Consider the following 576,716-nt stretch of genomic DNA (forward strand, 5'->3'; position numbering starts at 1 on the left):
AAATGAAAAGGGTAGAAACAATAAATCTCTCAACAGTGTGCAGTACATAAGGAAATATCTATCATCCAAAGGACACGCTACAAATGTGACGGCATGATGTACATCAGGGTGCAACGTATATTTTACATGCTAACTCAAACTGTGAGAAAAGTTTGTGCAAGACTAATGCGAAATTTGTTGCATGCTGAGCAATGGAATAGGAACACAAGGACTTCTAAACACTTTTAAAAAGAATTCCGACTGGTTTGATACGGAGAAGAAGATGTGAATTCACCACTTACAGACGAAATAAAATCGCAATTAACGCAGTAGGTAGAGGCCTGTGGAACCTTACCATAAAACATGAAATCAGTTTTACTTGGTGCAACTGTATGTGCAATTTTTCTGAAATGCTGATGATATTCTTATTCATTACCTTCCAAGAGCTAAGGCAATAGCAGGCAAGTGGTAAGAAATATACTTTTCGTCAAACATAGCTACAATTTAGCAGGAGACATTAACCGCTGTACACGTGGTAGCCCTGCCAGCCAGCACTGCAGATTACAAAACACTGCTTCTCGCTGTGCGTGTGTCGTCATGTTATCTTCAATGCAATAATCAGGTGTGGAGCGAGTGTAAGAGCATATCGATAGCGACTGAAACGCTACAGGAGAACACGAGACAATCGCAATGAAGTGTACTCCTAACACTCTACGGAGCTTTCAGGATTGCGGTGGTTGGGGCCTTGTTTTTGATACCTGGAGCATGCCAAGTTGATACAACAGCAAAACTCACAGCTGCGTCGTTAAAGCGCTGGCGACGGCAAGATCAAAACAGGATTCAAGCAATTACTGGTTTCATGACCACAAAAAAGGCAGCGTATGGAAAACGTTAGCAGCTCAATAAAGAGGTCGAGGCATTCTCCGTGTGTGTATTAGAAGCCTTCCGATTTATATTCGTCGCATTACACCTCCCACAGCGACGATCTCAATTAGTTCGTTTAAGTTTCGCGATTCACTGTTGAATTTTCCGTCTCGGCGTATATTTCGATCGAGCAGGTTCTCGCTTGAGCAATTATCTCTCTGCTGCCACCTCAGTTTCATTAGTCATCGAAGAACGAATAGGAAGACAGTGGAAAGCAATCCGTGCATTACGCTTAGCGTCCACATATTGAAATAATCAGACGCCATTGTCGGCACTGAGAATAATGTGTTTAGTCCTTGCGAGGAAATTGTGAATAAATCAATAAAGGTGAACTAATGCAAAATTTTGGACTCACCTACACCATTTAGCACAACATTCATATGGATAAAGAAAGCGGCTTTAGGTACAACGGCGTGCGGTGTATTACATCTGATTCTTGAAAATAAAGACAGGTTGGAGCCCGTACAGAAAAGTAAAACAAAGAAGTGGAAGTCAGCTGAGAGGCAAGAGAGGAAGAGTTGTACAAGGTGTCCCAAGAAACACCGACAAACTTTAGGGATATGCTCCTTACACCAAAACAAGAAAAAAATTCTGCTAAACAAAGCCTCTAAAGGGCATTCCTTAAGAGATATGACCATTTCTTCACCTTCAATACTATAAAAAATGCTCTTCAAAGTGAGCTCTTTGCTTTTCATATTTTCTTTTCATATTTTGGACCAAAACAAGGAAAAAAGTCTAGTAAACATAGAATATGAAAAAGTGCTCATAGTTCTTAACGTATGCGTTTTGGACCACATGTTTGTTAAACATTTTTTCTTATCTTGGTCAATATTTCCTCCCCCCCCCCTCCCCACCCCAGAATAGGGAAAGCAAAGACCTTGTTGTAGAAGATATCTGTTTCGTAGTATCGAAGCTGAACACGTGCTCATAGTTCTTAAGGTATGCATTTTAGAGCTATGGTTCAAATGGCTCTAAGCACTATGGGACTTAACATCTGAGGTCATCAGTCCCCTAGAACTTAGAACTATTTAAACCTAACTAACCTAAGGACATCACACACATCCTTGCCCGAGGCAGGATTCGAAACTGCGACCGTAGCTCCAGACTGAAGCGATTAGAACCGCTCGGCCACAGCGGCCTTTAGAGCCATGTTTACTAGGCTTTTTTAATTATTTCTGTATAAGGAATCCGTGTCTAAAGTTTGTCGGTGTTTTTCTGCAACACCCTATATATGTAAAAAGAGAATTATTTGAAATACTTCAGAGATAGAATCTTCACAAAATTGATCATTTTCAATCCGACAACTACTTTTATTTTTTTTAAAAAAAACTTGCATTCGTACCTCCTGCACAGCTTCCACTACCCCATGTAACACACTGGGCCACACAGGAGCTTTTGATAAATTTGCACTAAAATGAAATCGTTTTATTGAGTCCTCATTAATTAAAACTTCCGGGCTGAATTGACGTGGTCCACGTATAAAACTTCTTCTCCTTCCTGACGTTTCGTTGCCTACTGCGGGTAACAGCTTCCGAGGTGAGTCGGCGACTGGCTGGTAGGCGCTTGAGGTCCCGCTTGTATAGAGCGCTTAGATGGCGCCACCACTCATCACGTGCTTTCGACTTCAAGACTATCTGTGGCTAGTGACACCTCTCTCGATTACAGGTAATCGATTGTCACTTCATTGCTGCAAAGTCTACCGCCATATCTTGTCTAGTTTTAATCGTTCTTCTTTTTTATTAAAATTATTTTCTTGTTTGTAGATCTCTTAGCTTCTCTATAGATGCGGGTATAATAATGTGAGGTCTTAGCTATCACGTTTGTCTCACTAAATTTTATTTAGTGATCACCGTCTTTGAAAACGAGTTCCGCTACAGCTGATTTGTCAGTTTGCCCCAATCTACAGTTCCTTTCGTGTTACGTCAGGCGGATATCAACACTCCTTTTAGTTATTCCAAAGTGAACCATGCCACAGTTACACGGAATTTTATACACACCTGGGGTGGCTTAGCGGTGTCGTGCGTCTTTCACCGATCTTAAACTTTCACTAATGTTCTTAGTAGGTCGAAAGATTGTCTCCACTTGAAACTTGGCCAAAACTTTCCCAATACGTTCCGTGATGTTATGAATAAATGGAAGAAAAATTTTTCCAGCTGACGGTTGTTTTTGTCGTGTACTTTCGGACACTTTTTCTTCTAGGGTGGAGTGCTCGATCTATCTCGTTGTCACTGCACCCATTTCTCTTGAAGGCCGTTCGCAAATGGCTTAATTCATCTTCCAAATAAATTGGCTTACAGATGTTATTAGCCCTGTCCACGAAAGCTTTTTTTTTACTCCTCACTTCTACCTAGGATGATGACTCGAATCGTTATGTAGGTAATGATCGGTGTGTGTGTCTTTCCTATATACGTTGTCCCCTAAAGTCCCATCTGCCCGTTTAATAACCAATAAATCAGTCCGGAAGTTTTAATTAATGAAAACGCCTGCCGTGAAAGCTTACAAGTCATGCTTACGTTTTAATGAGTGTTCCATTAGATGGATCCTGAATAAACCATGACCTGCAAAGACAATAAAAATACACGGGGTTTGCTCTGGCTGGAAACATCTCTCTTTACCAACTGCCGTTTTTATTTGTTTCTAGCTGTGCACATATTTATTTTGGTGTACCTTACAGAAATGCTTTATAGGACATACACTGCAGAATATCGTCGAAGTATTAAGTAAATAGCAGGAAATCACTGGAGCTCTCTTCTTCAAGGAAAAGAAACTTTTCATCGAGACGTAATTGCCGTGTGGGGTAAGATACACATTTGTTTATTTTCGTGTGAGGAAAACAGGTTCTCAGAACCTCAACTTATAAATTGGTAAACTCTCTAACAAATAAGACGAAGACTGAATGGTATTATCAAAACATTTACGTCATACTGAGGCACGCCAGCACCTCAGGGTCTGGCATCTCTCAGCGACGGATTTAGACACAGCTGCGTTCGACCTTTCGCCACCTCTGCATCTCCTCTGCGGTCGCACAATGAGAACCACTATTTGTGAACTGCAACGAATAGTGTTACGTGTGACACTGTTTTTTTTTTTTTTTAAATCACGTCACTAACTTGCTGTCTAATGGATAATTCTGATCGTATTTAAGTACACTACCTGATTAAAAGTATCAGAATGCCCATAAGTGAACATAAAGATGATGTGTCGACCCTACGCCATTATTACGACTTGAACTCTGTCGAGGACATCTCAATGAGGTGTCCGAATGCCTGTGGAACATTGACACGCCGGCCGCTGTGACCTAGCGCTTCTAAGCGCTTCAGTCTGAACCGCGTGACCGCTACGGTCGAGGGTTCGAATCCTGCCTCGGGCATGGATGTATGTGATGTCCTTAGGTTAGTTCGGTTTAAGTAGTTCTAAGTTCTAGGGGACTGATGACCTCAGATGTTAAGTCCCATAGTCCTCAGAGCCATTGAAACCAGAGAACATAGTGCTGTTGCAAGCTGTGCTCTGGGGCGAAGCCGACGTCCTAACTTATGCCAAAATTGTTCCATTTGGGTCAGGTCCGGACTTTGGGCAAGCTATTCCATTTCAGGCACATTAATGTCCACAAACTATTGCGATACAGGTACTGCTTTATGCTGGCACATTCAGGCACAATCTTCAAATTTCTCCTCTACTGTATGCAGTACAGAGTGCTAAAAAAAGGTTTTATAACTTTCCGCATTTAATAGATTCTTAAGCGCATTGGGAGCACCATACTCTAACCATGAAAGTTTCCCCATGCTGTCACAACATTTCCTCCGTGCTTCACAGTTCGCACTATATTTGACGGTAGATAATGTTCTGCAGGCATTCGTCAAACCCAGACCCTTCCATCGGATTGACATGGGGTATAGCATGATTCATCAATCCAAATCATTCGTTGCCAGTCATCCACTCTCCAGTGGAGTTGCTCTTTACACCATCTCAAGCATCGTTTAGCAATGACTACAGAAATTTGTGGTCTATGATGACGTAATCGACCGTTGTACCCCATTATTTTTAACTCCAAACGCACAGTCACTGTGCTAGCTGGACCGCTGGCAGTGCTTTGAAACTCACGAGTGATTACCTCCTGAGATTTCATGCGATTTTTTGTAACCACCATCCGCAGTGCTCGGCGCTCCCTGTCCGCCCTGACGCTGATTTAGCTTTGGTTGGCCCTTCACCACACAGTCACATCACTAGCAGTCGATCTGGGCCTCTTCTGTGTGTCTGAAATATTCCCAACAGCTTTCTTACTCCGGTGACATCCGATCGCTAGTCCACGATCAAAATCACTGAACTGTTCTGCCCGACCCATTCTGCTGCTACTACACTTCTGGCCATTAAAATTGCTGCACCACGAAGATGACGTGCTACAGACGCGAAATTTGACGAACAGGAAGCAGATGCTGTGATATGCAAATGATTAGATTTTCAGACCGTTTACACAAGGTTGGCGCTGGTGGCGACACCTAAAACGTTTCCGACCGATTTCTCATACACAAACAGCAGTTGACCGGCGTTGCCTGGTGAAACGTTGTTGTGATGCCTCGTATAAGGAGGAGAAATGAGTGCCATCACGTTTCCAACTTTGATAAAGGTCGGACTGTAGCCAATCGCGATTGCGGTTTATCGTATCGCGACATTGTTGCTCGCGTTGGTCGAGATCCAATGACTGTTAGCCGAATATGGAATGGGTGGGTTCAGGAGGGTACTACGGAACACCGTGCTGGGTCCGAGCGGTCTCGTATCACTAGCAGTCGAGATGACAGGCATCTTATCCGCATGGCTGTAACGGATCGAGCAGCCACGTGTCGATCCCGAAATCAACAGATGGTGACGTTTGCAAGACAAGAACATTCTGCACGAACAGTTCGACGACGTTTGCAGCAACATTGACTGTCAGCTCGGAAACCATGGCTGCGATTACGCCTGACACTGCATCGCTGACAAGAGCGCCTGAGATGGTCTACTCAACGAGGAACCTGGGTGCACGAATGGCAAAACGTCATGTTTTCGGATGAATCCAGGTTCTGTTTACAGCATCATGGTGGTCGCATCTTGTTAGGTGACATCGCGGTGAACGCACATTGGAAGAGTGTATTCGTCATTACCATATTAGCGTATCACCCGGCGTGATGGTATGGGGTGCCATTGGTTAAAGGTCTCGGTCAGCTCTTGTTCGCATTGACGGCACTTTGATCAGTGGACGTTACATTTCAGATGAATTACGACCCATGGCTCTACCGTTCATTCGATCCCTGAGAAACCCTACATTTCAGCAGGATAATGCACGACCGCATTCTGCAGGTCCTGTACGGGCCTTTCTGGATACAGAAAATGTTCGACTGATGCCCTGGCCAGCACATTCTCCAAATCTCTCACCAACTGAAAACGTCTGGTCAATGGTGGCCGATCAACTGACTCGTCACAATACGCCAGTCACTACTCCTGATGAACTGTGGTATCGTGTTGAAGCTGCATGGGCAGCTGTATCTGTACACGCCATCCAAACTCTGTATGACTTAATGCCCAGACGTACCAAGGCCGTTATTACAGCCAGAGGTGGTTGTTGTGGGTACTAATTTCTCTGGACATATGCACCCAAATTGCGTGAAAGTATAATCACATGTCAGTTCTAGTAAAATATATGTGTCCAGTGAACACTTCTTGGTGTAGCCCATTTTAATGGCCAGTAGTGTACTTCTCTAGCCACAACACAATATTCCCGGCCTCCTCATACATTCGCAAGTCCATCTCTCAAGACATATGGTGGATAGTTCTGTATTCCATAGGTGTGTTCGGGTACTTTTAATCACATATCGCATAAAAAATTTCATCTCTCAGTTCCAACTGTATACCAGAGTGACATACCTTTAAATGGCTTACATCTGAAACGTATCAATCAGAAGTATCACTGCTGTTACAGACCAACTTAGTTTTCACTACACAAGATAAGTAATAATGAGGCATTGATAGAAAAAGAAAGAACGCTGATACTACGCTTATGCTAATAACTTATTTTGTTCTGCATACAAATTTTTTGTTTTGTTTTGGACGCATCCACATAATCATTTTACACTGAAGGGCCAAAGAAGCTGGTATAGGCATGCGTATTTAAACACGAAGGTATGTAAACAGTCAGAATACGGCGCTGCGGTCGGCAACGCCTATATAAGACAAGAAGTGGCGCAGGTTACCAAAATGTAAGTGACTTTGAATGGGGCGTTATAGTCCGCGCAAGAGCAATGGGACGCAGCATCTCCGAGGTAGCGATAAGTACGGATTTACCAGTACGGACATTTCACGAATGTACCGTGAATATCAGGAATCCGACATCGCTGCGGCCGGAAAAAGTGCCTTCAAGAACGGGACCTACGACGACTGAAGAGAATCGTTCAGCGTGACAGAAGTGCAACCCTTCCGCAAATTGCTGTAGATTTCAGTTCTAGGACATCAACAAGTGTCAGTGTGAGAACCATTGTACGAAACATCACCGATATGGGCTTCCGCTCCGAAAGCCCCACTCGTGTACCCTTTACGCCTCGCCTGGGACAGTCAACACCGACATTGGCCTGTTGCTGGCTCGAAACATGTTGCGTGCTCGGACGAGTCTCGTTTCAAATTGTGTCGAGCAGACGGACGTGTATGGGTGTGGAGACAACGTCATGAAACCATGGATCGTGAATGTCAGCAATGGACTGTTGAAGCCGGTGGAGGCTATTTAATGGTGTGGGGCGTCTGCAGTTGGACTGATATGGGATCCATGACACGTCTAGATACGACTGTGACAGCTGACATGTACCTAAGTATCGCGTTTGATCAGTTGCATCCATCCATGTCCATTGTGCATTCCGACGGACTTGGGCGATTCCAGCACGACAACGCGACATCCACACGTCCAGAACTGCTACAGAGTGGCTCCAGGAACACTCTTCTGAGTTTAAACACTTGCGTTGGCCTCCAGACTCCTCCGACATAAACATTGCTGAGCGTATCTTTGATCCCTTGCAACGTACTGTTCGGAAGAGATCTCCACCTCCTCGTACTCGTAGGATTTTATGGACAGACCTGCAGGATTCATGGTGTCGATTCCCTGCAGCACTACTTCAGACATTAGTCGAGGCCATGTCACGTCGGGTTACGGCATTTGTGCCTGCTGCTGGGGCACTAAATGATTTTACGCAGGTGTCCTAGTTTCTTCAGCGCTTCAGCATATATACACTTGACGGAAAAAATTTCAGCATCAAAAAATAATGTACAGTAATGAACTTTCGAGAATATCTCTAGATAACATATTTAAGTGATTAACACTGCAAGATCACAGTTAATGTAATTGCGAGATAGGTCACTGCAGATGAGAAATGCTGGTATATTAATAGCCGGTATAATGGCCAGAATATTGAATGCAAGAATGCAAACGAGCATGCATTATGCTGTACAAGTACCGGGTGTCAGTTGGGATGGAATTCCATGCATGCTGCACTTGGTCGGTCAATTCAGGGATTGTTAATGCTGTTGTGGATGACCCTGGTGTTCTCATCCTATGATGTCTTATATGTGCTCGCTAGGAGATAGATCTGGTGATGGGGAAAGGCAAGGGAACTTACCGACACTCTGTAGAATTTGTTGGATTACAGCAGCGATTCACCGTGGGGGATCGACACCCTATTGGAAAACGCCCTCTGTAATGCTGCTCATGAATGGCAGCAAAACAGGTCGAATCGCCAGACTGACGTACTGATTTGCAGTCAGGGTGCGTGAGACAACAACGAGAGTGTTCCTGCTGTCATACGAAATCGCAACCCAGACCAGAACTTCAGTTGTTGGTCCAGTGTGTCTAGCACGTAGACAGGATGGTTTCAAATCCCTCAGTTGACCTCGTTCTAGCGAACACACGACCATCACTGCCACCTGGGCAGAACCAGCTTTCACCAGAAACCACAACAGACATCCACCCTCCTCTCCAATGAGCTCTCGCTTGACACCACTGAAGTCGCAAATGGCGGTGGTTTGGGGCCAGTGAAATGCACGCCACACGGCGGCCAGGAGTTGTCCTTGAAGAAATCAGTTTGTAACAATTCGCTGTGTCACAGTGGTGATAACTGCTACTCAAATTGCTCCTGCAGATGCAGTACGATGGGCCAGAGCCATACGCCGAACACGATGGCCTTACCTCTCGGTAGTGCCACGTGGGAGTCCAGAGAAAGATCTTCTTGCGACCGTACATTCTCGTGACCACCGCTTCCTATAGTCATGTGTAGTGGCTACATTCCTGCCAAGTCTTCGTGCAATATCGCAGAAGTAACATTCAGATTCTCCCTATTACACGACCTCGTCCAAACTCAGTGAGATGTTGATAATAGCTTGCTTGCTGCCTTAATGGCGTTTTCGGGTAACATCAATTCACCACGCCCGATCTCAAACTAAAGCTTACGACCGTTACAGCGGGTATTAAAAGCAAACCCGATTTCCGTCCTCATACGGACACTGCTAGCGCCATCCTTATGAATCAGGCGTGAAATATGAGTAGACACCACATTTCAGATGTAAAAACACGTCTGACAATTTTCGTTTATGACGCACAGCTCCTTTTTGGTGTTGTTTTTTTCCTTCAGTGTAGTCTAAGACAAGAAAAAACGACGCACCACGAAGGAATTATTCGAATGTGGTACGATATTCCTCAGAACATCCAACAACTCCATCGATCAAAGTCAAATCGAATAACGACTCTCGTAACGACCAGAGGTGGACCAACGCATTATTGACTTGCTCAATTTGTGAAGCTGTCACTCTTTAGTAAATGGTTCAATGTTGTGCTGCGGCGTCGTCGATTTTTTGCCTCTTGCTGTGCTGCATTCTGCGTCGAGTAGGGACTAGCCAGTTCCGATTACCAGCAACTATTTGTTACTTCTGGAACGTTCTCGAAACTTGTCATGTTGGCACATTCTGGAATATTTTATGTTTGTGTAAATATCAGTCCACGCCGTCGAGAAGGGAGTTCTGTTTTGGCTGTACTTTGGTGTCCGTAACAAACGAGCTCTGAGCGTTAAGTATCGCAGTTTGTTGGCGACTTTACTTTCGGATTCGGACTTGATTCTGAAACGATGGGACAGTTTTTGATGGAGATCCCAAGTATTTTAAAACTTCTACACCACCGTGACCTCAGTTACACAATATGAAACGAAACTTCCTGTGTGCCAGACCGAGAATCGAACTCGGGATCTTTGTCTTTCGCGGGCAAGTGTGGTCGAACAATTATCTGCCAGGAAGTTTCATATCAGCGCACACTCCGCTGCAGAGTGAAAATCTCATTCTGGACACAATATAAAGTTAGAAGCAGTACATCAATACCACGGTCCATATATTAGCTACACCTATGGATTCTATGCCAACAATAATTCAGCTGCACTTCATGTATCCATCACTTTTTTCCTGAGAAGCTGGTCAGGATCTGACGAAATAGCTGAACAGATACGACCGAATCGCCATATACAACAGATGGGATGACATGATGTGTTGGGTAGTTGTTTCCTTTTACTTAGGCGGCACAGCCCATCAGTGGTTCGAGAACAACGAAGAGAAGCTCGTAAGCTGGAACAAATTCTGGGTCGAACTGATAGAAACTGCTTGGTGACAATCAGCGGAAAGTCTGCTCAGCGGAAGACCAGTTGAAGAAGAGGGTTCAAAGCCATGGGGAAGCGACGTGGTCCTGCACATAGAATGTTGTAGCTCTACGTTGCACTGTGAATCCGAGTACAACGGAAGGTCGACAGATCTCACATTTAATGGAAGGAGTCGCAGTAAATGAGTACTAAGCTCTCTGGGTGAGTAATGTCATGGCAACAAAGGAATTCGGATGTAATGCCAGCAGATCGCAAAAAAAAAAAAGAAACGAAATCAACAGAAGAGTTGGGAGTTGGACGAAAGAGTTATGACCGACTCCCGAATGTTGTTCACTGAAAGTTGGAGTCGGAAATCTACGTAGATATTGAAACTTGTAACTATCAGGGGAATTGTTCACGTAGATAAAGTTGAACCTGGAACGGCTGATGTTCATCCCATTCATTGTTTGTCATCTTCTATTACGGTAGTGCCACCTCGTTTTCTTATTCCATTTGATGGCGTCTTAACTTCCTACGTTACTTGCCTGTGAGTGGCAGCAGCAGCGCATATCGATAAGCGCACTATCGTACCATCTCAGAAGCGACCGATAGTATTTCCGGGTCGTTGGGTGTCGGGTAGTCGGGGAGTGGGAGGCGCACCAGCAGTGCAGTCGCGACGGAGCAGCAGTCGCGGACGAACCGGCAGTCCAGTCAGTCTGTTGGCGTGGAGCAGCAAGCAAGCCCCCGTCGCCCCCCCCCCCCCCCCCTCCCCGCCCTCCACCGCTACATCCCTCATCTCCTTTCCTGAGTGGTTTCCATTAACTCCCCCTCCTGGATCCCTCTTATCAACTAAGATCCTCACCTCCCCCTCCCCCATCCATCCTTTTCACAGGATCCCTCTCCCCCCTTCCATCCTGTTTTTATCCACCTACCCACTCCTTGACTCCATTCTCTCCCCACGAGTCCTTTTTCTTTCCCCTCCACTGTCTTCCCCACTCCTTTTCACATCCACCGTGCCCCCCTCCTTTTTCCGTGCCCCCTCCCTCTATCGCCTCCCCCCTTTCTCCTCCCCCTCATCTGTCCGGATCCTCCCCCTTCCCGCATACCCATATGCCTTTGTACTATACAGTGCAGTGTTTTCAATGAGTGTTCAGTGTTGTGTGTCCCCTTTTTACAGTGCTGCGAACAGAAACCAGACTGTCGCCATGCTTTTTAATTGTGCCTGACTATTTCCTAAGTGTTTTTAACCAGCATCACTGACCTCTTTGTTTTTTATGACTTCTTCACAACTTTGTCGTTTGTATCAGTTTTTAAGTCACCGTTTTATCATTTCTTTTTGTTCTTGTATCTCCTCATTATGTTTCTTAAGTTTATCTTTAGACTGCATAGCGGCATATTACGCTGCTACCAGCATGTCTCCCCTCTGGGGGGATCTAAATACAATACAGAGAATAAATAAGTAAATTGCCAAATTAAGTATTGGTTCAGATATGTGGATGATGTTATGAGTTTGTGGACTGGTACCGCTGGAAGATTAAATACATTATTACAACTTCTGAACTCCTAACTTAAGAAAATTCAATTCAAAATGTGACTGGAAACCTCTTATGAATTTATTGGACATTAGCATACACTAATAAGCCAAAACATTATGACCACTGCCCACTGCGTCGTTGGATACCGCCTGGTGGCGTTGAGGGCACATGACGCTGTAAGAAAAGTATGAAAGCAGAGCAGACACAGTGGATGGATTACCATAGCAAAGATAAGGGCTGCAAATGGGAAAAGCGTCGTTGGCAAAAAGCAAATTATTACGTGGAACCTGTGAGTGACTATCTCGAAAACGGCGAAGCTGGTCGAATGTTCACGTGCTACTGTCGTGAGCACCTACGGAAAGAGATATAAGGAAAGTGAAACTACCATTACAACCTAAATGATTTGACGTCCGTGACTCTTCACAGAAAGTGGGATACGGAGGCTTGTCTGCTCTTTAAAGACGGACAGGTGGCAACTCTGCCAAAAGAGCACAATACCGGTGCACGCACAAGTGTTTCAGAGCGCATCGTTCAGTGTGCACTGTTGAACTGTGTGAACTCCAGCATACCATTCCTACGAATTCACATGTTAACCCAACGATATCGTCAATTAAGATTGCAGTGGCCACGGGACTAAGTCACCTCCACAAATGCTTTCATCGAGGTGATCGGTGGCTCGAAGAGTGCAGCGCGCCACGGACGCTGGCTGGTGGGAGTAGTATTGTGCTATGGGAGAATTCTAATGCGCTTGCATGGGATCTATGGTAGTAATCGAAGACACGCTGACAGATGCGAGCCATCCTTCATGCTTGATGTGTTCTCCACGGCGATGTCATGTTTCAGCAGTATAATTGTGTCTCGAAACCAGAATCGTGCTACAGTGTTTTGAATAGCGTTATAGTGAATTCAGGTTGATCTCTCAGGAGCCAAATCCGCCTTATGTAAATCCTCTGGAATCCATCTGTGTCAATATCTGGCGGAATAAATCAGCGGCTCGTTATTTATACGAATTACATGATCCGTGCGTGGACATCTAATGTCACATACCCCCACAAGTCTCTCACCAAACTTTCGGATTCCTATTACTTAAAATCAGTGATGTATTTCGTTCCATAGCTGGACAAAGAATCTATTAAACAGGTGGTCATAATGTATTGGCTCATCAGTGTAGACATTAGCAAAAGGAGGTACTTATACAGCATTTAGAGAAAAATCATAGGTGCTGATATAGTAATCCCTGCAAGCACAGCAGCATCCATGGAGCAAAAAACATTCAGTTTTCCATTGGGTGATATAGCACCTCATGTGTTTTCCATTATCTGAATCTGTCTTTCAAATAGAACTACAAACTATCGGACATGTCACTTCCAATAGTGATTAGAGCTCTGTCCTGACTGATAATATACTACGAAAAAATGCGTAAAGTCACTCCATTTCTGTATGGTGGCTAATAGGAACCAGTCAGTAGTTACAAAAACTTCTACGTTATTCCACATATTGTCAAATTTCAGGTAACCTAGTGAAAAAATTAGCCTCGCAACTACAGAGCATTTTATAATAGCAACAGCATATCAAAATTTTTATTCAGTAGTAAAGAGAAATTGCAACCCTTGATACAGAGTGGTATTAAGAATGAAAATACACACCACTCTGGTGTAATCATCTACAATTTTTTTTTTCACAAACCGGTTTTCAGCTGTTACGTAATCATCAAGTACTTGGGGTTTTCTACCTGATGATGATGTAACAGTCGAACACATGTTTGTGAAGTAAATAATAAATATTGTAGAATATTACACCAGTGTCGTGAGTGTTTCCATTCATAATGTCCAAAATGTTGTACCAAAAACAGACGGAATATCAATCAGTGCAACAGACTGGTGTGTATAAAATCATACGTAAGTACTGTGGAAAAGTATATATTGGTCAGTCAGAGTTGCGGCAGTTAGGTCATCTGAAGAGGAGAGAAGCTGGAGATTCATAAATAAAGATTCAATTTTTGTCCATCATCTTTTAATAGAAAACCATTTATATGGTGAAGAAAAGAAGCGGAAAGAGCTGACCCTATAGGAAATAATGGAAATCGACAAACATCTGATACAGAATGCCAGCTTAGCATTAAGCGACCAAACTCAATTTCCTTTTTCGCCTCTGCAAAAATAAATTTTAGTTGCAAATACAAGATTCATATTGTAAACTCAAATTTATTTTTTCATCATTTGTTATATGTATTGCTATACAAGAAACTTTGTTTCCTTTTTTAAGTTAATATAACTATTTTTTCATGACAGAAAATGTAGTACTTTATATGTAAGCACCCCACATGTTTTCCTTTTAGTTATCCTCCATGTAAATGATACCTGTTTAAGGGAAGAAAGTCGTTCGCGACGACACTGTCGCGTAAAACATTCGCGGACTTCTTGCCGCATCAATTCAGAACAAACCATCGAGCTTTCGACGATTTCCACCATCGTCTGCTTCAGGAGCAACTGATCATCAAAACCGGTCACGACAGCAGCAGGTTTGACAGTCAGCTGCTCCTAACGAAGGCGACGGTGGATATCGTCGAAAGCTCGATGTTTTCCCCGAACTGACGCGGCAAGAAGTCCGAGTACATTTTATACAATAATTATATGAGTCGCGCGTCATTTTATCTGCGTTTGCTACATTCAGTTGTCATCTGAAGATGGCCTAAAACGCCGAGAGATGGTTCGCGACGAAATAAATACAATTTTGCAATGCATAAGAAGTGTTTCCCATTTAATATTACACTTTAATTGTTTCAGCCTGAGTACTGTCTACCATAAAGTTGAAAGTGCGTTTTCTGCTATCTTGCTGCACACGAGTCGAAATCAGATTTAAGTAGCCATATAGCGTTAGAATCGTGTAAGAACCCACCACTGAAACTCATACAAACAATAAGTTGTTTCTTCTTGTCTGACAAGGAGCTCAGTGATAAATCTAAATTTTTCATATACAGCTGAAACTTTGCTATACACGATCTGTAGACTTTTACTATCACAAGGGAAGTATTCCGCAGTAACAATTCAGCAACACAGGCTTCTACACTACTGGCCATTAAAATTGCTACATTAAGAAGAAATGCACGTGATAAACGGGTATTCATTGGACAAATATATTATACTAGAACTGACATATGATTACATTTCCACCCGATTTGGGTGCATAGATCCTGAGAAATCAGTACCCAGGACAACCACCTCTGGCTGTAATAACGGCCTTGATACGCCTGGGCATTGAGTCAACCAGAGCATGGATGGCGTGTACAGGTACAGCTGCCCTTGCAGCTTCAACACGGTACTACAGTTCATCAAGAGTAGTGACTGGCGTATAGTGACGAGCCAGTTGCTCGGCCGCCACTGAACAGACGTTTTCAATTGGTGAGAGACCTGGAGAATGTGCTGGCCAGGGCAGCAGTCGAACATTTTCTGTATCCAGAAAGGACCGTTCAGGACCTGCAATATGCGGACGTGCATTATCCTGCTGAAATGTAGGGTTTCGCAGGCATCGAATGAAGGGTAGAGCCACGGGAATTAACACATCTGAAACGTAATGTTCACTGTTGAAAGTGCCGTCAATGCGAACAAGAGGTGACCGACGCGTGTAACCAATGGCACCCCATACCATCAGACCGGGTGATACGCCAATGTGGCGATTAAGAATACACGCTTCCAATGTGCGTACACCGCCATGTCACCAAATACGTATGCGACCATCATGATGCTGTAAACAGAACCTGGATTCATCCGAAAACATGACGTTTTGCCATTCGTGCACCCAGATTCGTCGTTGAGTATACCATCACAGCCGCTCCTGTCTGTGATGCAGCGTCAAGGTTAACCGCAGCCATGGTCTCCGAGCTGATAGTCCATGCTGCTGCAAACGTCGTCGAACTGTTCGTGCAGATGGTTCTTGTCTTGCAAACGTCCCCATCTGTTGTCTCAGGGATCGAGACGTGGCTGCTCGATCCGTTACAGCCATGTGGATAAGACGTCTATCATCTCGACTGCTAGTGATACGAGGCCGCTGGAATCCAGCACGGCGTTCCGTATTACCCTCCTGAAGCCATCGGTAACATATTCTGCTAACAGTCATTAGATCTCGACCAACGCGAGCAGCAATGTCGCGATACGATAAACCGCAATCGCGATAGGCTACAATCCGACCTTTATCAAAGTCGGAAGCGTGATGGTACGCATTTCTCCTCCTTACACAACAACGTTTCACCGGGCAACGCTGGTCAGCTGCTGTTGGTGTATGAGAAACCGCTTGGAAACGTTCCTCATGTCAGCACGTTGTAGGTGTCGTCACCGGCGCCAACCTTGTGTGGATGCTCTGAAAATCTAACCATTTGCATATCACAGCATCTTCTCCCCGTCGGTTAAATTTCGCGTCTATAGCACGTCATCTTCGTGGTGTAGCAATTTTAATGGCCAGTAGGGTATGGTCTGATCTGCACAAAAGGTGCTTGTTCCAATATTTTTGATTCTGTGGCCAACATTTATTTCATATGTACTTTTTAACATATATTTATTATTATATTTGCTTCACAGTATAAGATTTGTAATGCCTTTGGAGTTGTAGTAAGCAGCCACCGCGAGTAATTATTGGCCGTACGTCGCACAAAATAACGCTATTAAGTTACATATCAGGGTGTTTATTTATTTATTATCGTATCAGAAGTTCAGAGTGTATAATCTGTAAAAAAAATCTATCGTTCACATCAGGTTAAGTACGTGTTGTCCCGGGAATTGGCCACACCGAGTGCACTCGGTGTCTCTCATGTTGCACGTGGCTGGAAATGAACACTGCAAAAGAAGGTTGTTAGTTTGCACAGCACCACGCATGCCAAAAACTTGCAGGTTTGTCTTGCAGTTCATGGTGCTAGTGCTTACTCTGCTAGGAGCTTTCCATGTTGTCCACTTGTATTAATGACCAGGAGGCAGCCCTTCCTTCTGAACCATCCATTTCTCCAAATTTTGCCATTTTCCCCGCCACTTTGAGATCCTTGCTTGCTGTTGTGCTACTGTAAGTGTTGTGGATGTGCCTTCTTGTAATGTTTTGTGATTCCCGGCTGGATGAGGAGATGGTGTTATGGTTGGTGGGTGGCCGGTTTCCTCTCACTGGAACACAAAATGCACACATCGTTAAGATACACTTTATTACAGGAACCAACTGAGTACTTAATTTGAGTGATGTCCATCTGCAGGTCTGCAGTTAACAGCAATCGACTAACATGTACTAATTCTTGAATCTTGACCGTGTCCATATCAAAACAATAATCAATTACTAACGTTCCCTCATAGGTACGAAGCGAAGATTATTACTGTGGAAGGCTAGAGCACAGTGCGACGTATTGAGGTACCGACGTTGAGAGATTGAGGCAGCTCGGTCGGCGGAGGCGGTCTATACGCACGCTGCCCGGGTGGAGTTGTCGGCTCGTAGCCTGGGGGCATGTGTTGGTCTTCTCTTGTCATGGGCGAGCCTAGTTCAGTGTCTGGTGCACAGTGTTTCCTAGCTCAGACCGGTGTTCTGACGAAGGCATACTCCAGCACCGTAACTGCTATCGTAGCTGCCAAGATGTTCTTTTTTTTATTTCAGCCGAGAATGTGCTGGCTGACGACCATACAGTGGGTGGGCTTTCGTAGTCATAGACTTGCCCCAGTGTTAGAAAACATACAGTGACTGCAGAAGTCACTTAAAGTGTTCACCTAACAAGTTCCAGTACTTTTTGTGGCGGAAGAGATTTTCCGGAGACTGGGCTATCGAACAATTTTACTCGGAGGCTCCTATTGGTTGCGGTTGGACGGGGAGCGCGGGAATTTGAAGTAGATGGAGGGAGCAAACTGGCTTGTGTTCTCTTCGGAAGTTTTTGTTACATTTAGACATCAAAACCTTCAGAAATTAGTATACGCGTGTGCGGGTGCACTTCAGAGAGACGACAAATGCAGAGAAGAAGAAAATTGATCCATATTCGTAGCAGTGAATCATGTACAAGATCAACTTTATATTTGATGGGATATAGGTAAGAGGATGAAACTGTGAGCAGGTCATAGAAAGGAAAGAAGGAAAAAATTGGGAACTACGAAATACATGTTTAATGTGTAAAACTAAACGTTCTAATGGACTCTGACCACGTGCTCGTACATTAAAACAATAGTTCACTGATAATCAGGCTGTACTGACTGACACGTAACCGTCATTTCTACAGAGGAAAAAAGGATTTTTTTAGTTGTTGCTTTCTTTTAAAAGCAAGTTCCATGGAAGAGATCTTCGCTTCGACGTAGAAAATAATGCTGTCCTCATCCTAGAGCTTTGTTTCAACTTCGCAGTGTTTTACTAGCAATGGTCCTCTCGCCTCTGGCATGCCCCTTATTCCAGATTTAGAGCCGACGTACCCAGTTGACGTGGTGCAACTTACGTCTTGTGGTATTAAAAACAGCCAGAGGTGAAAGAAGCGATAAGTAACAGAAAGAAATCCCAAGACTAGCGTCGGACTGATCAACAGGCGTCCGTATCTGAAGGCAGGCACTTTCATACTGAACTACTGAGGCAGTAGGGCGATCTCTTCTCCGTTGCGTTCAACCCTGAAGCCGAGTTGCAGCAGTACGCCATCCCGTTCTTCTGTCTAGGCTCCCCTTCATTTCCGAATACGTATCACACCGAAGTCACAATATGCTGCATATATGACATACTTCGTCATCCCAGGTCATTCTTATCTGCTTTTTCTATTCTTCCAACGATGTTCCTACGTCTTAAAATGTGTGTTACGAGTTTGCCAGTTTTTCATTGGATGTGCACCTGGAGAGATCTGGTTTCCTGTATGCTTCCCAGCACCTCTTCCTTGGTAACTCTGCCTGTCATCGTTTTGCAGCACCAAATCTCCAGCCGTCTTCTCTCTGGTTAACCTATTGGTCAGGTTTCACACTCGTAGAGGGTCACATCTCAAATAGGGGACAGTCGGGCAATGTGACAAGATTAAGGTATTCCTACTTTTTACGCTAAGTAGAAACTGACGTAAATGTTCAGAAACGACTTATTATATTCTAGAATTATTGAAAAATGATATGGAATAGTTTAATCACCTTAAGATCAAAGTAAATACTATAAAAAATTCAAATTTCACAAAGTGGAAAAATGGCGACTTTGTCCGACATGAGTGGGCAAAGTGAGCACATAGTATTAAACTCAAATCTAAAACTGTTTTAAATATATTTTATTTTGAAAGGCGACTCGAATTGAATCATGTACACTTTTCACAAATAAAAATCAAAGTGTGTTCGTCAAGAGTTTGTGAACACAGAGGCACCATAACTGGCATTTAATACACTTGTATTAGAAAATTTTTCTTCGCGCTAAATGCGCTCCTTGTCTTCATCTTTGTCGTCAAAAAGAGTTGTTCTAGAGCGGGATTTCCACCACTTCACAATCTTATTTTTACTTCCTTCCTTCTCTTCGGATGCTTTCCAGGTTTCTTCTTTTTCATTGTTTTCTTCCTATTTGTTTATTTGCCGCTTCCAGGTCACACTTATAAGGTTTTGCTGTAGGTATCGCCGCGAAACCTTCCAGTCTTTCGGTCGCTGCTTTTACGTTTTCCCCCCGACGCAAAGTGGTCAGGAGACTTTGCCAATATGTGCACTTTGCCCGCATTGGCATAATTATACAAAAGACGTGTACCCTATAATGCGTGACCGAACTGTCTAAAGTAGGGTTAAATGGGTCAGATAAGACACTTTCAACACAATTTCACACAAATACATTGAGCCGTGGCGGACTGGCGCCAGCGCCAGGTACGCTCGTTATATCATTACAATCGATTTTGGAGGTTATGTGTGATCTTAGGATATCGTGTGCCTTTCTTCCGAGTTGGCGGGCTTCAAGAGGCGGCAGTAAACTTTCGAAAAGAAAACACTGAGAGACTTGGGACGTCTCCGGAGAAAGGAGTGTCGACTACGACGGGGTGTGCCCTATCAGCATGATATGCCGCGGAGTTGTATTGGTGGGCAACTTTGTGTTTTGGGGCAGCTCGAAGATCCATGTTTAGTGATTTCTATCAAGGGAAAGGTCCCTGAAGTAAAATGGTTAGGCTATTTGAGCTGCTGAGTTGTGCTGTGTGCAAACATCAAGTAAGTTGGCGGTTAGTGTATGTGACTGAGCGACGTGTTAAGAAGCGTTTCACTCGCTAGATGATTGTGGAACTCGCACAGCCGTTAATAGAAAAGTGTTTGGATGAGCTCCGTGAGAGCTCGTTAAATGTTGGCTTCGCAGTGAAGTTTTAGTTATAACTGTACTGGTTGTTCTCTAATTGATTATTAAGGGTATTAAGTGATTGAAGACTGCACCTAAGTGATATTATTATCGGTGAACCGCCCTTAAATGGTTTTAATTTAAAGGTCAATGATTGCTGTGGACGGAACATTTTGTAGATTGACGCAGGTATGTCTGGTGAAAGTACTCTGCCCTGTATTTTTGTGCGTGTTTCAAAGAGTTGCAATTGTCCTGTGTTTGTCAAAAGCTGCTGTAAGTGCCAACGTGTTGACGGGGACTGAGGTGTAACCCGCAGCCAAAATCCTGCTGTGTTCACGTAACCCTGCCGCGGCTGGATTGCTTTGGGCGAAGACCCACTACCAAAAGTTTAGTATATCTTTCCTTTCCGCCAAAGCAGGTAAAACGCGTTTTGTAATTTGATTATGATTTTCTGATGTTTAAACAAATGTTTGTTTGGGTTACATAAAGACAGGCTGTAACTAAGTAAACGTGAGCAAATAGAGCAGTTGTGAAGTAAGTAAATTCTCTCTATCGATTGTCATGTAATTTTGGGCTAACTGCAGTGATCTGTTTCTCTAGTAATAGACAGTCCCCAGCGCTTGTTGAGTCGATGTCACATCTCTATTTAAGTTACAGTGTGTATCATGTAAAGTGTAATATCTGGGTTTGCTTGATGGTAATATTTCTTGCTGCTGTTACATATCCATCTTCTACTGAATTGTGGGGCCGTGTTGGGTCGTCTAGTAATAAATGCAATTAACTGGCTGGCACACTCTGATAGGAACTGTACTGACAGTTGTTAAGTGTGGCGAAGCCACGGCAATACTGTGTTTGCTAGTTGTTTCTTAACTGATTTCATATTCATTTTATGCTTATACTTGTTGGGTTCTGATATCTGTCTTGTTTCAATAAGAACTTACACTAAGTAGTTGCTGCATTGTACTGAAGATTGTGGGGAATTATTTGAAGGAACCTTATGTTAATAAATCAAGTACGTGTAAATAAACGTACGACTACCAACCATGATTCGCCATCCCGCTTCCCGTCCTGGTAATAGTGGTGGTACGGATTGTGCAAGGTCGTATTAAAGAGGCCACCAACCGTACATCACAATTAATAACGCAATCTTTTTACGAGAGAACTTTATTTGCCTAGATCGCAGTCTAGTTTCGGAAAGTTAAACTACCAACTTCAGATCACCTACGTACATGATGATACATGGATCACGGTAGTACTGTCATGGACATACGACTAAATAACCGTACATTACAAGCAGCTACGCAATGGCCAATCATTGTGTAACGTGTCAGGCAAATCCAACACCTTCCATGAAAACCCTGACATGATAAGCAAATCCAGTAGTAATAACTCGTGACATTAAATTAACCAAAGTAATACGAGTAACGAGTGAGCAAATGGAATACCACAGACTAACACAAGAATGCCTAAATGCATGTCATACCTTCCTACCGTGAGACCGACGCAGTTCCGAGGGGTGAAACGAGAACAGAAGCCGAGAGCAGAACCGTGTTAAGCTAGAAGGCCCTACGATAAGGGACGGACTGGACACCCACGTCGCCAGTTAACCACTAGCGCCTCACCACCTGCACGTTTTTAGCATGAGACTTTTTCGCGTCTCTGTTACGTCAAGGACCACCCCCCCCCCCCCCAACCCATGTTAAAAGCTAGAGCCCTCCAGAAAAACAGTATAGATCTTACGATAACACAAAAAGGGCCACTACCACCCGCAAGTTTTAGCGTGAGAGTTTTTCGCGTCTCTGTTACGTTGCAAACTTTAAAAACATTGCCCCACCACGAAAAGTATAACGTTTCTCATTGGATAGACAGAATTTTTGTAGGCGGAGCTTAAGGTTAACATTGAGACCCTGATTGGTCAGATGAAAACACAGCCAGATAGTTTTTTAAATCAACTTCGGTAAATTGTAGTAAGGAGAAGTTAGGAGAGAGTTGCTTCCGAGATGGCGAGGTGAGCGGAGCTGTGCTGCCCGCCGCTGCCCTGATGCTCCCTAAACACCGACAAGGTAATGAACGCACGCAATGCCGCATTTTTGAGCGCATAAGGCTTCACTCAGAACTGCAGAAGTCTCATCTGTTACACCCTCTTTTTGCGTAATACTAGTGTCGATCGTTAATCAAAACTCATGGTGTTCACATTTGCCACTTGAAGAAACGCGATGATTTTTCTTTTATATAGTTATTGAGAAGCCAAATCTGCCACTGTAATTTACGACAAGTTACATATGTAATTAAAGATAATTGAGGGTCACTGTAGACCATGTTGATAGTTTTCTCTTTCGTGAAACTTAAATTAAACCTAGATTATAGATATGATATGGCATAGGTCATCCTTCGATCGATTGTAGGACTTGGAAACCCATTCAGGGAATATTCGTTCACATTTTTGTTGAACGCAGTTGGTTTTTACCATCCTGTATTAAAACATTTCCTTTTATCAATAGTGCAATTTATAAACGATGTTTTAAGAGTAGAACAAAACTTCCAATGGTAAATTTAACTGCATTTTCGACGTTATTTTACAAGCTAACTAAAAATAGGAAAGCCGTGAACCGTTTCCACTAAATTTAGTTAGTATTAAAATTCTTTTACAGGGAGTGCAGTGGAGCTGACGCTGAGATCAGTTAGTATTTGGTTATATCATCGCTAGTCTCACTGAACTCTTTTGAATTCTACATGTCATGTGTGGTCTGGCGTCTCCTTACCAGCAACAGGTCCCAGGTTCAAACTAGTTAATTCCCTAAAAAACACGCTCAGAGCGTCGTTGCGCGAAAGTGGTAGGGAGACACGGTATAGAACAAACAGACACCACCATGAATGTTTAGAATTGTAGATCTGAATATGGCAATTTAGCAGGCCGAAACTTGTTGTCTATATATACATTTATTGCTGTCAGGACAAATAAATTTCTCTAGTCGGATAGTAGGAAGGTTACATTATTCAGATTCAGACTCTACTGCTGACAATGGAAGGATTCAAAAAAAAAAAAAGCTTAAGTCTTATGCCCTCTCCATAATAAACACAGAAACTTTTGTGACGGCACCCCAACCCAAGGTCCTCGGCGGTACTTTTGGGGCAGCCACCACAAATTGTATAAAGCGTGGGTAGTGACCAGGATGTAGCTATGTCTGTTGGCCGAAAAATAATTAATGACAAGAATTGCGCCAGCTGGAATGAAAAGATAATTTATCTTTATTTCTGACGAAACGTGCACCAGCAATACAAGTCTGAGTAATATCTAAGAGTAATCCGTGTACTGAGCCTAGTCGAATACAGTAGCAAATATCACACTGCAATGGCTCCGCTATAAACTCCACGAAAGGCTAGCAATAGACAATAGTCAAAAGACTGTCCGTCTCGGGGCCAGCGCTTCTCCTTATATGCAAAAGGCAGATGGCGCTGCGGACCCGAGCTCAGCCATGGCGCGACCTCTTCCGTCGGCGGTTACGCCCTGAGACGCCGACGGCCGCGACAGCAACACTGTGGCCAGCAATGTCACGGTTAAGCCTTCGGTACACGGACCGTGCATCCGAACGTTGAGCGTTGAGCGTGCCGAGTTTCTGACGTCGTACCGTGGAATAGCACGTTCGGGGGTCTTTCCGAACGTGCAGAGCAATATCTGGCATGTCAGATATTCTGAGCGTGCGTCTGAGTGTTGACCAATGAGATGTCACAATGTCACCTACGTCACACGCACATCATCTCCCTTCAGTACAGAGTTGTGAGGCGCCATATTGGCATTCATTTCAAGCCTATATGTATATATGCCGTTTCTGAGCACCAGAAAATTAAGAATTACTGGAAAACCCGTTGTTAACTGCGTTATTCGTTCCAATAAAATAATGAGAAACATGGAAAAAGAATTGTTGTAACTTGGGTATTACGAGAGTAGGCTATTTGAAGGCAGCGACACACTGAAGATCCACACAAAAGGCATTGTTCTTGGTACAATTTGTTATAATTAAATTTCCATTACGATTAAGGTTTTCAGCATGGGGTAACATAATGTAATTAGAGATGTGATATGTGTTGTTGGTTTAGCGTAATGAGTATCGTCATTCTTCCTAAGCAAGAATTTTATTGACGGTGGTGGTTCGCTACTTCACACTCCCAATTTTTTTTCTTAAGATTCGCCTTTTTATTGGTTTCTGACACTTTATTATTAATTTAATATAAGTATATACTATAATATTTGATGCTATGTGAATATAAATTCCTTTTTTTGAGGGGTGACTTTATTCGATTGGCTTAATCTACAGGACAGCTTGCGCTACTTGTATAAAGATATCTTGCTCCTTTTTCTTTTACGCTTCGTAATTCACATGTTGCAAAGATTCTGCTACTGTGTAGGAACAGTTATCAAGTAAGATTCACCTTGTGATTTTACTAAAATGTGGGAATGATGAAATAATGTTCATCTTATGCGGAGAAGCATTCCAAATTTGTACCGCAACGTTTGTAATGGAACTTTTATAATCCTGTGCCCTTATTGATTGTACGTGGTACTTTCCTTTTCGTGAACGAAGGAGGAAATGTGCGTTTTAGTAGAGCTAACGTGGGAATTTTACGCTCGTCCGTTGAGTAATCAATGTGATTTATGAACTAGAAAGATCCCTCAACTGCCACTGGAGTGCGCTGCGATCGCCTTTACCACGTTGTGGTCCATTACCGTATGCACAAGTCGCATCGCTCCTGAGCGTTCAGCAGCACGTTGAACTTGGCACGCTCAACGTTGACGTTCGACAGCACGGTCGCGCGTGCGCGAGTTGGTTTGTTGGTTGGGCCCGTGGATACAACAGAAACAGACCACTTACGTTACATCAGGTTATCTAATAACCACAAAAATTATTAAACTCCAAGGAGCGACACAGAAAACAGGGTTACATTTCATGGGGTGACTGGAACCTCCAGGGAGAATAAGTGAAGGCATTTCCTGCGCGATGCTCAATGTACACTTCACCCGCCATGGCCACTCCGCCCAGCTCGCCTCTATTTCCTTCGCATGTTTCGTTACTCCGAGTACGACATTCGTGCTGCTGACTAAGTTCTTTCTCCAACTGAATGCAATCTTAGCCTGCTCGCTTTTACCACAAAAGAGTCCAAGGATGACGCCATGCTCCGAACTATTTTAAATTCGAACTCACCGAGGGGTTGTCTGTGCTTGTGTTGAATCAGTGAGGCTTTTGTGTGTGCAGTGCCGTTCGTTTTGTACAAATCATTTTTGCGATCAACGTCTATTAAGTGAGAACGTCCGCTGGTCCCTGTACCTCAACCTTTCGTTGCACATCTGGAACGTGTGCTGGTCCTTACTACTCGCATAATGTCCTTACCACTGATTAAGAACTCTGAGATGCTAATTTTTACATAAATGTTTTGTCATTTGAATTTATTGTCTCCGTTAGAAACGTATCTGACGTAACATTCTTGTATAATAAATTCCACTGCAATTTCCAATGTTTTATTAGTTGCCCCAACCTTACCACACCTTTCCGAAAATACACGCTGATTACTGTTTGTTACGCTCGCGTCCAAAAGCGCTATGTTAGTTAATCTATTTGACCGGTTTTGTTATATTCAGAGTAGAATCTGATTGGTGAAGTATGTGCTGTTAGCTCTATATTGCTGCACTAATTCAGTATCTTCATTACAGTTCCCTTTGTCAATTTCCGTTTAAATAAGTTGATACGTAGCTTGAGTGTCATTTCTCCCAGTGCCGGGTTTTCTTCTCCATTCAATTTACAAATTAAGCACGCTAACTGCAAGAATGGCTCATCTCCAAGGACTTATTCTGATCATAAATTATCGCAGGCTATTCGCTATACGCAGTGCAGTAAAGCCGATATTTTGTTTAAAACAATAAGTAAACAATGCAGCAGAAACAAAAATTTGACAGAGCACTCATATGACTAAACACTGCAAAAAGCTTTCATCCTAGTAAGTGTTTAGCGTCTTAAACTAAAGAAGGACCCTCACACTATTCTAGTTCTCTGTTAACAATTCCGATCTTTAGGTGAAAATCAACAACAATTTTCGAAGATTACACTAAGTTTGTGTAGCTACTTAGAGTTTTTAATACACCACGACAATCAGGTGTTAGTAATGTGAACAGTTTCCTTCATTTTTGACAAAAAGTACAGTGTACAAGAAATTAGACACAACCCAGGCGACATCACGTTAGTATCGTGTTTTACTTCAAGAAAACGTAGTACCACAAGCCAGAGTGAAAATGAAGACAAGACATCAGTGCAAAACCCATGAATGTGCATGTTTATTATACATACAGATATACAAAAAGCGTATAGTGAAATGAATTTTTAGTATTTGCAAAAGCGGATTTGAAATGGCTTTAATAATTGTAAAGGGGCTACGAACACTACGGCTATACAAGAGAAGACCTCTACTTATTATCTTCCAAGAAGTGAACTGTTGTGTAAAAGTAAGTGACATGTGGTGATATTTTAGTCTGTGTGAGATTCATTGTTCTACGTGTCTGGCGTTCTGTATAATTAGGATTCTTCTCTAATTATTTTTGTACACGAATCTTGTTGTTTCTAGTTGAACTCAGTTACTGAAGACTAATCCGAAGAACATAGAAACGTAATGCTTTTAATTTTACGGTATTTGACAGAAAACAGACAATATTCTCAATCATCATTGTCATTTAGAAAAAGCGTTTCCTGACTGACGTAAGGTGAAGATAAGCAAAAATATACGAAATTACAGATTCATTGCTCAAAAGCGTTGGCAAAGTCGCAGTATAAGCAAGTTCTGAAAGTAGATGCTTGAGATCTTCCATTATGTATCTTTCTATTTAATATTTGTCAAATTCTATGTTACAAACCTTTGAACATTACGCGTTCCTTTGAAGTTCCACCCTCTGCATTGCTATAACCAATACAGTTACAGCTTTGCTGTTTATAATTAGTATACTGAATAGTTATTTATAACAGTTATAACAGTCAGTACACTTAACAGTCTCATTAAATCAGTTATAATCTCTGGGAATGCAAGGAGGAGAGGCGATGAAAATTGATACGCGATTATTTACCCCCGTTAGCTCTTTTTTTGTATCCCTGAATGTCTAAGATCCACAATGAAAATCGTACACGGTTTCTTTCCGAGTTCGTCTGCTGATTCCCTAATCTCGTTTCAAGAGATATAGTCGCACAGAGTGATCCTGAAGGTACGTAGGGAGTATGTCACACTTCCGCGGTTCTGTAGGAACTTGGCGCTTGAAAAGATAAAAAAGACGTAAGTGAGGGAAAGACAGCTTTGGAATCCTTGTAATACCTGCACGTCAGTATCCACCGATAAGAAGCTTGGAACAGAAACGAACAAATTGGACCACCAGATCACGTTCTACACCGGTTTTCCGTAGCGAGTATTTTGACGTGTTATTTTATACGTTTTATGTATAATGTATAGAAGAATGATTTATAGTGGGGGACAGGCTAAACTCGCTTCTGCAATGGTTTGAACCAGTTCGTAACAGCAGCACAGTGAGGAACTAGATATACAATATGGGCTGTTCAAGATAAAAGCAGCCCTATGTCAACACATTGTGACACACATTGTGTCACATAAAACATCATATTGTTTAGAATCAGCAAATATTCAAAAATTAGAACAGTTTAAAATCTACAACACATGTTGAAAAACGTTCTCCACTACATCCATGCATTTTTGATTTGACAGGGAGAAGCGGGGATAAAAAAATTGCAACATTGAGAAGAATCGATGTAACGTTGGAAAACTCTTACCTGATGATGATGTTTGGGTTGTGGGGACCTCAACTGCGCGGTCATCAGCGCCCGCACGAAGTCCCAATTTGTGCACAGTCCAGTTTTTACGTAATCCAACCTAGCCACTGTCACGAAAGATGATTGTGACGAAATGATTAGGACAACACAAACACACAGACCCCGTGCAGAAAAAAATCCCAAACCTGGCCGGGAATCGAACCCGGGATCCTGTGATCCACAGGCAGGAACTAGACCACTAGCTGCGGACACACTCTTACCTGGAACAGCGAAGTACCAGTTTCTGCAGACTGTACTTATGGAATTACTGTGCACAGTACCGCTTGCTGTTCATAGCACTTCTATTCACAGTATGAGGGAGTCGTGGCACATACTTGTAATGCTACGTTAGCATAGTAGCTACCAGTCAGCTGTGGTGAATGCTTGTTTGGTCGAGCAAGACCTGCTGTATAGGGGAAAAAATGAAACGATAGTATGGCATTGATGACCACGAGGCCCCAAGTTGCAAGTTTTTTTAGTTGATGTTACACTGGGTGAGTTACGTGTAGATATTGATGAAATGATGAGGAGGTCGACACAATACCCATGTCCCACGAGCGGAGAAAATCTCCTATTTAGTCGGGAATCGAACCAGCGCCCGCTACATGGTAGTCAGATGCGCTGACCAGTCAGCTAAGGGAGCAGACTATTGTACAGGTAACGCATTCGTATAGTTTGAAATCCACTGGTTTATTTCGCCAGGAAATGTGAAAATTGTGTTGTTCATTACTCAGTTTAGACGCACCGAGGAAGTACTGCAAACTGCCTAGGTCATGAGTCCCTAAGCTTAGACACTACTTAATCTAACTTATGCTAAGTCCGTTGAAATTTTTCAAACAGATCCTTTATTGTATCGGTTTTCGGTCCTTTGGTTACATTAAACCTCCGTTAAAACTTCGTCTTGTTGCAACAACACTGCGTCCTAGGCGGTGGAGTTCCAACACCAGAAAAATCCTCTGTTCTAAGGAATAAACCATGTTGTTCACAGCACACTTGCACGTTGTGAACAGCACACGCTTACAGCAGTACAGAATGGCGCACCCACAGACTGCGTTGTCTTCTATATCTTTCACATCACTTGCAGCGCCATCTGTTGTTGACAATTGTAACTACTGTAATTTCGAAAGTTTGTCCGCCTGAAAATGTACTGTTGTCCCAAGCATATTGCAACAAACGGTGTATTTCTATAGCTGCTCGTTTAGTTTGTATTGCCGTTTCAAATATACCGGTCATTTTTGAAACACCCTGTACTTTCCGCAGTTTCCTTAATTCTTCAAAACTATTGTGTTGAAGCTTTGTGCGGGTACGGATCTCACAGGGGACAGCTCTTCAGACGACAGACAAGGGATAGCCGCACTCCCTCCGGCTACGAATAACAATCCAAGTACCGCCAGAGGTCATTGGCTCCGTCGACTTTTCTCCTCTACGGGCCACTTGACCGAAAGTAGTACCTGCAGTTTCCTGGCGCCCGAGCAGTATTTAGGCCAGTACCAGGGCTACGTTCGAGCAGTTCACTCCGAGTGAGTTTCCTACGCCAAGTGCCGATTGCAAAAGCGTTCACACAATCAGGGTCTCACTCTGGAGTTTCCGCAACGACGATACCACCATAGAAGACAATATTCGCCTCCATGAAGCTGGCAGTTATGGACCTACACCATTCGTGGCCTGTATAAAAAAATGGTTCAAATGGTTCTGAGCGCTATGGGACTTAACATGTGAGGAGAACTTAGAACTACTTAAACCTAATTAACCTAAGGACATTACACACATCTATGCCCGAGGAAGGAACCGAGCCTGCGACTGTAGCGGTCGCGCGGTTCCAGACTGTAGCGCCTAGAACGGCTCGGCCACCCCGGCCGGCTGTGGCCTGTAAACCAAAGAGACATGGCTCTGACACCGTGACCAGCAGCTGGGATTTGTAGTATTTGTTTTTGTTTTTCGTCAGCAATATGCCAGACTTATACTGTTGTGTGTCCCTTTGGGACGTTAACTTTTGCTCGTCCTCTTGAGACAACTTTTGCAAGTCCCTTCTGGACTTTGATTGTGGCATTCTTCGTGTATGGAGACTGAAGTCTGGAATTCAATTTACTGTTATATTTTCTGTTGTTCCAGTATTCAACGAGTGATTTGTTTTCCATTGTCGCCTTCCACGGTATCTCTCCTCGGTGTGTTACAATAAACTTCATGTTCTTTTGACACATGCGTATTTTTCTGCACCGCCTTTGGCAGACACATCTGAAAGAGCATGAACGATTCCGTTCCTTATTCTCCCAATCCGATCTTGTTCTCTGCTTCTTAATAACTTCGTCCTTGATGGTATATTAAACTCTAATAAGCCTCTTTCTTCCCTCTTTGTACATCTGAGCAGATTATACGAAATAATCATCCATTGCATGATATGAGACAGGATCCTTTGTGCACAATTCAAGTCCTGCCCTGCTCATCGGGTGCCGCCAAGATTGGAGATGTTTGACTGCTGTGACAAGAGGCCACGCAGGTCACCGATATGGATGGAGCTGTGGACGGTGACACAGGAGACGAGCGGGGCGGAGAGGGGGGGGAGGGGAGGGGGGAGGTACAACTCGTATCGGGACTTCTGGTAACATAACCTTGGTTCATTTTGCCAGATCACTTCTTGAAGCACAGCAAGTTTGTCAATCCTTTTTCATATAGTTTTCTTATTGGGTGGTTTAGCCCCTTCAGACCCTCTGGGTACTTGTGTACATAAACTTTTACTGTGTCTTAACTACAACAGAACTATTTTTCCCCATTCAAACCTGAGATACAAGTTTGTGAATGTTCACCCTTTTTATCATATACAAGTGCTTTCAACTGTTAGGCATCACTATGAAAATATCAGAGCAAGTCAATGTAGCAGTGCGTAGAAGCTCGTGATCACCAAAATATACGGATGTGGTTGGCTCGCTGTATTCCACTGCATAACTGAATATTGTTATTGTTATTTTTCTTGATCATTTTACTATTTATTACAATTGAGAATATTTCTTAATTAGTTATTTCAGTCCACACAATGAAGTCGAGTGTACAAAGCATGTTTTGAAAACGGGAACGTATTTTTGTATAAATCTTGCATCTATAATCTTTAAAAAGTCAGCAAGGGCATCACCACACCAAGAGAAATTTTCCTTCTTCCAGAAATTTTTTTATAGTAAGCAAAGCTGATTTCTTCGACTGTGTTTGCTTCGCAAATAAGTTGCTCATACCTGATTTTTGGTTGCATCTGTAACGTTGGGGAATGGGTTAATGATTCCCTATTTGTTTTTGTATCATTTGACACAAAACGGTTTCGTCACATGGTGTTGGGTGCAGTTACGTATATTTGTTGCTGCTCACGAATCCAAATGTGAACTGCTAACTTTAAATGCGCTGTAAACATATTGCTAGTATTCTACATTATTTTTGTTCCCATCCATTTTCCGTACTTTCTCACTTGTGATGGAGAATTCCACGTTAGCAGCTTTTGACAGAAGTGGTATTCTGCCATATTACATCTTGCCGCGGAGTAAGTATGTAAGTCTGCTTCGAATAATGTTGATTTTGCCACTGAATATGCTTTCTTAATGACTAGAGCATTATTCACCGCAAATGGTAAAAATCCAACAGTATCTATGCAAGAGTGTTCACGTGTTATTAACTGCAACTACAAAAAATTCGTTTTAGCAGATATCAATGTATTATAATCATCCCCTTCCACCACGAAAATTTCGGAGTATAGCATTAAATGGAAGGAAGTTTGAAAAACGGATGTGAGCAAAAGTAAAGTAAACTTTGAGCAATCTACTTGAAATGCATTTACTTTGAGCAGTACACACACAGATTTGTAAGCGGGAACAAATATACATGAATCCACAGAACAGCATCATTTTATATGAGATAAAACAAATATGGATTCATTTACGACATAATATAATGCGGATAATAGCAAAAATCAAACAGAATACGAGCAACATACAGTGTCACTCAAAGAGTGCAATCTACACAAGAAGTCGTAATCAGGAATACAATACAATGAAACCAGTTTCTGCGTCTTCTCCTATCAGATGATTTTTTAGATTTTGACATGTCTTAAAGCGCAAGTATTTTCACTTCATGACGGCCACACGGTCGAAATTGCCATTTTTAGGTTTTACAAATAAATAATTTTTAATAGTAAAGCACCCATCATGTTGTTGTTGTTGTTGTCTTCAGTCCTGAGACTGGTTTGATGCAGCTCTCCATGCCACTTTATCCTGTGCAAGCCTCTTCATCTCCCAGTACCTACTGCAACCTACATCCTTCTGAATCTGCTTAGTGTATTCATCTCTTGGTCTCCCTCTACGATTTTTACCTCCACGCTGCCCTCCAATGCTAAATTTGTGATCCCTTGATGCCTCAGAACATGTCCTACCAACCGATCCCTTCTTCTAGTCAAGTTGTGCCACAAACTTCTCTTCTCCCCAATCCTATTCAATACCTCCTCGTTAGTTATGTGATCTACCCATCTAATCTTCAGCATTCTTCTGTAGCACCACATTTCGAAAGCTTCTATTCTCTTCTTGTCCAAACTAGTTATCTTCCATGTTTCACTTCTATACATGGCTACACTCCATACAAATACTTTCAGAAACGACTTCCTGATACATAAATCTATATTCGATGTTAACAAATTTCTCTTCTTCATAAACACTTTTCTTGCCATTGCCAGTCTACATTTTATATCCTCTCTACTTCGACCATCATCAGTTATTTTGCTCCCCAAATAGCAAAACTCCTTTACTACTTTAAGTGTCTCATTTCCTAATCTACACTCCTGGAAATTGAAATAAGAACACCGTGAATTCATTGTCCCAGGAAGGGGAAACTTTATTGACACATTCCTGGGGTCAGATACATCACATGATCACACTGACAGAACCACAGGCACATAGACACAGGCAACAGAGCATGCACAATGTCAGCACTAGTACAGTGTATATCCACATTTCGCAGCAATGCAGGCTGCTATTCTCCCACGGAGACGATCGTAGAGATGCTGGATGTAGTCCTGTGGAACGGCTTGCCATGCCATTTCCACCTGGCGCCTCAGTTGGACCAGCGTTCGTGCTGGACGTGCAGACCGCGTGAGACGACGCTTCATCCAGTCCCAAACATGCTCAATGGGGGACAGATCCGGAGATCTTGCTGGCCAGGGTAGTTGCCTTACACCTTCTAGAACACGTTGGGTGGCACGGGATACATGCGGACGTGCATTGTCCTGTTGGAACAGCAAGTTCCCTTGCCGGTCTAGGAATGATAGAACGATGGGTTCGGTGACGGTTTGGATGTACCGTGCACTATTCAGTGTCCCCTCGACGATCACCAGAGGTGTACGGCCAGTGTAGGAGATCGCTCCCCATACCATGATACCGGGTGTTGGCCCTGTGTGCCTCGGTCGTATGCAGTCCTGATTGTGGCGCTCACCTGCACGGCGCCAAACACGCATACGACCATCATTGGCACCAAGGCAGAAGCGACTCTCATCGCTGAAGACGACACGTCTCCATTCGTCCCTCCATTCACGCCTGTCGCGACACCACTGGAGGCGGGCTGCACGATGTTGGAGCGTGAGCGGAAGACGGCCTAACGGTGTGCGGGACCGTAGCCCAGCTTCATGGAGACGGTTGCGAATGGTCCTCGCCGATACCCCAGGAGCAACAGTGTCCCTAATTTGCTGGGAAGTGGCGGTGCGGTCCCCTACGGCACTGCGTAGGATCCTACGGTCTTGGCGTCCATCCGTGCGTCGCTGCGGTCCGGTCCCAGGTCGACGGGCACGTGCACCTTCCGCCGACCACTGGCGACAACATCGATGTACTATGGAGACCTCACGTCCCACGTGTTGAGCAATTCGGCGGTACGTCCACCTGGCCTCCCGCATGCCCACTATACGCCCTCGCTCAAAGTCCGTCAACTGCACATACAGTTCACGTCCACGCTGTCGCGGCATGCTACCAGTATTAAAGACCGCGATGGAGGTCCGTATGCCACGGCAAACTGGCTGACACTGACGGCGGCGGTGCACAAATGCTGCGCAGCTAGCGCCATTCGACGGCCAACACCGCGGTTCCTGGTGTGTCCGCTGTGCCGTGCGTGTGATCATTGCTTGTACAGCCCTCTCGCAGTGTCCGGAGCAAGTATGGTGGGTCTGACACACCGGTGTCAATGTGTTCTTTTTTCCATTTCCAGGAGTGTAATTCCCTCAGCATCACCCGATTTAATTTGACTACATTCCATTATCCTCGTTTTGCTTTTGTTGATGTTCATCTTATATCCTCCTTTCAAGACACTGTCCATTCCGTTCGACTGCTCTTCTAAGTCCTTTGGCGTCTCTGACAGAATTACAATGTCATCGGCGAACCTCAAAGTTTTTACTTCTTCTCCATGAATTTTAATACCTACTCCAAATTTTTCTTTTGTTTCCTTTACTGCTTGCTCAATATACAGATTGAATAACATCGGGGAGAGGCTACAGACCTCTCTCACTCCTTTCCCATCCACTGCTTCCCTTTCATGCCCCTCGACTCTTATGACTGCCATCTGGTTTCTGTACAAATTGTAAATAGCCTTTCGCTCCCTGTATTTTACCCCTGCCACCTTCAGAATTTGAAAGAGAGTATTCCAGTCAACATTGTCAAAAGCTTTCTCTAAGTCTACAAATGCTAGAAACGTAGGTTTGCCTTTTCTTAATCTTTCTACTAAGATAAGTCGTAAGGTCAGTATTGCCTCACGTGTTCCAACATTTCTACGGAATCCAAACTGATCCTCCCCGAGGTCCGCATCTACCAGTTTTTCCATTCGTCTGTAAAGAATTCGCGTTAGTATTTTGCAGCTGTGACTTATTAAACTGATAGTTTAAACTGGGTTACCATCTGAGCTCTTGATATTGATACATGTGGTTCTCTTCTCTCCGAAGGTCTCTTTAATTTTCCTGTAGGCAGTATCTATCTTACCTCTAGTGAGATAAGCTTCTACATCCTTACATTTGTCCTCTAGCCATCACTGCTTAGCCATTTTGCACTTCCTGTCGATCTCATTTTTGAGACGTTTGTATTCCTTTTTGCCTGCTTCATTTAATGCATTTTTATATTTTCTCCTTTCATCAATTAAATTCAATATTTCTTCTGTTACCAAAGGATTTCTAGCAGCCCTCGTCTTTTTACCTACTTTATCCTCTGCTGCCTTCACTACTTCATCCCTCAGAGCTACCCATTCTTCTTCTACTGTGTTTCTTTCCCCCATTCCTGTCAATTGTTCCCTTATGCTCTCCTTGAAACTCTGTACAACCTCTGGTTTTTTCAGCTTATCCAGATCTCATGTCCTTAAATTCTCACCTTTTTGCAGTTTCTTCAGTTTTAACCTACAGGTCATAACCAATAGATTGTGGTGAGAGTCCACATCTGCCCCTGGAAATGTCCTACAATTTAAAACCTGGTTCCTAAATCTCTGTCTTACCATTATATAATCTATCTGATACCTTTTAATATCTCCAGGATTCTTCCATGTATACAACCTTCTTTTATGATTCTTGAACCAAGTGTTAGCTATGATTAAGTTATGTTCCGTGCAAAATTCTACCAAGCGGCTTCCTCTTTCATTTCTTAGCCCCAATCCATAATCACCTACTATGCTACCTTCTCTCCCTTTTCCTACTGATGAATTCCAGTCACCCATGACTATTAAATTTTCGTCTCCCTTCACTACCTGAATAATTTCTTTTATCTCATCATACATTTCATCAATTTCTTCATCATCTGCAGAGCTAGTTGGAATATAAACTTGTACTACTGTAGTAGGCATGGGCTTTGTGTCTATCTTGGCGACAATAATGCGTTCACTATGCTGTTCGTAGTAGCTTGCCCGCACTCCTATTTTTTAATTCATTATTAAACCTACTCCTGCATTACCCCTATTTGATTTTGTATTTATAACCCTGTATTCACCTGACCAAAAGTCTTGTTCCTCCTGCCACCGAACTTCACTAATTCACACTATATCTAACTTTAACCTATCCATTTCCCTTTTTAAATTTTCTAACCTACCTGCCCGATTAAGGGATCTGACATTCCACGTTCCGATCCGTAGAACGCCAGTTTTCTTTCTCCTGATAACGACGTCCTCCTGAGTAGTCCCCGCCCGGAGATCCGAATGGGGGACTATTTTACCTCCGGAATATTTTACCCAAGAGGACGCCATCATCATTTAATCATACAGTAAAGCTGCATGTCCTCGGGAAAAATTACGGCTGTAGTTTGCCCTTGCTTTCAGCCGTTCGCAGTACTAGCACAGCAAGGCCGTTTTGGTTAATGTTGCAAGGCCAGATCAGTCAGACTGTTGCCCCTGCAACTACTGAAAAGGCTGCTGCCCCTCTTCAGGAACCACATGTTTGTTTGGCTTCTCAACAGATACCCCTCCGTTGTGGTTGCACCTACGGTACGGCCATCTGTATCGCTGTGGCACGCAAGCCTCCCCACCAACGGCAAGGTCTATGGTTCATGGGGGGACCCATCATGTGATTTACATGTGGTTCACCCATCATGTGATTTACAAAATTTTACTTGACTGTGAATCCCAGCTTCAGGAAGGTAATATATTTTTTTATTATTTCTCAAATACTCTGCAAGGTCACAAAAACGCTTTCAGAGAGGGACCTTACCTCCAAACTACGAGGGCCAAACATAAAGTATAAATGAAAAATATTGTCATTTAATATTCGTATTGCGCAAAGCAAGAACACGGATTTTCGTGCCATATTTTCCTGTATTCGAAGTTCACTGCCAGTCCACTACGAGAGCTGCTGTCGTTCTCTGCTCCATATCGCAACGTTAGAGGTGCACTACCTACATTTTGGTGTTCTGTAGTGCCACCGGTGCCAAAAACTGAGCGGTTGCGGCAGCGGTGAGGGAGTCTTGCGAAGAACAGCTGCACAGCCAGTACTTTGAGTGTGGGCCTTAGGAGGCTACTGACGGCTGTCAGCTGACAGCACACAAATAGCGGCATCGAATGCATGGTGATGGACCGGGTGGTATTGTTCTGGCACTCGGACAACCTGTGCCTGTATTGCACAAACGTGACTACGCCTGCTACTGTGCACCCCGTACATAGCACTGCCCACGATAACAATGCTGTAATGCCAGTTATGCACTGCCTTTGGTATGTGTCCGCTATTTTGTTTGAACCTCTGCAGCCTGTGTTCTTCGTGCGCTATACTGCTAACTACCTAATCACGGGCTATACCTCAGGTATTACTGCCAGCACAGAGTTATTTTGCTTACAATGATTAATGTCGTGACAATTTTTGTTTTGAGAAAGTTTGTGGCAGAATAATTGTAGCACTGCTAGAACGTAGTTTACGAAACCAGCAAATTCTAAGGGTTTTTCGTCCGGTGGCGCTCGAGCCTAGGGTAAGTCAGTCCAAATCCTGGTGGTTTTCACTGCCTGTATTTGGCCGTGAAGGGGAGGAGAGGTAGTGGAGAAAAGTTCCTGATCACCTGACTTTGTGCCAATGTCCTCATTCAAATACCAAACATCTCCGCAGTCTCTCATGAAGTATGGGTACATGACACTGTTGATGGTGATTTATCCATCGGATGGTGATGTTAAGCTCGATGGCGCCTTTGTGCTATTCCAGAAGAATAGGCTATGTGCCAGCGCGGGTTTCACCCTCTCACTCCTCTCATCATCATCGTCATGATGATGATGATGATCATCATCATCATCCAGCACAAACATTACACTGCATCCCCCCCCCCCCACACACACACACAAACATACATATACGTGTGGTATTATAAATATTGTAATGTATCACGTTGCAAATAAACAAACGAAAACAAAATTCTTAGGATTCAGGACTCCTCTAACGTTTATGATTTTATGATCATCTGTTTTGGCTTCTTATTATGAGATTCCTGCTTGATATTATTCTATAATTTGTGTTACCATATGTGTGTGCAATGAAAAGGGGTTTCTATTCTCATAACAATTATTGTCTTCAGCCAGTTATGTAAGTATAATTTGTTATGCTCTTGCACCTTGAACTTAATTTCTTTGGTGCAGTTTAAATCTTAATTATGACGGTAATTTTATGCATTTTAGGTTATGAATTCAGTGATATTTTTTAGTGTGTTCTCTGAATGAGGACTTCAAGAATTTCGAGCCAAATCTCAATTATGGATTAGAAATTGTGTAATGTATAGTTGAATTGTGATTACTGATATTGGACGTGTAGGTACTGGCATTTTATCCAAAGCTTTTTCCGCTGTTAATTTGGTAATTTATCAAATGCTAACTACAGAAGGTTTTTGTACTTACTGTGCTCACTTTAATTAATATTGTTGAAACTGTTTCACTTAATACGGCCTTAAGAGGTGGGATAAAAGAAATGTGTCACTGCTAAAATATATTTGTGGCTCTACAAAACCCTGATCACTCCCAGACCACAGCTGATGTTGCCGCAATATCACAACACATCTCTTGGTTGAAAGGAAATGACACTCATTATTGCAACAGGGTCAAACTTGAAATGATGACCAGAGCAGACTGTCAGAATACGTACTGTAATTTTCCAACAGGGAAAATACAACACGTACAATAGCCGGAACTGCAGTAGCGACCGAGTAGCGCTGCTGCATGGCGGTAGCAGACTTCACATGGCGGGGTGGTGCTGCCACTGTTGGCTACTGTTCCTGTTTTACTGCCCTGCCAATGCATATCGGTACAACGAATATTGCAGTGGTATAATTTGGAGCTGCTGTATCGAATGGACACACAACATTTCACTTTAAAAATCATGTTTCCAGAAGGCGACTTTCACTCTGCAGCGGGGTGTGCGCCGATGTGAAACTTCCTGGCAGATATCTCATTCTGGAAACATCACCCAGGCTGTGGCTAAGCCATGTCTCCGCAATATTCTTTCTTCCAGGAGAGCTAGTTTTGCAAGGTTTGCAGAAGAGGTTCTGTGAAGTTTGGAAGGTAGGAGACGAGGTACTGCCAGAATTAAAGCTGTGAGGACGGGTCGTGGGTCGTGCTTGGGTAGCTCAGTTGGTAGATCACTTGCCCGCCAAAGGCAAAGGTCCCAAGTTCGAGTCTCGGTCCGGCACGCAGTTTTAATCTGTCGGGAAGTTTAAAAATCATGTTTCTTCTAACAGGAAACAAACAAAAGCTTTCCGTTGACAGTGGGCGTCACATGAAAGACGTGATGAGCAGTTTTTGTTTGAGCTGACTCCAGCTACATATTGAAAAAACAGAACTGCAAATATCTGCCGAAACATCAGAGATGATATGCCTGACGAATCTAAGGAGAGACACTCGCTATACATATTCTTGCATTCCGTTGGAATATGTAGTGTACGAGGTCATCATGACTAATTCTGAACAGTTAGTGCAACAGATCAGTGCCTTGTTTATGTCCCAGTTACGACTGAGTACGATGCTTTTGAGGCAACGTTGGAGAGAGTTCTTTTCCTTGGGTGGAGGAAATGGAAGGCAAATTACGTATACCGCACAGTCCCGTGGGCAGAGTGACTGTAATTTATGGTGTATTCTCTGTAGTTGCTCAGTTTTCCACTGTCCTGTGAAACTGTAGAAGATTTTCCATTTTTAACAACGATTCGACACTCTCCTTTAGATACTTGAGGAGAATTCTGCAGTGACCAAATGTCTGCGAACTGTCTGCGGCAAAAGAGAATTGAATACTTGCAAACAATGAACACACTTCTATTTTGTGGTTAGTAACTTTATTTCGTAATTACTACAACAATAGTTTGTACATTGTAACTTTTCGAGTGCTATTCTCTATAAAAGATAGAAGATTGCAGAAGTCATCTACACAAAACTATAACGGTCATTAATAGTACCAATGGCCACAGTGCCACTGAACATACGTTGTTACACATACTGGTGGTATTTTCATGAACTATAATGTACGTTACATCATATGTTCTTTAAGTTTATAACACACTTATTTCTTTTGCCAACTAAAAAATAGTCTCAGTTGACAGCTAGATCTAACTTTGGTATCGGATTAACTAGCACTTAAAGAATCATTGTAAATGCGTTTTGGACACCTGAAGAAAAAGTAGGTATTAACCAAAAATTATGACGTAGAATATTGATCTTCTAATGTTACTAATACGGGAAGTTGTCGCTACCTCAGTAGAATGTTTCAGTTTTGAACATTGCAGAACAACGAAAGCAATTTTCGGATAAGCCATATTCTGGAAGTTTCAGAGTACAGAGCTAGTATAATCATTCATGAAAGGCAAGGAGTATGTGGAACATGTATTAGTACAGTGTCGTTAGCAACCGCTTGATACAAATGCCTGCTATACCTATACATCAGGAAGTTGTATACAGTCCGCAAATTGAAGAAAACGTGGAGGAACAAATATGCTTTTGAGAGCAGAACGCTAAAACGTAAGAACTGGAGACGATAAATATGACTTCAAACGGTTATCATTAACGTAAATCAAAATATAGAGATTAGAGGGCTCACTAATAATTGGTACTTTCTCTGACAGGAATGACACCTAAACGTGCAAGTGGCATAAAACCACGATACAATTAACACAGCAATGATGTACTTTTGAACAAATGAAACACAGAATAACTTCGATTGCAGCTAAAGATAAATGAACTATACTCTTCACTGAAAGAACAATTTGAAATACATCGATGATTATTCCTTCTTGTTGGCATCATAGCTGCAGTAGGTTTGTAATTCAAAAGAATGTATTTACTACAGTAAACATGCTTTGTGACTTCATGCAAGGTTCTGGGCATAGGAGAAATATTGCTGCTGTCTATCATGCACAAGGACTGCTTTATCTGCATTATATTAAAAGGTAAACATTTTCCTAAAAAATAAGAATAAAATGGGAAAAAGTAATAGCTGATGGAAATAGAATCTGAAATAAGCGGTATACGAACAAGAAAAGCGGATAGAAAAATAAAAATCTTCAGGCAGATGAAAAAGTATTCGTAAGGTGTCTATTAAAAGGAATGAGATCCAAAGGGCATTAGAGAACAAGCCTAAACTGTGTATGGCGGGGCCAGGAAAGTGGCTACACATTATATTGCATGCCGTTATGGAGATGAGGATAAACTGAAATGGTACTCTGGAGCAATGCCAAATTGTGTTGACCTGTAACTTACAATCTACAGCATACTGATCAGAAACAAAATGTGGTACAAGTTTCTATTAGAAGTGAAAAAAACCAACTAGCTGCTCTCCACGAGCGATACGGAATCATATAGCTACTCTCCACGAGTTATGCAAAGAAAATTCAAGATTGCAGAAGAGATAGGGAGCTTAAGTGTTACAGTATCTAGATCTGAAATGAAACTTAATATTCCTGTCTCAGTTAGGTATCAGAAATGGTCTCCAGTTTAGTAAAAGAAGGGATATTAACGTTCCGTCGACAACTAGGTCGTTAGAGCTGGACTGCACTGAAATGTCATCCTAGTTGGAGTGTTGCCCAAGTGAGTCAAGGATGTTTAGTGTGAGATTTAATTGTAATCAAACTGTAGTTCCACTCACCGCATTAGTATCACATTGGTAAAGGTGCGTGGAGTGCCGCGCGCTGGAATCTTCCCGCAGATATCTCTGGTACTGAAGGGCACCCATTAGGACACTGTAGGAGAAAGCTGGAAGTTCGGACCTCTTCGCAAAAGAGGAAGCTTACTTCTGTCAGTGACCTAGGGCATTCAACACTCTGTAAGTGGGAATGTCACGTGAGAAGACCCACATGAACAATTTGGGCCGTTCCTGAATGAGGTGGACGTTTTTCTGCAATTGCAACTGGGTGCAAGAGCCAGATCACACACTATCACTGACTGGACTGAACAAGCAAAAATGAATGGGCAAGAAACGGATGTTAGCACTTTGCCAAAGTCTTGTGTTTCGTTCTCCGGAAGCTATACATAGAAGAGTGACAAGCTGTCTAAACCTCAGGTGCAACTAAGGCTGGCGTCCAGAGAGGGAGCTCTAGGCCAGAGTTCCAAAGTGGAAATCCCTCCACATAGCGTAATATTAGCAGGGCTTCACTCAACAGTTGATATCAACAGTACTTCAACACAGCATCGTGGTCATTTATCAGCGAGCTTCGGGACTCATACGCAGTTGCTGCTAAGAAGGGTCCAAGTGCACATTGTACAGGTCATCATAGTTATTGTTCACTGGATTTAGGACTAGACTGCACACTATTTTCATACTACAGATAATTATAATAAAATGGCCTAATAAATTTTTCTAAGTTGTTGATGATCTGTGTTGCCACACATATCGCTTAACCCCGTTTGGCCCTATGACAAGACTGTATGCTTGCTGTGTGCAGGCAACCACCTTTTAATAGTAACGACTCGTCGTGGCGAGGAGTTCTCTTCCTGCCACTTTATTACTAGGGGTGGATAAAAAGTATTGGCAACACTGCCATAACATGAAGGCTGTGCGTCCAATGGCGCGAGCGCTGTACGCAGCTGATAGTAGAAGGTCAGTTGAAGTAGTGCAGTGAGAGGTGGAGGCTGTATTTGAGTCAGTTTCAATGTGTACTGTCTGACTTTTAGACAGTAAATTAGCCGTGCTTTGGCTCGCGTTTGTTTCGTTGACAAGATGGTGACGTGTATTAAGGCTGTGACCTCTCGTTTTCTTAGTGCGTTCACTAGCGTCACTATCTTTCCTCGCTGTGTCTGTCCGTGAGTGGCAGCAGCGGCGTTCATCGATAGCGAGTACTGTGGTACTGTCTTTGGAGCGACCTCTAGTACTTCCGGAACGTCGTGTGAGGGAGTTCAGCTGGCTTGGCACAGAGCAGCAGTGAGGTCCGACAGCGCCAGCACTCGCCGATGGAGCTGGCGATATATGCACTGCCCGATGGAACGATGTGGTCGCGAGAGTGCACGACCACGCCGAGGTCCGGATTCAGCGAGTTTAAGTTGAATGGATCGTTATATTCGAGTAGTGCAACTTTGACCTGTGTGAGTGTTTCCGTCCGTGGAAGTGACATCTTGGCAATAAGCTGTCAGTCGACGATTCATATTGCCACCTTTCCCTTGCCTGACTTGAGCGGGGACGTCCGTTGGTTGGTCGTTCGGTCGATCGTCTCATCGGACGGCGTGTATCTGGTCTTTCGACCGTTTCTGTGTTCTTAGCGTTCATATCTACGTGCAATTCGTGTCGTTGCTGTATAGTGACTATTTTAGCGTTGTCTGATTTGTCTGTGGAATTGTCTTTTGCGGTTCCATGTGCATCTAGTCAGATTTTGAATAGGCAGTTTGGTCTTAACCCTGTCTGCGTACTGGGATTTGGTGGAGTCAACTTGTGTAATTAAATGCTCGCCATTTGACGATGTTAACTGTTATTCTATCGTGCTATTGATTATCGCATCTTAGGTGAAGTTTGCCAGTGTGCTGGTCAGCGCTTAAGCTGCCCTAGTTTGAGTTGCCATCCTCTTAAGTGAGCATAACTCTTGGCTATCTGTCTCACCACTTACGCAGCTGTAGGGGCTTTTATGAGGTCGATCCTTGGAGCACTGTCTGTGGATCATTCCCTCTTTTATTTAGTCTGATTGTACCAACTGTTTAAAAATAATATTTGGTTTAAATTATTCCGATTGCTTGTGGGCTACAGCCCTCATATAATTTGAATTCTTCTTAATAAGGCCTTCAGCCATCAGTGTAGCTTGTTTTACAATCGATTTTTTTAAATGTTTGTTTTAAAAAATTATTTTCGTATTTTTAACGTGTAATTGTCTTCCTCATTTGTAATTCAGGCCTTCAGCCGCTTATTGTTCTGGAATGTTGCTTGTGGCCTTCAGCCGACAAATAATTTTGAATTATTTCTTAATAAGACCTTCAGCCATGAATGTAGCTTGTGTTACAGTCAATTAAAAAAAATGATTGTTTAAAAAAAATATTTCTTTAAGTAAAGTGTATGTGTTTACTATGCAACCAGCGGTAACTGATTAGGCCCCGTTCACAGCTTTTCCTGCTTTCCCTAAGTCCCACGTTTCAGTGCACATTGAAACAGACTCAAACACAACCGCAGCCGCGAGGAGGTCAGTTCAAGCGCCCTATCAGTGAGTTTAGAAAACACGGAAAACGTGCGTGCATCAACACTGAAGTGGCGCATTGTTTGACTGCACGGCATTGTTTTCAGGGACTGCGTGAGGCATTCGGTGATGCAGCTTTGCCACATCATATGGTGGCGCGATGGGTGGAAGTGTTTCGGGATGGCAGGGATGTCATTCAAGGCCAGCCCAGTGAATGGACACGACGTGGTTCTCCTTGCCCACAGAATGTGTTCCATGAACCAGCTGGAACCAAATTGATGGTTATTGGGGCTTATGACATCCAAGAGTTAATCCTGCATCACACTGTACTGTAGTGGCAGACTGCCAGTGCACCCTACTGCTGAAAATTCTTGCGACACCACCTTCGTCCCGCAATGAGAAGAAAGCACCTTCTAGCACTGCATCCCATCATTCTTCATGACAATGAATGATTTCACGTGGTGAAGCCAGTGCACGACAGTGCGTGGGGTTGGAGACAATGGAACATCACCGTGTTCACATGCGATTACGACCTATTCGCCAGAATAAAGGAACCTCCTCATGGCACGTGCTACAAGAGAAGAGTGTGAGCGTTCATCGGCGGTGAGGGTATCACCTGGAGTGTCCCAGGGAAGTGTGGTAGGTCCGCTGTTGTTTTCTATCTACATAAATGATCTTCTGGATAGGGTGGATAGCAATGTGCGGCTGTTTGCTGATAATACTGCGGTGTACGGGGAGGTGTCGTCGTTGAGTGACTGTAGCAGCATAGAAGATGACTTGGACAGGATTTGTGATTGGTGTAAAGAATGGCAGCTAACTCTAAATATAGATAAATGTAAATTAATGCAGATGAATAGAAACAGAATCCCGTAATGTTTGAAGACTCCATTAGACTATAGCGCTTGACACAGTCACGTCTATTAAATATTTGGGCGTAACACTGTAGAGCGATAGGAAGTGAGACAAGCACGTAATGGCAGTTGTGGGGAGGGCGGATAGTCGTCTTCGGTTCATTGGTAGAATTTTGGGAAGATGTGGTTCATCTGTAAAGGAGACCGCTTATAAAACACTAATACGACCTATTCTTGAGTACTGCTCGAGCGTTTGGGATCCCTATCAGGTCGGATTGAGGGTGGACATAGAAGCAATACAGAGGCGGGCTGCTAGATTTGTTACTGGTAGGTTTGATCATCACGTGAGTGTTACGGAAATGCTTCAGGAACTCGGGTGGGAGTCTGTAGAGGAAAGGAGGCGTTCTTTTCGTGAAGCGCTACTGAGGAAATTTAGAGAACCAGCATTTGAGACTGACTGCACTACAATTTTACTGCCGCCAACTTATATTTCGCGGAAAGACCACAAAGATAAGATAAGAGAGATTAGGGGTCGTACAGAGGCATATAGGCAGTCATTATTCCCTCGTTCTGTTTGCGAGTGGAGCAGGGAGAGAAGATGCTAGTTGTGGTACGAGGTACCCTCCACCACGCGCCGTATGGTGGATTGCCGAGTATGTATGTAGATGTAGATGTAGAAGACGTCATCGGTGCTATATGGTGGTCCTTGCGAGACATCGACAGAGATGGACGCGCTGGCAGTATGTGAGACATAGATGATCGAGATGTTGGGTGGTTATATTGAGGCCATGCAATGTCTGTCAGTACAGTTTGGTGTTAATTATAATAGTGTTGCCACTACTTTTTATCCAACCCACGTATGTTCGACATCAAGAGCATCTGGTGAATACAACAGCGTGGCGAAAGCAATCTAGCAAGTTAAAAAGGGGAGAAAATAGATGGAAACTGTGGGATGTGAGAGTTTGTGTGTGGGTGGGTGAGTGCAGGAAGCTAGTCGGAGCCCCGTCGTACGGAGGACCGCGGCGTGAAGGAGCTGCGGCGGCGGCAGCGCCTGGAGGAGCCGTGTCGCGGCGAGTCGGAGCTGTTGGACTGCTTGTCGCTCTTGCCGCTGCTCACGCGGAAGCTGGAGTACACGACGTAGACACAGAGCGCGAAGAAGGCCAGCATGCCGACGCCGACGCCGGCCAGCAGCCCCACCATCTGGTCGTACGTGTAATCGTCGCCCAGCAACGCCGCCAGCGGGTCTTCCGGACCGCCGACGGGCGTGGCCGGTCGCTGTGTCGTCGGCGCCGGAGTGGCTGAGGGGGCGGGAGCGGGGGCGGGCGCGGCAGGGGCGGCGGGGGCGGCCGGGGCGGCTGCGGGTGCGCCGCCGGCGGGGGCGGACGCGGGGGCGGGCGCCGCGCCGTAGCACAGCGACGGGTCTGGCTCCACCTCCAGCTGTGGCACCGCCATCGCCGCCTCGTCGCTCACGGACAGCTGCTTGCCGCTAAGTTGGCCCACCTGCGTACCGACAACAAACTGTTGCAGCAGACCGCCAGTAGTACAGCGGATAATGTACGAGGGTGAGTCAAATGAAACCCTTAAACTTGTAATAACTGTTACGTCTGCCACAGACGGCCCCTGCCAGGCAGACTACACTCAAACACCCCTGTGTACCATACAACATACACAAGCACTTGCAGGCGCGACCAAGAGGAAAACAATTCTTCAAAACAAACAGAACTTGCTAGAGAGTAATGCGAACCTTTTTCTGCAGTGGTCGCCTCACACATACAGGGAAAGTTGGAGTACTCCACCGGCCTCCGCCGGCTTTATAAGGCCAGCGCAGCAGCAGTTCAGCCAGTTCCTTGCCGAGCTAGGACCACCTCCGACGGACCTCACTGACGCTCTTGATGAATGGTTGTCTACAAGTTATTTGTTTTTGTGTGTATATAGTGATTGTTCGAGAAGTGTAGTTCAGTTTCTATAAACGACAATATACTGAGTGTTCTACAATATTATTCTCCAATAACAAATCGAAATTTCGCACCATTATCCTGTAAATTGGTAAGCGTGCTACAAACAGTGTGCAGAATGGCCTGTAGGTGGCACCACAGTGCAGATGCACACATACCGTCGCAGGATCAGTATAAAGTGGTGTCCGCCCCACTTCCGACTTGCACCAGGGACGAACAGCGTTCCGTTATTCTGGTTTTGCATAGCGAAGGTGTGAAACCTATTGAAATTCATCTACGAATGAAGGTTCAGTACGGTGATGCATATTTGTCACAGCAGAAAGTCTACGAATGGAGCAGGAAGTTCGCAATTGGTGTGACTTCAGTGGAAGATGCTCCCCGTCCTGGTCAGGCACAAGGAGTTGTGTCTCCACAGAACATTGCACCAGTTGAAGCCATAGGGAAGGAAAACCACCGAGTGACACTGAATGACATTGCAGCAAGTTTACAGATTAGTCATGGATCAGCACACCACATTGTGCACGATGTGCTGCAGTTTCACAAAGTGTCTACTAGATGGGTGCCACGGCTGCTGACTCCTGAAATGAGAGAACGACATGTTGATGCTTGTGAAGAACCTCTTCGGCGCTTTGAACGAGAAGGTGATGGCTTCCTTGCAAGAAACGTTACTGGGGACGAAACCTGGGTTCACTTCCACCAACAGGGAACGAAGAGAGCGAGCAAGGAATGGCGCCTTTCCTCATCACCAGAACCATCAGCAGGGAAGGTTATGCTGACTCTCTTTTGGGAAGAAAAAGGCGTCATTTTGGACATTACATGCCAAGAGTGACCACTGTCACCAGTGCATCATACACAGATCTCCCAAAAGAATCATCTGCGGCCTGCCATCAAATCAAAGCGACGTGGATTGCTGTCAGCAGGTGTCGTTTTGCAACATGACAATGCAAGGTTCAGATGGTTCAGATGGCTCTGAGCACTATGGGACTTAACTGCTGTGGTCATCAGTCCCCTAGAACTTAGAACCACTTAAACCTAACTAACCTAAGGACATCACACACATCCATGCCCGAGGCAAGATTCGAACCTGCGACCGTAGTGGTCGCACGGTTCCAGACTGTAGCGCCTAGAACCGCTCGGCCATCCCGGCCGGCTGACAATGCAAGGCCCCACACTGCCCATACAACAGTTGCAGCAATCACAGACCTGCATTTTGAGAGTCTTCCTCATCCACCATACTCACCAGACCTTGCCCCAAGTGATTTCCATATGTTGGACCACTCAAAGACGCAATGGGAGGAAAGACGTTCTGTTCTGCGGTGCATGAGTGATTGCGCGGACTACCAAAAGGATTTTTTTCTAAAGGAATTTATGCACTTTGCAATCGCTGGAGGACTTGCATTGAGCGGGGGAAGATTATGTTGAAAAGTGATATAGCTTTGTACCACTTCTGCACAATAAATAATATTTAAAAAATGCTTAAGGTTTTCATTTGACTGACCCTCGTTAGTAGGGGAAGACACGTAACCCATATCACAGAACATTAGCGACGGCAGCGGTTGGAACTAACCAGGCATCTTACGGCTAATGGGAGACAGCAAAAGTCATGTTTCTCGATCTGAGAGTACGCAGTGCGCTGGTGCATAAGTTCGTAGCGTTTTTCTCAAAAGTTTGATAAACACAACACAAACATATAACAGAGACTTCGGTCATCAAAAACATATTATCCTTCACCATTTACAACAGTGTAGTAACTTTTCAATTCAGAGACTGTAGAAATCAAGTGGTTTTGGGACGAAGAAGTCGTCGAGTCACGTTCGGAGAGCATTTTCATCCGAATGGAAGTTCCTTGAAGGCTGTTCGATAGACAGGGGAAAGGGTCAAAATCTGAGGGTGCAAGATCAGGTGCCGTTCGTGGATAAGTACAACAGCACAACCTGCAGGCTTGTCTAGCAAATGTATTTATTTTCAGGCATGAATTTCTCATGATATTCCTCACATTTTGTCCACCCTCTGGACAAGCTTTTCCTGCAGGCTGCTCTCGGCACCTGTGCTACGTGAATGAACATAGCGTTACAGGGCCTGCTTCTGATTAGCCTTAGAAAATGTTATCTGCTCGGAGGCTATTGCTGATACTTCTTAACGTAATACTTCACGTGTTTGCTTTATGCTACCCATAATGAACACTGTCACGATACGTAAACAAACATAAAATCAACGCTAGATGTTCCACGGTGACCCTTGAAGCACGTTACTGTCACACCCAACAGAATACCGCTTTTGGCTGGTGCGTCACGTAACACTGTCAACCTGATTGATTATGCACAGGGTAAGGTATGGCTTTTAAAAATGAAGGGTCTATGTGGGTAGATATAAAAAAAATATTCCATTGCGCAGATCGGATGCAATTATGTTACAGAATCATTGCTAAGCAAGTTGTGCACAAGCTGGAAGAAGCGGTTTCTAAATATATTTAACCCGTTCAGCAATCATCCAGAAGGAAATAGAATAGGTAAAACAATACTACTTACAAAAATCCGCCATGCAGCATTAAGCTAGTTTGAAATAAGATCTAGTGTTGGAATACATGAATGGTAGTTATAGATCTTTTCGCTACCAGTTGTATTGATTGCTTCAGATCGGTCAGCAGAAAAATTAGTGACATCTGTTGCAAATTTGAGAAATTGTTTACGTTTTAAAAATAAAAAAGCAGTGGAGCTATGTGAATCAGTCTTCGTGGAGCTTTCTGAATCGGAACATAACACGTATTATTTCTTCTTTATTGAAGTAATCATGTAATTTAGGCTATAGTGATGAGCAAGAGATACTAATTTAATAACTATAAAAGGACATTTTGAGTTTTCGCTTTTTTTCAGGTGGTAAGAAAATACAAACGAAGCCATTCATGTTTCCAATGGCTTCTACACGAGTAATGTCTGAAGTAGTTCTGGAGGGAACTGACACCATGAATACTGGAGGGCTGTCCATAAGTTCGTAAGAGTACGAGGGGGTGGAGACCTCTTCTGAACAGCACTTGCAAGGTATCCCAGATATGATCAATAATGTTCATGTGTGGGGAATATAGTGGTCAGCGGAAGTGTTTAAATTCAGAAGAGTGTTTCTGAAGCCGCTCTGTAGCAATTCTGGACATGTGGGGTGTCGCACTGTCTTGTTGGAGTGCACAATGCACAATGGACATGAATGGATACAGGTGATCAGGCATTATACTTACGTAAGTGTGACTTGTCAGAGTCGTATCTAGACGCATCAGCTGTCCCATATTACTCAGATTGCACACGCCCCACATCATTACAGAGCCTCCGTCAGCTTGAACGGTCCCCCGCTGACATGCAGGGTCCATGGATTCATAAGGTTGTCTCCACACCTGTACACGTACATCCCCTCGATACAATCTGAAACGAGACTCGTCCTATTAGGCAACATGTTCCCAGTTATCAACAGTCCAGTGTCGGTTTTGACGGGTCCAGGCGAGGCGAGTCGTCGTTGGTCCCGTTCTTGCAGGATCTTTTTCCGGACGTAGCAATGTCGGAGATCAGGTATTTTATCCGTATTCCTGGAATACTTATGGAATGGCCATAATGGAAAATCCCCACTTCATCGATACTTCGTAGATGCTCTGTCCCATCGCTCTTGCACAGAGTATAAAACCGATTTCAAAGTCACATAAATCTTGATAACCTGCCAAGGTAGCAGCAGTAACCGATCTAATGACGACGCCAGACACTAGTTGTTTTATACAGGCGTCGCCGACCACAAGGCCGTTATCTACCTGTTTACATATCCCTGTATTTGGACACGGACACCTATAACAGTTTCTTTGGCGCTTCAGCGTATTGCGACCCTAGATCTGTGAAGAAAGGGGAACGTACCATGTGATAAGTGCGAGGTGTTGTTTCACGAAATTTGTGCTAGTAATAACCAATTACGCTGTGGGAAATGCATGTAACAACCACTGGAACATTTAAGAAGTATAACTGAAGTCTAATATTCCATATTTTGTGTAACTTAATGACACATGACAACGATTCACATAATCCCATTTACGAGTCAAAAAGACCCACAAATTTTTAATTTTCCGAATGTTTCTACATTCTGTATTTCGTTATCTACCATGAAGAAGGGTAGTTTTTGAAGCAATGTGCCTGTATCGTACAAAATTTATAGCTATGCCCTATTCTCCAGTACACTACTGACCACTGAAATTGCTACACCACGAAGATGTGCTACAGACGCGAAATTTAACCGACAGGAAGAAGATGCTGTGATATGCAAATCATTAGCTTTTCAGAGCATTCGTACAAGGTTAGCGCCGTGGCGACACCTACACGTGCTGACATGAGGAAAGTTTCCAACCGATTTCTCATATACAAAAAGCAGTTGACGCGCGTTGCCTGGTGAAACGTTGTTGTGATACCTCGTGTAGAGAGGTGAAATGCGTACCATCACGTTTCCGACTTTGATAAAGGTCGGATTGTAGCCTATCGCGATTGCGGCTTATCGTATCGCGACATTGCTACTCGCGTTGGTCGAGATCCAATGACCGTTAGCAGAATATGGAATCGGTGGGTTCAGGAGGGTAATACGGAACGCCTTGCTGGACCCCAACGGCCTCGCCTCGTATCACTAGCAGTCGAGATGACAGGCATCTTATCCACATGGCTGTAACGGATCGTCAGCCACGTCTCGATCCCTGAGTCAACAGATGGGGACGTTTGCAAGACAACAACCATCTGCACGAAGTTCGACAACGTTTGCAGCAGCATTGACTATCAGCTCGGAGACCATGGCTGCAGCTACCCTTGACGCTGCATCACAGACAGGAGCGGCTGTGATGGTGTACTCAACGACAAACTTGGGTGCACGAATGGCAAAACGTCACTTTTTCGGATGAATCCAGGTTCTGTTTACAGCGGCGGACGCACATGTGAAGCGTGTATTCGTCATCGTCATACCGGGGTATCACCCGGCGTGATGGTATGGGGTGCCATTGGTTACAAATCTCGGTCACCTCTTGTTCGCATTGACGGCACTTTGAACAGTGGACGTTACATTTCAGATGTGTTACGACCCGTGGCTCTACCCTTCATTCGATGCCTGCGAAACCCTGCATTTCAGCAGGATAATGCACGGCCGCATGTTGCAGGTCCTGTACGGGCCTTTCTGGATTCAGAAAATGTTCGGCTGCTGCGCTGGCCAGCACATTCTCCAGATCTCTTACCAATTGAAAGCGTCTGGTCAATGGTGGTCGAACAACTGGCTCGACACAATACGCCAGTCACTACTCTTGAAGAACTGTGGTATCGTGTTGAAGCTGCATGGGTAGCTGAACCTGTGCACGCCATCCAAGCTCTGTTTGAGTCAATGCCCAGGCGCATCAAGGCCGCTATTACCACCTGAATTCCTTTCCTGTGCTAACCTCTTCATCTCAGAGTAGCACTTGCAACCTACGTCCTCAATTATTTGCTTGACGTATTCCAATCTTTCTCTTCCTCTACAGTTTTTGCCCTCTACAGCTCCCTCTAGTACCATGGAAGTCATTCCCTTTTCAGTGTTTTCCACATATTTCTTTCCTCTCCGATTCTGCGTAGAACCTCCTCATTCCTTATCTTATCAGTCCACCTAATTTTCAACATTCGTCTGTAGCACCACATCTCAAATGGTTCGATTCTCTTCTGTTCCGGTTTTCCCGCAGTCCATGTTTCACTACATTACAATGCTGTACTCAAGACGTACGTCCTCAGAAATTTCTTCCTCAAATTAAGGCTGGTATTTGATATTAGTAGACTTCTCTTGGCCAGAAATGCCTTTTTCGCCATAGCGAGTCTGCTTTTGATATCGTCCTTGCTCCGTCCGTCATTGGTTATTTTACTGCCTAGGTAGCAAAATTCCTTAACTTCATTGACTTCATGACCATCAATCCTGATTTTAAGTTTCTCGCTGTTCTCAATTATGCTACTTCTCATTACCTTCGTCTTTCTCCGATTTAGTCTCAAACCATACTGTGTACTCATTAGACTGTCCATTCCGTTCAGCAGATCTACAGGCCACATGTCCTATTGATACACGTTACGTGTCTCAGGATCTATGCACCCAAATTGCGTGAAAATGTAATCACATGTCAGTTCTAGTATATTTGTCCAATGAATAACCGTTTATCATCTGCACTTCTTCTTGGTGTAGCAATTTTAATGGCCAGTAGTGTACTCCTTTGAGGCCATGAAGTTGAAATGATTCATTTAGCGCTACCTTATCCTGTACGGTAATAGCGTGATGGTCGGCTTACCTTGCGGAGAGCGCTCTGAGCGGCGTCCCAGAGCAGGAGGTCTGCGGCGGCGGGCAGGTCCATGTGGAAGCGGAGGCGGCGCGCCGGGGCGGCGGTTTGGCGCGCGAAGGCGGTGACGGCTGCGAGCGTGGCGCGCCACTCCGGCCTGGCCAGCTGCAGCAGCGCCGCGCACGGCCCGGGGCCCGAACCCCGGCACCTCGCCGCCTGCGCCGCCCGCGCCGCCGCCGCGTACAGCGACACGGCGTACGTCACCGGCACCAGAGAGGCGTCGCCCGTCTCGCTCAGCTGCCGGACCGAACACCTTGTAAGAAATGACTAGACCCACTGATGGCGCTGCAGTCGCGGGGTAATTGGAACCTCCGGCTGGACGCCATTTAGTGGCTGTAGTCCGAGGGTATTGTGTAGTATTGTTGTTTATGAAGACCCTGATTCAACGTCGAATATTTGTTGGGGCGTACATACAGTACCTGTTACTCGCAATTCTACTGCCTGTACGTTCCAATCAAGAGATGTACAATGGTGAAGAGTTGTGCAGCGATTAATTTTACAAATAAATTCGAGAAAGGAACGAATATTACATTTCACAGATATGTGAATATTTTAAGTTTTTTTGTATGTCAGTGCACGTGCTTAATAAATGTTTTTGTAACACGGTATTAGCATAATGTCTGGGCATCTAATTGCAGGTTTCCTTTCTCAAAACCACAGCTGTTACAAAAAATGGTTACACGCTGTCAGGAGGCAAGATTTCCGACCGACAGAATACCATTTTATATGTTCTGATCATTTTGAAGAAAGTTGGCTCACCAGTAGTGTTTTCATGGTCTAGATTAGGTTGAAACTAGATAATTTGGTCGTCAGTTGCCAAAGAATTATGCCATATATAATGCACTTCTCGTCATAAAATCTAAAGCAAGGTAGAGTCAGAAAATATCTATTAATATAGTGGGCAAATCTTCGAGTGAAACTTCCTGGCAGATTAAAACTGTGTGCCCCACCGACACTCGAACTCGGAACCTTTGCCTTTCGCGGGCAAGTGCTCTACCAACTGAGCTACTGAAGCACGACTCGCGGCTGGCACTCACAGCTTTACTTCTGCCAGTATCTCGTCTCCTACCTTCCAAACTTTACAGAAGCTCTCCTGCGAAACTTGCAGAACTAGCACTCCTGAATGAATGGATACTACGGAGACATGGCTTAGCCACAGCACGGAGGATGTTTCCAGAATGAGATTTTCACTCCGCAGCGGAGTGTTTGCGCTGATGTGAAATCTTCGAGTATTTTGATGCATTTTGCGTACATCTATCGTAAATGAACTACGAAAAACGCTAGGGGTCCAGTACATAAATTTTAGCTACGGCAGATTCCATGTAGTACGTAAGATAAATTCATAAACAGTGACTAGTTGCTGTTTGTTCATAAACGAATTTAGATGAGACATTATGTTTGTGACGTAACTCGAGGGAAGGCATTTTATAACCAAAAGCGATGTATCAACATTCGAAGATGTATAAACATTCGAACTCCAAGCGTCGGTTTACCACTCTAATGGCCGCCGCCCAGCTATTCAATTTGTCCTCTCTTCACAGTCGACCACTCGCGAGGTTGTGGGGGCCTGCCTGTGCCGGACACGCACAGAGAACAGAAGTACCGACAGCACTGGTCGGTCACAGCGCTGCAGCTGTTAGTTACTGGCGAATCTTCCCCGTTTTATGACCGTGGTTCATCAAACTTTCTCCTTCCTAGCGTTTCGTCCAACGTTGCGCTCCAAGTCTTTAGAGGTGCTCCTTGGTTGGTTTGTGGGATTAAAGGGACCAGACTGCTACGGTCATCGGTCCCTTTTTCCAAATACTAAAAACACCAACAGACAATACAAACGATCAACAGGATAGATGACAGACGAGAGAAACTTAGACACAGAGTGTGGCGTTGGTTGGCCGACCATAGAAACAAAAAAAGGAGAAGCCAACCACCGAGAGACACATTAAAAACTCAGTTTAAAATAGTAGCCCAAAGGCCAGAATCAACACAAGAAAAACATAACAAACACTCAAATTAAATGATAAAAAAACCCTGCACGAATAAAAGGCAAAACCAAGCCCACCATAGCAGGGTCATCAGTTAAAAGGGCACGGAGCTTGTCAGGCAGCGCAAATGTCTGCCTGAGCACGGCTAAAAGCGGACAGGACTATAAAAGGTGCACCACCGTCAAAACCATCCCGCAGCGACAGAGAGGCGGGTCCTCACGAATAGCTGTGCGTCAGACGGGAGTGGCCAATACGGAGCCGACAAAGGACAACGGAGTCGCTGCGAGTGGCTCGCATGGAGGAACGACACACAGTCGTCTCCTTTACAGCACGGAGTTTCCTGGGTGTGGTTAGTTAGATCCCGCCATTCAGCGTCCCAAAGAGCAATAACTTTTCGGCGGGGGACTGCTCGCAAATCAGTCTCCAGGAGGCGAATGTCCAGAGATGGTTTACTGGTGGCCTCTTTCGCCAGGCGGTCAACATTTTCATTGCCGGGTATCCCAACATGGCCTGGGGTCCACACAAAGACCACAGAGCGACCGCAACGGGCGAGAGTATGCAGGGACTCCTGGATAGCCATCACCAGACGAGAACGAGGGAAACACCGGTCGACATCTCGTAAACCGCTCAGGGAATCGCTACAGATAACGAAGGACTCACCTGAGCAGGAGCGGATATACTCTAGGGCTCGAAAGATGGCGACCAGCTCAGCAGTGTAAACGCTGCAGACAGCCGGCAATGAACGTTGTTCGGAGTGGTCCCCTAGAGTCAGAGCATAACCGACACGCCCGGCAACCATCGAACAGTCAGTGTAAAACACGCCGGAGCCCTGATACGTGGTTAGGTTAGATAGAAAGCGGCGGCGGAAGGCCTCTGGAGGGACTGAGTCCTTCGGGCGCTGCGCCAATTCCAGCCGAGGTGCTCCTTGTTCAGCTGGGCCTTGCCGAAGGTAGGACGTCGGAGAGGGACGTACTGTCTAAAACGGGCGTTGTCGAGGTCGACACGTCATCGGCAGAGACAATCCTTCTCAGAGATATTATTGAACTACCGATTGCGTCTGTCAAAGATAAAACTAATCCGTCGATTTTGTAGAGCATCTCTGGAGACGTTCAGCTCACCTCTGGACGAGTAGCAAAGAACGTAAATGTTTCAAGATACACAGCCACAACCCAGAAGATTCACCATGAACTAAGACATCTTGTGAAGGCCTTCATTGTACGAGGGTCACTCCAATAGAAATGCAAATTACACTCCTGGAAATGGAAAAAAGAACACATTGACACCGGTGTGTCAGACCCACCATACTTGCTCCGGACACTGCGAGAGGGCTGTACAAGCAATGATCACACGCACGGCACAGCGGACACACCAGGAACCGCGGTGTTGGCCGTCGAATGGCACTAGCTGCGCAGCATTTGTGCACCGCCGCCGTCAGTGTCAGCCAGTTTGCCGTCGCATACGGAGCTCCATAGCAGTCTTTAACACTGGTAGCATGACGCGACAGCGTGGACGTGAACCGTATGTGCAGTTGACGGACTTTGAGCGAGGGCGTATAGTGGGCATGCGGGAGGCCGGGTGGACGTACCACCGAATTGCTCAACACGTGGGGCGTGTGGTCTCCACAGTACATCGATGTTGTCGCCAGTGGTCGGCGGAATGTGCACGTGCCCGTCGACCTGGGACCGGACCGCAGCGACGCACGGATGCATGCCAAGACCGTAGGATCCTACGCAGTGCCGCAGGGGACCGCACCGCCACTTCCCAGCAAATTAGGGACACTGTTGCTCCTGGGGTATCGGCGAGGACCATTCGCAACCGTCTCGATGAAGCTGGGCTACGGTCCCGCACACCGTTAGGCCGTCTTCCGCTCACGCCCCAACATCGTGCAGCCCGCCTCCAGTGGTGTCGCGACAGGCGTGAATGGAGGGACGAATGGAGACGTGTCGTCTTCAGCGATGAGAGTCGCTTCTGCCTTGGTGCCAATGATGGTCGTATGCGTGTTTGGCGCCTTGCAGGTGAGCGCCACAATCAGGACTGCATACGACCGAGGCACACAGGGCCAACACCCGGCATCATGGTGTGGGGAGCGATCTCCTACACTGGCCGTACACCTCTGGTCATCGTCGAGGGGACACTGAATAGTGCACGGTACATCCAAACCGTCATCGAACCCATCGTTCTACCATTCCTAGATCGGCAAGGGAACTTGCTGTTCCAACAGGACAATGCACGTCCGCATGTATCCCGTGCCACCCAACGTGCTCTAGAAGGTGTAAGTCAACTACCCTGCCCAGCAAGATCTCCGGATCTGTCCCCCATTGATCATGTTTGGGACTGGATGAAGCGTCGTCTCACGCGGTCTGCACGTCTAGCACGAACGCTGGTCCAACTGAGGCGCCAGGTGGAATTGGCTTGGCAAGCCGTTCCACAGGACTACATCCAGCATCTCTACGATCGTCTCCATGGGAGAATAGCAGCCTGCATTGCTGCGAAAGGTGGATATACACTGTACTAGTGCCGGGATTGTGCATGCTCTGTTGCCTGTGTCTATGTGCCTGTGGTTCTGTCAGTGTGATCATGTGATATATCTGACCCCAGGAATGTGTCAATAAAGTTTCCCCTTCCTGGGACAATGAATTCACGGTGTTCTTATTTCAATTTCCAGGAGTGTATCTCCCTACTATACGGAAAATGTTCGTATACGGCTGATACGTTGTCACGCAGACTGTATAAGTAATAACTGGGCTGCGTTCAACCACATTAACCGTACCTCGCAGGACTCTTATCATCAGCTTCTGAGAACTAAGCTCATGTGGTTGAAACAGCGAAAACTCAGTCAACGGAATTACTGAGTTGCTGAAAAATGAACTAAGAACACAATGGTCTACGGCTCTTCGTCTTAAAGCTTCGTATACATCGGAGTGAATAGAAGCGTACAAAAGAGAATGACCATTCGCAGGCAATTCGCCAGTGTTCACTACCATTCGTTCGTGTCTGTGAACAAATGTTACACTGGAGGGAACGGGAGACAACACTAGAGAACCGGCATAGCGAGGCAACCCTACGCGTGCAAGTTACTGCTTTTTTTTTTTGTAAATAATAGCCATGCAGATTTGACTCAATACAGGACTAATTGCAGCCACTATGCAAAATTTCCGTTTTTAAATAGTATTATTTTACTTGAAAGACGCACGATAAGAATGGACCTCGAATTTATACACTTGCGGGTAGTACACATTACACTTCAGTGCAGTTCCAGCCTTCTTTAACATTGTTCCAGAACTTAGCACATGTGTCGGTTGACGCTTTTCGCTGGATTCTCATTAAAACTTACGAGGAATTTTAAAATCAGGACACTACTTATAGACTAAACGTATATTTTGAAGAAAGGCTAGCGTTTTCACGCTGGTTATTATTAGCAACTGGAAACATCTACGTTAGTAATTTGCTTTTCAATAGCTGCTTTGTTTCAAATAGTTCTTGCTGTCTGCAGTGACGTATACCTAGCACTTCACCGGTGTTATAGCAAAAAATGGTTCAAATGGCTCTGAGCACTATGGGACTTAACTGCTGAGGTCATCAGTCACCTAGAACTTACAACTACTTAAACCTAACTAACCTAAGGACATCACACACATCCATGCCCGAGGCAGGATTCGAACCTGCGACCGTTGCGGTCTCGCAGTTCCAGACTGTAGCGCCTAGAACCGCTCGGCCACTCCGGCATGCGGTGTTATAGCACTTCACCAGTGTTACTACAGTATGTATAAGGAAGATAATCGGAATAAAGCACGTAATGTACAAACTGTCAAATAAGATACTTGATAAAATCTTTTGATTGTGGCACCATACACAATCATTAACCTGGCTCCAGGGAGGTACGGTGCCCTTCCCTATTCCTCCACTGGAGTAATTCCTGTCTGCCGCGTCCACGTCGCGGGGGTGGGCATCCTGCACTTCAGTAGGCCGGAGTGCTAGGATGGCTGAGTTCAGGCAGGGACCCAATCCCGTGGGGTATAACACGGAACCCATGCCCAGGGTTATGGGTGAAGACCTTAATGGCAGCGACGGCGGAGAAGAAAGACTTCGGAACGGCGTAGCTGGCAGATGAGGCAACCCTCCTTTCTGGGGATTAAATGAGAAGGGAACCACTGCCTTGTGGTGGAGGATAAACTCCAAAGCCTAAGGGAGACAACCCCAACAGAAAATCCTTCCTTGCGTTAGGCCTAGCAAGCCAGTAGGAAAGTCTTCATATATTGCTTTCAAAACACAGACGAGCCTCGGAACGAACCACTCAGGATTTGACTCCACTGCTTCTTCAAGTACTGGTGCAAATGATGGGAGATCTGATGATATTCATCAGTACAAGAAGATGAAGCCAACTGGACTAAAAAATAAACTAAATATTGGCACCCTTAATATATTAACCCTCAATGGAAAAATGGAAGAAATGACAGATGTACTAACAGAGAGGAAGTTAGATATATTGGGATTAAGCGAAACAAAGTGGAAGGGAAAAGGTGAGAAGAATTTGAGAGGAGGAGGAAAACTGTACTGGAGTGGGAATAACAGGTCTGGAAGAAATGGTGTGGCAGTGATGGTGAATAAGAATGTACAAAGCTGTATTGAAAATGTGAGATATATATCAGACAGGATCATAATCTTAAACCTGAGATTCTAAAAAGAAACAATGAAAGTAATCCAGATTTATGCACCTCAAGTGGGATGTAGCGAAGAAGAGAAGATGAACTTTGAAAATGTGTTAGAAAACCATATAGAGAGTGTTAATATAGTGATGGGAGATTTTAATGCACAGACAGAAAGGGATTTGAGCAAGTATTGAGATGTTTTGGATATGGAGGCAGAAATGAACAAGGGGAAAGGCTCCTGGATTTCTGCCAGAGGAATGGAATGAAAATAGCAAACAGCTGGTTTATGAAGAGAGAAAGTCATGTTATCACCAGATACAGTTGGGATGGAAGAACGAAGAGTGTAATTGATTATATACTAGTAGATAGGGAATGGGGAGAGAAAGTAACAAATGTGAAGGTAATTCCAAGTGTGAGTGCGGATGGAGACCATAGATTACTGGTGGGACAATGGAAAATGAATCAGTGTGTGAAAAATAGAAAACAGAAGAAAGTGATGAGGATACGGGATTGGAAATTGAAGGAGAGTGAATGTGCTGAGAAGTACAGAGAATTAATAACGCAAAAATTTCCAAAAGAAGTTTTCTGCGATGTAGGAAAAGAATGGAGTTTATTCAAAGACACTTTAGTCGTAGCAGCACAAAAAGTATGTGGCAGAACATCTGGAAAGGAAAAAATAAGTCAGAGAAGTTGGTGGGATGATACCACAATCCAAGCAGTTAGAAGAAAAAATGGAGCATAGAGAAAATGGTGGGAAACTAAAAATGACGAAGACCATAAAAGATATATAGAAGAAAAGAAGAAGTGCAAAGAAATCGTGGAAACAGCAAAGAAAAAGGCATGGGGAGAGTTTTCAAAAAAACTTGAAGAAGATGTGAAGAGCAATAAGAAAATGTTCTATAAAATGATGAAAAATAAAAGGAAGGCTTCTGAAGTACCAGTAAAGATGGAAACAGAGGACTGTACCATTATTGAAGATCCAGGAAATATAAAATATCTCTGGAAAGAACATTTTAAGAAGCTGTTAAACGCTGAGGAGCAGGTACATGAGGAAACAACAAATAATGCAGAAATTGAGAGAAGTTGGGAAGCAGAATTAGATTACACGGTAAGAAATGGAAAAAGCTGTGAAGAAGATGAATGGGGGGAAACCCCCAGGACCTGATGAAGTATCACTGGACATGATAAGAGCAGCAGGTCCAGTGGGAATGCAGTGGCTGTATAGAGTACTATCAAGCATGTGGAGAAATAGTGAAATACCTGACGACTGGAGAATAGGAGACATTGTTCCCATCTTCAAGAAAGGCAATAAAAGACTTTGTAAAAACTACAGAGGAATAACCCTCATGAATCATACAGCCAAGATTTTCGAAAGTATTTTACTAAATCGAATAAGTGAAAAGATAGAAAAGGAGCTGAGGGAAGAACAGCATGAGTTTAGGAAAGGAAGGAGCACGATCGACCTGATATTTTCTATCCATCAACTGATGGAAAAAAGTTGGGAGTATAACAAAAGGGTGATAATGGTTTTTATAGACATAGAAAAGGCATATGACTCAGTTGACAGGAAAAGACTCTGGGAAGAACTGAAGATGATAGATATAGAAGATGGATACATTAATGTTATAAAGACAATGTACAGAGGCCACAATTGTAGAATTAGAACACCATTGGGGAACTGTGAATACTTTGAAATAAGACAAGGACTTAAGCAAGGAAGTATTCTATCTCCTGCGCTTTTTAATGTTGTGATGAAGGGAATGAATAGGGCAGTTAAAGATATAGTAAAAGAAAAAAAGATGATTTTTGCAGATGATATGGTAATATGGAGTGATAAAGAGGTAGATGTACAATTACAGCTTGATGCGTGGAAGGAAATAATGAAAAGGTATGGATTAAAAATAAATAAAGATAAGAGTGAAGTAATGTTATTTGGAAGAGAGAAAGGAATCAATGGAAATATTACCTTGAATCGAGAACCCCTCAAAGTGGTAGATTCACTTATTTAGGGAGTGAAATATCTAGAGACGGAAGAATAACTAACGAAATTAATAGGAGGTTACAGAAGGGAGGCAATTTCTACCAAACAATAAAACATCTGATTTGGAATAATGAGGTTTCAGAAAGAGCAAAACTCCTTATGTATAAGAATTATTACATCCCTATTGTCACCTATGGTGGAGTAACATGGACAATGACAGAAAGGGACTGGAGTAGACTGCAAGCAGGGGAAATGAAATTTCTCAGAGCAGTTAAGGGAAAAACAAGAATGTACAGAGTAAGGAATGTAGAGATTCGAAAGAACCTCAAACAAGAAAATATGAGAGAAGAAATTGAAAGAAAGAGATTAAGGTGGTATGGGCATGTTAAGAGGATGCATGGGCAGAGACTCCCCAAAATTATGGAAGAACTAAAGATGGATGGGAAAGGACCTCGAGGGTGCCCAAGAACACGGTGGAAAATGGGAGTGAGAATATCTGTTGAAAGGAGAGGTGTGACCTGGCAGCAAGTGGAGGAAGAAAAGTGGTGGGAGGACCGAGCCAAATGGAGAGGACTCGTCAGCACCCAGACCCGTCAGTAGCTGGAGCGGGATTCGGATATAGATAGATAAAATCTGATATGTAGTATGATAGCCGAGTGACAGCGAGTTTCCCGGAATACGAATTTTATTTATCTGGTTATTACACCTAGAACTTCTAAAATAACAGTGATAAACAAGTCATGTAATTACAGCTGTCATGAACATATACATCGAGAATGATCGGGTCTTTCGTATAATTTTAATTCAAATCAACGTGGTAAGTACATATTCGTAATTGTTTACTGTCAAGGAAATTTGTTGTGCTCCTTTCGAATACAAAAAACTACAGAGCTTGTGATTATTGAGTCCGCTCCTGTCACACGGGAGTATCTCATGAATTTATCGTCTTTCTCACGTCCCGCATCTCAACTTTGAGTACTTTGGCAATTTTCTAGCAAATGTACTTATTTTTACGTAAGTCAGAAGGTTTCCCTGGTCCTTGTCATTGATGATAAATCTGAGTCTTTAGGCCGTTACATTCTCTATTCAAACTTCTCCACTGCTCGACGTTTCGATTCCTCTGCAGGGATTTTCTACAGGATACCACTGATGTCCCTGGATGGCTCAACACTGTCAAAAGACAGTATCACATTCGGTTATAGAAGGCTGTTTTCCAGTGCTTTTCAGGAGAAGCTGAGTTATGGGTAAAAATTCTCCGGCTTCTATTGATCAAACATTTAAGAAAAGAATGTAAGATTAGATGATGAAAGCGTTAAACTGCGCGGTCATCAGCGCCCATACACATTCGCTATCTGTACACAGTCCAATCTACCCACTTTCATGAATGATGATGGAATGATAGGAGAACAGAAACACCAAGTTCCCGAGCAGAGAAAATCCCTAACCCAGCCGGGTATCGAACCCAGGACCCCGTGATCCAGAGGTAGCAACGGTAGCCACTTTTTTTTTCAGATTTCACTTTGTTCGGTTTTGGTCGTTGCTTGTGCTCGGTGCGGACGTCGTAAGACATCCACTTAAGTTCGTTGTTGATCGTTTAACTCAGTTTTTTTTTTAATTACAGAGGGCAGCTAACCCTCTGACCGAACACGCTGAGCTACCGTGCCGGCTTAAAAATCTCATTTTGTTCGCTATTGTTCGTTGCATCTGCTCGGAGAGGACCTCGAAAGACATCCGTTTAAGTTCGTTGTTGATCGATTAGCTTCAGTTTTTTTTTTTTTTCTTTGTTACAGAGGGCTGGTAACCCTCTGACCGAACACGTTGAGCTACCGTGCCGGCGTCACTAGACCACGAATTGCGGACTGGAAGATCAGCGCTTAACCTCCTGTCCACGACGCGATCATTAGAGGTTGAGCACAGGCTCGGATTACGAAAGGTTGGGAAAGAAAATCGGCCGTACCCTTTGCGAAGGAACCATCCATGCATTTTCCTGGAGCCACTTGGGGAAACCTAAATTTGGATAGGTCAAATGGGGATTTGAACCATCGTCCTCCTGAATGCGAGTGTAATGTGCTAACCACAGCGCCACCTCGCTCAGTGTGTATGTCCATCACTGGTAAACACTCAAACCAGGTGACATAGAAGGGAGGTGGGGGACGGGCTCCTAAATATCAGGGGCGTTCAATAAGTACTGTAACACTTTTTGTTTCTCGGCCACTTTCGGCTGAAAAAATATGGCATTACTTGTGGGATATCGTGGAATATTCTCGCTTCAGTCCATATAGTTTCATGAAGTTTCGAAAGGTGGCAGCGCTATAATAGTTTACAAAATGGCGCCTATATCGGAGATGCGTTCCAAACTTATACCTGTGGTTGAGATTATTTTGGCGGAAAACCAGAGCATCGCAGACATCCCACTCGTGCTTGCAGATTACCTACGGAGACCTGGCAGTGAACAAAAGCACGGTGAGCCGTTGGGCGAGGCGTCTGTCATCATTGCAACAACCTGGCGCAAACCTGTCCGATCTCCCGCGGGCCAACTGGCGTTACACAGCGGTGACGCCTGTAATTCTGGACATTGCCAGTCGAGGTGACTGACTGGTCACAATCAAACTCAACTGGACTCCTCTATCAGTAGTGCTGGCTCACTCGTCCACAAGGTGAGGTACTCAAAAGTGTGTTCCCGCTTAGTTCCTCGTCTTCTGAGTTCCATCTGTTTGGCCCGATGAAGGAAACAGTCCATCGGAAGCACTACGTGGAAAATGGGGAGGTTATTGGTGCAGTAAGACGTTGTCTCCGACGTCGACCAGGAGAGTGGTACCATACGGGCATACAGCTCCCTCTAGCAAGCTTGCGTAAAGACATCGCATTGAACGGAGATTATGTTGGAAAGTAGGGCTTTATAGCCAGAAGAGTGGGGTGTAATACGGTTTTTTGCAATCCTTTCAGAAATGAAATGTCGTGTGACGAGGGCCTCCCGTCGGGTAGACCGTTCGCCTGGTGCAAGTCTTTCGATTTGATGCCACTTCGGCGACTTGCGCGTCGATGGGGATGAAATGATGATGATTAGGACAACACAACACGCAGTCCCTGAGTGGAGAAAATCTCCGACCCAGCCGGGAATCGAACCCGGGCCCTTTGGATTGACAGTCTGTCGCTCTGACCACTCAGCTACCGGGGCAGACTCCTTTCAGAAAAAAGTGTTGCATTACCCATTGACGTCCCTCGCATTATTGTTGTTGTGCCGACTCGGTTGTATTCTAGTACTTGCTGTGTATGTTGCTCACTCGCCGTGGTTGAGTATTTACTTCTGAGATAGCGGGTAGCCACGAAGACTGAATCCTGTAGCCGTCATCTCTATTGAAACTGTAGTCGTTCTTCGATATTTCAACTGCTTCACGGTCGCTCCTTCTTGAAATCTTACTGCCTAGAACGCTTTTTTCTTAAAATCAGCTTCATCATGTTGGTTGATTGAGGTCGATCTCCAGTTTTAGATGAGTTGGTCTACAGTAGATGTGACAACAGTGTAGGGCAGTTTATAGTAAATCCACCAACAGCTATCCAGACGCATCTTCGCACCACCACCCAGCCGAAAATTAAGACGCTCTTCTGAATAATATGTCTTCGCTTGCATTCCGCATCAGTGGCAGTAACAGCTTGCGACTAGAGCTAGATTTCCTTAAGCAAACTTTGATGTCTAGTGGCTATGTTGACTTTTCCATGAATAGGGCCTGCAAACGAAGTGGTAACAAGAGTAATGCAAACAAAAACGAAGTACCTCCTGCTGATTTTGTAAAGATACCCTTTATATCTATAGTAACCGACCACATAGGCGGAATCCTTCGGAAGAATAGTTTAAGGAGTATGTTATTCGGTCAACATAAGATAAAAGCCGGACGCTGTAGCCGAGCGGTTCTAGGCGCTTCAGTCCGGAACCGCGCTGCTGCTACGGTGGCAGGTTCGAATCCTGCCTCGGGCATGGACGTGTGTGATGCCTTAGGTTTAAGTAGCTCTAAGACTAGGGGACTGATGACCTGAGATGTTAAGTTCAATAGTGCTCAGAGCCGTTTGAACCATTTGAACAAGATAAAAGACTTCTTCCACCTACAGCGGACGTGTCTGACCGCCGCCACGCAGTGGGAATATATGAAGTGACGTGTGGCTGTGGCAAAGTATATATCGGCTAAACTAGAAGGACAGTAGGAGAATGTACCAACGCCATACACGTTTAAGACAAAAAGTAAGATCAGCGGTAGTGGAGCGGCAAAGTCGCCAGGTTATGGATTACATATGTATGCCCACCAGAGAAAGAAATGTTTATAGAAGGAAAGCCCACGTGATAGTCAAAATATAGGATCATGTGTACAATTTCAATATATCATGTAGTTATAACTCAACTGACGGTGCTGCGAGTTCCGCAGAGCGGGTTGTATACATCGCACGGTGCTGAAACACCGCACGTACGTTCATTTATCGGAGCGGTCATGGAGTATGCTAAAAATATAATAGTTCCACTTTCTACCATTAGGTGAAAATGTAGCGCTATAACTAGTCTGAATGTGGGATGTTTCCTGTCTTGTCGTCAGTATGCTGTTTGTCGCTTGGCGCTGTGTATTGATTTCCTTTGAGTTTTGTGGTAAAGGGTTAAGAGGTATGAAGTATGCCGTAAGAAACGCAATTGGTATTGAGAAGAAAGACTGTGCGCTGCTGGGAAAGTTGTTTTGTAAGAACGGCAGCAATAGTCTAAACATTTATGGTGGTGTCTGTTTGTACTATATCGTGTCTCCCTACCACTTTCGCGCAACGACGCTCTGAGCGTGTTTTTTAGGGAATTAACTAGTTTGAACCTGGGACCTGTTGCTGGTAAGGAGACGCCAGACCACACATGACATGTAGAATTCAGAAGAGTTCAGTGAGACTAGCGATGATATAACCATATAATAAATGATCTCAGCGTCAGCTCCACTGCACTCCCTGTAAAAGAATCTTAATACTCACTAAATTTAGTAGAAAGGATTCAAGGCTTTCCTATTTTTAGTTAGCTGGTAAAGTAACGTCGAAAAAGCAGTTAAGTTTACCATTGGAAATTTTATTCTACTCACAAAACATCGTTTATAAATTGCACTATTGATAAAAGGAATGTTTTAATACAGGATGGTAAAAACCAACTGCGTTCAACAAAAATGTGAACGAATATTCCCTGAATGGGTTTCCAAGTTCTACATTGTTTATGAATTTGCTCTAGCTACCGCCTGCCGTACAGCACATACCTAAATTATGTAGCCAGTGCTCCAGCTGCGTCACAGGAATTATATCCCCGCTGGTAAACAGTTCAAAAGATTTTGCGGAGCATTTTGCACTTGTGTCCACAGAAGATTCAGAATGTGCACCAAATGAAGGCTCAAGATAGGCTACAACGGCATGACTCTGAAAAATTGGTTCAAATGGCTCTAAGCACTATGGGACTTAACATCTGTGGTCATCAGTCCCCTAGACTTAGAACTACTTAAACCTAACTAACCTAAGGACATCACACGCATCCATGCCCGAGGCAGGATCCGAACCTGCGAGCTAGCAGCAGCGCGGTTCCGGACTGAAGCGCCTAGAACCGCTCGGTCACGACGGCTGGCGAGTGACTTTAGCCTTCGTTTTTTAGCACACATGGAAATGGATGACATGTGGCCGAGGAATATTCTTTGGACGGACGAGGCACATTTTCCTCTGCACGGTACCCTGAATACACAGAACTGTTGCATGTGGAGTTCCACTCCGCCACACCTGTAGGAACATCCAATACACTCAGCTTACGTGACAGTGTGTTGTGGCTTCACAACCTCCTTCTTTCTCGCTCCGTTTTTCTTCGAGCAGATGACTGTTAGGTGTAGTGACATCTGCACGTTATAAGGACATCCTTGTGCAAGACGAGGCTCTATGTTTGCAAGAACGCAACTGTGTTCACACCACTATATTCTTGCCAGATGGGGCGACAGCAGATGTCGCTAGTCTGCTGAAAGATTTGCTTCGAGAAAGATTCACTAACGACCGCATAATCTCTAAGCAAATTCAAGATGATTGGCCTTCCAGATCCCCCCAATCCTAAATCCACGTAACTTCTGGTTGCGGGGATACGTGTAAGATAGCGTCTATCATGAATGTATCCAGATCCTTCCTGACACAAGGGATATCATGAGACTACATACCGCTCTAATTACACAGGGGCAGCTGTCAGGCCTTCCGTGTTACAGATGGAGCACGTTGCTAAGTCTGGAGTCCATATTGAACATATATTGCAACTGGTGACCATAGTATAATAAACGTCCCAGAACCACCGTTATCATGTGTCCGGTTGTTACTCCCCTGTTCCTGCACCCACGCCACCTCCTCACTACTTGCAGATCCATATTTTGACCCGGTGGCAGAAAGTGAAATTATTATTTTTTTCAGCATACTCCACGAGCGCACCGATTAATGAACTTACTTACGAAGTTTCAGCCTCCTGCCATGTACGAGGCGTATTTTTTAAGTAAGTATCGTTTTGAAATTTAAAAAAGACGTGTTAAGATATCGCAATACTTTTATTTTTACATGGAAGCCTGTACCTTAATCTAATTTTCTACAAAATTTCCGTCAATATTGAGGCACTCGTCATAACGTTGTACCAGTTTTTGAATACCCTCCATATACACTCCTGGAAATTGAAATAAGAACACCGTGAATTCATTGTCCCAGGAAGGGGAAACTTTATTGACACATTCCTGGGGTCAGATACATCACATGATCACACTGACAGAACCACAGGCACATAGACACAGGCAACAGAGCATGCACAATGTCGGCACTGGTACAGTGTATATCCACCTTTCGCAGCAATGCAGGCTGCTATTCTCCCATGGAGACGATCGTAGAGATGCTGGATGTAGTCCTGTGGAACGGCTTGCCATGCCATTTCCACCTGCCGCCTCAGTTGGACCAGCGTTCGTGCTGGACGTGCAGACCGCGTGAGACGACGCTTCATCCAGTCCCAAACATGCCCAATGGGGGACAGATCCGGAGATCTTGCTGGCCAGGGTAGTTGACTTACACCTTCTAGAGCACGTTGGGTGGCACGGGATACATGCGGACGTGCATTGTCCTGTTGGAACAGCAAGTTCCCTTGCCGGTCTAGGAATGGTAGAACGATGGGTTCGATGACGGTTTGGATGTACCGTGTACTATTCAGTGTCCCCTCGACGATCATCAGAGGTGTACGGCCAGTGTAGGAGATCGCTCTCCACACCATGATGCCGGGTGTTGGCCCTGTGTGCCTCGGTCGTATGCAGTCCTGATTGTGGCGCTCACCTGCACGGCGCCAAACACGCATACGACCATCATTGGCACCAAGGCAGAAGCGACTCTCATCGCTGAAGACGACACGTCCCCATTCGTCCCTCCATTCACGCCTGTCGCGACACCACTGGAGGCGGGCTGCACGATGTTGGGGCGTGAGCGGAAGACGGCCTAACGGTGTGCGGGACCGTAGCCCAGCTTCATCGAGACGGTTGCGAATGGTCCTCGCCGATACCCCAGGAGCAACAGTGTCCCTAATTTGCTGGGAAGTGACGGTGCGGTCCCCTACGGCACTGTGTAGGATCCTACGGTCTTGGCATGCATCCGTGCGTCGCTGCGGTCCGGTCCCAGGTCGACGGGCACGTGCACCTTCCGCCGACCACTGGCGACAACATCGATGTACTGTGGAGACCTCACGCCCCACGTGTTGAGCAATTCGGCGGTACGTCCACCCGGCCTCCAGCATGCCCATTATACGCCCTCGCTCAAAGTCCGTCAACTGCACATACGGTTCACGTCCACGCTGTCGCAGCATGCTACCAGTGTTAAAGACTGCGATGGAGCTCCGTATGCCACGGCAAACTGGCTGACACTGACGGCGGCGGTGCACAAATGCTGGGCAGGTAGCGCCATTCGACGGCCAACACCGCGGTTCCTGATGTGTCCGCTGTGCCGTGCGTGTGATCATTGCTTGTACAGCCCTCTCGCAGTGTCCGGAGCAAGTATGGTGGGTCTGACACACCGGTGTCAATGTGTTCTTTTTTCCATTTCCAGGAGTGTATAAGTCTGCCGCCTGACTTGTTAACCACTACATCACCACTGTTTTGACTTCGTCATCGTCTTGACGACGCTGACCGCCCAGGTGTTTCTTCAAGTGCAGGAACAGGTGATAGTCACTGGGCGCAAGATCGGGGCTGGATGGAGGGTGATCTAGAGTTTCCCATCGAAAAGATGTGATGAGATCTTTGGTCTGATTCGCCACATGCGGACAGGCATTGTCTTGCAGGAAAACAATGCCCTTGCTCAACTTGCCACGTCTTTTGGTCTGAATTGAACGGTGCAGATTGTGCAATGGCTTACAGTAAAATGCTGCATTGATTGTCTCATTACGAGGCAGAAGTTCCACAAGCAATGCTCCTGTGCACACGATTTTCCGGGCAGAAACTGTTTGCTTAAACTTCACTTTTCTGGATGAATCTGAATGCCGCCATTCCATGGACTGTTGCTTTGATTCTGGTGTGACGTAGGCCACCCGTAACAATTTGGCTTAAGAAATCTTCACCGTCGTTGTGGTACCGCTCAAGAAAAGTCAATGCACCGTCTAAACGTTTGGTTTTGTGCACATGGGTCAACATTTTCGGTACCCAACGTGCGCACAATTTTCGGTGATTCATGTTCTTGCCCACAATGCCGTACAAAACACTACGAGAAACATTAGGAAAGCCATCCCGCAAGGAGTAAATCTTCAAGCGTCTGTTTCCTCTCACCTTGTTGTCCACTTCCTGTACCAAACTTTCATTGACAACCGAAGGACACCCACTCCGTTGCTCATCATGCACATTTGTGCGGCCATCTTTAAATGCTCTCACCCACTTTCTTACCATTCCATCACTCATAATGTTTTCTCCGTAAACAGCACAGATCTCACGATGAATATCGATCGCTTTTAGGCCTTTAGCACTAAGAAATCTTATAACAGCCCGTACTTCACAGTCGGCGGGACTCACGATTATCGGAGGCATCTTAAACACTCAGTACACAACGTAAATAAGGAAGAATCAGATTGTAATGGCGTCAGTGCGTAGATTAAGGTACTAGCTTTCGTGTAAAGCTAAAATTATTGAGATATCTTAGCACGTCTTTTTTTAATTGCAAAAAACACGCATCGTATGTAGCCCGCACTCCAGCACTCGGTGTGCTGTCAGTTCAATTACAACCACCCTGTATATGACGACTCAGGTTTTCACCTTAGTGACTACCTGACATGAAGGAAACAAGCATCCACCCATGGTGAGCGAAGGTATACACAGCTATCAGGAAACAACGGAAGCAGCATAAAAGGAATAGTATTTTGGTTTCCTCTTGTTTGTCAATACATGATTTCAATACTTTCCCAATGACGACAGTCCATCGATAGTGGCCGGAAGAGTTTTACCTAATAACTGAGCCTCTTCAGAAAAGTGCGGAAAAATAGCGTTTTATAAGTTAAAGGGAGACACTGTTCCGAGGGTGTTCAGCCATCCAAAGACCCCATTGGAATGCTGAAGAAGATCCCACCAAAGGGATGGAAACATCGAGCAGTGAAGAAGTTTGAATGAGAAGAATGTGACGCTGCAGAACATTTTATCACAAGATTTCTTTTTCTTCGACATTGATGCTGTTGATCTCTTGGCTCCCACAACTATGTACGATACCTATATTCTTCTTCACCAACATTACATTCTCTTACCACGAATCACTCAAGTAACCACAGCATATGGTATGCAGACGAGTGTTCTCTGTGCTGCTAGCACTGAAGCGGAAACGATGCGAACTTCTTTTGGTGGTTTTTTGCCGAAAGACTGTTGAGCTGCGTGTTGACAATATGGTCATGAGAGCATTGTCTTTCGAGAAGAGTAGTTGCGTTGTGCAAAATAGGTTACAGCGGTTGAGTGCTATTTATGATAACAAACTCCGCCCCACATCCTAAAACTACACTCACGCTCATAAATTAAGGATAATTGCGGAATGTGGTGCCACACGGTGTGGCACTACACAAAACTGGCGCTAATAGCATAGGCATATAGGGAACACACTACACAGAACTGTAAGTCCACAGTATTGGTGACAAGTTGAGAAAACCGTCCCGAAGCACATGTGCTACAAAACGCCACTGTTTCCTGCGCATGTACTCTACCATCAATATGAGATATGATCCCATGCACACGTACACAGGCCGCACAACGGGCTGGCATACTCTGGATCTGGTGGTCGAGCAGCTGCTGGGGTACAGCCACCGATTCTTGCACCAGTGCCTGTCGGAGCTCCTGAAGTGCCGTAGGGGTTTGAAGACATGCAGCGATACGTCGACTGAGAGCATCCCAGACGTTCTTGATGGGGTTTAGGTCTGGAGAACACTCCATTCAACTGATATCTTCTGTTTCAAGGCACTCCTCCACGATGGCAGCTCGGCGGGGCCGTGCGTTATCATCCATCAGGAGGAAGGTGCGACCCACTGCACCCCTGAAACGTCGGACATTCTGGTGCAAATTGACTTCCCGCTACATCTGACCTGTTACAGTTCCACTGTTAAAGACATGCAGGGTTGTACGTGCACCAATCATAATCCCACCCCACACCATCAAACCACAACCTTCACACAGGTCCCTTTCAAGGACATTAAGGGGTTGGTATGTGGTTCCTGGTTCACGCCAGATGAAAACCCGGCGAGAATCACTGTTCAGACTATACCTGGACTCGTCCGTGAACATAACCTGGGACCACTGCTCCAATGACAATGTACTGTGTCTTTGACACCAGGCTTTACGGGCTTTCCTGTGACCAGGGCTCAGTAGAATGCACCTTGCAGGTCTCTGGGCGAATAAACCATGTCTGTTCAGTCGTCTGTAGACTGTGTGTCTGGAGACAACTGTTCCAGTGGCTGCGGTAAGGTCCCGAGCAAGGCTACCTGCAGTACTCCGTGGCCGTCTGCGGGCACTGATGGTGAGATATCGGTCTTCTTGTAGTGTTGTACTCTGTGGACGTCCCGTACTGTAGTGGCTGGACACGTTTCGTGTCTGCTGGAATCGTTGCCATAATCTTGAGATCACACTTTGTGGCACACTGTTGGCCCGTGCTACGACCTGCTGTGTTTGACCAGCCTCCAGTCGCCCTAGTACTCTACCTCTCATAACGCCATCAATATGTGTCCTTTGAACCATTTTCAGCACACAGTCACCATTACCAGGTCTGAAGACGTCTGCATACTTACTCGCTTGCACCGTACTCTGACATGCACCAATACACCTCTGCGTATGTGGACTCCTGCCAGCTCCACCGTGCGACGACCGCAGGTCAAATGCACCGCACGGTCATACCCCGAGGTGATTTAAACCCGCAAACCGCCCACCGTGCATCAGCATTATCCTTAATTTATGAGCATGAGTGTGGGTAGCTGAGACTGTACATTGTTAGAGGCTGTCCCACCTGCACGACGCGGTCCCCGCCGGCCGCCTGCTCGCCGTCGGCGCCCATCTGTCGCAGGTAGTGGTGCCAGAGCGGCAGCTCCCTGAGGCGCGCCGCCCACGTGTCCGCCTTGAGCACGCCCGGCTCGGCGACGTCGTGCAGCACGAGCAGCGGGGCGGCGCCGCCCCCGCGCAGCCCCCCGGCGTCCGCCGCCTCCTCGGCCGTGGCCGGCAGCACGCCGGCGGCGCCGCCCACCACCAGCAGCGGCAGCCGCGAGGGCACCGCCCCCACCACCCCCAGCGGCAGCTCGGCGGACTCCCCGGACAGCACCACCACCAGCGTGCCGTTGCTCACGTCTGCCGACACACGGAACCATCTTCGTTACCAATCGTTTGTTGACCCCCTAGAGATCTGAAGACAAATGTTTACAATAAATTGAAGCATACCATTTCTGGTGTGTCGATTACCTCCGCTAACGAATACACCGGGTGGTTATAATAAAAGTGCAGCTACTCACGGATGTTCAGTGTGGGCTGTAACTTTTATTTGGCAGCGCAACTTCCTAGAAACGCCAATACGTTAATGCAGAACCGGTTTAATAAAAATATGGCATTTCAATCTTCGATCGCTATTTTTTATTTCCAATGACCGGTTTGAGCCTAGCTGCCATCTTCAGATATGTTAGATAAAGTTGAAAATATAATTAACAAGAGAGATATAGTTACTGGTAGAACTATCTGAGTTTGCAAAAATAAGTTTTGGAATTTATTAAATGCCAATATACCATATATTGCAGTTACAGAGTGACATTTCAGTACAGAACTATTGGTTCGCTGTCATAACTAAAGTAATTTTTAATCTGTTAAAATCTTACATCACAGTTTGGAGAAACCTGATTGGTAACAGTAAAAAGTGCCCTCTATCTATAAGAATTGTGCACTAAGATGTTATTTTTTCGCCGTACATATTAATGGCGAATATACTTTACTAAAAGTAAAGTGGAAGAAGAATAGATATCGATCCTCGATTATTAAAAAAAAAGACGCGATCTGGACAAAGACGTAATGTTGCACACATGGAAACACAATTGAAAAAGCATGTCCCGCACCAGCACCTGGACAATCGTGTAGTGAGGAATTGCACCACGCCAATGTAACACGAATGAGGAGCGGTCTCATCAATAATCCTAGACGTTGCAACTTACTAATGCCCACCCCCAGTAATTCAAAATATAAATTCTGAACTGTTCAAATTGTCAGCAGGCAGTAGGATGTGAATAGCATCTGGCACAGGCCAAGCCAAAAGGAAGAGTAGCGCTTTTTCCGAATACGTACGCGCCAGCACGCCCCCACGTGCTCTAACTTGAAAACTCTCTCTCTCTCTCCCTCTCTCTCTCTCTCTCTCTCTCTCTCTGCTTATCTAAGTCGACACTCGGCAGCAACCTGACTGGTTGTTAAGGCTCTGTCCTCAAAGCACCGCATGAAGACTTGCTTCTCTCGACTTCTCTAGCAGACAAAAACATGGACTATAAGGTCTTTGAATCATGGAAGTAGTTTCTAAGTCACCATTGATGTATAACATTAACAACAGAGAACTTCCACTTTGTTCGCCTCTTATCATTAACAGACGCCCTCTTCTTCATTTTTGACTTCCTTACAGTGGTCTTCCCTCCTTCAGAACTAAAAAATTGTTCATAGGACTGCGAATGAACAGAGTAAAATGATAGGGCCTACCATCTATTTATGGCTATATGAGTTGTAGTCAGAAACATCAAGTGCATCAAACGTTATGTATCTCTCAAACAGAACATAGACAGATTAAATCAGCTTTCACTTAACATAATTTTCTTTAGTTTAAATGTACGATAGACGTTCAATAAGTAGTGCAACAGATTATTTTCTGAAAGCGAGTAGCTTTTATTCAAGATTTCAATACATTGTATTATTCCCCACTCCTTTGGCTAGGAAAACCTATTTTTCACCAAAATATCAGTTCACTGCGACGGCCTTACACCACCTTACTGATAGGATCTGTATGTCCGGATGGCACTAATCCACTGGTCGATGTCGGCGACGACGTCTTGCTGCATCAAAACCTCTCCATCCTCCATGTACTGCTTCTCGCAGAGTGCATCCTTCATTGGGCCAGACATATGGAAGTCGAAAGGCGCGAAATCCTGGCTGAACGATGAATGAGGAAGAACAGTTCAGTGAAGTTTTCTAAACACCTCTCGGGTGCGCAGATTTGTGTGAGGCCTTGCGTTGTCATGCAGTAAGAGACGTTCGTTTGCATTTTTGTGGCAATAAACGTGCTGAACTCGTTTCTTCAATTTCCTGAATATCTTGTGTGTGTGTGTGTCAGCACTACCAATAGAGACGTCGAGTTCGCAACGATGTGTTTTGTCATCCGTCGAGCACCTCGAATGACAGTTTTCGCATCTTCCAACATTGCGGGACTCACAGCTGTGTGCGGAGACCAGACAGGTTTGCACGACCTTGCTGCAAAGATGAAAGATGCCTCGCCCAACGACTCACCCTGCTTTTGTTCACTGCTAGGTCTACGTAGGCAATCTTCAAACACCTATGAATAACTGCGATGCTCTGGTTTCCCACAAAAAAAAATCAACGACACTTTTTTGTTCGGAACGGACCTCCGTTACAGACGCCATTTTGAAGGCTACTTATAGCGCCGACATCTATCGGAAATTCATGAAACTATAGGGACTGAAGAGGGAAGATTCTGCGATGTCCCACAACTTATGTCCCATTTTTTCAATCGAAACTGGACGAGAAAAGAAAGGCCATTCGTAATTAGTTAAGAACATTTTAGACTTTCTTTAGAAAAAAGTGAAGCTACATAAAAAACCTGGCCTTTCATTTGCCAAGTCATGCTCGACTGTTCCGTAACCAAAATTTTTCGTAGTAACAATTATTTGTTATTCAGAGAATGACGAATAGCTTTCGTAGTCGTCCTCCAGAATGTCCGTGTAAGATACTGTTATACGAAATGCGGTGCATGCTATGATTGAATGCACTGGGGAAAAATAATGGAAGTATTGCAATAATTACCCTACCCAGCAAGTTAGATTTGCACACTATAACCAAGCCAAGCACAACAAATATTCATAAAAATTGGATTATCACCTACAAACGTAAATAAAATTACGTGATTAATATTTTGTTTATTTGATGGTACATATCTGCAGTGCTGGTACACAATGAAATCACCGCGCCACAGTACTGCATCTCACCGCTAGAGCAGCCGAAATAATACCACAAAGTGCGACGCCTTGCGGTAATTCGCTCTCTACATTTTAAGAGGAACAATTCGTCAACAATCGATGCTGAGTTGGTGGTAGAATCAGACAACAGCGTCCCCATCATCTGAAAAAAATGTTCAAATGCGTGTGAAATCTTATGGGACTTAACTGCTAACACACTGCTTAACTGCTTACACACTACTTAACCTAAATTATCCTAAGGACAAACACGCACACCCATGTCCGAGGGAGGACTCGAACCTCCGCCGCGACCAGCCGCACAGTCCATGACTGCAGCGCCTAAGACCGCTCGGCTAATCCCGCGCGGGCTCCCATCATCTGACGTAGTGATTAGGTGTGGCAGTCGCTTCCAGTGTGGCAAAGAAAGAGCGAAGTCATCTGTCAGTGAAGAAACTGGAATCTCAAGAGAAGTGGAGGCCTCAGTGCTCGAAAACCGGTGATTTCGTAATAGTAGCTACAGTGCAAGAAGTAAAAATCAGTCGCGCGTTAGATGACATCTCTTTGCTTCGTAGGACTCTGCACTTCTGTACTGCGCTCTACTACTGGTGATATCCTCGGAAATACTGTATTTCCTCTGTGTATCTGTTCTACTGTCGCGAGCGTCATATGGAAAGCTCTTAACTCGCTCACGTTCTTATTAAGCGACGCAGGTTCCATCCAGTGTTAGACGCTGAGCTTCTAGATCTTCAGGTCTCAGTTTCTTCTACGAGTACTACGTTTATTATCTAGCGCACCCTAACTTTTCCCAAATACAAGGATCAGGCGATTTAGATATACGTGTGATTATACTTAAAGTAATATTGTGGCGGCTGCGTTTCTGGTCGACTGTGCGCAGTCGCGGTACACACCTTCTTTGGAGCCACTTCTCTGTGCAATATACACTCCTGGAAATTGAAATAAGAACACCGTGAATTCATTGTCCCAGGAAGGGGAAACTTTATTGACACATTCCTGGGGTCAGATACATCACATGATCACACTGACAGAACCACAGGCACATAGACACAGGCAACAGAGCATGCACAATGTCGGCACTAGTACAGTGTATATCCACCTTTCACAGCAATGCAGGCTGCTATTCTCCCATGGAGACGATCGTAGAGATGCTGGATGTAGTCCTATGGAACGGCTTGCCATGCCATTTCCACCTGGCGCCTCAGTTGGACCAGCGTTCGTGCTGGACGTGCAGACCGCGTGAGACGACGCTTCATCCAGTCCCAAACATGCTCAATGGGGGACAGATCCGGAGATCTTGCTGGCCAGGGTAGTTGACTTACACCTTCTAGAGCACGTTGGGTGGTACGGAGTACATGCGGACGTGCATTGTCCTGTTGGAACAGCAAGTTCCCTTGCCGGTCTAGGAATGGTATAACGATGGGTTCGATGACGGTTTGGATGTACCGTGCACTATTCAGTGTCCCCTCGACGATCACCAGAGGTGTACGGCCAGTGTAGGAGATCGCTCCCCACACCATGATGCCGGGTGTTGGCCCTGTGTGCCTCGGTCGTATGCAGTCCTGATTGTGACGCTCACCTGCAAGGCGCCAAACACGCATACGACCATCATTGGCACCAAGGCAGAAGCGACTCTCATCGCTGAAGACGACACGTCTCCATTCGTCCCTCCATTCACGCCTGTCGCGACACTACTGGAGGCGGGCTGCACGATGTTGGGGCGTGAGCGGAAGACGGCCTAACGGTGTGCGGGACCGTAGCCCAGCTTCATCGAGACGGTTGCGAATTCTCCTCGCCGATACCCCAGGAGCAACAGTGTCCCTAATTTGCTGGGAAGTGGCGGTGCGGTCCCCTACGGCACTGCGTAGGATCCTACGGTCTTGGCGTGCATCCGTGCGTCGCTGCGGTCCGGTCCCAGGTCGACGGGCACGTGCACCTTCCGCCGACCATTGGCGACAACATCGATGTACTGTGGAGACCTCACGCCCCACGTGTTGAGCAATTCGGCGGTACGTCCACCCGGCCTCCCGCATGCCCACTATACGCCCTCGCTCAAAGTCCGTCAGCTGCACATACGGTTCACGTCCACGCTGTCGCGGCATGCTACCAGTGTTAAAGACTGCGATGGAGCTCCGTACGCCACGGCATACTGGCTGACACAGACGGCGGCGGTGCACAAATGCTGCGCAGCTAGCGCCATTCGACGGCCAACACCGCGGTTCCTGGTGTGTCCACTGTGCCGTGCGTGTGATCATTGCTTGTACAGCCCTCTCGGAGTGTCCGGAGCAAGTATGGTGGGTCTGACACACCGGTGTCAATGTGTTCTTTTTTCCATTTCCAGGAGTGTATTATGCGCTTGCTCAGTTGAAATGCCTAACATATCATGGGTTTCCAGAATGAGATTTTCACTCTGCAGTGGAGTGTGCGGTGATATGAAACTTCCTGGCAGAGTAAAACTGTGTGCTCGACCGAGATTCGAACTCGGGACGTTTGCCTTTCGCAGGCAAGTGCTCTACCATCTGAGCTACCGAAGCACGACTCACGCCCGGTACTCACAGCTTTACTTCTGCCAGTATCTCGTGTCCTATCTTCCAAGCTTTACAGAAGCTCTCCTACGAACCTTGCAGAGCTAGCACTCCTGAAAGAAAGGATATTGCGGAGACATAGCTTAGCCACAGGAGAGCTTCTGTAAAGTTTGGAAGGTAGGAGACGAGATACTGGCAGAAGCAAAGCTGTGAGAACCGGGCCTGAGTCGTGCTTCGGTAGCTCAGATGGTAGAGCACTTGCCCGCGAAAGGCAAAGGTACCGAGTTCGAGTCTCGGTCGGGCACACCGTTTTAATCTGCCAGGAAGTTTCATATCATGGGTTTTGTCATAGGTTTCCTTTGTGATAATCTGCAATGGACTGCCGGAGTGCGTTCCCAATACGCTGTTTATCCGTTTAAAATTCATTAATGCAAAACTAAATGGTTTTCAGTGATAGCGAGAGTCCACATGAACTTCATCCATTTTTTTATTTGTGAGGCAGCCCAACGTTTCAAATGAAAATGTTTAATAACAGCACAAAACTCGGTTTTCTCTATTTTCAGTCGCAATCGTCACACTGAGCATTTCAGATAGCTGTCAACAAAAACTGTACGCTGTACATTGAAGAAATTCTTTACATGTTCCTTGGGATAATCAAGCTTACAACCATAAGGGGGCAACATGAATGTTCCATTCTTTAATGGAAATTTTCCAGACTCATTTCTACATTAGCATTAGCTTTGGGAAGAATCTTAATTTTTGTGTGAAAATACTTATGTTGTTAACAAATACTTTTATAAAGTACGCCTATGTCTGCACAACACCAGCACAAACCCCACACCACACAAACGCTTCGCTACAGCAGGTCGATTTTCATCGGCGATAATTAAAACGTCATGGCCACCCATTGTGGAATGGTAGACGGGATGAAAGCTTTCTTCGGAGAAAGAACTCTAGTTGTATTATACACTGAGAGGCAAAAACTTGTGGGAAAGCCCTATGACACGAATCGGTCGTCGACTGTTGGAACCTTTGTGGTGCGTTGGGCTCCCCACATTCCTTGCAGAAACAGGTTCCGGTGGCTATTTGATTCACAGAAGACCAGCGGTCACCCGGTATGTCTCTCCGGGGCTGTCGTGATGTTCGTTCGCCAGGCACTTGAAGTCGTTCTATATGGCGGTTTACACTTGTGGAAACATCGCGTCGGTGACATTTAAGATCCGCCGTAGATACTGCTGACCTCGGAAAAGCGCATTCTTGTGTAATCTGTCCTACGTAATGGCCAATGCGTCTTACATCATCCAACGTTTAATTGGCGACGTGCTGCCATGTTCACTTCCCACCTAACTGTAACAGGCTATTCAGTTGTCGGTTCATATCGCTCCATACGCAACATCTAGCCACAACCCTCGGCCGTCTTACACGGCATATCTTCAACTGGGACAACCCTCCCGTGACTCCAGGCCACTCGGTTTGCATTATGACGAAAATAAGACGTTCCTGGAATTGTAAACCTGTAGCACAGCACTGTGTGCTAATGAAACCTGCACCACCGAAAATGCAGAAAAGAAGAAGCTGAAAGCATATGGCACATTTCATTGACGCAGTCTTATTGGTTTATCATCGAAGTCGTAGAGTAGTCCTGTCGCAAAGTTTCTACGAGTTTCTTACTCACCTTCAAACAAACTGGAAGTAACTACGAGGGCTTTTTTTTTTCCAACTTTGTATCGGTCGCGAAATCGGCACCACAGCGAAAATCAAAAAACCGTTTTATTTGCAACATTTAACTACACCTTCCCGCTACTTCTCTACACAGCCCCCTCTCCAGCTTAGACATCTCTCGTAGCGTGCTACCAACTTTCCAGTACACTCGTCACAGAAGGCCGCTGCTTGTGCCTTCCGCCAATTCCGTAAACTGATCTGTAGATAGTTTTCTGTGTCATAACCAACCATCGGCTCATGTGAGCAGAGATGAACGTCAGAGGGAGCCAAGTCTGGGCTGTATGGTGGGAGAGCAAACACTTCCTATCGAAAACGTTGCCTCAGCAATGTCGTTGCCCCTGCACTGTATGGCTGAGTTTTGCCATTACGAAGAGCACACATGACAGTTACGTCATGTGGGCTGCATGAAATCAGGCGCGACCGCTAAGGTGACACTACACAATTGGTGGTAGACACTATTGCTCTAAACGTCAATACATGCTCACTGTGCAAGCTGAACTGAAAAAAGCGATGTGACGCCATCGACAGGCATACTACAGACACGGTCCCACACATCTGTTCAAACCTTCGTCGAATTTTCGCTGTGATTTTAGCTTTGCAGCCGATCAGAGGTTGAAAAATAAATATTCCTCGTAGGTTAACTCAATGGCGTGGTGCATTTCTTTCAGTAACAATGCCACTTCCGTGATTTATGGTCCTCTAACCTATGCCAGTAATCCTATTGGGAAAAGGGAAGCAACAATCAATATGGAATGCGAAATACATGGCGTTTCTGGTGAATCTTCGCATCATGAGAGATGAAGGCTAGATTAAGGGCAGACTGAAATAGTCTGTGGTCAGACAAGAATTCGTTACTGTGATATTTCAGTTTCCAGGCACGAACGTTACCACTAGGTCACCCTGTCTGACCTGAAGATAAAGAGTAGGAAACTCGTCGAAACGTTTCGATAAGACGACGTCACGACTCGGCTGATAATCCGAAAAGATTTCGTTAGACTGAAAGCATTTGAAATGTGGTGATATCGAAGAATGGACAAATACGAGTAAACTGCGGTATAAGGAAGTATTAAAAATAATAAGTCAGGGAAGAACAAGATAGACCATTACCAGAAAGAGGGACACACTAGTAGAAACAGTAATATGGCATTCAGGAATTGTTTCCTAGATGCTCGATGGTGTAGCCAAAGAGTAGAATATGTATAAACTACGTGAGGAGGATGCTGGCTATAGCAGTTCCATAGGGCAAGATAGGGAAAGGTAGACGACAACAGCAAACTAATCGAAAGATTACTACATAAGCCAAAAACTTATTCCGAGTACAAATATTTACACAAAGTTCTTGAATACTTAAACATATTATTCCCTAACATTACGAGCTGTGCTTCTTATTATACGAACCAAATTTTCATTCATGGATCGTTGAAATAGGTGGCCACAAGAGAACTGTGTACTTTATGTACATCGAAAAGCTTCAAGAGAATCGTCTACGCTAGTATGAGCATGTCAAACCTAAACATATAATAAGACAAGTGCGTGACATAATAAAAAGGTAAAGAGCCACAGGACGCCGACACGGATTAGGACCTGGAAGAAAGACCCGAAAACGATGGGACTTCACCCTGAAATGACGCAGATACGTTCAGAATGATGGAACAAGACCCGGAGCGCCAACCGCAGGAGACGTGGGAAATAAGACACAGAAGAAGAAGAAGAAGATGTTTAAATGGACTTGTACCAAAGCAGTAATTATCTGACACTGGAAAAACAATTAATGAAAAATGTTAGTTGCAGCAGGTCTGTACGGCCGGTACGTTTAGTGCCATGACAGTAGAGATGAAGGATGGAATGGCGCCAACATAAACCTGTGTAACACCGTTTGAATTAATGAATATCTCAACCACATTTCCTTCAGGTGCCGTCGAAGACAGCAAAAGACCACTAAATTACAATGCGAAGCTGTGTCGTCCAGACACGAACTCTCAGTATAAAACTCTTATCACCGACAAACGAGATAATTGTATAGCGACACCTATAAAATTTCGTAGCAACCTATTAGAGATACAGAGCCAGCGCGGTTAGCCGTGGTTTTTAAGGCGGTTTCTCATCTGCCTCGGCGAATGCCGGCTGGTTCCCCTTATTCCGCCTCAGTTACACTACGTCGGCGATTTCAGCGCAAATACTTTCTCCACGTACGCGTACACCATAATTACTCTAGCACGTAAACATTGAGGCTACATTCGTCTGGTGTGAGACGTTCCCGGGGTGGGGGCCGAACCGCACAAATAACCCTGCGCTCGCTGTGGGGCGGCGGTGGGGTGGGTGGACTGCTGCGCCCTGTTGTGGGGTTGTGAACCACTGAGGGCTACGGCGGGGACGAGGCCTCTCCTTCGTTTCTAGGTCCCCAGTTCCATACAATACAGTACAACACAAAGATACAGACAAAATTTCAGCTACAAGTAGTTAACATGTAACAAAATAATCATACTAAACTGTTCATATAATATTTGCGTTTAGGTGTAATTATGCCAGGTTAAGTTGTTCTGTATAATAATGGTTCCATATGTAAACTTTGTGCATGGTGACTGGCGGTATGGGTTATGTCCAGAGGCCTGTAAACAGTAGATGTCATACCACACACGAAAACTCCGTTCCTTTTCATATCTGCAAAAGAATGTCGACATTATCTTAAATACGACGAAGAATAAATGGAACACACTCAGTGAAGGATGTGCGCTGTATGTCGTGACAGCATTTCCTACTAAGAAGATAAGTTCCCGTTCGTCAGTTAAGCGTGATGCACATTTAATTACCTGATGGGTCTAGAAGCAGGTAGCACGAAGCGGTTAGGCAACAGGTTTTTTCCCTTCCCACTGTGGGAGCCGGAACGCCATTAAGCATCGTAATGGAGCGCCTGGTAGCAGTTCTTCCACGGCCTCGTGCTGTTGTGCCGAACCACGGTTCTGGCGGCAAACCGATGCTCCATTATTTCACGCCTGATAATATCGTTGTAACAGGAGCCACAACGCTGTTTTCGGGAAATTAATTCCGCGAGACGTCTGTAAGACAAATTATTATCTTGTACCTTGGCACTCATTGTTTCCTTTCAGTGCTTATGGACAACAAAGAGCTGAAAATACTCATTTCCTGTGTTTCAGGTGGAAGAATAAACTGCTTAATGTATACATCACGTTTCTTACAACGGAAACTCACCATCGCACCCCTCTCAGATTTAGTTGTAAGAGGGTCCAGTGGGTAGCCCGTGAAAAACTGAACTCAGATCAAGCATGAAAACAGAAAGAAGATGCACTGAACTGCGAAAAAAGCAAAATAGAAACAGCCAACGGTCCAAAAACAAGAACTGCCAAAAAACGTAAATTGAAACCACAATGACGTCGTGGGCAAGTGATTGTAGTATTGGACTGCCAAGTTGGCGAGTCGGGTAAATCTCCCTCATGCCATTTAATTTTTTTTTTTTTTTTTCACAACATTACGAACTGTCCGTCCGGTTGAAAGGTATCTTTACTATTAGGGAGTATCTTTATAATTAATCTGAATATAGGGGATAAATTCTGGTCTCAATACAACTGTTGCGCAAACGATATGCAGTAGGATGTGCCTTACATCAGACCGGGATGAATCCGAGACAAATTGGTAATTCGTACACATTGCTTTCTTCTATCACCTCTTTCGTGATTTTCAAATGAACCGTTGGAGTGGACCAACATATAAATAGAAACATCTGATAAAGATACATGCTTCGAAATGTGCATGTCAGGAAACGCCGCACAGTGGCGAACACACTGAACAGTTGCACTGCAGCAAGTAGTACGCAGTAAGCTGAAACAACCGTTTCATGATCCAGTTGAGAAACGCACAAACATTAATAAATTTTATAATTTTTTTAAATGATAGAAAAGCAACGGACAGCTATGTGATGTTGGTGCAAGTATAAGGAGTAGATGCCACAAAAGAAAAATGTGTTTAAAACTGGCACAAATGGTCAGCGACAGGCCAGATACTTCCATTTACACAATGAATATTTCGCTTTGCAGCGGAACGTAGACTATCGCACAGATTTCTGATAAAATAAAATGATTCTGTGTGAAATATTTACTGTAGGAAGTGCTAGCCCAGCGTACACAGGAGAGCTGCTGTGAAATTTGGTAAATGGACAGATAGCGACAGAATGTCAGCTGCGACAGCGTCTCGTGAGTCGGTCTGAATATTTCATTTCTCGTTAGCCTTCTGTGCGAACTGCAACGTCCAGAGATTGAGGTCCAATTCGGTAACAATTTTCGTTTTTGTTACGGCCTTCAGTCCGAAGACAGGTTTGACGCAGCTCTCCACGCTGCTTTATGCTGTTCAAGCCTCTTAATCTCGGAGTGACTACTGCAGCCCGTTTACTATACCCGTCTCTTTGGTGCCTCTGCAACTCTTACCCCGTCCCCCCATACTTTTCTCGAATACTAAATGGACTATTGCTCGATATCTCAGAATGTGTCCTATCAATTGAACTCTTTCTTTAGTCATGTTATTCGACAAATTTGTTTTCTCCATAATTCTATTCAGTATCTCCTGATTAGTTATACGATCAATTCATCTACAGCATTCTTCTTTAGCACCATGTTATAGGAGCTTCTATTCTCTTATCGCCCACTGTTTAATTCTGTACATGGTTACACTCCACACAAATTCCTTCAGAAAAGACTTCCTAAGACTTAAATTAATATTTACGTTAACAAACCTCTTATTTTCAGAAGATCTTTTCTTGCCATTGTCAGTCTGTATTTTATTCTATATCGACTACCATCAGTTATTTTACTGCCCAAATACAAAACTCATCTACGAATTTTAGTACCTTGTCTCCGAATATAGTTCCCTTAGCATCACCTGATTTAATTCGACTGCAATCAATTACTCTTGTTTTGCTTTTGTTGATGTTCAATTTATATCCTTCTTCCAAGACTCTGTCCATTCCGTTCAGCTGCACTTCTAAGCCCTTTTGCTGTTTTTGACAGAAGCAGAATATCATCGGCAAACTGAAAAGTTTTTATTTCTTCTCCCTCCTCAAAATTTTTCTTTGGCATTATTCGCTGTGTGGTCAACGTACAGCTTGAAGAACATTTGGAGGCACGCTGGAACCTTGCCTCACTCCCTTCTCAAGCACTGCTTACCTCTCATGCCCTTCGACTCTTGTAACTATCGTCTGGTTACTATAGTAGTTGTACACAACCTTTCGCTCCCTGTACTTTGCCTCTGCTGCTTTCAGAATTTCAAGGAATGTACTCCAGTCAATGCTCTCGAAAGCTTTCCCTACATCTACAAAAGCTATAAAAGTACATTTGTCTTTCTTTGACCAAATAAATCGTAGCGTCAGTATTTCCTGGCATGTTTCAGCATTTCTCCGGACCCCAAACAGTTTTTCACCTAGGTCGACCTCTTATCAGTTTTTCCGCTCTTATGTACGTAGTTCGTGTCAGTATTTTGGAATCACAACTTATGAGTCTGGTACACACACCTGTCAGCACATGATTGCTTTGGCATTGGAATTATTCCATTCTTCTTAGGGTGATTCCCCTGTTTCATATACCTTACACATCAGATGGAGTAATTTTGTCACGACTTGCTCTCCCAAGGAGATTAGCACTTCTGAGGGAATGTCGTGCTCTGTCAAATTCTTCTCGCAGTAACATACTGAGGCAGTCTGGTTCTGTCTCAGTGCGATAGATCGATTGTATCGCCGGTGCCATAGCTCTATTTCCTAGAAATTTTCTTAGCGGAAGAGGAGCCAAAATAAGCGAACATGTGTCTCAGTTAATTCGTAGACTCTTCACCGTCAAAGTTTTCGAAGTAATTTGGATATCTTTTGCTGGTCCATAAGCTTATCCTAAGTGGTAGCAAAGTGATAGTGTCGCCACCACTCACGTTTTGCGTCCCATGGCCGAAACCCGATTATTTTATTTTGTTTCATTTACCTACTCATGTTTGTTGAAGTTTGCTACACAAATGACTCTTATCAAGTTATGGACACAAGGGCGTTACATTTACTACAAAATTACAGCTGGGTTCCACAATAAGTGTCATATATATTACGTATGACATGTGTGTATGCTATTTTCAGGGGTTACAATCTTGTTAAATTCTCAGATTCTTGTATTTCACCTTTATATCAATTCTAAATTCTTATATTATCTTCTTATGTTTATTCTTCAGAAAGATTTTGTGCATTCCGTTGGGCTATATCTATCGCAGAAACATTCGAAACATAGGAATTCGGAACACCGCGAGCATCGTGTTAACGCAGGCCTGCCACAGTGACATTTCTCCGTACAAATCTCACTCGGGAAAGAAACTTCGTTAATGCTGCTGGATACGTCATACGTGGGTAATTTCGAATAATTTTTCATTCATTTATTGTTTTTTTTTGAGCTCATTCATCAGACATTCTATTAGTAGAGAAATAAGGACAACGTTACTTCAAAATAATAATTGTGGAGTTTCGAAAACGGGGCGCAAAACTATGAAGCCACGACTCTAGCCAGTTTGCCTCCGCTTCGGTTGAACCATTTACTAGCTCAAAGGCACATAAATTACGTCGAAAAGATTGATCATCGTTTTAACAGAAAAGGTCGCGTATCTATGGATAAACCGAGCCACGTGTTCGCTCCCATTGAGCGAAGTTTATGAGAAATCAGGTTATGGCACCCACCATGTTCTTCTCGTAAGTTATTACGATTCCGTGTCACCAGCGGGCGTCTCTCGACTTGCAGTCTCGGCTGACAGTCAGTCAGACGCCTAAGCCCCAGTGCATTAAACCAGACATTCCGAGTTTCGGCGTATGTTTGGCGATATCGCGGTGAGGTCTAAGTCTGCAAGTTGCGTAGTGACGATTCTGAGTGGATTTGCCACGAGTCTGCCAGATGTCGTGTCAATTTCTGCAGACTAATATCTTCAGATGGTTATTCTACAGCATAGATCCGTGTATCCAGCTTCATTTAATGATTTATATGATACGACTGAGCTCTGCTGGAGCGAAGCCAGATACACTCAGAGCTGGGTTTACCACGGCTCTATTTGCATCGTTTTTACGTCATTTACAATCGGCAATATGCTCGCCGTTGGTGATATGCACAGATTTTGAAACTAATCTAAGTACTAGATGGGCATTCTGTTAGTTCATTACTAGATGGGCATTCTGTTAGTAGAAGTGTGAATGCCTTTCAGACCATGATGCACAAATTTTAACACTAGAGGGTCTTTGTACTCAAACCAACGTCGTATTTAATTACAAGCTATGTAGGAAAGTTAATCCAACAGCAATAGAGAGTTTTTCAAAACTTGTAAGGGAACTTTCCATAACACATTTCTCATGCTCTTTGAGAGTTGCTTTCCATTAGAACATTCTAAACGGGGTACTAGCAGTAATGGACAGCCCGGTTGGCTGACTAGTGGGATAAGGAAAATATATCAAAATGTTAGAAGTAGTCACAATCAAGCTACAGTAGCCCATTACAAACAGTATTGTAAGGTGCTTAAAAATGTTATTAGCAAGGCAAAAAGTATGTGGTATGAAAATAGAATAGCTAATTCACAGGATAAAATAAAAGCCATATGGTCAGTTGTGAAGGAAGTGTCTGGTCAGCAGCACAAGGTTGATGATATAAAGTCATTCCCAGTAATAATATTTCTGTTACTGATAAATCAGATATATGTACAGTATTTAACAACCACTTTCTGAACATTGCTGGTGAATTAAATAAAAATTTAATTTATACAGGAAATCATATAAATTTCTTAGCAAATACCTTTCCGAGATTGACGTCTGAAATACTCCTCTGTGATACAGACAAGAGGGAGATTGAGTCAATAATTAAATCACTGAAGACTAAGGACTCTCATGGTTACGATGGAGTGTCTACTAGAATATTAAAGTTCTATGCTGCACATGTTAGCCCTGTATTTAGCCATATTTGTAATTTTTCCTTTAGGAATGGTCAGTTTCCTTCAAAAAATGGTTCAAATGGCTCTGAGCACTATGGGACTTAACATCTGAGGTCATCAGTCCCCTAGAACTTAGAAGTACTTAAACCTAACTAACCTAAGGACATCACACACATCCATGCCCCAGGCAGGATTCGAACCTGCGACCGTAGCGGTCACGCAGTTCCAGACTGAAGCGCCTAGAAACGCACGGTGAGAGCTTCCGGCCGTCAGTTTCCTGAACGATTAAAGTATTCAGTAGTAAAGCCGCTTCTTAAAAAGGAAGAAAGGGATAACCTAGATAATTTTAGACCTATTTCTATGCCACCAGTGTTTGCAAAAGTCATCGAAAAAGCTGTGTATGTAAGGTTAATTGATCATTTTAGATCACACGATTTGCTATCAAATGTACAGTTCGGCTTTAGAAGTCGTTTGACAACTGAAAATGCTATATTCTCTGTGAGGTACTGGATGGGCTAAACAATAAGTTTCGAACGCTTGGCGTATTTTTTGATTTAACAAAGACATTTGACTGTGCTGATCTCACAATATTGCTCCAGAAGTTGGACCATTACGGAATAAGGGGAGTCGCTCACAATTGGTTCACCTCTTACTTTAGCAACAGGCAGCAAAAGGTCATTATTCATAATGTTGATAACGGCTGTGATGTGGGATCTGAGTGGGGTATTGTCAAGTGGGAGGTGCCCCAGGGATCAGTGTTGGGGCCGCTCCTGTTCCTTATTTATATAAATGATATGCCCTCTAGTATTATGGGTAACTCTAAAATATTCCTTTTTGCTGATGACACTAGCTTGGTAGTAAAGGATGTTGTGTGCAACATTGACTCGCTTTCAAGTAGTGCAGTACGTGATCTCAGTTCATGGCTTGTAGAAAATAAACTAACGTTAAATCACAGTAAGACTCAGTTTTTACAGTTTCTAACACACAATTCAACAGAACCTGACGTTTTAATCTCACAGAACGGGCATATGATTAGTGAAACTGAACAGTTAAAATTCCTAGGTGTTCAGATAGATAGCAAGCTGTCGTGGAAAGCCCACGTTCAGGATCTTGTTCAGAGACTTAATACTGCCATTTTCATTATTCGAACGGTATCGAAAGTGAGTGATACTTCGATACGTAAATTAGTCTACTTTGCTTATTTTCATTGTCTTATGTCGTTTGGTATTATGTTTTGGGGTAACTCTTCCCATTCTAGATGGATATTTTTGGCTCAGAAACGGGCGGTTCGGGCAGTAAGTGGTGTGAGTTCAAAACCTCTTGTCGATCTCTGTTCACGAGTCTGGGTATTTTGACATTGGCCTCTCAATATGTATATTCCTTATTGTCGTTTCTTGTTACCGATATTAGTTTATTTCCAACAATAAGCAGCTTTCACTCGGTTAATACTCGGCAGAAATCAAACCTCCATTTGGTTCGGACTTCCTTAACTCTTGTGCAAAATGGTGTGCAGTATACTGCTGTACCCATTTTCAATAAGCTGCCACTCGAATTCAAAAATCTTAGAAGTAATCCACGCGCTTTCAAATCGAAACTGAAGAGTTTCCTCATGGGTCACTCCTTCGTTGCTGTCGAGGAGTTCCTTGAAAAACTAAGCTGATTGTCATTGTATTACTGATAGCGTTTGTGTTAAACGTATGGACTGATTTTCTTTCAGGCTCATGAACATTTATTTTTATCTGTTATTACTTTCATGTTGTAAGTTCATGTACTGACACGTTCCATGACCTTAGAGATTTGCTGCTCAATTTGGTCCTACGGAACTTGACATTTAAATATGTAAATAAATAAATAAATACGTTGAAGAAGTCATTCGGCTCCAACCATAAAGGTGAGCGTCACAAGTGCTAATACTGTAACAATACGAGACAGATTATGCTAAATTCAGTTGTTTTAAATTTAATTGGAATATAAACCTGGTGGCACTGTGTTGTGTGTGAGCTGCGTGTCTATCTTGGCTACGCCAATGAGTTCACTGTGCTCATCCCAATGGCTTACCCACATTCCTGTTTTCCTGTTCGTTATGAGACCTACTCCTGTTTTACATCTATTTGATTGTGTATTTATTACTGTGTAATCACCTGACCAGAAGACCTGTTAATCGTGCCACAGAACTAGCCCTCACTATATCTTATTTCAATCTACCTATTTCCCTTTTCAGATTTTCTAACCTACATATCCGATTAAGGGATCTAAAATTCCCCGCTCTGGTCCGTAGAATGTCAGTTTCGTTTCTCCTGATGACCTCGACCTCCTGAGTACTGCCCACCAGTGGATCGGAATGGAGGATTATTTTACCTCAACAATACTTTACCCAAGAGGATTCCATTATCATTTAACCACATAGTAGAGCTACATACCCCGGGAAAATTTTCAGCACCGAGCGAGGTGGCGCAGTGGTTAGCACACTGGACTCGCATTCGGGAGGACGACGGTTCAATCCCGCGTCCGGCCATCCTGATTTAGGTTTTTCGTGATTTTCCTAAATCGCTGCAGGCAGATGCCGGTATGGTTCCTCTGAAAGGGCACGGCCGACTTCCTTCCCCGTCCTTCCCTAATAATGAGACTGATTACCTCGCTGTTTGGTCTCTTCCCCCAAACCAACCACCAAATTTCAACTTAGCACGCTCTTACTTTCAGTTATTCGCAGAACCACCACAGCAACGCCGTGTCGGCTGATGTTACAAGGACAGATCATCCAATCATCAAGAGGGTTGCCCCTGCAACTACTGAAAATCTGGTGCCCCTCTTCAAGAACCACATGTTCGTCTTGCATCGCTACAGATTCCCCTCCATCCCTCCGGTTCAAAAATGGCTATGAGCACTATGGGACTTAACTCCTGAGGTCATCAATCCCCTAGGATTTAGAACTACATAAACCTAACTAACCCAAGGATTCGAACCTGCGACTGTAGCGGTCGCTCGGTTCCAGGCTGTAGCGCCCAGAACCGCTCGGCCGCTCTGGTCGGCCCCACCCCTCCAGTTCCCGATGGCTATCTACATCTACATCTACATTTATACTCCGCAAACCACCCAACAGAGTGTGGCGGAGGGCACTTTACGTGCCACTGTCATTACCTCCCTTTCCTGAAGTAGCGTATGGTTTGCGGGAAGAACGACTGCCGGAAAGCCTCCGTGCGCGCTCAAACCTCTCTAATTTACATTCGTGTCATTGAGGCAAGCAAAACGCAAACCACTCCACCTCGGCAATGTCTGTACTTTATGCGTCATTTTTTGTTCTAGTAACTATGAAAAGTATGTAATATTCGACTTCTCAATGTTTTGTCAGTGTAGTTAACAAGCCAGACACGAAACTGATTGAATTATTTTTCTATACTATCAAATAGCGATAAACGTTCTTTTGACTAGTAATTTAAAGAAATCGTTCTAGAATTCTACACCAGTCAAGAGTAATTAGGATATACGATAAGGGAAAGTGAAAAAGTAAGTTATGATTCTAAAGTCTATGACATTCTTCTCAGCGTCGACTACTCTAAGTTGGATCCTCATCCGAGCTTGCATGTAAATCAACTGCCATCCACATGGTATGAGGGGCGTCGACGTCAAAGATCAAGTACGTTGTGGCGACTGTAGAGCATTAATAACGTGCGTCTGCTGGATTTTGCACATGTGCAGAAAGTGGGGACGGTCGCATCTTCTGCTATCGTCTCAAGGTGACCTGCCCCGATGTGCTTACTTATGTTATAATAACAGATTTTGTGCCTTAGCGTCTTCTTAATCTTTATTTTGTTGTTTGTTCGTCTTCACAGTACATTGCGATGGTCATACGAAGACATTGATACTTTTTCTACAAGTCTTCTCCCACGTTTGTGAACCACACAAAATATGTCAGCTATACATGGTGTCCATAATTAAAGTACCAGGTTCATACGGCTGTAGAAAGAAAACCACTGCGCAGAATGATGCCCAAATTTTAACAGCATATGTTGTCGCAGGAGGAAAAGTCATGGAATAAAAGGGAAGAAAAAAACGAAAATTTGACCAGTGGATGGCGCTGTAAACGTCAAGATATGCACATCAATAGACGTGCAACACACGGCCGTTACTCAGCCTGTACCCGAGACGCCCAGCATGACTGTCTCTGGTATAGCACGCTGCTCGTAAAGGTTTTTAACAAGAATGGTGACTGAAAGTGAGTAGCTCTGTAGAAGTTTCAGACACTCGGTGGTAAATACCCTGGCAAGACATATGCTAAGGCTCTGGAGAAAATGATTATAAAATTCTAAAAGACGGATCCTTTTGGTCGGAAATGCCATCACATCACTGCGGGAGGGGTCAAGCGATAGTGTGAAAAGATGAAGTACTTGGGGGATTGTCTGGATGTGTCTGTAAGCATGGTCCACAAAATCCTACGAAACATCCTGCATTACTGTCCATACAAAATCATCTAAACGACAACGGCTTTCAATTGTCCTGTGACTAAAAACCGCATAAAAAGCAACATGTCATCGGTTTTTCAAGGTCGGGAGGCTGGCGCAAGAAATTTTCCGTACGCTGAACACCGTTTTCTGCCACAAGTTGAAATCGAGAAACAGCATGTTCCACAACAGATCGAAGTGTCTCTGGAATCACGTTCAGAACGCGTTGTGCAGTGCGTGCTTTCAGTTCAGCTACTTCGTAATTGGAGCACTGAAAACATCTTTCAGATATCCGCACAGCCAGAAGTCGCACGAGTTAAGATCAGGTGATCTGGACGCAGCGTTTCCGAAATGCCTCTGCAGCAGCTAGTTCACTGCGTGTGCAATGTGTGGAGCGTTGGAATGACGTTGGTGTGCAAAAGACTCTCATAGCGTTTACCAGTGACGGTGCAGGTAACAGCACTCGCAGAACTCATCTCCTCGAAAGAAATACAACGCTGCGACAAACGATGCCAGCATCCCGCACCACACTGTAACCTTTGCTGAACGAAATGGCACCGATGGAGCGGAGTTTCCGTTGCCCACATCCCGCAGTTCTGCGTATTGACATGTCCTTGTTGATGGAAATAGGTTTCGTCTTTCCACAGACCGTTCCATGGCCATTCATTCCCCTTTCCTTGCGCGCAGGATATTCCAGAGCGAACGTTTGTCTTGCTGGTAGATCAGCACGAAGCAACGCCTGAACTTGGGTGATTTTGTATGGATAGCAATGCGGGATGTTTCGTAGGACTGCATTCACCACACTTGCAGGCATGTCCAACGTTTGGGCAATTCCCCTTGCACTACACGTTTGCAGTCCACCGTTCGACGCCTCCTGCTTATCTGTGGCCACACCTGCGACAGACGTCAGATCAAATGTTTTCCTCCCTCTCCCACATTGCACTTCAAAAGAACCTGCCATTTAGAATTTCTCCAGACCGTTAGTAGACCCTGGACCAGCGCCTTTTTTCATACCTTTGATTGTCTGGAACTTTTGCAGGGCTACTCACGCACAGTCACCGTTCTTGTTGTCCGCCCCGAAAGTATCCTACGGGCTCGGGTTCGATTCCCGACTGGGTCGGAGATTTTATCCGCTCAGGGACTGGGTGTTGTGTTGTCTTCATCATCATTTCATCCCCATCCGGCGCGCAGGTTGCCCAGTGTGGCGTCGAATGTAGTAAGACCTGCACCAAGGTGGCCGGACCTGCCCTGCAAGGGGCCTCCCGGCCAATGACGCCAAACGCTCATTTCCATTACAGTTCTTTTTAAGGGCCTTTACTAGCAGCGCGCGATCCTTCATGGAGGCAGTCATGCTGGGTGTCCAAGACGCAAACTGAGAACAGCCGTGTGCCGCGCGCCTTTTGGTGCGCATATTCTCAGGTTTAAAGCGCCGTCTATTCTAAACTGGAACTTTAATCATCGACACCTGGTATAACATCTTAATATCAGTACAAAAAAGAAAATCCATGGCTTTCTGTGGCAGAAACTCGGTAAGGACAAAAGTAATAATAGAGATCAAGGTTACACAGTTAGCAAATAGATTTAAATATTTAGGGATCATGCTTATGAACAGAGGAGACCTAAGTCAAAAAGATAAAATTGAGAAATTTAGTTGCCTAAATGGAGCCTTTACAAGATCTCTCCAAAATAAAGTAAGAACAGCAATTTAAAAATGATTCAAATGGCTCTTGGCACTATGGGACTTAACATCTGAGGTCATCAGTCCTCTAGAACTTAGAAGTACTTAAACCTAACTGACCTAAGGACATCACACACATCCATGCCCGAGGCAGGATTCGAACCTACGACCGCAGCGGTCACACGGCTCCAGACTGTAGCGCCTAGAGCCGCTCGGTCAAAACGGCCGGCCAGGAATTTAAATTAAGAAATATAGACATTAGGACGGAGCTGGAAACATACACTGAAGAGCCAAAGAAAGTGGTACACCTACCTAATATCGCGTAGGGCAGTCGCGAGCACTAAAAACTGCCACAACACGCCGTTGCATGGAGTCGACTAATGTCTGAAGCAGTGCTGGAGGGAACTGACACCATGAATCCTGCAGGGCTATCCATAAATCTGTAAGAGTACGAGGGGGTGGAGACCTCTTCTGAAAAATACGTCGCAAGACATCCCAAATTTGCTCAATAATGTTCATGTCTGGACTTTTGGTGGCCAGCGGAAGTATCTGAAAGCAGAAGAGTGTTTCTGGAGCCCCATCTGTAGCAATTCTGGACGTGTGGGGTGTCGCATTGTCCTGTTGGAATTGCCCTAGTCCGTTGGAATGCACAATGGACATGAATGCATGCAGGTGATCAGATACGACACTTACGTACGTGTCACATGTCAGACTCGCATATAGACGTATCAAGGGCCCCATATTACTCCAACTGCACTCGGCCCACACCATTACAGAACATCCAACGGCTCGAACAGTCCCCTGCTGACATGCAGGGTCCATGGATCCATGCGGTTGTCTCCATACCCGTACTCTTCCATCCGCTCGATACAATTTGAAACGAGACTCGTCCGACCAGGCAACATGTTTCCAGTCATCAACAGTCCGCCGCGCGTTATAGCTGCGCGGTCAGGCGTCCTGTCACGGTTCGCGCACTCCTCCCGTCGGATGTTCGAGTCCTCCATCGGGCATGGGTGTATGTGTGTGTTGTCCGTAGCGCCCTCAGCAGTTTGGTCCCATAAGATCTAACATAGAATTAAATACCCTCGGAGTAGTGAAGCAACTTAAATCACTTAATAAAAACAAGTCTTCTGGTCCAGACTGTATACCAATTAGGTTCCTTTCGGACTATGCTGATGCAATAGCTCCATACTTAACAATCATATACAACCGTTCGCTCGACAATAGATCCGTACCTAAAGAATGAGAAGTTGCACAGGTCACACCAATATTTATGAAAGGTAGTGGGAGTAATCCACTAAATTACAGGCCCATATCGTTAACGTCGATATGCAGCAGGATTTTAGAACATATATTGTGTTCGAACATAATGAACTACCTCGAAGAAAATGATGTATTGACACAAAGTCAACATGGTTTTAGAAAACATCGTTCCTGTGAAACACAAGTAGCTCTTTATTCACATGAAGTGTAGAGTGTTATTGACAAGGGATTTCACATCGATTCCGTATTTCTGGATTTCCAGAAGGCTTTTGACACTGTACCAGAAGCGGCTCGTAGTAAAATTGCGGGCTTATGCAATATCGTTTCAGTTATGTGACTGGATCTGTGATTTTCTGTCAGAGACGTCACAGTTCGTTGTAATTGACGGAAAGTTATCGAGTAAAACAGAAGTGATTTCTGGAGTTCCCCAAGCTAGTGTTATATGCCCTTTGCTGTTCCTTAGCTATATAAAAGATGTGGAACACAATCAGAGCAGCCGTCTTTGCTTGTTTGCAGATGACGCTGTCGTTTATCGACTAATAAAGGAATCATAAGATCAAAATAAACTGCAAAACGATTTAGAAGAAATATCGGAATGGCGCGAAAAGTGGCAGCTGAGGTTAAACAACGAAAAGTATGAGGTCATCAATATGGGTGCTAAAAGGAGCTCGTTAAACTTCGGTTACACGATAAATCAGCCTAATCTAAAAGCCGTAAATTCAGCTAAATACCTAAATATTACAATTACGAACAATTTACATTGGAAGAAACACACAGAAAATGTTGTGGGGAAGGCTAACCAAAGACTGCGTTTTATTGGCACGAGACTTAGAAAATGTAACAGACCTACCTAGAAGACTGGCTACACTACGCTTGTCCGTCAACTTTTAGAATACTGTTGCGCGGTGTGGGATCCTTGCCAGATAGGACTGACTGAGTACAAAGAAAGGCATCACTTTTGTATTATCGCGAAATATGGGAGAGAGTGTCACAGAAATGATACAGGATTTAGGATGGGCATCATTAAAAGAAAGGCGTTTCTCGTTGCGACGGAATCTTCTCACGAAATTCCAATCACCAATTGTCTCCTCCGAATTCGAAAATATTTTGTTGACACCGACTTACATAGGGAGGAACGACCACCAGTACAAAATAAGAGAAATAAGAGCTCGTACGGAAAGATATAGGTGTTCATTCTTCCCGCTCGCTAAATGTGATTTGCAGAGTATCCATGTAGATGTAGATGTAGATGTATCTCAAATTTCCAAAAATTAACAATCCAACGTCGGTGTTGACGGGCCCAGGCGAGCCGTAAAGCTTTGTGTGGTGCAGTCGTCAAGCGTACACGAATGGGCCTTCAACACCGAAAGTCCATATCGATGATGTTTCGTTAAATGGTTTACACGCTGATACTTGTTGGTGGTTCAACACTGAAATCTGCAGCAACTTGTGGAAGGGTTGCACTTCCGTCACGTTGAACGATCCTTTGCAGTCGTAGTTAGTCACATTCTTGTAGGATCTTTTCCCGGCCGTTGCGATGTCGCAGATTTGATGTTTTACCGGGTTCCTGATATTCATGGTACACTCGTGAAATGGTCGTAAGGGAAAATTCCCATTTTATCGCTACCTCGGAGTTGCGGTGTCCCACCGCTGGTGCGCCGACTATAACACCACGTTCAAACTCACTCAAATCTTGATAACCTGCCATTATAGCAGCAGTAACCGATCTAACAGCTTCGTCAGACACTTGTTTTATACAGGCGTTGCTGACCGAAGCGTCGTACTCTGCCTCTTTATATATCTCTGTATTTCAATATCCATGTCTATACCAGTTTCTTTGGCGCTACATTACCACTAAATTTATGGCAATGTATTCAGATTGATGAAAGATGCTTTGGAACACAAGCCAAAAAGAAAATGTTCAAATGGCTCTAAGCACTATGGGACTTAATATCTGAGGTCATCAGTCCCCTAGACATAGAACTTCTTAAACGTAACTAACCTAAGGACATCACACACATCCATGCTCGAGGCAGGATTCGAACCTGCATCCGTAGCAGCCGCGCGTTGCCGGACTGAAGCGCCTAGAACCGCTCCGTCACAACTGCCGGCCCACAAGCAAAAAGATGGAAAGACTAAAAGTAGCTGCAAAAGGCCGAACAAGATTTGCGGCATAACAGAAAAAAATTATGAGAAAGCAGAAGAAGAAGAAGAAGAAGAAGATATTCTCCCTGAAGATAAACTATTTTATCTAAAAGAAACAAATCTAGGTTTCATAGTACCTGGACAAAGAAGAAGCCTGCACTGTGTAAAAATAAGGACGTGAGCAGATAAAAAAAACGCTTTTAATAAAATTGTAAAAACTTCAGTTGTACTGAAGAAGAAAAATAGTTCCAGATATTATTTGGAGGTTGGAAAGGAAGTTTGACAAATAGTAAAAAGTACAAAAGGAGTTACGTACTGCTTCCTAAGCATTTATGGAGTGCTTGTATCTTTACTTGGATGAATAAATATTGATGTTTTGATGTTTTTATACGACACCTTTCCTATTCTTTCAGTTCTCAGCAGTCTGAATAATTTACCGTACAAGTTTTATAAGGAACATCCACTATGTATTTTGTTACGCTGATCAATAAACTCTATCACTGTTAGTCCGTCAAAGCTTAATAGTGTAACTATATTCCAACTTTCTGCACGAGGTACGGCCTCTCATAACCCACTTTCATCCCCAGTACTGCCAGAATAACATAATTTTGTCCCAGACGTGCAAATACCGAACGACTCTCTTTAACGCGCCAGAGGCGTTGCAGTAGACTCACTTGCCACAAGCAGTCCTAGTAATCGCCTGAGACAAGAAAGTCAGTCGTGTGAATGGGGATAAAGTGACCGTGAAGCTGTCCGCACGAACCACACGCCCTGAATGCGGTCAGACGGAAACCACAACCTCAGCAACAATGAATGTGTCACAAAGTATGATTTCAAGGCATCGGCGCTGGTTCTAATAGACAGGAAATGTTCGTCATAGACCAGTACAAGGTCTAGCTAGAGTAGTCATGCCGTAGCGGGACCGATACCTGACCTTAACCGCACAACTCTATCCCACTGAATCTGCAAGACAATTGAAGACTGGGAATGTCAAACCTTCTAAGCAACAAACAATGTATCTTTGTTTGTACAAAACTTGTTTGTATCCAAAAAATTGAGAAGGCATTTTGATACCACAATATTTTGCTGGTCACCTCGTTATTACAAAAAATGGGAGACATTAGAAAATAATTTATTAAAAACGTTCTAGGCTACATACCAGGGAACTGACCGGTTATAAGTGCCATTTTTTGTTAATTTTGTGGACAACATTGGACCACTTTCGTCAATCTTTACAGAAGAATGCTGAAGATTAGATGGGTAGATCACATAACTAATGAGGAAGTATTGAATTGGATTGTGGAGAAGAGAAGTTTGTGGCACAACTTGACCAGAAGAAGGGATCGGTTGGTAGGACATGTTCTGAGGCATCAAGGGATCACCAATTTAGTATTGGAGGGCAGCGTGGAGGGTAAAACTCGTAGTGGGAGACCAAGAGATGACTACACTAAGCAGATTCAGAAGGATGTAGGTTGCAGTAGATACTGGGAGATCAAGAAGCTTGTACAGGATAGCGTAGAGCTGCATCAAACCAGTCTCAGGACTGAAGACCACAACAACAACAACATAGCCAATCTTATAAATTGGGTTCTTTTTTTTGTTGGCCCAATACTCTTTCATACTTTCATATCGTACCCTTCTCTCCTTATTCGAAACCACCCTTTCCATTCTCTGTTTGTTAATTTTTATTGGCCACCCTGCCTTAACCAGTTTTCACCAAGAATGATTAAGAAAGTTCTCCTCGAATTTGTATTTGTTAACGTTAGTTCTATCAGTTTGACAAATTTTGGGTGGAGTCCAAAATGTCTCAAAATCTTTAACACTGAGGGCCTATGAATAGAATCATTTGCTTTCTTAAAATCTATAAATGTAATTGAGAAAGGCTTGTTCCGTTTGTGGCAATAAGCCATAACTAATTTCTGATAAATTGTTTGTTCGGCACAGTTTGTTCAAAGTCTGAAGCCTGCTTGATATTTCCAGAGTTCCTTATCCAGTTGTTCTTTGATCCTATTTTGTAAAATCCTAAAAAAAAACTTGTAAGTACAGTCCAAGAGCGAAATTCCTGTAAGTGCTACTGAGAAAACTTTTTTTTCAAGTGCCATTAATACTGAGGCACTAAATTTTATTTGTGATAATACATATACAGGAATACAGCAGTAATGGTTTAACTAGCATAATTTAACTAGCATAAATGGAGCCAATAAAAAAAATTCTCTGATGTTTTAAATTTTTACAACAGAGTAACAAAATTAAATTCAAGAAAAAACCTCTCAGTGTTGGCTTCTGTTTCTCAAATAATTCAGTACTTGGGACCAAATGTTGCAAAGTTTACTGTAGAACTTCTTATGCTATCTAGGAGCAAATGAAATCACCAACAGGTTTTTTCAAATGGCTCTGAGCACAATGGGACTTAACTGCTGACATCATTAGTCCCCTAGAACTTAGAACTACTTGAACATAACTAACCTAAGAACATCACACACATCCATGCCCGAGGCAGGATTCGAACCTGCGATCGTAGCGGTCGTGCGGTTCCAGACTGTAGCGCCTAGAACCGCTCGGCCACAGGTTTTTTCCGTTTGTCAACTGATAATCATGACATGTTTTTTCATTTGAAGTACGATATGGCAGACATCAACCAAGGCCATTACTCTTTTGAAGACACTGAGATTCTCCAATTCTTCTGTTTTGGAGTGAAAATGTTTAGTAGCTGTTTGACATGGATGAGTAAGACACATTGATCATACTGAATCTGCACATCTTATAAGCCTGCACTGAAACAGTGTTTCAGCAAACATCTTTAAATTCAAAGAAGTAAGTTATATGCTTTGCAATTACATGGAATGTCTTCTTCATAGCTTTAGCTGACTCCATAGCTTGTGTATATCTCGCGGTACAGAGGCATGTTCAGCTTTCTTCGTTTTCATAGAACTGCAAAATCGTCCTGCTATTATAAAGGTATTTTAATGATACAAGCAGAATGTTACATGACCTCTGCTTACCGCACAAACTGTGCATCAAATAACTGGAGACGTTGACGCACGGCACTTGCAACTCCAGAAGGAAGCACTGCTTCTACAAGGATCATGCTACACCCAGTAACGAACGTTTGAAACATTTTTTCAATGATCTGGCTCTTTGAATAAGTCTCGGGAAATGCAACAGAGTACCGAAAACAACAACTGCACTAAAACACGTTTTGCGAAAAAAATGGCACTTTCAACATTTGACAGTTCCGCTCTTCAGTTGGCTTCAGAGCTTACAGCTACCTTTAGAGCATCAGTTCCCGGACAAATTGCGAATCGATGTCACTGAGCACTTGGTCTTTCTGACAGACGCCAGTCAGTGATTCACATTTTTCAGAAAATAATTGTGTGTTTAATAATAATACCGGAGCACCATTTCTCTTTCTTCATTGCCATTTCATTCGACGAATTGTGGAGGATGGGTGCAGGGGTTTACACCTGGCTACTAGATATCGCAGTCTGCAGCTGTACAGTTTTTCTTTTTTTTTCAATGTAGCTGAAACAGACATTAACATACGAAAAACATACAGATGATACTTAAATGCTTTGTCGTGGTGTTTTGATGACATACAAGGTGAACGTCTTAGTGTTGCAGCTAGACGATGACGCCAATAACTTAGCAGGTCAGCTGGAAGATGATGTTCGCAAGTTTGTTGACCTGTTCCAGATTAATTGGTGGTTAGAATGGGATGATGTCACGAAGAAGAAAGTGGAAATGACGTATTGGTAGGGAACTGAAGTCAGGTATAGGGTGGGATAGTAAGGGGAGGGCTGGGGGTTTCAGGGACTTTATCAAGTGAACCTTGCTCGGGGTAGGATAATGAAACTGAATGTGATTGTGGTGGGCGTCTGTGTGCAGTATGATAGGAGGAGCGCTTCCGGTTAGCCGAGCGAGCTAAAGCACGGCTTTCCGGAATGGGAAGGAGCGCCATCTGCCTCGGCGAATGCGGGCTGGTTCCCCTTATTCCGTCTCAGCTACATTATGTCGGCTATTGCTGCGCAAACAAGTTCTCCACTTACGCGGACGTCACCATTACTACACCACGCAAACATAGGGGTTACATTCGTCTGCTGTGAGACGTTCCGAGGGGGGGGGGGGGAGGAGGGGGTGTGTCCACCGGGGGCCGAACCGCACAATAACCCTGGGTTCGGTGTGGGGCGGCGGAGGCGTTCGATACAGTTCCCCACAGTCCTTTAATGAACAAAGTAAGAGCATATGGACTATCAGACCAATTGTGTGATTGGATTGAAGAGTTCCTAGATAACAGAACGCAGCATGTCATTCTCAATGGAGAGAAGTCTTCCGAAGTAAGAGTGATTTCAGGTGTGCCACAGGGGAGTGACATAGAACCGTTGCTATTCACAATATACGTAAATGACCTTGTGGATGACATCGGAAGTTCACTGAGGCTTTTTGCGGATGATGCTGTGGTGTATCGAGATGTTGTAACAATGGAAAATTGTACTGAAATGCAGGAGGATTTGCAGCGAATTGACGCATGGTGCAGGGAATGGCAATTCAATCTCAATGTAGACAAGTGTAATGTGCTGCGAATACATAGAAAGATAGATCCGTTATCATTTAGCTACAAAATAGCAGGCCTGCAAGTGGAAGCAGTTAATTCCATAAATTATCTGGGAGTACGCATTAGGAGTGATTTAAAATGGAATGATCATATAAAATTAATCGTCGGTAAAGCAGATGCCAGACTGAGATTCATTGGAAGAATCCTAAGAAAATGCAATACGAAAACAATGGAAGTAGGTTACAGTACGCTTGTTCGCCCACTGCTTGAATACTGCTCAGCAGTGTGGGATCCGTGCCAGACATGGTTGATAGAAGAGATAGAGAAGATCCAACGGAGAGCAGCAGGCTTCGTGAGCCCACACAGAAGCATACCGACAATGCTTCTTTCCACGAACAATACGAGACTGGAACAGAAGGGAGAACCGATAGAGGTACTCAGGGTACCCTCCGCCACACACTGTCAGGTGGCTCGCGGAGTATGGATGTAGATGTAGATGTAGATGCAGAGGGGTGAAGGAGACTGCAGTAGTCGTCGTGGGGTTGTGGATCACTACGGCTGCGGCGGGGACGGAGCCTCTCCGTCGTTTCTAGGTCCCCGGTTAACATACAATACTATACAATGATAGGAGGTACTGAAAGTCGTTAGTTTGAAGTGAAATTAAACAATGTTACCTACGTATGAAAATATGAAATTGTAATGGATGGTTCAAATGGCTCTGAGCACTATGGAACTTAACATCTGACGTCATCAGTCCTCTAGAACTTACAACTATGTAAACTTAAGTAACCTAAGGACATCACACAGATCCATGCCCGAGGCAGGATTCGAAACTGCCACCGTACTGGTCGCGCGGTTCCAGACTGAAGCGCCTAGAAGCGCTCGGCTACAGAGGTGGGCAATTGGAATGGATCTGGGATTATTTGTCGTTGGCAGTTGAATGAAATAACGAACGAGCAGCCAAAGTGATTTGGAGAAGGAGATGAGCACTGAATATTTTGAATGACAGTTTCGACAAGACGGATTAAATCTTCAGTTATGACATTAGATCACAGACAGTTCCTTGAATGGTGTATCTTAAAATGGGCTTCATGAAGGCAGTCATTTCACATTTTGTGGAAAAGGAGCTTAGTGTTATACTTCTGGAGTAAGTTAGATAGGACAAGTCTCTCGTTTTATGCTAGGGTAGATACTGCAATTTGGAACATTGTTTAAAAGTTCATTGCATATACTAGAGCAGTGGTTCCCAACAGGTGGGCCGCGGACCCTCTGGGGTCCGCCAGCAGTGCCAGAGGGGTCCGCAAGAAGCTATTAGAATAAAAAATATATTAAATATATTTCGTATGAGGACAGATTTTTTGTTTTGACCGCTCAATATTTTTTCAATACAGAATACCACAATGATTTTTCTAAGTACCAAAAATAGAAAACGTATAAAAAGACTCTTAATTTGGCTTTTTTAGGTACTTGATACTGTGATACGACAAGGTACCAATCATGCTTGATGAGGGGGTACTCGAGAAAATTTTGTTGGGAACCCCGTATTAGAGGGACAAGTCGGTTGGTTTTAAATTTTTACTTTAGATGGTCAGTGTATGTAAGGCAGTTTTGGCGACAATATTCTTAGGCTAGCTGTGAGGAAGCTTGTAAGAGCTGTCTATAATGGTAAATGAGGACGCCAAGGGTAATCTATAGATGATGGGGATTTGGAAACTACATGGACAAGTAATATGCGACCAGAGTTGTTGTGGATCCACAGAACTTTTCAGATGTGTCACTGTACGTGGCTCCTCAGTCCCCTCACATTCGCCCTTTGGAGTGCACCTACTGAGGACAGACACACTGCGCCCCCCGCTCTAGAGTTGTGGTGCTTACCGTGTAGCGCGGAGAGTCCTGTGGCGTCGAGCGGCGGCCGCAGCACGCAGATGTTGGCAGCCTTGGCGGCGGCCAGCAGGTCCTCAGCCTGGCGCGCAGCTGTCGCGTCCGCGGCCCGCACCGCCACCAGCTGGCGGGCCCCCAGCCGCTGCACTAGAGACAGCAGCGCCTGCAACCAGGGCACCGCTCAGCACAGTCGCCTGCCGCTCTGACCCCACCGAGCACGTAACAGCCTGCCACACTACAAAGATTCCACGGAAAGGTTGCTATTGCGTCGATTTATTTTTATTTTTTATCACACATGTAACTACACTACTGGCCATTAACATTGCTACACAAAGAAGAAGTGCAGATGATAAACGGGTATTTATTGGACAAATATTTTATAGTAGAATTGACATGTGATTACATTTCCACGCAATTTGGGTTCACAGATCCAGCGAAATCAGTACGCAGAACAACCACCTCTGGCCGTAATAACGGCCTTGATACGCCTCGGCATTGAGTCAAACAGACCTTGGATGGCGTGTACAGGTACAGCTGCCCATGCAGCTTCAACACGATACCACAGTTCATCAAGAGTGGTGCTCGGCCCCCAATTACCAGACTTTTTCAGTTGGTGAGAGATCTGGAGAATGTGCTGGCCAGGGTAGCAATTGAACATTTTCTGCATCCAGAAAGGCCCGTACAGGACGTGCAACATGCGGTAGTGCATGCATTCTCCTGCTGAAATGTAGGGTCTCGCAGGCATCGAATGAAGCGTAGAGCCACGGGTCGTAACACATCTGAAATGTAACGTCCACGGTTCAAAGTGCCGTCAATGCCAACAAGAGGTGACCGAGACGTGTAACCGATGGCAGTCCATACTATCACCCCTGGTGATAAGCCAGTGTGGCGATGACGAATACACGCTTCCAACGTGCGTTACGGCGATGTCCCCAAACACGGATGCGACCATCATGATGCTCTAAACAGAACCTGGATTCATCCGAAAACAAGTTTTGCCATTCATGCGCCCACGTTCGTCGTTGAGTACACCATCGCCGGCGCTCCTGTCTGCCATGCGGCGTCAAGGGTAACCGCAGCCATGGTCTCCGAGCTGATAGTCCATGCTGCTGCAAACGCCGTCGAACTGTTCGTGCAGATGGTTGTTCTCTTCAAACGTCCCCATCTGTTGACTCAGGGATCGAGACGTGGCTGCACGATCCGTTACAGCCATGAGGATAAGATGCCTGTCATCTCGACTGCTAGTGATACGAGGCCGTTGGGATCCAGCACGGCGTTCCGTATTACCTCCTGAACCCATCGATTCGATATTCTGCTAACAGTCATTGGATATCGACCAATGCGAGCAGTAATATCGCGATACGATAAACCGCAATCGCGATAGGCTGCAATCCGACCTTTATCAAAGTCGGAAACGTTATGGTACGCATTCCTCCTCCTTACACGAGGCATCACAACAACGTTTCACCAGGCAACGCCGGTCAACTGCTGTTTGTGTATGAAAAATAGGTTGCAAACTCTCCTCATGTCAGCACGTTGTAGGTGTCGCCACCGGCGCCAACCTTGTGTGAATGCTCAGAAAAGTTAATAAGTAGCATATCACAGCATCTTCTTCCTGTCGGTAAAATTTCGAGTCTGTAACGCGTCATCTTCGTGGTGTAGCAATTTTAATGGCCAGAAGTATATCTTCATTATCCATTAAGATTCATAAAAATGAATATTGTGAAATATAGGGTGAAGAAAAAAAGTCGCACTTGGCGGGCGCCATGTGATTTCTCATCCTAGTTCAAGACATAAGTGTATGTAGCAAAAACTAGTCCCATCAATAGTTTTAACGCTGTAATTGCATGCAGTGCTGCCAAGAAAGGGCACTGCCGACTTCCTTCCTCATCCTTCCCTAATCCGATGGGACCGATGACCTCGCTGTCTGATCCCTTCCTCCAAATTAACAAACCATCCAGAGCCAAGAGCAGGTAGCATGAACTCTGCGCTGTACCGCAGTTATCCCTTTAGCTGAGTAAGACGAGATATGCAGAGAACGAATATGCAGACTCGCCGTCATTGGAGTCGTGTTAGCGCCAAACTTTTTTTTCAGTTAGAGCGTCAAACTGTATCCAGTTTACACATACACAATGCGATTTGTAAAATTTCGCGCTTTTTACGATTTACATAAACGATTTGGTTGATGGAATTGACAGTGGCATTGGACTGTTTGCCGATGATGCTGTAGTCTACAGGAAAGTAGTATCTAGTTGTGAACAAATCAATAAGGATTTGCAGAAAATAAATGTGTGGTGTAATGACTGGTAGTTATCTCTTAATATTAGTAAGTGTAACCTACTGCGAATAACAAGGCGAAATCCCCATTAATGTACGAGTACAAAATAAATACCCAGTATTTGGAAGCGGTAACATCCGTCAATTATCGTCAAGTATCTCAAATGGAATGATCAGATTACACAAGTAACGGGCAAGACGAACTCCAGATTGCGGTTTATTGGTAGAATCCTGAAGCGATGCAGTCCTTCAACAAAGGAAATTGCTTACAGTACGTTAGTTCGTCCAGTATTAAGAGCATTGTTCGTCTGTATGGGACCCTTACCAATTGGGTCTGATTCAAGAGATTGAGAAGGTCCGAAGAAGAGCGGCAAGAATCGCGACTGGTACATTTAGCCATCGCGAGAGCGTTACAAATCTCATAGAAAGTTTAAAGTGGGACACACTTGCAGATAGACGACGCTCTATACGGAAGGGGCTGCTCAGTAAATTCTGAAATCCGATCTTCGCCGAGGATGTAGAGCATATATTATCACCACCAATATTCAAATCGCGCAATGATCACAATTCAAATATAAGGGAAATTAGAGCTCGACTTTGGCGCGAATTGTGCCCTCCGCCACACACCGGTTGGTGGCTAGCGGAGTATGTATCTAGATGCAGATGTTTCTTTCTGTCACTATCACCTTCATTTAAATATTAAGCGCAGCGCTGGGTAGCCGCGCGGTCCGAGACCGTTTGCCACGGTTCGCGCGGCTCCTCCCGTCGTAAGCTAGTTTAAGTTAGATTAAGTAGCGTGTAAGCCTAGGGATCGATGACCTCAGCAGTTTGGTCCCTCAGGAACTTACCACAAATTCAATTAAAAATTAAACATTAAGACGTAATATGAATTTCTTGCAGCCGTAAACAACCACTTTGTTTCGTCCTTGACTCGAATAAAGCCAGGAGGAAATAATAGCGGCTACAGTAACATCGTCTGTATCCACTGAGGTATAAACACTCAATAGGTAGGCTACTCTAGACAGCACATCACGTTACGCACAAAATTCCATTCTGTACGTTAGACGTCCAGGCTTACTTTCAGAGAAATGGTATGTACACGTGCGAGCAATGTTGACTTCACAGATGTTCAAAGCAACCACTTGGGCTTACAAACATTTCGCAACTCGCTGCATCATACTTTTCTGGACCCTAAGCAACATACCTGCATCCTCCATCTCGAAGCAGCATGAATGCGAGCTATTAGATCGTGTACATCCATGGGTCGAGCAATATAAACTTGTTCCTTTAAGTGTCCCCACAAATAAAGGTCTAGTGGATTAAGGTTCGGGCAACGTGGAGGCCATAATATTGGACCTCCACGACCAATTCGTTTTACTTGAAACTCTTGGTTTAAATAATTATTATTATCATTACAAAGTGGTGAAGTGCACCACGTTGTTGAAACCATAGCAGTCACCGAACACCAAGTGGAGCTTCGAGCCAGTGGAGACAGGGTGGGCAGGGATCGAAACCCGACGACTGGTACAGCAATATGGGATGATACACGTTCCTCTGCACATTACGAAGGGCTGCATGGAGTGGCAGCGATGCCAGCACATCGTTTTTGTATTTATACTTTCAAAACGTACCCGCTCTGTTTTTGCTAGATTGACCACTAAACGTCACGACTGCCCCACCCGGTGTAAAAGGTGGGGCGGAGTGTTGTGTTGTCAGTACAGAAACAATAACAGCAGAACTGGTTACTCAGGAGAGATTAGTGATTTCTAACGTGGACTATACATCGAATATCACGTGAATAAGAGTTACATCAAGGATATTTAGACCCTTCAGCCACGTATGTCCACTTCTGGTGTCGTCATCCTAACGTGGAAGCACGAAGGAACTAAGTTGTAAACCGAGACTATACAGATCCCATGTGCTGACGGAGACGGGCAGACGAGCATTGTAGAGAGTGGTTGTGAAAGAGGCATGAAATCAGTGGAAGGGATCATTCGTGACATCCAAAATACTACCAACATTCCAGCTAGCACAATGACTCTGCGACGGAGTTACAAAGAATGGGCCGCAATGGTCGATCAACTCCTCAGTAAGCCACCTGTGGATAATACTAAGCGAGGCCCGTAAACGTGGATGATTGTAAACAGTGGATGACTGTAAACAGTGGACGACTGTAAACAGTAGATGGCTAAAAACAAGTGATTTGGAGTGATGACTAACGTTATATGCTGTGACAATCCAGCGGATGAATTTGGGCTTGACGAATGCCTGGAGAACGTTACCCGCCGACATGTCTAATGCCAACAGTAAAGTACGAAGGAGGTGGTGTTAAGGTACGATGGTGTGTTTCGTAGTTAGAGTGTAGTCCCCTTTCTGCGCTTTAAACACGCTACGGAAATGCTGAAGGACATTAACACATTTTACATCAATGTGAAGTGTGTACAGCAGAGCAACTTTACGAAAACTATGATTCTACCCGCATGGTAGCATACATGACGCAATGGGTTTTAGACAGCGAAGTTCCTGAAATTGACTGGCCTGCCCTGAGACCTGACTGAACCCAACGGAACACCTTTGGGATGATTTAGAACGTCGATATCCCTGCAGATCCCAGCGTCAGACATCACTCCCTTCTATGGTTTCAGCTGTAGCCGAAGAATGGACTCCCCTTTCCGCCTCTTACATTCAGACACCTCACCGAAAGTGTTATAAAGACACCCCATATTAGTGCCCACTGATCTGTTTCCAGATTCCTTTGATCAGATAGTTTATAGTTAGTGGTGATCATTTTGCCAAGCCATTATTACCTCGAACAGGATCCCAAGTCATATTGGCCTGTATTCCAAGTGTCATCCTATGAACAATTGAAATCGTTAATGAAATCCATTAACGTTGGCGGACAGTGAAACTAATTTTTTCGCAGCTTGAAAGTTCAGACTCTATCCAAACAATTAACTCATTAATCCCAATATGAATAACAATAACATGATGATAACTGAAGTTTTGTACCTAATACTCACAATAACTGTCGAAGATAGTATGAATTGCTAAATTTGAATCCTTTTCTTTATATTTGATTACAATGATTTATTTTTGTGGTGTCACCGCCAGACACCACACTCGCTAGGTGGTAGCCTTTAAATCGGCCGCGGTCCGGTAGTATACGTCGGACCCGCGTGTCGCCACTATCAGTGATTGCAGACCGAGCGCCGCCACACGGCAGGTCTAGAGAGACTTCCTAGCACTCGCCCCAGTTGTATAGCCGACTTTGCTAGCGATGGTTCACTGAAAAATTACGCTCTCATTTGCCGAGACGATAGCATATCCTTCAGCTACGTTATTTGCTACGACCTAGCAAGGCGCCAGTATCCGTACTATTGATATTGTGAATCATGTACCATAAAGAGCGACGTTCTTCATTAATGGATTAAAGTTAAGTATTCCACCAGCTACGTCCGTTTTTCTCAATTCTAATCCCCTTGTCATGTTCCAGACCTCACGCCAGCCTGCGTGAGCTGAGACGCGCGCATTTCGGCCTCCTTTAGTACTCAGAGGTTGGCTCTCCTGCCAACCACAACAATTTTTGTACTTATTATGATTATATGTAGCGATGTGTCGGTTGCCGAATGCCAGTGTTACAATAATGATGTGCTGCTCGTTTGAAAGTATTAATATTTCAATGAATCACAACAAGAAATAATAGTTCTAAATTTTAAAAAAATATTCGCATATTAGAATAGTAACACTTTTACACCGAGGCGCCAAAGTCGTAGGATGGCTCCTCATATCGTGTTGGATGTAAGTGGCCTACCGACAAATGACGCCAAACGCTCATTTTCATTTCAACAGGATAGATTAACAATTTCATCAGCGAGTCTTATCATTTATTCTGCACGGTACCTCAGCGTGTTCGGTCAGAGAGCTGGTTGGCCTCTGTAATAAAAAACTGAGTGAAAGGATCAGCAACGAACTTGAACGGATGTCATGTGACGTCCGCAACGACCAAACACAACGATAAAAAAAAAGCGGTCCTAGGCGCTTCAGTCTGGAACCGCGCTCCTGCTACGGTAGCATGTTAGAATCCTGCCTCGGACATGGATGTGTGTGATGTCCTTAGGTTAGTTAGTTTTAAGTAGGTCTAAGTTCTAGGGGACTGATGACCTTAGATGTTAAGTCCCATAGTGCTCAGAGCCATTTGAACCATTTGATTTGTACACTTCCCTTTCCGTTTTGGACAAAGTACTTCGGAAGTGGTACTCTACCGATTTATTATGTACACGCAATCACACTCCAGTTAATTCAGACGAACAAAGTGGAGGGATAACAAAATACACTACAGCAAACCGTAAACTGAACTCAGTGAGGCAATAATAACAGATAAACTACGCGATTATAAGATTTTGTGCATACACTCATAGAATAAACTCTTGGGCAACATTTCAATATCTTGCATAGCCCCTTGCTATTACATGCTATCCAGTAAGTCTTGATTGAGACTGTAATGAACACGCTGAATATCATTTTGGGAGTTAACTGTACCATTCCACTAGCACCTGCTGTCACAGTTGGCGAACGGAAGCTGCCTGTAGTAGAGAGCGCAACAAATGTCACATCTTATGGGTACCGATTGCACGAGGAAAGATTTACTGTTTGCTCAGCTGCGCGAGAGCAGGTTCAGTTTACATCGGCAAACAGGTCGACCGTACGGGATAGGTATGTTATGAACAGATCTCCTATGCGCCAGTTCTTTATTTGCTGCTTGGTAATGTTTGCACGGAACTGTTGGTAGCACTGTTATCATTAGTCACTTTCTCCGAATGTATAAAATGGCATGCCGTGAGTGCCAATTCCTACTCCTCGTACGTGACTGTTAAGTTAGAAATGAATAGTAACGTTCATGCGGAGCATGAGAAAGGTGAAAGAGGCCATAAGGCGATCTTTGTTGAAAGAAATGATTTTCAGGGCGATAGAGAAACACAACGTGGAGTAGCGTGAAGATACACAACAAAAACATATAAGTCACGCATTCTTCAACTCAAGTTATGTTTACTAATGAATCCACTGATAACTTAAGCAGACAGACATGTAACTTCCAGTAGTGTAAAACTGAAGACTGTTACTGAATTATGGGGGAAAAAAACCTTTAAATAAAAGCGTAAAGAAGCTACTTCCAATGGACTCGATAATTCCGAAGATGTTACTAATTTAAAAAAATGTATTTATCGGGCCAGAGGGTCTATTTTGACGCCATTACTGAAAACGTTAAATGAGGACGACAGTGTTTTGCAGGAACTGACTATTTTAAGAGTAAAAAAAGAAAATATCCTTCTCATCGCCGACTCTAACTGTAATACCACGTGATTTAAAAAAAATGGTTCAAATGTCTCTGAGCACTATAGGACTTAATGTCTGAGGTCATCAGTCCCTTAGAACGTAGAACTACTTAAACCTAACTAACCTAAGGACATCACACACATCCATTCCCGAGGTAGGATTCGAACCTGCGACCGTAGTGGTCGCGCGGTTCCAGACTGAAGCGCCTAGAACTGCTCGGCCACACTGGCCGGCCACCACGCAGTTTTAAACTGAAAGCAAATGAAGATTGCATTGCATAGCGACAAAAATTTTTGTTCACTGCACCTTCGACACTGCTGTAAATTTTTTTATCAGTTATTTACATTCGAGGTTTAATGGGCATTAAACCCGAGAGTCAATATGTTACATGTTTTGCTGATTATTTGTCAACGACCTTCATAGGCTCAGAACGTGGGCTTCCGCCCGAAATTTGGGCTTCCTGTGCTGTAAGTTCTGAAAGAACAAAAGACACTTGTGAGCCATTTCACAGGACGTTCGGCCTTAATTTTCAGAAACATATATGTCAGTAGCGGGCATTCAGGGAAAGCAACAGAAGCACAACTTCGTTAACAATGACTGTTACGATACTTTATGTAATTACAGCCACAAATTTATTCCACAATATCTACATAAAACGCTTACATTTCTTCGAGACACACACAACTAATACGATTATTACGTTACATTATTGATAGAGAATTGTGAGCCAAGCCGAAGCAATGCCCGTCTTACTTATAGGGTAAAGGGAGATATTTTCGTGGTATAAGTTATTTCGTGACGATTTTTTGCTTGTGTGCAGCGGACATCCCTATGAAAAGCCACTTTAGTTCTTGCTGAGCTAAACGTTTTTTGCAATGGAAGAATCATCAAACATAATGCTGTTAACCTTATTAGTACAATCACTAGATCTATAAGTTTGGTGATGTTTTACCGTGTGGTAGGCTAGTGTAAGCTCGGCTGCTCGAACTTTCGTCTCTTCAATTGACTGATGTTTCACAAAATAATTTTGTAGAGTTTTACTTCAGCTCGGTGCACTGCATCTGTTAATGTGTTTCTTTGATCTGATGTGATCAACTATGCCGGAACGTCCACCATGACGATACTAATAAAACAGTTACATTCTGAACACTCTGCTTCGTAATCAAAACGACCTTTCTTAATGAAATTCCATTCCTTGGAATAACAGTCACTGAACTTGCAGGCACGTTTAGGCATTGCGTTTCACAGTAATGCAGCAATAATACCACTAATATGAGAATAAACTATTACAGTTTGTCTCACAAAACATCACCTACTACACTGTTCTGACAATGAGCGTGTGTGAGTAAGTGGCGCGACAATCGGACGGTTTCATAGCACTGTTACAATAATACAACTTACTACTTGTTGGCCAAAGTACCGCTCAAAGTAAATAATTGCCTGAGTGTATCAATATTGATACTGTGATTACTAGTATGGGACAATGGAGGTTTTAGACAAATAAGCTAAAATACATTAATTTCTTGTGTTGTATTTCCTTTAATATAGCGAAATCCCAAAAATTTGAGAAAGTTTCACGAATTGTATTTAAAAACTGAATTCTGGGACTTTTGAGCGTCCCGAAACAAATTTTCGGGACACCGGAACACGGGGATGAAAACCGGGACAATCCCGATTTTCCGGGACGTTTTGTCACCCTACCCGTGGAGCACATTAAAAGACTACCTCAAAAGAAATGTGAAAGACAGTCGACATCCTCCTAAATTAGGAAGACCATTTGCTCTAACGCCAGATCTCGAGATAGAACTATAGAACTGCATTATAAAGATGCAAGAATTGGGTTTCGGGTTGACAGTAATGAGGGTAAGAAAAGTGGCATACGAATTAGCGAAACGAGCTGGTCGTGGAAATTTTTTTAAGTCCGCAAAAGAAAGCGACAGGAAATGGTTGTGGTTGAGCTACAAGACGAGGTACAGTATTACTTTGCTAACTCCCGAGAAACTTGCCACTTGCAGGGCTTCTATGGCAAATGAAGAGATGATTGTTGAATTATTTTCCAAATTAAAGAGACTGGTGGAGGATTTAAGAATTCAGAGCTTACCTGATCGATTATGGAATAGCGACGAAACAGGTTTGTCATATGTCGTGAAAGCAATTAGTCATTACGTCAGTAGGAAAGCTATACGTTTACAAGAGAACTTACGTAGATCGCGGAGAGTCGCATACACTTTTAAGTCGTGCCTTTGCTAATGGAACATGGATTCCACCTATGATTATATTCAAAGCAGTTCGGTGGAGCTATGTGCTAAAGCACATTAGTAAAACTCTCTCTGAAAGGCTGAATTAACAGTTATTTGTTTTTAGAATGGTTCATTTTTTTGTGGATGCCATCCCTCCTGATCGTCCTGTCATCTTCCTGATAGTTTCTCACGCATCACATATTAACCCTGATGTCGCAGCAGTGGCTAATCCCATTCCAATTTTCTTGTTGACATTTCCTGCCCACACATCGCATCTGCTGCAGCCACTTGATGAGGGTGTATATAAATCACTGACTGCTCACTGGGCTAAAAGACTGGACCAGTACATGAAAGAAAGTTCGGCTGATAAGCCGAACAGAAGCAGCTTTCATACAATTTTAAATCCAGCGTTTATTCAGCATTTTTGTGCGAAGAATATCCAAAACGCATTCAGAAAATCTGGACTTTATCCCTTCAACAGAAATGCTATTTATGGAGAGGCTGTTCCTCCTTCACAGCTAACAAGTAAGCCTGTTCAGCCCACACAAAGTAGGGCTATGGCACAAGACATGGAAAAGGACCTGTTGACACTGGCAACAGCAGCGATAAAATCCAAGAGGCCTACAGTGAACCAGAAAAAATTTGAAAAAAGATTCAGGAGCGAAGTGTCTCAATAAAGAATTGCAACTAAAAGTCTCTACATCGAAATCAGAGATCACAAAAACCACAACCAAAAAAGACAAGACAAGCTTTGTGCTACGTGCCATAAATCTTACTCTAGTGAAGTTCGCAAAAACAATGGAGTTAAAAGGACCCAGTGCTCGTTTTGCTTAACACCATACCATGTGCCCTGCCACCATTCCGGCGCTGAGGAGGACGTTTATATGTGTGACAGCTGTTCGAGGATTCGGACACCGTAAGCAACTATGCCTAGCAGTATGTTATAACAATAATAAAGACTATTTTCACCTGCATGTCCATTTGTATTGTTAGTTTCTAAAAAAAGAAATAATCCAATAAATTTGTTGTGAAATTACCATAATTATGATTTATCACTAAATTAGATCCTATTATCACAAGATTACGTACCTATGTCACGAAATTACATAGTTTTTATCGTTTGGAAGATGCCACAATAGTTATTCAGTAACATTATTTAAATACGCAATACAGTCAAAAACCGTTGTATTAAGTCCGATTCCTAACAGGCAAGTATTGATAAAAGATTAATTTCATACACATGAGATGTAATTAGTAAAATAATAAATTTATCACGAATATATCTCTCTTTACACTAGTTGAGCAGCGAAAGAATTGCGCGCGCAATTCTGTCGGCTATACGCCGTGTGCGTGTTTTTCTGCTGCAACCGAAGCTGGCTTTGGGCACAGACAGAGTGCACTCGTCTTTTGGCCCACAGATCTTGTGCATGTTTTTCGGTCTCAAGCGACACTAGCTTCTGACGAGTGTATAACATATGTAAGGTGGCAGAAAAAATGAAGGTCAGATTCGCACCTTACATGAGAGCTTTATATCACGCAACAGGAAGCTGAATATGGCACCTAACTTAATTCGGCGGTAATGAGCAAATTTTCCTGGCAATATGTAATGCAAAAACGGAGACATTCAATCAACGGTAATTAGCACACCATTCCTATAATGTATGTTTGAGCGGAAGTAGAAACAAGCAGCGAGAGGTGTTTCAGTTTGGAATTCAGAGGGATGACTCAGAAGCAAGGCCGCACTACAGGGGGTACCACGGAAACCACTTAAAGGGGTGTCCCAGGCAGAAAGTCAACAACCGACCAGGTGACTCAGATGGGGAGAGCGAGTATAATGGCCCATCTGAGGGAGGACAGGAAAGAAAGCTTTTACAAAACTGCATTTCAGAATTCCAAATGGATATGAAACAACACCAGTATCACATGTCCAGCGAGTGGTACACACGTGAGAGACTCAATCAATGTATCTACTTAGGCATCTGGAACGGGCACAAAATGTCCGATTGGCGGAAACATGCTAGGAAGGAGAAAAGAGCCGAAGTTTTGACGCAGTTTAATGATAGGGACCTTGCGATTGGTAGGGAGAAATTCCACAAAATAAGAGGAACGATTCTATTGGTCGAAAAAAGCCGTGATGTGAAGAACGAAAGAACCCAGGTGGGGAGACAGTTCGGCTATGAGTAAGCCAAGACGGAAATTTTCATGGACTCTTCTCTGAACTGGCGTCAAGTGCAGAATGGAGTGCATAACGTTCTGCACGATGCAGAGGAGTAATTTGAGTGAACACTGTGTCACAGTGGCTGATATCCGGCTAGAAATTAGCTGCAGCATCGTTTCGCTCCAACTGTGGAGAAACGAACCAGGCAATTAGTTAATTGTTCTTGCGAGAACTGACATGGCATTGTGATATGCACACTGCTCCAACCATGCATGTGTATATCGCCACATTCTAAGACTAGGCATGAGTACATGTTTTCTCGCATAACGAGAAATATGGGGAAAGTTTCTGCTGGAAAATTCAGCAAATGTGTAATTAGTTTTATAGGAATTTCAGTGAAAGACAGTGGCCTAGCAGACGATAGCTCATCGCAGCTTAAGGTAAATACCACGTGCAGAGGCATAAACTTATTGGTTCACCAGCTTGCATCCACTGTAAAATCGAGCGACCTTAGGTAATCTTTTGTTCAATTTGTCACATATTTAACCATCCACTTTAGACTTGATTGACATCCTAAAAATAGTACCGAACTTTGAACGGAATCGGACGATTTTCGTGGTACTGACCAACATCATAAGTGTAGGAACAATTTTGTAAAGAAATTTCTAGTTAAAATTTAATATGTTTGTGTTTAGGATAATTTAACCTTATGGGAGATAATATTTAACATCGTTGTATTTAGGATTATTTCACTTTTTGATGTTGACAAGATGCGTTATCCTGACAACTGTTTTTTTTGTTGTCACATTGAAAACTGTGTAAAAGCGTGTATTTTTGTGCTAATATTGCGACATTAAACATGTCATGTCAACTTTCACAGTTGTCTTCAATCATAGAAAAAATAAATCACTAATATTGCACCTTACACACAGAATAACGGAATATATCAATGATAGTAAAGTATTGTAATGCATAGTTTGCGAGTTTACAGAATCTGTAAGAAAGTGTGTCGAAGTGCCAGGGTGCCATGTAGCATCTAGTAATATAACACAGAACTATGTCTACATGTATTATAAAACAGCTTTTGTCCAAGCCGTTTTGTGCCCATTATTCCTCAGAAAAGAAGGAAGTAATTAAAAATGGATGATCAATACCAGAACTACCGAAATAGTTCAAAAGTCCAGTAAACTCACTAGGCATTTGCAGAGTAATATTTTTTAACAAACGTGACTGGTTAGCCGGTGGCGATGACCTAAATGTGGTGTTTTTCTGGTAAATAGTCCAGGCAATAATATACAAAAATATGTTTAATTACGTGTGCAGCCAAAATTCCGTGGTGCTAGCTAGAACATCTAGATAGAGAGTGTACCTCAACGTAACCTAGGCAAAATCTGGTGACAAAACAAACGCTGGGATACAAAGTCGCGCCAGCGATTTAATATCCGTCGGCAAAGATTATATTCATTATAACATAAATCAAGAAACCAAGCAAAAATTACAGGAATCTATACCGAAGTTGTAGATGGTACTACAATGTCCAGACGAAGCCCCCTTCCAGATCTTTCCGTTTCCCCTCATCTCATAGATTTCACAGCAGGAGTGTGGTAGAAATCTCCGACTGGTCCCCCATATTTAAATACTGATGTGGTTTTGCGAAATCGACATTGACAAATGTTGTGAAAGTTCGTTCAAAAGGACATGGGCGATTTCCTGTTCCATCCTTGACCACTCCAATATTCTACTCCACTTTTGATAACCTCGTTACGTAAGGCACGTCAAGCGCTTACGGCAATATTCCTTCTCGTCTCACGAGTCCTAGCTAAAACTGAGTAATGAGCCCCATTTTACAAACCCGTGCACGGGTATCGTGGTGAAGGCTGTCTGTCGTTTTCGTAAAAAATTTTAGGTCGAAGCTCGCTCGGTTCCTTTGAATAGGACACAACCGATCTCTCCACGTTAAATAAAATTCGTCTCTAATCGTTTTAATGACGCCGGTAACATGTTTCTCGTCGTCAGTTCCTTTCTGTGTTTACACCTAGCCCGCAAATTTTGCAGTAGTGTAAGACCAGTAAGTACGGCTTCATCTAAAGGTGCCACTCCATGCACCAGCTGTGGCGAAACACATGGAATGATAAGCACCGGATAGGAATGGATGACGGACAGTGTCAAAAGAGTAGAAAGACATTTCGCTTAAAAAAAACTGATTCTGATTACAAGCACTGCCGCACATCAATTCTTGGATATTGTGGTGTATCGCCGTCGTGCTGTTAAGTCGCGCGCTGGTTTAGTGTTTCTGCTGTCGGAGATTACAGTCGTACTGCTGGGACAGGTTGCACTCAGCAACATAAATAAAATGTCATTGGACAGGTGCACGGTTACTGCAGCGCCGGCTGTGCTGTTACAGCTGCTGCATCGCAAACGCGCCTTGACGCGTAAGTTAAATGTCGGTCATAGACAGCATACATCTTCCATTTTTATCACTTGCCGATAGCTTCGTTCAATCGTCCTTTTCCTTTCGAACCTAAATTATGAGGAACGCGTTGGCTGTGAATGCGGGCGCCAATTTACTGTGCAAGGCCGCAACTGGAGTGATTCGTTACTATCTTTACACGACCATTTGAACGGCTCTGCCGGGCGATAAATCAATAGCTGAAAGTAATAACCGAGAAAGCCGCGCCTCGGTATTCCGTAACACTTGTAACGTCGAGATTGTACAAGAATCTCGCTGACCGCAAGAACCTGTACGGGCAGGATCCTTTGAACGTGATGGCATTTCCCCCTCTCATTAACATTCCCACGATTAATTCTGCGAGGTGACGTGTTGTAATGGTACATGGAACTGTAACCAGTAGCAAAAAAATCCACGTTCTGAAAAGGTGTGCTGATGGACTGAATTAGAGGCAGCTACTGTGATCGAAAAATAGCGCTTATCTTGGCGGTAGTGTAATTGCAGTTTTTTTTTAACAAATTATGTTTTTATGTTTACTCCTTCAGTTATTTTTTCAGCCACGTCGCAGGGAAGTGATGTATGCTTGCCTAACATACGACGAGGACATATGAAGAAACTGCGAAACGCTGTGCATTATCAGAACATTCACGCTGGCACAAAATTTTTTGAACAGGATGATCATAATGACTTATGGCTGTAATTGGGAGACACAGCTTTTGTTCAGATCGTTCATATACTTCTGTATAAAATGCACCCATGCTTACTCGGAACAACAAAACATAAAATCTATTAAAATGAAAAATAGCAAAAATTTATAAAATTTTTCCTCCCCTTTCAAAGCCAATGCTCGTAAATGTCCCAAAGGCATTAACTTTGACACGTGGCCTTTCTTTTTAAAGCCCGGAACGAAATACGTGCAAAAATTTTCAGAGTGCCGGGCGTCTAATCAAAATTATTTAAAATTACAAATCGATGTAACTGTTGAAAATGAAAGTTCACGAATGTCAAAGTTCGACGGTACAATTCGTAACACAGAATTACTCGCAGTGCCTAAGACTACGCAGAGCAGTTCTCCAGAAACGAAGTCCGAAACGCACCGAAAAGTTTTAAATCATTTTTTCAGCGTGTTGCCTGTCCAGAGATCATTCAAGTCCGTAACTCTGTCACCATACACGGACCTGAGAATCGAGCGACATCTACTCGGCATAGGCTCACTGTAAACTAAGGATGTGTATAGAGCGGCACTGAAGACGGGCTTGGTTAATATTAGTGGTATCAGGAAGGTTGGGTTATGTTAGGATCTATTCTATCAAGGAGTTCAGAATCTGATTTAATCTCCTTAGGCGGCATGGTTGGTTGCCACAACGTCTCTCTACTTGGAGACGAGTGCTTCATTGCGGCTTTTGTTATCAAAAAGATGCCAGATGCATGTGAAAGAGCTACATCTGTCTCGAAAAGAACGTGGCGAGTTCTGTAAACTTTTTCTTCAGTTACTGGAATAATTCGGCAAGTTTTACAAATACGTATATGATGGTGTTCGAATATGTAACCTGATATCGACAGTTTCTTGTTTAAGCCTTGTTTTTACTGTTACCCTGTGGTTGTTGTGTGTTCGAATACGTGTAGTCACTCTTCTGCGCGTACGTATTTACTAAAACATTAGTTTACCAAGCGTTCTCTTTAATACTAAAAATATTCAACAGAGATGAAAAGAGAAACGTTTTGCCACATGCTCGAAATGCGTATTAAGTTACTAATAGCACATGAACAGCTATATGATAAAACTGAGGAAGTTTTTATACATTTTTTATTGTTTCTTTTCAGTACTTATCAATGCTACTCTATATACAGTTGGCCTTTCTATTTCCGAATAGGGCCATGAATCTATGAGCAAAGGAAATATAATAAGTGTCCTCTGTCTGTGACCCAGTCTTTCCCCGTTAAGTGGGAGACTGTAGTACAGCACCAGTCTCGCTTTAAATTACCAGGAGAAATCTTTCCCATATGTTTTATTTATGAATATCTATGGCACAAACAGAAACGATGTAGTAAATATACACTCCTGGAAATGGAAAAAAGAACACATTGACACCGGTGTGTCAGACCCACCATACTTGCTCCGGACACTGCGAGAGGGCTGTACAAGCAATGATCACACGCACGGCACAGCGGACACACCAGAAACCGCGGTGTTGGCCGTCGAATGGCGCTAGCTGCGCAGCATTTGTGCACCGCCGCCGACAGTGTCAGCCAGTTTGCCGTGGCATACGGAGCTCCATCGCAGTCTTTAACACTGGTAGCATGCCGCGACAGCGTGGACGTGAACCGTATGTGCAGTTGACGGACTTTGAGCGAGGGCGTGCCATAGGGGACCGCACCGCCACTTCCCACCAAATTAGGGACACTGTTGCTCTTGGGGTATCGGCGAGGACCATTCGCAACCGTCTCCATGAAGCTGGGCTACGGTCCCGCACACCGTTACGCCGTCTTCCGCTCACGCCCCAGCATCGTGCAGCCCGCCTCCAGTGGTGTCGCGACAGGCGTGAATGGAGGGACAAATGGAGACGTGTCGTCTTCAGCGATGAGAGTCGCTTCTGCCTTGGTGCCAATGATGGTCGTATGCGTGTTTGGCGCCGTGCAGGTGAGCGCCACAATCAGGACTGCATACGACCGAGGCACACAGGGTCAACACCGGCATCATGGTGTAGGGAGCGATCTCCTACACTGGCCGTACACCTCTGGTGATCGTCGAGAGGACACTGAATAGTGCACGGTACATCCAAACCGTCATCGAACCCATCGTTCTACCATTCCTAGACCGGCAAGGGAACTTGCTGTTCCAACAGGACAATGCACGTCCGCATGTACCCGTGCCACCCAACGTGCTCTAGAAGGTGTAAGTCAACTACCCTGCCCAGCAAGATCTCCGGATCTGTCCCCCATTGAGCATGTTTGGGACTGGATGAAGCGTCGTCTCACGTCTGCACGTCCAGCACGAACGCTGGTCCAACTGAGGCGCCAGGTGGAAATGGCATTGCAAGCCGTTCCACAGGACTACATCAAGCATCTCTACGATCGTCTCCATGGGAGAATAGCAGCCTGCATTGCTGCGAAAGGTGGATATACACTGTACTAGTGCCGGGATTGTGCATGCTCTGTTGCCTGTGTCTATGTGCCTGTGGTTCTGTCAGTGTGATCATGTGATGTATCTGACCCCAGGAATGTGTCAATAAAGTTTCCCCTTCCTGGGACAATGAATTCACGGTGTTCTTATTTCAATTTCCAGGAGTGTATGTTACAGCTTTAGTAATAATGTGATTCAGTCCTAAAACGTAACTTGGTTTCAGCTAAAGAGCTTTGCAGGCATCATTTTCGTCCAAGCTGTAAAAATTTTCTCCAGCTCTTACAGGAATCGGTAGATTGACTGCTGCGAGTAATGAGTACGGTGGGCAGGGACGCTGCCTGCTACGCTGCAGCATTCTCTTAGTAGTGTACAATAACTGCCCTGGCCAGCAAGATCCCAGATCTCCCGCCAGTATCAAGTGAGTGCTGCCCATGTTGGACACAATGTATCAGTGGTGTGTCGTTGCTTCTGCCAATGGTCTGTAGAGTGTTCCCTCGCCCATATACCGGGTTCTGGAAGTTTATGTAGCGCAGATGCATGTCAAGGTCGACACACTGTGCAAGCAGTGGTAGTTCAAATGGCTCTGAGCACTATGGAACTTAACTTCTGCGGTCATCAGTCCCTTAGAACTCAGAACTACTTAAAGCTAACTAACCTAAGGACATCACACACATCCATGCCCGAGGCAGGATTCGAACCTGCGACCGTAGCGGCCACTCGGTTCCAGACTGAAGCGCCTAGAATCGCACGGCCACACCGGCCAGAACCAGTCATTCCACCAGGAGGAAAGTACACGGCTCGTGTTGTCTGTAGTTCCATCATGCCTAGACGGACAATACCCCATTTTGATCACCACCTCTGAAGTCCTCGTTGTATGGTGGCACAACGTGCTATGTGTTGTTTTCATGAGATGCCTTGCAACGTGTTGTTCAGAAGAGACCTCCACCCCCTCGTACTCGTAACGGATTTATGGACAGCCTGCGGGATTCATGATGTCAGTTCCCTCCAGCACTACTTCAGACATCAGTCGACTCCATGCCACGTCGTGTTGCGGCACTTCTGCGTGCCCGGGGGGTCCTACACGATTTTAGGCAGGTGTATTACTTTCTTTGGCTCTTCAGTGTAAATATTGTAGCATTTTTAGGGAGTGTTAAAAAGTAACAAATTCGTGATTATGGTGCTCTAGGTGTGGTTTTCTATGTCAGTTCCATTTCTTCCGTAAGAGTTGTTAAAATGTTGTCTATTGCAGGTGTTTTTCTTTAGCTGTCAGGATATTGTTATACAGATTTCTGACTGTAGATGTCTGATATTGTGTTTGATTCATGTGAGCATCCCAAGGAAATTACTTGTTTTTGTACTAACAAACTTTTCCAAATTGTAGTCAGACACGAATGCACGCAGCCCTCTGACAAGATTCCTGCTTTCTTGTGGAAGTTTTTATTAACAGGCGGCCCCGGTACGAAACTACGTCAAGACGGCGAACATCATGCCGTCGCGGTTATTGATTCAAAGGAAACATGAGCCTCCGCGACCCAGAAATTTTCTGATAGCTGCCGTTGCTGTACGAGGAACTGTAAATGCCTGCACGCTGGAGTGACGACAAATACAAGTAAGTAATGGAGGCGAAGGCCGCGCATGTCCCCCTGCGGTTTTTCGCCAGGCCGGCTTTGTGAGGTTACCAGGAAGTGGGTCGTTACGCCCGGAAACGCAAAACCGTTGCTACTGTGTTTACAGACTCGTCCTGCGCGGAAGAGCTCGTCGCCTGAGAATGACGTGAGTCTACGTAGTCTGTAGTGACGGAGAACACGGTACACGCGTTCCGGCGACTGCGGAATTTCGAGGCCGTCGTGCTTGAAGCGACGCGCTACGCACTGCTGCTCCAGACTGATGGTAATTGAAGTGGGCAGGGCTGAAACACGATGCAGCTCCCTTCTGTTTTGTAATTCCTTCGCCTCTCTTCCTCCCGCCCCGCATTCTGACTCTTCGAGAGGCCACATTGATGCAATCACAGCAAAAATGACAATGCTACCAGGCTGAACTACTTCGAGTTTACGAAACGCAGTTCGTAAAACTGACCAGTCACGCTGCTCTTGGATTAGAGGAATGTTCCTTGTTAACTGTTAGTTGAATCGGCCATTTGTCGTCGTTCGAAATGTTTTTTATGATTCTCGTTACTACTCTACGTGAACGAGTGCGGGAAAAACACTTGACCCGTCATCAGTTTTACCAAGAACAAGACGTTTCGATACATAGGTGGAAAGTTGGACCGTAATGGAATAGTTATTTACTTGTGAGACTGTGAACTTCTTAGCAAAGATCGCTTGTTAACAACCTTTATTGTCGATTACCTGTTTCGGTAAGCCTGATGCCCATCTTCAGAGCTCGATAAAAGGTTATTACACGTCCGCTATACCGTCCATACACGTGCTCTTTCTGCAACATTGCCAGGTATGTCAGGGACGAGATGAACGGTTCATCCGTGAGTCAAGGTTAAAACCACAATATACAAAGTAATTCACCAAATGCGGTGCCCTTGTTGCAGTGAAGTACACTCTACTATGTAGTTTGGGACACGAGTAATAAAGCTTGCTTACAAGCGATCTTGACTGGCTAAGTAGTTCACCTTTCTCAAGTAATAAATACAGATCGCTCCTTACCGCTCAAAATGAGTAAATTAATGAATAGCTATTTGCCGCGCATTTTCGCAGTAATCATCAACACACATTTTTTTTCCTACTCTAGTTGTTATAATGTCAATTAAGTTCAGCCTACGACCACTTTTTACTTGTAGGACAAGTGCACTCGACTCCCTAGTTAATAAAAACAAACCGTAGTGATAGAAGATGAGATGCCCACACGGCTAGCCGCGCGTTCTAACGCGCTGCTTCCGAAGCGGGAAGGCGTGCCGGACCCCGGCAAGAATCCGCCCGTCGGATTACTGTCGAGGTCCAGTTTGCCGGTCAGCCTATGGATGGTTTTAAAGGTGGTTTTCCACCTGCCTAGGCGAATGCGGGCTGGTTCCCCTAATTCCGCCTCAGTTACACTATTTCGGCCATTGCTGCACAAACGCTGTCTCCACGTACGCATACACGATAATTACTCTATCACGCAACTATTGGGGTTACACTCGTTTGGTATGAGACGTTCCCTGGTGGGGGTGGGGGGTGAGGGGTGGGGAGGAGTGTCCACTGGGGGTCGACCCCCACAATAACCGTGGGTTCGGTGTGGGGCGGCGGAGGGATGAAGTGGGCTGCGGTAGTCGTCGCGGGACTGTGGACCACTGAGGGCTACCGTGGGTCGAAGCCTCTCCGTCGTTTCTAGGTCCCCGGTTTAAATACACGATACAAGATGAGCAGCTGCAATGCTCATTGCACTCACAGAATGATAAGTAAAACTAAATCGTACTGTACCCCATATGCGAGTGCCATGCCCACTGATTTCGACAAAGTAATTAGTAAATTATCTTTCTACTTGGACACTGTGCACAAAGGGCAACGCTGACGCATTGAAACAAACCAACTAGGCAACTGGGTGTACAACATGTTACATTCATTTCCAATGGGTAGCTAATCAGGAAAAGTTGTACGACAATTTAAAGGATCTTGAAACTCAAGTCTGGTCCGCATGCAATTCTTTATTTGCTCTTTACGTGTCAGGAAATTAATAACAAATTGGCAGAGAGCAAAGTTATCTGTGTTAAAATGAGGGATAATGACGCTTACACTGTAGGAGCTACCAAAATTTACGAGGAAATCTGCACGGATCATAAAGCTCCAAGATCATTATCAGTGCAGCTCGTGAATTCAAAGTTAAAGTATCCAAAATTACAGCGTTAAAATGAGGGATAATGACGATGTGGGAGGCCCCAATATTTAGTTGCAAGTCTGCATGGATCATAAAGCACCGACATCAATATCAGCGCACCGCGTGAATTCAAAGTTAAAGAATGCATAACCACAGTTTTCTATAAATAAAAACAGCAACCCAAGTTGCGTGTTAGAAATACTCAAGTAATCAAGCTGGTCCGAATATTGATCACGCTGCTGCAGACAGCGAATTTGTATTTCCTCAAGAACAACGAAGCATTCCGAACAGCTCCAGATGGCAGGGGAGTGCGTTACAAGCATGACTCGAATCAGTAAGTCTGCATAAGATGTTTACGTTGATCTTTTCACAATCAAATTTACGTTTCCTCGTCAGCCGTTATAACTGAGTAATCCACTCTTCATAGCACTGCTTTGACTTCTTGAAACAAAGATAAAAATCTAGGTCTACCAACAAATTACATGTATCAAACTGTGACCCAAAATATTTCACGAGCTTTTATTTCGTCGTAGTACAATATAATCGTAGATTGACAATTTCTGAAGAAGCTGAAATATCGTGGAACCCGAATAAGCAGTTACAAAGGATTTTCATTCCGTGTCACCTGAAAATTGTTTTGGGAATTTGTGGTAAGGTCTTATGGGACCAAACTGCTGAGGTCTTCGGTCCCTAAGCTTACGCACTACTTAACTTAAACTAACTTCCGCTAAGGACAACACACGCACTCATGCTCGAGGGAGGACTCGAACCTCCGACTCGAGCAGCCGCCCGCACCGTGACAAGACGCCACAGACCGCGCGGGTACCCAACGCGGCGTGTATTGCCTGATATCTGATGTATCAGGAAGTACTGCTTTAGATACTAAACACTGTCGTTCCAGGTCTCAACTTGTCCAACGTATGCCGTTAAAGGTGGATGCGGCATTTTAAATTATGGTCGTTTTTGGCCTTCGTCCTTTCTTTCTTCACATCTGGCTATCCGAGCCACCATGAACTCTTCGGTTGCTGTCTTTTGTCGTAGTAACGGACGCTGGGCTTTGGGATGGTCAGTTCCAGTTGAGCCATGACAGAAAACTATGATCAGAACAGGTTACAAATTTAGCAAAAGTCATTCTATGTTCATAGCCAGGATGTGACCGACGACACTTACGACACTTTTGCATGGTGACGGAACTATGTAGGCCTGATCCTGTTTTGCATTCACTGGACTATGTCGCATGCCTGAACATGGACAGCGCGCCATGATTCTGAGTACTTGACGATGACAGTTATTTCCAGGGCGTGCTGACTGCTCGGTATCCCTATGTGTCGAGCACCATCTAATATCAGCTAAAACATGGACATGAACCATCCAACATGGAATGTGACATGACAGTTATCAGAGTGAATAATCACAACAAAAACCTCCTGACATTGCAAGAAAACTTCCACATACAAAGAGCCATTGCAATGGATAAGAAGGTACTCAATGACCAAATCCATATAAACAATAACTCGCTGATCATGCTAGCCACCAAAACAATAACAAACTGAAGTGCAACCAGGATAAATAATTAATGAATATCCTTCCCCTCTTCTCTCTCTCTCTCCCTCCTATCCCCCCCCCCCCCCCCCATACACACACACATACTCACAGACAAACACATGAACCCACAGATTACAGGAAAAGTAATGCACTCAGCAAATTACACACACACACAAAAACTCATACAAAAAAAATTGAGGATTGCACACACACACACACACACACACACACACACAGACACACAACAAATGAAAACCACAAAACACAACAGAAACAAAAGACAAACACATAACAACAGTTGGCAACACTACACACTGCAAACACACATATGTTGATCGCCAAATGGCAGTGAAAGTGAAATGTGATGTGACAAATGGCTAAACAACACCTGATTCGGCTAACTGGAGCATGAAGACCAGCAAATACATCACCAGAAACACATATATGTGTTAGCAGCGCTGGAAATCGTAAGTAAAACGAAAGATACATCATTTTATGGAACTTGTGCTACAAAAGTTGCTTCTAACCTAAAAAACCCGACAAAATGTAATATATCAACAGATTATATCTAGCAGATAATACGCTTATTGTATATATAAAAAGAAACATGTATTTCAGGCCACTGATGATACTTCCCAAATAAATGAAGCGAAACGCGTATGGCAACAAACAAACTGCCTTCATTTAGTTGCATAGACGGCACATACCTCCACCTATTTAAAGCAACTAAAGGACAAGACGGAAAACAGTTAAAAATGACGATAATATCAGCCAGTTTGAAGATGCCTCAATCAAGCGCAACGTGTCATTGGTAAATAATTACAGATTTGCAACTAAGATTTTTTGTTTCTTCTTCCTGGAAAGGAAACTAATCAGCAGTCGTAGAATCTGGTGAGTATTGATAATTGTAAGCCATGCCGTGTTGTCATAAAAATGAAAAATAAAACAGGCACTCAGAAAGAAAATTTGAATATAAAAAGAGTTGTTTAGTTCCTTAACTTTGTCGCCTTGTCGGCGAGAATGAGTCTGTGGTTTACACTGTCTAGTTGTCAGTGTTAGAGACTGATGAAAATATGATTGTTAATTTATTTAAATATTGTTATTCTTGACTTTGCCTTGTGCAATGATCGAAACTGTTAGCGATTTGCAGTTTTTCTCGTCGCCAGTATAAGTAATTGGCGAAAAATATGTTATTAGTCTGTAAAATTTGTTCTCTTCGCCAGTACTGAGATGTTGTAACTGAAAGTTACAATCAATTCACCCCAAACATCCACCGTAACAGAGAACGTATTTGTACTACAGTAAAAAGATAGATACGTGTACGCTAGTTAGAATCCACTCAATACTTGAAACATAAAGTGCTGTGTGGCGGGAGTTGCGGAAGTATGGTATACCACAGAAGATTCTAAACATGATAAAAGATCTGCGTGTAGGCTACAAACGTTGTGTGCTCCACAATGGATATCTCAGAGATCCTACAGAGGTAACAAACGGGAGACCGTCACCTTCGTATTTTGTCACGAACCTTCTTCCTATTTGTCCTTGACTCATTTATGAGAAGTCACAGCCGGAAGAAGATGAGGAATGCATTGGGGGATCCATGAACGTCTGAAGGGTTTGGAATTCACAGACCACATAGTTTTATTAGCTCAAAAGCTAACATCTATGAAAACTAAATTAAAATCATTGGAAAAGAAGAAGAGATTGCTGGGCTCAAGACAAACATACGTAAAACAAAGGAAATGAGAATAAATTCTGGAAAAACATGGAAGTGCCGGTGCTCGTAGGGGACCAGTGGAGATTGCCAATTCATTCCTATATCTGGACAGTGCGGTGACAGAACGTACTGAAGCAGGAGAAGATGTAAAGAGCCGCATAAACAAGGCAAATACTACCTTTTTCTATTGTATTCAACATGGAGAAACAGAAACATCACATGCAAAACTAAGATTCTTAATTTTAATACAAATGTGAAGGCTGTCCTTCTGTACACCAGTGAGAGATGGTAAGTAGCTAAAAAGATAACGTCACTGTTACAGAGCTTCATAAATAGGTGTTTTCGGCGCATAATGAATAGGATCTCTGGAGAAAAATGAACCAGGTACCTACAGAGGAGCAGATACCTGAGAGGAAGTGGAGATGATTAGGCCACACAGTGAGAAAGCCAGATCGAGCAATCGAAAAGAGGGCTTTGGAATAGAATCCCCAAGGAACAAGGAAGAGAGGCAGGTCTATAGATATAAAGAAGAGGATAGTGGAAGGGGAAAGAGATAGAGTTGCCAAAACCTGGTCAGAATTGAGGGAAATGGCAAAAGGGGGAGATGGATGTCGTGTGCCCCCATAGTTGACAAAGAAATTAAGTAGGCCAATGCTTGGTTGACAAGGAAGGGCTAGCACAGAAACGTGGCAGTATAATAAGAAATAATCAGTAACGTTTATTAGCAGTAATGTAAGAAAATGGTACTTAGCTTTGGTAACAGTGAGAAGTGTGGCACTCGATGTGCTGTACTTACGAGGAGAAAACGGGAAGTGCCACAACCTGATCTCCCAGACGTTTTTCTCGATGCAAGAGGAGACAAAATAGACCAACACATGTCTCGGTTTATCCGCAGATAATCGATCGTTTCTGAGAAGACGTCTGTCAAAGTTTTCAACGCAATTTAGGTGTATTTTAGGGCGTGGCTGCACAATCAGTGCCATACACTTATTCGATAGTGTTTGTGTATGGCATTTTCTGGAGTTACGATCTCTTTTAATACTCATATTATTATATTTCATTCTTATATCAGTTCTTAATTCTTATATTTTATTCTTATGTTTATTCTCCAGTAAAATTTGGTGCATTCCTTTGGATGATACAGCTGGTGGTACAGTGGCTAGCGTCGCGGCCTCTCACTATTGTGTCCGGTGTTCGAAACCCGACTATTGTTTTTTCATTTCTTTACCCCTATCCATGCAAGGTTGCAAAATGAATGTTTCTTATTAATTCAGGGAATGAAAGGTCGTCATTTTAATTGCAAAATTACACCTCGGCTACTCAATCAGTGCCATACACTTATTAGATAGTGTATTTGTGTATGGCATTTTCAGGAGTTACAATCTCTTTTAATACTCATATTCTTATAGTTTATTCTTATATCAGTTCTTAATTCTTATATTTTGTCCTTATGTTTATTTTGCAGTGTCCTTTGGATGATACCGATTATAGAAACATTCGAAACACAGAAATTCGGATCACTACCATCTTGCGAAGTAAGGTTTGCCACAGCGACACTTCTTTGTATGAATCTCACTGGAGAAAGAAACGTCATCAACACTGCTGAAGGTTTCACACGTTTGCAACAATGTCGCGGCAAACAGCGCTTAATGTATCACCTTTCCGATAATCGGCGATTGCAGCTGATTATGGGACTTAACATCTGAGGTCATCAGTTCCCTAGAACTTAGAACCACTTAAACTAGCCTAAGGACATCACACACATCCATGGCCGAGGCAGGATTCGAACCTGTGAATGTGGCGGTCGCGTGGTTCCAGACAGTAGCGCCTGCAACCGCTCCGCCACTCCGGCCGGCTAGCTGATTATGAATGAAGATACACTGCAGATAATTCATCGAAAACGATGTCAAATAATTTTTCCTTTCTTTTTTTTTTAATTCACGACATATACAATTATTAGGCCAATAAGGAGAGTATTATTTCAGTGTAAATCGGAAAACATTCGTGTAGTAATCTTCTACGGGCATGGGCAGATAAATTAAAAACAAAAATGTAAATAGTTATTGGGTTTTGAACACGGAGCGCAAAAGTGTGAAGTCGCGACACTACCCACCGTGGTTCTGCTTCCGGTGGATTATTTACTCGCTAAAAGGCACGTAAAATACCTTGAAAATTTTTACTGTTGTTTTCTCTAAAACGGTAAAAGATCTACCGATAAGACAAGAGATCGTTTATTTTGACTGCTCTTCCACTGAGCGAAGTTGGGATATCAGATTATGGCGCTTTCCGTGTTCTCCTCCTTAGCAAATGAAATCTGAACGATGTTGCTATTCTTGGCCGTCAGTGATACCGTCATTATGACTGAAAATATTTACGCAGACTCTTTTAGTTAACTGTTTGCGTTGTTCTGTAAATAGACTCCAATGTCTAAACTGTTGTCTTCTGAAAGGAACTTGCGGAGCTGTGCACCCTAGCATAACTGCAGGAAACGTCTGAACTCCTGGAACTGGACGAGTGTCGGCAGTGCGTCTTGCTTCGTGTCTGTCAGCGGAAGGATCCCCGTCCAAGCCCGTGCTAGACGGAACCGAAATAGCTCGCTGTTGACAGCGCTCTCTCTGGGAGCTGGCAGCACTGCCCGTGGGCGAATACGGACGTTGGTGGACGTGGCGGCAGAAGCAAAAGGTAGTCCCAATTAACGAGCACCATCTGGAGGCCAGTGATGAGCCTGTGTGGTACATATGTTCTCTGTAAATAAATATTCACACTGGTGGCATAATTTACCTGCTTGAAAGCAACTTGGATAAATTTGAAATTCGGTCACCAGTCGAAACTTCACTACAAAACCAACATTATAATAGTAGTGACGTACATAATTTACAACTACGTGTACAACTCACTTACATAACTTTGTGTCATCCCTGCCGATGCAAACGTTCCCTGCGTTTACTTAATTTAGAATGTCTGAAACGCTCTCGTCATTAATTTTGACTGATCAGTACGATAACATGTACTGTGATTACTGTGACATTTGAATGACCTTGAATATGGCAACACATGACGTTGCAAAAATACTATCAGTTTCATTAAAAACCTTATTTTTCTATGGATTAAGCAGAATAGAAAAATAAAATTTCAAAGTTCTGAAACTTATAATCAAATATCAGCTGTTGAAAGAACACTGAAATATTGCACACCAAGCGACCAGTGACATCAGTACAGAAGCAAAAGCAAATTTCTTTTAATACTTATCTTGTTTCACTTTAATCGAATAATTACTTTCAAATAAAAGAACACTACTCTGAACGCCTGTTACCTTACAGACTGGCTGTTAGCTAATTTACATGTACTCATAAACTTTGCAAAAGAACAACCTCTGATACAGTTCTTTTAAATTCTGTTACACGAATATGATACTCGGTTACACCATATGAAGACGAGCTGAAAAGCAGTGCCTCTGAATATTTTATGTGAAAACTCTTGAAGTTTTTTAAGTAAAAGATACGTTATTAACATTATATATCTTTATTCTCCGTTTCTATATACACTCCTGGAAATGGAAAAAAGAACACATTGACACCGGTGTGTCAGACCCACCATACTTGCTCCGGACACTGTGAGAGGGCTGTACAAGCAATAATCACACGCACGGCACAGCGGACACACCAGGAACCGCGGTGTTGGCCGTCGAATGGCGCTAGCTGCGCAGCATTTGTGCACCGCCGCCGTCAGTGTCAGCCAGTTTGCCGTGGCAGACAGAGCTCCATCGCAGTCTTTAACACTGGTAGCATGCCGCGACAGCGTGGACGTGAACCGTATGTGCAGTTGACGGACTTTGAGCGATGGCGTATAGTGGGAATGCGGGAGGCCGGGTGGACGTACCGCCGAATTGCTCAACACGTGGGGCGTGAGGTCTCCACAGTACATCGATGTTGTCGCCAGTGGTCGGCGGAAGGTGCATGTGCCCGTCGACCTGGGACCGGACCGCAGCGACGCACGGATGCACGCCATGACCATAGGATCCTACGCAGTGCCGTAGGGGACCGCACCGCCACTTCCCAGCAAATTAGGGACACTGTTGCTCCTGGGGTATCGGCGAGGACCATTCGCAACCGTCTCCATGAAGCTGGGCTACGGTCCCTCATACCGTTACGCCGTCTTCCGCTCACGCCCCAACATCGTGCAGCCCGCCTCCAGTGGTGTCGCGACAGGCGTGAATGGAGGGACGAATGGAGACGTATCGTCTTCAGCGATGAGAGTCGCTTCTGCCTTGGTGCCAATGATGGTCGTATGCGTGTTTGGCGCCGTGCAGGTGAGCGCCACAATCAGGACTGCATACGACCGAGGCACACAGGGCCAACACCCGACATCATGGTGTGGGGAGCGATCTCCTACACTGGCCGTACACCTCTGGTGATCGTCGAGGGGACATTGAACAGTGCACAGTACATCCAAACCGTCATCGAACCCATCGTTCTACCATTCCTAGACCGGCAAGGGAACTTGCTGTTCCAACAGGACAATGCACGTCCGCATGTATCCTGTGCCACCCAACGTGCTCTAGAAGGTGTAAGTCAACTACCCTTGTCAGCAAGATCTCCGGATCTGTCCCCCATTGAGCATGTTTGGGACTGGGTGAAGCGTCGTCTCACGCGGTCTTCATGTCCAGCACGAACGCTGGTCCAACTGAGGCGCCAGGTGGAAATGGCATGGCAATTCATTCCACAGGACTACATCCAGCATCTCTACGATCGTCTCCATGGGAGAATAGCAGCCTGCATTGCTGCGAAAGGTGGTTATACACTGTACTAGTGCCGACATTGTGCATGCTCTGTTGCCTGTGTCTATGTGCCTGTGGTTCTGTCAGTGTGATCATGTGATGTATCTGACCCCAGGAATGTGTCAATAAAGTTTCCCATTCCTGGGACAATGAATTCACGGTGTTCTTATTTCAATTTCCAGGAGTGTATCTGAAGCTCTCTGTCCGTAGAGGACTCCGAATTTTAGCGGGTAACATGGCGGTGAGTAACGTAACTATGTGGTGCGGGAGAAACGGCGTTCTGTAATCGAATTGCGAATTCGGTGAGTTCGTCCACACATAGAGCACCTTCTCCCTCAGCATGACAATACCAGATCACACAAGAGCGCTGCGGCACCTGCAGTCTGACGCCGTGGGTTCAGTGTCATTGATCATCCGTCATAGAGGCTCGACTTGAACCGATCTGATTTTCATTTGTTACCAGAACTTAAACAACAGCCTCAAGAACTTCACTTTGATAGTGATGAAACACTGAAAACAGAGCTGAGGTTGTGGCTCCGTCAATAAAGTCAAATATTCTACCGTGACGGTATCAACAAATTTTTTTCTCGGTGGGAGAAAAGTGTTCGTCTCCAGTGTTACTATGTTGAGAAATAAATATGAAGACGTGAAGACACGGAATGTTAATCATGTTTGTTTTACGAAGAAAACTTCATTACGTACGTGTCACCTGTCAGAGTCGTCTCTAGATGTACCAGATGTCTGTATCACTGCAAAGGCACCCGCCTCACAGCATTACAGAGCCTCCATCAGCTTGAATAGTTCCCTGTTGATATGCAGGGTGCATGGATTCGTGAGGTTGTCTCCATAACCTAACACATCCATCCCCTCGATACATTTTGAAACGAAAATCGTCCGACCAAGCAACATGTTTCCAGTTATCAACAGCCCAATGTTGGTGTTGAAGGGCCCAGGCGAGGCGTAAAGCTTTGTGTCGCGCAGTCATCAAGGGTACGCAAGTGGCTCTTCGGCTCCGAAAGCTCATATCGATGAAGTTTCGTTGAAGATTTCGCACGTTGACTCTTGTTGATGGCCCAGCAATGAAATCTGCAGCAGGGAAAGGGTTGCACTTCTGTTACTTTGAATGATTCCATTCAGTCGTCATTGGTCCCGTCCTTGCAGGATCTTTTTCCGGTCGCAGCGATGTCGGAGATTTGACGTTCTCCGCGGGGCTGCTACGGTCGCAGGTTCGAATCCTGCCTCGGGCATGGATGTGTGTGATGTCCTTAGGTTAGTTAGGTTTAAGTAGTTCTAAGTTCTAGGGGACTGATGACCACAGCAGTTGAGTCCCATAGTGCTCAGAGCCATTTGAACCATTTGACGTTCTACTGGATTCCTGATATTCACGGTGCACATGTGAAAAGGTCGTACACGAAAATCCCCAATTCATCGCTATCTCGGAAATGCTGTGTCCCATCGTTTGTGTGCCGACTGTGCACTGCATGTTCGGACGTCTCGCCATATGATGGCAAATCCAGTATTGCCAAACATGATGGTATGATGATCCAGGCGTCAGAGTGTGGGGAAGCATTTCTCCCTCTTGTGGGAAATTAGCGATCTACTGTTTCAGAAGTCCTAATTGGAAGCAAATACAGCACCCTGGATCTACATCTTGTAAATGGTCCTCTTTAAGGCAGCGATGGCGGATCTTTGTGTTGACACATCCTTTTCACTGTGATAAGTATCAAATGTGGCCCCCTCCTGTTGAAGCTCCGCGTGTGTCGAATGGGTCCTCACTTTGCTTGAACCTCCCACTGTCGACTTGTGCCTCAGGACTCTAGTAGGGCTTCAGACAGAGGACACTGACAATGTCAGGATCCTTGAGTTCGTATGTGAGGAGTGACAGGTGACAAAGGATACGATACAGCCCAAAGAAGTGATTTAGTTACTTTTCCAATAGACCCCACATTCAACACAGATGTAACAATACGAACCATATCTCCCAGGCTGTATCTCACTGGCGATGCCAGATATTTTGCTTCTTCAGTCCTGGTGATTAGGTGTTTCACGCAGTCATCCTGAGTGTAATCTGCTTGAAATGGAATAGGTGTATCCCTTGTCGTTTGTGCCTCATGATGTGGAGCAAACACAATGGTGTGAAATCTGTAGTGCCTTGCTTCGCTATGTCGTATGTAAATGTAAGGATGGGCAGTCTTGTGTCCCAATCTCTCTGTTCAACATCGTCATACATCGAGAGATTATGTGACACCGTCTAATTAAACTGTTCTGGATAGTTCACATAGCTTTGGTGACCTTGTAGTAAGTGACGCATTCATAGTCAGTGCAGCCTGTTATCCATCGATTCCTGTTTGTTTGCTCTGGGAAGCTCCTCAAGAGGTTGATTCGCAGCACTTACTTCCGTCGCTCGCATTCCATACAGTCTTTCACATAGTATTTGACGGATTTGTACGTACTTGGCCAGTAATACCTGCATTTGATTCTGTCTAGACTCTTCACGAATAATGGACGATCAGATGTTAAAAACGTTGTGGAAGTACTTCAGTGAAGCTGGCCACAGATGAGCTGGAATGAGGGGCAACCATTTCCACCCCACTGGATCGTAGTTCCTCTTAGACAATGTTCTGTGTATTTATTGGAATTCTCCTTTAGTCGGTTCCTCCTCCTTCAAAACTTCTGCGGTTTCCAGCCATGCTTGAAACTCCCTATGTTCAGCAAAAATGTCATTTGGAGCAGCAACGACTGAGATTTCATCCACTCAGGCGTTCTGCCACAGGACTCCTTGGAAGGTAGTCAGCATCCTTGTGTTTTTATCATGTTCCTGATGCTTCAGTGCCCATATTACCTGCTGAGTTGACATTCTTCGTAACAGTCAGCCAGCTTAGAGAATGCGATTGGCGTCTCACATAAATACAGCCGGAACTTGCTGGTGGAGCGTACAACAGCAAGATACTCATTCTTAGTTATAAGGTAAAGCAATAGCCATCATCTTTTCAGCACCTCCCAGAATTTGCTCTACAACTACACCTGTAGTCAGTGGCCAAACTTCTTTTCTCTGGATCAGGATCGACGCCATAGCCATTTTTATTGCTTGGGCAGCGAAGAGGCACTTTTCGGATTCAGAAGGAGGTCTGTAGTCTGAACACACTAGAGCACACTTGTCAGGCAGCTTAGATAACCTTCACATGTCACTGACGAAACGACAGCGTCATCCAGATAGCAGACATATGTCATCCATGAAAATGCTGAAGCTGGATCAACCATTCAAAGGTGACTCGAGTATTACACACTCCAAATGGCACACCATTTAACTTTTATAGGCCATCAGATATGAAGGTAGTCTTCTCCCTTTCACCCTCATCAATCTTTATTTGTCAGTCGCCTGTTTCCATGTCCATGGTTGAAAAATAATTTACTCTTTCCAAGCACCCAAGGGTGTCATTAATGCACAGAAATGGGTAGACATATATCTTTGTGATTTTGTTCAGTCATCACTATCCGACACAGAAATTTCATGTGCCATCCTTCCTCTTGACAAGAACCACATGAGAGGAACGAGGGCTCTCTAAATAATGTCTTTTTGGAGCATCTTCTCCACTTCATCCTGAATTATCCATTGTTCAACTGGTTACACTGTTTATGGGTGCTGGTTAACTGGTCAATGATTCCCACTGTTGATACAGTATTTTACCCTTGCACTGTCTTTTCTCCACTCTGCATTTGAAAGGGCTACCATTCATCAAAATTGGTCTTCATTCACACCAAATCCTATTGGTGCTTCGACAGTCGTTTCCTTCGCTGCATTATCTGTACTGGTACCAGAGTATGATTCTTTCCTGATGGCACAAAGCTGCCTTCCTCGACTAGTTCAACTGTGAAAGGATGAGCTGTAGCTGTCTGTGACAATAAATTCAGATTTCTCCTCGACCTCGTACAATGCTTGTGACCATCGACGGCATGTAGAATTCTTTTGTAAGCCTGAGTGGCTTTCTGCTGTCGACAAAAGCTTCACAGTTTAACTGAACATCTTATTTGGCAGCTTGAACTCGTCTCATTGATGACAGCGGTAGAACAATGTCTTCGACGACAGAAAACCGTTCACAGCAACCTGTGTGTGTTTGATGGTGTAGCTTCATCGGTCTAGATCTCTGATCTACATCTACGTCACCATCTATAGGGATACTCTGCAATCACATTCAAGTGCCTAGCAGAGGGTTTATCGAACCACCTTCACAATTCTCTATTACTCCAATCTCGTATAGCGAGCGGAACGAATGAACACCTGTATCTTTACGTACGAGCTCTGATTTCCCTTAATTATCGTGGTGATCGTTCCCCCCTGTTTAGGTCGGTGCCAACAAAATCTTTTCGCATTCGGAGGAGAAAGTTGGTGATTGGAATTTCGTGAGAAGATTCCGTCGCAGCAAAAACGCCGCTCTTTTAATGATTTCCAGCCCAAATCCTGTATCTTTTCTGTGGCACTCTCTCTCATATTTCACGATAATACAAAACGTGCTGTCTTTCTTTGAACTTTTTCGATGTACTCCGTCAGTTCTATCCGGTAATGATCCCACACCGCGCAGCAGTATTCTAAAAGAATACGGACAAGCGTAGTGTAGGCAGTCTCCTTAGTGGGTCTGTTACATTTTCTAAGTGTCCTGCCAATAAAACGCAGTCTTTGTTTAGCCTTCCTCACCACTTTTTCTGTGTGTTCCTCCCAATTTAAGTTGTTTGTAATTTTAATACCTAGGTATTTAGTTGGATTTATGGCTTTTAGATTAGACTGATTTATCGTATAACAAGTTTAACGAGTTCCTTTTAGCACTCATGTGGATGACCTCACACTGCTCGTTATTTAGGTTCAACTGCCACTTTTCGCACCATTCAGATATTTTTTTCTAAATCGTTTTGCAGTTTGTTTTGATCTTCTGATGACTTTATTAGTCGATAAATGCAAACAACCGAAGACGGCTGTTCAGATTGTCTCCCAAATCGTTTATATAGATAAGGAACAGCAGATGGCCTATAACACTATCTTGGGGAACGCCAGAAATCATTTCTGTTTTACTCGATGACTTTCCGTCAATTACTACGAACTGTGACCTCTCTGACAGGAAATCACAAAACCAGTCACATAACTGAGACGATATTCCATGAGCACGCAATTTCACTACGAGCCGCTTTGTGGTATGGCGTCAAAAGCCTTCTGGAAACCCAGAAATAGGGAATCGATCTGAAATCCCTTGTCAGTAGCACTCAACACTTCATGTGAGTAAAGAGCTAGTTGTGTTTCACAGGAACGATGTTTTCTAAACCCATGTTGACTGTGTGTCTGTGACTGCTTGTGATGCCTGCAAAAAGTCCCATCCAAGAATAACATTATGACTACATTCTGCTAGAATAACAGATTCAAAACACTGCAGTCTGTCATTGATAGTTATTCTCTCAATACATTTTCCTGTCGGCTGGAGTTATTTGCCATTTGCTACTTTCAGCACAACCCCTTCCAAAGCACAGAACATAGTCCTATTCAGCTGATGATGATAAGTATTTCACTTTACACAAAGTGAGCCCCCGAGTCGACCAGTGCTCAGACAGTTTGGCCATCGATGATGACATCAATGTAATTTCCTAACATCCTGGTGACAGCTGTTTATGGAGCATTTTCACCTGTGGCGGCCTCACCTTCATAAATCGAAACCTCACTAAGATTTCCTGAATTTGGCCGTTAGGTGAGTGTCTGGTACTTCCATATGGCGACGGGGAAAGGCTACAGCTTGTTGGAGAGTGATCTCGTCCAGGGTATGTCGATGGGGTTTTTCCCACAGGTGGCGGATAATCGGCTGCAGTTGGCTGAAATGAATATGATTTTTGTGGTAGTTGATGTTGCAGCGTAATAGTCGTCGAACAGTCTCATTCTTTCTATGCAGTTATGAACAACATGACCACTGAGAGAAAACATACTGGTGTGTTATTTCCCGTCCTCAAAATGCCTGTTCTTCTGCGGGGCTTTGTACTTGGCAGAGGAGCTAATTGTACCTGTGTTGGTAGGATTCTGCGTTGTCGTTTTACAGTTGTGGCATAAATCCATGTTGGCTGAGCCCATTCTTCATCGCATGTTCAACTAATGGTGGAGGTTGGTACTAAAGAGCAATCCTCTTCAACATTCTGTATTGGCTCCACATGCATGGGGTCGACATTCATGGCTGCTCTCTCTTACGTATAGGTTTCATACACTCCTCTCTTACTATCTGGCATGTGAAAGAGGTGCGCTCATGATGGCCTCCCACAGCTACCATAGGGACCAGTCGGCAGTGAGTCATAGCTCTTGTGTCCTTTTTTTTTTCTTTTGCACTTAATAAATTCCTATGCCTTTTTGACATCGTTTACCATAAATGCTTGTTATATGTCTTCCGTGACCTATTTCAACAACTGTGAGATTTTTTCAGCTCCTTTTACACTCATATTTATTAAAATGGCAAGGGGCCAAAACATTTTGTGTGTATGAATGTGTTGTTTCCCCAAGACGATGGTCTACATTCTTCCATAAAGCTGACTTACTGCTGACTGTTTTATGTAGAGCTAAGTTCGTCGTATATGTGGACGTCATGCAACATCCTGTGGAGTGCTGGCTGCTGCTATACCGTTACAGTACTCCACGCTAGGCTCTGAAGTGGGCAACACGTGGTGCACGTAACGTGCAATCAGCTGCCAGCCTGTGGACTCATCCTGTCACTGGTGCAGCATGGTGTGGGACATGTGGCTCTGTGCGGCTAGGCACAGAGCAGTCACCTGCCTGAGGAGAGTGGCTGCAGACTCGCCTCTCAGCAGCGTGTTTTAAAAGAGACTGGTATGTGTGACAATTTTTAAGGAAATACGTTATGGGATCAAAAGTATCCGGACACCCTCCAAAACATACGCTTTTCATATTAGACGCATTATGCTGCCACCTACTGCCAGGTACTCCACATCGACGACCTCAGTGGATATAAGACATCGTGAGAGAGGAGAATGAGGCGCTCCGCTGAACTCATGGACATCTAACGTGGTCAGGTGATTATCACTTCTGTCATACGCCTGTACGCGAGATTTCCACACTCCTAATCATCCCTAGGTCCACGCTTTCCGATGTGAAAGTAAAGTGGAAACGTGAAGCGGACACGTATAGCACAAAAGCGTACAGGCCAACCTCGTTTGTTGACTGACAGAGACCGCCGATTGTTGAAGTGGGTCGTAATGTGTAATAGACAGACATCTATCCAGACCGTCACACAGGAATTCCAAACTGCATCAGGATGCACTGCAAGTAAAATGACAGTTAGGTGGGAGATGAGAAAACTTGAGTTTCATGGTCGAGCGGCTGCTCGTAAGCTACACATCACGCCGGTAAATGCTAAACGACGCCTCCCTTGGTGCAAGGAGCATAAACATTGGACGACTGAACAGTGAAAGAACGTTGTGTCGAGTGACGAATCACGGTACATAAGGTGGCTATCCGATGGCAGGGTTTGGGTATGGCGAATGCCCGGTGAACGTCATCTGTCAACGTGTGCAGTGTCAACAGTAATATTCGGAAACGGTTGTGTTATGATGTGGTCGTGTTTTTCGTGGAGGGACCTTGCACCCTTTGTTATTTTACGTGGAACCATCACAGCACAGGCCTACATTGACGTTTTAAGCACCTTCTAGCTTCCCTCTGTCGAAGAACAATTCGGGGATGGTGATTGCATCTTTCAGCACGATCGAGCACCTGTTCCAAATGCACGGCCTGTGGCGGAGTGGTTACACTACAATAACATCCCTATAATGGACTGGCCTGAACAGAATCCACGCCTGAATCTGAAACGTCTCCTTAGAAAAATTAATGAATTGATGCGCTGATAAACCTCTACGTTATTTGATTTTCAAACAGCTGAGTAAAACTGAACGTAGTCAGACATTACTCTCTTTACTTATTCCGATCCACACTAAACTGACACACAATGTTTTTAGTGCAACGCAATTTGACCTTCAAAAATCCCTTCAAAAAAATGGCCCTGACTAACAATAACCTATACCTTACATGGATCACTTACCTCACAAAAATCTTCGTTACTCGAACTTCTGCAATACAGCGAGCGCCACTACTGCCAGCTAAATAAAAGATTCTGACTACTGATAGGCATAGTTAGCAAATGAAAGATTTTGATAGAGGACAAACAATGTATTTACCTTAAAAATGTTCAAAAAGGGTGTTACAAAAAGGTACGACCAAACTTTCAGGAAACATTCCTCACACACAAAGAAAGAATATATGTTACGTGGACATGTGTCCGGAAACGCTATTTTCCGTGTTAGAGCTCATTTTGTTACTTCTCTTCAAATCACATTAATCATGGAATGGAAACACATAGCAGCAGAACTTATCAGGGTGACTTCAAACACTTTGTTCAGAAAATGTTCAAATACGTGCATCTACCCTCCGTCACATGGAATCCCTGATGCGCTGATGCAGCCCTGGAGAATGGCGTATTGTATCATAGCCGTCCACAATACGCGCACGAAGAGTCTCTACAATTGGTACCGGGGTTGCGTAGGCAAGAACTTTCAAATGCCCCCATAAATGAACGTCAAGAGGGTTGAGGTCAGGAGAGCGTGGAGGCCATGGAATTGGTCCGCCTCTACCAATCCTTCGGTCACCGAATCTGTTGTTGAGAAGCGTACGAACACTTCTACTGAAATGTGCAGGAACTCCATCGTGCATGAACCACATGTTGTGTCGTACTTGTAAAGGCACATGTTCGAGCAGCACAGGTACATATCCCGTGTGAAATCATGGCGGTGAATCGAGGAAGTACAGTACATACTGACGAAACTAAAATGAGCTCTAATATGGAAATTAAGGGTTTCCGGACACATGTCCACATAAACATCTTTTCTTTATTTGTGTGTGAGGAATGTTTCCTGAAAGTTTGGCCGTACCTTTTTGTAACACCATATATATATATATATATATATATATATATATATATATATATATATATATATATCAGTTCATGAAATCCAGTCTTATAAATTTACTCTTTCTGATGGACACGCGTCCAGATCATCCGCTCTCAAAATTCTGCCATCTCACTCCCCATATCCACCACTGCTGGCGGCTCATCTCCAACTGCGCAACGCTACGCGCTGTTAACAGCCAACTGCCAAACACTACAATGGCAAATATTCCAACAACGTCAACCAGTCACAGACTGCACACAGCACAGTCAGTGATTTTCATACAGAGCGCTACGTGTCGTTACCAACATAAAAACCTAAACAGACTACTTACAAATCCTATAGAACACCTTTGGGGTGTTTCGGAACGCGACTTCGTTTAAAATGGTTCAAATGGCTCTGAGCACTATGGGACTTGCCTTCTGAGGTCATCAGTCCCCTAGAACTTAGAACTACTTAAACCAAACTAACCTAAGGACATCACACACATCCATGCCCGAGGCAAGATTCGAACCTGCGACCGTAGCGGTCGCGCGGTTCCGGACTGTAGCGCCTAGAATCACTCGGCCACTCCGGCCGGCCGCCACTTGGTGCCAGGCCTCACCGACTTACATCGATACCTCTTCTCAGTGCAGCACTCCGTGAAGAATGGGCTGCCATTCTCCAACAAACCCTCCAGCACCTGATTGAACGTATACCTCTCTCATTTGTATCCTACTATGCACAGACAACATAGACATCTGTTTGGCGATAAAATAGGTTGTTCCGATGATCTGTTCATGTTTGAACTTCGAAAAAGTGTTGTAGTTCTGATAAACAGTAGCCTTCCCACCTCTTACACTTAGGGTAATTGGATTTTAGAATGTCTCAAAGTGTTCAAATGTGTGCGAAATCTTATGGGACTTAACTACTAAGATGGTCAGTACCTAAGCTCACACACTACTTAACCTAAATTATCCTAAGGACAAACACACATACCCATGCCCGAGGGAGGACTCGAACCTCCCCCGGGACCAGCAGCACAGTCCATGACTGCAGCGCCTTAGACCGCTTGGCTAATCCCGCGCGGCTATAATTTATCGCAATTTTAAACTTTGTACCAGATTAAATGCTTAACACAAGTAACAATGTTGAACTTTTTGGACTTCCCATCATTTTAAAATTAGGACACGTGGTATGTGACCGAAGGGGAAAACCCACTGGCTAATTTGGACTCTTAACTTAGCACAAGTAATCTATGACCCATGCAGGCCATCTCAGTATCCACCAAGTCCTCTATCTTAGAATCTCATGTCATAGAGTTGAAAAAAAAACAACAGTAAAACAAGTAGCCTAGGTTCGCCATCCTGGATTTTAAACATAGGACAGCTGGGTAGGTCCACAAACTTGATTTTTGAATTTCACTTCCAGTTTTTTAATTTCCTGCCATTTTGTGCATAGAGCAGCTGGCCTGTGTCAGAGAGATATTGGAAGGATTGAGAGGGGGGAGGGGGAGGGATTTGGTAAAAGTTCATGAAGTCATAGGGATGGCAGAATCTGGCTACAATGCAGACTGAACGCAACTGGTCCAACCCCACTACTTAGAACTGAAGCATTATCAAATGACGTACTCTGTCAATCAAGCTCAGTTAGACTCGATGCAAAGCCGGTTTAGAGCCCTTGTTGCTGACAGAAATGACCGGTCTGTGTACTTAATTTCACATTTTGTATGGCTCCAAATCATTTAGAAATTTGATCACGTATTCTTTCTGCTATACTCGGTAAGTGTAATTAGTTATTTGCTATCTTTTCTGGTGTTGCAACTCTAATAAACAGCACATTAATTTTTTATAAAGAGTTTAAGAAAAACACCACGACCAGACGCCTTTTCTAATGGTATAATTTTTATTTCACCATGACCGGCTTCAAGACACTAGCGACTCATCATCAGACCGTACACAGTTTGTAGTAATTGTTTGTAGCATTCTGGGGGTCGTTGTGTTCACTTATTTGCAATCCATCGTTTCAGTCCTGGTGCACAAATCACTCTGGAAAAGTAGTAGGGTAAAACAAAAGCTGTACAATCACAAAAGGGGACTGGTAGTAGTTTTTTCTGAAAATCTTTACTCATCTCAGTCGCAGTTTTTCACATCCATAATGGATATAAAAATTCAAGGTAGTGATCAAAGGCTGAAGGGCGAAAATGTGGCTGCTGATAACTCTCCTTCCTGATGGCTGAATGTAAATAACGGAAGAAATCAAAGGAAAGAAAGCAAGTGAATTTTTCGAAATGGCGCGCCGTATCTCTGACTTTTACTCCCGTCACCTTATGAAGAAATGTACAGACGGTTGTCTCTATATAGGCGATGCAAGTGGGTTCTGGTACATTTCGAAAAAGGGGGAAAGGATTGACAAAGGATAAAGGAAGGAAGAGACATATAATTTTATACCCTCCTACCACTAAGTCATTAGAGCTGGAGTGCAGGCTAGATGTGCGTAGGTTGGAGTAGGAAGTAAGAGATTACCATCTGAGATTAACAAGCAGGGCACTTGCCAGGCTTAATTCAGGGAAATATCGGAAAACTAAACAGTGACATTTTCACACGAAGAAAAAAGTCCACCTTGAAACTACATTTTTACAACTTTGCAAATGATAACTTACTACATACGAGGGTAATCCTACAAGTAAGTTCTCCTATTTTTTTAAATAATTACAGAACTCTGTTTGTGTGGCAGTAGATCACACTGTTATGAAGAGTGCTTCACGCGCTGTGTGTAAACATGCGCACGCCGCGCTGAGGCGCTCAGTCTTGGCTCGGCAGCCTTTGAGAATGGAGCTCCCGTTGGACGTTACCGCCAAGTGCGAATTGCGCGTAGTTATTCAGTTTTTGAACGTAAAGGGCACTGCGCCGGTTCAAATCCATCGCCAATTGACGGGAGTGTATGCTGAGTCGTGCATGGGTGTCAAAAATGTTCGTAAGTGGTGTAAAGAGTTTGCAGCTGGTCAGACCGAAATTCACAACGAGCGAAGGAGCGGGAGACCGTCAATTTCTGAGGAGACAGTGTTGAAGGTTGAGCAAAGCATGCGTGAAGATCTGAGGATCACCCTGGGTCATCTCTGTACGTTAGTTCCTGAGGTTCCCCGAAGCACAGCTCACAGAATTTTAACGGCAGCATTGAACTACCGGAAGATGGGTGCCACGCATGCTGACTGAGGACCACATGCGGCGAAGAGTTGATGCTTCCTGCGCATTTCTTCACCGCCTTGCAGCCGAACAGGACAACTTTCTGGACTCAATCGACACGGGTGACGAAACCTGAGTATACCACTTTACACCTGAGGCCAAGCAACAATCACGCCAGTGGCGGCATCCTTCTTCGCCAAAGCCACGGAAATTCAAACAAACACAGTCTGCCGGTAGAGTGATGACAAACGTTTTTTGGGATCGGAGAGGGGTATTGTTGGTCGACTTTATACCCACTAGGACCACAATTAACGCTTACAGGTACTGTGAGACCCTGAAAAAACTCAAACGGGCAGTTCAGAACCGGAGAAGAGGAATGTTGAGGAAGGGCGTACACATTATCCGTGACAACGCCCGCCCATGCATCGTTCGGCGAACCGTTGCTCTCCTGCAACAGTTGCAGTGGAACATAATCACTGCAAATGTCCCCATACAGCTGACATAAATAATTCCTCCCATTTCCTTTCCTTCCTCCCCCTCCACCTTCAAATTACCTAACATTTACTTTCACCAGCGTATGTTAAATACAGGCCGTAGTGATGAGTAAGCCAGTTTTCCACTTACCTTAGGAAAGCAGCAATTACGCAAGTAACATTTTTAGGGTTTTATATTACGTTTATAACTTGCTCACTGAAGACCGAAAAATTTGTGACTGTATGACTATGTTCTGGGGACATAAAGTTTTCAAATGTTTTCTGCCACTGAAAACATTTGACATTTACTGTACTGGCACAAAGGTGCATGAGCGCGCTGCACGGGTAGTGAATAAGCTCCTTGACAGTGGTAATGTGATCTGTGGTGCAGTGTTACAGTCAGTCAGTTGTTACAGCGAAGCAGTTGAGTTTTAGAGAAGATCTGGTATTTATGAATCTGAGAGAAATTACCTAGAATATTTTATTATGGGTATCAAAATTTGTTTGTACAGATATTTTCTTGACTGTGTCAATGGAGAACGTTATTGGAGAAATATTTCGAAGTAACCAGTGCACGCACAAGACTGAAATATTTCTTTGCCAGCAACAGTAACTGAAGAAACCTTTGCCTCTTAGGTAACGAATAATGTTCATAATTAGTGTTAATTTGATCTCTTTGTTTTCATTATGTAATAGCTAATGCAATTGGTTTAAATGTCTGTAATTTTTGTAATGATTTCGTAACTGTTAGAGTCGTCTTGTGCTGAACAGTGTTTTATGACAATAACCAGAGTTTACTTATTAAGAACGCCTTTTTTTAAAGTAAAACACTCCTCCATCATTCTTATTAAAGTTTTACATTTTTTGTGGTGTGTGCATTGGACCTTACGCCACACACAGCAAGATTGTTTCTGACAAGCAAAGATAAATATAGTAGTGTGTAGCTTATTTGCTGCTTTCAGTTTGCTTTCGAGACCATGAGTACACCAGACACAAAATAGCATGCTGAGCAAAAGATAAGTTACTTGACTTTCATAGCAGATCTCATTTTGCATTTTTGTGAGCAAAGAGCAGGCAGAATTTTTAGGTGTTGTGCTAAGTAAGCAGATTAATTTACAGCGAACAGTAAAGGCAATATTAAACAGTTATTCTCTTCCGAGTATATATTTCAAATCAGACATTGCACTTCACGTTGCGCAACTGTCATGACGTACAGACATGTACTGAATTTCATTTAAATAGTTTTCATTGAGTACACTATTAGATCCTTTTGGGACTTGATTAGATTCAAATTTCATTCTTTCGGATTCGGTGTTTCACGAACATTGAAGTTTTGTTTCACGACTCCGTTCACAAACGCAGTAAGGGCCAACCAACAGTCAGTATTGCTCAGCGGTTGATTACACTTTACACGAGGAGAGAGCCACTGAAAAAGAATATTCATTAGTTCATATATAGATAAATTACGTAAGAAGATTACGTGGGAAACTAACTATGGTCTGTAGGAGTGACTGTGTCTTCTAAGAATAAGTTATTTGTTGAGCAATAATTATAACGTCCTCGAAAACCTAGAAATGGAGGAAAACGTGATCTATGTATGAACTATAGGGCTTACTACAATGTCTCGACGGAGGCAACACTTGCCAAGCGGAATGATTGCGGGAATGTAGAATTATGAAGTCAGATAATCGGTCGAGTAACAGAGTCACCTCAAAAAACAACGTTTTGCCAACGTCTATATCTATTACCTGTTATTCAATTGATAACCCAGTCCCATGAGAATAAGTGTGTTCTCTTGTAGTAGATAGAGCGTTGACTATATATAAAGCACTCGACGATAAAGGTGTGCTCCCCTCTTTTAAGATACTGTTTCATTAAGACTTCCCACATTTTCATCCAGCAATGAGCGTATTTACGTGGTCAGGATCTAAAACGATCAAAAGGAAACCAATAAGTACAATATATCAGTCTGTTAGCTGCAGCTATTTAACTCTGCTACCACCGTCGCTCTTAACTTTCAGGTAGCTGGTACAAGCTCTGATGGGCCAAAAGCTTCTCGTCGCCAGAATTCTGGTCGCAAAAGCACTATTGGTGACGGTACCCAATTGTTGATGATTAGCTTGTGCACCAATGTCCTGCATTATACATCCGTATGTAATTCGGATTTGCCCACAGGATTTCACGAGAAGCGGACCCGTCAGTATAAAAACAGCCAAGAAGTATTGTGGTGTTTTTAGGGAAGCAGTAACAACCGAATGGATCTGTCAAGAGAAACCAGTGATTTCGAACGTGGACTAGCCTTTGGACGTCATCTAAGTAACACAGCTGTGAGAGACATTTCAACCCTTCTAAATCAGCCAATGTTGACTGTTGGTGATGTGACTGTGAAGTGGAAACACGAAGGAATAACCACAGCTAAATCAAGACCGGGCAAAGCTCATCTGCTGAGTACAGGGACCAGCGGGTACTCCAGAATATGTTTGGAAAAAATCGCATGAATTCAGTGGAAGGAGCTATTCGTGAGTCCAAAGACCTACCAGCAGTCCAGCTAGCACAATGACTGGGCGTAGGGAGTTCAAAACAATGGGGTTGCAACGGTCGAGCAGCTTCTCATAAGCAGGCTTTCTGTAATTGATGCTAAGCGACGTTTGGGATGGTGTAAAGAGCGACATTACTGGACAGTCGATGACTGGAAACGAGTGATTTGGAGTGATGAATCACGCTTTACCCTGTGACACTCCGATGCAAATGTTTGGGTTTGATGGGTGCTAGGAGTAGTTTACCAGTCATCAAACGATGAAGAACGAAGGAGGTAATGTTACGACATGGAGGCGTTTCTCAAGGTTAGAGCGTGGTCCTCTTATTGTGATTAAGAAGACGCTAAATACTGAATGATATAAAAACATTTTACAACATCGTGTACTGTGTACGGTAAAGAAATGTTTCAGAAATGATTGTTGTTTCTGCATGGCAGTGCACACCATCGTAAAGCAGCATCTGTGAGGCAATGGTTTCTGGACAACAACATTCCAGAGATAGACTGGCCTGTCCAGAGTCTCGACCTGAACCCAATGAAACTAGCCAGAACGTCTACCTCATTCCATATCTTGGCGCCGTACCCCACAACTTTCTCTGGTTTCGGCTCTTGAGGGAGAATGGGGTGCCATTCCTCCGCAGAGATTGAGGCATCTCATTGAAAGAGTCCCCAACAATGTTCAGGTCCTCATAAACACGAAGGTAGAGACTCAACATATTAGCGTCCGGATATTTTTGATCACACACTATACGTCTTTCAGGGGAAAATTGCACTCTGAGACAAAAAGACCGACGCACCACGAATGAATAACCTGAATGGGACGGAAATCGGTAGTTGTAATGCACAGGTACAGCAAGGAAATGAGTACAGTTTCAGAAAAACTTTAGTATTTATCCAAGAGAAAGTGCTTCACAAATTGAACAAGTCAGCAACCCGTTGGTCCCTCTCTGGACCTTATGCAGGTAGTTATTCGGCTTGGCATTGATTTACAGATCGGCCTGCGATCTCATTGACTGGAGTAGAATTGTCTTCAGTGATGAGCCCTCTTCGAAATGAGCCCAGATGACCAGTGAAGACGTGTCTGGGGACGATACAGGCAGCAGGGGTACCAACCTGACTGTCGCCCACCACCATATGGCGCACAGCAAAGAGTGATGATTTGGGGTGCCATTTCTTTTCATAGCAGGACCCCTTTGGTTGTTATTCACAGCACCATTACAGGAAAGCGGTACGTTGACGATATTCCACTCCCTGATATGTTGCCGTTCATGACAAGCGAATCTTGGCTTACATTTGAACAAGACAATGCCCGTCCGCACATCTGGCAGAAAATCCAAAAAGATTCTAGTCGTATGTGAAGTATGTTAGCGGCAAGATACAATCAATGCCTTCTCTGCGCGATAACAATGGAGATACTATCGAAGATAGTGCTGCCAAAGCAGAGTTACTAAACACTGCATTCCGATATACATTCACAAAAAAAGACAAAGTAAATATTCCTGAATTCGAATTCAGAACAGCTGCCAATATGAGTAACGCAGAAGTAAATATCATCGAAGTAGTGAAGCAACAAAAATCACTTAATAAAAGCAAGTCTTCTGGCCCAGACTGTATACCAATTAGGTTCTTTTCGGAGTATGCTGATGGATTAGCTCCATACTTGTCATATACAACCGTTCGCTCGACGAAAGATCCGTACCCAAAGACTGGAAAATTGCACAGGTCACACCAATATTCAAGAAAGGTAGTAGGAGTAATCCACTAAATTACAGGCCCATATCGTTAACGTCGATATGCAGCAGGATTTTCGAACACATATTGGGTTTGAACATTATGAATTACCTCGAAGAAAGCGGTCTATTGACAGACAGTCAACATGTGTTTAGAAAACATCGTTCCTGCGAAACACAGCTAGCTCTTTATTCACATAAAGTGTTGAGTGCTATTGACAAGGGATTCCATATCGATTCCGTATTTCTGGATTTCCGGAAGGCTTTTGACATTGTACCACACAAGCGGCTCGTAGTGATATTGCGTTCTTACGTAAAATCGTCTCAGTTATGTGACTGGATTTGGGATTTTCTGCCAGACAGGTCACAGTTCGTTGTAATTGACGGAAAGTTATCGAGTAAAACAGAAGTGATTACTGGAGTTCCCCAAGGTAGCGTTACAGGCCCTTTGCTGTTCCTTAGCTATATAAAGGTTTGGAACACAATCTGAGAAGCTGTCTTTCCTTGTTTGCAGATGACGCTGTCGTTTACCAACTAATAAAGTCATCAGAAGATCAAAACAAATTGCAATACGATTTAGAAAAGATATGTGACTGGTGCGAAAAGTGGCAGTTGACCCTAAATAACGAAAACTGTGAGGCAATCCACATGAGTGCTAAAAGGAATTCGTTAAACTTCGGTTACACGATAAATGAGCCTAATCTAAAAGCCATAAATCCAACTAAATATCTAGGTATTAAAATTACAAACAACTTAAATTCGAAGGAACACATAGAAAATGTTGTGGGGAATGCTAACCAAAGACTGCGTTTTATTGGCAGGACACTAAGCTTGTCCGTCCTCTTTTAGAATACTGCTACGCAGTGTGGGATCCTTACCGAATAGGACTGACGGAGTACATCGAAAAAGTTCAAAGAAAGGCAGCACGTTTTGTATTATCGTGAAATATGAGAGAGAGTGCCACAGAAATGATACAAGATTTGGTCTGGACATTATTAAAAGAAAGCGACGGAATCTTCTTACGAAATTCCAATGACCAACTTTCTCCTCCGAATGGGAAAAGATTTTGTTGACACCGACCTACATTGGGAGGAACGGTCACCACGATAAAATAATGGAACTCAGAACTGGAACGGAAAGATGTGGTTGTTCATTCTTTCTGCTCGCTATACCTGATGGGAATAAAAGAGAATTGTGAAGGTGGTTCGATTAAACCTCTGCCAGGCACTTAAATGTGATTTGCAGAGTATCCATGTAGATTTAGATGTACTGCTTGTTTTGTGCTTGTCGAACCCTACCTCGGTCAGATATGTTGCCTAATATCTCCCCAATTGGAAACGTTCGGAGCATTATGGGCAGGGCCTTCCAACCAGCTCGCTATTTTGACATTCAAAGGCGCCAGTTGGCCAGAATTTGGTACGATATCCCTCAGGAGGGCATACAACAACTCTGCTTCCATAAGGGCCACAGTTCTTAGAGTGTACGAGAGCAGAAAGTCCGGGGACACCGACCTGCGTGCGCTGCTGCGGCTTGTGGGAGGTGACGGGCAGCGCCGTGGAGGCGTCGTCGCCGAAGGCCACCACGTGCGGCAGCTCGAAGACGCGCGTCACCCGCTGCACCGCCGCCAGCCCGGCCGCGTCCATCGGGCCCACGAAGCCTGCGCACCACACAACGCCGGCCGTAGTCGTACAGTTTCTTTTTCTTTATTGAATTTCGGTTCCCCCGAAGGGGGCGGGCTGGCAGCAGCTCAGTATGCCGCTATTCAGCCTACAGACTTTGTTTTAAAAAGATGAAGATAATAAGTAATAAAAACAGGCGATAAAATCGGAGACTTAAAGAGTAACATGGCGAAAAAAAGTCGTGGAACTTAAAACATAGAAGAGAGGGATGCTGATGCTAATAAAATACATACGAAGCAGACAGGTAAAACAATAGACAGACAATTAAAAAACACGGCGATAGTCTGGTTTTTGTTCGGAAAAGTAATATAATTCACACCTAACGACAGCATGGGTTCTGTTCGCAACACGAGAAAGAAGAACAACACTGAACAGTCACTGGAACACTGCACTAAAAAGTTGTTAAAGTGACATACCACAGCCGAGAGCAGGTGGGGGGAAACTGGACAGATGATAGGTAAATAAAAAAGGGGGGAAGGATAGGAAAAGCGAAGGTGGGAGGGAGGATGGAGGACGAGGACCCATAAGAGGGGGGGGGGGATGCTGGGCATACGCGACAGGGAGTGGGGAAGGTAGACGAGAGGAATAGAAAAGGACTCGGGGGGGGGGGGGGTGAAGGGAGTTACGGAGAGGTTTGGTGGGAAGAAAAAAGGATGGAAGGGGGGAAGAGAGAGCCCAGGGAGAGGGTGGAGGAAAGGAGGGGGGGTGGGGGATCAGAGTTGATAGGAGGGATAGATGGAGGGAGAGAGGGCATCATCCGGGAGGGGGAGTTGATGGAAGCCATCTTGGGAAAGGAGATGAAGGGCGTAGAGATGGAGAGTAGTGGGGACACAACAGTGAAGGCGTGGCAGGAGGCGGGGATGGGAGAGGAGAGGAGCAACCAGGGGGTGAGGGGATCAAGGCGGCAGGAGGTGTAGAGTATGCGAATATATTTGAGGAACAGGAGCAGATGGGGGACGTGAGGCGTATACGGAAGGTGAGGCGGAGTGCATGACGCTCAATGATCTGGAGGGACTTATAGAATTGGGGGGGGGGGGGGGAGTAGATATCCTGACGGGACTGGCATAACAGAGAATGGGATGGTCTGTCGCTTTATAATCCATGGCAACGGCGTCCTCACCACAAGGAGTAGAGGGCGTTGTAGTCCCTTCACATTAGCCGTTTTAGTAAATTGACTCAAATGTTTTCTACGTAAATTTACGAATAGATGTATTATAATACAAGACGACACCAGTTTCTGTATGTCACAAATTATTTTACTTCATATTATGGCACATAATGTAATATACTTTTACGAATTATACGAGTTGACTACGGAGCTTTTGTTATTATTTTATAATTAACACTATAACTGGAACTCTAGCATTTGTACACATAGAGAAAGCTTTTGACAATGTTGACTGCAATACTCTTTCAAATTCTAAAGGTGGCAGGGGTAAAATACAGGGAGCGAAAGGCTATTTACAATTTGTACAGAAAGCAGGTGGTAATTATAAGAGTCGAGGGACGTGAAAGGGAAGCAGTGGTTGGGAAGGGAGTGAGACAGGGTTGTAGCCTCTCCCCTATGTTATTCAATCTCTATATTGAGCAAGCAGTAAAGGAAACAAAAGAAAAGTTTGGAGTAGGTATTAAAATCCATGCAGAAGAAATAAAATCTTTTAGGTTCGCCGATGACATTGTAATTCTGTCAGAGACGGCAAAGGACTTGGAAGAGCAGTTGAACGGAATGGACAGTGTCTTGAAAGGAGGATATACGATGAACATCGACAAAAGCAAAACGAGGATAATGGAATGTAGTCGAATGAAGTCGGATGACGCTGAGGGAGTTAGATTAGGGAATGAGACACTTAAAGTAGTAAAGGAGTTTTGCTATTTGGGGAGCAAAATAACTGATGATGGTCGAAGTAGAGAGGATGTAAAATGTAGACTGGCAATGGCAAGGAAAGCGTTTCTGAAGAAGAGAAATTTGTTAACATCGAGTATAGATTTAAGTGTCAGGAAGTCTTGTCTGAAAGTATTTGTATGGAGTGTAGCCATGTATGGAAGTGAAACATGGACGATAAATAGTTTAGACAAGAAGAGAATAGAAGCTTTCGAAATGTGGTGCTACAGAAGAATGCTGAAGATTAGATGGGTAGATCACATAACTAATGAGGAGGTATCGAATAGAATTGGGGAGAAGAGGAGTTTGTGGCATAACTTGACTAGAAGAAGGGATCGGTTGGTAGGGCATGTTCTGAGGCATCAAGGGATCACCAATGTAGTACTGCAGTGTGGAGGGTAAAAATCGTAGAGGGAGACCAAGAGATGAATACACTAAGCAGATTCAGAAGGATGTAGTTTGCAGTAGGTACTGGGAGATGAAGAAGCCTGCACAGGATAGGGTAGCATGGAGAGCTGCATCAAACTAGTCTCAAGACTGAAGACCACAACAACAACATAATTGTAACTCTTTTTAAATGGAATGGTTCCGTTTTCTGTTATTTACTGTCACTTAAATTTATGTTAAATCGAGGTGACTAGTATTTACATATAATAAACTGTATTAAATGCCGTTGATCGCCGCTGGTGGTGTTTCCGTCTATTCATGTGATCTCAGCACGCTATTTAAGCCCATACGAAGGGTTAGTCTCGCATAGTTTCCTGCCGTTATGTAGACAGGAGTGACATCACCAGCAGTCGACCAATGGCTAACATTTTTTAAATTTAAGTAATTTTAGCTGTTGTATAATGGAGTCTTTCTGACGGATATCTATAATTTCACAGTTTAAAAGCCCTGAAGATGACCCCTACGTCGGGTTGAAACCGGTCGGCGGTATAATAATAATAAATGCGCTTAAGACTGTTTTTGAATAATTGATTAAACATAATAATCGTTGCTTCATCTCCACAATCATGTTGTCCATTTTTGTATGGTGAGTAACAGTTCTTGCCCTCTGCACCAAGTTTCTATCTTCTGCAGGTCTTCTGCATCTACATCTACATCTACATGGTTACTCTGCAATCCACACTTAAGTGCCTGGCAGAGGGTTCATCGAACCATTTTCATACTACTTCTCTACTATGCCACTCTCGAATGGCGCGTGGGAAAAAGGAACACCAAAATCTTTCCGTTCGAGCTCTGATTTCTCTTATTTTATTATCATGATCATTTCTCCCTACGTAGGTGGTTGTCAACAAAATATTTTCGCATTCGGAAGAGAAAGTTGGTGATTGAAATTTCGTAAATAGATCTCGCCGCAAAGAAGACCGCGTTTGTTTCAGTGACTGCCACCCCAACTCGCGTATCATATCAGTGACACTCTCACCCCTATTGGGCGATAACACGAAACGGGCTGCCCTTCTTTCCACTTTTTTGATGTCCTCCGTCAATCCTACCTGGTAAGGATCCCACACCGCGGAGCAATGTTCTAGCAGAGGACGGAGAAGTGTAATGTAGTTGTCTCTTAAGTGGATTTGTCGCATCTTCTAAGTGTTCTGCCAACAAATCGCAGTCTTTGTTTCGCCTTCCCCACAATATTATCTATGTGGTCTTCCCAATTTTAGTTGCCCGTAATTGTAATTCCTAGGTATTTAGTCGAATTGACAGCCCTTAGATTTGTGCGATTTATCGTATACCTAGAATTTATCGGATTTCTTTTAGTACCCATGTGGATGACCTCGCACTTTTCTTCGTTTAGTGCCAGTTACCACTTTTCGCACCATACGGAAATTCTCTCTAGATCATTTTGTACTGGCAATTGATTGTCTGGTGATTTTACTAGACGGTAAATTACAGCGCCATCTGCAAACAATATAAGGGGGCTGCTCAGATTATCATCTAGATCATTTATGTAATTCAGGAGCAGCAGAGGGCCTATGACACTACTTTGCGGAACGCCAGATATCACTTCTCTTCTACTCGGTGATTTACCGTCTATCACTACGAACTGTGACCACTCTGAGAGGAAATCACGAATTCAGTCACACAACTGAGACGATACTCTATATACACTTAGTTTGATTAACAGTCGCTTGTGAGGAACGGTATCAAAAGTTTTTTAGCGTTCCGACCTCTCTGTCTCATACAGGATCATGCGCGAAAAGCCTCTTGGGACTTTCAGCGTTTTTCAGTTCTTCCTGAAGGTGCGACATAGCTGCGACCATTCATTCCTACAATTTCCACGCTTTGTAGCGTCGTTGGCTGACGTTTGTAAACATGAGTTCATACCCTCAGTTTACCCCTCAAGACAATCTCTACAAGCTCCTCAGTTTATCGGTATCGTTTTCTTACAGTCCGTGTAGACATAGTGTTCCATCTAAGCTCAACAAAATTGAGATATTCCCCGAACCGTTTAAGGTACTCCCCGAACCGTTTAAGGTACCGTTATTCTGTTTTTCTAGATGCAATCTGAGAAAGTCGATGTTCAGTCTCTTTTTGTACCTATATTGTTTAGAGATATATCGGTATCAACGTTGCTTTATCAAACGAAGTAGAGGGTACATAAAGCGTGTCGGTGCGATGCGGAAAACAGTGCAGTCGCTATAATTTGGAAACGGTGCGATTTATCTGACGTGCAAAAGAGCATGGTCATTGACTTTCGGACCAAGGATGGAAGTATTTCCGAAACGGTTAAGTCTATAAACTGTTCGCGTGTCGCTGTGGTCAAAGCGTACTGTGCATGGCAAAATGGCGGTATCGAAAGCGGGCGTCGGGGTAATTGTGGTAAAGCACGGCTCATAGATGGGGTAAACGACGGATGCAGATATGTGTACGAGCTGATAAACGTGCAACTGTTGAGCAGCTGACCGCCCAGGTGAACCAAGGGGTACCCTTAGAGCCTCCCCAATCGACCTTTCAGCCACCGCAGCAGGCACCTGGTTCATTCACCTATGCTGCCTGCAGTACATCGGCGATTAAGGCTGGAATTTGCAGAGCAGTACCACAACTAGACATCCACTGAGCAGCAAAAGACGGCCTTTTAAGATGAATTATGTTTTATGCTCCATTGGACAGATGGCTGTTGGTGTGCACGGTTCTGCAACAATCGTCGGAAGGGTCCAGGCCTCAGGAGGGAGCGTTGTGGTCTGGGGAATGTTTACGTGGCATTCCCTAGGTGGTCTCATCATTTTGTAGGCACTATGGGTCAACAGAAGTATACATCTCTCCTTAGGAACCATGTCCACCTCTACATGCAGTGTGTTTTTCCGCCGCAAGGTGGCTTCTACTGCTAGGTCAATGCAGTGTGTCACACAGCTCGCACTGTACGTGCGTAGTCCGAAGATGAGAATGGGTTTACAGTACTCCCTTGGTTCCCAAATTCCCAGAACTCAAACCCAGTCGAGAATCTTGGGTCCATCTTGATCGGGATTTTCATGCCATGCATCCTCGGCCAAGAAACCTAGCCAGCTGGCCACGGCACTGAATGCCTCTCTTCCTCCACCTCCGCGCTGCAAAAGGGGGATTTTCGGGCTTTTGACAGGTGATCACTTTAACGTGACTGGACAGTGTAGCTGCCTGGTGGTGGATCGCCCATCAGCCTGACACAACAGTTCCGTATAGCAACGCGGACTTCCATATGAGACTGCAATCGATTTCATGTTCAAAAAGTAATGAATCTGACGTTCTAAATATTGTAGCTGCTTCGACACTAGTAATCAGATTTTGAAGGGTGAGATGCGGTTAAATTTGTCTCTTATAACAATACAACACTAGCAGCAGAAATTAGTATGGCTCAGTCTGAGAAACCGAAACTGATACCGATGTCTCTGTACTTAATACAATTATTAAAAGAGCCCATACGCCATTATGTGATGACTTGCTCACAAATCGCGCGGGTGGAAACAGAGTTGCGATGTCTTAATCGGTCCCGGAAATATATGAAGTGAACAATTTAGTTGAATCATCTTATACGCTACAGCCATACAAGTATTTATACACCAAGCAAATTTTATTCATCAGGGTAGAAGATGACATGTAACAACTCCTTGCACTGTGCAAATGACGAGAAAAACGTGCCCTGTAAACTGGCATTGGCCCGCGAAATCGATATGGTCTCAAATAAAATAATAAATTTAGGAAAATAATGATTACGATAGACACGAAACAGCCAACAGGTTTCAACAAGTTTTTACTTTTACCAGGTTTCGACACTATTAGTGTCTTCATTACAAAATCCACAATTACCTAAAAAGATGATAAATAAACAATACAGAGAAAAACTAAGGAACAGACAGTTTTTATACCGAAGAGACTTATAAGAGGACTGTACTTACATGTACTAACTGATAAACAAATTTAAGAACAATAATTCTCCCGTCACATAAAATACTTCATTAAGACGTTAATAACAGAACATCTCAAAAATGTGATCGACAGGAAGTGCAAAATGGCTAAGCAGGGATGGCTAAAGGACAAATGTAAGGATGTAGAGACATATCTCACTACGGGTAAGACAGATACTGCCTACAGAAAATATAGAGACCTTTGGAGAAAAGACAACCACTTGTATGCATATCAAGATCTCTGATGGATCCCAGTTCTAAGCACAGAAGGGAAAACAGAAAGGTGGAAGGAGTATACAGAGGGCGATGTACTTGAGGGCAATATTATGGAAATGGAAGAGGATGTAGATAAAGAGCCAGCCGGAGTGGCCGTGCGGTTCTAGGCGCTACAGTCTGGAGCCGAGCGACCGCTACGGTCGCAGGTTCGAATCCTGCCTCGGGCACGGATGTGTGTGATGTCCTTACGTTAGTTAGGTTTAATTAGTTCTACGGTCTAGGCGACTGATGACCTCAGAAGTTAAGTCGCATAGTGCTCAGAGCCATTTGAACCATTTTTGTAGACGGAGAAGAAATGGGAGATGTGATACTGCGTGAAGAGTTTGACAGAGCACTGAGAGACGTAAGTCGAAACAAGGCCCCGGGAGTAGACAACATTCCATTAGAACTACTGACGGTATGGGAGAGCCAGCCGTGACAAAACTCTACCATCTGGTGAGCAAGATGTATGAGACAAGCGAAATACCCTCAGACTTCAAGAAGAATATAATAATTCCAATCCCAATGATAGCAGGTGTTGAAACATGTGAAAATTACCGGACTATCAGCTTAATAAGCCACGGCTGCAAAATACTACCGCGAATTCTGTACAGACGAATGGAAAAACTGTTGGAAGCCGACCTCGGGGAAGATCAGTTTGGATTCCGTAGAAATACTGGAACACGTGAGGCAATACTGACCCTACGACATATCTTAGAAGATAAATTAAGGAAAGGCAAACCTACGTTTCTAGCATTTGTAAACTTAGACAAAGTTTTTGACAATGTTGACTGGAATACTCTCTTTCAAATTCTAAAGGTGGTAGGGGTAAAATACAGGGGGCGAAAGACTATTTAGAATTTGTACAGAAACCAGATGGCAGTTATAAGAGTCGAGGGGCATGAAAGGGAAGCAGTGGTTGGGAAGGGAGTAACACAGGGTTGTAGCCTCTCCCCGATGTTATTCAATCTGTATATTGAGCAAGCAGTAAAGGAAACAAGGGAAAAATTTGGAGAAGGTATTAAAATCCATGGAGAAGAAATAAAAACTTTGAGGTTCGCCGATGACATTGTAATTCTGTCAGAGACAGGAAAGGACTTGGAAGAGCAGTTGAATGGAATGGACAGTATCTTGAAAGGAGGATATAAGATGAACACCAATAAAAGCAAAACGAGGATAATGGAATGTAGTCGAATTAAGTCGGGTGATGCTGAGGGAATTAGATTAGGAAATGAGGCACTTAAAGTAGTAAAGGAGTTTTGCTATTTAGGGAGTAATAACTGATGATGCTCGAAGTAGAGAAGATATAAAATGTAGACTGGCAATGGCCAGGAAAGCGTTTCTGAAGAAGAGAAATTTGTTAACAATGCTGAAGATTAGATGGCTAGATTACATAACTAATGAGGAGGTTTTAAATAAAATTGGGGAGAAGATAAATCTGTGGCACAACTTGACTAGAAGAAGGGATCGGTTGGTAGGACATGTTCTGAGGCATCAAGGGATCACCAGTTTAGTATTGGAGGGCAGCGTGGAGCGTAAAAATTGTAGAGGCAGACCAGGAGATGAATACACTAAGCAGATTCAGAAGGATGTAGGTTGCACTAGGTACTGGGAGATGAAGCAGCTTGCACAAGATAGACTAGCATGGAGAGCTGCATCAAACCAGTCTCTGGACAGAAGACCACAACAACCACAACTAAAACTACATCAAATTAAAGATTCTGAAACTGACATAAAGCTGGTAACTGTCAGTAAAATTATAGATACATGGTGTAGCACGGTACACGCCGCTAAGGGCTGCAAGTGGCAACAGTCACTGGAGGTTGCATCATATTAAGAAGCTCACATGCCGAAGTTGCGCAACGTCGACACGAAACAAGTCACGCTATCTGTTAACAAGCGAAGACCGCAGCTGCTTAATTTACGAAAAATATTTTAATTTGCATATGAGTGATCACCTCACATATCAGTAGCCAGTATTATCAAAATGAAGATTATGTGGGACAATGCAACAGCAAATATTAGCTGCGTTTTTTAACGAATCTATTACAATGTAATAAATGGAAAACAGAGGGGAAAACAATATTTTAGAGTCTACACTGAGGAAAAAGAAAATTCAAATATAGGCATCTCCAAATAACGCCTTTATACAATGGATACAAAAATGATTACGTAACTGCAACTTATCATTAACAATGAAACAACCATTGAAAGAAATGTGTTTGAAAATTTCTAACTCTCCGAGAACATTAAGTGTGACGCCTTTTCTCTTTGTGCACAGCATACTGACATCATGAACTTCTCTAGGCTTATGGATCGTAATTAATAAATGATTGGCAAATGAAAAGTTATATATGTCTGTTCCTTTTTTTCCTAAGAGACGTTATTTCTATATAACAGAAATTGTTCGTCTTGTTTGCCCTATACAAAAGGACATTTGTCACAGCTAATTTCATAGGCAAATGGGTTTCGTAAGGGAGAATGCCCTGGTTTCAAATGATGAATAAAATTATTTTTTAAGCTGTTATTAGTAGGAAACGCTACATTACGGTCTTAGAGTTGCATTTTATTATCTTCGAAGTAATTTTGATATATGTGGACAAGCCTTTCTACATTAATTTCTATGAAATCTAGACGTAAAAACAAGGCAATTCCTTTTGAATGACTGAAGATAATCTGGACAATTCTATGAACAATAAAAATTCGGTGAAACTGATTCTTCCTGTGCCCAGCAATTATCTAACTCCAATTTATTCAAACTTTTTTCAAATTGGAACGGCATGGGCCTGAACTGTTTTGTCAGCAACTCAGGAGTCTTAAGACTTAAGAAAACTCAACAATTCATTATTTAATTAGTAAGACTGTGAATCGGTAGTTGGTGATATAAGAATGAAACTGTGTGGTGGAAGTTTTACTTGACTGTAAATTTGCGGCCAGTTATCTCAAGTACGCAAATCTTAGCGCTATGTTGGGAATCTCTACGTGAATCTTACCCTATGAACAAACTTGAATGGACCCACTCAAGTGATCACTGCCTACGAAAATCTCAAACGTAGATACAAGCGTTAATTACAGCAAACGTTAAAACTGAATTTGAAATTACTTGTGTCACAGGCCCCAGACGTGTCTGTATTGATGCACGCCTAAGTGGGTAGGCGCATGTCTAATTTTTCCTCGCTGTTCCTATTATCGGCTTAAAGCGACGAATCCTTTTCGTAGCCAATAACCGTGGAAGCATCCACCTAAGAACCGAAACCCTAGAAGAATGTTCCCACATGATGCCCTACAGGATCGTTAGTCTCAAAGTCACTTGCTGCGCAACTGAGACACGTGTATCGTTTTCGCCTAGTCAGCTTGTGTGACTAACCATTCTGTTCATGCGCAAAATCTGATATTATTTTACTACTTGCCGGACGCGACCTGCTGCAAATTCATAGGCAATAATATTTTTTCTCTCACATAAACGCCTGAAACTATCATTTTTTTGTAATCAAGCTGTACACCTAACCTGCTACCTAGAATGGCGTGTTTTATGCCTTGGACTATTGAAGTGCGATTTTTAGATCTCTGTTTTCTTTTTACACAGCTATTGACAAAATTCACATCTGATTTACTTCAACGCCAAATCCATGGTCGCAGGAAAGTGGTGCTGCCATATTTATTGGGCAGTCAGAGAAGGGGTGGATTACTTATGGCAAAATTTGTTGTCTCCTTGATGATACGTCTTTTTTTATTTGCAGTCGTCTTGAAGCTTTCATTTTTGCGCATAATATTTCGATTATTACCCTAGCTATCTTCTTCAGTTGCTGAGAGCAGTGATTTCTGTTTGTTCTCTCCGTGGACTTAAAGAACACTGTCAGCTATACACTAGCTTACAAAAGTTAGGGAGGAAAGTAACTTTCAGATGACCCTTCGGTGCCAGATAACATACGTTGATGAAACTTGGATCATACGTAAAGAGAGTTGCTACAGAATAGTACAAGTAAGTGAGAGAAATATGTTTGTTTGTTTCTTTTGTTTTGCTTTAGGGCGCAAAAAAAGCTGGGGTCGTATGCGCCCAAGTCAAAACTACAGAACACGAAGACAGAGATCACAGTTGACATAAGAGAAGATAGCTTAAAACTGGCCCGTGTAGAAAAGACTAAAAAAGAGACCATACAGGAACGGAGGTCGAAAACTAAAAATTAAATGACCTTCGCCATATTGCTTTGACGGATAAAAAGTAAAACCTATTTAAATTGTTCAAATGATAAAGTAAAACGGTCACCAGCCTAATTAGCCATAATAATGTGTAACATTCCTGTTCAAAAAATAGATTTAAGTAGCTTCAATGGATAGACACAGCCTATATTTTCCCAAACGAGAGTACAATGAACCCAGTCACAAGCATATGTTAACGTTAAAGAGAGTGCTACAGTTATAGCAGAACAAACCTATTTGCATAAGCACAACATATAATGACACTCACTTTTGCATTCCGGACTTAGGCAAACTGAATAGTTCCCAAAACATTACTATTAAAGTTTACTGTAGAATTATAAAATTGGGCATGAATTTAGTCCCTCTTTACCAAATACTTTTCTACCTAACTTGAAAATTAAATAGAGTTCACTAGCAAACAATTTGTCACAGTTCTCTGAAGACAAGAAGTTACTATTTTTAGCGGTAAAGCTCTTTCTGTTAATGATTTTCTATCAGTGAGCACAAAAGACAGAATGTGGATCCTGTCAAACTGGCAATATATTGAAGCAGTTTCAATTGCAAAAATACCTTGAGCAAACATCGTTTACTATCTCATACACATTAACTATGAATTCAATTACTTTCTTCTTACTACATTTAAGTGGCATTATATAGTTAACAACTGGGCTATAATATTTTCACAACATGGACTCTCGGTAAGCATATTTAGCATTGAAAGGATCCTAAGTGGTTATGTGAGTGGGGATAATTCAAGGTAAGATTTCAAAGTATAGTTTTTGTTTTACCTTATTATTTGAAACAGGCAAAACATCCACATAAACTCATCCTTCAGTTTACATTTCTACAACTCCTTATTTCCGTTGCAGTGATTGCGCAATGTGGTGGCGACTACGTCCTGGCAGGAGGATCAGCAGTTGATAATGATAAAGCTCTTTCATTTCTTGGGGGGCGATGATAGATACCATTTCCAAAACAGAGCTAGCTTATTAATTCATCCATCCGAGGCTTTGGCACAGTGGAAACCAGCACAAAAAGCCTCTCTCGGCACCACCAAAATCCACAGTTGTTGCATGAGCTGCTGGCGGTTCAGTAACTCGTGTCCAACTAACTCATTGTTCCACCTCTTCTTTCATGCCAACCACATTTTGCGTGCGCTGCATGATTCCGTTCCCGAGGGGAACCACAACACCTTTTCCTCTCACAATAAACTAAAAGCCCTAAGTGGATGTCAGTAATTACATAGCAGCAACCAAATATTTTAAATAAGACGGAACATTTGCACATATTGACAGTTCAACATGAAATTAGTTGAACAAATTTTCAGTTATATAGAATAATTTTTGTTTCCCTCCAAGTGCGGCAAAGTGTTTAACTAATAAAGGCAATACATTGCACAGGATTAAACCAGGACATCAAAGTTTTTACAAACAAAAAAGTACACATTTTTATACAGTACCGAACCAATCATACAATAACTACAGAAGCTCAACGATGGAATGTTGAACAAAACAGAAGGCAAAATGAATCAGCAAAATATATGTAGTGTCTGAGCTATGGTGTTAAATGTTGAGTTCAAAGATTTGGAGGTTGTACAACCATACAACGTTAAGCCTCCCCAAAGCATGACACCTGGACCACCACAACGAACCAGATTTCCTGCACACGTTACAAACGGTCATATGGTGAGAGGTAGAAGCATGTAACCCAGGAACATTGTCGATCATGATCGTTTCGGTGGTGCAGGTATTGTGGTGTTGGAAGGCTTAATGCTTCACTGGCGAAGTGACATCTTTGAACCCTGTACATGCTCCGATCATAGTTATGTGACACAGTGCTGTTTCCTCATGTGTGTCTTTTTAGGGATGCATTCAGCCGTGACTTCACTGTTACTGATGACAATGCATGACTGAATGGAACTGCGCGGGAGCTCTTGGAACGAGGGGATATTCGGCGAATGGACTGACCTTCCCGTTCTGACATAAACCTCATCGAGCAGGTGTGAGATGCAGTGGGGAAACGCCCTTCAGGACATCCTCATGCAGTAGCTGTCAACCGCACTGGTGGAGGAATGGAACGCCCTATCACAGAAGCTTCTTACCGATCTTTTGGCGAGCATGGGAGCACATTGCAGAACCGTCCGTGGCGATCACATATCCTATTAAGAACCACGTCCCATATCCAGGGGACCATCATAAATCCCAGTGTCTTCTCATAAAAATGTGATTTCTGCTCGTGTCACTGCGTTTTTCTGACAGTTACCTCCTGCACTATACTGTAGCAGTTCTTTCTAGGAATAGTCCAAGCTTCACATCATGCGAAAGTTACTTTCGATCTTAAATTTTTATGTACCAATCTAACAATAAGGCCAATGGCTGTACCGCAATGGTAACACCAGTTCCTGTCAGATCATCGAAGTTAAGCACTGTCGGGTTGGTCTAGCTCTTGTTTGGGTGACCATTCAGTCTGCCCAGTGCTGTTGGCAAGTGGGGTGCACTCAGTCCTTGTGAGGCAAACTGTGCCAGAAGCAGCCTTGTCCCAATACTGAGTTGTACAAGCCACTAGGAGAGGCTTAATAAGTTGGAGCTTATTCCAGACTGTGAAGTAGCAGTTCCGGTCTTGTAAACTGACATACGGTCAGGAAAGCGGTGTGCTGACCACATGCCCCTCCATATTTGCATCCAGTGATGCATGTGGACTGAGGATGACACGGCGACCGGTCGGTACCGTTGGGCCTTCTGTTCGAGTGGAGTTTAGTTTAATCTAACGATAAATATGTAAAGTTAGATCGACATTTCATTCCTGAATCGTTGTGTAATGAAATCTGTTGTGGTTGGCAGGAGAGCCAACCGTGTAGTAAAGGAGGCCGAAATGCACGCGTCTCAGCTCACGCAGGCTGGCGTGAGGTCTGGAACATGACAAGGGAATGAGAATTGAGAAAAACGGACGTAGCTGGTGGAATACTTAACTTTAATCCGTTAATAGAGAACGTCGCTCTTTATGGTACATGATTCACAATTTCAATAGTACGGATACTGGCGCCTTGCTAGGTCGTAGCAAATAACGTAGCTGAAGGCTATGCTAACTATCGTCTCGGCAAATGAGGGCGTAGAAGTCAGTGAACCATCGCTAGCAAAGTCGGCTGTACAACTGGGTGCGAGTGCTAGGAAGTCTCTCTCTAGACTTGCCGTGTGGCGGCGCTGGGTCTGCAATCACTGACAGTGGCGACACCCTGGTCCGGCGTATACTACCGGTCCGCGGCCGATTTAAAGGCTACCACCTAGCAAGTGTGGTGTTTGACGGTGACACCACAAAAGCAGTAGCCCATTTAAAAATTACTGTATCGACTACATATCAGTCTCTAATATCTTTTCCGTCGTTTGTAACGTCTTTCCCGTCATTTTAGCATATTCCTTTAAAAGTGTTCTTAAAGCAGAGCTAGCCTCAAGTTACAGCTTCTTTAGGCGAAGACACGCAGTAGAACAGGACACAAGAAAAACATTAAAAAAAAAAAGGCCATGCCTGAGTAGGACTCGCTCACTGGGGGTTCCGTACGGACACAGTTACGTCTTAGTTATGTGTACAGATAGTTCATCCATATTGGGAATCTAAAATCTCGACGATTTTTACTTGTTATCGTCATTGGTACTGACAAAACATCGGTTCCAAGCATTCCAAGCTTCCGAGAATGTTTTAATTTCAATTTTGGAATAATAAATAACAAAAATATATTTTGTGTGATGTAATAACAAATTAATAGTTTTCTGAGTTTCATCCTTAATTATGCTGTGAAGCCTTTCTTGTTGGCAAATTTAATGATTCTACATCAAAACGAAGGACCCGGTAGCTTTTTTAATCAGTGAGTTTGCGAGTATCAAAGTAGGTGACATAAATGGCCGTATGTTTTGAGTGCATTGACTTAGAAGCTAAAGTTTGTTACACCGCCAACTGACTACAGATGTTTGTATGCGACATAAATTTCCACTTGATACGTCTACTCATTCCTGAGAAAAAGGGATATGCACAGGCGATCGGACAGACAGTCTGTTAACAAACGACAAAAAATATAATTACAGATTATCAATTTTCGGATTGTTTTCCTTTGGTTATAGTGTAAAGCCTTGTTTCCTATCAAAGTTCACGATTCTAGGTCAACGGGAAGTAAACTGTACGTTTTGATGTCTGAGTTTACTCGTGTCAAAACATGTGATACAAATAGCCGCATTTTTTAATTGCATTGACTTTGAACCTTCACATTTTACATCGCCGAGAGAATGTAACCTAATAATGTGGCATAAATTGCAACTTGATTCGTCTACGCGTTCCTGAGAAAAGAGTTTTGAATAGTCGAACAGACAGACTGACAGACGGAGAACAAAGTGATTCTTTAATGGTTCCGTTCTTGCCGACTGAAATGCGGAACGCCAGAAATGATGGTGAGATACGAAACTGCTCACGTTAATATCGGCTAGGCATGCAAGCTTGTTTTTCTACGTAGCCTTGTCCTCCACTGAGAAGCGTTATTATCTACTTCATCTGACAAGATTACGTCTAACCTGCCGGTGGATTCAGTACTACAGTTAACGTCAATCGGACAAAAGATTAGTCTTTTCCAGAAGACATCATGCTAATACCGTGTAACACCACGTCTAGCTTAGATAATGCCTCATTTCAGCTAGGAAGAGAGTCAACAGGTTTTCCTTCAGGTTGCCGTATCCTGCTGAAGCCGCTCATTGATGATTAGATCCGGATACCTTTCGAATTGAAAGGATGTTTATTTCTACGTTTTCTTCTTGTTCCAAGGTCTCCCAGACGTTGTCCATAGGACTACGATCGAGTGATTTATCGGGACAGTCAAGGTACGAAAGGATACCTGAGCGTTAGTGAAAAACAGAAACAGATGCATGCAGCCCTGTGAAGCATACCCACAATGAAGATGCGAGAGGGAAGGCTACACTTAGTAATCTAGAATGATAAATAAACATATTGGTTCATTTTCACAATAACTGGAGTGATTGTGTCCAAGTCATGGTACGAAAAACACAGCAAAACGTCTTTGAGACAGAGCCAGAGACAGAAACACACACACACACAGAGAGAGAGAGAGAGAGAGAGAGAGAGAGAGAGATTTCATTATGACAAAGGTCTGGGTTGTTCAGTAGATGATTGCCATAATTTGGAAATAAGAATGTAAGGGGCGATCAAAAATTGTCCACTTGAGGGCATTGTTGCAGGGTATGCGAGGTACGACAATAAAATAATGAGACTTATTTTCTTTGCAAGATGTCCCAACCCTGCAGGCTTGCGTACGCACAATATCTTTGACCTTGGTCTATAAGCTGCTTCTAGTCCAAACGGCACATCGATGAAACTGGTGATTCGTGAGTTGTGCTGTAATTAGTTGACACGTGTTCGTGTCTCTGGTCACGGAAATAGAACTGCATAATATTGCTCAACGGTATGCCATTCCTTTTTGCGTTAAATTAGGTGAAAACGAGACGGCAACTTAAGTTAAGCTTCAGAAGGCATTTGGAGAGCAAGTTATGTCAAGAACTTTTTCGTTGGAATAAAATGTTTAGTGAAGGCAGAACAAATATTGAAGATGAAGACTGCACTGGACGACCATCAACCTCACGGACGGATGTCAACTTGGCCAGGATGCCTGAACTCGGACGATTTGATCGAAGATTATCCGTGAAAATGGTTCCAGAAGAACTGAACATCATTCGAGAAATGATTTGTCTAATAATAACTGAAGATCTGGATATGAGAAAGATTTGTGCAAAAATGGTCCCAATAATCTCACACCACAACAGCGAGAAACACGAAAAAAAGTGGCAGCCGATCTGTTAGAGCAAACGGAATTCAATCCAGAACTGTTGAGCCGTGTTATCACTGGTGATGAAAGTTTTTTTTCTGTATGATCCAGACACAAAACGCTGATGTTCGCAATGGAGCTCAAAGGGATCACCCAGACCAAAAATATTTCGCATGTCAAAGTCAAAAGTGAAATGCATGCTTGTGTACTTCTTTGATTCCAAGGGACTTGTTCATACAGAGTGGGTGCCTCGTGGACAAACATCTAACCAATATTACTACAAAGACTTTTTAGAAAGAGTTCGAGAAACAGTTCTTCGTGTCCGTGGTAACATTGCTGATGACTGGATTCTGCATCGCGATAATGCGCCATCCCATACTGCTCTGTCAGTACAGCAATTTTTAATCTCAAAACAAATTTCAGTACTACCACAGCCACCTTATTCACCATATATCGCTCTGTGCGACTTTTTTCTATTTCCAAGAGTCAAAACGGCCGTCAATGGATACCATTTTCAAACAACACAAGATGTCCAAAAAGCAGTGACGAGGATCTTGGAGGATATTACAGAAGATGAGTTCCAGAAATGTTACCACCAATGGCAGAAGCCCTGGAAAAAGGGTGTGCAATCAGAAGGGAACTGCTTTGAAGGAGACAACGCTAAAGTTGACTTAAACGGTAAGTAACATTTTTTTCACAACAGTCTCATTACTTTATTGTCGCACCTCGTATGCAACGTAGCGCGACTCGATAAACATCGAGGTGTAGGCAAGGGATTAGTGAGTCATTCGCGACTTTCCAAGGTGTGTAAGGTAAATGTGCGAAAGGGACTACTGCTACGTTATTACCAAATGCATCTAAACAGAACCAACGTGTCGTTATTGTTTACTTAGCTGCCAAAGAACAAACACTGGTAGGAATCTATCAGAGGTTGAAGAATGTGTATTTGATAGCATGTCTGTCGAAAACCCCTGTTGTGGAATGGTGCACCAAGTTCTTGATAACGCACGTCCCCATGTCTCAAAGCTCGTAAAGCAGAAGTTACTCCAACTCAAGTGCGAGATACTTGTGCGCCCACTCCATAGCCCTGATCTCTCCCCATGCGATTATCGAGACTTCGGTCTCTCAAGAAAGGTCTTGAAGGGTCGATGGTTCCTGGCGGACGGGGAGTTTTTCCAGATAGACTGAAATATGCTATTGTTAAACCACTGCATAAAAAAGGGGATAGATCTGATGCTAACAACTACTGCCCAATCTCACTTCTGACAGCTTTATCCAAAATTCTTGAAAAAGTAGTGTATTCAAGAGTAGCATCACATATTTGTAAAAACGAAGTACTAACAAAATGTCAGTTTGGTTTTCAGAAAGGCGTTTCAACAGAAAACGCTATATATGCTTTCACTGATCAAGTATTAAATGCAATGAATAACCGAACATCAGCCATTGGGATATTTTGTGATCTCTCAAACGCTTTTGATTGTGTGAATCATGAAATTCTTCTAGATAAGCCTAAGCACTGTGGTATGAGTGGGACAGTGAACAAATGGTTTAATTCATACGTAACTGAAAGAATGCAGAAGGTTGAAATTAACAGTACAGATAGTCTACAAAAACCAGCAGGGCCTTCTAACTGGGGAGGTATCCCACAGGGTTCAGTCTTGGGTCCGTTATTGTTCTTAATGTGTATTAATGACTTGCCACTCTATTTCATTAAGGTGCAAAGTTAGTTCATTTTGCTGATGGTACAAGTATAGTACTCACACCCAAGAAGCAAGAATCAGCTGAGGAAAATGCAAATAATGTCTTTCATAAAATTATTAAGTGGTTCTCTGCAAATGGACTCTCATGAAATTTTGAGAAAACACTGTTTATACAATTCTATACAGTAAATGGCATAACACCATTGATAAATATAGACTATGAATGGAAGTATGTTGCTAAGGTAGAATAATCAAAATTTCTGGGTGTGTGCATTGGTGAGAAATTGAATTGGAAGAAACACATCGATGATCTGCTGAAACGGTTAGGTTCAGCTACTTATGCTATTAGGGTTATTACAAATTTTTGTAATAAACATATAAGTAAATTAGCCTATTATGCCTATTTTCATTCATTGCTTTCATATGGCATCATATTTTTGGGGCAATTCGTCATTAAGAGAGAAAGCATTCTTAATGTGTAATAATGACTTGCCACTCTATTTCATTAAGGTGCAAAGGAAGCCTGTAATCAGAATAATAGCTGGAGCCCACCCAAGATCACCTTGGAGACAGATATTAAAGGAACTCGGGATATTCACAGTACCTTCGCAATATATATGTTCACTTACGGAATTTGTCATTAATAAGCGACCCCAATTCAAAAATAACAGCGAAGTGCATAGCTACAACACTAGAAGAAAGGATGATATTCACTATTCTGGATTAAATCTCACTTTGGCACAGAAAGGGGTGAATTATGCTGTCACAAAAATCTTTGGTCATTTGCCAAAGAGTATTAAAAGTCTGACAGATAGCCAACCAACATTTAAAAGCAAATTAAAAGAATTTCTGAATGTCCCTCTACTCAATAGATGAATTTTTCGATATGAAGTAGTATATGTAAAAAAAATTAATTAATTATTTTGTATGTTAAAGTGACATGTTCTACATCATTACGAAATGTCGCATTCATGATCTATGGAACAAGGATTAATGTATTTATGTATGTATGTATATGCAGCACGTAGTTACAGGCTTATTCACACAGCAGGAGCGATGTTTTATCAAACGGGTATCTTCAACCAGGTGTGTCGGCGATATGATTACCACAATGATCACAGTGAGTTTACCTAGGCATATCGATTCTGGACTGTATGGTCTTTTAACCGAAACATTTTGGTCGTCCCCTTTACACATTACAGTAAGATGCAACAGCGCCTTCAGAAAGGAACAGAGATGTCCACGTTTCAGACGGTTTTCAATTTTCTTTTGTTTGCATCTTCCAACCTTTCCACAATCGTTCAGTATGGATCATTGCCTCGGATTTCGTTGTTCCGAACAGGTTTCCCACACTTCGCTTTCCAATACTGAAATATTTTCCATTACTTATAGCGCACTGTCATTATGTGTTCTTCGTCAACCGTCTATTAAACTCTCAACCGTGAAGAATGTATAACTCTGAGTATGACTGATGGTTCACTTCGGTTGTGCCTAACATCGGTTTACATCGTCGCTTTCAATCGGAAACAGTTTATGGTTTCTGTTGTTTCTTACATCTTCATCATCAGCATTATCTTTTTAATTCTATACTATGTGACCTTTTTGAAGAAGCTAACCGTAAAGCTAAAATCTGAAACGCTTACTGTAACACAACAATTGTTAAACGTCTTAAAGAAGGCGTAGCTACGAGGGTAATCCCAAAAGTAAGGTCTCCTATTTTTTTATAAGTACAGAACTCTGTGTGGCAGTTGCTCACACTGAGGCACTCAGTCTTGGCAGCCGTTGAGAATGGAGCTCGCGTTGGATGTTACCAACGGTTTTTGAACGGAAGGGCACTGCGCCGATTGAAATCCATCGCCAATTAACGGAAGTGTATGGTGAGTCGTGCATGGATGTCAAAAATGTTCGTAAGTCGTGTAAAGAGTTTGCAGCTGGTCGGACCGAAATTCACGATGAACAAAGGAGAGGGAGACCATCAATTTCTGAGGAGACAGTGCTGAAGGTTGAGCAAAGCATGCCTGAAGATCGGAGGATCACCCAGGATGATCTCTGCACGTTGGTTCCTGAGGTTTCCCGAAGCACCGCTCACAGAATTTTAACGGAAACATTGAACTACCGGAAGGTGTGCGAAAGATGGGTGCCACGCATGCTGACTGAGGACCACATGCGGCAACGAGTTGATGCTTCCCGCGCATTTCTTCGCCGCCTTGCGGCCGAACAGGACAACTTTCTGGACTCAATTGTCACGGGTGATGAAACCTGGGCATACCACTTTACACCTGAGGCCAAGCAACAATCACGCCAGTGGCGGCATCCTTCTTCGCCAAAGCCACGGAAATTCATAACTTTGTGAACAGCATGGCGGCGAGCTGGTATGACATGTGCATACAAAATCTGCCACGGCGTCTAAAAAAATGCATCGACATAAATGGTGAGTATGTGGAAAAATAGCTAAATGTTCAATCTGTAAGCTGATGTAAACCATTGTAGAAATAAACAGATCTATGTACGTATAAAAAAAATAGGAGACCTTACTTTTGGGATTGCCCTCGTACATATGTGCATTGTTGATTTGTTAATTATTCCTTCATCCGTTAGCACGTTACGACAAAGAATGACAAAGAATGGAGTCCACAAGATTTCGCTGGACTTAACAGTTCCGAAGCTGAGTGGAACTAGAAAACCTTCGTAGCCAAGGAAAGTTCCCCATTTCGCGAAGAAGGCCGGAGTCATTTCAGTACTAGTTTGGCGGGGCTTGAGTGACAGAGCGGCAGAAGCAAAAAGCGCAGAGACGAGATCCGCAGCTATCTGAAGGCGGATCGGGTACATCTAAGGGACTGTACGGTACGCGGCCTATGCCGCTCTGTCGGCATAAGGCACGTAACACCTAATAAAGGGTTAATGGACATTAAGGCCCCACAAGGACGGAATTATCTTGTCACAAGGGCATGTCGGTGAAGACGCTAACATTCTTCTTGCTTGTAATATTGCTGGCTTTGCAGCTATCGTATTCAGGTATAAGAAGCTCTCCTTAGAGCCGCTGAGAAGGCGGCAGTAGAAACATGAGGCAATGTGGTGTGAGGTACCGATAACAGATGGTTTGTACATTACGAGTATCGAGAGAAAGACCGCCTAAATTGTGGTCCTTCTCCTCCATTGGCTGATACTTTCAGATGTTGAACGCGAAATGATAATCGTCTGTTATTATTACACTACTGGCCATTAAAATTGCTACACCACGAATATGACGTGAAATTTAACCGAAAGGAAGAAGATGCTGTGATATGCAAATGAAGAGCTTTTTAAAGCATTAACACAAGGTTGGCGCCGGTGGCGACACCTACAACGTGCTAACAAGAGGAAAGTTTCCAACCGATTTCTCATACACGAACAGCAGTTGACCGGCGTTACCTGGTGAAACGTTGTTGTGATGCCTCGTGTAAGGAGGAGAAATGCGTACCATCACGCTTCCGACTTTGATAAAGGTTTGTAGCCTATCGTGATTGCGGTTTATCGTACCGCGACATTGCTGCTCGTGTTGGTCGAGATCCAATGACTGTTAGCAGAATATAGAATCGGTGAGTTCAGCAGGGTATTACGGAACACCGTGCTGGATCCCAACGGCCTCGTATCACTAGCAGTCGAGATGACAGGCATCTTATCCGCATGGCTGTAACGGATCGTGCAGCCACGTCTCGATCCCTGAGTCAACAGATGGGGGCGTTTGCAAGACAACAACCAACTGCACCAACAGTTCGACGACGTTTGTAGCAGCATGGACTATCAGCTCGGAGACCATGGCTGCGGTTACCCTTGACGCTGCATCACAGACAGGAGCGCCTGCGATGCTGTACTCAACGACGAACCTGGGTGCACGAATGGCAAAACGTCATTTTTTCAGATGAATCCAGGTTCTGTTTACGGCATCATGATGGTCGCATCCGTGTTTGGCGACATCGTGGTGAACGCATATTGGAAGCGTGGATTCATCATCGCCATATGGCGTATCATCCAGCGTGGTGGTATGGGGTGCCAATGGTTACACGTCTCGGTCTACTCACGTTCGCATTGACGGCACTTTCAACAGTGGACGTTACATTTCAGATTTGTTACGACCCGTGGCTCTAGCCTTCATTCGATCCCTGCGAAACCCTACATTTCAACAGGATAATGCACGACCGCATGTTGCAGGTCCTGTACGCGCCTTTCTGGATACAGAAAATGTTCGACTACTGCCCTGGCCATCACATTCTCCAGATCTCTCACCAATTGAAAACTTCTGGTCAATGGTGGCGGAACAACTGGCTCGTCACAATACGCCAGTCACTACTCTTGATGAACTGTGGTATCGTGTTGAAGCTGCATGGGCAGCAGCACCTGTATACGCAATCCGAGCTCTGTTTAACCCAATGCCCAGGCGTATCAAGGCTGTTATTACGGCCAGAGGTGGTTGTTCTGGGTACTGATTTCTCAGGACCTATGCACCCACATTCCATGAAAATGTAATCACATGTCAGTTCTAATAAAATATATTCGTCCAATGAATACCCGTTTATCATCTGCATTTCTTCTTGGTGTAGCAATTTTAATGGCCAGTAATGTATTAGAAAAACGGCGTATTTGGTTCAAATGGCTCTGAGCACTGTGGGACTTAACATCTGTGGTCATCAGTCCCCTAGAACTTAGAACTACTGTCCAAGGCAGGATTCGAACCTGCGACCGTAGCAGTCGCGCGGTTCCGGACTGAGCGCCTGAACCGCTAGACCACCGCGGCCTGCAAACGGGGTATTTACTTGCATTTTATATTCAACCGTCTCTCAACATCTTACTACCGTTTCATTATTTCACAAGTATTTATAACCATCACAATATCAAACAACTGCTAAACGAAAAGGTAGCGGAAGCACTTCGGTAATCTGCGGGTAGCGCCTAACTTGGATGGCGGGCGAAGTGGTTCGCCTGTAAGACCAAAGCTGGTCGGCAGTGTCGGAGGACAGACGTGTCGTCTGGCGCAGCCGGTGTCAGTTAAGACTCTATTAGCAAGCTCTGGTTGTTTGGACATGTAGTTGTGGACAGCATGATAGTATTTACTGAAATACTCAGTTCATTATTTTGTTGAAGAATGGAAAGTATTTGTGACTCTAAAGTGAAATGTAATTGTGTAGTTTCTCGTGTTCTAACAAAAAGCGGCATCCCGTATAACCAAACAAATTACAAATTTAATTATTTTTTAAATATCAGTTCCCCGCTAAGAATTTATTGCTGCCTCAAGATAACGGATTCACGAGCTACGTGCTGTTTTCTGCGATGGGGACAGCAGCTGTAGACTATTGCAGGTTGGTGAATATTAATTAGAACTTATACATTTCACTCAGGGCGGTGGACGCAAAGGGGCACCTTACGTCTACTGCAGTCTTAGTACAAATGAGATCAGTGACACGTCATCTGTGGTAACACAGAGGAGGTATGAAGGAGAGAAGTTTTCGAGGAAAGGGCATTATCATACGTACGTATGTACCTCCCTCCCCCTCTCTACCTCTCGCAACCTCTCTTTTTCAACTTGCCGTGTGCTGTCTTCCTCAACGCCTTCGCCGGCGTGTGTGACCGAGCGGTTCTAGGTGCTTCATTCTGGAACCGCACGACCGCTACGGTCGCAGGTTCCAATCCTGCCTCGGGCATGGATGTGTGTGATGTCCTTAGGTTAGTTAGGTTTAAGTAGTTCTAAGTTCTAGGGGCTGATGACCTCAGAAGTTAAGTCCCATAATGCTCAGAGCTATTTGAACCATTTGAACCACAACACCTTTGTATGTACACGGCCCAGTCTCGTTAATGTGACCAACCACTGCCTATTTTCGACCCACCATGGTTTAAGTGTACCCTACGTGACAAAATGACACTATCCAAAACTGGCGTTGAGGCAACTGTGGGGTCAAATTGACATAAATGAACCAAGTTTACGGAGATGTGTATGGGCGACTAGACACACAGCTTGATGTCAGGAAGAATTCCGCACACAGCTGGTAAAATTATTGTGTATTAAAACACTACCACTTTAAGCCGTATCATCAGGTGAACCTACGTGGTAAAAAGCAAACTACACTGTCACCACTTTTTACGGATAATAAAATTAGTAAAGGACTGTCTAGTACATACTCACAATGTTAAAAGATCAAAGGTGTGCCCATCGGTCCTAGTCAGAAGTTACTATTCAGAGAATGTCGTCAATGTTATGGCGAGCGAAAGGTAAAGAACTTATGAACTTTTAACGTTGCAGCGCGTCAGCAGTCGTGAATAATTTAATGATTATGAAGAATCCGCCTCGATTGCCAATAGAAACCGGATGTTGCCTAGGTTTCGGTGCGGATAACCACACCTCCTTCGGAACACACTAAAACCACAAACTGAGAGCCCGCAGCAAACCGAACGTCGTCTGGAGTGAGGAAGCGCGCTTCTGACGTTTGACCTAATTACAGCTATTGACATGGTGCACACGTACCGTTTATTTTACATTTTATGCGAGTCTTTTGCCCTTTTGGGCGTTCTGTATAATGTTGGACTATGCCTCTTTAGGCAGTTTGTAGTTTTAGTGTGTTCCGAAGAAGGCGCGGTTATCCGCTCCGAAATCTAGGTCAACATCCAGTTTCTATCTGCAATCTAGGCGGATTCTTTATAATCATTAAAGAACTTATGCAGCTTATTTTTAATAAAGCTAACATTTCTTCTGCCTCCTAGGTGGAAGAAATGATTGCTTTATTAAAAATTGTTTTATCTGTTAATTATTTTAGATTCAGGGATGATTTTTATTCACAACAAGCAGACACAGGCATGGGCTCCCGACTTTCGTATTGCATAGCAAATATTTTTATGGCTAACTTTGAGCAAGAATTTTTCAAGAAATTCCCTCATCATTCTAGAAGATTAATTTTATGGAATAGATATGTCGACGGCGTTTTCCTATTATATGATGGTAATAATATTGAAAGTGAACACTTTCATCTGGATCTAAATAGTTTGAACCAAAGGTACAGTTCAATGGGCAGTGCGCTGATAATAACACCTTACCGTGTTTGGACCTCCAAGTGAGCGAAAAAAATGGAAATATGGGCTTCGATATTTACCGATAACCAAGCACGACACATCTTGTCATACACAGGCAGTCATGTCACCCAGTGGAATATAAATCCGCAGCATTCCGAGCCATGGTAACCCGTATTTATGAACTGGCCCTGACCAGAGAAGCTCAAGTAGCTGAATATGAGGTTATGCAGTAGCATAGCGTATCAAAACGGTTACGATCCAGAATTTGCTGACGCAGTTAATAGACGCATACTGAAAAAGAGAAATCTTCTTTCTCACGGAGCATTAGAGGTAGATTTTATAACGCTTAGACCAGCAGAGAAGACAAGGGAACGCTCTATTTTTTGTGTAATACCATACCTGGGTGCAATATCCGAAACAAAATGGCAGACATATGAAAACCAAAAACATTATTCCAGCGTATTTTACATTTCCAGATATAGGCAGAAAACTCAGGCACAAGGAAAAAGCTATGGTGAATAAATACAATGAAGCAGGTGTACACTGCATTACATGCAATGATTGCCCTAAGAAATATATAAAGCAATCCGGTAGGTCATTTCAAATAAGATTTCATAAATATCTTTACTCAGATAATCCCCGCTCTGCATTAACAGCAGGCTTACTCAAAGAGCGGCACAGCACCACAAGCCCTTCAGAAAATTTTAAAATACTTCATAAAAAAGAAAAAAAGCCATATTTTGCATATATCAGAGGAAGTGGAAATATTTAGACACAAAAAAACAAAACGTACAGTTCACGTTGAATAACAAGTTGGAGTTAAAGCACCATATGGTTCAAATGGCTCTGATCACTATGGGACTTAACATCTGAGGTCATCAGTCCCCTCGCACTAACCTAAGGACATCACACACTTCCATGCCCGAGGCAGGATTCGAACCTGCGACTGTAGTGGTCACGTGGTTCGTGACTGAAGCGCCTAGAACCGCTCGTGCTCACTAGTACCGTAACTGGACTTCCCCTGAGTGGACCCTGGCCGCCTTTACACATGAATCACATTTAATGCTCTACCGGACAGATGGCTGTTGGCGGATAAGGTCCTGCAGTCTGGTTTTTCCTCGGCACGACGCATCTACCTGCATGACAATGCAACGAGACACGCAGCTTGCTGTGTACGTGCGTAGTTCGTAGAGCACCAGGATGAGTTTAGTGCACTAACCTGACCAACACACTCCCCAGATTTCAACCCAATAGAGAATCTGTTGGATCACCTCGATCGGTCTCTTCGCGCCATGGATTCTCAACCAAAGAACATTGTGCAGCTGGCCACAGTACTGGAGTCGGCATGTTTCCACATCTCTGTCAGTATCCTCCATCTGGTACCGATCGCCGCCGGTTTCGATCCGTGCCAGACGCCATGGACCTGAATTACCAGTAGTGTTCCCTCCGCTCCATAAGCCTTGGCTGCACACATGCTCCTGGCCCACATATAATGTGAGGGCGCCATCCTGTCTGCCTCTCCCCCACCCTCACCTTCTTTGGCCTCACCATTGATCGTCACCTCACCTGGATGCCTCATCTCCATCCAATCCAAAGCCCACAACTGCCTCCAATTCCTCAAACTCCTCTCTGGCTGGACATGGGGGTTGCACCCCTCTACCATTCTCCACACCTACAAATCCTTAATCCGTCCCATCCCCTGTTATGCCAGTCCTGCCTGGATATCTGCCCCCCCCCCCCCCCAAATTCTATAAGTCCCTCCAGATCCTCAAGCGCCATGCAGTCCGCCCCGCCATTTGTATACGCCCCCACGCAGATCCTCTAAGACCTGATTCCTTTCCCCTCTCTGTTCCTATTCCTCGAACATATCTGCATACTCTACACCTCCCACCATCTTGATCCCACGCACCCCCTAGTTGCTCCTCTCATCCCTGCCCTCTGCCATGCCTTCACTGTTGTGTCCCCCCTGCCCTCCATCTCTACACTCTTCATCTCCTTTCCCAAGGTGGCTTCTGTCAACTCCCCCTCCTGGAATATGCCCTCTCTTCCTCCATTTATACCTTCTATCAACTCTGATCCTCAGCCCCCTCCTTTCCTCTGTCCTTTCCCTGGGCTCACTCTCCCCCCCTTCCATCCTGTTTTCTCCCCACCGAACCTCTCCTTGCCTCCCTTAACCCCCCCCCCCCGCCCTTTTGTATTCCTCTATTCCTCTCATCTGCCTTCCCCACTCCCTGCCACGTCTGCCCAGCACCCCCACCACCTCTTATGGGTCCTCGTCCTCCTTCGGCTCCTTTCCCCCCTTCCCCCCTTCGTTTTTCCTCTCCTTTCCCCCTTTTCTTACCCATCATCTGTCCAGGTTCCCCCCACCTGCCCTTGTTGGCTGTCGTATGTCATATTTACCAACTTTTTAGTGCAGTGTTCAAGTGAATGTTAAGTGTTGTTCATCTTTCCAAAGTGCTGCGAACAGAAATCATGATGTCGCTGGGTGTGAATTTTATGTCTCTTGCGAACAGAAACCAGACTGTCGCCGTGTTTTTTTTTTTTTTTTTAAATTGTCTGTGTATTATTTTACCTGTCTGCTTCATATGTATTTTATTAGTATCATCAACCCTTTGTTCTATGTTTTAAGTTCCACGATTTTCCGCCATGTTACCATTTAAGTCTCCGATTTTATCGCCTGTTTTTATTACTTATTATCTTCATCTTTTTAAAACTAATTCTCTAGGCTGAAGAGCGTCGTACTAAGCTTCTTACAGCCCGCCGCCTTCGGGGAGAATCGAAACTCAATGAAGGAAAAAAAAAAGTTCAGTAGGCAGTCTTATATTCGAGTTAGTTTATCGACATCTCGCCTAGAGACAATGTATTTACTTGGTTTCCGTGTACGAGTGGACGTTGTGGATTTGTGAAGTTCCGCCTGTGACTCCGTCACTATTTGCGTGTTGTTGTTCATTAGGTCTTACTCGGTCGTCCATCGTTTTCGTGTACGTCCTCCCCCGTTCGTTTTGTTTATTCGAAGGCCTCTCCCGTTTGGCCCCGCGGCGCTTTCGTTCTCAGCAATCCCGCGACCGGAACGATCGCGGTTACAACACTGGAGAACCTCACTGACTCTCTACCCGCACACCCCAATAGCAAAAGATTGTTGTTCAGGCTTGTGATTTGTGGTCACATTAACGTGACTGGACCATGTAACATTGAACGTGACTGGACCATGTACCGTTGAACATTACAGCAGCTGACGTTCTCCGCATTATTATGCCGGCTGGGAAAGATCAGTGTTTAACGTCCCGTCCATGACGATTCGAACAAGCATGAGATACGGAATCGGACACCCCTCTTAGTCCCATTCGGTATTTTAAATGGAACGCACAAGTATTTTGGCAGCAGTCTTCTTTGTAGACTGATTGAATTTCCCTGCTGTCCTGTTAATGAATGGAAGTCTGACACTTGTTACATATACAGCTGAGCGTGTATGATAATTCCATTTCATATACTGCTACCTGACTGTTTTTATCAAAACTACAATGACATTGACAATCTAACCAATATAAATTAATTCCCATATAGCAACGGGAGTACAAGTGGAGTTAAAGCTAATGTCAGTGATTGTCATAACCAACCACTAAAATTCCATATTAGTTTCTTATTCTGTTGGACTGGTTGAATGTGTAGTTGGGATTCGTATTCCATACATGTTGAGCAGAGGCCAGAGGAACAGGGGAGAGCGAGCCAATGTTAGGCCATTAGAGGATCCGCAGTTCTGGTCAATAGAATATAGAATGGCACCGCCAGTATGAGAGCTCCGCCGGAGAGGCGCCATATTTGTTCGTGTTCTAAACGACGGGAAGCTATTGAGTGCTATTTTTGGGATGCCATGTCCATTGGTGCTAGGAGGCACATTTGGAGCTAACACAGATGGAGTGAGCGGTGTCGTTAAGTCCTGTACCCCGTAGGAAGCCCAGATTCTACAATCCGCTAAGACCATGATGGTGCTGAGATAAAATCGGTAAACTATATTGCGAAGAGAGATCATCCAGCCACTTTGTGTTTAAGAGCACCACACCAGTAGCTATCATGCTGGCGCCAAGCTAACTGAATTGTCATTGACTCTGTTAAGAGCTGCTGCTGTTGGATAGAGCAAATAAAGTCTGGAGTGGGAGTACGTAACTCGCTTGTACGTACTTGGAGGTGGCCTGATTAGCTGAAATGCGAAATAGATCTGATAGTGCGAGTCAGATGTTGCCTATTTCTGAGTTCCAGAACTAAAAAGTCTATGATTGGTAAGTTATATTACAATTGAGTACTGGTACAGAAGGGAGATTATTGCGTTATTAGGACGGATCTGATTGGTCAGCACTTGAAACAATTACAGTCATTGGTGGTCAAAATCATGCATAAGCTTCACACTCAAAAACAAAGAAAGAAATAGAGTAAAAATTCAGCTTCTTGCTGGGAATAATCTGCACAACTGACTTCCACCTGGTACCCGACGCCGGCCGGAGTGGCCGAGCGGATCTAGGAGCTACAGTCGGGAACCGAGCGACCGCTACTGTCGCAGGTTCGAATCCTGCCTCGGGCATGGATGCGTGTGATGTCTTTAGATTACTTAGGTTTAAGTAGTTCTAAGTTCTAGGGGACTGATGGCCTCAGCAGTTAAGTTCCATACTGATCAGACCCGTCAGATGACACTGCAGTTGAGAGAGTGACATCGATTACGGGTTCTGTGGGACAGCAGCCTTTGGCGCTCAGAACTTTGCCACTTAGAGGCACCGGTAACGCTAGGTATTATGAGCAAATGCAGCCTTCGCAAAGCAGGTTATAGGATGTACATGAATGTTTTCGATTGACGTTAAGATTTACACATTTTTAATTCACCTACGCCTGTTAACCATCCAGAGCTCAACATGTGCCCAGTCAAGATGGTGGGTACACTCATGATACTTCCTGTAGTTCCCTCTCGTTCGCAATCACTATGTAACTTCAGCGAAATTAGTTGTTTCCCCAACTTACTTTAACGTATTGTGACAATCATTATCGGATCTTTGCTAAGTTATTGATATTTTATTCCTATTGCAACTTGTGTTAATACTTAATGAATCTTGAAAAATGTTCAAATGTGTGTGAAATCTTATGAGACTTAACTGCTAAGGTCATCAGTCACTAAGCTTCACACTACTTAAGCTAAATTATCCTAAGGACAAACACACACACCCATGCCCGACGGAGGACTCGAACCCCCCTCCAGGATCAGCCGCACAATCCACGAATGCAGCGCCCTATACCATAATGAATGTAATGATTTCCTGTCTTTGTGACAGGAATTGAATGTGAAGTCTGACAGGACTCGTAACACATATGGTTGTTTCATCCAGAAATTTGACTTACAGCACCCATATGTCATATATGCTAGGGCCACCCGTAGGATCACTTAAATTCAGTTACAGCTGTTCTGCAACAGATAACTTACACTGAAGAAACAAAAGTCACGGGATACCTCCTAATTCCGAGTCGGACCTCATTTCGCCCGACGTAGTGCAGCAATTCCGCGTGGTATGGACTCAACAAGTCGTTCGAAGTCTCCTGCAGAAATATTGATTGTGCTCCCTCTAAAGCCGTCCATAATTGCGCAAGTGTTCCCGTTGCAGGATTTTGTGCACGAACTGACCTCTCGATTATGTCCCATAAATGTTGGATGGGATTCATGTCGAGTGATCTGGGTGGCCAAATCATTCGCTCGAATTGTCCAGAATGTTCGAACATGGCACGTTGCCATCCATAAAAGTTTTATTGTCGTCTGGCAACATGAAGTCCATGACTGGCTGCGAATCGTCCCCAAGCAGCCGAACATAGCCATTTCCAGTCAATGATCGGTTCAGTTGGATCAGAGGACCCAGTCCATTCCATGCAAACAAATCACACTCCATTATGGAGCCACCAGCAGCTTGCACAGTGCTTTGTTGACATCTTTGGTCCATGGCTTCATGGAGTCTCTGCCACACTCGAACCCCACCATCAGCTGTTACCACATGCAGTTGGGACTCATCTGACCGGGCCACGGTTTTCCAGTCGTCTAGCGTGCAACCGAAATGGTGACGAGCAAAGGCGCTCGCCTCGGTCGACTACTGCCACAGCCCATTAACGCCAAATTTCACGATAGTGTTTAAGTTCGCTGTACGTCCCACATTGATTTTTGCTGTTATTTCATGCAGTATTACTTGTCTGTTAGTACTGACAACTCTATTTTCAAACGCTGCTACTCTAGGTCGTTAACTGGAGGCCGTCAGCCACTGTGCTGTCCCTGGTGAAAGGTAATGTCTGAAATTTGGTACTCGGGGCACACTCTTGAACTGTGTACAAATTGTCATACCCACAAATTTGTACCTAGGGACTCCAGAAAGTAAGTTACACATGTCGTCCCACGTTAAGACCATTGCGCAGCGACAGTGTCGCATTGTCAGAAGAGAGTGCATGTTCCGGATTTCCTACAGACACTTCTGCTGCGGTTCGGATAATAGGCGCAACACAGTGTGCGATTAAAACGTAGTGCCGACTGAGAACGTACTCCAAAGTTGTAATACGCGCCACGGTACGAGTCTTGTGGAGAGACATTCGCCGCTAAATTCTGGTGGTATTTAGACCATACGCAATGTCGCGTCCAGCAGAAGCGAAAGAGTGCCAACAATTTTACCAAGGCCGTGACGACGTGATTGTTGCTGAGCGGGAAGTCCAGATTTCGCACCATGCGATTTCCACCTTTTCGACAAACTGAAAGAACGTCTAAGTGTGTAGGGGTTTTCCAATGACGAGGACGTTCACACCGGTTCGTGAATGGCGGATTTCTACCGTCGAGGAACTGGACGACTGGTAGAGTGTTTCGGCCGTTCTTTACAGAGACTTGGCGACTATGTCGAAAAACAATGCCTTGTATCTGTGTAACTTTGAAGTATAGGGCAGCATTCACCAGTCGCACCACACTATCCGCCTAGATATCTAACGTCATTGTCCGCCTGCTTAGCTGAGTGGTAACGTGTTTGCCAACCACACAGCGGTCCTGGGTTCGATTCCTGGCCGGGTTGGTGATTTTCTCCATTCGTGGACTGGGTGTTATGTTGTCCTCATCACAATCTCATCGTTACTGACGCCCAAGTCACCCAATGTGGCGGCATCTGAAATAAGACATGTAACCCGGCGGCCGAGCTTCTCTGGTTGCGGTCTCCCGGCCAACAAAGCTACACGTTAGCCTGTTGAAGGATTAATGTACATGTTTTATGCTCATTTTTTCATGGCATTTATCCGTCAGGTTGAAATCTTATCGAGATCTGACTGGATATTTGTACAGCTTTTTTAGAGAATGCTTTATTATAGATACCATCACCTCTTAACTGCATCCTTTTTCTAAGGAACCAACACGACATTTGCTCTGGGTGATTTATGGAAACCCCAGAAAACCCAGATCTGGACGACTATACGGTAATTTGAAGCCCCGCTCTTCAGTATATAATTTCAGTGCCTTATCCACTGAACCACTTCATTCACTCAACCACGTGGGAGGAACATTTCGGACGGTGAGCCAACATCATTTCCATATCCGACAGTTACTTAATCCCTCCTCATTTTCGTAGCAAAAAGAGGATTTTTTTCAATATTGTCTTTATTTCAGGGAGAAATTTCTGAGAATATACAATCAGTGCACTCATTATGTGGAAGTGAATCATGGACTGTGGAAAAATCGAAAAAGAAGAACATTGAATCGTTTGAGATGGGTGCTACGGAAGGACGTTGAAAATCAGAAGCGTTGTCAAAAATACATACCCAACTAAAGGCCTAGATCTCTGACGCCAGTCTTTAGTAGAATTTCATACATGTGTTATGCTCGCGTTTTATGACATTTCCGAAGATCGGAAATCTCCTCTGTAGAATACAACATGGATTGCGAAAACAACGATCATGTGAAACCCAGCTTGCTCTCCTCCTCCACGAGACCCAGACAGCCGTAGATATCTGCAACCAGGTAGACTGCCGTGTTCCTTGACTTCCGGAAGGCATTCGACACAGTTCCGTACTGCCGCCTACTGAACAAAATACGAGCGTACGGAATATGAGACCGACTGTGCGAATGGATTTAAGAGTTTCTTGTAAACAGAACAACGGGCAGAAAGTAGCTTCGGACGTGCCGAAATGTGTGTTATAGGACCATTACTTTTCATAGTATACAGATTGTTTCTTAATAACTTTTAAAAAACCACGAACGCTGGCGCTGAGACAAGTGCTTTAACATAAGACGCATGCGGTCGCAAATGACGAAAATATCCCAAAAATTTATGACAAATGTTGAAATGTGACATCAACAGATGACGTACCTCGCTCACGTGTAGTGGCCAGGCTTGTCGATCCTACACTCGACGACATGGGGCAGATAGCGGTAATACGAGAGTACTGTCAGTCGGTTTACATTTAGCGAGATTGTGGACAGGCATCTACGTTATGGTGCTGCTAATTTCAATGCGCTTCCAGCAAGACGTGTTCACGCAGTACGTTTCCCACAGTGTGCTTTACCTTCGCGCACATCGCGTGCTAGTGTGGACCGTCGAGTGAGAGAAACACGGACCCTGCACGTAAGTAAACGGTGGAGGCAAAAAATGTGTTGAGTGAAGGTGACGCAGTGATCAGACATGCTGTGATCTGAAATCAAAGGTACATCATCTAGTGACGTCACATTTTTTTTTTTTTTTATCATCCACTTTTGGGGTGTTTCCCTACATTCGCGACTTCATGTGTCTTATATCAAATTACTTGCCACAGCGTCATCTACGTCGCTTCAAGTGTTTTTAAATTTTAATAAAAATCACGCCCTCAATATACATGATCCAGCGGAGAACGCAAGAAGTTGCATAAGGCTGGCTTTTAGCGGAAAGTGCTGTTCCATACATAGTGGTCGCAACGCCTGAAGATTGTTTCAAAGTTCGAGGATGGTTCGTGTCTTGAAAGAGGTTTTAGATCAATGTAAACAAGAGTAAAATAAGGGTATTGTATTGTATGTTAACGGGGGAACTAAAACGACGGAGAGGCTCCGTTCCAGCCGCAGCCGCAGTGGTCCACAATCCCATGACGACTACCGCAGTTCACTTCACCCCTCCGCCGCCCCACATCGAACGTATGGTTATTGTGCGATTCCGCCCCCGGTAGAACCCACCAGCGAACGTCTCACACCAGGCGAATGTAATCCCTATATTTGCGTGGAAGAGTAATGGTGGTGTACGCGTACGTGGAGAACTTGTTCGCGCAGCAATCGCTGAGGCGGAGTAAGGGGAACCAGCCCGCATTCGCCGAGGCAGATGGAAAACCGCCTGAAAACCATCCACAGACTGGCCGACTCGCCGGACCTCGACACGAGTCCGCTGGGCGGATTCGTGCAGGGGGCCAGGCGCTCCTCCCCGCCCGGGAAGTCGTGCGTTAGACCGAACGGCTAACCGGGCAGGCAAAACTAGGGTAGTTGAATTAAATCGAATAAAATCAGGTGGTGCTAAGGATATTATAGAAGGAAATGACGCGCTTAAAGAAGTAGACAAATTTCGCTATTTGTGCGGCAAAATGCGTGAATATGACAGAAGTATAGAGATTATGAAATGTAAAGTGGCAATAACAAAAAAGCTTTTCTGGAGAAGGTAAACATGTTATCGAATATAAATTTAATAGCAAGGAAGTCGTACCTGGAAGTATTAACCGAGAAGGTACCTATATAAAGAAGTGACTCATAGACGATAAACAATACAGACAAAATGAGATGTTAAAATGTGCTTACATGGATTAATATTGACTACACGGCATGACAAATAAGAAAAAGTACAGAATCGAAATGGAAACAGAAAAACTTTATGTCGCAGCTTGGGGAGAAGAAGGGACAGGTTGATGTAACACATCCCGAGGCGGTATGGAACAGTTAATTTGGTAATGGAGGGAAGTGTGTGCTTGGTACAAATTGGAGAGGGAGACCACTACTCGACTACAGCACACGTGTTCAAGTGGATGTAGGCTGCATTAGTGCGGAGATGAAGAACCTCGCACGAGACAGCACGGAGAGTTGCATCAATCCAGTATTCTGTTCAGGAAACAGGAATAACCACTGTTGCAAGGAAACATAAAAATCATCATCGAATGAATGGAAAAACTAAGAATCATAAATTCAAGAAGTAAGGTTTAGCGTTTAACTGATGACGGGGGTTACCAGATACAAGGCACGATCTCTGTTTGGGGAAGAATGAAAAAGAAAATCGGCGGTGACCTTTTCAAAGGAACTATCCCGCTACTCGCCGTAAGGGAAATAAGGAAACGATAAACAGTATACATTTTGGTAAAATAGCAACGATTTCAACTCCAACTCTCCAAAGTGCGTCGACCACGCCACCCTGCTCGATACCATGAAGGTATAACATATACTCCACAACGAATTTTAATTTAGTTTTATCCAAGGTACAAACATCTTGCATTTTTTGTCCGTTTCTACTTTAAGGTGGCGTAAATAAAACTTGAGCTCTGAAAATAGCTTATGTAGGTGCGACCCAAACGCTAGTTTTACACTCCTGGAAATTGAAATAAGAACACCGTGAATTCATTGTCCCAGGAAGGGGAAACTTTATTGACACATTCCTGGGGTCAGATACATCACATGATCACACTGACAGAACCACAGGCACATAGACACAGGCAACAGAGCATGCACAATGTCGGCACTATTACAGTGTATATCCACCTTTCGCAGCAATGCAGGCTGCTATTCTCCGATGGAGACGATCGTAGAGATGCTGGATGTAGTCCTGTGGAACGGCTTGCCATGCCATTTCCACCTGGCGCCTCAGTTGGACCAGCGATCGTGCTGGACGTGCAGACCGCGTGAGACGACGGTTCATCCAGTCCCAAACATGCTCAATGGGGGAGATCTTGCTAGCCAGGGTAGTTGACTTACACCTTCTCTAGAAGCACGATCGCTGGTCCAACTGAGGCGCCAGGTGGAAATGGCATGGCAAGCCGTTCCACAGGACTACATCCAGCATCTCTACGATCGTCTCCATCGGAGAATAGCAGCCTGCATTGCTGCGAAAGGTGGATATACACTGTACTAGTGCCGACATTGTGCATGCTCTGTTGCCTGTGTCTATGTGCCTGTGGTTCTGTCAGTGTGCTCTAGCACGTTGGGTGGCACGGGATACATGCGGACGTGCATTGTCCTGTTGGAACAGCAAGTTCCCTTGCCGGTCTAGGAATGGTAGAACGATGGGTTCGATGACGGTTTGAATGTACCGTGCACTATTCAATGTCCCCTCGACGATCACCAGAGGTGTACGGCCAGTGTAGGAGATCGTTCCCCACACCATGATGCCGGGTGTTGGCCCTGTGTGCCTCGGTCGTATGCAGTCCTGATTGTGGCGCTCACCTGCACGGCGCCAAACACGCATACGACCATCATTGGCACCAAGGCAGAAGCGACTCTCATCGCTGAAGACGACACGCCTCCATTCGTCCCTCCATTCACGCCTGTCGCGACGCCACTGGAGGCGGGCTGCACGATGTTGGGGCGTGAGCGGAAGACGGCCTAACGGTGTGCGGGACCGTAGCCCAGCTTCATGAAGACGGTTGCGAATGGTCCTCGCCTATACCCCAGGAGCAACAGTGTCCCTAATTTGCTGGGAAGTGGCGGTGCGGTCCCCTACGGCTCTGTGTGGGATCCTACGGTCTTGGCGTGCATCCGTGCGTCGCTGCGGTCCGGTCCCAGGTCGACGGGCACGTGCACCTTCCGCCGACCACTGGCGACAACAACGATGTACTGTGGAGACCTCACGCCCCACGTGTTGAGCAATTCGGCGGTACGTCCACCCGGCCTCCCGCATGCCCACTATACGCCCTCGCTCAAAGTCCGTCAACTGCACATACGGTTCACGTCCACGCTGTCGCGGCATGCTACCAGTGTTAAAGACTGCGATGGAGCTCCGTATGCCACGGCAAACTGGCTGACACTGACGGCGGCGGTGTACAAATGCTGCGCAGCTAGCGCCATTCGACGGCCAACACCGCGGTTCCTGGTGTGTCCGCTGTGCCGTGCGTGTGATCATTACTTGTACAGCCCTCTCGCAGTGTCCGGAGCAAGTATGGTGGGTCTGACACACCGGTGTCAATGTGTTCTTTTTTCCATTTCCAGGAGTGTAGTTCATCCATCACCCGCTAAGGAAAACACGTCCGTATGGCTTATCAGAACAAGTATGCGACTGAACTAAAGACAATCTGGCGAACAAAACTCAGTACGCCATTCTTAATGCGAAATATCCCACGAAGCCAATGTCCTATTTAAACTAAATTCGGGTTTTTAAACTCAGCTTTCGGCAAAACACATTGTAATTCATTTGTCAATCTCCCCAGGCATTTTCGATACCTGTGTATCATATTACGTGAGTGTTTTCTATTTTAAGCCCAAGCACTATAATATGCGTGGTTTTTTATTTTATTGTTTTGGTTGCTCACCTGAAATTACGTAGTATGTGAAGGTAGATTGCTACAGGTCGGCTAACACTTATGCCTTCCTGTGGTTTGACTGCAAGTCATCTGCAAAGCATTCCGAAAAATTTGTTCAGAGTATTATTATTTTCGAAATACTTTTTCGAAAGTAGTAGTGGAGTCTCTTCTATGCTTACGTTTTCTGTCCTGTTTTCCATCCTTTGGGTGTTTCGTTTTTTGTTTCTAATTAAGTACACTGTGTTTTGTACTTTTTGCGCTTCACCGATACCTAGTATCACACGTTTTCATATCTAGAACGAGATGTGGAAGCAAACTTACGTCACCATACTCATCGAGAGACGCTGTGTTATTGTCACTGCTCACGTGCTTTTGTCCAGTGTGGCGCTAATTCTGAATGACTGTTGCGAGTTTTCGTGGTGCATCTGGGGAGGGAAATCTCATGTGGTATGTGTGTGTAAGTGAGATGGAGAGACACAGACAGAGAAACATAGAGAGGAGGGAAGAGACAGAGATAAAGAGAGAGAGAGAGGAGAGAAAAAGAGAGAGACAGAGAGAGAGAGAGAGAGAGAGGTTGGAGGGGAGGGGGGAGGAACAGGGTGTTGAGAAGCAAGGGTTTTTGGATAATGGAAGATGATGCACTACGTTTTGAGGAAATGTCTTTATGAAGGATGATTCCGTAATGATGTTACAAACTTTGAGGGACGATGGAGAAGGGTAAGTGTATAAACTTGAGGTAAGAGGTCCTGGTTCGAAAAGACCGAGTCGGAAGTCATAAGCGAAAATTCTTGTGATACCGCTGACAGTGGAATACATGTCCCGGTGCTTGCATTGTTAAGGCTGTAGAGTAGGCAACTTCCAGACGTGGTAGTATGGATAAAAACAAGAAAAAATGTCTCCTAAACGTAGACTCTAAATTGGATGCCTTAGGAGGTATGAGAATTTTTTTTTCTTCGATTACTGAAATACATCTATGCTACTGAGCATGTGCCAATAGTTTTTGTGTCTGTGTGTACTAGACTTTTTTCTTGTTTCGGTCCATACTACCTCGTAAATGGAAACCACAGAGCGTGCAGTAGAAGAGATGTGTTTCACAGAATCGGAGATGGACCTCTGCTCGTAGCTCTGCATCGGTCGTTCCCGGACTAGGGTGCCTTATCTCAAACTGATACGTTTACCCTTCCCTGTTATCCCAGAAAGTTTCTAAAATCATTACGGAATCATCCTGCATAATTCATTAAGTGTTGCAAACAAGCATTTGCTACGTTTCGTTTTCTGAGGATCTTGAGATCATTTTCGGTAATATTTGGGTGGTGGTTTTCCTCTATAAGACCATTTGCAAAAGTTGACATTCTAAATAAATTCCAAGAACTGATGTATTTAGACAATAATTGAAAGTGTAAGAAGACGTGGAATAGCATATTTCCACGTTTTGCTGAAAACGGAGTCTAAAAATCCAATTGTGGAAGACAGGAAGCCTTCACTTGTACATGATATGATTCAGTACAGTATTTGTGGAAGCAGTTTTGTCAACAGTTGTCGGCCTTGGTAGCTGAATGGTAAGCAAGTGATATGGACGACACGAGCTCAGTTCCTAGTAGTGACAGGTATTTATTTCCTTGATGAAGGACTGGACCTGGGTCCGCTCAACTTCTTGATGCCAGTTGAGAAGCTACCGGAATGAGAAGCAGAGGCGACATGGCCTGGAAACCCAACAATGGCTTTTGAGAGCGGTGTGCTGAAGCCCTGTCCCTCCACACCGCGCCAGGATGACGCCATATGGCAGAGGACGATCGGTATCACACACTGAAGCGCTAAAAAACATGGTATAAACACGCGTATTCAAATACAGAGGGGCCGGTCGTGGTGGCCGTGCGGTTCTAGGCGCTCCAGTCCGGAGCCGCGCTGCTGCTACGGTCGCAGGTTCGAACCCTGCCTCGGACACGGGTGTGTGTGATGTCCTTAGATTAGTTGGGTTTAATTAGTTCTGAGTTCTAGGGGACTGATGGCCACAGAAGTTGAGTCCCATAGTGCTCAGATCCATTTGAACCATTTGAATCAAATACAGAGATATGTAAGCTGGCAGAATATGGCGCTGCGGTCGCCAATCCCCATATAAGACAACAATCAAGATTTAAGTGAATTTGAACGTGATGTTATAGCCAGTACACGAGAGATGCGACACAGCATCTCCGAGGTAGCGATGAAATGGGATTTTCTCGTACGACCATTTCACGAGTGTACCGCGAACATCAGGAATCCGATAGAACATCAAATCTGCGACATCACTGCTGCCAGAAAAAGATCCTGCAAGAACGGGACCAACGACGACTGAAGAGAATCGTTCAGCGTGACAGAAGTGCAACACTTCCGCAAACTGCAACTGATTTCAATGCTGGGCCATCATCAACTGTCAGCGTGCAAACCATTCAGCGAAACATCATCGATATGGGTTTTTGCAGCCGAAGGCCATCAACACTGACTCTGGACTGTTGATGACTGGAAGCATGTTACCTGATCAGACGAGTCTCGTTTCAAATTGTACTGAGCAGATGGACGTGTACGGGTATGTAGGCAACCTTATGAATCCATGAATAATGCATGCCAGCAGGGGCTCGTCAAGCTGGTGTAGGCTCTGTAATGGTGTGGGGCACGTGCAATTGGAGTGATATGTCTAAATATGACTCTGACAGGTGACACGTTCGTAAGCACCGTGTCTGATCACCTGCATGCATTCATGTCCATTGTGCATTCAGACAGACTTGGGCAATTACAATGTGACACCCCACACGTCCAGAATTGCTACAGAGTGGCTCCAGGAACACTCTTCTTATATTTAACACCTCCGCTGGCCACCAAATTCCCCAGACATGAACATTATTGAGCATATCTGGGATGCGTTGCAGCGTGTTGTTCAGAAGAGATCTCCACCCCCTCGTACTCTTGCGGATTTATGGACAGCCCTGCATGATTCATGGTGTCAATTTCTTCCGGCACTGCTTCAGACATTGGACGAGTACATGCCACGTCGTTTTGCGGCACTTCTGCGTGCTCGCAGGAGTCGTGCACGACATTAGGCAGGTGTACTAGTTTCTTTGCCTCTTCAGTGTGTGTCCCCTGGACCTCATCGAGAATTTCAGTTTTAGTTTTAGTTTTGTCAGTACATATTTTGTGAGTTCCGCAACTGTGTGATAACAAAAGTATCATAATAGCTACCAAACATATATTTTAAAAACTGTGGTCTCTTGTTATTACTGGTTTCGAACTGTTTTTAATATTTAATGGCTGCATTGCGTTTACAGATCGAACTATTCATCAGTTGTTAAATGTTTACAGGATAATAATGCCAATAAAAGTGTTTTTGTTATTTTCGAAAACATGCACTTTCTCTGTAGTGAGAAATATGGCGTTGATACAATTATAGCAGCACAAGCAGAAATCTAAGGAGTGTTTGTTAATCCAGCTTCTTGAAAAAAAGATCATGGCACTGTAAACATTCAGAAACTAATCAATAGTTTGAGTCCGAAATGCAATGCAGCAGACATGATGAACGAAATGTTCGAAAAAGGAAATGGCAAGAAAGAATAAAATATTTTAGAGATATGTCATCCATTTATTACTTAAATGTTTATTTGACACTACATAGTCACAGTACATACATTTTTCCTTTAAAAAACTTATATACTGTATATATTTTGGTCACGCGCCTTACGACAATTATGTAGGAATATAGAATTTATTAGTTGATAGATACTGTAAAACACTTTATCATGAAATAGAAAAGAAACTATATACCACGATGGAATTATAGGAGAATGGGACGGAAATCAATAGACGTGATGTAGAAACACAAACGGATAATTGCAATTTCAGAAAAACTGGATGATTTATTCAGGAGACAGAGCTTCACAAATTGAGAAAGTCAATAATGCGTTGGTCTACCTCTGACACTTATGCAAACGGTTATTCGGATTTACGTTGATAGACAGGGATAGCATGCCAAATTTTGTCCAATTGGCGGGTTAGATCGTCAAAATCCCGAGTTGGTTTGAGGGTTCCCTCCATAGCGATCCAACGATCTCTGTCGGGGAGAGATCTGCAGGCCAAAGAGCAGCAGCCACGAAGACAAGCAGCAGAAACTCTCGTCGGGTGCTGCCGGTCGTTATTTTGCTGAAACGTAAGACCAGAATGACTTGCCATGAAGGGCAACACAACGAGTCCTAGTATATCGCCGACCTAGCTCCGTGCTGTAAGGCTGCCGTGGATGACGACCAAAGGAGTCCTGCTGTGAAAAAAGTGGCACCCAAGACCGCCACCCCTGGTTGTCGGGCTACAAGGAGGGCGACAGTAAGGTTAGTATCCGACGACTGTCTGGAGCGCCTCCAGACACGTCTTCCGCCTGGAATCCCACCTCTTCGAGGTGAGCCCCGATGACTAGTGCAGACGTGTACGGAGACGGGCCGAACCATGGTGGGATACCAACGAACTGACGCCTGCTATGCAACCCGACAAACAGGAGTGATGGTATGAGTTGCCATTTCATTTCATAGCAGAACACCTTTGGTTGTTGCCCGCAGCACCCTTGCAGCGCGGCGGTATGTCGACGACATTGTACGCCCCGATTTCTTGCCTTTCATGGTAAGCTATTCTGCGCTTACATTTCAGCAAGATAATGATCGCCGCCTACTGCGAGAGTTTCCATTACTTGTCTTCATGCCTACCCAACCCTGTCTTGGTCTGCAGGATCGCCGGATTTCTCCCCAATTGAGAGCGTTTGAAGCATTATTGGTAGGGCTCTCCAACCATCTCGGGATTCCGACGATCTAACGCCTAATTGTACAGTATTTGGCACGATCTAACAACTCTATGAATCAATGCTATGCTGAATAACTGTTTGCATAAGGGCCAGAGGTGTACGCTAAGGTGTCGAAGTTGAGTGACTGTAGGAAGATACAGGACGACTCAGACAAAATTTTCAGTTGGTGTGATGAATGGCAGCTAGCCCTAAATGTGGAAAAATGTAAGTTAATGTGGATGACTAGGAAGATCAAACCTGTAATGTTCGGATACACAATTACTAGTGTCCTGCTTGACACAGTTAAGTCGTTTAAATATCTGGGCGTAACGCTGCAAAGCGATGTGAAGTGGAACGACCATGAGAGAACTGTGGTAGGGAAGGCAAGGGCTCGACTTCGGTTTATTGGGACAATTTTAGGGAAGAGTGGTTCACTTGTAAAGGAGACTGTGCCAGTAGTGGAAAAGACACGAACCTCTCTGCCAATTGTCCACAATAGCCTGTGCTTTACAGCGTGCATTTACTAAGAAAACCTCGAAATGTACATAATCCTACGTTTGCACCCCTGGCACGGACAGCCCCTGTCGCACACAGGGGGTAACAAGAAGGTATGACGAAATTTTCAGGAAACATTTCTCACACGTAGACGAATAAAATGTGTTAAATCGACATGGGCCGAGAAACACTTTATTTCGATGTTAGAACTGATTTTCCATTTCTCCGCATTACCACATTAATCACGATAAACACAACTGATTTGTATAATACTTAATAAAAACAGCGCAAAAAGTTCGATGAATAACTTACTGATTTGGACAAATTAATTTATCTTGTCATCTTCAGAAACCTACAAAATTATGGATATTATAAATTTCTAGCCCTTGGCTATACATTTATGTGAAGTATAAAATGTATATTACAGAAACTTACTTAGTACTGGTTTTACAGATTCCGGTATCTTCTTCATTGAAGCTTTATGCCATGATATGTCCAGAAATATACATATTGTATGTGATTATTGTAACTGAATTTTCTCGTTTTGAGAAGACAGAAGGGGCGATCTGTTTTTCTTGCTAAAAACTTTCTCAAGCTAAGATCGCATAAATATTACTTTATTTAAAGCAACCTGTTTCGACAGACTTTGCTGTCATCTTCACGTCTTAAAAAAATCTTTTTTTAATGAAATGTGTTCATTTTAAGTTGGACCTCAACTCAGCACATTATAAAAGATCTCTCATAACTAAATTTTTTTTAAAAAACGTAAGCACCTTGTGCAAACGGCCAATTCCATATATATACCGCTCACACATGATTGTTACGCTACAAAAACACAGTAAGCAGTACCACACCTACTTACATAAGCAGGATAAGCAGGACATATTCCTTAGTTATATTTTTATATGCTTTTAATATGTACCTTGCCGCTAGCCAACAGCTTGACATATACGTACATGTGATTCAGTTACTGCAAATTGTCAATCTATGTTTACAACAATCACATACACTATGTACGTACCTTGACAAATCACGCCATTATGCTTCTACTAAGAAGATATTGACATCTGCTGAACCAATACTAAGTAAGTTTCTGCAATATACACCTAATATTTCACGCAGATGTATACCCAAGGGAACAAAGATTTATAATAGCCCTAATTTTGTAGGCCTCTGAAGACGACAAAATAATTTGTCGAAACTTGTAAGGTGCAATAAAAATTATTTTAGAAGTAACGAGTGCATTTCATTCTGAAAAATATATACTACAGTTGTTGAAAATTACGGCCATTAATAAAATAAAGCAATCAATCACGGAAGGAGGAAAAATGTTAGTGACAACGGAGAAATCATGAAGAGAGTTCTATTTTGGGTCGACTAGTATTCTTTACCATTGGGATGCAGAGCATCCTCACGTTACGTCATTAAGAAAGATTTCCTGTCAACATTTGGGGCGGCAATGTTGCTGACTGTACGTTATGGTCACATGTTCTTCCACCCACGCTGAACGGAGAAACTTACCATGCTTTCTTAGAGAGTACTCCACCTGCTCTGCTAGAACATGGGCCTTTACGACAGCGACACAACATCATTCACGATGGAGCTCCTCCTCGTTTTAGGGTTCGTGTTCGTAAAGTTCGAATTACAGATTCCGTGACGGATGGACAGGTAGGATGCAGACTAGTTCCTTGGTCTCTACGCTTTCCGAACCTACACGGTTGTACCGTTCGAAATAACACTTGTCGGTTCTTAGTGTTACTCCCGGCGGGAGATGAAGATACTACAACACACAAAATATTACATCACTTTATTATTATTCACGTATGGGCCCAATACGACCACGTGAGTACAATCAGTGAATGTCGCTTTTGATGGTTGGCCTGCCTTTATGTCCAAATTTGTTTCATCTTTCAGAATGAAGTCACTTTCATTTATCAGACCACGGCGTTCCAGTCAACTAGCTTTTGTCTGAATGTTTTCCTACTTGTAACGTCTGCCTCACTTATACAGACTGCTCTAAGATCATCCTTCATCGCAGCGATACATTTAATTGCCTCACTCTTGGCCTTACTTCTATTTGCGTATAATTTTACTATTTGTTTTGTCAATCCAGTGGATGCTATTCTTTTCACGTGCCCATAAAATTTAAGTCTCCGTTTTCTCATGTCACCATTATGCCTGTGTATTCTTCTATTTCCTTATTACTTTTCAGCCTATAAGTTTCAGTAACTTTGGGGCCTAATATTTTCCTAATAATCTTTCTTTCTTTCTTTTGAATCTCTTCAATATCCCTCTTTCTATTTAACATTGAAGTTTCTGCTCGATAAAGACATTCAGGTGTGATTACAGTGCTGTAATGCCTAAGTTTATTGACTTTAGAAGTGACTTTTTGTTATAAATACACTCCTGGAAATGGAAAAAAGAACACATTGTCACCAGTGTGTCAGACCCACCATACTTGCTCCGGACACTGCGAGAGGGCTGTACAAGTAATGATCACACGCACGGCACAGCGGACACACCAGGAACCGCGGTGTTGGCCGTCGAATGGCGCTAGCTGCGCAGCATTTGTGCACCGCCGCCGTCAGTGTCAGCCAGTTTGCCGTGGCATACGGAGCTCCATCGCAGTCTTTAACACTGGTAGCATGCCGCGACAGCGTGGACGTGAACCGTATGTGCAGTTGACGGACTTTGAGCGAGGGCGTATAGTGGGCATGCGGGAGGCCGGGTGGACGTACCGCCGAATTGCTCAACACGTGGGGGGTGAGGTCTCCACAGTAAATCGATGTTGTCGCCAGTGGTCGGCGGAAGGTGCACGTGCCCGTCGACCTGGGACCGGACCGCAGCGACGCACGGATGCACGCCAAGACCGTAGGATCCTACACAGAGCCGTAGGGGACCGCACCGCCACTTCCCAGCAAATTAGGGACACTGTTGCTCCTGGGGTATCGGCGAGGACCATTCGCAACCGTCTCCATGAAGCTGGGCTACGGTCCCGCACACCGTTAGGCTGTCTTCCGCTCAAGCCCCAACATCGTGCAGCCCGCCGCCAGTGGTGTCGCGACAGGCGTGAATGGAGGGACGAATGGAGACGTGTCGTCTTCAGCGATGAGAGTCGCTTCTGCCTTGGTGCCAATGATGGTCGTATGCGTGTTTGGCGCCGTGCAGGTGAGCGCCACAATCAGGACTGCATACGACCGAGGCACACAGGGCCAACACCCGGCATCATGGTGTGGGGAGCGATCTCCTACACTGGCCGTACTCCTCTGGTGATCGTCGAGAGGACACTGAATAGAGCACGGTACATCCAAACCGTCATCGAACCCATCGTTCTACCATTCCTAGGCCGGCAAGGGAAGTTGCTGTTCCAACAGGACAATGCACGTCCGCATGTGTCCCGTGCCACCCAACGTGCTCTAGAAGGTGTAAGTCAACTACCCTGGCCAGCAAGATCTCCAGATCTGTCCCCCATTGAACATGTTTGGGACTGGATGAAGCGTCGTCTCACGCGGTCTGCACGTCCAGCACGAACGCTGGTCCAACTGAGGCGCCAGGTGGAAATGGCATGGCAAGCCGTTCCGCAGGACTACACCAGCATCTCTACGATCGTCTCCACGGGAGAATAGCAGCTTGCATTGCTGCGAAAGGTGGATATACACTGTACTAGTGCCGACATTGTGCATGCTCTGTTGCCTGTGTCTATGTGCCTGTGGTTCTGTCAGTGTGATCATGTGATGTATCTGACCCCAGGAATGTGTCAATGAAGTTTCCCCTTCCTGGGACAATGAATTCACGGTGTTCTTATTTCAATTTCCAGGAGTGTATTTTGTGTTAATCTGAATGCAGTTGCCATTATTTGACAGCGAACTTCGTTTGCAGCTTTTTCCAGAACGTTTTCTTGTATGATTTCCCCCAAGCATTGGAACTGAGGAACCCTATTTATTTTTCCATATTTCTTCTTCAAAAACTTTAGTGCTTGTTTTTTGCGTGTCAATAAAAAAAGACGGTTCAATTGGCTCTGAGCACTGTGGGACTTAACATCAATGGTCATCAGTACCCTAGAACGTAGAACTACTTAAACCTAAGGACATCACACAACACTCAGTCACTACGAGGCAGAGAAAATCCCTGACCCCGCCGGGAATCGAACTCGGGAACCCAGGCGTGGGAAGCGAGAACGCAACCGCATGACCACGAGCTGCGGATGCGTGCTATTCGTTCTGGTTTTTCTAATGACAAATGTAGTCTTACTTTTTCTGCATCCTTTTTAAGAAATTAGATTTGATTTTGAACTTTGGTAATATCCCTAGCTAAAATTGCCGTATCATTTGCAACGGCGAGGCAGTCTACTCTAATATTACTTCTGCCTAACTTGATTGATTGATCTATATGTTGACTTGACTTTTGCTATCGCCATTCTGTAATTACGTTTTCCAAAACACAGTTTAACAGTGACGGGAAGTGTCTATATCCCTGTCTAACACCAGTCTTTTTATCAAATGGTTCAGAAATTTCTTCCATGAATTTGACTTTAGAGCTGGTGTCGTTTAACGTTTCCTTAATCACTGTTAGAGTTTTATTATCTAGCCCTTGTTTCTTTAAAATTTGGGAAAGAGAGCCACGATCAACTGAGTCGTAGGCCTTTTTTAAATCCACAACTAGACATGGAATATTGTTTCTCGAAATCCTTTGGTGCCTAAGGATCAGTTTTAAATTAAGAATTTGTTCCAGACAGAATGTGTTTGGTCTAAAGCCTGCTTGGTACGCACCAATTTTAAGTTCTAACTGTTCTTGGGCTAGATAAAGTAAACACTGTGGGAGAATTTTTTTTATATGGCCGGGAGAAGAGAGATTACTCGGTAATTATTAACATCGGTTCTAGTCCCTTTTTTAGGCAATGAATGAATTAGGGCGGTTTTCCAGTCCTCAGGTATTTTCTTAGTTTGCCAGTTATGTCCTATTAGTTGAATGATCTCTTTTATAGTGTTATGGCCAGCTGATTTTAGTAGTTCTGCAATTATACCGTCTTCTCCGGATGCCTTATCGTTTTTAAGTCTCTTAATATGTTTAGTTATTTAGGTTTCGTCGTGTGCTTTAGAGTTAGGGTTACTGTTATTAGTTTGCTGTGGTTGGAATTTATTCGCTGGTTCCGGACAGTTTAACAGTTTTTAAGAGTACTTTACAGTTTTCCTGGTTGTAAGAGCCAAACTGCCATTTTCATTTTTCAAGCAAAGACTTTGAAGTTGGTAAACGGTTGATTTGCTTTTGAATGTTTTATGAAAGTTTCTTGCATTGTCCTTCCGGAAGTTTTTTTTTAGATTTCTAAAAGTTGGACGTTTTCATAGTTTCTTTTAGTCTGTCGAATTAATTTGGATGTTTCTTTTTTTACAGTTAGATAGGTGTCGTACGTATTTTCTGCTTTGTTACTATTATAATTTTTGAATGCCTCATGCCTACACTTAACTGGTGTTTCACAATCCACGTTCCACCAAGGGTGTTTTCGTTTCTTTCGAAGCGGAATGAAATTTTGTGCTATTTTGATGAACTTTTCTTTTAGGCTTTGCACAATTGTTTAATTGTTTTTTGTCAAGTTCGCTGTTTGTGCGGTATCAAATTTTGAGATGACATTTTCTATGCGATTTCAGTCTTTCTCGACGTATTCCACTGATGAATTCTTCTCGGGTTATCAGACGAGTGGTGGCGTCATCTTGTCGCAACGTTTCAATGAGTTTCGTACCGATCATCTTCTCACGAAGTCAGACGCCACCACTCGGCTGATAACCCGATAAGAATTCATCAACGACATTTTCTGTTTTGAAGAGTTTTTGATGCCGAAGTTTTACTTCGAGTTTAATAATGGTCAGAACCTATACTAGACCCTTTCCTAAATGGGACATTTAAAATTTCTTTGTAGTTCACTTTATAAAAACATTAACAAGGCACAATTGTCAATCTAGATGCCATGAGTATTTACTCCTGTTACTGAACGTCAGTGTATTACTTGATACAGGACCGAGATACTAGCCTCTTTTCACAGAGAACAATTGACTACAAACGTTTATGCAGATTACTGTGTAATACAGATGGCTCGGTAGACAGACAATGCCGCCGTACTTGTCGATGATAGCTAACTGGGCTGAGAGGGACTGCTCTCAGACAGAAGTAAGCGAGCTGATGCGGTGGCGCATGGAAACGTCTGGGCGTGTCTGGGACACCGTCGTTGCTTCTGAGAGCGACTGTGTTTATTTGTGGTTTCCGTCGCGAGGCACCAACCTTGCCCTGACACCACATATAATAGACTTTCATTTCTGGGGACATTTGCATGCTCTTGTGTACACAACCCCGGTACAAGATGTACAGAGTCTTCGTGTCCGTGTTGTGGAAGGCTGTGAAACAATACGCAGTTCTCTGACGACACATTAGCGCATCACGGGCTCAATGCGACGGCGGGTTGGTACATTTATCCTTTCTAACGGAGACCACTTTGAACATTTCATGTAAGAAATTGTTTCATATTATGATGGGACGTTGTTTTACCGTGTGTTTCCCACGATCAATGTGTTGAAGAATTGTAGAATCTGTGTTTCGACGTGGAAATAAAGCGTTTCATGACCCATTTCAAGGTAACTTCCTTTTTAATATGAGCAATGTTTCAAGAAAGTCTGGCCATAACTGTTACACCCTGTAAATATGTCGTTAGCATTGAGGCACGATATATATTTGCTAGCAGGTAAAGTGAGAGAATTATCTCCCAATCAGCTTAACAGCTCATGCATCCAAGTTGCTGACAGGAAAAATACAGAAAGTTGGAAAAGCAAATTTCGGATCTGTTAGTTGACTATCAGCTTAGCTTCAGGAGAGGTAAAGGTATCATAGAGGCACTTCTGACGCTGTGTTTGACAATGGAAGCAAAACTAAAGACGAATCAAGACATGTTCATAGCATTTGTCGACCCAGGGAAAGCGGTCGACAGCGTCAAACGGTGCAAGATGTTTTAAGTTCTGAGAAAAGGAGGAGTAAGCTGTAGAGAAAGACGCATAATATACAATATGTACAACCAAGAGGTAACAATAAGACTGGAAGACGAAGAATGAAGTGCTTGGATTAAAAAGGCTCTAAGACAGAGATGTAGTCTTCCACCCCTACTGTTCAATCTATACATCGAACCAATGAAGGAAATAAACTAAAGATTCAAGAGCGGAATTAAAAATCAAGGTGACGGGTATCAGCGATAAGATTCGCAGCTGATATTGCTGACCTCAGTGAAAGTGAAGAAGAATTACAGGGTGTGTTGAATGGAATAAAGAGTCTAATGAGTACAGAATATAGACTGAGAGTAAATCGAAGAAAGACGAAAGTAAGGAAAAGTAACAGAAATGAGTACAGCGAGAGACTTAACGTTAGGATTGTTGATCACTTAGTAGGTGAAGTCAGGGGATTCCGCTAATCAGGCAGCAATGTAACCCATGACAGACGGAGCAAGAAGGACATAAGACTACACTATCACAGACAGAAAAGGCATTTCCGGCCAAGTGAAGTCTGATAGTTTGAAACATATGTCTTAATTTGAGGAAGAAATTTCTTTGCTTTGGAGCACAGCTTTGTATGGTAGTGAAACATGGACTGTGGGAAAACCTGAACAGAAGAGAATCGAAGCATTTGAGATATGGTGCTACAGAAGAATGCTGAACATTTAGTGGACTGATAAGATAAGGGATGAGGAGGTCCTCTGGAGAATCGGCGAGGAAAGGTGTATACGGAAAACACTGAAAAGGAGTAGGGACAGGACAGCAGGACTCTGCTGAGACATCAGGGAACAACTTCCATGGTTTAGAGGAAGCTGTAGAGGGTACAAACTGTAGAGGAAGACAGAAATTGAAATACATCCGGCAAATACACTACTGCCCACTAAAATTGCTACACCAAGAGAAATGCAGATGATAAACGGGTATTTATTGGACAAATATATTATACTAGAACTGACATGTGATTACATTTTCACAGAATTTGGGTGCATAGATCCTAAGAAATCAGTACCAAGAACAACCACCTCTGGCCGTAATAACGGCCTTGATACGCCTGGGCATTGAGTCAAACAGAGCTTGGATGGCGTGTCGAGGTACAGTTGCCCATGCAGCTTCAACACGATACCACAGTTCATCAAGAGTAGTGACTGGCGTATTGTGACGAGCCAGTTGTTCCGCCACAATTGACCAGACGTTTTCAGTTGGTGAGAGATCTGGAGAATGTGTTGGCCAGGGCAGCAGTCGAACATTTTCTGTATCCAGAAAGACCTGTAAAGGACCTTCAACATGCGGTCGTGCATTGTCGTGCTGAAATGTAGGGTTTCGCAGGGATCGAATGAAGGGTAGAGCCACGGGTCGTAACGCATCTGAAATGTAACGTCCACTCTGCCGTCAATGCGAACTGGAGGTGACCGAGACGTGTACCCAATGGCGCCCCATACCATCACGCCGGGTGATACGCCAGTGTGGCGATGACGAACACACGCTTCCAATGTGCGTTCCCCGCGATGTCGCCAAACGCGGATGGGACCATCATGATGCTGTAAGCAGAACATGGAGTCATCCGAAAAAATGACGTTTTGCCATTCGTGCACCCAGGTTCGTCGTTGAGTACATCATCGCAGGCGCTCATGTCTGTGATGCAGCGTCAAGGGTAACCGCAGCCATGGTCTCCGAGCTGATAGTCCATGCTGCTGCAAACGTCGTCGAACTGTTCGTGCAGATGGTTGTCTTTCAAACGTCCCCATCTGTTGAGACGTGGCTACACGATCCGTTACAGCCATGCGGATAAGATGCCTGTCATCTCGCCTGCTAGTGATACGAGGCCATTGGGATCAAGCACGGCGTTCCGTATTACCCTCCTGAACCTACCACTTCCATATTCTGCTAACAGTCATTGGATCTCGACCAACGCGAGCAGCAATGTTGCGATACGATAAACAGCAATCGCGATAGGCTATAATCCGACCTTTATCAAAGTCGGAAATGTGATGGTACGCATTTCTTCTCCTTACACAATGCATCAACACAACGTTTCACCAGGCAACGCCGGTTAACTGCTGTTTGTGTATAAGAAATCGGTTGGAAACTTTCCTCGTGTCAGCACATGGTAGGTGTCGCCACCGGCTCCAACCTTGTGTGAATGCTCTGAAAATATTTGCATGTCACAGCATCGTCTTCCTGTCTATTACATTTCGCCTCTGTGGCACGTCATACTCGTGGTGTAGCAATTTTAATGGGCAGTAGTGTAATTGACGACATAGGTTGCAACTGCTACAGTGAGATGAAGAGAGTGGGACAAGAGAGGAATTCGTGGCGGGCCGCATCAAACCAGTCAGAAGACTAATTACGCAATAAAAATTGAATTAAAAGAAAAGAGTTAAAGGGTTAGGTGATGTAGGGAAACCACGTAAAACCTAAATCTGGATTTCTGTACAGGAATCTGAACCGCTGTCCTCTGGAACGCGTGTCCAGCGCCTTAGCAACGTGTCCACCTCCCTCGGCTTAGGTTCGTGAACTGTGTTGCTAGATGACGTGCAGGAACTCAAATGACGAGTGTCCTTGGCGATAGGCGGGGTACCGGAAGCTGGGAGCTGAGTGAGCCGAGTTGGCGACGTCCTCGCTGCACAGGCCAGAGCGCAGAGCGCGCGACACGCGACGCGGGACACGGCCGCGACCCACTTCGCGCGCTCTCAGACGGCGACGGGCCAGCCTTCCTGGTGTCGCGACTGCCGTAGAAAGCGGGCCGCAGATTCGATTCGGTTCCGCGGCAGCGGCCGCCTGGCTCCGTCGCTGTCCAGACAGCCACCGCAATTTGGGTAATTTGGCAGTGTGGCCAGAGCCCTCTACCATTCACTTCTGGACTTGCCGCCGCTCTCGCCTCCATGTTTTTGCTAACTTCGAAAACGATGTTCTACATTTACTTCACACAGATATTCCTCAAACCATCGTACAGTGCGTGGTGGAGGGTACCCTATATTACTACTTGTTATTTCCCCTCCTGTTCTACTTCAAAGTAGATCAACGGAAAAACGCCCCGAATCAGCCCTAATTTATCGTATCTTATCTTCGGGCCCCTTAGGAGCTATATGTTGTGGCGACAATAGAATCACTCGGCAGTCGCTTCAAATGCCGGCTCTCTAGATTTTCTCAACACTAAAAAGAAAAAAAACACTCCGTCCACGGGCCATAAGTGGCCCATCGGGACCATCCGACCGCTGCGTCATCCTCAGAGGAGGATGTAGATAGGAGGGGCGTGGGGTCAGCACACCGCTCTCCCTGTCGTAGTGATGGTATTCTTGGCCGAAGCCGCTACTATTCCGTCGAGTAGCTCCTCAATTGGCATCACGAGGCTGAGTGCACGCCGAAAAATGGCAACAGCGCATGGCGGCCTGGATGGTGAGCCATCCAAGGGCCGACCCCGCCCGACAGCGCGTAACCACTGTGGCAAGTCCTTGCCAAATTTTCTCAATAGTAAGTCTCGAAAAGAACGTCGACTTCCCTCCAGGGATTAGCATTTGAGTTCACGAAGCATTTCCGTAATACTTCCGTACTGTTGCAACCTAACGGTAACAAATATAGCCGCCCGCCTCTGAATTGCTTCGATGTCTTCTTTCAATCCGATCTCGTCAGGATCCCAAACACTCCAACATACTGTCAAAACTACTGGTTCCTACTGTTCGCACTAATTCTGTGAAGTGTACTGGGCCGCCATCATGCTGAAACTACATCCTCCTCCTGATATCTAGGAGTGCCTCCACCAGTAACTTCTGTAGGTTAACTACCAAGAAAGGTCTTTAGAATGGCCACCTGAGTCGAGCAGACAATATGTAAGATCCAGTTAAGCAGTCGCCCACGATATCGGCCCACAAAATCAAATGGCTCTGAGCACTAAGGGACTTAACTTCTGAGGTCATCAGTACCCTAGAACGTAGAACTACTTAAACCTAACTAACCTAAGGACATCACACACATCCATGCCCGAGGCAGGATTCGAACCTGCGGCCGTAGTGGTCGCGCGGTTGCAGACAGTAGCGCCTAGAACCCCGCTCGACCACCCCGGCCGGCTATCGGCCCTCATATTTACGTCAAAAAGTCTCTGATGACCTCGCACAAATATAATACTTGGGTTTTCATCCGACCGTACACGTGAATTGCGACTATTATAAATGCCTGCCCACTAAAACAGAGCCTTACCTGTCAAGATAACTTCAGAGTAACGAAGGTATTCACTAGCCTGTTGCAGGATCAAGTGTACATACTCAAGACGAGATGGACTCATCTGGTCACAGGGCCTGACGATAAGGATGAAGCAGCTGTTCACGCAACACATGCCATAGTAATCTATGGCGAATACCGAACAGAGCAGCAATTGCTAGTGTACTTGTTCAGATGGTTCAAATGGCTCTAAGCACTATGGGACTTAATATCTGAGGTCATCAGTCGCCTAGAACTTAGAATTACTTAAACCTAACGAAATCACACACATCCATGCCCGAGGCAGGATTCGAACCTGCGACCGTACCAGCAGAGCAGTTTCGAGCTGAAGCGCCTAGAGAGAGTACTTGTCTCTGGATTGTTCTCAAAGTGTAACAGCACGTCTTCCTCAATGTTAGGTAAACGTATATATGCAGATAGTAACTGTTCTCATCTTAGTGTGCGCGAGTAATTAGTGGATGGACAAATATCTATTAGGTACGTTACGTATGTAGATTGTGGACATTTGGGAATGTGAGTCTCACGGGAAGCGTGCAAGGGATAAGTCCGTGCAGTCGCCCTATTCATTGTCCTCGGTGGCTCAGATGGATAGAGCGTCTGCTATGTAAGCAGAAGATTCCGGATTCGAGTCCCGGTCAGGACACATATTTTCAGCTGTCCCCATCGAGGTATATCAACAACACCTGTCGGCAGCTGAGGGTTTCAACTAGTTACCAGTAAGGTAAACACACCGTTCGTAGTCTGCCCGCATTAGCACTGGTTACCATCAACGCGACAGAATTTCCCAGTCTAGCGTAGATTGCAGTAAATGTGCGATAATGCGGTCATCTGCATGCAGGGAAACGTTCGCGGTACATTCGCTTGGCTCTTGGACTACTGGCCTCAGTCACACCGTAAACAAAGTGCACGTCTCGCAATTCTCCCCACGTGTAGCACTCCATGTTGACACCGCAAATATCATGCAGGCACCAGTGCAGCCCGCTGTTTACTGACGCAGTGTCGAAAAGCGTGACATCACAACACACTACGGACCTAAAACTAACGTTTCGTGTAACAAAGTTAGCTACAGCGACTTTTATCTGCCCCACTCACCTATTACATAAGCATGCTCAGAGCTCACGTAATATTGGTTCCCTACACATGGCTGCTTTACGAAGTAGATTTGTTTTTGCCTCCAGTATCATCCCTGCTAGATTGGGCAACGGAATTTCGAATGCCCTGTATGTTACTGATTTTTCACTTTGTTTTATAGTCACTTTTTAATCACCCGCCGTTTCAGCTATGCACATTTCTCCTCACGACACCGCTCTCGTCGCTTAGCACATCACTGGCCAGTGTCCAATATCGCGTGCAAGCCGCGCATCTGCGACCTGCCTGCAGGTATTAAGCAGGTTTTTGCTACGCGCAGGAGTTTAGCGCCACGTAGTACGTAATGCGCCCGCTGTTGCGAGTAGTCCCCGCGACAGTGACAAAATAATGAAAGTGAATCCGAAAGAGCGCAATTCGTAGCGCGCCGGCACTTTACGTCTCGCTTGGCAGACCAAGTGGTTCTGACCGAGAATAATAAGTTGTACGTTGCATTCTAGCGAAGAAGTTGTTGCAAGTCGGGTTAAGTTCGTGTGCAAAAGTGATACAAAACGTTCTAAAAGCTACAAGTGGTTTCTATGCGAGGAGGAAAGTCTGGCAACTTACGAAGTGTCAAAAACACATTGCTGACTGTTTTTCTGCTCTTCGCATAAATCTGGAACAAATAATCCACTTCTTTCTCGTCCATTATATGTTTGGCAGTTAGCAAACCCAGAAGTTTCCTTTTCTTCTCCCCAACATGATTGTGTTAAAAACAAATCTCGATTACATTCATAAAAGTTTCTCTCTCTTCGCACAGCTTAGCAGCATACAACGCACGGCGCAAAATTTCGCCAGATATTGGCGAGGATAGTCGGTGGTGTACAGTGCAGTTTATACTGATGGAGTCAGCGCCATGATCAAAATGTGAATAGTGGCCGGGCGCTTCTAGGCGCTTCAGTCTGGAACCGCGGGACCGCTACGGTCGCAGGTTCGAATCCTGCCTCGGACATGGATGTGTGTGATGGCCTTAGGTTAGGTTTAAGTAGTTCTAAGTTCTAGGGGTCTGATGACCTCAGAGGTTAAGTCCCATAGTGCTCAGAGCAATTTGAAAAAGAATGTGAATAACGCAACAGTAAGTGCTGGGCACTTTAATTACAATCCCTTCTTGAGTAGTTATCTGTGGAGTTCTCGTGGACACAGTAAGTATAGTCCTTTCTTGGAAAATTCCTTGCTGTCACAGATTTTCCTTTGCCTTTTTTTCATCCCTGTTAAGAAAATATTTAAAAATACAATACACTGATTATTCTCTCGGTTTACTTGCAGTGTACGCATCGCAATAATGTAAAATAAAGAATGTTTCCGCAGACGTACACTATCCCAAGACCCTTGGATTACAGTTGTGTAATTTTTCGGCCGCTGCTGCCGTTTTGCGTCCAGTGTAGTCGAACAATAAATTCCACTTTCGATAGCTTCGCCGAACAATAACAGCCATGTTGATTCCCCTAACTTTCGGCAGGCGGCGCTTCGCTAGTCCATTCCACCCCTACACCGACATATCGCTTACGTTACACAAGCTGCGACGTTGTCGAGAATAAAACAGTGACCCGTATATGCAATAAGTTTCCTTCACTTTACATCTATGGTCACAAACTTTTTGGCAACAGATTACCGATTTCGGTCTATAATGACCATCATTAGACCTGTTTCCTAAAAACAAGGTAATGTACTCCAACCACTATGGCTGCAGTACATTAGGACTTTGTTTTTATGACACAGATCTGATGATGCTCATTATAGATCGAAACCGGTAATCTGTTAACAAAAAGTTTGTGACCATAGACGTAAAGTAAAGGGAACTTATATCGCTTAGGCTGGTGAGTAGTCAGTGCAGTGTGTGTGAGCGATTGAGCGATGATAAATGAAAAGGGCAAGAAACTATTGATCATAGATGGTTATAAATTCTGTTTCCATAAGTGTCTCGTCGATGGCGTTTATAGATATAAGTGAACCATGAGAACATGTAAGTGTTGTGTGAAATTACATTTTTTAAATTGTGTTGTCGGTTTACAATTAGACCAAAATCGCGCGAGAGATGACTTTGGTATATCAGTAAGAGAATCGCAAGGAAATATACACTGAAGAGACAAAGAAACTAGTACTCCTGCCTTATATCGCGTAGGGCCCCCGCAAGCACGCAGAAATGCCTCAACACGAAGTGGCGTGGACTCGTTTGATGTCTGAAGTAGTGCCGGAGGGAATCCTGCAGGACTGTCCATAAATCCGTAAGAGTGCGAGGGGGTAGAAATCTCTTCTGAACAACACGTTGCAAAGCATCCCAGGTACGCTCAATAATGTTCATGTCTGGGGAGTTTGGTGGCCAACGTAAACTTCAGTTCAGAAGAGTGTTCCTGGAGCCACTCTGTAGTCATTCTGTACGTGTGGGATGTCGCATTGACCTGCTGGAATTGCCCAAATCCGTCGGAATACACAATGGACATGAATGGATGGAGGTGATCAGACAGGATGCTTACGTACGTGCCACCTGTCAGAATCGTATCTAGACGTATCAGGAGTCCCATATCACTCCAACTGCACACGCCCCACACCATTACAGAGCCTCTATTAGCTTGAACAGTCCCTTGTTGACGTGCAGGGTCCATGGATTCATGAGGTTGTCTCCATACCCGTACACGTCCATCCGCTCGATACAATTTGAAATGAGGCTCATCCGACAAGGCAACATGCTTGCAGTCATCAAGTCCAATGTCGATATTGTCGGACCCAGGCGAGGCGTAAAGCTTTGTGTCGTGCAGCCATCAACGTGTGGGCCTTCGGCTCCGAAAGCCCATATCGATGACGTTTCGTAGAATGGTTCGCACGCTGACACTTGTTGATGACCCATTATTGAAATTTGCGAAAGGGTTGCGCTTCTGTCACGCTGAACGATTCTCTTCAGTCGTCGTTGGTCCCGTTCTTGGAGGATTTTTTTGCTGCTTCAACGATGTCGGGGATTTGATGTTTTACCGGATTCCTGATATTCACGGTACACTCGTGAAATGGCGGTACGGGAAAATCCCCACTTCATTGCTACCTTGGAGATGCTGTGTCCCATCGTTCGTGCGCCGGCTATAACGCAACGTTCAGCCTCACTTAAATCTTGATAACCTGCCATTGTAGCAGCGTAAGCGATCTAACAATGAGCTAGACACTTGTCGTATATAGGCGTTGCCGACCGCAGCTCCGTATTCTGCCTATTTACATATCTATGTATTTGAATACGCATGCCTATACCAGTTTCTTTGGCGCTAAAAGTGTATTAGGAAGGTGCATAAGTTTGTAGCGTTTTCGTTTTGCGAATTGGTATTCCGGTTGATATGTGTTTATTTAGCAATTGACATTTATTTGTAGTTCAGTGTTTCACTTTAAGTTTTCATTTTGTCATTTGAAGATAGTGAGTGGAGCTGTGGACGGCAGAAAATGGAATGCCAAGTGGGGAAATCTGAACATTTCCGAATACTGTGTTCTGCTACGGTCGCAGGTTCGAATCCTGCCTCGGGCATTGATGTGTGTGTGATGTCCTTAGGTTAGCTAGGTTTAAGTAGTTCTAAGTTCTAGGGGACTGATGACCACAGCAGTGCTCAGAGCCATTTGAACCATTTCAACCATGGGCGACCACCTCCTCTCTCTTGGGAACCCTTCCCACACACGTGATACAGTACTGTGAACAACTCCAAACTCCTGGATTACTCTCGTCACACATCGTCCTTCCCCCAGTTTCCTGACGATTCTTCTACATGTCAAGTGACCAAATGTTGTACTGAAGAGCACCACCACAGTGCACCGTAACTGCTCTCTCGCTGACACACAATGTCTTTTCCCGTTCTTCACAACTGCCTCGTGTTCCGGGGCCATTTAGCGCTAAAGTTAAACTGACCTCACGCTGTCTGACGTTCAATTTGCTGTGTATGACTGACAGTCTCTTGGCAACATGCTCCCCCAATTTCATTCATTTCCATCTAGTTGCTAATATTTTTTGTTTTTCCAACCTGTCCTTAAGTTTGCGGAGCAATGTATACATTGTACTGTATGTTAAGTGGGGGCCTAGAAACGACGGAGAGACTCCATCCCCGCCACAGCCGCAGAGGCCCAGGCGCTCCTTCCAAATTCGGAAAGCCATGAGTTAGACCGCACTGCTAACTGGGCGGGCAATATATACATCGTCAGACATATATCAAATTAAATACATCTGATTTGTGAATTCCTGCCCCTACTGCCCCTACTGCCAGATCACAATATAGTAGTGATGAAGAGTAGGCTGAAGTTCAAGGCATTAGTCAGGATGTACGTCTGGAGTATAGCATTGTATGGCAGTGAAACATGGACTGTGGGAAAACCGGAACAGAAGAGAATCGAAGCATTTGAGATGTGGTGCTATGGACGAATGTTGAAAATTAAGTGGACTGATAAGGTAAGGAATGAGGAGGTTCTACGCAGAACCGGAGAGGAAAGGAATATGTGGAAAACACCGATAAGGAGAAGGGACAGGGTGATAGAACATCTGCTAACACATGAGGGAATGACTTCCATGGTACTAGAGGGAACTGTAGAGGGCAAAAACTGTAGAGGGCAAAAACTGTAGAGGAAGACACAGATTGGAATACGTCAAGCAAATAATTGAGGACGTAGGTTGCAAGTGCTACTCTGAGATGAAGAGGTTAGCACAGGAAAGGAATTCGTGGCGGGCCGCATCAAACCAGTCAGTAGACTGATGACAAAAAAAAAAAAAAAAAAAAAAAAAGAGAGAGATAGAGAGAGAGAGAGAGAGAGAGAGAGAGAGAGAGAGAGAGAGAGAACTGTCAGTATACATCCATACATGTTTAGCTAGCTTGCATCTTTAGTTGTACACAAGCGTTCGCTCGTTCGCTACATTCCCAAAATGGATAGGCACAGAAGTTAATTTTGGATAAATTTTAGTATTTCTTTGTTGATGGGGCCTGTAGTACACTGGCTCTGTTTTCTAACTTCTCGGAACATCCCTCTTCGATTCATACTTCTTTTTCGTGGCTCCTGTTCTATTTTAAAGAAGTCTAGCGACGAAGTGCTTTCGCTTGAAACACTTCTTTGCAGAAATGATTTTGCAATGTCTCACTGTATGATATACGGGTTGTAAAGGGTAAGGTGCAGATATTTTGATATGTGGTACCTTAGTACGTGCAAACCTACTGCGTTGCTTGTTTTTTCTTTGCATCAAACGGTCACCTCACAAACATGCCCCCTCACGACCTGATGTTTTCTACAGGGTCATAACAGCACCACTAAGTGGACTACACCTGTCAGTATGGGCAAAACGTTCTGCATCCACGTTTCACACTTCTAAGCCCCACCATCTGCCTAGGAGTAAATAAGCGTTGATGGTTTGCCCTTGCCACTCATACTTGGACGTATTCCTACAATTATTAGACTGCAATACAGGGCCTGGCTAACACCTATAGGCCACTTTTCGGATTTCTGGCATTACCGTTAAAAGAAAAATAAGAGGTTTTTTAAGTTTATTTTGCAACTCTTCGTGGTGACAGTAAAATTTTCCAATGAAATTTAATTAGAATATTACAGATGAGATAATTACAGATTTTTTTTAAAAAAAACCTGTTGTGATATGCAACTTTGTATTTAGCTCCAATTATTGACTTTATTATTTGTGCCGGTGCATACAATGTTTGTGCAAAAATTAACTTTTTGTAAGAATTATTTTGTTCACTAGCGTTTTTCAGGAAGTGATTCAAGCAGCTGAATGTGTCTTTTCAATAAATTTATCGCTGCAAGTAACTTCAGTCAGTTAGAAGCTGTCAAAAAACAGTCCCTTCTGTACTTCAGTAGGAATAATTTTACGGCAACTGACTTGATTGTACCAATTCGGTAAGAAGGAAGAAAGAACAGGTCTTTACGCCCTGTCGACGACAAAGTCATTAGTGACAGAGCACAAGTTCGGGTCTGGAAAAGACAGAGAAGGAAAAGAGCAGTGGCTTTTTGAAGCAATTTCCCAGCATGTGTTTCAAGTAAACCATAGAAATACTGAATTAGCCTTGGTAGACGGGGATCTGAACCGCCTTCCTCCCGATTGTAAGACTAGTGTCGTAACACCTCGCTACAAAGCCTGCTAATTAGACAGCAGTACCTGTGATTAATCGCTTTTAACAGCAAAAATGTCTTCATGGGAATTTCTGATGGCTCCAACAGAATTTTGTAAAATATTAAGCGCATTGGTTGGTACTTGTATGTCTGATAGGCCAAAAGACCAGTTACTGTTTGGCCACACGAATGCCGAACAATGACCCGAAGCGAACGCCCCCACCAAACATCTGGGAGTACGTGTAAGGAAGCGATTTAAGTGCAACGACAACATAAAATTAATCGTAAGAAAAGCACATGCCAGACTGAGATTTATTGCAAGAGTCCGAAGGAAGCGTAGCCCACCCTCGGAAGTGCCTTACAAATCCCACATTCGATTAACACTTGAATATTTCTGTGGTACCTTTACAAGATAGCATTGAAGACAGGGAGCAAAGAATAACAAAAAGAAGGGCAATGCGTTTCGCCACATTTTAGTTCAGTAAGTGCGGGAGTGTCACGGAAGTGCTCATCCAGCTGCAATGGTAGACGCTATAACAGTGGTGTTATGCATCACGAAGTGATTTACTGTTAATATTCAAAGAGCGTACGAATCCCAGAAGAACGTATATCTCCTGGAAAGATTAGGGGACGTTGATATAATGTAAAAACGTAGATATGAGCTGAGAATTTAAATAAATAATTACTTAAGATATTAATTATTATAAGCGGTTCTATAGACTGCGCAGTGCAACCGCTGAAACATTAGAATAATTACTCAGTTCAGTTGTCTTGCCGAGAAGACGGCATCTCTTTGTTCTTGCAGCGTGCCAGATCGGACGCATATCAGCCATCACTGCAAATAATTATTTGGCACACCGCCATTATTGATGATGATGATGATGATGACGATGATGATGTTTGGTTTGTGGGGCACTCAATTGCGCGGTCATCAGCGCCCGTACCGAGTCCCAATTTTTACACTGTCCAATTTTTTTACACAGTCCAATCTAGTCACTGTCACGTCCGGGAATCGAACCCGGAACCCCGTGATCCTGAAGCATTAATCGCCATTATTAGTATTACTATATTATGGAGACGCTATCTTGAAGTTGCGCACAGCAATAGAATTAATGTAAGTGTCCATGTAATTTACTTTAGTGTAATATTTTGTGAATACAGTGATATTATTTAATATTGTGTTTCATTTACGTTGCAAGCTATTGTTACAATTAAACGGCGTCTTGGCATGGCTAAAGATTCCGTGTTACATATCCTATAAATGGTTCAGCACGAGCCAACGCTTTGGAATTATTCAATCTATGACGTTCAAAAAATGGTTCAATTGGCTCTAAGCACTATGGGACTTAACATCTGAGGTCATCAGTCCCCTAGACGTAGAACTACTTAAACCTAACTAACCTAAGGACATCACACACATCCATGCCCTAGGCAGGATTCGAACCTGCGACCGTAGCAGCAGCTCGGTTCCGGACTGAAGCGCCTAGAGCCGCTCGGCCACAGCGGGCGGCATTTAGCTCTGAGTCGCTTTGGGTATAAAAGAACTAATGAACGACAGGACTCAGGAATTTAATAATATTCAGTATCCATACCTAAATCTTTCGGGCATATGGAGTAAGGTTTGAATGTCTGATTAACCAAAAAGCCGTAGTTTTACTGTGTGAAGTTAATGCCTAACTTGTGATGCGCTTTCAGTGCTGTACCCACATACTAATGCGCTTCCATAGTAAACTGAGAGGCTCATTTTCTCCCAAGATACAGATACAGATACAGATACAGATAGAGCATCATTAAGGCACTTACAAAGTCGTCATAACAATGTTCTCTTAGACACAAGAATTAAGTCCAAATGTTATTTGCAGCTGTCCAATTACTGTTACTGTTTTTCTCTTTTTTGTTTTCAGTCTTCTTTTTCAGCTTAATTATCCGGTAGTACGTTACATGATACTGTGTTCGGTATCTAGAGTTGTATTATTCTACAAATGACCTAACAACACGGTACACGTATGAAAATACTACCTTGTGACTTCCTAAAAAAAGTAATACCTGATCGAGCAAATGAAGCAGTAATTATGTGATTGCACGCATATTTCAAGAAAGCCGCTGGAAGTTAATTACAACATAAGTGGGAATTAACGCTGCTAGCAGTTTCTTGTGTAGATAGTTGTCTTTATTAGGAACTGAACTTCGGCGAAGGCGAACTGCATCAATCCGCAACGGTTGCACTGACGAAGCCTTGCGCTGATGTAACTCACAACAGTGATTACAGGCACGAATAAAATGTTACCGATGATTCGTGTATCTTAAATGATTCTCTGACTTCCTGAATGTAATTCTTAAGTGGCACAACAGCCCTGTTACATTCACGTATAACAGTCATACAATGCACAACTCATTGTATCGACTTGACTGCAAACGCTGTGCGTTTTATGCACCAACGACCTCTCTCGGATTATGGTTCTTGTTGTTATAGAACATCTTTATAATCGTGTGAAAGGTTCAGGCTTCAGTAGTACAAAAGAGGCGTAATTATACTAATACAGATCAACTATCTGACCAAATCTATATTGTTCTACAGATTAGAATGATTGAAAACACGAAGTCGCTCCCTGTTCATGCGCAGGTCTTGTGCAAATAGTGCAAAATTTGTTGATAACATTAGTTCTACCAGTATCACCAAAGTAAAAATTACGCTATAATTGTAAATACATGAATTTAAACGCGAAGTAACCTATTTCAGACGTCAGTCGTAAGTTAATTAAATCTACAATACCATAGTAAACCAAGTTAATACTGTAGTGCCTTAATTAACAACTGAACTGTGATGATGATCTATATACAGCGCAATCTGAGGGTTCTATTATATTTTTCAAAATTGCACTGTCAGGCACAAAGACAAAAAATCTCTACAAAAACCTGTGCTGTACTCCTTAAATAACACGTTCATTCTTACAGAGAAAACATTTATGCTTTTGTAAATAAGTTATAGAAAACTGCAACCAGACACTTTTTTCAATAATTGCGGTTTATTCCATGAACCAGTTTTCGGACCTTTTAAGGTTCATCTCTAGATGGTTTCAGGAAGTTACACCATTATTGCTAGCATAATTCTGGGTGCTGGCTGTATGACAAAAATATCGAACACGCTTTAATGTATCGCCATGACTATTGCTTATTTGTCGATAAGGATGTAAATTTAGTTTTTTACTTACTGCGACAGTATAGGCGACTTTTTTCGGTTAGTGTCCATCTGCCTATCTCCATTTTGATGTCCAGTTGTTATATCACTACACACCCGTCCACACAAATTATATTCATTTACACTGTTACACAGACTTACTACATGTAAAAAAAAAAAAAGAAAAAAAACAAATTACATCTCTGTGCAAAGTAGCCTATGCCATATCTTTTCGTCAAGATCTTTGTTACAAGCAACAGTTCTAAAGTGCACGCTGGATGCTGAAAAAGTCTCGCAGTCGGAGTGTAAATTAATATACACTACTGGCCATTAAAATTGCTACACCAAGAGGAAATGCAGATGATAAGCAGGTAATCATTGGACAAATATATTATACTAGAACTGACATGTGATTACATTTTCATGCACTTTGGGTGAATAGATCATGAGAAATCAGTACCCAGAACAACCACCTCTGCCCGTAATAACGGCCTTGATACGCCTGGGCATTGAGTCAAACAGAGCTGGGATGGCGTGTACAGGTACAGCTACCCATGCAGCTTCAACACGATACCACAGTTCATCAAGAGTAGTGACTGGCGTATTGTGACGAGCCAGTTGCTCGGCCACCATTGACCAGACGTTTTCAATTGGTGAGAGATCTGGAGAATGTGCTGGCCAGGGCAGCAGTCGAACATTTTCTGTATCCAGAAAGGCCCGTACAGAACCTGCAACATGCGATCTTGTAATATCCTGCTGAAATGTAGGGTTTCGCAAGGATCGAATGAATGGTAGAGCCACGGGTCGTAACACATCTGAAATGTAACGTCCACTGTTCAAAGTGCCGTCAATGCGAACCAAAGGTGACCGAGACGTGTAACCAATGGCACACCATACCATCACGCCGGGTGATACGCCAGTATGGCGATGACGAATACACGCTTCCAATGTGCGTTCACCGCGATGTCGCCAAACACGGATGCGACCATCATGATGCTGTAAACAGAACCTGGATTCATCCGAAAAATTGACGTTTTGCCATTCGTGCACCCAGGTTCGTCGTGGAGTACACCATGGCAGGCGTTCCTGCCTATGATGCAGTGTCAAGGGTAACCGCAGCCATGGTCTCCGAGCTGATAGTCCGTGCTGCTGCAAACGTCGTCGAACTGTTCGTGCAGATGGTTGTTCTCTTCAAACGTCCCCATCTGTTGACTCAGGGATCGAGACGTGGCTGCACGATCCGTTACAGCCATGCGGATAAGATGCCTGTCTTCTCGACTGCTAGTAAAACGAGGCCTTTGGGATCCAGCACGGCGTTCCGTATTACCCTCCAGAACCCACCGATTCCATATTCTGCTAACAGTCATTGGATCTCGACCAACGCGAGGAGCAATGTCGCGATACGATAAACCGCAATCGCGATAGGCTACAATCCGACCTTTAGCAAAGCCGGAAACGTGATGGTACGCATTTCTCCACCTTACACGAGGCATCACAACAACGTTTCACCAGGTCAACGTTTCACCGGTCAACTGCTGTTTGTGTATGAGAAATCGGTTGCAAACTTTCCTCATGTCAGCACGTTGTATGTGTCGCCTCTGGCGCCAACCTTGTGTGAATGCTATGAAAAGCTAATCATTTGCATATCACAGCATCTTCTTCCTGTCGGTTAAATTTCGCGTCTGTAGCACGTCATCTTCGTGGTGCAGCAATTTTAATGGCCAGTAGTGTAGTTCGCGTGGATGAAATGCGTTGTCCAGCGCTGTATGATAAATCGGTATTGTTTTTTTTTAGTTTTGTTGCAACATCCCTCTGATCCGTTGCAAATTAACAAATTTCGAATGGAATCTGAATCAAACATTGACAGTTCCAGGTTTGCTATTAGAACTGTTTATTGTTGAGTAAGAAACAGGAGGATAACTACATATAACGAAAATGTTTCGTAGGTTACCCTGCCTTTTTATATCCCCATCCTCACTCAGTTTGTAGACAGTCACACTGTTTCCGGTTTTTTAGGGAATCTAGTAAGACAATGATCGCATACAGACTTAACTGACCAAAGCTACTATAAAAGCTACTGCAGTCTACGCTTACCTATAGTGGTACTCTACGGAAGCCTACGGTAGTCTTACAACTCTGTCCCATACTGATTATATATATCGCCAGATCTGAACTCGATCTAACACATCTGGGGTGTGATTGAACGTGGCGTCAGAGCTCATCGCCCCCTTCCCCAGAGTTATATATATATATATATATATATATATATATATATATATATATATATATATATATATATATATATATATAAGAGCCAAATAACGGGGGAACTGTGCCATCGCCACGTTCAGTCACATCCCAGATGTGTGCGATCGGGTTCATATCTAGCGAGTTGGGAGGCAAACACATCAATTGAAACTCGACACTGTGCCCCTCGAACCAATCCATCACACTCCAGACCTCGTGACATGGCGCATTATCTTGTTGAAAAATATCACTGCTCTCGGGAAACATGATCGTCACGGAGGTTCAAAAATGGTTCAAATGTCTGAGCACTATGGGACTTAATATCTGAGGTCATCAGTCCCTTAGACTTAGAACTACTTAAACCTAACTAACCTAAGGACATCACACACATTCACGCCCGAGGCAGGATTCGAACCTGCGACTGTAGCGGTCGCGCGATTCCAGAATGAAGCGCCTAGAATCACTCGGCCACACCGGCCGGCCCGTCGCGGATGGGTGTATGTCATCTGCAACCAGTGTACTATACTCCTTGACCGTCATGGTGCCTTTCACGAGCTCCATTGGACCCACGGATGCCCATGTGAATACACCCCACAGCATGATGGAGCTGCCGCCAGCTTATCTCCGTCCCGCAGTATAGGTGTCAGAGAGCTGTTCCTCTAGAAGGATTCGCGCCCCACCGTCGCGTGATGAAGGATTCATCAGACCATGCAACGCTCTGCCACTGCACCAACGTCCACTGCCGATGGTCACGTCCCCATTTCAGTGGTAGTTGCCGGTCTCTAACAGCGGCACAACATGCATGGAAGCTCAGCTGCGGAGGCCCATCGCTAGTTGCGTTCGCTGCACTGTGTGCTGAGACATACTTGTATTCTACCAAGCATTAAAGTCTGATGTTAGTTCTGCCACAGTTGGCCGCCCGTCCTGTTTTCCCAGTCAGCCCAGCCTACGACCTCCAATTTCTGTAATGAGGGGTGACCGCCCGACCCCAAGACGTCTGGACGCGGTTTCGCCTAGGTTTCGCTACGTGTTGACACTACTCACCACAGCGCCCCTCGAATACCCGACGAGTCGAATGGTTCCGAAAATGCTCGTACCGATCCTGGGATGTGACTGGATGTGGCGTCAGAGCCCATCGCCCCCTCTCCGGAACTTACGAGAATTAGGTGACTTTTGTAAGCAGACTTGGTGTCAACTTCCTCATTTCATGCCACGACGCGCCCCCATTGTTATCGGTGCCAAAGGTAGACATACCGGCTATTAGGTAGGTGGCCATAACGTTCTGGTGGATCATTGTATAAGCAGGTAGTTAAGATAGTTTTCCAGTTCATTCAGTAACATTTGGTTTCGCGTAATACAGTTCCAGTGCGGTAACTGTGATTACTCTTCATATTAGCGAACACGCTACCCGTTCCGCTCATTGAGGAGCTGCGGTTGTTATATAAGTCGGCGGCAGCGGCGGCAACAGCAGTAGCTCTGTCGCCACATTCCTCTGGAGCAGTTCAGGTCACGGACAGCCGCTGGGCAAGTCGAGAGCAGGGTGAACGTTCTCGGAGCTGAAGGCGTGCAGAGAAGTGACAGGGTAATGCTGGCGATAAAAGCCAAATCACGGGGGAACTTTGCCGTCAGGCCTCACTGTATTTCTGGTAGGACGTGTTAATGGGCGCTAATGACCGTGCCTAACCATTAAGAGGTCGCTAGAGGTGGGAACTGTGAGTTTAACTGGCACATATGTCGCTGGCCACGTCGTACAGTAAACATTACATGACCTGCAACAGCTGGTGACTAACCGATAATGAGGTACACATAGCGACGCGCATTCGGGAGGACGACGGTTCAATCCCGTCTCCGGCCATCCTGATTTAGGTTTTCCGTGATTTCCCTAAATCGTTTCAGGCAAATGCCGGGATGGTTCCTTTGAAAGGGCACGGCCGATTTCCTTCCCAATCCTTCCCTAACCCGAGCTTGCGCTTCGTCTCTAATGACCTCGTTGTCGACGGGACGTTAAACACTAACCACCACCACCACCACCACCACCACATAGCGAGGTACCTAAAACATCAAACATACTGACAGCGTTTGTACATGAAGTAAGAAAGCACAAAGCACTTCTGATGAACACTAACTTTCCGCCCGGTAAGGCATCTCGGTGCTGTCCCTGTAACAAGTCAGTACGTGAATTTTATACACGCTCAAGTTAACTGTTCACCACTTTGAGATGAAGTGGATCAGTTACAAAACGCTTATAGCTAGAAGAAGATGGAGGGAAACACATATTTTCACTTTAGTTATCGTGTAGCGTTGGGAAGATTGTTTAGACGAATCGGAAGCTCCACGCAAGAATTCATTGCTGTATTAGAACGTACCTCCTGTTCATAATTATTATGACCTAGGGAAGTAACATTTTCCGTGACTGAATTGTTGGCAACAGCCACACATTATACTCCTTCCAGCATAAAACTTAATGCTCGACTGGGACTCAAACACTGGTTCTGACCTATGGGGGTCCATGGCCCACTGTGATATCAGGATTCCCGTTATAGATCAACTCCAGCTTCACGGCCCCAATGCCTAATTGTGGTCTCACAGGCTAAGTAAAGCTTTCGTGACTGTTACGAATCACAGTGTTTATTTTTATTTTATTTTATTCACGTTTCAAGCCCATTTTGTTCATCATCGTACCTTCTTTCTTAGGTACGTATTAAAATAAAAGTTACTGAACTAATCTCATATTATGCGGTGATTTACAAACGATATCTAGTACAGTCTTGATACTAGAATGAATTTTTCGCTCTGCAGTAGAGTATGCAATGGTATGAAACTTCTTGTTAGATCAAAACTCTATGACAGGTCGGGGTTCGAAACCGGTAACTTCGCCTTTCGTGAGCAAGTGCTCTACCAACTGAGCTACCCGAGCACTACCAGCAATCCGTCCTCACAGCTTTATTTCCGGCAGTACCTCATCTCCTAGCTTTCAAACCTCACAGAAGTCCTCCTGCACACCATGTGGGGCTATCGCTCTTGGAAGAAAGGATATACGGGGGCACGAAACCTTCCTGGAAGATTAAAACTGTGTGCCGGGCCGAGATTCGAACTCGGGACCTTTGCCTTTCGCGGGCAAGTGCTCTACCATCTAAGCTACCCAAGCACGACTCACACCCCGTCCTCACAGCTTTAATTCCGCCAGTACCTCGTCTCCTACCTTCCAAACGTCACAGAAGCTCTCCTGCGAACCTTGCAGAACTACCAGTCCTGGAAGAAAGAATATTGCGGAGACATGGCTTAGCCACAGCCTGGGGGATGTTTCTAGAATGAAATTTTCACTCTACAGCGGAGTGTGCGCTGATACGAAACTTCCTGACAGATTAAACCTGTGTGCCGGAACGATACTCGAACTCGGGGAAGTTAGGAGACGAGGTACTGGCGGAATTAAAGCTGTGAGGACGGGGCGTGAGTCGTGCTTGGGTAGGTCAGTTGGTAGAGAACTTGCCCGTGAAAGGCAAAGGTCCCGAGTTCGAGTCTCAGTCCGGCACACAGTTTTAAACTGCCAGGAAGTTTCGTATCAGCGCACACTCCGCTGAAAATTTCATTCTACACGGGGGAACGTCTATGAAGTTTGGAAGGTAGGACATGAGGTACTGGCAGAAGAAAGGCTGTAAGGACAGTTCGCGAGTCGTGCTCGGGTAGCTCAGTTGATAGAGTACTTATCCACCATGGGCAAGGACACTGGGCTCGTGTCATGGTCCAGTACACGGTTTTAATCTGCCAGGAAGTTTCAGTATTGATACTGCGCTTTTAGTGAGGAAATCTGCTGAGGAGTTTGGAAACGGCAGGAGGGTAGGGGTTGTATTTTCTGAATTTCACTACAGAACCTGATTAGCAACTCTCCATAAACATTCAATTAACACTGTGAGCAAAGGTGGAATGGTCACATAAGACAAATTGTAGGAAAACCAGATGCCAGATTAAGATTCGTTGAGACAATCCCCATGAACCATGGACCTTGCCGTTGGTGGGGAGGCTCGCGTACCTCAACGATACAGATAGCCGTACCGTAGGTGCAGCCACAACGGAAGGGTATCTGTTGAGAGGCCAGACAAAACGTGTGGTCCCTGAAGAGTGGCGGCAGCCTTTTCAGTAGTTGCAGGGGCAACAGTCTGGATGATTGACTGATCTGGCCTTGTAACACTAACCAAAACGGCCTTGCTGTTGTGGTACTGCGAACGACTGAAAGCAAGGGGAAAATAAGCCGTAATTTTTCCCGAGGGCATGCACCTTTACTGTATGGTTAAATGATGATGGCGCCCTCCTGAGTAAAGTATTCCGGAGGTAAAATAGTCCCCCTTCGGATCTCCGGGCAGGGACTACTCAAGAGGACATCGTTATCAGGGAAAGAAAACTGGCATTCTACGGATCGGAGCGTGGAATGTCAGATCACTTACAGGGGCAGGTAGGTTAGAAAATTTAAAAAGGGAAATGGATAGGTTAAAGTTAGATATAGAGGGAATTAGTGCAGTTGGGTGGCAGGAGGAACAAGACTTCTGGTCAGGTGAATACAGGGTTATAAATACAAAATCAAATAGGGGTAATGCAGGAGTAGGTTTAATAATGAATAAAAAAAATAGGAGTGCGGGTAAGCCACTACAAACAGCATAGTGAACGTACTATAGTGGCCAAGATAGTCACGAAGCCCATGCCTACTATAGTGGTACAAGTTTATATGTCAACTAGCTCTGCAGATGACGAATAAATTGAAGTAATGTATGATGAAATAAAAGAAATTATTCAGGTAGTGAAGAGAGACGAAAATTTAATAGTCATAGGTGACTGGAATTCGACAGTAGGAAAAGAGAGAGAAGGAAACATAGTAGGTGAATATGGATTGGGGTTAAGAAATGAAAGAGGAAGCTGTCTGGTAGAGTTTTGCACAGAGCATAACTTAATCATAGCTAACACTTGGTTCCAGAATCTTAAAAGAAGGTCGTATACATGGAGGAATCCAGAAGATACTAAAAGGTATCAGATAGATTATATAATGGTAAGACAGAGATTTAGCAACCAGGTTTTAAATTGTATGTCATTTCCAGGGGCAGATGTGGGCTCTGACCACAATCTATTGGTTATGAACTATAGATTAAAACTGAAGAAACTGCAAAAAGGTAGGAATTTAAGGAGGTGGGACCTGGATAAACTGACAGAACCAGAGACTGTACAGAGTTTCAGGGACAGCATAAGGGAACTATTGACAGGGGTGGTGGAAAGAAACACAGTAGAAGAAGAATGGGTAGCTCTGAGGGATGAAGTAGTGAAGGCAGCAGAGGATCAAGTAGGTAAAAAGACGAGGGCTAGTAGAAATCCTTGGGTAACAGAAGAAATATTGAATGTAATTGATGAAAGGAGAAAATATAAAAATGCAGTAAATGAAGCAGGCAAAAAGGAATACAAATGTCTCAAAAATGAGATCGACAGGAAGTGCAAAACGGCTAACCAGTCATGGCTAGAGGACAAATGTAAGGATGTAGAGGCTTATCTCACTAGGGGTAAGATAGATGCTGCCTACAGGAAAATAAAAGAGACCTTTGGAGAAAAGAGAACCACTTGTATGAATATCAAGAGCTCAGATGGAAACCCAGTTCTAAGCAAAGAGGGGAAAGCATAAAGGTGGAAGGAGTATATAGAGGGTCTATACAAGGGCGATGTAGTTGAGGACAATAATACGGAAACGGAAAAGGATGCAGATAAAGATGAAATGGGAGATACGATACTGCGTGAAGATTTTGAGAGAGCACTGAAAGACCCAAGTCGAAACAAGACCCCGGGAGTAGACAACATTTCATTAGAACAACTGATGGCCTTGGGAGAAGAAGTCCTGACAAAACTCTACCATCTGGTGAGCAAGTTGTACGAGACAGGCGAAATACCCTCAGACTTGGAGAAGAATATAATAATTCCAATCCCAAAGAAAGCAGGTGTTGACATTTGTGAAAATTACCAAACTATAAGTTTAATAAGTCACAGCTGCAAAATACTAACGCGAATTCTTTACAGACGAATGGAAAAATTGGTAGAAGCCGACCTCGGGGAAGATCAGTTTGGATTCCGTAGAAATGTTGGAACACGTGAGGCAATACTGACCTTACGACTTATCTTAGAAGAAAGATTAAGGACTGGCAAACCTACGTTTCTAGCATTTGTAGACTTAGAGAAAGCTTTTGACAATGTTGACTGGAATACTCTCTTTCAAATTCTAAAGGTGGCATGGGTAAAATACAGGGAACGAAAGGCTATTTATAATTTGTACAGAAACCAGATGGCACTCATAAGAGTTGAGGGGCATGAAAGCGAAGCAGTGGTTGGGAGGGTTGTAGCCTCTCCCCGATGTTATTCAATCTGTATATTGAGCAAGCAGTAAAGGAAACAAAAGAAAAATTTGGGGTAGGTATTAAAATCCATGGAGAAGAAATAAAAACTTTGAGGTTCGCCGATGACATTCTAATTGTGGCAGAGACGGCAAAGGACTTGGAAGAGCAGTTGAACGGAATTGATAGTGTCTTGAAAGGAGGGTATACGATGAACAACGACAAAAGCAAAACGAGGATAATGGAATGTAGTCGAATTAAGTCGGGTGAAGCTGAGGGAATTAGATTAGGAAATGAGACACTTAAAGCAGTAAAGGAGTTTTGCTATTTGGTGAGCAAAATAACGGATGATGGTCGAAGTAGAGAAGATATAAAATGTAGACTGGCAATGGCAAGGAAAGTGTTTCTGAAGAAGAGAAATTTGTTAACATCGAGTATTGATTTAAGTGTGAGGAAGTCATTTCTGAAAGTATTTGTGTGGAGTGTAGCCATGTATAGAAGTGAAACATGGACGATAAATAGTTTGGACGAGAAGAGAATAGAAGCTTTCGAAATGTGGTGCTACAGAAGAATGCTGAAGATTAGATGCGTAGATCACATTACTAATGAGGAGGTATTGAATAGGATTGGGGAGAAGAGAAGTCTGTGGCACAACTTGACTAGAAGCAGGTATCGGTTGGTAGGACATGTCCTGAGGCATCAGGGGATCATAAATTTAGCATTGTAGGGCAGCGTGGAGGGTAAAAATCGTAGAAGGAAACCAAGAGATGAATACTCTAAGCAGATTCAGAAGGATGTAGGTTGCAGTAGGTTCTGGGAGATGAAGAAGCTGGCACAGGATAGAGTAGCATGGAGAGCTGCATCAAACCAGTCTCAGGACTGAAGATCACTATAACAACGGGACAATCGTAAGAAAATGTAATTTATCCACGAAAGAAATGGCTTGGGACAAAGAAAATTTAACTTATCCACGAAAGAAATGGCGTATAAAGTGCTCGTTCGACCGTTTCCAAAGTATTAAACATGGAACCGTTACCGAGTAGGACTAGTAGAAGAGGTAGAGAAGATCCAACGAAGAGCGGTGGGCTTCGTCACGGATTCGTTTATTTGGGGCGACAGCATTACGGGAGTACTCACGAACTCCAACGGCAGATGCTACAAGAGAGGCGTTGTGCACCGCGGACAGGTTTACTGTTGAAATTTCGAGAGCATAAATTCCAAGAAGAGTCGGTAACATATCACTTCTCCCCCACACATATCTCGCGAAATGATCACGACGAGAAAATCAGAGAAATTACATAAGGAGCTTTACCGACAATCAGCATTGGCACGCGCCATTCGTGAATAGAATAGGAAAGGGGGCAAAAGATAGTGATACAAAAAGTGCACTCCACCACACACCGTAAAGTGGCTGCGGAGTTAGAATGTAGATTGAGATGTGAATCTTCATATGCAATTACAGAGTTTCTCAGTGGAATTCATGAACAAATCAAGCTTGGGATCTCGAAATCGCTATATGTATTGGGTAGGTCGACAATTAACGAGATGCAGCAGTAGATCACAGCAGTTGGCACTACGGATGTAATTTTTTCGCCGGCCGTTGTGGCCGAGCGGCTTCAGTCCGGAACCGCGCTGCTGCTACGGTCGCAGGTTCGAATCCTGCCTCGGGCACGGATGTGTGTGCTGTCCTTAGGTTAGTTAGGTTTAAGTAGTTCTAAGTTATAGAGGACTGATTACCTCAGATGTTAAGTCCTATAGTGCTAAGAGCCATTTGAACCATTTTGTCATTTTTTCAAACCTTACTCCCCTCCACCCTCCCACCGCTACGACCTCCGATCAACCCCATTTCACAAGAAGCGGCTGTATCAAGATGTCTTTAAAAATAGTTGGTACATGATCACATTTCCAGTTTAATACAGGAACATTTGTTTCAATTTTTTATGACCACCAGTCTTCTAACTAGGTTAATGCAACTGGCGATGACTTCCTCTGGTCTTCCAGACTCCTCTTCTCAGAGTAGTACTTGCACCTGACAAGTTCCGTTACGTGTTGGATGTATTCCATTATGTTCACTCCCTACAGGTTTTGTCCTCTACAGCTCTCCCTGCTACTCCGGAGGATATTTCTTGATGGCTTATTACATTTTCTATCATCCGGTCTCTTCTTCTACTCAGTACTTTCTACATATTCCTCATCGATTCCCTGGAGAATCTCCTTATTGCCTGTTCACTCGACAGTTTCGTTTCTTACACAACATTTTGCTTTTAGTGGATCGCAGCAATTATCTTTCCAACATTTTGTACGTTTCTGCTGTATTCATCTTCAATCGATAGATATAAGCACTCCAAGCAACCTCTCTTGGGGAATCAGTTCTCTTTCAACCAATGAGAAGCCTTTGCGGGTTAGGAGTCACAAAGCGCAAAGCCTTCTTTGTTTGAAACGGCATTCGCCATTCTAGTCCCAGTTCGACCAGTTCTAGTTTTGTAAGGTGCTCCGATAAAGAGATGTTGCCGATATGTGCTGCTGATGACACTTTATAATCATGAAAGAATCGAGTGAGATAGTTTCAGTTACGTGCCGTGGTGAATATTGGGAGATGTGGTTGGGTTGTTGGGGCACTGCTCGCACGCGATTACTGTTCCATCAGGGTAGGTCTATATACTTCCGCATGGTTCAATGGAGGCTCGTATGTTGCTCAAACTTGGACGAATGGTAGTTGATTATGACGACATACATTCTCTTTCCAGTCTGTTGTGCTGTAGATTCAATGTTACCATCCTTTCCATAACTTAAAGAACTATTGCCTTGTTTAAAGTCGTGTACAGAGAACCAAATATTTCGATCATTAATTGCGAAACTAAATTTTGTATCTGTTGCTTTGAGAACCCATGTGGCATTGTAAAACAGTTGATTTCGTTTGGTGACAATACCTGTGTTTATTAATCAGCTTCTTTCTCAATTACAACCCTCTAAACCAAGTTCTTTCTTCGTAACTTGTGTCCGTTACTGTCTTACGTTGCAAGTCCGCCACCTTGTTGTAATTCAAGAGTTCAGTTCACCAGCCATGAAATTTCAGATGTATCAGAGGTTCGTGTATTCAACTCCATCCACAAAACATTAATAACAAGTAGCTTCTTTTTGCATGCTATCTAGTTACAGACGTAGAGAATATAGGTCGACGAGAGCCATTTCAGCGATCAATGCTATCAAGTTACAGACGTAGAGAATATAGGTGGACGAGAGCCGTTTCAGCGATCGTTCCGTACTGAATGGATTGCGGAGTGGTTTCGCACGTTACTGTGATGTTAGGTCGAAATGACGTTCATAAATTATGTGGTGATTTTGATGGGATAAAATTATTATATGATAATTTCAATGGTCACAAAACAGAGGAAACATCTTCATAGGCACTTCTATACGTTATAAACACTTCTTGATCACTTTCTCGATGAATCATTACCTTCTCCTTAATATTTAAATGTTCTGTAGCCGATGTGATCAACGCGACAGACCCTCATGCAGGGGACCTGGGTTCGATTTCCGGTAATGCCATTGATTTTTTCTTGGTGTGAGGAACGGACCACTGTGACTCAGCTTCATAACGTCAATGGAAGAGCTACTTGACCGACTAGTAGCAGCGTCAAGGTCGAAACGTCGACAACGACCGGGGATGCTGTGTACTGACCTCACGCCCCTCCATGCCGCATCCTATGATGAATTACAGAGGACGACATGGCGGTCGGTCGACTACCATATGGTCTTCAGGGCCTCGTTGCTAGCTTTCCTTTTTCCCTTTTTTTTAATATTCAAATGATAGCTATGCTAAGCCCATTTTCAGTTCCTCTATATTGTGTGTGTTATGTGTGTGCGTGTGCTTCTCTCTCTCTCTCTCTCTCTCTCTCTCTCTCTCTCTCTCTCTGTGTGTGTTTGTGTGTGTGTGTGTGTGTGTGTGTGTGTGTGTGTGTGTGTGTGAGTGTATTAAACAAAAGGGTAAGACAACGTTTCAAAGTTGTTTCCCGACGCATAAAATTTGTATTATTCCACAGCTTAAATAGCGAATGCTTAAGAATCACTATTTATGGGAGTAGTTCACCAGACACAACTTATGTTATCAGAACAGTTCTCTTAATTTTTAGCCTCCTTCTGTAACACCACACCTGGAAAGCCTTCATCTCTTTCTTTCTCATTTTCCCACAGCCCGTGATTCACTTCCATAGAATGCTGTTCTGCGGATGTTTGTTCTCAGAAATTTCTTCCTCAAATTAAGATCTATGTATGGTACTATTAGATTTCTTGCAGCCGGTTCAGCTGTCTTTATCTGTTCCACTTTCTTCTGGTATCCTTTTTGCTTCTTCCGTCACGTGTTAGTTTGGTTATAAGGTAACAGAATTCCTTCGTCTACAACTTCCTCCACAATTTTCATGTTGATTTTATCATTAATCTTCTTTCTGCTGCTCTCATTTCTTTTGTCTTTTCTCGATATACTTCCAGTTCATACTTTCAGCTAATCAAACAATTTTTTCGTTCCATAGAACGTGCTGTTTTCATATACGCGCAAAAAGTGTCTGTTTATGAGCGAAACATTGTCTAATCGCGTCGCAATGTATTAAATAAAAATAAAGTCAATAATGACTGGTTGCAGCGCACAGTTATTTCTCTCTGTGTACTTCTCAGACTCCACAGAAGCTTTCTTGATTATCTCGCTGCACTAGTATGCCTGTTGGCATGTAAGGCTCTGAAGCGGTGAAAAAGTGGCAGAACAAGCCGTCTGCTTTTGGACTGCTGATGTGATAACATCAAGTGATTAACATGGCAGCTACTCTTTCGATAAATCACTGTAGGATACAGTATATCCTATTCGTCACTTTAAATTTGTAATTCAGGTACATAATACGACGTAATAAAAATAATCACGTTTATTCTAGTACATATCAACCTAACCTCCCCCTATTTCGCTTATGAAATTGTTGTCTGCGATTGCAACACTTGCTCCTGAATATATGTTAATTGCAAGGATTGCGTAAAATTTTAGTTAATTTACAGAAATTCAGTCAGGCTCAGATTACTGAATCTGTGCATCATATATGTGTGCGTTGTCACTTTCCTAACTATGCGGGAGCAAGTGACGTTAACACCTCCGTGTTGATCGCGTCATCGACCAAGGCCGCCTGCTTGTATCGCATTGTTACCTCGACTCTTGCGTAGTTCAGTCCTTGAGCGCGCTGTTCACAGAAAACGAGGGTAATTTTCTTAATTCTGGTGAGTCACGCTGTTTTAATCCGTCAGCAAGTTCCATTTGAGAGCACATTCCGCAGTAGAATTGGAAGCTTCACTCTCCAAGGCACACATTGTACGACAAACGCCACCCAGTTATTCCTATAATCGACGGGACATTCAGTGATGAATCCTCTGTATTACTGTATCGTGTTCTAAATGTGTGTGAAAAGTTCTTAGACTGCATGGTGGACGGCACGTGCCTGGCTACTGAGAAATTTTTTTGTCGGTAGAGGAATAGTAGCGTGATCTCGTTTATCAAGTGGAAGAGCACCAGTGATTTCGTCGTCCCCCATCCTCCTCAACTTCGTGAAAGGGGTTTGCCATGACACTGTGATCGCTTCTTGCTTTTTTTAAGAGAAGCTGTGAAAATGAGTAGAGGTGTAATTATGGACACACGTCCTCAAGGCGGCATGGGAGGTGTGCATACCAGCGTCTACGACTGTTAGCAATGCCGCTTCTTGAAAGGATACGGCGGTGAACAGCTGGAACCTTTCATTCAAGTAGTGTGGATGCAGCGTCGGCTATAGTGCGAATTGGTTTTTGTTGTTCACTGCAAACCTCTGACGAGTGTGTGAAACAGCTGCCTCCACATGTCCTTATGGTTAAAGTAATTTCACTGTGAATCCAGAAAGCAGAATAATAAGGTACTTTCAGGAACATCCACGGTCTTAGGTTACATGTGATAGTGGCCATCTTATCAAGCTGTGGTGTATACAAGGGGAGACACAGAAATAATCGGAATTTCTTTCTAGAAAGGATATACTTTATTGTTTTCAAATACAACCTTAATCTCCTACGAAGTACTCTCCATTAGCATTAATACACTTGTCCAAACGTTCGTTCCAGGGTTCGAAGCTCCTGTTAAATTCGTCCTCTTTGATACCTGCTAGCACTTTCACGACATTGCGTTTTATGTCTTCTGCAACAGCAACACGCTTCCCTCTCAAGTCTCTTTTCATCCTCGGGAATCGGAAGAAGTCCGGGGGTGCTAAGTCCGGTGAATAGGGCGCGTGGGTCAAGGTAGTCATCTTCGTTGAGGCCAAAAACTGGCGAACGCTGAACGCCGTGTGCGCCGGAGCGTTGTCGTGATGCAGGAACCACACACCAGAATCCCACAAAGCCGAACGTTTTAGCGACAAACTTCTGCGAAGCCGTTTCATAACCTCCAAATAGAATTGTTGATTTACTGTCCGGTTTTCAGGGACAAATTCAGAGTGTACGATCCCTTTGATGTAAAAAAAAAAAATAACAGATCAACATCGTTTTCACATTCGATTTCACTTGTCGAGCCCTTTTTTGCTCGAGGTGAGCCAGGTGACTTCCATTGTGATGACTGTTGTTTACTTTCTGGATTTTACCCATAGCACCATGACTTATCATCCTTCATTTCGAGTCACGCTTGAACGCGACGATCCCTTTGATCTCCGGTAAGAAGCTTCGGCACGAATTTTGCTGCCACTCTTCGCATCCCCAAGTCGATGGTCAAGATGCGCTGAATTGAGCTCCAGGACAACCCAGAGAAGTTCTCGAGTTTGTCGATTGTCCTGCGTCGATCTTCACTGATGAGATCACGGATTTTGTCGATGTTGTCTTCGCTTCGAGCAGTTAAAGGTTGACCGGAATGGGACTGATCTTCAACCACCATTTCTCCCTTTTTAAACCGAGAAAACCATTCGTACACTTGCGTTTTACTAAGAGGATGGTCTTTGTAGGCAGTCTGATTGCAACAGTTTCTGAGTTTCTGATGCGTTCTTGCCGAGCAAGAAACAAAGCTTCTCTACCGAACATTGTTCATAATCCATTTCCTGCCAAAGAAACCACACTTCTCACTGTTGGGTTACGCCGAGTGGCAGAATGACTCAGCAGAGCTCCTACTACAACCCTCTGGCGGCGCAACCTGCTACTACAAGTACACGATGTGCAGCACTACGATTCTGGTTACTTTTGCGTCCCCCCTCGTATGTGGGGCACCATCTAAACAAAACACGGCATTCCGTGGGGACTTCAAATGCAGTTTCTCCGTTCGCTATGTCTCCTGTCCCCAATAATAAGAAGGGAACGAGCACTTCTAGGCCCAAAAAAATGTCAGCCTCGTAACTGGAACGCTGTACAAGGAGTAGATGACCAAGGCGCTTGACAAATATGCTTTCAAGGAGAGGTCGTTGAGTTTCTGCGGGTTTGCATGCCAGTTAGAGGGCAAGGTTGCAAAGACTGAAGTAAACAGAAAAGTAAAGTTGCACGTTCCGGTCCTCGATGGGACATTCAGGCACGGCCGTCCCCAGTGACGTTCTCTGCCAATGGCGTCATTGGATGCAGTACAGAGGGGCATCAGATCGAGTTTCTCAACCTTGGAACCGCTACTACTCCGTCACGTGGCTCCTCAGTTGGCCTCCCTATGCTGAGTACACCGCTTTCAAGCCCTCCGAGCGCAGGAAAATCCCTGGCAGTACCGGGAATCGAACACCGTCCTCCGCATGGGAGTCATTTGCACTGATCATTAAGGTACGAACGCTGCCCAGGAAGACTAAAAGCCTTCAGGAAAACGAAATTCAATCCACGAAACGCTCCTATCCTTCATCAAACGCATCAGACTCCTCAGACCCTCGTCTTGTGGACAGTGATAATTAGCTGGAAGCCAACGATGGGAAATGAACAGGCTGGAACGATGCCGTCCTACATCTTTTGTAATGAAAAGTCCCCACAAGACAATGGCGGAGAGGTATGAGTTACATGTGTCATGTACCAAATACGGGCTCGCTCACAAGGGAACATTCCCAACTGTCAATAAACCATCGTGGGCAAAAATAGTGCAATACGCATTTTTTTGTTTACGCTCAGTTTCACTTTTAAGAGGTAAGACAAGCTCCGAAAATAATATCGCATTTTAGATTTAGAGGGACTCTCTTCAAAAGGATGATACATAAAAATTGTTTTCCATATAGAAGTTGATGTGTAATTAATGTTCTTGCAAACCGTATAACCAGCTTTTGTAATAACTTGAAATTTTGCAAAAGACAATTAATTAATTTTGAAAAATAAAAATTTTGTTATCACATAAATTACACAAACTTTCAAGCCTCATACATACCTGTGTGATTAAGGTGGTATCTGATATTTTTGGAAAAAAAGTTCTACACAATATCCTGTCACTGTATTTTCAACATAATTAATTAAAATATTTAAACATTCATTGCTATTCTAATTATTTATTTTGCTTACGTTTGTTTTATATTTTAAACTGTTCTTTTTATTTTATATTCAAGGTTTTTTGTTTTTTAGTTTACAGTTTCACATTCTTGTATCATGTTGTTGTTGTTGTGGTCTTCAGTCCTGAGACTGGTTTGATGCAGCTCTCCATGCTTCTCTATCCTGTGCAAGCTTCTTCATCTCCCAGTACCTAGTTTACGGTTTCACATTCTTGTATCATGTTGTTGTTGTTGTTGTGGTCTTCAGTCCTGAGACTGGTTTGATGCAGCTCTCCATGCTTCTCTATCCTGTGCAAGCCTCTTCATCTCCCAGTACCTAGTTTACGGTTTCACATTCTTGTATCATGTTGTTGTTGTTGTTGTGGTCTTCAGTCCTGAGACTGGTTTGATGCAGCTCTCCATGCTTCTCTATCCTGTGCAAGCCTCTTCATCTCCCAGTACCTAGTTTACGGTTTCACATTCTTGTATCATGTTGTTGTTGTTGTGGTCTTCAGTCCTGAGACTGGTTTGATGCAGCTCTCCATGCTACTCTATCCTGTGCAAGCCTCTTCATCTCCCAGTACCTACCGCAACCTACATCCCTCTGAATCTGCTTAGTGTATTCATCTCTTCGTCTCCCTCTTCGATTTTTACCCTCCACGCTGCTCTCCAATGCTAAATTTATGATCCCTTGATGTCTCAGAACATGTCCTACCAACCGATCCCTTCTTCCAGTCAAGTTGTGCCACAGACTTTTCTTCTTCCCAATCCTATTCAATACTTCCTCATTAGTTATGTGATCTACCCATCTAATCTTCAGCATTTTTCTGTAGCACCACATTTCAAAAGCTTCTATTCTCTTCTTGTCCAAACTATTTATTGTCCATGTTTCACTTCCATACTTGCCTACACTCCATACAAACATTTTCAGAAACGACTCCTGACACTTAAATCAATACTCGATGTTAACAAATTTCCCTTCTTCAGAAACGCTTTCCTTGCCATTGCCAGTCTACATTTTATATCCTCTCTATTTCGACCATCATCAGTTATTTTGCTCCCCAAATAGCAAAACTCCTTTACTGCTTTAAGTGTCTCATTTCCTAATCTAATTCCCTCAGCTTCACCCGACTTAATTCGACTACATTCCATTATCCTCGTTTTGCTTTTGTCGTTGTTCATCGTATACCCTCCTTTCAAGACACTATCAATTCCGTTCAACTGCTCTTCCAAGTCCTTTGCCGTCTCTGCCACAATTAGAATGTCATCGGCGAACCTCAAAGTTTTTATTTCTTCTCCCTGGATTTTAATACCTACCCCAAATTTCTCTTTTGTTTCCTTTACTGCTTGCTCAATATACAGATTGAATAACATCGGGGAGAGGCTACAACCCTCCCAACCACTGCTTCGCTTTCATGCCCCTCAACTCTTATGAGTGCCATCTGGTTTCTGTACAAATTATAAATAGCCTTTCGTTCCCTGCATTTTACCCATGCCACCTTTAGAATTTGAAAGATAGTATTCCAGTCAACATTGTCAAAAGCTTTCTCTAAGTCTACAAATGCTAGAAACGTAGGTTTGCCTTTCCTTAATCTTTCTTCTAAGATAAGTCGTAATGTCAGTATTGCCTCACGTGTTCCAACATTTCTACGGAATCCAAACTGATCTTCCCCGGGGTCGGCTTTTATTAGTTTTTCCATTCTTCTGTATAGAATTCGCGTTAGTATTTTGCAGCTGTGACTTATGAAACTTATAGTTTGGTAATTTTCACATTTGTCAACACCTGCTTTCTTTGGGATTGGAATTATTATATTCTTCTCCAAGTCTGAGGGTATTTCGCCTGTCTCGTACATCTTGCTCACCAGATGGTAGAGTTTTGTCAGGACTGCTTCTCCCAAGGCCATCAATTGTTCTAATGGAATGTTGTCTACTCCCGAGGTCTTGTTTCGACTTGGGTCTTTCAGTGCTCTGTCAAACTCTTCACGCAGTGTCGTGTCTCCCATTTCATCTTTATCTGCATCCTCTTCCATTTCCGTAATATTGTCCTCAAGTACATCGCCCTTGTATAGACCCTCTATATACTCCTTCCGCCTTTCTGCTTTCCCCTCTTTGCTTAGAACTGGGTTTCCATCTGAGCTCTTGATATTCATACAAGTGGTTCTCTTTTCTCCAAAGGTCTCTTTTATTTTCCTGTAGGCAGCATCTATCTTACCCCTAGTGAGATAAGCCTCTACATCCTTACATTTGTCCTCTAGCCATCACTGCTTAGCCGTTTTGCACTTCCTGTCCAACTCATTTTTGAGACATTTGTATTCCTTTTTGCCTGCTTCATTTACTGCATTTTTATATTTTCTCCTTTCATCAATTAAATTCAATATTTCTTCTGTTACCCAAGGATTTCTACTAGCCCTCTTCTTTTTACCTACTTGATCCTCTGCTGCCTCTACTTCATCCCTCAAAGCTACCCATTCTTCTTCTACTGTACAACTTTCCCTTATGCTCTCCCTGAAACTACCTGAAACCTGTCAGTATTTCCAGGCTTCTTCCATGTATACAGCCTTCTTTTATGATTCTTGAACCAAGTATTAGCTATGATTAAGTTGTGCTCTGTGCAAAATTCTACCCAGCGGCTTCCTCTTTCATTTATTAGCCCCAATCCATATTCACCTACTACGTTTCCTTCTCTCCCTTTTCCTACTACCGAATTCGTCACCCATTACTATTAAATTTTCTTAAACCTTCACTATCTGAATAATTTCTTTTATTTCGTCATACATTTCTTCAATTTCTTCGTCATCTGCAGAGCATCTATAGTAGGCGTGTGCTTCGTATCTATCTTTGCTGCAATAATGCGTTCACTATACTGTTTGTAGTAGCTTACCCGCTTTTCCTATTCATTATGAAACCTACTCCCACATTACCCCAATTTGATTTTGTGTTTATGACCCTGTAGTCACCTGACCAGAAGTCTTTTTCCTGCTGCCAGCGAACTTCACTAATTCCAACTATATGTAACTTTAATCTATCCATTTCCCTTTTTAAATTTTCTAACCTACCTGCCCGATTAAGGGATCTGACATTCCACGCTCCGATCCGTAGAACACCATTTTTCTTTCTCCTGATAACGACATCCTCTTGAGCAGTCCCCGCCCAGAGATACGAATGGGGGACTATTTTACCTCCGGAATATTTTACCTAAGAGGATGCCATCATCATATAATCCTACAGTAAAGCTGCATGCCCTCGGGAAAAATTACGGCTGTAGTTTCCCCTTGCTTTCAGCTGTTGGAAGTACCAGCACAGCAAGGCCGTTTTGGTTAATGTTACAAGGCCAGATCAATCAATCATCCAGACTGTTGCCCTTGCAACTACTGGAAAGGCTGCTGCCCCTCTTCAGGAACCACACGTTTGTCTGGCCTCTCAACAGATCAACAGATACCCCTCCGTTGTGGTTGGACTTACGGTACGGCTATCTGTATCGCTGAGGCACGCAAACCTCCCCACCAAATGCAAGGTCCATGGTTCATGGGGGGGTCTTGTATCATGTATTTGTATGATTCATGTGTGTCATGTATTTCGTTTATTGACAGTAGGTAGCTCATTATAATGATAAAAATTATTAAAATAATCATGATCTCTATGGAAATGCTTAAAACGTTTTTAAACGGTGCACTCTAAATGAAAGAAATTTCTTCATATAATGTACACGACGGAGAAGACATTATAAAACAAAATTCAGCAGGATTTCGAACTGTCACCGGTGATCCTCTAAATATCCTATTTCGTGTCAGGCATATTTTAGTACACTGGTAATCCGTGACAAAGAGAATTTATTATGTGCTAACGGCAGCAGTTTGATTACATTTTATCTCAAGTGGAGACCGACGTCATAATCACTCAACAGGATTAGCTCTGAAAGTGTTCTCACAAAGGTCTTCCAACATCGGAAGCCTGTATGTCCCACGGCTGTACCTACGCCATAGATCTCTTTGAGACTGCGACTATAGACTAAAACATTCATTATTTCTGAAGTGCACTGATCCCTGTTCCGACAGTGTGTTCTCAATTAGTGCTGTTAGTTCGGTGTGTGTGTGTGTGTGTGTGTGTGTGTTGTATTATACGTAAGGGTCAGACTACGTTTCCAACTTGTTTCCTGTGGAATAACATTTACACTTATTGCGCAGCTATTAATTGTTCGTTTATTGCACACAATCATGTTTATGGTTTGTAGCCATTATCAAGTGCATGTTGATACGTTAAAATATATCTTATTTATCTGTGACATGTCATCGTCGAAAATACATGTCTCTGGTCTGTAGACAACTTCTATTGCAGGATACGAGTACATAGCCAAGATACATAATATCGCTGACACTGTGCACAATGAGAAACCTTTCACAATACAGTATGGCGTATATAACAGCTAACATATTCCTGTGATCTGCAATCCTCACTTTTGTTTATCAACATGAATATAAACAGAAATGATGACTCCAGGTCACAGGAATATATTAGCTGCTAAATACTCCACATTGTTCGTTAATGGTTTCTCGAGGTGCACAATGTCGGCTAGAAATTGTATCTTAGATATATACTCGTATCCTGTAACACGAAAACTGGTCTATAAAACCAGAAGTATGTATTGTCACCGATTACATGTAACGGACAAGTCAGACATGTTTTAACACTTCAAAATGCACTTGAGAATGGCTAGAAAGCCGATATGGTGATTGTGTATAATAGATGAACAATTAATAGTCAAATGGCGGTAATTTCTTCGAAAAAATTCTATATGACTGTGTTCCCCCACGAAGGTAAGATCATTCAAATGCGTGTTTTTATAGCTCTTTGGTGTTCATCTGGATGCAGTCGTTTATGTATCACGATATTTCGGCAGTGTACCTTGGTACCTTGCCGTAATCTTTAGATATCACCTGTTATTGCTATTTACTCATTCCCTCAACACCTGGTCGCAGGCCGCGCGGTGTAGAGCGAAGGGGGGGGGGGGGGGGGCGACGCGATCGCTGAATTCTGGGGGCGGATTCCGGTCCCCTCAGTGCTTCTGCCGCCCACACGTAAGGCGCGGAAGTCATTTTTGGCCGAAGGTATGATTTCAACTGACTGAGCTCTGGGTCCTATGCTTTACTCAGAATGAAGCCCCTGTCTCTATTGTTTAGTCTGTAGGCCACTGACATTTTAATAGCCTCACTTAGAAGAAGGTCCCAAAACGACGAAGACTCTCTTAGCACTTCCGTTTCTTCATATTCCATTGAGTCCCCTGTGGCTATGCGGATTTTGGTGGCTGCACGAGTTCGGCGTGCCTGCTGTGCTCGTGGCACCTCTCTTCGACTGCCCTCACAGTCAATGAAGCACGAAGAAACGTATGTGCTAGGACAGATCTCGTCCTTTTGGGACTATTTTCTAGTAGAGGGTAGTGAAATATAAGTTTCCGACGGACTGACCAACAGAGACAGTGGCTGGACTCTGAGTAAAGCATAGGACCCAGTGACTCAGCCAACTGAAGTCCCAACCAAGGCACAAAGGAATCCCAGACACTGGCTGCGAATGGCAACTGAGGAAGGTTGAACATTTGTGCAGGATCGGGATTCGAACCCAGGTCTCCTGCTTACTAAGGAGATGTTCTGACCACTAAGCCATCCGCTTACAGTGGTTATTTCAACTGCAAGGACTACCTTAGCACGCCTTCCGTCAGACCTACATTTTCTAACTGCACACTACTAATGTATTAGTGCTTGCCCATTGCCCTCATTACACGCGGCATTTCCGGAAGAACAGACACCACGTATACACATACATCCCGCCCCCTTGGGTGGGGCAGGGATCAACTTTTAAATCTTAAATGGAAACTCCCATTTTTTATTGCAGATTTGGATTCTCCATGAAAAAGTAATCAAATTTTGTCTGAAACATTTCAATTTTTTTTAACCATTAACAGATGGGGCTCAAATCGAGATAAAATTGGGGATGAATATTTTGTATCGATTTGATTCGTCCTTCTCGGATCATTCTAAATAAATCGTTCTTTCTCAATTTTAATGGCCGGCCGGTGTGGCCGTGCGGTTCTAGGCTCTTCAGTCCGGAACCGCGTGACCTCTACGGTCGCAGGTTCAAATCCTGCCTCGGGCATGGATGTGTGTGATGTCCTTAGGTTAGTTATGTTTAAATAGTTCTAAGTTCTAGGGGACTGATGACCACAGATGTTAAGTTCCATAGTGCTCAGAGCCATTTGAACCATTTTTCAATTTTAATTTTTCTCGATTTCACCGCCAACTGTCAATGGTTTAAAAAATGTTTCAGACAAAACTTGACTACTTTTTTATGGAGAATCCGAATCTGCAATAAAAAATGGGGGTTGCTATTTAAGATTTAAAAGCAGCCCCCCGCATCACCGAAGGGGCGGGGACTGGGGTCACATGGAGTATCATTTGATGTCCCCCTTTGAGCTTACGAACTTGTCTTACCCAATATTTTTATCGATGTATAGTTTTAGAGATAATCGCATCCGAAACTTCAGGTGGACCACCCTGTATATAAGGCGAGACGTCCAATGATCTCTTCAGTGCAGATGCCCACCAGGCTCGAACTCTTACGGGAGTCGGCGAAATGTAGCGAATAGCGAGGATAATGGGCAAGGAACCCCTTGTTAGCAGTGTATGTATAAGTTGAGAATTTTTGGTCTGACTGGAGGCGGTGCAGTTGGAATGACCACTGTGTCCAGATGGCTCAGTGGTCAGAGCATCTGCCTAAGTAAGCAGGAGAGACGGTTTCGAGTCCCGGTCCTGCACAAATTTTCAATTTTTGCCCATTGATTTGAATCAACGCCCGCTCGCAGCCAGTGTCTGTAATTCCTTTGTGTCTTAATTCATAATGGTAATATCAAGGCACAAAGTCGGCCAAGAGCGACTTCAGCCTGTGGTGACGGTGGTAGAAGCGTTGAAGGGCCAGACTTTGCCTCCGACTCTCGATGATCTCGTCCCGTCACTCCACACGACGCCGCATGCGACCGGGTAGTGAGGGAATGGGTAGGGAAAAATAAGAGTTTAAACGAGGCGTGATGTAGCGAAGACGCTCATTCTGCAGCCATCGCCTGGCTGCCAAAGGTACACTGTTGAAATATCATGTTACGTAAACGACTGCACCTGGGTGAATACCCGAGAGCAACACAAACAGTTGCTTCACCGGGAAAGCTTAAGATCACACAATGAAATGTTTCCTGAATGGCCAACCTGCTGTGTAATTTTTCCTCACGTACAGATCGTAGATGGTGTTGCTTCTGATTCTTTAGTACAGTTGTGCCTAAATGCTAATCACTTCGCACCACACTTCGCACCTGTCTGACGTTTTTTTGTATGCTGCATTCATGGCGTTGCTATGTTAACGTCCAGTGGCATGTTTAGTTCAACCTACTCTTCCTAATTTGTCCGTCAAGATACCTTGTGCTATAAAAGTCATAACATAGAATTTTCAGCAATATTTTGCACATATTTGACATACTTAATCTATCGTCTGTGAAAGATGATATTTATTTATTCGTCAGGCTTGACGGTGCACATTCAGATCAGAAAGAAGAAAGGCATCTTATGTAAAGCCAGGTTTGTGTTTCCGGTAAGTTTTGTAATCGTTACTACAGGTCTGTGTGATGGCTAGTTTAAAGAAGAATTACTTGCTGTTTCTCAATGTTAGGATGAGAAAAGGTGAGAGCTGCTGAATCTTCCGGGAAGCCTACAATAGGGATGGGAAAAACCCGTGCGAGCATTTTAATTCTAAATCATAGGTATTTTTCAGTATTTTTTTAGTCACGGTTATAACAGATTTAAAAAAAATTTTTTTTGCTTATAATCGAGCAAAAACCCAAAATATTAATTATACATACTAGCAGCGCTAATTTTCTTTTGTTTTTAAATGAACATATTTTTAAAAAAAGGGACTAATTTTTCCTCCTAAAATTTGTATTTGTTTAAAATATTGCTTATTACAGAAAATGGGAAAAGTGATCACTGCTATTTTAACAATAATGCCGACATAAATTAGCAACAAACCTAGCACAAGGACTGGTACAGCATTGCTGAGACAGTAATGTCCCTGTTGTCGTGTGTCGTAGCTTAAGGTATGCGTGAACGTGCAGTGTGCAAGACTTCCCCCACCTGGTCTATATGGTAGTTTCTGACTGATGTCGCAGGACATCCGTTGTACTGAAGACTGCCACCAACCCCAGTCTGCAAATATTTTTACGAAAATACGTAGAAAGTAAAACGCATCGTTTGCATTAAAAGACTAAAGACTTGTCTACCGTTTCTACGAAATAAGAAAAGAGGAAAGAAAGTGTGGTAACAGCAATAAATTAAATACTTAACAACAGTTCATCCATAGCATACAATAAAAACAGAAAATAGCTGATCTCCTGCCTGTGTCTAAATAATGTGCCTTTATCTACTTGTAGTCTTAAAACGGACAAATTAACACGAAAAACAGCGTTCTTCAACCTCAGTATTCACCCTTTAGTACTGACTATTCGTAATGATCAGACAGTGGTATGATTCCCAATTACATCATCATTTTTCAGCAGAGTTCCAAAAAAAAGTTAGATTCAATAGGAGAATAGTTGTGATTTTTTTTGTAGCACGAGGGTTATTCGGAAAGTAAGGAACGATCGGTTGCGAAATGAAAACCACTGTGAAAATCCGATTAAGTTCTGCACAGCCGTGTCTCTAGTATGCCCGTCGATCACGTTACGTCGTTCTTTTTAGTTATGAGCACGCAGGGAGCACATAGAGATACCTAGAACAATAATGTCTCCCGCCAAGTACGAGGGCCTCGTGGGAAATTTCGCCTGAAACTGTGCAGCCGACATTACGTAACTGTCGTGCCTTTTCTTCTTCAAGACAATCCTCAGCCGCATTCTGCAGGGACAATGAAGATCTCCTGCATCGTTTTCAACGGGAAATGTTTGATTACCCACAATACAGCCCGCAACTGGCTCCCTCTGAGTTTCATGTCTGCTCACATGAACCGCTGGCTATGAAGACAACATTTTGGCACAGACAACGAGCTGTAGACCAGCGTAGAGAATTGGCGGAAAGCACTGGCGGCTGCCTTCTATAACGAGGGTATTGGAAAGTTGGTACAACGCTACGACAAACGTCTAAGTCGGATCGGCGACTATGGAGATAAGTAGTTGGAAGTTGTAGCTAACTGTTGCAAATAAAACAGTTTTTATTTTCACTATAGTTTCCATTTCACGACCTATCGTTCCTTACTTTCCGAATAGTCTTCGTATTCGAGAAAAGCAGCGAACGGTCGACGCACTAAGTTCTCTTTTATGTTGCCTATTTAATTTAATATTTTGAGTTTATCTATCTGGAAACTGGAAAAGTGGAAACTTTTCGATCTTTCTTCAATTTCTATGTTAATTACAGCAAATAGTAGAAACAAGAACGGAAAATCGTATATTCCATAATTCGTTATTGTGGGGGGTTTAACTATCAGGTTAAACTGGTGTGGAAAAAAAACGATATAACCGAAAACCAGTTGTTTTAGCAATAACTGCCATCCCTAGCCGACAGCCGTTCCATTGACCCTCTGCTACGTGTTCAGCAGGCTATAACACAGGGAAGGCAATCACAAGTGCAGCGAAGTTTAAGCGGTTGCCTGGATTGTAGGCGTCACGGTCAGGTTTTCACAGTTTGTACCATTCGGATTGGATATCTTACAACAGCAGTGACATACGTATCTTAAATACTGTAAATTCATAACTACAATAGAAGTTGCACTTATCTAACGGTTATTTTCTTAACAAACGAATAGATGTTAACAAACTTTTATATTAAATATACCTAGAAAATTTATGTATCAGTTAATAAAAACAAGGTAGTGTCTCCGTTAGGTTTATTATTACGAGGTACTTCACGATAATGCTGCGAACTGAACCCTCTCATTTTTTAATTATTTCTTTGCATCCATGCATGTGAGTCTTCCAGTTGTTCTGAGGTGCGTCCATATGAAATGTCTTCCCGATTACAACATCATTTTTGAATAGAGTTTAAAAAAAATTAGAAGCAATAGGAGAACGGTTACGATTTCTTTTGTCGTATTCGACCACTTATCACTTTTCGAGAAAAGCGGTAGCGTAAATTCATAACAGCAGTAGAAGATTGCTGCGTTTCGGAGATGCCTGCTGCGTTTCACTGACTGTTCCATACAGTCACGTACAGGGCGACAGTTACTGAATTACGTGAAAAAAACGTAAATGAGTTACAAACTATGGCGCGCACACATTTTATTCAACATGTAAACGTCACTACAGATCCAATCGCTTACAGAAATAATGCTCCGTGCTCTCGTCACAGTCCTTAACTTTTCCAACATCCGCAACTCCTCCACGAAAGCACGCTCATAATTCATTTCACATTATTTAGTACAGCCTGAGAAGTGATATGGTAATTAATGTTGTTATCCATCCATTTTACAGCCAAGTCATCTGCAATTTATAAAAAAATAGGAAATTCTTCTGCTAATGAGTGCTTCAACAATCTACGCACATATTATGTCACTGGAGACATTTTAGACAGCTCTGTCCGTTGCCACAAATAGAAGTAAATAGTTCCGTTAAAAACCAAACCCTGTGTCATAATCATAAGGTAAAAAATTAAAACTCACTTTCCTACGTCAGAAAATTCTCCACATTATCTGCTACAACTTTCTCAAAACGGAATCTCGGTACATTTTATCGTTGTTGGTGTATGGACACTGGACAAAGAATTAGTCTCCCCAAGGCGACAGTACACTTATACGTGTAACACTGCCTCTGCATGCTATATGCACCCGCAACCACTCAGTGTTTAAAACCTGTGGAGTCACGAAGTTTCAGGGCTGTTGACTGTTGCGTTTCACTTGCTGTTCCATACAGTCAGATACATTTTCGTTTGGATTATGATCAGGTGATTCAGCACGCCAGTCTATGTGTGGTTGTAAGCCTCAGTTTTCGTCAAACCAGAGACGTATGTGTTCATGTCTGTGAACACAGCTGCTGCCGTCTAAGAAGAAAGAAGATTCCACAGCTTGCAAGTGGCTGTTGAGACTGACGCTGAAATATTCTAGAATGTTAGGCCGCCTCATGTTCCTCTTCAATTTGTTCTACACGACTGATATTTCAACCCCTATGCTTGACTATTCTTCAGGATCTGTTGATGTTCACTGTTAGTTGAACAAATGTTCACTGTTAGTTGAACGCTCTCTAAAACCAGTGGTATGTTCACTTATAAAATGGCGTTTTCCCCCCTCTTATTCTGAAGACGTGGGATTTTTGGAAGAAATTCTTCCGGTAGCTGTTGTTGAGCCATCATCACTGGATAGAAGTCGTATTAGGCAGAAAAAGAGAATGTTTATCAAAATGTTTCTGTCGTGCGGCAGATGGGGCTTCCTGGCCGTTGTTTGCGTACGTCACGCATCGTGGGTGCGTGGTGGTTTCTGTAACGGGACATCAACCTCTAGCATTACTTTGCCTCAACGGTAGTTGTCGATACCAGTATTATTTTTCGAATTTTGTCTCAGTTGCTTTTCTGACAACTTTCATTTAATTTTTTTTAGACAGTATGTTATATTTCAAGCTAAAATTTATGAAAATGATTTAGTTTATAAAATGTTTTAGTCCCAGTGTTACAATCGGTAAGTACTAGTTCTGAACGTACAGTCAAAATTATATTTTTTAGAAACATTTGAAATTTCTCACTATTGGCACATTTAAAATTTCTATTATTAATTACAGCATCCTGTACTGGTTACTATGGTTATTTCTGGATTAATTTATGAAATAATAATCGAAATTAACATTAATTCATTTTTGAAGAAAAATTGTAAAACCTCTGGAATATCGTTATTTCCTCGGAGCGTGGGAGTCGTAAGCATCCTCTGATGTGATCGAATGTATATTTGTATGAGAAATGTAATTTCAGCTTCGTTAATGTGAAAAAATCACAAGACTGCACTAAAATGGGGGAAAATAGATTTACGCAGAAACAAAAATTCTGCAACAATAATCATCTAATTTATTTAGATCAATCCAATCGTGAGGACCTAAAATGTGACATTTTCAGCTTCAGTAATCGACACCTAGACAAGAAGAATTAAGATCAATTCCACATGACAAGATAAGCAAACTAGAAAGTTTATTGTAATCTTCAATATGGACAAGTTTATTGTAATCTTCAATATGGACGATAGATGGACATTAAAAAGTCGTACACGGTTCTTAATATGGTGTGGAATCACCATGGACAGAAGTACATGCTCTGCAACGTGCTTCCATGCTGGCCACAAGCTTGGTAGGGCACATACCGTGTTGAGAACCATGACCCGTCTCCCTGTAAGATGCAGGGGACGATTAAATCGCCGTGACTTCAGTGTAATTATTGTCTTCGAATAAAAGTGTCATTTCTGTTCGTATCATTGTGTATTTCTTCTGAACTGTACTGTAGCGGTTTTCCCTATGAGGGCTACTCGGAAAGTAAGAAACGATCGGGCGCGAACTGGAAACAGTGAAAATCAAAACTGTTTTATTTGCAATTGTTAACTGCAATTGTCGCAGCATTGTACCAACTTTCCAGTGCCACCATCGTAGAAGAAAGCCTCCTGTGCTTTCCAACAATTTTCTACGCTGGACTGCCGCTCATTGTCGGTGCCAAAATATTGTCTTCATAGCCAGCAGTTCATTTGAGCAGAGATGAAAATCAGAGGGAGCCAAGTCTGGGCTGTATGGCGGGTGATCGAACACTTCCCACCGAAAAAGCTGCAGGAGCGTATTCATTGCCCCTGTTGTATGCTGCCGAGAACTGCCATCGAGAAGGAAATGCATGACAGTTAAGTTCGTGGGGTTGCATGCAATCAGGCGAAATCTCTCAACAGGCATCCATAATGGCGGGAGACACTATTTTCTAGAGCTCATTTTAGTTTCGTCAGTATGTACTGCTCAATGGAGCACGTTATCATGATTTCATACGGGATACTCTACCTGTGCTGCTAGAACATGCGCCTTTACAAGTACGACACAGCACGTGGTTCATGCACGATGGAGCTCGTGCACATTTCAGTTGAAGTGCTCGTACGTTTCTCAACAACAGATTCGGTGACCGATAGATTGGTAGAGGCGGACCAATTCCATGGCCTCCACGCTCTCCTGACCTCAACCCTCTTGACTTTCATTTATGGAGGCATTTGAAAGCTCTTGTCTATGCAACCCAGGTACCAAATGTAGAGACTCTTCGTGCTCGTATTGTGGACGGCTGTGATTCAATACGCCATTCTCCAGGGCTGCATCAGCGCATCAGGGATTCCATGCGACAGAGGGTGGATGCATGTATCCTCGCTAACCGAGGACATTTTGAACATTTCCTGTAACAAAGTGTTTGAAGTCACGCTGGTACGTTCTGTTGCCTTGTGTTTCCAGTCAATGATTAATGTGATTTGAAGAGAAGTAATAAAATGACCTCTAACATGAAAAGTAAGCGTTTCCGTACACATGTCCACATAACATATTTCTTTCTTTGTGTGTGAGGAATTTTTCCTGGAAGTTTGGCCGTACCTTTTTGTAACACCCTGTATATGAAGATGGTATCTGTTCTGTCGAACATGTCCGAAAGAACAGATACCATCTTCAAGATACCATCTTTATGTATATATATATACAGCGTGCGATTGGCTGACTTCGTCTCACAGCCATCTCTTCTCTTCCGTTCCCGACTGGCGTGCTGGCGCATGACTTTTCGCCGTAACACGTTTTGCGTTGGAGAAAGTCCTCTATTTTGTTATGACTGAAAAATGTGTTCAGTATGGGGGCAAGGTCTCGCACACTGCACGTCCACGGGTACCTTAAGCCACTATATGCTATTACTGTCTCAGCAATGTTGTACCAACTCTTGTGCCACACGTCCGTTTTTGTTTGTGTCTACATAGTTATTAAAACAGTAATTATCGCTTTCCCAATTTTCTATTATAACTCAGTATTTCAAACCAATGCAAATTTTACGAATAAAAATTACTCCCCTTGTTAAAATAAAAAGGTTTACTTAAAAACGAAAAATCATAGCTCTGCAACTATGGCTAACGGATATTTCGTGTTTTTTTACTTTGTCAGTAGTAAAAAAAGTGAAAAACATATCTTATAATCAAGACAAAACAAGTAACAAAAAATTACCGATTATTCAGAACTAATAAACCGGTGTCGGTTTTAACCGGTCTGTTTATCCCACCCCTGCTACACCCTCCACACACTGTGGGCTCATCGGCTCCGCGGGCTGTCGGTGCACCCGACGACTTCAATCATTTGCAAAGAGGCAAAATCGCCTTCATTCAGCCACTGTCCAGTTTCTGTGTTATTTTCCGCTTTGAAAATATGCAATTTAATGTGCTGCGGTGAGCAATGGCCGTTCCCAAGGCACCCGGCTGCAATTACTCACTGCAGGTAGTTTCCTTTAGAATGTCCATTCGGAAACATTGAGATGGAAGGACGTTCACCGAGAGCAGCAATCGCTGTCCTGTATGAAACCTGTTTGCACCAGCGTCACCTAAACGACAACTAGGTGGCGTTGTCTCCACTTACAAGGCATAGCACTTGTCTCGGTCTCTGTCGACCACGCCGTGTTACATGGCAGCGATGGATACGTCATTTCCTGCAGACACGTTGGACACTCCGCGTATATACACTAACAAATCGGGCAACTTCTTTTTCGGTGTGGCCATGGGACATCCTATCCACCGTCCCGTCACGTTTCCATGTCGACTCACCTCACTGCGTTGATGCCATACAACCGACGGGTACATGCACACGACCTCACTTACGTGACTTACACCGATCATAGAGGATCACAATATCGCATGGTACCAGTTCTAAACCGTTATAGCTCTCTGAAGCAACCAACGTTCTCTTTTAAGAAAGTAAATAATATTTTTAATCAGTGAGCTTATTTTGGTTGACCTGGCTTATTTGTCTCACTATGTATGTATAGCGTGATTCAAAAAGAAAGAACAGATTTTAATTGTTTATCACAGACAAACTATGAAAGATAGAAACACACTGCGCGTGTTACTCGACACAGAAAATTTCAAAGTTTTGTGTACACACAGACACTATGCCATACATTCAACATGAGCACCATGCGTTGCTCGAGAAATATCCAAACGGCAATCCATTTCTTTCCACACACGAATCAATAGGTCCCTGTTTAATGAATCGAGAGCGCCAACAATTCGATTTAAGAGTACCTGTCATAGGTGGACAAAGACTACCTTTTATGTATCCCCCCGGAAAAAATCGCAAGGTTTGCGGCCTGGTGACATGGAAGGCAAAAAGCAATGAACAATATCTTATTACTCAACTCACAAAATGATCTCTCTTCTGGCGTAGACGCCACGTTGAGACACACACACAACAGCGCAGCAGTGTCAAAACTGTGAACTTTCCTCTATCCCGTGACATGCGCAATGTGTTTCTATCTTTTATAGTTCGCCTGTAATAAACAATTGAAATCTGTGACTTCCTTTTGACTCACCCGGTATAAGGGCGGATGTGCGTGAGTTTGTTCGAACACAGCTCTGATACGTCTCCAGCGACTCCAACCAAACGTGGAACACAAATGAGTTAGTACCTGGAAAAAAAGATGTAGTGAGGTAGTCCCATTACGGTTTTGGCAGGGATGTAAAGCGGGTGATATGTGTGGAACGTCATTATTCGGGACGTTCCTGGCAGATTGGAACTGTGTGTCGCACAGCGACTCGAACCTGGTACCTCGCAGGCAAGTGTTCTACCGACCGAGCCATCCGATCACGACTAACGGCCCGCAGTCTCAGCTTTACTTCCGCCAGTACTTGTGGGGGTGGGTTATGTGTGTGTGAATTCCTAAGGGATCACACTGCTGAGGTCATCGGTCCCTAAACCTACACACTACTTAAACTAACTTATGCTAAGAACAAGACGCACACCCATGCTAGAGGGAGGACTTGAAACTCCGGCGGGAGAGGCTGCGCCTCAATCCGCGCGACCACTCCGCGCTGGCCGGCCGCTGTGGCCGAGCGGTTCTAGGCGCTTCAGTTCGGAACCGCGCTGTTGCTACGGTCGCTCGATCGAATGCTGCAACGTCTTTATGTTAGATTTAAGTAGTTCTAAGTCTAGAGGACTGCTGACCTCAGATGTTAAGTACCATAGTGCTTAGAGTCATTTGAACCATTTGAACTTCGCACGCGGGGTGGTTTATGAGCCGTTCTTGGATTACACAGTCGGTACAGCACTTGCCAACGAAAGGAAAAGGTGCCAGGTTCGAGTCCCGGTGTCTACTGTAGGGTGAAAATTCACTTTGGATCATTATTCCAGAAAGAGTAATTTCAAGACCATCACTCACAGTTATTGCGATCTGAAAAATAACGCTATTGTTCTATGCCATGTATATCACCCCTATGGAGGGCTTTCGGTTGCTAGTGCGGTGAAATGTAATAAAATCGTAACTATGGATCATGAGCAACAGTTTCAGCCAAACTTGAAGCGAATATTGTGCGTTCGAGAATACTATGCTGGTATGATACCGCTACAACCATAATGGTGAACAGTTGGAGCAATTTCGGCTAAAGGTGATATGTATATAATTTAATTACTGAAAATCCTCACAGAAGTAGAGAAGGAGTCGGTTGGAGAGTAGATTTAATGTACAAGGTGTTTCACAAGTAATGTTCCACGCTTCTAGAAGTTGTAGGGAGGACTGAGTAGTTCAAGTTTTACCTAGGAACCCATGCCCGGAAACGTCATCCAACAACTCAAGAAAGCGTCAAAGTTACAGGCGTCGGCACCTGTAAATGCACGTATATGCACGGTAAATCCGTGGTGATGTCACATACTTCAAGTTTTATGGGAAAAGATACATGTATCAGTTCGAGGTAAGGGTCCCTTTAACTGAAATGAACGAGTCGAAAGGCATAGTCGAAAATCGTTCCCATTTCTCTGACAGTGAAATACATGTACAGGTGCTGCTGTTGCTAAAATTGAAGGGTAAGCAATTTTCAGAGGTGCTAGTATGAACCAAAACAAGGAAAAAATGTATAGTGAACTTGAGCTGTAAAACGCATACCTTAAGACCTATGAGCACTTGTTCAATAGAGGGGATGTATTACACAGTAGCGAAGATGGAACATGTGCTCATAGCTTCTTAGGTAAGCATTTAGAGCCAATGGTTCAAATGGCTCTGATCACTATGGAACTTAACATCTGAGGTCATCAGTTCCCTAGAACTTAGAACACATCCATGCCCGAGGCAGGATTCGAACCTGCGGACGTAGCAGTCGTGTGGTTCCGGACTGAAGCGCCTAGAACCGCTCGGCCACAACGGCCGGCACCAATGATTACTGGACATTTTTTCCCTGTTTTGGTCCAGGCTACCACCTCTGAAAGTTGCCTACCCTTCAATTTTAGTAGCAACAGCACCAGTACATGTATTCCACTGCCAGAGGTATCGGAACGGTTTTCACACATAAATTTCGGCTCATTCGTTTCCAGTACAGGAACCATTACCTCAAATTGATACATTTATCCTTCTGTACCATCCTAGAAAATTATAACATCATCACGGTATCACACTGTATATATATACATTTACAAGCTACGAAGTCTGTAACTTGTACGCTATGCAGCATCGTTGGATGACATTTCCGGACATGGATTCCCTTGTAAAACTTGATCTACAAGTCCGCTCTACAACCTCTAGCAACGTGTAACATGAATTGTAAAACACTCTGTGTATCGATGTATGTGTGTGGATGTCTGTATATGTTCCAGTAAAAAAACTGCAAGACCTGGAGACATCTGAAGTGAAATTTGTACCCAGAAGTTTTACCGTATGGAAAAGAAGAAATGCTGGAGAGGCTGAAAAAGTGAGACATCCCTGGGTGCAACGGTGGGGGTCGTACAGCGATAAAATCTAAAAAGTAGCCAGATATCATTAATAATCATTAATCAGTGTAGAACGACTAGTCTTTCTACACCTACATTTATGAACATACTCTGCGAGCCAGCGTACTGTTTATGTACACTGTACCGCTACTAGTCACTTTCTTCCCTGTTCCTTTCGCAAATAAGCGAGGAGAAAACGACAATCTATATACTTCCGTACATGACCTAATTTCTCGTATCGTAGTGGTCCTTATGCCAAATGTATGTTGGCGGCAGTATAATTGTTCTGCAATCAGCTTAAAACGCGGTTTTCTAAATTTTCTCAATAGTGTTCCTCGAAAAGAACGTCGACTTCTCTCGAGTTCAAATGTGTGTGAAATCTTATGGGACTTAACTGCTAAAGTCATCCGTCCCTAAGCTTACAAACTACTTAACCTAAATTGTCCTAAGGACAAACACACACACACACACACACACACACACACACACACACACACACACACGTGCCCCAGGGAGGATTAGAACCTCCGCCGGGACCAACCACGCAGTCCAAGATTTCTCTCGAGTGATTCCCATTTGAGATCCTGAAGCATTTCCATAATACTTGCATGTTGTTCGAACCTACCGCTAACAAAATTAGCAGTCCGCCTCTGAAATGCTTCGATGTCTTCCTTTAATCCGACCTGGTGCGGACGCCAAATACTCGAGCAGTACTCAAGAATAGGTCGCATCGGCGTCCTATATGCGGTCTACCTTAAAGATGAATCACACCATAATCCTCCCAATACACTGAAGTCGACCACTCGTCTTCCCTGCTACAGTCTTTAAATGTTCGTTCCATTTCATATCGCTTTGTAGCGTTACGCCCAAAGTATTTAAACGACGGACTGTGATATTCGGGGCGTTACTAATGCTGTTTCCGAACATCGCGGGTTTGTTTTTTCTACTGGTTCAAATGGCTCTGAGCACTATGGGACTTAACTTCTAAGGTCATCAGAACTTAGAACTACTTAACCCTACCTAACCTAAGGACATCACACACATCCATGCCCGAGACAGGATTCGAACCTGCGACCGTAGCGGTCGCGCGGTTCCAGACTGTAGCGCCTAGAACCGCTCGGCCACCCCGGCCGGCTTTTCCTACTGATCTGCATTAATTTACATTTCTTTGCAATTACAGCTAGCTGAAATTAATCACACCAAGAAGAAACGTTTTCTAAATCATCTTGTATACTCCTACATTCACGCAACGGCGATACCTTCCCATACTCCACAGCATCATCAGGAAACAGCCGCCAATTGCTGCCCACCCTGTCTGCCAAATCACTTATGACTACAGAAAATAACAGCGGTCCAGTCACACTTTCCTGGCGCACTCCTGACGATATCTTTGTCTCTGATGAACACAGGACAGCATACTGAGTCCTATTACATATGAATTCTTCGGCGCACTCACATACCTAGGAACGTATTCCATATACAATAACGTTAGAAGCTGAAGAAGTGAATTAAAATTTGTGCTGCGACCGGGACTCATACCCGGGTCCTCTTGGTTGCTGGGCAGATATATTGACCCCCCTTTTCTTTTTTTAAATGTTCGTTGCATTTGGTCTGGGCAGACGTCATAGGGCATTCGTTCAAGTTGATCGTTGAATCCTTCTCTCAGTTTTTATATATTAGAAACAGGCAGCGCCTCTCTGACTGCACGCGCTGAGCTACCGTGCCGGCTACCATATCACCACCACAGCAGTGTGGTCAACATAGCTGCACGAACTACCCAAGTCAAGTACCCTCCCCAACACAAACTCCGGGTTCGAGTCCCGGCCGCAGCACACATTTTAATTCACCTCTTCAGCTTCCAACGTTATGGTAGTTAAATTATACACTTAAATGCCTCAGGAAAAATTTAATTTAAGACTTATTCCATATGTTCGTAACTTCGTCAACAGTCTGCAGCGGGGCACCGTATCAAATAATTTTTGGAAATTTAGAAATATGAAATCGCTCTGTTGTCCGTATGTTGTGTGAGAAAAAGCTCGAACTAGCTTTCTAAAACCGTGCTGATTCCTGAACATGGGCTTTTCCGTCTCTTGGAAATTCATTGTATTCTAACTGAGAATTGGTTCAAGAATTTTGCAGCAAGCCGATCTGAAGGATATTGGTCTGTAATTTTGCAGGTCCGTTTCCTTACCCTTCTTATACACAGATGTCAACGGCTCTTTTTTCAGTCGCTTGGGACTTTGTGTTGGGCGAGAGATTTACAAGAAATGCAAGCTAAGTAAATGGCCAGTACCCTAGAATACCCTCTGTAAAACCAAACTGGGATTCCCTTGGACTCCGAGGAACCCTCAAGAAGAAATTAAACACTTAAAAAATAATTCAGCGGCGTTATGTTGTGAGGAGTAGTTATGTACAAAAACTGTCATATGTAAATGGATGTTCTAGAGAAAAAGGCGGAGAGAGGAAGGGAGTGCACACAAGGAATTGAGCAGCACTAGATAATCAAGTGGAGCAGTAATTGAATTATAGACGCAAAGCTATTGCAAAGTTCCATTAACCTAATTTATTATCTGTACGAGACTCGGCTTTATCCACAGTGTGAAACGTGACACCGATAATTTAAGATGGCAGTCAACAAACAACTGGGTATTGCATTTGTTCGAAAACTTGAGCAAAACATTGAAGAAAAGACGTTTTACACCAAAACTGCTGTTCATTTACTGGCTGACTAGTTTCGGGTTTTGTCCATTTCCAAAAGCCGTCTATTACACAGAGCAAAGTGTGTTATGTGTGGGTCTGTAGAACGTGGATAATAAAGGGAAAATGTATTACTTGGTAACTACCTACGTATTTGTATTGAAGATGTGATTGGTGTGGACAGTTCTCTTTATGTCATCACGCTGAAATTTATCCGATATTTGCGTTAAAAGATGTCGCAGTCATAGTTACTCCTTACAGAATTATGTTAATATATGTTAATGTAGATTTTGTATTATTGTGGTACCTTCGTTATCAAAAAATATGGCTCTGAGCACTGTGGGACTTAACATCTATGGTCATCAGTCCCCTAGAACTACTTAAACCTAACTAACCTAAGGACAGCACACAACACCCAGCCATCACGAGGCAGAGAAAATCCCTGACCCCACCGGGAATCGAACCCGGGAACCCGTGCGTGGGAAGCGAAAACGCTACCGCACGACCACGAGATGCGGGCACCTTCGTTACCGAGCATGCACATACCGTAAGGTATAACTACATCTGTGACATCTTTTAACGCATATAAGGGATACATTCAAACAGAACAGTACGCGTTAACCACATCCTAAATACAAATACGTAAGTAGTTACTAAATGAAACATTTTATCACTGACACCTTTATTGTCCCCATTCTACACACCCCTTCTTGACACATTTTGTTCCCTGTAACAGTAAATATCAAAGCTCGAAGCTAATCAGCCGACAACTTTGGTGTTAAAAGTATTTTCTTCCATATTTGAGAGAAACAAGACGCGACGCACTGATAACATTTGAACAAAACTTGTACTAGAATCAATCTTATCAGCAGTCATACAGGTTTATTAAATTGCTCATTATAATATATCTTAGAAATTCATCAAACCTTAGAACCGATCTTCGTAGGAGCACTGACTGTACACCTAAAGCACGGGAACACTTTAATAATCGCTGTACAAGATACACTCATAGACGGATTCAGTATTCCATGCCACTAAGAAGCCGAATGGAGAAGGCTGTGTTGCGCGCCAGGAGCTGACGTAATTGTTTCACCATTAGCCGTTTATTTCCGGGCTTTCTAGTGTTCTGTCAAGGACGTCCACGTGTTACGAGTTGCTATTGTTTTTTAAACAAGTGACTGCTGCAAATGTTGACTTGAACCACAGCAATCGCTGTCGTATCGTAGAAGGTGTTAGAGCGCTTCAGTACGGAGATGTTGGCGACCAAAACTGTGTACTGCTACTTACTTTTAGCAGATGGCATAACGGTGTGTTGTAGCGAATGCTTAGTGTTCGAAAATCACTATCCCTGCGTTTGCGGATGGTACGCGCGGAAAAGGATTTTCGGTATCCCAGCTTACGTGCCTGATTATATGTAGTTTTCTCCTCATAATCATAACGTGAGGTGTAATTTGGAGCAGGTTTCCTCACTAGTTATGGAATATGAGTTCTTGGGACTCTGAGTGTGACGAAGCACAATATCTTTCTTGTGTCGTCGGTCACTGAAATTCTTTGAGGATTTTTGTAACGCTGTGGTGTTACCTAAACAAACCCGCCACGATCTGTGAAACTTTTTTTTTGGATGTTCGCTACCTCTTTTGTTCATTGCGAGAGACGCCACTAGGAGTACCAAAGACTACTCTTCTTTAGAAGTTTGTTGCGTTTTGAAACATACAGCCACGTGTCGTCGGACGATTTGTGGAACGTCTGTCATGGCCTTCATTCTGTTCTTGAGGCAGATGGAATGTCACTTTTCCATTCCAAGAGACGCCACTAGATGGATGATGAGCTAATCATGTTTGGACGTGTGTTGTGTTATAAATGGTATATCCTGTTACTGACGGAAGATCAGAAAGAAGTCAGCATGTGATTCTTTTTCTCGTGGAAAGAATATACTTTATATTCTCTTATAGCGTTCCGCCTCTTAAAATGAGAAGTTGCTGAAGTGACGCATTACTACGCTGGACACAGTGACCTCAAAAGTGGAACTTTGCGGAAGGTTGAATGTGAAGGACTGCGTTGTGCGAACCGCAAAGGTAAATCGTACCAAACAGCACATGATTCCTCCGTAGATTAGCGAGTGGTGGCTCGTTTATCTAATCTCTTCTGAAGTTGTCTCGATGTCGCTATTAGGCCGTGGCTCCTGACATGCGGTGTACAGCCAGCGAGTTTTGGAGTGGCTTTTGGGGATACTACCAAAAAGCTACAATAAAGTCTTGATAAATGCGATGCCACCTCATTTATTGAATCAAACCAACATGAGGAAACAACAACACCTATATGAGAAGCAGTCTGAACTCAGCCCCTAACTTCCGAGATGCAGTCTGAGACAGAACCGGATCTAAGCGGGGTGGGGAGAGAAGGGGGGGAGGTCAAACCGGGGTATTTGCCCCGACGCGGCAATTTCAGGGGGCGCCAAATCCATATTTTTGAAGGAAAAAAGCCTTGTTTCACAAAGGCCCTAACATCCAACGCACGTTGGTCTATCGATTATTTATTATGATTTTGAAACGCAGCACTGTTGGTTTTCGAACACATTCTACGTTGATTTCAGAACGAATCATAAGTTGATTTTCTAATATGTGCGTAGTGTGCGTAATATCTCTGCCAGGGGGATCCCCGACGCATGAAGATATAAAAAAATTCACCGCACACTACAGGAGACGGGACTATACGAGCTGAGCCGAATGAACCCGAACGGGTGAATGCCAATCGCTGTTTCTTTATGTAACTGATTGGGTGTGCGAATGATAAACGTTGTTATAATTATTAGCAAAATCCATAGATTCAGACTACCTGAGTGGAAATACGCGACTAACGAGAATAACAGGTAAGAAAGATTACATATTATCTTCTTGGTGTATCAGAGACTACGACATTTTGACACAATTTTTTTTTTTTGCCCGAACGCTACACGACTAAGGACCAGTAGTACAGTCCCCATTTAGCAGCCGCATAAGTTCTATTCTCGGAATAGCGGGGAAAACGCGTTGAACGAACACGTAGTAACACCTAACCGGAAAATAAATGCGGGATTACTGAGCCTGTGATTTTGGCAGGGTTAGCGAAGTTGTCCAGAGAATAAGTTTTGACAATGTCTGGAATAGTTACAGAATTAGCGATGACAAGATTGCTTGTTACAACGACGAAGGAGAAGAAACGGGGACATCACACAACTTATATGGAACAATATGACGATTCTAAATTCATATAAAAATTTCGTACTACTACTACTTTTCGATTCCTGCTTGAGAAACTGCAGTAAATGAATGATATGTGAAACTATTTCCTAACATAAAACATTTTGCTTGTGAGAGGCCTAATAGGCATTTGATATTGGTACTCTGTGAATTGTATTCTGAAGTGTTATTTATGTAAATGAAGTAGATAAAAGTGACCATTTATGCCAAAACAGTCTCGCTTATTTGGAGTGTGTTACAACTGCTGAAATATTAGAAAGGTCTATTTCGTTTTATCTAGCAGATAGTGACAAAATAGACGTAATGAAATCGAGAAACCACGCCACTCTTGTGTACTATTCGTATTAACAGCTTCTTCAGTATTAGACGACGACATTTTGATTTTTCATGTAGCAAAACGCTTGACGAACATTGATGAGTTAATACATTCTTTAGAAAGGGAAGCACGCCGTCTAAATCGCAGCAAGATTAGAGAAAAAAATGCTGGGACCTAAGGACTGAAGAAATGTCTATATGTCTTTCTCACTGTGCGATTTGAAAGTTAGTGGTAAGAATATATGCTCTACATCCTCGGCGAAGATCGGATTTCGTAATTTAGTGAGCAGTCACTTCCGTTTAGCGCGTCGTCTATCTTCAAGTATGTCCTCCTTCCGACTTTCTATGAGATTTGTAGCTCTCTCGCGATGGCTAAATGTACCAGTCACGAATCTTGCCGCTCTTCTTTGGACGTTTTCAATCTCTTGAATGAGAACCAATTGGTAAGGGTCCCATACAGACGAACAATACGCTGAGACTGGCCGAACTAACGTACTGTAAGCAATTTCCTTTGTCGAAGGACTGCATCGCTTCAGGATTCTACCAGTAAACCGCAGTCTAGAGATCGCCTTGCCCATTACTTGTGTAATCTGATCATTCCATTTGAGATCATTTTCAATAGTCACGCCCAGATACTTGACGGATGATACTACTTCCAAAGACAGGGCATTTATTTTGTACTCTTACATTAATGCGGATTTTCACTTTGTTATACTCAGTAGGTTACACTTACTAATATTGAGAAACCACTGCCAGTAATCACACCACGTATTTATTTTCTGCAAATCCTCATTCATTTGTTCACAACTTTCGTGTGATACTACTTTCCTGTAGACGACAGCATCATCGGCAAACAGTCTAATGCCAGATCGCTTAAGGCACTTTTAAGGCCAAATAACATGTCTTACATTTCCTCGAACATATATATGTTTTGTATATCTATCTGTTCAGAAAGATGTGCGCTACAAAATGAACATATTTATGAAATATCGTTTTTATTTTATTTTTGACCTCCTACCTCAAATGTTCGAGTGGGAGGGGGCGCCACTATATAAGTTTTTGCCCGGACTCGGAAATATCGTAGATCCGGCTGGTCTGAGACAGAGCGAGTATTTTCGAACTAGATCCCCAAGGTCAGTTCTGGTGCAATGGTTCTACCGCCCCCCCCCCCCCCCCCGTGCCGTCTTTAAATCGAGAGCCCTACAATGTTTCATAGTCCGTTGCATTGTCGCATTCTCTGTTTGTTGCAGACATATGTTGATGTTTCCTAGACCGCGTCTCGTGAACTACGTACCTGATTTATTCAGTGCAGTACAGTACAAAATGTGCTCGCAGGAACAAATCAGCTCTAGCGATCCTAAGTTTGATGAAATAATTCCTAGGTGGATGAAGAAAGATGTCAATAGTATAGATCAAGAAAGAACGAAAAAAGGCGATTTTGCACTAGGTAGTAATCACAATTCTGCTAGCGAACAAGAGGATCATTCAGGGAAAGATCTTCAAGATAGAGGTGACGGGTACCGTTCCGTTTCTCCAGTAAAGTATTTAAAGTATTGGTTTTAAAATCAAATGTGTTTTGAGTGGTGGTAAAGAAAAATGCAGACCCCAGCACTGAATGTCAGCTTTGCAGAATTTCTTCTTGTACCTATAGAGTGCAATTTTTATGTGTGAGTTTAAACCGTGGAAGTTAGTTGCATGGAAAACCAGGGGACCCATGTGAAACTTTCACACTTTTATAGTTTTAAGTAATGACAGTATTTGGATTAAGGTAGCCGTTTGGGTAAGGGTAGATGTGGGAATGAAGAAAAAACGTCTTTAAAAATGAAAGAGAAAACATCTTTAAAAATGAACCGAACAACGTGAAATAATAACCATGAATGTATGATAAATGCTCGTATATACATTTCCATGTGACAAAAATATGTCTTGCATACAGGCTGTTTATCCGGCTTGTGCGACGGACAGAGATCAGGGACTGTCAGTAGAGTTACATAACGTATAACTTAAATTTGAAAAACATTTTCAGCTATAGTAAGAATGCTAGGCCTTAATTGCAGTAGGTAAATAATAACTGCAGGCAACAAAGACAAATATTTTTGTTGTTTCGTTTATAAAAGACAGCTTGTACGACTGGCAGAGTGAGTGGACTACCACAGCGGTCACTGTTATTACATATGACTATGCTGTAAACAAACTATCCAGTAAATAAAATAAGTATTTTAAGACAACTAAATTGTATATTTAATAAGGTAATATGAAAAGGGAGTCTCTGATTCGTGTATTTGCTGTTGTTCACCTCTCATATGCAGTTTTCTGTATTTTACACTATTGGCCGTCAAAATTGCTACACCAAGAAGAAATGGAGATGATAAACGGGTATCCATTGGACAAATATATTATACTAGAACTGACATGTGATTACATTTTCACGCAATTTGGGTGCATAGATCCTGAGAAATCAGTACCCAGAACAACCACCTCTGGCCGTAATAACGGCCTTGATACGCCTGGGCATTGAGTCAAACAGAGCTTGGATGGCGTGTACAGGTACAGCTGCCCATGCAGCTTCAACACGATACCACAGTTCATCAAGAGTAGTGACTGGCGTATTGTGACGAGCCAGTTGCTTGGCCACCATTGACCAGACATTTTCAGTTGGTGAGAGATCTGGAGAATGTCCTGGCCAAGGCAGCAATCGAACATTTTCTGTATCCAGAAAGGCCCGTACAGGACCTGCAACATGCGGTCGTGCATTATCCTGCTAAAATGTAGGGTTTCGCAGGGATCGAATGAAGGGTAGAGCGATGGGTCGTAACACATCTGAAATGTAACTTCCACTGTTGAAAGTGCTGTCATTGCGAACAAGAGCTGACCGAGACGTGTAACCAATGGCACCCCATACCATCACGCCGGGTGATACCTCAGTATGGCGATGACGAATACACGCTTCCGAGGTGCGTTCACCGCGATGTCACCAAACACGGATGCGACCACATGATGCTGTAAACAGAACCTGGATTCATCCCAATAAAAGACGTTTTGCCATTCGTGCACCCAGGTTCGTGGTTGAGTACACCATCGCAGGCGCTCCTGTCTGTGATGCAGCGTCAAGGGTAACCGCAGCCATGGTCTCCGAGCTGATAGTCCATGCTGCTGCAAACATCGTCGAACTGTTCGTGCAGATGGTTGTTGTCTTTCATATGTCCCCATCTGTTGACTCAGGATCGAGACGTGGCTCCATGATCCGTTACAGCCATGCGGATAAGATGCCTGTCATCTCGCCTGCTAGTGATACGAGGCTTCTGGGATCCAGCACGGTTTCCCGTATTACCTTCCTGAACCCTCCGATTCCATATTCTGCTAAGAGTCATTGGATCTCGGCCTACGCGAGCAGCAATGTCGCGATACGATAAACAGCAATCGTGATAGGCTACAAACCGACCTTTACCGATGTCGGAAACGTGATGGTACCGGCGCCAACCTTGTGTGAATGCTCTGAAGAGCTAATCATTTGCATATCACAGCATCATCTTCCTGTCGGTTACATCTCGCGTCTCTAGCACGTCATCTTCGTGGTGTAGCAATTTTAATGGCCAGTAGTGTAGATCTGAAGATCAGCTGAAATTAGTTATCAGTAAAGGAATTTTCACTTAGGACCTATATCCACATATTGTAAGGGTAACAAATCGCCTGTCTCCCCTATTTGGCAATGTCAAAGAACAACACAAGATTTTAGTCGCCACCTTGCTCTCTTCCAGAGTCTTTTATGGTAGCGTCGCCCTTCCACTGTATATGTAATTCAGGACACCACCTGCGAAAGGCAAACGCTGGAGCTGGAATACTGCGACGTTAATACAGAGCGAAACAGCACCAGCAGGTGCAACGGAAGCCCTCAGCTAACTTTCACTCGACGGCCTTGTTTTGTTATAAAGTCAGGTAGCGAAAATAAATTGGCCCATAAAATCAGGAATGCGGCCTACAGAGATCGTTGGAAGGTAGTATGATCCCTGAAGAGGTCGACCGTAAATCATTCGAGAACTGAGTTCACCTTCAGTAATGGAGGTGAGAAGACTCTTGTCCTACAGTAAACTTATGCTCAAACTACACTCCTGGAAATTGAAATAAGAACACCGTGAATTTATTGTCCCAGGAAGGGGAAACTTTATTGACACATTCCTGGGGTCAGATACATCACATGATCACACTGACAGAACCACAGGCACATAGACACAGGCAACAGAGCATGCACAATGTCGGCACTAGTTCAGTGTATATCCACCTTTCGCAGAAATGCAGGCTGCTATTTTCCCATGGAGACGATCGTAGAGATGCTGGATGTAGTCCTGTGGAACGGCTTACCATGCCATTTCCACCTGGCGCCTCAGTTGGACCAGCGTTCGTGCTGGACGTGCAGACCGCGTCAGACGACGCTTCATCCAGTCCCAAACATGCTCAATGGGGGACAGATCCGAAGATCTTGCTGGCCAGGGTAGTTGACTTAACCTTCTAGAGCACGTTGGGTGGCACGGGATACATGCGGACGTGCATTGTCCTGTTGGAACAGCAAGTTCCCTTTCCGGTCTAGGAATGGTAGAACGATGGGTTCGATGACGGTTTGGATGTACCGTGCACTATTCAGTGTCCCCTCGACGATCACCAGAGGTGTACGGCCAGTGTAGGAGATCGCTCCCCACACCATCATGCCGGGTGTTGGCTCTGTGTGCCTCGGTCGTATGCAGTCCTGATTGTGACGCTCACCTGCACGGCGCCAAACACGCATACGACCATCATTGGCACCAAGGCAGAAGCGACTCTCGTCGCTGAAGACGACACGTCTCCATTCGTCCCTCCATTCACGCCTGTCGCGACACCACTGGAGGCGGGATGCACGATGTTGGGGCGTGAGCGGAAGACGGCCTAACGGTGTGCGGGACCGTAGCCCAGCTTCATGGAGACGGTTGCGAATGGTCCTCGCCGATACCCCAGGAGCAACAGTGTCCCTAATTTGCTGGGAAGTGGCGGTGCGGTCCCCTACGGCACTGCGTAGGATCCTACGGTCTTGGCGTGCATCCGTGCGTCGCTGCGGTCCGGTCCCAGGTCGACGGGCACGTGCACCTTCCGCCGACCACTGGCGACAACATCGATGTACTGTGGAGACCTCGCGCCCCACGTGTTGAGCAATTCGGCGGTACGTCCACCCGGCCTCCCGCATGTCCACTATACGCCCTCGCTCAAAGTCCGTCAACTGAATATACGGTTCACGTCCACGCTGTCGCGGCATGCTACCAGTGTTAAAGACTGCGATGGAGCACCGTATGCCACGGCAAACTGGCTGACACTGACGGCGGCAGTGCACAAATGCTGCGCAGCTAGCGCCATTCGACGGCCAACACCGCGGTTCCTGGTGTGTCCGCTGTGCCGTGCGTGTGATCATTGCTTGTACAGCCCTCTCGCAGTGTCCGGAGCAAGTATGGTGGGTCTGACACACCGGTGTCAATGTGTTCTTTTTCCATTTCCAGGAGTGTAGTAGTGTCATGACAACCAAGTAATGCGCAGAAAACACCAAAACGAATACTAGATTACTTGCCTCACTATTTTAAGGGTTGCTTCTCGTACGGCATGCTAACACAGTCTTATTGTTTATGCCAGTAAAATTATCTACTGATACGCCGGGCATTTTTTCATTGATCTACATAATAGCATACGCTGGAGACATGCATTCCATCAGTATAACTGCTGTAATAGTATGTGTGACATAAGATGGCAAAATTTTAAGAAAAATATAAACTCCTGTCGTAAACTCACCCGGAAGATGGGTGGTTTGATACAGTCACATTCCATTTCATTTAACTGAGACAGAGGTTGTGCCGTTTACGCCACATTGTGGGCCATGATTTATTATATCGTATCGAAATGCCAATGTAGCTACGTGAACCGGTAGGAAAGATAGGCTATCCGCTTCACAAGTGGTAGATTGTCATGTTGTACGGACCGGGAGTGTGGCAAAGCGACGAGAATGGGTTGAATTGACCTTGAGCAACGGCAGGTAGCAGGGAACCCCTACCGTATTTGGCGCCAAGATGCATTACTAACAGCTTAAAATTCCATTATGTTCTAATCTGTGTTCTACGGTGCCAGGTACAAAGAGCTTTATACGTGAAAACTACTGAATTAAATAACAGTAAAAGCAAATAGATAAGTGGCGTGCTACAACTATTAGATATTAGTTACAATAATCAGTGGTATTATGTCCGTGTATTTGGTACAGAATAAAATACCTTGGAATACTACGTCATTGACTCTTATGAATAACGATTAATTCTTATTTCGTTTTAACTCAGCTGTTAATTTCAGTTGTTGACTTGAGGTTTCGTACCAAGCTTTTAGATCAGCCTTTACGTTAGCAACGAGCATTACTATTTTTAGTTATTGGCCTCATGTTCAGATCTGTACTATTCATTATATTGCTAGTTTTAGCAACTAGATCTCAAACAGCAAATTAGTGAATACGTATCACGCTGTAAAAGAGGCTTATATGTATGGTTGTTATATTGTGTTTTCAAGCAAACATTGTAACTTACCGTCAATTGTATTACGCCAGTTGTCATACTGCAGCATGCATGCGGCCCGAATTAAGTATTCTCAGCCATATTTTACAACAATATGCTTCCAGTAGCTGTTAGCAGAATCCAAAAAATGTCAAGTAACGTTAAGAGCTTCTTAAGATTGTATTTTTCTCGTATAGAAACAAACAAAAATAGTTAGAGACAGTAATATTTTAAGCTAGCTTAATTTTAATTGACGTTCGTGAATTTGGCCATGAGCTTACGCCATGGACAGAGTAGCGCCGTCATTGCGGCGTTAATAGAAATGAGGGGGGGGGGGGGGGAATATTTTATTGTTCGTCTTCCAATGCGAAAATAGCATCGATCAGTTGCTGTGGTGTAAATGTCAACGGCAGTAACATGGATTCACGAATGCACGATATACAGGCGGTCATATTCAAATGTGGTACATGTTTGTAGCAAATAATACGAAATGAAATAAAGGCTGTTGTAATAAAATGCAATGAGTGAAAGAAAAATGACATTCTACTCATTTAATAAACATTTGTGATTGTGTCTCATATTTCAGTTACTGTTATTAATTAATATAACATACTCACTTGTCATGTGACAGAGCCTTAGTAGACAGAATACAAGCCTGGAAAAAATTTAACAGTCATTGGACTTCGGAGAAATGGAAAGAATTCAACAGGATACAGAACATCACTTTGAAAATAACCCGCAGAGAAAAAAGATGTTAAGAAAACAACAGACTGAAAGGGATAGAAAAGGGCTTCAGTAAAAGTCTGTACAGAACATCCAGAGAAAATACGTCAGGATACCAAACATGCTTCAGAAGACAACACGGAACACCGGAGACAAACCCGTAAAAGAATTGTGAAATATTAGCGCAGTGCTGTGACACGCTACTAAACTGCGATAAGCCGTCGCAGATCCTACAGTTCGAGAATCAAGAACCCAATATCGTTTCCAAACCGCCAACAGACGTGAAAATAATCAACTGTCAAGTAACAGAGCAGCTGGGGAAGGTGGATTGTTTGCAGAAATCTGGAAATTACACCACGAACACATCACACCCAAAATACACAAGATCATCAAAAACATCAGGGAAACAGAAAAGGTACCAGAACAATGGAAGTCGGCGATAATATATCCCCTCCACAAGAAAGGAGACAAAAGAAACCCTAATAACTACAGAAGAATTTCACTACTGCCTGTGACATACAAAATTCTATCAAAAGCCCTGTTAAATCGGCTAGAGCCTCAAATAGACCCACAGATAGAGTAATACCAAGGAAGGTTCAGAAAGGGAAGATTATGCAGTGAGCAGGTCTGGGGCCTGAGAACAATATTGACAGCAAGAGTGTCGTGGAACACCACAATAACATTCGTCGACTTCATGAAACCCTACGACTCCACAGACAGAGAAACACTCTTCAGCACACTAGAAGAAACGAAGGTGGACAACAATCAGGAAGCCAACCTAGGAAATATTAACAAATACGATACCCAAAGCTAAGTTTACGGAAGAGATCTCGGAACCAATTGAAATAAAAACAGGAGTGAGGCAGGGAGATGGCCTTTTTATTTAAATAATCAGGACATGGACAAAGGATTCAGTGGGTAAAGAAGGTGAGACACAAGGATAGAACCGTCAACGTAAAACGTCTGACCTTTGCCGATAATGTAGCTATAATACCAAATAACAGAAAAGAAGCCGAACAAGCCCTAGAGACACAACAAGAAATCTCAGCCACAACAGGACGAGAAATCTCATATGAAAAAAACGCAATAAATGGACATAAAATCCACAGATAAACACCCACTGATAAGAAAGTATGGAAAGATAACACAAGTAAATATTTTTAAATACCAGGAAGAGATTATACAGAAAACAGGACTGAACACAACATCCAATGAAGAAAGGATCATAAAACTCCAAAAGGCATAAATGGTTACACGAAACCATTACAACAAAATAAGTATTTTCAGCAATGCCAAATTATGACACTTCAGTACAGTAGTCTTTCCAGAGGCCTTGCGCGCCTCAGAAAGAACAGTAATCAAGAGAAGAAAACGAAAATTAAGGAGATGAAAAACAAGAGAGGAGAATACTGATCAATATCTTGTTGTAAATATTCTTTGTCACACCATATGCTCTCTCCCTTTTTCTAACTCTTACATCTACTGAAAAAATTTCTGGTCCATTCTGTTGAACAGTTTCTCCAACATATTTAAATTTACTTACTTGCTCTATTCTACCTACTTACATGTCTATGGTTTTTGGTACATTTTTATATTTGTTATGAATTTTGCTTTTTCAGTTGAAATTTGGGACCAGTTCTATTTGCTATTCCTTCCAGAAAAATTATTTGAATAACTATGTCTGTCGGATTTTCTGAAAGTGTCCCGAAATCGTCTGCAAAAGCAGGGCTGTTTACATTAATTTGTTTTACTTCCAAGAATTATTGATTCAATTTTGCGAATTTTAGCTTCAAATTCCAGATACTTGCTATTTTTTTCTAGCATACTGTTAGACAGTAAAGGTGATAAATCATAAACTTGTCAAAAAAAATGTATTTCAAATGTGTAAGATACTTCTCCCATAAATTTAACTTTAGATATCGTAACTGTTAGAGTTTCACGAATTATGTTTGCTAATTTTCCTTTAACAGCAGATTCTCTAGTGATTGTAACTATTGTTTGTTGTCTGGCGAATAACATGTTTTCTTGAAATCAATAAATGACACTATCATAGATTTTCTGGTTAACTTTCTGTGGCAAATTGATGATTTTAAGTTAAACATCTGTTTCGTACAGCGTCTTCCCTTTAGAAAAGCACCCTCATATTCTCCCAATTGTTTTTCTATGGCTCCTACAATTCCGTCCAGGATAATTTTCGATAATATTTTGTATGCCACTGGCAGACGTGACATTCCTCTGTACGTAGTGACATTTTGTTTGTCTCCCTTTTTATGTAGCGGGTGGAATAATGCTATTTTCCACTCTGCTGGGATGTTTTCAGTTTTCCAGATGTTCTCAAAAAGCAGTTGTAGACCATTTATAATCTTTGGTTCCGACCATTTTAATAATTCTGCTGTAATCAATTCTTCATCATTAGTTTAATTGTTTCTGGTTGATTTGATGGCTTCATAAATTTCTTGCTCTGTTGGTGGGTAATGTTCCTTCAGATGTTGTGGTATTGCTGAAAATGCCAGTTTAACTTTTGAAACTGGAAAGTATCAGCCTCTCAAAACCATTTGTATACGGTTCTTCTGCGAAAATAATTCCAATTATTACGTTTCCCGATTTTCAGAGGAGAATCTACACTTAATATTCCAGACTAGAGCTTCTTCTTGAATTTAAACATAGAAAGTCTTTCAGTATAATCCATCTCTTCATCAACACAGATGTCTGGACACCCCATAATCCTAGGTCCCAACTCATTACAGGAGGTAATGGTGGATTCCTCATTAGAATTACCATCTGGGGTATTGCAGCCATTGTGTGAACCTTCCATTTTGCGATTTAAAGTCGTAAATTGTAGAGAGCAGGAAATCCGATTCTCGAAATAAGACTAGGGTGTTAGCACGGAATATTACTGATCAGCTGCCACTAACGTGTGGAGCCTACTATATATTATATATACATAAGTACTGTGATACAGTTTGATACTACTGTTTTTCTATTTTTATGAATGTTTGTTTAATTGCGTTTTTATACAAATGTTGTAATTTATCTCTAATTTTTATAAGCACTTGTCCCATACGAATCGCTCAAGTATGAGCTGTATTACTCGATGAATCATCGCGTATCTAGCACCTAGAATTTGAGTTACATTTGTACTGTATCTGTTCACTGTGTCTCACGTCTTCACAAAGTGGTCTTCGAAGACATTTCAGTCAGTGTGTGTCTTTATCATACTATAAGTCGCTATCTTATTCCGTTTCATACAACTACATAAGCATAAGGCTGCTTATGGTTGTAATTAACATATAATGGATCCAAAGTGCCACTTCCGCAATTATTTTGTTACTTGTTGGGTTTCCTAATAGGGATCATACATAACTCTGGTTATACTTGGTACCTACACCTTAGGTTACAACATTATGTAGTTTCAACTGTTCACCTCTTTTATACGACGACTTAAAACTATGATTTATCTTACTCTGTAGCATTATATCACCATGAGTGTAACACCAAGACTTTTAACTTCATTTGGATTATATATGGATGATGATTTCAGAATGTGGTTGACTTCAGGAACATGTATTACAAAATAAAAAAAAATAGTGCTTATTGTTCATTAGTTAACTTAGTTCATCTTGAGATGAATCGTTTATTGGAAGAACAGTACTTCTCCACTTTTTGATACTATATCTGTTATTCATATTTTCGCTGGTTATAGAGCCAACACCTACAGTTTTATGTAGAAAGAACACGTCTACCATATATCCCAGACATATACACAGGATGTAAAATTTCAGTTTAGTGTATAAACAATACTTCTCCTGCATAGGTGCTGTTTTTGCTCTAATTGTGTGCGTGAGACACCAGCGCAAGACAAGCAACTCACCATTAATGAAGTTAATGCTCACAACATGAGTGGCAGTAATGCACTATTTTACGCGTATCATGCGGGGGAGGCTAAGGAAAGTCCGGACGAAGTTTATTGTTTTATCTTAGACGACGTTAATACCGAGTTACCAAGGTCTACCAAGTACCTACACGTATTTTCTGATGGGTGTCCCGGTCAGAAGAAAAATTACACCGTAATTAGATTTCCCCAAACGCTCATTACTACTGGAAGATTACAAAACGTATACCATTGTTTTCCTGTACGTGTGCATTCTTACATGCCATGTGATATTGGCATTATAAATGGGAAGATTTGCGCACCAACCAGAATTTATTTACAGAGTGACTACGTAAGATTAATAGTAGGTTCGAACAAGAGCAACAGATTTACTTTTAAAATCGTCAGTCAGCACTCATTTTTGATTTTCATTATTGGTGAACAAAATACTTCAAGAAATAAGCACTTTCACTGAAGTCTATGGGAAAGAGAGCGAAAAAAGATGAAAAAGTGACATGCAATTTAAATGAATTTATGGAGTTTTAATATGAAGAGGATCGTGTCAGAGGAAAGAATTTCATTCATAGACTGGTTGTTCATAACTTTAAACTGTTGCTTTCTGCAGTCACCCGTCCCTTTTTGTCATGCACTCCCGCTTATTCATAGGGTTATGTGGAAGTAAATTATAAGAATCTGACATGAAGAAATCGCAGCCAATTGAATATCGTAACCTTTATAATGAATACTACCTACACCTTCCACAACAGCTGGCGACAAATTATGTTGATAAAGCTCCATTTTGTAAGTCATAAACCATCGTAATTTTTTGATACTAAGAACGTCTGGAATATAGAAAGAATGGGTCCTTTAATCTGCGATCAATTTAAAACTTTTCTGTAGTAAGAAGGAAAGTTTCTAAATTCATTACTAACTATTTCTGTTTTCTTATTTCTTAGTTATTGCCGTTAATTTGAGAAACGGTGCCTCTCGATCACTTAATAAAAATTTTTGTATTGGTCTAATATTATCAAACAAGATGTAAAAATATTTACTCTCTTCAGCAGACAAAACAGAAAAATCCATAGCTGTCCTCGCTAGATTATCGCTTACAGAATGTTTTCTTCATTACGTGGGAAATTTGACTGAGTGGAGAGGCAATGTTTCATAAATAAATGATTTGCATGTATCGTAGTGTTATTTGATGCAAGGTAACATGCTTATATTCATGAAGTTCAATCTTTTTAACCATTCTTAGTTTACAACTTAGGTTTTATCCATCTATTTACCCGTTTATAATCAAAACCACTGAAACATATGAATGGAATTGGCATTTAGACCTTGAGTGCAGTATTAATTTGCTTCATTATTCCATATTATGGGTATATAGCTTTTTGATCATTGGCACTGTACATAGTTTTCAATATTTTAAAATATTGCACGCCTTTTATTTGTGACCATATCTTAATTCCTTGTCTTTAAAATATTGCACGGCATTTATTTGTGACCATATGTTAATTCTCTTCTCTTTTAGTATGTCCTGAGTTTATATTACTTAATGAACAGCTAATGCTCGATAACTGATTAGTACAGGTTTATAGAAACTGAACACAATTCCTTGAATCTGATGTAGTGTAAGTCTAATAGAAGGTTCGTTACGTTATAATTATTTATTTTTTAATGGCCATGACTACATAAAAAATCGTTGGTTAGTAGTGCCGTCTTTCAGTAACTGTTTTCGCGTAGCTATGAAAGCTACATGGTGGATAGTTCTCTAATAGCCGTAATACAGGCACTTCTTCGTTCCTGTAGCTAGAGGTGTGAGAGATTCGCCTTAATTGCATCCGCGCATGGACTGCAACTGTTACAATCGCCTTATATTAAAACAGAAGTGTGGTGTTTGAGCAGTGGATACATTTATGGTACATGGCTGACGTAAATTATGAAATCATGACGACCATCTAGGTAGGATCATAGCATTATATGGCCTGCCAAATATACTTTCCTATGTCTTCATTTTTGTCGCGTTCTGTTGTATTTTTCAGTATGTAGATGACAATAAGAGCGATTCAGCTCAACAGATAATGAAGACGTGTAATGCTTGGTGGCTGATACACACTGAATTAAGAAATAGCGTTTATTGTTATGTATCAAATGTAAGTAGGCTGTTTAAGTTTTTTTATTGGTAACGCCGCCGCCACGTAGCGCTCTGTATGAAAATCACTGGCTGTGCCGTGTGCAGTCGGTGGCTGGTTGGCATTGTTGTAATACTCGCCATTGTAGTGTTGGGCAGCGGCAGCTGGATGCTAACAGCGCGTAGCGTTGCGCAGTTGGAGGTGAGCCGCCAGCAGTGGTGGCGGAGTTTTGAAATTTGTAAGAATTGGTGTCATGAACTGATATATATATTTATAGTGAGGTAAATACATTGTTTGTTCTCTGTTAAAATCTTTCATTTGCTAACTATGCCTATCAGTAGTTAGAATCTTTTATTTAGCTGGCAGTAGTGGCGCTCGCTGTATTGCAGTAGCTTGAGTAACGAAGATTTTTGTGAGGTAAGTGATTTGTGAAACGTATAGGTTAATGTTAGTCAGGGCCATTCTTTCGTAGGGATTTTTGAAAGTCAGATTGCGTTGCGCTAAAAAAAAAAAAAATAAATAAATAAATAAATATTGTGTGTCAGTTGAAGCACAGTCTTGTATAAATTTTTCTAAGGGGTCGTTTCACATATAATGGAAGTTTAAATACCAAATGCACTTTTGCTATTGTTCACCTCTTATACGCTATTTTCTGTATTTTGGATCTAAAGACGGGTCGTCAATGGGCCGAACCTATTAATCAGTATAGGAATTTTTGCGACCTTGAATTACAATTTTTATTCATATATTTTATTAAAACATGTTTTTCCGTTTTCATTCATACCGTTCTGCAGTTCACTGTACAATGAATAACTGCCGTCAGTATCATTTGTCGACTTGTTAACGTATTCAAAGCTGCTCTGCAATGTGAGCTACCGCCTGATAACCCTGGATGTGCTGTATTTTTTGTACATTCTTCATTTCAGTCGTTATCCTGGGGAAATGGGTACCAACATCATGCAGCTGGCTCCAAGGGAAACTTACGGTTTCGATGCATAAATCAAAATAAACCCCAGATCTCTTTACTAAACCATATAGAAGACACAGTCTTGTCGACTTGCGAAAATATTTTTGAAAAACATTGTATTTCATCACTTGTTTACTGGAGTTATGTCGTCCGCGAATTTTGTGTAAAGCGAGATATGTGAGAATTCGAGGGCGGTTAGAGATGTATGACGTATGTCTGACGCGCTTCGCGTGTAATTTGAATTTAGAAGTCTCTTGAGTTCTTCAAGTTATTGCTTAATTTATTTACCGTTTGGGGATGCGATGGTCTGCACTTCAGGAATTTTCATTAGCACTCGAAGTTCAGAAGTAGAAGATGTGTCAGTGAGGAATAGGTATTGTGCGCTAGTGTTACCTCTCACGGGACAGTATCGTGGTGCCTTTTTTCAACAGGACAATGCTCGTTCACACATGACACGTCTCTCTATCAACTGTCTGCGTGATTTTGAGGTTCTGCCGTGGCCAGCAAGTTACCCAGATCCATCCCGGATAGAACATGTGTTAATTCAGCTCCGACGTCAACTCCATCCCAGGTCCAGTATCTAGGATCAATGGCCAGCTACAGCTATGAGCCAGCTTGACTCAGGAGAGGACAAAGTGGCTTTATACACTCTTCCCAACCAAATCAGTACATTCATACAGGGCACAGGGGGTTACTAGAGTGGCGAAGTGGCGATCCTAAAAGCCATACTGAAATTCACTGATTAAAACAGCATGTCAGAAGTCGTGATGTACGGGGACAACGATTTTATAGAAGATACGAGATAAGCAGTACTCTACTGGAACTATTAGTGAAGCACTTTGTGTAGACTGCTGAGAATTTCTTCTTGCATTCATACTGAGGTTGAAGCCAACCCTTTATTCTGTCTTTGCTTACATATAAATTTCTTTTTGTATAGGTGCCACCTTGAGCAAAGACAATTTTTTTCTTCTTTACTCAGACATGATTTCCTGAAGTTTCAGCATCATCAGTACTTTGTTTTATTTTCTTTCCATTAAATAATACGAAATTCATCTTTACTATTTTTGTGTAAAGAAATTTCAGTTTATAATAAAAATATTCACAAATTTTGAAACAGATACCTTGTTGGCACATGCTGTGTTTTTAGTGATTGTCAGTATTTTGTGTTAAAGCTGCTTTTTTTCACAGTTTCTCCTCTGCAGCCATATAGAACTTAATGTAAATAAGTTATGTACATCTAAAATAGTAGGGGGAATGTCACGGTTAACATTAATTTTATTCTGCGTGGAAGAATGTGTGTGTGTGTGTGTGTGTGTGTGTGTGTGTGTGTGTGTGTGTGTGTGTGTGTGTGCGTGTGTGTGTAAGGAAGTAACTGTTTTGTTTTAGAGTGAGTCATCGAGATTGTGTGTGTGTGTGTGTGAGAGAGAGAGAGAGAGAGAGAGAGAGAGAGAGAGAGGAGCCTTTTTTGTAAGTGTCTGTATAGTCTTTGGTTTTCTGACTTTTTTTGAGGGCAGAGACTAGAAATCTGTTGCAGACAGCTGTGTAACTGGTTTCTATTCCTATTCCTTCAACTATGGGTTTCTGTATATGCTATTTTTTCTCAATTCTTGGTTTTTGTGAGGGGTATTGCTGAATTTTAGAACTTTTTGTGCGGTGTTGATGTCTGTTGGTCTGTGGTCTATATCAATAAGGTGTTCTACTGATATAGAATGGCATCTACTACTTTTTAGTGCTCTTCTGTTTTCTGGATGCCTAATACTGAAATTTCTGGTTGACTGTCCAGTACAGACAGAATTGCAGTCCTCATATGTCAGCTGATAAATACCAGATGTGTTGTGTTTATCTGTGTTGGTTCTGATTATCCTTAGATTTCTCTGTATTGAATTATCTGTTCTGTAGGCTATTTTTAATCCTTGTTTTATCGGTAAATTCTGGTAAATTTCATTTAATTCTGTGGAGGGGCACAGCTATAAGATGTATAGTAGCTAAGGGCTAATTAATCACATTAATTTCTGTATGAGAAGAAAGTATTATGTATGTGTGTGTGTCATAGTGACTGCTTGATACAGGTGTCGGATTAGCTGTAACACTGTCATTCATCACTATGAGGCAGCGCCAATCTATTGTGTGAGGCAGCGGCCTAATCTTATGGTATCCCCTCCCATTTCACCTAATACTGATGAGCGAGTGGCTGCCAGGTTCAGTTGCAATGGTTCTTCAACAACTTCTTTGCATAACTACATCTTGCAGTTAAGATTCCAACAGTGCCTGTGTTACTCAGGGGTAGCATTCTTGGCAGCATTTGGTTCACTCAGCGCTGTGATGCAAGATGAACGGAAAAGTGATTCTCTGTCTGGCAGGTGGGCAGCCAAGTGACACCATCCATGTATGCACCTAAGGGAAGTGCAGTCGGTTTGAGATAGTGTGGTGTCACCAAGGGCATTGCAGGCATTAAGGAGTGTTTGTTCTGTTTGTACACAGTTGCACCAACAGTCCTGCCATACATTCATAACCCGACTGGTCAACCAACCTCTGCTGAGCAGGCTACCAACCTGTTTGCCTGTGTGTGGGCATATTGCCACTGTGTGGCACACCCTACCTGCCTACACGACAGAATGTGGGATGGCAGATAGTAATAGGGTCAGGCTGGTAGAGGTCTGCCAGCAGCTGATGCATCTGGACTATGGACCCAACCGCTATAAAATCGCCCACACAGAGGCAAATTGGTTGGGGCAGATCCATTTGGCAAGTGGGTTGGCCAATCGTTGAGCCTAATCTTTAAGTTGCCCATGGACAGGCCTACCTGTTGGCCACCCGCCCCCCCCCCCCCCAACCCCACCCCCACACGCTGAGTAGGTCACCGACTCATCTCACTGTGTGGGCACACTGCAACTGCATGGCAGACTCTACCTAAATCCAGTCACGTGCATCTTTCACCATGCCAAAACAGAAGGGAAGAAGGTGGATTTTGGGGTGCCAGGTAGTGGTGGAGCCAATGGACCCGGCCAACAGATGCGACCACTATAAAATCGCCAACACAAAGGCAAACATGTTGGCATAGACTCGCTCAGCATAGGGCGTTGGCCCATTGTTGAACCTGTGAATGGCTGGATTTAGATGCAAGGATGGTAAATGCTTAGGGGAGGAGCTAGGACATTAGCTTCCAGTTGTGGAGGTCGGACGCTTAGGCGTCAGTTTATGCTGTTTTTTAGTCTAACCTTTGTGAGAAGAATATAAGTGGCAGAGCCCTCAGAGCCTGATAGCAGCTTCTCTGGACTCACGCGATCACGTAAACAACACAGAATAATATGAGTGGTATTTGTTTAAGTTATTGGGGAGAGGATGTTTGACACCACAGTGTCACTGGAAGGGTGTTTCTGGGCATGCTTTCTGCCTGATGCGGGAGCGAATCTGATTTGCTCTCTCCTCTTCGGCCGCGCAGCGGTTTGAGGCGTCATGTCACGGACTGCGCGGCCCCTCCCGCCGGAGGTTCGAGTCCTCCCTCGGTCATGGGCTTGTGTGTTGCGCTTAGCATAAGTTAGTTTAAGTGGTGTGTAAGTGTAGGGACCGATGACCTAAGCAGTTTGATCCCTTAGGAAGTCACACACATTTGAACATATTTTTCTCCTCTTCGACATGCGAGTAGGAGCTTAAATTTTATTGTGAATTTTTCCGATCAGTAGCTGTGTCTCGCATTCGCACAGTAATTGGTTGACAACTGGGCACTGCACCAAGTCTAGATGGAAAGAAGCAGACTTGATGTGGATACATTTGCTCAGGAATTTCATCAGAGGTTGGACTGAGTGTTCGAATCTCAGTGCAACTTAGTGTGGATACTTTCGCTGGACAACGCAGGCAGACTGCGGGCGCTCGAAATTAGCTCTCGCCACTGGCGTACGAGGTGAAGTCGAGAGCCGCAGTCGCAGCCTTCGCTGGCTGATGTAATCAGCGAGTCAGCCACATTAAGAACTGCGCGATGTAGAGCACTGTGTGCATACCGAAAGGGACAGGGATCGATTTCAGCTTAGATAACGCTGGGCAAAATCCACTGAAATGTGGGTAAATAGGGGAAATCGGACCTGTACTGTTAGTGCTTATCTCTCTTTGTTCCCTCCCTTAATCTGTCAGAGCTCCATGGTCGCTCATTTAACACTTGCAAAATCGTGTGCCATGAAGGTTGAAGCCACTAAAGTCCCCTTAATTCAGCCACGGTCCTTCCTCCAGTATCTACGAATCAATGGCAATTTTTAACTGTTTCTCTCGATTTTTAAGCTTATGTGATTCATTGAATTAAGTCTTTGAGACTGATTCTTCATTGAAGGGCATGTGACACTTATGGCAACCTTGAAATTTTACACCATTTGAGAGATTAAAAGATACAAATAAATTTGTCTGAGTTCTAGCCGAAGGGCACGTCAGTACTTGTCCCCACATCTTTTACTCTTCATCGTTCTGCACATTGTTCGAGAAAAATACTGAATGTTGCTGGAGTTCAATAACTAAAATTCCATTGCGCAGTTTTCTCTTTAGGACTTACTGTAGGGTTAGTAACCAATTGAAAATTCGTGGAACTTCAGACGGTTTGGAACTTCAGACGGTTTGGCACTCAGGCCTGAATAAATAACGTCAATCATGTTGTGTGTGATCAGTTAGCAGCCATAGTCCTCGTCATAAAGTAAAGTGAATCACTTTTATCAGAAGTGTGGGCCACTTTTAACTGTACTGCAGCCTGTCGCTGGAACAACATTCTTCTCAGAATGTTTGTGGAGATCTTGACAGACCTGAATTGTTTTGATCAGAAAACATCCTGAAAGCAACATAATTGGCCATAATTATTGCGAAAGATGTGCATAGCGCTCTACAGAACAGAACGATATGTTGAACAGTGTAAGTCTTGCTTGGGGTTGACAGGTAGGACCCCTTTTATCTGTGCAGCTTTCTTACGTGCAGCCACCTGGATCGTTTAGCCTGTTGTTCATCTGAGTGAATCTCAAGGGTATCACGCCTTTGTGATCATCTCACTGGACTGGAAACCTGAGAACTTTATAGTAAGCTTAACTCGCCAGGAAATCAAAACTTTAGTCATGAAAGAAAACGTAAAGGTTTCCTTCCTCCCACCCCTGTCGCAATCTACTACAACACAAGTAGACGTTTAGCCTTTTTTCTTAATACGTTCTTCGCACTCCAGTAATTATTACCAAAAAACTAAACACCTGGAGGACACGGCTAGAAGCGTCAACTCTGCCGTAAATGACTTAGAATCTACAATTGATAGACAGTAGCTGAAATAAGCATCTGGCGCAGTTACCAGATTGTGACAGCTACTCACCGAGGAACAGCGGCGGTTGCAGACAGGTTCCCTCATTGGCCACCAGAGCTCGCAACGTCGCCTTCACAGCGTCATCAGGCTCCGAGCATGTGTCAAACACTTGCACACCTGAAACAGGAAGAGAGCTGTTATTCAGTAATATACTACAGTTAACTTTTTTCTTTCGAACACGAAGAGGCCACGTTAGATGATATACAGTACTAATAACATCCTTGTGTACAGTTGAATGTTGCAGCGAGATGGACAATACATATCTCTTTACATTCAAGGTCTTAGTCCCCTCTGACCCCTCCCCCAAATTCTATAAGTCCCTCCAGATTCTTGAGCGTCATGCCCTCCGCCTCGCCTTCTGTATACGCCTCCCATCCCCCATGCGGATCCTCTATGACCTCACTCCTTTCCCCCATCTGCTCCTCTTCCTCGAACATCTCCACATACTCTACACCTTCCGCCGCCTTGATCCCCCTCACCCCCTGGTTGCTCCTCTCCCCTCCCATCCCCGCCTCTTGCCACGTCTTCACTGTTGTGTCCCCCCTACCCTCCAGCTCTACACCCTTTACACCCTTCAACTCCTTTCCCAAGGTGGCTTCCATCAACTCCCCCTCTTGGATGATGCCCTCTCTCCCTCTATTTATCCCTCCTATCAACTCTGATCCTCACTCCCCCTCCTTTCCTCTGTCTTTTTCCCGGGCTCCCTCTTCCCCCCCTTCCATCCTCTTTTTTTCCCCATCTCCCCTCTCTCTGCCCCCTTCTCTCCCCTGAGTCCTTTTGCATCTCCCTCCTCTGCCTCTTCTCATTCCCTCTCGCATCTGCCCTGCCCCTCTCCCCCCTTCTGAGTCCTCTCCCTCCTTCGTCCCCCCCCCTTTTTCGTTTTTTCCTCTCCTCCCTCCTTGTTTTTCCCCCTCCTCCAGGTCATCCCCCCCCCCCATCTGCCCCTAGCTCGGGGTGACCACTTTGTGCCGCCATTTTCGTGCAGTGTTACAGTTAAGTGTTTTACAGTGAATGTTCCGTGTTGTGTGTCTTCTGGGAAGTGTTGCTAATGGCCATCATACTGTCGCTGGGTGTGATTTTTTTATCTCTTGCGAACAGAAACCAGACTGTCGCCATGTTTTTTTTTAATTGCGTGTCTACTATGTTACTTCTCTGATTCCTGTGTATTTTATTAACATTGACAACCCTTTCTGTTTTAATTTTCCGCATTTTCCGCCATTTTACACTTTGTCACCGTTGTATCGCCTGTTTTTCTTGTTTCTTTTCTTTTTCCGTTTCTAAAAAAAGTCTGTAGGCTGTAGAGCAGCATACTAAGCTGCTGCCTGCCCGCCCCCTTTGGGGGGAATTGAAAAACAATAAAGGAAAAAAATCCCCTCTGAACAAGCGTCATGCATCGTATCGTCTGCGTATGTTGAGCAAGTTATCCAGTTTGCTATGTGCAGACACAAACAAATACACTTACACTTGCAATGGGCTTTCATGTTTTTTCTTGGTAAACTGTCGTGACATTATACTAAAAATAGTTCCCATCCACCGGTTCTCAGGAGGCTTCCATTGTAAAATAAATGTCGAACATTCTCAGTTGGGAGTACCTTCCTACAAGCTCTCTTAGCATTTGATTGAGAAGAGCTGGACTCCTGTGCTGGACAGAACCCCAACTGCTCCCTCTACTTTCTGGGGTAGATAATGAAAAGTATGTTTTTTTTAAGCCCAATTCGAAAGCTCAGCATGATTGGCCTATTTCCAAAGAAGGGGCGTGGTTTAGGAAAGGGCTTAGGCAGAGAGGAGAAGGAACGTGACTTAGGCACTGGGGGCAGAGAAAGGGAAAGGAAGAGGGTAGGCGGTAAGGGAATGGGAAGAAGGCACGGAGACGGGACGAGAAGGGAGGGGAGGGTCCTGTTGGGCTTTGGTTCCTTCAGATGCTACTCGAGTGGATTTGGTCCAAAGAGTACTTTGATCATCTGATTCCTGGTATGTTGCCGTACCTGTACTGACACATGCCAATTTATACATGTCGCCCGCTTGCCAGCTTCTCTTTACCCACATGGCAAGTGAGTTGAATCTGTCTGTGATATTATATGTAACAATCCCTTTTATTGTCTTCTATTCACTCAAGCTTACAGCTATTGGACGAGTGAAAGGAGATCTGCACATCAGTTACAAAAATGGTTCAAATGGCTCTGAGCACTATGGGACTTAACATCTGAGGTCGTCAGTCCCCTAGAACTTAGAACTACTTAATCCTAACTAACCTAAGGACATCACACACATCCATGCCCGAGGCAGGACTCGAACCTGCGACCGTAGCGGTCACGCGGTTCTACACTGAAGCGCCTAGAACCACACGGCCACACTGGCCGACCACATCATTTACATAGACGGCTACTATTTGAACTGTGTGTGTAGACCAACCTGTGTACTGCTTTTTCTATGTAGTAGAAACAATAATACTTGATGTTTTGAAATAAGTCTCTCAAAATTAAACATAGTTTATTCTTTTTCCTTGCAGCCAGTTTATGGGCCATCATTAAATTCTTTCAGTCTAAAGACACTCATCTCATTTGGTCACAAAGTGTCAGCTACTTTCAGTTATTACAAACTGTAAAAATTCTCTTAGTTAGTTACTTCAACAGATATTCGACAGTTATACACCATCGCCCTGCCACTGTTACGCCTCGTGATGACTGGGTGTTGTGTGATGTCCTTAGGTTAGTTAGGTTTAAGTAGTTCTAAGTTCTAGGGGACTGATGACCATAGCTGTTGAGTCCCATAGTGCTCAGAGCCATTTGACCCGACTGTTACGCGACCATTTTTTTTCCAAATTGTACTTTAAGTTGTGTAAAACCCATATGAAAGAGTCAAATCTAATACCAATAAGTTAATTCGCAGCAGATAACGAAATGTGAATCAGTAAAAGTGATGCCAGTACTGAGAATACAATTTCCTATACTAAAATGCACGCACAGCAAAATCAGAAGCCAATATTCGCAAAATCAGAAGCCAATATTCTTGTAAGATCGACACCACGGAGGAAGAGGATAGCACAGTAGGGCCACAAACTGCATTCTCCACTTCCATTCATAGAACAGCCTCTCCCTCCAGTGTGAAGAGACCCACCAGGCAAGTATTAGAGTCGAGCCAGGCTGCGTTTTGAATGAAGTCTATCCTGACGCCACCGTCCAAAGTCGTACATCTCCAAGATATGCAGGGAGAGCAAAGGCTGTCTTTAGTTAAGTGTGTGTTCACAGGATGTATGCCGTTTAATCCCATACTCCCAAAGGAACAACGATTGTCGAGAGAAGCGGCGGACATTCAAAATTTTTCTGAAAAACTCTGGCTGTCAAGATAAAGTATTAGAAAGTGGAATGCAAACAGGAAGCTTAGGGCCCCTGTTGAAGATAATGGGACGCCAACACCTTGCCTAAGTGTCACAAAACCAAATAGTCCCAGAAATATAAAACGGATACCACTGGTTCATGTAAATACTTTAGAACTGGGAGTAGGGGCGTCAACTGTGCTCACAGAGGTCCAGAATGGCCACCGTATGAAAGTATGCAGAGAGTAGGGGGAATGTTTTGGAGTGCCAAAACTAAAGATTTTCGTGCCTGTTTAACGACCTGAAACGCGATTAAGATAGGGAGTCCAGCGTCTTATAAAATAACTTCTTACTGATTGGCTTTCACAAGAGTTATTATTCTGCTGATTACGAATTACGCGACGCCAAAAACTCAGTGGACTGAGTTTTCGTTTGTCGGAAGTGCTCCACAGAAAGCTATTTCTTAGGCTGGGGACTCGGGGCAGACTTCTTCTCGGGCTGGCGTTTCGAACGGGCAGACTTCGCTTCTAGATGATTCATCCAGGCTCATCCGACTGAGTTGAACTTGGAAGCAAACAGAGAGGAGCTGACTGATTTTGTAGCCATGTCAGCTGTCAGTTGCAGATTATGAGGTTGGTGAGGTCACCCGAAACAGCGAAACAAACTGTAGAGACAGACCATTCATTTACAAGGACATTCAGTAATTCCAAACATCACTCTGAAGACTTGTTTGCTATTACAGTTTCAGCATGCTTTCAAATCTTGCAGTAGACGCATATGCATATCCATCAGTAGCATTTTCAGCCTTTATGCACCAGCCTTCAGCAAACACAGTACGATGCCTACGAATGTAAATGTTTTGTCAAGATACGCGTTCACTTGAGTCACATTCCACATCCTCTATCCACACTGCCAATGTTCTTTCCATTTGTTTGTTAGGAATTTAACTACGTGTATGTGTAATAAATTGATATATCTGTCTAATTTAGTAGTCAGATAAGTTTCTTTCTCGTAATTTGGATGGGTGATGCACAGAGCCAAGTAAAGAATTTAATTAAAGACTCCAATCAAAGTACCCCACCCACACCTTCACGATAGGGTGTAACAGTACAACATGTGCTAACAGTTACGTAATACTCCACGATCTTCGACAATGTTCAACACGTGCGATTCCACACACTTTCCCTTCAAAAAATTACTCCCCTCCAATCAAGAATACGACTCACACATTTTTCTCTTTTCACTTTTAGAGACTAGATACACTTTAGAATTAACTTTTTTTGGCGCTTCCGGGCCACAGCCGAACCATCCACAGTAGCCTCTCGCGACCGACTGATTGACTCTCACGGCTCGAGGGCGCACCATGTCCACCACACTGTTGTCACGTATCTGTAACTTCAATAGACGTATTTTTAGGTGTGAAGTAGTAATTTAACAAAATACATCATGTGTAGAAAACTTATGTTAAACTGACACGTTCCACATCATCACAAAATGTATTCATGCCCTGTGGAGCAAGTACTAGGGTTGGAACTTAAATAGTGGCAACTATTTATTTACAGCTCGTACAAAATAGATACGTGTTTCAAAGTTTTACTGACCTTCAAAGTAGTCACCAGCATTGTGCATAACGCGCTGCCAGCGATGTGGAAGTCGTAGGATACTCTCAGCAGTGCCACTTGTGTTGACAGTTAGAGGGGCGCGGTCTATTGCCCGACGAATTTGTAGCAGTTCTGAAGCGAATGTAGTGAAGTGTTTCCTTCAGTTCAGAAATCGAGTTGCACTCACGAGGGCTTAAGTCAGGGGAGTGCAGTAGGTGGTATAGCACTTAGCAGCCCCATCAGTCAAACAAATGAGTAACAGCTTGCACTGTACATGCTTGAACATTGTCCTGCAAAATGATTGTCAGGTCCTGCAGAACGTTTCTACTCTTCTGTCTCTAAGCTGGTCGTAGGTTGTGTTCCAAAAATGAACAGCATAGAGACAGAAGTGATGACACTTTCTGCACGACCTGACCATCATTTTGCAGGACAATGCTCAAGACGTACAGGGCAAGCTGTTATTCATTTGTTTGACTGATGGGGCTGCTAAGTGCTGTACCACCTACTGCATTCCCCTGAATTAAGTCCTCGTGAGTCCAACGCGATTTCTGAACTGAAGGAAACACTTCACTGCATTCGCTTCAGAACTGCTACAAATTCGCCGGGCAATAGACCGCGCCGCTCGAACTGTCAACACAACAGGCGCTGCTAAGAGTTTCCTACGACTTCCACATCGCTGATAACGGGTTATACACTAGGCTGGTGGCTACTTTGAAGGTCAGTAAAACTTTGAAACACGTATCTATTTTGTACGAGGTGTAAATAGATGCCGGCCGGAGTGGCCGAGCGGTTCTAGGCGCTACAGTCGAGAACCGCGCGACCGCTACGGTCGCAGGTTCGAATCCTGCCTCGGGCATGGATGTGTGTGATGTCCTTAGATTAGCTAGATTTAAGCAGTTCTAAGTTCTAGGGAACTGACGACCTCAGCAGTTAAGTACCATAGTGCTAAGAGCCATTTGAACCATTTTGTAAACAAATAGTTGCCACTATTAAAGTTCCAACCCTCGTATTCATGTAATGTAATACTTTCTAGGACACCAGAAATATTGCAGACGCCGGAGGTGAGCTGCTGGTATCCATATTTTAACAAGGGTATCGCTATTACACTTATGCATTGCATTTATCTGAGTTCATCGACTTTGATTCCATGTATTTCATTTCACCGAATTTCATTCAGTTCATGTGCGATCATATTAGGGGAACTCGGGGCAGGACGTGATAGAAGGGCACAATGGGAAATTGCTCTTTTCTAGACTGGACAGTGCTGCAACCTGTTGCATGGGCATGTAAATATTTCTCCGAATGGAAGGGAAATCAGGCCAGCCTTTCTGATTTAGCGAGATATAAGTGAATTGTTGTCCGTCACGTTACCGCTTGCGTTGTTCCAACGTTTGGTGAATTTCAACGCCAGGTAAGCTGTTAATTGTATACCTTAAACTGACACATTCCCTTAAGGTGCATGGCATTTGTTATACTTTGGTTATTTAATGCGTTTAAATACGTCAGTCATTACACTCCATGAAAGTTGTTAACCTCAAAAGTGCTCTTGGGGCGGAACGGGACGGGGCAGAATGGGATAGTGTCCCGTTCTGCCCCGTCATATTTTGATGCTAGTAGAAAGGAAACCCAGCCTGGATGTTCGTGGATGCCAGACTCCCCCAACCAGCTATGTTCGACGAACGACTTAGCTTTCCAGATATCCCCAGAGGCTGCCATTCCAATCCCACTAATCTGTCAAAATACTTGGCGGACTACAAGACGAAAAGAAAAACAGTCGTATTAGCAGATTATCCTTATAAGAAGGAACTGCAGAATTCTGTCGCACGTAAAGTAGGCCTACAGAAAGGAGGAGGGTGCACAAATATGAACAATGTCAGGACAAATACGTCAGGTGCAATGCAACTTAAGACATAAACATCAAACTGTACACCCCAAAAAAAAAAAAAAAAAAAAAAAAAACCAGAGGACTTCGAAGACCTTAAGAAAAATGAAAGGAAGAAGATGATGGAGAAGAGAGAATCAGAGAGAGAGGATGCTGAGTGTCTCTACTGTGGGGACTTATACTCCGTTTCTAATGAGGGCAGGGTCGCATGCCACAGGTGTTTCAAGTAGGCACACAATTCCTGTGCGTGCATAGACAGTGAAGATGAAGAGGAAATACTGATTTCTGACTATTGTCGAAAGGACTAGTAGTTAATGGTTTGGTGGTTATTAAGCATCACACATTTTTTAGAATGACATTTAAATATTTCCTTAATTTGAAGAATGACTTTTTAATTGTTTAAATTACACATTCCTAAGTCTGAATTGCCTTTTATACAACATTTTGTCTTAGTTTAATATGATATTCGTAATTCAAATTCAATGTTTACGCAATAATTTAACAAAAAATAACCTTATCCCATTCTGCCCCGTGGGTGGTGCGGAACGGGAAATATGCAAAACTTTGTTTGAAAAAGAGTAAAAAACGCTAAATGTATGGCTTTAAGTAATTTTAAAATAAGGTACATTAGGTTACACTACAAGTAGTTTTTTTTTATAAATTTAAGAAGTGTTTCTTGTGTTCTCTTATTTTATACAAATTGTTAAACATTAAGTATCCCGTTCCGCCCCGAGTTCCCCTATATAAACAGTTTAACAATGGTACCGATTTTACACTTACTCACTGTATTTATCTGAGTTGATCGACTTTGATCCCATGTATTTTATTTCAGCGAATTTCGTTCAGTTCATGTACAGTTGTATTGCAAGTTAGGCTACGGTTCTGCAAAAATAACTGTTACACCAATAGCAGGATACATTTGCATGAAGTGTTCGGAAGTTTTAGAAGGAAATATCAAGGGTAATGAAAGTTGGAGTCATTTTGTAGAGAATAAAATCTACTCATTCCGCTTGATTGTAAATTTGCAGGCATCTGTATTTAATGTTTTTCATTATTTGCGACCGATTTCAAAATGCGTAAGACTTCATCCTCTGGAATATGGTGTGGTAATATATGTATTGCACACCGTGCAGTGTAATAGGTCAACTCATAACGTAGTAGATCAAAAGTATCCGCACACCTACTGGTGTTCATTAACATATGGTGTGTCCACCCCTTTATAACAGCTTGAAGTACACTGGAGACACTTTCGGCGAAGTATCTGAATATCTGTGGACGAATGGCAGTCCATTCTTCCTCAAGAGGTGATGTTGAATAGTCCGCAGCTCGTGGTCGTGCGGTAGCGTTCTCGCTTCCCACGCCCGGGTTCCCGGTTTCGATTCCCGGCGGGGTCGGGGATTTTCTCTGCCTCGTGATGGCTGGGTGTTGTGTGATGTCCTTAGGTTGGTTAGGTTAAAGTAGTTCTAAGTTCTAGGGGACTGATGACCAGAGATGTTAAGTCCCATCCATAGTGCTCAGAGCCATTTGCACCATTTTTTTGATGTTGAATACTTTGCGTCTGAATTCACCCTAAGATGTTCAGTTTTGTTCAGTTCGGAACATCGAATCTGCCAGTTCAGTTTAGAGATGATGTTGTCCACATACCATTGCCTCACAGATGCTGATTTATGGCAGGCTGCATCGACATGCTGATAAAATCATCGTCTCTGAAACATTCATCTACTGTATGCAGTACAAAATGGTGTAACGTGTGTTCACATCCTTCCATATTTAATATTTTCTTAAACGCAACAGGTGGATCACACCTTATCCACGAAAGACGCCCCTATACCGCGACACCATCTCTTTCGTACTTAACTGTTGGCAGTACATATCGTGGAAGATAACGTGCTCCAGGCATTCGCCCAACTCAAACCATTGCATCGTCTTGCCGTAGGGTATAACGTGAAACACAACTCAAAAACACTTAGTGTCGTTCTCTGCACCACCTCAAGAGTCGCTTAGCATTGAGAAAAGGAATGTGTGGATTATGAGGAGCTGCTTGGCCATTTTACACCACTCCTTTTAACTCCCTACATATAGTCACTGTGCTAGCTGAGCTGCTGGTAGCGATTTCGAACTCATGAGTGACTACTTCCACAGCTTTCATGAGATTTCTTACTACCAACCTCCGAAGCGCTCGACAGCCCCTGTCCGTTAATACACGAGGTCTGCAAGGTTTTGGTTTAACTGTGGTTGTTCTTTCAGATTTGCAGTTCACTGTGACATCACGGACAGTCGACTAAGGCAGCTTTAGAAGGGTTTAAATCACTGATGGATTTGGTACTCAGGTGACATACAATGACTAGGCCACGTTGTAAGTCACAGAACATTCCTGACCGATACTGTTCCTATTTCTCTACTGAGAACGCCACACTCGCTGCCTCCTTTTATCCAGGCGTGTGGCCGCCTCTCTTGATATTTAGTGGTTGCTTCCACATTACATAGGGTTCTCCCGATTCTTCTGAACAGATAGTGCATGCATCGTCTGCTCCGTTACCGACATTATCGTTTCTCCCAACATTATGGAAGCAATGAAATTAAAGATCTGTGTCAGGTGGCAACCGTGCACAGACAGCCTAAAGATTAAAGTAAATTATCGTGAAAAGCAGGGAGAGAATCCGTGTTAGAAACCCGGTCGTGCATGAATTATAATTTGTCTTGACATAAAAATTTCATTTCCGTATCCGTTCCAGCTATTAAAGCCTGGATTCTTTAATGAATCGAACTTGCATGCATAAGACCACTTCAAACTTCTGAATACTTAACAAAAGAGTTAATGGTTAAATATTCATCACTAAGCATGCAAGTGATAAACATATTAGAAAAGTTTTAAGTTATTTTTAAAGTTTGTTCCAAGTCACAGAACACTGTTATTATCAAACAGTGGATGAGTATATTATGGGTAACCTGCACTCCGTTTTAAGAAGAAGCTAGCTTTTCACGAGCCTCACTACTTATGACATATCTCCTGAACCCTGTGTCACACAATGATATAATTTTGCTGGTTTATTCAGTGCTATATGTGGACACTGTCTGCAAAATGTGTTTGTGAATACAGTTAGTAGTGAAGAAGAAATTAATTAAAACGTCACGCATGCTGTGGCAGTATTTCTGCGTGAGCAGTGAAAATGTAGTAAGCGATAATTTTATTATTATCATTCTTATTTTGTGGGTGGTGTCGGCGAAAAAGATTCATAAAGTTTTGCAATCATGTGTAAAGTTTGTTGAAAGTCACTAAATGTTCTCTTTCTCAAATAGTGGACGAATATAGTCCCGATATTTATGCAGCGGGGCCAATAAGATGTAGGAGCCCTGTGCTGTGCGACACAGCAAGTGACACTACAGAAATCGTCTCCGGCGGATTGCGAGTTAGTATTTCAGACGAGTTTAATAAACTCAACTGTGGGTTTAAACACATGCAAGCTCTCGATAACACACGACAAGTTAAGATCTTTAGTGGGTACCTTTTCAATGACATATTGATTCCACGTGGATCCTGCACAGAGACGAGCGTTTGCGATTTACGGCAGCTAAGGCGACTCAAGTGACGTCACAGGTTCGAGGTTCGTTATGGAGATAGTATTTCTCGTGTGCCCCGTCGCGTATGATGAATTATGTTGCTTCAAGACAAATACATAGTTTTTAACTGTAATAACTGTCTTACTGCGTGGAAATTTCAGATAATACACACATCAAAAAAAAATTTGTTTCACCTCGGTTCCGGGAGTTCTGGAACCTGTACAGAAAATTGGAATAGAGATCAACATAAACATCATTTCCACAATTTTTATTGCTCATGAAAACCACACATTACATGTTGTACCACCATGAAGCGAGACCTTCAGAGGTGGTGGTACAGATTGTTGTACACACCGGTACCTCTAATACCCAGTAGCACGTCCTCGTGCATTGATGCATGCCTGTATTCGTCGTGGCATACTATCCACAAGTTCATCAAGGCACTGTTGGTCCAAATTGTCCCACTCGCCGTAGATCACTCAGAGCGATTGGTGGATCACGTCGTCCATGAACGGCCCTTTTCAATCTATCCCAGGCATGTGCGATAGGGTTCATGTCTGGAGAACATGCTGTCCACTCTGGTGGAGCGATGTCGTTATCCTGAAGGAAGTCATACGCACGATGTGCACGATTGCGTCGCGAATTGTCGTCCATGAAGACAAATGCCTCGCCAATATGCTGCCAATATGGATGTACTGTCAGGCGGAGGATGGCGTTCGAGTATCGTACAGCCGTTACGGCGCCTTCCATGACCACCAACGGCGTACATCGGACCCACGTAATGCCACCCCAAAACAGCACAGAACCTCCACCTTGCTGCACTCGCTGGACAGTGTGTCTAAGGCGTTCAGCCTAGCCGGAGTGCCTCCAAACAGGTCTCTGACGATTGTCTGGTTGAAGGCATGTGCGACACTCATCGCTAAAGAGAACGTGACGCCAGTCCTGAGCGGTGCATTCGGCATGTTGTTGGACCCATCTCTACCGCGCTGCATGGTGTCGTGGTTGCAAAGATGGACCTCGCCATGGAAGTCGGGAGTGAAGTTGCGCATCATGCAGCCTATTGCGCACAGCTTGAGTCGTATCACGACGTACTGTAGCTGCACGAAAAGCATTATTCAACATGGTGGCGTTGCTGTCAGGGTTCCTCCGAGCCATAATCTGTAAGTAATGGTCACCCACTGTAATAGTAGCCCTTGGGAGGCCTGAGCATGTCACCGACAGTTCCTGTCTCTCTGTATCTCCTCCATGTCCGAACAACATCGCCTTGCTTCACTCCGAGATGCCTGGACACTGCCCTTGTTGAGAGCCCTTCCTGACACAAAGTAACAATACAGACGGCATCGAATTGCGGTATTGACGGTCTAGGCAAGGCTTAACTAAGACAACACGAGCAGTGTACCTCCTGCCTGGTGGAATAGTTGGAACTGATCGGCTGTCGGACCCCCCCCCCCCCCCCCCCCTCCCGTCTAATAGGCGCTGCTCATGCATTTCTGTGCGGGTTTAGTGACATCTCTGAGCAGTCAAAGGGACTGTGTCTGTGATACAATATCCACAGTCAACGTCTATCTTCAGGAGTTCTGGGAAGCGGGGTGATGCAAAACTTTTTTTGATTCGTTTATTATACCTATTAAGAAGTAGATTATGACAGTACTTCAAATTTTGAAATTGAATCACTATTTATATTAAATATTGAAAATTAAATTTTTGTTGTCCGCGGTAGACATTAAGTAGGCAACCAGCAATTGGCCGTGGTTTCCGTGCGCAGGGATGGGCCCTTAGTAATAGAGATACGTATGTTTCGTTTCATTTAACTAACATCTAGAAATGTCTTTTCGGGATATTTTGTTATACATTCTACCATTCGACCTGAGATTATGTGTGTGGAGTGTTACATTTCTCGTTCAGAGAGACACAGGATTCACTCCGGAACCTCAGTAATTGAGAAGGATAATGTTATCTCAAGTATCATGAAAGAAATTATTTTCATTTATTAACATTTTTTATATAAATTATTCTGATTTTTCTAACAATTATCTTAGAGTTCCTCAACAGAAGTCAGACACAATTTATTCCGATTTTTTCATTATCTACATTCTTTAATAACATTAGTGTTGTGTAATGCAGAAGAACTACGTGCGGCTGTGCGCCTTCGGCGCGCCAACAATGAGAGCCGAGCCAAGTGTCTCGCCGCCAAGGGACTCGTCGCTCTCTGGTGGGTTTGTGCTTGGTTACCAGGGGGCCCCGGCCATCGCAGCATTTTCTCCCTTCCATTCTGCATGTCTATCCTCTTGCTCGTTTTTTTCCCTTCCCTTGGGGAACAGGTCTGGACTGTTTTCGGAAATGTACGAGGCGTGTTTAAAACGTTTTGAAACGAAAAAAAAGACGTGATAAGATATCTCAATCATTCTATTTTTACATGAAAGCCTGTACGTTAATCTACTTTTCCACATAATTTCCGTCAGTACTGAGGCACATGTTATAACGTTGTACCAGTTTTTGAATACCCTCATAGAAGTCTGCCGCCTGACTTGTTAACCACTGCATCACTTCTGTTCTGACTTCATCATCGTCTTGAAGACGCTGACCGCGCAGGTGTTTCTTCAAGTGCAGGAACAGATGGTAGTCACTGGGCGCAAGATCGGGGCTGTACGGAGGATGATCTAGAGTTGCCCATCGAAAAGATGTGATGAGATCTTTGGTCTGATTCGCCACATGCGGACGGGCATTGTCTTGCAGCAAAACGGTGCCCTTGCTCAACTTCCATGGACTGTTGCTTTGATTCCGGTGTGACGTAGGCCACCCGTGTTTCATTGCCCGTAACAATTTGGCTTAAGAAATCATCACCGTCGTTGTGGTACCGCTCAAGGAAAGTCAATGCACTGTCTAAACGTTCGGTTTTGTGCACATCCGTCAACATTTTCGGTATCCAACGTGCGCACAATTTTCGGTAATTCAAATGCTCTGTCACAATGCCATACAAAACACTACGAGAAACATTAGGAATGTCATACCGAAGGAGGAAATCGTAAAGCGTCTGTTTCCTCTCACCTTGTTGTCCACTTCCTGTACCAAACTTTCATTGACAACCGAAGGACACCCACTCCGTTGCTCATCATGCACATTTGTGCGGCCATCTTTAAATGCTCTCACCCACTTTCTTACCATTCCATCATTCGTAATGTTTTCTCCGTAAACTGCACAGATCTCACGATGAATATCGATCGCTTTTAGGCCTTTAGCACTAAGAAATTTTATAACATCCCGTACTTCACAGTCGGCGGGACTCACGACTATCGGAGGCATCTTAAACACTCAGTACACAACGTAAATAAGGAAGAATCAGACTGTTGAGTTGGGCTCTTTGGGGAAGAAGATCAGACAGCGAGGTCATGGGTCTCATCGGATTAGGGAAGGGCGGGGACGGAAGTCGGCCGTGCCCTTTCAAAGGAACCATCCCGGCATTTGCCTGGAGCGATTTAGGGAAATCACGGAAAACCTAAATCAGGATGGCCGGACGTCGAATTGAACCGTCGTCCTCCAGAATGCGAATCAGACTGTAATGGCGTCAGTGCGTAGATTAAGGTACAGGCCTTCATGTAAGAATAAAATTGTTGAGATATCTTAGCACGTCTTTTTTTTATTTCAAAACGGTACTTACTTAAAAAACACGACTCGTATTCTGCATTTTCGGAAGTCAATATCAGAATACTCACTATTGTTTTTCGTTCTTTTTTTTTCTTTCTTCGCCGGCCAGGGTGGCAGAGCGGTTCTAGGCGCTACAATCTGGAACCGCGAGACTGCTACGGTCGCAGGTTATAATCCTGCCTCGGGCATGGATGTGTGTGATGTCCTTAGGTTAGTTAGGTTTAAGTAGTTTTAAGTTCTAGAGGACTGATGACCCTCAGATGTTAAGGCCCATAGTGCCCAGAGCCATTTGTACCATTTTTCTTTCTTCGTTCGTCTTCTCCAATCCTTCCTTCACTTCAGCGTTTGAGGTTCCTCTTTTCCTTGTTCCTCCCTCTGCGCTGCTGAGGTGACTGGGTAAGGCGTAATTCCCAGTCCTCGATCGACAGGTAGGGTTCGCGTCTGCCCCCTGGTACACGCCAGGCCCAGGGAGGGGACGATTGCCTGAGCGGCTACCTTCCCAAATCGCCGATTGGTCCCTTTGTCAGGTGTTCGATAGGTGTAACTTGAGGTGTGAACAGTTATCTAAGACAGGTGCGCCCCCTTCTGAAGGGGACCCCCAGTTGAAAGGAGCGCGCCATCTAAGACGCTGGCAATCGTGTGGATTTTCTCTCAATGAGCCAATCATCTTCAGTCAACGGCTATGAAAAGTAAACGAAATGAGGCTAACGATTGAAAAACAACAGCTGCACCACGGTTCCTCATGGTTTCATGTACTAAAGAGGGTGAGTCCTTCCCTACAGTAAACATGTTTATTATTCAGGAAGGTGTTGATGCAACTGCAGGCCCGTGAAATCCTGCTCTCGTTTGCGCAATGGCACTTTGCTTTTGGAGACTACTTCTGATTCTCAAGCACAACTGCTTGCAGCTTCTCTCCCATTCGCGTTGAGGCCCATCGAACGCTGAATTCTTCCTGTGGTGTTATTTACACTAGGCTGCTCGATGGTCTGACAGAGGTAGAAATCCCAACATACCTCTCTGATCAGGGTATCATTGCAATCCATCGGGTAAATAAAAAATTAGATGAACAGGCTGTCCAGGCGATCCGGGTGAAGGAAAAAATGTCTCACCCAGTCGCTCGAAAGTTGTTGGCTAGTCGGAAACCCTGCATTCTGCCATCTGCCACCTACAGTACTGTTCTTGCTACATCTCGCTCCACAAAGGACTTGGCCACGTAGACATGTGATCTCAAATTTAGCATCGCAGTTGTGAAATCGCCCAGCGTCGTCGTAGCATCCCCGCCTTCTCCTCTAGCCGTGCAACATGCCACCAAAATTTCGCCTCATTGGGCGAAGTCACCAGCTACACAACCAGCAGGCTGGAAAGGACAGAGACAATACTCCCGTGAAGACTTCCTCCGTCCCTCCTGCCAGCCAACACCTGAGTCTTGAAAATGAGATTTTCACTCTGCAGCGTAGTGTGCGCTGTTATGAAACTTCCCGGCAGATGAAAACTGTGTGCCGGACTGAGACTCCAACACAGGTCCCGAGTCTCGGTTCGGCACAGTTTTAATCTACCAGGAAGTTCCACCTGAGTCTTCCTCTGACAACGGGAAATGCTCCAAGAAGTCAAACAAAGGCAAACGGTCTTCTCCTTCACTGACTCAAAAGTCCTCTTCGATGATGTTGCCACGTGATACTCTCGCCTGACCGGCGTCCATGTCACCAGTGCGCACCAACAACCGTTTTTCTGTCCTGCATTACACAGGCCGACAACAGGAGAATTCCGACGCTTCTGGAGTAGGATCCTCCTGCTTCTGAGCTCTGCAGCAGCGAGTCTTCGAAGGCTGGCACTCAGATGGCGCTGCAGTGACACCCCTTCATTTTTTCCTCGTCACGACTCTCCTCCAACGGAACGTTCGCAGTCTCCGACCCAAAAAAGAGGATTTACAGCTGCTCTTAGAATCGCACCGTACACTTGTTCTCTGCCTTCAGGAAACAAAATTGCGTCCTCACGACCGCTTTGAGCTCTCGCATTTCTTCCCTATCCATTTTGACCTCCCCGCATCAAGGGTGGCATTCCATCTCGTATGCTCATATGGAGTGACATTCATAGTCCACGCAACTCCCTGACTACCTGCCTTCAAGCTGTTGCAGTCCGCACTTCCCTTCCTCACTTGGCCTTTTTCCTTTGTACCTTTTACATCCCTCCGTGATTTGACGTCAACAAGGCAGACTTCCTCCAGCTTATTAGACAGTTACTTCACCCCTTTCTGCTGCTTGGTCACTTTAATGCGCACCATCCCCTTTGGAGTTCTCCCAGTACCTGTCTGAGTGATGCCCTCTTGGCTGACCTTCGCAGTCCTTCTGCCTTAACACAGGAGCACCCACGTCCCTTTCGGACAACTCACACCTATTGCCATTTGCACCTATCCTTCTGGACTGCCCAGCTTGGCCATCGTCCTGAGTAGTCCGTTCTCTCTGACACATACTGGAGAGACCATTCCCTGTGTGCTATCCGTTTGCTGACTCCTATCCCACCTACGTGCACACCCATATGACAGCTGACTAAGGCCAACTGGAGGCTCTACTGATCCCTGGCGAACTTCGACGAAAAACATTCTCCAGTTGTGATGACCAGGTACAATATCTTACAAACGTTATCCTTACCGCCGCAGAACGTTCCATCGCTCGTACTTCCTCTTTACCACGCCATGTCACAGGTCCTTGTTGGACTGAGGCGTGTCGCGAAGCAGTGCACACGCGGAAAGGTGCTCTCCGCGTTTTTAACCGTCAACCTACGATGGCAAACTGCATTCATTATAAACAGTTGCATGCACAGTGTCGATACGTTCTTCGGGATAGCAAACAAGCTAGGTGGATTTCATTTGCTAGTTCTTTTAACAGTTCCACCCTCTCTTCTATCATGTGGGCCAACAGACAGCTGCCTGAGACCAAGATCTTCGGGATAGCAAACAAGCTAGGTGGATTTCATTTGCTAGTTCTTTTAACAGTTCCACCCTCTATTCTATCATGTGGGCCAACAGACAGCTGCCTGAGACCAAGATCCCTTCCCCAATTTCCGGCCTGACAATAGTAGACTATGTCATCATGCTCCCTACTGCTATCTCCAACACCTTGAGTCACCACTTTGCGAAGATTTAGAGCTCCTCCCACTCTCACGCTCTCTTCGGAAAAGAGCCGAGGAGGCTCCAGCGATATCCTTCTCTTCTCAGAATCGCGGGTGTTACAATACCACCTCTCCTAGCTAGATTACGCTCTCACTTCATCTCGATCGTCCGTACCAGGGCCAGACGATGTTCACACTCAGATGTTGTAGCACCTTTCTCTTCTGGGCAAGCACTTTCTTCTTCCAATCTCGTCATATGATGACATGGTTGGAGACAGTGGCTGATGATGTTGGAACAGTAACGAGCCACAAACTGACTTTCAGTTCCGTCATTCAAAGGGTACGGCTACCGGTTTCGAATCGTTATGATTCATATTCAGACGGTTTCCATGCTTTTCTTACAACATGTGGTTCGTTTTTTTACAGATTAATTGTCCTAAAATATAAATAATACATAATTATAAGCACGCCACACAGATGGTTGCGTTACAGATTTTCATTGGATGCGACTTACATGAAATGTCGGTTTGGAGTGTTTGTTTTCATAACATTCGTCCAACAGATGTGAATACATTCCCATTGCATTCTTATCGTTGAACACGTAAATTTTTCTCACTGAACACTTTAGATTTGTCACAGAAAATATTTCTACCACGCACCACATGTTTTGATACAAAGTGCTTACAAACAGATGAGTGTCAAAGGTGATATATCGTAACATTTGAAGATGTTTCGTGTCTGGGGAAAGATCATATATTCTCTTATGCAACGGAAACGCCATTTACACTACTACAGAGAGACATTGATTTTGTGAGTTTTAGAGCGAATATGTTACATTAATTATAAAGTTTTTTTTTGGTACTGTATAGGTACAACAATACATTATTTATACTACTGACCATTAAAATTGCTACACCACGAAGATGACGTGCTACAGACCCGAAATTTAACGGACAGGATGAACATGCTGTGATATGCAAATGATTAGCTTTTCAGAGCATTCACGCAAGGTTGGCGCCGGTGGCGACACCTACAACGGAATGACATGAGGAAAGTTTCCAGCAGATTTCTCATACCCAAAATGCAGTTGACCGGCGGTGTCTGGTGAAACGTTGCTGTGATACCTCGTGTAAGGAGGAGAAATGCGTACCATCACGTTTCCGATTTTGATAAAGGTCGGATTGTAGCCTATCGCGATTGCGGTTTATCGTATCGCGACATTGCTGCTAGCGTTCCTCGAGATCCAATGACTGTTAGCAGAATATGGAATCGGATGTTTCAGGAGGGTAATACGGAACGCCGTGCTCGATCCCAACTGCCTCGTATCACTAGCAGTCGAGATGAAAGTCATCCGCACGGCTGTAACGAATCGTGCAGTCAAGTCTCGATCCCTGAGTCAACAGATGGGGACGTCTGCAAGACAACAACCATCTGCACGAACAGTTCGACGACGTTTGCAGCAGTACGGACTATCAGCCCAGAGACATGGCTTCGTTTACCCTTGACGGTGCATCACAGACCGGGGCGCCTGTGGTGGTGTACTCAATGACGAACCTGGCTGCACGAATGGCAATATGTAATTTTTTCGAATGAATCCAGGCTCTGTTTACAGCATCATGATGGTCGCATCCATGTTTGGCGACATCGCGGTGAACGCACATTGGAAGCGTGTATTCTTCATCGCCATACTGGCGTATCACCCGCCGTGATGGTATGGGGTGCCATTGGTTACACGTCTCGGTCACCTCTTGTTCGCACTGACGGCACTTTGAACAGTGGACGTTACATTTCAGATGTGTTTCGACCTGTGGCTCTACCCTTCATTCGATCCCTGCTAAACCCTACATTTCAGCAGGATAATGCACAGCCACATGTTGCAGGTCCTGTACGGACCTTCCTGGATACTGAAAATGTTCTACTCGTGCCCTGGCCAGCACATTCTCCAGATCTCTCACCAATTGAAAACATCTGGTCAATGATGACCGAGCAACTGGCTCGTCAGAATACGCCAGTCACTACTCTCTATGAACGGTGGTATCATGTTGAAGCTGCATGGGTAGCTGTACCTGTACACGCCATACAAGCTCTGTTTGACGCAATGCCCAGGCGTATCAAGACCCTTATTACGGCCAGAGGTGGTTGTTATGGATACTGATTTCTCAGGATCTATGCACCCAAATTGCGTGAAAATGTAATCACATGTCAGTTCTAGTATAATGTATTTGTCCAATGAATGCCCGCTTATCATCTGCATTTCTTCTTGGTGTAGCAATTTTAAGGCCAGTAGTGTAGCATCATGAGAATTATGGTATCATATAGATTTGCTACTTGAAGCTGGGCGGCCCTAGGCAGTACATACCGATCTTGAGGGCTCCGGCGGGCGCCTCGGCGTTGGCGGCGTCGGCGGCGGCGAGCAGCGCGGCGTGCTGCTGCAGGCCCTGCAGAGAGACGCGCGAGCAGTTGGCGCCGTGCCGCAGCCGCAGCAGGGCCGCCAGCGACGCCTCCGAGCCGTCCGGCAGCGGGCAGGGCGCGCCCAGTGCGCAAGCGCACAACGCCGCCCACACCCCCACCACCTGCATCAGTGGCGTTGGCGACCTGCGCAGCGCAATCAACACACAATGGTGGGCAATAGTGCAATTAATAGGTAAGAATCCATGCAGTACCGTAATAGTTCGTGTTGTTATGTTCACAGGCACCCGAACTACATTTCATTCACTTAGTATAGCGGTAATCAAAATATCATTGTCAACAGATCTGGAGAAATTACCACTGCATCTTTAGACTGTCTTCATCAGACGAAAGGTTAGTTTCTAATTGTTTCGATGAACTAAATTACTTAAGTGAGATTGTTCTTGCAAATGTGAAACATCCCCCACTGAATGCTTTTCATCACAGGAAATACTAGAAATACTACTCTGCCAATTACATTGCTTGTAATTAGTTACAGCAAAAATGTTTACTAATCCTTATGATTTTGCAGATGCAGTTCTGACTCTGATGACTGGTCGCTGTACTTGTTTGTCCACATCAAGGCTCTTGAGAGAGAATCGTCAGGATTCACGACAACTCTTAGAGGATTTGCAGTTTAAAATGCCATAATTATCAAATAAGTGTGCAGAATGACTGGTTGAACTGTGTTTAATTGAAGTTATTATGCGATTTTAAAGAAATGAAAAATAAATGTTGAATACAGTGAGTGAGTAATGAAAATCTCATCTTCCCCCTGTTAAGCCATCCTATACCATATTCCGCCACTTAATTATTGGTAAATACTTGTTAGAGAGTGACATGCCGCCCCCCCTCCCCCTTTCCCCCTAATCTTGGTGTGGTGACGATGACCCGTAACATAGCCCGAGGTTTACAGTATGCGTTTTCAGGCTGTTGATATGAAAGTGGGAAGTACGGATCTTCCAGTGAAATCAGGAATAGTTTAAGTGCAATGCTTGAGGATAACGCAGGAAAAGCTATTTGCCATGTAGAACACCACGTGTAAAATTTTTCTCCAGCGTCTTGAACTGTGTCGGAACAAAAGTGAGGAGTTCATATTGTAAGACGTAGTGGTCTCCTGACCTTCATTCCTTACATATTCCGCCCTCACAATCATATTCCGCACGTCAAGACGCTTCTTTCGAACCCAAACTCGATAAGATAAAGTCAGTGTTGTATGAATTCATGTAAACGATATGCAAATAACTAATAAATCGCAAGTGCGCACCATGGATGAAATACTCGAGGCTGGCATACACACATACATTCCAGACACGACGGTCACAGGAGCTTTCAGTTCGAGAGAGGCGACCGCACGCCAGGAGGCCGGTCCCAACCCATCTACGTCGGCCGGTGACCGCCCATAGAGCAGACAGCGTGTGCCCGAGTGAAAGCAGGAACGATCCCTTGTTCGCTTTAAAAGCAAATTCCGCTACATTGTGTGGGAGTGGCCAGCCTACACATTCTTTACACATAACACGCAGTTTCAGAGATTTTCACAGAGAGACAGCAAACGCCAAACGCTGATACTACAGATTTCCGGGTTGGTCGCCTTAAACGAAACGTCATTCTCCAGTTTTAGAAGAGCAATGCAGATTGGCAGACGATATTTCTGACGCCTTGAGCTGAAGGAGTAATGGAAGAGACCGAAACATATACCACTTCACATCTGGCGTGGAGAGGGGCCGTTCCGTTGTCGCTCTTGGTGCGAGAACACGTACCGAGGGCGTGTGCGCTTGTACATGTACTCAAAGAGCGAGGAACAAGTCTCTCCTCAGTACTTCACTGGGAGAGCACCTCTGTCGAGGGCGAATAGAAGTGCGACTCTATATTGAGCCCCTGCGATTAGGCATTGTTCACTGTATTGGCTGCTACACTTTTTTTGTGGTGTGAACGGACAGAGTTGTAGTTAAACGCCTGCGAGCGAATTTTTGAGTGGCATCATGGTGGGCTGGTTATCTGACCGGTGTACCATGCCAATAGTTAGACTAGGGGCGAATAGGAGTCCTTAACTTCATGAAGGCGTTGGGAGAGTATGATTGGCGAAGGTCAATCCAAATAGAACGAAAGTTATTTTATTTTTGTCAGCAGCGAGTGGCACAGACAGCAGACATCGCAGCTTACGGTATTGTGCGCTACAGCTCTTGCAAGCCCCATATTTCCTCCACAACAGTACACTTCACTGCATTTCACACACGACAGCCTCGACCATTCCTAGCAACATTCTAACAGATAATTATTCAAGTTGAATGGGTGCGGCTCTCAGCCATTCTGCCAAGTCAATAACAATCTTAAACTTTGTATAGAAATTTCATTAGCGAATCCTATCCTTGAGAGGTAACTTCACATTCCGAAAAGAACCAGGAAATAATGGGTTCAGTTTGTAACTAAAAATGCCATTGTGATTTCTCAAAATGTTTGCAAAATATATAATAATTTCCGTTAGTTTCATGTTTTTCTTACACTAACTAGCACTACTCCAGTACCCAAGTATCCCACTAGTTACGTAAGAAATTTTGTGAATTTTTGTGTCATTTCCTTACAGCGGACGACTCCAGAAGATATTTATTGCTGAAAGTTTTTCAGGCATTTCTCTTTAGAACGTTAGGAGCGTCTGTCTGACTTCTGTAGTAGTGTGGGGGTGGAAATTGCATCTTGCAGGAGCCACAGGGTAAAGGGAACATCTCCGATTAATCCATTGCGCAGAATAACAGAATAGCAACCCCACGCTCACAATATGACTAAATAATATTGTTTTCTTTTCATTACGCTTATACAGATGTCTGAGTTCTGCTGTGTTAACATTGCAAAGTCCTGTAGGCATGTGTAGTATTAAGCAGAACTGTCATATTCGAAGCAGAATCAAGCACATTTTTTAGATTAATTATCTCCAAATGATATTTTCAGGAGAAAAAGTCAATGTTGCTTCTTATTGATATAATACATTCACAGTCACGGCTGTCTTTGACCAACCATAACTGGTACTGAATGTGCATGTTGTCATATAATCTGCACACGCGGTACATCGATTTCGTGAGACAGAAGGTTCTTATAACGAAGTACGAACATCGGTCAACAGATGGCACTAGGCAATGAATGTTAACTTCGCTTTTTAATTGCTTCTTGCGACTTCTAGTTGCGATTTGTCACAGAAATCGCAGTTGGACTCGACAGCGAATCGCAGAGAAAGAGCGTAGTACGAACTTAGGCTAACAATGGCACTGTTAACTGCGGTTTTTAGTTACTATTTGCGACTTCTAGCCGCGACTTGTCACTGAAATCGCAGCTAATTCCATAGCATGACACCTGGTTTATAGAAAGCAGTACGAAATTCGGCCAGCAGATGGCACATGGCGTTGAATGTGAAATGCTACTTGCGACTGCTAATTGTGTCTGAAATCTCAGTTAGATTCTGTACAGTTGTTATTGTGATATCTGCGACTTCTCAATCACCGTGATTTCTAACAGATACGCGATTTCCTGCCCACCACTATCCACACACGTCAACGCGTCCTCCTGCGGCAGAACCGTCAATGAAATCAACAGCAGGGGCAGGGCAGCCAGAGCGAAACGCGCGCTGCGGAAGTGTGAATAAAACGAAAGAGAAACGATCCTCTGAAGACAGGGCTGTGGCGAGGACGCAGCGAGATAGGTCCCCGCGAAGGGTGAAGGTGTAGCGACGAAGAAAAAATTAACCAAAAAAGAAAACAAGAAAGAAAGACGGTTTAAGAATCAAGCAAGTGGTGTGTGAGTTCTCCGTTGACCCACCGCCGTCACTATTGGCATTGTGCCGTTTTTTACAATGTTGTTTCCTCAAAACCAGTAGCATCATAAAGGAATGATTGCAGTCGAACAGTCTATGGGCTCCTGGTAATGATCAAACTTGTCTCTCAGATTCGCTGATTCCTATCCACGCGTTTGTCAAACAAGCACAGAGACTCGGCAACATCGTCTTTCAAATTTAACCTCAATTTTGAAGCAGCTGTCACTATGTATTTTCATACTAATGAGAATAACTGCCACTATAGACAAAAAGTTTCTTGCACTAACTTTAGCACTCTATGTATAGTAGATAAACAAGACAAGACGATGGTATGGGTGAAACTCATAGATAAATATAGTCATCAAAACCTAATGGAAGTTCTTCAAAACACAACGTGAGAACAGGTGTCATTTGTGGAAGACGGGAGAGGTTCGATTTTTTCACTTTATTTCACCACAGGTTTCATGTTGTCCATAGTATACTCATTTTCTTCTTAACATCCTCCTGCATAATATATGGCTGGGAACAACACAGTACATCTATCATTTTCGCACCTGCAAGTGATCTTTCGTTTTTATCCTTGCTCCACAATGGGGGAAACTCACAATACAGTGAGATAAATTCTAATAAAAACTCTTTCTCGTTGCGAATGCACGTGAAACATTAACACAAATGACAATTTAATTTTGACATTGACTGTCATGCCTGTGAGATATTCAAGACGCCGTGATTTGGGACGTGCCCACCTAGTGCATATCAAATTCCATCCCCATGACCCAACATTGTGGTAACTGTCAGAACCTAGGGGTGGTACCATAGCTGGAAAACAATGCAGACCGCCCACACAGTGGAAACCTGTTGCTGAGAATGGTGCGGTGGAGACATTGATACAACTTCAGAGGTGAGACTGGGGGAAACTAGTGCTATCACTGTTGAACATTAACTCATCAACGAAACCTTCCAGTGCACTGGTCTCTTCAGTTTGCCCTCGATGTACTCTTGAGAAGAGTTCTCTTACCCACTGTATCAGAGACACACAGTTTTGTGTGTATAGTTGTGCTGCATCTGATGCGCTAGTCTACAAAGGCCGTATTGATGTATGTGCCAAATAGTGTATCCCTTTTTCTGTTGCTCTTGCATTATGAGTGCAAACATACATGCATATTCAGCAAAGTGAATGACATGTTTACATAACAATGATTTAGTCTCATGAACTGGAATTAGTGGAACAATGTCTTTCATAGTTAATACATTCGCCACTGAACACCTTGCCTGGAATCAAGTATGATCCAGTATCACTCAAATTTAATTCATTACCAAACAAATATTCTCTACAAATTATGTGCTTCCCTGAGTCATTGTGTGTAAATGTAATGTGACACTTGCCCATGAAATATTTTAAACCGACTTTAAGATGTGTTTCTAATGTCATATTACGTAAATTTTATTTCTGACAACTGCAGTTTTTATATTATATGTTGCTTTCAAGTCATTTTGCACCTTATTTTTTGAAAACAATAGCATTTATTTGAAAATATTTAATGTGCATGTCTTTACGTTATTAGGAAACAATGTTACTTTCCTTGAATAATCAAGATATGCATTTAAAGTTAGCATTAATAAATGCATATTTCTTGTATCCTCATACATAAACATTGTTTTTGAAATCATAATAATTTGTTTCAGACTGTCATAAGCTGACGTTCACTCCTCGTAATATTTAAAGCATGAAACAAGCACTGACTGCATTAATTTACCTTTGATCACATTCTTGTATAGTGATCACAAGTATCATGAGAAGAAAACAGCCACCTGTGTATTTTGTTTTTGTTAGCTGTCAATTCATTTGCTGCATAAATTGTGTATGTACATTACGCTTACTTGTGAGACTGTTTTCCATTTTCATCCATCTCTATTCATTGTGAGACCTGTATTGTTTTTTTGTCTTTTATGTTTAATTGTCCACTTACAAATGGTAGCTGTGGAATACAGGGCTACACAAAAAATGCTTGGGAATGTCTTCATACGTGATTGACATTCTTGGCCCGTCTTTTTACCGCAGATGTCAGGTAATGAAATATAACCATCTGTTCATTTCATTTACCTTGACTTCAGCTGTCACTTGCGCATCATGTTCATTGTGCTGATATGAAGTCTGCCATGCTATTTTACCCTGACAGGAACGCACTATACCTCTGGAGAGAAGATGAAGCGAGGTAAGTGCTTGATTTCATTTATTCCTTCATATACCATTTTAATTTCCTGTGTCTTGTACTTCATGAGTAATCGTCGTTGGATGGTCGTGTAGGTCTTTGAAAATTTACGTAGCACAGAGAAGGGAACAAGACATGACAGGCATGGGACAAGAAAGTTGGTTGGTAGTTTCAAAATCAACGAATCCCTCATCTTCTACATTTTTTAACAGCGGAATTATTATCCAGTCAACGTCTTTGTAGGCATGACACTTAAGAGCAGAGGAGTGGCCTGTTTTAAATTCCAAACCTCACTGTAGTGTCTCAGGAGTGGGGGGGCATGCGATACTGATGGTGGAAATTCCCCCGATGTATGGTAATGTTAGTCTCGGCTGGCCCCTTGGAGCAATTCGAGAGGATTAGGCTATGTGCCACCACCATGTTTCACCCTCTCCCCAACACAAACCCAGCACTACACTACACAAGCACCCTTCACAGTTATCCACACGACACATGTAATAAGGGCGTTTCAAAAGTCCGTGCAAAGTCAGAAAGGTGGCACTCCCGTCGTGTATCAGGGTCATGTTTAGTTAGTAGCATCTTTGGAAAGAACGCACACCAACTTTCAGCGATATTGGTCTATTTCTTTGTGTTCGACATTCGTATGAATCAAGGAAGTCGAGTGACTGTCAGAAAACCGACGACAAATAATTTCGTGTGGTGATTAAACATTAGTTTATGAAAGGAAAAACGCCTCAGGAGACTAAAGGCAAGCTTGATAAACATTACGGTGAATCTGCACCTACGTTTAGAACACTTTATAAGGGGTTTCAAAATTTTCGGAGTGGCCGTAGGGGCACAAGTGATGCTGAACGTTCTGGACGCCCTATGGAAGTGACCAGTCCACAAATCATTGATAAAATCCTCGATATGGTGACAGAAAAGTTAAGGTGAGTGAGACTGCTAGTGCTGTGGGCATCTAGAATGACGGGTACATAATATCTTACATAAACATTTGGACATGAGAAGTCTATCAGCAAGATGGGTTCCGCGATTGCCTCAAGCTTGACAAAAAACGGAATCGTGTGAAGTGTTGCAAGGATGGTTTGCAGCTGTTCAGGAAGAATCCGCAGGACTTTAAGCGTCGTTTCGTCACTGTGGATGAAACATGGATACATTACTATGCTTCTGAGACCAAACAGCAATCTAAACGATGGGTTACCAAGGGAGAATCTGCATCAAAAAAAGGCGAAGACCATTCCTTCCATCGGAAAGGTTATGGCGACTGTCTTTTGGGATTCGCAAGGGATAATCCTCATCGACTATCTGAAAAGGGGTAAAACTATTACAGGTGCATATTATTCATCGTTATTGGACCGCTTGAAAACCGAGCTGCAAGAAAAACTCCGGCGATTTGACCACAAAAAACTCGTTTCCCATCACGACACTGCACCAGCACATACCTCAGCAGTTGTCGTCGCAAAATTAATGGAAATAGGATTCCAATTCGTTTCACATCCCCCCTATTCTCCAGACTTGGCTCCCTCGAACTACTATTTGTTCCCCAATTTGGCTGGCAGGACAAAGATTTTCTACAAATGAGGAAGTGATTGCAGCATGTAATAGCTATTTTGTAGACTTGGACAATTCGTATTATTCTGAAGGGATCAACAAATTATATCAGCGTTGGACGAAGTGTATAAATCTAAAAGGAGACTATGTCGAAAAATAGAAAAAGGTTTACCTCAAACACGAAAGTGACTTTAAACGCCCCTCATTTGACACTTCGTAACAGTTCGGAGGAAGGCAAGATTCCTGCATCTGCTCCCCTATCGCTCATTCTTTAAGTATGTAACTACAAGGCTCGGTCAGATAAAAAGGTCCAGACAACGTGCTGAGGGAGGTGTTAGTCCTGTGTGCTTGTTATATCCACCTACGTGTAGCCCATAATAGTTACATTTGTTGCGCATGGGCGTAGTGTGGCACTTTAATAGAGGTTGTTTACTTATCACTGTACCTTTCTTTCCCCAAGGTATGACGATGCGCCACGTGACACGCCAACGGAAATGCCAGTGACGAACGTTACCAAAGAAAAACAGCTAGGCGTGATAAGCTTTCTTTGTGCGAAAGATGTCCGTCCAGCAGCCATACACACCAGAATTCATAGTGTGTATGGGACGAGGTGTGTTTCAGAAAAAAAAAAAACCGTTGGTAAGTGGTATCTGCGTTTTCATGGTGGCAGGGATACAGTGACGGGTGATGCGCAAACTGGGCAGGTGACGAATCATATTCTTCACGAGATTGTTGTTGCTATTAACAGTTGCTTTGAAACTGATAGAAGGGTCACCTTGGATGCTATTAGTACACACGTAAAGCTATTCCATCGCAGTGTGCATGCCATTGAGATAACAGACTTGGTTCGAGCTCACTGCGTCCCCAAATGTTTGTTCGAGGAATGGTGACAACAGAGTGGGAACATCACTAAGCCATTTGACGCGATACCAAACGAGAACGACGATTTCCTTTCCAGGATCACTGCCGGAGATGAATCCATATGTCCACTGTTTAACTGGAATCCAAACGAGAGAGTATGCAATGGAAGCATGCAGCGTTGCCTAAAGCAAAGGAAATCCTTCCATAGCAACGGCAGCTAAGGCCATGGTGACTGTGTTCTTCTATGAGCAGGGGCCTCTACTAGTGGAGTTCCTACCCAAACGGGAGACAACAAACGCCAGCAAGTACTGCGACGTTCTCCGTCGGCTGAGGCTAGCAATCAAGAATAAACGCCAGGGTAACCTCACAAAGGAAGTCATCTTATTGTGCGGCAATGCCCAGGCTCCCGTTGCCAAACAAACACAGGATCCTTTGGCGTCGTCTAAGTGTGGAGTTCTGACCTCAGTCCCTGTCATTTCCACGTTGTTGGGGCAACTCAAGAAACACCTTCTGGGGCACCGCTGTAGGTCGGATGAAGAGGTGCAGCAAGCTGTGACAGAGTGGTTCCATACTCAACCCAAAGAGTTCTTCTTCCAGGACATTTATCATCTCGTGCCAAGGTTGGACTAGCGCCTCAACGCCCATGGTCATTATATGTAGCTCTACCCAGTAATAAAGTCTGTAGGTGGTAAGGGACCTTTTAATTTGACTGCACTTTATATTTTGACGACAGGAAAAAAAGACGCATGATTGTACAAGTTACGTGCGTTGTTGTAGCTTCATGTCGGTAGCTCTACATAAGCCACTGACGGCAACGTGTGGTTCACAAGTCATTGTACGAATGCAAATACCGTAGGGAGACGTGAGTTTTTCTCGGGTATTCACATCACTGGATTCTGCAGATCAGGACTTCGTTGTCTTATGTAATGCGCTACAAGGTTTCTAGTTTATTTTTGTTATTGAAGAAGAATGATATAAACTCTATTTTCATTCAATGTGTCATATTTCACACGCGAATACTGCATATTTTACAAATAGTAGTTTTCGATAGTGGATATGTTAGGCCACAGATTTTCTGAGTACAAGCAGTGTGATCTTTCGTTGTTAGTTGCAGATTCGTTGCAGTAAGCATTATAAGTGCAGTTAATGAAAGGATAGGGTGTTGCCAATGCTATTGAGCGGATGCAAATGGACTGCAGAGCACAGAGATAAAAATAAAAAGGATGAATTGTGAATTATTATTTTGTAAACATTAATCTAACAAGTGAAGATTATGTGGTAATGTTGTTGCTGCATTGGTTGCTTGCGGGTAATTACAACGTATGTGACAAACGGAAGCTATCAATGGAGTCTCTCTTTATTGGTTTATGTTAGCTGGTTTCAGAGACGAGAGTTAGCAAAGTTTTCTATTCACATAGACTGCACTCAGAGATATTAGATTTTACCACTCTTTTACAAAATCAGTAAATAATTTTGGCTGAGTAAAATTTGTTATGAAGGATAAATTTTGTGTAGATGTTTGTTAGAATGAGTTTCTTTTCGCAGTACTGTTTCTTAAAGGTCAGTTTCCAAGTTCAAATTCCTGCATCGTCTCCTCACAATGTGCGTCGCCGAATTGTACGGAGTGGAACACAGCTGCACAACGTAAAAGCATAGCATGATCTGTTTAGAATATACGCACTTCCTTGCGTTCTTTTACCTAAGGTTTTCTCTTTCCTGCTTAGCACTTCGAGCAGTGCAAAGTTTCCTTTGCCACAGGTAAGCCATACAGATTTTTACGGCCGGTTTTACAGTGCAGTTAGATTACAGTTAGATCATTTAGTTATCAGACAGTTTTTGGTAAAGTTTATTTCAGATTCCATTTCATAACTAGAGAGTTGTTCTCACAGTGCAGTGTTACATTTGCGTGTGTACTATTCCGCGTCTAGAAATGTGCCAGTCAGACTGCGTACGTAAATTCATAGGGCATTTTCAAAGAAAAATTTTGGTGATTTATTCTTTTATAATTTGGTTAATAATTCTATGTAGCGTTTTCATCCACTGAAATTTGTGTGCTGGAATTGTAAGTCATGTATTGTGACGTCATGAACTGTAGCACTGCTCACTGTACTGCACAACACAGTTTCACAGGATAGCGTGTTTAGTCTACAGTTTTGTTTTTCTTATTATTTTGTTAATTAAAAATGCAGTTTCACAGTTTAAGTGACTTATTTTTTATCGGACCTCGTTTCTGTAATTACATCACTTGTATTGTTCAGCATTACAGCACAGACAAACACGAATATAAATAATACCAGTTCACTTTACTATAGTTTCTGTTCATGAAGATGAACAGGAAAAAAGTTATAGCATTTGTTTACAGCTTTTGTTGGGGAATAATACCTTCAGGTTCTTCAATGTCTCGTTAAACGATTTACGCTTTTCTTTGTTCCCTATACAGAACGATCTTTATTACGTCATATATAACATTACTGGCCATTGACGGCGTATGGTCATTTTCAAATGCAGATGCGTTGGTGATTGGTGATGTGTGTGTGGGGGGTGGGGGGGGGAGGTGGGGGGTGGGTGGGTGTGAGGGTAGGTGGGTGGGTGGGTGTGACACTGAAAACTAATTAGTGCTGCGAGAGAACAGAGACTTGTTCCCACACCTATACATCGACTATTATTTGTGTACAGAGGATGTTGGAACGTATTTGCAACAGTGTAGGAGTGACAGATCACTTTGTTAGGACAGAATGTTCGCTGACGTGCCCTGGCGACGACAGACATCCTTTAGGACTCGTCAGCCGTAGGATGACGAGATTTCACCAAGCAAGCGGGTTCTATTAACCACGTGTGCCGCATACTGTGTACCCCCAGTAAACAGACTCAGTGATTTTCAATAGTAAAACTTTAAGAATGAGTGTCTAACAAGAAAAAGATATTTTAGAAGTTCATGAGCAACGTCAGCTTTACTCGGCCTGCTTCCTTTTGCGCGGAGCATGTGACTGGATGACTAGCAACACACATTGCATACAAACGTCGCAGAGTGCCTATGCACTGCTGCCTGTAAGCGGCGTAACCAGTCCAGAAGGAATCCTAGCACCGCCACTAAGGGTTAATTAACATTTTGTCTTTTCAAAAAGTTGTTCTCCATCTACATCTACATCCATACTCCACAAGCCACCTGGCGGTGTGTGGCGGAGGGTACCCTGAGTACCTCTATCGGTTCTCCCTTCTATTCCAGTCTCGTATTGTTCGTGGAAAGAAGGATTGTTGGTATGCTTCTGTGTGGGCTCTGATCTCTCTGATTTTATCCTCATGGTGTCTTCGCGAGATATACGTAGGAGGGAGCAATATACTGCTTGACTCTTCGGTGAAGGTATGTTCTCGAAACTTTAACAAAAGCCCGTACCGAGCTACTGAGCGTCTCTCCTGCAGAGTCTTCCACTGGAGTTTATCTATCATCTCCGTACCGCTTTCGCGATTACTTAATGATCCTGTAACGAAGCGCGCTGCTCTACGTTGGATATTCTCTCTCTCCTCTATCAACCCCATCTGCTACGGATCCCACACTGCTGAGCAGTATTCAAGCAGTAGGTGAACTAGCGTACTGTAACTTACTTACTTTGTTTTCAGATCTCATTTCCTTAGGATTCTACCAGTGAATCTCAGTCTCTAGCATCTAATTTACCGACCATCAACTTTATATGATCATTCCATTTTAAATCACTCCTAATGCGTACTTCCAGATAATTTATGGAATTAACTGCTGCCAGTTGCTGACCTGTTATTTTGTAGCTACATGATAAGGGATCTATCTTTCTATGTATTCGCAGCACATTACACTTGTCTACATTGAGATTCAATTGCCATTCCCTGCACCATGCGTCAATTCGCTGCAGATCCACCTGCATTTCAGTACAATTTTCCATTGTTACAACCTCTCGATACGCCACAGCATCATCTGCAAAAAGCCTCAGTGAACTTCCGATGTCATCCACAAGGTCATTTATGTATATTGTGAATAGCAACGGTCCTATGACACTCCCCTGCGGCACACCTGAAATCACTCTTACTTTAGAAGACTTCTCTCCATTGAGAATGACATGCTGCGTTGTGTTATCTAGGAACTCTTCAATCCAATCACACAATTGGTCTGATAGTCCATATGCTCTTACTTTGTTCATTAAACGACTGTGGGGAACTGTATCGAACGCCTTGCGGAAGTCAAGAAACACGGCATCTACCAGTGAACCCGTGTCTATGGCCCTCTGAGTCTCGTGGACGAATAGCGCGAGCTGGGTTTCACACGACCGTCTTTTTCGAAACCCATGCTGATTCCTACAGAGTAGATTTCTAGTCTCCAGAAAAGTCATTATACTCGAACATAATACGTGTTCCAAAATTCTACAACTGATCGACGTTAGAGATATAGGTCTATAGTTCTGCACATCTGTTCGACGTCCGTTCTTGAAAACGGGGATGACCTGTGCCATTTTCCCATCCTTTGGAACGCTACCTACGGTACACCGCTGCAAGAAGGGGGGCAAGTTCCTTCACGTACTCTGTGTAAAATCGAACTGGTATCCCATCAGGTCCAGCGGCCTTTCCTCTTTTGAGCGATTTTAATTTTTCTCTATCCATGACGTGATCTATCGCCCATAGACGTCTGTTACTAAGACTCTGAAAAATATTGTATAGTCTTGCACACCACATACTGCATATGACGAAAAACAACATTCTGTTTTATGTAAATAGTATCATACAACCATTTTCTTATAGATATAATAAAAGTTTTTACATATGCGCAGTTAAATCTGATTTTAATATCTTTGTTTATATTTAAAAGCTTTTGGTCGCAGATCAGGGTACTGGACGTCTGGCAGGATACCCTCCTCTCTATAAGGCATGACGGATATGAAATAACAATGACGAAAATAAAACATAACACATACAGGAACCAAGTTCGCAACATGTCAATACGTGTAATACTGTTGACAAAGAGCTTCTAACTCCTTGCTTAATAGCTATATTAATAACTGAATATCGAAATCCATGTACGCGACTTTTTGTATTAATCATCCATGGAGGCCAATGAAACGTGTGCAATTCGAAAGCTGCTTTGCCACAGATGTGCACAAAAAATTCAAATATGCACTTAGCCATTAAGGGCGGTAAAAGAAAGCACACATACACCAGATAAGCTTTCCTCTGTGCCTCAGACACTGCCACAAACTTCTGCTCCATATACTGATGAGATGCTATTGTTTCCAATGACACACGAACTTAACATCCTTTCGTGAAATCGCATTCTTGGGATGTTACTACATAATGTAACAGATGCATTATTTTCAGTAACACATGCAGCTAAAAAGGCACAACTGCTAGGTCGTTGGTGTTGTCACCAGTGGAAAACAAAACATCATAGTAATGAAGTCTTTGGGGTCAGCGCAGGCTGTACGTAATATTGTTGGTATGCTCGTTTTCTCCATTACTTTTGTCTGAGAATAAGCGGAACTAACTTTGTGTTAATTGCCGGCGTCACCACAAAATTTGAATTAAGTTCCTAATCTTAAAGTTCTTTATTTTGATTATCTACAACTTCCTTTATTAGATGGAAATTGTTTTAGGCTGTGTCTCGAAGAAGAACACTAAAATGTTAGACTGGAAGACAAACAGCTAGACAGACCATTTTTCCTTATAGGAATAATGTGGAGATTTGTAATGTTTATTCTGTTGTTGAGAAAGATAAATTTAAATATCCACTGTGTGCAATCTCTAATAATCTTGAGAGTTATAAATTTGGTTTGATAACTTTACAGTGCAGATTTTTTCAATGCAAAACATTTCGCAACTGAGATCACTTTACGTGATAGAACGGCATTCACGTTGTGCTGTCATATGGAAAAAAGTTGATTTGCCATTGTAAACGCAAAATTTATTTTTCAACTTGCTGTATAAAAGACTCGCTCCGAATTATTGAACAGTTATAGAGAAATCAAAGAAATATTTCAATAATATTCTTAGTTATAACGGAACATTTGCTACGGTTAGGTCTTAGGCTAAAATTTAAAGTACAGTTTTATGTAGGGTGTATCATTTTACGATACACAACATTTTTTTATTATTTACTGGGTCCAGTGATTCCTACATATGTTTGTTAATCATGTCACGCACAGGTATATTTTTATGACATCGACACTGCAGTTCACTATGACTGCATGAACAATCAATTCACTCGTTGAATACTAATACCAATGTAATGCCTAAAATTGCTATTTTTTCGTAGCGACCCCTTATCAGTAAGAGGGCGCACGCGGCAGACAAGCAAGGTGGGCTGCCGACCTCTATTGCAGATCTCGCCACTGGAAGTAAACATAAACAGACTTTCCGTATAAACACGGCACTAATTCGTGAAAAGCCATGTGACAGAGGTCCACCAATTGTAACTAATGTGACTACGTGTACCACTCCACCGAATCGATGTTAGAAGCACGGCAACAGAGTCAGACCGGCAGTGTGTATCTACAACTAGGACAGCTCCAGCCAATACCTACACCGACTCTAGCCTAGTAGATACTCACCGAAGCCTTCAGTAGAAAGTTCTATCTTGTAGGGCGTAACGCCACTTTGTAATTGTGTAGCGTAGTATTTTGGTTGTTATTTCTTTTGATTGTCTTGTACTCTTATATGGCTTTTGGCATCACAAGAACTGTTGCGTTTCTTGTTGTTCTTGCGTTTGCAAATTAGTGCACGGCAAGAAGGCGTTTTTGCTAAATAAAGTGTGTTCAAACTTGATCATTAGTTCTTTCCTGTCGACCGCACGACACTACCCTATCGAATCAGAACATGCGAATTCTTTTGTACGTTATTTCTCCAGTGCGAGACAGTCTACAAATAGTATCCAGGAAAATGTAATTCCATCAGATTAAAGTTACTATGTCGCTACATGCATGCTTCTCGAATATTAGAGATGATTTTAGTCTTTCACATCATTCACATAAAGTATTTTTACTATGGATTATAGATATGTACAGGGCGATTATAATTAAAATTAAACTTTCAAACAGCTTTAGAAATAAAGCCACTGTTAAGAATGACGTCAAATTGCAGCGGAATGTTATCGGAGAAGGGGGAAAACTTATGGCAGAAGAAAAATAAATAGTTACAAAATGTAGCAATAGATGGTGCTGTAAGCATCATAATTTAACAGTGGTCAACTACAAATGAAAAATGAATCATACAACAATGGCTAATGTGTACGTTTTACGTTAAACAAACTGTACTACTCAGTGTGCATGGGTGTACAGGTTTGATAGTGTTAGTTACGTAAGTCCATACACCACGGAAAGGTCATATCGCATCGGATGGGAAAAAACGGTTTTAAATTGTCCTGAGGCCGAAAACTGCATAAAAAGCGTCAATTACATCGGTTTTTAATTGTCCTGAGGGCAAACACCACTTAAAAAGCATCAGTCAAAATCAAATCGGATTATTAATTTCCGTGTGACTGGCGCAAAACATGTTCAATATGCTGTCCACCGTCTTCTGCAACAGATTTAAATCGAGAAACAACATGTTCCACAACTGATCGAAGTGTTTTCGGGGTCACTTTCAGAATGTGTTGAGCAATTCATATCTCCTATGCAGCTAAGTTTGCAATCGGAACACTGAACACAACATCTTTCTGATAGACCCATAGCCAGAACTTAAACGGATTAAGATCAGGTGATAGGGACGGCCAGGTTGTAGGGAAATGGCGGCTGATAATTTTAGTAAATATGACCCTTCAGTAGCTGCTTAATTGGATTTGCAATGTGCGGAGGTGCGCCAACTTGCATTAAAATGACACCATCCACACATCCACGGCGTTTGATAACTGGAATGACGTGGTTGCGCAAAAGACGCTCAAAGCGTTTACCAGGGACGGTACAGGTAACCCGACCGGAATCAACTGTCTTTTCCAAAAAAATATGGTCGTATGGTAAACGATGCCGTAAAGCCGCACCACACAGTGACCTTTTCGGGATGAAGTGGTACTGGTTGATTTGCGCGTGGATTTTCCTTTGCCCACATTCGACAATTCTATGTATTGACATATCCTGTCAGATAGAAGTGGGCTTCGTCTGTCCACAAAATCTTCCACGGCTAGTCATTGCCCACTTCCACGCGAGCAAGAAATTCTAAAGCAGAGGTCTCTCTCTTTCTGGCAGGTCAACAGGAAAAATCTAGTGCACATGGGTAATTTTGAATGGATAGCAAAGGAGAATGTTTCGTAGGATTTTAAGCACCGTGCTCACGGGTGTGTCCAATGTTCGGCCAATTCTCCGTGCACTACACGTTTGCACACCACCACTCGTCTCCTTCTGCATTGCTGTGGCCACAGCTTCCACTGGCGTCGAATCAATTCGTTCCATCCCTCTACCAGGTCGCACACCAAAAGAACCTCTCTTTTCGCATTTCCGAATCATTTTCTCCGGACCCACGGCAGTCATCGGACCAACGCCTTTTTTCAAACCCTTCAGTTTCCGGAACTTCTGCAGCGCGACGTGTGCACAATCATTATTCTTGTAATACAACTTTACAAGCAGACCGCGATCCTGCATTCAGACAATTACGATGAACGTCGCAGACGCGAAAGGAGGAAAAGCCGTGCACCCGGCGTCTTTATACCAACTTCAGTGGGTCGTAACAGGTGTTTTCAGTTATGTATTCTGACACAAACAGCGCCATCTAGTGATCAATTTTCACACTATTTTTGTCGTCTGCCATACGTTTTCCCATTTCTCCGATAATATTCCGTTGCAATTTGGCGTCATACTGAACAGTGTTGTTATTTCTACAGCGTTTTGAAAGTTTAACTTTAATTATAATTACGCTGTATATAAGCATTGACGATACAAGATTCCGTTTCATAATGCTAAATCAGTCCATTCAAAGGTCAAAAATTTAGAACTTATGTGATCATTTAGAACTAAACTGAATTATAGTGTAAATATCAGAAGAAGAATTATTTTACCATCTTAATTTAATAGTTCTCCAGGAGACATATATCAAAATTATTTGGACATAGGTCACTGTTCAACATTTCAGATCTGCTTTACATGTTACTGTAATGAGCAATCCTAAACTGTTAAAAATATTGATCGAAATGAATCTAATTTCCGTCCAGAAATTATTGTATGAGTATCCAAGACTAAATTAAAATAATTAGTTCATCCAATAATAGAGAAACACATTTTTGGCAAAGGTGAGACAATCATTTACACAATAGAATTTCAAGAAAGAGGGTGCCATAAGCCCACATTTTAATCACTTTAGATTAAATCGGTAAAATAGTTGAAATGGTTGATATTGATAAAGTCGTATGTGCAGAAATTACTGACATTCAAACACATTGCAAATTATACGATATGTTACAAAACATATGATGCATCTTCCATATGACGCACTTAATCAAAATTCTGTTTCTATGAGAGATGACAATGGACAGAAACAAGTCGTAAAGATTTCAATGAAACCACATGAGAATCAGTTAAGGATATGTGTTGTGCAGATGGCGTGACGATGGTATTAGCGTTAATGTTCGAGGAAAATCACTTGAAAATCGTTACGTTGTATAATACAGTCCATATTTACTTACTAAATTTGATTGCCATGTGAATGCTGAAGTTTGCAATACAGTTAAAAGTGTTAAATACACTTAGAAATAAGTAATAAAGGATAATAGCGCGACTACAGAATTAAGCAATGAAACGACAAATGGAAATGAAATTCATACAGATGAAGTGAACAATTTCTTGAGTGGCTGTTACGCTAGATCAGCTGAAACAGTATGTCGTAATTGTGAATTTCAAGAGAATTTCAGTCGCACATATCATTAGGCTTGATATTCATTTACCACGAAGATAAAATATTTACTTCAGAGAAGGACAAGAATGGGGGGAGTTGAAAACGTTAAACAAACCAAATTATCACTATTCTTTGTATTAAGTGAAATGATCAATCGGTGAATGTTTATGACTACGCTGAAATTCATTTGTACTAAGTTTTGGTAAATGATGAAAAAAAAGGAAGAACAGAGTATGAGGTTACATGCAAGAATTTAGTGCCTCCGAGATACATAGAGCGTTTTCATATAAATTTCCTGTTATTCCATGTTTGCGGCCCTAAATCTTTTGACGGTGTTAGAATTTATAACGGAGTTGTTTACAGTACAGTTATTGAAGCATATCATGGTCGCACTATTGCTTCCAATGATAATGAATGAATGGCGAGAATGTTTACGCGAAGTAAAGCATTGGATATGCCGAAGGATATGCGTCATTTCATTACTGTAATTTGTGCAGTGAACGTATCAGCAGATGTCTTATCATTGTGGCTTGAAAGCAGAATATTTCTTTGTGTACAATTCTTAAGAGATTACAGTAAACAAATTTCTTGCAACAGAGCACTCAGATCTTTTGAATGGTCATCAAATGGTTCAAATGGCTCTGAGCACTATGGGACTTAACATCTGTGGTCATCAGTCCCCTAGAACTTAGAACTATTTAAACATAACTAACCTAAGGACATCACACACATCCATTCCCGAGGCAGGATTCGAGCCTGCGACCGTAGCAGTCGCGCGGTTCCGGACTGAGGCGCCTAGAACCGCTCGGCCACCGCTGCCGGATGGTCATCGTTCAACATATTAATTTCTTGGATTACTTGTTCCAGTGTTAATGCCAAAATTTCCCGAAGTAGATATTTTAAGTATAATCGATGAAGAGTTACAATTTAGTGAACTTTGCGAAAGAGTTAATTGTGATCAGCGTATTATAATCGATTGTGTTATTCGTGAAGTTCAGTGCCATGGAACTGTCTCAAATGTGTTTTGCTTAACCGCTAATGCAGGTTGTGGTGAAATATTCACGAGAACTGCGATTATTCACAAATCAAATTCGCTCAATCTTCCTTGCATTGCAACAGCCTTTGGTGGCATAGCTTCGACTCTTTCAATTAGAGGTAAACCTTGCACAATGGGTTAAATTACACATTCCCATTTTGGAAAATACTATTGCACAGCAGAGCTAATTTCCGGCTGTGCATATACATTGTTTTAAAAATTGTTTCTTTGTGCAGACCTCAGAGAACAAGGTCCAACTCATACCATGTCGCAGTCAGTATCAGCGGCGTGCAAGAAATACCAGTGCCGGACAAACAAGTGAAACATGGATGATAAATAGTTTGGACAAGAAGAGAATAGAAGCTTTCGAAATGTGGTGCTACAGAAGAATGCTGAAGGTTAGATGGGTAGGTCACATAACTAATGAGGAAGTATTGAATAGGATTGGGGAGAAGAGAAGTTAGTGGCACAACTTGACCAGAAGAAGGGATCGGTTGGTAGGACATGTTCTGAGGCATCAAGGGATCACCAATTTAGTATTGGAGGGCAGCGTGGAGGGTAAAAATCGTAGAGGGAGACCAAGAGATGACTACACTACGCAGATTCAGAAGGATGTAGGTTGCAGTAGGTACTAGGAGATGAAGAAGCTTGCATTAGATAGAGTAGCATGGAGAGCTGCATCCAACCAGTCTCTGGACTGAAGACCACAACAACAACAATTAGTCAAGTTGTGCCACGAATTTCTCTTCTCCCCAATTCTATTCAATACCTCCTCATTAGTTATATGATCTACCCATTTAATCTTCAGCATTCTTCTGCAGCACCACATTTCGAAAGCTTCTATTCTCCTCTTGTCCATACTATTTATCGTCCACGTTTCACTTCCATACATGGATACACTCGATACAAATACTTTCAGAAAAGACTTCCTGACTCTTAAATCTATACTCAATGTTAACAAATTTCTCTTCTTCAGAAACGCTTTCCTTGCCATTTCCAGTTTACGTTTTATATCCTCTCTACTTCGACCATCCTCAGTTACTTTGCTCCGTAACAAATACCGACATATTCAATGGCTTGCCAGGTGCACAGTGATGATAAATAATTTGTGATAATGATTGCAGAATTATTGAGCATTATTCAGTAGTGAATTCTCTGGCAGTAAGTAGTTTACCATCGCATAATCTAAAAATTTAAAATTAATTTCATTGTTCTTCTTATTAGAAGAAACATTAGTTGATGGAACCTGAATGTGTGTTAAATGTTTACACAGTATAACACGGCTATTGATTGCCGAGTTGTAACTCGAATCGCGCAAAATAAGCGAATTCTATGTATAAATATGACCTATTCTGGTATTATTTTAGCTTTTGAGCTTCAAAGAAAACAATTTCTAATTATTTCTGAATATGGACTTACCATTAAAAAGTCACAGAGTGAAACATTCGGAACCGTTTGGATTTTATTAAGGCAGCCAATTTTTATGCATGATCATGTTGCATCAAATAGAGTTAAATCTTTCGGTGATTTGAAATGTTACATACCTGAACATAGAGAAAGAGGTCATCACGTAAGAACGGAAAATCTTCATAATGTCAAGGTAACAATTCCAATTCATCATTTACAAAAATTTGACATTCTTTACTTTATAAATACACTTGGCCAAATTTCGAAAACGGGCGATACTAGTGTATATAGTAGCATGTCCTTTCGCTTTACAGAAGTACACAGTCTTTAGAAAGACTTAGAAACCGTTTGTCAACAATAGTTCAGTTACATGACATGTTACAAAATGCGTTCCCGTACGATGTGTGTGATGTACAAGAACACACACGGAGATTTTCGACGTGTGTATGTGTGTGTGTGTGAAAAAATAGCACTAGGTATATTTTTTTTAAATATGACACACAGATCACCGACACAACTGCATTTGAAAATAGCCACAGGCTCAAACACGATGCAATAAAGGTCATACTTTGTAAAAAAGAATTTGACAGCCTATGGAGGATATTAAAATGGTTTTGGGCTTCAGAAATTACGTCGAAGTTGTGGGGCTCACACGTGTAGAAATCAATGGTTCTTGATTCGATGTGCATAGCAGCATATGGTCTACAGAATATTTTCTGCATTTTTAATTCACGCTCAAGGGGTGGGATAAGGTAACATATAAACATAACTCTAAAAACATTGAACACATTTGGGCTGGGTTAGAACGTAGACTTCGCTCCAGCCCATAGTGTCCAACATCACCACTTTTCAGAATGAAATTTTCACTCTGCAGTCGAGTGTGCGTTGATACGAAGCTTTATGGCAGATTAAAACTGTGTGCCAGACCGGGACTCGAATGCGGGACCTTTGCCTATCACAAACAAGTGCTCTACCGGCTGCACTCTCCAAGCACGACTCACAACCCGTCCTCACAGCTTTACTTCCGCCAGTGCCCCATCTCCTATCTTCCAAACTTCATAGATTCTTCTGCAGGCTGTGCTTAAGCTATGTCTTCGCAATATCCTTCTTCCAAGCGTGCTAGTCTTGCAAGGCAGGAAAGCTTCTGTGAAGTTTTGGAAGGCAGAAGACGAGGTACTGACGGAAATAAAGAGGTGGGAATAGGTCCTGCGTCGTGCTTGGGTAGTTCAGTCGGTAGAGCGCACAAAAGGCGAAGGTCCCGAGTTCGAGTACTGGGTTAGCCCACAGTTTTAATCTGCCAGTAAGTTTCATCACTACTTTCTCTAGTTTCGGCTCTTGAAGAATGAGCTTCCATATCCGCACAGACATTTAGGTACCTCACAGAAAGTGTCTCCTGCAGACTTCAAGACGTCATAAAAGTGCAGGGTGAGTGCATCCCATTTTAATGTCCAGTAATAAAGACTGTAAATAATGACTGTATATGAATAACATTTTGTTTTGCTTATGAATAGGAGGATTTCACTCCTGAAGATAATCCCAAAGTGTTGTAAGTCGTATATTTCCTGCACGCGTTTTATGTAGTAAAATTTCATACTGTAATCAGTTTTTAATAAGTACGATATGTGATTAGAGCTGTTTAATCCGGAGGAAATGACTCTCACTGTCATAAAGAAATCTTATCTGTAGTTGAACTCTGCTGGAAATGTGTACACATTCAACGAATTAACTGCAAAATTTATCTAGACAGTATTTGCCACTCAGTCACTTACGTTAGACCGAGGCTCACAAGAAAGACAGGCCGCGGCGCGTACATCAGGAAGGTAGTCCGGAATTCACTCACTCGCTCGCTCGCTCAGCTCAGCAGACAAAATGCGCTTGTAAACCTGTTAACCCACAGCACGGCGTGTGCATACTAACGAGAATTGCATATTCGACTGGAATCTGCTATTATGAAGTCCTACTGATTATCATTTAATGCATTTTTATATTCTCTCCTTATATAAAAATGCAGTAAATGATAATCAGTAGGAAATGAAGCAGGGAAAAAGGAATACAAACGACTCAAAAATGAGACTGACAGGAAGTGCAAAATGGCTAAGCAGGGATGACTAGAGGACAAATTTAAGGATGTAGAGGCGTATATCACTACGGGTAAGATAGATACAGCCTACTGCAAAATTAAGGAGACCTTTGGAGAAAAGAGAGCCACTTGTATGAATATCAAGAGCTCAGATGCAAATCCAGTTCTAAGCAAAGAGGGGAAAGCAGAAAGGTGGAAGGAGTATATAGAGGGTCTATACAACGGCGATGTACTTGAGGACAATATTATGGAAATTGAAGAGGATATAGATGAAGATGAAATGGGAGATATGATACTGCGTGAAGAGTTTGACAGAGCACTGAAAGACCTGAGTCGAAACAAGGCCCGGGAGTAGACAACATTCCATTAGAACTACTGACGGCCTTGGGAGAGCCAGTCCTGACAAAACTCTACTATCTGGTAAGCAAGATGTATGAGACAGGCGAAATACCGACTTCAAGAAGAATATAATAATTCCAATCCCAAAGAAAGCAGGTGTTGACAGATGTGAAAATTACCGAAGAATCAGTTTAATAAGTCACAGCTGCAAAATACTAACGCGAATTGTTTACAGACGAATGGAAAAACTGGTAGAAGCCGACCTCGGGAAGGTCAGTTTGGATTCCGTAGAAATGTTGGAACACGTGAGGCAATACTGACCTTACGACTTATCTTAGAAGAAAGATTAAGGAAAGGCAAACCTACGTTTCTAGCATTTGTAGACTTAGAGAAAGCTTTTGACAATGTTGACTGGAATACTCTCTTTCAAATTCTGAAGGTGGCAGGGTAAAATAAAGGGAGCGAAAGGCTATTTACAATTTGTACAGAAACCAGATGGCAGTTATAAGACTCGAGTGGCATGAAAGGGAAGCAGTGGTTGGGAAGGGAGTGAGACAGGGTTGTAGCCTCTCCCCTATGTTATTCAGTCTGTATATTGAACAAGCACTAAAGGGAACAAAAAAAATTTGGAGTAGGTATTAAAATCCAGGGAGAAGAAATAAAAACTTTGAGGTTCACCGATGACATTGTATTTCTGTCAGAGATAGCAAAGGACTTGGAAGAGCAGTTGAACGGAATGGGCAGTGTCTTGAAAGGAGGATATACGATGAACATCAACAAAAGCAAAATGAGGATAATGGAATGTAGTCGAATTAATTCGGGTGATTCTGAAGGAATTAGATTAGGAAATGAGACACTTAAAGTACTAAAGGAGTTTTGCTATTTGGGGAGCAAAATGACTGATGATGGTCGAAGTAGAGAGGATATAAAATGTAGACTGGCAATGACAAGGAAAGCATTTCTGAACAAGAGAAATATGTTAACATCGAGTATAGATTTAAGTGTCAGGAAGTCGTTTCTGTAAGTATTCCTATGGAGTGTAGGCATGTATGGAAGTGAAACATGGACAATAAATAGTTTGGACAAGAAGACAATAGAAGCTTTCGAAATGTGGTGGTACAGAAGAATGTTGAAGATTAGGTGGGTAGATCACACAACTAATGAGGAGGTATGGAATAGGATTGGGGAGAAGAGAAGTTTGTGGCACAACTTGACTAAAAGAAGGGATCGGTTGATAGGACACGTTTTGAGGCATCAAGGGATCACAAATTTAGTATTGGAGGGCAGCGTGGACGGTAAAAATCGTAGAGGGAGACCGAGAGATGAATACACTAAGAAGATTCAGAAGGATGTAGGTTGTAGTAGGTACTGGGAGATGAAGTTGCTTGCACAGGATAGATTAGCATGGAGAGCTGCATCAAATCAATCTCAGGACTGAAGACCACAACAACAACGCAACTGATTATCAATACTACAACAAAATTTAATGTAAGATCAGTACTCGATATAAAGGGTATAATGGCTTGTTTACAGAATTTAGTCTCTTCTCCTGAACATTCCTCATTTCCTACAAGAAGTGGTGCCTTATGCAACTGATGATCATTTTGGCATGATTATAATTTTACTGTACCCCAGTACAGACGTACCAAATTATAAGTAGGCCTATAGACTTCCGATCATTGTAGGACTAATAACAGTAAGATTCCATAATAGCGGATTCCAGTAGAAGATGCAGTTGTCTTTTGTACGTACACACCCAGTTAGAGTTAACAGGTGCAGGTATGTAGTTTCTCTACTAAGTTGAACGAGCGAGCGCAGCCCTACCTGCTTGACGTACGTGCCGTGGCCTGTCTTTCTCGCAGACCTCGCTTTAGCCCTACTGTACGAGGGTTATTTGGAAAGTAAGGAACGATCGGTCGCAAAATGGAAACCACAGTGAAAATCTGATGAAGTTTTGCACAGGTGTGTTGGGCAGTGTCTCTAGTATGCCAGTTGATCGCGTCACGTCTTTCTTTTTAATCCTGAGCACACAGGGAGGACATACAGATACCTAGAACAATCCTGAAGCTATGCAGCCAACATTACATAACTGTCGAGCGTTTTCTTCTTCAAGACAATTCTCAGCCGCATTCTGCAGGGGCAATGAAGATGCTCCTGCATCGTTCTCAATTGGGAATGTTTGATTACCCACGATACAATATAAATATGTATTATTACCACCAACTTTCAAATAGCGCAATGATCACCATTCAAAGATAAGGGAAATAAGAGCTCCTACTGAGCCATTCAGTCGTTTTTCCCTCGCGCGATCCGCGAGTGGAACAGCGGGGGGGGGGGGGGGGGGGGGGGAGAATACGATTTTACGCGAATTGTACCCTCTGTACCCTCCACCACACACCGCTTGGTGGTTAGCGGAGTATACAGGGTGGTCCATTGATCGTGATCGGGCCAAATATCTCACGAAATAAGCGTCAAACGAAAAAGCTACAAAGAACGAAACTCGTCTAGCTTGAAGGGGGAAACCAGATGGCGCTATGGTTGGCACGCTAGATGGCGCTGCCATAGGACAAACGGATATCAACTGCGGTTTTTGAATAGGAACCCCCATTTTTATTACATATTCGTGTAGTACGTAAAGAAATACGAATGTTTTAGTTGGATTACTTTTTTCGCTTTGTGATAGATGGCTCTGTAATAGTCACAAACATATGGCTTACAATTTTAGACGAACAGTTGGTAACAGGTAGGTTTATTAAATTAAAATACAGAACGTAGGTACGTTTGAACATTTTATTTCGGTTGTTCCAGTGTGATACATATACACTTGTCAACTGATCATTTCTCAGAACGCATACTGTTACAGCATGATTACGTATAAATACCACATTAATGCAAAAAATGCACGAAATGATGTTCGCCAATTTAATGCATTTAGTAATACGTGTAACGACATTCCTCTGAACAGCGAGTAGTTCGCCTTCCGTAATGTTTGCACATGCATTGACAATGCGCTGACGCATGTTGTCAGGCGTTGTCGGTGGATGACGATAGCAAATATCCGTCAACTTTCCCCACAGTAAGAAATCCGGGGACGTCAGATCCGGTGAACGTGCAGGCCATGGTATGGTGCTTCGACGACCAATCCACCTGTCATGAAATATGCTATTCAATCCCGCCTCAACCGCACGCGAGCTATGTGCCGAACATCCGTCATGTTGGAAGTACATCGCCATTCTCTCATGCAGTAAAACATCTTGTAGTGACATCGGTAGAACATTGAGCAGGAAATCAGCATACATTGCACCAGTTAGATTGCCATCGGTAAAAATGGGGGCCAATTATCCTTCCTCCCATAATGCCGCACCATACATTAACCCCCCTCCCCCCTTCAAGGTCGCTGATGTTCCACTTGTCGCAGCCATCGCCGTTTTTCCGTTGCGCAATTGTGCATATTATGCCGGTTTACGTTACCGCTGTTGCTGAATGCCGCTTCGTCGCTAAATATACCGCGTGCAAAAAATTTGTCATCGTCGCACACTTTCTCTTGTGCCCAGTGACAGAACTGTACACGACGTTCATAGTCGTCGCCATGCAGTTCCTGGTGCATAGAAATATACTGCGGGTGCAATCGATGTTGATGCAGCATTCTCAATACCGACAGTTTTCAGACTCCCGATTCTCGTGCAATTTGTAGGCTACTGAAGTGCGGATTAGCCGCGACAGAAGCTAAAACACCTACTTGGGCATCATCATTTGTTGCAGGTCGTAGTTGACGTTTCACACGTGGCTGAACACTTCCTGTTTCCTTAAATAACATAACTATCCGGCAAACGGTCCGGACATTTGGATGATGTCGTCCAGGATACTGAGCAGCAAACATAGCAGACGCACGTTGGACATTTTGATCACAATAGCATACATCAACACGATATCGACCTTTTCCGCAATTGGTAAAAGGTCCATTTTTTTTCTTTATTGTGATTTTAATACCCGTAGTACAGGGAGGCTGGCAGCAGTACAATACGCCGCTCTTCAGCCATAGAGAGTACAATGATAAAACAGAGAAGACACATGAGTTGTAACAAAATGGAGGGGAAAAAACAGTAGACACATGAACATAAAAAACAGGAAGCCGTTCACCCTCGCTGACAATCCACACTACAAACTGTTGACACGAAGCACAAACACTGAAGATGTTGATGGCACTGGTGAACGATGGAGTGTGACAGTGAACACTAAACACGACGGCACACACTAGACACTGATGGCGATGATCTCCATCGCGCGAATGTCCACTTAGCGTGTGTGTGTCTAGGGACCTGCCAAGAGGGGAAGAAGGGTGAGGTGGGGGAGAGGGGAGAACAAGGATGACAATGGCTGAGGACATGGGGGAAGGAGGAGAGGGATAGGGAGGGGAAGCCTGAGGGAGGAGTGGGGACAAATGGAGGAGGGAGGGAAGAGGGAGAGAAGGGAGGGAGAGTGCCCAAAGGAGCAAAGACAGGAAGAGAGAGGGAGGATCAAAGTTGGTAGGAGGGGCAGATGGAGGAGAGGAGAGCATCATCAGGGAGAGGGAGCTGGCAGAAGCCACCTTGGGAGAGGGTCAGTAGGGTGGAGAGATGGAGACCGGGTGGGATGTGGGAATACAGGCACGGCAGCAGGTGGGAGTGGGAGAGGTGTGGAGTATGGTTGAGGGGTCCAGACCCCACGTACAGCCGGAAAGGAGCTTGAGGAGACGGAGTCGGGAGCATGCCTTGGCTTGGATTGTCCGGAGGTGGGGGGTCCAGGCGAGGCGACACTCGAGGGTGACGCCAAGGTACTTAAGGGTGGGGGTGACGGCGATAGGATGGCCATAGATGGTGATGTAAAAATCGAGGAGGCGGAAGGAAGGTGTGGTTTTGCCTACAATGATCGCCTGGGTTTTGGAGGGATTGACCTTGAGCAACCACTGATGGATGGTGACGTAGGAAGGACGGTGGGAGAGAAAGGAGCCGATCAGACGAACGTAGTTAATGGGAAGGGCGAAGGTTTGGAGCTTGAGGAGGAGACCGGAATGCCATAAGCGTCATAAGCACGTTCGAGGTCCAGGGAAAGGAAGATTGCGAAGCGACGGGAATTAATCTGTTCGGAAAGGAGATGAGTGAGGTGAAGGAGAAGGTCGTCGGAAGAGGACGGCCGAAAGCCACACTGGGTAACGGGAAGGAGGCGGTGCTGGCGGAGATGCTGGTGGATGCATCGGGTGAGGATAGATTCCAGGACCTTGCTGAAGACTGAGGTAAGGCTGATGGGACGGTAGAAGGAGACGGCGGACGGCGGTTTACCAGGTTTAAGGAACATCAGGATACAGGAGGTTATCCACAGATCGGGGTAGTAACCGGTGGACAGGACTACATTGTAGAGCCTGGCCATGGTGGAGAGGAAAGAGACAGGAGCTTCACGAAAGTGACGGTAGGTGACACGATCGTGACCAGGAGCGGTGTTGCGTTTCGTGCGGAGTGTAGCAATGAGATCCTGTGTAGTGATAGGGGCATTGAGTTCCGTGTGTGGAATTTTGTCTAAGTACTGGAAACCAGGTGCGAGGGGAGGGACAGAGGTGTCAGTTCGATAGTGGACATCCGGGAAGAGGGAGTAATCGAACTGGGGATCGTGGGGGATGGAAAAGACATCGGAGAGATAAGAGGCAAAGTGATTGGCCTAAAAGATCCATTTTAACACGGGTAATGTATCTCGATGCAAATACCGTCCGCACAGGGGAATGATACGTGATACCACGTACTTATACGTTTGTGGCTATTACAGCGCCATCTATCACAAAGCGAAAAAAGTAATCTTACTAAAACATTCATATTTCTTTACGTACTACACGAATATGTAATAAAAAATTGGGGTTCGTATTTAAAAAATCGCAGTTGACATCCGTTTGACCTATGGCAGCGCCATCTAGCGGGCCAACCATAGTGCTATCTGGTTTCCGCCTTCAAGCTAGAGGAGTTTCGTTCTTTGTAGTTTTTTCGTTTGATGCTTATTTCGTGAGATATTTCTTCCGGTCACTATCAATGTACCACCCTTTATATGTAGATGTAGATACAGCCTGTAATAGTCTCCCTCCGAGTTTCATCTTTGCTCACATGAACAGCTGGCTATGAAGACAACATTTCGGCACAGACAACGAACTGTAGGCCAGCGTAGAGAATTGGCGGAAAGAACTGGCGGCTGCCTTATATAACGAGGCTATTGGAAAGTTGGTACAACGCTGCGACAAACGTCCAAGTCGGATAGGCGACTATAAAGATAATATTAGAATTAATTTTAATACATTCAGCTGCTGACGGGCGTTGATATATACCAACTGGGACAGGTGAAAATGCATGCCCCGTCCGGGATTCGAACCCGGGATCTCGTGCTTACATGGCAGACACTCTATCTATCTGAGCCACCGCGGAAACAGATGAAAAGCGCGACTGCAGGAACTATCTCGCGCAAGCCTCCCGTGAGACCCACATTCTCACCTTGCATGTCCACACACTACAATCGCAGTGTCCCACGCCAACACACACATTACTCGTGGAAGACATTCTTACCAAGTCCCGTAAGAGTTCGGGGAAAATGTGTGCATCCGCATAGAAGAAGAGGGCCATGGCCGGTATTGCCAGAACTATGTACTTATATGGATATGGTGTCCAGACACCATATCCATATAGAGATAAGTAGCTGGAAATTGTAGCTTACTGTTGCAAATAAAACAGTTTTGATTTTCACTGTAATTTCCATTTCGCGACCTATCGTTCCTTACTTTCCGAATAGCCCTCGTATTAACGCTTTGTCCCGATATTTGTCTACAGATGAAGCTCTTCTTATTAGTTTCATAACAGCAGTTAGATCTCTGTTGTACTTACTTGTGGAAAGGAACTCTTTCTCCTTTGACGTACTTCGATTTTAAGCATTGCTGTTAACAGTAAATAAATGTGTAAAATAAACGCATGTAATTTTATAGTTTAGTTATGGGCGTTATACAAAGGCCACGTAACAATCCTAGTTCAGTATAAGCAACTTCTACAGAACACTATGCTCGCTCGACAGATATTCCTAGCGTCGCTATTCATTTGTTGCAGCTGTATAATTTCATTATTACTTCAATTATGGCTTAAAAACTCTATCTCGCCCCTTCAGTTTTTCTAAACGATGACCAGTAATATTTTTTAAATAGTCATGGTTCCGTTTTTTGTAATGTAACCTGTTCCGTTTATTAAATGGTATGTGTGAATGACACCGTTTCAATTCCTACATTTGAATTTGACATCATCCACTACATGTAAGCAGTGATATAAGTTGGTACATTTGCTTGTAATGGGTTCAGACGTTGATCGAACATTCCAGGTGCAAACTGCCTCTCAGCTCCATTGGACGAAAGAACAGTGTTAAAAATGGGACACTGAAATCTCGACGAAATATCCACAGGAAACTGTGAGTTGCTACGTTCTCTTATTCACAAACACCAAATAAGTAAACTCTGGGAATTCACCCGTCGCTGGCTACGCTTCTTTTTCACCCCTACACCTACTCGTTTGAAATGTAAGCGGTTCTCACCCCCAGCGATTGTCGCCTGACGGTAAGATAAATGTTTCTAGTTGAAATCGATGCACTGATTTATGGGGAGATATGGAACACACACACACACACACACACACAAACACATACACTTATTTTTGTAATATGTATGGGTATTGGATAAATACTGTTGAATGTAGTGTAACAAACGGTCAGATCGTTTTGATACGTTTGAGCACAGCGAAGACGGCTGCTCTGGAGTTGCAAAATGATTGGCTCTTTCATTTTAATGGACAGTAAAGTAATATGATTTGTGGAAAAGGGAGGGCAGGGCGAGGAGAAGGAAGAGGCGAGGATTGTCATACGATGTTGATGACGTAATTGATAAGTTGGGGTGGGTTTTCCGCCATGCTGAACTGTGACATCATCGCCCCTGTATGTACACAACCTCCTTCAGTTCTTGCACTTGGAATTAGTGCTATCGCAAGGTTGAATGTCACATTAAAGTGCAAAGTGACCCAGGTTGTACCTTCATATACTACTGAAGGGGCTACAATTGTGGGCAGTCACAGAACAATAACAATAAACAATAATATGGAGACCTTCAGGTATCCTGTGAAAGTTCAGTGGCGCGTTATTGTACTGTCCAGTCATATCTGCATTAATAAATGAATAAGGCGTTGGAGGTTCCGTATGTAGTGCTTTTCTGGGTGAACAAGAATTTTGTTTTTTGTATTTCATATAACTATTGACTGAATTTAAAAATATGAATACTCTCGTAATCTAATCATTAACAGGGATAATCTTACGTTAGATATTCAACACAATAACTCAACAGTCGCCTGTGACGGTAGCGTGTTGTTTACGGCCCTCTGATACGTTGAACGATGTATCCACTGCCTCGCTCGTACCTTCGAACATATGTTACTATCGTGTATAATAATAAAAAGCATAGTTCCTACAATGGTGTGACCGTTTCAACAAGTAACTTCAGTTTTCAAGTTAGTGAAAGCAGCAGTTGGAATAACAACCAGAAACAACAACAGATCGTACAGCTGTAATTAGCCAACCACCAAGAAAAGTTTCTCAGTAGCGTCTACTGCAAAACAGCAATACCCCAGACACCAGGGACAACTACAGCAGCTATTGTGGCCACTGCAACAACCGCAAAAGTTGGCAAATCCGCCACCGTCACAACCAGTGCCTTTCCTTTAATTTTTTTTTAAGGAAAAAGAGGTGAGGAAATTGGGAAATCCGTCTGCATCACATCATCGTTCATCGCCAGGCACATGGTACTTCTGGCCCATTTATCAGAGCTCTATGTATCGCATTCAAGCGCAAGATTCGTACGAATTACGCTACTGGCTATTAAAATTGCTTCACCACGAAGATGACGTGCTACAGACGCGAAATTTAACCGACAGGAAGAAGATGCTGTCATATGCAAATTATTAGCTTTTCAGAGCATTTACACAAGGTTGGCACCGGTGGCGACACCTACAACGTGCTGACATGAGGAAAGTTTCCAACCGATTTCTCATACACAAACAGGCTTTGACAGGCGTTGGCTGGTGAAACGTCGTTGTGATGCCTCGTGTAAGGAGGAGAGGTGCGTACCACCACGTTTCCGACTTTGATAAAGGTCGGATTGTAGCCAATCGCGATTGCGGTTTATCGTATCGCGACATTGCTGCTCGCGTTGGTCGAAAACCAATGACTGTTAGCAGAATATGGAATCGGTGGGTTCAGGACGGTAATACGGAACGTCGTGCTGGATCCGAACAGCCTCGTATCACTAGCAGTCGAGATGACAGGCATCTTATCTGCATGGCTGTAACGGATCGTGTAGCCACGTCTCGATCCCTGAGTCAACAGATGGGGACGTTTGCAAGACAACAACCATCTGCACGAACAGTTCGACGATGTTTGCAGCACCATGGACTATCAGCTAGGAGACCATGGCTGCGGTTACCCTTGACGCAGCATCACAGACAGGAGCGCCTGCGATGGTGTACTCGACGACGAACCTGGGTGCACGAGTGGCAAAACGTCATTTTTTGGGATGAATCCAGGTTCTGTTTACAGCATCACGATGGTCGCATCCATGTTTGGCGACATAGCGGCGAACACACATTGGAGGCGTGTATTCGTCTTCGCCATGCTGGCGTATCACCCGGCGTGATGGTATGGGGTGCCATTGGTTATATGTCTCGGCCACCTCTTGTTCGCACTGACGGCACTTTGAACAGTGGACGTTATATTTCAGATGTCTTACGACCCGTAGCTCTACCCTTCATTCGATCCCAGCGAAACCCTACATTTCAGCAGGATATTGTTTGACCACATGTTGCAGGTCCTGTACGGGCCTTTCTGGATACAGAAAATGTTCGAATGCTGCCCTGGCGAGCACATTCTCCAGATCTCTCACCAATTGAAAACGTCTGGTCAATGGTGACCGAGCAACTGGCTCGTCACAATACGCCAGTTACTACTCTTGATGAACTGTGGTATCGTGTTGAAGCTGCATGGGCAGCTGTAGCTGTACACACCATCCAAGCTCTGTTTGACTCAGTGCCCAGGCGTATCAAGGCGTAATTACGGCCAGAGATGGTTGTTCTGGGTACTGATTTCTCAGGATCTGTGCACGCAAACTGCGTGAAAATGTCATCACATGCCAGTTCTAGTATAAAATACTTGTTGAATGAATGTCCGTTTATCATCTTCATTTCTTTTTGGTGTAGCTATTTTAATGGCCAGTAGTGTAGTTCAAAATATTGAGTTAGAGGACTCCAGTGCTTGAAACTTTTATGCAATTTGTGATTCGCAGTCCAACCACTTTAATCATATAAATCACAAGTAAAAGGCTCTAATTTAAATCAAGGTTCCTTATAGTTAGGTTAATCATACGCAATACGGAACGCTGAACTACATGGTCTGTCCAAAGAGACCAGTTTATCGTGTAAATCTTGCAATATACGCTAAGCATAGTGTCTTAATCATACAAAAATATGGCAGACGAGGACATGACGTCATCAGACCATTCCCCAGTATAGCTGGTAGGGCAAGCGTATTAAATAGCCCCTTTCGTTCATGAAACATTTAATAGTTACAATGTTATTGTTAATTTGTCTTGCAGTACAGGTCAAGAATCTGCTGATGTCATCATACAAGAGTCGCCATCATTAGCTTCTCCTGTAGGCCAATGGTGTAGTATCGATCTCCACAACGGCAGCAGATACTCACAGGCAAGAGCGTTTGACCAGTGTCGCTTCTCAGCACGAGAGCATGAAAACCTGTGGTCCTGTAATCACAGGTTGCCAAAATTGTGTTCCAAGTGCTACAGCAAAGTACAAGAGGGTTCACCAAGTGACGCGCGGCACAGAGAATTTCGCTTGTTGTTCAGCGCTACTGTTGAGCCTGGGCCATTGACCGTTAACAACATAGGGCCCACTTGTTTTACAGCAGCTACCAGACGGTAGAGCTCCGACTGAATTGGTCATCAAGCTATCAACAATAATCATGAATCGGAGTTTCAACTGTTGCTTGCCTGAATAAGATGGACCGCTACAGGCGTATCGTTCACTGCAGGTTCTGCATGAAGAGCGGTGTGTGGTCACTTATAATGGGCTGGCAATCTCATTAAGAAGCCAGAGTAACAATTCTTATAGTTAATTTTCCTGTCGAAATTAGTAGTGCCGGTACGGAAACACTAACAGCATTTGTGTCCACAGCGATGTTCAAGTACCATTAGTGTAGTCTGTTTATGATTTAGAACAGCTATTGCAGAATTCTAGCAGTCGCTTGAACTCGGGTTATGCTGTGCAAAAAAGTCAAGTCATATTTCACAACAGTAACCAGTGCAATCGCTTTTCTGTTCAGCACTTCCAGTATCGCTCAAAATTCGGGAAACAGATAGAGCCGAGTTAGACAGACTGCAGGATCTGGATGACATCGCGCCCCCGTCAGCTAGCCAATGGGCGACACAAATGGTTGTGGCAAAAAGTAACACTGATCTGTATCTGTTCCTGCAGTCAGCAGTTTAGAGGGCAAAATTACTTGTGCAACAATATTTCTCAGACAGTCATTTCCAACAGATATGTGTAGCCATTCTTGGATTAGGAACAAGGCAAATATATATGCTTCAGTTCAGTTTCTTGGAGTAGTCATTGATTCTCGAATATTTCAACGATATCTGGAAAAATTATTTCAAGGAATTACAAAATTGCTCTGACTTCCTTGATGGGGATATTTGAGAACGAAACCTGGGTAGCCACTAAGCATTGTACACCTGCAAAGCTGGGTAGCATCAATTAAAAAGTTAACTTCGCTAATGGTTAATTCGTTACTAAACAACTTAACCTCGTTAACAGGAGATTTTCCAGAAGCGGAAGTTAATCGTCAATGATGAACTCGTAATAGTAAACTTCATGTAGTGGGTGCAATAAAATGAACAATTGAATCAAACATTTTACCGTTGGTTAATTAACAATGTTTTGGTAAGGGAAGCTTAGGTAGGACATAGAAGATAAATAAGAAATCAGTATAATCATTTAATTTTATAATAATTTATTTATCAATTCTAAATCACAGGATCGTCAAAAGAACAGCAGAATCGGATAGTATATGACATAAGGTATTTCCCTTCATGAATTTCAACATGTTTAAGTTATCATCCGAGAGAGAGGCTCGTTTAGGAGTCAAATTGTCTTTGCTCACAGGAAAAAGGCGTTCTACTGTTGCACTCGTGGGTATAGGAGTATTATATTTAATAAATAAATTTTCTGAAACATTTTCCCAGAAACTGAACGTTTTTGAGGGTTAAAAAGGTTTCATCAGCTTCTCAGACGACTTTGGCTCAACGATATGTAAAGCAATCATGTTCGTAACAAAAAAGTTTACTATGCGTTGCTCCACACTAGCTTGAACACGCCGCTGTCAATTCACTTAACTTTTGCAATGCCAAAAGACTCTCCAGTGTTTCTCTGTCCTACTCCTTTAACCGTGTTACTGCTATAGGCTCCGATATCGATATCTGAATGCTGAAGACTAATTTTTCTATTTGGTTTTCGTCTTCAAATTGTACATACCACGATTCATGTGCTTTCCGTATGTGTTGTTTCACATTTTTAAGGTCCAAAGTGTGAGCCTTAGTTGTTGATCTTTTAGAGAAGCACAGTTTACAATCGAAAAGTATTTCTTCTCCCGCTCTCGATACAAAATTAACGTAATCACTTAAATACGGCCACGGATTTTCATCAGTTGTAGATTCAGAATCTAATTTCATGATTTAATTACCACAGTCAGTTCAAAAACAAAATGTAGTACTTATCGCGAACTTGGCAAACAAACAGCAATATACAGCCAACACCTAGTCATACTCACTCGCACTCGATTGTTTGCAGCAACCGCTCGCACCCTGCGTAACCACACAACAACATGATCGTTACTTGTCAGAACATTGTTTCCGTGGGCGGCGCGGCGTCATTTTTGTCATAAGTAATAGGTACCTAATTCAAGGAAGTCAAAAGAGTCCGTTAACGTTTTTTAAAATTCACTTAAAAGCCAAGCATAAAACGCTAGGAGCACGTTCTGGATAACGATCACATCAAGCCCATAGCCGAGCGTGTCGATGTCATTGATATTTTGTCAGTCCTGCAAAAAGCAAAGGAGCTGCACTCATTTAAGGGAAAAAAATAATTATTACGATAAATGTTTTATCCACGCAAACCAGATTGTGCACCCATTGAACGAAAACTGTACAGCTTTCACTATGTTTGGATCAAAGCATATCTGCAAGAGTTTTTGAAAGACAATGTGTTAGTTTTGACAAACAGTAGCTAAACTAACCTTCTTCCAATATTTGACAATTTCCTAGTTTCATTACAGCCTGTAGCATTTTCTTCACCTTTCCTCTTGATGCATCTTCTTCGCCTTTCTTTTTGTTTTCTTTCCCATCCATGTCCGCAGCATCAGTTCTCTGGTGGTCTACTCATCTGAATAACAAATGGGTGAAAGTTCCTCACTTGAGTTCTACTATCCCGTTTGCTTACTTCCTTATAATAGTAGCATTGTGGGACATCGTTCTCTAATTATACACTCCTGGAAATGGAAAAAAGAACACATTGACACCGGTGTGTCAGATCCACCATACTTGCTCCGGACACTGCGAGAGGGCTGTACAAGCAATGATCACACGCACGGCACAGCGGACACACCAGGAACCGCGGTGTTGGCCATCGAATGGCGCTAGCTGCGCAGCATTTGTGCACCGCCGCCGTCAGTGTCAGCCAGTTTGCCGTGGCAGACGGAGCTCCATCGCAGTCTTTAACACTGGTAGCATGCCGCGACAGCGTGGACGTGAACCGTATGTGCAGTTGACGGACTTTGAGCGAGGGCGTATAGTGGGCATGCTGGAGGCCGGGTGGACGTACCGCCGAATTGCTCAACACGTGGGGCGGGAGGTCTCCACAGTACATCGATGTTGTCGCCAGTGGTCGGCGGAAGGTGCACGTGCCCGTCGACCTGGAACCGGACCGCAGCGACGCACGGATGCACGCCAAGACCGTAGGATCCTACGCAGTCCCGTAGGGGACCGCACAGCCACTTCCCAGCAAATTAGGGACACTGTTGCTCCTAGGGTATCGGCGAGGACCATTCGCAACCGTCTCCATAAAGCTGGGCTACGGTCCCGCACACCGATAGGCCGTCTTCCGCTCACGCCCCAACATCGTGCAGCCCGCCTCCAGTGGTGTCGCGAAGGCGTGAATGGAGGGACGAATGGAGACGTGTCGTCTTCAGCGATGAGAGTCGCTTCTGCCTTGGTGCCAATGATGGTCGTATGCGTGTTTGGCGCCGTGCAGGTGAGCGCCACAATCAGGACTGCATACGACCGAGGCACACAGGGCCAACACCCAGCATCATGGTGTGGGGAGCGATCTCCTACACTGGCCGTACACCTCTGGTGATCGTCGAGGGGACACTGAATAGTGCACGGTACATCCAAACCGTCATCGAACCCATCGTTCTACCATTCCTACACCGGCAAGGGAACTTGCTGTTCCAACAGGACAATGCACGTCCGCATGTATCCCGTGCCACCCAACATGCTCTAGAAGGTGTTAGTCAACTACCGTGGCCAGCAAGATCTCCGGATCTGTCCCCCATTGAGCATGTTTGGGACTGGATGAAGCGTCGTCTCACGCGGTCTGCACGTCCAGCACGAACACTGGTCCAACTGAGGCACCAGGTGGAAATGGCATGGCAAGCCGTTCCACAGGACTACATTCAGCATCTCTACGATCGTCCCCATGGGAGAATAGCAGCCTGCATTGCTGCGAAAGGTGGATATACACTGTACTAGTGCCGACATTGTGCATGCTCTGTTGCCTGTGTCTATGTGCCTGTGGTTCTGTCAGTGTGATCATGTGATGTATCTGACCCCAGGAATGTGTCAACAAAGTTTTCCCTTCCTGGGACAATGAATTCACGGTGTTCTTATTTCATTTTCCAGGAGTGTACATAGAAATTATTATCAAAGATGATTCAACAGTTTGCTTGGGAGGGTGGTGAGGCTGGTCAGACTGTTTCTGGAAAAAGAGCTTATGGATGAAAACACTTCTTGTAGTTGAGAATGAAGCACTTTGAATACTTTAATTATATTGAAAATTTCTTTACTTTTTAAAAATATGTGTAGATTTCTCTTTATTACAGAGAAAATGAATCATGGGTAAGAATAAGGAAATAATACGTCTCAAAGTTAATACACTGAATGTATGATATGTAATAAGGAAATGTGGTTCAGCCTTGAGAAAACACAATTTTTCTTATTTTTGAACCCATACACGTTTTGGAGAAGTTTCTCCCTCTTTGGTTCGTTTTATTCATTATTTGTTAAACAACACTTTGTGGTATTTTCCTGTTTTGTGATTATAGTATTTACATTATGAAAAGTACTGACAAAAATATTAACAGTAAATATATATATATATATATATATATATATATATATATATATATATATATATATGTTAGTATTACATATTGTTGTTCACAGATCCGTTTAGTATTTGGATCACAGCTACAATTATTGTCCTCCAGTGTGTCATCCGCAATAAACAAGCATTTACCAGTCATTTGTTACATAAGTTTTCAAATTTAGGCAGAATATGATATTATCAATATTTTATGTTTTCCTTTTCTATTTCGTTTTTGTAACACTACTGTCTTATGTTATTTTATAATAGATTATGTTAAGCTGTAAACAAAGATTCGCTATTTTACTCTTTGACTGCAGTTTTTCAGGTTACAGTACTATATTTCGAAAACAGTGTTGAAGTGAATGCTGTGATGACACTTTGTTAAATGTTGGTTGAGGAGAGGGAGGACGGTGGGGGGAGTAGGCGGGCTGTTTATGTATATGTACGTACTGACTTTTTAAAGATGTTGCGTTTTCGAGCTTCCAGAGGGTGTCTGGTTGGAGCTTCCTAACACACGCTGTTTCGCTGTTTGTGTGATGTCCACTCGTTGTGCTATCTTGTTCTGGATGTTCTGGGAGTTTGAATTTTTCGGTAATACTGGGTTTGGGGATGTTCTTTGAGGGCTGAGAACAGGGTTCCGTTGGGTAGTATGTGTATTCATTCATCACTTCTTTTCCTCCCAGGATGGCTTTTTGTATATGGTAATTTTCTTCTATTACGAATTTCTTTGGAGGGCTATTGCTGTATTTTGTCTGTTGGTCTGTGTTTCTTGTCCGTGAGATGATATGCAAATGTGGAATACTTCAAGTGTTCTGTGTTCAGTGTATGTGATGTTGATAAATCTACTTGTTTGTCCAATATAAGCTGAATTGTAGTCTTGACACATCACCTGGTACATCATAGTTATGTTTCGTTTATCTGTGTTATTGTCAGCTGCTCTCAGTTCCTTCTGTAAATAGTTGCCTATTCTACTGGAAATTTTGAGTCCTTGTTTTTTTTTAATATATTGTCTATTTTGTGAGCTGTTATTGTTGTAGGTGAGTGTGTGCCATCTGTTTGTTGTTGTGGATTTTTCTTTTTCAGATAAGTTGGGTGTGTTTGTGTTCTGTGTGTGTATGTTACGTGTTTTAATTTTCTGGTTTATTTTGTCTGTCATGTTTGTTCCGTATCCGTTTTCAACATCTGTTTGTAGGTCATTTCTGTAGTTTTCCTCATTGAGGGGAGTGGGTGTATTCGTGTATCATGTTTGTGGATATTTGGTAAACTTTTTACAAGTCACTCATTAGTTACAGAAGCACATCCACATATCACCTAGCCAGAGAAAAGCAACTTATACTTACAGAAATGTTATACATACAAACAAATGAAGTGTACAAATATTGAAGATTTTATAGAAAAGATCAAACACATCAACATAGCAACCTTTGACATCACATCCATGTACGCCAATATACCCACCACATAATCCATCATCATCATCAATCAGAACTTAGAACAACAGAAATACATCCCCCAAAACCCTACATACAAGATATAACACATATTTGAAGCCATAGTGAAATCCAAACAGTACAGAATAATATACTGGTATCTTTAAAATGGCGTCAAATGCTTCTAGACGAAACATCTGACTGTACACAACTCCACAACGATATAAAAATAGTTCACCTACAGATAAAATTCACCTTAGAATCAGAAAAGGACAAAACGCTAAATATCGTAGACATCACAAGACACAGCACCAGTTTATCATATTCATTAAACTCACAAGCACCAGCACAACTATACATGAGCAATCGAACCATCCTATAACCCAGAAGAAAGCTGACTTCTGACACATGCTACACAGATTGTATAAAACTCCGCTCAATGAGGACAACTACAAACATGAGCTGCTCATAAACAAATAGACGTCGAAAATGGATAAGAAACAAATATGATTCACAAATTAAAACCAAAAAATTAAAATAAATAATGCACCTAACAAATAGCAGCAAACAGATCAACACTAATATAGGCACACATTACCTAACCACACAGAAAAAAACACACACACTCACATAAAACAACAAAGCAGCTCAAGAAGACAATATTTTCAAAAGCCAAGTACTCAAAGTGCCTACAGAATAGACAACTCTATACAAAAGAAACTGAAGCAACTAACAATACCACAGACAAACACATCTTTGATCTATCAATTTCTGTGTCAAGACTGCAACTCAATTTATATTGTTTGCAGATCATATCGTGCAGGAGAAACACAGACCAACAGCGATAAATATAGACTTAAAAATTCTTAAATACAATATCAGCCCACCACATAAACGTTTAATAGAAGAAAATTAGCACATGCCAAAAGCCTTAGTGAAAGGAAAGGAAGTGAAGAATTTACACACAGCGCTAAGTAATGGAACCCTGTTCTCTGCTCTAAGAGATCTATCAGAAGACGCGACCATACACACACACACACACACACACACACACACACACACACACACACACAGAGAGAGAGAGAGAGAGAGAGAGAGAGAGAGAGAGAGAGAGAGAGAGAGAAGCAAACAAATAAAGACGCCCACACCCAAAGCCCAGTACCAATGCTAAATTCAAAACTCATGCCCAGAACAAGATAGTACAACAAGTGAACATCACGCAAACAGTGAAACAGTGTGTGTTAGGAAGCTCCACTCAAACATCCTGTAGTAGCACGATAAACGCTACATCTACAAAAAGTAAGTACACAGTTTTACATAAATGGTACGCTTGCATCCCCTCCTCCCGTCACTCACTGTTTCACAAAGCCTAATCACATTCACCATTCAGTTCAACAAAGTTTCCGAAAAACAGTACTGTAACCTAAATAACTGAAGACAAAGAGTAAAATAGCGAATCTTTCTTTACAGCATAATATAATGACAGCAGTGCTACAAAAATACAGAAATAGAAAACGAAAACATAAGAAGTTGTTATCATATTAGACCTAAAATTTGGGAAATTACCTGCATTGATAAATGATTATTAATTGCAGAGAATGTACTGCAAGACAATAACTGCTGTGCTCCAAATACCAAACAGATTCGTGAACAACGATCTGTAATGCTATGATATTTATTATTCACATTAATATTTCTGCTATACTGTATATATACTAAATTAACAAAACAGGCAAATATCACAATGCGTATATTCTTTGTATGTTCCTTAACAGAGAATACATAAAACCCAATGAAGATGGAGAGACTTCTCCGAAACATGTGTGCGTACTAAAATTACAAAAACTGTTTCTTCAAGGCAGAACCACATTTCCTTTTTACAGATTACGAAGAAACCGCGGATAAAAAAAGAGCTTTGGTCACGAGAGGAATGTATAGGATTCACTACACGTGACTGCGCGTGTTAGACGTAATGCGTGCCACCGGCTTTGCCACAATGTTAACACCGGTTCCCATCAGAGCACGGAAGTTACGCGCTGTCGAGCTTGGCTAGCACTGGGATGGGTGACCTTTCAGGTCTACCGAGCGCTATTGGCAAATGGGGTGCACTCAGCCCTTGCGCGGCCTATTGAGGAGCTATTTGACTGAGAAGTAGCATCTCCGCCCACGAAAGCTGACAACGACCGGGAGAGCGTGTGCTGACCACACATGTCTTTCCATATTGGCGTCCAGTGATGCCGTCAACTAAGGATGAAACAAGCCCATCCGGTTGGCCGTGCGGTCTAACGCACGGCTTTCCGGGCGGGAAGGGGCGCTTGGTCCCCGGCACGAATCCGCCCGGCGCATTTGTGTCGAGGTCCGGTGAACCGGCCAGTCTATGGATGGTTTTTAGGCGATTTTCCATCTGCCTTGGCGAATGCGGGCTGGTTCCCCTTATTCGTCCTCAGATACACCATGTCGGCGATTGCTGCGCAAACAAGTTCCCCACGTACGCGTACTCTACCACGCAAACATAGGGGTTACACTTGTCTGGTGTGAGACGTTCCCGGGGTGGGGGGGGGTCCATGGGGGGCCGAGCCGCACAATAACCCTGGGTTCGGTGTGGGGCGGCGGAGGGGTGAAGTGGGCTGCGGTAGTCGTCGTGGGGTTGTGGACCACTGCGGCTGCGGCGGGGACGGGGCCTCTCCGTCGTTTCTAGGTCTCCGGTTAACATACAGTACAATACAAGGATGACACAGCGGTCGGTCGGTGCTGCTGGGCCTCCCAAGCCCTGCTGAGACGGAGGAGGAGGAGCAGGAGAAGTAATGTGTAACATTTATTATGAACAATCATTACATGGAAAGTTCGAAACAAAACACGCAATGTAAACACTACACGTAAAGTAAACGAAGATTAAACGAATGTTACAGCTTTCTAGACGGACGCGTGAAGTTTTGAGTTCACGAAACGTCACAAACTGGGACAGAACCAATTCCGAAATGGTATCTGGTGAATGAATTCTTAACAAGGGGGAACAGAAAAGAAGCCCAATTACGAAACACCTGGAGTCACACGCTAAATGTGTACCTGACAAGCGTCAAGATCGATACAGTGAAGCAGAACATGCTACTCTTCAAAGGTCTATGCAAAGCACCAGATGATCGTAACGACGTATGTCCTGGGTGTAGGTAGTATAATTAGAGGTAAGACTAGTATTGGCCCTTTATGGTATAGATACGAATAATACAGCCATGACAGAGAAAGAGAAAAGCCCATTCAGGTGCACACCGAAACCACACTAGAATGTTGATCAACTGTAGTGACACATCTACAAGGAAGAAAACGTAGTTTATGAGAGTAGACAAAAGTGGAGCCGCAGTGGAGATGTGTTTGTGATTTCGAGAGTTGTCGGTTCGATAAAGGGAGCGTTTGTGGATATTAGTAGACGTACAAAGCGCCCAACTGCAGACTGTTAACGGAAGTCTGAGCATACGGAATAGGTTCTCAGCTATGTGAGCGACTGAGTTGCTCCAAGGCTTCCTCAACAATAAAACCGACTAGGTTGTGCAGGATGGCGAGTGTTCAGAGACGCGGGTACCGACAGGAGTCCCCCAGGGACGTGTGATAGGATCGCTTTTGTTCTCTATATACATAAGTGATTTGACGTATAGCGTGGGTAACAGTCTTTGACTTTTTGCTAATGATTGTTGTGAATGGACAAGTATCATCGTTGAGCGACTACCGGAGGATAAAGGAGAACTTAGAGAGAAATTCTATTTCGTGTGAAGAAGCACAGCTAGTTCGGAGTGTAAAAGAATTTAAGCTAATACGGGGTGTTCAAAAAGTCTCTCCGCAGTGCCGTATACCGCAGTGAATATACCGAAATGTAACTCAGTGAAATACAAGTTATTAATTTATTGAATATTCATTTTTACTTACAAATTTTCACGTTAAATGTTGAAAGTGTCCCCCCTGTTATTGAATACACATTCCATTCGTCTCATCATGTTTCCAAACACAAGCTGTAACATTTCTTCAATAACAGATGCAGTGAAAGTGGATATTGCAGTTTTCAACTCATTGATGGGTTTTGGACGGTTTTTATAGACAGTTGCTGTCGCTGCACCCCAGAGGAAAAAGTCAGGTGGTGTTAGCTCAGGCGATTGTGGACGCCAAAGTCCCTGTGAAATTATACGATCACCAAAAACATCAGCAAGCAGTGGCATTGAAACGCGAGCTGTATGCACGGTTGCACCTTCTTGTTGAAAATAACCGTTCAGTATTTCTCCTACGAATGAGTACACAATATCATTTTATCAGAAATGTCGAGTAGTTTATCCTCAGATAAAATGCTAGAACTGAACCCGTACTTCGAAATTTGTAAGAAAAATCAGGCACTGTATCGCGATGTGGGAGTGTTGTCTCCGGGAAAACTGAATTATATGTTTGACGAAGTGAAACTGTGTATTTACCGCCAGCTTTGAACAATTGTTCGACTAAAAACACACGTTCTTCAATGGTTATCATTTTAACAGGGACAAAAACGAAACAAAAGAACAAAGAAGCTAAACTTTAACATTCACGTCAACACGTAACGACACACTCCAAAGATACTACTGACGCTGACTGAGATAAACGAAACAGTGGAAGGTTGGGAGAGTCCACTTGAAGGGAAGTAACCCAGGCAGGCGAACAATCATACGGCACGCGCGGCTAACAATCATACGGCACTGCGGAGAGACTTCTAGAACACCCCATATAAATGAGGAGGAAAAACAATCCTGTAATGATCGTATACAATATTGGTGTTGTGCAGTTTGACATAGTTGATTAAATTTCTAGAAGTAATGTTGCAAAGCGATATTAAATGGAAAGAGCACGTAAGGGGAGGAAAATGGTCGACTTCGGTTTAAATGGAGAGTTTTAGGAAGGTGCAGCTCGTGTACATTGGCGACCGTATACAGAAGAGCACTAGTGAGACCCATTCTTGAGTACTGACAGAGCGTTTGGAATACCCATCAGACCAGATGAAGGGAAGACATTGAAGCAATTCAGAGGCTTGTTTCTGGATTTGTTACCGGTAGTTTCGATGAACACGCAAGTACGACAGAGGTGCTTCGTGTGCCCAAATGGGAATTCCTAGAAGGAAAATGACGTTCTCTTTGCGGAACGCTAATGAGAAAATTTACAGAACCAGTATTTGCAGCTGAATGCAAGATGACTCTCGTAGTGCCAGCTTGCATTTCGTAGATTGACTGCAAGGACAATTTAAGAAAAATTAGGGCTCGCACTGAGGCATATAGTCGCTTTTGTCTCGCTGCATTTGCGAGTAGAACAGCAAGGAGAATGACTAGCAGTAGTATACGGTATCCTCCGCCGTGTACCGTATAGTGGCTTCCGGAATGTGCATATAGATGTAGACATTGGGGTATTTCGTTTCGGTTCAGCTGCTGGGTGGTGTAGAAGAGAGTGAAATCGGATCGTGAACGTCGTAGAAGTGTAATCAGATGGAAGCACATGTATTTAAAATATGGGTATTATGGATGATTCTGAAGTGGAAATGGGAAAAATCAGAAATCACAGAGATTTACCTGAGCTGAAACTAATGCAGGACAGAAAGTGCACTTTGGAAGAGACGTTCATTACTTTCGTGATACCACAAGCGCAGGAGAGTGATTAGAAAAGGAGTAATGTAAAGAAACAGGACAGGAAATGGAGAACAGAATGGCATGCGACTAAGATTCTACATCTACATGACAACTCTGCAATTCACATTTAAATGCTTGGCAGAGGGTTCATCGAACCACAATCATACTATCTCTCTACCATTCCACTCCTGAACAGCGCGAGGGAAAAACGAACACCTGAACCTTTCTGTTCGAGCTCTGATTTCTCTTATTTTATTTTGATGATCATTCCTACCTATGTAGGTTGGGCTCAACAAAATATTTTTGCATTCGGAAGAGAAAGTTGGTGACTGAAATTTCGTAAATAGATCTCGCCGCGACGAAAAACGTCTTTGCTTTAATGACTTCCATCCCAACTCGCCCATCATATTTGCCACACTCTCTCCCCTATTACGTGATAATACAAAACGAGCTGCCCTTTTTTGCACCCTTTCGATGTCCTCCGTCAATCCCACCTGGTAAGGATCCCACACCGCGCAGCAATATCCTAACAGAGGACGAACGAGTGTAGTGTAAGCTGTCTCTTTAGTGGACTTGTTGCATCTTCTACGTGTCCTGCCAATGAAACGCAACCTTTGGCTCGCCTTCCCCACAATATTATCTATGTGGTCTTCCCAACTGAAGTTGTTCGTAATTTTAACACCCAGGCACTTAGTTGAATGGACAGCCTTGAGAATTGTACTATTTATCGAGTAATCGAATTCCAACGGATTTATTTTGGAACTCACGTGGATCACCTCACACTTTTCGTTATTTAGCGTCAATTGCCACCCGCCACACCATACAGCAATCTTTTCTAAATCGATTTGCAACTGATACTGGTCCTCGGATGACCTTACTAGACGGTAAATTACAGTATCATCTGCGAACAACCTAAGAGAACTGCTGAGCTTGTCACCCAGATCATTTATATCGATCAGCAACAGCCGAGGTCCCAGGACACTTCCCTGGGGAACACCTTATATCACCTCAGTTTTACTCGATAATTTGCCGTCTATTACTACGAACTGCGACCTTCCTGACAGGAAATCACGAATGCAGTTAGACAACTGAGACGATACCCCATAGTCCCGCAGCTTGATATAAAAAAAAGAGCTTGTATCAATACGAAATGCGGTCTGTCGTGGAGAGACTACGTTCCAGTGTGTTCTGTGTCAGATGATTAAGTATCTGAGGGAATTTTTGACTGAGACAGCACAGATAGCAACACGAAGACTTTCGCTGTGAAGTGATTTCACACGATGATGACACGAAGAATATCGCACTAAAATGATCTTATGGCAGTGATAACTGGGAGTCCCCACCTGGGGAAGTTCGGCCGCCGCATCGCAAGTCTTTTCAGATGTCGCAACTCGCTTGTCGATGATGATGAAGACAACACAGCACCCAGTCTCCAATCGGGGTTGGTTGGGTTGGGTTGTTTGGGGAAGGAGACCAGACAACGAGGTCATCGGTCTCATCGGATTAGTGAAGGATGGGGAAGGAAGTCGGCCGTGTCCTTTTAAAGGAACCATCCCGGCATTTGTCTGGAGTGATTTAGGGAAATCACGGAAAACCTAGATCAGGATGGCCGCACGCGGTATTGAACCGTCGTCCTCCCGAATGCGAGTCCACTGTCTAACCACTGCGCCACCTCGCTCGGTAGTCTCCAATCGGAGAAAATCTCCGACCCGGACTACAATCGAACCCGGGTCGCTGCATGGCAGTCAGACCCGCTGAGCAATCAAGAAAGAGGACGCACGTTCCCATGTAAGATAACGAATGTGTCCTCCGTGGAAGCGGAAGGACCGTCAGCGACCTACCTCATGTGTACGGCGAGCGAGACGGTCAAGGTTGGCTGGCGTACGTGGATTCGGCGGGAGCGGTGCCCCGGCAGCTACTGTGCTTGTAGTGGGGACACCCGGTCGTTTTCAGCTCGGCCGCCTGGGCGCGCTAATGCACTTACCTCTGGCTTTGCCTGGCTGGGGCTTCTCTTGTGTAAGGCCTCGTTTGTTGGACCTTCCAGACGCTCCACTCCGTTCTGGCGAAAAATAGAGTCTCTACATTTACATCTACATCTATATCCATACTACGCAACCCACCTGACGGTGTGTGGCGGAGGGTACCTTGAGTACCTCTATCGATTCTCCTATCTATTCCAGTCTCGTATTGCTCGTGGATTGTCGGTATGCCTCTGTGAGGGCTCTAATATCTATGATTTTATCCTCATGGTCTCTCCGCGAGATATACGTAGGAGGGAACAATATACTGCTTGACTCTTCGGTGAAGGTATGTTCTCGAAACTTTAACAAAAGCCCGTACGGAGCTACTGAGCGTCTCCCCTGCAGATTCTTCCACTGGAGTTTATCTATCATCTCCGTAACGCTTTCGCGATTACTAAATGATCCTGTAACGAAGCGCGCTGCTCTCCGTTGGATCTTCTCTATCTCTTCTAACAACCCTATCTGGTACGGATCCCACACTGCTGAGCAGTATTCAAGCAGTGGGCGAACAAGCGTACAGTAACCTATTTACTTTGTTTTCGGATCGCATTTCTTTAGGATTCTTCCAATGAATCTAGTCTGGCATCTGCTTTACCGACGATCAACTTTATATGATCATTCCATTTTAAATCACTCCTAATGCGTACTCCCATACAATTTACGGAATTAACTGACTCCAGTTGTTGACCTGCTATTTTGTAGCTAAATGATAAGGGACCTATCTTTCCATGTATTCGCATCACATAACACTTGTCTACATTGAGATTCAATTGCCATTCCCTGCACCATGCATCAATTCGCTGCAGATCCTCCTGCATTTCAGTACAATTTTCCATTGTTACAATCTCTCGATATACCACAGCATCATCCGCAAAAAAGCCTCAGTAAACTTCAGATGTCATCCACAAGGTCATTTATGTATATTGTGAATAGCAACGGTCCTACCAAACTCCCCTGCGGCACACCTGTAATCACTCTTACTCCGGAAGACTTCTCTCCATTGAGAATGACATACAGCTTTCTGTTATCTAGGAACTCTTCAATCCAATCACATGATTAGTTTGACAGTCAATATGCTCTCACTTTGTTTATTAAACGACTGTGGGGAACTGTGTCATACGCCTTGCGGAAGTCAAGAAACACGGCATCTACCTGGGAACCCGTGTCTATGGCCCTCTGAGTCTCGTGGACGAATAGCGCGAGTTGGGTTTCACACGATCGTCTTTTTCGAAACCCATGTTGATTTCTACAGAGTAGATTTCTAGTCTCCAGAAAAGTCATTATACTCTAACATAATACGTGTTCCAAAATTCTACAACTAATAGACGTTAGGGGTGCCTTCGTGAATAAATAATGTTTTTTTGTGTAACAATAATTTGCTCCATTTCTTTAAATCAATTTCTTTAAATTCTGATCCAGAGATCAGTCTCCAGCTCAGTTAGTTTCGAGGCAAGCAAGTTATAAGTAGCCATTAACAAGCATAACTACGGCGATCGCCTTACAACATAATGTCAGCAGACAAACAATTTAGTCACCTTCCGCTTACGAACCATACACTACTGGCCATTAAAATTGCTACACCACGAAGGTGACGTGCTACAGACGCGAAATTTAACCGACAGGAAGAAGATGCTGTCATATGCATATGATTAGCTTTTCAGAGCACTCACACAAGGTTGGCGCCGGTGGCGCACATACAACGTGCTGACATGAGGAAAGTTTCCAACCGATTTCTCATACACAAACAGCAGTTGACCGGCGCTGCCTGGTGAAACGTTGTTGTGATGCCTCGTGTAAGAAGGAGAAATGCCGATTTCTCATACACAAACAGCAGTTGACCGGCGCTGCCTGGTGAAACGTTGTTGTGATGCCTCGTGTAAGAAGGAGAAATGCGTACCATCACCTTTCCGACTTTGATAAAGGTCGGATTATAGCCTATCGCGATTGCGGTTTATCGTATCGCGACATTGCTGCTCGCGTTGGTCGAAACCCAATGACTGTTAGCAGAATATGGATTCGGTGCCTTCAGGAGGGTAATACGGAGCGCCGTGCTGGATCCCAACGGCCTCGTATCACTAGAAGTTGAGATGACACGCATCTTATCCGCATGGCTGTAACGGATCGTGCAGCCTCGTCTCGATCCCTGAGTCAACAGATGAGGATGTTTGCAAGATAACAACCATCTGCAGGAACAGTTCGACGACGTTTGCAGCACCATGGACTATCAGCTCGGAGACCATAGCTGCTGTTACACTTGACGCTGCATCACAGACAGGAGTGCCTGTGATAGTGTACTCAACGACGAACCTGGGTGCACGAATGGCAAAACGTCATATTTTCGGACGAATCAAGGATCTGTTTACAGCATCATGATGGTCGCATCCGTGATTGGCGACATCGCGGTGAACGCACATTGGAGGCGTGCGTTCGTCATCGCCATACTGGCGTATCACCCGGCGTGATGGTATAGTGTGCCGTTGGTTACACGTCTCCGTCACCTCTTGTTCACATTGACGGCACTTTGAACAGTGGACGTTACATTTCAGATGTGTTACGACCCGTGGCTCTACCCTTCATTCGATCCCTGCGAAACCCTACATTTCAGCAGGATAATGCACGACCGCATGTTGCAGGTCCTGTACGGGCCTTTCTGGATACAGAACATGTTCCATTGCTGCCCTGGCCAGCACATTCACCAGATCTCTCACCAACTGGAAACGTCTGGTCAATCGTGGCACAATACGCCAGTCACTACTCTTGATGAACTGTGGTATCGTGTTGAAGTTGCATGGGCAGCTGTACGTGTACACGCCTTCCAAGCTCTATTTGACTCCATGACCAGGCGTATCAAGGCCGTTATTAGGGCTAGAGGTGGTTGTTCTGGGTACTGATTTCTCAGGATCTAAGCACCCAAATTACCTGAAAATGTAATCACATGTCAGTTCTAGTGTAATATATTTGTCAAATGAATACCGGTTTATAATCTGTATTTCTTCTTGGTGTAGTAATTTTAAAGGCTAGTAGTGTATTATAACGTAACAGTTACCAAACGTAAATTAAATTGACATCGGTATCTGTGCCAAATCATGCAACGACAATCGCCGAACCTAATGCAACGGTCGGGAAGTTGAAGTACTCTAAGCGATCCAATATAATACCGATTCTTACGAACTCGGCGTTAAATGAACCGTTATTGTTGCACATATTGCTGTAATTTTTTATCTGCGGAGCCTTAGGTTGGAAACTAGGCGCTGGTTCGCTCTTAAATAAGCCATTGGTCAAATTTAGGCATGGGAGTCTATTATATGCATTATTTCTCAAGCCAACGTCCCTTATTCTCAACGGATACTAATCGCACAGGGATGAATGAGGTATCGTTAGAAATTCTTTTTTGCCGGATTCTGATATTGTATACCAATTCTGCGCTAAGCCGTACTATTTGTGGAAAATTATGACATAAGAGAGACTTTTAAGTACCGTAGGCAAAAGAGCAGCATGGATGACCAGCTCCATACCCATTTTTTAAGAAGCTAACATATTACTAATGAATAAGAGACTCCCTTTCCATATTATCTTTTTGCGAATACCAATTTATCTGCTTTCAAGTACTTAATAACTAGATAATATGCATACATCATAGTCAGAGATAATAACCGTTACCACTGTAGGAGTCCATTATCTCCGCCTGTCATACAAGTTGACTTTCTAAACGAATATACTTTTCGAAATGACAAACATATTTGTCATTGTCACCTTGAATTGTAATTTACCTATTCCTATTACGGCCTACCGTGCTTACTGTAATTGAAAACGTTTCTCGAGTTAAAGTTATAGGTTATGTGATCCTATCGACAGTTTCAGATCTCCGTCCGCCGTACAAGCCGAGACAAACATTGCGAATGCAAAACAAGTCGTAAAGCCCTAAACAAACATTCCAAATGAAAAACACGTTTTGGACACATTTTTGACACAAATACGTATTTGTAACTGATGCTTGTTTAGTGCACTTGCATAAAAAGTGCAAATAATATCACAAAATTTAGGTACAGGTACAGGTTATCGTGGGCTTAGTGATATACCACTAACACTTCGTTTCCTATTAATATTAAGCGGCGCATTTTTCAGTCGTGTTATGTCAAAGAAATTACCACTTTCCATATTTATGACACTGAAGTCAATCATTTGTCTCCAATGTCATGGAGAGTATACGATGGGTTATCCCCTCTGATATTTCTCAATTTTAGCAAAGTCGCTAGCTGAAGGCAAGAAAGAGTGTCCAGAGATAAGAAAATAATACTCAATTTTTTCAAACCGCTTTGTGTGGATCAGCTAACTCCAAACTGCCATTATATTCCAGTTTCTATTCTGACGTAAACTTCGGGAGCTTGTCAGCAAAACAGATAGAAAGAATTCTACACAATACTCCCTAAGATAGTCCAAGGACGGAGTGTCTTAATCTGCACAAAACCCGGATTGAAAAGCACGGCCAGACATACTGTACGCCTTTAATATCATCCTCTAAGGACTAACTGGTGAAACTGAGAGAGTTCTACAGGTTTAGTGTTAAGTGGGAGCTACCTGCACACTTCACTTTTGAATATAAGTTAATATTAAGTCTTAAATTAATTTCTATTGGCAACTACAAGTTACAATGTTAGTAACGTGTAATGATACATCATGAAGTGAAAATGAAACGTAAGACTGGAATAGTGAGCTAGGGTAATGATTCAACCGACACGAAAATTTAGAGCGTGGCAGAGCTTGTATTTTGCAAACAGTTCTCTTTTAGTGACGAAAGTAGAGACTGTTAGAATTCTAATTGAAGTCAGTATAACTGGCTCTGTTTCACCTCAACTGGGATGTGTAGCTCGTTGCCAGACTCGTCCTCTGTTTTGCGTAAAATTAGATTCTTCGTTCGTTCTCCATACGTCCATAGCGGTTAACGAAATCCCATTCCGCTGTGGTAACGGACAGGAAAGCGTATTAAGTCAGAACCATTGCATCTGGAGACTCGTCTTACAGCTGGATACTATCTCTCCTTCTGCTATCTCTACATACTCTGTGCTTCTTTTTCAACACGACTGCTGCGCGCAATTCAGCACTGCTGATTCCATTCCAGTATATAATAAGAACGATCTGTTTCCACCCGTTTGTTTCATAATCAGCAGCCGTTCGGCGCTCACTGTTGAATACAAGCCTCACCCATGCATTCTCATGTACACTCTAAGACAAAAAATGCGACGCAACGGACGGAAATCGGCAGATATGATGTATATCTACAAACAAACAAATGACTACAATTTCAAAAAAACTGAATGATTTATACAAGAAAAACAACTTTACAAATTGAGCAAGTCAGTAACCCATTGGTACACGTCTCGCCCTTCAGCAAGCAGTTATTCAGCTTGGCATTAGTTGTTAGAGTTGTTGGATGTCCTCTTGAGGGACGTGCAATTCTGTCCAACTGTCGCGTTAGATCGTCAAAATCTGAAGCTGGTTGGAGGGCCCTGCGCATAATACACGCTACGTTTGTAACCTTTGTAAATAAAGAAGCTTATTAGCTGCGAACTAAAGCTGAACTTGACTGGTTTCCTACGTCTAACTTCCTGATCGCTAGCGCTATCTGATGAAGTAAGTCGCCAAACTGTCTGAAACTTTATACCTGTATTGCCATTAGCTTCTACCAAAGTAATCAGGAAACCAAAACGGTAAGCTAAATGAGCTCTCCTGCGAAACTCTGCATTGTGCACTGCATAGAGTAGTACTACAATGCGTGACGTAACACTACCTGACTTGCAATTCTAATGCACAAAACTAACATAATAAAAATTTCGCATAGAATTACAAATTGAATTTTGAAAGAATAAATAACGAAAAATGTTTGTGAAAATGGCTTCTGAATTTACGTATGCAAACAGATGAAGCAGAATTCCAAACACTGAATAATACACACGCAATGTAACATTGTACAGTCAGAATGTAACAAATGTAATATGAAGTGAAATTTACCTAAATAGAACCTGATAATTCTGAAAAGCAAAGTGAACTGTGAATGACCTATCTTGACTGTTATGCAAAACTGGCCGTCTAATTGTCTCGAAATTTGGTAGAAAATCCGAAGAAATTCTGGTCGTATGTAAAGTACACAAGCGGCAAGACGCAGTCAATACCTTCGCTGCGCAGTGCCGATGGTACTGTTATCGACGACTGCGCCGCTAAAGCGGAGTTATTGAACGCAGTTTTCCGAAATTCCTTCACCAGGGAAGACGAATGGAATATTCCAGAATTTGAAACACGAACATCTGCTAGCATGAGTTTCTTAGAAGTAGATACCTTAGGGGTTGCGAAGCAACTCAAATCGCTTGATACGGGCAAGTCTTCAGGTCCAGATTGTATACCGATTAGGTTCCTTTCAGATTACGCTGATACTATAGCTCCCTACTTAGCACTCATATACAACCGCTCGCTCACCGATAGATCTGTACCTACAGATTGGAAAATTGCGCAGGTCGCACCAGTGTTCAAGAAGGGTAGTAGGAGTAATCCATTTAACTACAGACCTATATCATTGACGTCGGTTTGCAGTAGGGTTTTGGAGCATATACTGTATTCAAACATTATGAATCACCTCGAAGGGAACGATCTATTGACACGTAATCAGCATGGCTTCAGAAAACATCGCTCTTGTGCAACGCAGCTAGCTCTTTATTCGCACGAAGTAATGGCCGCTATCGACAGGGGATCTCAAGTTGATTCCGTATTTCTAGATTTCCGGAAAGCTTTTGACACCGTTCCTCACAAGCGACTTCTAATCAAGCTGCGGAGCTATGGGGTATCGTCTCAGTTGTGCGACTGGATTCGTGATTTCCTGTCAGGAAGGTCGCAGTTCGTAGTAATAGACGGCAAATCATCGAGTAAAACTGAAGTGATATCAGGTGTTCCCCAGGGAAGCGTCCTGGGACCTCTACTGTTCCTGATCTATATAAATGACCTGGGTGACAATCTGAGCAGTTCTCTTAGGTTGTTCGCAGATGATGCTGTAATTTACCGTCTAGTAAGGTCATCCGAAGACCAGTATCAGCTGCAAAGCGATTTAGAAAAGATTGCTGTATGGTGTGTCAGGTGGCAGTTGACGCTAAATAACGAAAAGTGTGAGATGATCCACATGAGTTCCAAAAGAAATCCGTTGGAATTCGATTACTCGATAAATAGTACAATTCTCAAGGCTGTCAATTCAACTAAGTACCTGGGTGTTAAAATTACAAACAACTTCAGTTGGAAGGACCACATAGATAATATTGTCGGGAAGGCGAGCCAAAGGTTGCGTTTCATTGGCAGGACACTTAGAAGATGCAACAAGTCCACTAAAGAGACAGCTTACACTACACTCGTTCGTCCTCTGTTAGAATATTGCTGCGCGGTGTGGGATCCTTACCAGGTGGGATTGACGGAGGACATCGAGAGGGTGCAAAGAAGGGCAGCTCGTTTTGTATTATCGCGTTATAGGGGAGAGAGTGTGGCAGATATGATACACGAGTTGGGATGGAAGTCATTACAGCATAGACGTTTTTCGTCGCGGCGAGACCTTTTTACGAAATTTCAGTCACCAACTTTCTCTTCCGAATGCGAAAATATTTTGTTGAGCCCAACCTACATAGGTAGGAATGATCATCAAAATAAAATAAGAGAAATCAGAGCTCGAACAGAAAGGTTTAGGTGTTCGTTTTTCCCGCTCGCTGTTCGGGAGTGGAATAGTAGAGAGATAGTATGATTGTGGTTCGATGAACCCTCTGCCAAGCACTTAAATGTGAATTGCAGAGTAGTCATGTAGATGTAATTTTATGACATATCTATGGCAATTCATTACTGTTCGGAGTGGTGAACACCAAAAAATACAACGCAGCATAAAATTAACTAAAGGAAAGAGACTTGCGTAGTGCGATGCAAAAACGTTTAGTTATTCAAAGCAGATCATGCTTTAGTTTTAGTCACTGTGTCCCGCTCAGTGCAATGTGGCGACACACATAACTAGAAAATAAACTTTCGTGAGGAGGCGGTGGTTCCATTTAAACCTGTTAAATGATTGCAAAGAAATTAGCCATTTTTAAAGAACTGTTTCCTGTATGATGCAACTTATGGTCTGACTATAAATCATCTTCACAATAATTACTTATCATCTGAAATATGAAACTGCCATGAAATTAATTACTGGAATGTACATAGCCACTAAGAGCAAGCCATGCTAACAGACAACTTTTCTTTACCACGTCTGAAAAATGAAATTAACTAGCCTGTGCCAATAAGAAAAAATCCTACCATAACTTTCCGTTTTCCAAGCACATCATAAATTACGCCCAAGCAAGCTTTTCAGCAACAACATACCTGAAATTCTTCACATCTTAAATTAATCTTGACCAAATCATATTCAAAAATCCAATAACCTCTTTATCTCTGTCTTTGTGTTCTGAAAGTTGTTTCCAGAACGCTCGGTAGCATAGGCAACACCCGATGCACTTTGAATGCTACAACAACGACAATGTTGCTAGCAACCAAAGATTACATTTCTTGTACTCAGAACCTCTGTGACGTAACATACCGACTACTGAAAACCTCTGTCTGAAAAATATCCTGTATACATATCAGAAGTTTGATACATAGAACGAAAATGGAGCTTACATCGCTTTTCTTCAATATCAAAAATAAGCTAGACACTTTACATTTCTCAATTGGGGAGAGATCCGGCGACCTTCCTGGCCGAAGTAGGATTTGGCAAGCACGACAACACGTAGTAGAAACTCTCGCCGTGTGCAGGAGGGTATTATCTTGCTGAAACGTAAGCCGACGATGGCGTAGAATATCGCCCACATACCGCAGTGCTGTAAAGATACTGAGGATAACAACAAAGGTGTCCTGTTATGAAAAGAAATGTCACCCCAGTTGGTCGTCGAGCCATATGGCGAGTGACAGGTTGGTATCCTACCGCTGCCTGGGGAGCCTCCAGATAACGTCTTCGCACGTCTCGAGGCTCAATTCTAAGCGGGACTCATCAGTGAAGACAATGTTACTCCAGTCAACGAGATTCTAGGACAAATGTGTCCGACACCGCTGCAAAGGGATTTATTGGTGTACAAAGGCCAATTGTAGTCGGCGCCAAGGGGCGCCGTGACGTCAGCCCCCTCCCTGTCTGTAAGCCGCATATCAATGGCTCTTGTGGTCACTGAAGTGCCACCCGCTCGTCGAATGTTCTGTCGTCTCTCCAGGTCGACCCCTTCCTTCTTGACGCTGTGTTCGACAGTGGTTCACCAATTCCTGCCAACAGTGGCATCGCCCCTATTCAACTGTCGAGCGAATCGCTGATTACTCCAACCGACTGCTTTGAGCCCAACTACACGACCTCTCTCAAATACTGTTGCGAATGTTGTTCACGCGCCCGTCTGTTCAACTGAGTATACGAATGAAATTTGCAGAAACGCTATCTCCTGGTATCGACCTGACTTGACTGCCCTCGCCAGCAGTGCAGTGAAATTTGCGCTGCAGCGCCACAAATTCATCCATCGGCAGCAAAGTTTACAACTTTGCATTTTTCGTCGGTGGTGGATACAGAAAAACCTAGGAGTGGGGGCTAAAGATATCTTGAGCTACCTTTACTTTAACCATAGTAAAAAATAATCAAGTTACATGCAAGGTTTAAGAAAGTTTTATTTAAACAGATTATACACATATGCAAGACAGAGTCATCTTCTGATATAAAAAAGTTACAATTGTGGTTCTCTTGGTTAAGTGATGACTTTTATGCACCTATTCTTCCTAGCAAATTGGTCAATAGCCGGCCGCGGTGGTCTCGCGGTTCTAGGTGCGCAGTCCGGAACCGTGCGACTGCTACGGTCGCAGGTTCGAATCCTGCCTCGGGCATGGATGTGTGTGATGTCCTTAGGTTAGTTAGGTTTAAGTAGTTCTAAGTTGTAGGGGACTGATGACCACAGCAGTTGAGTCCCATAGTGCTCAGAGCCATTTGAACCATTTCTTGAAATTGGTCAATTACATCCTCAATAGGACAACCAATGTCAAGGTGAGTGTTGAACAGAGTTAAGCCACTAAGTTGACCCTCCTTCATTGTCGACCTCAGCCACGTCTTTGTACGCCGCAATGTTGAAAAACTTCTTTCTACTGTAGCAACAGATACAGGTAGACAAGCAAATATTTTGTACAGCGTGTGCAAAGTAGGGTAGTCAGATCTAGGACTAACAGGCAACGCTTGCACCAAAGAATCACAATCATTAAGGGCGTTTATGCTCGTTTGCTTGTATTGAAGAATCTCTCCCGTTAGTCTCTTCTTAATCACTTCAAAGAACGGTAGTTCGTTAAACACTGATCCAATTTATGTGCCAGATCATTACCGTCATGTTTCAGTAGCTGTGAGGGCAAAAGTATGTTGAATTTTAAATGATAAAAATTTTCTTCAGCTAAAAGTTTTCTCACGTCAGTAACATAGTCAATGTTGGAATAAAAAGTGCCTTTCCACATCATCATTATGATCTCAGTTTTCCCTGTGTCTATGTCTACGACTTTTCTCGAACAAATGCCAGACAGAATAACGTATCGAGATCACTAGAATGGCCGCGATTTTTCTCGTAAGTATGTGTTAGCTCACCCCGCGCGCGCCCTCCGTATGCGCCATTGTACCCGCATGAATATCAGTTTGTGACCAATTCGCATCGCAGTGCGTATTTTTTATCCCTTAGAGTTTATTACAATAATAAATATTCACGTTGTTCTTCTACGTTTTCTGTCATCTACCAACAGTGCATTACTCCACTGCCTGGATCTTTTCCTGTTACTTTTTCCATATATCAGTCATTCACCTGGACACCTGTTCCAGTATTTGTCTAGTTTGGTAAAGATCACATTTTGGTATTTCCGCTTACTGGCAGCTGACAGTTTCAGTACGACACAAACTACAGTATCTTGTGGCCAAGGATATTATTTCAAACAAGTGCATTGGCGCTGGGTACGGAGGTAGGTGGTTGAAATCGAGCTCACGTAATACACAAAAAACAGGCATTGAAGACAAATCAGTGTATAAAGATGACAATGTTCATAAATATAACACACGATACAATATGGTACTGATTACTGTATAGTGGCATGCAAAAATATAAATGAGGCCGGATGGCTCTATACTATTACGCGTAACATCTTACAACGTAACAGGAGGAGCTGGCCACTCTTCGCGAACAACAGAGCGTGTTGATCGCCGCGGTCAGCCGTCTTCAGGCTGCTGCCTCAGAGTGTAGCGGCAGTGGCGAGTCTGGTGCGTCGCAAGGTACACCCCAGGTGTTACATGCTTCACCCACTGTCCCTGCCGTCGAGACATCTTCGCGGGTACCGGGCGCGGTTGGGCCATCCTCTCCCCAAGGGGAGTGGCGGGTTCAGCGGCGTTCGCGGCGCACGAGGCGGAGGGTAAATGTGGAGGCTGGCCGTGTGGCTTCGCCCACTCTGCCTGTGAGTGGACATGTGGCTGCTCCTTCAGCAAGGTCCGAGCAGGCACACGGTGGGGAGGGGTTTATTAGTTATTCGGAGCTCCAACGTTAGGCGGGTGATCGAGCCCCTTAGGGAAATAGCGAAAAAGTCGGGGAAAAAGGCCAGTGTTCACTCTGTCTGCTTGCCGGGGCGTCTCATCCGAGATGTGGAGGAGGCCCTACCGGCGGCGATAGAGAGCACTGCGTGCACCCGACTGCAAATTGTTGCTCATGTCGGCACCAATGACTCCTGCCGTCTGGGTTCAGAGGTCAGGTTCGTACAGGCGGTTGGCGGAACTGGTGAAGGCGGAAAGCCTCGCTAGCGGGGTGGAATCAGAGCTAACTACTTGTAGCATCGTTCCCAGAACCGATCGCGGTCCTCGGGTTTGGATCCGAGTGGAAGGCTTAAACCAGAGGCTCAGACGATTCTGCGGAGATCTGGGGTGCAAATTTCTCGACCTCCGCTATCGGGTGCAGAAATGTAGGGTCCCCCTGAATAGGTCAGGCGTGCACTACACGCCGGAAGCGGCTACAATGGTAGCGGAGTACGTGTGGAGTGCACATGGGGGTTTTTCAGGTTAGAGAATTCCCTCCCTAGGCCCGACAAGACGCCTCCTGAGACGCGGCAAGGTAGGAGTAGGCAAAATGCAACAGGGAATAACAACATTAATGTGCTAATAGAAAACTGCAGGATCGTCTATAGAAAGGTCCCAGAACTGCTCTCATTAATAAATGGTCACAACGCCCATACAGAACTAGGGACAGAAAGTTGGCTGAAACCAGACGTAAACAGTAATGAAATTCTAAACTCAAATTGGAATGTATACCTCAGAGACAGGCTGGACAGTGAAGGGGGAGGCGTGTTTATAGCGATAAGAAGTGCAATAGTATCGAAGGAAATTGACAGAAATCCGAAATATGAAATGATTTGGCTGAAGGACACGGTTAAAGCAGGATCAGACATGGTAAGTGGATGTCTTTATAGGCCCCCTGGCTCAGCAGCAGTTGTGGCTGAGCACCTGAAGGATAATTTGGAAAATATTTCGAGTAGATTTCCCCATCATGTTATAGTTCTGGGTGGATATTTTAATTTGCCGGATATAGAATGGGAGACTCAAACGTTCATAATGGGTGGCAGGGACAAAGAATCCAATGAACCTTTTTAAGTGCTTTATCTGAAAACTACCTTGAGCAGTTAAACAGAGCACCGACTCGTGGCAATAACATATTAGACCTTCTGGTGACAAACAGACCCGAACTATTTGAATCAGTTAACGCAGAACAGGGAATCAGCTATCATAAAGCGGTTACGGCATCGATGATTTCAGCCGTAAATAGAAATATTAAAAAAGTTAAGAAGATTTTTCTGTTTAGCAAAAGTGACAAAAAGCAGATTACAGAGTACCTTACGTCTCAACACAAAAGTTTTGTCTCAAGTACAGATAGTGTTGAGGATCAGTGGACAAAGTTCAAGACCATCGGACAATATGCGTTAGATGAGTATGTGCCAAGCAAGAGCGTAAGAGATGGAAAAGAGCCACCGTGGTACAACAACCGAGTTAGAAAACTGCTGCGGAAGCAAAAGGAACTTCACAGCAAACATAAACATAGCCAAAGCCTTGCAGACAAACAAAAATTGCGCGAAGCGAAATGCAGTGTGAGGAGGGCTATGCGAGAGGCGTTCAATGAATTTGAAAGTAAAGTTCTATGTACTGACTTGGCAGAAAGTCCTAAGAAATTCTCGTCTTATGTCAAAGCGGTAGGTGGATCAAAACAAAATGTCCAGGCATTCTGTGACCAAACTGGCACTGAAACAGAGGATGACAGATTAAAAGCCGAAATACTAAATGTCTTTTTCCAAAGCTGTTTCACACAGGAAGACTGCACTGTAGTTCCTTCTCTAGATTGTCGCACAGATGACAAAATGGTAGATATCGAAATAGACGACATAGGGATAGAGAAACAGTTAAAATCGCTCAAAAGAGGAAAGGCCGCTGGTCCTGATGGGATACCAGTTCGATTTTACACAGAGTACGCGAAGGAACTTGCCCCCCTTCTTGCAGCGGTGTACCGTAGGTCTCTAGAAGAGCGAAGTGTTCCAAAGGATTGGAAAAGGACACAGGTCATCCCCGTTTTCAAGAAGGGACGTCGAACAGATGTGCAGAACTATAGACCTATATCTCTAACTTCGATCAGTTGTAGAATTTTGGAACACGTATTATGTTCCAGTATAATGACTTTTCTGGAGACTAGAAGTCTGCTCTGTAGGAATCAGCATGGGTTTCGAAACTACGGTCGTGTGAAACCCAGCTCGCGCTATTCGTCCACGAGACTCAGAGGGCCATAGAAACGGGTTCACAGGTAGATGCCGTGTTTCTTGACTTCCGCAAGGCGTTTGACACAGTTCCCCACAGTCGTTTAATGAACAAAGTTAGAGCATACGGACTATCAGATCAATTGTGTGATTGGATTGAGGAGTTCCTAGATAACAGAACGCAGCATGTCATTCTCAATGGAGAGAAGTCTTCCGAAATAAGAGTGATTTCAGGTGTGCCGCAGAGGAGTGTCATAGGACCGTTGCTATTCACAATATACATAAATGCTATTCGTCCACGAGACTCAGAGGGCCATAGACACGGGTTCACAGGTAGATGCCGTGTTTCTTGACTTCCGCAAGGCGTTTGACACAGTTCCCCACAGTCGTTTAATGAACAAAGTTAGAGCATACGGACTATCAGATCAATTGTGTGATTGGATTGAGGAGTTCCTAGATAACAGAACGCAGCATGTCATTCTCAATGGAGAGAAGTCTTCCGAAATAAGAGTGATTTCAGGTGTGCCGCAGAGGAGTGTCATAGGACCGTTGCTATTCACAATATACATAAATGACCTGGTGGATGACATCAGAAGTTCACTGAGGCTTTTTGCAGATGATGCTGTGGTGTTTCGAGAGGTTGTAACAATGGAAAATTGTACTGAAATGCAGGAGGATCTGCAGCGAATTGACGCATGGTGCACGGAATGGCAATTGAATCTCAATGTAGACAAGTGTTATGTGATGCGAATACATGGAAAGATAGGTCCCTTATCATTTAGCTACAAAATAGCAGGTCAGCAACTGGAAGCAGTTAATTCCGTAAATTATCTGGGAGTACGCATTAGGAGTGATTTAAAATGGAATGATCATATAAAGTTGATCGTCGGTAAAGCAGATGCCAGACTGAGATTCATTGGAAGAATCCTAAGGAAATGCAATCCGACAACAAAGGAAGTAGGTTACAGTACGCTTGTTCGCCCACTGTTTGAATACTGCTCAGCAGTGTGGGATCCGTACCAGATTGGGTTGATAGAAGAGATCGAGAAGATCCAACGGAGAGCAGCGCGCTTCGTTACAGGATCATTTAGTAATCGCGAAAGCGTAACGGAGATGATAGATAAACTCCAGTGGAAGACTCTGCAGGAGAGACGCTCAGTAGCTCGGTACGGGCTTTTGTTAAAGTTTCGAGAACATACCTTCACCGAAGAGTCAAGCAGTATATTGCTCCCTCCTACGTATATCTCGCGAAGAGACCATGAGGATAAAATCAGAGAGATTAGAGCCCACACAGAAGCATACCGACAATCCTTCGTTCCACGAACACAGGTCATCCCCGTTTTCATGGAGGGACGTCGAACAGATGTGCAGAACTATAGACCTATATCTCTAACGTCGATCAGTTGTAGAATTTTGGAACACGTATTATGTTCGAGTATAATGACTTTTCTGGAGACTGGAAATCTAGTCTGTGGGAATCAGCATGGGTTTCGAAATACGAGACTGGAATAGAAGGGAGAACCGATAGAGGTACTCAGGGTACCCTCCGCCACACACCGTCAGGTGGCTTGCGGAGTATGGATGTAGATGTAGAATACCTTCGGTATGAGTCGGAATTATGTCTTCACTCCAGACCCCAGCGACCAACGTATCACCTTCCCTGGTTTCGGCTGGTGAGCAAGAATGGGCTGGCATTCCTCCATAGACATTCAAACTCCTCATTGAAAGTGTCCCCAGCAGAGATCAAGCCGTCATAGAGGCGAAGAGTGGAGAAATTCCATATTAATGACCACTAACAGATGTCCGGATTTTTAAATCGGATAGTATACACCATGCGATCAAAAGTATCCGGATACCTGGCTGTAAATGACTTACAAGTTCGTGGTGCCCTCCATCGGCAATGCTGGAATTCAGTATGGTTTTGGCCCACCCTTAGCCTCGATGACAGCTTCCACTCTCGCAGGCATACGTTCAGTCTTGAGCTGGAAGATTTATTGGGGAATGGCAGCCCATTCAGCCCATTCTTCAAGGAGTACTGCACTGAGGAGAGGTAACCATGTCGGTCGGTGAGGACTGTCACGAAGTCGGCGTCCCAAAACATCTCGAAGTTATTCTATAGGATCCAGGCCAGGATTTTGTGCTGGCCAGTCCATTACAGGGATGTTACTGTCGTGTAACCACTCCGCCACAGGCCATGCATTATGAACAGGTCCTCGATCGTGTTGAAAGATGTAATAGCCATCTCCGAATTATTCTTCAACAGTGGGAAGCAAGAAAGTGCTTAAAACATCAATGCAGGCCTGTGCTGTGATAGTGCTACGCAAAACAACAAGGGGTGCAAACCCCCTCCATGAAAAACACGACCACACCATAACACCACCGCCTCCGAATTTTACTGTTGGCAGATGACGTTCACCGGGCATTCATCATACCCACACCCTGCTATCGGATCGCCACACAGTGTACCGTCATTCGTCAGTCCACACAACGTTTTTCCACTGTTCAATCGTCCATTGTTTACGCTCCTTACACCAAACGAGGCGACATTTGGCATTTATCGGTGTGATGTGTGACTTACAAGCAGCCCCTCGACCATGAAATCCAAGTTTTCTTACGTCCCGCCTAACTGTCATAGTACTTGCAGTGGATCCTGATGCGCTTGCAAATCCTGTATGATGGTCAGGATAGATGTCTGTCTATTACACATTACGACCCGGTTCAACTGTTGGCGGTCTTTGACATTCAACAGACAGGTCACCCTGTACGGTATTGTGCTGTACGTGTCCCTTCAAGTTTCCGCTTCACAATCACATCGGAAACAGTTGACCTAGGGATGTTTAGGAGTGTGGAAACCTCGCGTAGAGACGTATGACACAAGTGACATCCCACGTTCGAAGTCCGTGAGTTCCACGGAGCCTCCCATTCTGCTCCCTCACGACGTCTAATGACTACTGAGGTCGCTTTTGAGCGATTTTAATTGTTTCTATATCCCTCTGTCGTCTATTTCGATACATACCATTGTGTCATCTGTGCAATCTAGAGAAGGAACTACAGTGCAGACTTCCTCTGTGAAATAGCTTTGGAAGAAGACATTTAGTATTTCGGCCTTTAGTCTGTCATCCTCTGTTTCAGTTCCATTTTGGTCACAGAGTGTCTGGACATTTTGTTTTGATCCATCTACCGCTTTGACATAAGACCAAAATTTCTTTGGATTTTCTGCCAAGTCAGTACATAGAACTTTACTTTCGAATTCATTGAACGCCTCTCGCATAGCCCTCCTCACACTACATTTCGCTTCGCGTAATTTTTGTTTGTCTGCAAGTCTTTGGCTATGTTTATGTTTGCTGTGAAGTTACCTTTGCTTCCGCAGCAGTTTTCTAACTCGGTTGTTGTACCACGGTGGCTCTTTTCCATCTCTTACGATCTTGCTTGCCACATACTCATCTAACGCATATTGTACGATGGTTTTGAACTTTGTCCACTGATCCTCAACACTATCTGTACTTGAGACAAAACTTTTGTGTTGAGTCATCAAGTACTCAGAAATCTGCTTTTTGTCACTTTTGCTAAACAGAAAAATCTTCCTACCTTTTTTAATATTTCTATTTACGGCTGAAATCATCGATGCAGTAACCGCTTTATGATCGCTGATTCCCTGTTCTGCATTAACTGATTCAAATAGTTCGGGTCTGTTTGTCACCACAAGGTCTAATATGTTATCGCCACGATTCGGTTCTCTGTTTAACTGCTCAAGGTAGTTTTCAGATAAAGCACTTAAAAATATTTCACTCGATTCTTTGTCCCTGCCACCCGTTATGAACGTCTGAGTCTCCCAGTCTATATCCGGCAAATTAATATCTCCACCCAGAACTATAACATGGTGGGGAAATCTACTCGAAATATTTTCCAAATTATTCTTCAGGTGCTCAGCCACAACAGCTGCTGAGCCCGGGGGCCTATAGAGACATCCAATTACCATGTCTGAGCCTGCTTTAACCGTGACCTTCACCCAAATCATTTCACAATTCGTATCTCCGTCCATCTCCTTCGATACTATTGCACTTCTTATCGCTATAAACACGCCTCCCCCTTCATGTCCAGCCTGTCTCTGCAGTATACATTCCAATCTGAGTTTAGGATTTCATTACTGTTTACGTCTGGTTTCAGCCAACTTTCTGTCCCTAGTACTAAATGGGCATTGTGGCCGTTTATTAAAGAGAGCAGTTCTGGGACCTTTCTATACACGCTCCTGCAGTTTACTATTAGCACATTAATATTGTTATTCGCTGTTGCATTTTGCCTACTCCTGCCTTGCCGCGTCTCAGGAGGCGTCTTGTCGGGCCTAGGGAGGGAATTCTCTAACCTAAAAAACCCCCATGTGCACTCCACACGTACTCCGCTACCCTTGTAGCCGCTTCTGGGGTGTAGTGCACGCCTGACCTATTCAGGGGGATACAAAATTCCCCACCCGATAGCGGAGGTCGAGAAATTTGCACCCTAGCTCTCCGCAGAATCGTCTGAGGCTCTGGTTTAGGCCTTCCACTCGGCTCCATACCAGAGGACCGCGATCGGTTCTGGGAACGATACTACAAATAGTTAGCTCTGACTCGAGCGAGGCTTACCGCTTTCACCAATTCCGCCAACCGCCTGTACGAACTGAGGATGATCTCTGAACCCAGACGGCAGCAGTCATTGGTGCCGACATGAGCAACAATTTGCAGTCGAGTGCACGCAGTGCTCTCTATCGCCGCCGGTAGGGCCTCCTCCACATCTCGGATGAGACCCCCCGACAAGCAGACAGAGTGAACACTTGCCTTCTTCCCCGACCTTTCCTCTATTTCCCTAAGGGGCTCCATAACCCGCCTAACGTTGGAGCTCCCAATAACTAATAAACCCCTCCCCCCGTGTGCCTGCTCGGACCTTGCTGAAGGAGCAGCCACATGTCCACTCACAGGCAGAGCGGGCGGTGCCACACGGCCAGCCTCCACATTTACCCTCCGCCTCGTGCGCCGAGAACGCCGCTGAACCCGCCACTCCCCTTGGGGAGAGGATGGCCCAACCGCGCCCGGTACCCGCGAAGGTGTCTTGACAGCAGGGACAGTGGGTGAAGCATGTAACACCTGGGGTGTACCATGCGACGCACCAGACTCGCCACTGCCGCTACACTCCGAGGCAGCAGCCTGAAGACGGCTGACCGCGGCCATCAACACGCTCAGCTGTTCGCGAAGAGTGGCCAGCTCCTCCTGCGTCCTTACACAGCAGTCACACGTCCTATCCATCCTAAAGAATCTATTTAGGGAAGAGACTTAATCGACTTTTAACTAGACTGCTAATTCACTAAAGGTGGCTAATTGTTGACTAAACTGTGATTGCTAGCCACTTCTTGTAGAAAACAATGAAAATAGCACTACCTGTCTCTGACCTGTATTGAAAAACACTAGCACTACTGGCACTATGGTTGACTAAAGGGACTCTCTCTGACTGTATTCAAAACAAACACGAAATCTATGGAACACTATTACTACCACTCGACAATTAAAGCTTCCTAAAAGCAAAAACACACGGAAGAAGAAGTGACAAGTAAGAAAAATACAGTTAATACTTAAATTAAGGTAGCTCGCTGCACAGCAGACGTGAAGCAGACGGTGATTTTGTTCATTTTGGGCACCTTGAACGGGCGGTCTATTTCAGGAATGTTACTGGCCACAAATAATGGTCTCATATATGCTACTTTATGACTGGTTTTACCGTCATGCTGATACAAGCAATTATCATCTTCGAACTGTTCCTCTACTCTACACAATACACAGTACTGTAGGAAGTGTTCATATCCTTCAGCATTTAGTGATTTCTTAAGCAAAATAAGGGAACGACACCCTAACTACAGGAATCATCGCCCTACCGTAAGACCACCTTCTCTGTATTACTCATTTGGCACCACGCACAATGGTAGGTAACTTCTCCAGGCATTCACCAAGCCCATACCATTTCCACAGGATTTCCACAGGGTATAACATGATACATTACTCAAAATCACTAGTTTTCAGCTGTTCAATATGGCGTCGTTCCTTGCATCATCTCAAGCGTCACTTGGTACTGAATACAGAGATATGTCGCTAATGAGGCGCTGCTCGATCATTGCACCCCGTTCCTTTTAAATCTTTACCCGTGGTCATTGTGCTAGTCGGATTGCTGGTAGCACTTTAAAACTTACAAGTCATTGCTTCCGGTGATTTCATGCACTTTTTTTATAACCACCCTCCCCAACGCTCGACGATACCTGTCCGTTAGTAATTGACATCTTCGTGGTTTCGGTTTACCTGTGGTTGTTGCTTCGCCCACTTCATAATCAACGATAGTTGTCTTCTGCAGATATAGAAGGGTTGAAACTTTCCTGATGGATTTGTTACTCAGATGGCGAAATAACTGAGCTCTCCTGAACGACCCATTCTGCTATTAACCACGCCTCTACTGACACAATACTCCCCACCTCCTTTTCAACTATCATGTCCGTCTCTCGAGACATCTAGTGGTCAATTCCGCATTACATAATCGTGTCAGGATACTTCTGATCATATAGTGTACACTGAAAGTCATGCAATGGCGATACATATCAACATCTACACCTATACCTACATGCATACTCCGCAAATCACACTTCAGTGTTCGGCAGAAGTTCTATCGTTCCACCATGACAATAATTCCTTATTACTGCACTCTCGAACAGAGTAAGGTGAAAACGAACATTATATCTTTCCGTGTTAGCTCTGATTTCCCTTATTTTATTATGATGATCGTTTCTCCCTATGTAGGTCGGCATCAACGAAATATTTTCGTATTCGGAGGAGAAAGTTGGTGATCGAAATTTCGTGAGCAGATTGCTTTTTATTGGCAGGACACATAGAAAATGTAACAGACCTACTAAGGAGACTGCCTACACTACGCTTGTCCGTCCTCTTTTAGAATACTGCTGCGCGGTGTCGGATCCTTACCAGATAGGACTGACGGAGTAAATGGAAAAAGTTCAAAGAAAGGCAGCACGTTTTGCATTGTCGCGAAATATGGGACAGAGTGTCACAGAAATGATACAGGATTTGGGCTGTAAATCATTAAAAGAAAGGCGTTTTTCGTTGCGACGGAATCTTCTCACGAAATTCCAGTCACCAACTTTATCCTCCGAAAGTAAAAATATTTTGTTGACACCGACCTACATAGAGAGGAACGATCACCACGATAAAATAAGGGAAATCAGAGCTCGTACGGAACGATATCGGCGTTCATTCTTTCCGCGCATTATATGAGATTGGAATAATAGAGAATTGTGAAGGTGGTTCGATGAACCTTCTGCCAAGCACTTGAATGTGATTTGCAGAGTATCCATGTAGATGTAGACCCAAATTGTGAACAAGGCACTTTGCAAGCAGGTGGTGGCTCCATAATGGTGTGGGCTGTATTTACATGGAATGGACTAGATCCTCTGGTTCAACTGAACCCATCATTGACTGGGAATAGTTCTGTTCCGTTACTTGGAGACCATCTTATTCAAGGACTTCTCGTTGCCAAACAATGGAATTTTTATGATAACAGCGCTCCATGTCAGAACGTTCTCCACATTCGAGCGAATGATTTTGCCTCCCAGATCGCCCGACATTAATCCCATGGAACATTTATGGGATATAATCGATAGGTCACTGGCGATGAGGCAGCAAGGCTCAATATTTCGGCAGGGGACAGATAATGAGGCAGCATGGCTCAGTATTTCGGCAGGCGACTTCCAACGCCTTCTTACACCCGTGCGATACGAAACTGATGCATTACCCGGACAAAAGGAAGTCCGGCACATTAGGAGGTATCCCATGACTGCCGGCCGCGGTGGTCTCGCGGTTCTAGGCGCGCAGTCCGGAACCGTGCGACTGCTACGGTCGCAGGTTCGAATCCTGCCTCGGGCATGGATGTGTGTGATGTCCTTAAGTTAGTTAGGTTTACGTAGTTCTAAGTTCTAGGAGACTAATGACCACAGCAGTTGAGTCCCATAGTGCTCAGAGCCATTTTTATCCCATGACTTTTCTCACTTCAGTGTACGTTGTTCCTCTTCCTGTCAGTTGGAGTTTGTGACCTTACTTAATATTCACCCTGTATGAAAGTGTACGATGGTGCCTCGTTGAGGAGCTGTGTGACGCCCCCTGAAGCTGGTGTTCGTCAAACAGCACCCCTGCATCGTCCTCTCGCCACCCCCTCGTGACGAAGCTGCCTCTAATTCTAGCAGGACGAGTCGGGTACCTGTCGGTCACAGCCTAGGGGCTTCGTTTACGCAACGGACATCGCGTTGCAGTCTCGCCCCCCGCTAAACCGCTGACATGGGGATTAAGTCCGAAGACGGCGAGTGTACAATAAACTGGTTTCAGCAAATCACTTTCCCGGTCACCTATTCACTCGTACGTGCTTTAGCCATTCCGTGAGGTCACGCTGCGTTGTTGTTATTCCCGCACAGCTATTCTGCCTCCATTGTATCCTTACGCGGGCAACAGGAAATATACTTACCACCAAGCGTATTTCTTTACTGCGTTCATAGGAATATGTCGTACAACTTCTGTGCACTCCTGGCATCTAGTGGCAGTTTTCTCCACCTGCTGCAGTTTCTGTTTCTTGTGGAATATAACTTTTAATTGTCGTAAAATGTCTTTTTTCCCTTTCACGAGCGATGGGAAGTATACACAATCAGAGACGGTTCGACGCCATTTTTCCACACTAAAGACATACAGTATCATCTACGGCATTCTCGCCCTCCCCCCCCCCCCTCCCCAAATCCTTCAGAATTAGCTTCCATTCCTTGAGCGCTTATTAGGTCTAAATCTAGTTACTGCGGATTTTTTTAAAGGACTGGGTCTTACTTCAGTGCTAAAAAAAAGGCGGTTCAAAAAGAGCACCGGTTTTGAAAATGCTAGCGAAGTTTTGTTTGTCGGTTGGTGACATTGTTTTGATACGTTTCTATTTCCAGGAACATTCCGGTTATTGACTCAGTTTGAATTCCTCGCGTTCGGTGTCTAACCATGGAGCAGCTCACTTGTACGCAACGTGTGCTAATCGCGAAAACGTTTTATCAGAACGGAGAAAGTTATGCAGCAACTGTCAGGCGACTTCGCGCGATGCTAGGGTGTAATGAAGCACCGAATGACTCAACAGTTCGCAGACGTATGAAAAGTTCTTTGAGACGGGTTCAATGTAAACCTTAAAAGCCCTTGGTCTCGTCGTTCCGGATGAAGGGAGCAGACATTGCTGTAGTTCGATGGAGTGTGGTGTTGGTGTGTTGGGGCTTATGGGCGCTCAACATCGAGGTCATCAGCGCCCTGACACACATTAAAAGGAACGAACGTGGACAGACCTAAGAAAACTAAAGCACACACTCAAAGAAAGCAGGAAAAGAAGGAAAATGTTACATAAGAAAGTAAAACCTAAGGAAAGGGGAAACATAGCAACAAGAATGTCACAGGGAATTGTTATTGGTTGCCCACTTACATAAAATATGGGCTAGCTTGTCACACAGTGAGCAAATTAAAATCCTCTCCCTAAAATCTTTGTAAAAACATTTGACCTTTAAAACTTGAGCCACATTCGTCCGAGTGTTGTCTAAAAGAGATGGCAGGTCCGCTGGCAAGTCAGCTGCGGCCCGCTGATCAGAAAATAAAACGCAATCCAATAAAACGTGGCGCACAGAGACCTGGACGCCGCAAGCACCGCACATTGGAGGGTCCTCTCGCCGGAGCAGGTAGCCATGCGTCATAGGGCTGTGGCCAGGCAGTGTGACTGTTAGCCCAATGAAATCAATTAGCCACCGTTCCCAACAATTGGGCTTAAGCCCTTCTTCAGTACGGAGAGTTCTCCGGTAGGATCTCCATTAATACCCCTGTAAAATTCAGATGACACAGCAGCTGAAAGTGACGACAGTTTGACGACTGGGTTCTGAGAGGACAACAGGAAGCGACAGCTTCGCAAACAAAATCGTCTTCAATAATTAAGCACATTTCCACTTAAATAGTTTTGTGAATAAGCAAAACTGCCATGTCTGCGGCTCAGAAAGTCTTTGCATGATCCACGAAAGCGAAAGGACAAGTAGTGACAGTCAATGGAGACCGATACCATACGACGATAAACGAGTTTTTGTGGCCTCATTTGGATGGAAATGACATTGAAGAGGTGTGGTTTCAGCAGGATGCTGCCACCTGCCGTACATCCCACGGAACAGTTCAGTTGTTTCACGAGCGGTTGACGGATCGCCTCATTTCGCGCAATGCTGATCATCAGTGGTCGCCAAGGTCATTTGACTTAACACTGTGACTTTTGTTCTTTGGGGTCGTCTGAAATCAATGGTGTATGCCAATAAACCCTCAAACACTTCCCTATGATAATGTATATAACGGTGTTTTGTCTATGTGGTATTATGAAGCTGAATTCGTAATTAGAGAAATAGTTAAGCTCATATTTAAATCTGTAAGGAATCCGTAATTCTTGAAAAGTGATCAGCAATGCAAAAGTTAATCAGAAATGTAACATTAAACTGTTTACTGCAACAATCATGGTGAGAGTGCAGTCTATTCTGTCAAATTTAAGAAAACTGTCCTGTTGGCAATAATACAAGCACTCTTAGTGTGACAAAAATATGAAATATAAATAACTACCAAAAACGGCCTGTCTGAAAAGTATATCACTGCTGAAATGTCAATTGTATCCAGTGCTTTTTTTTCTAAAAAAAAGTTTGAGTGTACTCCGACATTGGAAATAATGTGGCGAAAATTACTTATAACTGAAGCATGGGATAACAGCCGTCTGCTTTTAGCCATGACTTCATCAACATGTCGAAATACAAAAACAAATGGCATCTGACTCTTCAATTGACTTTACAGCTCAAACGAAGCAGGCGATACCGAGAAACAGTCAAACATACAAGAGAATGTGGTATAGAACACTTCAGTTTACATCACCTCAAATGAAGCTTGCGATTCCAATCGACTCCTCAAAAATAAAAGAAAATGGTGTCTTACACTACAACTGACCTATAATACATCTCAGACGAAATAGCAAACGGAACGACAAACGCAAACGAATAAAGAACAACAAAACAAAGGTGACAATGGATAGCGGGACCATAGACACATCTATCGGTAGCTTGGCTTCGAGCGTACGCATATCTGTTTACCACTACCACCGCCCAGTATTAGCGAGCGAGGGCACTACATGCTTGTCGATCTGGCTGCCAGCGATGCAGCTGTCGAGAACGGTTGCCGTAGCTTCGAAATGCTTGAAACAGTCAATGACATCGCTTTTCCCACCAAAAACTGCACTAGTATCATTCGTATTGCAGTTACCAACACGAAAAAATGAAATAAAAAATTTACGTCTCTGAAATAAATCTTTGGCACTCTTCCAAGTTTTCAACATCGTAAAAAAATTACTTTGTCGACGAAAAAGTTTAGGGGTACGCATCCCCCAGCGTTCCCCCATAAAAACAGCATTGATTGTATCACATGTAAATTATAAATGGCGTAACTGTTTCCACAATGAGTAAATGCTGTGCTGTTGCTATCTCCAAGCTACTACGGCTGCAGCTAAAAAATAAAAATTCATACTAGTAGCAATGCGAAGTGTAACGTGTGCTTTAAATTACAGAGACATCCACAAAACTTTTGTGCTATTAAATCTCATTACTGCAATGTTCATTGTCAATTAAAGTTGTGTTACTGCGAAACTCAGGAAGCAAAATTATAAACGTGAAACTTGAAATAAAGAGACGAATGCTGATTGATAGAAAAACAATAAAGTAAATGTGTTAACAAAACTTTACATCACTAAGACAAACTGTTTCAAACTTGAAATATTAAAAATTCGCTTTACATTAATAGTAGAAAAGCTTGAAAAAATTCTTTGTACTTTCTTACAAATACATAAGCTATCCATCTTTGAAGAAAAATCAGTAGATCGCACATTGTTATATTATCACAAAAATCTCCAATTCCAAATTACTGACCAAATTAATTACAATGCTTCGATGTTTCGGCAAATGCGCTAATACAGTACCTTTTGAAGTCTTCTGGATGAATTTACAAAATATCTCTCCACAGATGAAAAATAATATAAGAAAATTGTTGCTGGCCCACAGCACGGCCTAAACACTTCTTACTCCATCACAAGACACAACTCGACTCATCCTCCTCTGTCTCTCTCCAAGACTGCACTCCGTTCACAAGCAAAGGTTCTGCTAACAGTCGCTCACAGAGCAACCTCTTTGGAAGAGATGTTACCTGCAGTTACTCAGGTGCTATTGAAGCTTTACTTTTCCGCGTCATATCCAAGATGTAAGCAAAATTACAGTTTTTTGTATAACAATGGTAGCGAAATGCATGTGGAAACTTGTCATGCAGCCACGGTGAATTTCATGGACAGAGTTCTTCCATTCAAGCCCAGTAGAGGAGGTCACATTCCTCACATTTTTCATACTTGGAATGGGAAGGTTAGATGAACATGTTTATGAATTTTGCTTGTGTTTTTTGCAAAAATAAGCCGGCCGCTGTGGCTGAGCGGTTCTAGGAGCTTCAGTCCGGAACCGCGCTGCTGCTACGGTAGCAAGTTCATAGCCTGCCTCGGGCATGGCTGTGTGTGATGTCCTTAGGTTAGTTAGGTATACGTAGTTATAAGCCTAGGGAACTGATGACCTCAGATGTTAAGTCGCATAGTGTTCAGAGCCATTTGAACCATTCTTTTGCAAAACTAATCTTCTTACTTTGATGTATCAAACTGGTGTTCTATTGAGTCATCCTGTGTTAAACTAACAAACAATTCATTTCCATTTAAGATAATCCTGAGATCATTTATGAAAGGCAGAAAAAAACTTGATCCATTACGTTGTGCTAGTCTCAAACAAATGCGTTATCTGTTAAGCGTCGTGGAGAAATGAAAATATAAAATTTCTGTTCTTTTGTTAATTTAATGTGGAAATTTTTTAATCCTATAATTTACAAATTATTTCATTTTTCCTCCGAAAAAGCACAGCAGAAATATGAAAATATATCTAATTTTATACTGACATCTTAAAACATTAGGCACTGTTGTACGTTACATGCCAAGAAAACCCACCAGTAACTACTTAAATGTTAGAAAATTTGCCATGAAAGGACCTGAAAACTGATAAGCATTGTTAGACCTCACGCGCAGATTACCTCACTCTGCTAGTTCGCCAGAAGCATTTTTTCATTCATTATTACACTGCTAGAGCACTATGCAAAAATAAATTTAAATTCTGAAGCTCCTCCCAGCTTGACGCCCCAAGCTGCACCATGTGTTGTCTGGGTATTAAACTGACACTGTACATACCACCAAATAACGTTGGTTGTATGGTCGTAAGAACTATGCTTGCCATCAATGTAATGAAACCACGAGGCGTAGGAAGTATACTTTCCACTAACTTCATATTTCTTTTTGTCGACTGCGGCAAGCACATTTACCGCCAACTCGTTTTTCTGCGCTCAAGCTAATATGTCTCATCATGTCTGGATATGCCTGACATCTTGCGGCAGTAAGTTGTGCCACTACAACAATCACTTTCTGTTTGTCGTGAGATCACTACTGTTATCAGTAGTCAAGTCGGAACACACCGCTTCGTTTTTACGGTGTATTGTGCGCGCATTGATACATTAGCTGGAACAAGGCTTTATTGTCAATTTTTGAAAACCCGGGGCGTGGTGAACCGGTTTCTACAGATAAATAGCGTCATCAAGAGATTTCGAAGTTTGTGTAATGACAGCCCGTAACACCTCACCTAAGAGCACTGGGAAGAAGAGTTACTACACTACTGGCCATTAAAATTGCTGCACCAAGAAGAAATGCAGATGATAAACGGGTATACATTGGACAAATATATTATACTAGAACTGACATGCGATTACATTTTCACGCAATTTGGATGCATAGATATGAGAAATCAGTAATCAGAACAACCACATCTGGCCGTAATAACGGCCTTGATACGCCTGGGCATTGAGTCAAACAGAGCTTGGATGGCGTGTACACGTACAGCTGCCCATGCAGCTTCAAGAGTAGTGACTGTCGTATTGTGACAAGCCAGTTGCTCGGCCACCACTGACCAGACGTTTTCAGTTGGTGAGAGATCTGGAGAATGTGGTGGGCAGGGCAGCAGTCGAACATTTTTTGTATCCAGAAAGACCCGTACAGGACCCGCAACATGCGCTCGTGCATTATCCTGCTGAAGTGTAAGGTTTCTCAGGGATCGAATGAAGGGTAGAGCCACGGGTCGTAACACATCTGAATGTAACGTCCACTGTTCAATGTGCAGTCAATGCGAACAAGAGGTAACCGAGACGTGTGACCAACTGCATTCCATACCATCACGCCGAGGGATACGCCAGAATGACGATGACGAATACACGCTTCCACTGTGCGTTCACCGAGATGTCGCCAAACACGGATACGACCATCATGATGCTGTAAACAGAACTTGGATTCATCCGAAAAACTGACGTTTTGCTATTCGTGCTCCCAGGTTCGTCGCTGAGTACACCATCGCAGGCACTCCTTTCTGTGATGCAGCGTCAAGGGTTACCGCAGCCATGGTCTCCGAGCTGATATTCCATGCAGCTGCAAAAGCCGTTGAACTGTTGGTGCAGATGGTTGTCGTCTTGCAAACGTCCCCATCTGTTGACTCAGGGATCGAGACGTGGCTGCACTATCCGTTACAGCTATGCGGATAAGATGCCTGTCATCTCGACTGCTAGTGGTACGAGGCCGTTGGGATCCAGCATGACGTCCCATATTACCCTCCTGAACCCACCGATTCCATATTCTGCTAACAGTCATTGGATCTCGACCAACGCGAGCAGCAATGTCGCGATACGATAAACCGCAATAGCGATAGGCTACAATCCGACCTTTGATAAAGGTCGGAAACGTGATGGTATTCAGTTCTCCTCCTTACACGAGGCATCGCAGCAACGTTCCACCAGGCAACTGCTGTTTGTGTATGAGAAATCGGTTGGAAACTTTCCTCATGTCAGCACGTTGTAGGTGTCGCCACCGGCGCCAACCTTGTGTGAATTCTCTGAAAAGCTAATCATTTGCATATCACAGCATCTTCTTCCTGTCGGTTAATTTAAGCGTCTGTAGCACGTCATCTTCGTGGTGCAGCAATTTTAATGGCCAGTAGTGTATTATAATAGTTGGTCCTAAATTTAAAAATAAAATTAGCAAAAAAGATATCTATTGTCAATTGACCACTATTCTGTTATGTTAAAAGAAAGTTCGCTGAGTCGCTACAAAAACTGCGGACGCGAAAGGATAACGTTACCAATGTAAATCATCATGCGAATAATCCATCACGAATGGCTTGCAGGAATCTCGTTCCATTGATGTATGAGGATCATAACAGCAACAAATCGCTCTTTGCAGTAGGGATGGGGAAAACCGACCATTAAAACCGATACAGGTATTTTAGCTCTGAATAACCGGTACTTTTCGCTATTTGTTTGGTCTCCGTTGTCCCAGGTGATTTTTATTTTTTAATAATTACCGAACAAAAAATCGAAGTATCATTTAGCAATAATAGCAGTGCTAAAACTTCTTGTTTTTAAGTTACCCATTCTTTTAAAAAGTGGTAATTTTTATTCATATAATTTGCCTTGGCCTGAAGTATTGCGTTATTATAGAAAATGGGAAACGCGATCACTGCTGATTCAATAATAATGCCGTTATAAAAGAGCAACAAACACTTAGCATAAGAACTGGTAAAGCTTGTACGTGCCTTTTGCCGTATGTCGCGGCTTAAGACACGCGTGTACATGCACTGTGCAAGGTCTGCCCCCCAACCCGGTCGAAAGGGTAGTCTCTCGCTGTCATCGTCGGACATCCGTTGTATTGCAGAATGGCAGCAACCCTTGTATGTAAACATTCATACGAAGTGTTGTAGCAATGAAGTTCGATGATTTATTTGCTTTAACAGATTAAAAATTTGTCTGCCAATCGTATGAAATAACAAAAAGACCGAGCGAGGTGGCGCAGTGGTTAGCACACTGGACTCGCATTTGGGAGGACGACGGTTCAATCCCGCGTCCGGCCATCCTGATTTAGGTTTTCCGTGATTTCCGTAAATCTCTCCAGGCAAATGCCGGGATGGTTCCTTTGAAAGGGCACGGCCGACTTCCTTCCCTAATCCGATGCGACCGATGACCCGCTGTTTGGTCTCTTCCCCAAACAACAAACCAAATAAGGAAAAAGGGAAATTATGGTACCAGCAATAAATAAAAAACTTAAAAACAATTCATTCATAGTACACAATAAAAACAAAAAGTAGCTAATCTGTTGCTCGTGTCTACAGAAAGTACCTTTATGTGCTTGCAGTCCCTGAACACGGACAGTTTGTCGTGAAAAACAGAGTTTTTCAAACTCACTTTTTACCCTTTAGCACTGACTATGCGTAATTCCCAATAGTGGTATGAAATGGATACGAACATGATATTTGAGCAGAGTTTCAAAACAACAGAATCATTAGGAGAACGCTACGTTCAACGACTCACCGTGCTTTTGTTGACCGGTAGGTGTCCGTAATCATTCCGCAAGCGCCTACGAACATATGCGATGCTCTCGTTTCCTGCCAACAGAAACTCAATGATAGCTGTCTGCCTGGACGGCACCTCCATTTCAGACACCACTTTAAAGGCTACGTACAGCCCTGCCACCTATCAGAACTTCGTGAAACTATAGCAGCTGAAGCGGGAATATTCCAGAACGTCCCATAACAGTTTCTGCATTTATCCAACCGAAATTGGGCGAGATAAAAATTGTACTGCATTACTTATTGAACGCCCCTCGTATAAGGGATTCCTTGCCTCCCGTGGCTCTTTACAAAGTAATTGTATTTCGTTTTATTTATTGTTCCCGTTAATATCTGTATTGAACTCAAAATATCTGCACAACAATACAAACATCGGCGGTGTGTGTTGTCTGCCTTGTTTGGAAACAAAATTGTTCCATTCACTCAACAGCAGCTTTACTCTTTGCTCTCAAGGGTGAATTCAGTTCTGCTCGGTTCTGTCTCTGGTTTGTTCGCCCGAAAATATTGGAGCTGCAGTTTAACTGTGATCCCCTGCCGTATCGACAAGCTTGCTGATGAAGAGATGGCCGACATCCATCCCGCGCATGGTTTCACTGAAAGCAGTGGACAAGCGTCATAACACCGCTATGCTGAGCTGAGCGATGGGAACCAAATCACAGTACCTACGACTAAGAAGTCGATGGTTTTGTATCCAGCCTGGGTGCCTATTCTGTATCTTTCCGCCATTATGCCGATCGTTTCGGTACTCAGTATCACCGTACAGTCTAGTACTCGAATTAGAGACCCTGTGTTATTCAGTATGCATTTCGGCAGCGATACCGTTCGGGTCTAGAGAACCGAAGCACTGCTGTCGGTTCGAGTCACGCAAGCCATTCAAAAGCAAGCGGCCACAGATCCGCGCATGCGCACTGCAGCGCGCACAACGCCACAAACTCAAAGGGGTAGCAGACGACACAGGCGCGCTATTCTCCCAAGTACCGAAAACTGCGTTTACGTTGCCATAACGCATGACGCCGCATTCCATCAACCTGGCGCGCCTGCCTTCATCGCCCTTGCCTGCACCTTAACAGTATCAGGCGCAGTATATCCATTTCCATGATTCTAAGCTGAAATGCATAAAAATTTTTACAGCTTCTCTGACCGCATGTTTCCATGCATGCATAATAACGATAGCGTATTTGACTGTATTCTGCAGATTGTGGCAAATGCCGCATTATGTCATCTTATTCTCATTCACACTGACAATGTGTTTTGGATTTTACGTTTCGGAAAATGAGTTAGGAATAGTGTGTAATACCACATTGTACTAATACGTCTATAAAAACACCCGAAAAATTTATTCAGAGAGTTTCAAAGAATAAGAAGATAAACAGAAAGTGGTTATAACACGCTCCTAGAGATCCAAATGATTAAGTAGCCCACTTCCCTATATGACGCGTCAATGATTTGGGTCTTAAAAACAAAATTGAAAAAAAAACGCATTTTCGAGAGCTCCTGCAGTTCGTCGAAGTTTATAACATGCATCTCATGAACGAAAATGTTTCGTATATGGTGCTACAGTCCAAAAATATTACGGCAGAGATCTTTCATTTCTGTCTGCTGTGGCTGAGCATTCGACCGCAGATAAATACTTGTGACAAGCAAGATCATGAAGATGATTGCTGATAGTTACATTCACAGTAGTTTAAGTTGTGCTCTTAGATTCCTGTCTAACCGCATACTCGGAAATCGCTACATATTTGGAAAAAATGGTGAATTATTTCTGACTATAAAAAATATAAAGGCCACTGCCGGTTGTTTCACTCACAGCAATTTCATATTTCGTATTTTAAACACACAGAAATCACGAAATCATTACTAAGGAAGTGCGCTCTTACATGTAAGTAATAACGAATATTGCAGAAAAATCTTAACTTGCACGAATAACAAGAGGAAAAGAATTATTTATGTACTCATCCGTGCAGGAACACGGGTCCTTTCGTGTCGCATTCCCGCGCGCTAACCACTTCTTTTTTATAATAAAAATCACTGACCCCGCCGGAATCGAACCCGGGAACCCGTGCGCAGTGAGTGAGAACGCTACTTTTTTTTTTTTTTTTTTTTTTTTTTTTTTTTTTTTTTTTTTTTTTTTTTTTTTTTTTAGTGGGCTGCAGGGGTCGAAACCCGAGGCCTGGCCACAGTGTCCTCACCACCACCGAGCCTGTGGTGCTGAGGGAAGTGGGAGACACAGGAATCAACAGTAGTGGAAGGCGTTGTTATTTATTTATTTGCATGTGTTTTTGTAATATTCACTAATATCGTGAAATTATGTGAACACATCGGCGAAAGAGAAAAGAAATCTAAATTCTGGTTAAAGAAAAAGAAACGAAAAAGGAAAAGCAAAAAGAAATAAAATCCGCGCAATCTGCGACGCGCTCTCCCATCCGCGGAGGTCAGAAGTAGAATAGAACGTCGGCGGTTGAAACTCAGACACCGCCGATGGAGGAGGGGTAGGTGCCCCTAAGCCAGGCACCCCGCAACTCAGTGGAGGTCTAACAAAGACCGCTCGAAGATAGTTAGCAAATAATGTTCGGTAACGTGGCGTGTTTTCGAGAGCTGCATGGGCTGTTCGCAAATAGGTCCAGAAGTCGAGGCGGGATTTAGATCCCTCATGAAAGAGATAAGCGACCGTCCTCCAGGTATAGAAACATTCGAGGTTCGATTGTGTCTGGTGACACCCGGAGATAGCAGGCAATGTTTTGCTGCACGGAGCGCCATACATCTTGCGATGAGGCGCATCTCAGACGGTGTTCATCAGTGTCCAGTTGCTGGCAAGGGAGACAAAGGGGGGATTCTGACAAGCCAATGTTGTGCAGGCGCTGCTTCGTGGCAAATTTCCTGTTGACTATGTGATACCACAGTGCCCGGACGTTCGTAGGGATAAGGGCTGGTGGACGGTAGTCCACACTATGGGCCACTGGATGGAGGGATGTTTGGTCTCCATCGCATTCCGGGGAACACAGCGCAGCAACACGCTGTAAAAATCCTTAGTCCTGGGTGGGCGTGTATCTGGGAGACTGGTATGTATGTAACTGTAGTCGACGAAAAAGGTCGAAAGATGGGACAAATGAGGCACGAAATGGCCGACAGACACGGGTGGTGAGGTGGAAGCAGGTAGGAGGACCTCAAGCAAGCTGCGTGTTAGAGATGTACCCTGGCCCATCCACTGTTTTCTCATGGTACTCATGTACAAGGCTGCAGATCGCATACGGACATTGACGAGCCCGACGCCACCATACCGGAGGGCAGGGTAAGTGTTGTAAGTAGGCTGTTTAGGTTTTTTTTTATTGGTAACGCCACATAGCGCTCTGTATGAAAAATCACTGTCTGTGCTGTGTGCAGTCAGTGGCTGGTTTACATTGTTTTCTGCCATTGTAGTGTTAGGCAGCTGGATGTTAACAGCGCATAGCGTTGCGGCTGTTGGAGGTGAGCCGCCAGCAGTGGTGGACGTGGGGAGGGAGATGGCGGAGTTTTGAAATTTGTAGGACTGGATGTCATGAACTGCTATATATATTATGACTATTAAGGTAAATACATTGTTTGTTCTCTATTAAAATCTTTCATTTGCTAACTGTGCCTATCAGTAGTTAGTGACTTCCGTAGTTTGAATCTTTTAGTTAGCTGGCAGTAGTGGCGCTCGCTGTATTGCAGTAGCTTGAGTAACGAAGATTTTTGTGAGATAAGTGATTTGTGAAACGTATAGGTTAATGTTAGTCAGAGCCATTCTTTTGTAGGGATTTTTGAAAGTCAGATTGCGTTGCGCTAAAAATATATTGTGTGTCAGTTTAAGCACAGTCTTGTACAATTTTTCAAAGGGGACGTTTCATATAAAAAATTTCACAGGTCAAGAATTTTCGTTACACATCTGTAGAAACAAAATCCTACTTATATAACAGTGTCCAAAAAATTTTCGTCGGCGTTGTAATACATTCACGCATTTACACACATTTCATAACTCTTAAAGTACGATTCTCGGTTTCCAACAGCCTTTTTCACAAACCAGAGTCCCTAACCACCACTCATTATTCCTTACCTTATTACACATATACATATTCGTCGACATGTCTTCAATAGTTCATCATAACAGATACGTAGCATAACCAAATAACTCATATAGCATCAGCTTAAACATACCTCAGCAGCATAATTCACATCGTCGTCGTAATAATAACATCATAACACCTCAGTCAACTCTCAAAAACGTCATAGCTTTCTGCAATAATTTCAAAACCTAAAAAAAATTCTCTGCTCATGTCAAAAGTGTCATCTACCTCAAACGTACTTTAAAAATCATGATCTCATACCAAATACATCATTCAGAACTCTCATAGTATCACAATGGTTCCGAAAAAATATGAACATTTCACAAGGTACAGACAAAATACAATTTCATAAGTGTGAAGCTATTTAACTGTGTAATTGCGTAAACATCTGCCACTGACGTAGCAAAAAAATTTTTTTTCTTTCTCTGTTAAATAATCAGATAGCTGTGTAATTCTGTGTTAGAGAAATATGGTACCGATGTGTAAAATTGTATAAGCAAATACCATATTAGCTACGGATCCTTGTGCTTGCCACAAACATTGTACACAAAGTAAGCGTGTACCCCCCTGAGGATTAATGTAATTAGATCCGCAGGTGTTGCAGATTACAGCAATGGAATGAAATGTATCACGGAAAACCTTTGTATCATCGTACTTCAAATATCTTTAAAAATAAATGTATTAAGTACAAAATTAATCACTCAAATACGTGTACTGTAGCGCTAAACTGTGCGTCGTGTTGTAAGATAATCTCTGTGGAAGTGTCGTAGTTCTCGTCCTCCGAAAGCTAAGTTCTGCAGAAGTTAATGTACTTACCTCATGATAAACAAAAGTGAAATGCTTTGCGTATAGATATCGTAATTACTACGCTTATTGCCGAGATGAAGTAAGTACTGTACTGTAACGTATTGTTGTGCTACAGAAAAGGCTGTCTCATTGTAGCTATACCACAAAGTTACTACTAAAACATGTTTTCCTTTCCAGAAGAATTCAGAAAAACTGTGCAGATATAAAACAGATAAACCGCAAAAGCAACATTGTAAATTGGCACTTATTAGTAGCGTCGTGATAAAATCGTGTGGTTATCACATAAACTAACCACTGTGTCATCTGGTATCTCACAGAAAGTACTTTAAATCCAGAATGTATTTTCAAGTAAACCAAAATGTTGCATTAAAATCTCATTAACAGTATATGTTCTAAGTATGTAAGCCTTATAGTCGTTACGTAATCGTGCAACTAACAAGCAAGAATGTACAAATAACAACACTGTGTCGTCTGTTCACTATAACAATGCATTCGTAATTTCTGTTTAAATAAGTTCTCTTGGTTCTTGATTGGATATTTAACTTCAAACATTGTTGCATGTTAACAGATTATAAGTCTGACAAAGCATACTAGTAACGTGAAGTGAAAAATTTTATGGCAAAGACTAAGTTAAAAAGCAGATTATATTTCAATAAACGGTTTTACATGTGAAATGTGGTGTAAACCTTTACTCTTCCTAGTACGCAGAGTTTCAACTTCAACGCAATTATCATGTGGTATACGTCGGTAAGGAACACTGGAGTTTTTCTCAAGGTTAGCTTATGTTATTTTTCTCTGAGCCAGCCGGCGCACGTGGCTGCCTGCGGTGCGAATCATTGTCTGTTATCTCTTTGTTGGCGCGCGCCGTTATTGGGATTAGGAGACCTAACTTGTACAAATTCACCTTGACGAGAAGGCCCAGCCCTGTTTGAATCCCGCCAGTTCTGATGAAATTCCGGTCTGTCGTTATGATTATATCGACTGTCGTCATGTCGGTAGTTCCTGTAGTTTCTTTCTTGTCGGTTAACTGGTGGAGAACTGCTCCCTGAATAGTAACTGCGCGCTGGACCGTTGCGTCTAAAGTTATTCTGTCTCCCTTGATAATAATTGTTTTGGTTCCCATATTGCCTGTTTCTATGGTTGCCTCTGTCATATTCATTACTACGGAAATGCGATCTTCCTCTGTAACTATTACTCTGCCAGTGGTTGTCATACAGCTGGTGTCTGTTTTGGTCACGATTTGTGTTGTGAGAATAACCTTGTCGTGTCCAGTTATTATTTCTTTCATCGCGGAATTGCGACGGATATGACCTGTAATTGTTGTGCTTCTGTTTTCGCGTTCCCCGATTGTCAGTGTCAATTTCCAATTCTTGTAACAGTCCCTGAAAAGCTTCAATGTCCTCTTTGCATCGTCCTGCTACAATAATCTGTCGTAAATGTTCAGGTAATTTGATTAAGCAAATGCGGATGAGTTCTGAGGGGCTGTATGGGTTTGAAAGATACTGATTCTTATGTAACATGTCTTCAAAATATTTCACAAGACTGGAAAATTCAGATTGTTCGAAATGTTTCATCATAATGATGCTATGTTTTACTCGGTCTTGTGTAGCTTGAGACCAATATGCAGAGAGGAAGGCATGATAAAATTCTCCTTCACTCTGACAATCGTGAATGACCGATCGCATTCTTACAGCTGGTTCATTCTCCAAGTAGCCACACATGAATTCTAATCTGTGCTCTAATGACCAGTTGGGAGGAAAACAATGATAGAATTGATGGAGCCACGCTTGTGGATGAATGTCGTTGCCAGAATTCTTAAATGTTTTGAATTTACGTGCAGTAATGAACAGCTTATAGTCAAAATCACCGTGTCGGCGAGTAGCATATCGGTCATTGTTACGTCGTGTCGGCGGTTCCATCTCAAAATTCGGTGCACCTTGCCAATTTCTTTCATGATTTCCAAAATGCCTTGTGTTATTATTTTGTGGCTTTTCCGTATTTCTAAGTTCGTCTTCCCGTGTTGGAGAGCGAGTGTCCTCTGAAATATGTAATTTTTGTATTACCTGCGCCACCTGATCTTGTACTTCCCGGATTTCTCTTTTGTATTGCGTATTAATTTGATTCTGATTTTGTTTGAATTTCTTAATTTGTTCATTCTCTTCTGTGCCAGTGATGGCTACAGGTCTTGTGTCATTCAGATCATCATCTACCTTTGCAGATAAATTAGTGAACTGATCCGAACGTTCGGCTACTTTCTCCGATAGTGAACACATTTCCTCAGTGTGTTTTTCTGAACCAAGTTTCAGAGTGTCCATTTGAGTTGAAATCGAATATACTGTGTCCTTTAAGTTTTCCTGAGTTCTTGCAAGTTGTGTAACCGAATCGGTTGATGCAGCTGAGTCAATTTTAGCTTGCAAGGTCTTATGATTTTTATGAACAGTAGTTTGCAGTTCTTTTATGGCTGCTTTGTGAATCTGTAATGCATTTTCATGCCGCGAAAAAATAGGTTGAAAATGCTCAAAAATCTGTGTTTTTACGTCATTACAGACTTTTTGACATTTCGATTCAATGTTATATAACTCAGTAGTTAAATCTTCACGTGTTTGTTCAAGTGTGGTGTCTAACTTTTGAAGATTTTGCTGTGTTTGTCTCTGATTTTGTTCCATTGTGTCTAACTTTTGAAGATTTTGTTCCATTGTGTCCAACTGTTGCTGTGTTTGTCTCTGGTGTTGTTCCATTGTGTCTAACTTTTGAAGGTTTTGCTGTGTTTGTCTCTGATTTTGTTCCATTTGTTGCATTAATTGCAATAACAATGTATTAGTGTCGGGAATCTGTTCCTCTATGCTTTTCGACAGTGCATTTGCACCGGCAACATTCACCTTTTGACAAGCAGAAAATGTGTCTTGATTTATTTGAGAAAACGGTGAGGACGCAAAACCTGAATGTACAGTATTTGCAAGATTGTGTCCTATCATTTCGGATTCCTGACGCTAGTTGTTGCGGACCGATCGATCGATAATGCTTCCCTGTTCACTAATTGTTTCACTGCCTACACCATTATTTGCAGCCCGCTCCATTTCCCTAAGCACTATTACCAAATTACTACTTTGAACATTAGTTAATTCATTACATGGTGGCGCTAACACACTGCTTTCGTCTTCACTGTCATTTCTAAGTTTACTTTGTAGCCTAGTATTACGTTTTTCACACGCCATTATTGTCACAATATTTCACAAGACAACATAGAAAAACACAATTTGAAGAGCAAAAATAAGAGAACACATTAACATAGCAAATAATATCTAGTTAATTGCAAACGCAGCTGCGAAAAACTTGGTGCAACTCTACATGCATGCCACAACTATTTTACTGTACAACAATGAAAGACTACAACTACAAAGGAGATTCTCTCTACAATTACGCGCTAGCAATAAACAAAATCTACACTAATTACACAAACTACAAGAAAAAAAATCAGAAGATTCCAGTGAGGTATCCTCGGCTAAGGGTCGACATATGAAACGTCCCCTTAGAAAAATTATACAAGACTGTGCTTAAACTGACACACAATATATTTTTAGCGCAACGCAATCTGACTTTCAAAAATCCCTACAAAAGAATGGCTCTGACTAACATTAACCTATACGTTTCACAAATCACTTACCTCACAAAAATCTTCGTTACTCAAGCTACTGCAATACAGCGAGCGCCAATACTGCCAGCTAACTAAAAGATTCAAACTACGGAAGTCACTAACTACTGATAGGCACAGTTAGCAAATGAAAGATTTTAATAGAGAACAAACAATGTATTTACCTTAATAGTCATAATATATATAGCAGTTCATGACATCCAGTCCTACAAATTTCAAAACTCCGCCATCTCCCTCCCCACGTCCACCACTGCTGGCGGCTCACCTCCAACAGCCGCAACGCTATGCGCTGTTAACATCCCAGCTGCCTAACACTACAATGGCAGACAACAATGCAAACCAGCCACTGACTGCACACAGCGCAGCCAGTGATTTTTCAGAGCGCTATGTGGCGTTACCAATAAAAAAACCTAAACAGCCTACTTACAGTGTCTCGTAACGGGCTTCAAACACTGAACCAGCCATGAGATAATAGCCAAAAGCCGCCTGAAGGTTGCGCCCAATTGCAGTTGGTAGAGGGAGAACTTGCACGATGTGAACCAATGTTGATGCCACATAAAGATTAAGAAACTCAACCCGTTGAAGTGTGTCCTGGCGGCGCAAGAGGTTCTGGCGGACGTCGTTGCGGATGGCGTGTAACAGGCGACGGAAATTCGTTGCAGCTGTGCGTGTGACCGTGGGGGTAAAGGTAATGCCCAGGTACCGGAAATTCCACACAAGTGGCAGGGGTGCCACTTCACACTCCTGGGGGCCTCATCCCAAGTGCATTGCAGAAGATTAGGCGACATTCATGGCACTGCCAGCGGCAGCCCCATAACGGGTAATCAATTCGAGGACTTCCCGAATCTCAGAGCCGGAGCGAATGAGGAGGAGGAGGTCATCAGCATATGCCCGACAGCGAAAAGTGTGTTGGCGTAGGGTGAGGCCAGAGAGCTTGGTCGTCAAGCCCCCAATAAGGGGCTCAAGGACAATGGCATACAGGATGGTAGAGAGGGGGCACCCCTGCCGTATCGAACGGCAGATGGGTACCGGCCCTGCTGAACGTCCATTGACTTGGGCACGTGAACTGGCACTTTCGTAAAGACGCAGGATGACGTCGAGAAACGGAGGGGGGATGCCCATTCGAGCTGCCACCGAAAACAGGAAACGATGACGCACTTTATCGAAGGCGCTGTCGAAGTCTATAGCGACGACCGCTGCACGGAGTCTACAGGCCGCCGCCATCGCTATTAAGTCTCGGCATTCCCCTGTGGCAATCTGTATGTTAACCTGTCCTCGAGGCGTAGTTTGCTCTGGCGAGAGGATATGAGGGAGTATTGTTCGGAGCCGCATTGCCAGTAAGCGCGAAAATCTTGTAGGGTGAGCGGTCTGTAACTCGTGACCATCGAACCACGGGCTGGTTTGTGGACTGGTATGATGATGCCCTCAGCAAAGGCGGGTGGGATTGCCCGGTCAGATGTCATCAGTTCTTGATACATAGTCGTCCACAGTGGTGCCATGAGGTCCCGAAAGGTACGGTAAAACTCAAACGGTAAGCCGTCAATGCCGGGCGATCTGTTGACAGCACCCTTGGCGATTGCGTTGTTGAATTCGTCTAGCGTGACCGCCACTGTCAAAGCATCCGACTCCGTGTGAGGGAGGGTACGCGTGACGTAATGCAACATGGAGTCGTCTGCGGCAGTTTCAGCGTCTTCTTCACTTTACGTACGACGTTAGTGCTCGGCGAATGCGTGGACGATGACATTCTGAGTGGTCACCTGCGTGTCACGAGGCGTGGTCAGAGTGCTGATGATCTGCCGACGACGCCGTCGTTTGTCGGACACTATATGATGCATGGATGGAATTTCTAAATCCGCGTGATCGTGGCGTCACGTCCGTATCACGACCCCTTGCAGTTTCCGGCGTGCCAGCGCAATTATCTTCGCCTTAGTTCTTTGCCGTTCCAACTGGTTGTCCGGGGTTGGCGGTTGAGCGTCCAGATCTCGAAGAATCGCATAATAGAAGTCAACAGTGGTGTGATGCCAGTCGGCCATGTCCTTCCCGTATCTCATCAGTGTCTCCCGGATCGCCGGCTTGGCGCAGTCCAACCACCATGTCAATGTCGAGCGGTAGCGGGGAAGGCGTCGTTCGCAGGCTGTCCACGTCTCAGTGGCTTGTTGGCGACACGCCAGGTCATGCAAGTGTGACGTATTGAGTTTCCATGGCGCAAGGAGCTGCGCCATACTGGTTGCGGCTTAAGGAGGACCGTACAGATGTAGGCGCAATGGTCGGAAAAGGCCAGCGGCCAGCGTTCGGCGCCCCGTATCGCAGATCTAAGAGTTTGTGAGACATATATCCTGTCTAGTCGGCTTGCGGAAAGACTGGTAAGAAAAGCATGGCCAGAACGGTCGCCGTGTTGAGCTTCCCAGGGATCGTGAAGCAAGAGGTCTCGCACCACTATACGTAGTTCCTGGTATGTAGTATAGTGGGGAATCTGATCTTTAGGATACAGAACGCAGTTATAATCACCTCCTAGTAGGCAATGGTCATACTAGTAGGCAATGGTCATAACGCCCTAAAAACAGGGGAGCGATTTCCTCAGAATAAAACTGGGCTCTTTCATGCCGTCGGCCGGTGCCTGAGGGTGCGTAGACATTAATGATGCGTGTCCCCATGGCAGTGAGTGCCATGCCCCGAGCTGACGGAAGGAAGGCGACGTCGATCACAGAAATCCCGTGGCGGACGTAGATGGCCACTCCGCGGCCCATAGGATCACTCGCGGAGGCGTGGGCGGTATAGCCATTGATATCCGGGAGACTAGACAAGTGAACTTCCTGCAGAAGGGCGAAATCAATATCCCAAGCCCAGAACGTCTCCTGCATAAGGCGGATTTTCACCCTGGAACGGATGTTGTTGATCTGGTTGGTTGCTATCCGGTAGGCCTGATGTCGGATTGCTGGAGGCTGGTCCACTCCGCCGTCCGTGCATGGGTGTGGGCGTCGTAGGGGAGTCTGTCCCGCAGGGGAGTCTGGGGAGAGTATGGTTAGTGGTGCGGCCGTGACGGCGCAGGGCCCCGTAACGGGTCCTGCTCTCGACCTCCTCCTCGTGCCACGCCGTGGAAGTGGACAATGGTGTATCTTCCACTTTGTCTGCAGAACATGTTGTAATGGCGCGTGGTGCAGTGTCGTCTGTGATTTTTTTGGTCATCAGTCTACTGACTGGTTTGATGCGACCCGCCACGAATTCCTTTCCTGTGCTGACCTCTTCATCTCAGAGTAGCACTTGCAACCTACGTCCTCAATTATTTGCTTGACGTATTCCAATCTCTGTCTTCCTCTACAGTTTTTGCCCTCTAGTACCATGGAAGTCATTCCCTCATGTCTTAGCAGATGTCCTATCATCCTGTCCCTTCTCCTTATCAGTGTTTTCCACATATTCCTTTCCTCTCCGATTCTGCGTAGAACCTCCTCATTCCTTACCTTATCAGTCCACCTAATTTTCAACATTCGTCTATAGCACCACATCTCAAATGCTTCGATTCTCTTCTGTTCCGGTTTTCCCAAATGGTTCAAATGGCTCTGAGCACTATGGGACTCAACATCTTAGGTCATAAGTCCCCTAGAACCTAGTACTACTTAAACCTAACTAACCTAAGGACATCACACACACCCATGCCCGAGGCAGGATTCGAACCTGCGACCGTAGCGGTCCCGCAGTTCCGGACTGCAGCGCAAGAACCGCACGACCACCGCGGCCGGCCGGTTTTACCACAGTCCATGTTTCACTACCATACAATGCTGTAATCCAGACGTACATCCTCAGAAACTCCTTCCTCAAATTAAGGCCGGTATTTGATATTAGTAGACTTCTCTTGGCCAGAAATGCCTTTTTTGCCATAGCGAGTCTGCTTTTGATGTCCTCCTTGCTCCGTCCGTCATTGGTTTTTTTACTGCCTAGGTAGCAGAATTCCTTAACTTCATTGACTTCGTGACCATCAATGCTGATGTTAAAGTTTCTCGCTGTTCTCATTTCTACTACTTCTCATTACCTTCGTCTTTCTCCGATTTACTCTCAAACCATACTGTGTACTCATTATACTGTTCATTCCGTTCAGCAGATCATTTAATTTTTCTTCACTTTCACTCAGGATAGCAATGTCATCAGCGAATCGAATCATTGATATCCTTTCACCTGGTATTTAATTCCACTCCTGAACCTTTCTTTTATTTCCATCGTTGCTTCCTCGATGTACAGATTGAAGAGTAGGGCCGAAAGGCTACAGCCTTGTCTTACTCCCTTCTTAATACGAGCACTTTGTTCTTGATCGTCCACTCTTATTATTCCCTCTTGGTTGTTGTACATATTGTATATGAGCCGTCTCTCCCTATAGCTTACCCGTACTTTTTTCAGAATCTCGAACAGCTTCCACCATTTTATATAGTCGAACGTTTTTTTCCAGGTCGACAAATCCTATGAACATGTCTTGATTTTTCTTTACCCTTGCTTCCATTATTAGCCGTAACGTCAGAATTACCTCTCTCGTGCCTTTACTTTTCCTAAAGCCAAACTGATCGTCACCTAGCGCATTCTCAATTTTCTTTTCCATTCTTCTGTATATTATTCTTGTAAGCAGCTTCGATGCATGAGCTGTTAAGCTGATTGTGCGATAATTCTCGCACTTGTCAACTCCTGCCGTCTTCGGAATTGTGTGGATGATACTTTTCCGAAAGTCAGATGGTATGTCGCCAGACTCATATATTCTACACACCAACGTGAATAGTCTTTTTGTTGCCACTTCCCCTAATGATTTTAGAAATTCTGATGGAATGTTATCTATCCCTACTGCCTTATTTGACCGTAAGTCCTCCAAAGCTCTTTTAAATTCCGATTCTAATACTGGATCCCCTATCTCTTCTAAATCGACTCCTGTTTCTTCTTCTATCACATCAGACAAATCTTCACCCTCATAGAGGCTTTCAATGTATTCTTTACACCTATCTGCTCTCTCCTCTGCATTTAACAGTGGAATTCCCGTTGCACTCTTAATGTTACCACCGTTGCTTTTAATGTCACCGAAGGTTGTTTTGACTTTCCTGTATGCTGAGTCTGTCCTCCCGACAATCATATCTTTTTAGATGTCTTCACATTTTTCCTGCAGCCATTTCGTCTTAGCTTCCTTGCACTTCCTATTTATTTCATTCCTCAGCGACTTGTATTTCTGTATTCCTGATTTTCCCGTAATGTGTTTGTACTTCCTCCTTTCATCAATCAACTGAAGTATTTCTTCTGTTACCCATGGTTTCTTCGCAGCTACCTTCTTTGTACCTATGTTTTCCTTCCCAACTTCTGTGATGGCCCTTTTTAGAGACGTCCATTCCTCTTCAACTGTGCTGCCTACTGCGCTATTCCTTATTGCTGTATCTATAGCGTTAGAGAACCTCAAACGTATCTCGTCACTCCTTAGTACTTCCGTATCCCACTTCTTTGCGTATTGATTCCTCCTGACTAATGTCTTGAACTTCAGCCTACTCTTCATCACTACTATATTGTGATCTGAGTCTATATCTGCTCCTGGGTACGCCTTACAATCCAGTATCTGATTTCGGAATCTCTGTCTGACCATGATGTAATCTAATTGAAATCTTCCCGTATCTCCCGGCCTTTTCCAAGTATACCTCCTCCTCTTGTGATTCTTGAACAGGGTATTCGCTATTACTAGCTGAAACTTGTTACAGAACTCAATTAGTCTTTCTCCTCTTTCATTCCTTGTCCCAACCCCATATTCTCCTGTAACCTTTTCTGCTACTCCTTCCCCTACAACTGCATTCCAGTCGCCCATGACTATTAGATTTTGGTCCCCCTTTACATACTGCATTACCCTTTCAATATCCTCATACACTTTCTCTATCTGTTCATCTTCAGCTTGCGACGTCGGCATGTATACCTGAACTATCGTTGTCGGTGTTGGTCTGCTGTCGATTCTGATTAGAACAACCCGGTCACTGAACTGTTCACAGTAACACACCCTCTGCCCTACCTTCCTATTCATAACGAATCCTACACCTGTTATACCATTTTCTGCTGCTGTTGATATTACCCGATACTCATCTGACCAGAAATCCTTGTCTTCCTTCCACTTCACTTCACTGACCCCTACTATATCTAGATTAAGCCTTTGCATTTCCCTTTTCAGATTTTCTAGTTTCCCTACCACGTTCAAGCTTCTGACATTCCACGCCCCGACTCGTAGAACATTATCCTTTCGTTGATTATTCAATCTTTTTCTCATGGTAACCTGCCCCTTGGCAGTCCCCTCCCGGAGATCCGAATGAGGGACTATTCCGGAATCTTTTGCCAATGGAGAGATCATCATGACACTTCTTCAACTACAGGCCACATGTCCTGTGGATACACGTTACGTGTCTTTAATGCAGTGGTTTCCATTGCCTTCTGCATCCTCATGTCGTTGATCATTGCTGATTCTTCCGCCTTTAGGGGCAATTTCCCACCCCTAGGACAAGAGAGTGCCCTGAACCTCTATCCGCTCCTTCGCCATCTTTGACAAGGCCGTTGGCAGAATGAGGCTGACTTCTTATGCCGCAAGTCTTCGGCCGCCAATACTGATTATTTATCAAAATTTAGGCAGTGGCGGGGATCGAACCCGGGACCGAAGCCGTTTTGTTTATAAATCAAATTCGCTACTCCCTTTTTTTTTTAATCTCATTTTGGTCGATTTTTTTCGTTGCATCTGCTCGGGGCGGACGTCGTAAGACATCCATTTATGTTCGTTATTGATCGATTGACTCAGTTTTTTTTTTATTACAGAGGGCACGTAACCCTCTGACCGAACACGCGGAGCTACCGTGCCGGCGTCCCTAGACCACGGGGTCTGTGATACGTTCGTGATTTAGTTCAGCACGGGGCGCAGGCACACCGATAGATGTCTCCGCGCTCATAACGTCTTCGTCAGCAGTAGCGGGTTCTGAGGCCTCGTGCTGCTCGATGGTTACGTCCTCCTCGACTTGCAACGTCTCCTCTTGGACGGAAACTGTGCGACGTCTTCGCTTGCGACGTTTCGGAGAACGTTGTTTCCTTGTGCGACCCTCCGTGTCCGACGACGGAAGGGAGTCGCGTCGTTCTGGCAGAAAGGCCGCTGTAGGAAAGACGAGCGAGTCGATCTCCATCGTGTTTCCGGGGTCAGGGTCAGCCTCCGGTTGCGTCGGCATCGTCGCAGCGGCGTCGTTGGCCGGCCGAGGCGGCGGGTCGTCCGAGGCGCTCTCCGTCGGTGTCCGGTCGGGGTCGTCGGTGGCGTCGGTTGCGGTGACCGGGCGACGTTGCGAAGCGGTAGGAGACGCTAGAGCAGCTGCATAGGTCACCGGTAGCACTGTAGGTTGCGACGTGGGTGGTTCTTCGGCAGCTGGAACTTGCGTAATACGCCGTTGTAGGCATTCGGATCTAAGGTGGCCCTCTTTGCCGCACCCGGAACAGGTCCGAGGCTGGCCGTCGTATACAATTATTGCACGGCATCCGCCGATCTGTAAGTAGGACGGGACGTGGCTTCGGAGATCAATGGTGACCTGTCGAACCCCGTTTACGACAGGATACGTCCGAAACTGTGTCCACTTCTCCGCAGTGTGGCCGTGGACTGTGCCGTATGGGCGTAGTGCCGCGTCGACGTCCTCAGCAGGAAGTTCGAATGGCAATTCGAAAATGCGTGTCGTTCGCATACCTAAGCCTGCGTGGTCGACGGTTACCTCCCCCACATTGCCATCAGTATGGCAGAAGCGGAGCCCCTGTATGGTCTCACGTAGTATGCGTTCGCACGCCGCGTCGTTAATGATTTTCACATAAGACCGTGCTGCTCACAATTTACAAATGTATGCCGATAATATCGGTCGCCGGGATCTTCACTTCCTCTCGCAGAAAACGCTCCACCTCGAGTGCTTTGGTTGGGCATAATCGTTGCAGGAAGTAAATCGGAGTGTTGATTTACGGTAACGGTTCGTGATGGATCGTACAAGGTAAGCCGGCACTTAAGCAACGGCCGTCAGAACGTAAACAAGGCGAGCTTGCGCTCCGCACGCAGTCAACACGTACGCGTCCGCTCTGTTGCCCCGCCGAAGGCAGACTTACGACTTGGCCACGCCAAACAACAGACATGTGGTGCTCAGTTCTTGTAGTACTGTGTAAAGGAACGCAGGCTGACTTCGTTGCCAAACAGTGCTACGTAAGTCATAAATGCATGGCAGTTTGGAAGGTTTCCAATATCAGGCTACACATAATTGCTTTCCATTGTTACTTGAAAGTTTAAACACGTTTCGATAACCCATTTGTGGGAAAAAGTACACAAAGGCACTAGTAACGTCAGTTCACACTCATGTAATATACGTAAGCAGAGCCGATTTCTTGATATTTAATGATGTGTAAACTTTTATTTGGATAAAAAAAAATGTCGGTGGGGGGAAGAAATCCGTGGGGGGACTGTTCGGTAACAAGTCTCAGAAGCTTACTGAATAGGATATTTCGATAAGGAACTGAAAATGACGTCACTACCGAGACTAACCTACTACACCGATCGGTATGAACGATACATGATCAAATGGGTAGAATTTGCAGCGGCGCTCGTAGAGCTTAACAGCGCCTGCTACAGGGCGCTGTCGTCGGTGTCGGTGTATGTCGTAGTGCCAACCTATGAACTTGCGCCTACGCTGTGACATCGTAGCTATCGATACCACAGATGGTGCGTCGCTGTACACTACGTCGCGGTGCTCGACATTTTAAACAGTACCTGTCAGGAGGCAGTTCTGTATTTCGCGGAAGACACTGCGCACAGTGTGGTAAAAGTGTATGTGATTCGTCTTCTTCGCCAGTAACTGTCTTGGAACAGAAACCGTAACTGGTGGGTACATTCTGGGTAGATTTTGTTCTTATTCAACGGAGCAATGAACTGTCAGGAAGTAACAACATTCAAGATACACTCTTCATGACCTGTGCTGTAAGGCAGACAGTCAACAATCATTGACGGACATACAGTACCTCTGCTAGGGATCTGGCAGGCAGTGAACGAGTGCAAGATAGGGGTGGCGGCTATCGCTGAAACAACCGGTTTTCGATTATATTGGTTTGCTTATACGCCAATTTAACTAGCCCATTAAAACCGCTCAAAACAACTGGTATCTGGAATGGTCTATTTTCATTTTTATTGTCATTATATCCTGTAATTAATGTAAAACTCTAACAAAGATTGAAAAATTTTTATTCTCTCAGTTTCAGGACAATATGGCGAAATAAAAATATTTTTAAATTTATTGATTTTTTGAAAAGAAATAAAATATGGAGATGGAACTTTAGAATTTTTGGAAGGTTTTTTTTACGGACCGCATAGACCGGCTTGAATGCGGGCAAATTCAGTGCTGCGTGAAATTCGCCTGTAATATAATTTACAATTTCGATTAATAATATTTTTGAATTCTACGTCATTGTTGATTTATTCAGAAATTTGCCTGTAATATAATTTAAAATTTCGATTAATAATATTTTTGAATTCTACGTCATTGTTGATTTATTCAGAGTTCTAACCTTAAACGTATAATTAATCCTTCTGCCGCAAAATTCATTAGTCGCCATCGATGTTCTTCTCTTTGTTGACCGTGCGTATCTTCCTAAGTCGGCATCGCTTTCCTTCACGAAGACGGTGGAAACAAAGGAATACAATGATACGTCGCTTTAAATAATTCTCGTAAAACTTAGATATTTTTCACTATTTTTTTATTCACCAGACAATAAGACTTGCTATGCTCGTCGCACAAATCATAAATACTAACAAGTGTGCCTTTCAGCACACACCAAAATTTACGTCCATCACCTGCAAGGTAACAATCGAAAGTGTCTCTTAACTCCTTCAAAAGACTGGATCTGTTGCACAAACGAAAGTCTAAAGAACTTGGTGTATTAACCGAAAAAAATTAGACGAGATAGGGGAGGCCTTTGAAAGAAGTTCGAGAAAATCGCTGCCCCGTTTGGCACTTCAGACTAGTGTGCCAAGAGCATCAGCTCACAGATCTGTATACGAACTGATATTGAAACCATACATAATAACTGCAGTGCATCAACTGAGGAACTCAGGTACTGTTGCCCGACGTCGTTACTGCAAGTGGCTGTTTCAGTCTGTGCACGATGGGCAAACTGATCCTGTGATGCCTTTTTTTCTGATGTGGCATTCCTGCATTTATTAGGGTACGCTAATTCTCAGAACAATCGGCAATGGAGCTCAGAAAGTCCTCATGAATTACATCAACAACATCTGCACGATGTGAAAAGAGGAGTGTGGTATGCAATTAGTGCAAGACAGATTATTGGACCAATCTTTTTCCACGAAACAATACGTTCTGACAGGTATGTGAACAACATACTGCATCCTTTTTTTCGAGAATTAACGCCTAACAAAAAGATGTATGGTTATTTCATGCAGGAAAATTCAAAACAAAATAACGGCTCTTACACAAACGAACGACATGGCCACAATTATTTGTCTAAAGACACCAAAGATGTCGCATTCGACTGAGAAGGCTCCAAGCTGCACAGCTATTGTTCGTTCATCTTTCGTGCATGCATACTTACAGTCTGAGAGCATCAGTCCCATTATTTTACAGCTACACCAAATAATATAGTTAGACACCAAAACTACTAAAAACGCTTTCAAAAGTGTTACAGAAAATCTAAAGACAGTATTGAAATGGAAATAAAGAGAAGATTCCTTTAAAATTATTACCATCTTTGTACCATAAATATTAAATTCATTATTAACGTTATACGCGAAACTGTTTATAAAACCAGACACTAAAATGCTTGCAATACATCATCTTTTAGCGGTGGAGATCTAGTATAAAATAAGCGTTTTTAATGTACAGATAAAGACATTATTTACCTACTATAAATAAAAATATGTTATAGGATTGGTGAGTACCAAAACAAAGAGTTCTGCACAGTTAGACGAAAAGGTTAGTCACTGCATGACTTGTTTATACTTTGGTTTTGTAAACTTTATGTTTATTTAATAAAAAATTTGTGGAATAACGTTTATAAAGCAATTGCTATTCTTGTTTCTGCAGAACATAGTATGTAACGCTACAAAAGTATTTTAACAATGTATAACAAAAAGGATATGATATTTAGTCGTTACTGTTTAAAACTGTTTTTATACGTAATTGGAATAGTTGAGAATCTGTACAGATTTGTATTTGGAATGGTAACCAGGAATGCAGTAACTCTTTTGACTATAATCCATTCAGCATAAGAATAAAAATGATGTTAACATTGCACATGTATTCTTCAGCGTTTGTTGGAACATCATTGGATTTCCGTTTCACGTGGGACTGCAGCCAGCTGTCTCGAGTACTGTCCAGTACGATAGTAAAGGTACGTTTTGTGTTGTGCGTTACGCGCATATCGACTTAGCGATAATATGGGACACAGCTTTATCGGCACATTTAATCTGGACAGCACTGGCCGGTCAGCTGGTACAGCTAGCGTACAATGACGTGGCCAGCTGCAGTTCACCCGTAAAAAGAGACGAGCAATACAGCTTCGAATGTTATTTTATTTTTAAGAGGAACGAAATAATACACTGCAAATATCCCACAATACGCTCCTTAAACGACTAGATGAAAACCTAAACACGTTACAGTCTTTACCCAACGTACTACTGTAATTAAAAACAAGAATAATGAAAATTCCTGTCTCAACCACAGGAAAACTTTTCTGCATAAGCTGCGTGTAGCATCGATAATTGAGATTTTGTATTAGAAATGGAACTAGGAATTTTGCGGCCAATATGGAATTAGAAACAAGAAGCTGTGCATTATTCATATAAATGATGATGAGTTTTATAATTACGAATGTAGGTATTTCAAGGGGCAACGGCCTCAATGCAGTATATACACTGAAGTTAAGCGCTGTCGGGCGCGGCCGGCACTTGGATGGGTGACGATCCGGGTCACCATGCGCTGTTGCCATTTTTCGGGCTACACTCAGCACCGTGATGTCAACTTGACCGAATAGTAGCGGCTCCGGTCATCGAAAACGATCATAACGGCCGAGAGAGCGGTGTGCTGACCACACGCCCCTCCTATGCGCATCCTCATCTGAGGATGACACGGCGGTCGGATGGTACCGAATGGCCACTCGTGGCCGAAGGACGGCGTGAGTTAATTACTTAGTCAGTTATTTCAAATTGAACGAGAAATTATACTGGGGTGATTTGAATAAACACACGAATAACCGCATTTGGTTCACGTTCCGTAACACTACCGACTGCGCTACGCGAGCAATGGTGTTTCTTTATCAGCTGCATTATATACATCGCTCGGAAAACTCCGTAAATTTATGAAAAACATTAAGAACAGCCTATTTCTCGGCACTTTTTAACCGTGTTCCACCCTCGTTTCACTACGGAACAGAAAGAAGCCTCAGCCATTTTCAAACTGCGCATTAACACCGCAACAATCAGAGCACAGCGCTGCAGAGGCTGTGATTGTACACGATTTCTGAAATAAGAACTACGTAGCTAAGAAAAATGTTGATGGCTGTTAATAAATTTGAATATCTTAAAGTTTCATATAACGGAACTTGTTGTTGTTGTTGTGGTCCTCAGTCCTGAGACTGGCTTGGTGCAGCTATCCATGATACTCTATTCTGTACAAGCTTGTTCATCTCCCAGTACCTACTGCAGCCTACATCCTTCTGAATCTGTGTAGTGTATTCATCTCTTGGTCTCCCTCTACGATTTTTACCCTCCACGGTGCCCTCCAGAACTAAATTGGTGATCCATTGATGCCTCAGAACATGTCCTACCAACCTATCGCTTCTTTTAGTCAAGTTGTGCCACAAACTCCTATTTCCCCAATTCTGTTCATACCTCCTCATTAGTCATTTGATCTACCCATCTAATCTTCAGCATTCTTCTGTAGCACCACATTTCGAAAGCTTCTATTCTCTTCTTGTCTAAACTATTTATTGTCCATGTTTCACTTCCACACATGACTACACTCCATACAAATACTTTCACAAACGACTTCTTGACAAATAAATCAATACTCGATGTTAACAAATTTCTCTTCTTCAGAAACGCTTTCCTTGCCATTGCCAGTCTACATTTTATATCCTCTCTACTTCGACTATCATCAGATTTTGCTCCCCAAATAGCAAAACTCCTTTACTACTTTAAGTGTGTCATTTCCTAATCTAATTCCCTCAGCATCACCTGACGTAATTCGATTACATTCCATTATCCTCGTTTTGCTTTTGTTGATGTTCATCTTATATCCTCCTTTCAAGACACTGTCCATCCCGTTCCCTGCTCTTCCAAGTCCTATGCTGCCTCTGACAGAATTACAATGTCATCGGCGAACCTCAAAGTTTTTATTTCTTCTCCATGGATTTTAATACCTACTCTGAACTTTTCTTTTGTTTCCTTTACTGCTTGCTCAATATACAAATTGAATAGCATCGGGGAGAGGCTACAACCCCGTCTCACTCCCTTCCCAACCACTCTATCCCTTTCATGTCCCTCGACTCTTGTAACTGCCATCTGGTTTCCATACAAATTGTAAATAGCCTTTCGCTCCCTGTATTTTACCCCTGCCACCTTCAGAATTTGAAAGAGAGTATTCCAGTCAACATTGTCAAAAGCTTTCTCTAAGTCTACAAATGCTAGAATCGTAGGTTTGTCTTTCCTTGATCTATTTTCTGAGATAAGTCGTAGGGTCAGTATTGCCTCATGTGTTCCAACATTTCTACGGAATCCAAACTGATCTTCCCCGAGGTCGGCTTCTACCAGTTTTTCCATTCGTCTGTAAATAATTCGCGTTAGTATTTTGCAGCTGTGACTTATTAAATTGATTGTTCGGTAATTTTCGCATCTGTCAACACCTACTTTCTTTGGGATTGAAATTACTATATTCTTCTTGAAGTCTGAGGGAATTTCGCCTGTCTCATACATCTTGCTCACCAGATTTTTGTCAGGACCGGCTCTCCCAAGGCCATCAGTAGTTCTAATGGAATGTTGTCTACTCCCGGGGCCTTGTTTCGACTCAGGTCTTTCAGTGGTCTGTCAAACTCTTCACGCAGTATCATATCTCCCATTTCATCTTCATCTACCTCCTTTCCCATTTTCATAATATTGTTCTTCCCTATATACTCCTTCCACCTTTCTGCTTTCTCTTCTTTGCTAGTGAGATAAGCCTCTACATCCTTACATTTGTCCTCGAGCCATCCCTGCTTAGCCATTTTGCACTTCTTGACCATCTCATTTTTGAGACGTTTGTATTCCTTTTTTCCTGCTTCACTTACTGCATTTTTGTATTTTCTCCTTTCATCAATTAAAGTCAGTATCTCTTCTGTTACCCAAGAATTTCTACTAGCCCTCGTCTTTTTACCTACTTTTTTTACCTACTTGATCCTCTGCTGCCTTCACTATTTCATTCCTCGAAGCTACCCATTCCTCTTCTACAGTATTTCTTTCCCCCCTTCCTGTCAATTGTTCCCTCATGCTCTAACTGAATCTCTGTACAACCTCTGGTTCTTTCAGTTTATCCAGGTCCTATCTCCTTAAATTCCCACCTTTATGCTGTTTCTTCAGTTTTAATCTACAGTTCATAACCAATAGATAGTGGTCAGATTCCACATCTGCCCCTAGAAATGTCTTACAATTTAAAATTTGGTTCCTAAAACTCTGTCTTACCATTATATAATCTATCTGAAACCTTCTAGTATCTCCAGGGTTCTTCCATGTATACAACCTTCTTTCATGATTCTTGACCAAGTGTTAGCTATGATTAAGTTATGCTCTGTGCAAAATTCTACCAGGCGGCTTCCTCTTTCATTTCTTAGCCCCAATCCATATTCACCTACCACGTTTCCTTCTCTTCCTTTTCCTACTCTCGAATTCCAGTCACCCATGGCTTAAATTTTCATCTCCCTTCACTACCTGAATAATTTCTTTTATTTCATCATACATTTCATCAATTTCTTCATCGTCTGCAGAGCTAGTTGGCATATAAACTTGTACTACTGCAGTAGGCGTGGGCTTCGTGTGTATCTTGGCCACTATAATGCGTTCACTATGCTGTTTGTAGTAGCTTACCCGCACTCCTTTTTTTATTCATTATTAAACCTACTCCTGCATTATCCCTATTTGATTTTGTATTTATAACCCTGCATTCACCTGACCAAAAGTCTTGTTCCTCCTGCCACCGAACTTCACTAATTCCCACCATATCTAACTTTAACCTATCAATTTCAGTTTTTAAATTTTCTAACCTACCTGCCCTATTAAGGGATCTGACATTCCACGCTCCGAGCCGTAGAACGCGTTTTCTTTCTCCTGATAACGACGTCTTCTTGAGTAGTCCCCGCCCGGAGATCCGAATGGGGGACTATTTTACCTCCGGAATGTTTACCCAAGAGGACGCCATGATCATTTAACTTAGTAATAACATATGTAATATATAAGTAGGACCTACTTCCAAGAGCGTAACAACACCAGTGTACGTGTGCTACAGCTTCTGACCAATCATCGTGTTTGTGTTTGTTTACATCAGGTTTATTCTTATGAAGAATGGATTATAGATATGTTACTCAAATACTGTCACTGAGGTGGAAGCAGGCAGATCATGTATCTTGATGTTTTGGCTGCTGTTCTTGGCCAGATAATGTGGTGAGAGCTTGTGTTGCGTATGAGCCACTTGAGTGTATTAGCATGGGGTGCAGCTCGGTTGGACAGTCATTTCACATCAGTTTTCAACTTGATGATGTGTATTCATTGTGAAATGATGTAGAACTTTAAGGCTGAACGTTGCTATTGGTGAACTCGTATTCAGATGGATCAGAGTGAAATGTTAATTGTGGGCTATTTGTTCAGGATACAGTCTGCTCAACTGCACAATGCCACTGGCAAATTTTAAACATTGCTTTTGTACGCTCTGCTTACTTTAACTGCACAGTGTGAATCAAAAAGGGCATTATATCTTTGGAACGATGTAGAACTTTATTGAGATAACTTACAGAATCGATAGATGTGTCATTTTGTAGCAGAAAACTTCAAGTTTTACATAAAAGTGTTAAGTGTATTTTTGGTTTGTCGTGACTATATTTTGTGATGCGGCAAGCGTCCCACCAGTATTCAATTCCTTCCCACAATGATTGCAGCAAATCGGGTGTAACTTGTGCAGCGACAGTGTAGATGCCATTTTTAATATCAGCTAAATAATTTGGTAGGGGAGGAACATAACCACGATCTTTAATGAAAACCCAGAGAAAGAAATGCAGTGGTGTCAACTATGGGGAGCAAGGTGGCCATGCGATTAGCCGTTCGCAGCCAGTCCACCGGGGAAGGATTATCAAGGAAGACTCGAACTTCCCTGAGGAAATGAGGTGTTTGCACCGTCTTGTAGGAATTAAACCATCCCGTCTTGCTGGTATTAAACCATCATGTTTCGGTCATCTTCATTGATCTATACCGAACAGTTGATGCAGAGTTCGTTCCATGAAACCAAAACACACATCGAGCACGTTTGGAACAGTGAAAGTAGCCACTTCAAGAGTGCACTACGTTGTCGCTCCTGGTGGCGGTATGGGCTACTGATGCATTATGTGAATCGAACTTTAGTTTGTTTTCTACAAAATGACACCTCTACCGATTCTGTAAGTTATCTCAATAAATTTCTATACTATTTAGAAGTTGTAGAGTCCTTTTTTGACACACCCTGTACTGCTATTTCGTGTGGTAATTGTTTCACTGTGTAAACATTAGCCTCTGCACAGCCATCATTCAACATACAGCATTATGTTTCTTGAACTATATATAACTGAGATCAAATATTATGCCGTTGGCAGGTACACCCTTGTACTATGACCTACCCGCATATCACTTTAACATCTCACACTTATTTGTTCTTTGCAATTTATTAATAGACAGTTCCGTCGGCTGGGACTTATGATTCAGATCATTTCTTTAGGATGCAATGCAACAGTGCACAACCATACTACAGGCCTTGCAGTCGAACCATTAAGTTAGTATATCGTTGCATTGTTGCCCAGCTAGTGGTTGGAAAGTAAGAAATTAGTTATCTGAAGATTAGTTTCACTTAGCTCTACCTACACTTTGTAACAATGTGCTTCGCTACTTCATGCAGAACATTGGGTCAACACCCCCACGAAGACCTTGTCCCTCTGTCATGCCTACTGGCCATCATTGGGCAGTGAAAATGAGCACCTGGCCCACGGGTGTTCAGAATGTGGTAAATAACAGTAAGGGGCTGAATTACGGACTCATATCACTAATGTCAATTTTTAGTAGGATTCTGGAAGATATAGTGTGTTCGAAAATTATGAGCTGCCCCAAAGAAAACGATTTTTTGACAAACGCCCAACACTTCATTAGAAAATATCGCTCTTGTGAAACACAAACAGCTCTCTATTCTCACGAAGTAATGAGTCCTATCGACAGGGGATGTCAAATTGATTCCATATTTTTAGATTTCCATAAGGCTTTTCATACCATACTTCACAATTGACTTCTAATCAAATTGCGTGCCAATGGAGTATAGTCTCAGTTGTGTGACAGAATAGGTGATTGCCTGTCAGAAATGTAGCAGTACATAGTAATCGATGGAAAATCATAGAGTAAAATAGAACTAATGTACGGCGTTCTCCAAGGATGTGTTATGGGCCCTCTTAGATTGTTTGCAGATGACACTGTCATTTACTGTCTTATAAGGTCATCAGATAATCAAACAAACTGTAAAACGATTTAGACAAGATTTCTGTATGGCGTGAAGAGTGATAATTGACTCTAAATATTGAAAAGTGTGAAGCCAACCGTATGAGTACTAAAACGAATCCGCCAAATTTCGGTTACACCATAAAACACAAATATAAAGGCTGTACATTCAAGTAAATACTTAGGGATTACAATTACAAATAACTTAAATTCAAGTAAATACTTAGGGATTACAATTACAAATAACTTAAATTGGAATGATCACATATATAATGTTGTGGGGGAAAACAATACACAGGCCGTGATTTATAGGCAAAACACTTAGAAAATGCAGTAGGTTCACTAAAGAGACTGCTTAAACTACACTTGTCCGCCCTCTTCTGGAATACCCGAGCAATGTGAGATCTGCATCAGACAGGATTGACGGAGGACATCGCAAAAGTTGAAAGAAGAAATAGAGGAGAGAATACCACAGATATGATACGAGAATTGGGATACCAATCATTAAAATAAAGGCGATTTTCAGCAGGACCTTCGGATGAAATTTCAATCACCAACTTTCTCCTCAGAGTGTGAAAATATTTTGTTGCCATCACATAGGGAGGAATTCTCGCCATAGTAAAATAAGAGGAATCAGAGCTCGCACGGAAAGATTTGAGTGTTCGTTTTTAACGCACATTGCTCGAGAATGGAACGATAGAGAAATATCTTGAAGATGGTTCGATGAACCCTCTGCCGGGCATGTAATTGTGAATTGCGGAGTAATCATGTAGATGTGGATATTCACCAATCTGCTCCTTCTATGCTTTTTATCTCTGTGGCTACAGCCATCTGGTATTTGGGACAGGTACACGTCAACTTTGTAGGGCCTTTTTGGAACGCTATCTCAGTTGTGGTGTAGACGCTTTTTCTAAGTTCCCTTGCATACGGCGAATGTGTATAACAATGCAGAAGCCACAGTCCAGACGCTCACACAAATTATCGCCTTTGAGGGTCTTCCAAGAATAGTGGCCATAGGCAATGGCCATCAATTTACTTCAACAATGTTTACAAATTATATTGACCAAATTCTTTTTGCCCTTTCCATCGTCAACCCATGTGGAGAGGCGAGGTGAATGATCTGCACTTTCAAAGCAGTTCAGTTAAAGTCAACAGTAAATGCATTAACGGTTATCTTGAATACTTACAGGGTTACATCAGTTGCTGGGGAGGGGAGGGAGGCTAAGTGGGAAGCCTGCAGAGTTCCTGTATCACAGACAACGTCAGACCCTTCATTCACCTCATCCATTCACAGCAGCATGAGCGACCATCAATGTTCTACCGAGGCTTCAAGTTGTGGGTGCGACCATTTGGCAGATTATCTGGGACGCTGCAAAATCAAATGGTTCAAATGGCTCGGAGCACTATGGGACTCAACTGCTGAGGTCATAAGTCCCCTAGAACTTAGAACTGCTTAAACCTAACTAACCTAAGGACAACACACACATCCATGCCCGAGGCAGGATTCGAACCTGCGACCGTAGCGGTCGCGCGGTTCCAGACTGTAGGGCCAGAACCGCTCGGCCACCAGCGGCCGGCGGGATGCTGCATTTATGATGAGGAGGCAGCTGGTCACCAGTGAAGATGCCATGAAAATCAGCTGTGGCCTGGGCTAGTCATGGCAGAGTATTCCATGTCATACCACCTGCGACCCGAGCTTTGGATGGCTCAGCATCTAACACTCCCTCCAGCAGCAGGAGAGACAGTTGCACCAGTTTTCTGCAAGTGCCATGAACTGTATTTCCACACGGCCTCCACTTTAGTTTGTTTTCTACAAAATGACACCTCTACCGATTCTGTAAGTTATCTCAATAAATTTCTATACTATTTAGAAGTTGTAGGTTCGCAGAAGAGCTTCTGTAAAGTTTGGAAGGTAGGAGACGGATACTGGCAGAAGTGAAGCTGTGAGTACCGGACGTGAGTCTTGCTTCGGTAGCTCAGTTGGTAGAGCACTTGCCCGCGAAAGGCATAGGTCCCGAGTTCGAGTCTCGGTCGGGCACACAGTTTTAATCTGCCAGGAAGTTTCATATCAGCGCACACTCCGCTGCAGAGTGAAAATCTCATTCAGTAAAAGAATTGGTCTAACAACATTTTGCATGTGCCGAGCGCAGATTAACGTCCCCTCCAGAAACGCCAAAGGTAAACGAGATTTGTAGCTTGTCGCATCCCAGACCGTAAGGTTTGAGGTGGGTCCAGAGTGTCTTGGATGTATGCACCCAATGAGGAAGAGCTCACCAGATCTACGTCGTACGCGCAAACGACCATCCCTTGCGTGCAGACAGAATCTGTTTTCGACGCTGAAGGCCACGGCGCGCCGTTCCATCTTCTACATGAACCTCTGACGGCACCAGTCGAGCCATGCATGTCGATGCTGTGGCGTGAGTGGAAGTTGGGCTAGAGATGTGTGTGCATGTAGTCCCATTGCTAATGATCGGTTCACAACAGTTAGTGTTGGAGCATCTGGCCCCACAAAAACCTCTTATCAGTGCTGTGATAGCTGTACGATCTGCCACTGCAGTCCTTACAGTACGAGTATCCTGACGGGCGTTTGTGCTGTATGGACGTCCAGAACCACATCTACACGCGTGAGAATATTCGCGTGACTACTGATACCACCAGTGTTGCAAAATTGAAGCACTACGTCCAACGTGTGTGGCAATTCGCAAAAAGGACTATTCCCCCCCCCCCCCCCAATCGAAAGGCCAGAATTCGGCCCCTTTCAAATTCGCTCATTGGGCTGTATGAAGCACAAGTGCATCTCCATGGCATGTTTGCCTGCCTGCTTTGCACGTTTCCATAACATTGAGACTTCTGGCCGTGAGCATTCCTTACTAAAGAGCGAACACAGACGGCGCTCTGGTAGCTATGTCACTACGCTGTCTGTTGGGGGACAACACTGAAACCATTATCAGTACATCTACTGTCTGCCAGATGTCATATGCCATCATCGGATCAAAATCAACATCTTCTTTGAAGGGATACCAATTTTTCTCTGGTAGTGTATGTTTAAAGAATCAGCCTCTACTGCAGTGGAGCTGCTTATCAACGAGGCTGAGCAGTATAGAAAAGACACACTACTTGTTCGTGACCCAGAAGGATGTCTGTCGAGTCATGATACACTTCTCATTTTTTGAGCACAATCTGCTTATTGCACAGAGACAAGTACAGTACTCGAAACCAAGTCCTACCATATTTGATTATGAGCTGTAAGTGTCGACCTGACTGGTACAGTAAACCCCTCAAAGTCCAATACCGTCTCAGTGGTCACCATAGAAGTAACACCAAGATCACAGCTTCCGGTCATTGAGCAAGGACACAACGCAAGTGGGCCTCTGCCAGGAGTGCCAGCATTTTATTCAGAGCCGAAAGAAGCTTATTGACACCCTGTGATACTACGTGAAGCTGGGAGGTGTGTTTCTGGCTAGTACCACTGTTCGCAGTGTAGCCATGGTGATATGTGTGTTGGTGGTACTGCGGCCACAAAAAATCCAGTCGCACTTGTCAGTCTCCAAATTGTTGTATACAGCATCCCCCAGGCTGTGGCTAAGCCATGTCTCCGCAGTATCCTTTCTTTCAGGAGTGCTAGTTCTGCAAGGTTCGCAGAAGAGCTTCTGTAAAGTTTGGAAGGTAGGAGACGGATACTGGCAGAAGTGAAGCTGTGAGTACCGGACGTGAGTCGTGCTTCAGTAGCTCAGTTGGTAGAGCACTTGCCCGCGAAAGGCACAGGTCCCGAGTTCGAGTCTCGGTCGGGCACACAGTTTTAATCTGCCAGGAAGTTTCATATCAGTGCACACTCCGCTGCAGAGTGAAAATCTCATTCTGGAAACATCCCCCAGGCTGTGGCTAAGCCATGTCTCCGCAGTATCCTTTCTTTCAGGAGTGCTAGTTCTGCAAGGTTCGCAGAAGAGCTTCTGTAAAGTTTGGAAGGTAGGAGACGGATACTGGCAGAAGTGAAGCTGTGAGTACCGGACGTGAGTCGTGCTTCGGTAGCTCAGTTGGTAGAGCACTTGCCCGCGAAAGGCAAAGGTCCCGAGTTCGAGTCTCGGTCGGGCACACAGTTTTAATCTGCCAGGAAGTTTCATATCAGCGCACACTCCGCTGCGGAGTGAAAATCTCATTCTGGAAACATCCCCCAGGCTGTGGCTAAGCCATGTCTCCCCAGTATCCTTTCTTTCAGGAGTGCTAGTTCTGCAAGGTTCGCAGAAGAGCTTCTGTGAAGTTTGGAAGGTAGGAGACGGATACTGGCAGAAGTGAAGCTGTGAGTACCGAACGTGAGTCGTGCTTCGGTAGCTCAGTTGGTAGAGCACTTGCCCGCAAAAGGCAAAGGTCCCGAGTTCGAGTCTCGGTCGGGCACACAGTTTTAATCTGCCAGGAAGTTTCATATCAGCGCACACTCCGCTGCAGAGTGAAAATCTCATTCTGGAAACATCCTCCAGGCTGTGGCTAAGCCGTGTCTCCGCAGTATCCTTTCTTTCAGGAGTGCTAGTTCTGCAAGGTTCGCAGAAGAGCTTCTGTAAAGTTTGGAAGGTAGGAGACGGATACTGGCAGAAGTGAAGCTGTGAGTACCGGACGTGAGTCTTGCTTCGGTAGCTCAGTTGGTACAGCACTTGCCCGCGAAAGGCAAAGGTCCCGAGTTCGAGTCTCGGTCGGGCACACAGTTTTAATCTGCCAGGAAGTTTCAATTCTTTTACTGTTCACGCAAAAGGAAGGTGATGTGTTGTTGCAACAGGGTAATATTCGCCCAAACACTGCCCATGAAATTCAACGTGCAACGACCTCCCTGGTCAGCACGACCTCCGTACATGTCTCCAATCGATCGTTTGTGGGATACGATGAGACGAAAAGTGACCCATGCGACTTGTCAACGGACTCTAACTGAATTACGATAACAGATCGAGCAGGCGTGGAGTAACATACCCCAGGACAGTGTTTGCCATCTGCACTATCGACTGGATGCCAGGGACAGCGGTATATTGCCGCCTATGGAGGATACACCACGTACTGATATACGTGTTTCAGCAGGGATCTATACCTGGTACCTCAGAACCGTTTTCGCTATTGATTTGTAAACTTAATTATTTCATGTTCGCTATGTACAATGTTGCAACAATAAATCATAAGTGAACTGGAAAGGTCTAAAAGGGTGTACTATTTTTTTATGACAGTCGATTTGTCGTCTGTTTCTATTAGGATTTACTCAGTTCTTCTGATCAAGCATGAATTTCACGTTGTTACTTCTAAAAAAGTGGCAGTCATAACTACATTAATAATAAGAAATTATGTGTTTTGCGTATACTGAGGAAATTTATTTATCTTTTAGGCTTCAAAGCAATCTGCGTTCAAAAATACGTTGAGTGACAACTGTCAATCTGCAGAGGTACAATACTTGTGTACCTTAAATAAAATTTAGTACTTGGGTTACAACACTTCTTCAGACACTGTGAATAAGTGATACAAAAAATGAAAATTTCACATTCTTGCCCCTCTTGGAAACGTTTCTTCAGACATCCGTGCATGCACTGTGTTTCCAGATTGATCTTTTGCAGAGCATTCCTATCTTATACGAGACAAATGCTCTCTTGACTAGATGTATTGTCACTTTAACTGTTGTGTATGACAGTCTACAAAGTGAGGAGATCATCAGATGTCGAAACTCATCTGCAACAAACATTTGATGTTGACAATTGCATTTGTGACTGGTGTGTTGACATGCTAAAGTTGCGAGCTGTACGAAGAAACAAGAAGCAGTTTTAGTTCACAATCCTCATCCTGCATGCTGTCAACAGATTTAAAACCTAATTGTGTTACAGTTGTTTTAATGCGGGTTAAGAGCAAGTGCTGGTGTATTCCACATACCACTAACGTGCCTGAAATAAGTAGTGAATTGGGCTGTCGCTGTAGATGTCGCACCTGTAATGATATGCTCTCTCCAGTTTTATGGCATAAAGTGAATACGAGTAGTTTTTGGTCGTAGTAAAACAGGCATGAGCTAACTTTGGTGCTTCACGGTCCTGATTCACATCCTATAGGCTCGCAGGCCGCCTCATCACGTGATGTAACAGCAGCATTCCTAATGCATATCTTCTGTGTTTATAGTGTAGCACACCGATATGAATAGCACACGTTTCCCGACATGCAACGCCAACAAATCATGCCACAAAACGCGCATTTTTGCGAGTATGATCATTTTATGTTAATCATTCGTAAGATGTTTACGTTTATTTATACATGATGAACATTGTTTCTCTACTGGAAATGCCGTGTGGCTAGGGCCTCCCGTCGGGTAGACCGTTTGCTTGGTGCAAGTCTTTCGAGTTGACGCCACTTCAGCGACTTGCGTGTCTATGGGGATCAAATGATGATGATGATGATAAGGACAACACATACGGGCAGTTAGGAATGACACTCCGTCGCGCTGGCCACTCAGCTACCAAACTTGCGACGTTTTATGATAGCCGTCTTACAAAATTACGCTGCAAAATTCTGCAGGCCTCTCTCTCTCTCTCTCTCTCTCTCTCTCTCTCTCTGTCTCTCTCTCTCTCTCTCTCTCGCCTCTCGGCCTCCTCCACCATGAACTACTTCTGCGAACTGGGCTGAAACCAATTGCAGGTTGCAGGCTCGATCTAGCCCGCTGGCAGCTGATTGCCCACCCATGGTGTAAACTGTCAAACCTTTGTAATGACAGCACTGGCCACATAACGTTCTTTGTCATATTGTGACCAGCAGACTTATAACGGACATAACAACTAATTGAAAAATATGAGATATTGCAATTGAAAGTCAATTAATTGTTGCTAGGTAGCTTCTATTGCAGTCAACAAGACATACACTGCATTGACTTGAGTTGCTTGTGGTGATAGATGAGTGAAGAGCATTGCTTTAAAAATCAATTAAAAACAGTCTCGACCGCAATAAAACATTTATTTACAATACTTTACTGGTTTCGGTAAGTCTGTGACCATCTTCAAACCATTTATACCGTGACGGTGAATGGAGCAGGTGTTGGAACTCCAAAAACAACAACTGCTGACTGGAACCAGTAATCACTGTAAATAAATATTTTATCGTTGTCGAGATTGCTTTCAAGCCATTTTTGAAGTAGTTGTAAGCCAGACACTGTTTCTCCACGAGAAACATTCTCAAAATTTAGAGGGCATCGCATCTCCAATGGTAGCCTTGAGATCAAGAAATGCAATGTACATTGCAGATACCTCTGTAATGTATTTTCTAGTTGTTGACAATCTTTAAGGAATTTACTGATAAAGGCAGCAATTAGTTTACGACTGTGAAAGGACCATTGGTTGAATCTAATATCAGACTTTATCTTAGTTTGTGTACTGTCGAGGGCTTTGGAAACGCAGCAATAGCTACCATTCTTCTGTCACCACCAACTGGAAGTGACACAGTGGTCAGACACTCGATTCACGTTCAGGAGGACAACAGGTCAGATCCGCATCGATATGTCCAAATTTAAGTTTCCCATAGTTTCCTAAACTCGCTTAAGGCAAACACTGTGATGGTTTCTATGAAAATGATATAGCTCCCTCTGTTCCCCAAGCTGATGTGCTACATTTCTAATGACCTCTTTGTCAACAGGACATTAAACCCTAATCTTCCTTCTTCCTGCTCCAGGCGAAGTCCTTCTGTCTGTTGACTGAGTAATACAGAAATTGTACTTTTACTTGCTGCTCCAAAGTCGTGACTGGTCAATAGTCAACCTATGTTTACGTAGCCAAGTAAATCTCTTGTGACCGTGGTGGAGACATTCTACTCCATTATGTGTCATGAGATTATCGTGAATGTATGTGCAACACAACGTGAGGTTTTGTGTTATGTTGTCCATGCATCGTTGTAATATTTGCTCTGCTTTTGCATAAATTCAGATAACCAAATGGTGTGCAACCTGTGACCTTTTAAAAAACATCTATAGCAACTACTGCAGTTTGTTGTAGAAAGTCTAGATGGGGCTCGATATTGTCATAAGTATGGATATTCATGGCGAAATCTAATGTGTAGGGCCAAATCGTGGCATAGTATTATCTGAGGACTCAGCTGTTTTTAATTGCTGCATCATCAACAACTGTTATCCTGTTTTGGTACAACATACCTTCTGCAGTCTGAGAGGCGACAAATTCGCCGGGTGAGCAACTGCGAGAGTTCTCAACTGGCCTATTTCAGTTTTCCCACATACTCTTGCATGAACTGGAGGTCCAGGTAACTTGAAAATGTGGTATACATTTGAATACAGTAATTATGCTGGCATAGGTGATGAACGGGTGATGTCTAGAATCTAGCATAGTAAGCCATCATGTAAAATTTTCATTGGTAGTCATCCAAATACCTGTGTCAGTGGTACTGCAAAGATATTTATGTCTCATCATCAGTCAAGTTGTTGACTCAGTGAGCCAGTAGTGGCGAATGTCTGACAGGAAATCATAAAAAGGTAGAACATTTACTCAAAAAACAGGACAAAGTACGTTAACCAAAACGAACTGCAGGATGAACTCATGTAATTTCCTGAAATCTACTGTTTTGCAGCTGTAGATCCAGATAGCTGACACATTCGTAGCAAACAGCAGACCTCATCTACTTTGCGTCATAGACTTTGGGATGCTGGAAAGAGATTCATTGCACTATCTGTGACAAACAGTTGACAGCTCCCTCTAGACGTTTCTTCCATATCTCCACTGGAATTCTCTGCTCATTTCCTATATCAATAGAGATTCTAGTGGGCTCCTGAAGCAAATATATAGTGGTACCAATGTTTGTCCTATATCCACAGATCAGATCCGGAGATCAGTATGAACATCAGTGAATGCAGTAATGGAGTGAGTCGCCAGATGTGAGAGCCACCTCTGAAGAGTAAGTCAGCCCAATGGTACGACGAATTAAACGCAACCGACAGACTATGGACAAGACAACAGATCAGGACAAGGACAAACGACCTTTTTTTTTGGTCATCAGTCTACTGACTGGTTTGATGCGGCCCGTCACGAATTCCTTTCCTGTGTTAACCTCTTCATCTCAGAGTAGCACTTGCAACCTACGTCCTGAATTATTTGCTTGACGTGTTCCAATCTCTGTCTTCCTCTACAGTTTTTGCCCTATACAGCTCCCTCTAGTACCATGGAAGTCATTCCCTCAGGTCTTAGCAGATGTCCTATCATCCTGTCCCTTCTCTTTATCAGTGTTTTCCACATATTTCTTTCCTCTCCGATTCTGCGTAGAACCTCCTCATTCCTTACCTTATCAGTCCACCTAATTTTCAACATTCGTCTATAGCACCACATCTCAATTGCTTCGATTCTCTTCTGTTCCGGTTTTCCCACATCCATGTTTCACTACCATACAATGTTGTACTCCAGACGTACAACCTCAGAAATTTTTTCCTCAAATTAAAGCCGGAATTTGATATTAGTAGACTTCTCTAGGCCAGAAATGCCTTTTTTGCCATAGCGAGTCTGCTTTTGATGTCCTCCTTGCTCCGTCCGTCATTGGTTATTTTACTGCCTAGGTAGCAGAATTCCTTAACTTCATTGACTTCGTGACCATCAATGCTGATGTTAAGTTTCTCGCTGTTCTCATTTCTGCTACTTCTCATTACCTTCGTCTTTCTCCGATTTACTCTCAAACCATACTGTGTACTCATTAGACTGTTCATTCTGTTCAGCAGATCATTTAATTCTTCTTCACTTTCACTCAGGATAGCAATTTCATCAGCCAGTCGTATCGTTGATATCCTTTCATCTTGTATTTTAATTCCACTCCTGAACCTTTCTTTTATTTCCATCATTGCTTCCTCGATGTACAGATTGAAGAGTAGGGGCGAAAGGCTACAGCCTTGTCTTACACCCTTCTTAATACGAGCACTTCGTTCTTGATCGTCCACTCTTATTATTCCCTCTTGGTTGTTGTACATATTGTATATGACCCGTCTCTCACAATAGCTTACCCCAACTTTTTTCAGAATCTTGAACAGCTTGCACCATTTTATATTGTCGAACGCTTTTTCCAGGTCGACAAATACTATGAACGTGTCTTCATTTTTCTTTAGCCTTGCTTCCATTATTAGCCGTAACGTCAGAATTGCCTCTCTCGTGCCTTTACTTTTCCTAAAGCCAAACTGATCGTCACCTAGCGCATTCTCAATTTTCTTTTCCATTCTTCTGTATATTATTCTTGTAAGCAGCTTCGATGCATGAGCTGTTAAGCTGATTGTGCGATAATTCTCGCACTTGTCAACTCTTGCCGTCTTCGGAATTGTGTGGATGATGCTTTTCCGAAAATCAGATGGTATGTCGCCAGACTCATATATTCTACACACCAACGTGAATAGTCGTTTTGTTGCCACTTCTCCTAATGATTTTAGAAATTCTGATGGGATGTTATCTATCCCTTCTGCCTTATTTGACCGTAAGTCCTCCAAAGCTTTTTTAAATTCCAATTCAAATAGTGGATCCCCTATCTCTTCTAAATCGACTCCTGTTCCTTCCTCTATCACATCAGACAAATCTCCACCCTCATAGAGGCTTTCAATGTATTCTTTCCACCTATCTGCTCTCTCCTCTGCATTTAACAGTGGAATTCCCGTTGCACTCTTAATGTTACCACCGTTGCTTTTTTTAATGTCGCCAAAGGCTGTTTTGACTTTCCTGTATGCTGAGTCTGTCCTTCGGACAATCATATCTTTTTCGATGTCTTCACATTTTTCCTGCAGCCATTTCATCTTAGCTTCCCTGCACTTCCTATTTATTTCATTCCTCAGCTACTTGTATTTCTGTATTCCTGATTTTCCCGGAACATGTTTGTACTTCCTCCTTTCATCAATCAACTGAAGTATTTCTTCTGTTACCCATGGTTCCTTTGCAGCTACCTTCTTTGTACCTATGTTTTCCTTCCTTTTTAGAGACGTCCATTCCTCTTCAACTGCGCTATTCCTTATTGCTGTATCTATAGCGTTACAGAACTTCAAACGTATCTCGTCATTCCTTAGTACTTCTGTATCCCACTTCTTTGCGTATTGATTCGTCCTGACTAATGTCTTGAACTTCAGCCTACTCTTCATCATTACTATATTGTGATCTGAGTCTATATCTGCTCCTGGGTACGCCTTATAATCCAGTATCTGATTTCGGAATCTCTGTCTGACCATGATGTAATCTAATTGAAATCTTCCCGTATCTCCCGGCCTTTTCCAAGTTTACCTACTCCTATTGTGATTCTTGAACAGGGTATTCGCTGTTACTAGCTGAAACTTGTTACAGAACTCAATTAGTCTTTCTCCTCTTTTATTCCTTGTCCCAAGCCCATATTCTCCTGTAACCTTTTCTTCTACTCCTTCCCCTACAACTGCATTCCAGTCGCCCATGACTATTAGATTTTGGTCCCCCTTTACATACTGCATTACCCTTTCAATATCCTCATACACTTTCTCTATCTGTTCATCTTCAGCTTGCGACGTCGGTATGTATACCTGAACTATTGTTGTCGGTGTTGGTCTGCTGTCGATTCTGATTAGAACAACCCGGTCACTGAACTGTTCACAGTAGCACACCCTCTGCCCTACCTTCCTATTCATAACGAATCCTACACCTGTTATACCATTTTCTGCTGCTGTTGATATTACCCGATACTCATCTGACCAGAAATCCTTGTCTTCCTTCCACTTCACTTCACTGACCCCTACTATGTCTAGATTGAGCCTTTGCATTTCCCTTTTCAGATTTTCTAGCTTCCCTACCACTTTCAAGCTTCTAACATTTCTCGCCCCCGACTCGTAGAACATTATCCTTTCGTTGATTATTCAATCTTTTTCTCATGGTAACCTCCCCCTTGGCAGTCCCCTCTCGGAGATCCGAATGGGGGACTATTGCGGAATCTTTTGCCAATGGAGAGATCATCATGACACTTCTTCAACTACAGGCCACATGTCCTGTGGATACACGTTACGTGTCTTTAATGCAGTGGTTTCCATTGCCTTCTGCATCCTCATGTCGTTGATCATTGCTGATTCTTCCGCCTTTAGGGGCAATTTCCCACCCCTAGGACAAGAGAGTGCCCTGAACCTCTATCCGCTCCTCCGCCCTCTTTGACAAGGCCGTTGGCAGAATGAGGCTGACTTCTTATGCCGCAAGTCTTCGGCCGCCAATGCTGATTATTTATCAAAATTTAGGCAGTGGTGGGGATCGAACCCGGGACCGAAGACGTTTTGATTATGAATCAAGACGATACCCCTAGACCACGGCTCTACCCTTATGACAACAAAATGCTGTGCACAGCAATTGTCACAATAATGACAACAAAACCAAGAGCACCAGAGAGACAAATCCAAGACACAACCAGAAGAATAACAGGGTGACATGCAGGGTAGTTATCCAGCAGTCCTGGTACAGTAAAGATAGATCAAGCATGAGTACTGAAATGCCTGGATGTGCACTGTGCAGCTGCCTAAATACCGACCATGTGGAATGGTACTGGCCAGTTTACTCACACGGTGAGATGGTGCCATGTTCGCCATGGATACACAGCATGGCCACGATGCCCTCTATTGGCTATCAAAGTCCATCTTCTTTGGTGGACTTTCAACCTCTGCAGCGCCTGATACCAGATCCATCCTCCACAAAGCAGATGTATATGGGCGAAATTGCCCCAGACAGTGCCGTGGGGGATGGAAAGAAGGTATGAGTGATGACCTGGACCCTTCGACCTGTGGATGGGAAAGGATTGGTGGTCACTGGTGTCCATTGTGATGTAACTGGAAGTGAGGGTGCTGGAGGATTCCTCCGATTCACCCAGAAGCAGAATTTAGTGCTGGAAAACTTGTTGGTAGTCGCCAGCAGTTGCCAATGACATTGGCCCTGGAGCCTCGTGGTCACCAGAAGGCAGAATTGGAGGGAGAGGTAGCAATGATGGGTGTTTCTTCTATGCTTCACATCAGAGCTGCTTGTAGTGGCGACCCTCTAGTCACTTCTGTTTTTGAGCAGATGCAACCCAATGCCCGTGGGTCTCTACTACCATTGTCAGTGCCCAATTCACAGGACTCCCATAGGAGCAGGCCCACACAGCCATGCCTGGTGCATAATGCTGGGTCGGCTGATAGCAGGGTGCAGAAGGGGCAGCTGAAGACAAAGCAGTGTCCATTGCTGCCGCCCATGGAGCAGCTCGGTGGGGATACAATCGCCAATTGTTGTAGTGCAATAGGTGTTCAAAAACAGATAGAGAGTGGAGGTAGTGGCAGAGAATTCGACAGCCTTCTTCTTTGTTGCTTAAAGGTGTGAAAGAGGCAGTCTGCTTCACCATGAAGGTTGAAACAGTGGACTGAGAATATGTTTTATAACATCGACCACACAGAGCTCTGTGAAAACAGACGCTGTGAATTGGGGTTCCTTATCTGAAACCAAAGTGTGAGGTAATCTTTTGGTGGCCAAAACCTGGACCAAGGCATTCAAGGTGGCATCGGTCATGGTGGACGCCACATATGGGTATTTTGAGTAGGTATTCACAACAGGCAACCACTTTGACCCTAAAAATGGGCCCATAAAATCGAGGTGGATGTGGTCCAAGAGATGGCCAGGGTGCAAATGACTGTGGGTGTGCTGCTTGGTGCTGGACACACACTGTGCAACCATGAACCATTCGGTAGATGTCACTATTGATACCCAATCTGTACATGTGTCAACAAGCTAAAGCCTTCATGCAGGACATCCCCCGATGTTCTCAGTGGAGCAAGCTCAGGACTTGTTGCTACAATTTGGCAGATATCACCACCCAATGCATGTCCGTTTCAGTAATGAAAAGAAGAACATTATCGACAACTGAGAGCGTATGTGAAAGTATTTTCCAGGGTTTTACCTCAGTTGCCAAACCGACAGGTGAGGTGGGTCGTCCAACTATGGGTGACATATTGCAGGACCTGCTGCAGGGTGGAGTCGTGGTCTGTGGTGGCAATGACATGTGTGGCTGTAATGGGGAAACAATCCAATATATGTTGCCTTGCATTATCAGTGTAGAATCAGAGCCCTGTCCAGAGGGTAGATGTGACAAGGTATCGACATTAGAACATTGAGTCACAAGCTTAAACTGGATGGCATAATTGTAAGCACTCAGGAACAGTGTCCAGCAGTGTAAGTGTCGATTTGTTCACTCCAAGAGTTTTGAACGAGGCCTGAATAAGGAACCAAAGGCTTCTGATCCATAATGTGAGAGAACTTCACATCAAAAAAGTAGACATGATATGTTTTGATGGCATACATTATCACCAGTGCCTCATTTTCGATCTGTGAGTAGTTGGGTTGTGCAGGGGTCAATGTCTTAGATGCATAAGCAATTGGGTGTTCAGGGTCATCCTCATTTCTGTGCGCCAGAATCACCCCAATGCCATAAGCAGATGTGTTGGCCAGCCTAACAACGGATTTCAGTATGGTCATTAATTAGTTAGAAGTCCAGTCACAGGTGAGGTTCCAGCCGTGAGGCACTCCTTTCTTAAGCATATCATTGAGGGTTTCAAAACATGGGCCCACCTGGGGCAGGAATTTGGAGTAATAGTTGACTTTGTCCAAAAACACCTGCAGTTCAGGTAGGTTCTTTGGGCATGGAAGAGAATCGATGGTGGTGACATTCAAATCAGTAGGGCTAATTTAGTTTTGGTGAGCCAATGCCACAAACACTCTACTTCCGGTTGAAAAAATCGACACTTCTCCAAATGACGATGAAGACCTACATCCTGCAGACCAGTAAAGAGGGTGCAGAGATTTTGCAAATACTCCTGATGGGAGGGTCCCATAACAATGAGATCATCCAGATAATTCACAGAAGCTGGAATGGACTGCATCAGTTGTTCCAGACATGTTTGGAAAATTGCTGGAGCTGAGGCAATGCCAAACGGTAGTCAGTTGTCCTTATATAATGCAATGGGTTTGTTGACAACAACAATGTTCTGAGATTCCTAATATAAAAGCACCACCAGGCCGATCTTTGTGCCGAACTCCCCACCAGCAAGTTTGTACACAGTATAGGATAACTTTCAACCAGCGACTGAGCATGTGATGGTAGCCTTGAAATGCCTACATAATCGAAAAGAACCATTGAGTTCCTTGAGTATGAAGGGAATAGTCCATGCACTATATTTCATGGGTACAGTAACTCCAGCTGGGTGGAGACAATCCAGGACCTTCTTCACGACAATGCATAAGCGCACTGGGATGGATCTGGGACGGTAAAAACGAGACGTGGTGCCCAGCTGAAGGGCGACATGCTCCTGAAAACCCATTGTGCACCACAAATCCGGCTTGTATAGTGAAGCAAATGCAGAAGAAAGGTCATCCATCACCTGGAAAGGAACTGCAGTGGATGTAACTTCGACTTCATCAGAGACAGAAAACCCAAACAGTGTAAAGCGTTTGAGGGAAAAAAATGTTAGTAGCTGATGGATGGTCAACAACAAATAGCGTAATGAACCATATAACATGTTATGTTGCCTTGACCAAGAACTGTCAGCGGGATAGAATTATCCCCATAGGCCACCAAATGTCATGAGGGAGGAGACAACTCATGGAAGCCCATGCATGCATATGTCGCCAGACTGATCCGAAAAAAGGTAGCCCCAGTGTCAACCTGAAAATGGACGTCCTTGTCATAAATGCAGAGTGTGAGAAACAACTTCCACGTGAAAGGGTCGTTCAGTGTAATTACAAACTGCAGTGCACACAGAGCAGGAGCAGGGGCTACCTGGGGCTGTGACACACAAATCGAAGATGCCACAAAATGTGCAGGATCCTCAGTGGTCTGAACAATCCAGCCGGAAGTGAGTGGAAAAGCACTGTGGGCACAAATGGAGTGGCCCTAATGATCTGCAATGCGTGACCAGAGGCTCAGGACGAATCGTGACGGCACGCACTGGTAGCTGTCCTCTGCCTGCTGTCCGAGAATGGAAGTGCGCCAAAATGTGAGGACTGCTGAAACTTGTGGCCTCGCCATTACTCATTCATAAGCCACCTTTGCGATTTCGAACAAATGTGCGATGCGCAAAATACCCTTCAGTTAGGAATTATCTAGATTCAACGACGCAGTGTGGACCTCCAGATACGGTGCAAGCTGGCCCACGACCTGATGAATCAAGGAGTCTGCATACGAGGCTTTGGAGCCTAGATTGGCGCAAGTGATTTGGAATTTTCGTCTGAGACCTTGCAAGTCAGTGACCCAAGAGCAGTATGACTGTTTATGGTATTGATGGAATTCGAGACTGGGGGCAGCTGCATGGTTGAATCTGAGCGATTTTTGAAATAATTCTAACTGGAGCTGCTGCTGTATTAACTACTGCTGTTGCCCCAGCAAGCGAACCAATTGAGCGTCCATGCCACTGAATAACTCTCTTTTCCTCGTTGCCGACGCTATATGCACGGTAGCCAGATATCAATGCCCATTTCGATGAATGCAGAAATGAAAAAATGGCTCTGAGCACTATGGGACTCAACTGCTGTGGTCATTAGTCCCCTAGAACTTAGAACTACTTAAACCTAACTAACCTAAGGACATCACACACCCCCATGCCCGAGGCAGGATTCGAACCTGCGACGTAGCAGTCGTACGGTTCCGGACTGCGCGCCTAGAACCGCGAGACCGCCGCGGCCGGCCTGCAGAAATGAGAGATGAAGGGAGCTGCCATGTGGGAGAGCCACCTGCGGAACAGTAACCCAAACCAACGGTATTTAGAACGAAATGTAACAGAGAGACTACGGACAAGACAAGGAGAAATAAACTTGTGACAACGAGATACTACGCAAAGTAGTCGCCACAATGATGACAATAAGGCCAAGAGCAGCAGAGAGACAAATCCAAGATGCAACCAGAGAGAATAACCAGGTGTCATGCAAGGTAATTTCCAACAGTTCCAGAGCAGCAAAGATTGATGCGTATGTATCATGCACGAGCACTGAATTGCCTGGCTGCACACTGTGCAGCCTGAATAAGGAATGTATGAAACGGTATTGGCTGATGCACTGACGTGGCGAGACAGCGAGGCAGTAGCGCGCTTACTGTGGAAGTGCAGTGCGACTGCGGTGCTCTCTATTGGCTATCGAGGTCTATCTCCTCCAACAGGGATTCAACCTGTGCAGCGCCCAATACTTGAGTTTGTATGTGCGGATAACGACATGGGCAGTAAATCGTCTGTTACAAATGTCTTGTATGAAGTGTAAGTTCAACTACCTGTGAGCTAAAAGCAAAGGATTGGTAAACATGCTCTTAGTAGTCTTACGATTACTCATTGTAGTTGGCTGTTATGTTGTGTGCTTAACAAAATTGCATCTTCACAGGCCACAACGACTGCATAATAAGAAAAATTAAATCACACTCTGCAACGATAGAATGCACATTACAAAAGTTCTTGCATCAATCGTGCTGCACATAATCACTCATGAACAGCTGTGCAGAGTAATCAATGCCTACCATGATAACATACAGAATCCTGCAAACGCTGACTTACGAGCAGCAAACATGATCCTTAGTCAGATGGCAGTGGAATCCAAGTCCTTCTGGCTGTGTAATCCATTGCTGTGGTTCGCCCACTTGAGAGCCAATTTGCTTTAGCCACATGACCTCGAACGAAACTAAATATACACTCTAAGACAAAAAGAAGAGGCGCCACGAATGAATTGAAGGAATTATCCGAATGTGGCAGAAATCGGTAGATGTGATGCACATGTACAGACAAACAAATCAGTACACTGTCAGAAAAAGTGGATGACTTATTCAAGAAAAAGGGCATCACAAATTGAGCAAGTCAATAACGCGTTGGTCCACCTCTGGCTCTTATGTAAACAGTTTTCCAGCTCGGCATTGCTTGATAGAGTTGATAAATGTCCTCCTGAGGGATCTCATGCTAAATTCTGTCCAATCAGCACGTTAATCCGTACGGCAAGAAAGGAAGAATGAATTGATTGTTGATATTAATAACGATCATCCTGCTTTACCTCATCTGCATTACTGCAGATGTGTCACTGAGCACATTTGTTCTGTGCATGCAGTACACGTGAGGCGCCTAGTTGTTTCCACTGCCCTGTGTGGAATACGAAGGTTCCGTTATAGTTCACTAGCCTGCTGCCTCCAAGTTGATGTTCCCAGCGCAGTAAACAACACGCAGGTCGTAGGTTCTGTATCTTGAGGCTGAAACAGACTTTAGGCGAGGTTCTGTTCTGAAATAATATATCACTTCTTTGGGATGCCACTCGCGTTTTTTTAATGTAGCCACACGAGAAGACTATACTATCTTAATACAACACCTTCTGATACAGCAAAGTACATGATCAAACACAATGTTTACGAAAATCTATCTTTACACTATTTGTGGCACGTGTCTGTGCCTCATGACAACCGGAGTGAACCTTTTAATACCGAATACTGGCAAACACGTCCTGTGACAGACAACATGTATGTTCTTCTCAACTGTCTAATCCAGAGTGACGAACAGGAACTTAAATAAAAATTGGAAACACATCCTACGACAGACAACATGTATGTTCTTCTCGACTGCTTAATCCAGAGTGATGAATACCCCGAAACACTTCGCGCGCCATCCAGAAAAGGCGTGACCCGAACGCTTCCGAAGTGCTTCATCTGCAATTTCGTCAGCCTTTTGTTTTTTGATTTAAATTGTTTTTAATAATTCTAAAATGACTGATTGATAGTCATATGTTGAGAGATATTTATATTAAAAACTGAAGTCATTCCAATGAGTATTTCAACTAATAATAATAACTATACTTTAACGTTTTGGCGCCCTTGCTCCGAACACAGCAGCCCATCACAGAGCAGTAGCATTATGGAGGCGGTCTTTCTCACGGGAATGGTACCGAATCTAACATCTGTCAAAGGTATCTCACACCACATTTCGTCATCTATATACTTCTTGCATCTCCACTGCTCTGGGAACAGCTTCTTGGAGCCTAATATGATGGCTGGCTAAGCCAGAAATATTACAACCGTAAAATCCTGAGCAGGTTGGAGGGCCCTTCTCAAAATGCTCCAAACGTTCTCAGTTGGGAAGAGATCTGACGACCTTACAGGCCAAAGTAGGATTTGGTAGCACGAAGACAACCAGTAAACCTCTCGCTGTGAGCAAACGGTGCCATGGGTGACAACCAAAGGGGTATGTAAAGAAATAGGACCCCATACCATCACTCCTGATTTACAGGGCCGTATTATGGGTAACAGTCATGTTAGCATCCCACTTCCATCTGGAGTGTCTCCAGATACATCTTCGATTCTCATAGGGGCTCAATTGGAAGCAGGACTCATCCCTGAAGACAGTTCTGCTCCAGTCAATGAGTTTCCAGACCGATGACATGTCTGGAGATGCCCTGGACAGAAGTGGGATACCAACCTGACTGTTGCCCACAATATGGCCCAACAACGAGGAGTGATGCACTGGGGTACCATTTCTTTTCATAGAAGAAGCTCTTTGGTCGTCATCTGCGGCACCCTGACAGCACAGCGGTACATTGACGATATTCTAAGCCCCGGTTTGTTGCCCTTCAATACAAGCCATCCTGGGGTTACACTTCAACAAGATAACGGGTAACGCCCACCCACACACAGAGAGAGTTTCTACTTCTTCTCTTCATGCTTGTTGAACCCTACCTTGCCAGCAAGGTCGCCAGATCTCTCCCCAAATGAGAACGTTTGGCGGATTATGGGCCGGGTCCTCCAACCTGCTAGGGATTTTGAGGATCTAACGCACCAATTGGGTATAATTCAGCACGATATCCTTCAAAAGGACATTCATCAACTCAGTGCCAGAGGTGGACCAACATATTAATGACTTGGTCAATTTGTGAAGCCCTTTGTCTATAAATCATCCAATTTTTCTGAATCATTTCTTTGTCTCTATCTATACATGTACATCACATTTACCATTTTCTATCCAGGGGCGGGTTGGTGAAGCTTTGTGGGTGTGGACGGATGCCTAGAGGTGAAGAAACATCCAGGGCCCCTCCCCTTGAAAGTTAAGAGAAAAAATTTTGAAAACTGTTTCAAGCCGTTTTGATGTTTCAAAATATGAAAGAATTGCAGAAATGTGTTTTATTGTAGATAAAGAAGTTGTAAATTTCTTGAAATGTGGAATATTCGCAACTTTTTTCTGAATAACTTCTTTTATATAATTGTTAACACACAACAAGTTCGTAAGCATTTGTTAACCAAGTGCTGATAAGCAAATTAAAAGCAAATAAACTGAAATTAGAATAAAATACTTTTAAAACTATAGTTCTTAATTTGTGACAGTTGGTTTTTTGCCAGTGTAGTCTATACATACAATTGTAAAGTCGTGAATAGATATTAAAATATTTATTTCTTGTTTTTATTCACAATGATAGTCGTTCTTAAACAAACATATTGGGAATAAAAATGCAATAGCCATATTAATTATGTTATGTTATGTATTTGAGACTGATACCTCCAAAGAAGTACAATGTAAACAGTGAGAATGATATTACATCGTTACAGTAGCTCAAAGTTTACTTGCAGGTACATAAAGCCATAGTTTTGAACGTAATATTGTGTTTCTTTGACACACTGAGTGATTTATCTGGCAAAGTAGATATTTTACAAAAAGCAGTCGTGGTTACACTTTTCATTTTAGTTCTCTACATGTGCAATGTATATTTAGCATGCTGCATGCATATTAGCATCTGATTCGCATTTTTTCAGTTTTTCTATTGTAATCTAAGTGTGTGGATGATAATTACACAATCTTTTTAAATCACAGAACAACTGTCAGTATAATAAATATTATTTGTACTTACGAAAACATACCTTTTCTTTTCTTTCGGCCCTTCTCAATATACCCATCTATAATTTTTTCTTTATTAATAATGATGTCTCTATGGACATACAACAAAGCAAGCCCTGTTCAGCAGTTTTGCCCACAACGGTTTCTTGACCAATTCTTAATGAGTTTTGAGAGTCGAGAAAGATGTTTCAGTTGTTGCAGTTGACACGGGAGGAGAAGAAAGTATCAGCATCAAAGATATTACTGTTGGAAAAATTTCTGGAGTGCAAAACTGCAAACACTCAACTGCATATCCTGGCAGAAGTGTTTTGTTTGCGTCTTCCCTTTTCCATTTTGCCACCCATACTTGATCTCTGCCTTCAGATTAGCAGTGCAGTCACTTTCAGCCACCCCAATTACTTTGTACTTCTGTATCCCTAATAAGTGACTCCAAGGACATTGTTGAAGATGACCAGATTTTTGGTAGAAGTGTTTGAGATTATAGAGTCTGGGGACGTATTTAGAGAATCTGTTTTCTAGGTCAGTGTTGACTCTTGTCACCAACAGGGATAAAGACATTCACCTTAAAACAGCTTTCAGTACTCAATGCAGCAACGTTGGGCCTGTTGACTAGTCGATATGTGATCCTCGATGTTTGAGTGGTGTTTCCAATATCATCTCCCAGTTTTTTTTTGCTTGATTATACTGCAGACTGATCTCAAATAATGTTATTTTACTAACATTAACTCCAAAGTTAAGTAATATAGGAACAAAAAGCACTGGTCACCATAATACGCAAGGAGTTACATGTTGTCTTCTCGTTTTTAGAGAAGAAAGATGTTATTTTTGAAACTGGTTTCATGTCGCACAAAACTGAAGAACTCCACACTGTCAAGACTAACGTCCTCTTCACACTGAGCTACCGCTGGCGAAACATTGTTTTCAATGGCGACCTTCACATGACGCCACTCGGTGGCGTATTTGACCGGCCAAGACCCGGATCGCCGCCTATGAAAAATCGGCACGTGATGTAAGCGTAGCAGCAGCAGTAACGTCACCAACAAAGCTGCTCACGGTAGCATCAAAAGCTGATCGCAGCGACAGCGGCAACTGTTCTCATTGGCGGCGTCCCGGGCCGCGGTGTGTGAAGGATAGGGTGCTGCAGAGAGGCACTATGTCAAGGCGCCCAAACTGTTTGGATATGCTCCTGAATTCTGAACAAGCAGTCTAGCCATAGCAGCAATGACAACAATGGAGGCCAATCAGATAGTGCCCTAAGTGAAACGCGAAGCGCGTGATGCTTTGGCAGATCAGAAAGCCCTGCTAACACTTATCGCTCACAAGTCGAACAGCGAACAGGAGGGAGAGTGTATGTCACTAGTACAGGTAGCACATTCTCTTGGATCACAAAATAAAGTGGTTTGGGGAATACTGAATTAAATGACTAAATTCACTGACCAAAACTCTAAACTCGCATGATAAACTTTGGCGCAAATTACAAAAATTACCATTTGATTTTAATTTAGTTTCCACTCTCGCGCGCGCAGGGGGGGAGGGGGGGGGGATCAGCCCTCACGCCGTTCCCGTCTCATTCGGATTCCTTCTTCTTGTTTTGTCTTAGAGTGCATTTATGTGGTGCCTCCACTTACGGAAAACATGGCTATGCACGCACAGAACATCCTAGCTATGCTGCCAAGCAATGAAAAATAGACATCTGTCAAGCACCCGTAGTAACAAGCATGCAGCCACAAGAAGGTAAGTTGCTTGACAAATTTCTCTACATTAAGGAACTGTACCGTTCAACTACTTCGTCATCTTCGCCCGCTGGGAGGCAACGCAATTAACGTCGATTTCTGTGGAATACATCGTTGTCGCACTTACCTGCGGACGCACTGTTTGCGCTCGTGGCCTCAACACTCTCGCTAAAGCTACTGACCCAATAGTCGACATGTAGGCCTATCCATCGACGGGTGTTACAGTCAGCTCCACCACGACCGAGACTTCTCTGGAAGTGCAGCAAGCTCAGGTAGCTGAACTGACTAACTAGTTCTTGGGCCAACAAATACGACACTTCTCAGTGCATCACAATGCCGACGCTCTTCCTGCAGAAACAGGCATTCGCTCACAAGGAAGAATATCTGCTGACATCACAAAAAAATTGGGGCTGGAGATCTGCAGCGTCGACTAACCTGTGACAAGGGAAACGCCGCCGGAAATCAGTAGCGACACACAGCCATGGACTTTTTATACTAGGGCACTCTGCTAAGTTGTAGTATCTCATTGATACACGTGCTGATCTCTCAGTTTACTCCTTGTGTTCCATCGCAGAATACTGTTTGCAGCCACCTGTGTACAAAAAATGTATCTTCCATCAAGACTTATGGTTACATCAACTTATATCTTTCAATCTTCAGTGTGAATTCATATGTAGATTCATTGCTGCTGATATGCTGTACCCAATTGTTGCAGTGAACTTTTAACCTTTTTATAGTCTCCTCCCAGACCTTCACAATCAATGCTTGCTTGATTCTACAACATTGTTCTCTAGTCACGGGCATCTACATCATGCCAACCATACTAGCATCGAAGTGACTGCAGTTGATTCGCCAAACGGTGGCCTGTTTTACTTTGTTGTTGTTGTTGTTGCTGTCTTCAGTCCTGGGACTGGTTTGATGCAGCTCTCCATGCTACTCTTTCCTGTGCAAGCTTCTTCATCTCCCAGTACTTACTGCAACCTACATCCTTCTGAATCTGCTTAGTGTATTCATCTCTTGGTCTCCCTCTACGATTTTTACCCTCCACACTGCCCTCCAATGCTAAATTTGTGATTCCTTGATGCCTCAGAATATGTCCTACCAACCGGTCCCTTCTTCTTGTCAAATTGTGCCACAAACTCCTCTTCTCCCCAATTCTATTCAATACCTCCTCATTAATTACGTGATCTACCCATCTAATCTTCAGCATTCTTCTGTAGCACCACATTTCGAAAGCTTCTATTCTCTTCTTGTCTAAACTATTTATCGTCCATGTTTCACTTCCATACATGGCTACACTCCATACAAATACTTTCAGAAACGACTTCCTGACACTTAAATCTATACTCGATGTTAACAAATTTCTCTTCTTCAGAAACGCTTTCCTTGCCATTGCCAGTCTACATTTTATATCCTCTCTACTTCGACCATCATCAGTTATTTTACTTCCTAAATAGCAAAACTCCTATACTACTTTAAGTGTCTCATTTGCTAATCTAATTCCCTCAGCATCACCCGACTTAATGTGACTACATTCCATTATCTTTGTTTTGCTTTTGTTGATGTTCATCTTATATCCTCCTTCCAAGACACTGTCCATTCCGTTCAACTGCTCTTCCAACCTGTTTTATTAGCTCCTTGAAATCATCTACTCCAAAGCAAGAGTACTCTTTTATGTTAGTCCAACAGATGTATCACCCTTCAAATAGTAGCTGGGTACCTCCACTCCTTATAGTACCCTAGAAGTATAACACGTGGTGACTCGTCAGCTTAACGTTAGAACGATACCTGACCATTATTCTGTGCCACACACCCACGAATTTTCTGTGCAGATTCGTGGTAAGACTGTTCTCTCCAAGATAAACGTCGTCTATGGTTTTTATCATGTGTCAATTGCACCAGAAAGTATACCCAAACTCGCTATTTGCGCGCTTGTCAGACTTCACGAATTTTTGCGAATGCCTTTTCGAGTGTACAATGCTGCATGGACTTTTAAATGTTTCAAGGATAAAGTAACTAGAAACTTATTTTTTGTATGTTTACATTAAAGACTTGCTTGTAACGTCGTCCACGGACAGAACACCTAGCACATCTACCATTCCCTAGACTACAAGAACATGGTTTAGTGATTAACTCGCAAAAACTTGTCTTCAGAGCAACAAAAGTAAAATTCTTACGTTAACTTATCATTGAACAAGGAATCTTACCATCTCAAGACAGGAAGCTATATCTCAGTTTCCCCAGCCCATTGCAGTACGAGAATTAAGCCATTTCTTGGGCTTGAAAAACTTTCATTGACTTCCGTGCACCATCAGGCATTGTTGGCAGCACCTACCAGAGAAATTTTGAAAAGTTTACCTAAACCAGGAGACACACAACGGTGGATTGATGTAAAGAAATCATCCCTGTCCAAAGTCAGTGCTGCTATTGCAAAGGCTGCACTGTTGGCTAAACCTTTTCCTGAGGAACCTGTCACAGTCATCAGCTGCAATTGGAGCCTTGTTACAACATATGCAACACAACTGGCAGCCTCTAGCTTTCTTCAGCAAGAACTGTAACCTTCACAAGCAAATTAGTCGGTTATGATCATGAGTTGTATGTGGCATATGCCTTAATCACGAAGTTTAATCAAATGCTTGAACTCTTTGTCAGATACCAGACAATGCATCATCACGCCACTTACGGCATCTGGTCTTCATTGGGCAGCTTACTATGGATATTCAGCATGTCGATGCTGAGCAACAAGGACCAGCAAATGCACTACCACAAACCGCTGTGGTTACTTCGACCACTCACACACCATTAGTTTTACAGCTCACTGCATGCTGTCAGTCGGGTGTTAAGTATATACCATTTGGTGGTAAAGTTCTATCAATATTCGCGGGATGGCGCCATTCGGTACCCATTTTCTTCAGCAACAGCTGGCGAATTTGTTGCGACATAATTGTATGGGACAAAGTGTGTTAAAATCTGGTTGTGCAAAATCCACTGATCTCAATTAACTATCAAGCCATTGGTGTTTTCAACCACATCACGCATGTTACTTGATTAATTCTGTAAACAGACTTCTGATCAGATTTTTGTTCACATGTATATATCTGAAGCATAATATGTTTTCTGAGGTCTTGTGCCTGATTTCCCTGTTATGGGGTTACTTTGACCACTGGTCATTGTTATCGCAGGATTACAGATACACAATTATTAAATGGGGTTGATGCCAATGACAGTGTGGAACTAAAGAATATATACATTAACCATCAATATATAGATGAAGGTTCATTTGTAATTGTTAATGTGCCTATAAATAATAAAAACAAATGTCAAGTCATATGTTGATCAAATTAAAGCAGACTTCGTGGACTGGACAACACACAGGAAGGAGACAGTGAGATAAAGGCATGTCCTTAACCATTATAATGCTTACGGCTCCAGTGCATCCAAATACCAAGCTGTTGCACTCCAGAATAAATTTGGTATGCAAGTTTTTACAGATTCACACAGTGACCTCAGAGCCAAGGAGATCAGCTCAGGGCTAGTGCTTCAGTCAGACTGTCAATACCACATACCACCAATGTAGAAGAAGACAGGGCATGAGGCAAGGATTGCTACAGAACCTATGGGCGAAGGAAGCAAAAGAGCAAATGCCGCAGTACAACATAACAGGGCAGTATGAAGTAACCCTCTCTAACTTCAAGTGCTAGAGCGCCACTGCAATAGTCAAACTTGCAGAAAGGCCGACCTTGGAAACACAGACAGCAAGGCAAGGAATTCGCTTAGCTCTTTAAATAACAGGACTTTCGAAGTTTGAGAGCACATTTACTTGTGGCACTGTCCTGCCAGTGACACCAGAACCAGAGATAATTAAATTCTGTTGGATTTCAGTGAACCCACGAGGAGCCACTCAATGACTGTCTGCCTGCTACCTGCTTGCTGACTTTGATACTGAGATACAGCCAACCTACGGAAAACCACAGGAGTGGTGTGCCATTGCTACCTACTGAGACATTGTGGATGAAAAGAGTGGTGAGGATAATTCATAGATGACCTGCAAGCTGTCATCTGCATGTACTATATTCACGCAGCTCCCTGCTGACTTGTGAACACCTGCTGCAGTCTTGGTCAACACATGTTGGCTGACCAGGGCCTAATCTTCACCTTAATTGAAATCCTGGACCACACAGTTGTCTATTTTCACACGAGAGAGTGAGGGACTGTCTACAAAAATGCTGAGGTATAGGACCGCACTAAACTGCAGAATGTCTGGAACGGGCAACGCCTGCCCATCTCCAGGGTGCCAACTGCTTGGCAACATACTGGCTGCAGCTCACTGACCTGTGGATCTGACTCGCTGACGAAGCATATCAGATCTATTTCACAGCAAGTGCTGAGGCCCAGCTTCTGTATGATGCAATGACGCAGCTTTATTACTCTTTACACTCATGCTGGTGAATAAAATGTTATTACAAATATCACAGTGTTTCTAACAGCTCCAGACAACCAGACAACTCTCCTGCACTCCTGGGTCACAGCACTGGATTCAGAATAGACATCAATAGCCCACACACAGCAAGAGTTTCTACTGTTTGCCTTTTCATGCTTGCCAAGCCCTATGTTGGCCAGCAAGGTTGCTGGATCTATTCCCAGATAAGAGCATTTGGAGCATTACGGGCAGGGTCCTCCAATAATCTCAGGATTCTGTCGAACTAATCTGCGAGTTGGGCAGAATTAGGAATGATATCTCTGAAGACGACATCCAAAAACCCTTATCAATCAATGCCAAGCTGAACAACTGCTTGTGTAAGGTGGACCAACACTTTATTGACTTGCTCAATTTATGAAGCTCTGATTTTGGCAACGGTGACAATTCCTGATCAGCAGGCTGGTACAGTAACTCAGGCTATAGTTAAAAGCCGGCTACCAGCATCGGTGTGCCTGTCAGGGTATGAATTTTCTGTTGGACTTGATGAAGCAGTTATATTAAGTACTTTGTATCCAGAAGTTATGAACAAGCCCATTCCATCCACAAACTAATGGATAAAGACAAACAAGTTTTTGACTAAGTATGAGGGTCTCTATCAAGTCACTGAGATGAATCTCCAGTTTCCTACAAATGGTTATTGCCCACATTAGCAGAGTTAGGCCTTTTAAAGGATTGTTGGATGCATTACCACAAGGTCTAGCAACCAAGTTCATGCACAGGAAAATGACTAAGAAAGTCAGAAAGCATGTAACAGCGGATAAGCATGATTCACATAGTGTATGTACCCAATGCATTGAGGTCATGCAACAAATAGTAATATCCATGTTTAATTACCTCATTCATAATAGTTATTTAGTGCATGTCTAATTTTTTTCTAGTCTTGTTTGAGTATGAGTTCCCATAAGGGGTTAAAGTTGTGCTGGATATGGGTTCTTCCAACCATCAATCGACACTGACTAACTGTTGATGTGTGGGAAATAACAAATGAAGTTTGCAGGTTGTGGGATGCATTCATAGGCTTACAGAGAGAAGTACAAGGCAGCAAAATCTTCACTAACAAAGGAAACTCCCCATCATACCACCCCTCAGATTTAGTGGTAAGATGGGCCAGTGGATATACCATCAAAAACTGAACACAGATCAATGATGAAAACAGGAAGAAGATGTACTCAACTCTGAAAACAAATGCAAAATAGAAACAGAGAATAGTTCAAGCTTCATAAGTGCAATAAGGAGAGTAAGTGAATAGCTGCAGCATCATGGTTGAGCAGTTGTGGTGCTGGATTGGGAAGTGTACAAGCCGTGTTCAAACTTACTTCATGACCTTTTTTTCTCACAACATTATGAACTGTCCAGTCTTTCACTGAAATGTTGTTCTCTTTCTGTAATCTTGACTGCTGTCATACTATACATTGATTACAGAATATGAGTCATTCAGTAAGAATACGTTACCAACGCAAGTAAACATATGAATAGTGAGAGCAGGCAATATACCACTTAGACATCTCATAGAAATGGAAACAACAAATAAACAGGTGTCAACAATGTTACAACAAAGGAACTGAAGAGTCAAAACTTTCAAAATGGAACCCAACCCTAAAAATGTTACAAACATATGTTTTGACAGGGCATAGAGAAACTATGTGATTGTGAACCTGTTGTGTTCATTTATTGCAGCTGATGTGACAAACTATTAAGTTTTCATCATTTCCTTGGGAGTGATCACATTCACATTCAAACAAACACCTAAATTGGGCAAGGAGGCATATTTCACTTACTTAATCGGATTTACAAATCAAGTACATTTGTAAGAGATTCCTATCATAGGACATATGTACTGTCACTAATGCCGTGTATTCAGATGTGTGTTCCGGTGGAGGATTTGGTTGACTTGTCTTCAAACTTTTGCGGTTGCCATTCGAAAGCCACTTTCTTTCGGCTGCTAAGATAGTAGTTGTGCAGAATCAACTGTCATTATATGTCCCTTCCCTACACCTTGCTGTTGCAAACCGAAGTTACATCACAATACAGACACAAATTTGAATACAATGAACAGTGGGGGGGAAAAAAATTGTATGGGGGATGTTTCAACACGCGTCGCCCATTTGATGTCCAAACTGTGACCACTTAACCACAACGCAGTTGGTAATTTAGACTGCTCTTTAATGCACTTCTTGTCTTTTGACCATTCCCATTTTGCGTTTTTTTCCAGTTCAGTACATCTTCTTCCTGTTTTCATGCTTGATCTATGTTCAGTTTTTGATGGGCTGTCCACTGGGCACTCTTACCACTAAATTTGAGAGGGGTGGGATGGGAAGTTTCCACTGTATGGTACAGGGTAGATACCAGGAATTGAGGCTATCATAAGGCAAACTGAGAGCTTAGCTGATGAAGATAACTGACATTGTACCATGGATGCACATTTGGAGGAAAAAAGAGTGGTTAGACACAAAAGGAAAGATATTAAAGACAGTGTTTGGAATGGTGGATAACAAGAATGACATGATTGAACAAATGTAACTGATGGCAGGCACCATCAAAATCTTAGTAGATTGGTATACTACACAACTGTCGAATTTTGAATGTAATGTCACTTATAACACTAACATGATATGCAAGTTAACTAGGGAGTTAGCCCAGTACACCTGGGATGCAATAGAACCAGTAAACAGTGATTTGGGAGAAATACAGATTCGGTTGAACTAAATAGGCAGCAGAATAACACTAGCTAGCCAATTAAGGTCATTAGCATATAGACTCAATGATACATGGATGGGACAAACTATATGTGACAAAGATGGCAGAAAAGAACTGGGTGTCATTTTGCCACATAGTATCTGTAGAAGTGAGTATGGACAGAGCAAGGTCGTACAAATCAGTCCAGTTATCAGTGGTAGGAATGAACAAGTGTTACTGGTGTTATAGGATTCAACCTTATCTGCTAAGATGATGGAACAATGGGTAAATGGGTGCAAATGAAGATGGGAGAGATATTTCACTTCTAAGCAGGGAGAAGCTTGTGTTTGTCTGGCCCAAGTAATCCTACAGCAGAATCTAAGGGGAAACATCACCATTTGTCCAACCAGGTAAGTACACACTGAGACATTGACATACAAAGTGCAAATTTTTCTAGGAAAAGCAGATGCAACAGAATGACAGAAAAAAATATTGCCCCAAAACCTTATTTGCAGAAGGTAGGGGGCACACTGAATCTACACAGTTTTTGAACCAGGGACCATGATCATGGACTACTGTAAGAATGGGAAGCCTAAGGACATGGTTAAGTTCAAGTTAATTAAGAGTATCTTGGTGAACTGCACAACTGGTGAAGTAGTTGGGAAAAACTTCTTCCTCCCAGCTAGACTCATGTGCACAACTGTACTCAAACTTACTCACTCTGCACTGTATTGGTCAGGGAAACCATTGGAAGTACTGCCAGCAGAAAATCTAGCCTATCTCAACAATACTCAAAATTCTGAACTTATACACTCTTTAGATAAATTAACTACATCTCAGCAATGGAAAATTGCCATGGGATTAATGTTTTTGCACATTCAGTGATATGAAGTGAACTGATATCAAAATGACATAACTATAAGCTTTACAAGCACTAGTCTTGCTGTGTTTCTGATAGCACCTTGTTTATTTTACATTTGTCTTTGACATTACGAATACTAATTCTGTGGACCTGTCAACACATCAGATACCTGTTCAGTGGTTAACTGACATAACACAGAAAGTATAGACTTAGAAAAAAATGAAATTTGTGAGAGCTCGTAAGGACAGAAATATAAATACAGCATAAATTTCAAAAGGATACAGGGAAAGAAAACTTCAGAATAATGGTATGAAATTAAGGAACAAAAAGAAAGGTCAGCTCACTTGAGCAAAAAAAGTTGGTGCAGTGACCACAGTGTACAATTATATATGTAAATGTATGATATTGCAGAGGATGATCAGAGGAAAATTTTGGATGAATTTTTGGGAAAAAGGGAGGTGTGTCGAGCTACAGAATGAATTGGTGCGAGAGCCTAAAATTTTTAAAGTTTCACTTGGAAAGCTCAGATCCGAGGAGGCCAATTTGGGGCCAGTGTACCAATTGGGATGTCAACATGGCATGCCACCAATGTAGCAGAATACAAAGCAAGTGAGCACTGCTAAACAACTTCTGAGCAAGGGAAACAAAAGAGATAACTCTGCAATACAACATAACAGGGCAGTGTGAAGTAGCACTCAGTAACTTCAAGTGACAGAGCAACAATCAAACATTGCAGAAAGTTGCATGCTCTTATAATCAGAATAATTATTGAGCCACCACAGCAAGGCAAGGAGTGCTGATAAAAGTAAAAGCTTATCTTATGAGACATCATGAATGAGGATAAGACTGGTGTGCTGCCTGCAATCCTCACATTGAAGGTCATTCACAGATGATCTGCTAGCTATCACCTTCACAGTACCCAGGGGTGGCACATTTGTGCAGACCCTTGGCCAACATGTGAACATCTGTGCCATTGCTGGTCGACCCATGTAAATTGACTAGGATCTAACATTCATAACAACTGACATCTTGGACTACACAGTTGACTAACCTCACTTAAGCGCACTACAGGCTTTCTAGGAAAGTGCTGAGGTGCAGGGCCACACAATACAGCAGAACATCTGCCTATCTCCACCCTGCCACCTTGCACAGCACACAGGGCACATATAATATAATAAAATGATAATATAATAGGATAGAGAATGAATGATAATAAAATGTTGGAATGTGTGGCTTTTTTTAAATGGATGAATTAAAGAGATTAATTCTTTGGCATGAAGGAAAAGCACAATAAGCTAGGCATTGCCTGTAACGGGAAAGGAATCATTTTAGTTTATATTTATATAAATAAATCATCTTCATAGTATTTTATGCGTACCAATTATTAATATTATGTCCGATCGCCGTCTCCTTGACTGTGGCCGTGTTGTTATATTCGGATCTTCGTAAATTTTCCAAAGTACACAGGTGGGCTTCCGTTCTTCTTATTGCATTACTACTTGAAATAATAATAACTCTCACAAATATTCTGTTAATAAAACACTACTATATTTCTGTTCGATGCACATAGAAAATACACACAATGGCGGTTTGCAATTACTCGCTAAAAAATGGCGGTTCTCACTCGTTCACTCACTGAGCAAAACCTTCCTTCCCACAACTCGTACAAGAACAAAAAAACTGCTCTGTCTTTTAACATCTGAAAGTCAAAAATATCTGACGGTAGGCACAGGCTCTACGCTGGGCTACTACCACCTCATCTTTTCTATTTGCTTTTAAAGAGGATGAAAACATAAAAGTAAGAAATGCAAAAGGTATATCACACACAGCACATTGGCCTGCAGCTCTGTTGTCATGATTCACTGATGCACCATGTCAGCACTTCTCCACAGCATGTGCTGCATAACACACTGAAGCAGCAGTACTACTCTGTATACTCATCCTGGTGAATTAATGTAATTACATGCTGCTTTCCTTTTAATGCTTCTGGGCTCTTCTCTGGACAATTTTCCCACACTCTGTCCTCTGCTCCTTCCACACAAAGTGATCAAAGCTCCCTGGGTCACAACATAGCACTATACTGTGACATGTCAACACCAAAATCATGGCCATTCATTATGGCAGATTTTCACAAAGAAGCAATTTCATCTCTTCACTGTCTCTCCCATCCAAGAATACGGGCTACTGTATGAATGATGAAGAAGGCATGCAATTCTCCTCTGTGCAACACATAACAGTTTCACTCAGTACTTTCACATCATTGAGTCAACACTTTGAGCATGTCCACACTAAGATCATTGGAGCTTTGCCAAGGTCAGAAGGGTACCGATATTGCCCAACAGCAATTGACAATTTCTTTCATTGGCTTGAAATCTATCCTACAAAAGATGCAATGCAGCAACTGCAAAATGGTTCAAATGGCTCTGAGCACTATGGGGCTTAACTGCTGAGGTCATCAGTCCCCTAGAACTTAGAACTACTTAAACCTAACTAACCTAAGGACATCACGCACATCCATGCCCAAGGCAGGATTCGAACCTGTGACCGTAGCAGTAGCGCAGTTCCAGACTGTAGCGCCTAGAACTGCTTGGCCACTCCGGCTGGCCCAGCAACTGCAGCCACAACTTTCTTCCACGAGTGGTTCCTGCACTTTGTTGTTCCTCACCATTTTACTACTAATCAGGGCAAGAATCTGATCATCTCTCATTGATGCAATCTCTCAGCAATGCTTAGTGTGACCCATTTTCGTACCTGTATCTACCGCTAAATGTCTCATGAAATGCATTCATCAGCAATTACAGGCTTTGCTCAGGTGCCAGGCCACAGGGCACTGCATTTCAATTAGGCTTCTAGACAGTGTTCAAAGAAGTTCGCAACACAGTCATGGCTGAATTAGTGTATTGGCAGATACTTTGATTTCTGGAAGAGTTCTTTATCGCACATCAAACAGTATTATTGAAGCCTTGGAGTTTGTGCATCTTTGCTCACCATTTCAAAGGAATATTCTACCCAATGCTCATTCATTTCTGTGACTAAGTCACACAAACACACTTTTGCAAGACATGATGCTATTAGAAAACATCTCCAACAACCATATGATAGTCCAAACACAGTATTGACACCCAACAGTAAAACATTTGATGTTAATATCAATGGCTCATCTGTCGCGATATCCACAACACATCAAGCCAACCTTCACCCCAACCAACGCCGACATGCTACCTGTGCCAAATACCTACCAATGATTGTGTAACAGCTTGTGGAAAACAGGACCATAAAGGCTACAAAGGACACTTTAAGTGGAGCTCTGCTACTTATCAGGTCAGTTCAGCTTCTTGTGTCCATAATGCCTCTACAGGTCCTCTTCAGAAGTTAGAACACCAATTCTTCTTTGTGGGTGCATCAATAATAAGTACCACTGTCTATTTTAGGATCTCAAGATTCCCAGTGCATACAGTTATTTTGGGTGTTTGTAGATAAACATGAAAGCAACATATTCTTTTGAATACTGTTGTTTACAGTGCTGCCCAGTAGCCATTAACAGCGTTGGGAAGCTGTGACTACATGCAGTCTTCAATTCCTTTAATAAATAAAAACTTTTTCCTACTTGCTACAATAGAAACAGTTGTACCTGGTGACTTGCGTCTTTGTTCTCTTATTGCGCTTTAGGACAGTACTCCAACCCATTCCATAGGGCTTATATGTACTACTGATATGTCTGCCTTTTTCTCTGAACTAACACAGGTTACCCATCTCCACATTCACTATTTACTTCTCCGCAGTTCATGTATGCAGCACATGTGAGTAGCACATTCTTATTTAGCCTGCTTGCACTTTTAATTTCATTCCTGAACAATTAATACTACAAGCTATTCATTTCATTCTTGGCATTGTTATATTTTCTTCTGAATTCCTTTGGAAAAATTTCTATATTGCCTCATTATGTCCTAAATCTTCAGTTTTCCACATCAGTTTATAGTCCTATGCCTTTATCTTGTTAGATTTCAGCCTACTTTTCACCATTACTATTTTATGACTAAATTTGCATCCACCTCTGTGTGCTTTGCAGTCCTACATGTGATTTCTTAATCATTGTCTAACAATAATGTAGTACTACATTAAAGAAAATTTGTGAATGGACACAAAACTGAGTGAAGACAACCACTCAGCTGTAGTTGTTAACATCTGTTTCCCAGTCTTTTCCAAATATACCTTCTCCTGTGACTTTGGAAGCCAGTGTTCACTACAACCATACAAAATTTCTCACATAAATCTGTCAACATCCAAATCCTCCAATTTCCTTTCCTCCAGCCCATATTGTACAATAATTCTACCTTCCATTGGCTCTCTGACTATTGCATTCCAATCTCACAGTCCAACCAAATTTCCATTGTCCTTCATATGATTATTGATGAATTCCTCTACTGCCTCATGTATTCCCTCAGTTTGCCCATTGTTAACTTGTTATGTGGACGTTCAAATTTTTACAAAGGTCTTTGTGATTGAGTATTTCCATCTTCAGCATATGTGCATATAATGTAAAGTCCTTGTCGAGATATAAATGATTATCTGTGCATTAAGAAGACACAATACATTGTGATCTACAGGAGACAGGTAAAGATACTCATTTCATAAAAACATAGTGATCACCAGAGCCATGAATACACAAAAAAATAAACTATATTGTGACTTACCAAACGGGAAAGTGCTGATAGATAGACACAATAAGAAACACACAAAAACACACACAAATGTCAAGCTTTTGCAACCCATGGTTGCTTCATCAGGAAAGAGGGAAGGAGGGGGAAAGACAAATGGATGTGGGTTTTAAAGGAGAGGGTAAGGAGTCATTCCAATCCCGGGAGCAGAAAGACTTATCCCTTTTTCCCCTAAGGTAAGTCTTTCCACTCCCGGGATTGGAATGACTCCTTACCCTCTCCCTTAAAACTCACATCCTTTCATCTTTCCCTCTCCTTCCCTCTTTCCTGATGAAGTAACCGTCGGTTCCGAAAGCTTGATATTTGTGTGTGTGTTAGTGTGTTTTTTATTGTGTCTATCTATCAGCACTTTCCTGTTTGGTAAGTCACAACATCTTTTAATATATTTTTCCCATGTGGAATGTTTCTTTCTATTATATTCATATCAAAAAATAAACTTATAATTAGTTTTTGTCTGAGCATTTAATTGAAAAACTCAACAAAATATGTACTATAGCACCATACAGCAATATAAACAAATACAGCTATACAATATTAAAAATAAATAAAAGATATATTAATCAAAATGTAATATTTATATGGCCAACTGACACATCCTTAATTACAGAACCTGAAGTTTAAGAATTGTGGGTTTATTTGACAATAGCAAAGAAAAAATGCCAATGTCAAGAATCCTTGACACTTTCATTTTGATTGAAGTGTAAATTCTTCATTGTATATATTATTATCTTCCTACTGCAATACAGTAGACACGATGTTTCTCTTTAGCGTAGATAGGGAAGCAGTATGCATCCCATTCTTATCTTACTTTTATTATCCTGCTCCTGGAAAGAGGGGAGGTAGGGGCAGAGGGAGAGAGAGAAAAAAAGGTACTTTCTATTCAAATAACTTGGAATGCTTCTACTTCCCACACAATAACAATTACAAGAGTTCAATAAATATTATCAAGTCTATCTTCATATTTTATGCTTCCACATATGACTTCCTTATGAGAATGTAATGATCTTTCATTAAATGTTCACCCTAAGGTTTCTGTATAACAGTATTCACTTTCTGTTCTCTATTTTCTTCACACTACTTCAAACTCTGGCATACTTAATCAGAAATATAAATAATTTCAATTGTGGCTATTGTCACAAAGCTTTTAACACAGTAATAGAAAGAACTCCTGAGTTCTCAGATAAAATATCCATGAAAAATAATACATATTTCTTCTCAGATACTGAATTGACCAACATGCCTGCAATGCAAAGTAAAACACAGTTCATGAAAGTTAAGTCACAGCCACAGTCATCAGATAAATATTTCACATAGGAGCACATTTGTTGCTTCTGATAACATCCCAGTCTTTTTCACTGTAAATTAAGAACTCTCTCTGATTTGAGTGACAAAAATATCAGACAAATCATCTTTCCCAGTGAGAAGTAACTTCTTATCATTAGCTAAATGGAGTAAACAATTAAAAGCAATTGGAAAGTTCAAGTCCTTTGCCAGATCTCCTGTCACACTGCTCTTGAGTTTCTTATACATTTCACTTGCCCACATTGGTGACTTCATTTCATCTTCATTTCCTGAACTTTCAGTACCAGAAATGCTGCTACTTGACGATGAATCATTTCCCTACAGAAGAGAGCACAGAGTTAATAAAAAATAGTGAAGAAAATTACATCTACTACTTTAAATTTGAAGTTGGCAATAATTCTCTCACTAACCCCATTAACTGGAGATCTTCTAAGAATTTCCCATATAATTCTTTTGAGTTTTTTTATGTCTATTTTCTTTGCAGCTCTAGCAAATGGAATCTCTATTCGGGCCACCTGAAAACGAAAGCCTTTCACTGTATCACAATACAGAACAAACACATAAGTTATCACGCAGAACAAAATTCAGGTTTAATAAGAATAAACAGATGATAATAATCTAATGGAATAATTGCTGTATCAGTATACCTACGACCTGGAAATTAGTAAAGTGGCAAGTAGGGAGGGGAAGGGTGAGACTTATTTGGTGTACTATAGCAATCCAATTTGTATATTATTTAATTTGTACATTATTAACAGGAGGATGTGGGTAATTGGGGAAAAATTGTTGTGCTGTTGGTGTAACAATTTCACACACTAAAGCTACTTGATGTATAGTGGACACAAGGTTTGTCACTAACTATATACACTGAGTGACCACTATATTAGGGCAACTTTGCCAAAATATGAACTTGGGCATGTCGCTACTTAATATTGCAAGGAATCCTTCTGAAAATCTTTTGGTACATAGTAATTGGCAAGTCAATATTACATTTTTACAATGTCTCAGAGCTGCAGCATAGCAGCAAAAATGTGAATGTTTGATGAAAACACAGTTCCAGTGGCTGTTACAGGCGCGCGCGCGCGCACACACACACACACACACACACACACACACACACACACACACACACACACCTCTGTACATCTACGCAGTACTACTTGAACGCATAATGTCAAAGAGTGCAGTTTGGCAGGTGGACAAGGGTAGGGTGAGACAGAGAGAGGTGGGGTAGTGTCGGGTGGGGTGAGTACAGAGAGAGATATACAAACTGCAGGAAGAGGGCTTGAATATGGGTAGTTAGCTGTTTGAAGGGTGGCAGCCACTTTGCTGACTAGGAATGCCTGAGGGAGGATCAGCAGGTGCACATGCTAGGCATGTGATGCACCAGTGTCAAAGGTGGTGGGAAGCAGCACACAATGAAGGTGACATGGAGAGGTAGGTGGACTGGGAGGGGGTGTTACGAAGGGGAAGCTGCTGGATGAAGGGTTGGTGACAGTTGGCTAATGAAGATTGAGGTCAGGATGGTTCCGGGTGCGGACACCATGTTGCAGGGATAACTCCCCTCTGCATATTTTAGAGAAGCTAGTGGTGAAGGGAAAGATACAGATGGCTTGGGTTGTTAAGCAGCCTGTGAAATCAAGCATGTTTTGTGCTCGACTGTATGTTCTGCCACCAGGTGGTCTGTTTTGCTCTTGGCCACAGTTTGGCAGTGGCCATTCACTCTGGTGGACACCTGGTTGGTTGAGAACAACACAAAAAGCTGTGCAGTGATAACAGCAGAGTTGATATATGACATTGCTACTTTGCCAGCTGACCTGGCCTCTGATGAGAAAGAATAAGCCTGTGACAGAACTAGAGTAGGAAGTGATGGGTGAATGGACTAGGCAGGTCTTGCATCTGTGTCTTCAACAGGAATGTGATCCTTTTGGCAAGGGGTTGGGAGTGGGAGCAGCATATGGATGGATTAGGATGTTGTGTTGGTTTCATAGGTGATGGAACACCACTTTCGGAAAGGTGGAAAGTATCTTGTGTAGGACGTCCCTCATTTCAGGGCATGAAGATAGAACATCAAAACCCTGGCAAAGAATATGACACAGTTGTTCCAGACCAGGGAGATAATGGGTGAGAAGGAGACACTCCTTTGTTGCTGATTTTTGGGGGTGGTGGGATTATTAGCTGTGTGTGAGGATATGGCACGGGAATTCTGTTTGCAGACTATGTTTGAGAAGTAGTGCCCATTTGAATGCCTTTATGAAACCTTCAGCATACTGGGGATGGGAGTTCTTGTCACCACAGCTACACAATCGACAGACAGTCAGCCTGTATGGGAGAGGCGTTTTGGTGTGGAAGGGATGCCAGCTCTTGAAATGCAGTTGAGTTTATTGTGGACAGATATGTGGATGGCACCATCAGAGAGGTGGAAGTTAACACCCGGGATGGTAGCACCTGGAGGTTAGGAGGACCAGATGAAGTGGATGGGAGAAAAGGTGTTGTGGTTGTGGAGGTGGGTCCTGAGTCCAGATCATGAGAGTATCACCACTGAATCTGAACCACAGGGCTTGGCATTTTGGGAGGATAGAAAGCTTACCTCTACATGGCCCATAAAAAGCTTGGCATAGGATGGTACTGGGTTCCTATGGCTGTGCTGCAGTTTTGTTTAAATATCTTCTCTTCGAAGGAAGTAGTTGTGGGTCATGATATAGTTCGTAAGGTATGTGAGGAAAGAGGTAGTGGGTCTGAAGGATGTTGGGAAAGATAGTGTTTGATGGCAGCGAGGCCATGAGCATAAGGGATGCTGGTGTACAAGGAGTTGGTGTCAACAGTGATGATTAGGAATCCAGGAGGTAAAGGAGTGGGGATGGTGAACAGTGAATGAAGTGGTTATAATATAATTAAAATTACTTTGTGATTGACTGATGGCAGTGGTGGAGAGCCGAGTTGGCATCTCATAAATGGCATGTGCTTGTGCAGTCAATAATTGCATGCATACCAAAAAAAGAAACAAATGGTCTACTCCCTGTCTGTTGTCAATGTCTTTGTAGACAGTGGAGAGGTTAAATCAGAATCACTTTCACTGTTGCCTGTGCTGCCACTAGAACTGCTGTCACAATTTAATGAAATAATAAGTTGTTCATTGTCATTTTGCACTAAACCTTAACTCTACCACACTTTCATCATTACATCCTACATGTGTCTTAAACATCATGCCAATCTGACAATGCAGTTCTTTCCACTTATGACAACATACATGTTTTTGTTGTTCCTTGTCACGTAATCTTTAACCTGAGCCCATATGATTTGAATGGAACTGAAGTGGCAATGGTATGGTGTCAGTCTAAGGACCCTATGACCATATTTTTCTGTTAGTTTATCTATAACAGGTGTGTCCAACCCACAGCCCGCATGTGGCCTGAAGAAATTATCAGTGAGGCACAAGAAGTGAGCAAATATGACACAATTGGTAAAGAAAAAAAAGTTCCATAAAATTCTGTTTATGTACTATTCCACTCAACAGTGATCCAGCCCCACTGCCCCCAAATCACCCCCTGTTAACTTTCCAGAATTTCTTAACCTTGAACCTTGCCTCCCCATCATTCCTCAAATATCACAGCATGCAATCTAACTTTACACCTGCAGAAAGAATTGCAATCCAACTCCTAAAAACTGATCCTGACCTTACAATCCTACCTGCTGACAAAGCCACCATCACTGTTGTTTTGAACTACAAGAGTTACCAGCAGAAGGACTCTGCCACCCGTCAGATTAATTTGCCCAAAAACCCTGTCACAGTGATTCCATTGCAGAAACCAGCAAGATCTCCAGTCTCTCCTCAGAGCCTACACCCATCCCAGAACATCTTCCCATAGTTCATCTCTACCTGACCACTACCATTTACCACACACTTGCCATCTATATGTTTCCTAAAGTCCAAAAACCCAACCACCTAAGACACCCTATTGTGATCGGTTAGTGTGTCCCCACTTGGAGAATTTCTGCTCTCACAGACCAACACCTTCAGTATTATATAAAAGATGCCAACCATTTCCTCCACCAACACTCCATAGATCCTGTTCCTTTAGCACATCGTGTCCTGCTCATCAGTACTGATGCCACCTCCCTTTACACTAACATCCCTAATGCCCATGGCCTTGACGCTACTGAACACTATCTTTCCCAATGCCTGATGGATTCCAACCCTGCAACCTCCTCCCTAGTTGCACTGACCAACTATATTCTCATCCACAATTACTTCTTCCTTGAAGGCATCACCCACAAACAAATCCAGGATACAGAAATGGGAATGCACATGACGTCATCCTATGCCAACCTATTCATGGACCATCTACAGGTATCCTTTGTACACACACAGAATCCCAACTCCTCACCTGGTTCAGATTCACTGATGACAACTTTGTTATCTGGATCAAGGTCAAGGATACACAATCTATATTCCTCCAGAACCTCAATACCTTTTCCATCATTCACTTCAACTGGTCCTCCTCAACCCAACAAGCCTCCTTGCTTGATGTTGACCTCCATCTCAAAGATGGCTACATCAAAACCTCCACCTGTATCAAACCTACCAACCACCACCAGCAATACCTCCATTTCAACAGCTGTCACCCATTCCATACCAAGATGTCCCTTCCATACAGCCTAGCCTCCCATGGCCATCACATCTGTAGTGATGAGCAGCCACTCTCAAAATAAACCAAGAGTCTCACTGAGACCCTCACAGACCATAATTACCCTCCCAGCATTGTACAGAAACAGATCTCCTGAATCTTGGCTCTCCAGTCACCCTCCATGTTCCAAAGTTTCAAAGTCAAGCCACAGGGGAGCATTACCATTGTAACTCAGTACCAGGACTTGAGCAACTGAATCTCATTCTCTGAAAGGGTTTCGAGTACCTTTCGTCATGCCCTGAAGCAAGGAATGTCCTACCCACTATCCTTCCCACCCCTCTCACAATGGTATATCACTGCCTACTGAACCTATACAATATCCTCATCCATCTTTACACAAGCCATGCTTCCACTCCCTTGCCCCATGGCCCATATCCCTGTAACAGAACTAGATGCAAGGCCTGCCCATACATGCTCCCACCACCACCTACTCCAGTCCAGTCACAAGAATCACCTATCTCAAAACAGGCAGGACTTCTTGAGAAACCAGTCATGTTATCTCCAAGTTAAGATGCAACCACTGTGCTGCATTCCAAGTGAGCATGACAACCAACCAGCTATGTGTCTACACACCACAAGCTGTGGCCGAGAAACAGCTGGACCACCCAGTTGCTGAGCATGCTGCCCAACACAGTGTTCTTCATTTTAATGACTGCTTCACAGCCTGTGCCATCTGGATCCTTCCTACCAGCAACAGATTTCTGAATTGTGCCACGTGGGAACTCTCCCTGCAGTACATCCTAAAATTCCTGTAACCCTCCCTGGGCTCAACCCTTATTAGTCACTGTCCTACAAGCAGGTATCTATTTCCATATTCCCACTCCAGCATTACACAGCCCTCTATTCCATCAATGTACCCAAAGTCTTTTTATTTCTCTCCTTTTCCGCTGCCTCCCACTCCCCTGCCCTATGTCTAACATCGCAACTGCATCTAGTTGCCCTTTCCTCTCTGCACCTTGTCCCTGTATGTTCCCACAAGCAGCACTTTACTATCCCCCGTTCCTATCCTGGTATCTCTGCTTCTTCCTGCCCCAGCCTCCTCCTTAGCCTTACCATCCACACTGCTTCTCCCACCATGCACTGATGTTCACAAACTCGCCTCAGCAGCCAGACTGCAGTCATGAGAGTGTGAGTTGAATTTGCGTGTGAAGGCCTTTCCGACCGAAAGCTTACTTGTTTGACTGTCTTTTTGTTGTGTGTATCAGCAACTCAGCACCTCCACTATATGGTGAGTAGCAACCTATCCTTGTCATTACTCCATCCTGGATTTTCCATTGTTTGTTCATGATAAATTGATATTACAAGTTTGAAGCCCCTACCACATGATGCAATGGCTATTGTTAGTGCTAAGTACATTATGCGCAGCCAAAAAACACGGCTTCTTCCAATGTGGCCCAGGTAAGCTAAAAGACTGGACATCCCTGATCTATAACATATGGAGGTAAAGATGGTTTATTCTGAGCCACGAGATCCAGTAATTCATCCTTTACACAGTCATCTGGTATACAAATGGTGTTTCTTGTAGACATTTGACAGTGTCTTGTTTTGCGGAAACTACTACAGGTGCCTTATCAATGCTAAATTGAATGATATGAGGCATTCTTGATAACTATTACTGAGGGCTATTTCAAGTTTTTTTTCAAACACGAGTCCTTAAACCACTGCTGAAACATGTCTCTGTTCATTTCTTCGTGGTAACCGGCTTTGTTCTTCAATACAAACAATAACTTACAATTTTCCACGATGACTATATTTTGTATACAGTAACATATGACCTAAAATCCATGGAACATGAAGTACCTGGTGACCACATTTTTCCTCTCTGAACTGTTATAGGTTTCTTAATTTCAAAACATCACAAAAACTATGACCACTAAAGGCAAACTATGACATCAGACTAAGTTGCGTAAGAATCAAAGCTTTTAACCAAATAGTTTGTTTATAACTGTGTGGTAAATAATGAGAATCACCATTTTTCTTTTCAATATTTTTGTGCAGAAACTAAAATGTTTAGCAAAGACTACCTTCAGCAGCAGGTATACTTCTGCCTTATTTGCATAAAAATATTTTTATAATGCTGGGAAGCAAAAATAGCTATGTATCTGGCACTCCTTTGCCTTTCCTGCGCCTGCCCCCCCCCCCTCCCCCCCACGTCCTGCAGCCTGTGCCACTTGGAAAGCTCCGCTGCTCGTGCTCACAGAGCAGGCAACACAGCGAGCATGTGGAGCTTGAGAAACCACTCTGAATGGCTGATGCCTGGCTCCTACCACTTGACTCATTGAACTGCCAATCACAAAGTAATTCTAATCGGAGTATAGAAATGCAGGGAGATAGGAGTGGCAGGTGCATGAATAATAGTGTTCAACTATATATTTTACAATAGGTGAGAGGATATGTCAGAAACGGTACAATCTGTTTGTGCCTGAAAATGACATAATGCTGAAATTCCAGTAGCATCTAATAAAATACAGACAGCCATACATGGAAATGACTTGTTTCAAACAATGTATACAGGCAGTGGACCTGTCTTCAGGAAATTACCTGGACATTCAGTTCTCCAGAGTTTGTTCAAGGTTCTGAGTTAAGCTGCTGTTGCTGCTGCTACTGTTGTTGTTGTTGTGGAGTTACAAGAAAACAATAACAGATCAAGATTAGAATATCAAGAATTAAACTAATCTATTGGAAATGTCTTTGAGAAGATGGAGAGAAGATACAGCTAAAATTTGAGGACAAAAAATTGAAAAAAAAAACAACAGTACAAAGAAGTCACAACAGTAACTTAACTTGGGTAAGATCCCATTTCAATAGTTAAGATGACACACTAACCAACAGCAGAGAGAAAATAGTGCACGCATTCAGAGTTTTCAGAATGAATTTTCATTCTGCAGTGGAGAGTACATTGACCTGAAACTTCCTAGAAGATTACAACTGAGTGACAGAGCAGGACTTGAACCTGGAACCTTTGTCTTCTATGCACAGGTACTCTACTGACTGAGCTACCCAAAAAAATTCATGTCCCACCCTCGTAGCCTTACTTCTGCCAGTACCTCATCCCTTGTCTTCAAAACTTCTCTTGCATACTCACAGAATATTTATAAAAAAAAGACAATTCTAAAAATCTGAACCTCTCATATGTCACAAGAATGAATGACGGGAAGGAAGGGGGGGAGGGGGGGGGGGGGGGAGAATCAAACTACACGCCTATCAGCCTCTTCTCCGCAGTGGACAATATATTCATTAAAATTGTCACCAACTGTATAGAAAACCACTGATTTTAATGGGCAAAGGAACACACTAGCTTTAGACATGAATATAGCACAATTGATTAATTGCAACTAATGAATTAAATTATAGAATGAAGCAATAAGTATAAATTACAACTCATGCTTAGGATTCATAGATTTTAAGAGGCTAGGCATTGATTCAATTACATTAATATACTGAAGACAATACATATCAAAGATATCATTTCCATTGTATCATGTCAAGTGGTGGGACATTTGAGACTGGAAAAAAGACTGGGAGATTGCATCTCAGTATTATCAGTAGCCATAGAGGCAGTTCCAGATTCTGGGAAAGATAAGCAGGAAGATGTACTGATGGTATGTACCTGAACCCATCTTCAAGTCACTGAAAAGACTGCAAATAATCATCAACAATTAATGAAGGCAATTAATAGAGCATGTTTGAAAGAAAGCTTGTAAATAAATTATAACAAGACTTATAAGACTTACTAGCTCCCAGTGGGTCTGAAACGCAAAGTTTACAGTCAGTGTGAATTAACAGTTTTGATTTGTGACAATGAGGTATGAAATATTAATGCAAAGACTGCGCGCTGTTCAGCAAGCCTGGAAATGTATGTTTGGAATTACTATGAGTGATAGAGAAACAAACAAATTGATGATAGAACTGACAGTAGTAAAAAGCATAATTAGGACTATAACAAAAATTAAACAGATGTGGACCGGACAATTGGCAGATGAATGGGTGAAAGATGAACCGAGTGAGTACTTTGCGGGATACCAAGAGATAAGAAAAGACTGAGGTGATGACATACTAGAAAGAGGCTACATTACATTAGGAAACAAGAATCAATACTGATGTTTACCTGAAGACTGTAGTGGGTGGGGAAGTCTGGAAGAGGCCTCAATCAAACACTATATTTCGTACAGCTGAGGCTGCTTTCTTATAATGAGAATGTTTTGCTTACACGAGCTATGAATCTCATACCATCATGCAAATATTGCTGGGGGGAGTTTTCTTGTCTCATGTAGCTACAGTCAAGCTTTTAAGCAAGGAGCAAGACTACTGCATCAACCAGCTGCAATTGCCAAATCTTCACCCCACCACCACAACATTTCATTTCATTTCATGCTTTCATGCTTGCACTGTGCTCAACTTTCAGGTAGCCTGCTGTTCTGTATGATCATTGCACCCCGCAATTATGTTTGTCATAATTTTTACTGTTGGATGAGTTAGTATTTTGTTTGTTGTTACTCTTGCTTGCTTTGTGGTACTGAACAATATCAGAAAAAAGTTCATTGAAAATTATTAGTGAAGAACTTCCATGTTGTTCTCTTGGCTTGGGGATTGCTGTATGAGGCCAGGCAAGAGAAATGGTTTGTGTGTTACATGTCTACTGCGGGACTGAAAGACTCAACGATGGCCTGCTGCTCTCCATCATGTAATCAATAGAACTGCTGTAGCACGGAACAAAAAAATAAAAAACATTATTGTGAATATGGGCAAGAAAATGTCCAAGAAATAAAAAGTTGTAAAAACATTTAAGGTTTAAACTCTTCGGGGGGAAAGCATTGTATGGATCAACAGATTACCAATATAGATTCATTTGCTGAGGATGCGATTCATTGTCACATTTGTGACCATTATCACAGAAAGGAAAATCCAATAATCAACAGGTTATTGATCACCATTATTATGGAATCCAGTCTTTTTCAAGGCACTCACACACTGTTTTGCACAACCTAGTATTCCACTAAGAACATTTCTGTGGCCTTATGCTGTCTGTGGAGAACAAGGATGTAGCTGTTTGACAATGCCGATTTTTAGGGCAGATCTATGGCATGAATATCGAAGAAGTGGTGTGGCTTGAAGAGATGTGGGCCACTTCTGGTCGTTTTGTCGAACAGGGCTGGACAGATGACAATGGCAATGACTCCAGGCAAAGAGGACAGTGTTATTCTTTCTCATGTAGGCACCTCACAAGGATTTCCTCTGAGCAGTTTCCATCTTTTTAAATCAAAGGAAACGAGATTATCATGAAGAAATGAACCAGCTTAATTTTACAAACTGATTCATAGAATCACTAATTCAAAATCGGGGAACACTGCCAACAATTGTTCTAGATAACACTCATTATTATTCGGCTGTTTTTGACAAGGGCATTCTGTTGGCATTTCAACTCATTAGAGTTGATATGAAACCAAATTAAAGGTTACACTGTCAGGATTTATAATAAGTTTACTATTTCTGAAGTCTAAGCACTCACAAAAGAAGCTGTTAGGAAGGTCATGTCTGAAGACTGGAAGAAGGCCATCAAACATACATAGAGCATCATGGAGAATGGCAGAATGAAGCTTTTTGCAAAATTCAGTGGAGGAAATAATTATTTGATTAAAAATAAGTGACAGTTATAGTAATACTTCGAACATTTGTAGTGCACAATTTAGAATGATAAGTACCTACATAGCAACATTATATTTTCATACGTTTTGACATTTAATAGTAAGGCCTTATCAGCAACAAACTCCAATGTTCATTTCAGAAATTCAATCTATGTCACACAAAATAAATATTACTGTTTACAGTATAATTGCTGCAACGTTGAATTAAGTTTTCTATATAGTTTTTGTTCTTTCTCCCACTGGTTGCGCTATTTCAGATATGTTTAAACATGCATAAATCGTATATTTTATTATGTTAGAAATAAGTGAATCACGAAAATTACTAACATAAACCTAGCAACCTGATTCTCACAACAAAACCGTATGGGTGAACACTCAGGAGCAGGACGACGACGAGACAAGTAACGCAGCCAATATATGGCAGAATCTAGTTAAGAAGAGAAATGCCAGAAGCACAGAAATCCATTTAGTATTTGTGGATTTGCAGAAGGCCTATGATACAGCAACCCAAAACAATCTGTAGACAAATATAAAGAACAGTGGGTGTGTCAACTATTTACATTAAAAAGTTCTATACAGACTGTATCAGATGAAGAGATTGATGAAATGTATGATGAGATAAAAGAAATTATTCAGATAGTGAAGGGAGACGAAAATGTAATAGTCATGGGTGACTGGAACTCTATAGTAGGAAAAGGAAGAGAAGGAAATGTAGTAGGTGAACATGGGATGGGAGTAAGGAATGAAAGAGGAAGCCGCTTGGTACAATTTTGCACACAGCATAACTTAATCATAGCTAACACTTGGTTCAAGAATGATAATAGAAGGTTGTATACATGGAAGAAGTCTGGAGATACTGGAAGGTCTCAGACAGGTTATATAATCGTAAGATATTTCCAGGGGTAGATGTGGACTCTGACCACAATCTATTGGTTATGAACTGTAAATTAAAACTGAAGAAACTGCAAAAAGGTGGGAATTTGAGGAGATGGGATCTGGATAAACTGAAAGAACAAGAGGTTGTAGAGAGTTTCAGGGAGAGCATTAGGGAACATTTGACAAGAATGAGGGAAAGTAATACAGTAGAAGAAGAATGGGTAGCGTTGAGAGATGAAATAGTGAAGGTAGCAAAGGATCAAGTATGTAAAAAGACAAGGGCTAATAGAAAACCTTGGGTAACAGAAGAGACATTTCATTTAATTCATGAAAGGAGAAAATATAAAAATGTAGTAAATGAAGCAGGCAAGAAGGAATACAAATGTCTCAAAAACGGGATCAGCAGGAAGTGCAAAATGGCTAAGTAGGCATGGCTAGAGGACAAATGTAAGGATGTACAGGTGCATATCACTAGTGGTAAGATAGATACTGCCTACAGGCAAATTAAAGAGACCTTTGGAGAAAAGAGAACCACTTGCATGAATATCAAGAGCTCAGATGGAAACCCAGTTCTACGCAAAGAAGGGAAAGCAGAAAGGTTGAAGGAGTATATAGAGGGTCTATACAAGGGCAATGTACTTGAGGGCAATGTTATAGAAATGGCAGAGGATGTAGATAAAGATGAAATGGGAGATATGATACTGCGTAAATCGCTTGACAGAGCACTGAAAGACCTAAGTCGAAAAAAGGCCCCTGGAGTAGACAACATTCCATCAGAACTACTGACAGCCTTGGGAGAGCCAGGCCTAACAACACTCTACCATCTAGTGAGTAAGATGTATGAGACAGGCAAAATACCCTCAGACTTCAAGAAGAATATAATAATTCCAATCCCAAAGGAAGCAGGTGTTGACAGATGCGAAATTTACCGAACTATCAGTTTAATAAGCCATGCCTGCAAAATACGCAAAATACTAACACGAATTCTTTACAGATGAATGGAAAAACTGGTAGAAGCCAACCTCGGGGAAGATCAGTTTGGATACCATAATAATGTTGGGACACGTGAGGCAATACTGTCCATACAACTTATCTTAGCAAATAGATTAAGGAAAGGCAAACCTACGTTTCTAGCATTTGTAGACTTGGAGAAAGCTTTTGACAATGTTGACTGGAATACTCTCTTTCAAATTCTGAAGGTGGCAGGGGTAAAATACATGGAGCGAAAGGTTATTTACAATTTGTACCGAAACCAGATGGCAGTTATAATAGTCGAGGGACATGAAAGGGAAGCAGTGGTTGGGAAGGGAGTGACACAGGGTTGTACCCTATTCAATCTGTATATGAGCAAGTAGTAAAGGAAAAAAGTCGGGTGATGCTGGGGGAATTAGATTAGGAAATGACACAATTAAAGTAGTAAAGGAGATTTGCTATTTGGGGAACAAAATAACTGATGATGGCCGAAGTAGAGAGGATATAAAATGTAGACTGGCAATGGCAAGGAAAGCTTTTCTGAAGAAGAGAAATTTGTTAACATCAAGTATAGATTTAAGTGTCATAAAGTCATTTCTGGAAGTATTTATATGGAGTGTAGCCATGTATGGAAGCGAAACATGGACGATAAATAGTTTGGACAAGAAGAGAATAGAAGCTTTCCAAATGTGGTGCTACAGAAGAATGCTGAATATTAGATGGGTAGATCACATAACTAATGAGGAAGTATTGAATAGGATTGGGGAGCAGAGAAGTTTGTGGCACAACTTGACCAGGAGAAGGGATCGGTTGGTAGGACATGTTCTGAGGCATCAAGGTAGTATTGGAGGGCAGCGTGGAGGTTAAAAATCGTAGAGGGAGACCAAGAGATAAATACACTAAGCAGATTCAGAAGAATGTAGGTTGTAGTAGGTACTTGGAGATGAAGAAGATTGCACACAATGGAGTAGCATGGAGAACTGCATCAAACCAGCCTCTAGACTGAAGACCACAACAACATGGGAGAAGCACTTAAAAGCCTGGAGGAGCAAATGTGGAGGCATGGGTGTCCCTGTGGGGGATGAAATCTTGTACACACTTCTCTTTGCTGATGACAACATCATCATAACAGAAGACTAGGTTGTGCTGAGTACATGCTTCAGAAATTAAAAGAAGAGTATGAAAGATAGGGCCTCATAATTAGCTTGACAAACACTGAATATCTGAGAGTTGGCAACAATACCATACAGCATCTGTAGGTTGGAGCCTGTAACATCAGGGTCTGTAAATCTTAAATATCTGGGGGGTTATGAAATCAGAAATGGAAAAAGTTAAGATGGCATAAAAAATAATAAAAGAGGGCAGGGCACGGATGCTGCATGACAAATGAACTTGGTCCTTTGGAAAAATTAAAAGGAACCAGACAGGCAGCATATCCTTTAGTTTCTGAGAACATCACTATATATGGAGCAGGAACATGGGTAATGAACAAACATCAGAGAAACAAACTGCTTGGACTAGAGATAGGCTTTTGTAGGCGTTGTGCCATCTCCAGGCTGAACGACATACCAAATGCCATAGTAATGCAACTTCTAAAACGATATGGACATATAGGAAGGATGGATGATAGCTGATGGCCAAAGTGTGGCAATGGACCCCAGCGGAAAGAAGAAAGTGTGGACGACCTGAGAGAAGTTGGAGTCTAAAGGTTCAGGATGCAATGGGATGCCAGAATCATTGGTTGATGCGATAGGTGGCAGGAGGATTAATATGATGCACAACTTTAGCAAACATTGAAACAATATTTTGAACATGACACTTAAACAAAAACAAAATATGTATTGCAAGCTTACTCTACTGCTGCAAAATTTATCCAGCCTATGCAAGCAACAATGTATTTTCTCTGCATAGAGGTAAACAGTATGAGACTTGAGTTTCTCCCAGCGTAAACGGTGCTCAAGTAACTTATGGAAATGAAGCTGGGTGACATCATTGACAACATACAACATTTCGACAGGAGCAGACCCTTCCATTTTCAAGGTGAAACTGCAGCAAGTAAGTTCTGTGCAAGGGAATTTAAAGCCTTGATTTTCAAAGAAATTCTGGAAAGATAAAAACACACAGACATGCTATAAACACTATCATCATCACAAATCAAATGAGACTGACATTAGAAGTTATCAGTAGTGAAATTAATAATCAATGGGTGGGACACAATAAACTCTGTCCCTCTATTTTTTGAGAAGGGAGAGAACAGGATTCCATGCAAAATTTAAACAACAAACGCCAATTTTATTTATAAGGTTACTTGCTAGTTAATTTCAACAGCTTCCTTGACAACACTATCCCAGTAGTTGACAGTGTATGCCAGAATCTCTGTGTTATATTCTATAGGATGACCACTGCCAAGACAATGTTCTGCAATGGCAGATTTGTGCAGCTGTTGTAAGTATGTGTGCTGGTTATCCTCTGTACGCTGGTCCTTCACAGTCCTGATAGTCTGATCAGTATATAACATGCCACAACTGCAGGGAATACAGTAGATACCCACCATACACAAAACAAGATCATCTTTTACAGAACCTAAAATATTCCTAATTGTAGATAGTGACTGAAGCACATACTTCTGTTTGAAATGCTCCCTATGTGTATGTGACAGAAGGCTGTAGACTTCGCCCATTATAATGAAAGGTGACTTTTAGATAGGATAACTCAGCTAACAAACTCTCAGTGTCCGAGATGAAATGGGCCCTGTGAACCAAGGTACGAAGTACCCTTTCACACTGAGCCCTTTGGTGATTACTATCCACTTCCTCTTCTCAATCAATTTCTTCCTGCAAATCGGGTATAACTTGTGCAATGGCAGTGTTGATTCAATTTTTCAGGTTGGCTATATTGTTTGGTAGGGCGAGACATACATATGGTCTTTAATGACACCCCGAAGAAAAAGTCCAGTGGTGTCAAATCTGGGGATTGAGGTGGCCACACAATTTTCCCTTCTTGGCCAGTCCATTGATCTGGGATGTGTTTATCGAGGAAACCTCGAATACCTGTGAGGAAATCAGGTTTTGCACTGTCTTGCTAGTAGGAAACCATCTCATCTCGATCATCATCATCATCATCATCATCATCATCATCATCATCATCATCATCATCGATGTTTGGAATTAAAAAATTTTCAAGCATATCCAGTTACACAATATCAGTGACAGTTTTCTCCAAGGAGAAGAAAAGGCTGTACACGTTCAGTTTGCCAGGGGCACAGAACACATTAACTTTGGGGCTGCCATGAACGTCTTCCAGGGCTGCGTATGGTTCTTCACTGCCTCATATTCTGCAGTTGCGGGTGTTCACCATGCCACTGATATGAAATGTTGACTCATGGCTGAAGATTATTGTGTTCAGGAATGTCTCATCATCCTGTTACTGATGCAACATTTCCACATGGAATTACACCTGAGCAGCCTTATCAGCATCACTAATGTGCTGTGCCATTGTGAATATACTTGGTTTCAAGTGTAAACGTCTACACAGTACTCATCAGATAAACAGTCTTTTGTGGAATACAGATTTCATGAGATGCATATTGTGTTGATTTTTGTGGTCTGTGGGCAAAGTTCTTCCTAACCTGTTTGACATAATCAGCAACATGTTGGCGACCTGGTAATTTATTACAGCACAGTGAACACTCTGTCCCAAGAAAGTTCTTGAGCCAAGAGTAAATTGCAGGCCTACTTGGAGGGTCATTAGCATATTCTGTGCAGAATTTACACAGAGCATTTGTTGCAGAGTTCATTTCATGAAACCAAAACACACAGTGGCTACGCTCTGTGCTACTGAAAGTAGTCATTTTGATTGTGCACTATGCTGGTGCTCCTGATGGCTTTCAGGCCGTTTGCTGTAAACAGACACATCTACTGATTCTGTGAGTTATCTCAATAAATTTCTATACCATTCCTTTTTAACTCACTCTGCTTACCTTCATGTCCTGTTATAAATCTCACGGAGAAAGCTTTTGGTGAAGCAGCTTTATCCATGTTAGGGTAATATACTTATATGGGTAAGGTGTCTGTTCTTTCAGACATGTCCAAAGGAACAGACACCACTGTGCCTGAAGAATGAACAGACACCATTGATGACCTGCAGTGGTGTAGAACGAAATTAGAATTATATTAATACCTTCAGCTGCTGATGGGCATTGATATATATATCAACAGGGACAGGTGAAAATGTGTGCCCCGATCGGGATTTGAACCTGAGATCTCCTGCTTACATGGCAGACGCTCTATCCATCTGAACCACCGAGGGCAAAGAGGATAGTGCGACTTCGGGGACCATCTCGCACACGCCTTCTGGACTTGGTAAGAATGTCTTCCACGAGTAGTGAGTGTGTTGGGGTGGGACACTACGAATGTAGTGTGTGGTCATACAATGTGTGAAAGTGGGTCTCGCGGGAGGCGTGCATGAGATAGTCACTGCAGTCGCGGTATCCTCTGTGTCCTCAGTGTCTCAGATGGATAGAGTGACTGCCATGTAAGCAGGAGATCCCGGGTTCGAGTCCTGGTTGGGACACACATTTTCACCTGTCCCCGTTGATATATATCAACGCCCGTCAGCAGCTGAAGGTATTAACATAATTCTAGTTTCATGTTATGGAACGGTTTAAATTTTGCATCGACTCCCAAACAGTTGCCAGAGGTTGATTTTATTACTTCTTCTAAAGAGGCTGTTTTTAAATCTGAAAGTAATGGCATATTTTTGCCTTCCATTACTAAGCGAACGTATTTCAATTCATTTGATAGCTCCCAGTGACAAAAATCCGTTTCATCATCATTTAACGTGAGAGCAGTAAATGAAGACGAAACAACAAAATCACTGAACGTAAAGATGGGTCACGTGGAGACGACCACAACTCTGACTGCTCTGTGCATCAGCCCCAGATTTACTATACTTCCAAACCGGGGCAATATTAGGTAGTGGGGCCCAGCCACATTTCGGTAACAACAAGCGGGAGAAGGTACTACGCATACGCGACTAAACTGCGCATGCGCAAGAGCCCGCCCGCAACTGCTCAAACAACTCTAATTTAAACAGTTGTCATGTCACGCTCATTGGAGGCAAGTTCTTATTATGAAGCATTGCATAGTCTTCATAAGCCTTCGACACACTGTGCTGTTCGCAGACGCTTGTATGAGCACTGTGTTGTATTGTTGTACACGATGCATTTCCTTTGGAACTAGTGTTTCTTTTTTTTTTTTTTTTTTTTTTTCCTTGCAGTATTATTGTCCAGTAGTGAGATACAGTAATATCCTTGGTTAGAGTATTGGTTCTTACCAGTCAAAAATCACAGAAATTTAACTGAAAACCAAAACCATTGAAAAATTCCCGGAATTCTAAATAATTCCCAGGTTTTTCCCAGTTTTCTCCCGGATGAAAAAATTTCCGGGTTTTTCCTGGGTCTCCCGATTGTCCCGGGTTGTATACACCCTGTATTAAAAGATGTGAAGTGAGGTGTGCCAGGATAGCTGAACAGTAACAGCACTGCTTGCAAAATGTGGAAGTTTGAGAGTAAGTTCTGATCTGGCACACTGTTTTAATCTGACAGGACATTTGTGACTCTACTTGTATTTTGACAGTTGTGACAATCCTACCACCACAAATGAGACTCATGACTAAAATACTCTTAAGGATGTTCCAGATAAGGTTACAACAATACACGAAAGTTTAGGATTACATAACCATGTATGATCTCCCACTTTTAGAATTCAGTGTGGCTTGAAGCTCTTATATGGTGCAATCATACCTTGTAAATGTCTTGTGGATTCAAAAAGGACCACAATATGTTCCTGGGAACTCTCCCTTTACACTGTGCTTATTAATACACAAAATTGGATGTTGCTGGAGTACAGTAATGAAGGAGCAGTGACCTACCATATCCCAGCAAATTTTCCTTATAGAGTTCTTGAGAAGACAAGTTGCATTTTCATATACCCCCTCTCCCCACTTCTGCCAAAAAAGGCAGCACTAAACAAAACAATAAAATGAGGGGGTTTCTCCATAGCTCCAGCAAATGAGCTGATCAACAGTGCTCTAACACATCCTTTCTATGTTGATGTGTGTTAGCGTGTTTACCAAATATAATTAGGAAAGAAGTTTAGAACTTCTTGAATTCTAGAGGTAGAAGTATATTTACCGAGAAAATTTGGCCCAGAAAGTAATGTGCATGACGAGCAACTTCCTGGCACAGTATGTGGTACAGATCCATAGTACGGGTGAATTTCATGAGGACAAATAAGTTATGCTTGAAGTGACAACTCTGGTTCTGTATTTCAAAATGAAGTCTAGATAATGCAGTTTGTGATTGTTTCTTCAGTATATCAAAATTGACTTATTTGCTACCATTATCATTCTATAAAGTTGACTGAAACAGGTACAGTGGAAATACATTGTAGCTAAGACCAATGGGCTCAGAAGATAATGTATGGTGTTCTTCTTTAAAAGAATGACTAGACTAACTTCTTTAGTGGATTTAAATACTTGAAATTCATTCACGCTGATTTTTCAAGTCAAAGTTTTGAGATGTGACTTCAGGAGACAAATAGTAGAGAAATATATATTTCCATGGGTGCGATGATCTGTCCAGACTAATGTGCTGTATCAAATCAATTGTTAAATTTGTTTTCTGATGAAGTTCCTGTCCATGTGACTAAATCACTCAGTGGTGAGATTCATATATAAGGTGTAGGAAAGAAAAAAAATGTGTAAATTTATGGATTAATACCGATCACAGTAGCATCCCCTAAGGCTTGCAATATGTAAAGTAAAAATGAATAGTAAGGGATTCCAGCAGAGATCAACAGTTAAAAGCATTGCAGTATAGATTCATAAAATTCTTATTAATTAATATTACAATTTTCCAGTTCACATAAAAAGTTCACTCTTGCCTAAAATAGAAAATGATAGTTATCACAGGAAAATTCAATCAAGAAAACTAACAAATTATGGGACATAATTGCTTGCCAGTGGATATTTTCAAGAGAAGAAAAGTGTAGCACTGCTGACGGACACATGTAGAAGTTAAAGTTATACACTAGCAAGTTTTCAGAACTAGTAGTTCCTTCCTTGGTAAGGAGACAGGGATATACTGGGGAAGGTTAAAAAAGAAGAGGAAGACACTCAATCCTAGGATGGCAGAAACTCAAAGAGTGTACATCATCAGTCTCATTCACAGCTAATACTATAACAGTGCCATTCTAATGGATGTATCTACATCTATGTCTATACTCTGCAAACCACTGCAAGGTTCATGGCAAGAAAGATTGTTTGAATGCCTCTGTGCTTGCAGCAATTATTCTAACCTTATCCTCATGATCTCTATGTGAGCGATATGTAGGGGGTTGTAGTATATTAGTAGTCATCATTTAAAGTTGGTTCTTGGAGCTTTGTTAGTAGACTTCTCAGGATAGTTTATGCCTATCTTCAAGAGGTTTCAAGTTCAATTCCTTCAGTATCTTTGTAACACTCTCCCATTGTTTAAACAAACCAGTGACCATTCCTGCTGCCCTTCTCTGTATACATTCAACATCCCCGGTTAGTCCTATCTGGTATGGGTCCCTCACTCTCGGGCAATATTCTAGAATGTCTTGCACAAGTGATTTGTGAACAATCTACTTTGTAGACTGATTGCACTACCCCAGTATTCTACTAATAAATGGAAGTCTACCACCTGCTTTACCCACAACTGAGCCTATGTGATAATTCCATTTCATATCCCTGCAAAGTGCTACACACAGGTATTTGCCTCACTTAGTCGATTCCAACAGTGGCTCACCGTTGTTGTAATCTTAAAACACAACGTTTTTTTCATTTTGTGAAGTGCAAAATTTTACATTTCTAAGCATTTACAGCAAGTTGCCAATCTCTGTACCACACTGAAATCTAATCAAGATCTGAATGAATATTTAAGCAGCTTCTTTCAGATAGTACTTCATTATAGATAACTGCATCATCTGCAAAATGCCTCAGTTTATTATTAATATTGTCTGCAAGGTCATTACTATAAATATGAACAGCACGGGTCCCAACACACTTCCCTGGGGCACACTCGAACTTACTTCTGCATGTGACGACTCTTTATCCAAGATACTGTGCTGTACCCTCCCTACCAAAGTGCTCCATCCAAGATAACATGCTGTTTCCTCTCTACCAAAACATTCTCAATCCAGTCACAAATTTCACTTGATACCCCACATGACTGTACTTTTGATAATAAGTTAGGTGTGATACTGAGTCAAATGCTTTTCAGAAGTCAAGAAATACTGCACCTACCTGTTTGCTTTGATCCAAAGCTTACAGTATGTCACGTGAGAAAAGTGCGAGCAGGGTTTCACATGATCGATGTTTTTGAAAACCATGCCGGTTGGCACTGAGGTGGTCATTCTGTTCAAGATACCTCATTATGTTTGAGGCAGAATATGTCCCAAGACTGTACAAAAGATCAATGTCAAGGATATTGGATGGTAGTTTTGTGGATCACTTCAACTACCCTTCTTGTAGAAAAGTGTGACTTGTGCCTTTTTCCAAGAACTGGGTGCAGTTTTTTGTTTGACGGATCTACACTCCTGGAAATTGAAATAAGAACACCGTGAATTCATTGTCCCAGGAAGGGGAAACTTTATTGACACATTCCTGGGGTCAGATACATCACATGATCACACTGACAGAACCACAGGCACATAGACACAGGCAACAGAGCATTCACAATGTCGGCACTAGTACAGTGTATATCCACCTTTCGCAGCCATGCAGGCTGCTATTCTCCCATGGAGACAATCGTAGAGATGCTGGATGTAGTCCTGTGGAACGGCTTGCCATGCCATTTCCACCTGGCGCCTCAGTTGGACCAGCGTTCATGCTGGACGTGCAGACCGCGTGAGACGACGCTTCATCCAGTCCCGAACATGCTCAATGGGGGACAGATCCGGAGATCTTGCTGGCCAGGGTAGTTGACTTACACCTGGTGTAGAGCAGCAACTTGACATGGCATCAATCCAACAAGTTGATAGAAGTCTCCTGCAGAAATAGTGGGAAATGCAGCCTCTAAAGGCACCCGTAATTGTGAAAGTGTTGCTAGTGCAGGATGCTGTGCATGAACTGACCTCTCAATTTTGTTCCAAAAATATTTGATGGGATCCATGATGGGCAATGCGGATGGCAAAATCATTTGCTCAAACTGTCCAGAATGTTCTTCAAACCAGTTGCCAACTGTTGTGGCCTGGTGACATGATATCACTATCCGGGAACATGAGGCGCATGAATGGCTGCAAAAGTCTCCAAGTAGACACACATAACTATTTCCAGTCAATGGTTGATTCTGCTGGACCAGAGGACCCAGTCAATTCCATATAAACACAGCCCACACAATTATGGAGCTGCCGCCAGCTTGCTCAGTGTCTAGTTGACAACTTGTTTCTAAAGCTTTGTGGGGATTGTGTCACACACTAACCATACCAACAGCTCTTACCAACTGAAAGTGGGACTCATCTGACCAGGCACAGGTTTTCCAGTCATCTAGGGTCCAACAGATATAGTCACAAGACCAGGAGAGGCACTGCAAGCAATTTGCTGTTAGTAAAGGCACTCGTGTTGGTCGTATGCTGCTATAGCCAATTAACGCCACATTTTGCCTCACTTTCATAGTGGATATGATCATCGTACATCGCAAATTGATTTCTATGGTTATTTCACACAGTGGTGCTTTATTTTAGCACAGACAACTCTACCCTGGCCTTATAATGTTGAATTCCCCAATGATTTTCAAAATGAAATGGCCCATACATCTAGCTTTAACTACCATTCCATGTTCAAAGTCTGTCAATTCCTGTTGTGTGGACATAATCACATAAAAATGACAGCTCTGACAATACACTGCCCCATTATACCTTGTGTAAGCAATATTAACACCATCTGTATATGTGAATATCACTATCCCATGATTATTGTCACCTCAGTGTTACGTACTCTGGTTGCTGTTCATTCTTCACTGAAAGAGTGCTTCCTAAAATATTAAATTTATTACATGCACTATTCCTAGTGTTAGGCAGCAAGAGCACAGAGAAATTGTACAGCTATTTCCCACCTTATGTGCACTGACTGAAAACCATCATGAATAGTATCATTTCTGCAATAATTTATAAACAAACATGGACAGGAGCACATCTACATCTACATCTACATCTACATCCATACTCCGAAAGCCACCTGACGGTGTGTGTCGGAGGGTACCCTGAGTACCTCTATCGGTTCTCCCTTCTATTCCAGTCTCGTATTGTACGTGGAAAGAAGGATTGTCGGTATGCTTCTGTGTGGGCTCTAATCTCTCTGATTTTATCCTCATGGTCTCTTCGCGAGATATACGTAGGAGGGAGCAATATACTGCTTGACTCTTCGGTGAAGGTATGTTCTCGAAACTTTAACAAAAGCCCGTACCGAGCTACTGAGCGTCTCTCCTGCAGAGTCTTCCACTGGAGTTTATCTATCATCTCCGTAACGCTTTCGCAATTACTAAATGATCCTGTAACGAAGCGCGCTGCTCTCCGTTCGATCTTCTCTATCTCTTCTATCAACCCTACCTGGTGCGGATCACACACTCCTGAGCAGTATTCAAGCATTGGGCGAACAAGCGTACTGTAACCTACTTCCTTTGTTGTCGGATTGCATTTCCTTAAGATTCTTCCAATGAATCTCAGTCTGGCATCTGCTTTACCGACGATCAACTTTATATGATCATTCCATTTTAAATCACTCCTAATGAGTACTCCCAGATAATTTATGGAATTAACTACTTCCAGTTGCTGACCTGCTATTTTGTAGCTAAATGATAAGGGACCTATCTTTCTATGTATTCGCATCACATTACACTTGTCTACATTGAGATTCAATTGCCATTCCGTGCACCATGCGTCAATTCGCTGCAGATCCTCCTGCATTTCAGTACAATTTTCCATTGTTGCAACCTCTCGATACACCACAGCATCATCTGCAAAAAGCCTCAGTGAACTTCCGATGTCATCCACCAGGTCATTTATGTGTATTGTGAATAGCAACGGTCCTATGACACTCCCCTGGGGCACACCTGAAATCACTCTTACTTCGGAAGACTTCTCTCCAATGAGAATGACATGCTGCGTTCTGTTATCTAGGAACTCCTCAATCCAATCACACAATTGATCTGATAGTCCGTATGCTCTTACTTTGTTCATTAAACGACTGTGGGGAACTGTGTCAAACGCCTTGCGGAAGTCAAGAAACACGGCATCTACCTGTGAACCCGTGTCTAAGGCCCTCTGAGTCTCGTGGACGAATAGCGAGAGCTGGGTTTCACACGACCGTCTTTTTCGAAACCCATGCTGATTCCTACAGAGTAGATTTCTAGTCTCCAGAAAAGACATTATACTCGAACATAATACGTGTTCCAAAATTCTACAACTGATCGACGTTAGAGATATAGGTCTATAGTTCTGCACATCTGTTTGACGTCCCTTCTTGAAAACGGGGATGACCTGTGCCCTTTTCCAATCCTTTGGAACGCTTCGCTCTTCTAGAGACCTACGGTACACCGCTGCAAGAAGGGGGGCAAGTTCCTTCGCGTACTCTGTGTAAAATCCAACTGGTATTCCATCAGGACCAGCGGCCTTTCCTCTTTTGAGCGATTTTAATTGTTTCTCTATCCCTCTGTCGTCTATTTCGATATCTACCATTTTGTCAACTGTGCGACAATCTAGAGAAGGAACTACAGTGCAGTCTTCCTCTGTGAAACAGCTTTGGAAGAAGACATTTAGTAATTCGGCCTTTAGTCTGTCATCCTCTGTTTCAGTACCATTTTGGTCACAGAGTGTCTGGACATTTTGTTTTGATCCACCTACCGCTTTGACATAGGACCAAAATTTCTTAGGATTTTCTGCCAAGTCAGTACATAGAACTTTACTTTCGAATTCATTGAAAGCCTCTCGCATAGCCCTCCTCACACTGCATTTCGCTTCGCGTAATTTTTGTTTGTCTGCAAGGCTTTGGCTATGTTTATGTTTGCTGTGAAGTTCCCTTTGCTTCCGCAGCAGTTTTCTAACTCGGTTGTTGTACCACGGTGGCTCTTTCCCATCTCTTACGATCCTGCTTGGCACATACTCATCTAACGCATATTGTACCATGGTTTTGAACTTTGTCCACTGATCCTCAACACTGTCTGTACTTGAGACAAAACTTTTGTGTTGAGCCACCAAGTACTCTGAAATCTGCTTTTTGTCACTTTTGCTAAACAGAAAAATCTTCCTACCTTTTTTAATATTTCTATTTACGGCTGAAATCATCGATGCAGTAACCGCTTTATGATCGCTGATTCCCTGTTCTGCATTAACTGATTCAAATAGTTCGGGTCTGTTTGTCACCAGAAGGTCTAATATGTTATCGCCACGAGTCGGTTTTCTATTTAACTGCTCAAGGTAGTTTTCAGATAAAGCACTTAAAAACATTTCACTAGATTCTTTGTCCCTGCCACCCGTTATGAACGTCTGAGTCTCCCAGTCTATATCCGGCAAATTAAAATCTCCACCCAGAACTATAACATGGTGGGGAAATCTACTCGAAATATTTTCCAAATTATTCTTCAGGTGCTGAGCCACAACAGCTGCTGAACCCGGGGGCCTATAGAGACATCCAATTACCATGTCTGAGCCTGCTTTAACCGTGACCTTCACCCAAATCATTTCACAATTCGAATCTCCGTCAATTTCCTTCGATACTATTGCACTTCTTATCGCTATAAACACGCCTCCCCCTTCACTGTCCAGCCTATCTCTGCGGTATACATCATGAGAGATCACTGCCATTTTCATGTCTATAGTACCTTGATCTGGATAATATAAATAGTTTGTTAAGCTGAAACTAGACATGTAACTAAGAATAATAAATGTAACATCCTAATTGAAAAAAAATGTCATATTCATTTGGCACATTGGGTTAAACAGTACAAATAAGCGGACATTTCTGGACTAATCAGTAAGAGAATTATAATAGATGGCTACAAAAACAGTTAATGAAAATGTTTCAATACACAAAAATGAAAATGAACCTTGTGTTAAGTTCTGTGCCATTTTTCATAACCAGTTGTAGATGAACTGTCAATTTTTCTATCTCAGAGGATACACAGTCAGAAAGAGATTCATAAAATGGTCTGCATTAATGCTAAAGAAGAATAAAAGATAGTTTTGTGAAAATTATTATGTTGATATGTAAATCAAAGAATACTAAAAGTGAAGTTTTAAGCTATTTGTCAACAACCAAATTTTAATATGATGAAAAGCGAAGGGAAGTAGTAAAGTGAGAGGAAATTAATGCAACATACGTTGCTGTTGAGTGCAAAAAAAAGAGAGAGATTGCAGCAGAACAGTAAGGATTTAAAGCATGTGAAGACTGTAAGGGAAGAAATTTATAAAGTAGGCAGTGTTGATGGAAAATTAAATGTTGTACCATGTTTTTTTTTATTAGGTCACATTCTCATCTGTCTATCTGTTCGGTACAAATTTTGCAACTTATTTAAAGTAACTTCTCAATGAGCCAGAGACTTGAAATTTTAAACACCAGAAATGAATGAAAAAGTAATATTAATTTGCTTTCTTGTTTGGCGTGTGGCGGAGGTACTTTGTGTACCACTGCTATTTAGTCTTTTCTCTGTTTCAGTGGCAAATGAGTTGCGGGCAGAACAATTGCTGGTAAGCCTCCATGTGAGCTTGAATCTCTATCTTTGGCTTCACAGTTTGTGTGTGTGTGTGTGTGTGTGTGTGTGTGTGTGAGTGTGTGTGTGAGTGTGTGTGTGATATACGCAGCAGGAAGCAATATACTGGTTGAGTCAGGTGAAGAGAACTGAAATAAGCCTAAAATTTATTACATATCTCTGCTACAATCGCATCAAAATGCTTTAAATCAATTGCAAAATTACACACACACACACACACACACACACACACACACACACACACACACACACTAAAAAGCAGAAAGTAATTATTTAAATAAAAATGTATTTTTAATATATCATGTTTTTATATCAGACTAGAAAGTATAATATAATTTCTTCTTGCCCCATACAGATAGTCCTGAAAATGTACAATCATGAGCTTTTAATAGCTTCAAAGTACTTGTGAGATTTAAAATGAAAAATGTGGGGCACACATAATACATAATTCATATATGAATTGTTCACATCCATACAATTACGCTACCTGTCATCAATGCTTGAGCAGTTCACCTACTTGCTATTATCTGCTCCATGTGCTGCACCCTTTCACATTATAACTCTTACAAATATTTTCATAACTATTAAAAATTGAGAATCACAAATTTTCAGGACAACCTGCATATGGTCAGGTGTCTTTAAGGAGTTTTGGGAAATTTACACTTTTTAGTGCAATTTAAAAAATGTGACATATTAAATATATTTCTACAGCACTTTCAATCTTATTTTTCCCTGAAACAAATAAGGACAAAATCAAACAGAAGCAAGGGTAAGGAGTGGATAGCTCTTGGGACAAGTGTCTTGTGCTAGGAAGAGAGAGCTCAACACCCTGAGAACAAGCAGCAGTTAAGATTTTTAACTCCATTACCATCATTAATGTCAAATCATCTACCATGCCTCCATCCTTGCTACCTTCCCTGTTTTCCTTTCCCTGTTGTGAGTAACTAAATCCACTTTCCCTTCATCCCTTTCTTTCTCCTCTCTCCTCCCTGATGAAGGAACATTTATTCCGAAAGCTAGGAACTTAAATTTTCGTTTTTTTTTTTTTTTTTTTTTTTTTTTTTTTTTTTTTTTTGTGTTTCTATCCGCTGTACTGAGCTGAGGTAAGTACTGGCCAGCCCCTCTATCTCTTTGTTAGTAATTGTTTCACATCTTTATATGAGATTTTCCATTAATTAGTTTAATCATCTACTCTCGTTATTAAAGAACCATAGCACACACAGTATTCTCAAAAAACATAAAATATTCCAAGAACAAGGGAAAAATTCTTTAGAATGATGTAAAAAAAACAACAACATAGTAATCAAAATGAAACTGAACGCCCTCCTACCCCCCCCCCCCCCCCCCCCAAACCTGAAGGTAGCTCAGGTAGAAATAGTGACACCATAGTCTAACATAACAGTCACAACACTTCGCCTTGATTTGGTTGCCTACTGCACTAGCAGTGCGTCAAGTGGAACGTAAGTAAGTTAAACTGTTGAGTTCAGCCTGAGAGTAATATACCATCATGTTACTAAACTGTATCGTCAGGACAGTCACTTGCAAACTACATGTACATTGATGATTAATGTTTCGTTTTAGGAGCAGAAAACTGATAGTGAACAGCAGATGAGAACATCTTATGAAAAAAGACCCTGTTTTCCTTTAAATAATGCTAAGTTTTGTCCACTACACATCAAACAAAACCAGTTCATAGACACAGACAATAATAAACTCATGTGGAATGCAGCTAACCACATTGCTTGGCATTCCAGATAAGCCATCTCAACTGATACTGAAGAGGAAACTGCCACAAAGGTTCTACAATCCGTCTACAACTGTAAAACACTCCCATGGCACAGAAACATCCATTCAACTCTCCATATATCAGTGCCAGATTCATCTGAATCGTCAACACAGACATGCTTTGCCGATAAAGTGGTAAAATTAAGTGCAGTCATTCATGCCTAGGAAAAGTATGTGGAGTATAAGAACATACAGATAGCTAGACTTCGTGCAAAACTGTTACATGACAAGGAAAGTGCCTATCATTTTAAGTAGAAATAACAACATAAACTGTATCAGAAGGATCAAGAGAAGAGGAATAAACAAATTTTGAAGACTATAGGATCCCGATATTTAAGAAAAGAGCCCCCGACTTCTTGTTAAGCCAGATTAGCATGCCATCTGCAGTATGGAAAGACAAAAATAATCTGTTTGCTCTAAATTTATTATATTACAGCATTCAGGCATACAGATTTTGTTAAAATATTTCATGTTTCCATCAGTGCATACATTACAGAGGTATTTGGAAGACATACGAATAACACGTGGGGAAGTGACAATATGTTCCACCTTTTAAAGCAAAAGGTACAGCAGTTCTCCGAAACTGATAAACTAGTGCATGTGTCATTGGATGAAAAGTCTCTAATGGCAAATTTAACATAGACAGAACTTGTGACAGTGTTATTGGCTTTGAGAACTTGGTGTTTAGACTCACAGTATATTTCTCCCACTATTTGGCAGTTTCTTATCCCACGTAGACTAATATAAAGATGAAGGTCGTACTTGTGGCAGCAGGCGACAATGACTGAAGCACAGCAGGCCTATGGAATGACAAATGGGGCATCGATCCCTTTTGCATGTAGAGGTACATGTCTGTGAAGCTGTGTTTATATTCCGTTGATATCAACGTGGCAAGCTGCAGTTCTATCCAACATCAAAAGTGTTTCTTCACGAATGTGTTGTAACACATGCCACTGGTTTCATGATTTTAATCACTACTTGCACTTATTTTAGAATCATTTTTAGAAACATCTATGTCTGCTGATATTACACACAGTCTTGGAGGCACAAAAAATTCAAATATTTTGTAAAAAAAACATACAAAAGAGATGCAAAACAAATTTTATGTTTACAACGCTTCTGAAGTTCCCCTTTCTTGCCACTTCGAGCACTACTGTTGCTCCAGCTGTCAAACTGTAACAAATTTTACAGCAGTGAGTGTCGCAACTGTTATGTTAGACTGTGGTGATACTTTCAAATCACTGGTCACCAAACTCAATGATTACTTTCTCACAGGACTACAAGCACTGCACCCAGTAATAAACAAGTAAATACAGATGCAGTGCATGCACTGTCAACAGACAATAGTTACAAAGTACAACCCCTAAGGAGATTACAGAATCCATCAGGTTACTAAACAGTTGTAATCCTGTTGGCTAGAATGGTGTTCCGGGCAGAATATTGAAATCTTGTGCTAACTTTATAGAATAACCCTTAAACTATATTTTTAGTCAGTCAATAACTCAGGGCATATTTTGTGACAGACCTAAATATGCTGTAATAACACCCATCTACAAAACTAGAGACAAGCAAACCACTTCTAAGTGCGGATCTATACCAATCTTTTCAAAAGCATTAGAGAAAGTGGTGTGTGATGGATTAATGACTCATTTAACTGAGTAGAACTTGTTAAGCTCCTCTCAGATTGGCTTTCATATAGGATTCTCCACAAAGAAAGTAATCCAAGATCTCACAGATGAAGTGCCAGCTGGGCTAAACAAGAAAAAATATTCTGTTGTATATTCTGTTTCGTTGCCAAAGCCTCTGAATGTGTGGATTACAAAATTCTACTTAGGACACTAAAGTTTTATGAGATTAATGGCATCACTCTTGCAAGGATGCAATCTTACCTCCATAACAGAAAGCAGGGGGACCCATTAACAGACTGTATTTCAGGCATGAATATATGATCAGACAGGAAGGAGGGTTGGGGGTGAGGGGTAGAACATAAGATGTGGACTGCTATGGGGATTCGTATGGAGTTTACACTTCTTTCTACCTATATAAATAATCTTCCAAAGTCTTTAAAGGGAAGTTAAAAAACTGTAATGTTTGTTGATGACACAATGATATTAATGAAGGGTCCAAACTCAACAACAGCAGACACAGCTCAGAATACAGATGCACAGACATACAAGTGGTTCACAGCTTACACTTTAAGCCTTAATTTCACAAAGACTAATATTATGCAATTTCAAACAAAAAAATAATGACTTTTTAGCACCAGAAGTAGATATTAATGGTCATACATCACACAGTAAAGAGACAGTTTATTATTAATACAATACATACACAGATTATGTTTCTATGATGTCTTTATCTTATGTTAATGTATACTTTGACTTGTTTCACATTACTGAAGGTTATCCTTCTTGAAGGGATCAATGGAACACACAAATGAATGAATGAATCTAACACTGACACCATACAGAGAGAGAGAGAGAGAGAGAGAGAGAGAGAGAGAGAGAGAGAGAGAGAGTTTGTTAAGGCAATACAAGTTGTAAGGGAGACATAACATTAACGCTTAATTTTACCTTACACCTTAGGAAATACGTAGACCATCATCATATTAAAAGCAAATCACAAAAACTACAACCACATTCAGTACACACACAAAAGCAGTTAACTACTTTTCACTTGGTAATTAATGCTTGTCTCTCACTGCCACGAAGCAACTGTGCACTCTTCTAAAGGCCATTCCTCTTTTCAGCTACCAGCTTCTCACTAAATTCCAACTTTACATAACACTTCAACTATTTGCTTAAGGGTTATCTGTCTGTCTCATGGCAGTTCTTTCGATCTTCATGTTTTCTGTACTTACTTCTTATTTCATCATGCTTCTGCATTTTTGAACAATATACTGCAGTAACATGAACGTAGGCAATTCTTCCCCCAGAAGACACACACACACACACACACACACACACACACACACACACACACACACAGACCAAATTAGCAACATGTTCTCATATGAGAAAATATCTATTTGTGTATACTATATTCAAACCAAAATATTTTCCATGGGGCGATACACTCTTCTGTGCATTTTTCTTGTGGAACACATACCTAAATTTGTCTTCAATTTATAATTAAATAAAAAAACTTTACTACTACTCCAATATGATATTACCTTTGGTGGTGGTGACAGCAAGTTCCACTTCTCATTGCCTTCATTATCATTGTTGTATACCTCTTGTAAACAGGTAACATAGTCTTCATTTGAGGTACATGGTGGTTCTTCATTATTGTCAACCTGTGAATTTCCAATACTACATCAACAGTGCAATGATATATATGAGACAAGATGTAGATAAACTAACAGAAGTGCAACGGAAGGGGAGGGGTGGGGTGGGGGCAAAAAAACTAAGATTAAAACAAAATAATCATAACAGGATTACTATCACATCGGAAAGGTATCTTCAACTGGACTCTAATCTTAGCACCTTTCGCCAGTTAGATTTTATTCCTCCGATGTTGAACCAGTATAACGACAATGTTTGTTGGAATATGAAATAGAAGATATGAATCTTGGGGAATTCATACCTGCTATCTCACTTCATATATTCTTCTATTTAATATAGCAAATAACATTGTCATTATATTGTTTAACATTAGTTTGAGAATTATCCCAGTCTTAGAAAAGACCATTACATAAGCTATTATCTAAAGAAGCAAGATATATTAATGTTAGCTTGAAAAATCGAACAACAGAAATTCCAGATTGGAATATCAAAGATATAATGAAAGATTGCTACTCACTATAATGATGACACATTGAGTTGCAGACAGGCAGAACAAGAAGATTGTTACGATTTAGCTTTCAGCCAAAGTCTTCTTCAGAAAATAAAAAACACACACACACACACACACACACACACACACACACACACACACACACACACACACACACACACACACACATTCATTTACACAAGCATACCTTAAGCATACGTGACCAGCACATCTCCGGCTGTTAGAAACAGTATTTTTGTTGTGTTTCTCTGAAACTCAACGTGTCATCTTTATGGTGAGTAGTAACAATCTAACCTCTTCCATATATTTCTGGCTTGAAAAATAATCTACTAGAGTTACAGTTCAATATCTGTCATAGTCTCTTACCTTCACATCAAAGACACTATTGGCAAACAATTCAGAAATCCTATGTGCTCACACACCTACTTATACTTTAACCTAGACAAATAACTGTGAAGTATCCTTTTAAACAATAACGGAATATGCAAAAACCTGCTCCTAAACAACATCAGACATACATCATTTTCTGTGATACATCAGGCATCTGGAACCTAACTGAGGATTACACTAGAGTTGAATAAAATAATAGGAATGCAAATCACATATTCTGGTGCATGGATACCTCTGGTTTCGAAGACTACCCAAATTCTCCTTTGGTAATTTCAGGAGTACTGAAGAAGTATGATAGGACTATTACTGTTTACAATATATGTAAATGATCTAGTGGATAAAATAGGAAGCTCCATATGGCTATCCAGACAATGCAATTGTTTGTACGAAGATAACAGTGCCATAATGCTGTTATCAAATTACAGGTAGACAGGCACTAGATAGGATGATGGTATGGCAACATGACGGCAAGGTCTTCAGCACACACACGAATATACCTTGAGATGAGAGTCGGAAAAATACACTAAACAGGAGTATAAAACAGGTAATAAGATATGGAAAGCCATGTGTACCTACATGGTAGCACGAAACTAAGTATCATGCTAATATTAAAATATCAACTAAACGTGAAAAAAGTGTTAGGAGGAGTTAAAACAATATAGCAGATGGATGTGGTTGGCAGACTGCTGGAATTTAAAAAAATAAATAAATAAAAAAGAGGATGAGCCAGCCATTCTGCAACATACTAAAGCCTCCAGTCTAAAAGCTTAGGCCAGAATCCAGACACATTACAGAACTTTAAAACTTGAGTCACACTCGTCTCATCACCAGCTAAAATAGAGGGCAGATCCCCATCGATATTTCTTCTGCTCTTGCATCAAGGTATAAAAAGCACTCTGCAAAAACTGGCATACAGATATTTGTACACTACAAGCACCACAAAAAGGAGATCCTCACGTTGTAGCAAAAAGCCATGTGCAAGAAGGCAGTGCCTAATGCGAAGACGTGTGAGAGTCACTTTACCCCATCTGAGCAACCAACAGGAGGAACGCTGCTGTCGGGTAGTTGACTTCATCAACTGTAGCTTATTGTCCATTACTGCCATCCATTCCGCATCCCACAACTGCATGAACATTCTATGTAGTGCAGAAACAACAGCCTGCAGGAGAACTGCACTTGCCTTGCCACCCCGCCGAATACCTTCTTTCGCTGTCATTGGAGCAAGTATAGTTGGTCATATATCAGCTGGGCAAATTTCTCAGCTGGGTATAGGTTCTGTAGAGATTGTAAGGCACTAAGGGAATCAGAGCAGATGAGAAACTGTTTGCCCCTCCAGTGCCTTAAGGATCATGTGGAGCTCCACTGAGAAAACAGTATACTAATCAAAATGGCAAACCCTGGTGACATGGTTGGGGAACACTAATAAGCAGCCAAGGGAATTCCCTTGTTTGGAACCATCAGTGTACACTACTGTGAAACTGTGATACACATCTAAAATGTTAAAAAACAGAGATTGAAATGTAAAATCTAGTGTACTATCTTTCTTTAACTGATCAAGTCTAAAATAAGTCTGGGCCTCTCAAGGAACCAAGGTGGAAATCTGCTCCAACCTCAATGTAAAACATTAACACTGGCCACACCAATCTCTAAAAGGCAATCCTTTGTGCACATCTCATAGGGCCTCGTTGCTCATTGCCAATTACAAAAAAGACTCTCCATTTGAGGCTGAGCAATGGTATGGTATGCAGGTGTGTATGGCATGGAGTGTGTTTTATATGCATGGTGCACCATTAGTAGCCATCGCCTGATGTGAAGTTGTGGTTCACCAGCCTCCGCACAGAGGCTTGGTATCGGGTTCATTTTTAATGCTTCAGTGGCCAACCAAATCCCTTCATGGTGCACCGTGTCCAGGATCTATAAATAAGAGGGCCTCGCAGACCCACACACCGTGCTCCCATAATCGAGCCGAGAGTGCACAAAGGCTCTGTAAAATCAGAGCAGACAAGTCCTGTCTGCCCCCTATGTACTGTGGCTAACATATTTTTAAATATTTAGAGCCTTAAGGAACTATTTTTCAGATCCTTAATATGGACAATCATGCGACTCTACAGCCAAATTTGAGGCTGAGAAACCTCACCATGTTTTTAAAATTAAGGACAGTGTCCCTTATCCTCAACTCCGGAAAGTTTAAAATGGAAAAAGAATGGTTAAAAAGAGTACACAAAAGAGTACAACCACTCTTCCATGAACATTCGTCCAAACGTCGAAGAGTTAGCTGGAACTGACTCATCGTCGCTGCAAGGCTTGAAGAAGAACAAAACACAGATAAGTCATCCACAAACAAAGAACACTGGACAGGACTTTTCACTACTGATGGAATATTAGTAATAGTTATGGCAAAGACAGTCACACTTAAAACATTACCTTGAAGGACAACATTCTCCTGCTCAAAGCAATGAAGCAGAATGTCACCAACTTGGTATCGAAAATACCATGGAGAGAGAAAGGACTGAATAAAAATGAGAAGACATCCACAAAACTCCAATTTGTGAAGCTGCTCAAAGATAAAATGTCTCCAAGTAGTATCACAAGCCTTCTCAATGTCAAAAAATATACCCAGAAGATGATACCAGTGCAGGAAATCCTGCTGGATAGCTGCCTCCAGGAGGGGCATGTTATCAAAGATGGAGCGATACCCCCTGAACCCAAACTGAAAGTGACTAAGCAGTTGCCTGGATTCTAAGATCCAGACAAAGCAGCGGACGGCCTTCCGCTACAAGATCTTTCCCATGCAGAAGTGAGGGCAACGCTGTGATAACTACTTGGGCACATGTGGTCTTTCCTAGGTTTTAAAAGAGGAAATGTGATCTGACACTGAAATTGCAGTGGAAAGTGCATGGAGGATCTCTCTATTTTGCCTTGTGAGGTGCCTCAGCTTACTGTAATGGACTGTCATGACCAGGGGATGTGTTACGAGCCATAGACAATGCAGAATCCAGCTCCCACATGGAAAATGAGCAGTGGTAATTTTCGTCAATGGTGGAGCAGAACTCCAAAGTGGCTCTCTCAGTAACTGCTCTGGGGTGTTGGAAATCTGAATCCTGACTGGCAGTTGCAGTAACTGTGGAAAAATAGGCTGCCATACTCTGGGTATGTCTGGTTTGGAGAGTGCCATTCCCCATTACAGAAGCCATGGGACACCTCCCTTCTCTTCCAGAAATTCTCCTGATGGTCTCCCATAAAGTGTAACTCTTTGTGGAACGATTTATGTTGTCCAGGAACTGTTGCCACGACCCCTTCTGGCTCTTGCGAATAGTCCTGTGACATTTTTCCCATGCCATCTGAAAGGCTACACAATTCTCTGCAATTGGCCAGGTCGAACCTACACAGAGCCACATGCCCAGTCCTTATTGAAGAGCAGCTCCACCAAGGAAGAGGCTAACTCTTCAGCTGTCGCATTGACTGTGGCATGGATGCTTCAGCAGTGTGGTGGATCATTTTGGTAATATAATCCACCTATACCTCTACATTGACATGATGTTCAAACTGGGCTCCAGTCTGCTCTACTGAGCACCCATCAAGGTGGTTTCCTTTTGGGCTCCACTCCATCTGGCAGGCGAATCCAGATTGGGAAGTGATCATTTCCATGCAATTCATCGACCACTTCCCATTTACCACATTGATCAATGTGAGGAAGAGAACAACCAAGTTGCAGTGCAGAAGTTCCTGCATTTAGCAAACAGGCACATGATGATATGAGAAGCCTCTCAATTACTCTATCCCTGGGGAAAGTAGTTGCAGAGCCGCAAAACACATTGTGTGCTCTAAAATCACCACAGAGGGTGAGGGGGGTGGGGGAGCTGTGTAAGGAGGTTGTTGAGAGCCTCTTCGTACGGCGCATCAAATGGGGACAGGTAAAGGGAACATATTGCCAAAGAATGACATACAAGCACTGATATGGCAACTTCGTGTAAATTCATCATAAGGGAGAGAGGTGAGGAGTGGTAGTCAGTACTGACTAAAATACCTATGCCTCCTCCAGCTCTCTCTCTCCACTCAGGTCATCCTTGTTGTGGAGTACATAGCCTCATAGCTCAGGGGTATACGCTGAAGGAAAGTAATATCTTGGAGGCACAGATAAAGTGGTCTATCATGAGATAATAGCCAAAGTTCCTCCACATGCATGGTGAAACCCTGCAAGTTCCACTGAAGTATAGGAGCCATCTATCACAGGGGTAGCACCTTCATCCTGTCTGGGCTGGGGTAGGGAGACTGCAGCAGGTGGAGGGTCAATTGTGGGGTGAAATGATTGCCCCCACACACATCTCAAATCCACCAGCTCTGGAAAATAGTCAGATGAAGCATTATGTAGAATCACATCGACATAGTCTGCCAGTTTACTACTAGATTTTACCTGTTGTTGTTGCTTCACATTGGCTTTTATCTGTTTTGCGGGCTTTACTGGAGCTGAAGCAAATCTGGAAGGCTGCATGGACTTGTTGAACTTTTTGACATCATCATCGGGGATATGCTTTGTTGTTTTTATTTTCTGTACTTTGTGTTCCTCTGGAAAGATTCTGTAGCCCCTACTCCAAACAGGGTGGTTTCCAGAGCAGTTTATACATTGGGCAGGAGACGAACAACCAACTCCTTCATCAGCGATCTTACTGCTGCTGCCACACATCGCTTCTCCTTTACACGCTAGCATGGTATGCCCAAAACTTTGGCATTTAAAACAGCACATCAGGTCTGGGCCATACGGCCATAAGTTTAGGCGAAGAAAGCCCAGCTTGATGTGTTGTGTGAGTTTGTTGCTACTGAAGGTAAGAAAGGAGTAGTTGGATTTCACCAATTCTCCACCCACCATTTCATAATGTCCTGAATGCCAACAACTTCCTCTGGACTTGCTCCTCAATTCTTCTATTTTTCTCTTGTTCTATGTGATCAGATCCAGTGGACCACACGCTGCTACAAGTTTCCTCCTCCACTGCATTCTGTCCATTGTTGCTATCTGCCATCGGTCCACATTTATTGATGCTTGGTTTAAATCTTCATGGAGGCCATCCTCCCAATGCTTCTTGGATTTCCCTGAAGGTCCCTTTCCTGTAGGTGTGAAATCCAGGAGCTTCTAAGGCCATCTGTGATCTTGCATCTGAGCCACATGGCTGCCCCACTGCATTCGTTTGCCTTTGACAGGTCCTGCTATGTTGGGCTGCTGGTATAGTTCCTCAAGCTCTGGGTTGTGTCTGATCCTCCATTCCCCTGTGTCTGCACCCAAAAGCGAACCATAGAGCTTCCTAAGCACAAAAACGAGGAGCTTATGGAAGTCCTGTTTCCGGATACTACATGTCTCACACAGGGTGTATACGTGGACAAGGAAAAAAAAATTCCGGGATTTCCCGGTTAAAAATACACTTTCTCCCGGGTGGAAAATATAGTTTTTCCCTGTTAATTGACAGTATATTTTCTCTCAGAACTGTATAACTTATCAATCCTTTGAATGGTTTTGGTTTTCTATATGGGAGTAGAATTTCCCGGTGCTTTAGGAAACAAAACACCTTCTGGAAAGATGTTTGATGCGCAGTAACATGTATGCTGCATATTTTCTTATTACGAAAGTATAAATTCTAATTCCACCAAACACCGCATGTTACTTTATGAAGCATTGAAATCGAGATTGCGATGTGTATTTGTAAGCCAGTCATAGCCCATGTCACGTGATCTCGCCAGCCGATATTCAGAGCTTCAGACACGTGGTGCAGTCAGCCAATAGCAACATCACTGTTAAGTAGCGTGAACACACAAACAGGAAAAGTTAATGGTTTAAATTTATATATATAATGTTGCTGCAAGATAAACAAAGCTTTCACATATAATATTGCTGCTACGATCGCAGGTTCGAATCCTGCCTCGGGCATGGATGTGTGTTATGTCCTTAGGTTAGTTATGTTTAATTAGTTATAAGTTCTAGGCGACTGATGACCTCAGAAGTTAAGTCGCATAGTGCTCAGAGCCATTTGAACCATTTTGAGCCATATAATATTGATATCTAAAGCCAATACGCTGTAAGAGAAGATAAGCTTTCACATATAATGTTGATCTTTTATGCACGTATTACATTTTAAGGTTATCACACAAATGTGCTAAATAAATTTTTTAATAACGGCATAAAAATGTGATCTTCTGGGCTATAAATTCTTCTAAGTGGCTCGTCATCAAAGAGCTGATTTTTAAATGAGTCCCAGATTCCCAGTGAAGAAGGCATAGACATGATATTAAGCTTTTCAATGTGATTTCGGGATGTAAATTTCCTTGGCTACCAGTACTTTGCTATCTCATGTCTGGTTCTTTGTTATGGCATAATTCCATATGTGCTAGAAGATGAAAACGTACACTTGAAATGCACCAAACAGTTGAAACTAGCCAATAGTTTGAAATTAAACCCTTTGTTTCAAATATATTGACTGCCTCAGCGGAAAAGATTAATAAAAGAAAATTTCTTCAGCAAACCGATAAAAATAACTTCATTGTTCTGCATGGCAATTAATGCTTGACTGTCAGAAAGGTGGAAATAAAATAAAATCTGAAACGTATTTTAGCCTTCTGTAATTACATGAATGTATTATTCACACGATAGCTCCCGGCCAAAGAAATCAATTTTGTTTTCATTTGATTTGAGTGCAGTAGGCAAAGAGGAAACAGCAAAATCATTAAATGTAAACATGGGTCACTTGGAGACTACCCGCTTCCCTATTATAACTGAGACTGCTCTGGGCATCAGACCCGTATCTACGATATTTCCGAACTGGGGCAATAGTAGATAGTGGCTTCCCTTGAGGGTCTGATATAGGACGTAAAAAAAAAAAAAAAAAAAAAAAAAAAAAAAAAAAAAAAAAAAAAAAAAAGACCTTCCTCTTGTAGCGCACATCTTTCTGAAGACTCTGATACATAAAACATACGTGTCCAATTACAATTGTAAGACATGTTATCTGATCTTAATTGTGCAAAAGTGCAGCGCCACACCTCTTCACACAGCATTCTTCTATCGCACGTCACTGTATTTCGGTCTGTGGAATTGAAACGTGTATATTTTGTACTCGATGCCATTAATCTATATTCAGGACATCAGAAATTAAAACGTCCTATGGTGCATCTCCTGCTTCCAGTCGGTCAGTTTGACATCCTGACGCTCTTTTTTTTTAAAAAACTCTTCCAAAAATTTGCACTCTTTATTCCCTATTACCTTACAACTTGCTGCTTTGTGCAACATAAAATTAAGTACAGGATTCATAAAGCCAGTAAAGAGAAGAGACAAACAAGACAGTACACATTTCTTCAATCCTTAGCTCCTACAATTTTTTTATCTCTAATCTTGCTACAGCTTTAAGTGGCATGCTTTCCTTTCTGCGAAAGAATCTGTTACCTCATCAAAGTTCGTCAAACGTTTTGCTGCATAAAAAATCGAAATGTCATTGTCTAATACTGAAAAACCTGCAACTACAAATAGGCCCAAGACCAGTGTGGTTTCTCGACCTGATTACCCAAATTTTCTCACTGTCTGCGAGATAAAACAAAATAGGCCTTCATAATACTGCAGTAATTGTAACACATGCCAAATAAACGAGACTTTTTTGGCAGAAATGGTCACTTTTATAACAAGGCAGATTATAATTCACAAAGTACCAATATCAAAATGCCTATTAGGCCTACTACAAGCAAAAAGCTTTACGTTAGGAAACAGTTTTACACTTCATTCATACGCTCCAGTTTCTCAAGCATGAGATCGAAAAGTAGTAGTGCGAAATTTTTATAGAAATTTGGAATCATCTTATTCTTCCATAATTTTTGTGATGTCCACGTTTCTTCTCCTTCCTCGTTCTAACAAACAATGTTGTCATCACTAATTCTGTATCTATTCCTGCCAATGTCAAAGCTTATTCGCCGATTAACTTCACTAACTCTTCCAGAATCTCCAGTTTAGTTATCCTGTGATTATTCTCTGGTTAGGAATTGTTACATGTTCGTACAACGGGTTTTCCGCTACTTCCAGAATAGACCTTAAAGCGGCTGCTAGCCGGAGACTGTACAACTGGCCCTTGCTAGTATAGCGATCTGGCCAAAATTTTTTTGTCAAAATTTCATTTTCTTGGATACTTCGAGAAGATAATATGTAATCTTTCTTACCTGTTAGTCATTTATTCGCACTCTGGTAGTCTGAATCTATGGATTTCGCTGGTAATCGTAACAACGCTCATCATTCGCAAACCCTATAAACCACACAATCAGAAAGTGGTTGACTTTCTTTCATTTAGCTATACTCTGCTCAGCTCTTAAAGCCCCTTTTGTCTGCAGGAAAGTTTATTTCTAGATGTGACGAGGATTCCAGTGACAGAGACATCACATACACTATGCATGCATTCACAAATCAACTTATGATTCATTCAGAAATCAACTTAGAATGTGTTCAACAATGTTCAAAAACCGACAGGGACACATTTCAAAGTCATACGAATAATCGATAGACCAACGTGTGCTGGATGCTAGGCACTTTGTGAAACAAGTTTTATATGAATTTGCCCCCCCCCCCCCCCCTCCCTCCCTCCCTCGCACTCCTAGATCCAGGATTGCTGCGCAATCTGGCAGCTTGGGCGTGCCAGTATAATTTTTCCCAGTAGCACCTAGTTTTTTTTTATTTTTTATTTTTTTTACTGTGACTGCTTACACAGCCAACAGCCACGTTTCTATAGCGAGAAGTGGAAGAAAGTAGTACTCAACTGCTGTGCATGCGCATGATCCCACTCGTAACTGCTAAAACAAATCTAATAACAGTTGTGACATCATGTTCATCGGAGGTAATTTGTTGTTATGAAGCATTGCATAGTCTTCCTAAAGCCTTTGACACATTTTGCTGTTGGCAGACGCTTGTATGAGCACTGTGTTTTGTTGCTGTATATGGCGCATTTCCTTTGCAATTTAAGTTTTATTTTAGTTTTATCTCTCGTTCATGTTTTATGGCTGCAATATTATTTTGCAGTAGCAGGATACAGTAATATCCTGTGTTAGAGTATTGGTTCTTACCGCTCAAAACTACAAAAATTGAACTGAGAACAAAAATAATGTAAAATTCTCGGAATTCAAAAAAAATTCCTGGGTTCTTCCCGGTTTTCTCCCAGATGAAAAAATTCCCGGGTTTTCCCCAGATCTCCCGGGTCGTAGACACCCTGCTTACAGCCATATAGAACAAAAGGGTGGATAAATTCTCCTATAGGAATATTAACTAGATCCCTACATGTCACAACACTTTTGCTGAAGTTCAAGGTGCTGTGGAGCTCTGTTTCAATGGCATATTTCCCCAGTCACTTAGGTCTCTTTAGATTAACAGCTTGTTGGGAACTGGATTTTTCAACCAACAGTGTTCCATTTCACAACTGCTTTACAGATTTCACAGACCTGGTAATTCCTTCCAGGCCCTTCTGGATATAGAACGGTGGGACTTTCTCAAACTTTCTTCTTTCCTTTTTTTGTTACTAAACACACACTCTGATTGCCAGCCTGTGTACTGTTACTCTTTACTACATTGTTCTGATTTACTCCCGCATCTGAAGGACTGGCTACCTGGGCCCTCTTGTTAGATTGGGTGTGTTAGGTTCCAGCAACCCACCCTTCCGCTGGGAGCAGGAAGGGAAAATTTCTAAGGATCTGCCTCAGTCCCATAAACAGCTAGGGATATACAAGCCCGCCACGACAGAGACCCGCATGCTTAAGTTCGCCTTATACAACTGAGGTGTGGCAGGTTTCCCAGAGGTTGCCCGCTAGTGACTGTTCCCCCTCAACAGCCATGCATCTCATAAGAAGACAGCACACCTTGAGATTGAAGATTTTTTTTTTTTACGGAGGTTTATTCCATCCTCGAAGTCCAGGCAGTCAAGCCGAGATCCCCTTTCCCTGTGACACACAACTTCGACCACTGTGCTGCACTGTGGTTGCTGAAGTATGCCCAGAGTTTGGCAGAGGACTGACTGGCGCTGGTTACCAGTTCCCAGCTCAGGGACCCTGGGGTCGCCAAGCCTGTACCCAGCAAATGAATGCTGAGCCCTTGAGGGGGTAGGCAAGCAGAGGATCAATGACTGGTGGTGGGACTGGCAGCTGACCCTGAACACAAATAAATCAAACATATTGTGCATAGATAAGTGAAGAAATTCAGTTCATTTATGCTACTAATGAAAAATCACTGGAAACAGTAAACACCTTAAAATATCTATGATTCACCATACAGTGTGAACAAAAGTGTAATGACCACATAAAATAAATTGTTGAAAAAGCAGCCAACAGGCTGATATTCACTGGAACAATCTAAAGGAAAAGTACTTCATCCATGAAAGGGGTGGCTTACAAAAAAATTGTTCAACTAATTCTTGAGCATTGTTCACGAGAAGGCAGAACAACACAATGGCGGTGTCAACCAACCTCAGAGGCAGTCACTAAAAAAGAGGCATTATGCATCATGAAGAGGCTTGCTGTTGAAATTGCAAGAGAGTATATTCATGGAAGAGTTGAGCAGCATACACTGATGGGGAAAAAAATTGCAACACCAAAAAAATAATTAATGTAGACAGTTGTCTAAGTAACACATTTAAGAGGTTAACATTGCAAGATCATAGGTTAAAGTATGCACAAGATAAGCCATTGCAAATGTGAAATGCTGGTACATTAATAACCAGTGTAACCGGCAGGACGTGGAATACAAGCCCGCAAACATGTGTGAATTGTGCTGGAAAGGTACTGCACATCCCCCCCCCCCCCGCCCCCCCCCCCCCCCCCTGGAATGCTATTCATGAATGACAGCACACGGGCCAAATCACTAGATTGACATACAAATTTCCAGTCAGGGTGCACAGAATGACAATGAGAGTGCTCCTGCTGTCAGACGAAATTGCACCAAAGATGATAATTCCAGGTATAATTCCAAACATCTACCACACAGACAGGTTGATTGCAGGCCCTCAACTGGCCTTCATGTAACCAACATATGGACATCACTGGCACCAAGGCAGTACCAACTTTCATCAGAAAACACAACAGACCTCCACCCTGCCATCCAATCAGCTCTCACTTGACACCACTATAGTCACAAATGGCAGTAGTTTGGGACCAGTGGAACCCATGCTACAGGGCATCTGGCTAGGAGCTGTCCTTGAAGTAAATGATTTGAGATAGTTTGTTGCATCACTGTGGTGCCAACTGCTGCTCAAACTGCTGCAGATGCAGTACAATGCGACAGAGCCATATGCTGAATATGATGGTCTTCCCTCTTGGTAGTGCCACGTGGCCATATAGAGCCCGGTCTTCTTGCAACCGTACATTCTCATGACCACTGCTGCCAGCAGTCATGTACAGTGGTTACATTCCTGAAAATTCTTTCCACAATATCACAGGAGCATCCAGCTTATCATGACTCGATTATAGGACCTCATTCAAACTCGGTGATGGATTGATAATGGTGTCTTTGTCATCTTAAAGGCATTCTTGACTAATACCAACTCACTATGTCAAATCTCAAAGGTAACTAATGCTCAGGACCATTACAGCATTGAAAGCAAACCTGGTTTGCACGCCCACATGGTGCTGTTAATGCCACTCTTGTAAGACTGGTCTGAAATTTGAATCACCATTCAGATACAGAAAGATGCCTTCCAATTTTTGTTTACGTCGCACAACTCCTCCTTGGTATTATGATTTTTTTATGCTGTTAGTAGATTATGTTTTTCCTCATATATCTTTTGAAATTATCACAACAAGAAAAACAGAGTAACTTGAGATAATATGAATGTTTAATGACAATTACTCTTCCTATCACTATTCAGGACTATAACGGGAAAAAAAAGGGGAGGAGATTAGTGGTATCAGAAGAACCCCTGTAACACGGCTTGAGGAGTACAAATCTAGGCAGAGTAGGTTTAAATCATAAATGAATTTCAACATGATTACACAGTACAAGTATTCATATTTCTTAAAATATGCTGAAACTGGAACAGCAGTCCTCCCCCCAAACAGCAAAGATTCAAGGGATTTTTCATTTTCCACCATTATCTCAGTCCACGCCAATTTGTTCTTTCCTGGTACAATGTGAATCACACCCCATTTCTAAAAATTATACAATTCAGGCCTTAAGTGACTATGAGAAAAAAGGGAAGAGCAAAAAAGAAATGTAGGAAGACGAAATGGGCTGGAGAAAAGGGAGGGGAGGAAAAAGATGAAGGGCGAGATGGAGGAGAGGGGGAGAGGGAGAGAGGAGGGGGGAGAGAGAGGGGGAGAGGGAGAGAGGAGGGGGGAGAAAGAGAGAGAGAGAGAGAGAGAGAGAGAGAGAGAGAGAGAGAGAGAGAGAGGAGGGAGGGGGGGGGAAAAGCAGCATACAATCCGAACAGAGGAGGAGTAGTGAGAGCAGAAGAGAGAAAGGGAAGGCTACGGTGAGGCACAGGGAACAGATTAATAGACATATCAGCCAGGGGAATTGCAAGATATGCTGGAGAGATAATTCCCATCTACATAGTTCAGAGAGCCTTGTGCTGTATTTTATCCCTCTCCCTCTTCCTACATGCCTCTTTGCTCCAGCTCCCATATTCTTTTCATCTTGTGCAGGCATTAAGTCATCTGTCTGAAGACCTGCCTCTTTCTGGCAAATCCCTCCTTGCTTTCTTCCTTCCCCACCTCCATCAGCTCTCCCAACTGCTTTCAATAATCGAGTACCAATAAACAGTCTTGCCATTGCAACAGGAGTGCCCATTTGGGTAGTTGTGTGTGTGTGTGTGTGTGTGTGTGTGTGTGTGTGTGTGTGTGTAAATGTTGTTTAATTCGGATGAAGCCCTTTCTGGCAAACAAAAGCTTACTTGTTTGATCAACTTTTTGTTGTGCCTATCTGTGACTCAACATTTCCACTATATGGTGCCACAATGTCTTCAATATTTTAAGGATGTACCACCCTTCTCTTTAATTTTGCAAAACTGATCACTATCATCAGGAATGACATACCATTAATGGATATTTTTTCAAGGAAACTTCTGCACTGCCATAAATATCTTGCTCTCTGTTAGAAAAACAAAAAAATTAGGCAAATAAAAACAAAATCCTCTCAGAAACTCAGATCCTGTAGGTATCCTAACATTTAATAGCATGACATTTCAAGGCAAGAAGCAACACCATGATGCCATTGTTGCTTGTGTCCAGTGTAATGTTGTGAAGCAGGTGTGCGTTGTGTAGACATGTTACATGTTGAATCGTTGTAGTTAAGAAGGTCAAAGGTAAAATGCAGTTGATTATAAATCTTTTATACTTATTTGTCCTGTCAATGAATTGCCTAGGCCTCAGGAGAACTTTTTGTGTGACTACTTGGAGGATTACAGGAAGCTTTATGGTCATAACAGTGCCAGTTTCATTTCAGGTTTTGAGAACACCATAAATAAGATGCTCATCTTAAGAATTAACTCTATAAATATGCTGTTAAAATAATGATAACAAGGGCAGGTGCCTTAGACAATCTAGGTCCTGAGATAACTTCATACACATAAGGAGCCTCTGAATTACTGACACTTCATTCCAAAACCTCTGTGATTACTGTGTGAGTAGTACAATGGTAAACAAGCAATGAGAAGGTAATCAAAAGTATTTCTGAGGAATGCTTGACAGGATAAATCTTTCACCTGATTTTCTGAAACAATGGAAAGGCAGGTAGAAACAAACCTTGAGGAAGTTTAGGTTTGATTCTGGAGAAATATATGGACTCATTAGACAATAATGACATTAAAACTTATCCTAGAAGATTGACAGAAAAAGACAAATGGACTTTTATGGCATTTGTAGTTTAAAGAAAGCTTTTGACAATCTTAACTAGAACACAAACCTTGAAATTCTGAAAGCAGCAGTGATAAAATGGAGGGAGCAAAAGGTTTTCTACAACTTTTACAGATACAAGATTGCAGTTATGAGACTTGATGGACATGAAAAGGAAGGCAGTCCCTGAGAAGTGTGTGTGGTTTGTAGCCTATTCCTACTGTCATTCAATCTTCTCTCTCTCTCTCTCTCTCTCTCTCTCTCTCTCTCTCTCTCTCTCTCTCTCTCCACACACAAATCAAGAGAGAAAGAAAATCGAAGAGAATTTGGAAAGCGAATTAAAGTTCAGGGAAAAGAAATAAAAGCTTTAAGATTTACCGATGCCAACGCAATTGTTAGTGACGAGTAAGTACCTGGAAGACCATCTGAACAGAATGTATAGTGTCTTGAAATGAAGTTATAAGATGAACACCAACAAAGGTAAAATTTGGGGCTGGAGGGCAGTAAAATTAAATCACTGTCATAATCTGTTGTGTTGACACTGGGTTTCTGAGTTACTACACGGTGGTGACTGCTTTCAGCGATTGTTCTGCAATCATGCATTCATTCATTAATTTGTCTTTTCTGCCTATTTATGCACAACATGTTGCATTTATTTATTCTGGGGGTCAACCCTGCTGATGCTGATTGTCCACATATCTTCCTGCATTTTACTTCAATTTTCTAGTCAGTTCTATATATATATATAAAACAGCATCATCCACAACTGATCATTAATCGCTGAGTTATGCTACAGTTTCCAGTGTACTGTCAGATTCAAAGAGCATGTCTTAAATTGTTTTCAGTGAAAAATAATGTTTTGCTGTGCATTAATGAGTTGTACTATGCTTTTAAACACGCCAGTTCAGTTTCAGTTGCTAACGCTCATGTGTGCTCATTCATTTAAAGCATTATGTTTTTAAATAAAAATAAATTTATTTGTTTTATAAAATACACCAATAATAATAATAATAATAATAATAATAATAATAGTTGTAGTAACCCTCCAGTCCTAAAAAACTTCACTTCAGCCCAATACTTAAGATAATCAAGTACTATGATGCATGGCAGTAAACAAACTTTTAGCCAAGGTGGTAAACAATCCACTGCTGTCAAGAACAGTACAACCCAACTATCAGAGGCCGAGTCCTCTGGCCAACTTCACCCAAACACCACAACCTGTTTCAGAACATTAAAATGCCTGTTAAGAGCAGAAAAACTGCATAAACTAGAGAAAACCCTAAATGAACAAATACTGGCACTCCAAGAAACAAGACTGACTGATGAAAATGCAATGCAATGTATTTTGGGAACTACAGATTTTTCAAAAGTAAAATGGACAAATGAATACTGAAAAACAAACTGCTTTCAGGGGTCACTTTTGCAGTCGAGATAGACATACTCAGTTTCATAACAAATGTGAAGCCTGGAAACAACAGACTAATGACAGACACCCTACATACTAATCACCATGCACACTAATCAATGCACACAAATCAGTCAATGTTGAAAATAAAACCAACTGCAAAAAAAGGGAGAGAAATCATGGGAAACAGTAAAAGAAATAGTATCTAAAATGCCACAAAACTATGTCAAAACTCTACTATGTGAATTTAATGTACAGCCAGGCAAAGAAAGAAAGTACAGAAAAATAACTGAAAAATTCCTAGCACTAAAATGGGCCAACCAGAATGGACGAAGATTACTTGAATTCTGAAGGATTTTCGACCTTAAAATCACCTGCACTGACCAGCCAGAACATTATGACCACCAACCTACTATTGATATAAACCTGTCAAGGCACAGCAGCATCACCTGGCAAGGAATGACGCACACGGTGCATGTACTCGTAGTGTCAGTGTGCATGCTGTCTGTATGTACAATGGAGAAGGCACAGATTCTACCTAAGTTTGACTGAGCACAGATTGTGATGGCCCAGAGGCATTTCGGAAACTTCACAACTTGTCGAGTGTTCGAGGAATGCAGTGGTGAGTGTCTTTGACACGTGGAGAAACCACGTCCAGACATTGTGGGGTTGGGCGGCCACCCCTCATCACAGACTGGGCTTGGCTGGGCAGAATGGTAAAACAGGACAAGCAGCAAGCTGTGGCGGAACTAACATCTGATGTTAATGCTGGGCAGAGTACAGTATATCTGAACACACAGTGCATGGAATACTCCCAACAATGGGTCTCCACAGCTGATGACTCATGCATGTGTCATTGTTTACACACAATATAAGCAACTACAACTGAAATGGGCATGTGATACCAGCACTGGACAATGGGGCAGTAGCAGAGCACGGCATGGTCTTATGAATCCCAATATCTTCTTCATCATGCCAGTTGGAGAGCGCAAATTTGTTGTCTTCCAGGAGAACAGCTCCTTGACACCTGTACTGCAGTATGGAGACAAGCTGGCGACAGCTCCATTATGCTCTGGGGAACATTCACGTGGGCATCCATGGGTCCAGTGACATTCATGCATTGCACCATGACAATCAAGGAGTATCGTACATTGGTTGCAGACCATGTACAACCCTTCATGACGATCGTGTTTCCTGATGGCAGTGGCATTCTTCACCAATATAATGTGCCATGTCACAAGATCAGGAGTGTGATAGAGTGATTCAAGGAGCATAATGGTGAGTTTCAACTGATGCACTGGACCCCCAACTGGCCAGATCTGAACCTGATCTAACAAAACGTCAGAACTCATTGCCTCCCCCCTGGAATTTATGGGAATTAGGTGACTTGTTTGTGTTTGTGTGTGAGTGTGGGGGGAGGGGAGAGGCGCACCTTGTGCGAGCGTGCGTGGTGCCAACTCCCTTTAACAACCTATGAAGGCCTTATTGCTTCCATGCCAGGATGCATCGCTACTGTTCTCTGTGCCAGAGAGAGACATACCGGCTATTAGGTAGATGGTCATAATGCTCTAGCTGATAAATCCAAATCAACATCTATACTCTGCAAACCACCATGAAGTGCATGGCAGAGGGCATGTCCCATTATACCAGTTACTAGGGTTTCTTCTCATTCCATTCACGTATGGAGTGTGGGAAGAATGATTCTCTGACTGCCTCTATGGATGCTGTAATTATTCTAGTCTTAAGTCTCCCGATTCCTATGTAATGATACACATGCGGTTGTAGTATATTCCTAGACCCACCATTTAAAGCTAGTCTGTGAAACTTTCTAAGTAGGCTTTCTTGGGATAGTTTATGTCTATCTTCAAGAATCTTCCTGTTCAGTTCCTTCAGTATCTCTGTGATACTCTCCCACAGATCAAACATGTGACCATTCATGGTGCCCTTCTCTGTATATTTTCAGTATCCCTTGTTAGTTCTACTTGGAACGGGTCCCACACATTTAAGCAATATTCTAAAACCTGTCATACAAGTGATTTGCACGCAATATCCTTTGTAGGCTGATTGAACTTCCCTAGTATTCTACCAATAAATGGAAGTCTACCATCTGCTTTATCTACGACTGAACCTATGTGATCATTCCACTTCATATCCCTACAAAGTGTTACACCCAGGTATTAGTATGACTTGGCCAATTCCAGCAGTGACACACTGATATTACAGTCATAAGAGACGATGTTTTGTGTGTGTGTGAAGTGCACAATTTAACATTTGTGAATATCTACAGCAAGCTGCCAATCTCTGCACCACTCTGAAATCTTATGAAGATCTGACTGAATATTTATGCAGCTTCTTTCAGATAGTACTTCATTATAGACAACTGCAACCTCTGAAAAAGGCCTGATTTTATTATTAACATTGTCTGCAAGGCCATTACTATACAACATGAACAGCAAGGGTCCCAACACACTTCCGTGGGGCACACATAAAGCTACTTCTACATCTGAAAGTGACACTCCATCCAAGATAACATGCCAAGTCCTCCCTACCAAAAAGTTCTTAATCCACTCACAAATTTCACTTCATAGCCCATACGATAGTAAATTTGATAATAAGCGTAGGTGTGGTACTGAGTCCAATGCTTTTTGGAAATCAAGAAATACTGCATCTACCTGATTGCCTCAGTCCAAGGCTTTCAGCATGTCATGTGAGCAAAGTGGATGTTGGCTTTCACTTGATGGATGTCTTCAGAATGCATGCTGGTTGATATTTAGGAGGTCATTCTGTTGAAGATACCTCATTATATTTGAGCTCAGAACATGTTTTAAGATTCTACAAGAAATTGATGTCAAGGATATTGGATGACAGTTTTGTGGGTCATTTCTATTACCCTTCTTGTAGGCAGGTGTGACTTGAGACTTTTTCCATGTCAACATACTAAAAAAGAAATGATCAAAGGAGATGATGGCTTGGGGATCACAATACTCACTCATAGGCGAATTCCAAATTGAACATGTGGCTACCTCCTGTTCAAACCATGGTGAAATTATGAGTTTCCACGTGAGAAAGAGTCTAAACATAGGCTCAAATCAAAACATGACAAGAATACACTGAGGTGACAAAAGTTATGGGGTAACTCCCAATTTCATGTTGGCCCTGCTTTTGCCCAGTGTAGTGCAGCAACTCGACAGGGCATGGATTCAATATGTTGTTGGAAGTCCCCTGCAGAAATATTGTGCTATGCTGCCTCTACAGACTGACATAATTGTGAGTGCTGTCAATGCAGGATTTTGTACAGGAACTGATCTCTCGATTAGGTCCCATATATTCAATGTGATTCATGTTGGGCAATCTGGATAGTCAAATCATTCACTCCAATTATTCCTAATATTCTTCAAACTGGTGACATGGCAGATTTGTCATCTGCAAAAATTCCATCACAACTTGGGACCATGATGTCGCTGAATGGATGAAAATGGTCCCCAAGTAGGCAAACATCCAGAGGACTCAATCCTTTCCAATTAAACACATACCACCCCATTATGGTGCCACCCTCAGCTTTCACAGTGCCTTGTTGACAACTTGGGTCCATGGCTTTGTGGGGTTTGCACCACACACTAACCCTACCATCAGCTCTTACAAATGAAATGGGGACTCATCTGACCAGGCCACAGTTTTCATCATCTATGGTCGAATCAATATGGTCACAATCCAGGAGAGACACTGCAGGCAATTTCTTACTGTTAGCAAAGGCACTCGCTTTGGACGTTTGCTGCCATAGCTCATTAATGCCAAATTTTACCAGCATGTCCTATCTTAATTTTTGCTGTTATTTCATGCAGTTCTGCTTTTCTGCTGACAACTCTGTCCACCGCCAGTAGCTGAATGGTTAGTGCGACAGAATGTCAATCCTAAGGACCTGGGTTCGATTCCCTGCTGGGTCGAAGATTTTCTCCGCTGAGGGACTGGGTGTTGTGTTGTCCTAATCATCATCATTTTATCTCCATTGACGACTGACAACTCTACACCAACACTGTTGTTCTTGGTCATTAAGTGAAGGCCGTTGGTCACAGCGTAGTCTCTGGTGAGAGGTAGTGCCTAAAATATGGTACTCTCAGCCTATTCTTGATACTGTAGATATCAGAATATTGAATTCCCTAATGATTTCTAAAATGGAATGTCTGATGTGATTAGCTACAAATACCATCCCGCATTCAAATTGTGTTAATTCCCATTGTGCGGCCATAATCACGTTGAAAATCTTTTCATATGAATCACCTGAGCACAAATGACAGCTCCACCAACAAACTCCCCTTTTTGTAACTGGTGTATGCGATACTACCACAACCTGTATATGTGCATGTTGCTATCTCATGACTTTTGTCATCTCACGGTAAAACAATGTTTAAAACCTCACAGGTTCACAACAAGAAAGACACAAATGCCCAAGTTTGACACTAACAGGAATACAATCAACTCTCACAGAAAAACTAGATAAAAAGCAGTCAAACAATTGGCAGCAACTCAAAAGCAAATTGACTAAAAGAGCACAAACAAAAAAGCACCTTCGGTGGACCAAGGAATGTGAGTATGCATTTCAGTCCAGACAGGATGTATACAGTAACTGGAACAACTATATGGCAAAAGATAACTACAAAATTTTCTGACAGTCAAGAAGCCAAATTAATCAGAAAGGACAAAAGAATTTTGAAACAAATCAACTACTTGAAACCAAGAAAAATTTCGAAAAAAAGAAATCATGAAATTTCTGTAGGAACTTTGAAACTAAAAAGCAAATGGTCCAATATGATACGATGAAACACGCTCCAAGTTTTTTATACATGAAGAAATACTCTGTCAAAATTTTAGCTTCTAATACAAACTGCAAGTAGTTTTTATGCTGAAAATTGCAAAATTCATTGCTTCCAAGATGGCTAGAGAGTCGTACACCCCTACAAGAACTGTAGTGGACTGTGCAAGCACAACATGGTAGGCGCATGTCCCTGGTTTGGTAAACAGATAACATGACTTGGCACAATCATAATTTGTGCAGAGAAATTCTGTTTTTGTCGATAGTTTTCCTGAAACTTTCTGCAGCTCACTCAAATTTCCAAGTAATTTACAATCCAAAATGATTACCAGTTGCTCTTGCGGTAGCATAAATGCTAACAATGAGAGTTAAAACTGAATTATTATTCGTTGTGTTTAACGTTCAATGTTAAGGAGTTGGCAAACCTGCTTTTGCTTCATAAATCTGTCTGCGAATTGGATAAATGGACGAAAGACTTAAACGAAGTAATATATAGGTACCAACATGAAACTTGCAAGATTGGGAAGGAGAAATTATCCTGAAGATTTATTCTACAGGGTAGTCACAGAGTCCTGTTACTCCCCATTGATGACCAACATAAAACCCCTAAATTTAAATAACTAATATGAACAACTGTCCTTTAGAGGAGCTTCCTTGAGATATGAACGACATAGAGCTCTTTGTGAGAGGCACTGCCCTATTACCGATGGAGATCTACGAGATTAGGCCCACCAAACAGCAATGGAGGTGAACATTGCCGATTTCAAGTTGTCTTGAACCCGTCTGAGCAAACTCAAGAAATCGAAAAGTACAGAGAGTCACAAAACAATGATGTTTATTTCAAGTGAAACTGTAGGGGAGACATAATTTCCGATAGCTTTGTGCAATTTGAAGGTTATCAGGTGAATGACATTCTTAAATTGCGGTAATTTGTGTATGTAGTTTGATCCAGCATGTTTTACAATTTGCTTTAAGTATGACCAAAATACAGCACGATAAGCAGAGCAATGGCCAAGGCCATTTCTTATTCCTCCAACATTCTGTCTAAATAAAACTATTAATTACCGTGAAGTACCTGATAGTGTTAATTTTTCTTTCACCAGATGTGTCTGGTGTAATGAACAATGTTTACATCATTCAAATGGCACTTCACTTTATTGTGATGACTATGGGGAATAAACAAATAACTCATTGTTACTAAAATAGACATTATTCAAAAATTATCATAACAATTGTCCTACAGGGACTGTTGTAAAATGACGTATGTGTAATAAATATTTCATTTTGATAAATTACAGTCACAATTGATGGAAGTCGTCTATAATATAACATCAACCACAATCTTAATTTATTTGCCTCCGCATGTAACCTTTGTAAGAGTCACACATGCAACAGTTTAACTGTCGATATGAAGTGCCTCTTATTCAAACCATTAATGATACACGACATTTTTTTGTACGGTTTACGTGCTTCAAATTTGTGTATGTGACTCTGCACATTTTCACTGTGGCGCTATGCTCTCGTCACAGCCTGTCACACACTAGACAGGAAGGGCTGTGCAAACCGAAGGAGTAAGCTATTCTTTGCGCAACAAAAATGAGTAACTTAAACTATTTTTAAAAAATACTTACAGCACATCTTAGCAGCTAAAATTTTGATAGTGCATTTCTTTCATTCTATTCTTACTGAATAAAAATTTCAGGGTTGCTTATAACATACTGGATTGGACCATTGCCTTGTAAGCTCATAGGATATCAACCACAAAGTCTGTGTTTCAAGAAAGAAAAAAAATGGAGAGTTAACTCTAAACAATTAACAAAACTGAAGTGACCGCTTGAAAGAAACTACAGAAAAACTTGGTCTCCAAATATCTTTTGAGAGGTGAGTATCCAATCTGCAACAAAGAAGCACTAAAATTCTTGGAGATGAAATATGGCAAAATGAATTGAGTTCCACAGTATATCGGCAAAACCACTCAGGAAAATGGAATGGAAACAAAATCAAATCAAATTAGAAGCCAAAGATGAAAATTGCACACAAAACTAATACAATAATTAAATCAAATGTCCTATGAATGAGAAATACTTGTTTTCTACTGGAATATAAACCACTGAATGGAGTGAGGGGGGAAAAAAGGAGAAGGAGCGGGAGGGGGGAGAGAAAAAGAGAAAGAGAGAGAGGGGGAGGGGGCAGAGGCGGTAGTGATGGGAGATGGAAGAGGAGGGAGAGTGGGGGGAGGAGGGAGAGTGGGGAGAGAGGGGAGAGTGGGGAGAGAGGGGGAGAGTGGGGGGGAGAGGAGAGGGGATAAGTGGGAGAGGGGAGAGAGTGGGGAGAGGAGGAGAGGGGGCAGAGGGGGGAGAGGGGGCAGAGGGGGAGAGGGGGCAGAGGGGGAGAGGGGGCAGAGGGGGAGAGGGGGCAGAGGGGGGAGAGGGGGCAGAGGGGGGAGAGGGGGCAGAGGGGGGAGAGGGGGCAGAGGGGGCAGAGGGGGGAGAGTGGGCAGAGGGGGAAGAGCGTGGGAGAAGGGGGAGGGGGAGAGCGTGGGAGAGGGGGGAGAGGGAGAGAGTGGGAGAGGGGGGAGGGGGAGAGCGTGGGGGTTAGGGGGGAGAGGGGGGAGTGGAAGAGAGGGGGATAGGGGGAGAGGGGGGCGAGGAGAGGGGGGATAGGGTGGGGAGATTGCGGAGAGGGGGTAGAGGGGGGAGAGGGCGGAGAGGGGGTAGAGGGGGGAGAGGGCGGAGAGGGGGTAGAGGGGGGAGAGGGTCAGAGGGGGAGAGTGGGACAGTGTGGATGGGGGGAGAGTGGAGAGAGAGAGAAATATTCTAGGCCCAAAACTTTTAGACAAATAATCCCAACGAAGAAGCAATCAGGAAATCAAACAATAAATAAATATCCATAGTGACACTAGGCAAAGTAGGTTAGGATTCTACAGACACATTAAAAGAGTAAACCCAGACGGACTCACAAAAACAAATAGTCTAGTTTTGGCAATAGGAGCAAAGCCAAAATTGACTCATTTGAATGGATTGGTGAAATCAATACCGGTCTGAAGCTGGTGATAATTCTCTTCAGGCCAAAAATTAATAAATGGCAAATTTATCAGGAAGAAAAACCAAAAGAGAAGATGAATAACATGGCCTGAAGCAGAAAAGAAAACTCACAGGAAGAGAACGGAAGAAAAATGAGCACAGAGGAAGGCAAAAGCGCACCTCAAAGTACTTTCCGTAGTCCTAATGGGCTTATTTGCAAGTAGCCGCAGAAGCAGTTGTGTATGACTTTAATGTTTGTGTATGCCTATAAGCTTCTTTGCATTGTGGTGAAGCGGATGGTCAGTGGCTCACAGTGCATCTACATATGATACCTACCATGTATTCTAGTGAAGATGGCATAAACCACTAATGATACAATTTGTAGAAATTTTTCACATCATAGTGATCCAACAGGATTCAGGCCAAATGTGTTTCATTTTTTAAAACTGCTATATTAATTCGTGCAGAAAAAAACCTACTTACTACTAATGTTCTGACAAAGTGATGACTATGGGGCAGCCTCAGGAAATGTAATAGTCCTAGCAGCCGACACAACCTTAAAATGAAGAATACCTATTGGCACCAAGTCTGTACCGCAGTTAACTTTAATTTCATATTTTAAATATTTTCCTTGCTTTCTACTTCACAAAAGTGTTAATGTTTCATACACATTTTTGATAATTGTTGTTTTTACAACTGTCAGAATCACATTTGTTAAAAGTTATGAGGATAAAAGTTTGATTTAATTTTCTTGGCCAAGGTATTGTTGTAAAAGTCGATTGAGAAAAATAGTTAGTGTTAAGTGCCTACTTCAAGACAGAAAAACTTATTGGCGGGGTGCTGTTCTTCAATAATAAGATAATCAATATAACTGCTCTTGTTTTTAATATAATTATGCAAAAATGCTGTTGTGAAGACTGGCATGGGAATATTCAAGAAAGACAATGAAACTTGAAAAGCATCAAAGCTTGAAATTCTGGAGAAAAAACATTTATTATTACTAACACAGATTCAGTTACTGAGGTTGTGATACACTGTCATGTCTATGACTATCGCTGTATAATGGAACACCCAACATTCAGCATATTATTGGTCACCTTCAAGGAATCTTGTCTTTTTCAAAGCTGTTGCACATAGTTTTGTTTAACCTGGAATTTTTTCACCAATGATATTTCTACAGGTGTAAGCTGTTGAAGAAAATGGAGGACATAGCTGCAATTTTTAAGACAAAACCATGGTGTAAATATTCACAAAGTGATGTGGCTTGGTAAAGTACGAGTCAGTTCTGACTATGTTGTCAAGCAGGGCTCGATGGATAACACAACTACAGGAACAACGAAATGGCAATCACTTCCAACTAGTGGAGCATACTTATTATCTCATTATTCGGCATGTAGGTACCTTGTAAGGTTTTCTCATGAACAGTCTTCTGTTTTTTTAAATCAAAGAAGATGAGAGAATATCATGAAGAAATGAATCATGTTACATTTAGCAAGTGATTCCCAGAACTACTATTTCCAAATCTAAGATAGTCAATAGATGTTATTTACTAATCTCCTTACCATCCAGTTGTTGTTGCCAATGTATGTGCCATGGCAAAGCGAAAGGAGAAGATGAATGAATGGCTTCAATATCAATGTGAGCAATCATCTCAGAGAGGTGAGGTTTACAGAACTAATCTCTCTCCATAAAGAAAAGTTTCCCACATACAAAATCAATGAACCAGCAAAAAGAGTATGAGAATGTAGTCATTAGTCTACCTCTTACCACTTCCATCTCCCACAAATATAGTTTATATGCGCCAAAACTACAGTTTACATTGCCCGGAATAATAATAAATTTACCCTATCTGCAGTGAAAGCACTCACAAATAAAGTTGATAAGGAGCATCGACTCTGAAGATTTTAAAAAAGGTGTCAGCAATATGCACAGTAATGTGAGAAGAGCAAGTAGAATGAAGCTGTTTTGGAAAATTCAGTAAAGGAGAAGATTATTTCATTAAATAATGACAGTGAGAGGCAGAAGTGACAGAGGCCATGGTACATGCAGCATCTGTGATGGTGACAAGAGTCATGTTGTATTTTATTGTATGTAACTGGTGACCTAGAAACGACAGAGTGGCTTCGTCCCTGCTGTAGCTCTCAGTGGTTCACAACCCAACAACAGGCTACAGCAGTCCACTCACCTCACCGCCTTCCCACACCGAAACCAGGGTTATTGTGCGGTTTGGCCCCCAGTGAGAATCCCCCCTCCCGGGAACATCTCACACCAGACAATTATAACCCCAATGTTTGAGTTGTAGAGTAATTAAGGTGTAAGCGTAAGTGGAGAAAGTGTTTGCACAGCAATTGCCAACATACTTTAACTGAGGCAGAGTAAGGGGAACCAACCTGCATTTGCCGAGGCAGATGGAAAACTGCCTTAAAAACCATCCACAGACTGGCCGGCAAACTGGACCTTGACACTAATCTGCCGGGCGGATTTGTTCTGGGATTTGTGCTGGGGACCAGCATGCCTTCCTCCCTGGAAAGCAGTGCATTAGACCGCACAGCTAACCAGGCGGTCATGTTGGTGGAATTTATTTTCCTCAGTCACCAAAGAAGTGAGGCTTAGGCATATTCCACTGAATGTTTGGAACGCATGGTTTGCAATGGTAAACAGTACAGACCAAAACATTTCTGCAAATTTTGACATTTTAACAAGAGGGCCACTATCAGCAACTAATTTCAAATGAAGCACATCTCAGCAGTTTAGTATATTATCACACAAAATAGATATCAGTAACTATTGCAGTACTGAGGCACTGTTTCTTGCTTTGGTTTTGTTCTTCTTCCCAATAATGGTTGTCCTAATTAAAATAAGTTTTCTCACCACAATAAACAGTACAAATCTTATTTTATGTTAGAAGTATGTATGAGAATCAGAAAAATTAATAACAGGTTAATTATAAACCTAGCAATCCATTTCTTGTAATAAAAACAAATGGGTGAGTGCTTAGCATGTTAGCCCTATCAGAGCATTGCTCCACATCTTCATGTGCTCCTGCTATAGTTTTGAACAACCTGTAGTTCTTTTCACTGTAGATTCCAAGCATATGGAGGACAGTGGAACCTGTAATTTGCGAAGCACAGGAAATTTAAGCTTTGTAAAATCTTTATAGAAGTCCATGATACTAGTCAGTATATTGTGCAACTGTGGTCCACACTGTGAATCCATCAGTTTTAACTGTGATCTAGTTCCAGTACTGTCCAAATGCACAGAAAATGCAAGTGAAAATATTTTCAACATTTCATCTTCTAGAAGTAAATTTAAAATGCATGATGAATGCAATTTAGTAGGTTTTGGTAACTTTCACAATTTCTCTCCCCTCATTTCCAAAATAGATAGTCAGCCTGAGCTCAGGGCAATTACCCCAAAGACAAAATGTTATGTGAACCACCTGTTTGTGGACTGCGTAAACTTTGTTTTGTTCTGTTAGTGTATAACAAAAACATTCTGGATTGAAAGAAAATTCATTGAGGAAGTGGTACAGGATGCACATAAAAACAGCACATTAATAAGCATCTTAGAGAAAAGGACTAAATTAATTGGACAAGCGATTTGGAAATTATATATATCTTTGAAGGAAAAATAGTGTGAGGAAGATCAAGAGGGTGCCCCAGAACATACATATGGTACATCATGATCACTAGAATGAGCTGTAACAATTTCAACCATATGGCACAGATGCAGACGGTGAGAGGCAGAATATGGCTACATCAAGGTGATGTATTTAGTGAATCACAATAGGGTATTGTATAATAAGGAAAATTCAAGTTATATAGGTTACAGAGTCTTTTGCAACTGTAATAAAGCCTCATTACATTAGGCTTCATTAGTCAGAAAAGACAGTATAATCAATACAACTTTTAATATGTGACAATGGAAAAAATAAGGATCAAAACAAAGAAGAGAACAGGAAAATTAATTTGAGAAAACCATAAAATTATGGGACAGAAATGGGGGCATTAATTTATCTTCAGAAGACAAAATATTAATACTGCCAATAAGCACACATAAAAACCACACGAGAGTACCTGTCTTAGTTTTTGGAACTATTAGTGTCTTCCTTGAGGAAGAGACAGGAAGGACAAGTCGCTCAGACCCCAAGCAGAAAGGGTCACTTCTACCAGGAATAGTTATATTGCTGCCCAAGTAGCACAACACTTCTACTTCATTTTGTATAGAATAATATTCCCTTACGTGCACATTAGGATCCATATTCTCCTTGCCATTTAAGTTAATGTATTCATTCGCAGGTAGATTGTCTTCAAAATCATCATCTGCATCCCTGTCATGATTGCTTTGTCCAAATTTAAGAATGTTTGTGTTCTTCTTGAAGTACAATCTGCAATATACAACAGTATAGCACAGGATTATTTTTAACAATAGAGAATTTGAACACACATATCACATTGTCTGCATGATGTGAAAATTTACGTTTGAAAGTTTTTAGTGTCATAGTGAACATCTAGTTCCTTTGTTACTTTACGTGACTCCCATGTATCACGAACTGTCTTCTTTTTTAGCATTATAGTGCCACCTAGTGCAAGTATTTTATAGATATCGTTTGGCACCATGTCAAAAATGTTTTCCACAATTTCTTTCTTCTTCCCTTTCCTGCCTTTCATCTTTGAAACAAAAGCACCTAGAAAAAAAAGAAAGTATTTCTTTAAACTTATATTCTACATTAACTGGATGTAATAGTAAATCAGGAATAATCTTCACATTCAAAGAGACACACAAAATTAATTTATTACCTAAGGTATAATTACGTATCCTAATTGAGTTTCTCATGCAATGGCATTTTCAGTGGAGATTTCTGTCTCAGTACGCTTCGCTACTTGTTGCTCATATCTGTCATGATTTTCAGTAGTAATGCTAATTGTGCAGTAACCCATCGGCTACTGCACCCTCTACTCACAGCAGACATATGCTGCACCACTAAGGCAAGTGCAGTGCGCACCAGCATCCAAATGGTGTGCCTGCAACTATGAGGGTGGTTTGAAAAGTTCTCGGGACGAATAGAAAAAAAGTACTTACGCCACTGAAACTTTTTTTATGTTTCAATGTAGTTCCCTTGTAGATTAATGCACTTGGTCCAATAATGTTTCAGTGCCTTGATCCCATCTCGAAAATGAGTTGCCTCCAGGCCTGCAAAATAGTTGTCAACTCCAGCTATCAATTCTTCGTTTGAAATGAATCTTCGTCCACCAAGAAAAAATTTTCAGTTTTGGAAAGAGATGTAAGTCTGACGGAGCCATATCAGGTGACTAAGGTGGGTGTGGCAACAATTCATACTTTAGTTCATGTAATTTTGCCATGGTGATAGTACGCTTTCGATCCAGTGTCAAGAGCACCCGTCTTGCAGATAATTTTTTTCATTTCTAATTCTTCAATTAAAATGTGATATACCCTTTCAGATGACCTCTGGCAGGCGTGAGCAATTTCACGTAGTTTCAATTGGCGATCCTCCATAACTATTATGTGCACTTTTGGAATGATTTCTGGAATGGTGACACATCTCGGCTGACCACTGTGTGGATCATCATCTAAGCTCTCCTGAGCAAATTTAAATTCATTTGTCCATTTGGCAACAGTTGAAGATCAAGGAGCAAAATCCCTCAGTGTATTCTGGAAATAGGCATGAATCTCCTTTGCTTTCATACCTTTCTTTACAAAGTACTTAAGTCACATGCTGACCTGAACACTTACGGAAGGCCATAACAAGATGTACCAATACCTATTTGATGGCCGGCCAAAATACATGGTGGCATGCCAAACGTTTTGTGTATCCTTGTAAACCCTTCCTTTGACAGGAAAATAACACCACTCAAAATACGGTGGTGCAGTGCATAAAAATTCTGAAGAGGATCCAATGCCCGGCCTGACGGATGGTCAGGTCACCCATGTTGTATCATAAGTATATGTGCCAGAGCACATGTGCTGCAGCAGAGGCAATATGGGAACGGGTGATCGGGAAGCTATCCACTGTGTGTCTTGCCTCCATGTTCAGCTGGGGTGTGAGGTGGGTGGGGGGAACAGTTCCTCCTGGTTGATGAGGGATCAGGGCCCAGGGGAAGCCAGTACAGAGTGTCTGTATTTGCATGTTGCGACATGGGATGAAAATGCAGCTTATAATTGTACCAGTTCAATAACAGAGCTCAGTATTAAAGATGATGAGTGACTTTGTCTGTTAAGGACACCAATGGGCTAAAAATGGGAAAGAGGGCTTATGGTTGTTAATTAAATGAAATTTTCCACCATAAAGGAATGTGAATTTTTTAAAGGCCTCGACAATGACAAGAGCTTCTTTTTACCATACGAACCAAGTTGACTGTTTTCAACACAAAGGCAATAGGCTGTTTGGAGACTTATGAATGGCGATGTTCCAAAACTGCCTCAACCCTTTACTGGGACACATCCATGGCCAGGACTAGATGCTTGCCAGGTTGAAATGCTGCTTCACTTGATGCAGAGTGAAGACTATTCTTAAGTTGCACAAAAGCATTCTGACAGGCTGCAGACCAAACAAAAGGAGCACTTTTCCAAAGCAACAGATGGAAGGGGTGCATGGTAGTAGCTGCACTAGGAATACACTTGTGACAGTATGCCACTTTGCTGAGGAATGCCAGACGTTCTTATAGATTAGATGGATAGGGAAAGGATATTGCACAGCCTGTGGAATGTTTCCAGAATGAGATTTTCACGATTAAAACTGTGTGCCGGACTGAGACTCAAACTCGGGACCTTTGCCTTTCACGGACAAGTGCTCTACCCATTCTGGAAACATTCCCCTGGCTGTGGCTAAGCCAAGTCTCCGCAATATCCTTTCTTTCAGGAGTGCTAGTTATGCAGGGTTCGCAGGAGAACTTCTGTAAAGTTTGGAAGGTAGGAGACGAGGTACTGGCAGAAGTAAAGCTGTGAGGACGGGGCGTCGGTTGTGCTTGGGTAGCTCAGTTGGTAGAGCACTTGCACCTGAAAGGCAAAGGTTCTGAGTTTGAGTAACGGTCCGGCACACAGTTTTAATCTGCCAGGAAGTTTCAACCCAAACACTACTTGTCAATAGGCTAGAGGCCAAAAGGAATATTAACCACAATCAGCTATTTTGATTCCTTATCCAGCAGAATCTGAAGATAGGCTTCGTCTCTTCCAGGCTAGGCAGGAGATGAGTGTCTAAGACTGCCTGTGCAGACCTTTAAATCACCACAGGAGGAGACACAAGGGGCACCAAGGAAGTGGTGTTCACTGTTCCCTCTACTGACTACATTTTTGTCTACATTGACCCATTTGGCTTGTTTGTATTGCAGTTACCTCCTTTCCCTCAGTGCACTAGGCTACTTGTGTTTGGGCTGTATTCTGTCAACAATAGTGACATCACTCCAACCTTCAGATTTGTGGCCTGCTGTGCAAGAGACCTCTAATAACTGTGCAATACTAAAAACGTGTTACGACATAGTTCCTCAAACTGAAGGGCACGTTGATGGACCTCCTAATCAGGGGCCAAATGACTGATTGTGCTTCTAACCCTGATCTCTGCAGAAAACCATGGAGTCTTAGCTGTGACAAACTGCAACACTGGTAGAAATCAACATGCACAGTGACCACATGCATATGCTTGTGGTGATGGGAGCACAGAAAACTACACACACCATCACACAAAAGCGACACTGATTGCTGCAGAGGAGCTAACTGGCACAGTACATGATACATTCGGGGGGTACACAATAAAAAGAGCCTTACAGACCTCTGTGACGACCACCTGGAACACTCAAAAATGTTGGCAAAACTGCTTCTTGTAAGCATCGAAGTCTTCCACTGATTCATCATTACAGGAAACGATGACGGCTGAACAACTGACACCTCTGCCTCATCTGTGACTGACAATCAGTATTTCCTTTTCATCCCATATGGCAGGTCTCCCCTGACCCACAGTTCTGGGTGACTTTCCCAAAATCTACCCCTTTTCCTAGACCTCTCCAGTCTTTTTCCTTCACCCTTCTTCTTTTCCCTTCAAAGGTTCTGCCCGAAGGAGGAGCCACAGCTCCAAAAGATTGCTAGTCACAACAGTCTTTTACGTGTGTATTCTGCCATCACTTGGTGAGTAAATTTTTTATCTATCCAATTAAATAATTTATATTAAAAACAAAGATTCCAAGACTTACCAAGCGGGAAAGCGCTGGTAGACAGGCACAATAAAATAACACACAAACACACACACAAAATTTCTAGCTTTCGCAACCAACGGTTGCTTCTTCGGGAAAGAGGAAAGGATGAAAGGATGTGGGTTTTAAGGGAGAGGGTAAGGAGTCATTCCAATCCCGGGAGTGGAAAAACTTACCTTAGGGGGTGGAAAGGATAGGTATATACTCTCTCACGCGCACGCGCACACGCACACACACATCCATCCATACATATACACACACAAGCAGGCATTAATTAAATAATTTTATCAATAAGTGATTGGTTTCCTTGTTAAAGTTACATAATAGGCATATCCAACATGTTGGCAACAACGGAGACCTTTGAAACTCAGTGTATTCCTTCATTATTGTTCTGACGACTTATGTGCACTGCAGTAATTGTGCTTCTAACCCTGATCTCTGCAGAAAACCATGGAGTCTTAGCTGTGACAAACTGCAACACTGGTAGAAATCAACATGCACAGTGACCACATGCATATGCTTGTGGTGATGAGAGCACAGAAAACTACACACACCATCACACAAAAGCGACACTGATTGCTGCAGAGGAGCTAACTGGCACAGTACATGATACATTCGGGGGGTACACAATAAAAAGAGCCTTACAGACCTCTGTGACGACCACCTGGAACACTCAAAAATGTTGGCAAAACTGCTTCTTGTAAGCATCGAAGTCTTCCACTGATTCATCATTACAGGAAACGATGACGGCTGAACAACTGACACCTCTGCCTCATCTGTGACTGACAATCAGTATTTCCTTTTCATCCCACATGGCAGGTCTCCCCTGACCCACAGTTCTGGGTGACTTTCCCAAAATCTACCCCTTTTCCTAGACCTCTCCAGTCTTTTTCCTTCACCCTTCTTCTTTTCCCTTCAAAGGTTCTGCCCGAAGGAGGAGCCACAGCTCCAAAAGATTGCTAGTCACAACAGTCTTTTACGTGTGTATTCTGCCATCACTTGGTGAGTAAATTTTTTATCTATCCAATTAAATAATTTATATTAAAAACAAAGATTCCAAGACTTACCAAGCGGGAAAGCGCTGGTAGACAGGCACAATAAAATAACACACAAACACACACACAAAATTTCTAGCTTTCGCAACCAACGGTTGCTTCTTCGGGAAAGAGGGAAGGATGAAAGGATGTGGGTTTTAAGGGAGAGGGTAAGGCGTCATTCCAATCCCGGGAGTGGAAAAACTTACCTTAGGGGGTGGAAAGGATAGGTATATACTCTCTCACGCGCACGCGCACACGCACACACACATCCATCCATACATATACACACACAAGCAGACATTAATTAAATAATTTTATCAATAAGTGATTGGTTTCCTTGTTAATAGGCATATCCAACATGTTGGCAACAACGGAGACCTTTGAAACTCAGTGTATTTCTTCATTATTGTTCTGACGACTTATGTGCACTGCAGTAATTGTCGGTGCTAAGGAATATGTTAAAATGAGAATTTAGTGTAACACTGTCACTTCTAGTGCACTCAGTGCAATGCACGACTGGTCATGTAAGATCTTTTCACAGCTTTGAACATAGTGGTTATTATACTTACAACGTTCCTATGGTCCGTGTTCAATATAAATTATCATTTAACTAACGAAGAGCTCTAATGGTTCTTGAATGAAGATCTAGATTTTACAAAAGATGTAGACACTATATCAGACAATGATACTGATGAGGAAGTGGAGGAATTGACTTGTACTGACCATGACACTGAAAGTGAGTCAGACAAAAATGAAGACAATAATTGTCAACCAGGCTCAATTGGTGATTGGTTTTGTGGGAAGAGAGAAAACTTCTAAATGGAGGAAAAGTACTAGCTCTGCCACAAGCAAAGCGAGAAGGAAATGTATTGTAAACATTTTTCCTGGTACTAAGGCTATTGCCAGGGATGTAACAAGTGAGGTTTCTGGATTCCTCAAGCTAATTAACATGGAAATGATCGGCACTATTGTAGAATATAAAAATAAATATATTCAGCTCCAACTAGACTTTTTTGATTATCAGAGACAAAGAGACAAAAAAGAAACAATGAGAAGTGAAATACTGGCACTCCTTGGGTTACTTTATCTCTCCGGAAAGAAGAAAGCTAACCACATGAATGTAGAACTGGAAGAACTGTGATGAGGTACAAGTTGCTTCTATTCTTGCTGCATTGTATTCATCATCATCATCATCATCATCATCATTTAAAACTGATTATGCCTTTCAGCGTTCAGTCTGGAGCATAGCCCCCTTATAAAATTCCTTCATGATCCCCTATTCAGTGCTAACATTGGTGCCTCTTCTGATGTTAAACCTATTACTTCAAAATCATTCTTAACCGAATCCAGGTACCATCTCCTTGGTCTCCCCCGACCCCTCCTACCCTCTACTGCTGAACCCATGAGTCTATTGGGTAACCTTGCTTCTACCATGCGTCTAACATGACCCCACCATTTAAGCCCGTTCGCCCTGACTGCTACATCTATAGAGTTCATTCCCAGTTTTTCTTTGATTTCCTCATTGTGGACACCCTCCTGCTATTGTTCCCATCTACTAGTACCTGCAATCATCCTAGCTACTTTCATATCCGTAACCTCAACCTTGTTGATTTGGTAACCTGAATCCACCCAGCTTTCGCTCCCATACAACAAAGTTGGTCAAAAGATTGAATGGTGCACAGATAACTTAGTCTTGGTACTGACTTCCTTCTTGCAGAAGACAGTAGATCATAGCTGAGCACTCACTGCATTAGCTTTGCTACACCTCGCTTCCAGTTCTTTCACTATGTTGCCATCCTGTGAGAATATGCATCCTAAGTACTTGAAACCATCCACCTGTTCTAACTTCGTTCCTCTTATTTGGCACTCAGTCCATTCATATTTCTTTCCCACTGACATTACTTTCATTTTGGAGACGCTAATCTTCATACCATAGTTCTTACATTTCTGATCTAGCTCTGAAATATTAGTTTAAAAACTTTCAATCGAATCTGCCATCACAACTAAGTCATCCGCATATGCAAAACTGCTTATTTTGTGTTCACATATCTTAATCTCACCCAGCCAGTCTATTGTTTTCAACGTATGATCCATAAATAATATGAACAACAGTGGAGACAGGTTGCAGCCTTGTCTTACCCCTGAAACTACTCTGAACCATGAACTCAATTAACGGTCAACTCTAACTGCTGCCTGACTATCCATGTAAAGACCTTTAATTGCTCGCAAACGTTTGCCTCTTATTCCATAATCTCGTAGAACAGACAATAACTTCCTTCTAGGAACTCGGTCATATGCGTTTTCTAGATCTATAAAGCATAGATACAATTCCCTGTTCCACTCATAAGACTTCTCCATTATTTGCCGTAAGCTAAAGATCTGGTCCTGACAACCTCTAAGAGGCCTAAACCCACATTGATTTTCATCCAATTGGTCCTCAACTAATACTCGCACTTTCCTTTCAACAATACCTGAGGAGACTTTACCCACAACACTGATTAAAGAGATACCTCTGTAGTTGTTACAATCTTTTCTGTTTCCATGTTTAAAGATTGGTGTGATTACTGCTTTTGTTCAGTCTGATGGAACCTGTCCCGACTCCCAGGCCATTTCAGTTATCCTATCTAGCCATTTAAGACCTGACATTACACTGTATTTGATGAGTTCCAACTTAATTTCATCCACCCCAGCTGCTTTATTGCACTGCAATCTATTGACCATTTTCTCCATTTCCTCAAATGTGATCCTATTTCCATCATTCCTATCCCATTCTACCTCTAAATCTGAAACATTACTGATCGTATTTTCACCTACATTGAGCAACTCTTCAAAATATTCCCTCCATCTGCCCAAGGCATCCACAGGATTCACCAGCAGTTTTCCTGACCTGTCCAAAATACTTGTCATTTCCTTCTTACCTCCCTTTCAAAGACTGCTAATTACACTCCAGAATGGTTTTCCAGCAGCTTGACCCATAGCCTTCAACCTCTTTCCAAGGTCTTCCCAAGATTTCTTCTTGGATGCTGCAATTATCTGTTTGGCTTTGTTTCTTTCTTCAACATAACTTTCTCTGTCTACCTGAGTTCTAGTATGTAGCCATCTTTAATACGCCTGCTTTTTCCTCTTACAGGCTGCCTTGACTGTGTCATTCCACCAAGCTGTTTGCTTCATCCTACTTCTACACACTACTGTTCCAAGACATTCTTTAGCCACTTCTAGTACTGTGTCCCTGTACCTTGTCCATTCCTTTTCAAATAACTGTAATTGACTACATTCAACTAACTGGTACCTCTCTGAGATTGCTGTTATGTACTTGTGCCTGATTTCCTTATCCTGAAGTTTCTCCACTCTTATCCTCCTACATATGGACCTGACCTCATGCACTTTCGGCCTCACAACCCCATTTCACTGCAGATTAAATAATGATCAGTGGCATCAAAGAATCCCCTGAATTTCAACGATAAAAGTGCAAGAGAAGAGAGGAGAAGATCTGTTAAGTTGGCTGCAGTACGTTCAATTCTGTATGAATTTGTAACCAATTGCAAACGAATGTACAGCATCAGTGAGTTTGTAACCACTGATGAGAAACTTCAAGCTTTTTTGTGGTCATTGTGGATTTGTGGAATATATCCCCAACAAATCTGCCAAATTGCACTTTGTGATGCAAAAACATTTTTTTACGAGCAGCCTTGAGGTATATTGTGGAAAGCAGCCCAAAGGCCCTTATACAGTCTCGAATTCAGTGTCGGAAATAGTTCACAGTCTTGCGAGTCGTATAGAGGATCCAACAGGATCAGGTATACAAGTTGCCCCTTGGCTGTGTTGCTATTAGGTAAAAGGGTTATGTGTATTGTGACACTAAGAAAATTCCCTTGGAATTCTTGCCTAAGAAAAATAGTGTATCCGGTTCATGGAAATGGAAAAATGGGAAATGGAAAAAATCAAAAGGTTGAGAGAACAGTATTTCTGAAGAATATGGCTTGTGACCTCATGAAACCACTACTAACAGAGCCAAAATTCAGCCTTCTCAAGGACATAGGTACCGGACAACTTCTGATCACATTGAGAAGCATTCAGCTAAGAAACGAGGATGCTGTGTTATTTGTGGAAGGGCAAAGAATATTAACACAACAATAAAGAGTAATTCTTGCAATAGTTTTGTTTGCAGGAACCATACAAGTGTTAGTTACACCTGTGAAAAGTGTCAAGTTACACCTGCAGACTCAGACGACAAGTGATTTGAATCTTGACATTTCTGAAATTACTAAGTAGTGGACATGGCCTATCTATAAGCTGTTATAGTATGGTTTCCGTAGCCATTCACTACCCATATATTACCTTTCAATGCTGGCAACAAAATATAGATTTTTGAGGACCATGTGTTTAGATGTGTATCAACTTTTCTAAATAAAGAATAATTAACAGCCATGTTAAATAACAAACATTCTTTCCCACTATAAGTGAGCAACAGTGTATAGACATTTCTTGGCTAGATATGCAACATTATTTCTTAGTATTTTCCACTGTAACCATAATAAATTATCTGTATTAATTGCACAATAAAATTTATTACTTCGATATTATCAATGTCAGTTTGAGTCACACTATATCTACCTTTAAAAGAAATAAACTAATTAATATCAACACTAGTGTGAACGCTTATGAAAATAACTATAGAACTGAGCAGCAAAAGTGACACACAAACTGTGCCACACGACTGCTCATGCAATAGAAAAACACATGCCTGCTATAGGGTTGAACATTGTAAACATGTATTTTTATTAAAGTGGACAATGTTACAGACAGCCTAGTAAGTATCATAGACACTGCCAGACAGTAGGCAGCATAAAGAATATCTTTGGGAAAAGGGATTTTACAGTCAGCAGTCTCGAATTCAGTGTCGGAAATAGTTCACAGTCTTGTGAGTCGTATAGAGGGATCCAACAGGATCAGGTATACAAGTTGCCCCTTGGCTGTGTTGCTATTAGGTAAAAGGGTTATGTGTATTGTGACACTAAGAAAGAATAAACGAGAAATTCCCTTGGAATTCTTGCCTAAGAAAAATCGTGTATCACTGAGTAAGCCAACACATACAGAGTGCAGAGGTAGTGAGTGAAGTGCAGTATTGACAGATGTAGTTGCATTTGTGTATAGAAACACCTTGAGATGTGACCTTTATCCATTTCACAAAGATTTACTCCTCTCTGTGAGTTCCTCTGGGTAATTCATCATCACATAACGAACATCAATGCATCACACTTTTCCTAACTTGAGAAAGTGTTTACATGAAAGCATGCTTTTTTAAGCATTATTTGAGAACTGTTAGCTTTGAAGGAACACATATTTCCTTGTGGATTTTTGTTGTTTTCTGGTTCATCATCTTCTCATAATAATGCTGGCTGTTGATTGTTGCAGCTTGCCTTAAGATGAAACATATGAGGAAGATTGTTCTAACCAAAGAACACTGTGATTTATTGCTCGAACAGTACATGCACATTGAAGACAAGATACAATACATTCAGCAATACAGAAGTGACTGGTGGAGCCTAGATGAGTCATTCCATGTCAAATCAACACGCTTTAAATAAAAATTTTCCCTCACCCTCTTAGATTTTTCTGAAAGTTGGTATACTTACAGTGGGTGCTGAAGTTAAGAAAAATTCCAAATTTCAATTTTTTACCTCAAACCATTCCTGAAATATGGTATATAAACTTTTCAAAAACCAGCCAAAAATGTGTGAACGGACTTTTTTTAAACTGCCCTAGGAGCAGCCCTAATTTAGCTAGAGTGTGGGGAAGGTGTCATTTTGCAGCATTTTTCATGCTCTTTCCAGTGATGGACAAACATAGCTTCTAATAAATAACCTTTTTCAAAATGGTAATTAATATTTCAATTTAATTTTTTTTACAAAAAGTACATAATTGAAAATTTTCAAAATATTTCCATAACTATTTCATACTGTTGTAAATCACATGGCAAAATATAAATGTGGGATGATGATGGGTTCATTTTTAAAAAACATTATTCCGGACTCTTGTTTTTCACTAACTGCCCTAGTTTGACTAAACTGACCTTTAAGGTAGTATGTCAGTAGAGGACCGTATACATAGGTATACCGTATACATAGGTATAGAGCCCATCAGTTATGAAAGTGTTGAAGAAGAATCTTCTGGATCAGAGACAATCATCCGAGACCAAGACCCTGACTTCACACCAACTTCAGTAGCTGTTAAAACATTTAACACAACACTTCAAGAACTAGGTGAGTCCCCAACTGACAAGAGAAAACTAGCATCTAGGCATTATGCCAAATCAAAAGTGAAGAAAATCTCATCAATGACAAGTAAACTTTTTGTTGCTCCTGAAACCTCTTCGGCAGATACTGGTACTGATGAATCCGTTCTTGAAAATCTTAAAATAAACTTTAAAAATTCTACAAGTAGTGCAAAAAAACTAATGATTCTTACAAGTTTACCTGAAAAGTGGAGTGTCAGGAAAATAATGAGGGAATTTAATGCTCCTAATTACATTGTTTGGCAGTCCAAAAAAATTTTGAAAGAAAGAAGATTCATGGAAGGTCCAAACTCAAAACCAGGGAAGTGTTTACCAACAGAAACAGTCAAAACTGTACATTCATTCTATGAAAATGATGAAGTTATCAGGGCAATGCCAGGTATTAAAAATTGTGTGGCAATTACAGAAACAAGTGGAAATAAAACAAAAATATCAAAAAGACTTATTTTGTGTAACCTTAAAGAAGCTTACAAACATTTTAAAGACAGGTTTCCTAACATATAAATAGGTTTCTCCAAATTTGCTGAGTTGCAACCAAAACATTGTGTATTAGCTGGCTGGAGTGGCACACACACTGTCTGTGTGTGCACAACTCACCAAAACATAAAATTAATGATAGAAAATGCCAAACTAAATACAGTAACAAACAGCAACTTAAACAATTATAAGCAGTGCATTGCAAAAATGCTTTGCAACCCATTATCAGTTGATTGCAACATGGGAAACTGTGAATACTGGCCAGGAGAAACTGTCATACGTAAAATTTTAAAAGGCTCTTTTCATGAAAACTTAATTGAACAAGTTCAGTTCTGACAGTGGATGTCAGTTGACTGATGTAATCTGGAAATTTTTCAGAAAACTTCTGAAGAATTCATAGATTTATTTTGTAGTAAGATGTCGACTTTGATTCGAGATGACTTCGTTGCCAAGCAACAACGAACATTCCTTAACTCCACAAGAGAAAACCTTATGGAATCTGAATTTGTTGTCATATGTGATTTTTCAGAAAATTATAATATAGTTGTACAGGATGAAGCTCAGAGTTTCCACTGGACAAGACAACAGATTACCATTCATCCTTTTGTTATATATTACAAACAGGAAGACAAAATTGAGCATATGTGCTTTGTCACTGTTTCTGATTGCCTGGAGCACAATACAACTGCAGTTTACACCTTTCAAAAGAAGCTAATTTCATATCTAACAAATAAATTTCAAAAGATTCCAAAAAAGATATACTATTAATCTGACGGTTCTGCCGCTCAGTATAAAAATAAGAAAAACTTCCTGAACCTTTGCCTTCACGAGGAAGACTTCAACATAAAAGCTGAGTGGTACTTTTCAGCCACAGCACATGGGAAAGGGCTTTGTGATGGAGTAGGGGGTTCAGTAAAGAGACTGCAGCTCGTGCAAGTTTGCAAAGGCCATACCAGAACCAGATCCAAACCGTACGAGATCTATTTGAGTGGGCAGTAGATAATATCACAAATGTTGATTTTGCATATTCCACTCAAGAAGACTACGCTGCTTCAGAAATATTCTTAAAAAGCCGACTTGAACAGGCGTTGACAATCAAAGGAACACAGCAATTTCACACTTTCATTCCCAACACTACATCAAAATTAATAGTCAAATACTTCTCAGGTGATATGCAGAGTTGGGAGAGGGAAGTAACTATATCACCAGACAAACTGAAGTTACAAGATGTATCAGGCTATGTCACCACAGTATGTGGCAGAAACTGATGGCTTGGGTACATTTTAGAAAAAAAAATAAAAAACTTGATTAAGTGAAAATAACTTTTCTTCATCCATGTGGACCAGCTAAGTCATTCTCTTATCCTGCACATGCAGATGTCCTGTGGGTGTCAGTTGTGGATGTTCTCACAAAAGTGTATCCATTTACTCCGACAGGGAGAACATACATTCTTAATGAAAGTGATGTAAACCAAACCCAGTCAGATTTCTTAAAATGTAATATGTGAAGTTCCAAGACAATTTATTGGGAAACTGCTTTCAACTCAAAACTTAATTTTTGTCTCAGGTTAGTGTTAATGTATATTTTATAGAAAGTTGTTTCAAAATTATTGTTAGTACCTATTGTGTTAAATTTAGCTATGTACAGATACCTGTTACTCAAAAACAAGCATTATGTATTTAATTTGTTTAATAGTTCCATTTCAAACATCATGGACCAAAACTATTACGTAAATACTTGTATTTATTCATACTTTATTTCAGTTTGTAGTTAAATGCTCAATTTCTTGTTTTTGTTATATCGGTTAATATACTGTCAGTAAAGTTGTATGAAATTAAAATAAGCAATCAACTTAATTATAAAATATGCTGATTAGTTTTGGTTTAATAAGGTGATGTTTTGATATTTCTAATACTTTTTTTTACTTACCTTTCAGTATATTTTAAAGATATTCCTGTTTGTTAAAGGTCAATTTGGTCGACCTAGGGCTGTTAGTGAAAAATAAGGGTCCGGAATAATTTTTTTTAACATTATTATCATCATCATCCCAGATTTATATTTTGCCATGTGATTTACAATAGTACGAAGTAGTTATGGAAATATTTTGAAAATTTTCAATTATGTACTTTCGTAAAAAAATTAAATCAAAATGTTAATTAATATTTTGAAAAATGTTATTAATTAGAAGCTATGTTTTGTTGTATATCCCTGGAGAGAGCATGCAAAATGCTGCAAAATGACACCTTTCCCAGTTCTCTAGCTCAATTAGGGCAGCTCCTAGGACAATTTAAAAAAGTCCGTTCACAACATTTTTGGCTGGTTTTTGAAAAGTTTACATAGCCATATTTCAGGAATGGTTTGAGATTAAAAAAAAATGAAATTTGGTATTTTTCTTAGTCTCAGTGCCCACTATAAGTATACCAACTTTCAACAAAATCTAAGAGGGTGAGGTAAATAGGTGTGTTGATTTGACACAGAATGACTCAGTTCCAAGAGGGGGAGCAGCTGGCAGGCTGCATAAATAACTGCTGTCATATTAGCAGCCTGCGTAGCCTCTAGTGGGTGAATCAAGCACAAACTTCAGGTGCTATGAACTATGAAGCGGTGCACAAGTAACTGGTAGTTACAGCACTCTTCTTCCTTTGTGAAGAAGTGATCACTGTGCTCACATCCATTTCTTCAGTGGTTGATGCAGGTTATTGAGTCTTGTGACACACTGCCACTGGTGTGTAGGGTCAGAAATGGTGCGAGCATTGACAGGTGTGATCCCCGCCCCCCTGTGAGAGGCCATATGGTAGGACAGCCAATGCTGACACAACGTCCATTTCTACATCCAAGTCCAACCACACGGAGGTTGTGGTGGAGGCAGCATCGGCTGCAATGGTGGTGGCGGCAGCAGCAGCGGAGGCATCGATCGCAACAGAATGGAAGCTAGGGTCCTGCCGTGCCCCCCCCCCCCCCCCCAGCACTATATGCAAGTCTTTGTACACTATGCTCCTCGACATTATTTCCTGTTGTGCTGTTTGCCATACCAAAATAGACTGGCATTTGGCCTACATTACCAATTTGATAAGGTAAATAACAATATTTGCGCTGATGCTGGATAACACGACACTGGAAAGATATAAAATTGTTTTTGTAAGCTTGAGGTGGTTTTTGCACAACTCTAGTTCTGCAATTAGATTGTTGTGTTTCATAAATCATCAAACTCACCCATACAAAACTTTAAATTCCATGTTTCTTTCACATGATATTTTGCACTTCAGTTTCAATCATTTTAGTTGTGGTCAAATATCCACATTCCCTCTTATGAAGTAGAAATTCAAACATGTCTTTTTTACCTATCTGGACATGTGCTCATTTGCCCTCCACTATTCAGACTGCTGTATATAAGAGTTTCTCTTCACTTGTTTTTTTTTCATCTATATGAAATGTACATCCTGTTTCTAACTTTTGGTGTTCCTTTGCATAATGCATATTGATAAGTTGAAGTTGCTCAATTGTTATGTAGGGGCGTCAAGATAATTTAGTGCCTGCATTATGTATGTAATGGCAGTAACACCACAGTTTAACATGGCAGCACTTCGTAATTGGAAGCAAATTTAGTAGTGAGGACTATATTTGAGACTTATCTTTCCCTATAACCTTGGGTCAAGAGTTTAGATGCAACCAATACTTGCATGCACCCTATATTTGTGCAAAAACTTTTCAAGACATTTGTACTGCCTCTGTGACAAGGAGTTAGGGGGATCAGTTCCTGAGAAAGAAAAGGGTGAACTTTAATGAAGACTGACTTGTACTATACCAAAGAACTGCTCTTAAACATTCACCAAAATTTATTTTCATAATCTTTCTAATATAAGGCAAATTAAACCTCCATGATGAATTATTCACTTATTACAAAATTTATAATGCCTAAACAAGCAAGGTAAAGTTAAAAATACAGTGTCACCCACTGAAAACAATGCACAGACAACTGACAAATATGCACAAAATGTGTTATTAGAGGAGAGAAAGGAATACCAAAAAATATGCAACCTATCTTCATCATAAACAGGAACTCAATGTGAATAACCTCAGCATATTAAATATTCCAATGTAATACAAAATGTAGAGTTCACCATCAACAAAAGCAAAGTTAAAAAAAAAATCCATGCAAAATAAATATTTTAGCCATTTTAAACTAGTCACATAATGAAAACAAATTGTACCTTGCTTCCTTGGCAGCTTCCAGTGTGATGGTCCAGCCCACAGCTGTAACTGCTCCATATTAAAATAAGAATATTCCAAAGGCTTTGCTGACAAATGCTTTGTTATATCAATAATCCTATCACGTGGTCTCTCTGATATACAAGCTGCTACACCAACAGCTGACTGGCAGTCATTCTCTGCCTCATCATCATCAGAACAAAATCCTATGACAAAACAAATGTTCAATTACGTTAGTTAGTTTGTTACTTATTCAAAAAACGAAGTCCAAAATTAATGTTAAGGTGTGGAATGTGTTGATTAACTTTTTCCATCATCATATGTCCATTAAAGGTCTGCAGTTGTAAATCGATGCTTTTGACACATAAAACACTTGTTGTTGTTGTTACTTACATAATAACTATGACTGATAGTATCACATTAAGAAATAAGAGAAACATGTCACTTATGCCATCTAAAACCTGGCTGTATACAGCTTTCCCCTAGCTACTTCCTTCTATAAGAAAGATCAGTAGTGTGAACAAGTTGCCAAATCAAGCTCAAGCAACCTTCATCCCATTTTAAACACGTTCATAATAATATTTCATTTCTCTGACTGTAACACCAGTAGTCTCATTACGGTGTTGTTTGTTTATTCCTTTTAAACTCACTGCAAATATTAATTTCTAAATGTCGCTTACTCTCAAACTAGCATGAATAGTCAATAACAAAATTCACAACATATGTTCTGTGAGAAAACTGTCGTTCCATCAGAATATTTCTTACTCAGAATGAGAGAACATAAGGCATGGAATACAACAAGGTTCTGCACCATGTCAGCCCCTGTTTTTCCTACCTATTTAAATTATCTTCAATGGCTTAAAAACAGTTTCTACATCACAATGTACTGTGATAACACCAGAAAGTAATCACAGAATGAAAGTCCATCCTAATACACAATCTAGATGACAACTCAACAGTCCTACAACTGCTTCACAGTAAACACTAAATTTTGATTTCAAAAGGACTAGTATTGTGAGGTTTAAAGCAAGTAAAAATGTTTGGCTATTAACAGAAATAGACACTGATGCTCAAGCATTAATGAAACAACACGAGTAAAATTCCTTGGTATCTAGCTAGGTAGCAGGCTAGAGTGAAGGAAAGTCACAAGATAATACAATTAAGAAACTCGGTTTTATGCATTTTGCACATTATGTTTGTTTGAAGAGATGAGTTTGGCCCACCTCCTGAAAGAAGGCAGAAGCTCCACCACATGCAGAAGCGACAACTTCGGATCCCAACACATATGGGCAGGCCACATGATAAGCAAATGTGAGATATAAGAAGTGCTAAGGGATGGAGTGAGGACTGCAGCTGGCATGCAACTAATGACCATGTCAACAGAACACTGCTTTGGGCCTAAAATTTCTGTCTACTGTTAATGATAACAGGATTAGGGATTGTATTTATTGGTGTTGTTTATGAACTTGGTTCTGTCCAAAATATTTTCCTCAAGTCCATGATTACTCACCAAGTGCTGGATCATGACAGCCAACTTGGACTTTATATTCCGCATGACTTATGTAGTGCGTCATTCTTTCCCCCTGTACAACAAATGCTGCACACTGTTGTATATAGCCAATAAACCTAAATTTTATCAGTGGCAATAAGGCAACAATATCACCTCGTTCTAGAATATCACTAAAATCTGGTGCAACAGTGTGTGCAGAAGAGTAATGATGGATCCAATTTTTTTATGGAAATGTGGCAGCAGTAAATAGTGTCCCAACAGCAATACCCAGTGCAACTACAGCATGAACAGCAGTTCTTAAAATAGTTAATGCAACACAAGGACAAACTGCCACTTCAAATACCACATATTTAGTAGGAGGTGAAAAGATGACAACAGCTTTCCTCAGTTGCTGCTTCATATCAAAGAGCAGAGAATGTATGGTGGTCAATATTGCTTTACAGTGCTTTTGCTTTCTATCTACTAACCTAAAATGTTATCACTGCTTTGAAAATGGCAGCTACTATCCAGAACTTTAAAGTCTTGGAAGTTTGAAATTGTTACCATTGTGTGATCATTCTAGGAGCAAAAATGTCATGCTGTTGCTGTTCATTAAAAATTTTTCATTGTTGCACACACAAAAAACAATCTTATGCTGCCTGGGCAAAGCCTAACATACTTTGTTTTTCTGCTGTTTCTGACCTTTGTTTACAAGCATTTCAGATAGACAATCCCATTCTTGAGGAAATATAGCATATGAGGTGTCTAGGATGGCACCACATTTTTTTGTCCAAAAATGATTATGTGTTCTGTAAACTCCACACCCCTTTCTTACAGAAACTCACAAGGTCGAGTCTGTTCAGTTCTGCTCGTTGTCAGTCTTCCATGCAGACTTGCAAATGGCACCCCATATAGCAAATCTACTGTAGCTCCCACTATAATTTACCAATATCATTGGACACTTCAGTCATATTGGTTCAGGCAGACCCATCAACCCAAACCCGACAAGTGTGCAACAGTTGTTTCCAGCACCAATTAAATTCTCGTTGTCCTCACATAGAGGGACAATACTGTTGTTGGAGTACTGTCAGCCATGTTTCCACTGTCTGTTAGAAACTGTTACCACTAACTGGCTAAGATACTTGGTGAGTAACTAGAAGAAATTTATTCAGAAATTTAAAGAGTAGGTCTCATTTTTAATGAAATGTCAAACAATGATGGGTTCTTTGTTTGATTTTCATACATCCGGAACCCCAGAGACTTGAAGAAATTGTATGACAGTGGCTATAGCAGTGAATAAAAAAACTGTAATGAGATACTGTTAAGCAAACATTAATCATAAAGCTTAAGATTAATTTTTATGCAGAAACAGCGAATTTAATTCAATAGTATTTTAATCATGTCAAAATAGAAATACTAATTTTCATTGTTAAGGGAGAATGAGTAAGTTGCAATGTGGACATGGTCCTGCAGCAACATCTAGCCCCTACTCTGTCTCCTGGTTGGAACACGGTCAATATCATCAGCCACTCCATTACTGTCCATACCAACTTATTTCTGAGGTTGGGAGTACCTTATATATTGTGAAGACAATTCAGTTATTGCTAGAATTCAGATATCAATACTTCAGGATTTCTTGTTCCTGGGATCATCAGCAGATGGTGTCCTATTTCCCACAAAAATAAAAATATCTCTGGTGCAGGCACCACTATATCAAAGTAATAAATTTACATGGTCTCCAACATTTGTATGGGCAGACTGTATGATCAGCAAACAAAAGATATGAAAACTGCCATGAGATGGAATGGCTTGAAAATGACAAGCTCTGTGTCAGCTGCACAGGAGAGACAGAGCTGATCATTTTTAAGGAGGGCTACTTTGGACCTCAGTTTGCGGCATATACTGTATTTAATGGCAATGGGATTACAAATTTGGCTCATTGTGACACTGCTGTTGATGGATTTGATGAGTGAGTATTGACTTGACTTTCACCTATTGAAAAAAACAAAGTGATACTTCATGGAGTCCAGCCGATTCTGGGACTTTGTATTCCACACTATTCGTGAAGTGTAGTAAAAATATTGTAAAAAGTATATCACTGAACATCTTGTAGGTAATTCTTCAAAGGGTTCTTTCACTCTTTTCTGAGGATGCTGATATTTGATGCTAATAGCACACAGCAACTTTAACTTGATTGTTACTTAGACAAGTCACAAAAATAATATTTTTGAGTAACAACTTATCTACGTTCGAGAAGTGAAAGTTACTTTTAGCTGCATGATTAGCAGAAATGTTCACTGTAAGCAGAACTTCATTCATGTGACATGTAGATAACAAATGTTGTAAAATAACTATCAATGTGGTCCTGTACATGTTTTGCTAACAGTAGGGCATAAACAACAGCTAATCTCATTTCACATATGAAACAGGGCCTATTTTCAGAGTAGCACCCTGCTGCTAATTTTGTTATGCCAAAAACGTTTTAGTACACATAGTTAATGCCAGTTTAACTACATTTAATTGCCAATGCTATTTCTGGAAGCAGATCATCTTTGTTAATCATTGTCGGCTTTGTTCACATCCCTGAAGATTCACTTCCATTATAGGATCTATGGAAAATGGTGAAGACATAAATAAATGCTGTAGGATCTTGTTTAAAGTAAGACAGAGAAAATTCAGTGTACGAATATGGATTTAGTTCATACTCATGTGCCACACAGTCTTTAGCATGCATATTTTGTTTTTCCACATTTTGGAATATACTTTTGGGAAACAGGAACAGTTACAGATAATCTTAATATTATTCTGCGAATAATCTATAATCTTCTAGCAATTTTCTGTATACTCATCATACCATTACACTCAGCTTCTGCTTCTCCATTTATTTTGTGATCTATTATTTCAGTCTGCACCTTTTCACTAAACTGAGAAGCTGCAGAACATGGAATCAGTCCCATGTAGCTAATTTTGCCTTTGTCTGCAATATCATGTCCTTCTGAAAAATCAGCAGGCTCACAGTTGTAGGAGCTGATGTGCATTTCTTTTAGACCTGCAAAGGTAATATCATGCCAATTATGGAGCTGTCATCTTTCTATATTAGAATCACTAAAGTTACTTCCTAGTTTCACATTAAGATAAATACTCAGAAACTCACCTTTTTAACAATGTTTTTTAATTCCTATAAATTTCACAAAACTTAAAAGAAATGTATTCCGTTTGTGTGTCATTACACACAATTTAATTTCATAATGGCAATAACATTATTTACAATGTACAAGTCAGGGAGAAACATAAATTCATTGCTTGTGTGTGTGTGTGTGTGTGTGTGTGTGTGTGTGTGTGTGTGTGTGTGTGTGTGTGTGTGCGCGTGTTTTATTCCAATCTGTCTTTATTTGCAACAGGGAGTTGTAACTTCTCTCTCTTCTAAGAAGTCTAAAAGTTGAAGTCAAAATGTATGGTGTGTGGAAGTATGAATATTCACATGTAAGTGCATAATTTCAGAGGCTCAAATAAATAACATTAGGCATAGTTCCATTAAATTAGACAACATCGGCTCTTAGCAATAACAAATAATGCCATGTACATAATTCAGGTTATATGTATATGGGCTTAAATGAATTTTGGTGACTGTTTCTAACTTAATTCTGCAGCTGAAAGAATCACTTTTTGTGGAGGAAGAAAGGAAAGCAATGCTACTGATTTTAATTTTACTACCAATAAACATCCATATGTAATAGGATTTAAGAAGGTAAACAAACTAAGCACGCATTTTGTTTAAGTTACAAACAACATACAGGGTGGTCCATTGATAGTGACCAGGTCAAATATATCACGAAATAAGCATCAAACGAAAAAATTACAAAGAACAGAACTTGTCTAGCTTGAAGGGGGAAACCAGATGGCACTATGGTTGGCCCGCTAGATGGCGCTGCCATAGGTCAAACGGGTATCAACTGCGTTTTTTAAAATAGGAACCCCCATTTTTGTTACATATTCGTATAGTACGTAAAGAAATATGAATGTTTTAGCTGGAGCACTTTATTTGCTTTGTGATAGATGGCGCTGTAATAGCCACAAACGTGTAAGTAGGTGGTATCACGTAACATTCTGACAGTGTGGACGGTATTTGCTTCATGATACATTACCCGTGTTAAAATGGACTGTTTACCAATTGCGGAAAAGGTCGATATCGTGTTGATGTATGGCTATTGTGATCAAAACGCCCAACAGGCGTGTGCTATGTATGCTGCTCAGTATCCTGGACATCATCATCCAAGTGACCGGACCGTTCGACATATAGTTATGTTATTTAAGGAAACAGGAAGTGTTCAGCCACATGTGAAATGTCAACCACGACCTGCAACAAATGATGATACCAAGTAGGTGTTTTAGCTGCTGTCACGGCTAATCCGCACATCAGTAGCAGACAAATTGCGCAAGATTCGGAAATCTCAGAAACGTCGGTGTTGAGAATGCTACATCAACATTGACTGCACCCGTACCGTATTTCTATGCACCAGGAATTGCATAGCGATGACTTTGAACGTTGTGTACAGTTCTGCCACTGGGCACAAGCGAAATTATGGAACAATGACAGGTTTTTTGCATGCGTTCTATTTAGCAACAAAGCGTCATTCACCAACAGCGGTAACGTAAACCGGCATAATATGCACTATTGGGCAACAGAAAATCCACAATGGCTGCGACAAGTGGAACATCAGTGACCTTGGCGAGTTAATGTATGTTGCGGCATTATGGGAGGAAGGATAATTGGCCCCCATTTTATCTAGGGCAATCTACATTGTGTAATGTACACTGATTTCCTACGTAATGTTCTACCAATGTCACTGCATGACAGAATGGTGATGTACTTCCAACGTGATGGATGTCCGGCACATAGCTTGCGTGGGGTTGCGGCGGTATTGAATAGAATATTTCATGACAGGTGGATTGGTTGTCGAAGCACATACACCAGATCTGATGTCTCCGGATTTCTTTCTCTGGGGAAAGTTGAAGGATATTTGCTACCGTGGTCCATCGACAATGCCTGACAACATGTGTCAGCGCATTGTCAATGCATGTGCAAACATTACGGAAGGCGAACTACTCGCTGTTGAGAGGGATGTCGTTACATGTATTGCCAAATACATTGAGGTTTACAGACATCATTTTGAGCATTTATTGAATTAATGTAGCATTTATAGGTAATCACGCTGTAACAGCATGTGTTCTCAGAAATGACAAATTCACAAAGGTACATGTATCACATTGGAACAATCGAAATAAAATGTTCAAATGTACCTACGTTCTGTATTTTAATTTAAAAAACCTAACTGTTATCAACCATTAATCTAAAATTGCTAGCCATATGTTTGTGACTATTACAGCACCATCTATCACGAAGCAAAAAAGGTGGTCCAACTAAAACATTCATATTTCTTTACGTACTACACGAATATGTAATAAAAAAATGAAGTTCCTATTTTAAAAAATGCAGTTGATATCGGTTTGACTTATGGCAGCGCCATCTAGTGTGCCAACCATAGTGCCATCTGGTTCCCCCTTCAAGCTAGACAAGTTTTGTGCTTTGTAGTTTTTTCGTTTGATGCTTATTTCACGAGATATTTGGCCCGGTCACAATCAATGCACCACCCTGTATATACCATCAGTTGCAGACTAAATTGTTGTCTGACAATGACATTTCAATGTATATTTTGACACACAATAGCAGTGGCAGCTTGTAGGTATTTTTAAATTCACTGGCCATTAAAATTGCTTCACCATGAAGGTGACGTGCTACAGGTGCAAAATTTAGCCAACAGGAAGAAGATGCTGTGATATGCAAATGATTAGCTTTCCAGAGCATTCACACGAGGTTTGCATAGATGTTTGAGGTCTCCTATGCTGTGGGCTGTCAATTAGAGGTTTGCTGTGATGTCGCCGTTGTTAAAAGCGTGCAGCCCCAGCACATGAAGTCAAACGCACTGGAGGAAGAGGAGGTAGCATCAGCACAAACAAGTCAACCTGCTGATGCAGACAAACACTTCATTGGCAGCAGGAACAGTGAACGTCACTTCCTTGGTGGACCTCTCTTGCCGTAAAGCATTAGCGGGCCTCTTGCTGTGAATGTAAAAAAAGTCCCACAGCAGCGGCATGGAACGTGCCACTGTCATGGCTTTTCCCTATATGACTATATCAAAGGACTTCAAGCTTTCCTTAGCAAAGCAGCATACTGTCAAAAGTTTATTCCCAGAGTGGCTGCTATCACCCATCCTTCGCATATGTCACCACATAAACATGCTTATTTTGTTTGGTCTGCAGCTTGTGAGCATCCATCTGCAACTTGAGCATAGTCATCGCAGCACATTGTGTCTTGCAACATTTCAACCTGGTAAACATATGTTATGTGACGTGAGCTGTCCTGGTCCATCGCCATTCAGATGGCTCCCAACAGCTTATTGCCTTTGCTTCGAAAACACTCACCTTGACTTGGCAACATTGTTCTCATGTGGGTTAAAGAAATCCATGTGTTCTTAAATGGTGCCAAATTTCATTTATTTACCTCGTTAAGGCCTTAGAATCCCTGTTTAGCCAGTCAGCATCCTTACCACACAAATTCACTCATCATCTTCAGCAATGAGCTCTGTTCTTGTACTGATGCAATCGTAAGATCCATTTTTGTCCCACGTTGCAAAATCCGAACACAAATGCTCTGTCCTGGCTCCCCGTGGGCCCAGAATCCTCATTCGATCAGGAGGAATTGCTTTGTTTTCAACTGGATAGAGAGGTAAGAGAGACAGTGAATGGCTTCCCCATCATCAGTTCCCATGTCGACTCTGCTGTGGCACCGGATCCGGTGCTCTGACAACCCATAAGTATGATACAGTACGGGTGCCTGACCATTTGCTGGGCCAGGCATCAGATCTGCTTTAGATTTATTATGCATTGTACCATTCCACTCCTCCTTGGACGGCATTATCCTTTTGGCAATCAAAGGAGTAATTCCTCACTTGGTGGTTCCAATGGCTCTGCATCAGGAGGTCCTTCCTTTATTACATATGGGACATTGAGTGATTTCCCACACTGAACTCTGCATGCACCTCTATGTGTTTTGGTTTGGCATTGACTGGGAAGTGGAATACATTGTCGTGGCCTACCGCAAGTGTTCAGTTCAGCAGGAAGTGCCACACCTTGTACTTTCACCATGACAGCCCCTACACAGCCTTGGGAAAGACTCCACACTGATTTTGCTGGTCCCTTTTTATATGTTTTCAGGTTACTGGCAACTGATGTTTTTCCTCATTTTCCTTATGTCATTTGCTGTCTGTCTGTCTGTCCTCTTGCAAGAAAGGAGAAGTTAAGTAACCCAATGGCTACTGCACCTACTGTGGACACGAGTAAGGTCATTAAGGCAAGCATAGTGTTTATCAACGTTCAAATGGTGCCCATACAGATACCCCGAGGCAACCGCTATGGGCAGCAACATCACCAACCACAATCAAAAGGACTGCTGTGCACACGCAGCACAAAACCAGCAATACCAAATGGAGACAGAGTGTTAATAAGGCTATATACTTGACTCTAGCCCTTGTTGGTCAGTGTTTCTGAGACATGTCAGTATCTGCTCTATATTCCTGTTGTTGTCACTTTGTGACTCTACCTACATTTTACTCTTGGTGTTGGCATTCTTTGATCCAATAAATGTGTATTTCTTTTACGGCTGTGTGTTTCCTTGTGTTCCTAGTTAAAACAGATGGAGTGTGGTCATGCACTTCCCTCCTTCACAGGTCTGCAGACTGAAAGTAAGCAGGTGATTCCCCCCTCTTGCTGCCCCAATAAGTCACAGGAAGCAGCCACAGGGCATTTCAGAAAGTGATATTGACTCTTCCACAGCTTGCCTGTAGGTCACTGATACCACAGTGTACCAGTGTACATGGAGGTATTTCCACTTAGTGCATTAACACAACATGAAACACAGATATGAGTTACTAATAATACTACTACAAGAAATACATACAGAGAGGATCTACATAAATGTCTGCACACGGTCCTATACTTCTAGAGGAGAAATTGCTTCTTAGCCATTGTAAGAGTTGCTCACTTTTCGGTGCTTTTGTACAGCAAGGTCACAATAATCCAGCAGACTGTATAGTCTGACATACCTCACAAATTTTCCTGCATTTGTAGCTTGGCACAATGGGCAGTGGAGTCAGAACTGTTAAGCTAGGTTGATATATCTCCCTAGCATTTCCTCTAACCTTCTATTAAGTGAGAGAACAAAATAACTTCACTGAGCTCATGCTTATGTAATGGAGTTATTTTCAGGTTATTGAGAGCTTATTTGTAATTGTTAAAGAGAGCTTTTATGTAAAAATACATTCCCATAAACAATGGCTGATAATGGTTTAATTTTTGTGTGTGATGTCTGTGATCTACGTAGTGTTTGTTTGGAAGGGACTGGATTTGAAAGTGTGGCACTTTGCTGCTGACTATCACAGACAAGTAACCATGTTATAGTCACTGATGGTGAATTAATGGATGGTCGAAAAGTTACAGCACTTCTCTCACTAACAATTGTGTTACTAGTACACTGCATACATCACTTTCATTTAGTAATTGCTGGCACTTGTACAGTGGCCTGCACTGAGTATATCACTTACACATATCCAAATTGTATCTTGTGAGATGGGTATAGTATGTCTGACGGAATGTGACTGACTGAGCTCAAATCTAGAACATTAATCTGCATTGCTTGACTTATGTTGAAATATCTGAAGTTCTGTAGCACCTATGTCACCAACTTCTGTTGTAGAGGGAGCCAATCTGAGCCTCTGGGCCTCTTCAAATGTTAGGAGAGCTGAAGCTGATGTGACACATTTGATACCCCTCATGCTATGAAAAGTATTCCAGTCATTAATAGTAGAGGCAATGAAATCAACATTGTAATATATTTACAGCATATCAAATTTGGGGCAGAGTTTTCAATGTGGTAGACAGTTGGCAGCCTCGACCCAGGTGTTAAGCTTTCTTACATAATAGCTCACTTAACAACTGCAAATAAGTACTGACTTAATAAACTGAAAATGAGTTCCTCACACAAACACAAGCTCAGTGGAGTTATTTTGTGTACTCTTGTAATGGAAATGCTGAGGAGGTATAGCTCTGTCTGTAAACCAAAAAGTGAGCAGTGTTTGTGGTCTGCGATCTCACCTTTCCTGGAAGAACAGTGCAGCTGTCATATAGAATGACTAAAAATCAATTTACTGTCTAGCAATGTAGAACAGTGTGCAATTTGCGTAAATTCTCTCCATAAATGTTTTTTGCATTAGTGTTATTAGTAAGTCATGTATGTATTCCATGTAGAGGTAATGCACTCTGTGGAAAATAAACACCACACTGCACTCTACGTCCCCAGTTATTCGTAAGTGACAGTCAATAGAACTTTCTTGTGATCTAGTGGGTATAGAGATGAGGCAACTGCCTGCTCGCTCTATAATTTGCAGACCTATAAAGGAATGAAGTGCATAACCACAATCCAGTGAGCTACCTTCCCTCACACTTCTACCTTCCAGCCATCCACTGCAATCCCATCATCCTGTTAAGGCCAGAGAACAAAATTTATCCCTTAAAATGGCTCTACTACACTTACATGCAGTACACACACTTAGTATTTGTTGCTGACCTACTTCAATTAACAAAAAATGTTAATTTTATACCATTAAAATACTTTTTACTGCGCTGCGGTCTACTTGACAATTGTACAAGTAGCTGAATATCGATACGCTCAATGACTTTATTAAAAACTGTTAAATAAGGCTGCACAATACTGATGCAAAAGTAAGTACTGTAAGTTTAGGTCTAGTGATACTTCACAAAGTTAATAATGCAACTGGCTTATGTATGCGAGAACATAATCTCTCACTGAGACAGAAAATTGTTACTGACCAGGCACTGTGCTGAACAGTTCTGATCTTTCTTGAAGGCACTTGACTCTACTGCCCATGGCGTTGAGCTAAAAATATAGGAAACTTTTTGAGGTGTGCCTGACTATCTGGTCTGATGTACAACAAGAAAGGAAAATCATGTGCCCACTTTTAATAAACTGGTTTATTATAGGTGAAAACCATTTTTATGATACTTAATAGAAAAGAATACATATGACACCAAATTTAATAATAAATATATTAATTAAATAAATGTGAAACTGAAATAACACCATCAACAATCTCCAATCATTTTTCTTTCTGTGGACAGCTTTAGTACTATCTCACAGATAGGGGCACATCAAAGCATTGAGGAGAATTTTTTCTCGATGCCACATAGCTTTTTACATTAACCTCTGCGGACTTAATATTCATGTTCTGTATAAGGGCAAGGAGTACAGTTTTCAACAGGCAGTGAAACAACATTTTCTTTTTTAGATCATAAGCACACTTATATTTCATCATAGCTCTCTTTCAGACCACCCCAGTTCGTCCACTGTTTTTCCATAGGTACATTCCATCTCACATGTGCAATCCTTGGAGGCAGTGATACTAAATGATTTTCCAGAGATGTATTTCTTCAGATCTGAGGATGCGTGAAGGTAAGAGGATTCCAAATTTGGAAACAAGTGAAGAAACAGCAACAATTTATACTCCAAATTTCCCAGTTCCTCCATAACATAACAAGCATAGTGTCTTGTTGAAATTTTCAGCAATGCAGGCCTATTGTCCATCCAGTTGATAAAGAAGACTTCTGTAACATTTGCCGTTACTGTTTTGCCCTTCACAAGGTAATCAGTAGAATGCCTTTGGCATCCTGATCACAAAATACATGGTTAATGAAACCTGCTTTGTCTTCTTTGTTACTGGATCACCACCTGCCACTCACTGCTTTGATTCACCCCGGGTTCTGTCATGTAGTTTTAGTCTCCTGTTCCAACCACAGTAGCAAATCAATGACACACTTGGTTGGATGTTTTATGACAATTCTGATACATTTCTTTTTGTATCTGTCTTGCACAAAGTTATTGCATAGTTAAATCTTCATATAAAAAGTACAAATCTTCAAAAATGCCAGTAGGGGTAAGGTATTCCATATGCCATTAATCACCAATCTGGCAATACTATACCGTACACTTAAACCGTTGTTTTCATTAATGAATGCAGTTCAAGGACATCCAACATATGGATCATCTTCCAAAGAAGAATGGTCATGTTTGTATTCAGCCACTCATTACTTTACAGTTGAAAATTATGTAGGAGTGAAGTAGAAAGTCTGCGTAGTGCCGGGTTGGGAACAGGGAAGGGGACAGGTGGAAAGAGGGCAGTGACAAATGAAGGTTGAGGGCTGGAAGGTTATGGAAACGTAGGATTTATTGCAGGGAGTGTTATCACCTGCACGGTTCAGAAAAGTGGTGGTGCTAAGAAGGATCCAGATGACTCAGGCTGTGAATCAGACACTGAAATGAAGAATGTTGTGTTGGGCAGTGGGCTCAGCGACTGGGTGTTCCAGCTGTTTCTTGACCATCATTTGTCAATGGGCATTCATGCAGACAGACAGCTTCTCGGATGTCATGCCCACATAAAACGCATCACAATGGTTGCAGTTTAGCTTGTAGATCACATAACTGATTTCACATGTAGCTCTGCCTCTGATGGAATAGGTGATGCTTGTGACCAGACTGGAGTTTACTGACCCTCCACCCCTACCCTGCTATACCTCCCCCTTCCCACCCCAGCTTCCTCCCTACCTTCACCAGCCAGACTGTTTGTCCCATCCTGCACTGTTGCTCACAGATCAAAATGTTGAAAAGCTGTATAAAAAGACTCATCTGCACGTCATGATGACACCTGCTGTAGGTTATTCGATAAAATGTACAAAAATAACAAAAACAACACATTTGATGTGCAATGTTCTGTAGTTTACATAAATTTCATGATCATCATCTTACTTTTGAAGAAGATACCTCAGTTGCATTTAAATTATTCTAATATCTAAACAGTATCTGAGCTAAGCCTACCACCAGGGAATAAAATATTATGGATTACTTTCTTAGATCTCCGAGACTGAGCAAAATTCATTAAAGTCTGAAGACACCATGTAAAACACAAATCATCTACATTCAAATAATATATCCATAAATTCATAAGTTTGTCTTTGCTCATACATGAGAATGTACCACATGACTACAGGTCACATAATGTAATCTGTGTACTGACGTACACTGTCAAGCAGAGGAGTACACAATTTCCCCTGGATGAGTAGATGGTATATGTTTTACCATTTACACTATGGTTTACCCAAATCCAATATAAAATTATGTTTTATCCCTTTATGAGTGGCTAAGCTGAAATAATGATCAGATAACAATATTTCTTGAAAAATAAGGTGCCATTCAACAAAAACAACATCTCAGTGATACTGGCACCACCTCTGCCCCAGGCACTTTTGATGTGACCCTTATAACACTGTGTCAGTGAAATTACATTGCATTTCTACTCCATAACCACAATATCTATAGTTGGTCGCAGAATCTCCTGCAGGATGTTTAAGCACTTTGTTGCTTCCTTATGGCTTCAAAAACTGCCCACAAAGTAGTATGATAAAAATATCACAATCATATTTACTTCCACCCAGCTAACAGCAGAAATAAATAAATGAATTAATAAAACTGTCACAGCACCAAGTATTGAAATATTTCTGGCCAGATGTGTATTTGTCTCAAAATACTGAGACACTGTGACAGAGCCTTCCTCATTATAGCTTCTTTGTCAGAATGAGAACGTTTTCACACGATATATTTGCTAAAAGATTACTTCAAAGATTTAAGGAAGGTGGTAATAAACAAAACCATCATTTATATTTTTCATGTAAAATACAAAAAATGACACACTTACCTTGTATAGATGGGAATGCTTTGTAGGTATCTGTGTTCTTCCATCCTTTGGGAAAATAATTTTCTGAATGAAGAAATTTTAATTTGCAGCTATCATCATACACCTCAACCCTTGTCAGTAAATTTGAACTTCCTGGCCGACAATCGGCAAACTTTTTTCTCATATATAAACATGATGGATGTAGCTGATAATTTTGAACCAATGGAGCATCAAGTGACTGGGAATTATCTGTGATAACTTTTCTTTCCTGAAGGAAAAAAGGGTTAAGCAATCAAAGAACAGAAACAATTTTTTAACAGAATGAAATTTCAATTCATTAATGGAGTGTACTTGGTTATGAAACTTCCTGACAGGATGAAACTGCTCACCAGGTGAGAACACAAATCAGGTCTTTTGTTTCTTCCAGACAACGTTCTTTTCAGCAGACCCACTCAAGACAACCTTAATATGCTAACACCTTTCTTCTTTTCTTTGAAAGCCCATAAAAATTCTCAATAAGCTCACTGGACTAGCACTTCTAGGATAAAGAATGCAGTAGTGAAAGGCTTAATCAAAGGCAAGAGGCTACTTCTAGATGGAAAACTTTTACTTTATAGGTGAGAGTATTCTGTGACCTACATCTATAATTATACTCCACAAGTAATGTATGGTTGAGGTCGGGGTATACAGCGTTCCAGAATTTTCTCTTCATTCTATACTGTTTGCGGATGGTCCACACGAAAAATGACTCTTGGTGTCCCTTTGTACAAGTCCAAATTTGTCTAAATTCATTGTCATGTTCATTCTACAAGTAACATTTTGAAAGAGAGGGTATGCTTTTGGACTAGTATTGGAATGTGGGCTTGCAGGTTTTTGAATGGAAGCTCTCTGCAGTGAAACTTTGAGATTTTAATGGCCTAAGTCCAGGACTGATCCAAGTCTGGTCTGCAGCTTTATTATGCCAAGAGATTTCAGTCCTTCAGTATGTTCAATATGTTAACTTACATCTCAGTTAAAGTCACAAGGCAATAGTTAAAGTCACAAGGCAATATCAACTAAATGTAATGTATATGTTTGGCAGTGGAAGGTGTGTAAATGATATTTGGTGAGTTTTACTCCATTTTGGCCAAAATAAAGCAGCTAAATGTTGCAAATAGCTCTTTAAAATTTGTTTTTAGTAATTTCACAGTTGTCAGCATAACTTTTTTTTTATTTAAACCAATATAATCACACCACAAATATAATGGAAACACAAAAAATAGTACATCATATATTATTAAATGAATATTTACTACCACTAATATACTGATACTGAATATATATTCTAACATAGTATTATGATTAAGGGAGTTCATAAGTCTTTCAGTGAGCATAAATATCTTCTTTATTAAGTGTTTTAATTTGTCCCAAATAAGATTTCCATGGAGTTGCTTGATAATATTCGACAATGTGTTTCATGAACCTCAAGTTCTGTAGTGGTGTTATATATCACTAATACATACAAGAAATAAAAATAGCACAAGAATGCCTTCCTTTTTGGCTCGACAACTGCACTTCTCATCTGATGATTTTATTGTAAGGATCTTCTCTTCATTTTTATAATATAGTTTGGTGCCTTGTCTTATTTTGTGAAGATAATAATTTTAGAGATCTAGTACTATGCCCTGTATACTGCACAAGAGTAATTTTCATTAGATTATTCAATGATTCACAGAATCGAAGGTCTTAGACTAATTTAGGCAATTCCCAATGACTGTTTCCTTTGTTCAGTCTGTTCAAAACATCATGGAAGGAAGTTGTTACTGCCGTTATTATGGAGTCCATGCTGAAAGTTGTTCACCAAATCTACTTAGCAGAAGAAAGGTTACACTTGATCAAGAATTACTCTTTCAAACAACCTGCCAAGTGTTGAGGTAGATGAAAATTATCTGTACTTAGGCAAATCAAGCATTGTCTCTTCCTTTATACACTGATTATATTTCAGTGACCTTCAAAAGGTACTGGAAAGTTCTTTGGTTAACTGAATTCTTTATTAAATATTATAATAATTTTAGTATTTCATTTCTGCAATTTAAATAATTTAATTGTTGATGTCATCTCAGCTATTGCAAGTTTTTATTTTGAGCTTTGAAATAATTTTTAAGATCTCTCATTCCAGAACTCTCACCAGGAAAAATGAATCACTCAATCTACTTGAATGTATCCCTGGTATTGGCCAATCCATGTTTTCCCTTGCACGCCTTACTATATTGTTCTACGAAAGCTTATGTCCTCTTTTTGATGCACTCACCAATATAATTTTCTCTTAGTACTATATTGCTATATTACCTACCCTGAATATTCTCTTTTCTAATATTTTCTAATTTACAATACTCCAGGCTGTTTCACTATCATCAGTGGATTCACTTGTCTGAACATTGTAAAACTGCGCTTTTATATTTTAAAGAGCTCTTCATGTGCTTTTCTGCTGGTTTTGTACTTTGTCAGGGAGTACTGAGAATAGGTGGTCCTATACAGGATATACAAGTCTTTCACATGTTTCATCGATTTGATGGCTATTAGAGGAATTTTAAGATTATTCCTATTGACCAATTTCTTTAGCAGTTTTGCTACTAGACACATATGATTTAAACTATGGCTAAACATTTCATGAAAATGTCCTCATATATGCTTCTAGTTTATAAGTAAGGACATCCTTAATCAATTTCTTTCATAAATAAGTGCTTCTGTGTCACTATTTTATCATCTGTCTTATTCTCCCTGGATAGAGCCCTAGGATTAGAGAGAGTTTCCAATAGTTCTAATTGCCACTTCTTCCCTATTTAAATTACTGGCAACATGTACAATGAACATCTGTGAGGAAGGTGTTATGCTGTGGGTTTGAATTTATACGGTTATGTTTTTAGTACTGTAACATACCAGAATACCTAACGCAATTAAGTTTGCAGCTGGAGGAGCATATACGAGGGTTGAAGCTTAAGTAGTGGCAACTATTTATTCACAACCGATACAAAAGAGTTACATGTTTGCACCTGTTACTGTCCAAAAATAGTAGGCACCATTGTTGTGTGGTGCCCGTTGCCAGTGATGTGGAAGGCGTAGTACACCGTTAGCAGAGCCTGTTCTGTTGATGGTGCGAATGGAGCGGTCTGAAGTTATGGTGATTCTCATGTATGACTGTGATGGTGTTATCCTAATGCATTATGTTCCTTCACAGTAGACCGTCAATGCACAGTATTACTGTTTGTTTTTGGAGCATCACCTGCGACCAGCTTTGAAAAAGAAGCAGCAACACTTTCTGCGCAACCCACCCATCATTTTGCACGAATATGTATGAGTGCATACAGTGCGGGCTGTGGCTGCTCTGTTTGGTCAATGGGACTTGGAAGTACTGTACCATCCACTATACTCCCCGGACTTAAGTCCTTGTGACTCTGATTTGATTCCGAAAACGAAGGGACCACTTCGTGACATTTGCTTCAGAACTGTTCCAGATATTTGACAGGCAGCAGACTGCTCCATTTGTACCATCAACAGAACAGGCTCAGCGGTATACTAAGCCTTCCACATCACTGGCAACGGGTTCTACACAACGCTGGTGACAACTTTGAAGGACAGCAACAGGTTAAAACATGTAACTCTTTTGTATCGGTTGTGAATAAATAGTTGCCACTATTTAAGTACCAACCCTCGTATTCACATGTCTTATTATTACCTGTATAACCACTTTTTTGTTCACTATATGGCTCTAAGGTATGCAGCTTGATTACAATCTGTTTATTGCACAATATTTCCTTGAGGCAACTGCCTGAAATTTTTAAATGGTGGCTGCTTGTTACTGATGACAAATAGAAACTGTCTGTATCCGCATGCTAAAGTCCATTATGGAAGCCTTGTTTTGAGGTCACGTTATGGAAGCCTTGTTTTGAAGTCACGAATACATGTTAGAGTTGCTTGCAGACAGATGGTGGTAGTATTTTGAAAGCACCCAGCTGAGAGCTGAAATGTGGTCTTTTGCACATGTGCTGAGTGTCGCTGTGGCTGGGAGTCATATCAAAATTGCTGCTAGATGGACCCTCCATTATGTCATGGTGTAACTGTTGTCAGAAAGGTTCAAAAAGCTACATCTCAACTTCTGATATGGAGTTATGAACATGCTTGTTTCATCTGTCCATAAGCAACTCAATTGAATAGGCGTGACTTTCAAACAATGCCTTCATAACACGCAATAGTAGTGCTGACTTAGGCACTTGCTAAATACTAGCAATAACGAGCAGACATCATCTAACAATGTCTTCCCATGGCTTTGAGGAAATATTTGTGTGGGATGCACAAAATTAATACAGCAAAAGACACGAAATTTTTAAAATTTTGTCTCCTTTCATGAGTTTCCCTATTCCTTTTATTTCTTTTCCAGTCATTTTTTCAGGCCATGTAGACCACTCTTGTGGTGAGAAATTCTCACCCACGCATTGCATCTTGTTAACCATTGTCTGTACTCTCAATTTTTGTGCGAATGTCTCTGATTTTTTCGATTTTCCCCTCTTTTTCTGTCTTTTTCCACCCTCTGCCTGTAGTTTTTGCCACCCCCACCATTCTGACACTCCAAACTGTCCTCTCTTGCCATGATGAATCCCATTACATATTAGATCCATTCTTTTAGAAAATGTACTTTTGCACTGTCAGAATTAAGGTCCCATTATTCTGTTTCTTGAAATCTGCTTGTCCCTTGGAGTTACTCCCAAAGGCCTAACACTGAAAGTCCCTGTTTCTGGATGTAATCCTATTCTACACCAGGCTCTTTTACAGTTTAAAATACAGCAATCTCTTGCACTTACCCGACTAATCTGTGACCTATATGCCTCATCTGCCAGTTTCCATTCCTCTAGACTTCTCTTCTTCTACAAAATCCTGCTGCTATCTGCCCTTCATGTTTCCCTGGACGGTATCATCTGCCAAGCCAACTCCAGACTGCAACAACAAGCTAGATATCACTTCATAAAGCTATCCCACCTTCTTCTAAACTACCTCAATAATGGTGTTCCCCTTCCTGCCTCTCTGCAGCTTCCCAAACAGCCACACCATCAACCACCCCTCTCTCCTACAAACCAAGCTTGGCCAACCTCCTTAACACCCGACAGACTTCACTACTGCCTCCCAGACCAGTAATAACTCAAAATCACAAGAATCACTCACAATACAGTGTTCTCACTTTCAGCACTAAAGCTGCATTTAATCATGCTGATTTGGTAAGGAGCTACTTTCCTTTAAACATAATGTCAACTGGAAATATCACTTTGCAACCAAATCCCAAAACTTTTCCAACAGCAAACATGGCATTCAATCCTGTCTTTAATAGTTTTGATCATTATACCATTTTGATTCACCACCACTACATCAAAATCATCCCTTACAAGCGTTCCAAGTATTCCTCACATCCAGCATTGTTTCACAGCCATTCCTTGGGTCCCTACAACATGATCCTAACCTGTCCTCTGTAGAACTCCAAGCTCTGCATTCCCTAAAAGGTAATGACTCCATCATTATCCTTCCAGCAGACAAAGGATCTACCAATGCTGTACGTGGCCAAAAGGAGTTTGTTAGTGAAGATCTGGGGCAGCAGTCTGACACCTCTACATACAGGATCTGCTATCAAAATCCCATCTCTGTGATTCACACTGTCCTGCAGTCCCTCCTAAAAATCCCAGGCCCCTCATGAGCGCTTACACGCCAAACCATAGAACTTCTTACCCCAATCAAAGCATGCACTCCTCACCTTTTACCTTCTTCTTAAATTCCACAAACTCCATCTTCCAGACCATCCTATAGTTTCTGGCTTCAAAGCACCCACCGTACGTATATCTGCCTTAGCTGGTCACACATGCAACCCATAGTACAGACTTCACTCCTATATTAAACAGAACAACCACTGACATCTGACATCCAAGCCTGTCCACACTCACTACACATCTTGCTTGGCACCACTGATGCCATCTTCCTCTATACCAAAATCCCCCACATACATGGTCTTTCTGCTGTTTAACATTTCCTCAGTCAATACCCATTTGATTCCAAACCTATGACATCCTTCTGGCTCATCTTAATCAACTTTAAACTTACCAATAATTACTTCACCTTTGAGAAGCAGACATACTAACAAATCAGGGGTACAGCCATTGAAACCTCATCTACATCTACACGACTACTCTGCAATTCACATTTAAGTGCTTGGCAGAGGGTTCATCGAACCACAATCATACTATCTCTCTACTATTCCACTCCCGAACAGCGAACGGGAAAAACGAACACCTAAACCTTTCTGTTCGAGCTCTGATTTCTCTTATTTTATTTTGATGATCATTCCTACCTATGTAGGTTGGGCTCAACAAAATATTTTCGCATTCGGAAGAGAAAGTTGGTGACTGAAATTTCGTAAAAAGGTCTCGCCGCGACGAAAAACGTCTATGCTGTAATGACTTCCATCCCAACTCACGTATCATATCTGCCACACTCTCTCCCCTATAACGTGATAATACAAAACGAGCTGCCCTTTTTTGCACCCTTTCGATGTCCTCCGTCAATCCCACCTAGTAAGGATCCCACACTGCGCAGCAATATTCTAACAGAGGACGAATGAGTGTAGTGTAAGCTGTCTCTTTAGTGGACTTGTTGCATCTTCTACGTGTCTTGCCAATGAAACGCAACCTTTGGCTCGCCTTCCCGACAATATTATCTATGTGGTCCTTCCAACTGAAGTTGTTCGTAATTTTAACACCCAGGTGCTTAGTTGAATTGACAGCCTTGAGAATTGTACTATTTATCGAGTAATCGAATTCCAAGGGATTTCTTTTGGAACTCATGTGGATCATCTCACACTTTTCGTTATTTAGCGTCAACTGCCACCTGACACACCATACAGCAATCTTTTCTAAATCGCTTTGCAGCTGATACTGGTCTTCGGATGACCTTACTAAATTACAGCATCATCTGCGAACAGTCTAAGAGAACTGCTCAGATTGTCACCCAGGTCATTTATATAGATCAGGAACAGTAGAGGTCCCAGGACGCTTCCCTGGGGAACACCTGATATCACTTCAGTTTTACTCGATGATTTGCCGTCTATTACTACGAACTGCGACCTTCCCGACAGGAAATCACGAATGCAGTCGCACAACTGAGACGATACCCCATAGCGCCGCAGCTTGATTACAAGTCGCTTATGAGGAACGGTGTCAAAAGCTTTCCGGAAATCTAGAAATACGGACCTGGATGGCTCCTTCCTATGCCAGCCCTTTCATGGGTCACTTGGAGGGGGCTTTCCTGGGATCCATAAGCCTTCAGCCCCTGGTTCGGTTTAGACAAATTGGGTACATCTTTGCCATACGGACTCATGGTGAGGCTGATCTATTAAAATTCCTGGAATATCTAAATAACTTCTCCCAATTAAATTTCACATGGTCCTATCCCTTCGAATCCCATGCCACTTTCCTCAATGTTGATCTCATCCTCACGAAAGGCCAGCTACACACTTCCACCCACATTGAACATACTAACAAGCAACAGTACTTACATTTTGACAGTTGCTATCCTTTCCATACAGGCTTGGCATTTCAGGCAGACATATTTGTTCGGATGGAGACACTTTACTACAATACACTGCTATTCTCAGCAGCAGCCTTCACTGGACGTAATTACCCCAACAGCCTTGTTCGGAAGCGTATTTCTTCGACCATCACATCCAATCCTGGTATTGCTGATCCCTCCAAAAAAACAACATTGGAGCACACCACTTGTCACTCAGTATTGTCCTGATCTTGAATGTATTAATTAATCAGCTACTTCAGCAAGGTCATGACTTCCTTAAATCATACTCCGAATTAAGATCCATTCTGTCTGAGCTTTTGCCCACTGCACCTAGAACAGCTTCACATTGTGCTCCCAGTCTTTGCATCATCCTTGTCAGACCCTATGCTCCTCCTGTGACCATCTCCCTACCCTATGGCTCCTACTCCTGTGACAGCCCTGCTGCAAGACTTGACCTATGCACCCTCCTACCACTAGCCATTCCAGCCCTGCAACTGGCAAAACATATACTACAAAGGTAGAGCCACTGTGAAAGAACGTGTTATAGACCAGCTGTTATGTAAACACTGTTTGGCCTTTTACATAAACATGACTGTCACCCATTAATCACCAGAATGAATGGGTATAGGCAGAAGGTGTATACCAGCAACACACAATGTCCCAGTGCAGAACATGCTCTGTAACATGATAGTCTTTACCTCAGTACCTGTTTCACAACATGTGCCATCTAGATTCTTCCCCCTTGACACCAGTGTCTCAGAACTCCACAGGTGGGAACTAGCACTACAACATGTCCTTGGTTCTCGCCACACACCTGGCCTCAATTTACGTTAATTACTTCCATCTCCCCCCCCCCCCCCCCCCTCCCCGAACCATGGACCTTGCCGTTGGTAGGGAGGCTCGCGTGCCTCAGCGATACAGATAGCCGTACCGTAGGTGCAACCACAACGGAGGGGTATCTGTTGAGAGGCCAGACAAACGTGTGGTTCCTGAAGAGGGGCAAAAGCCTTTTCAGTAGTTGCAAGGGCAACAGTCTGGATGATTGACTGATCTGGCCTTGTAACAATAACCAAAACGGCCTTGCTGGGCTGGTACTGCGGACGGCTGAAAGCAAGGGGAAACTACGGCCGTAATTTTTCCCAAGGGCATGCAGCTTTACTGTATGATTAAATGATGATGGCGTCCTCTTGGGTAAAATATTCCGGAGGTAAAATAGTCCCCCATTCGGATCTCCAAGCGGGGACTACTCAAGAGGATGTCGTTATCAGGAGAAAGAAAACTGGCATTCTACGGATTGGAGCGTGGAATGTCAGATTCCTTAATCGGGCAGGTAGGTTAGAAAATTTAAAACGGGAAACGGACAGGTTAAAGTTAGATATAGTGGGAATTAGTGAAGTCCGGTGGCAGGAGGAACAAGACCTCTGGTCAGGTAACTACAGGGTTATAAATACAAAATCAAATACAGGTAATGCAGGAGTAGGTTTAATAATGAATAGGAAAATAGGAACACGGGTAAGCTACTACAAACAGCATAGTGACGCATTATTGTGGCCAAGATAGATACGAAGCCCACACCTACTACAGTAGTACAAGTTTATATGCCAACTAGATCTACATATGTCGAAGAAATTGAAGAAATGTATGATGAAATAAAAGAAATTATTCAGGCAGTGAAGGGAGATGAAAATTTAATAGTCATGGGTGACTGGAATTCGAGTGTAGGAAAAGGGAAAGAAGGAAACGTAGTAGGTGGATATGGATTGGTGCTAAGAAATGAAAGAGAAAGCCGTCTGGTAGAATTTTGCACAGAGCACAACTTAGTCATAGGTAACACATGGTTTAAGAATCATGAAAGAAGGTTGTATACATGGAAGAACCCTGGAGATACTAAAAGGTATCAGATAGATTATATAATGGTAAGGCAGAGATTTAGGAACCAGGTTTTAAATTGTAAGACATTTCCAGGGGCAGATGTGGACTCTGACCACAATCTATTGGTTATGACCTGTAGACTAAAACTGAAGAAACTGCAAAAGGGTGGGAATTTAAGGAGATGGGACCTGGATAAACTGAAAGAACCAGAGGTTGTACAGAGTTTCAGGAAGAGCATAAGGGAACAATTGTTAGGAATGGGGGAAATAAATACAGTACAAGAAGAATGGATAGCTTTGAGGGATGAAGTAGTGAAGGCAGCAGAGGATCAAGTAGGTAAAAAGACGAGGGCTAGTAGAAAGCCTTGGGTAACAGCAGAAATACTGAATTTAATTGATGAAAGGAGAAAATATAAAAATGCAATAAATGAAGCAGGCAAAAAGTAATACAAACGTCTCAAAAATGAGATCAACAGGAAGTGCAAAATGGCTAAGCAGGGATGGCTAGAGGCCAAATGTAAGGATGTAGAGGCTTATCTCACTAGGGGTAAGATCGATACTGCCTACAGGAAAATTAAAGAGACCTTTGGAGATAAGAGAAACACTTGTATGAACATCAAGAGCTCAGATGGAAACCCAGTTCTAAGCAAAGAAGAGAAAGCAGAAAGGTGGAAGGAGTATATAGAGGGTCTATACAAGGGCGATCCACTTGAGGACAATATTATGGAAAATGGAAGAGGATGTAGATGAAGATGAAATGGGAGATACGATACTGCGTGAAGAGTTTGACAGAGCACTGAAAGACCTGAGTCGAAACAAGGCCCCTGGAGTAGACAACATTCCATTAGAACTACTGACGGCCTTGGGAGAGCCAGTCATGACAAAACTCTACCAGCTGGTGAGAAAGATGTATGAGACAGGCGAAATACCCTCAGACTTCAAGAAGAATATAATAATTCCAATCCCAAAGAAAGCAGGTGTTGACAGATGTGAAAATTACCGAACAATAAGTTTAATAAGCCAGAGCTGCAAAATACTAACACGAATTCTTTACAGACGAATGGAAAAACTAGTAGAAGCCGACCTCGGGGAAGATCAGTTTGGATTCCGTAGAAATACTGGAACACGTGAGGTAATACTGACCTTATGACTTATCTTAGAAGAAAGATTAAGGAAAGGCAAACCTATGTTTCTAGCATTTGTAGACTTAGAGAAAGCTTTTGACAATGTTGACTGGAATACTCTCTTTCAAATTCTAAAGGTGGCAGGGGTAAAATACAGGGAGCGAAAGGCTATTTACAATTTGTACAGAAACCAGATGGCAGTTATTAGAGTCGAGGGGCATGAAAGGGAAGCAGTGGTTGGGAAGGGAGTAAGACAGGGTTGTAGCCTCTCCCCGATGTTATTCAATCTGTATATTGAGCAAGCAATAAAGGAAACAAAAGAGGTATTAAAATCCATGGAGAAGAAATAAAAACTTTGAGGTTCGCCGATGACATTGTAATTCTGTCAGAGACAGCAAAGGACTTGGAAGAGCAGTTGAATGGAATGGACAGTGTCTTGAGAGGAGTATATAAGATGAACATCAACAAAAGCAAAACGAGGATAATGGAATGTAGTCGAATTAAGTCGGGTGATGCTGAGGGAATTAGATTAGGAAATGAGACACTTAAAGTAGTAAAGGAGTTTTGCTATTCGGGGAGCAAAATAACTGATGATGGTCAAAGTAGAGAGGATATAAAATGTAGACTGGCAATGGCAAGGAAAGCGTTTCTGAAGAAGAGAAATTTGTTAACATCGAATATAGATTTAGGTGTCAGGAAGTCTTTTCTGAAAGTATTTGTATGGAGTGTAGCCATGTATGGAAGTGAAACATGGACGATAAATAGTTTGGACAAGAAGAGAATAGAAGCTTTCCAAATGTGGTGCTACAGAAGAATGCTGAAGATTAGATGGGTAGATCACACAACTAATGAGGAAGTATTGAATAGGATTGGGGAGAAGAGAAGTTTGTGGCACAACTTGACAAGAAGAAGGGATCGGTTGGTAGGACATGTTCTGAGGCATCAAGGGATCACAAATTTAGCATTGGAAGGCAGCGTAGAGGGTAAAAATTGTAGAGGGAGACCAGGAGATGAATACACTAAGCAGATTCAGAAGGATGTAGGTTGCAGTAGGTACTGGGAGATGAAGCAACTTGCACAGGATAGAGTAGCATGGAGAGCTGCATCAAACCAGTCTCAGGACTGAAGACCACAACAACAACAACTTCCATCTCAGCGTTTCTTCACAGTAACCACTCAATATTAATTTTCTACATCTGTCATTTTCTGACCTGTCTATTTTTCACCACTCTCCCTTCCACCTCCATTACACACAATGCACCAAGCTTTTCACCCTTATTAACTCTTGCATGTTCTTTTAGCAGTAATCTGATCTTGCATATTACCCTGTCTTCTACCTTTAAGCTCTCAGATTTTCAAATCTTGTCTGGAGCAGTCACCACAATCAATCTTTCCTTCTCATCCCATCCAGTAAGTCTCACTTGATCTGGTGTTCTGGGCACCTTTTCTGATCTGTACCGCTTTTGCTAAACCTCTTCAGTCCTCTCCCTTCACCTCTCTTCCTTCCCCTTCATCCCTCTTCACCCCTCTTCCTTCCCCTTCGACTCTTCTGCAAGAAGAAGGAGCCACAGGCTTCGATAGCTTGTGAAAGTTAAACCTTTTTGTGTGCGTGTTCTCCTGCTGCTGTTTGGTGAGTACAATTTTTTATCCATCCATTTTTACATTACACTCAAGATGAGTGACTGACTTTTTCTGGTTTTACATACTGTTCCATCTAGGAGTTTCTATTGCTGCTACTTATAATGAATCTACGATAGTTATGACTAAAGAAAGGGACTGACTGTTAGGAAACATCCTGAGGCATCAAGAACTTGGCAATTTGGTAGTGGAAAGAAATGTAGGGGATAAAAATTGTAGAAGGAGACCAACACTTAAATCCAGTAAGTATGTTCATATGGTAGTTATGCAGAGATAGAGAGGCTTGCACAGGATATAGTAGCATGGAGAGCTGCATCAAACCAGTCATTGGAGAAGACCACAACAGCAGCAGCAGCAAAAAGAAAATGGGATAATAGTTTATTCTTCTCGCAAAATGTGAAATTTACTCTATTAATACAATTTTCATCTACCACACATTTTTTATGATAGCTGAGGCAGGTAAGACTATTATATTCTTGGCTACACTCCTGAAATATGATACCTCTGATCTGCTTATCAGAGGTGTCATATTTCAGGAGTAACACTGGAACAACTACAAAACAATTTTAGTCTTTTCATGCAATAACTGTATTACACAGTACAGACAAGATAAAAGAAATCCTACAGCATACATAACATGTCACAGTTTTACTATTTCCTCTTCCCCCATCTTCAATCCCATTACGGGCACAGTTAAATGTCACAGTTTCAGTTGCTGAATGTTGCTTGAAAGTGCCATGTGTGGTTTTAAATCATTCTCTAAGTTGTTATAAGACTGAATTTGAGTATTATTGATACAGTGCCACTTTTACCTTGGATTTGCTGTATAATGTGTACATCAAAACTTTGTTACTGATCTGCATATTTTCAACATCCTACATGTACACAGTTTCCAGGAACCCAAAACTGCCTGCAACCATATCATGAAACATTTTGACCTCATGTTATGTAAGGGTTAAATATCTGTTGGCTTTGATCTCTTCCTCAACCATTTACATACTATTGTGAGTGACCTCCCCATCATCATTTCTACACAAATATATTGCTTCCATCTTTGATGCATTACACCAGTTTTTCTCTCTGTCAATTCAAAACATTCCATTGTAGACAGAATTAAGTTTGTGATGAATTTTAGAAGCCATTTTCCCTTTCAATGATAGTATGAACACACCACTTGAGAGATGTGAAACTTGCATGTTCTTTTAGCTGACATGTGTAGCACTTTGTGTAGGTAATAGAAGAAATGATGGTGTTGTCAAAGCAGAGAAAAAGTAACTTTCATAATACAATTTAAAAAGAATGGACTGCTGTTCACCATATAGTGGAGGCACTGAGTGGCAGACAGCCACAATGAAAATGACTGCTGTATACTATTCAGCTATTGTAGAAAGCCCATCATAGATTTTCAATTTTCTAACTTTTATACTAATTGTATTAGACTTATATTTTTGCATTCAGGATAACACTAGCATAAATTTTAACAAACTGTGAGTTTGTGCTAACTTTTTTTTACATATAGCAGTGACAGGAACAAAGACATAAAAGATGTGGAAACGCACAAGAGTTCATAGCCAGTAGCTTCTTCTTCTGGCAGAAGGTTTGAAGGGAAAGGGAGAGAGATGAAGGAAAACGACAGGTAAGGTTTAGAAAATGGGAATTGAGTTATTGAAAGGCTGCCCAGAACCATGGGTCAGGGGAGATTTATTGGACAGGATGAGAAGGGAAGACCGATTGTTGGTATCAGTGCAAGCCACGATTTGAAAGCCAGAGAACTTAAAGATGTACAATAGGGTAATAAGCAAGACAGAGATTACAGAAAAAAACATTCTGAGAGAGTCACAAGAAAGTAAAATGAAATGCATTATATATGGTTGATAGGTGAACGTGGAACACCAATTACTTTTCATTAGATATCACCATGGTAACAAATCCATCAGGAACATTTTGTACATTCTAATGGTGCCCTAGTCCACTGTTGATGATGTGACTGTGAATTGGAAACACTACTGCTAAACCAATTCCAAGACAAAACAGACAGACAGAAACCATTGAGCATTACAGAGGCTGGCTATAAAAATTCCACAAGATCAGTGGAATGGATCAATCGTGAGTTACAAAGTGCTACCAGCAGTCCAGCTAGCACAATGACTGTGCCTAGGGAATTCAAAAGAATGGGGGGTACAATACTGAGCAGCTCCTCATAAGCCACACATTCTTGTCGTCGCTTGAGGTGGAATAAAGAGCAACACCACTGGGCACTGATCAACTGAAAATGTGTGGTTTGGTCTGGGCTGCCGGAGTTGGCAGTTATGTGTGTGTGGAGTGTGCTTGCTCATGTGTATGAATGGTGTGTGTTTCTCTTTTGCTGATGAAGGTTGTAGCTGAAAGCTTTATTTCACTCTTTTAATTGAGCCTGTCTACACTGTAAGTGTCTTCTTTACGGTAAGTAGCAATCTATCTTTTTCTACATTTTTGATATTACTTCCTGGAATTTCCATTCTTTTATTTATGATATGTGTTTGAAATAGAGAGCAAGTCTCTGAATTATTGTTTCAGTCATTTGGAAAGCACTTTAAAAAATGACACAACATGACAGGAAATCCTCCTGCATTAACACAAAATACCAAACTTAAAACGAATTCCAAATCATTGAACACCTGTACACGTCATTTTCTTGTTTTTGTTTAATTTCACTGTAAGCTTTTAGTAAGTGAACAATTACATCAAAAGAGACAATAGCAACAGAGTAGCAACATTTATGCAACACAGGAGAATACAAGTGAGCAAAATTGTAAACTTAACTATACCTTTCGTCTTCGTGTAACTTTTTTTGTACCTTCCACTGCATTTTCTATGCATTCCTTATCATTTTCGGCCTTCTTGCGATTATTCTTACATTTACCAAGCATACAGAGACTGCCTGCCATTTTCATGCCATCTGAATGCACACGATCAACTCGAGCAGCATATATCTTTGTACTTGCATCCAGAGCACAACTGGCAACCTGATAAAGGAACAACACAAACTTCATGTTAATTCTCTAATTTTAAAAATCAACATTTCATCTGAGCATAAGTTAAATTTTGTATGTCAATTCTTAAAAACGTACGGTACGAAACAACAGAAATATTTGTCAAGAAGGTCAAGGCAGGTGTAAGAGCAAAACTCTGTTCATCCTGGGTACAGTTTTTTTTGTATTCAAGTCAATAGTTAACACCTTATCACAATCCATATTATTCAAATGAATGCAAATCCAGTCACCTGTCAACTCATCACTGGTGATTCACCAATTGACGATAATTAAAGAAATTCTACAGAAATTATGACACAATGGTTTTCTGCAGAAAAAAAACAGTGATGACATTGTCTGATTTCACATAAGAAGTTTAGTAAAAGTGTATATGTGGGACTGTTTTCTACTGATGACTCTCTCCAAAAAAACCAGAAGACACTAATTGCTGACTTCACCACTACTGAGGAAGGATGTGCCACTTCCTTCAAAGGCACGTGACCTCTACACACAAAATATCTTTCACTTTACCATTGTAGCAGATGATATTTAAGCCCCACTGAACACACTATGTATTTAAGTCCACATCCAGGAGCAGCATATTAACGAAATATTCTGGTAGAACATAAATTTTAAAAAAATAATAGGAAACTGTTGTAGTTTGTTTAATGGACGATTCTTGCCTTTATGGAAATCAGACTTTTCTAGGCACCAAATCTTTCTTGTAAATACTTCACTCTAGAAGTTTATACAATCTAAATTAGGTTGGCCAAATAGGAATTCAAATTCAATTCCATCTGACGAGATGCCAATGTCATGAGCACTGTGCCACCTGACACGGTATTCACACTAGACATCACTTATCACTTTCTCATGTTTTGAGAAATCAGCAGCTGACCAAGAAATCAGAGAGGAACATTCTGGTCCAGGTTCAAAAATGTTTTTAGCTAACATTGCATAAAGCTTGCATGGACTGGAGGGTACAGTATCACCAGCATCTGAATTTGAATGTAGCATTACAGAAGTTAAGGACCACCTTTTTGCAGAGAACAACACCCATCTCAGACTTGTGGAATATCAGCAAGTTAAATGTCAGGATTAAGGAAGACATTGTTTCCAACTCAACAATGATTCTTATAGTCATATTCTTCACTGCAGTTATCCCTTCATCCTCTTATCATCTCTGTAGATCCCTAACATCAACATCCATGATTTACCTACACAACTTTAAAAACCTCACTACAATTAGCAAGACTGTGTCCTCCATATGATACTGTATAGTACTAATATGCTTTACTGTTGGAAGGTTAGATATTTGATATGAAGTATTGTTTTTCCTTTCTTGCACTGTGCCAGTTTAATGGACACCATAATCAAATAACCCCTTTTTTAATTATTATTACAGTCTCCTGTGCAGCTGTTCTCAACACATGAACAATAGTAATAAAGATTATGAATTTTTTATTTTTAGTTCCAAGTTAAATTTTGAGAACGAGGTACTGATATCTGCCTGATATTTCAATTCTCATTCAGTATGTCAGATGCAGCACCTGGTGTGAACTCAAGGAAATTGATATATTTGGGATGGTGAAAGAGAGCTGACAAGTGTAATAACACACCTATTAACTATGCATGCTTGATGGACCAGTTTCTGTGTGTCATCTGTACACAGATGTATCTGTATTTCGCTTGTTAATACGGGTATAGGTAGCGAGTATTGATGTGTATCTCATTAAGAATTCATTAAAGTGTTCTATTGCAAAAATCTAGTAATGCTTAAATCATTTAAATATGTACTGACCTTTCCTGCACAATTAGTAATGTTGATGTTGTTTGAGGTATTATTGAACAAGCTGAGAGCTGCAGTAAGAATATGTTTAACAAAGTAATGATAATATTGTGAAAGGGAAAGATACAAAGCCAGAAGGCTTTCTTCCGAAATAGACAACACACACACACACACACACACACACGCACGCACGCACGCACGCACGCACGACCACTGTCTGCACACGCACACTGTCTCGTATGAGTGAGCTGAATTTGCATGAATGTGTATGTGTCTATGATATCTACTGCAGAGGAAGGCCTTCTGGTTGAAAACTTGTGTGTTTGGTAGTATTTTGTTGTGCCTGTCTGTGACTTAACATTTTTGCTATATGGTGAGTAGCACGCGTTCCTTTTCATAATCTTGTCATTATTTCATCCTGGATTTTTCAATGTTTGATTTTAAAAAAGTAATGCATTTTGATTATTGTAAATTATTCAATTAATTTGACACAGAAGTCTTCTTAATGAGATTAAATGAAAGTTTGATTCTGTGGCAGCTAAAATATTATGAAATTTATAAAGTTAGTGGAAATGAGCAATTAGTGATTTCATTTTTTCTTTCAGTTTAGGAGAGGAGAGAGGATTATTCATTTTGTAGCCTCATTTGTGACAAAATAGGAGCCAATTCAACAAACCCCAGACCTGCAATATGTTAGTGAAATGTTTGAAAATCCATGGGCAATTCCACAACCTGTCTCGTCTTCTCTGTATGCCATAATTGTAAATTGCATACACCTAAATGTAAGATTTACATAATTTTGAATGAGAACAGTCTGTTCATGAAGTTTTCACGGAATTCCAAGTTCTGAGCTGTATTATATGTGTGACTTGGTCACTTTCCATATGTATGTCTAAGAGACTTTCCCAATTCATGGAAAGTACAATGGTTAATGTCAAGTAATAACCAGACAGAGAGAAAATGTTCATTTTTATTTTGTGGTGTCCAAAAAGTGTCTACTATTGGGGAGGGGGAGTGGGAGGGGGGTGCATCTGGCAGTTTGTGTAGCACTTGTAGGCTTTTCAGTGTCACTGAATGTTGTTTTTTGTGTGGTGCCGCTTACGAGTGGATGCCATTCAATGTGCAACTAACAAAATTGATTTATGTACAAAAACAGAAAGTATGCATAGTCTGTTTTACACAAAGCGTCACTTGCAATAGATGGCTTAAGAAATTTTTTTACCTTAGGTTATCACAATCAATATCATGCCATTTTACAGCCAAATATTTACCACCTTATTACCCTGATCAACATGCTATATAAACTGCTAGGGAGGATAATTTATAATTGTACAGACCATCTCACATAAAATAAAACCTCTATCAAGTAAGCTGGTTTCTAATTTCAGTATCCCCACCAGAGGACATCGACAAGGATGCACACAAGTCGGCCTGGGTCTCATGGCAGGATAGTGCGGCAAGCTGTCACAGACAGCAACACGGAGCATTGTATGGGCAGAACTGCTGACCCAGATGTTTACTTGCCAGTGGCAATAGGCTAGGCCCACTAGTTCTTACACTAACATTGGCCAGCATGGGCCTGGTCTCCAACATCACACCATGCTCTTGGTTCCACATGTTAGCTAGCTATTTAGGTGCTCACACTCGTTGTGTGTTGTGCCTTAACTTGTGCTCATCCCTATGAGGTGTTTGGACACTGCTCTCTGCTTCTGTAGTTGAACCACCACTGACTAGGAAAGCTACATTTGCGCTGACAGGACAGTTTCGAGGAATTGTCACACCTGTGTGGATATAAAAGTTGTGACTGAGAACATTCACACATGTGTGATATTTTTCTTCTTCTTCTTCTTCTTCTTTGTAGCGTTAAATTGTGGCCACCATGGCCCAAACATTTTTGGAATGCTGGTGGCAACAGTTGCACCTTGAGGAGCAGCAACAAAGCTGCAGCAGGAGCAAATACGGGAGCTGCCACTATGCTGGTGGCGAGCCATGTGTCTGCAGAGAAGCCTTCTGTCCCACCGCCACTGACACAGTTTGCCAGCTTCCAAGAGTCTACAGAATGCTGGACCAGTTCTTGCTGCGCTTCCAAGGTAAAGCATATTGTTCATCAAGCTGATAAGGCTGCCTTGTTATTATCCAGCAGTACGGGGTTGTATAAAATTGTACCAAATTTGAAATGCTAACACACACCCAAAAAAACTCCCTTTTTAGGAACTCTCTCAGTTGCTCACACAGTGTTCTGGATCCCAAACCAATGTGGTGGCAGCACGGTTGGATTTTAACCCACTCCACGGTGCCCTGGGGAGTTGTATGCAGCTTGGATAATTGACCTGCAAGGCCACTTGTGCTACTGTCTCTTAAAGTGTCCCCAATATGTTGCCTTGTGTACATACTCTCTGCCTAAAGATGTGCCTGCCCAACTGATATCCAACTCTGAGGTCCATGTCCAAACTCGGACATTGGTCTTGTCTGAACTTCTTTAGCAGAAGGAGCTCCAACTACTGAATCATATGAACTTTTGGCATCTACATCTAGATCATAGTCAAGCCATCTAATGGTGTGTGGCAGAGGGTACTTTCAGTACCACTATCTGATCCCTCCAACCCTGTTACACTCGCAAATAGTGTGATTGTGGGTAAGCCTCTGTATTGGCACTGATTTCTCAAATTTTATCCTCGTGATCAATACACGAGATGTATGTGGGGGGAAGTAATATGTTGTCGGACTCCTCCTGAAAAGTGCTGTCCTGAAATTTCTATAGTAAATCTCACCGTAATGCACAACGCCACTCTTGTAACATCTGCCAGTGGAGTTTGTTTAACATCTCCGTAATGATGTCCTGCCAGCTAAATGATCCCGTGACAAAACATGCCACTCTTTGTTGGATCTTCTCTATCTCCTCTATTAGTCCTACCCTGATGGGGATCCCAGATAGGTGAACAATACTCAAGGAGCAGGCGAACAAGCACCTTATAAGCCACTTTTTTCGTGGATGAGAACGCACATTTCAACAACTGGCAGGTGGTATAGTTAGATATATGTAGTAAACACCCCCAGGTGCGTTATGGGACTGGCCGCCAGCCTTGCCTTCTGCTAAGTCATTGTGTATCACCACTGTTGATAATACACATGCACTGGCATCACAGTGCTGCCTGTCTTTGTCCCTATTGAGGCTGGGCAACTTCGCATTAGTCGAAGTGTTCTGATTCCCACTTGCAATATTTTTTGGTTGATTGGTTGGTAGGATGATTAAAGGGAGCAGACTACTAGGTCATCAGTCCCTTTTTCCTCGAACAGACAGGTCAACATGACTATACATCAGAGATGGTCTACTCTGCAAAATCCAGTGGAAGAAAACCATAAGGTCTACCAAAGGTCAACAAAGGTCAGATAAGGGACAAAAAAGGACAAAGTGAAACACGGAAGAAAGGCAAATAAAAAGTTTAATAACAGCATGAAACTCTGTTTTCTCCATTTTATTCGCAGTCAACACAATGACCAAATCCGATTGCTGCCAACAATGCACTTACACTGCAGATTGTTGAAATTCTTTATACTATCATTGGAATAATCAAGCTTCCCAAGTACGAAGGTACAACAAAAATTTCCATTCTTTCATGGAAATTTACCAGACTTATCAAACTTCCCCAGCAACAACCAACTAGTATACTGGACAAAGTTGGTGGAACACTTTAGTTAGTCTGATGTAACATTGCATTAACATGTTATTTCTACCTTATTTGGATGTTCCTATGTAATTCAATTTGTCTAACTAAACTACAAGTTTTACTGTTTGTTTGTATCTCACTCAATATACCTGACAGCCTGCTCTTATTATGCAAATTGAAAGTGGGAGGGGAAGAAAGGAAAAAAAAGTGACGGGACTCATTATGTCAGATGCATCAAGACATATGCGGAGTCAGAAATATCAAGTGAAAATGTGTGCCAGATCGGAATTCAAGCCCTGGATCTCCAGCATACTAGGCAGCTGTGTTAACCACAGTGCCACCAACAATCTCAGTATGCCCCCGGCTAACCCACACTCCCACCTAGTGCCGCCTATGTGCAGTCCCCATCCACATCCTCCATGCTCGTTACTTTGAGATTCCCACATGAATTCGAACATGATTGTGCATTCACACTGAAGGTGGTAGATTCATAGCCCACTCAGGCAACTCAATTATATGAATGCATGACACCTGTTCTTTCAGACATGTCTGGAAGAATGGATATCACTCATTCATATAGGCTCCTGTTAGCAAGCAATACAGCTATTCTTTTAGCCATTTGGTTTTCAACAGTAAACAATTATGATTTTTTACAATGGAACAATATTTGTAATTATGGTTCATTAATAGTCTTAGAATTTTGCTGGCAACAGATGTAATTTCATTTGGTACAGTACAATATTAGCTAATATAAGTTTGTTTCATTATGGTTACTACTGACAGTATGATGTTGCATTTTGAATAGTTAATACTGCTGTTATACTAGCTGTATCCAGAGGCCTGAGGATGGCAGAGTGGCCACTGAAACTGGTGGCGTAAATAAAATATAGAGACACACAGCTGACAGTATTGTTCATTGCTTCATATATATTATCCATTAAAAGATACATGCATGGAAAAAAAAGACATCTGTCTTGTTCATCAAACTGACAGCAACAATGCCACTATCTGGATACAGAGGCTGTCTGGATACAGAGCTTTATTTACAAGTTTCTGCAAGTCATAACCTGCCAAAAACCAAACCACTCACTGAATCAGGAGCTCAGGAATACACCCCTTAATAGTTAACATAAGAAATAGAAGAAGCATAAAAATGAAACTAATCAATGGGCTCCCACACGGATCAGTCCTAGCACCACTTCTTTTCAGATTTTATATCACAGACCTGCCTCAAACGGAGGCTATAAAACTATGGTACACCTATACCTGGGCAACAGCTGTCCAGAGTAATGACACAGAAACAGTATAGGAAATGCTGTCGAAGAATTTAAGCACTTTTTCATGTGAATGGGTGCATAACCCAAACCCCACCAAAAAAGGTGTTACATTTAAATTTAACCAACAGGCTGGACAATCATAAAATTTTAATATATTATGGAAATATCACTCTTTCCTACTACAAAACTCCAACATATTTTGGTGTGACCATGGAGAGAACTTTAAGTCACATACAACATAGAATAATAATAATAATAATAATAATAATAATAATGGGTCATTCCATGGCAAGTGGTCTAGAGGCTCCCACATGAGCCTCATGGATTTTGATGAAATTTTGTATGAACATTCACTCATGTTCTCAATGAACACTGGTAAAGTTTCAGTTTCAGAAATTCAATTCTTTCGGAGATACAGTCACTTGTTTAAGAGCACAGTACAGCTTTCTATAGTGCATCCTTGAATTTTCAGCAACTTTGAGATGAGATATATCTGTAAGTATTTGCATGAAAGAAACAAAATGTGGCCATCTTATAAAACTTTTAGAGCTCTTTAAAGTAAAATATTAAGAAAAGGATTTCTGATCAATTTTCATCTGGATAATTTGAAGCAAAGTTGGGTGAAAAAATAGCTGTTAAAAAAATGCAAACTTTTGTTTTTTATATCTCCAAATGTAATTGAGGGATGTCCATGAAACTTTGCACACTCACCAACACAAGGTCTTAGAATATAAAATTTCATTCTCCTATTGCTTTCCATTATTTCACAAATCTAAGGTAAAGTTGACGATTTTCAAGAAGTGCTAAAAATGGGTATTTTAGTCAAATTTTTCAAAAAAGTGTTTTCCCCAAACTATGGTCATTAGAAAGAGCATATTCCAAACTATCTAGAAAAGTGGATTTGGTTTTGCAATGCAAGCATATAAGGCCCTAAAAAGTAGCATCATCAAAGAGGCACACTGGAAGTTTGAACTCATTTATCTGGCACTCAAATTATAGCTGAAATCTTTTATTTTGCCTTATACATGTTTATTAATGTCTGGGATAAGTGAAAGAAGAAGCCCTGATGAACAGGACCTAACTTAAGTCTGAATAGCAAAAGAATAAAAATAGAAACTATGTTATTTCTTAATTGTCACCTCCCCTGCCCCCCCCCCCCCTCTCTCTCTCTCTCACACACACACACACACACACACACACACACACACACACAATTATTATTATTAAGAATGAATGTAATTCGTAAAATTTATTTGCGTAATCATCTAATTATTAGTTGCCTGTTTAATGAACAGCTTACTGATGGAAAAGAAGTGTATAAATGAGTTGCTATGGTCCATGGTGGCTTAACCACTGCTAGTTTCATGTCACCTGAGAAAACCAGCATTCCCATTGCCGTAGGGGCTTAGCAACAACAGCCACGGGTGGGTTTCTTTACCACAGGATCCCAAGCCTGATAAGGGTTTCTTTACACAGGTTCCCAAGCCTGATAATAAAATTATTTAAGTGCTCTGTGTAAAATTAGAAGGCACTCTAGGATTCCTTGGATTGTTTTTCTAACTATTTCAATTTTTGATATGCTACATTAATTTTCTGGTGAATATCAAGAGGAATGGTGTATTGCCGGCCAGACGAATTTTCTGATGGAGCTGGAATAACTGCAATAATGTGGTGTTCCGGAACCCAGCACTTGTCACTTCTTGGTGGCCAATAAAATGAATTTGCTGGACCATGTGGGTGCATAAAGTTTATTAATGCATCCCTTTGCTCTGTGGAGGTCTCACAGATATTCCCAATCCACCACATGTTTTCATAGATGCATGCAACATATTGTCCTGGTTGGAGTGCAGACATTAATATGCCTCCTTTATTACTGTGACCCATTTTAGCTAGAAAAGATGAAAAATCATTTGAAACTCTGCTGACCTGAATTGTTGTTTCATCAATAGGTAAAAAGTGATGATTTTCTCTAGTGCCTGCTACAGTTTGTCGAAGTTTAAACCTCTCTTCTTGTGACAAAATATTTTTTTCAATTTCATCTTTAGTGACGGAAACAAATTTAATTCTATTAATGTTTTCAGAGCAGAAGTGAAACAGATCTAGGGGAGTAAGAATTTGTCCATTAAGTGGCCGTTGCAAGCTTGCTCTTGCTGCTAACCCCTTTGTTGTATCTCCAATCCCATCACAAGGTAATTTCCGTGACTAGCAGCAAAAAAATTCCGTTTGACTGTCATTCCAAAATCACTCTTATGGTAGCACAAATATAGGAAATTCTTGAAATTTTTATATTGAGCACTGGAGCCATCACTGAAATAATGAATGTGGGATATCTGTGCAAACCATGCTTTTACATATTTGATGAGCTCCTTGATAAAAACGTGAACTGTAATAGTGTGATGCCGCAAACAATCACTGATAATGCACATACTTAAAGATTCTACTTTCTCATTTTGACGAAAGTAGATAGCAAATGGATGAATTGTTGTTTGACTATTGTCCCAGTGGAAGCCTTGCACAGCATTCTGAATGATAAAAGAATAGTTTTCTGCAAAATCCATTAAGACAACAAGCTCTTTGTCTTTCAGATGACATTTAAGGCCTTTAAGATGCAAGCTTTGATTCTTCGCAATGTAATGGTGACCTGACAGACTCCATATTTCATTTTTTACATCTTCAATAAATTCATCCACTACCATTTGCTTCGTGTCTAGTGTGGGCCGATCGGTACGTATCCATTGCTTAAGCACAATTACTTCCTGTGGCTCATGATCTACGAAATAGCTGGCAATTTCAGATGCTATAGCTTCGGGCCCAGGACACCTTTCACAGCGATGTAGCATGCACTGTTTAGAGTTCAAACTGCAAACTGCCTTTCTGAGAATCTCCTTATAATTTTCACGTATACCAGCTCTGCTGAGCATAAGCTTAACATTTTGGTGAATTTCACAGACGCAAACTGCATGCATTCCAGCTGATCCCACTGTTACACACCATTTGGGTCTAAGTTCACAAAACTTTGAGAACCCTAGTTCTGGACCATTTATATTCTTATAGATAACACACATTTTCCGTATATTGCAAATTAACAATTGTTTCTGCTTGTACGTCTTTCTATCTAAAAGTCTAACTGAAATACTATCTGTTTTTCCAGGTGACACCCTACTACACTCTTCATCTTCAAAAAATTTTCACACTCTACTAGCAACTTCTGCTGGTAATTTCCTGCTTTGCCTATTTTTAGGCAGTGCCAGAGTGCCCTTCTCTGTCTTAAGCTTCCGAGCATTATTCGCCATTCTTTCGGACATGCCGAACTGAGCTGCTGTTTGTCTGACTGTCTAACTTACAGGTGTCAAGGTTAAAATTTGCATCTGTTCTTTATGAACTGCATTCTGCATCTTGGCTTTCAGTTCAGAACCAAGGACCTTGCCATTGGTGGGGAGACTTGCGTGCCACAGCGATACAGATAGCCTTATCGTAGGTGCAACCACAACGGAGGGGTATTTGTTGAGAGGCCAGACAAATGTGTGGTTCCTGAGGAGGGGCAAAAGCCTTTTTAATAGTTGCAGGGGCAACAGTATGGATGATTGACTGGTCTGGCCTTGAAACACTAACCAAAACACTCGTGCTGTGCTGCTACTGCGAATGGCTGAAAGCAAGGTGAAACTGCAGCCGTAATTTTTCCCAAGGGCATGCAGCTTTACTGTACGGTTAAATGATGATGGCGTCCTCTTCTTAAATATTCTGGAGGTAAAATAGTCCCCCATTCGCATCTCCAGGCAGGGACTAGTAAGGAGGACGTCATTGTTAGGAGAAAGAAAACTGGCATTCCACGGATCGGAGCGTGGAATGTCAGATCCCTTAATCGGGCAGGTAGGTTAGAAAATTTAAAACGGGAAATGAATAGGTTAAAGTTACATATAGTGGGAATTAATGAAGTTCGGTGCAGAAGGAACAAGACTTCTGGTCAGGTGACTACAGGGTTATAAATACAAAATCAGATACAGGTAATGCAGGAGTAGGTTTAATAATGAATAAAAAAATAGGAGTGTGGGTAAGCTACAACAAACAGCATAGTGAATGCATTATTGTGGCCAAGATAGATACAAAGCCCACGCCTACCACAGTAGTACAAGTTTATATGCCAACTAGCTCGACAGATAACAAAGAGATTGATGAAATGTATGATAATATAAAAGAAATTATTCAGGTAGTGAAGGAAGATGAAAATTTGATTGTCATGGGTGACTGGAATTCGAAAGTAGGAAAACGAAGAGAAGGAAACATAGTAGGTGAATATGGAAAGGGAGTAAGAAATGAAAGAGGAAGCTGCCTGGTAGAATTTTGCACAGAGCATAACTTAATCATAGCTAACATTTGGTTCAAGAATTATGAAAGAAGGTTGTACACATGGAAGAGGCCTGGAGATACTGGAAGGTTTCAGATAGATTATATAATGGTAACACAGAGATTTAGGAACCAGGTTTTAAATTGTAAGACATTTCCAGGGGCAGCTGTGGACTGTGACCACAATCTATTGGTTAGAACTGTAGATTAAAACTGAAGAAACTGCAAAAAGGTGGGGATTTAAGGAGATGGGACCTGGATAAACTGACAGAACCAGAGGTTGTAGAGAGTTTCAGTGAACGATTGACAAGAATGGGGGAAAGAAATACAGTAGAAGAAGAATGGGTAGCTCTGAGAGATGAAATAGTGGAAGCAGCAGAAGATCACATAGGTAAAAATATGAATTTAATTTTTGAAAGAAAAAATATAAAAATGCAATAAATGAAGCAGGCAAAAAGGAATACAAATGTCTCAAAAATGAGATCAGCAGGAAGTGCAAAATGGCTAAGCAGGGGTGGCTAGTGGATAAGGATGTAGAGGCTTATCTCATTAGGGGTAAGATAGATACTGCCTACAGGAAAATTAAAGAGACCTTTGGAGAAAAGAGAACCACTTGTATGAATATCAAGAGCTCACATGGAAACCCAGTTCTAAGCAAAGAAGGGAAAGCAGAAAGATGGAAGGAGTATATAGAGCGTCTATACAAGGGCAATGTACTTGAGAACAATATTATGGAAATGGAAGAGGATGTAGATGAAGATGAAATGGGAGCAGGGTGTATAAGTGGACAAGGAAAAAAAATTCCTGGATTTTTCCCGGATTTCCCGGTTAAAAATACCCTTTCTCCCAGATGAAAATACACTTTTTCCGTATTAAGTGACAGTATACTCTTCCTCGGTACTGTAAAAGTCATCAATCGTTTGAATGTTTATGGTTTTATCTGCTGATGTAGCATTTCCCGGCACTTTAGAAAACTAAAATCGGGGGAAAAACACGTTTTGAAAGACCTTTGATGTGCAGCAACATGTACGCTGCATATTTTCGTTTTACAAAGGTATAAATTTGAATTCGACCAAGTAACGCATGTCACTTTCCAAAGCATTGAAATTGAGATTGTGATGCGCTTTTGTAAGCGTCATAGCTCATTCACGTGATCTCGCCAGTTGATGACAGCAATAGGACACGTGATGTAGTCAACCAATAGGAAGATCACTCTTTAAGTAGCGCGAATACACAAATAAGAAAAGTTAATGGCTTAAATTAATATACATAGCATTCACATAAAATATTGGTCTCGAATACTAATAAGTTGGAAGAGACGCTAAGCTTCCACATATAAAGTTGATCTTTCTTGCATGTGTTGCACTTTAAGATACACACACAAATGTGCCAGTAAAATTTTTAATAATGACGCAAATGTCTCATCTTTTGGGTTCGATATACTTTTAAATGGTGGTCCTCAAAGAGTTGATTCTTAAATGAGAGTCAAATGCTTTGTGATTTAACAAACTCATCGTAATTTCTCGCACATAATTCATCTTGCGTAAAAGGAAATCTGCTTTGAATGTAACGCTTTTCAACCCCACCATTCGTAATATTTTCCCGCGAAATAGGTTCGTTTCAGCAGTTGCAAGAAAGCGCCAGATAACTGGCGTCACCAGGCTTGCGCAGCTACGATGATGCAGGAAGCCCATATGTTCGTACGTGTAAAACATTAAAAGATCTTACATTACATCATAGAAGAAACAAGACATCATAGGATACTTCAAGAGTGTCGGGACTTCGCGAACCATACTAAAGTGCATAATTCGACTTAAAATGCACATCCATGTGTAAATTTTCTTGGCGTACCAGCACTCATGTTTGGTTCTTTATGATAGCATAATGCCATATGTGCACTTGAAATGCAGCCAATAGTTGAAACTAGCCAATTCAGTGAAATTAAACACTTCATTTGAAATAAATTGACTGCCTCAGTAGAAAGGATTAATAAAAGCCAAATCTCTTTAGCAAACCAGCAAATATAACTTCATTGTTCTGTTAGACAATTAATGGCTCGACTGTCAAAGGTGGAAATAAAATCTGAAACTATTAACCTATTTTAGCCTGCCATAATTATGTGAATGTATTTTAATTCATTTTGATAGCTCCCGGCCACAAAAATCTGTTTTGTTATCATTTACCGTGAGAGCAATAAACGAAGAGGCAACAACAAAATCTCTGGACGTAAACACAGGTCACATGGAACCGACCCACCTCCCCACAACTCGGACTGCTCTGAGCGTCAGCCCCGTATCTACGATATTTCCGAACCGGAGCAATATTAAGTAGTGGCACCCAGCCACACTTCCCCAACCAGAAGCGGGAGAAGGTGCTACTCATATGCGACTCAACTACGCATGCGCAAGAGCCCGCCCGCAACTGCTCAAACAAATCTAATTTAAACAGTTGTCACGTCACGCTCATCGGAGGCAATTTGTTGTTATAATGCATTGCATAGTGTTCCTAATGCCTTTGATACACTTTACTGTTGGCAGACGCTTGTATGAGCACTGTTAAGTTGTTGTATGCGGCGCATTTCCTTTGCAACTTAAGTTTTATTTTCTTGTGCCCCCCCCCCATTCATGTTTTGTTGCTGCAGTATCATTCTGCGGGATACAATAATATTATTGGTTCTCACCAGTCATAATCACAAAAATTTAAGTGTAAACTAAAACAATGAAAAATTCCCGGAATTCTAAACAATTCCCGGGTTTTTCCCGGATGAAAAAATTCCCGGGTCTCCCGGTTGCCCCGGGTCGTGTACACCCTGTGGGAGATACGATACTGAGTGAAGAATTTGACAGGGCACTGAAAGATCTAAGTCGCAACAAGGCCTGGGAGTAGACAACATTCCATTAGAACTAATGACAGCCTTGGGAGAGCCAGTGCTGACAAAACTCTACCATCTGGTGAGCAAAATGTATGAAACAGGCAAAAACCCTCACATTTCAAGAAGAATATAATAATTCCAATCCCAAAGAAAGTAGGTGTTGACAGATGTCAAAATTACCAAACTATCAGTTTAAAAATACTAACGCGAATTCTTTACAGACGAATGGAAAAACTGGTAGAAGTCTACCTCGGGGAAGATCAGTTTGGATTCCGTAGAAATGTTGGAACACGTGAGGCAATACCAACTTTACGCCTTATCTTAGAAGAAAGATTAAGGAAAGGCAAACCTACATTTTTAGCATTTGTAGACTTACAGAAAGCTTTGGACAATGTTGACTGGAATACTCTCTTTCAAATTTTAAAGGTGGCAGGGGTAAAATACAGGGAGCGTAAAGCTATTTACAATTTGTACAGAAACCGGATGGCAGTTATAAGAATCGAGGGACATGAAAGGGGAGCAGTGGTTGGGAAGGGAGTGAGACAGGGTTGTAGCCTATCCCCAATGTTATTCAATCTGTATATTGAGCGAGCAGTAAAGGAAAGAAAAGAAAAATTCAGAGCAGAAATTAAAATCAAGGGAGAAAAAATAAAAACTTTGAGGTTCGCCGATGACATAGTGATTCTGTCAGACACAGCACAGGACCTGGAAGAACGGTTGAACATAATGGACAGTGTCTTCAAAGGAGGATGTAAGATGAACACTAACAAAATCAAAAAATAGAAGCTTTCAAACTGTGGTGCTACAGAAGAATGCTGAAGATTACATTGGTAGATCAAATAACTAATGAAGAGGTATTGAACAGAATTGGGGAGAAGAGAAATTTGTGGCACAACTTGACTAGAAGGAGGAGCCGGTTGGTAGGACATGTTCTGAGGCATCAAGGGATCACCAATTCAACTACCAAATGGATTGTTATGCTCAGCCACATTCACACAACACAATTAAATCAGGACCATCTTCTTGTTAAAGAATACACAAACAGTGTGTATGCGTGGATGAGGGTAAAAAATTCCCAGATTTTTCCTGGATTTCCCGGTTAAAAACACACTTTCTCCCAGATGAAAATACACTTTTTCCGTGGTAAGTAACAGTATACTTTTCCTCAGAACTGTAGAACTTGTCAATCCTTTCAATGGTTGTGGTTGTGGTTTTATACACCAGCATAGAATTTCCTGTTCTTTAGAAAATGAAACTCAGAGGAAAAAACACGTTTTGGAACGATGTCTGATGTGCAGCAACATGTACACTGCATATTTTCGTATTACACGAAAGTATAAATTCAAATTCCACTGAACACGGCATGTTAGTTTCCGAAGAATTGAAATCGAGACTATGATGCACTTCTGTAAGCCAGTCGTAGCTCATGTCAAGCAATCTCACCAGCCAATGACAGAATATTCAGAGCATAGAATACATTATGTAGTCAGCCAATAGCAACATCACTGTTAACTAGTGCGAACACACAAGTAGGAAAGGGTAATGGTTTAAATTAATATGCATAATGTTGCAAAAGAAAAGAAATGCTTACACCTTTTATATTGGTCTCTAAGATTAATAAGCTGCGAGAGAAGCTAAGCTTTCACACATAATTTTGATCTTTTTTGCGCGTGTTGCACTTTAAGATACATCACACAAATGTGCCAGTAAAATCTTTAACGACATAAATGTCTTATCTTCTGGGCTCGAAAATATTCTAAACGGCCATCCTCAAAGATTTGATTTTTGAATGAGAGTCAAACGCTCTGTGATTTAAGAAATTCATCGGACATTCGCGCGTAGAGTTCATCGTACGTAAAAGGAAATTTCCTTTGAAAGTAACGCTTTTCAAATAACCATTCGGAATATTTTCCCGCAACCTGTTAGAAATAGATATGTTTCAGCAGTTGCCAGAGAGCGCCAGATAACAGGCATTGCCGCACTTGCGCAGCTACGATGACGCAGGAAGCCTGTACGTTCGTATGTGCAAAGCATTAAAAGATCTTACATTATGTCTCAAAAGAAAAACAAGACATTAGAGGATACTCCATAAGCATGTGAATTGTGAACCATACCAAAATGAATAATTTGGCTTAAAGTGCACATTTGTATGTCTAGATTCAGATGTACTTTTTCTTGGAGTACTAGTACTGTATTATTTCATGTTTGGTTCTTTACTATAGCATAATGCCATACATGCTAGAAGATGAAAGCATGAACTTGAAATGCAGCAAACAGTTGAAACTAGCCAATAGTGTGGAATTAAAACACTTTGTTTCAAATAAATTGACTGCCTCAGCAGAAAAGATTAATAATAAAAGTCAAATTTCTTTAACAAACCGACAACAACAACTTCGTTGTTCTGCAAGACAGTTAACACTTGACTGTCAGAAAGGTGGCAACAAAATAAAATCTGAAACTAACAACATATTTCAGCCTTTTGTAATTATGTGAATGTATTTTAATTCACTTGATAGCTCCCAGCCACAGAAATCCGTTTTGTTTTCATGTGACATGAGAGCAATAAACAAAGAGGAAACAGCAAAATCACTTAACGTAAACAAACACGTCACGTGGAGACTACCACCTCCCCACTACAACTCAGACTGCTATGTGCATCAGCTCCAGAAATTGAAATGTCCTGTGGTGCCTCTCCTGCTCGCAATCGGCAGGTTTGACATCCTGCCCCTCTTAAAAAGAATCTTGCAATTAAAACTGGATGGGATTATTTGTAACGGGCTGAACAAGAACTCTTCAGAAAATTTACAGTCTTTACTGCCTATTAGCTAGTAACTTGCTGTTCTGTGTGACATAAAAATAAAACGAGTAAAGACAAGAGACAAGAAAGACAGTACACATTTAGTCAATCCTTAAGTCCTAGCTTTTTTGCAATGTAATCTTGCCACTGCTTTATTTGGCGTACTTTCTTTTCTGGGAATGACTCTGTTACCTCATCGAGGTTCGTCAATGTTTTGCTACATGACAAAATGAAAACAAAAGAGACCTGCCTAATAGTGCAGCAATTGTTACACACACCAAATATACGAGACTGTTTTGACACAAATGGTCATTTTTATAACATGATGGAATATAATTCACGAAGTACCAATATCAAATGCCTATTAGGCCTACTAAAGGCAAAAAGTTTTATGTTAGGAAATAGTTCCACATTTCATTCATATTCGCTAGCTTCTGAAGCACGAGATCGAAAAGAAGAGTACGAAATTTTTATATAAATTTGGAATTGTCATATTCTTCCGTAATTTGTGTGAGTCCGTTTCTTCTCCTTCCTCGTTCTAACAAACAATCTTGTAATCACTAATTCTGTATCTGTTCCTGCCGGTGTCAAAACTTATTCTCTAGTTAACTTCACTAACCCTGCCACAATCATCGCTTTAGTTATCCCGCATTTATTCTCCGGTTAGGCATTATTACGTGTTCGTACAACGCGTTTTCCACGCTACTCCCAGAATAGAACTTTAGCGGCTGCTAGCAGGGGACTGTATAACTGGACCTTAGTAGTGTAGCGGTCTGGCCAAAAACTTTCTGTCAGAATTTCACTTCCTTTGATACACAGAGAAGACAATACCTAATCTTTGTTGCCTTTTAATCCTGTTAGTCCTTTATTTCCACTCTGGAAGTCTGAATCTATGGAATTCGCTAGTAATTGTAACAACGCTAATAATTTTCAAACCCAGTCAACCGCATAAAAAGCGATTGGCAATCACCCATTCAACTTTATTACGCTCAGCTTGTACAGACCGGTCCCCGTTTGTCTGCAGGAAAGTTTATTTCTAGATGCGAGGGGGATTCCCCTGGCAGAAAAATCACGTACACTATGCACACGTTCAAAAATCAACTTATGATTCATTCAGAAATCAACTTAGAATTTGTTCAAAAACCAACAGGGATGTGTTCAAAATCATATGAGTAATTGATAGACCAAATTGCGTTGGAAGCCAGGCGCTGTGTGAAAAAAGGTCTTTTTCCTCAATAATATGAATTTTTTTTAGGCTTTGTTGTTGTGCATAACATGATTTTTGTCACAGAATTAACTAATGGGACATTATATTGTAGTTCTCTCTACAGGGATGTGGCTGTTATGGAGTCTGACAGGTGTCAGGGCCACTACAATTAACTGCAGTCACTAATGAGTGTATGACGATCCTTTCAAAAGAAGCCTATTTTACAATTATAAATTTCTTTTGACACATGTAATGTACCAGATTGAGATTCCTTTCAAAATACTGTTACGAGCTCGGTTCAGGTACTGAAATAATGCAATCTGTTAGCAGAACATGTAAATGCAGCCTCCGTTAGTTTTATTTATGTCAACAAGTTTACGGTGACAAGGTCGTCTAACAGATGGCATTGCACGTTGTGTATCCTGTATTGACGATGCAAGCACCTTCTGGAGCTAGCAGCATCATTCCAGAAAATACCAGCCTTCTCCAGTAGAATGGGGCAGGAACTATTTAAGCGGCACCATGGAGAAGAATCAGGCAGTTCCAATTTGAACAGCAATCTGATAAGACTATTCTTTCTAAATGTAATACGGCCAATGAGTGCGAAGTGTTTACTATGGGTACATGGGGCGTGAAGTGTATAGGGACATGTACTCCACTGACTTAAAACTTTTCTTATCACAGCTTAGGAAAGTGACTAAGAATGGAAAGTGGAAGTGTCACTTTTTGGATCACTACACCAAAAAATAGTCTTTTGTCAAGAAAAGAAGTATAGATCTGGACACGCTGTGTGAGACCTGTAGCTGTTTCATCTCAGTAACTCATGGAATGGAGGTAAGACAGATGTGAGGCATCACACTTCTATGGAATAATCAGACAAATAGATACATAGTAGCGTTGACATCAAAACCTATTTCTACAGCCATGATTAAAGAAAATACCTAGGAAGAACTGCTCATTGCTGCTGCAGAACTAACTACAGCTTCTAAAGTTGTCGAGTATCATCAACCCTTCAGTTCTCTTGACTGTACCATAAAAATAAATGCTGAAATGTATTCTGACTCCCAAGTTGCAACAGTGCAATCTACAACCAGGATCAAAGTTACAGCAATTGTTAAAAATATTTTCCATGTCCGAATGCATAAAACAATTGCAAGAAGTTTCATTTTTGGCACAGACACTGATGCATCAAATGCCAAGGCTGGAAAGATGTTTCCTTTAGTTGTTCAATACTTTACTGATGTTGACGGAATCCAATAGAAACTGTTTAAGTTCGATTTGCTGAGTAGTGGAACATCAGACACAATTACAAAGTTTTGTCTAGACACTTTAAGACAACTGCACATTTCACTAGATAAATCAATCGCTTTTTGGGGAGACAATACCAATACCAACTTCGGAGGGCTTTATCGACCTGGCCAGAAGAATGTTACCAAATTAAAGAAGAACTAGGAAAAAATGTAGAAGGAATTGGAAGCCTGCCCATATTTTCCACAGTAGACTACTACATCAAGTGCAAGTGCTGCAGGACTATTAAATGTCAAAATTGAAATAACCATCATGAAAATATTATTTTTTAATGTACACCGTAAGGACGGAGAAACTGAAAGAGATCTGCTCTTTGGTCTCACTCAAAAACAAGATGGCCGTCATTAATACTGGCAGTTGAGAGAATTCTTAAGCTTTGGATTCCATTAAAGCAATTTTTTGACACTGAAGACAGGCCACCTAAAATAATTTCAGATTTTTTTCAGCTGTCTGATCATTGAAATTTACTTCATGTTTCCGCAGTCCAACTTGGCTCTGCTTGTAAAAAAATTTAAAAAGAGTGGAGAAGAATAAAGTCTTGGTAGTTTAAATGAGAACTATATTAATAGACACTCAGAGATATCTGAATCGAAGGAAGACTGCCAGTTTTATTGACATGCAAACCAAGATGAATTTGAACAAATTAAAAAATGAGAAACCTAACCAAGAAATAATTAATATGATTTCGAAATTTGAAGAAGAAACAAAGACTTTCTATACCAAAGCATTTGATTATTTACAGAAATGGGCTATTTCATTCAATAAATATTAAGTATTTGATTGAAGGACGCTATTTGAAATCCCAGACTTGTGTGATGATTGAAAACACAATTACACACTTGACTAAACAGGTGTGAAGATTTCTGGCTTCAAATGTTTTTAGTAATATATGTACCTGAAGAGCTCTTTAGAAACTACCTATGACTCGGAAGAATGGAAGTCTGAACACACTGTGAAAGAAATGTAAATTTACTTTCTTAAGGAAACTGAAAATCCTGAATGTAAATGGAAAATGCTGAAATTATGTATTTGTTTTCTATTACCACACCCAACACCACTGTGGAAAGAGTATTTTCACTGATGTTGGCCTAGTTGACTGATGAAAGAAATTAGCTGCTGCCAGGGACTGTGGAGTCAATCTTATAGTGCCAGTTTAAATATAAGTTGACTTGGAGTTTTATAAATACTCAAAAGAGAAAAATGACTTGCTGAAAAAGGTGAAATCTTCCAAAAAAATATGGTGTACCAATTACTTCTGCCACAACAAGTTCCAATGTAATTTTCTTTTAAATAAAAAGTAATTATATTGAATAATTTTTTTATTTCATTTCTACACTCCCATCTCAGAGGGTCCCAACAAGGTCAGGGCTAGGTGTGGTAACCTTAAATGAGGATCATTCAATGTGGCAAGTTAGGTGGCGGATGTTTTAAAATGTGGTTGCATCTTATACCACTAGAGGGCAGGCCTGAACTACGTCGTTAACAATACTCTGCTAACCTCAACAAGCAAACTGCATGGTAGCTGGAACCGAATGCTTTGTGTTATGCATTGCTTGTTGTTTTCTTATTTTGAAATAAGTAAAGCCAGTAATCTTGCTCCATTACGAATTTCAATCATGACCGTTACAACATCAGAAGAGATTAGCAATCCCTGTGACAATGTGTCAGTTCTGTTGTAGGCTGCTGCCCTGCAAAAGGGAAGTGGGGTTGTTTCCCTACATTCTGGTGATCAAAATTATAGTTTGTTTAAACTCACAGTGACTGCCACTGTATCCTATGGTGCCCGCATGCTGCACTATAGTGATTGGAAAACAAAATTTGTGATGTTTTTTGACTGCACTGAAAGTCTTCCCCTAATGTTAAAACAGAGTTACTGTACATTTGGTTGTACACTGCTATGCTAAGTGCCTTGTCATTTCTATCTGTAGCCTTGTCAAGCATGGGTAACATGGCTACAAATGCCCATGAAAGGTTGAAATTAATAGCCTGTAGAACTGAGTGGATAAACACAAATAATGTCCAGAGACACCTTAAACCAGAGATACACTCAGTTCAACGGCTGGAAAATGCTGCTGCTTTTCAACAGAAAAATCATTTTTGGAAAGCAAACATTCCAGTCACATAGTTCACAGTCAGCACTTTTTTAAAGTCAATTTCAAAGAGCTAAGACATTATTTATCTTCACTCGTGTAATGTTACAACCTTTTAAATTTGTGCATCTGATCATATATTTTGACACAAAATAGATGTCAATTTTGTCAAAAATAGATGCTACATTTTCCAGTCCCTAGTATTTTGCATGAAATTTAAGGTTGTGCGGAATTAAATGATTAAAGAAATATATTACTAAAATTAAAATAAAAGACTAACTTTTTTCAAAATTATGGTTATGTCAAATACTTTTGCCCTTCTGCAAACATAATGTTGTATTCAAATTTTTATAACACGATAACATTTATCTATAAGCCTAAGGAGTTTTGTAATTAAAGAATTAAAGTGAGAAATTTGTGAAAAAATAAATTGCAACTGCTTTTTGTTTTTCAAAATGATTTTTTTAAAATAAAATCCCATTTATATTTGATTCACTCTTGTATAATTTTTAACAAATTGTTACACCCATCAGTGTTCTGTTCTGATCACCAATTTTATTTTGCTTAATAATTCATTGGGAAGACTAGTCTTACAAGGTTAATAGGCTGGATGTTAAGAGACCAAGACAATCCTCTCAAACTGCCGGGAGTCTTAGTTTCAGCTTCTAAGTCTCAGCAGAGTTCCCCAAAACCCTTGAAAAACAAAAGCAGACTCAGGCAGAATTCTGCGTACTTAAGGAAACATAAAAAGAGGTGGTGCGACAGTTGTAACAGACAACTGCATACTGAAAAGTTATTAACCCCAACACACATTCAGCTCTTCAGCATGTAGTTCAGCCTGAGATTGTGGGTTTAATTTGATGTTATGAGAGAGATCTGTATCACGCTCAACATTCAGGAAAAATAATATTCCTTTATTCTGAGATTCACAGTATTCGAATGTTTTGCCTCGACTGTGATAACTGAAGCATTCCCTGATGTTTCAAAAATAAAGAAATGGCGGTGAAGGAGACATTGTTGGCTCAACTTCCTAGACTATTCATCAGTTAGTATATGCAAGGGACAAACAGGTTACGAAACATCACATATGGATATACCTTATCCCATCACAAAAATAAATAAATAACTCCACTGCACAATATTAAAGAGGACTGTCCATTTTTATGAATCTGGAGAAACTGATAAAAAAACTATTCAGTTTTCAGGAACTACAAAACTATTGTCCAATGTCCTTGACACCATTTTGTTGTAGAATCTTAGAACATACTCTAAGCTCAATCATAATGAGATGTCTCAAACAAAATGATTTTCCTCTGTCTTAGCCAGCATGGATTATGAAAACATCAATCACGAGAAACCGGACTCATTTTTCTCACATAATACACTGAAAGGTATGGATCAAGGCAGCCAGGTAGAAGCAGTATTTCTTGATATTTGAAAAGCACTTGACTCAGTACCTCATCTATACTTATTATCAAAAGTATGATCTTATGGGGTATTAAGCAAAACTTATGACTGGATGTGGATTTTTTGCAGAGAGGTCGCAGCAAATTAGATTGAATGGAGAGTCATCAACATGTAAAGGAATAACCTTGTTATATTCCCCAGGGAAGTCTGTTGAGACCTCTGCTGTTCATGTTGTACAGTAATGATCATTTGGACAATATTGATAGTAAGCTCAGACTTTTTGCAATTTATGAGATTACTTACGACAATGTCTTGTTTGAAAGCTGCTTAGATATTCAGTCAGATCTTGATAAGATTTCAAAATGGTGCAAATACTGGCATCTTCCATTAAATGTTCAGAAAAGTAAAACTACGCACTTCACAAAATGAAAAAAAATAGTATCATATGACTATAATATTAGTGAGTCACAGATGGAATCTGTCAACTCATTAAATTCCTGAGTGTAAAATTTTGTAGGTACATGAATGGAATGATTGCATAAGTTAAGCTGTGGCTAAAACAGGTGACAAGTTTCAGTTTATTGGTATAATACTGGGGAAATGCAATCAGTCTACAAAGGAGATTACTTACATATCACTCACGCGGTCCATCCCAGAATATTGCTCACGTGCGTGTCGGACCCATGCCAAATAGGACTAATGGAGGATACTGAACATATACAGAGAAGGGCAGCATGAATGGTCACAGGTTTATTCTTCTGTGGGAAAGTGTCACAGAGAGGCTGCAGAAACTGAACTCTTAGACTCTTGAAGATGGATGTATATTATCCCAAGAAAGCCTACTTACAAATTTTAAAGCACTGGCTTTAAATGATGGCTCCAGGAATATACTAATCCACCTACATACCACTCCCGTAGATATCATGAGCACAAGATTAGATTCAGTACAGCAACCATAGAGGTATTTAAAGAATCATTCTTCCCATACTTTATGCACAAGTGGTACAATAGGATGTACCCTCTGCCAGGCACTTCACAGTGGTTTGCAGAGTGTAGGTGTGGAAAATGTAGAACCACTACCTTTGGCTAAAGCAGAAGTACAGAAATATTAAACTGAAGTCGTCATGAAATAAACACAAATTCAAAAAAGAATAGATTCTCTAAAGAAAAGTCGCACAGCTGGGACGTTTCCTGGAAACATGACATGCTTCATCGAACAATATTTCAGGATAAGTGTGATGGAGGAGGAGTGAGAGGTTACTGATGAAAAGATTTGTCCTTTTTAGGCGTTCTGATGACTGGTTGCTATAACAACACAACAACAACAATCAGATACATAGAAAAGACTGATATATATATAATAAAAAGATAAATATATAGATAGACAGCCAGGATCTACAGGTAAATTAAATAAATCCTTGAAGATAAGAGAAGCAGCTGTATGAATATCAAGAGCTCATGTGGCAAACCAATACTAAGGAAAGGGGAGAAAGTTAAAAGGGAAGGAATATATAGACGGTCTTTAAAGAGGAAACAAACTTTAGGACAATATTGCAGAAAGAAAAGAAGAAATAGTATGTGAAAAGGAGATAGGAGATAAGGTACTGCAAGAAGAATCTGACAGAGCACTGAAAGACCTAAGTGGAAACAACGAGCACTGAAAGACCTGAGTGGAAACAATGTCCCTGGAATAGAGGACATTCCCTCAGAATTACTGAGACCCTTGCAAGAGCCAAACATGACAAAACTATTCCACCTGGTGTACAAGATATTCTTCTATATACAACTTGGTAAATATACAGCCTGTGAATTAAGAACTCTAGTTAGCAAAACTGACTCCTCTGTGAAGAACTTAACCTGATTTATGGAAAGTGTAAAAGGAGGAACAATTTTACCCACAGACATATAGTCGGTTTTGACATAAGGTCACTATTTACAAACTTGTCATTAGATGAAACTGTTCACATCAAGACCATGTCCCACACGATATATGTGAGCTAGCTGATTTATGTTTGTCTTAAGTAGCAAGCAAAATACTACGAGCAGATGGATGGCTTAATTGCGGTTTCTCCCCTATCCCTGTTAGCAGCAGACATATTCCTGCTGGCCTTTGAAGCAACAGCACATTGATCACCTACTTTACACCCATGCTGCTTGGTCAGATACATGGATGACATGTTCATCACATAGATGGAGCTACACAGGTTTCATGAGTATTTGAACAAAATGAATGAGAAAATCCACTTCACACCCAAATTGCAGAAGAATGGTGTGATTCAATTCCTAAGTGTGGAAGTATATAGGATGGTATACTAAGGCACATAGTATGTCAGAAGCAAACACATATGGACAGGTATTTACACATCTTCTGACAATTTGCACGCAATGCTTAAGTGATGCTCTAAAGGCTGTGAAAAATCTTCTTGGTCAATGATTAAAACCCAAAATTGATCTGCACATCCTTGATAATGAATAAAAGAATGCCAGACAGACAGCAAATTGACCAACTGCAGCCAGCACCATGGTTATGCAAAGTGTGTCACTGACTGTGGGATAGTGCCCACACAATCCAGGATGTACTGGAATATGTTGAGGACTAGATGGATATTCTCCACACTGCAGATGTGTAAAGGTGGACTGTGAGTGTGGAGAAGTTACATGGCCAAAACCAGCAGGCCAGGGGCAATGCACATACGAAAGGCACAAGCACTACATTCGACTTGGGCAGCACAACAAACCTGCAGTGTCCGAATGCCAGAACGACTGTGGCAAGAAAATAAAATTCAACTAAATCAACAGGCTTGCCAAACAGCAAGGGATGGCAAAACACAAGATCAGAGAGACCATTGAAAAATTAAAACTTCCTAAGAACATGAATAAAGAGGATGGCCTTAGGCTTGCACCATCTTGGCTCAGCCCAACTGGTTACACTAATAACACGAGATGGGAGCATTACCAGCAAGTAGCTACTGCCACAGTCTATGTCCAGCATCACCTAAACAAAATTCAGAAACCCATTTGCCCATGACTACCAGTCATGGCACATCCTGTAATAGACAATAGTTAACAGCAGATCCTCACTCCCTTGACCACAGGAAACCACTCAGAATAAAGTTTATTCCTCCTTCCATTACAAGACTCCAATAATGCCATAATGTCATGCTCAGTAGAGCATTCGTGACAAAATATACCAGGCCCTCGACAACAAAATTGTCCAGCAGACCCATCAGAATGTGGCCATGCTCAAAATGTTGGCCTTAGCAGTGATAGTTATTAACAATATGACACAGTATTACCACCAGAAAACTTTAAGGTGAAGAATGTAATACTAACAGGTGTGAACACAGGTGAACTATCAGTTTAGCGGTTGCAAAACATTGACAAAAATTATTTACAGAAGAATGGAAAAACTGGCAGAAGCCAGCCTCAGGGAAGATCACTTTGGTTTCCAAAGAAATGTAGAAACACATGAGACAATAACAACACTAGGTCTTATCTTAGAAGGTAGGTTGACGAAAATATAATCTATGTTTGTAGCATTTGTTTGTTTAGAAAAAGCTTTTGAATATGTCGACTGAACTACACTCTTGAAATTTTGAAGGTAGCAGAGATAAAATACAGAGATAGAAAGATTGTTCACGACCTGTACAGAAACTAGCCTGCAATTATAAGAGTCCAATGATATGAAAGGGAAACAAGGCTTGAGAAGGGATTGAGACAGGACTGTGGTATATCCCCACATTATTCAATTTGCACATTTAGCAAGCAGTAAAGGAAACTAGGACGACATTTGGAAAGGAAATTGAGAGTTCAGGGGGAACAAATAACAAAATTGAGGTTTCTTGATGACATAGTAATTCTGCCAGAGACAGGAAGGACTTAGAAGAGCAGTGTAACGGAATGGCTAGTGTCTTGAAAAGAGATTATAAGATGAACATAAATAAAACTAAAGCAAGGTTAATTGAATATAGTTTAATTAAATCAAGCGATTCTGAGAAACAAGGTTAGGAAATGAATCTGTGAAAGTAGTAGTTGAAATGGAGAGAATATAAAATGAAGACAGGCAAAAGTAAGAAAAGCATCTCTGAAAAAGAAGAATCTGTTGACACCAAATATAAACTTAAGGGTTAGGAAGTCTTTTTTGAAGGTATTTGTCTGGAGTTGTGCCTGGTATAGGAGTGAAACACGGATGATAAACAGTTCCGAAAAGAGGAATAAAATCTTCTGAAATATGGTGCTACATAAGAATGCTGAAGATTAGACAGGTGGATAAAATATCAAATGTGGAGGCGTTGAATAAAACTATAGAAAAGAGAAATTTATGGCAACATGTGACTAAAAGAGGAGATCAGTTGATGTTGCACATCCTGAGGCAACAGAGAATATTCAATTTTGTAACTGAGGGAGGTGTGGAGGGTCAAAATTGCAATGGGACATTCAGGTATGAATACAGTGAGCAGTGTTACAGGGCTGTCACTTGCAATGGTTATTGAGATGAAGAGGCTCGCACAGGACAGACTAGTGAGGAGACATGCACCAAATCAGTCTTGAGATTGAAGGCCGCCAGCACCACCACCACCACCACCACCACCACCACCACCAACAACAACAACAACAACAACAAAAATATAGTTTCACTTCATAGCATTACCATTCTGCAAATTCTTTTAAATACAGTTATCTTATTTAATGCTTGAAAGAGCAATTAACTGCACAGAGGTATAAATTTAAAAAGAAAATAGAGACATTTTAAAGATTAGAATATTAACTACTGTACATCTTTCTAATACAAATCAATCTCCAAAATTAACGTTTATTAAAACATCAAATTATTTTGTTTAAGGCATGGCACACTTAAATATACCTGGAAGTTTTCCATCCTTGCATCTTTCTTCTTGAGCATAGATGACATGAAGTCAATAAGCTGCAGATGAAATGCATTCTTCTGGTTTATTTTCTGTTGAAATAAAAATCATTACTTTACATTTCATTTTAGTATGTTCCACACATAAGGAAAGCAAGACACAAATGAGCACACACTGATTATTGTTATCTCGAGACTGAAAACTGAAGATATAGTACACAAGTAAAAGTATTTAATTTAGCAAAAACTAGTGTTGACTAATGATGCCAGCATACTACTCAAGGGTTGAAACTCAACCACAGCACACACAGCTGAGACAATGGCTGAACAAGCCTACAATTGGTTGACGGAAAACCTTAATCTTACAGGAACTCTTATTAAACAATTTTACACAAGCAAAAATGATCTCCTAGAATCAGAAATAGACATTAATACCAATACACTAAATGTTGTAAATTTTGCCGACATAATTAAAGGAGAAGGAAGGAAGGTTAGAGTTTAATGTCCAGTTGACATTGAGGCCATTAGAGAGGGAGCAAAAGCTCCGAATATACCTAGGATGTGGAAGGAAATCTGCCATGCCCATCCAACCATCCTTGCATCTGTCTGGCTGGTGTGATTTGGGCAGGTCACAGAAAACCTAAATCTGGATGGTCATATTCAGATTTGAACCAGAGAGGGCGGAAGTCCACTATGCTATCTCACTTGGTCCCACCACTATTGTGGAGATTTTAGAACCTTAACAGTTTTTTCTGAATTACTTGTTAATTTGGAAACCAAGTATAACAGTGAATGAACTCATAACAGACACCTTCAGAAGTAACCTGTGAAACATAATCTAGAATATGGCCCGTAAGGCAATGAATGTAAATAATAAATTTAACACATTTGTACATAAATTTCCCTCAGACATGAACTCCTGAGAGAGAAATGTGAAGTATGGCTCCAGTGGTGTATCAAAGAAATCTTGGCTAACCAAATATATTCAAGTATCACATAGCAGAGTGACAGAACTATACTAAATGGTCAGGATAAGCACAGGTATGCATCTGCTTTCATATTATAGACAATTATAGACACTATTATTCTTTATTGAGAAGAACTGAAATGCTTGCATTTTATGTATGAGAAAATTAATTCTGAAAATAAAATCAAAACACTATGGCTTGTATTAAGGTGGTAAGTGGGATAGTCTATCAAGGAACAAGATGGTATAGTAATTAAATATAACGACTAAATGGTCAACAACACCAGACCTACTACAGCAAGCTTCTTTAACAATCACTTTCTAATGGTAATTGAGGAACTGGTGCAAAATATAAAGCATAGAATTATATGTGACAATCAGTACCACAAGCATTTAATCAATAACCGAGATCACTCCAACTTACTTCAGGGAATCAGGATTGTAATTATCTCTCTTAAATGCTAAATGTTTCACACAGTTGATAATATTTCAGGTACAAAGTACCTTTCCAGACAGACTAAAGTGAATCACTGTTAGATGCCACTTTGAGATAGGTTGTAAGACAGACATCAATAACAATGAAACTATATCACTACTGACCAAAACTTTGGAAAAGAAATTCTTCCAGTCCATCTGTGGCATGAATCAGCAAACCAGTGTCTAATAGTATTAGTTGAAAACAGTCTTGGTTGCAATTTTAGTGTTTTTTATGTATTTATCAACTACATGTTTCACCTTATTTAGGCATCTTCAAGCTGATCTTAGTTTGGTATTTCTTAGGACGATCCTTTAGACAGTGTAGCTAAAGGGCAAATAATAGAATAAGATGGGGCTTAAGTAGTTAGCATAACTCTGGAAAAGGTAATGTGTTAAAGAAAGACTAAGCATATTTGCAAATATAAGATGCTTAACCAGTCATAATTTGGATTTCAGAAGAGTTGTCTTCACTGAGCATGTTTTCAAAATTTCATTGAGTGTGTATTAAAACACCTGAAAGACAAGATTTCACTAACTGGGATTTTTCTATTGGTATTTGAATGTGCGAACAAATTATTTTAGAGAAACATCACTTTTGGGATATACTAAGTGGTTCACTTCATATTCAACTAATAGGAAACAAAGATTCATGTTAGCTCATGTTGCTCTCAGGTGAATCTTATTCTGATTGGAAACAAATTTCTACTGGCGTTCCATAGGGTTCAATTCTGGGACCACTCCAGTTTTTGCTATGTATAAATTACCTCTATCTCACACTGACAGGAGAAATAGTTGTCTTTGATGATAATACACACTTCATGATCAACACTAACACAGCTGCAACAACAACAAATGAAATATTCATTAAGTGTTACTGACTGGTTCTCGGCAAAAAGTCAATCACTTAACTTAGAAAAAACACAGTTCATTTTAATTTTGTACATGAAGAGCTTTATCATCATCAGTAGCAATATGGCATGGGGTAAAGGAAACACAAAAAATGACTGTTCTAAGCTCCTAATTGTGGATACCGATCAGAACTTAAATTGGAAATCACACATCACAGATAGCAATCGACAATCCTTTATTACAGAGCTTCTCAAATGCTCTAATTCAGCAACATCTGTCCTACACATAATTGCTAATTTTGGTGTCTAAAGCATTAGAAAAAATAGCTTTCTTTCAGTCATTTAAGTAATGTGGAATCACTTTCTGGTGCAATTCCAAACAGATACAAAGTTCTATGTATGTCGATAATTTTTATTTTGGAATTGTGTAATCACAACTGAATAAAACATAATTTTTGTGCCATCTGCATTGCATTGTACTTTTCTTCTTCGCAAGGCATGTTCAGTCGCCTGTAAGATGTATATACTTTCGTTTATACCATTTAGCTTACATTCAGAACATTGTATGTATAGGTTATAAACAATTCTGCCACTTTTTGCTTTTCATGATGCAGTTAAAATTTTTAAGCTATACTGACAGATTTCATGGATGTTCATCTACACGTTGTGTCTTTGTTCCTTTGTTATCACTGTTCCTCTTCTTATAACTGCCATTTGAAATTTTGTTTTAGACTCAACAGCACTAAGAACTAAATATTCAGTTTTGAGTTTTGATGCTAAGTTTGGTTAATGTTGTCAAACACTAAATGTTACCGGCAACTGTCGAATGTATTTTGTGATGTCTGTGATCTGCGTGTGTGTGTGTGTGTGTGTGTGTGAGATATATATATATATATATATATATATATATATATATATATATATATATATATATATATATTGAGAAAATATATGTATTTGTGTTAATATGGCTGCAAGTACAAGTGAAATAATTTTTGTATTATTTTTCTCTAGTAGGTTCACTTGAGAGTTTGTATTTATGTCTGTTTGCTGCATTATGATGTTTGTTCTCAACAACGGCTTTATGGACACTACAGTTTCCCTGTATCTGTATCAGGTATTTGTCATGGTTGTTTATTCTGATTATTTTTACATCTCGTTATATGTTTGTAGGATAGCGGTTGTGATTTTTTTAAGTGCACTTCAAATGTGGAATGGTTTCTTCCAAGCATTCCACACCTAATGTGTACTTCGTACTATGTTTTAAAATTCCTGCACATCATGCGTATGTATACTGCATCACAATTTTGACATCCACATTTGCATATCCCTGATCCCTGGACTTTGTTGCTCTTGATTGTTGAGTGGCTTAAGTTTGATTGGAGGATTTATACAGTTTTATATGCTATTTGGAAGCCCTGTTCCTTTACTTTATTTATCGCTGTGTGTTGTATGCAGAGCACTTAAAACACTACAACCACCATCTTACAAACATGGAACAACACATGAAAATCATAACAAACAGCCACAAGAAACTTATACAAATGCAAGAAGAAAACTACCACATCCATAAAGCCATTGTTCAGGACAGACACATGATAAATGAACAAATACACATCAATACGGACTCTCTACTTAGTAAAAGAAACAATGGAAGATATCAAAAAATTACACTCAATAGTTGGCAATAACATTCCATAGTTAGCGATACCATTCAACATTTGGCAACAACTGCCAAAACAAATCAATAACATGAAGTATTCAGTTTCTAGTGCTGTGAAATCTGAAAACAAAATTTGTAATGGCAGTTATAAGAAGCAGGACGGCAACAACAAAGGAACAAAGAGACAACATGTAGATTAACATCCATGAAAGAAGAACCTCAAATTATTACTGCATCACAGAAAAGCAAAATGAGCCAGAACTGTTTATAACCTATACCTACAACATCCTAAATGTAAACTAATTAGTGTAAACAGAAATATTTACATAGTCCAGGCCGCTGGAGATACCTTGCAAAGAATAAAGGTAAAACACGTATGGTGTAAAAATAGTGTTTCAATCAGTTGTACAAGGCATGTTTTTTAAGTAAGGGCCATTTTGTTGTAGACACTAGTAGTTCGGGCACATATCACAACAAGCATGTGTGTCGTGTACCAGCATGCCTTGGGAACAACTGTGCTCAGTTTAGCTCTGTAGTTAACCTGTACGGTTCTGTTCTGTGCTTTCAAAATGTTTAAGACTATCAACTCTCCCGCCACATGTCAGGTTCGCTAAGTGATATGGTTTTTGTCAGCAAGGAACCTGTCTGCAGCAGAAATTCATCGACAGATTTGCGAAGTGTATGGTGATACTGTTATGAGTGAAAGCAAAGTGCGTAAGTGAGTACGAGAATTCAAAGATGGTCGTGACAACATCCATAATGAGGACCACTCCGGTTGCCCTGCTTTGATTACAGACTATTTGGTGGGTTCAATTGAAGCGAAGATTCGTGAGAACAGGCACTTGACAATAACAGGTCTCTCAAAAGAATTCCCTGAAGTGCCAAGATCAGTGCTTTACAACATTGTTTCTGAACGCCTAAAGTTTAGGAAACTGTGCTCCCGTCGGGTCCTGAAACTCCTAACAGAGGACCACAAAAACCAAAGATTTGAGTGTGCGATGAAGTCCTTGACTCGTTATCATGAAGAAGCTGACGGCTTCTTAAGTCAGATCATAACTGGAGACGAGACACGGGTTTCGCATATCACACCCAAATCAAAGCAACAGAGCACAGAATGGAGACACACACACTCACCCGTAAAGATGGAGGCCAAACAGAATCTGTCCCAGTGCAAAATCATGGCGTCAGTGTTTTGGGATAGGCATAGTGTTTTGCTGGTTGACTTCATGCAACGAGGAACCACTATCAATGCTGAAGCATACTGCCAAACCCTGAGAAAGCTACACAGACTGATTCGAAACAAAAGATGCAGC

The 576,716-nt window shown here is 42.5% G+C and overlaps 2 protein-coding genes and 1 non-coding gene across 3 annotated transcripts; 1 reads left to right on the top strand and 2 right to left on the bottom strand.

Moving 5' to 3' along the window:
• Positions 1–46,111: 46,111 nt before the first annotated feature.
• LOC126355330 (uncharacterized) lies at positions 46,112–470,068 on the bottom strand. The gene is made up of 9 exons (XM_050005624.1): positions 469,949–470,068; positions 297,869–298,104; positions 278,406–278,513; positions 152,718–152,863; positions 104,897–105,065; positions 73,543–73,877; positions 53,378–53,662; positions 46,496–46,621; positions 46,112–46,396 (listed from the first exon to the last, which is right to left on the bottom strand). The coding sequence occupies exons 1-9, from the start codon at positions 470,059–470,061 to the stop codon at positions 46,112–46,114; spliced, it is 1,803 nt and encodes a 600-aa protein (XP_049861581.1). The 5' UTR covers positions 470,062–470,068.
• On the top strand, positions 406,745–406,819 carry Trnal-caa (transfer RNA leucine (anticodon CAA)). The gene has a single exon. It is a non-coding gene; the product is annotated as a tRNA-Leu (tRNA).
• A 24,466-nt stretch (positions 470,069–494,534) lies between the features above and the next one.
• LOC126355331 (condensin complex subunit 2-like) lies at positions 494,535–553,852 on the bottom strand. The gene is made up of 8 exons (XM_050005626.1): positions 553,754–553,852; positions 543,622–543,819; positions 528,619–528,865; positions 518,592–518,786; positions 514,251–514,454; positions 498,506–498,713; positions 498,269–498,413; positions 494,535–494,582 (listed from the first exon to the last, which is right to left on the bottom strand). Exons 1-8 carry the CDS (start codon positions 553,850–553,852, stop codon positions 494,535–494,537), a joined length of 1,344 nt encoding a protein of 447 aa, XP_049861583.1.
• Between the last annotated feature and the right edge of the window lie 22,864 nt (positions 553,853–576,716).

The sequence above is a fragment of the Schistocerca gregaria genome, chromosome 3, assembly GCF_023897955.1.
Source record: "Schistocerca gregaria isolate iqSchGreg1 chromosome 3, iqSchGreg1.2, whole genome shotgun sequence".
NCBI classification, from domain to species: Eukaryota; Metazoa; Arthropoda; class Insecta; order Orthoptera; family Acrididae; genus Schistocerca; species Schistocerca gregaria.

Bases quoted from the DNA above. Each gene is read 5' to 3' on its own strand.
- LOC126355330 (XM_050005624.1), bottom strand. From the start codon at position 470,061: ATGAAGAACCACCATGTACCTCAAATGAAGACTATGTTACCTGTTTAC. The intron at 73,878-104,896 runs GTAAGCACCACA...GTGTGTCGGCAG, and splicing joins AGGACTCTCCGCGCTACACG to ACGTGAGCAACGGCACGCTG. The intron at 46,397-46,495 runs GCCGGCGGCGCA...CCGACGACACAG, and splicing joins CCGCCCCCGCGTCCGCCCCC to CGACCGGCCACGCCCGTCGG.
- LOC126355331 (XM_050005626.1), bottom strand. From the start codon at position 553,852: ATGGCGAATAATGCTCGGAAGCTTAAGACAGAGAAGGGCACTCTGGCA. The intron at 514,455-518,591 runs GTATGATGAGTA...GTTTTGTCATAG, and splicing joins AGCAGAAGCTGAGTGTAATG to GATTTTGTTCTGATGATGAT. The intron at 498,414-498,505 runs GTAAATTTTCAC...TGTATATTGCAG, and splicing joins GACACTAAAAACTTTCAAAC to ATTGTACTTCAAGAAGAACA.